This window comes from Mchenga conophoros, linkage group LG22 (assembly GCF_057382185.1).
Source record: "Mchenga conophoros isolate Kocher_MC1m ecotype Shallow Benthic linkage group LG22, M_conophoros_male_GT1.1, whole genome shotgun sequence".
Classification (NCBI taxonomy): Eukaryota; Metazoa; Chordata; class Actinopteri; order Cichliformes; family Cichlidae; genus Mchenga; species Mchenga conophoros.
In genome coordinates, this window is record NC_140546.1 from 14,071,726 (window position 1) to 14,648,441 (window position 576,716).

Here is a 576,716-nt window from a genome sequence, read left to right on the forward strand (position 1 = left end):
AATTATAAAATATATATAAATATAAAAACCTGTGTGGGTATGCGTAAAGCAGGCTCCACACAAAAATGAGTAAAAGAAGAACAGTCACTCAATTTTTTTTTTTAACTAAGAATAACTCTGGAAAGCATATCAGCAGAGAAAATTGTCTGAAAACATTCACAGTTCACCACATTCATCAAGATTGATTCTGACTTGTCGACACGGCTGAAAGTGCCTGCAGTGATGCTTCAAATTTTATTGGCATGCTGCATAAAAATCTATATAAGAAAGTTTCAATTGATGGAGCACGAAAAGAGAGAGTAAGATGGAGAAAGAGTAAGAGAGGGAGAGAGAAGCAGATATTGAGAAATAGGGACAACCGAAATACTTACCTGAGCTCAACAGAGATATCAGCTGTCTGCAGGCAGAATGTCAGAGTCTGAGAAGTTGGCTTGCACTACTTCCTCTTCAGAATAACACGCGCCTTATCAACATTTCCCTGACTTTGGTGTGGTTCGTGAAGCCTCCGCATGCTGTCTATTGAGAAGACATGGCGCTCAGATATGAGAAATGTAATGCGTAAGAAACGGCTGGAACCTGGCCTGACATTATCCCAGCAGGAGAGAGAGAGAGAGAAATATATAACTCACGTGCTGAAAATTGAAGTACGTCTCCCAATTTCCACAGCTGCCTCTGCTTGACAAATGACCCTTCTTTCACTTTCCTGAGCGGCCGACATGAGCTGTCTCAATTCAGAACACAACATATTTATTTGCTACTGCTTCAGTGACATCCCCGACAACCCTCCCGTGGCAAAATTACAATGGTGGCATTCAAAATAAGATGGGCAGATACACAAGCCACCTCGCTGGCATGTTTCTGCTGCATTCACATGTGAGTTAGAGAGAAAAGGTATATATGCTCATCAAAAGCAATAGATTATGATTTTTTGTTGTTGTTGTTTTGCTTAAATTCCAAGAAAGCATCTGCCTGAAATACTCCTTCTCATGCCAGGACTCTCAAGCCACTGTAACACCAAACACCAAACATTATAAACAGTAAAATGTCGCTTGTGCTCTTTTTGCTTTGTATAATGAGAAAATCTTTTACATTAAAAGCTAGCTCTGGTCTATTTTCTGTCCAAATAGCACTTTACACAGGCTGCTCAATACCAAGTGGCCCCTTGGTCAGGGGTATGCTTCTCTCTATCCAATCGATCCGTCTCCTGGTTGCCCTCGATCGGTCATCTGACAGCACGCAATTCACACCTTTCAAATAAAGTTAAACTTAGCTTGGCTTTCCAGTGAAGATGGGAGAGGTGGGACAAGGTGGGAGTAGAGGAGAGGCTGCAGGATGGAAAAGAGAGAGGACAGAAGACAGCCAGCTCTGTGCCAGATCATTACTGCTCCTCTGTTGTTGCTCGTGTGTCGCATGAAGCCAGAGTAATTCAGGTCAGTATAATGTCTGGAGCTCAGCGTTTCTTAAAGTTCAAACTTGTGTCTCCAAGCACCTCTAAACCTTCCTAATTAACATCTTTTGTCTCTCTTTTTTAAACTCCATACACAATCAAAAGTCGGTTCCCTGCTCTCCTACAATCCACTGCTGATAAAAGAAAATGAGGGCAAAAGTGCAATTTGCTTCCTTTTCTTCCTTTTTTATATCTCATGTCAACTTTGGTTGACCCCTGGGCACAGCTTTGAGGGCTATTTAACAATGAGCGATCGCTGTCATTGCATTCTTGCCTGCCATGGGACATAAACTAAAAAGGCAGCACAACCAGTAAATTGTTTATAAACAGATAAATGAATATGGTGCACAGATAAACTGAGCCAAATTAGTCCCAGATCATCATCACGTCATGTGTGTAAATAGGAGATGATTGATGTGGGGAATTAAGTTGACTGGTGCTGTCCTTGTAGACTCAAATGACCAAATCATTTAAGCTTTTGTTGGAGAGGAACTATTACACCTTCATTTCAAACATGTTTGTCCTCCACTGGGTTTCTTTCTTTCCCTTTCTTTTTTCTTTTTTGTTATTGAGTACTCTGAGAGGCTTACAGCTGAGCACATAATGACACAATAGTTCATTCAGGCATAAGGAAATTAAAGTAAGATCAGAACTATCAAGTACACTGCCACGGGATAAAAATATCTAAGAGGACAGGAGGGGTAATGGCCTCTAATACAGCAGTGGTCTCATCTGTAAATCTCTGGGCTTGAGCTGCCAGCTGCTCTTATCTTACCAGGCACATCATCCGCTGGACAAGCGCTGCATACAACTGTGACTGTGTGAAAGTTGTTTGAAGAATGTGCCTCCTTCTTTTGGCAATCGCAAAGCTGCATGCTACACAGAACAGCTTTATAATATGCTGGAGAAGAAGAAAAAATAAACCGAAAACTCCAAAAACAAATCAGGGGCTGTAAAAGCCTGGGTCGGTGGAGAACATGACCTGTGACGATAACCGGACCCACACGAAGCCGGCGGAGAAAGCGATATCTGATGGAGGAGTAATTTGTCTTCCTTGTCATCGCCTTACTAGGGCTTAAAATATTGTTTATAGCACTCAGCAACCAACGCACTCCCCAGCAGCTTTGATTGATGTATGAGGTGTCGCCATGGCAACCGGCATGTGGGAATGATAAGTGACTTTGGCAGGAGAGCATCTCCTTCTGGATGATTAAGACCACCTAAGGGTTCTGTGAGCTTTGTGTGTGTGTTTGTATATAGAAGGGTGATGAGCTCTACGTGGATAACCACCCTTGTCTGCTGTTGCCACCCACTCAAAGGGTTAATCGGATTAGGAAGTATGATGACTGAGCAGGTGACAAGGATCCATATGGTGGCACAGGTATGGAGTTTAACTGACATTAATAGAGGGCTGCAGAGTGCTGCTTCAAGCTTCTATTTCCTGATACTTCTTGACAGGCAGTGATGGAAAAAATAGAGAGAGAGAGACAGAACAGAGGGCGTGAAACAGGCAGGGAGAAAATTTAAGCAATGTTTGCCAAAAGCAAACTGTTTAAATGCAATTAGCTCTCATCGGGAAGTAAAATGACTCTAGTGTTTGGTGACTTGTTGGTTCCACTGAGTATGAGTCTTGGTAATGGAAAGACCTGTCACATCTTGAGCTCAGCACCCCCTCATTTTCCCAGTGCAGTGCTCCCATGTTTTGCCCTCAAAGCACAAATGTAAGCTCACTGGATCCTGCAGCTCAGCCACTCCAATCCAGTTGACTGCTGAAGGCACAAGCGAGGCCTTTGTACGGCGTTTGCAGTAGAACCACCACTCCCTCTCCTGGTGAAAAGACAAAATGCAGATATCCGGCGTATTTAGGTTAATATTATTCTGTTGTGTTGCTGCTGGTGAAGTAAATAAGTGCTCAAGCTCCCACGATGCCTTAAAGAAAACAAACGCTACAGTAATATCACAGACCTGGTGATAGCAGGAGGCAATAATAATTATGAAAGTTGAACACACAAATAAAAGTTTGAAAAAAAAGATAGACTTTGTCCAATTTAGTATATTGCTGCTAAATTCATTTGCAAGTTACAGCAATGCAAACTACCATAAGAGGATTAAACATAACAGGATTATTTCTGATTCTACGTGTGCCTCATGATTCATAAGTAATTGCTTTACCCTTGTCCCACACTGTTAGCCAGAACGCACCTCAGAGTATAGACCAGGGATGCCAAAGTCATTTTACATGGTGGACCTCATACAGCCCACTTTCAACCTGAATGGCAGAGACCGATGAAACTCCCCTTTCTGTCAGTGTAAAAAAGTTTAACTGCACATTTAATCCCTGAGATACCTTAATATAAAGAAAAGAAGTGCAATTTCCACAGCATGACTCAGTTTTTCTGTATGAATAAGAAATGCTACTCTACTAAATGAAAGCAATCTGTTTCCATGACTGTTTGGCTTTAATTGCAGGAAGTAAATATTTAAAACGGCAGAAGCTTATTGCCTGGATTGCCCTGTAATAATACAACAGAAAGATTTTTTTAATTCAGAGAAAATTTGGGATGGTTTCTGTTATTTAGTTGTTGATCTATTGGTTAATTACTTTGGTGTAGTTTGAAAGGCAATGGGGAGGTCCTTAGTAGCAGGAAAAGCTGTAAAACACATGAAAATATAGTTAAAAGTCCGCCTTTACATTTATCATAGCTGTTCAGTGGGAAATGTCCAATTTTGGGCCCTGGGCCTTATGTTTGACACACCTGGTATAGAGCTTTCCCAGAGGATCTGTGCTCTATGGCTCCTGCAGTAAGATAGTAAAAGCTCATTTGAATTTGCTTTGGGAATGAAGACATTATTCTTTCAGTCACAGTTTAAAAAAAGAGGAAGACATTTAGAAGCTTTCACTTTCTTTAAATATGTATCTCCCTCTTGAGAACTGGGCTTCACTGCTGCAGGAAAATTGGCGTCACATGATTTGATTGTGAAAAATGAAGAGAAAGGTTAGTTTTGACACCCCTGTGGTAATCCATTTATAATGCAGAATTATAAATCATTTATCATCACCCCCCTCTTCGGCAGTGTCCAATATGTCTGTGTGCCAGCCCACACCCAGAGTGCCTGTGGCATAGTTTATGTAAATAGAGCATGTAAACTGTCGCAAGGGTGCTGGAAACCTCCCTGTGAGATAAAAACTAGCCTAGCATAGCAGAAAAATCACTTACTGTTCCCCAGTGCATTTGTTTAAGTTCATGCTCTTTCAGTAACAGTGCTTCAGTGTTGATTAATGTGTTTTCAGTGAGGCCAATTTTGACATAATACATATAAGAATCACCAGCTCTTACACAGCTTGTTAGAAGAGAGCTAAATAACATACACGCGCATACCACTTGATCCCCCCCTTCAGTAGATTATTATCTCAGTGTGACACTAATTTATAATTTAGTTTAATTAATCAGTTTTTCCAAAATGCATTCTGGGATTCATAGAAGAATTAAAAGCAGCCACCTGCAGACAGCTGGACAGAGAAACAGGCAAATAGTGGCAGAGGCAGGTAGGCAGAGATCCACAGACAGACACGTGTTCCAGTCTGAGTCAGCTTCGGGCTGAGGATAAAAGGCTTGTCAAACACTGCAGACACGCCATGCCAAACACAGTGCGGGCCTCCTGATTCCCTTATCTTTTGCCTTAACCAGTGCAGACACCACCAGTGTAAAAGTATCAAGCATTATCTGTCAGTCAGCAGAGAACTGGCACTCAGTGTAATCATGAATTTAAGATGAAACATTTTCTGTGCTTAAATTAATGAGCGCTTGTCAACACCAGCACGCTGTGGATCCTGTATACTGCTGGATCTGATATCATCAGGACATAAACTGTTTAAAGCCTGAGATTACTTGATGGGCAAAAGGGATCATGATTTTTGAGAGCTTGTCATCCTTCAGAAGCTAAGTGCTCCGGCAATAAATTCGATTATATCGTTCCACAGTAAAAAAGTACTTTAGTGCATCTAATGTATGGCACTGAGAACCATTTCTCTCATTTCTTAGAGGGGAAAAGATGAAAAAAAGAGGAGAAGCTGACAAACACAGGACCTAATTGTAACAATAAAGTTATATAACTATCCTGAAATAACTGCAAATGCTAAACATGTCTCGATGTTAACAATCCAACATATGAATACTTCTTTTTTTTATTTCAACTGAGCATGCTGGGTGATGGACATCAGTTTTAGTAGGATCAAGATTAGCAGTACTTATTCACTGGCTACTTTATTAGGCATATCATACAGGATAGATCCCCTTTTTGTCTTCAGAACTCTTTTAATTCTCTGTTCCACACATCCAACAAGGTGCTGGAAACATTACACAGAGATTTTGGTCTATATCTGTGTGATAGCATTGCACATTTATCTATTTATCTGCACATTCATGATGAGAATCTCTTGTTCCACCACATCCCAAAGTTGCTCAGTTGGATTGAGATCTAGTGATATTGGAGCCCAAACATGACAGTGAACTCGCTGAACTGATGTTTAAGAAATCAGTTTGAGATGATTTGAACTTTGTGACATGGAGCATTATCGTGCTGGCAGCAGCCATGAGAACATGGGTACACTGTGGTCATAAAGGGTAACCTACACCACTAAATGCAGCTGTCTACCTAACAGTATAATGGGGCCAAAGTAAAATAACATCCACACCATGCCTTCCTATCAGCTCAAATCAGTGTGTCCACTCTCCTCTGACCTGTGGCATAAACAAGGCATTTTCACTCAGAAAACTGCTGCTCACTAGATATTTTGTTTTTCAGACTTTTCCTGTAAACCCCAGAGATGTTTGTGTGAGAAAATCCCAGCAGATCAGCAGTTTCTAAAATACTCAGATCAGCCCCTCTAAAACAAACAACCACGCCACATTTAGAGTCACTTTAATGCTCTTTCTTCCTATTTCTGATGCTTCGTTTAAACTTCAGCAGGTCATCTTGATCATCTCTACATGCTTAAATGCATTCATTTGGTGCCATTTGTGTTTGTGTGATAAGATATTTGTGTTTATATACAGTTGTCCAGTCAAACACGTGTACCTAGCATATTTTCCAGTGTGTGTTACCTTCATTTAAGGCTAGAAAAGTAGCATTAATAGTTTTTGATTGTATATATATATATATATTTTTTTCTTTCTTTTTTTTTTTTTGCCTGTCCCGTTTGGCTCTTTTGCCATCAGAATTGTTGTCTAAAGGCAAAGAAAGATGCCCAACGGATTTACTTTACCAAACTGACCATCCCAGCCTTGCCGTAATGGTCCATTTGATTCACCTTTTATTGTTTATTTTATTTTCACTTACTGAATACGGGACAGACTTGACTGGGGGAAAGAAGGGGAGAAAGAAAGAGGGAAAGAGAAACAGCTGAGAAGAGGGACGGGGGAGAAGGGCAAAAGACAAAAACCAACAGAACGGGCAGAGAAAAAAAAATGCATATATCGATCACCTGGATCACCTGCTGAGAAAGAAAAAAGAAAGCAAGCAGAAGAGAACAAGAGTAATAGAATAAACAACATCACAATGATATATGGGAATATGACAGTAAATACTAAATGTTAAACATTATTGTGCAGTACATAAGATCAACAGAACACAGTGTGCTTTGAGGTAGGAGCCAAAAAGGGTGTAGTTTGTGGGTGTGATCACCCGTGTGTACACCTGTGAGCATGGACGCGCTTGTTTTTTGTTTTTTTAAAAGGTTCCTTCATGTAATAATCTGCTAGAGGGTGTGGGGGGGCCACAGCCCCGTCCTCCAGGGCATGAAGCAGGTATGGAGGAGATCAAAACTCCAGACATCCAGAGGCCCCCAGAACACAAGAGACCAAGGAAGACCAACAGAGGGGCAGCTGCGCCACTGTCCCGGAAAGAGCTGAGGAGAGTCCCAGATGAGGGCTCACTCAGCAGCCGCGGAGCAGAAGCCAGGGGGAGTTGCAGTGACGCGCCCGTGAGCTCCGCCGGCAGCCAGCTGCGCCTGAGTGACCGAGCCCCAGGCCGAGAGGCCGGGGGCACCCCACCTCCGAAGTGGCCCGAGCGAGCCCCAGGCTCCAGGCCCCGATAAGCGGCCGCCAAGGAGTGAGCCGGTGTGTACCTGGACGCCCATCCCCGGACACAAAGAACCACCAACGCACCGATGTCTGAGGGGGTCCGCCACTGGCAGGGGAAGTGGTGGTAGGGGGAGATAGGCCTCCAAACCTTGGAGGGCCTGAGATGTCCCCAGAGAGGTGGCGCCTGACACCCAACCTGACATATAGACACAGACATACAGGCACACACAGACACAAACATCCATTCCCACCCTCATGCTCTCATATGCACTTACTCCACACTCAACCAAACGTGGAGACAGACATAAAGAGACGCTGTACACACGATCACACTCCCCAAGCGTACTCTACAAACCGGGTCTAGGTGCCCCCGCCCCTGGAGGGGGGAACTGCACCCAGACCCAGGTGGTGTTTCCCTTTTCCCTGCGGTGGGGGGAGGCAGACCGCCCCGACTCCGCAGCAGCAGGAAGGCTCCACACTCCAGACCGCAGTCGGACGGCCAACTCCTCCTCCTAGTCCTAGCCCCCCTGCTCCAGCAGGTCGCAGAGAACGGGGGTGAGAGAAGACTCCGAACCTCCCTCCACCCGCTCATTGTAATGTTGATGCATGTGTGTTCTAAGGTGCATTTAAAACCCAGGAGGGCTTGGAGCTACCTGCCAGAGAGCAGCAGGTAAGTTTTTGATTGTAAAATGAAGTATCTCAAATAAAAAACCCAAAGTTAAACAAAGTATGACAGCAGCCGAGAGCATTAAAAAGCACAGCAAACAGAGAGCATAGTAACGTTTTTAATAATGATTTCTATACAAAAATTCCTTTGATACAGATAATTTCTGAGCAGATCAGAATTCCTTTCTCAGTATAAAAAACAAAAATTCAGCTTTTATAACATATAGACAGTGACTGGATGTTCCAGTTTGGAGTCCTTAATACATCTCTGCATTCCTTTTATTCTCTTTGTCTTATTAAACAGACTTCCTTTTTCAGTTTAGAGTCCTCTGAGTAAAATGCCCCCCTCTCTCAAACACACACCTACCTCTGTATATCTCAGTTTCCTTTCTCCTTTCAGAATGATTTTGCTGTCTTTATTTTACATTTCATAGTCCTTGAGATATGAAATCAGCTATCCCTGCAGATTAGTTCTTTGGATGTTTTTCCCTCTACTTCTTTGCCGTGAATAATTTCCACTTCTTGCCAGAGGTTCTATTAGCACCCTGAATGTTGCTTCATTCAGTTCATTGGACTTTGATCCAAGACCACCTGGCCATTTCGAAAAACAAGGCAGGTGCAGGAGATCTTAGTGTCTTAATATTTGGTCAGTCTTTCCCCATTTTTAATACATTTGCAGTCTGTTTATTTCCTATACCTGAAATTTTAAAAACAAATAAGACACAACATATATATAGTTTGGTGTGCATAGATGTTTATAAAGTGCAAATAGTATTTGGTAAAAAAAAAAAAAGAAAAAAAAAGCTTTATAATGTGAGCGCCCTTTTTGTTTAGGACTTAATCCAGAATATGTAAGTCCACCTCTGGAAACAGTTCACTTTCATCTACATTTCAAATGCCTCCACTCATATTCCTTTTCCCCTCAGCAGCTCGATAAAAATGCCTCAGTCACCCTGCAGGGGGCAGTGTTTCTGTTAAGCGTTTACTTTTCATCCACTACAAAGATTTCTTCAGGGATTTTCTCCTCTGAGTCAGAGCAATCTGACAGCTTGTCCAGGTACTCCATGCCATTGAAGCGCTCAGCAACACAATGGGCGGTGAGACGGGCCTCCGGGTCGTGGTCCCAGCAGTCCTCAATGGAGGCACACAACATCTGGATGCCCTGCATGAGGAGAACAGGCTCACAGTTAGTCAATATAATTGACTTTGGGGCAATGCAACTTAACTCAAACTGAAGCTATGAATGTGCATTTATGCATTTTCAACTGTGTGTTTATCCATATGCACCTCTGTATCAGTACTTTTATAAAGGACTTTTGATGCATTTCTATTGGAGAAACTAGCATTGAGAGTTATTCTTTCTGAAGGACCATTTTGCAAGGAGAATAATATGCAATTCTTTGAACATAAATGTTGCAGCTGCTTCATCTTGTGTACAGCTTCACTTTAAAATATGGAGACACTAGGTGCCACCAGTAGCTAGACACAGAGCTCATTTTAATGTTGTAGATATCACAACAATCCTATTTAAAGAAGAGCAAAACAAAGCGAGAGACAGTGTGTGACAATGCGCTGTGGCAGCTTGAATGGATGAATCTTTTCATTGTGACATACATAGTAAAGCATAAATAAATAAGCTGTGCAGAAGGGAGACGGTTTTAAACCCTCTTGCATTCTACTTTTATTTTCTACATAGCGAACTGCTGAGTACAGCAGCATGAATGTCCTCCAGGAGACACACTGAAAATTTGTGCAGCTATCTCCAAATCTAAACAACACTGTCTCGTTCTTTATGACAGTTTCCCTTTGTTTGGAACAACTATAAACACTTCTGATTTAAAACTTGGCTGCCAATGTGGAAAATAAAGTTTATTTATGGTTTTTTTTTTTTTGTATCTTAGAGAATTTATTGATCCCCTACTATGATTTATTCGTTAACATGGCCACTTTAAGTTTTCTTCGTAGGAAAAGAAACTATATTAACATTTTAAAATAATAAAAATATAAAATGTGAAAGGGGCCACATTCATGAGTAGGTCATAGTTTGCATATACAGACTTTTAACCATGTAAACTTTGCAAACCCTAGTTTAAACACAGTGTGGATATTGCAAGGGACAGCCTGCGTCAGTAATGTTCTCACTATTGGAATTAGGTGAGGGTGAGCAGAGAATGGACACAGTGAATACATCACACCATTACCTGCACTGTTCTCACAGCAGTGTGAAGGATCTGGAATACTGAAGACTGTTTAAAGTAGGTGTTCCATTCTCATTTCTGTGTTTGGCCCGTAGTGATTAATCCCAAATAATCAATGTTATTTTTTTATATTTTATGTTTGCTGTGCTTTGTTTTTAATATCCATCCATCCATCCATCTTCATCCGCTTATCCGAGGTCGGGTCGCGGGGGTAGCAGCCTAAGCAAAGAGGTCCAGACCTCCCTCTCCCCAGCCACCTCCTCCAGCTTGTCCGGGGGAATACCAAGGCGTTCCCAGGCCAGCCGAGAGATATAATCTCTCCAGCGTGTCCTGGGTCTGCCCCGGGGCCTCCTCCCGGTGGGACATGCCTGGAACACCTCGCCCAGGAGGCGCCCAGGGGGCATCCTTGCCAGATGCCCGAACCACCTCAGCTGGCTCCTTTCGATGTGGAGCAGCAGCTGCTCTACTCTGAGCCCCTCCCGGATGGCCGAACTTCTCACCCTATCTCTAAGGGAGAGGCCAGCCACCCTTCGGAGGAAGCTCATTTCCGCCGCTTGTATCCGCGATCTCTGTTTTTAATATCAGCTGATTTTGTGGTTACAAACGAGGCATTTATAAATTTCATTTCTTACCGAGTGGTTGGTCCAGCTGTTGGGGATCTCAGGTCTTCCTCTGTCCCTGAGGACGCTGTCCTTCATGCTCTCTACACACGGGTGTTCTCTCAGGTTTCCAAACGGTGGCTCGTATGCTTTCACGTCTGCATGTGAACACACAGAAACAACAGGTGGGTTCAGAGAATTAGCCTGTGCACAGCTCAAGATGGTAAGTTTAGGCTTTTACACCTGCCGAGAGCAGGGCAAAACAACTTTGAAACAGATCACATCTGACAGATGAAGTTCTGTGGAATAGAGAGAAAGATCAGATGGAGGTGCCCCACAGCACACACATCAATAACACCTCTCAAAGGATTCACTGTGCGCTCTAAATTGAAACTGTAGGATGCAAACTTTAAATAGCACTGAAGCGGCACAAACAACTGAAGAACCCTAAGCTGTTGATAGAGGGGCCATGGGCGAGATTTTCTGAAGAGAAACACTATCGTCACATTTTTAGCCTTACTGTCGATGAGTTTAAAGAAACCTCAGCAACAATGCTCTGGCTTTGTGTCAGCTCTCTTACACAACAATTCCAGAGTGCTTGTCAAAGGCCACTTACCAGTTGTGTTTACTTAGGGCAAAATTTCAAAGCAGGTCTGCAGGAAACAGCCTGAGAGCTATGAGTCAACAGTTTCCGAAAAAAATATATCGTATGAATTCCAATTCCTCTTTGTTTGAAGTTTGGATTCCTCAGCCGCAACACTGAATTACACTGAAGTTAAAACCTAGCTCAAGCTAATTATCAGTCATTAAAAGATGGACTAGCAAAATTAACAGATTTTATAATGGATACAAATTCAGACTGAGAGAATAAAGTGAAAAAGAGATGCATATTAATAAACTATATAACAAAGTCACTGTGGAGTCTGACTGTGATCCCTGGCATACGTGGCAAATAGTTGTCAGAATTAAAACAGTTTCTACTTTTCTCACCTACAAAGACAGAGTCGTCGTTAAAAACAACGAACACATTTTACAATGCATCCTGGCTGTGTGAAAGTTACAATGTACTATTAAACAACAGTGGTAAATTCTTGTAAATACTCAGGAAGTTTCAAAAGAATAATTTTGAACAGGAACAAAAAACTGATGACCAGCAGCGATAACATGGGCAAGTATGGCTGCCCGTGAAACTGTCTGACGAGTGTTTATTTATGATGTGACTGCTGATAGAAGCAGCAGAATGAAGTGTATAGGGCTGCACTCTCTGCTTAGACTCAGAAAAATGTTGCAAAACTAAGCAGAGAGCAATTTGAGTTTAGATGGATAATGATCCAAAGCACACTGCAACAGTAACCCAAGAATTTCTCAAGGAAAGAAACAGGATATTCCTCAAGGGTCAAGTCAGTCACCTGATCTCAACCCAATGGAGCATGCTTTTCAGTTACTGAAGACCAGACCTAATGCAGAAAGACCCACAAACAAGCAGTAACTGGAAGCGGCTGCAGTAAAGATGTAGCAGAGCATCTCAAGGGAGGAAACAGAGCATTTGGTGATATCCGTGTTCTCTAGACGTCAGTCAGTCATTGACTACAACGGCTCCAGTCAATGCAATATTTTTGTTAGACTCCTTGCATTAAAGCTAAAGGTCTGCACAGTTTGATGTAAAAACCACTGTGGGGGTGGCATGCAGAGGCAAAATGACAAATGCGCGTCACGGTTCCCTTATGGACCCAAATATACTGTGGCTATATTTCTGTCAGTGATACTGCAGCTGCTGTTTAATGTCACACAGCTGAAATACAGAACAATGGCTTTTACAGGCCAGTAAGAATCTAGCAGAACCACTTTAATTTATACTTCATTGTAGCAGAGGCATTTTGTGGTATAAAAATATAGATATTTATACACACATACATATTTTCTAACAATAAAATAGAATACAATCCCTGTAATGAACTGCTGGCTATTAAATCTGTCACTGGAAACACAGAGATTTCAAATGTACTGAATTAAAAAAAAAAAGAAAAAAAAGCACAATGCAGATTTGTCCTGCATCTTCTCATGTAAATCTCAGAGTTTACGTAACAGTGCAGAACAAAGCTGTGTCAGCTGTCGGCGGGTTCTGAGGTTGCCTCTTCAGTCATAAGGCCAACATGTTGTTGCTGAGAGTAAAACAATATTTTGTATGTGAATTATTATGAAAAAAAGGTAAGAAATATATAAAAGCTGTTTGTAGCTTTTTAAAATAAACTACTGGAACACATAATCCTCACATAAGCATGTTGTTTGTACTGTTTGATGATCGTGATGACGTTTTATTTCTTTTTAAACACGTTAAAAAGAAAAGATCGCAGGGAGTTATGCAACCTACAGACAGGAATTGGAGGATTCTGGGACACAGACTACTGCAAAAAAAAAAAAAAAAAAAAGTTCTTTACAGTCTGGAACTCAACATTACTGCAAGCAAAGTACTTCTGGTTTGTTATTCAAGCTTAAACACAAACCCAGTCAACCATTTTTAAGAGAAAAGGAGACAGATGTTGTTTGTTTTGTTGTGACAGGTCCAGGGAGTGTATAACTGTGTTCTAGACAGCAAACCCACTTTGGAAAGTGTCAGCAAACATGCTCGTGTGCTCATCTCCAAACAATGCTTCTCGAGTATAGGACTTGTACTACTTCATAAACAAAGTGTGTATTCCAGGACAAACAGATTTGCCCAATCTGGCTCTAAAGGCAAAGATGTTTATTAAAAGGTAAACCTTAAATTAAACTGCAGTGGCAGAAGAGGCTTCTGAAAGCACAATACAGTGCGAGTGAGGACTGCTGGGGTTTGCAAAAGTCACACATTGCACACTGACAAGATTTCCTCCAAAGCTATTTAACAACTTCAGCACAGTAACAATGAGGAACTTACACTATATGTCCGACAGCTGACATGTAGTGATGTGGATTTTGCAATGCTAGCACATATTTCCTCCTTAATGTCTATTTTCCAGCCCACTTGTCCGCCATGGCAGTCGAAAGTGTATGTGCATATGCAGCCAAGAGAAATGTAGTCATTTTTCTTTCCTACTGCAAACAAGGAAAAACTCTTGATGAATGGCATCGTTTTGAAGCTTTGTAATTTACATCCGTCACACTGCACTTTTGTTCTCGTAGATTGACCACCTGCTCCCCTACGCACATCCCAAACTCACCAGTCTTAGTTGGCATACTGAAATACTAACCTCACACAGGTCTGCTTAGAAATCAGTCAGCACAAGCATTTCACATTTTGTTTGATAGTCTTTCTCTGCTGCCCTTCCAAGTGAACAATTTTTTGTCTAATTATAGCTTAAATAAAATATAAACACTGAAAATAAGAAGAGAAATCCTGTCACCTAAACACATAAATAATACAGCAAAAGCGATCCAAACAGTTTCCCCATGTATTTGGAAATAAATTAGTAATGTGATCGCAACAACTGTGTCAGCTTCCCCAAGTCTGTCTGAGTCTGGAACAACAGCTTGACTAATCTACTCCCAGCCGCTGCTGGTTTTCATTAGTTTGCGGTGGCTCCAACACTTGTTTTCTGTTGTTAAACTCAAGCATTACAGATGTATGCATGAACATTACTCATTAGCAGAGCTTAATTTTAGGGCATATGGCACCGACTTGCCCTGGAAGCTTACCCTACCATTAACTGCAGCTGATACATTCCCTAACCATCGACTAACCCCATTAAGTAAAACCAAAAAAATATTTTAGCCCGCTTTGTATGCAGCTTCAGGGAACGGAAATTGGCTGCACGTATTTTGACCCTATTTCATCCTCAATCAAGTCTAAAATTTGTTCCTAAATGCGCGTTGTGGCAGCCCCCCCACCACACGCATTAGACCCTCCAGTTCTGAAGGGTTTGATGGTCTGACATCTGGAGAGCAGCTGCCCTAACCTTTCCTCCTCTCCAGTCAAGCTCAACCTCTCCCCTCAGGGAATGGAGGCATTTTTTTTTCGTCTGCAGCTCCACATTCGACACCACTCCGCTATTATCCTCCTACTTTGCCCCACCCGCTCGAGGAACGCCCTCACAATCTTTCCAAGACCTAAATCTGGACCAGCTAAATTATACAGCAGAGGCATTTTAAGGAACAGACACTCAGATAAAAAGATCTGAGCCTGGAATCTGACTTTTCCTTCTCTTGGAGGTGTGCTGATCTCTCCGTTTCCCCCCTTGCTCTAACCCTTCCCTCAGTCTTGGAAGATAAAGAAGGTAAAGTGATGGTTTGTGCCTGGCTGGCTGTCGACAGACAGTTTTTTTCCTCTTGTCTGGCAGATCTCAGATCAGACCACGGCCTCAGGAGCCGTGACAGAGCAGCCCTGTGCCTGCCTGCAGTGATCAGACATCTTCCTTACATTCACACAGGCAGGTGGCATCAGAGACAAGAGGAAAAAGCAGGGCATCACCCTAGTCATTATACTGATGCCCTGGGATGTGTCACTCTGAATTTATGAGTGTGGGTTCACATCTGCTCATATTTTGTCTCAGGAAGGTAAGATCTCAGGGAGTCATAAGTGACTCACCGACCTCCAGGGAAAACGTGGCAACTTCATAGTAAAAAAACAGCAGCAGGAAAGCAAGCAACTCTTGAGTGTACTTTGTAAACACATCAGCTTTGCTCTCATGCTGCTCTGCTCCAGAATCAATACCAGATCTCAGCCAGCACACTATCTGCAAGGAGATTTTTAGCTGCCAGTAAGGGAAAACCAAATTACACCATCTCATTTGTGCAGCTTATTCTTTCCACCTTTCTCATCGTCTATCAAGGTGAGAGCTTAGCTTTGTTTGTACAGTGATTTAATCTCTGAACAGGAAAACGTCTCCTTCAGTTTCAGTCCTGATGAACTACAGACCTCACCCTTTTACACTTCTCCAAGAAATGCCAAGTCTGAAAAATGGGGACAGAGATATGTGAAACACAGGAAAATGTGAACTAACCGAGTGGCTTCTATCTTTAGTCTAGAGGTGGGACGGGAACCTTGCGCTTCCTTTCCCGAGTAAATTTACACTGGCCTGTCCTGTCTTGTCTGTGCCTGCATGAGTAAAGCTTCACGGCTGCCTATGGTGTGTTGCACTGCAGTGGGAGACTAATTAACTGCTGCCTCACCTACCTGTGTCTCAGAAGAAAGAGACTGAGAGAGACGGGAGGAAAAAATGTAGCGTAACTGAGTTGAAAGTGCCAGATTTAGAAACGGGGAATGGTCGAGTGTATCTGGGCAGGACAAAAATGTGTTTTGGCATAACGTTTAATTCTGTATACAGTGTTTAGGTTAGCTAAACCTAAACTAATGCAAAGTAAGGGAATGAAGGACTTAATCTGACATGCATGTAACGGATGGAGGGAAACGCAGGATAAACAAATGAAGATGTTGTTCGCGCAGATTTCCTGAAATCCCTCAAGAGGAAACCAAATGAAGCCAGAGTGAACCTGGATCTGTTTAGTGCATCTTTACTCATCTCTATATACTGCCTGTCCTGATCTCAAGAGACATTAACCACTAAATGTCCTAATATAAACCACACTTGCAAAGTTAAAATCTCTCTAAAAAAAACCTGCGTCTTGGGACTGTGCTCTTTGCAAAGCAGGAAATACTCTGTTTTCTTTTCAAATGTGTACCCACAGGGCACTCACGTTGTTGCAGTTTGGAAGGAAAAGCAAGAGGAATTGTGGGTCACTTGCTCATGTTTTTGCTTCAGAGGACTCATGGGCAGAATAACTGCACGATACACTTCAAGGAAGCCCCCTGGGGAGGGAGGGGAGGGAGGTTAGTGGGGGCAAAACAGGAAAACTCAGAAGCAGAAGTGTTCATGCCCAAACCCGGCATTCAACCACTGCTGTGACACAATGGAGACAGGAGCAGTCTCAGAAACAAACAGGACCACAGAGACACAAAAGGAAGCAAAAACAAATAACCTTCTGTCGACATGAAATACTGCACTGTACTGGCTTCAGATAATCAACCACTTCTATTATTTGCACATACCTCGACCTTGTTTTGCTGCAGAGTGACAAACACGAGTAACGGTACATTAGTAAAGTGAAGGCTGATCCTTGAGGCTTCTACAAGATGGATTGTGGCTTTGACACTTTTAGATTTTCTTCCCACCATGACTAATGGGTCAACGAATGCTCACACATAAGTCCTGTCACACAGCTAATAAGTGAACTCACAGTGGAGTTGGTCACTTGGTGCTTGTATTGCTCAGAGGTCAAACAAGCTTTTACAGTATTTCTGAGGATATTTACACAGCCTCTAAAGGGAATTTCATCAATCAGTGCTTCTATTGGTTTCCTATACTTGCAGTGACCCGAGCTAATTTACCAACGAAATTGATGGTTATCTCCGCAAAGGTTAGAGGGAGTGTTAAACGTGTGTAGAGTACACTACGTTGATAGTCAGGAAGACAGAATATTGGGTTTAAAACAAGTACTGAGAAAGCGTGACAGAAAATAACAAGTGAGATGTAAAGTGTCAAATAGTACGCTCGCATTTAGTACATAAACAAGAGTGAAAAAGTTATTTTTTCTCTAAATGTTGAACTATTCTCAAGTAGCCTGTGTTTCAGGAACTAGATGCATAGCATAGAGCCTTTCTTCTGCATTTCCTGTGTGATATGGTTAAACCGACTCTGGCAAGAAACCAATGCTTTTTTCTCACCGACATCTTAAGTATTCCTCTCAAAACACACATTAAAGCTAAACTCTATTTACATAATCATTCACTGATGTTCTATATCATCAATAATTAATTTTACGGCTAAATCATCAGTTTATGTAAGGTTGTTTAATCTATTCAAAACATTTGGATAAAGCCAGTGCAGGCTTTTCATAACTCGTGTTCAGACTTCATTTTATTGACGGTGGGGAAAAAGTCATCTCTCCTTTCAAAAAAAAAAGCAGGACTAAGAGCCATCATGCGCTACTGGATTACTGGAAGAGTCCTTTTTGACCAGGATATGTCCTTCAGCGTGCACAGTAAACAAATATGTACTGTTGCTTTCTTTCATCTGTGCAATATCACTAAAACTACAAACATCCTGTCTCAGAGTAATGGTAAAAAAATAAAAAACAGTTCATGCATTTTTAACTTCTAGGCTGGACTATGGTAATTCATCATTATCAGGCTGATCTAAAAGCTCCCTGAAAAGCCTTCAGTTGATGCAGCGAGAGTAGACCATATTTCTTTCATATTAGCTTGTCTTCATTGGCTCTCTGTTTAATCCAGAATTAAATTTAAAATCCTTCTCCTCACATACTTCAATAATCAGTCCCTGTTACATCTTAAAGATCTCATACCATCATATTATCCTAATAGAGGACTTCACTCTCAGACTGCCGGCCTACGTGAGTTCTTAGGAAGTTTAAAAGTAGAACGGGAGGGAGAGCCTTCAGCTATCAGGCCCCTTTCCTGTGGAGCCAGCTTCTAGTTGGAGCTATATCAAATGACCTTGAACCGTCCCTCAGTTAAGGTGCCATAGGCTCAGGCTGCTGGGGGAAGGCTTCACATTATGCACACTGCACGTCCTCTCCACTCCCCACGTGTTTATGGATCATTGTGGCATGTTGCTATCGCTTCTTTTGTGCTGTGTTCCGTCTCCCTGCACACCCCTTTTTGCTTTTCGTTTCCCCCCCTCAGCAACAAACAATAAACAACATTGGCATTTCTTTGGGAATTTTAACTGAAGCGATCGTTCTACAGCACAGCGTGTTAACTGATTAACATAGAGCATAGAAGGACTTCATGATCTCACCTCCGACTGCACTACACCTTGAGATGATCTCCCACAGTACGAGAGCCATGGAATAAACATCTGCTTGTTTGAAAGACTCAATGTTTTCTAGGTTGATTCTGGACTCCAACACCTCGGGGGCCATGTACCTGGCAGTGCCCACCTGTGGAAATACAAATAGAGAGCGACACAGATTAATAATCGTCTTTGACCGTAGTTGCAAATGCACAATATTGTTATGCACGATTTAAATATAGAGGTACATCTAAGGGAAGGTGGCGAACCACTTTTTTTTTTTATCTGCTAAAACAGCAATCGTTTTGTTGAAAACTGCTCGTTAAACAGTAGCTGCATTAATCGAGCGACAGGTAGTGATTTTGTCCTGTGTGCTCTAAGAGATCAAATCACATTTATCTACATGAGAAAAAAAGTTGATGTAGAAAATAATTAGAAAAAAAGGGCACCACTGAGCTCATCAAAACCTTGCTTGTCTTCACATAATTACCATCCTTGAAAATGTGTCCACTGGAGCTTCCTCCTAATGCATTAGGGGCATCACAGTGCATTAGGTGTGCTGTGTGGCAAAGGGTGAGCCCTTTTCATAACAAGCCATTTTCATAACAGAGTGTAAATTGTCTCTGGCCTATTACGTCTTTGTAATGAGTCCATTAAGAATCAATCAAGCCTGTTTGTCTTGTGACTATGATAAAACAACAACAACCCAAGAGCACTTACAGCAGTATTTCTATCAGTATTATCCTTCTGGGGACAAGATGGAGTGAGTGCCATATATATACACACACAATGTCCTGAAGTTGTGAGGGTAAGAAAATGAAAGGTTTGATATATAGCTTGGCTCTTTTCAAAGTCTGACAAATATCCCAGAAGAATTATACGACAGGGCTTAGAGTGGTTTGTGTTTGGGGCACTGGCAAAGTTGATGATGTCTGAAGTGATTGACAGCCAAGTGAAAACAATCGATCGCCCAAAATTTAGTCTTAGGTAAGCCTTACCTGCCCACTGTTGGCCAGCTCATCCACAGACAGAGAGTTGTCCAGCCGAAGCGCAAGGCCAAAATCACACAGGCAGCAGGTCAAGTCATTTTTCACCAGTATGTTGGAGCTCTTAATGTCCCTGTGCGCGATAGGCACCTTGGAGCGACCGCAGGGGGTGCGGTCGCTGTGAAGGTGTGCCACTCCACGGGCTAGCGAACCTCCGAGCAGCCACAGGTCATGCAAGCTGATAATATTATGAGTCAGGTACTCCTGGAGATTCCCTCGTGGATGATAAGCTGTGATCAGCCAGTACTGTCTCGGCTCCTTCCTCTCCTCTGCTGTCAGGAAGTGAAGCACATTCTCATGCCTCAAATCCGCATCTGAGAAAATGTCCTTCTCGTTCTTCCAGGATGGATACTCCTCGTGTGAGAAAATTTTAATTGCTACAGTCTCAAAGCCCTGCTCCACGCTAACAGAGGAGCCCTGCTTCAGCTTGGCTTTGTAAACTTCTGCAAAGCGCCCTTTTCCAACCTGCACGTCCAGCTCGATGGGCAGCAGCTCAGTGTTGTGATTGAGGCTGTTGGCGTGCGTGGAGCTGCTGTCTTCTTCTATAATGACGAGTGGGTCGATTTCCAGCAGAGAATCTTTCTTGTGTCCGCAGTGGCCACTGCGCTGGCGGCACACACGGTAAAAGTAGAAGAAAGTGATGACCACGGTAGCCATAACCAGGAGAGGCACCAGGCTTACTAAGATAACAGCCATCACCTGTGGTTCCGTGGGCCCTAAAGGTCAAAGAATCAGCACGTGTTAATGAAGATAGTGTGAGGTTAAGATGCAGAACAGACAACCAGTTTAAAAGTCACTTTAAATCTGTGAGAGTAGTAACTGTGTTTCTTTTTTTTCTTTTTTTTTTAAACTACAACACCCACAATATGAAGACATAAAACACTAAATTACTTTGTGGCAGATTGTATCAGCACTTAGCTACAAGTAAAGTAATCAGAAGACAAGAGAAACCCGACGCTTCTTTGAGGAATGTTTATCAGGATCAGAGCTAAAGTTAGATTCTCAGCCACAAATGTAAACTGCTCCAAACCCTGACCCAGTCAAGCACGATCTCATGTCTGATTCTTATAATTTGGGAGGTGGTGTGTCTGGTAGCTGCTTTGGTTTTGGCAAACAGTGAGAGTTTATGCTTGTGCTGTGTTTATAGTCCAGTTTTTAAAGCTGCAGCAATAGAAGAAGATCTATAAAAAGTAGATCACCAGACATAAAACACTAAACAAGAAAACCTCAAATGGTCCCCAGTATGAAGCGCTCTAAATTTAGTCATTTATAAGTTGTGTTGCTAAAGCAAATGCCACACTTTATTTAGCTGTCTAGCTTACATTTGAGTTGCATAACACGTGTAGGCAAGAGTATCACGTGTGCATTATTTTTCAAGAAATACCTGGCAAACAATTTTAGGAGCAAGTGTAAATGCGCGGAGCAGAGTCAGGCATCTAACCGACAGCTGAGTTGAGCCCTCGACTTCTCTCTAATTTTTTTTTTTTTCTGAACAGGAAACCACATGTCTGAAATCTTCTACAGGGCCTCAGACAGACTGTTTGTTTTGATTTTTGTGGAGTGAGAAGCTATTTCTCACAACAAACCTGTCACTGTGCCTCCAAACTCCTCCGGGCTTTAGACAAAATCCTTACTTGTTGTGTGAATTATTGAAAGTGCAGAAGTAATGCTACATTTAAGGTCTGGAGATGCTGTGAAAAACAGTGTTATTGAGAATTATCTTTAAGTTCAAAGTGTGAAATACTGCATACACAAGGGTAGAATCTTTAGAGGGAAAAAGGCTTTAAGAAATACTCTTGCTGGTGGGAAGTAGATCCATACTACTCACATACCTGCCTGTTAAATATGATGCTTCAGATATGCTTAGCTTAGCATAACATAACGACTGGAAACCATCGAAAACAGTGGTACCTATCATCTTAAATAAAGCTTTAAAGTTGTACTTGTTTATTTGTTTACACACCATTCAGTCACAGCATTAAACCCACTGACAGGTGAAGTGAATAACATTGATCGTCTTGTTACGTCTTGTTCGATTCTGGCATTCACATGGGTGTTACTCTGACAAACCACCCGCTCACATTCAATATAACAACTGACGTACCTTGTTTTCACTCAAGCTAGGTCTCATTTCGTAACATTGCCGTTCCCAGTAGGCTTTGTTAATGTGTTTCTGATAATAGGGTGGGAAATACCATTAGCTTGCTTCTCAAGGCAGCTGTATACCAGTATGAAGAGAGGGAAAACTGCAAGCAAAAGCTGAATCGTTAAATGGTGCTTTGTTCAACAGGTTCAAATTGGCATTATTGCCCTGTTGTTCAAGCTCATCTGCAGTGCCTTTACTACAGAACTTACCCACTTTAGTCACTGAGAACTTCCAAAGAGCACACAGACATTCCCAACAGTGAGAAAATATGTTTCCATGACGTGCTTTGCTCCGCGCAGATGCTTTCAATTTGGCTTTCGGTGCAGAGCCAGGTCTCGGAAATGTACCTTAGTGTTATTACTGCCGGGACACCGTAGTCAAAATACATCTTATTCCAGGGCCAATGTTGTAACTGGAGTCTAGAAGCCAGTGTCTACATGATCTCCTAAAGCTGTTTGCAATTATGCATCTGGAGAGCATCCCAGTGCACACATGTTGGCACTCATGCACGACAAACTGATAAAAAATTCTGACGTTATCATGTTATCCTCACAAATGAAAGAATAAATACTTCCACTTCTAAGATGTTAAATGAATCTTCCTCCACTTTAAAAAGAAATGAAAGATAGAGGGAGTAAAACTTAAAAATCAGATCAAATAACTGGTGTGCAATATGTAAGGTATGACTCTCCCAGTGATGAACTCTGAAAACTATTTCCAGGCAGGGGTGTAGCACAGAACTCTGAGCCCCACTCAAAAGCACTCTCTGCAGGAACCCTTCCTTTCTCATATCGCTCATCCATCATTGTGTGTGTGTGTTTTTTTAAATAGATAATTGAGCCAACAACTTTACAAGAACCTGTAGGGGTCCTTAGAGTACCACTTACGTCCATAACGCTGCACATGTTAAAATGGACACACACTTCTTAGCGTGCTGTCGTCTACAATAACTTGAACATCTAGAATTGAATGTTCATGATTCTAATGTCATAAAGACATTTGAAATACCAACCCTATAGTCTTCTAACACTTACATTAAGAAAATGCCGAGACTACTATGCTGCATAATAAAGACCGTTGTATTACGAACATGTTTTTTCCACCCACCCCCCCACCCCAAAGAAAATGTTTTCTTAACATCCTGCGTAATTATAAGAAATCTCTCTTCATCCTCCCCCCCGCTCTCTTCACTTCCTCTATCACATCTTCTTCCTCACTATCTGCCACACAGACTTCTAGAAGAATGATGCGTGCAGGATTGATATCAGCCTCTAAACCTGCTCACAGCCAAACACCGTTTTCAGCCTGTGCGGTGCTAAAGGCACATCAGGCGTCAAACCAGGTCATCAGGGCACACCAAAATAACTTGAAGCTTATTTGTGTTTACAAAACCAACACTATAATTACACTATAATAACACTATATAACAAAAATATGAGTCATAGTGATTTTCTTGTCTTGTTCCTTTGATGTTATCAAAGACAAACAGAGATGTCATGTGGTTACTCTCGGCTGCTCCCTTGTCACAGTGGGTCGCTGTTTAATTTGGCAGAGTGTTTGCAGTGGATTCCTAATGCAATCCCACAAGGGATGTTTTATTGGCTGGAATTTAAACAGAGACATTTGGCTTGCAAAACTAATGTGTAAACCACTACTCTAAGGAGCAAACACCATGCATGACATAATAATGTTTACACTGTTTGTCGATGTGCTGCCTGACACTGTTTCATTATAACTAGCAAAATAAGTTTGTTTTTTTCCCTTGTGTCGCATCATTTGGAAATGAACCTGCTGCTGCTCAATCGCTCTGGCTCTTTCTGTAATTCAAGGCCGTGGGTTTCATGGTGATAAGCTGTGCTAGGTCTTTTTGGTAGCTATATTGTCACTTAACAGCTGCTGAGAGCTAAACTTTTCTCGACTGGTTAGTTGTGCTCTACTCTCCTTTCTTTTTAAAATAATTTTTTGTAACAGCTGTCTTCCCTCGGTTTGCTTATTTGACCCTCACCTTTCTTGCTATCGATCCTTTGATTTTTGCTTTCTTGGTGAAAAACATGACTCAGTGCACATTATCACCTAGTTAGAGTAAAAATTAACTGTGGTGCAGAATTAAGTTCAGAGCATTTTTCCTCACTTCTAACGAATAAAAGGGGCATCAGAGAGCCTCCGTGTTTATTTGGAATCAAAGTTCAGACACCCACCGAAATGTAGTTATGACACCAATTACTTAGTCATATAATGTCCCTGTTTCCAGCTGCAGCTCTGAAGAGGCTTTAGCCTGCTTTAGTTAATTGTTTGGGTTTTACAGCTTGCAATTTGACCATTTTGGCTTAATTTCACTCTTATCAAACCAATTTCCATTCAGAGCGCTCAGCTATATTCAAAAGGCTCTAAAAATCTACTGCATGGACTTATGTACCAGTGTTGCTAGACTGACAAATTTGCAGCTATTTGTTGCGCATAGTTTAGCATTTAACAATAAAAGATTCAAATATAGCAAAAACAAGTTAAATATTAATAGTGAACTGTCTTCTACCACATTTATTTCATACATTTTGACAAATTGCCAATTTAACTTACTTGGGTCAAAAAAGACGCGCTCATTGCATTCATCCTCAGAGCACGAACAGATGAAGAACTTTGAGCCCATGCCACTCAGCTCTTTCATTTCACACTCGCTGTTGTTGTAGTCCTTTAAGACTAAGCCGTACAGTTTTTCAGCTGGGTTGTGGCACACTGTATCAAAGGTGACGTTGCCATCTTTCTTCCTCCTGAGAAAGAGAAGGCGGATAAACACTTTTTACCAGTCAAGTTTGAGTTCGGGTATTCACTACCTGCTTTTCAAAGATTTGTAACAAAGAGATGATGGCAGACCTACACTATTGTGCGAAAGTCTCAAGTCACCCCTGATTTCTTTATATTTTGCTAGGAAAATGCTAAACAGCTTCAGCGATTTATTGAAATGTGGAGGCCAATCCATGACTGATAGTGTTCCATTGTGCGTTTTTCTGTCGGTATGTTTTTACTGCATCAAATTAGACAAGATCTTCTACTCACTAGCTGAAACACAGCCCCACACCATGATGGCACCTCCACTGTTTTACAGATGGCTTTAGACACTCACTGTTGTACCTCTCTCCTGACCTTCTCCTTACATATTGACAACAATTTCAAACAAAAATGTCAAATTTTGATTTATCTCTCCAGAAGACACGAAAGGCTTCTTTGCAGCGGTCCTTCCACTGAGACCATTTCTTTGCCTCTGATGATGCCCACATCTTTCCAGTTGCACAGCAGGTCATTACAGGATCTTTTCCTATCTCTTAAGAACGTAACTTTTAGATACTGTTCATCTAAATCTAGCTTTTGGCCTGTCACTTCTAATTTTATCCACCATGTGCTCAGTTTCCTCAATTTTTTTATTTTTACAGACACACTGCTCAACATGCTGTGATTGGTCAAGCTTTCAGCTGACATCTCTTTTTAGAAATCACTTGATGATGCAAAAATATTATTTTATTCCTGTCAAACTGTTATGTTTGGTGTTTTTCTTACATTTGGTTAAAGGAAAGAAAACAAATTGTATGTTTGTCGACTGCTAGTACTACAAAGTACTTTCTTCTCGCTCTCTGCTCCCTTTCGGGGTTGCCACAGTGGATCATCAGCCTCCATCTCAACCTATCTTCTTCTGCTACACCAACCCTCTGCATGTCCTCCTTTACTACATAAATCTTATCTACAGTCTTCCTGTTTTCCTCCTGCCTGGCAGGTCCACATTGAAGACCTTTTTCCCAATATTCTCTGGGAATTCTCTGTTCTCTGCACACGTCGAAACCATCTAAACCTTGCCTTTGAAACCACTCGACCCGAGCTGTCCTCTAATGTACTCAATTCTAATTTTATCCGTCGTGGTCACACCCATGGAAAGTCTTAACATCATCAGCTTGGCCTCCTGTCTTTTAGTCAGTGCCACCATCTATAAACCATACATATGCCAGGTCTCATATATAAACCATTCTTTTCACTCTTGCTGCTACCCTTGTGTCACAAATCATCCCTAATACATGTCTCCACCTACTCTATCAAACCTGCACTCTCTTCTTCACCTGTCTTGTGCACTGTCTATTGCTTTAGATGGTTGAGGTATTTAAACTCATATTTCCTTGCACTTTTTACCTTGCACTCATGTAAAAGTTCTTATGTATAGACACAACACCGGTTCATCCCTTTCTGTTAGGCGCCTTTTTTGTGCTTGATTGATTTATAGATAAGTGTTAAATGACTTAAACAACAACCCAAGCACAAAATAAAATCCTCTGAAAATGTTCAGGCACAAGCGCTGAACTGAAGATCAATGAAAAGCAGCTTATGTCCAAAGAAAAGCTCTGTAAGTCTGGAGAACTACTACTCAGGAACACTTGAGTATAACAAAGTTTGGCTTCTTGGAAGCAACATATACAGAAATGAGAGGTGGATCAAGACTTTTGTACAGCCTTAATAATTAGGTGCATAATGCAATGACAAACTTGTAGCTGTAAATGGCAATATTTTTATGTAATATACACACACACAAATGACTAAAACATTGAATTCAAAGTTCTAAGGATGGAGACTTAAATACAAACAACAGAAGAAAAAAATAAAAACTTGGCTCTGTACAAATCAGCATATTTACATTTGGAATTCCTGCTGAGCAGTGCTACCTGGGCGGTTATGAGAGACATTTTAAAGAGGTGCTGCTGTCCACGTGCCATTAGCTTTCTGCTAACCTCAGCTCATAACAAGCCCACTACACTGCGAGTATAATGAGAAACAGCAGCACTGCTTTAAGCTTTTAACACCAATACAAATCTGCTTCCTACTGCTTCTCACAATCAGAGTCAGATTTGATGCTGACGGGTGGTTAGGCGATCACGAGCTGTCATAATCGGGCCGGCTTTTTGGGCAAAATGCTGACGGAGAAAGTGAAAAAAGCAAAAGGTCACACAATGAAGGAGATTTTAGAGCTTCAGGAAGGAAACGACGGCTGATTTGATGAATAAATAAGTAGCCATTGTTCCCCTTATTTCCTAACTTCGCTTTGTGTTTGCATGAAGAGGCGTATAAATATAAAAAGGCACAATAAACGTCAGAAAGTAAAGAACGAAACAAAGAAAAGCTCTTGAGTCTCTTTGCTATAGTTTAATTGTTCATTTACATCCTGAATCATTGCATTAGAATCACAAGGCAGGAAGTTCAGTGGACACTTACCAAATACTGACACACACGTCTTCTTTTTGGGGGCAAATAGATGTAATGCCACACTCCACCTTACAGTTCCCTTTACCCGAGCAGTTAGTTGGCTGTATATCACAAAACTTGCACAGCTTATGTAGCTTCATTATAGAGGCCTCTGGAAAAAAAAAGAGGAAGTGAAAGAGGTAAGATTAAGTTGTGAATTTCATTTCAACAGCCTTAAAAACCTGAAATTTAATCAAAGGACGGAGGTATTTTGGAATTTGTCAGTGTGCAGAAGCTGATATTCCACATAACCACAGGAATATCCAAACAATTTCATACTACAGGGGTGGACACATTTTCCTCCCCCTGTGGGAGCTTAACAAAGCAGAGCAGTGGCATCCACCTCCTTTGGACTTGTTCAGACCTGTATCAGTGAGACACACAGGATTGTGTGAGGAGTGCCTGTGGGTTTGATAATCATCTAAGGAGACAACTGCCAGACAGGCAAGAACAACAAACAGAGGAAACACGGATGAATTTTCTTGCTGAGGGTCTCTAATTTGTCAGCCCGATGAGTCGGCTCCCCATCAAGTAAGGTGTTGTGCCAACACTGCTGATGATTTGTTGATGGAAAAAGAAAGGGGAAAAAAAAACGAGATTATGCATCAGTCTGTGAAGAACAGGAGCGAGAAAGAATTTTATTTCCACAAACAGTCCTAGGATGCAGTTCTGTAATTTATCCTTGCATTGAGGGACGTGATGACAAAAACCCCACCAAAATAAAATCAGAGACAGAAAGGTGAAGAATCTCTTCTCTAGTTTTTAAAAGGAGTTCTGGCTACTACACAAAATTATGAGCGAAAAGAGGATGTTGTGGCTTTAAGATGTGGAAACAGTTTGTAAAGGGGACATTTCAGGTTTACTAGGATTAATAAGGAGAATGATTAAAAAGAAGAAACAATCACGATGTCTGGCAGGATTGAGATGCATGCATTGCATGTGTTACGCAGAGTGGAAACACGTGACTTTGCTGGTTCAGTTAAACCACCTAACCACAGTTCATCTGTATGCTGACTTCACGTGTACAGGAAGTTGAACCTGCTGTTTTCATCAGAGAATTCAACTCACGAACAAACCAAGAGGGAAAACACCGCTTCTGGTACACTGATGTACCTGAAGTTGGTCGATGTCTCAAAATGGCACCGCTGAGGGTTTATCACATGACCAAATAGTAAATAAGTTTTAGAAGGGGAAGTGTAAGTGAAAGCGTGCTTCTTGACATGGTCAGCAAAAAAAAAAGAAAAAAAAAAGTATGCTTTGGGCTTCACACAAGCTTACGAGAAAGGTGCTCTCTGTCAGTGTGTGTGTGCTCTTAACCTGGCACAAGGATCCTACTAAGTCTGTTCCCCCAACACCCAGGCTGCAGGGTGGGGTCAGCAACAGACACGCTGTACAACATGCACCCTGGAAGTGCAGCAAAATTAGATCACTGCCACCGGATGGCTGCGCCTGACAATCAGCAGCAGATGAGGCACTTTCACAAGACCTTATCAGGAAATCGTTGGCTTTTTTTGTTTTGTTTTTGCTTTCAGGGCTTGTCTGCACTGAGAGAGGCCTTCACAAATAAAAAAACAAAATAAACATGAAAATATCACACCTGAACTCCAGACTAAACTACGCCACAGAGCAATTTTAAAAGTCTGCCCAGCGGGCTGGTGAGGTGTTTTGAAGTAAATCAGCACTGAAGGGATAGTCCATGCCTGAGTGCTGTAGGAAGGTGGCTGAGCCTGAGTAATTATATCATTAGAGCAACTCCTCTGAAAGAGCATGTCATTTTAACCCAGGAGGAGGCGGGCAAAGGAAGGGATGAATGGTAGTAATTGTCACCCAGGGCTACATATAATTGCAGAGAGGTGGGGGGAAGGATTAGGAGCAGCCAAAGCCACTTGGTGCCGCTGGGACTGAGTCTGAGACAGATGAAGGTAAAACACTGTCTTCCTTAAGGGGGGGGGCGTTAGACCTGTTAGCACTGTGGCTACACATCAAAGATGCAGATAACCAAAGGAGGCTGGTGACTTACAGCAGGTGATGTCTTCCCAAAGCTATCGCATTCGCACTGATGAAAGTTGCGACAGAGAGACTCACGGAGTCAAGTGTAGCTAATTTACATTTGAGACCACATTAGCAAGTAAAGTGTCCTGAATAAACAAGGCTTCGCACCTGGGTATTTTCTTTTTACGTAGTTTTAGCTAAAAGCTAAAGAAACACCTGTTTGGGGAAAAAAAGCAATTACAGTATCATATTTTTGCCCAATAAATAAATAAGGGTAATCAATTGTCACTTTGTATCACTCCGCTTCTTCTTCACAGAGTCCGCTGAAATAAGTTCCGAAGCTTTGACTACTTTTCTGAGAGTTTAAAGTTCAACTCACCCGCCTCCTCGAGCAGACTACTACCAAAGAGTATCATTCCACACCAAAAAGCGGAAAACCGAAGTAGCTCCATTTAGACTGTGCGCTGCCCTCTTTCTCATTAATTTGCCGAAGCCTTGACAGCGGGTTAATATCGAGTCTCCGCGGACTTTCTTCGGCCCGCCTGTTGCTCCCTTTTAAACGCCTTCACGGCTCCGGGAAGACGAAGGAAAAGAAGCAGATTGGGTAAACACAAGGCAGGACTTACCCTATATGACTCACAGTATGTGCGCATTTCATGAAACAGGAAATCTTCAGAAGGGGTTGGACAGGTTTTTTTCTCTTCTTCTCGTATTCTTTTTTTTTTTTTCTTCTAGGTCAGGCTCATGCGGCTCTGAAGCATGTCATTAAGAGGCTGAAAACCAGCAGAGCAAGACTAGAAATGACACGCTCAAAAAATAGCTTAACCGCCTATAGGCTTTTAAGTCAATGCAAACACCCTTTTACTTCAAAACAGTCACTCGTTGCAGATCTTATTTAGAGGTGTCAGCTTTGAAAGGTAGCTGCTGAGTTCTGTGTTTTGGATTTATTAGAGTGTTACTGCGTTTTACACAATAAAAACTCAGCACATTAAATTCACTTAAATGTCCCCATCCAAGTTTAAAGTTTAAATTGCGTTCCTCTGCTGCTGCATGATTTTGCTGGAGAGGTTCCAGGCCCACGGTTTGTCAAGGATGACATGAGAAGCTGTGAGAGTATCTTTATATCTCACAGTGTTGGTTTTTATTGAAGACACACAGAGGTTAAGTCCACTATAACACCGATAAATTACTGGTCTATTGCCAGGGTTTTGCAGACATGCGTTTGCTTTTGCTTTTCCTCTACATACTTGAGATGTGATGTCAGGTTTCAGTTCTTACCCTGTAACCCTTTGGCTTATAACTCTTTTTCTTTTTTTCCTTTTTTCCGAGCTGTACTTTCTATAACCACCAGCTCAGTGAACTTTATTAGCACCTCTTATATTACTTCTGGCAAGCCGGCTTCAGTGTAGGTGCAGTGTTGAGTTTAAAAAGAAAAAAACATCAGAAGATGCCTCAGAATAATGTTCATCATGTTTTGAGATGGTCTTCAGTGATAGTTGACTGTACATTTTAGGCATACAAATTCTAATACAGCAGGTTTTAATGTACTCTCAAATAGTATGGTGCATTTATTTATTTTTTTCATATTTGCTCTTAGTCAGTGGGTGTGGGTGGGTTTACACAAGTCTGTGCACGTTTTTATTCAAGCCTGCATGGCATTCAGCCACCCGGCACTGCATGATGGGGTCCAAGCCACAAGGTGGAGACCCCACAGCGTTGTGAGGCAGCTCCCCACAGATCATACAAAACCTAAGTAGATCACAACATCCTGCTGAGTGACCACAGCACCCGAACAAAACGCCTTCAGAACTTTATAAATATACTCTGTACCAAACTGTGTGATTTTTATCTGCCTTTGCGCTACAGGAAGCGCAGCACACTCAAGTGTGCCAAGAAAGGCTTATTTACACTTTTAGCCCCCCCTCCCTAAACCTTGCACAAGTTTCTCCATGCACGTCTACCTTTGAATGATTTTTTTTCCTAGTTCATTGCGCAAACACAGATAAACAAGCACCAGGTAAACATACAGGTGCTCGCCGTTCTTGTAAACTTCTCTGGTCAAGTGAAAAGATCAACAGACCAGCCTGATAACAAATCTCTGGATTCATGCCTTGGGATAACACCGGTGGCAAACACGCACTGCATGCATTATAAAAGGCTTTTCAGGGATGTCAGTCTCTTTGCACATCTGTGTCTCTGTAGTTAAAATAATGATAAAAACAAGTGTGGTGTCTTTCCCACACAGGATTTTCTGCATAAAATGTATGCTCATTGCCCACCGGAGGTATTACACAAAAGGAGATGACACACGGGGATATTGATTCATTACTAAGTGCTAAGCTGAGGAGAAGGCAAGTACTCAAAGTGAGGAAGATGCTGAATTGCAGATCGGGTCAGTGAGCCACTTTAATAGGTACACCTATTTAACTACTTGTTTAAAAAATAAATGATTTTTTAACAATATTTTTTCAGCTGTTTGTTAATGGAAATCTCTAATCAGCCAATCACATGGCAGCAACTCAATGCATGTAGACCTGCGCCAAATGAAACACTAAGGTTCAAACCTGAGTATCTGAATGGGTATCAAAAGCGGTTTAAGTGACTGTGAAAGTGGCATGTTTTTTAGCACCAGATGACCTGGTGGGAGTATTTCAGAAGCTGCTGCTCTACTGGGATTTTCCCACATAACAATCTTCTTCTTTTTTGGACTGATACTCACTGAGCCGCAGTTCTCCCAGTGAAAATGCCTTGTTGTTGCCAGAGGTCAGATAAGAAGGCCAGACTTCATTAAGCTGATAAGAAGGCAACAATAACTAAACTAACTACTGGTTACAACCAAGGTTTGCAGAAGAACATTTCTGAACACATGACACATGGGACCTTGGAGTAGATGGGCTATAACAGCAGGAGACCACACTGGGTGCCATTTTTGTCAGCTACGAACAGGAAACAGAGGCTACAATTCACACAGGCGCATCAAAACTGGGCAACAGAAAAATGGAAAACATTTTCCTGCTCTGATGAGTCTCGATTTCTGTTGCAATTTTCAGGAGATAGGGTCACAATTTGTTGTAAACGTGAATCCGTCCTGCCTGGTATCAGTGATTCACACTGCTGCTGGTGGTGGTGCAGCGGTGTAGGGATATTTTTTGACACAATTTAGACCACTTAATACCGACTTAGTATCATTTAACCCCAAAGCCTGCCTAAGTATAGTTTCTGACCATGTCCATCCCTTTAAAACCACAGTATACCTATCTGCTGAAGGCTGTGTCACAAAGATCAAATCATCTCAAACTTTTTTCTTGAACATGACAAGGTTGGTGATTCATAAAAATGCTTTCTAGCCTTTAGGGTGTATGGACTTGTATCTGAACAGATTCCCTACTGCCTCAGCAGAGGAGGTTTAGTCATACTTCTTTGGGGTGTTGTTGGCACAGCAGTTATAAAAGCAAGCAAGCTGCAAGCCACCGACCTCATGCTGTCTGTATATACAACCTACTTTCAGTCAGGACTTTGTTACAGGATAAAATGCTCAAGTTCTGCTTATGCCAAAGGAAAAACTGCAGTCCCATGAGAGCAGCAATGTGTATTTGCACAACAGAAAGAAATTTAATGCAACTTGCAAATTGCTGGTGAGAATAGTGGCAAAAAACTAAAACAATTGAGTCATTTTGAATCAGTATCTTCTTCACTTGAATTGCACATGATTAAGATGCCTGCCTACGCAACGGGAATCTGAAATGTTTCATTAGCTTGTAGATGTCAGCCTGTCAGGTGTCTGCGCCTCAGGATGTGCCTCTTCAATCCTTCAGATGCTACTTTTGCCCCAGAGATCTCAGATCCTCTCTTACAGTATTACAGTCAAACTGCACCAGTTACAGTACAGTGTTGCTTTTTTAGGGTTTCAGGTTTTTTTAAGGATTAAAATGACTGCATACTCCGAGCTAAAGAAGCACTGAGAGTGAGCAGCACTCCCCCATAACTAATGATCTAAATCTGAATGTTGGGTGGGGGTGGGGGTGTTTACTTGCAATTCTGTTAATACATCTTCCTAACTACCAGATAGGCTGTAGTCTGGCACACATGGGGTACACACCAGACTGGTCGCCGGTTCATCGCAGAGCTAACAAAGATAGACACACAAGACATACAGTTCACAGCCACAAACGCACCTACAGCCAATGGACCGTGGAAAATGATGCAACCTGAGAAAAAAAGAAGGGCTCCAGACCAGCAGATTCAAACCAAGAGACTTCCCTGCACTGCTGTACCTCCCCTTCATGAACCTCCACCTGGTATTACACCACCTGGGGAACCTGCAGTCAGCTGAGACCGTAGACGTCACTTGGATGAGTGATGAAATGTTTTTTCTGCCACTGAAAACACTATGTCCAGTTGAACAGAATCAACATTTTGGGCTCCACCTGGTAATTTTTGCTTAATCTTGCTGACAAGGAAGGTTTCAGTAAGTATTTAATAGTGAATCTTAGGGCAGGAAACAGTTTGGCGACCTCAACACAATCACCACGGGAATTATTCCCTGACCAGTCGGCGAGTGGCGGTTGGCAGGCAGGTAAAATTGGTTGCATAGCGGTATGCTGCTAGCAGGTTTCCACAGTTGCCTTGCAGTTTGGATGGAAGATGTTGCTGACATGTTCGCGAACACTCGCCAACTATTCGCTGAGCGGTAGTGAAAGTTTAAAAAGTGCCATGCGAAATGTTTTTAAAGTAAAAGTTGCACCTTTTAAAAGGTGTTGGTTATAACTTTAATATACACACAAACTACACAGATGTGCAACAAACATACCCCATATGGTGAAGATAGGTAGGTAAGGTAAAGCACAAAATAACGTTTTACTTCATAAGTTCATGCACTTTGCCACAAATGTTACTCAGTGCTCAGGAACTGTGAGGCAGACATGTCCTGCACGAGGGTCACAGAGTCACACCTAACAGCTTTAGTGACACAGTTACATGGCCACAAACAGTAACACATGTTCCCACACAATGGCTTGGCACAGTTTTCTTGGTACCACTGGCGAACCTAAGGAAGTCGAAATGGCCTATTCTGACAACAACAGGCTCTCTCTGTCTTCTCCAACCGCTGTGAACAGGCTTTGTCCTTCAGCATTAGTCAGACGCTGTGAAGGAAGGGAAAGTTTATCTTGAAGGCTCCAAAGGTTACAACCTTTGGTATCACATCACTTTTAGGCCTATTGTTCCCAGGCATAAAATTGATATGTGTCTCAAACTGTGCCAAGACTTGTTTTAGAAAGAGAAGCAAACATGTGAACAAACGCTGCAGCATGTGACTCCCCTTTTCTGTGTCACAGGGAACATCCTGTTGCTCCGTTTAGATTGTGTTCAATGGTGAAGCAAAAGACGTGAGATGAAACAACAACAACAACTTTTATCTGTACCCAGCATGCGTGTACCTGTGTAAATCCAGGCTAACCGCACTGAGTATTGCATACACTTACGTAACACAGCATTGTGGTAGTGCTATTAATTGAATCACAATGCAAATGTGAAAACAGACCCTTATTCTAAAGTAACAAGACAAGAAAGCAGAGAAAAGAGAGGATGAAACAGCAGAAAGGGGAGAAAAAACTAGGAAAGACAAAAACCCACCAACATGTCAGCTGATATTGTTTGGAAACCATTTCTTCCCTTAGAGCATAATGGCACACATCAAGCGTTTCAGCGGCCCTCGCCACAAATGGCTTGCATTGAAGTATGTAACTGCTTAAAGGAGGATTGCACAGCCTAGGCTTAAACCAGCTTCAAGTCTGTCCTGTCATTGGCCTGTAACTACATCTGTGGTGCAACAGAGCAGAGAGAAGATGATGAAGATGATGGTCATGCCATTCTTCAAACCAAGATTACAGGGAGCGGACCATTTAAGCAAAGAGGGGAAAGATTCATTTGCCCTGCTCTCAATAAAATGTTTCAATATGGGTCCCTAATGTGGCTGGAGATACAGTTACACACATGCATACTCAAGGTGGTTCATGAGAGGTATTGCGTGCTGTTTATCGGAGAATTTCATGCATACTAAAAAGGAAACGTTTGCTTTGTATCCGATCTCTGCAGTGATGAAAGATTTATTTTGTTTGGGTTTAACCTTTTAGATGCTACCTTTAAGATTAGGCTTACGTGTTTCTGTATGAGTGACACTAGAATGCATAATTAGATGTCATTAGTTTTGCATTGGGATTAAAACATGCACTTTAAAGCTGCAAAAATGATTACTGTGAAGGAGGCATCCCATCGAAATGCAGTGATCGTATCACTTTCCTGTTCTTTACTTTATATCATTTTAGTGGTTTATTGGATTTTTATTATCTCGCTTTACTTTCTTGCCCTCATTGGTGTCATTTTTTATGAACCAGCTTTTTTATTTGTATAATAGAAAAAAGCAAAACCTTCACCAAACATAAAGAATGATTAGAACCCATCCTTTATTATTGCTAACACTCAGAGTTTACAGAGGTCAGCTGGCTCATTTTGACTTATGGCAGTAGGAAGAGCATGTAATAAAATTAATGACAACTGAAAAAGCTATTTGGACCTAATGGTTTACTTCGAGGCAACGTTAATATGAGTAAATCAAACTCAAACTACTGTGAAAAGAGGTTGCACCTATTCTCGGGTTGTCTGGGAGTAGCCTACATGTGGACCTAGATTCACTTCATACAGTCATTGTGTGAAAGCAGTTTTATTAATATGTTCTTAAATTACTTAAAAGATAAACCTCTTCCTCCTCTACTGGATTTCTAAGCTTCAGAACTTGAAATGTCAGTGGTCCAATGCACCGTGAATAAAAAGAACTTTATGGTAATTTATTGATCAACCTAAGGCAAAATTGAATTGCTTTCATTTCAATTCAATTTTGTCTTTATAGCACCAAATTACAGCAACAGTTGGCTAAAGGTGCTTTACATTGTAAGGTAAAGACCCTACAATAACACAAAGAAAGCAGAGAAAACAGCCAAATCATATGGGCAAGCAGTTTGGCAACAGTCGGGAGGTAAAAATCCCTTCTAACAGGAAGATGCCTGTGGTGGACCCAGACTTGGGGAGTGGCAGCTATCTGCCACTACCGGTTGGGATTAGGGTAGGAAGACAAATATTTGAGAGGTATAATATTTGGAATAAATGCTACATTTACCTTTTAACTGCAGCGGAAACACATAATATTTCAGCTAATTTCCATAATGTGGCACTGTAAACCTTAAACATCCCACATCCACCCACAATGTTAATACAAAGGTTCTTAGTATAGTAGATGTGCACAGAATAGAATTAGACTGTTGTGAAATTGAAGTGGTGTTCAAAAAATCTTAATCTTAATCCTCCTAATCTTTCTCTATTCCTGGAGGATTTAAGGTCCGAGTACTTATCTGGTTACACGGGATGTACACATGGATCGAGAAAACTGCATTCACAAAGACGTGGAATCGTCCGCCTTTCAAAATGCATCCAATGAGCGCGCCCAGTGATTGTGGTTTCCTGAGTAAAGCCACTTCTAATAAACATTCAACATCAGAGTGTTTGAAGGGCAAGTCCTCCATGGTCTCAGTGGCTGTGTGCATTTTTACAAACATCTGCAGAATTCCTTGATCAGACCAAAGATTCCTCTGTGTGCTTCCCATGGGAAAGGCTTAGCCGAAAGACCCAGATGAAACAACGCTGCAGCCAAATGAGGTTTCCGCAGTAACAAATGGCAACAGACAGTATATTAATGTCACACACAGAGGCCTCCACTACCCAGAGGGATCCCTTTGGAGTCACGCGGACTCCTAAAATACTACTACAAAAAGATCACTTTGGCATTAAAGGCAAAGTTAGAATAATAATTGGTTTGCTGACATTTATCCTTTTATTAAAAGTCAAATAATGTATTTATCAAATAACTCTTTAATCTGCTAGTTATGTGGGGGCCTTTAAATGTATTTGGAAGCCACTGTGTTCTTCTAATCTTGTGATAATTGCCAGTTTTTATAGGTTTCACTACAAATTTTAATCCTGTGATCTCATATCACAAATGTTGTTTGAGCACCATTTCGCTCATTGTAATGATAAAGAGGAATTTTAAAGTATATTCAGGTTTTAAAGAAAAATGGAAATTCATAATCCATAAAAGCCCGGACCTCTGCTGAGCCAAGGCAGATCCAAAACCACCTAAATCCTCAAACCCCTCTGCACCTTCCCCCCCCCCCCCCCCTGTTACTATGATGCGTCTTGTCAGGTGAAGACAGGAACTTTCTGCAAACTTCTCTCTGCCAATCGTATTCTTGCAGCTTTCTTTGATCTCAGGCAAACAGCTACATAGAATGCCACCTGAAAACATCCATCATACAATACAGTGTAACCGCTACAATGCTTCCTCTGAGTATGGGGTGGATGTGGTTCCTGGTGGGTACATGCTGGGTGTGCCAACACAGGAAACAGCACTCATCCTGTGCCACCTTCTGCTCTTGTTGCAGGCAGGAAATACCAACATGACCCGACACTGATAAGCACGAGGAGCTGAACCGTGGCCACGTGGTAAACATTGTAAGACAATAGAGAAACTGTATATTATGTATTTATGTGTACGTAAGAGTGAGAAAGCAAGAGATGTTATCTGTGTCTATACCAGCATATTATTTCAGACTAATTCCATCTTAAAATGTTACTGTTTCTGCCTCAAACTGCACTTTAGTGCTGCTAATGTTGTTTATTAAAGCGAGCGGTGAACACGATGCGTTACAGACTTCAGTTGTGTTCCAGCGTTATTGCAGTAGATAAACACTTGTAATACTCTCACCCCAGAGAGTGTGAATGTGCTCTAAATGTGTTTAACATCCACTACGCAGTCAGCCAACACGTTCGTCCTCCTGGCCCGCTGAGAAATATGTCAAATATTTTAAGATGCACTTGAAAAGCGACGCTGTGACGTCAACAGACCAAATGGATTTAATTTAACGCCTCATTCCATAAGCTTTCCCTCGCCGGTTTGTAAATTTACCATGACTGCGAACATACGTTTATTCTCAGCCACTCCGTGGAAATTGGAGTCGATTCTCAGGCTCTCGTGGACGACTTTGATGATAGAGAACCTGCTCGCAATTTCTACTTTTCTAAGCAAACTTTGCATGACACAGAGCGAGATTGAATCTCTGTGTGTTCCCTCGTAGCCCGCGCATCAACACAGCACGCACATGACAAGAAAATTACAACCCTCCCCTAAAAGAGCCATTGTAGGCTTTATTCAGTGCAGCCACTGTGCTGCAGTCGCGTATAGTGCAGCTAATGATGCTCAGAAGAAGCTGCTGGTGAAGTATCACAAAATACTCTCCGGTGGATACAAAGTGTGTTGATTTTCACATGTCAAGGTTGAATACGGTTCAATGAACTTCTTTCAGATTAAATTGACTTTTTCCATTTGGACAAGATTTCACATTCACTCATTTTCCCCATCACATCTAATGAAGTTCATTTTGGCTTTTGGACCGAGGCACTTCTTTTTCTTTCTTTTTCATTGCCAGATCCCAGTGAGCTTATCCAAACAGGAATTTCCTTACAGAGCACACCCCCCGCCGCCACTGACTCTCCCGACACCGGCACGATTTAGACATTTCGGGAAATCAGACTTCAGCTTCCAGTTCTGCTGTGGTGCAACAGCGAGACACCGGGGTTTTGATTTATTAATCATTCTGGGTGGAATTTCATCAGAAAGTCTAGTTTTAAATATGGTGTTCTCAGACAAATGACGCTCTCACAGCGAGTTACTGGCCATGCGATGAAGATGAAGGCATTTAGATGAAAAATACATTCAGCACTGGCTCCTTGGTGTCACGTTTATATTAACTAACAAAGATGATGCTTATTTTTTTAGAGGAAATACAGCCGGCAGAGTTAATTTCAGAAGCAGAAACGACTTACCCGAGTCTTATCTTCCACTGCTAAATGTTCCCGTCTCTCCTGTTTAGTTCTACATCACCGAGGGGAAGAAAGAGTGTGTTTGCCACATTGTTAAAAAAAAGGGTCTTACAGCATAATCAGCTGCTGCATGCACAATACCAACACTGTCAGGGATGTGTTGGCCTCTGCTGACATGGATAACACAGCCAGTCTTTTCTTTGTTAAGGCTGCTCTTTCAAGCTGTTCTCTGTCTCTGGCTGTAAAGATCAAAACTCTGAATACTTTAAATGTTTCAGAAGAATGTTGAAATTTTGCATGTTGGACAAGAAAGTGTCCAATCTTGTATTAATCTTGTATTTTAAAAAAAAATACAAGATTAAGAAATCCACAGGCATTCAGAAAAACCAATATATTACACTGAATCTGCAACATTTATACGCCTCTCTCTCTCGAGCAGTAGAGTGGACCAGGCCTAGGGCATAATAGATTAGCAAAGGAAGATTTCCTTAAATGTGCTTTCAGTGCGTTAAGATTAAATTTTGAGTGGGAGTAGGAAGAGCAGTCCACAGCGATCCATTCAGGAATATACACTCAACAAAAATATAAACGCAACACCTTTGTTACTGCTCCCATTCCCCATGGGATGGACGTAGAGACCTAAAATTCATTCCACATACACAATATAACCATCCCTCCCAAACAGTGGTCACAAATCAGTCCAAATGTGTGGTAGTGGGCACATCTGCTATATTGAGATAATCCATCCCACCTCACAGGTGTGCCACATCAGGATGCTGATCTGACATCATGAGTAGTGCACAGGTGTACCTCAGACTGCCCACAACAAAAGGCCACCCTGGAATGTGCAGTTTTGTCTCACAGCAAAATGCCACAGATGCCACAAGCAATGAGGACGCGTGCAATTGGCATGCTGACAGCAGGAATGTCAACCAGATCTGTCGCCTGTGCATTGAATCTTCATTTCTCAACCATAAGCCGTCTCCACAGGCGTTTCAGAGAATATGGCAGCACATCCAACCGGCCTCACAACCGCAGACCTCGTGTAACCACACCAGCCCAGGACCTCCACATCCAGCAGGTTCACCTCCAAGATCGTCTGAGACCAGCCACCCAGACAGCTGCTGGAACGATTGGTTTGCACAACCAAACAATTTCTGCACAAACTGTCAGAAACCGTCTCAGGGACGCTCAACTGCATGCCCGTCGTCCTCATCGGGGTCTTGACCTGACTCCAGCTCGTCGCCGTAGCAGACTTGTGTGGGCAAATGCTCACATTCGATGGCGTCTGGCACGTTGGAGAGGTGTGCGCTTCACGGATGAATCATGGTTCACATTGTTCAGGGCAGATGGCAGCTGAGAATGTCCCAGTTCTTGCATGGCCAGCATACTCACCGGACATGTCACCCATTGAGCATGTTCGGGATGTGCTTGACCGGCGTATACGACAGCGTGTACCAGTTCCCACGAATTTCCAACAACCTCGCACAGCCATTGAAGTGGAGTGGACCAACATTCCACAGGCCACAATTGACAATCTGATAGACTCCATGCGACGATGTGTTGCACTGCATGAGGCAAATGGTGGTCACACCAGATACTGACCGGTTCTGGGTCCCCAGACCCCCAATAGCGCAAAAAACTGCACATTCCAGGGTGGCCTTTTGTTGTGGGCAGTCTGAGGTACACCTGTGCACTACTCATGATGTCAGATCAGCATCCTGATGTGACACACCTGTGAGGTGGGATGGATTATCTCAATATAGCAGATGTGCCCACTACCACACATTTGGACTGATTTGTGACCACTGTTTGGGAGGGATGGTTATATTGTGTATCTGGAATGAATTTTAGGTCTCTACGTCCATCCCATGGGGAATGGGAGCAGTAACAAAGGTGTTGTGTTTATATTTTTGTTGAGTGTATATTCTGGCATAATGTGTTCTACATAAAAGCCTATTTTCCCCACAGCAGCCCATTTTCATGCACACTGGTCCTGTCCTAAAAAAACTGCAGAGGAAATGGCCCACACTGCGTTTATTTCCAGGACATCCTCTGCGGTCCAGCCTCATTAAAATGCATTGCCGTCATGGCTCAACTTATACTTTAAGTTGCTGCCTAAGCGCTTTGTTTCAAGTGGAGCTGGCAGGTGCACTGAAATTTTAACCTGAGCGCGGAAGCACGTGAGATGAAAAGGTTAAATGTATCCGATCTGATGATCGTGACAGAGAAAAAAAGGGAGAAAGAGCGTATGTGCATGTGTGTGTGTGTGTTGGTCCATCTGGCTTTATCGTGGGGAGGTTTTCCATTTGACCCTGTCTGCATTATCTGACTGCTGGCCCGACTACAAGAACAATGACAGCAGTGGCTGTGCATTGCAGGATTGTTGTATTGTAGGAGCAGGAAAAGCTCCCGCTGGTTGCTGCTGTCTAGAGGAAAGCGTGTGGTTCAATGAAGTCAGCCACAAAATTACAGCTCACCCTCATGGATTGTTTCATTTAAAGCGGACCTATTGTGTCAGAGACAGTTAGCGGTGTGCTCAAAAAGGAAAATGTTGCAATAAAGTATGCAAAATATTTCAAGATAACAGTTTGCATGACTATACATGCAATTTCCTAGGTCTGACCCATCTTATTATACCTGGAATGACTGTAAGCTGTTATAAGACTAGGAAGAGACCGTTTTTGCTCGGCTGGGTTAAAACATCAGGACAAAGATGAGAATATTGATATTAAATCAGCACGTCAGCCATATTTGTGTTATTTTAAATCGTTTCACTGCTCAAATATTGGCTGTTCTGTGGTTTCATATGTGTGTTTGCCTTTCCAAAAAACCCCAAAAAGTCACACGCTGTAATATTTTGTTGGATTGTCTGAAACTCGAAGATCATTTCAATAAGCTTATGCAGTGTTACAGCATTTATTTCCATCTAGAGTTGATCTATCCAAACCTGGTAGCTTTAAAAAAAAATGAAAATCACATTTTGTGGCCCACCTGCAGTACCATCATGGCACACCAGGGGGCCGCAGCCCACACTTTGAGAATCAGCATCGATAAGCCATCCTGTAATCCTGAGGAGGTTAGAAATCAGATTCACTCTGTCTTAGTGTATTAAAATATTATTAAAGAAAATGACCAAAGGAAAGAACATTAAAAAAAACGGACTGGCAGTGAATTTTTAGGCCGGATCTGGAAGGAGAAGTCCTACAAGCAGCCTGCTCAAATCTTGCTTCAATATAAATCTAGTAAGAAGGAGGACAGTTGCAAGGTTTCTCTCAGTCCAAAAGCAGGTGAGTAAAGTCGATCCAAAACTCTGCCACTCATAGTAAACAGTCCAGAGTTTGTACCAAACAGAAAGAAGAAAAACAATAGTGTTTGTGTTATATTATGATCTAATATGATGTTATGTTAAGCGTAACGGAGCTCTATCTCACAATTTCTGTAACTCTGGGAAAATCCTGTTTCAGGGAAGCCTTTCAGACTTGTCAAAGACGTGTTAGGATGCAAGCCTCTCTTTCAACTACATCTGATATTCTTGTCTGTATAGCTGAGTGTGAAGACATGAAAGCGTGTATTAGCATGCGCCTTACAAGTAGGTAGCCCAAAACTGAACAGTGTCCCACTGGTTTCAAATGGAGAAGGGGAAGAGGCTTAGCTTGAGACCCTTCGTGATTTGGTAGTTATTTGTTTTTTGCTTATGTCTTACAGTTAAACATTTGAGAACGCCAAACAGATTTGAATATTAGACAAAGACAGCCTGAGTGAATACTGATTAGGCTCTCACCATGGAGTCCCAGAGCTTTATAAATGGTTTCTAACCCTTTCCAGACAGATAGATGTCAGTGACTTTGTTTTACAGTTGTTCTTTGTTTACAGTTATTGAAGCTAAACCACTTCCCCTTCTCCATTTGAAACCGGAGGGATACTGTTGAGTCAAACCTTTTTGCAAGTCACATGGTAGCACAAGCTTTTATGTCTTCACGCTCAGTTTTACAGACAGAAATGTTAGCAGAAAAAAAAGCACTGCAAGTCAGTGAGGACGTTTGCCTAGCAGGGCTTTGTAAATAAAGAAAGGCATGATATATTTTACCTTTGGCAAAAGACAGGCTATATTTTTCCACTGCATTTAGTCTTTATGCTAAACTAAGCAAACCACTTCTGGCTTTAGCTTCATATTTAATATATGATTATGCTAAAGTCTTTTCATCTAACTGGTACTCTTTGTTCAGCGGTGTCAGTGAGCAGACTTCTTTACAGGTTTTACTACATAAACACTTGGAAAGTTAATTTGAGACTTTTCTGGTCTTTCTCATAACCTCCCATCGGCAGTGATAAATGAAGACTCCACATAGACTATGTTATACAGACTATATATTTACAGTGACTGCACATCCAGCCCCCCTCTTTCATCTAATGAGGCTCCGAATTCCAGATGTTCTGACTGCAGCAGTTGCCAGCTGTATCCATCCAGTGCATCACCACTTTCCATACCTCTGCTATCTCTGTCTTCTTTTCAGTTTCTGTTCAGATTCTCATGAAATCTTTTTTGTACTTTTCATGGAAAAGCACTGAGGAATGTCCTGGCATTCGGACACGGCATCATTAGCCACAGTCTGCACACTGCCAGCTCCATCCTGCACGTCTTAATCTTCACCGCTGTGTACACTTGTTGTCCAGCTGGCGCCATGGCAACCAGGCTACATTTTAGTAGACCTTTGCTATGCTATCTTGAGTTAAAGAGGAATACACAGACATTTGGGCAGAAAGGCAGGAGGAAAAGCAGTAAAGAGAAGCATTAAAACCAGAGCACATAAAGCAGAGCACTGTGGCAGAGGGTGGATGAAGCACTTCTGCATAGCTCTGTTGTTCTTCAGTGATTGTCTGTGTATGATGTTCAGCCCTTAGCGCTCACCATTAGCCATTTACAAGCTAAACCAGTGTACTGCTTGTCAGAAGAGAGGCCCGACTTGCTTAAATATTGGAATATATTACAGTCATAACAGTGTTATTAGAAGCAAACCAAATCACTCATGGCAACATAGCTGGGCCAATGTCCAAACACATGAAATAAAACAACAGCATAACACACTATTCTTATATAAGCTCCAGGATAAAGCTGATTTTTAGAGGATAGCAGATGTTTTAGGCTCAGATCCTATGGTAATCATGTGGCAGCCAGAACTGACCACCTTTTACATGGGTTACAGCATGCACTCATGTGGCCTTTTCCATGCCAGGACATCAAAAACATAAGCATTTAATGGGTACAGATGATTTTTTTGGGAAACTGAAAGCACTGTGGACTGAGAAAGTATAATTATGCAAGTTGAGTTACTTCTACCTTCCTATCAGCTTGAAACAGTCTGGCCATCCCCCCCCGACCTCTGGCATCAACAAGGTATTTCCACCCACAAAACCACAGAGACCCACAACCCCACAGATTGTTCTGCAGAAAAATCCCAGCAGATCAGAAACATTTCTGAAAAACTCAGAATCAACCACCATGTCACGTTCAAAGTCTCTTAAATCACCTTCATTTCTCGTCCTGATGCTCTAAACTTCATCTCGATCATGTCTTTGTGCCTAAATGTGTTTTCGCCACGAGTGGCTGATTAGATATTTGCATTAACAAGCAGGTGAACAAGTGCACCTAAGATGTCAAATGTAAACCCAAAAATGTAAATGCAGCTTGAAAACACTAAAACACCATACAAATAACAGAAAAGAAGATTTTCTGACCTTCGTATAAAACACTGTATTTATTTCAGCCTCGATGCTGCGACACTGTCATACTGGTGCTCCAGGGCTTTCCTGGTGAGTGTGTTCTTACTGGAAAAAGTCTGGTTTTTCAGAAGAAAACGACCAGATGGTTTCCAGGGAAAATTCTTAGACATATAATCGCTGGGCTAATCTTTGCACAAACACGCAAACAAATAATAATGTAAAATTAAGTGATAAATTCATGTGGGTTCACTAAATTCCTAAATATTACAACAGTGCAGACAAAGGCACGAGCCAAAGGTACTTGGAGACGTCTACAAAGCTCTTTCTGTAATCAGAAAGCTAAAAAACAAAAGCATTTTCTATCTTGCTTCATAGTTTTAGCCATGATTATCAGAATGAACTATAGGACAGGTTCAATTATCACCACTTAAACAGTCTTTTCTGCTTGTCTAAAACTAAAAAATTCTCATTGTTTTTCAAACTCGGTTGTGTTTTTAATTTTTGGTCAGGTTTGTCCATTTCTTCTTCACAACCAAATATTTGAGTTACATAACAATCTTACTTCAGCTTTTGAGAATTTCCTGTCTGGAACAGCCGCAGGAGTTTCAGAAGAAATGTTTTCATCTGCTTCTATAACCAAATCAATGGTAACCACTTCTGCTTAGATAAATAGAATAAAAAAGGGCTTTTCTAGTAATTATTTAGCTGTTTAACATGTAACACTGTGTGCCAATGAAAGACAGATCTCACCATTACTGAAAATAAGTCATTAATGATCTATAATCAAAGGCTCCATTGATCAATAATTGTCAATTAATGTACCTCCCCCCCCCAAAATAAATAAATAAATAAATAAAAATAAAATAACATAAAGAAGTTAAATCAAAACAGAGCTTAAAGAAGACAAAATGTTCTGCAGACACCTTTCATGTTACACATCATCAATTTCAGCGTGTGACCCTGTAACACTGCACCTCAGCTGCGACGGGACTCTCGGTCTGAGCGTGTTGAGTCACACGTTTTACTTGAAAAAGTTGAATTTTTCATAGGAAATAAGACCAGACAGTCCCAAAGGGAAGATTTTTAGACATTTAATCTCTGCTTTTGGCCATTTTGCTCTGCTTTGTCCCGAGGCCTTATCTGTGGCTCGCACATGCCCTCCTGCGCACACTTACGCAGATAAAAACTGATACAAAAAATGGGGTCATAAATTCTTGTGGTTTGGCTAAAAAATACAGACATGCTTGAACAGAAGTTGGCACATGTAGACATGTACAGCACATGTGGGAGCACTTAAGAAATTTTTAGCCCCCCCCCCCCCCCCCCCCCCCCCATCTCTTACTTCGGCTCATGTTGAGTTTCTTTGTTGTTCATGAGTGGGTTAGTCTGCCGCAGCCATAACATGTGTAATGTACCAGAACTGCACACATTAGAAAATGTTCTGCTGGTCTCCAGAAACGCAGCAGCGATGCTGGTAAGTGGGTCTGAGTAAGTAAAAAAAAGAAATGTTCAGTCCCGTATATCAACTCAAGCTGTGTAAGGTGTGTAGGTGTGCATGTGCAGGGCATGGACCATTGACCCAGAACAATCAGCGCTCATTTCTTTGCTCTGCTTATAGTCCACAGTACTTTGCAGAGTGTTAAATCCAGAACCGCCCCAGTCAATCAACACCAACCTTACAAAGACTCCGACACAGCGCTTCTAACGTATTTATAGTGAGTGTGGTATTTCCCCCTGCTTGTTGCCCTTAACCAAGTCCACCTCCCATTGTTATTCTTGCTGAAGAGGGCATGACATTTGGTATATGCACCATTCTTTCACTGAGCTCTCATAACACGCTGCCTGATGAGGGCAAAGGGTTATCCAGATGACAGATGGAAACGAACGCAAAGCAGGAGGACCGACAGTGACATTTGCAACTTCGCTGTATAATAGAAAATGTAAGATGAACGATAAGATAAAAGTAAATCAATTACCACATCACGCAGGACTGTAATCAAAGCTTAACAGACAGAAAGGAATAGTGCAGATATTTTAGACAACAATAAGTTTAAAAATCACCAAGATAAAAGTTCGTGAGTTCATGGGTTTTACTAGAACTTTTAAGTTGGTTTAGATAATAATATGTGACCAATTGAGAGCGTTGTTGATTTTCATTTAGAATAGGGAGATCTATGACTTCCCTCGTCTCCAAATACTGTCCAAGCCTAAGCTAAACTCATCTATTGACAGGCACTTAATTTTCCATTTAACTCAAATATTCCTAAAATTTTAGGAGGTGCGTTGAATTTTCCCTGGTGCTGAAGATATGTTTTACGGCCTCACACTGACTTACACTGAATTCCGGTTACAGTTCCACAAACCTGCTGCTGGCCCCTGGAGCATGTGTGGTCTTCGTCTTGTTGCCAGGAGGAGTGTTTATTCACCTGCACGCTCGTGCTGTAGATCACTTCCCCGGGCCTGGGAATGATAGTGAGCTATTAAGACCTCATCCTGCAGTCCTCGAGGGCTGATGGCTGCAGGTGAGAAGAGGGGAGGTGAATATTGATTTTTCCCTTTTTTGGTGATTTTTCTGCTCATTTTACCCTCCTCTCCAGTTCCTTCACTAGACAGAATATTGCATCTGTTTTGGGATTTGGAAGAAATGTCGCGTTTGTAATATAATTTTGCATTACTTACAACTTCCAATTCTACAAAATTTGGTAACATTTAAATAAAATGTAAATAAATGTAAATAAAACAGAATGCAATGATTTACAAATCCCATGATGCCACATTTTATTCAAAATAGAGCATAGAAAAAATATCAAATGCGTAAATGAAAACATTTTACTATTTCATAAGAAATGTTTGCTCATTTTTAAGTTGATGGCAGGAAAATGTCTTTAAAGTTTAGTTTCTCAGAAGTAAAGATAGGCAGAGGTTCACCAATCTGCCCCCCCCCCCCAAAAAAAACCTAGAACAAACAAACAAACAAACAAACAGACAGAAAACAACTGCAAATTTCAAAATAATGTTGAAATTGTGTAGTCCTTGAAGATCTCCTCAGCTACAGTACATAATATTATGAAAAAATTCAGAAAGGTTGAAGAAATCTCTGTGTGCAATAAAGGACAAGGCCAAAAATTAGTAGTCTTATCTTTAGGCCCTTGGGCAGCACTGCATTAAAAACAGGTGTGATTCTGTCACAAAAGTGTCTGCGTGGGCTCAAAACACTCCCAAGACTCTCTGTGAACACAGTTTACTGTGCCATCCACAAATGCAGATGAACAAAGAAGATGTCGTATGTGAACACGATCCAGAAATGCTGAGCCAAAATTCAGTCACAATAGACTGAGGCAAAGTGGAAAACCTCCATACCATCAATGATGGGGGTGCATTAGTGCCTATGCAGCTGGCAACTTGCATCATTTTGAAAGGCACCATTACTGTAAGGTGTATGGAGGTTTTAGAGTAACACGCTCCGATCCAGATGACATCTGTGGTGGCCTCAGCCATCTTCTATGGTGTGGTCTGCTGGGGCGGCAGCATCTCTGCTGGGGACAGGAAGCGACTGAACAGGCTGATCAGAAGGGCCAGCTCTGTTCTAGGATGCCCTCTGGACCCAGTGGAGGTGGTGAGTGACAGGAGAATGGTGGCTAAGCTGTCATCCCTGTTGGACAACATCTCCCACCCCATGCATGAGACTCTGACAGCACTGAGCAGCTCCTTCAGTGGGAGACTGCGGCACCCACGGTGTGGGACGGAGAGATTTCGCAGGTCTTTTCTCCCCACTGCTGTCAGACCCCACAACAAAGACTTATGCAGCTGATCAAACCCTCACATGTGCAATAAGACTGCTATATGTGCAATTCTTGTACAATTCTTCTTCTGACAAAGTTATACTTTTGTATTTTCTTACTCAGTTGTATATAGCATTTGTATTTATATGCCAACAGACTTAATAAACTAATCCGTAAGGCCAGCAATGTTGTGGGGATGGAGCTGGACTCCCTCAAGGTGGTGTCGGAGAGGCGGATGCTGTCCAAGATAAAGACAATGTTGGATAACACCTCCCACCCACTCCATGACATGCTGGTCAGTCACAGGAGCACGTTCAGTGAGAGACTCAGATTACCGAAAAGCACCACTGAACGACACAGGAAATCTTTCCTGCCTGTGGCCATCTCCCTGTACAACGCATCCACTTAACACACTGTTTGCTGCTACAACTACACATGTTTCTTTTCCAGCTATTTATTTATGAGTGACTTATGTATGTATGTATGTATATATATATATATATGTATATATTGTACTATTCTTAGTTAGTGTATTGTCTGTCTTGTCTTAATGTTGGTTTATAATGGAGCACTGTAACAAAAAATAATTTCCCCCAGGGATCAATAAAGTATTCTGATTCTGATTATTTCTATTTTATTCTATTGTATATATTATTCTATTCTATTCTATTTTATTCTATTGTATATAGTATTTTATTTTATTGCATTCCAGTGTTTTCTAATTTCTGCTACATAACTGCACTTTTGCTGTAACAAAACAAATTTCCCACCTGTGGGACTAATAAAGGTCATCTTATCTTTTTTAGGGAAGGCTTTTCACAACAATGCTAACCTGCATACTGCATTTATTACAACAGCAGAGCTTTGGGGTCCAAGAGTGCTGAACTGCCCTGCCTGAAGTCCAGACATTTATAACAAAGGAAACCCAGAACTGTGGAGCAGCTAGAATCCTGTATCAGACAAGAACAGGACAACATTCCTCTCCCAAAAGTCCAACAGCTGGTCTCTGCAGCTGGTTATTTTCTCAGTTTAAACATTTGACATGTTTTATATGCTCTATTGCGAGTAAAATATGGGCTTATGAGAGTTGCAAATCATTGCATTATATTCATCTCGATTTGTAGATGACTTTTTTTTAGGAACTGAGGAATCATGCACGTGTTTGTATTATTAAAGCTTTAAAAAAGTTCCAGTCACTCTGCTCGCTCACCTGCTGCTGCTAAAGGCTGTGGTGATTATGACTGTAGCCGTGTGATGACATGGCTGTTGCTGTAATTGTGGCTAGCAACTTGCAAGGTTCCTATCAGTGCAGCAACACAACTGTGCTGGCTGAGCGCGCTGTATTGGTAACACATTTGCTAGAGCTGATCAAATACTACAGGATTAGATCTTATGTAGCAAAACAATTCTTCATCGGTAGTTTGTCCAGCATTTGCAGTACTCTCAGCAAAGTCCACACCAGCTGTAGTTGCATAGCTTTAAGTCAGTGCTACTCTCTGAGGTAAAGCAAAACAATGTTCAGAAAGACAAAAAGAGGATCTGCACCGTGACTCTTAGAGAACAGCGGCGCATACAGATCAAAGCCTCTGATCAGCTAAGCGTGTTCAGTTAGTAAATACCAGCCTTTAAAGCGCTGAGCTTTATGTGAGACTGCAGTCAATTTTAGATCCCTGTGAAAGTCAAATCACTTGACCCTTACGCTAAACTTTAAAAGCTCTAACATGCCCCTTCACAAATTCTTCAGCTTGTTAAAAACTAATCAGATAGTAAATAAACTGGTCGGCCAGCTCAGTGAAAACACAGCATCAACTTCAATCATGAGAATTTTATGTCCTTCCTTTCCACCCCCTGCTTGAGGAAACACATGTTTTCCTTCACGCTGACTTTTGATCTCGAGTTAACTCAGATGATGATTCTGGATTAATACCAATTTAATACGTTTGGTTTGGCTGTCATTTCAGATTGATTATTGGACTGTGTTCCCCCCTCATTTGACTTGAAACTTAACCAGCTACTCAGTTATTATTGTAATATTATCACTATTTTTTCCTGCTCCACCACATTAAGTGCCAATTTTTCCGCAGTTCAAAAATTGAATGAACTCAAATACATCTGAAGCCTTCACATGTGACCTTTCAAATTACAGATGAAATCAAACGGGATTGGTTTCATACGGATTAATGACAGAAAGAGGGGCGTTCACAGAATGGGGTCTCTCATCGTATCCTCAATTAACACCTATTGTCCTCATTTTATTGGAAGCAGAACTGGGCCCTTGACATAGACCCACAGCTGCGCCACCTGGGGAACAATGCCTTCTGCGCAGGCCCCAGGATCTCCTGGGACACAATTGTTTAACTAATGTCAATTGAAAACTTCAATAGGCTTTGACTGCGCTCTCAAATCCTGCAACACAATGATAGTAATCCATCATGGGAATATTGAAATGGAGCTGCTGTCAGAATGAGTGTGTTGCCACATGGGATTCTATTGTGGATGAGGGGAAAGGTATCCATGTTTTTCATTTGTTCTGTTGGTTTGAGGAGCACATCTGGCAAAGACGTTTACACCTTGTTTAGAGCGGGATGTGATGAAGCTCTTTATGTGGCCGAACAGCTTTAAACCTGCATTTGTCACTCGTTTTTGCCGCTTGGGGCAGAAGAAGCTACTTAATGACCTAATAAAGTTGATACCACCAAGACATGAGCAGGTGATTGCCTTTTTGGACCTTCAGCATACATGAGCAACATTAGCATTCAGTTGGTTAGTTAATAGACAAAAGTCTCATAAATTTAAGCATAAAATGAAACGGCTATGTTCAGCAGCCAGTCGCTAACTGTCTGTGATTTAATGCTGGGTGGGTAGAGTGCAGTGTGTTTATTGAGTTGTTGCAGAAAACAGCTGTGTGGTGATGAGAGCACTGAGCGGGAACCGAAACAGTCGAGCCAAAATAACAATAAGCTGAAAAATGTGTCTCCAAGCTGAGAGGAAACACAGAGTCAGGTGGGAATCACCACTCGCTGATTACCAACAAATTAAATAACATAACAAATATGTCATTTGGCTGTTCTGCCCAAAGCTGTTACAGATGCTGCCGGGAAACGAAATCAGTAGTGTTGTGGATAAGGTCGGACAGATATATAACTTGGTTAGGGAACGATGAGATAAAAAAAATAGAATTCAAGTTTGGGGTCATGTATTTTGGACCTCTTTAATCGAGTGATTCTGTTGCTCTTGATAACTCAGCGTGAAACCACAGGTCCAAACAGCCTTGTTCTTGTAGCTGTGAACATCAGTGTAGTAAGAAAAGTGAAACTGGTCCATCTTTCAGGTTGGAGTCCTGCCTGTAGTTTTGTCAGATTATCTAAATGAGCAATTCGCAGCCCTAAAAAATATATTAATGTTAGAAATAGCACAACTCTGATTGACAACACGATGCAGCATTTCCTTTTTTCACAGTCTTATTGCTGCTTTCTGTTTTTTTACTCATTTAGGTTGAATCTCCATTAATAGCTTTCATTTTAACACCTTACAGGCAGCTCTTTGTTTTTATTTCCCTGCCAATGGCAGGAAATCTAAAGTACTTACATACAGAGGAGATCATGGTTGGCTCACTGACTCAAAGATGTCCTGATCCTGTGGCTGTAAAACAAGCCCAAGTCATGACCCCTCCACCACCGTGCTTTGACAGTTGATATGAAGTGTTGGTGTTGTTATCCTGCATTATGTGGATTATGACCAAACAGCAAGTCATGGTTGTCTAATTTTGCTTTCATAAACTTTAACTTTTACCATGGTAACTTAAGCCTGTAGAGTCTGAGATGTACCTTTTGAGGTTTTTGACGTTTCTCTGAGAGTTGCATGGCCTGACTTCGGGGGGAATTTTCTGGGACAAGACTGTGGTGTTGTATTATTATTGTATTGTAACACATGCTGAATGGTCCTGATCAGCAAACTACCAAAACTTCTGCTTTTATAGAGGCAGACACATTTACTGATGATCAGTTAATCAAGTGGATTTGATCAGCTGCTACTTTCCTACTTACTATGGAAGCAGTAAGAGTGTGTGTCTGTACTCAGTCGTTCACAGAGCCCTGAATGGCACAGGAAATCAGTCTGAAAGTGCAGCAGCCTGCTGTCAGAGCTGGAGGTCAGGCGAAACATTTATGATTTTACCTTTAACCTGTCAATGCAGCCCCAGATCTCAACAGCTAAACTAGTAAATACAGACACGTTATGATCATAGTCGCTGGCTAAGTTGTGGTAAAAATAATTAAGCTGTATCACTTTCAGCTCATCTAAAACTATTACTATCCACTAATGCGCCCTGAATCTAATAGAGCTAGGAGGTGTAAAAATCTGAATCTTGTATTCTTCACCTAATGAGATCCATATTTAGTTTGGTGTAATGAGGCTTCCTGGCCCAGTGTTACTTTCACATATTTTCAGGATTAAACAAAAATTCTCCCTCACAGCACACAATCTCCCTCTTGGGTATTATTTAGATTTTGGCCCAGCAGTGCAGATACTCCTTTCGGTTAATTATGTCTCTCTTAGTGGAGTCTATAATAATAATAAGGAAGCACCAGGTGTGTTTGTCGGTGCTGATGATCACAGATTCCTACGAAATGCTTGCACTGCACCTGGAAGCTCGGGATCATTAAAGGTCCCAATCAAGGCTGAATTCTCCAGATCGATCGGGAATAAAATCCACTGCGTTCAACTAGCCAGAACCTGAAGCTTTACTACCCCGAGAGGTCTGTGCAGATCATTTGTTGGAGGCTGATTGATATCCTTTACAGCCAAAATAACGGTTACATCTAATTACTGGTGCTTGTTTTGTGCTGCGTGACTCATGTTTATTACATCAGGACAATTTGGAAACTGCTGGGCTAGCAATCAAAGCACCCTGATGAAGACATGCAGCAAAACAGAGCTTATTAAAGCCTTGCTTTGTTTCACTGCCCGTCTTAATTAACATTACACCAGTTTTTCAACATTTTTATCCGATTGTGTCTGTATAAAGCAATCCTTCACACTGAAATGACACCTTGCTGTAATATAGATGTTTGCTGTACTGTTAAAAAAACCAAAACACATTCACTCTCTCATTCATACACCTGCTCTGGATAGATTCACCGCTGTCACAGTGATGCTCCTGCCTAGATTTACCATCAATTCCCACTATCGATTACAAATGTTGCACCCAGGAACCCTGAAAGGATTGTGTTTATCCTATATAAATGTGCATCAAACAATTTGTGGAGCAAGTAGGGCATATAAATTGAACCCGCGTCCAGGCTCTTCCTTACTAATCACTGTATATATTCAGCAGATGTTTGATGACAAGGCTGGTTGTGTTGAGTACCCCCCAGTGGAGATGTCCTTGATCTGTATCCAATGTTGTTGGTGTGTATGTGTGTGTGTTTAAAGAGCTGCGTTCTCCCTCCTCTGTGAAACATACACACAAGATAACATCTGTGTTGGTATGCTGCACCCTTGTGGTGCTCAGCTGCTACATCTCTATAAGTCCAGATAAGGAGGCTGCCTGGTTCCAGGGGAGTGAGATTCAATCTGTGGCATTTCACTCGATAAAGGATCACACTGCATTTGCCCAGATTTTACAGCCGTGTGGCGGAGAAAACCATGGCACCTCGGAGGGCTCGCTCAGAGAAGTTAAATGTTTTAAATTGCTGTAAATACACATCAACAGTTATCTCTGTTGAGCACTGAGATACTTCTGGATATTCAGAGGAAAGGTGGTAGGAAGGAAGGAAAGAAGGATGGGAGGACGCTGCATCTCCTGGGAGTTGAATCATGTGCATTAAGGTGCACACACACACACACACACACACACAATCCTAGCAAGTCAATTGTTCTCTATTAAGACATCCTTTGTCTTAGAGTGCCGGTCTTGTTGCCTTGATCTTGTAAAGACGTCTCAGGCAGCAGCTACTGTGCAGCGGCGGTATTGACAGTACAGGCGTCCTAGGAGTCGACAAGGACAGCAATTGATTGGGCCTAAATGAGAGTGAAGAGGAAGATTGATTGCCATCGATCCACTTCCTCCTCCAGCAGAATCCTCCATCTTTGATTATGACCACTTTACGTCCAATCAAGCGTATGGGAGCTGCGATGGTGGGGTGGGGTATGGGGATCCCATCAAGAGGTATTAGCTCCATTTGTGAAGGCTGTAATTATGAGAGGATGCGAGGGCCCAAGGTCAACACGCAGCAGGTGCCATCAGCCTGGTTTATAATGACAGGGCTTCCTCTTACTTCCCACTGCAATTTAGTCATATAGATAATAGGCTGTGGGGGAGATGGTGTATCCTGTGTATGTGTGTGTGTGTGTGTTCCTCGGAGGATACTCGGTGCATAATAAATGTTTCAGTAATGATGGCTTGAGGAGAGAGAAAAAGCTAGCTGTGATGAAACACAATCATTTGTGAAGCAGAGTGAAAGATAACTGCACTCTTTGATGATTTTTTTCCACATTTTTTTATTGAAAGCTTCATCAGAGAGAAAAAAACAACTCATAAAATCCAAATCCTAACATCCACAGATGTACAGATAATTTCTCCAAGTTCACACACACTGAGCAGCGTGTGCGAGGCGTGACTGTGTCCTCCTCGGCGCTGAAATGAAGAAAAGTGGAAGAAAAAACCCAAAACAAACCAAAAAAAAAAAAAGAGAGAAAACTAATAATAAAAAAACAACACAAAATAAACCCCCAAAACAAATTAAAAACCGCTCTGCTGTCCTAATAAATAGTTCCTCTTTTTATCTGGTAAATGAGTCCCATGCCTAATGCACTCTCTGTGCCGGCTATCTTAACATATTCGGTTGGCCATTTCCTAGTGATCATTAGATTCGGGATTTCTCAGGGAGACGTTTGAACTCCACGAGGGCTGTGCTGGCTGGCTGAGTGGCTGAGCTCCTGGGGTTGTGTGGCCAATCGATCAGCCCTCATCAAAGGTGGACCGAAGCATCAATTAAAAAGCACAGGGCCTCACTCTTGCGGGGAGGGAGGGGGTTAGCTGGAGCAATTTTCCCACTGCATTATATGTTCGGATAGAGTGTGTGTGTGTGCGTAAGTGTGTGGTTGTGCTGGTCTGTGATGACTTATTGAGCCACAGCTCTCCTTTACACTCGGTCTGTGAGAGTAACTCTGAACTACTGTTTTCCTAACACACGACAATCAATGAGCAACGGCTGCGACTCCGTTCACGACGAATGAAACCGCAAGAGCCTCGTGAAAACTGAGCGTGACGTGTAATACATCTAATGAGTTTATTCCTTTGACAGTGCGGAAGCCACACTACATAAATGATTTTCTGGGGCAGATTTAAGGAAGGCGGCAGTGATTGTGAGTAATGGTGAGAAAGGGACGGATTGGGTTTAAAAAGAAAAAGTCCTCCTTAAAGGCAGTGAAATAAGCACCGCGCCATGAAAGACTTACACCGGAGAAAACCGGGATGTAGGTAACATCTCAAGATCTGCACTTCATTAGGTATCTCAAGCTCACAGAGGATCAGAGTCATCTTGTAGAGAGTGTGTGAACAGAAATCACACACTCTCTTTTTTCCCCCCCCCCACACTTTGCTCTGAACGCACAGTATTTTTTCATCTTCCTGCATCAAACAGAAGTTGGAAGAAAATGCTGAGCATCGGATTCGGGTTTCTTTAAGGGTTTCAGATGTGTGAGTTTTAGATATGAGACAGAGGAATGTCTAAACACAAATTTAAGTTGTTCACATCATGATCGCAGAAACTTTACGACAACTTTTGTGGCAAACTCGCAGCAACTGGTTATCCTCCTGACAGCTGAGTAGGGAAAAAAGAGGTGTAAAGAGCACCAGTAGGGCCCATAATCTGAAAAACAAGCCAGCATGGATATTACCCCTACAAACTGCTGTCCCTCCTCAGTGAGCAGGCATCACATTGGACTACAGTCCAGGGGCCTGTTTCACTAAAGCGATTTGTGAGAACCCAGATGGTAGGATTTGCAAATTATTGTTGCTTGCAAATTTTGATTCCAGCAGGACTCTCACATGCTCGTGCACCGAAGTAGCAGAGAAGGGAAAATGACATTGTCAAAACTTCTCTCAACAATGGACAATGCCTCCTTTTCTGGTCATAAGAGATCCCTCTTTCCTTCCATGTACTTTCTCATGATTAAATTTATTAAATATCTCAAAAGTAACACCCATTTTGCGCCATTTATCTGGGTCCAGGTCACGGGTGGCAGCAGTCTAAGCAGAGAGGCCCAGACCTCCCTCTCTGAAGCCACGTCCCTCGGCTCTTCTGGTGGAGCATGCATTCCCAAGCTAACCGATGCACATATTCCCCTCCAGTGCATCCTGGGCCTGCACCAGGGTCTCCACCCAGTGGCATCCCAATTCCCATGAGGCATCCTAATCAGATCAACTACTCCAGATGGATTCTTTTCAGATTACGGTGTCTTGTTCCAAATGGACGCCGGCACTTTAAAGCAGCCGTAACAGCGATGAACAGATTTCCGTCTAAAAGCTGAAAAGGACATACGGTGGCTACTGTGAACTTGAAGAAGAGGAAAGTCAAGTGTGACAGCGAGGTACTGCACATCACACAGAAAACTTAAAATGATGAGTGGCGTGAGAATGTGCTCTTAATTAGCACGGGGGGGTCGCATCGGTCACCTCCTACAGTCCTGTACGGGGAACACACCGCTGCATCGCGACAAAGAAACTTGAGGCTAGGGCCACTTTCTGCCTGGCAACAGGAGCTAACGATCACCCCCTCTTTTTCTTTTTACGCACCCACTTTCTTTCTGGGTATGGCTGGCTTCTGGTTTGTGCTGACACACGGGCTGAATGGGAGCAGTTTCTGCTCCTGCCTCCTTAAAATTGCAGGCATGCCCTCTGTAAACTTCGGAGAAGGTATTTGTATCCTGAAAAGGTACATTATGCCATTGTGCTATTAAGAAAAAGCCATTTCTGTTTGTTGGGTAATCTTTCAGATCTATGTGAAATATTGGTACTGTGCACTAGTAGCAAACACCTGCCTTAACATCTTTTTCTTTCTTGAATTTCCATTAGCAAAATAGAACTGATATCCTTTTGTTGTGCATTTTCCCCCCCATAATCTCTTGGCTATTTGTAATCCCATTTCCCATAATGCCATTACTATTGAATCTCAGGCCATTTGTAGGACGCTCTGCTCTCTGATGTGCAACTCCTGCATTATGAGTCCTATTAAGCTTCAAAATGTCTCCTGTACTCTATAAAACAGCAGCTGTAAAAGTCTAGAGAACTCGGTTTTAGCTATGCTGTACTCATAACCTTGCTAAAGGTTGAAACACTAACACAAACAACTCTTCACATATACACCAGACACACAAAAACACACACTAGCTTAAAACTGGTAAAGTGTAGCAGCTCTGTTGTTTTGTCAGGACACTTAAAAACGAACAGTTGTGAGCAGATGAGCAGCGTTGGCACGACGAGGGAACCCTAAAGCCCAACAGTGACTTGTTAGCAGTTGGAGGTGGAAGGGACTTGTTCCACGGGAGATAAGAGCAGATCGTAGCCTGAAGGCGAGCGAAAGCAGATGCTGAGTGGTAGATCAGATGAAAGGAAAGGCCCAATGTGTTGATGTGACTGGATAACAGTCAATGAGGGACAGCTCGAGTGACACGTCTGGCTTCTGATGTCCGTCGGTGGATGGAAGACAGGAATCTTCAGAGGGTGTTCGCGGTGCGACTGAGGGAAAATAAAAATATGGCTTTTACAGTGTAGTTCACTTCGGGAACAATTTTTTTGTGTCATCGAGTGGACAGGAGGCCGGTTAAGATCGAGCTGGCGGCCAAGTGATCAACAGTGGCCGGCTCACCACAGAAAATCACCGATCGCAATGAAAGGCAGAAGCCCAAGACAGCTTCATCTTTAGCACCATAGAGTAGCGTTTCCTCAGCACAGCTTCTTTAACAAGCTCTTCCATGTGCTTTGCTTTATTAACAATTACACAGATGATTTGGAATTATTTGGAAGCTTTGTTAAAAAGGCACTCAATGTACAGTTTGATTGTTGCTTACGGAAAAAAAGGAAAACGAGAAATCACCGCGAATGATGACATACCGCAGTTCACTTTGCAACGTGCACACTGCCAGGAGCACAGGATTTGAATGAGTCACATGAACTGCGAGTGCTCAATTGCAATTGTCACCAAACAAAAAGCTCCCTCTCTCTCCGCAAGAAAGGGGTCTTTTGAGGGACACTGGAGTGGATCCTATTGCCCCGGAGGGAGACAAATTGGGCCCGTCAAGCCTCATTGCGAGAGTGACTGAAATTGGTTTGTGGTTCTGCTTCTGCACCATCCAATAAAGAGAAGAAACCTCAGAGAGAGAGAGTGAGAGAGAGATAGCGTGAGAGACGGGGGTGGCGGTGTTGGTGGAAGAGGGAGAGGCTGACAGCGAGGGGAAAATGAGAGCAAAGGAAGGTGGCTTGACCATGGCACATTAATGTTGCAAGCGAAGCCGCGGTTCTTTTTAGTGCTGCGGCACCACAGCCGGGGCCGAGCAGGGGAGGCCACGGGTGAGCAGAACACAGACGCACACAGCGTTCCTGACACACAGGCTTTCTGTAATACGGGCAGAAATGACCCACAGGCAATTTCTCTGGGGACAATCCACAGAGATGAAGTCACTGAAAAAAAACCTCATGCGGCTCAGGGATGGAAAGACCGGGTCAGACGAGACGGGGTTGTTTGTGCAACAAATTGGGACAACTAGGGGTGTAACTGACACTCAGTGGCGAGGTTGAGGAAGAAGCTGCCATCGACATCCTGTTATGGCTGGTGGGAAGCCTAGTTACTTCCCACAGGTGTGCTGACCTTCTACAAATGATCAGGAGGGATGTTCAAGACAAGCAGTCCTCTTCTTGCTTTTAAACTCCTTACCTCCATGCTTTGTTAGCGTCACAGTGATGGCAGGCGGTAGTGACAGCGGGCTTACTACACAAATAATACAAAAGCAAAGTGAATGGTTACTACATGTCCACAAGGTTAAATGTGGCTCAGAGGAATATTTCTCCATCATTGTTCTTCTGCATGTCCAATTCAGGGCCGCGGTGGGGAGGGGCTATTCCCAGCTGTCACAGGATGAGAGGCGGGGACGTTGCAAGACTAAAGGTGTTATTTTTGTATAAAACAAATGAGATACAACAAGTGGTGCTGCAAGGTTTTCTGCTCCACGTACTGTTCAAGGCTAAGCCAAACTGCTGGGTGCTGACTAATCCAGCAAGATTATAAACTTCTAAAGAAAAAAAATTGCGATAATTTTCCCAAAATGTCAAACTACTCAGTTAGGCTGCTGTAAACACAAGGAGAGTGCCATTAAGTGCCGTAAAGTTTATGCAATCATTACCAAAAGACTTCAGTTTTGTTCCTTTTGGGGAGCAATTTATGCACAATATGCAGCAAAGGTGACTCTGGTGTTTTGAGCACATAAATATATTAAAAAGCGATCCACCTATGACATACTGATTAAACATGAGGTCAAACAGCAGGGGGGGGGGGGGGGCTTCCTGCTGAAGCTTAGTACACTGACAAATGGCTGAGATAGTTATGGTTGAATTAAACAGATAAACAGAATGAAATTAGCTGGAAGCGATGCGTCGCGTCAACGACCACTTAGCAGACACAGCAACATTCCCCAGTCTGATTCCTAAAGTTTTCCCTGCAGGATTTGAGAGAGAGACAGAGGTGGGATGCACACACAGTGTGTGAAAGCATTACAGAAGAAGACGAGATGAGACACACACAAGAGAAATTAAAAGACGGAAAGAGGACTTTTGATAAAACTGCCACGCAATTCAACACTGTGTGGTGTGTGTGTCTGAGACGGCGTATGAGCGTTATCGATATGCGTGCGCGTGAGCGTGCGCGACAGCTCGGACAACTGTGAAAAGTGTTCTTAAACCCGGTTAAGAAGGATAGCAAGGACTGGTCCGGCCATTAAGGTAAAAAACAAAACCAAAAAAAAAAGAAAAAGAAAAAATAATGAAAAAAAAAAAAGCAGAAAAAAACCCGACAACAACAGCAACAACAACATCAACATCAACATTAACATCATCATCAACAACAACATCAACAACAACAAAATCAAACTGAAAAATGAAAAGGAAAACAAAACAGAAGGAAACAATAAAAGAAAAACTAAACTCTGGTTCAGAGTGTCTCTTCATCTTTGGTATAAAAATGGCCATCCATGGGCTGCATTTGATCCACAACTAGGAAAGACTACAGAAATTGTCAACAATTTCTTTCTATTGCTTTTGCACTGATTGGTTTAAACCATAAGCTCCTACTGAATCTAACGTTGTTGTTTTTTTTGTTTTACTGCCAGAATTTTCTCTGTAGTTTTTTGTTTTCCTCCTGCTCATTTTATTTATTTTTTTTCCTCCTTTTTTGTGAGTTTTTTTTTTTGCAGTGTGACAAGCAAAGCGGGCTAAAAACATCTTTAAAGCTCATAAAAAAGGTAAAATGTGGCAGATAAAAAGCACTAATGTCATCGACAGCAACGTTGCCATGTAAAATAATAATGACGATAAAAAACAAGTTCAGCATTTGCAGCAGACTGCATCCTGCAGGACTGCAGCATGTTTTCTTATGTTTACTTTTTCTTTTTTTTCCTCACTGTGAAAAATCTCTTCAAAGCTTCGCCCCCACCCGCCCGACCACCCGCCCACCCAGAGTCTCCCACCCCCACGACAGACATTTGTTTACTTCTGACACTTAGTTACCTCTGACATAATAATTATCAAAGTTTTCTTCTAATGAAGAAAAGAAAAAAAAGCTCTTCTCTATTAAATCTGTACAGCTTATGTGATAGATTCTTTTTTTTTCCTCTTTAGAACAATTCATCTACTGTCTTGTACCCTCCAAGTGGTCCAAGAGACTGTTTTTGTTAGCTTTTTTTTTTTTTTTCCTCCCAACATGACGTCAGACTTAATCTCTGTAAAAAGTTTCTGGCGCCCTTCAAATTAAGGCCATGAAGATTCAAGAAAGAAAGGAGAAAAAAAACATCTTGTTTTTCGAATATATCTAGAAAACTAAGATTTAACACTAGAACATAAAAAGACAGAAAAGAAACTGTAGCTTAATATCTGAGGAAGACAATCTCTGTGTGTATCTCAAACTTGACTCCCCTTTTCTAATTACAAAATAAACTTCATCACCTACCTGCGCATTCAACCTTTTTTTTTTTTCTTCGAATTTTCAATTTTATTCTTTTTTTGTAGTTTTTCTTTGTTTTGTTTCAATTCGTTGAGAATTTTCTTTGAGAAACTTTTCAAGCTTCAGCCCAGCCCCTTCAGGCAGGTTCCCAGACTAAACAAATTCACTTCTTTGCACTGTGCCCAGCAATTTTCCCCATCCCCTTCCTCTGCAATCTTTGCCTCCTCCTTGATATTTTTTTCCTTGTAGGCCAGGTAGGAAATGAAAAAAGTGTCTCTTTTTTTTTGGTGCCTGGGCAATCTGGAAGCAATCTCTTTTCTTCTCTCTTTCTCCTCACATTCACAGTGCAGCCACCTTCTGTCTCAAGGCAACGCTGTCACAGGAACATTCGCCTAGGCCGTTGCTATCTGATGAAAGAGGAGAAAACAGAAATACAGAGAGAAAGAGAGAGCGTGAGTGCGTCTGCAATCAAAGCACAATTTTACAAACGCAGCGAAGCAATAGAGCCGACGGCTGACAGCTCAGTCAGAATGCTGGAGCAAAATGATACGCGTTAAAGAGTTATGATCGGGTCAGAAAGCAAAAAAGTGACAACGGCAGCCAGGAATAATCTGAATCATTATGTAATGCTACTACATTTCATAGTACTTTGCTTTTTTGATTTCTTTTTAAGGTCTCTATTAAGCCTCTGCTTCACAAAAACCTTCGTCAAACAGAAAAACCTCACAAACTTCACTGCTTTTGTTATCACAAACACCCGAGGGAGACTATCTACTAAAAACAAACTGTAAAAAACAAAACTGAGAAATTGTACCGGATTATAAAACCCAAAATGATCATTTACTTCCAGCCTATTTAAAAAGGACAACAAAAACTAAAAAACAAAACAAACAAACAAAAAAATACCTATCAGTTGCTTAATATTGTTTTAAGTCAATAAAGTTAATATTTAAATGGTGTGAGGAATAAAACATTTTAGTTTTTATGTTATGTGTTCTGTTTGATTATGATATACACTTATTAAGTCAAGACAAATAGTGTCAGTTAATAAAACCCAAGTACCGTAGTATCCATTACTCCATTAGGCAGTCTGAATTTACATAAGGCAGTCGGTGTTATTTAACTAGCATTATTATTCATTGCTTTATCTTGGACAAAAAACTTTAGACACTTTATATTTTAAAATTAGCAGGGCATCACTCTGCACATTACCAGCTGATAGTCACTAACACAGCTTTGTGCTACAGCATTAAGTTAAATATAATCGTAATAGCAGAAATGTAAACAAATATAAATCCGCTGAATAAGACAGATCATTAATCTTCATCATTTTCCTCTCCTTCCCAAACATGTCTGGATGCTACAATATTAAAGGCCAAGCATATCCTCCACAGACGTACACGAGATAAATAAGTAGACGGTATAAATGGTGATTACCTAATCTGCATGATGGTTAATTAAAATAATCTGTTTCATTAACTCAAAATGGGTGAAAATGTCATTTAAAGTATTTAATCAGCTTTAATTACTTTGAGCATTTGGGTTTATGTGCTGGATCAATACACACTCACTGGCCACTTTGTTAGGTACACCTGTTCATCTGCTTGTTAATGGAAATATCAGCCAATCGCATGGCAGCAGTTCATTGCATTTAGGCACTGAATTGCCTAAAGGGCTTACGAGAATGATCCAAAGTAGAGAAAATATCCAGTGAGCAGCAGTTCTCTGGGTGAAAGCGCCTTGTTGATGCCAGAGGTCAGAGTTGAACAGCCAGACTGCTTGGAGCTGATAGGAAGGCAACAGCAACTCAAATAAATGATTGTTACAACCAAGGTATGCAAGAGGAGCGTCTGTTACACCTGTTAACTAACAACAGGAAACTGAGGCGACTGTTTGCACAGGCTGGCCAAAATCAGACAAGAGAAGATTGGAAAAATGTTTCCTGGTACAACAACAAGAAATAAGGAATCCATCATGTCTGTATCAGTGGCTCAGGCTACTGGTGGTGTAATGGTGTGGGGGATCCTTATTGTTTGGAACTAATGAAGTGGCTGGTATATATATATATATATATACACACATACATATACATAGTCATATATATTGCCGTTTCAAAAGCTTGAATTTTAAAAATAAGATTATATATTAAGAAAAAAATTAATGAAGAGAGATTTTGATGCATACAAAAGGTTAGCAGAAACTGTCTCCTGCTGGACGTACTTGGACTGGTATGAGTAAGCAGGAACATGGTCAGTAGCACTGTCCACCTGGATCTGTTGCTGCTGGCCAGCCACGTCCTGTGATGAAGGAGCCACTGTCTGGGGTGAAGCGTCTGTCACCACTCCCTGGACACACACAGAGACACAGGTGGAAACATGTAAGCTTGGAAGAAGACAAGTATGCGGCTGTATCTAGTAAACTTCTCCTTCTGTCTACTCTGTGTTTACATTTGTGGTGTCGCATGCCTGTCTGTCTTGGAAAAGGGACAATTCTTCTGTTGCTTTTCTGCTGCTTATGCGGTTTGTCTTATTTGTTTTCTGTAAAAGGATTTTTTGGTGCAGTTTCATCACAGAAATCAAGAGTCTAAGGATAGAGAATATCTTTCCCGCAGACGTAATACAGACAATTTGATTTGACTTGACATAAAAGTATACCAAAGAGCATTTTTTTGTTTATTCACTTCTCAAACTGACAGACCCTATGGCAGCTCCATCCACTCTAAACACATAACTTCATTTAAAGCAAAGAGTTCTTCCATCCGAAGAAGCCAATATACGTTGAGAAGAATTACACACGCTGTAGAAGTGCGGCCGACGTTTGCTTCGTGCACTACAACAAAAAAATAAAAGGAGCATTTTTATTCTAAGAAGAGCAATACCGAGGAGGCTAAACAATAAAAAAGATGCACAGTCTGTGCGTGAGATCATGCCATTAATGAAACATACTTTATATTTTTTGCCGAATTTTAAGTCTAAGGTAGAAACTTTTTTAAGGATGGCTACGTACAATGAATTCATCACAACAGCCTCTTAGCCTTTTTACGTGTCGAGCAATACAGATAGCCACCATCACTGAGTCATCTCAATCACCTTTAACAAGCTCTCAAGGATACTGCGTCCTGTCCATACATCAGCCCTCCAGACACTGGCTGATACAGTGATATACACCCCGCTGCTGACGCTGGCACTGAGAAGACAATTGTGAGGATGAAATAGGCAAGAGGTGCCGTGGGCTACGCTACAACTACATCTCTTTCCTCCGCCTCGCTCCTTCATGACGAAGACTGCAACTTTCTGACGGGGTGGGATGTGGGAGGGGGTGGGGGGTGGGGGGGGGGGCGAGGAAGCGACTAATGGCTCTGTCAGTGAAAACTGTCATTGTCCGTTGCCGGTGGGCTAGCCAGAGCTCCGTGGCTGACGGATGTGTGCATGTTCCAGCTACCTACCAGCTTAAACCGGCTGTAGGGGAAGAGGTGGGGTGGAGAGAGAGAGACAGCACCGCCGGCACTGTGTCTCACTTCAGCTCCTGTCATCTGATACACGACTGATAGTCCATCTGAGTACGACCGCACTGTCAGCCGCCAGACAGCTGGCCCGCTCTCCTTGCTGGCCTGCCTGCCTGCCTGCCTGCCTGCCTGCCTACCCACCCGCTCTCCACGTTCATCATTTCTCAGCCTGGACTGCCCGAACCTGCCAGGAGCTCAGACAGCCGCCGAGGACGTGAGAAAGTCTACACTGCACTTCAAATGTCTTTCCCAAATACTATAAAACTTCTGACTCATCTTGCTTTGCTTGCAGTTTTTGATCCTTGTTATGTGCTGCTGGTACGAAGCCATTTGTTTAGAGAGAATAAAAGCAATTTGCGCCATGCTTCAAATGTAATTTGTCAATTTAATGACTGTTTAAGTCTACTGATGTGGCGAGCAGGCTTAGAAATGGCGAAGGGAGTGCTTGTGGGTGGAAGTGAGTAGGCTGTTAGTACTAATGATGTCCTCCTATGCGTAAACGTCGACAGATTTTTAATACTTGACGAGTAGCGTGCGCATGCATGTGGGTCTTACTTCGACAGGGACAGCGGTTGGAGGCACAGGAGTGTACTGGGGAATGTAGGTCCCTTGCATAGGCGCCGCGGCGGCTGCAGCAGTCATGTACTGAAACAGAAACAAAAGACACACACGCATCAAAATCCTGTCATGTGGTAATTCTTACAACACACATCGGAACCACAAATTCCATTATAACATTAATCAATACATGCTTTTCACATAAAAAAGCCCTATGTCTATCATAATTCCCTGGAAGACTCATTCAGTGTAATTACTCCCATAACTATTAGGGTGGCAGATTGCTGTGCCCTCAGCATCCTTTGGGGGGCGCTAAAAGAATATGTGTATATATTGAGCAGAGCAGAGCAGATCAGAAGACTACATAAGGAGAAGGAGAAAGAGGAGAAAGAAGAGATGCCCTGCTGTCCCACCAAGACTTCAGAGGCAAGCAAATGCACTGGGCCACAGCTGAGAAGATAAAAAAACGACAGGGATGAGGAGAGAGAGGGAGAGGAAAGAAAAAGCAGGTGGTCTGCTGCCTGTGGCCTATATTCTTTTAGTCATGCATGCCCTGGCTTTTAACAGGGTGCTAGCTTGCTCCAAGATGGCCATTTTACAGGCGTGACACAGGTTTCGTTACATGACAGCCAGGGGGGGGCTTTCACATGCAATATGAATGAAGACACGGCACTTTGTGCAAAGCCTTTTCTGTAACTTGCTGTGAATGCTTTGTGTGGCGGTGGTAATGGTGAACACACACACACACACATCAGTGTGAGCCTGATTTACTAGTGTGCGTGCTTGTTTTTAATTAGCACATGCCTGTGCATAAAAGATGACTTATCACTATTTGTCCGTCCAACTGTGAATGTGCAAGTTCTCCTGTGTACAGCTGTGTGTGGGATACATACGTACGTGTGTGTGTGTGTGTCTGTGTTTGAGAAAGACAGACAAAGACAAAGAGGCTTGGAATGATAATGCTGCAGTACAGCGCCAACGGATGTGATCCCAGATAAAAGCCACCAGGCTGCCTCTCCCCCTGGCCTCATCTTCCTGCTGCTTTTCCGGACCAAGCGAAAAGGGAAGTACAATCCCTTTCTTTCTATTTTATTTTTCCCTTTGCCTCTTAGTCCCACCTGCAAGTGCTAAAAAGCGTGTACGCAGTGAATGCAGTACGAGTCGGTAATGGAGGGGCTGCGCCGGGCTGCGAAGCCTTTCTTGGCCGCGGCCCCGGCGGTGCTGGTGAAGTGTCATTACCGGCAGCGTTGCTAATGGATCGGGTACGGCTCCACCGCTCACCGCTAATGAGAGCAGCTAAAGGCCATGGACATGGGTGATTAACTCCCCCACCGTTGCTACGCGCGGCCAGGAGGATGCCCTGGGATGGATGTTAGTGTGGCGTTCGTAGGCGAGCGTGGCTGTGTGGGTCCGGGCAGGGGAATTTAAGGTTATCACACCTTCAGAGCTGTCACACTCAGGATGGGGTGAGGTGGCATATCCAGACTTCCTGACACATTACCACATTACCTCTCCGTGTCGTCCCTTCTTTCCTCTCACCTTCCTGTCACTCTCTCTCTTTCTTGCTCGCTCTCTTTCAACCTGCTAGCGTCTAAAAAGGCCTATCAGATTGTTGAAGTGACCTTCTCCCTGGTGGATCAAAACCATGCATACCAATTTTCCTCGGGACTTTAGGTCTTCGCCTCTCCACCCTATTAACTTATTCAGCCAACTCACCTGTGAGGGCTGCATGAAAGCAAATGAAGGAAAGTAGGAGATAATTAGCAATATCAAAATCTCCCTGTCATAGGGAGAATGTCCATTTGAAAGGTTATATTTCTCTGCAGGACTGCAAAAGGAATTTAAATTAGATTTAACAAGAAAATTTAATAAGATAAGATTTTTTTCTTTTACCATAACCATTAGTTAACCTATTTAATGTGGCAGGTTGAGCAAGGCATATTTCTCCAGTCGCTGCTGCGGCAAGTCAGGGGGATGTCAAGCGCGGCTACAGATAATCGAGTTGCTATAGTGATAATAAAGATGATTTTTGTCCAATTTCAACACTTTTAATACTTTGCTGTCCATATTCAGGGGACAGGTTTGGGTAATATAAAGCATCCCTAATTGGCCATAAATGGTGTTTCACTCTCCAAGTCACACATATACGTCAATACACATGCACACACACACAGCAGTGCCAGAAGCAGATGGCGTGTGCGTATGTTTGATGAACAGGAGGCCTGAATAGCTCCTTAACGAGAATGGTGTGAGTAGACTCCTTAAGTCTCTTCTCTACCATCACTCTCCATGACATACACCTATAACTACGGTATAAATTCAGACCGCAATGCAGCAACACCAGGATGAAAATCCATAGCATAGACACAGCCGCGCTGGTTCAGCGGTGGTTTGGGCCTCTGCACCACAATGATGTGTAAAGACACTTTAAGTTTGGTGGGTACGAGGATTTCTCAGCTTTGGTGGAATGTGGCACAGCACATTAGCATTTCCAAATGTTCACATAAATCTTCTGCCTCTTGGCCTGCCACTCAAGCTCCGCATCTATCCATCCTCTGTGCGTTGACGCTCTCTTTTTCAGTTGTATCGTCTGCAAGGTGAGGGATAATAGCGGGTCAAGGCTAGAACATCCAGCTACTCAGTGTATGTTATTAATGGCCATGCGGCGTGGGGGAAGGGCTCTGATGATTACTGATCTAAAAATCGCAGTGAAGTTCTATTGGAAATGCACATCAATAGTTGTGAATTACAGTGCTGTCCCACTTCACTGTGACAAGCTCTTCATATCCTCATCCCAAGGGTTTGTTAAGACTGCCTGCAGAGATTAATGCCAGTAAAATCAGTCACTTTTATGGTAGAAAGCTTTTATTTACGACTCACTCTCCCTCACCAGGATATTGTTTAAACTTTTTGACCACCGGTGCTATCAGTGTTTCCCACAGAATTACACTGCTTTGTAAGGAGACAGGGGCATATACTCGTACATATATGCGCGCGAGTATGAAAGAAGAAGCTGTTGCCGTGGGTTCCGGTTGGAGTGGCCCTTCAGCTCACAGCAGGTATGAAGACTACCGTCGCCAGCTGCAGTTCAAAATGTGGAGCTGGAGTCTGTCCGACTGCAGATTCTTGCAGCTGATTGACATTGAGGACCACTCAACCTGCTTGCTTCCTATGAGCCAGACTTTCTTGTTATTTAAAGTGGTTTTGAGAAACAGGCTTTCTGAAGGTCTTTCAAAGTTATTCTTTGAACATTGGCTGCTTTTTCTCTCATTTTCAGTCCAGTCCTTTTTTCTTCAGAGAAGCATTTTCTTTATTTCTTAAGCCACTTGGCACTAACCTTTTAATCATTCAAGCATAAAAAGGCTTGAATGACTTGTGAACCAGTGTTGTGTCTGCACATAGACAACTTTGCAAGAGAACCAGTTTGCTCCAATTTATTTAGTTGAATTTTTGAAAAATGTCCAATTAACATAGTTTGACAGCATAAAGTTGTATTTTTTCACCAAAAAGGTGATTCACAAAGAGCTATTGACGCAACATTTGGCATATCTCGGCATTCTGTGTAGTGTTTCCTTAAAAACGTGAGGAAACTAGACAGGGAGGACAAAATAAATGGTAGGCCTACAAACTATCTATAGCAGATGAACAGTATCTGAAGGCCAGGACACAGAGAGATGCATCTGGCCTTTCAATTGTCTGGAAAACAGGGAGAAAAGGCCAAGCTATGAACTGAACTGGACTGAAAATCAGTGAGTACAGGAAATATTTGGTTCAAATCGCTACCAATATGGTGGAGGTCAGGAGAGAAGTGCAACAGGTGAATCTTGTCAAAATTGATGGAATTATAAACACAGGAAAGTACCATTAGATATTGATCCACCATGCAGTGCCATTTAGAAAGAGTCTGACTGGCAGTGGCTTCATTTTTCATCATGACAATGATCAAGAAGGCTGGAAAACTATTCCTGAAGACTATTTAAAGGAATTAAAAGAAGGCTTGTCTAAGAGAGTTCAGACTGTGTTGAAGAATAAAGGTGATCATACCAAATACTGACTTCTTAAAATTGCACAAGCCCTGGTTTTGCCTCATATGACGTATTACTTTATATATTTCCATGTTTCATCAAATCGCAGCACCTATTTCCTGTTTTCGTAGCAAAATATAAAAGAAATGAGGGGAGGTCACTGATTCCCGATCCAGCCTTTAGATTCAGGATCAGACCAACATCACAGCTCCAAATATTTCAAAAGAATGTAAACCTGGACTAAGACAAAATAAAGATAGTTCAAGAGTGTTGCATTAAAAATAATCATCCCAGTCTTGCAAAGACCAAAGAGCTCGGTGGTAGGGGGAATCAGCAGGGTGTCAACATGTGTTACAGTCCGAAGTCGAAGAGGAAGAAGAAAGTGCATGCTCGTCAACTTTACCCATGCAGGGAAAGCTTACGAGCATGCACACGCACAGATGTATGTAGAAAAAAGCAAAAACACGAGGGAAGCTGTCCAGATAATAAAGGAAAACGCTTCATACAAATCTGTCTTCCTGTGACACAGATGCTGTCAATCACCGCTGTCACCATGACAACAGAGTTCTTCATGCCATGACAGAAAGAGGATGGAGAACACTGAGGGAAGGTCACCTCCTGTCATGTCAAACAATATGTCGTTCGCACAAACGTAGATGCTGACAGCCATGCAATCACACACAGACACAAATATCAAAAGGACGAACAGAGCGCACGCACATGTGCACATGCACGTGCACAGCGACTAACAGGGACACGAGGCATGACAGATAGACTCCTGTTAAGTGGTGAGACCTCGAAGACGGTAAATAAATCAGCAACAGAGCAATATGCACCAAACAAGGTAAAATAAATCAGCGTGAAGCATGGATGGCATGTTTATGTGTGCCATCCATAAACAGTGCGCCTGAGGTTCTTTAGCATTCTGTAATCAAGTCGTTCAAGTCAGACAGACACCAAGCTGAACTGGATGAGTTCAAAACAGAACATTTTCTGGTGAAGCAGCTAAATTCCAAAGCAGTGACCATTAGGAGGCAACGATCCATCCTCATTCGTTATGAGGCGAGGTTTTTCCTTGCCGCTCCTTTTTAAAGCCTCACCCTGCAAGCTGATCTGCGCTGCAAAATAACACGGCATTCTCGGAAAGCTACGGTCACCACACCAGTGTGACAGCTTGGGCGGACTGAGAACATTTGGTTCTTTTCTTGGAGAGAAAAAGGAAGCCACAGCCATACACAAACAGCCGCAGCGAGGCCTGGAACAGCCAAGAGTATTCTGAGGTGTGGCTCTACTTCAGCAGCCAGAAGCATGATAAGTTGTTGACTCTGGAGACGGTGCTTACTGCAGGTGCTCTTCTGCGGTGAAGGCTAAGTCACGTGACCAGTAGGGGCATTCAAAATAACCTCACCGCTTCTGTGTGTACACTTGAGGAATGTGCTCAAAGAGTATGTGGTGTCAAGTCCAGTTAAATACATGAATAGTTACAGATCCTTGTTCCTAACCCCTTCTTTTTAACAGGCTTTCCCAATCATGAAAGGGATTTTGCATCTGGTGTAGGAAACGCGTCTCAGTTCCCCAAGATGATCAAGTGTGGCATGGCGTGCATGTTAGTTCAGCCGTAGAGAGGTTAGGCTACACAGCACATTGCCTCAGGAAAGCTAAGGGGAGAGGTAGAAAGGGTAAACCCGAAATGAAAAAAGCAGACAGAGAGCTTTAACCCACTTTCTCCTATAATACAACCCATCAAACATCAGAAGCCATCATCATAGATTAGCCTGTCTCTAATCCTGGCTGTTAGCACAGCTGGGGCAGATTAGGGAGGGGGCATTCCTGACAGAGCCAACATGGCGTCACAGTCGCTGACAGCTCACCTGGAAACACATGGATAACTGTACAATGCAGCACTGTTTCAATCATACACACCCAAACACACACACAGAGATCAAACGTAGTTCTGGAGCAAAGCTGTCTGCCTGCCCGCCTGCCTGCGGGCAGCAGGGTTAGGGCAGGAAGTCAGGCTTCAGAACCGTGTGACACCTCTAAGTCGACTTGATCCTGAAACAGGTGGGGAGTTCACGGTTTAGGGGCCAGCAACTGTAAGTGAGTGTGTGGAAAACTGATGGAGCGATAGATTTTCTGTGCGATTTAGAGAGCGAGGAGAGACAGAAAAGTGTGAGAAAGAAACAGAAATTAGGGGGTGAAAGTGAAAAAGGTGGAGAAGCGAGAGGCCTGTCACACTGTTGAGCTTCACAGGAAGTCTGTTTAATGTGGAAGATCAGGAAGGAAATACGCTCTCTCAATATGTGGCTGTGAACGCATGCTGTGTAAAACAAATGATATGGCAGCTCCGTGGCTGAGCACATGTGGCGACAGCCTAAGAAGGTTTGGCTTCTTTGAAAGGAAATGTAAAACCCATCTCTTACTCAGTGTTTCTAAACTAAACGAACAATGTTCTCTGAGATGAAAAGCCTCCAACTCGGTCATACCGACCTATAGCACCCCTCACAACAACTTGAACATTTCTTTTTCATCTCTCAAGACTAGACGCAGATTTTTTTAGATATTTTCCAACTGTATACTGGAATAGAGGAAACAAATAACAAAAAACAACCGACCACGTATATTTAAAGTGCACCCTTCTATGAATCGATTTGATTTCATTTTGGAGCAGACTACATGTCATCTACCCTGCAGACACCCCGGGATACCCCACTAGAAACCGGAATGTATTGCTGGGGAAAGAAAGACACCTGGATTACACTGCTTACCCACCGTGACCGGACATCGGATAAGCAGAGGAAAATTTGGTTGTGCTTGCTGTTACTGTCGAGTGTAGGTATTTCTTAGAGTTAAGTGACTTCCAGTAAACATGTAAAATATGCACTGAGGACGACACTCAAAGCAACAGGTTGTTGCTAGTACAGCTAACATGTTGGAGCACTTCAAAATGTCCTTGTAGCCAGATTCTGTCACGATGATCACGGCAACTATGTGTGCTTGTGTGGGGTTATCTGTGTGTGGTTCGCTGTGACACAGCGAATCCTACTCACACTTCCTGTAGTGCCCAGGGACAGATGGTTCATCTGCTGAGTGAGAGGGCCCATCATATTGGCAGGCTGCATGGACATAGTGTGGTCCATGGCTGGCGTGATCACTGCACCCTGAGGGAAGCAGGTAAAAACAAACAAACAAATAAAAACAAAAAAAGGACAAGGTGAGAAGAATTAAGGAACAGAAGAAATGATGGAGCATTTTGATTTAGTGAATTTCTCTCTCTGATTAACTATGCGGGCTTACATAAGCCTTAAGCGAACTTCCACAAGTAGTTGCTAGTCCTCATACTGTCTAAATATAAATTATATAGTCCTTTAGACTAGGCGAAACAAAGTGAGATGAAGTACAACATAAGAGAATGTCAGCATGAGGACAGAAAGAAGAAAACTTGGGTTAGCGATTGAATCATCAAAAGCATGAAATGAATAGAAACAGAGGACGACAGGAGGGTTTTTGGGCACAAAAAGACGGACGGTGTCAATAATCAGCAACAGAACACAGGGACCAATACACACCACTGTCTTTAGTCTATCAAAGCCATCACTATCTGCTGCCGATGTATCAGCAGTATGATTTTTTTTTTGGGTTGCCGAGTGAAAATGCTTTCTCTCCGTCCCTCGCTCTCACTTGCTCGCTCTTGAGCCTGTCCTCCCAGTATAATGCACAGCATGTTTTTCCCTAACGGGCGGATGAGAACACTAGAAGCTTCTTTTTCACGGTGCAGTGAAACATGAGGGAAAGCGATGAAACCATTGTTGCTCTTTCATCCCTTGTCATGATAGCTCCATTTCCTCAGCACTGAAGCCTTCGAAGGAATGCATTCAAAACCAGCCCTTTTTCTTCTGCTCGGCTCTCTTCTCTTGTTGTGCGCTCGTAACACTGTAACGATGCCTATGTGTGTTTGTGGGTAAGCCTGCAACACACTGTGTGTAACGAGTGTGAAGGAGGACAGTACTGTCTAACTTCAAAGTGTGTGTGTGAGGGTGCAATTTAAGTAGTGTATGCTTGGGAGTGTGTGTGCATGTGTGTACCCCACTGGCGACTCTGTGTGGGCCTTTTGGAGAACAAACTGTGCAGACACAGCCTGTCAGAATTGCTCTGCTTGTCTACTCCCTGCATTCCCAACACAGGCAGCTAAACCGCTCTTCCTTCCTCCCTCTCCTCTTCCATCTCTGCTACCTCTAGCTCAATATAGAAGCTTCACATGAAACTTTGTGGAGGTACACAAACAAGAAAGAAACTGGATAACGAGTGGACACAAAAAGTAGGATTAGTTGTCACCTCTTCATGTCCTGGACTAGTGTTGTTGAAAACTGTAAGGCTAAATTAATAGCCGTGAGGTCAATTAGAGACATAAAGGAGAACGCCTTATAGGAAAGAACCATGAAACACATGAATGTATCAAGTTCTGAAACCTTGAAAATGTTTTTTTTGGATACAAATATTAAGGCAGGTGACTCAACAATGACAGTAATTACCAGTCACTAAATAAATGTAATGTTTGATAACAAATAAAGGCGAGGAGGAGTGAAGAAGGTAATCAAATACAATCTTGTGAAAAAGAAGGTTTTCACAGGACTCACTGCATGGTGAGTCCTGGGGTGTACTTAGTTGCTTTCAACTATGTACACCCCAGGATTCAATAGCTTGTTTAACCGCCTTTAGGAGCAATAAGTCGAAGTAATTGTTTTCTGTCTGACTTTATCAGTCACTCACATTGTTGGGGAGGAATTTTAGCCGCTCTTCTTTGCATCATTGCTTCAGTTCATTGAGGTTTTCAGGCTTTTGTTTACACACAGTTCACTTAAGGGCTCGCCGCAGCATTTTGATCAAGTAGAGGTCTGGGCCATTGTGACACCTTGATTTTTTTTATTTTTCAGACATTCTGTTGCAGTTTTTCTGCTTTGTTTGGGGTCATTGTCCTATTTCATGACCCAGTTAGAGCAAAGCTGTCCAACAGGTGGCCTCACATTTGTCCACAGTATTCTAGAGTCACGTGGTCGACTCAGTGACAATAAGGTGGCGCAGGTCCTCTGGCTGATAAACAAGCCCGAATCATCAACCCTCTACCACTGTGCTTGTCTTTTGGAATGAGGTGTTTGTGCTGGCAGGCTGTTTGGTTTTTGCTCAACATGATGCTGCAGATTAAGGTCCAAATGTCTCCACATTGGTGTAATCTATCCAAAGAACACTGATCCAGAAGTTGTGGGGGTTTTTTTCAAATGCAACTTTGCAAACCTAAGCTGTGCTGCCATGTTTGTTTTAGAGAGAAAAGGCTTTCTCCTGGAAACCCTTCCAAATAGGCCAAACTTGTTTAGTGTTTTTCCTAATTGTACTCTCATAAACTTTAAGATTTAACATGCTAATGGAGGCTTGTAGCTCTGAGAAGTAGCTCTTGGCATTCTGCAGTTTCTCTGAGCATTGCGCGTCGAATTCGCTGAGATGTCCACTTCTGGGGATATTGCAACATTATGTTAACACACGCTTAAATGTTCCCAATCAGCAAACAACAAACTGCTTTTATAGAGGTGTTTAGACTCGCTGATGATCAATTAATCAAGTGCATTCGATCACCAACCTCCGGCTGCTACTTTCCCACTTACTGGAAGCAGTAAGGATGTGATTTTCTTTTCACATGACAGTAAGGTTGATATATCCCGCCCGAACTTAAACTAAGATTAAATTCCCTCGTGGATATGCAGATGGGAGTCTTTGCACACCACGGGCAAGTAGTTGTACCTATTACACCCACATTCTAAGCTGCTGGGAGTGCACTTCAAGGACACATACATACACTCAACAAAAATATAAACGCAACACCTTTGTTACTGCTCCCATTCCCCATGGGATGGACGTAGAGACCTAAAATTCATTCCAGATACACAATATAACCATCCCTCCCAAACAGTGGTCACAAATCAGTCCAAATGTGTGGTAGTGGGCACATCTGCTATATTGAGATAATCCATCCCACCTCACAGGTGTGCCACATCAGGATGCTGATCTGACATCATGAGTAGTGCACAGGTGTACCTCAGACTGCCCACAACAAAAGGCCACCCTGGAATGTGCAGTTTTGTCTCACAGCAAAATGCCACAGATGCCACAAGCAATGAGGGAGCGTGCAATTGGCATGCTGACAGCAGGAATGTCAACCAGATCTGTCGCCCGTGCATTGAATGTTCATTTCTCAACCATAAGCCGTCTCCACAGGCGTTTCAGAGAATATGGCAGCACATCCAACCGGCCTCACAACCGCAGACCTCGTGTAACCACACCAGCCCAGGACCTCCACATCCAGCAGGTTCACCTCCAAGATCGTCTGAGACCAGCCACCCAGACAGCTGCTGGAACAATTGGTTTGCACAACCAAACAATTTCTGCACAAACTGTCAGAAACCGTCTCAGGGATGCTCAACTGCATGCCCGTCGTCCTCATCGGGGTCTTGACCTGACTCCAGCTCGTCGCCGTAACAGACTTGTGTGGGCAAATGCTCACATTCGATGGCGTCTGGCACGTTGGAGAGGTGTGCGCTTCACGGATGAATCATGGTTCACATTGTTCAGGGCAGATGGCAGCTGAGAATGTCCCAGTTCTTGCATGGCCAGCATACTCACCGGACATGTCACCCATTGAGCATGTTCGGGATGTGCTTGACCGGCGTATACGACAGCGTGTACCAGTTCCCACGAATATCCAACAACCTCGCACAGCCATTGAAGTGGAGTGGACCAACATTCCACAGGCCACAATTGACAATCTGATAGACTCCATGCGACGATGTGTTGCACTGCATGAGGCAAATGGTGGTCACACCAGATACTGACCGGTTCTGGGTCCCCAGACCCCCAATAGCGCAAAAAACTGCACATTCCAGGGTGGCCTTTTGTTGTGGGCAGTCTGAGGTACACCTGTGCACTACTCATGATGTCAGATCAGCATCCTGATGTGGCACACCTGTGAGGTGGGATGGATTATCTCAATATAGCAGATGTGCCCACTACCACACATTTGGACTGATTTGTGACCACTGTTTGGGAGGGATGGTTATATTGTGTATCTGGAATGAATTTTAGGTCTCTACGTCCATCCCATGGGGAATGGGAGCAGTAACAAAGGTGTTGCGTTTATATTTTTGTTGAGTGTAGTTGGTGCCCTAGTAATAAAGTATTTCTTTTTGGACAAGTAATGTGTTGACACCAAATTTGAGGACATGTAGATATCTACACTGAGCTTGGCATATTCGCTCTGTTGACGAAACATCAGTCAGACCCAACAGACACTTTGGAAGCTTGTGGAAACATAGCACTGCCATTAGAAGAAGAAAAAGAATACACCTTAAAGCTCAAACTTAATACTAATCTCAGTGGAAAAAATGGTTTCTGATAGATTTTGTTTTTTATTGTGAAGTTTGTTGATGAAGGTATGTTTAAATAAAAAAGACGAGAATATAAGCTCTATATATTTTTGACCACACTTAAAACTGCTAATCAACAAACGATATTTACAAAAGTACAAGTATCTCGTAGTGTAACACTTATATATTATCAGATTCTTACTGATGTATCAACATGTATGCAGGCAGTATTTTCTGACAAATGTAACCACTTTACATGCTGCTGAGTACTTTACTGTATAATCATACTTAGTGTCCTAAAAATTGACCCTATATTTTGTATATAAGCTGAACTGACAAATTATAGCAGCAATATTAATGCAGTCAAAAGCACACAGACTTATAAAGTAGCACCAAATGAAAATACCCAGTACTATTCTGCCACTGGCTGTGACAGATGAATAAATAAAGGGAAAGGGGAAATGAGGAAAGAGAGACAGAAAGACACTGTGAGGACAGGAGAGAGATGATTAAGCAAAGATGGAGGTCACGGGGAAGACGGGAGTGAAGAAAGATAGATGAGGGAAGTGAAGCCAGAGACTTGGAGAGAAAAAGTGGAATTTTGGAAAGAGAGAGAGAGAAGTCAAAGACCGAGAATGAAAAAGAAGACAGATGAGTAAGGCGGAAGAAAAAAAAAAGAGAGAGGAGAAGCGAGAAGGAAGCAGCAGGGGCTGTGGGCTACCTGTTACCGTTTCAGCCTCTGACAATGCCTTTATAATGGGAAAGGGAGAGCAACGGAAAGGCTTAATTCACAGATGTGTCAGGGAGAGTTAAGCCGATTTGTGATTTCGATTTTCTGTGTTTGTGAGACTGAGTGTCTGTGAGAGAGAGGGTTTAAAGTGTGTGCGTGTGTGTCTGTGTGCAAAAGCGTCTGTCTGGTTGTGCGTCTGTCCATTGATGGGCTAGAGAGGAAAGAAAATGAGAAAGAGATTGACACAAAGAGACAATATATGTTTTTGATTTGTCCTCTGTGTGTAAGAGAGAATAAGTTAATGCCTGCTGCAGACGTATCTGTTACAAATGTACGAGACGATGTTTACAGAGCTCCGCAATGTATGCACATGTATTCCTGTTTGTGCATGCGTCTGTGTGCATGCGTGTGGAAAAGCCAGTCCTGCTTAAGGTGGTATTGATTCTGCTTTAGACCGGAGATGAGAGGATATCCACTCATTGCCTGTAAAATACATTGATATACGCTCAACGGCTTGACACAATGTACAGTAAATAAGAAATCTTATAAAAATTCTTACAACCAGCAGTGTTTTCTTTTAATGACTATCGCATTACAAGCACTTGCTTATGAAACACTGGTTGGTATCAGCTGATATTCATTACCTTGACTTTACATCTGCTGATCAGCAACACCAATTGTAAAAAAGGTGAGGCAACTACATAAATGTCACACAAATAGTGACTGTTTTTACTGCCTGGTCCATTACAGCTGAAGGATCTCCACCACATGCAGCAGGCTATTAAGATAATTTACATTCAGGTCCAGACCTCCATATACTCAAGATGCAGTCAGCTAAGCAGTATGCTCAGGCTGCTGGTATCAGACTGAAAGCAGTATCTCCTTTTTACTAAACATGTCCTTCTGGGGGACGCCCAGGATTTCATCCAGTTCTGTAAACACTAAAAGTGTGCTTTCTGGGACTGGGATTTCTGTCTTAGGCAGGCACAGAAGGACAACTGCCTTCAAAATGAACATAGTGTAATATTTTAGAGCGAAAAAAGAAAATAAAATGAGAAAACTGTTATGGACTTCCTGTAAAGATAAGCATTACAGTGTCTGATTCTGCTGACATGAAAACTGATCAGTATCAGCTGAAAAAACCTGATCACAGCACCCCCACAGCTAGCTATTTTTGCTAATCTCTCACTGCTGCAGGTTATAATTTCCCACATTATTGCATATCTACCCTGCTGCTTCAAGCCGGTGTTGATACATGTAACTACCTTGGGGCAATACCTTCACTCGGAAAACAGCTTGAGGCTACAAAGAGAGGTTCACATTCTTTTCCTCACCTTGCAGGTCCCTATGTTTCACTATTTGCAAGAAGATCACTGTGTAGTGTTTTACTGCCAGCCTGGTAAGAAGAGACCATGCTTATTTATATGCTTTGTGTTGGGGGAAGATGTTGATTAAACTCGGGGAATGAGAAGACAGAAGACTGGCACATTAAAAGCCTCAAGAACGCCAATGGGCCGAGGCTGTATTTCTGAGTCTTTGGCTAAAACAAAGCTTCATTTGTCTCGGGCCCATGAAAGACGACCTGCATTTGACTCAGTGCATTCCTCGCTGTATTTGACAGTTGCTTTCTCCATGTGAGGCACTATGGTTTGGACACTGATGCTCGTTTGTACTAGTTAGCGTGTTTTGTGTCAGTGGAAATGAGACATGCACACTCCATGCTTCAGGGTCTTAATTCTGCAAAGTACGTACTGTGACTATCCAGCTTCATGACTCCAAAGAGCTTCATCTTGGTCCCCTAACAAGGCTATATGGGGATGAGCTTTTTGTCCCCATGAGGAAGACAAGTCCCCATAATGTCAAAGTGTAAACAAGCAGCATGACAAACCAGCAACATGACAAATACCCTCCCTAATGCAATCATGCTCACACACGCAGCACATCTGCAGATGGCTGAGTGGTAACGGCACCCAACTGCACCAGGCTCACCCACTTGAAGGCTAAACTATTGGTAATGACTGTCTCTCTACAAAAACTACAGAAAAAACAACACAAAACAAAAACTTGTGAAGTAATATGAATGTGTCTTCTAAAGGTGTCCGTATTTACCCTGTTCTGTGGTTGTGCTGTATGTCACCTACTTCAACTGTGACCATGTTTTCCAGATGTCCTCGGGCACCTTTGTATTCGGGTAAGCACAGAAAAGGGAGCCAGCATTTCGGGTGCTTCAAACTAATCTTCAGTGGGAATCCCTCCTTAGGGCTAACAGACTACCAGGGTTTCTCAACTATTAACAACAGAGTCTGTCTACAGGACCAAATGTGCTATAGACTGATCCAGGACAGTGAACAGCTTACTTTACCCAAGTGGGGCAGCAAATAGTAGCGCAGACCAAAAGATAGCAATGAAGGAGCCTCCCAAGCTGACAGTGATGTGTGTAGCGGCTTAACTCGGTCTTTGTGATCACAGGGATACTTGGAATCTGATTTTGTAATGGTTTTTGGAAATCTTAATTGCAAACACAGGAAAGCCCTGCAGGGAAGACAGAGAACTGGTACTAAGAAACTGAAGCAGCCGAGGGGTTGCAAAAAATGTATGTTAACAGATTAACATGTGGAGCATGATACAGATGAAAGATTCCTCACCTCTGGTTATGTGGCAATGAGGATTATCTACATTGTATAAATTTGTCCTATGCAATGAAAAGGCAATAAGAGCGATGATGAATCTGCTTTTCCCCGCCTATTTACGCATCAGCTTGTCTATCATCTAGAATACTACATATTCAATTTACAATAGGTGGCAGATGAGGTGCACAGGTTAAACTTGCAGGTCAAAATCTGGGAGCATGTATAACCAAATTGCCGTGGCTGAGATGGATTATGGTAATGCTGCTGCTTTGTAATCTTATATATATGTGTGCGTGTCAGTGAAGGAAAGCAAAACTAATAATTTCCCCCAGTAATATGATGGCTTGTGACTATAAAATGATTCTAGTAATAAAGTTATTATGAAAAATAAAGCACCAACTTCTGCATATCGAATAGGACATGCTATTTGGATGGATTTGTAGCGTGCGTTTGTGTGTTGTGTTTCTTAATGTGTGTATGAGGCGATAAGGGTGCTAGATGAAGCATGTAACAGTATTTGTCATGTCTTCATGGGAGGTCCATTCCTCTCCACGGTCGGACTGTGCTCGTTTATCAGCCGTTCTCTGACTGCCTTTTGTAGACAAATAGATCATTTCACACACAAGGATCTCTCTAGAATGTTTACTCTATTTATAAAAACCAAAAAAGGGGGGAAAAAAGATTAGAAATCCAATTAAAAACACAGCCAGCTAATAAAGCCTGCCCACCAAAGCATATCAGCTTTGTCTCCAAACATATTTTTTTGCTACTATCGCAAAATTTGTTGAAGTAATATCCAAAAAGCTTACAGTGAAAATGCAGCCACTCAATCTCCTTGTCAGTCACCCGGTGTCTCTGCAACAGTATTGTTCTTACATATATATGAAACCTTAACCCTGACAAGACAATTTTTTATTTCCTGGCACGGACACAGTAGGTGCAGTTGTAGTCTGAAAGGGCAGAAGAGAAGAGAAACAGGACAGAGTGAGACAAAAATGAGGGAGAAATGAGAGCTAGGTGTACAGGAAGGAGTGCAGAGGGAGCGGGGATGGAAAAAAATAAAAGAGAAACTCAAGGACGAGTGTAGCCCCGTCTCAAATTCTGCCTCGCCAGTCAAATCCATGAGACCAACATAATGTTCCCTCTCTGAATCCAAGGAGCATTTTTAATGTCAAGCGGGGAGATGGGTATCACACAGCGCACTGATTCAACCCTATTCGATGAGGGCTGATAGTTACGGTTCACGTTCTCACAGACCCAGTGAACGTCTATTCAAAGCAGGGAGAACTGGCCGGAGTGCAACGGCAGAGGAATTCAATAATTCACCTCCAGTATGTAAGGGCTGGTGCACTCAGGCAAATGCACACTTGAAGCACATACAGTTCAGAATGAGAAAAAGGGGGGGGGGAAGGGGGGAGGGTAACTCATGGGGAAAGACAGCAATGCTGCGCATGGCTGGCACAGCACTTAGTCCGGCACTCGTTGGCAGTGCGAACTGAATTTAAGAGCACGTACATGTGATTGATGATCTGTATGTAAGTAAGATTTACCACTGGAAGGAATGTGTTGTGTGCGTGTAGGCATTCGCACGTGTTAGCTGCACGTATGCATTTGTCTTTTTGGGGCCTCTAGTTCTTTAATTGTTCGTACTTTTTCAAGGTCTGCTGATTTCTGTAGCATTGACCAGGCAAGTGGTCGTGTTTTGACATGACCTGTGAGAACATCTCACAGACGATGAGAAAGGAAAGAAGGAAGACAAATGATAAACTAAAGGAAAAGGAAAGAAGAACAACCCATGTAAGAACAGACTGCAGACTCGTTTAGACGTCCACTTAAGGAAAAAAAAGAAAAAAAGAAACGCTGTCACTTTCTATCAGGTTTCCCGCAGAGAACATCTTGCGCATTAATTGAAGATAAGCAAATTTTGAAAACTGTTAGTCACCCTTTCTAACTGCTAACAAAGCGCCGGCTCCTCTGTGGGATGAAGTCCAGTTTCGTATGGATAGACTTGTCAAACTTAATCTACTCAGATACAAACAAACACCTTTTGCCTTAGAAGTACATGCTGCAGTGCTCTCTGTTTACTGTGCAATAAGGCAAGTAGCGGTCAAGTTGCTTTCAGTGTCAGCAGTTTGATTTACTTCCATTCAACACAACATCTATTATTTCCAACAAATTGCTGCTTAACGCAGTTAATGGACTTCAGGTTTACAAAGGCAGCGGAGGGCTGAAATGAAGAAAAACATCAAATTAGGTTAACAAATCAATGCGGTATCATTAGTATCGGCAGTAGCTAACTAACAAGGGGTTTTAACAATATACGGCTCCACCAGCACTTTGCACAATTTTGCGAAGAAGAGAAATTTGTCCTGCTGAGAGATACTCAACTCAGCAACACCAAAGCCAGCATATCATTTCAGAGTAAGTTTACCATAGCAGGCATGCTGTTTTTTAAAGGCTCAAGTAGAAAGTACAGACAACTTCATATAAGCATAAAAAATTCATATGAGCACTTTAAAAATCAAAAAACAACAACAGCCTGTCAGGCACTCCAGAAGAAAACGTCGTTATATTTTGTAGGAACAACGTAAAACACAGAGAGATCTGGCATTTGCAGAATAGTTCAGGTCACAGACTGTAAATTAAAGATGGATGCAGCCCATTTCATCACCCACCGTAAAACTCTGACATAAAGATTTTCACTGACCACCAGGTACTGGGTGAGACTTGGTGAGATCTGACAAAGAAACTGAGGGACGATGCAAGATCATAGTGTAGTAGTCCTTCAGCCAAGCTTATTATGATGCAGATTACAATGTACAAAAAGAAAATTATGCTTTTTAACTAAGACTTCAAAAAGACTTCTTCACTCTTTTTGCACAATTTATAACAGCTAAAAAAACCAATATTATTTAAAACTAAAATTAATAATGAATTACAATACTCATTTGCAGGAACCAACAGTCCCGTTGTGGCATAACTAATACCACAATTTATCCAAAGTTCCTTTGTAACCTTTCCTTAATGCTCTTCTTCAACATTATTTAGATTTTAGGTGCCATTTGTTGTACTCCGTTTAATAGTAGACTCAAAAACACATTTTACCCTAACCTGTATCTGTAATGTAATTATCTAAATAATAATCTCTAGATCTATTCTTAAATACTTATTTTGTTAAATCAAACTTAACAAGTCTGATTAATTAACAAGTTTATTTAACATGCATATAGACTATTCTATTCTATTCTGTATGACTGTCCAGCTCTTCCCCTTCCACGCTCTGCTGCCTCCATATTGCCCAGATATCAGGAGCGCCATTGCACAACGCTCCATTGGTTTAACACACAACATGAGGAAGGAGTCGCCAAACTGCAGCACAATCAATTGGTTTTTAATGCCCCGAGAAGCCCCCCAAGCATTTGAACTAGGATGCTTAGCTAATTTGATGTGATTCACTGAACTGATGGCAGAATGTGTGTGTATGCATGTGTGTATAAAGGGCAGTCTGCTGTGTTTGTAGCTGGTAGTTGATACGAGCACGGGTCATAAAGGGAGACAGACTGGTATCTATGATTCACTGTCAGCAGTGACAGCTGGGGTTAGCACCTACCAGCCATTTGGTGACAGAAAGAGCCAATGGAACACAAAGGGGACGGGACCATGGGGACTTATATCGCCACATGGCTACTGCTGGCATGGAGGCATGATGAGATGTAGACAGTACAATGTGGCTGCTGGTTAGTGGCTAGTGCCAAAGGCTTCAAGAGGCCCCATGACATAAGGCTGAAAGATGGATGACCATCAGGCATCGCATGGGCTGGTAAAGAATAACCCGTATGGGCCACACGTATGGCAATTCATAACACATACAGTACATACAAACATGTATCGGCAAACACGCACAGTTACCCAAGCATAGATGATGAGGCAGTATATACTCTCTCCATGTGATGACAGACAAACCACAACACCACATGGCCGAGAGCCTGAGAAGACGCCAGAAAATGAAGAAAACAGTATGCACATTCAAGCAAACGTGTATTCTTGTACTGTGGATGCACACGCACAAGCAGACATGCAAATGTATTTGTGTAGAAAGAATGCATGTACACACTAAAACACAAACGGGCTGCACTGCACATGCTGAGCAGTTATACTATTAGAGGACTCTGTCACGTTTGTCATTCACCTTGTAATACTGTCTACCACCTAAGACAGCTTCATTTTCACAACAGGGAGACTCAGCAGCAGCAGCAAAAACAGCAGCTTGTTAGCGAGCTAGCTTTAATCCAGCCTGAAACGAGTGCCATAAGGAAGGAGCATACCTGCCTGAGAGAACTGCAAAGTATGGGAGGGAAGGAGGTGGCTGGTTGAGTGAAGATATGTGCAAAAAAAAAAAAAAAAGGCAGGAAGTTGTGTGGCTGAAAGGGAAACTGGGCACCTCACAGGGCAGCTGCAGCTGGGTGTGGGTGTGTGTGTGTCTGCTGGGCTGGTGGCCTGCTGTGACCAGATTACATGTTCACTGTCCCACAGCGGGAGTGGAAGTGAGATGGGTAGGACTGAGTGGTAAATGGCCACAGCGGGGAGCCACGCGGCTGGTTGAGCACTCCTCTAGTGAGTGAGTGCCAATGTTTCCCAGTTTGCTCAGTGGCAGGGACTCTAAAGCAGTTGTCTTCTTGACTGACGCTTAAAATGTTATCCACATTCGTACGGACTTCATTAGCCAAACTTGGTTTTTCATTCTGAACCATCAACAGCAAAAGCTAAAAATATCATGATGTGAAAATATCAGGTAGTGTGTACTGATTTGTGCCTCTGTGCCGGTAACAATGAACCGATAATATTTTGGCCGTCAAAGTTCAAAGCTAAGGTCATTAGGAACTCACAAAACAGCTACAGTATTCAGTTGTAACTCTAGAATTCTAATCATATAAGAGGATAACATAAACTAATGCAATTTTACACTGAAAGGTCATTGCAAGGTCACCTTCATTGGGATATCATAAGGTTCTCCCAAAACTCTAATTTAGGAAGTAAGGGGAAGAGAGAAGGATTTAAACTGGTGGAGGCATACGACCCCGGTATCTGGGGAAAACAAATTTAATTAATCTAACAGTCTACACAAAAAAAATAATGACTAATTACGCTGGAACTGTGTGTTCTTACTAGTTTTCTCCCTATTATTATAACACTTTTGGGCTGGTATCTACCCAGTGTGTAAAATATTTGTTGCAGTATAGAACTCTATAACCCCGGGTTATAGATCCAAACTGTAAGGTGCTACCTATTCACCCATATGCATATTCATTTGCTCATTAGTACAGAATAGTGAACCTCGATATCAAAGCATGACTTAAATTATGCGGCTGTGAGATTCATTAGAGGTAACTTCAGCAAAAACTAACACAAGTTACCCTGAGGCTGGTCATTTCTTTTCCAAAGACAAAATAACTTATTGTATCAATAAAGTTAGAACCACAGTGCAGAATTTACATGCATATTATGAACCATACTGTGACGCAGAGTCCTAAAAATGTGCTTTATGTAGAAAAAAAAACTTCACTGCACTCCCTTTTCCAGGCTAATAGAACTAAGTACCCACCTTATTAAAGAAGTATTGAGATTTTCAAAAAGTGAAGCTTTTTTTAAAATAGTGGTAAAGAATCAGATATATTTGCCCTTGACTGGTAACCAGTCTTTTTCTGTGAACAAACTGAGAGCAATGAAGTAGATTGAATACGCTTCAGGGGCCACAACAAGCCTCAAGCAAACACTAAAAATCTCTGGCAGAATGATTTAAAATCACTAAGAAACAAAATGAGAACACTTATAGAGCTTGGATCAATTAAAAACTCAACCTTAAAACAATTTGGTAAACCACTAATGTGCTTTGTTGTTATAACAACAGAGAAGGAAAAGTATTTTCAAGCAAGAGTGCGGGTGAGGCTTCAGCGATAGGAAAATAAAACTGGATGTGCAAGCGGGGGTATTTCAGGAAATGTGAAAAAGCCTTGAGCCACCTCTCCTGCTTGAAAATATGTGCAGCGATTTATTGAAACATGTAAAAATACAAGAAAATACAGTATATAACTCTGCAAATACAGATCGTAAAACTCTAACGAGCTTGAAAATCAATATTTGGTATGACCATGTTTATTCTTCATGACAGCCTGAACTCTCTTGCTCAAGTTTTCTTGTCGTTTCTTCAGGAATAGTTCTCCAGGCTTTTTGAAGGGCATTTAAAACTCTTCTTTGGATGTTGGCTGCCTTTTGTTCTGTTCACTGTACAGACGATCCTACACTGCTTCAAAAATGTTGAGCTCTGGGCTCAGGCGAGGCCAATCCATGACTGATGGCAATCCATTGTGTGTTTTTCTCTTCAGGTATGCTTTTGCTGCATTGTCACTGTGTTTGGGATCATTGTCATGAAAATGAAGCTCTTGCCAATCTGACACTTTCCAGATGGTATTGCATGGTAGATCAAAATCTGATGGTGCTCTTCTCTGTTTATAATTCCATCAATTTTGATAAGATCGTTAACACCACTGGCTGAAATACAACCCCGAACCATGATGGCTGTAAGAGACTATATATATATATATATATATTTGAAATTTGGATTCATTACTCCACAAGACTTGGTGCCATTGTTTTTTAGTCTAATTCTTGTGTAATTTAGCATACCTCAGGCTTTCCTCTCTGTTTGTCTTCCTTAAGAATGGCTTGTTGACAGCCATGCGTCTACTTGATAAGGCTTTAGTAAACAGTAGATCAACTGGATCAACTGAAGGGCCAGATGCACCTCACAATTCTTTCCTGTTTGTTAAGAGCATGGCTTTCAGTTATACCAGGTTTTTGGCTAATCGCTCGTTCTATGCCTGTCAAACTTTTTTTGTTGCCGTTTTTCATGAATTTGAAGAAATGGGAACAAATTATGGCTGCTAGTAACAAAGTCCCTGAAGGTACTGTTTAAAAAGTGGTTCTCTGCTAAGTTTTTTGTTATGTGTAGACACGCCACCAGTTCATTTCTTGAGTTAGGTTCCTTTTTAAGATTGAATGATTCCCAGGTCAATGCCAAGTAACTTAACAAAGAAAACATTTATCTGAAAATGGTCAGGTACAAGGACTGGATTGAAAATGAGTGAAAAAGCAGCCGATGTCCAAAGAAAAACTTTGGAAGACCCTCATGAAGCTCGAAGAACTATTGTTAAATGCCACTTTAAAAAGGAGAAGAAATTCTGTACAAAGAAATGAGAGGGAACGTTTGCACTGTACTTCTCTGTGAAAATGTAATTGACCTTGATTTAAAGAATAACATCCAAGAAGGTTTCGTTTTTACTAATATTTAGGAAGTAGGACTTTGCCAGTTATTGAAATGTTAAAATGTGAAATTTAGTGACCAGTACAAACCTTCTGAAGCTTCTCTGTTGTCTCTCTTCAAAACAGAACTGAATGTGACTGAAGGCAATGTGATTACCTCACCGTTAAAGACCGTGTTGCTCGTGAGCTAAGTCTAATTAATATTAGCTTTTTTCCCCCTTGTCTGGTGTCTGGGATGGTAACCTCAAGCAGCAGTCTGTCTTGTGCTGTGGTCTGGTAAATGACTCTGAATTGCTTCCTGGCACTACCAAAAACATATAAACTCCACAAAGCCTCCCAAAAATAAAACAAAATGTGTTTGTATACTTAGGAGAGATGGAAAAATGTGGTTATCAGAATTGGGTAAAGTGCTTCGTATAGTAACTCCAGGACCGAAATGGTGTAATCATTTGGCCAGAAGTAATAGTGGCCAAGTGCATGTTAGAAATTGAGTTGCTTTAACATTTAGTCTGCAACGGAAGAATAATGTGGCTTAAACGTTTTTCCAAACAGAATCTTTTTCTGGTCAGTCACATTGTGCTAAATATAAAAATGTCTCCATGTCGTAAACTATTTTCAGGATAAATTTAAAAATAAAAAGTTTCGATTAACAGCAGATCAGACTAGTTGAAAATCTGTGATGCGCATCCAAAGGGTGGATCCCCAGCGGGGACTCAAGGGCAGCTGCAGTACTTCAGGTACATGGTGGAGTACTTACTGTAGGTTGCATAACATATTGTTGATGAGGCATCCACGTACTCTGGACCTGAGGAGAAATATAGAAAATGTAAAATGATGGTGGCAATATAAAATTTTCCTTTGTCTTAGTAAGAGCTGAAACGTATCCCACATAATACAATAAATGCAATTCAAATAGTCCCAATATGTTCAAATACTCTTCAGTCTGTAAGTCTTAAAATGATTGTGCTGGTTTTAATGCACCAAAATGGCTGAACTTTACACAGATTAATTTGTGCCAAAGAATTACTAGAAGAATCTGAAAGTCTGGAGGCAGCCCATCTCCCTCCTGCCTTCCCATTATTGCCGGCAGTACGTTGTGCGTTGAGCCCGTAAAATGAGTCTTTTTCTGTATTATAAGAATATTAAAGCTCTGCCCAGTGCTGTTGGAGCAGGGGTGAAAGGTCAGGGACAGACCTCTAGAGAAGACTCACAAAATACAAAAAGCATTTTTGTTTTAATCTCAGCATAAAACAGAACAAAGAACTTCAACGCTACAACCAGAGGAAAAAAAAAAACAGTGACAGATATGCATATTTACAAATGTAGATTCAAAAGTTAAAGAGATGGAGAAACAGTGACAGTGGAAACTATAAAGAAACCGGAGGAATGGACGATGAACAAACAGAGCTTTTATGCTGGAGAGAGGAATTAGACAGCTTGTAGCAGACAAACACACAGACTGGCCACTGATCCTGGTAAAATGATTAGATTAAACAAAGACAAACATGGAATAATCTGCTGTAAGAGCAATCAATCCTCTGAGCCAACCCAAATGCGTGATTTGGATCCATACCTAAACAAGCCTGATATTCTATAACGCGGTGCCAAGTCTGCTTGTTTATACACGGCAATATTTGTTCTCCCCAGCTGAATGGGACAGCAGATAGACACAGAGAAAGCTTATATTTAATCACTTGTCTTCTGCATTTTCTAACTAAGATATTGCATGACCGTCATGTGATTATTGCAACAAGAAAGGATGGCTTTACACTGGGCTTAAGGAAAAAATCGTGAGAGAATCATGGTGAAATCTTTGCTGGGTAAATAAAAAAAGCCAGTCTTACATATACTAACGTGAGGGAGGCTCACTCACAATTTATCTGAAGCAACCAAAGATGAAAAAGTCCAAACCTGAACCGATAAGAACACAGTGAACACAATGGGAGGCTAGTCCAATCCACTGAAAAGAAACAGACAAAGAGACCGCCAACATATTTACTTCATAATCTCAGCTTCCTTTTCAATTTTGTTCAAAGCCCTTACGTCAGATCTTTACAGCCTCCTCAGGTGTTGTACAGATTCTTATATTATTAGATTAATCTCAATTCAATTCAGTTTTATTTATACAGTGCCAAATCACAATAACAGTTGCCTCAAGGCACTTTATATTGTAGGTAGACCCTACATTAATACATATCATATGACCCCCTATGAGCAAGCACTTTGGCGACAGTGGGAAGGAAAAACTCCCTTTTCACAGGAAGAAACCTCCGGCAGAACCAGGCGCGGGGAGGGGCGGGGCCATCTGCTGCGACCGGTCGGGGTGAGAGAAGGAAGACGGGATAAAAGCACCTCTCAAACAGTGCAATGTACAGCAATGTTGTAATGTGTTTCCTGATAGCTGAAAATGTTGTAATGCATTGATAATGTGTCCTCTGGGTTTGTTTGGATGCTGAGAGATAAGTCCCAGTTTGCCAGCTGTGAGACAGTTGTGTTCACTCATTTTTTTACTTTTGGAACCAAACACTACCATCTTAGGTTCGTGAAAAGACTGTAGTTTAGTCCAAGTTAACAGCAGATATATGACAAATGCGTTTATCTGTGGGATGTTAAAAACAGCAAAAGGGCTGATGAGTTACAGCATTAACCACTTCAGCAGGACTTCACTCCCAGACATCTCCCAGATAAAAATAAACCAGAAAGCCAGAGACTGATCTGTTATCAGGCAGGAAAGAACGTGAGGGAAAACGTGCTAAGTTGCTAAGTGTAACACAAAATATAAAGAGATCCAAATGACTGCTTTTGAAGATTAGAGTTAACTGACTCGACCTGAGCTGGCTTTTCCCCAAAGCACCAAATTACAGCTTTTACAGAGTTGCTCAGAATTACAGCAGGTAGAGTAATTCTACATGAACATTAGTTTCACTGTGAGTGAAGGGTAAAATGTGCACAACCTAAGAAGCTCCCTACCTCTGGCTGAACTTCACAGCTTATATTATAATTTAAAAGAGCCTGTCAGCCAACAGGCCAAAAAGCCGGTAAGTCAGTTGTCGAGCTGCATGGTCAGCCAGCTGGCCCTCGTTCCAACCAGTCACACGTAAACCCAAACAGCCAGCCAGTTAGCTAGTTAGTAAGCCTGCCAGCCCCGCGTCCTATCAGCCAGCCACATATTTAGTCAGCCAGTGAGCCAGTCTGTATAAGCAGTGATGTAAACCAGGCTCACGGCTGGCTGGCGGTACTCGTTGAAATCTTGGTAGCGATCTGGCCTGGACTGTCTCCTGTCATGCGGATCATCAAAGTCGTTTTTTCCAGGAAATGAATCCAATCGTTATTGAGGAGCCAAGCATAAAGAACGCCAGAGTACCGCTGTTGGTATGGGTCATTTGCAGATCTGATAAATCAATTCTATCAAAAGCTCCAAAATATCAACGCGACACAAACATAAAAGGAGGAATGACACATACAGTCATTTCTGCGCACCTTGAGATTTTCATTACAAAGGCAATACTTTTCATCATAAAAGGAAGTGATTTCCTTTTGTCTTGCATATATATCTGCCTGGCTTGTCTTCTCCTTCTTTCTTCCCCGTACCTCTTTGTACTTGAGCAGAAGATGAAGGACTCACCTTCCTGCCGTGACTGGCTGAAGGGCAATATTACAGGAAGCGGCGGCAGAGCTGCCCGATATTGAAACTGTGAGGATTAATATTCCTCAAAAGCCTGGCCATTGTTTTTGATAAATCAATTTGGGAAGCCTTCCGAGAGCGGATTAGAGGCGCGCCCTGGCCCACTTTTCTCCCTCCTTCTCTCTCCTCTGCCCCTCCACCACAGGTACTGGACCAGAGTTTTAATCAAGCGTGCCTCAAAGACGGGCGCCGCAACCTTCAGCAACACCCCTCCTCTGCCCACCCAGCCGTGCCATCGCCATCACCTAAACCTACTCTTTCTCTCTCTCTCTCTCCATCTGTCTCTTCTATTTTCTTATCTATCCTTCATCTCCTTTCTCCTGCTCTCTATCCTCGTCTTTCTGTCTCTGCATACCAAACAGAGGCGATGTTAAACGATAGTGTCTGATCGAGAGGGCACAGTGGCAGCGTCTCTTGATGTTTAGATTCGGCAAAGGGTGTTGCATGAAATGCGCAGTGACGGAAAATAGTTAGCGCTCCTGACATATCACAGGGCCAATTTTTACGATCCCGCTCTGTTCTGTTGCATTACTCCACTGATCGCAGCAGTGAGGAATGCAAACGTTCGCTCTGGAAGTGGAAGGACTGGTGCTGAAGCTAGGAAAATAAAATAAAAAGAGATCGAGAGAGGGAACAAAAGAGGTTTGGACTACAGGAGAGAGGAAACTGTTTCTTTTTCCTAGATACTTTCATTCTTGATGGGTGTATTTCTTTTTTTCTACCTTGTCAGCCTTTTTAAAATCCCCCTTTTTCTTTGCCGCTTCTGTTCTGATCCCTGGCGTGTTTGCTGCCTACGAAACAGATGTCATCAAGCACAGCTGGAGCATCGAAGAAACAATGAGGGAAGAAGCGAGAGCCTCATGCTGTTTTGAAGCCCACCCCCTCTTTTCCAACCCAAAGTGCACAAAATACACAAAGTATACTCTCATATACATACACACAGAATCTACCCATATTCCAGTGCATTATGGCCCACCTGATATGTGGAAACGGGGGAAGCAGCGATGAAGGGCGTGATGGAGGTCTGTGCGATCATGCGGTTGGTGGCGATGCTGTAAGGCGAGGAGTAGAACCTGAGCCGAAAGGAAAAAGGAACAGAGGAATAGATTTGAGTAACTAACAGTAGAGAGAATACCTAGTTTATTTGCATTGGGTGGTTCCATGTTACGAGGCTATTAAACGACTTTAATAGAAACATCTGAAAAATGTACAAGACTATTGAGTAATACAGAATATTTGGTATGCCTCAAATCTTGCATTAATGACACTTGTAAGTGAGCAGCAGGGACTCCTCAAGGCTGCGCAAACAGGAATGTAAATTCAGTTGCGCTTAATGCTCAGGAGGGCTGAGGTCAGGTGACTGTAGAGGGAAGTCCATGACAGTCAGTACTGCTTGATTGGCCTGAAAGGTAATTTCTTCAAAGCTTCGAGGTGTGCGGGGAGTCATTACCCTTCTCCACACAGCTGGAAACCAGAGGGTGTGCATATGTCTACAGAAAGGACTGCAGCTTCTAAGTGGACGGGGTGTGGTTCGTTTAGTATAGGCGTCCAACTCTGGAGCAGACAAACATCCTCTGACTCGATTACGTCCACTGCATTGTTGACTGTATGTCTGATGCAAGGAATATTCTCCTACTGCCTTACATAAAAATGAATCCATCAGTAAAATGAACTTGTCCATTCTCCATGGTAAGATATATGGTATATGCTCATTCACAACTTGGCCTTGTTTCCCTCTTCATCCTCTTCAAACTGCTATTAAACAGCCGTCTGTGTTGCTTTTCTATTTCTCAGTGAGGCAAGCTTGATGTGTCACCCTTCTCATGGTGTGGTTTCTTTTGGTCTGCTTGCTTAAACTTTAGTTTCAACTTCTGAATATTTGGCTTAGTTCTCATACTGGAATTTACTTAATAGAGCAATAATAATACGCTGGACAGCTGATGGACGGCCATATCTGCAACGGATTACCGATGCACTCAACACTGGGATATAGTCAAGGAAATCTTTTTCTGTGTACTTGGAGACCTTCTTTGTGTAATTGAAAGACTTTATTTTAATGCTGAACATCTAAAGGTGCTGAATCTCCCCGAGATCCCCTGGGAGGTTAAGCGGGATGTCCAACAGTCTCAGCAACAATTGATGAAAATCATAATACTGGCCAAGGACAGGCCAACACTAATTCTGTAACGAGCCTTGAAATCACTACATACAGCATCAACGGCGACCAGATTATAGTTTGACTTTAATGGTCCGGTGTTGTGAAAATGTGAGTCAAACACCAGCAGCTCAAAAACAGAGTTTTCATTGTTTTATTATCCATGTCAGATTGTGCAAAATGTAAAATGATTTCAATGAATGTGAATGACACATAAAAGTGATGTTGTGTAGTTTGCTTAGTAGTTTGGAAACTTTGGCAGCTTGATTAAATATAAAAGGTCAGTTTATGACAAAGGAAGGAGCTACATTAGTTTTCACCCAACGCTGGGATCGTGTGCAGTGTTTCAGTTTTTCTAAACGTCTTTTTGCTTTTGGTTTCTGAAAGTATACAGTTACATTTTATGCAAATATTAACACTGAGGAGGACATGTAAATTAAGTCCCTCAATAATATATATATGCATTAATTATGGGTAATTTGCATTATAATTATATACAGCACTAAATTCACCAATTTGAATTTGAACTATTTATGTACCTGTAAGAAATGTAAAGTAGCATTTTTTTAAACTATGCATTACGTTTTTTGTTTTACGTTATTTTTCTTCTTTTCTAGAGAATGATTATTTATGTATATTGTTTTTATTGCCCTCTAAAAAATCTGGTTCAAGGTGCTGAGAGCGACACATTTTTCTCTTTCTCTCGCAGTTTTGTATCTTTGGGATCATAAGTTGAGGGATTTATACTGAAGTAGGCTTTTACATTGCAGGGCGTATGTAATGAGTGATGCTATTCATCAAGTGTTGTGTTTTGGTTGAGACTGACTCACTGGAGGATAAGTGGTTTAGGAAGTGGGAGTGAGGTGCTTCCTGTGAATGACTGAGGACAGAGGGAGATAAAGGGGAGCCTCAGCATTCTCCTTCCTGTCTCAGCACCGTGGGGAAAAATAAAACATGACGCCGGGTCATTTATTTCCACAGCACCATGACATGAAGACACACATATCTGAGTATCCAAAGACAGACACACACACACACACACACACACACACACACACACACACACACACTCGCCATTTCTCACCTGACCTCACCAGTGAAAACCGATATCTGAACTCCATATAGATTTCCTTAATCAAACAGTAACAAAGTGCAGACACTACATTAATCTTTGTGTATGACAGTAGTATCGACTGGGGTTCTATGAGCCAGGAGGCGAGTGTATTAGCTGGTGCCAAGGATAGATCAAGTCTTACCCATTCTGCATTGCAGCAGGATCATATGTTAACGCCATGCCAGTCTGAAAGAGAAAAAACAACAACAAATTATACGGCCTATCAAGATTCATACAGTATGGGAAGTAATATTAAAATGCTGAAGCAAAAGAAAATGTGACAACTTGTCCTACATTACCACCTTTTATATCAGTTTTTTCAGTGTGACAATGTAGTGTCATCTGCTGTAGTAAAAAGGAGAAGGCAACAAAAGCAATCAATCTCACTCTAAGTGAGAAGCCAGTTTCTGATATTTACTGACAGACAAAAATGAGGAATGGCGATTTGCAGCGAAGCAGCAAAACACACAGAAAGAAGTGGTCAACACTTTTGTTTTAAGCCTACTTTTCAATAATGACCTAAACAAAGCCAAAGAGAAGACTGTGGCTGGAACACAATTTGATCAATGTCTTGTCCTTCTTTTTTACAAAAGATGTTCTTCCATAAATTTGGTGACATGATTTCAAGCTGCATTTAACCCTTTTAAAGTGTCTCTTATTTATATGTTTATATGTTGTCGTAAGTCGGACACTGATGGCTTTGCTGATCGAACGTACTTCTGTGAAATACAGTTAAAGCCATAATTTGTTGGACAAAAATATAATTTTTGTAGTTTTAACTTTATAGACCACCACAATTATTTAATTGTATAGGACTTAAGTGCAGACTTTGAACTCTAATTCAAGGGGTTTTACAAAGTTGTTGCATAAACGCAGTTTTCAAGGCCACATGAGGCTTACTCTGTTATTATTCAATAACAAATGAAACAGACATAATATCTGAAGTTGAGCGAGGCCATCCTCATAATCAAAAACTACAATAAATCTATCAGACAGACAGCAGAAACATTAGGAGTGGTACATTCTTAAAAAGAAGGAACGCACTTGGCCAGAGCAAAAGGTCTGAAAGACCACACAACAAAGTGTATGATGACAGAGGCACTTCCATAGCTGCGGAAAAACAACATCAAACATCTAACCAAGCCAAGAACACTCAAGGTAATAGGTGTATTTTTTGTCAAGGTCTACAATCAACACAAATGTAAATGCAGAGAGTTTACAACAAGCCACTGATTACGCTCAAGAACAGGAAGGCCAGATTAGGATTTGCCAAAAAAACATCTAAAAGAGGCTGCACAGTTGTGGAAAAATTCTTTGGACAGATGAAACCAATATGGAAAAATACAGACAAGGAGAGAAACCGCCGAATCCAAAGCATACATGTGTCATGCTGTAATTCCTAAACAGTCCATGCGAAATTTTTGTGAAATTCCTTGATGTAAAGTTGAATGTTTGCCCTTCAATTGCATTATAATTGTTTGATTTCACGTTCACTGTGGTGATGCACAGAGGCAAAACTATATAAATCACGTCTTTGTCCAGCTAAGTATTCAAGAAGGTCACAGAGTAATTTTCTGTACATTTAACCACTTCTGCTACCTCTAAATCACAGTGTTTTCCCCGTACGGGCTACTTGTATGTCACCTGTACGTCAAAGGCAATGCTGTTGATATACTCCTGCACTATTGTGACCAAGATAATTTGCTGTACATTTATTGTACTCGAAGAATAACTTGATTAAGATCCTGATTGTTTTTGTCCAAAACAAATGAAATCAAATCCAAATAATCTCATTTCAAAGTGGAAAAACTGACAAGTGACAAAGCCAATGTGAGGGAAAGCTTAGTCAATAGGACAAAGTGAATTAGTATCGAAGACGCGCTTTTCTATTTCAACCACGTATCATCGTGTTTTTATGAATGAGAGGAAATAAAGAAATGGCCTTTGGAGAGAAAAGAGAATGAGTGGAAAACTGAGTTCCTTGTTGTGATGGTGTGTGTACATGTGTCTAGGTAAGTGTGTGACAGCAAACCTATCCATGAGTGTGTGTCTGCGTGTGATTGTGTGAGGCCCTTTTTTAGAGTCCAGGAGAGAAACCTGTGTGCCGCAATCCTTCATCTGCATTCCTGAAGGTTCTCTCCCCCCGAGGAGAGCTAATCCGATTTCTTTTAACAGGAGGCTGCTGAGGATGGCAGATTTCATCAGCATACACACATGCACACACTACACATTTACACACACACACTCATTTTTTGCCCTTCCTTTCCCTCACTTTGCCCTCCCTCCCACTCCTTTTCTTCTTCAACATCTTGTGTTCTCCTTTCTCTCTCTCCGTTCCTCACTCCCCTCATCTCTTAATCTACCCCTCCCATCTTCCTGTAAGTCTTTTGCCCTTGTTCCCCCAGAGGGCTACCTACACTGAGCTATACAGTTAAGGGAATAGTGGCTCAGAGGTCCAAGGGGATCAGTGAGCCTGGACCGAGCCCTCGAGAGTGAGCAAAAACACAGACTCTCCACCAAATGACAATGTCCTTGCTTAAACTAGGGATGTGTAGGGATCCAGGCATGGACGGACCTTTGTGTCTAATTTTGTGTATTTACACAACTGGTTGTAAAAGGCTTTCAGAGACGTTTTATATCAAGCTGTAAAGGCCGAATGCAGCCACTCAGTCCATGCGCTTTGTAATTATTTTCTACTTTAAATTTGGTTTTGCATCTGTGAACATCTCTTTCTGTAAATCCATACATGCAAAGGTCTCTGTGCATGTATTTATACTCTCCCTTTACATGAAATCCAAGATCAAGAGAGTTGCATTGCACGCCTGTCAGCATGTTTGCGTGCGCGAATGTGTGTTCCCATGCTCGCTAATAGCAGCGGCAGACATGGCCAGCTGTCTCGGTGAGGCTGATAACTCCCCTAAGTGCTGCCCTTGGTTCCGCGTGTTGATGAATTCCACAGCAGAGAAGCTCCTGACCGGAGGACCCTGCATAGCCAGTGACTGATTACTGATGCAGTTAGCTTTTGGCTCCGTCAAAATGAGAGGAAAGGAAAAGACACAGACAGACTGTGTATCCGTCTTAGCTTGATCCAAGACTGCAGAAAAAAACTTGACTTTAATGCTGTACAGACCCCGTGAACAAAGCTTGGCCCTGATAGAAGCTCCCATGAACAGACCTGACTTTCGAAGACCAAGTGGCCGTTTTTTCATGCTTATGCAGTAAATAAGACTTACTGTACCATGTATTTTCCACTAGAATATGTTCTCCCTTCTATGTAAATGTAAAACGATAAATATGCCCTACTGTACCCACAGTAAAATCCCAAAATGTAGCACAGTGACAGATGGCTCCAAACTCATGAAAAAGCCATAGAGTATGACTCAGTTGTTTCTTTCTGTAGTCAATCATTAATTCAAGTTATCAAGTTTAGCGAGTTGTGAAGAATTATTTTGCATCAATATCATTTCAACTGTGCTCTAGGGTTTACAAAATGAATTATACTAATGTAGTCTCAGTGAAAATGTGAATGCATTTTATCATGGCAATAAAGCAGCTTTTTTTTTTTTTAGCATATTATGTATGAAAATGCATGTATGCAAAATTGTGTTTAACAGAGTTAAAAATGTGAGGACAGCCTACACTAGCGGTTTTAAAGACGTCACCTGTTCTTTCCTGTTGCAGAAGTGGTTTTCATACTTATTCTGACACCTGGGCGCCCTTCAGAAGCTGAAAAAGTTCACAACTTTTTAACTCTCAACAACAACAAGAAGGAGGAGCAGCTAAATTTTAGTCTAATAAAAGACAGCTCAACAGCTAGTTGTGTTTATTTTCTTGTGCTTAAATCATATTTTGAAAGACCATGTGAACTTCCTTCTGCAGGCAGCTCCTTCGCCTAAACCGAGCTGAATATTTCTAGTAATTAGGACCCAGCTCATCTGATAAATCTCTTGCCGTGTACTGCATAGGAGTAAGGGCAGCTTCGACTCGATTCTCCCAATGTTTTTTGGTGTTCATGAAAACAGCTCCACATCCCCACTCCGTGCCCCAAGGATGACCCGCCAACTCCTTCCAAAAACCACAGGAAAACCAAGTCGAGTCATCGTCTCTGTGTCCTCACACACGCTGACCCGCTCCCTCCCTTAATTTTTTGCCTGCTATACACACATTTGCTTCTTCTGCCTTGTGGCTACACACACAAACACACACAGGGACATCTGTCAAGCTTTCACACAGACTGGAAAGCCGGATGTTTTTTTTTTCATCCACACTCATTCCCCTAGAGTAGGTGCTTGAGAAGTGTGACTTTGAAAGTTTTTATGTGCGTGTGTGTAGGAGTGTGTGTTGGTGTAAAAGAGTTAGGATGTGAAGAGAGAGAGACAGAGAGAGAAGAATGAGCACCCATGGCGCTAGGCGCGCGAATGTGTGGTGGAAGAAAAAAAATGCAGTGACTAATATGTTTGTCAGCATGAGACAGCGAGAGACAGCACTTTCTAGACTCCCACTTTGGGTAGTTTACAAGAAAATCTGTCATATATTTCTCAATCCTCACCACCAGCCACCCTGCAGCACTCAACCCCTTGTAACTCCTGACTGATCATGCAATGTGTTCCCTCTCTCTTAGTCTCAGTGAGTCACTTGCTCTTTCTCTCTCCATATGTTGCTGTGGGATCTGGGAAGACTTCAAACACAGGAAGAGGAGACAGTAGACAAAATGGAAGAGAAAGAAGCTGTGAGGAGGGAGTGTTTAAATATGGGTGGAGGAAAAGGGGGAAGAGTGATGGAAAGCTAAAGATGGCGGTAGAGTGAGATCTATACTGTAGAAGGAGAAGGTAGAGAGACATGTCGGAAGAGACAGTAATGGATGGCGTAGGCTGTTGCTTCGCTTCATCTGTCTGCCACAGGGAGCGGAGTGAGGAATGGCCTCAGTTCTGATAAACAGACTAACATGTGATGGCCATCTCCCATCTCCCCTGCCCACAGCTGATCAATGACCACACAGAGGCACACACATGCTTCTAAGGGCCATCCACTTTATTCTAAGTGTAAATGTACGCAGAATGCACTGCAGTATCACAGTTTTAGATCAACCAGACTTTATCTGCAGGTGATCTGAGTTGCATTGTGATCAATGTTGGCTGTAATGCTTTCCAAAGTAATGCATTACTGTAATCATATTACAGTTCTTCAGTAATGCAGTCATTTACCAGAATTACTGTACTAAACAAAGGTTCATTACAAATTTCTTCTATCAAAACTGTTTGTTTTCCTTAAGTTGATTTCGGTTTGGGTGCAGGGAGGAAGAAAACGGTGGAGGGATGTACAACTTTTGAGGACTGGAAATACCACAGGAAAAGACAAGAGCACGGTGGTAGAGTGCAGACTTCACTAACAACAGAAACAACTGCATTATACAGCTAACACAACACGGGCTCTTTGCAAACATCTGCACAGACAGCATGCTAACAAAAAACTAGCAAAGAGCCCAGAGTGATGTTAAAGCTGAGTGTTTGCAGACTCCCTCAATAATACAGGGATTTTCATCCGCATGTGGAACTGTAGCCTAAGGTTTAAAAACAACTTGTAACTATGTGACAGTACATTTTGGGTAATGCTGGTAACGTTGCAAGTAGTATAACTAATGACTTTCTCTCGGAAATAATCAAGTAACAAACAGCATTATTTTTAAGAAAAGTAACGAGCACCGTATAATGCTTTGAGTAATCACCCAAACATTGGACAGGATGTGACTCACGTGTAAATGCAGTCTGTAGAGAAGAACAGATTTTCTTAAGAAAACTGTAAGGTCACCTAACTCTGGCTGTTGCTGGCATCCCAAGGGAGCTCAGCAAAGACACAGATGTGACACAAAGCCCATACAGCAGTATACCTTTCCCCGACCCAAGACCTGCCATGAATGATGATAAGTCTGCTGCCTCTGTCTCCCAAATCTGTAAGCAACACTGTATAGCAAAGTCAAGATTATATAGATGCCTATTCTTACCAGATGTAAGCACAAAGGTCTATTATTAGCTCTCAACATCAGCATAATGTATCAAAGTGAATGTTAGGTCAGCAGTCTGTATCATGTTGCTGTTGTTTAACCTCTATATGATGTCGTCTTTACACACCAAACAGTCGTTTTCATATTAAACCACCTCATTCTCAAATACTTTTTTAGCTGGTCTGAGCTTAAAATAGAAAAACTAATTACGCAATCATGCTTTAAGACAATACAAGAAGATATATTTTTTAATTTGCTCTCATTTCTCAAGTCCTTTTCAGAACTGATAAAACAGGGTGGCATTTCTACGATTTCCAAACTTAAAGTTTGACAGAAAATGAAATAAAGCACAAAGGTGCCTTTAAATGCCACAGAATGTACACAGAAAAATGCAGTTCACAAAAAACTGGAGATGAATCAATACAAAAACCAATTATTTATTCTCAAGAGGCTTTAATATTGGATGCATGCAGTGGGTGTAAATCTGCAGAACTTATTTTCTTGGTACAGGGTTCTGGGAAATCTGTTGGAGTGAAATTATGTTCAAACACATAAATTTGATGAGCAGCTTTAAAACAATAAAAACTAAAGTAAACCGAAGCTCAAGTCTCCCTAAACCCACATTTATACCTCACTTTTTGTGGATTGCGGAGGGGAGGAGAGGGTTATGATGCAAAGGAAGGTACGGGACGACAATAGTGAAAGTTTCATGCTGAGACACTTACAGCATCTTTTTTGAATTGAATTTGAAGGACAGAAAACTAAGTAAATATTCTTCTTATGAGCTTTTAGCTCAGCCTCTGGGTGAACTCAGAATTCTTAAGAAACTCTGAGTCTCTAGTTTTTCCTTTTTTCCTCAAGTCTCTTCTTGTTTAAAAAGCCCTGAGATACGCTGAAAACCCAATCTGCTAAAAACTTTACACTAATTAGCAAACATATTTGTCCAAAATGTTCATTTTTAGTGTTGTAATTTCAAAAGTGTAGCAATTAAGGCACAATTATAATCACAGAGAAATCTAAGGACCTGGTAAAGCGAATTAGTAAACATATTTTACAGGCTAATATATCACGTCGAAGGTCAAGTGTCTGTATGCAATGCAAAGAATGCATTATAGCAAAATGAATAAATGTTTGTGTCTATTTAGGCTGCATCCGTCTCCTTTAAAAGGAAGCATCTGATCACTCCCACATACACAGTCATCTCACCGAGCTGACCCTGCCAACCTGTCAATGTGTGGGCCTGAGGGGATGTAGCAATGTGATTTAGGTGAAACACGCTTCATTGGTTTATAGGTGTTAGGCCTGCTGAACATGTGATGGACACGGACACACACACACACACACAGCCTGTGTAGGGAATACAACACCTATGTCTTAATGCATGCTCAATAATTCAGTGAAGGAAATCCCGGAAAGTTGATTCTGTTCATCTGGACGAAGTGTTTTCAGTGGGAGGAATGTTTCCTCACTCTTCCAGCTGACTTCTTCAATCTCAGCTGACTACAGCTTTCCTCAACCTTATAAACAGTTCAGTTGCATAACCACCAAAAGTAGCACCATTGACTAACAGTGAGCCATGAGCTCAGTTTCATGATTGTTGTCATGACCATTGGTCGATGGCCATGATAATTGTTCACAGAGACTTGGAGAATGGCTGCAATTCAAGCTTTGTAACACAGTGAAAGATGTAGTCATGGCAAAACAGAAGAGCTACCTCATCCACCTACAGGCCAGTGGCTATTCCTTCAATGATGAGGACGTGCACACATCCTGGGCAGGTATGGCTCCTGGTTTGAGCGGGGAGTAAAGGAGGCCATTTGAATGTGGAAAGGGAGCAACCATCGCTAAAAAGAGGAGGAGGCAATCTTCTGACAATCATGAATCTGAGCTGAAGAAATCACTTGGATGAGAGATGAAACTGTATCCTCCACCTACTTCTTCACACATACTCACAAACTGCGTCTGCAGCACACACTAAGACGTATGGAGAGTTTTTCTTGAAGGACAAACATTCCATCTTTCCTCCTGTAACTTGCAGTTTCAGCACAATTGTCAGACTGAGCATGTGCAGCTGCACGTGTGTGTGCATTCTGTCTCTTCTATATAGTCCCGTCTAAAGCAGTCGCGTACTTGTCTCCTCTGTTCGTCCTTTCCAGTATATCCTGTTGGTAGTCTAAGAAAAGATTTTAACCTCGTATCTACATGTTACCATACCGTTTCCAGTTTCAGGTTTCCCAGCATTCTGCTGTATGGTGGAAATATATGCACTCAGTGAGGCTTGAGATGCAATTTACATGACAGCACATATACATCTGGAGACAATTTGATCGATATGTGGGCTATTTTTCTTTTCTTTTTTTGAAAACATCTCCATACATGATAGTAAATACAAATGGCAGGCGGTAATACTTTACATTCTGCCAGATGTTTTAGCCAACTTCTTCTGATCCCTTGTGAGCAGGGTGGAGCCATTTCTTAGAAATACCACTACCTCAGATGGTCATCTAGAGATGTGGTGCTACAGTAGTTAGTGGAGTGTAAGTGAGCGGTGTTATTTTGTCAACTCATCCGAATAGCAGCTTATATAGTTTTTAGCACATTTACTCAATTTTATTGCTATTTTATTTGTGAATTTAGCTTCCAGGTGAGATAAAATCTATATATAAAATCTATATATATATATAAATATAGTTTAAATCACCAGCAAACCTAAAGGAGGTGTATGTAAAGAGAGGCATTTGCCGAAGAAATCTTTATGTGATTTACTATTTCATGAATTGTGCTACACCAAAACCCTGTGGAAGAGTTTTTTTCCAGTTGCGAGTGAGAAAAATAAACACTGGCGTAACATCTTACCTCGCCTTCTCTGTGCCACGGCCTTCCATTCTGAGGGTACTTGCTCTGGCTTTGGCGTTTCTTCTGCCCTCCGTCGGCAAATTTGCACAGCAAAGGCTCCGTGGGAGCTGCAGAGAGAGAAAAGGACAAAATCATGTTAGCAGAAGTGCATTGTGCGACCTTTCCAAAAAGAAAGAAGCCCTTTTGAACTGTGTCCTTTGTCTCTTCTTCTACCACTGCATCTCTTTCTCTCTCTCCTCCCCCTCCCTCCGCTCTGCCTTCCTATGGAGCTCCTACACAAATTCCCAGTCCGGTGATGTTGGCAGGCCCTCCCTATCCTTGCAACGGCTGGCAGCCTATGAAAGAGCATTGCAAGGTATTGTTGAAATAATAATCACAGTAATCGCTCTTGTAAATACCTCTGAGATGGTAACACAGGACCGCTCTGTCAGCCAAAGCTTATTTCTAGAAGGCGTTCCTGTTCCTGACGCATAATCCCTCCGTGTTTTACTGTAACAGCCATCTCCTCTTTTATTTGAAATTTTTATGTCTTTTTCCACTCAGCAGCCATCAGCGTGAGCACCTCACTGGGGTGCATGGTTTGAGAAACGGCTGATATAGACGTTACTGTGCTGTTCTCGGTGCAAACACTAGGGGCAGGCTAAGGGTCCCCGAGATGAAACCGTTACAGAGGATTGACAGATGCTCTAACTTCAGAGCTGGCATCAGCAGAAATAAAGGATGGCTTGAAAATGAAACAGCTGTCATTATACACATTAAAAAAACAAAAAAGAAAAGAGCCCCCTGAAGAGCGACCTCATCTAAGCTGTATCTGCATCAAAAGCCTTTTGTATGCATAATTACCAATGAAAGGTCAATGAAAGTGTTGCGATAACCTAAGCCTGTGTAAAGATAACTTGTGAAAGGGCAGTTTCCCACACTCGTGCTGCAGGTGAGCACCTAAAGAGGGAAAAATTGGCTCAGGCAGATGACTTTCCTGATGAGATAGTGCAGAGAGGAAAAGCAAATCTGAAGACAGTCAATCTGGAGAGAAGAAGAAAGAGTAGGGGGGGAAAAAAGCATGAGAAATGAGCGGCTCGCTTGGCTGGGGATCTGGGGGTCTTCACAGTGTCCGTCCCCTTTTCAGTCAGCGTCAGCGAGATCGGAATCTCTTAAGACACAGACTGGGGAGATGAAACAGGGGAAGGGAGACAGTTGTATAAACAAGCAGAAACACAGGAGTACAGAAAGCGTAAAGAACATGAAACAACAAAAGGAGAAGATGGTGAAAGAGATAAGGGAAATGGCTGACCAAGGAATTAGAGTGTGAACCTAAACCAGGATCAAACCCTGGGAGAGTTGTACAGTTCAGCAAAAGTACAGTACACACAGCGCCAACAAGTTTGTCCAAACACTGAACCGATGCTGCTCTGCACCTGGCGGCTTAGGAGAGAGCTGACGGCTCTCCTGTCAACGCATTCACATTACAGGCCTGGCAGCTTGTGACACGGAGGCTTTGTGACGACACTGGCCAATGATGGGGGCTGTCTGCAGGAGGCTGAGCAAAGGGACCTTTCATCACGCCATGTCAGAGATGACACCGAGAGAATTGTTGATGCTTTAATCTCTACTCCCAGATGTTAGAGGTGCTTTGGGTCCTGATAATAATGCAGCATCACAAGACAGGAGAGAAAAAGCTTCTGTCTAGACTGACAAAGCAGTGACAGCCATGAAACAACCTGAAGTTAAGTGAGCTCATGACAAGCGACTTTGTCAGGCGATAAATTGATAAAAAAAAAAGAAAAAGGAAAGGCCGAGGCGTTAATGAGCTAATCAGATGATTTGCTTTTGCATTTAATTTTCTCTCATGCCAGGAATGTTGCTGCTGAAAATATGTTTTTGTTAGTTACAGGAGATGTCTGAGATGCAAATGAGATGAAGGCTGTGGAGCTTACGGACTGCATTTATGTGGCTAAAGGGGTACTATGGGGCTAAATGCATGCAAACAAACTCTGGAAAAACAGCAAAAGAAATTTACTGTGTTTCTGTGCCTTTAGGGTCCACTACAGCACCAAACTTTTCAGTCAGCCAAAGAAAAAGTAGCAGGGAAGGGAGAGCGCATGAGACGCTACAGGAGAAAAACAACAAAAGCTCCTCCAAACCTCTCCTTTGGCGCTGTGGGAGATAATTAGCTATTGGAGAAATTTGGAGAATCTGACATAGAGCACGCTGACGTTCCCCCAGTGACTACATCCCCAGTTCCCACAGCGAACTAGCCCATTTGTTTAAGACTCAAGCCCAAGATCAACAGCCTCGCACCACCCCACCCTCCCTGTGAACACACTCACCCTTCTGTAGCCCTGAAACACACACCCTCCTCCTGCCCTTAAAATCTCTTTGCTATAACCTTTGAAAACACACAAAAATAGCCAAAGACACATACGCAGAATAAGCCAGTGCCAGGCTATAAACCCTTCTAGACCTCTCGCCACACGGCGTCATCCCTGGCACGGCCCAGAACAAACTGGGCCACCGACTACGTTCCAGCTTGCTGATCCTGCGTCTTTAAGGTAAAGGCTTCAAGTAATGCCTAATTCACTTTGGCTCCAGAATATGTGTTTTCGGGGGCTTCTTGCTATGAACTAATTTACTGCCCCTTTAATGATTCGACATCATGGGAAAAAGACGAAGTAGTTTTGGTCAGAGGTTAACAACTGCCGCTAACAAGGTGCTCCGTGGGAACCCCTAATTGTTTTTTATGTAGGTTGCTGTAGGAACTGGTAAACACGTTAACGAGGGGTGGCTGCGGACATGCGCACATGCATTATGGGCTTTGAAATATGCGCACCAAGACCGACCACAATCACGCACGCACATGAAAGGGGAGCAGTTTAGTGAGAATAAGATGCCTGTGCTGCCAGCCTCATTTGATCATAGCCTTGGCTCAATCATGCTCCTCAATGTGCATTTGGCTCTGAAAAGATAGTCATGGCATTCTGCACATCAATAGACGCATTACCAACAGACAAAACGAACCAGCAGAGGCATGGAAATGCACTTGTGTAAATAACAGCGACAATAGAAATCTAAATGAAAGCTTGTTGAAATTTTCACTTATTAGCGCTATGTTCATAAGCAATTATTGCTGTTACAGTTGTTTCCTATGGGACTGCACCTGGTCGAAATCAGCTCTTTGGCTGCAGACAAGCACAGTGGCTTTTTTCTCTATCTATAGACAAAGAGCGCTCGTGCGCTCCGGATGGCTTGAAAAGCCAGCTGAAAAACATCTTGATCTATGAATGCAAATCAGTACATGTATTATAACACGTCAATTTCGGCCTGTTGTACATTCATTTGGTGCTCTGAATTGGACTGTACATCTGTTTGGCCTGAATGGTGAAATCAATGCAGGAATGCTCCATAGTTGCAGAGGGGCTGTGTGAAAGGTTTTGCTCAGTGAAACAGCCAGCTTTTCACCATCAGGACAGTTACAAAAGAGGCCTCTAAGAAGGGTTTGGAGTCAAACTGGGCCGGCCTTGCTTTGCTCTCAGAGTGTCCAAAGCAATAAAGAGGGCAAACAGAGGGAACTGTTCAGCCACTTGTACCAAAATATGTCAGCCTGAAAAGATTCAGTGAAAGCAAGCTCTCGACTTCTCAATGACAACTTTAGCTAAAGGTTCCTATGGGTCTCAGAAAAGTCTCAGGAAGGCTCACTGTGTTTTACTGCAAGGACATGTTAGGGGAGAACATGGAAAAGGCAGAAAGAGGACAGTATTTTATTGGAATTCTGCTCTACTCTGATGCTGCTCGAGGGGATCTCTAATTGGATCAACAACTGTCTGATTCCCTTCAGCCAGCTTGACCTGTCTGCCCAGACTGAGGAGGCTGTGTCTTATGGGGAAGAGAAAGAATAAGAGTGGGAGTGAGAGAGAATAAGAGACATAGAAAGGCACAGAGGGAAACAGAAGGCGTTAGAAAGGGACGCTATTCTGGAGAGAGATAAAAGGATGCTAGAAAAACATGACAGGTGGATAGGACAAGCAGGGTCACAGAACAAAACTATAGCAGTGCTGCATATACGTCGCCATTGTCAGAGTCAAACAGACAGCCTCAGAATGGCTGCCAACCTAGAAGGCAGGCGGGAACAGCTTTCCTACAGGGAGGGCTTTGACAGATCCCAGTCGATAGCTCTCACAACTGCCATGCTGGCCTTGCATCCTTCAGCATGGAAATGAAGACAGTCTGCCAGGCGTTTTGCTGACAGGGACGGCACACATGGCTCAATGACACGGCCCAATAAATGGAGCCGGCGCTGAGAGGAAGGCATGGCAGAGAGCGACACAAAGAGGAAAGGGAGATAGATGGAAGGACAGATACAGTGTCATAGACAGACAACGAGACAAGAGGAGATGGTGACAGAAAGAGACAGAGGGGAGAGATTCACCGAGTTTAGAAGTGACAGGCACAGTCCAGTTTTCACTCTTCCGATCCATACTGTATAGCTCATCTCTTTGAGTGGGATGAGCATAGGGAGAAGGATGTCAACAACAGCTTGCTTCTCATCCTGCATCTGCTACACATGCTCAATGGCTATTGATCAGTGCTTGCTTAGACTTCCATAGAGGGCTTCTGCAGCACGCCATGCAGTTCTGGTCTGAGATGATATTATGGATTACGGGAAGGGAAATGGAGGGAAGAGCCCTGCATGCGGGCGGTAGAAGCCTGATCGATGAGCTATTGCACACTTAACAAGAGTAATGTTATGTAGGGAGTCTCTGACATGCTAATCCATCTCTCACTCTCTTTGTCCATCTCCCTCAATCGCATTTCTCTCTGTCGTAGTTATCTCCTGTCTGCATCTCTCACTCCCTTTCTTTTTCTCTTTCTTTCTTCTGTCCATCCATCTATCCATCCACTGCAGAGCACCGAATCCAGACCAAATTTAGACAAATAAACAAAACTGATGGACGAGACGACCTCCATGTAGGTCTGGCACTGAGTCAGTCTCTAACAGCGCAGACAACTCAAATCGACTGAAACCATCTCGTGGTAATGGGAATACAAAATGCAATTGCCAAGGAATATGCAGAAATCAATGCGAAATGATCTAACAGAAAGGTGAACAATACTCTGCTTAAACACTGAGTTGTAATTATTTTAGCAGCTGAAAATATGGGTTGAATATAATTGCACTTCAAGTACTGACTCTGGATTAATCTGCTTTTGCATTAAATTTGAGAGCCACAAGTGCAGTGCAGCGCCAAACAGGAGGAGGGGTTTCCAGCTGCTCGCTGACTCCTGGGAGACGAGCTCTGATGTACCGGTGTAACGAGAACTTCATTTTAGCTTAATCAGCTAATTCCACTTGCTATTCCCAACACTAAGGTTGCCATGGTGAGTAAATAAATTACTAGAAACAACAAGTGCAGACAGAAGTTTGTGAGTGAGTGAGTCGAAGTTATGCTTATGTGTGTTTGCCAGCTCTAATGAATGGCTCACAATCCTGCATCCATATATTGAAATAACATTTATACAGGCAGACAGTCCCCACTGCATTCGGTCCAAATGGCATAGTTGAGTGCTTCTGGGTCCTGCAGTCAGCTGCAATGTTTAAGTGGCGGTGGCAGATGTTTCTAATGTTAAAGCCACACAAGCTGCTCTACGCTGCCAACATCTTTGTTTCTGCAGTAGGTCTCAATATCACTACCAACTTTATACAGCTGGCCAGGGTGGCAATTACAGTAAAAGTGGCCACAAAAAACGTAAGAGCAGGGTCTGAGATTAAAATGACTATTTGTAGAGTGGATCTGAAATAAGATCCAAGAAAATATGCACCAGGCAACTTAAGCCAGCACTTCAGATAGATAAATCTATAAGTGGGAAAAATAGACTTTGGTGTTAAGGATATTGATGATGTGTTGTACTCTTCAAAAAGCTACATCACTTGTTCCCCACTGAACTGATGAAACAAGCTTTGGAAGAACAGACTAGTTTTATTTTTCAAATAATTTACAATATGCATGAGAATCTTCTGGGTCTGGGTTTTTAAAGATAAAGTTCACCCCCAAATTTTCCACTGGCCTGTATTGCCATCTAAACTGACTTTGTATGAGATACCCAGCTTTGGAGACATCGGCTGCTGTGATGTCTACCTTTTTTTGGCTATAATGTATGAAACTCAAAGCACTAGTAAGCCGGTGTGAGAAGTTTCATAGAACTTTCAATGAATTCTTCTTTTAGTTTTTGCATCTGCCAATCAAAACTAACATTACAGCTCAGCTGATGAAGAATGTCATTAATGTTTACATTGCAGGTAGGCTACAGTCCCATGGGCCTAGTCATTGGTAGTCCATTTGGCAACCAATGACTGTGAGGGAGAAATGTGTATTTTCTTACTAGATGTGAGTGGTTGCTGGCAATCACTATAAAACTGAATGCTAAAGGCATGTTTGCACAGGTCTAGAGACTGGTCAGCAACCACCTGGAAATCATGTGTCCTAAAAAGAGTCAAAATGAAGTCCACAATGTTGCACGGAAAACTTCATTGATTTACTTTGGTTGGTTAGTTATGAGTCATCAGTAGTTTGTGTGGAAGATGCAGACTTGTCTGCAAATACTTTCAAACTACTTGCGAAGGAGTGTTGAAAATGTGCAACATACGAAACCGTTCGTCTGCAAAGTAAAAGTTGCACCATTTGAAATGTGTTGATTTCAAAGGCACACCTTTTACTTTAAAGGTGAATGCTCTCCATTTCTAGTTAGCATCATAATTTTCCAAGTTTTGCTACAGCTTAGAGAGTAAGTGGTGAGTTTCTGCAGACAAATTGGCATCTTCTATGCAAACTACATGTGACTGTGGCTGCAAGTGACCAAAGCAATCAGAAAGTTGTGGTTTAGGAACCTCTCTGTGTCGCCAGCAACCACTTTCCAGCTGGTTCGGGAATACACATTTTTCCCTCACAATTGCTGGTTGCCAACCATTCTCTTGGCTGGTTAACTCTTCAGTCACACTGTTGCTGGGCGTAGTTTTGGAATTTTCTAGAATAAACTGTTCACAATAAAGATTTCTGGATTTCTGGTAAATAAGGTTAGCACGTTGTTAAAGCATGATGTTTTGAAAGACATTTCAACAAAATTTTTAAAATGTATTATTTGGTACTTCTGGCACCGTGTGACAATTACTATTTAAATTTATTATATTCAAGAGAAGAAGAAGACATCTGTGATAACTTTAACACTGGGCTTCACAGTTTAAAATGTTTTAGATGGATCGACAACACTACAAGCCTCAGGTCAAATATGTACAATTGATTGTAGGGTGAACTTTCCCTTTAAAGGTTATATGGTTATATCGGGATAATAATTCTTTATTAAAACTTTCAGAAAAAGATAAACAATAGCATTAAAATATTGACCCAGTCTAAAAATGAACATTTCTTCTGTCCATCCATCTGTCCTGGGAATTAATACATAAGCCTTCACTGGCTTGACCTTGTGGTGTGAAACAAGTTCTGGCGTGTGAAACTGCCCTTTTTTGGCTGTGGCAGAAGAACACAAGAGTAGTTGTTGCCGGACTTTGCCTGTGGGGGTTGACTTGTGCTTCTACGCTCTGTGTCACTGCCTGTGTGGGCAGACAGTGAAACTAGCTCTGTCCCTGTTAGCAGAGTATTATAACACTGCCAACGCCTCCAGTGACCCGTGAAAACTCCCAGCTATAGAGATGAATCATACAGCGCTTTGTAATTCAACTGAACTGCCCATCTACCAGACCTACAGCAAATATTTCTCAGTATATATGACACTGGATCAGAATCAGAATAAATCAACTTTAAGCTCTGACAGTACGCCTTAAAATGTATCATGTACTCTATTGTTCTGTGAGGGGAGGTTTGAATCTCTTGTGAAGGCTTCATCACTTATATCTAGCATTAAGCCTGAATGCATATTAGCATCTTACTCAGCTTTACACACCTTTCGTTATCATATACAGCAAAATGTAGGTTTATTTATCAAGGCGAGGTTTTGCTGAGTGGGTTATTTTTCAGCACTTCTCTGCTTGACATTCAACAAAGTTACTCAAATTCACACTAGGAGTGCATTACAAACAGTCCTCTATTATTGGCTAGTATAAAGCTCTGAGGAAATAGTGGATGCTGGGTGTTTTTTTTTAAATAACATCTTGCCTCTCTCGGAGAATTTCCCTGGTGGTCCACAGACCCAAACTTCTGGTTCTCTTTATTATAAGCTTATATAACCTTTAGGTTAGCGTGCTTGAGAATTGCTAACAACATTTGAACATAAGCAGAAAATACGCTGCAAATGAAAGAGCCACATCAGTTAGAGTAGCACACAAAAGGCAGTGTGTCTGTTAACTAGGTTTCCACCGTAGGGGCTTCCAGTAACAACGGTATGGACAGGAAAGAAAATGAAATTACAGCACAATAAATGAATTATCAATAAAAAGCCTCAATACTGTATCTGAGGGAGGATCAATATGCCAGAGCTGGGCTGCAATGTGGGCCCAGGGCTGCGGGTAGCCAGATCAATAATGTCACTGGGGGTGATTGACGATCAATGCTACCAGTGACATTGATTTATGATCGATGAAAGAAGGGCACCGACTAATAAGGGGGAAAAGGGTGGAGGGGAAGTGTGCATGGGGGATTCCATAGAGTCCCCTTTACTGTAACTGATTGGGGATCGATGAAGAGTGGCACCGCGGCTGATTAGGGATCAGGCCGGTCTCGAGCAGAGGAAGGCAGCTATGTGTGAGAGCATTTGGTTGGTTGCGTGGAGACCGGCTTGTCTGAGCTGAGCAGAGCTGCAGAGACTGTAATTAAAGCTGTGCTGAAAGGAGCTTTCCACTGTTTGATAGAAGCTGCAGGTGCAGCTCTCTTTGCTCTTTCACTTTCAAAAGAGCAGCCATGCACACACACCCACACGCGTATAGTATACACTCTTTTATGCTCACTCAGAAACATACAGAACACACACAAACCCAAAGACGGCGCAGGAAGATCTGCACTGTTTTCTTCCACCCCACCCTCGCAGAAATCTGTCACCAGCACTGACATCCTCTCTCTATTCTGGCTTGTTTTCAGCCATATTTAAGAAATTATCACTGCTTTTAGAGTCTTCAAACTAACCCAAATGACTTAAGCATCACTACTGAAAAGAATGAATTAAAAGTAAAGAAATAAAGAAATCTTTTTTTCTTTATCGTCTTTCATTTCATTAGCTAACTTGTGTTAGATTTGACCTTTCACATTCAGGTGAGACTGGAAGTTAAAGGAGCATATTTTATATTTTACAGTAGCTACAGTAGTCATATTTGCTCCTGATTACTGAGATGAATGGGTCACACTCATGTGAGACATAATGCTACATTTATTTAAGCCTTTGACACACTTTTGTTATACACTGTACATATTTGTTATACTACACCTGCTGTAAATTAACTGCAAACAGATTTGTTTTCAATAAAAAGGAAACAACAAAAACAGTTACAGTATGGAGAGCTGGCTTCATGACTTTATCAGCTTGCTATGAATGGAACTGGCTGCTTTAACTCTAGATTACAAAGAGTCGTTGCCATGGCCATGAAACTATTAAATCTAGTTTCTGGTAGATTTTGTATTATTTAACCTCTGTTACACCCTGCACACCAAGAAATTTTTTTTAAACTGTGCATTTCTTTTCTATCCATTTTTTCTTCTTCTTCTTCTTCTTTTTTTTTTTTTACATTCACTGCTTTTTTTGGTCTTAATAATATAACAGTGGAAGAAAAGTATTCACTGTATAATTAATAATTCTCATAAACAAAAGCGGCCACATATGCGGCACCACAAAGCCAGTTTTCATGAAATTCAAAAGCCACAGTAAGGTCCAAAGTCAGACATGCATAATCTTTGTCTCAAAGACCCATGTATGTCTCAACTTCAAACAGTGCATCAGACATTCCCAAGACTCATAATTCATTCATTTCTTAGGTATTCTCTTTGTTCTCAAGTAGCGTTCACACTAATTTTCCTCAGTCTTTCCAAAAAAGTTGCAAAGTGGCATCGTCTTTGGGTTCAACGAATACATCGACCGTTTTCTGAGGAAGCTGCAAAAAAAATATTGCATTTACTGATAAGATTTTGATTTTGTATTTGAAGGTCGTTCTACCGAAGTGAATTAAACAGACAAAACGGCACACCTTCTTATTTCTATTGCGTTACACAGTGTTTGCTTTGAATATGCTTATTTGGTTTTGGCATTAATATGGATATTTTTCTTTAAAGAAACCAAATACCAGCATTTAGAGGCAGATTGTTAAGAAAGAAATGGATCAAACGTAAATCAAAATCTGACCCTGCTTCTTTCCTTGTCCATGCTTCACTGTTTTCTCCTCAGTCTTTATATAAAAGAAAAGAAAACACAAACACAAAGAAATGACAGGAGCTTGATGACACATATCTCTTTTGAAGAAAAAAAAACATATGAACTCCCATAATAGCTATGCTCTGTCCTCTTTGAGACAGCAATATCGGAACGAGAGAGAAGGGTTGACCTGTGTAGAGCAAGTCTGAGTAAGTCCCTGCCTAAACATCTCAGACGTGATGAAAGGCTTTGTTTTTCTCAGCCTGCGTTAATGGGCCCCAATCGATGTGGGAGAGCTGTGTTTTTTTCCCCTCCACATGTCCTGACCCTTGGGGAAACACAGGGAGGTAATGTGGGAGGGTAGAGATATTGACACACAACGTCGATATCACCAGGGTTCACAAACAGCGGCGCTTACTTCAAGTTGAGGCTGGCTCATCAATGCAGCATCAACAACAGAAGTACAGCGCAGGAAGTGCTGGCAGTTAGTGCAGACTGTAAATTAGCGGTAAGATGCAAAACAAATACTGATGTAAAACTAATGACACTCATCAGTGCTTACGATTCTCCCTTCCAAAACTACCCACCTGTCTCAGGCACATACACACACGCGCGCAGAGCGATGCATTCACCTCACTGATGCCAAGAATGTGCGGCAGCACAGCACTGCAGCAGAGGCAAGCACATCTCCACACTGGCTCTCATCTGTCACCAACAGCAACTAGCCCGCCAGTTGCCATGATGTGCAGCCTAATTGGGGGAGCTGATGAGGTCTGATGAGGCCAGTACTTATTGAATTCCCTGGCCTATTATATGGATAATGCTGGAGAGGAGCAGCCTCCCTCTCCTTTCCCATTCTCATCCATTCACTGTCCCAGCAGGGAGCTGCCGGCTAATCCTTTCTTGTTTATAATGGCTGAACGAACGAAAGGGATTTGGACACGATTTCCCCTCGCTAGCACACATCTAACACTCCCCAGTGTTGATTTTACCTCATAATGGGTCTATTGGACAAGTTAACCAGATCCCAAAACCCAGCTCAACCCTCTTGCCTGTCTTTCCTTTTCCTTTTCAGGAGGAGAGGCAGGGACATTGTTGAATAATTAGACTTTGAAATAAATGTTCTTTTCTTTTTCAAAAGCAATTATCAAACATTCAGTATGTGGCTGTACAGTATTCAGCGCTTTATAATGCATGTGTGGGACAAAAAGGAGAGAGAGAGAGAGAAGAAGTGTCAAACAGTGCAGCGGAGAAAAGGGGGAAAAAAGCAGAGGAAGGCAGAAGTTGGAGAACAGATGGCTGAATGGCAGGACAACAAACTTTTAATTCTGTGCGTCAGACTGGTGAAAGAGATGGAGACCGTGAAGTCGCAGAGGGGTGCCAAGAATACTGCTCAGTATGGGACAGCACATCAAATTCCATTCGAACTGATGAAAACTCTGTGATTAATGCCTTTGCTGCACAGCACTGTAAAGCATCTGAATTTCAAATTTAAAGTTTCTATGGAAGAATTATGCATTTAGGTGGTAGGACATTCATCAGTACCAGCTCTATTGTGAGGAGAATCCAATAAAGCACATTTACTCAGATGAAGACTGCGAGAAGAGCAGCAAAGGAGCAAATATCTGACTATTATTCTCAAGTGCAGGTACAATAAGAGAGTCGCATGGTTATAGTAAGTGACTCAAACTGTCACTTACTAACTAGATGCGCGGTGTATTTCTGATGTATGCACCCAGCTCTTTGTCTGCCTTACTATTAAAAACAACAAGCTGCTTTAAATCTCTGACATTGTGATCACCTGGAAAATATTGTGTTGGTTCCCCCTTTTGCTGCCAAAACAGCCCTGACCCACTGAGGTTCCACTAGACCCCTGAAGCCATGCTGTGGTATCTGGCACCGAGATGTTAGCATCAGATTCTTTACGGAACGGGTAATTAATCGGCAGAACTGTCGATTTTGACCAGTTTATTGAATAATCTGAAACTCTTGAAAAAGAGTTTATCAATGCAATTAACCCAGCAACAGATTCTGTAAGGTGTGGTCTCCATGGATGCTTTGGTAGGTGGTACATGTCAAACTAACATCCCAGTGCTATCTAGAAAAACAAAAGGCCATATTTATAGGGGTCAGTTGTTGCGGCCTTATAGATCAGGGACCACACTGACGAGGAGGGCCATTAAGGCAGCAACATTTAAAAGCTTACATGGAGAAGGTACAACCTGGAGTTCACTAGGGGCACAGCAAATCAATATTAGCTCGACTTAGAAATCTGCTGTATAATCCTTGATCTCCAAGGCCATTTGCTTTGCTGCCTGAAATTGGATACACCCTGACTGCACACCCCCACCCGCCTGCTACGCAAAGCCCGCTGTGCGCTCCACAAATAAGACATCCTGAAAAATTGATCTGGATGCATCTGTAGCAAGATTACGTCTAGGGCTAAGAGAGAGATATGACTAGCTCGAGGTAATTGATAAAAATGCGCGTCTATGTGTAAGAGGATCATGATGGGGCCCGGCGAATGTGGCAGCATTATCATAGCCACATCACTACCATCTAGAAGACTGCTGCAGCAACATCTCAACAAATATTAAGAGCTGGTAAAAGACCGATATTGAAAAATACTTTTATACACTCTATACTGTAGGTATGATTAACAGTGACATAAGGATAATAGGTTTTCTTTGTTTATTTTGCCTGAAAGCAATGATGCCTTTTGTGGAGTAATACATTTTCTTTGACAAATGACCTGAGTAGCACATAATGGAATGGCTTTGTTTGATTAATTTTTATACAACCATATTTGTCCATTTTAAACATACCTGTGACATTTTATTCACCAAAAATTGTTTAGATTTCTCTAAATCCATCTTTCCTTGCAGCCAAGGTCCCCATCTTTCCTCCAACAGGCAGTTTCAGAGGCAATTTATGTAAAACTTGCATTATTCATGACCACCTACTCCAATTGGCTGCATATAGGGGGGTCTATGAACCAATCTAAACTGTGCAGTTGCACAGTTGAGACTGTAGCCACTTTCACACACGTGCTGCAGCCCTCTTAAACTTTTCCAACATTTTCCTGTATGCGCGAACACAAATGCCCTACTCAGTGGGATCGAACATTAAACTGCCCAATCCCTACCAGCTCCCTCGTACAGATTCAAAGTCCGTTTGCTCCAATGTGAAAACAGAACAGGTCCTGAGAAGCTGACAGTAGTAGTACATGCCATGTGTACCATCTCCCGAATGCACAATTAAGCCAGAAACCTAATCTAAACCATTTACAGTGGTGTAAATACATCTAGTACCGACTAGCTGCACCTGGCTCGCGTAAGAACTGTTGCTAGCCAAGATTCAGCACTACTTCCCGATTACAGAAGGAAGATTGTCTCCAAAGATGAATATCAGCCATCAAGGGCATATTTCATTTAAATTCCTTGGGAGATGAAGGAACAATTACTGCTCCCTCTTAATACAGGAATTTCCAAATACGAAATTACAAAATAACTCAGATCGAAAAGATAATATAGCAGATTTATGACACACCAGCCCACTGATTTCAAACACATGGAGGAGCCTGTGAATTATTATTTTATTCAATATTATAGCGCTACACATTTATGTGGGAGGTAACTTTTTCTTGAACTTTTACAGCAAACTCTGAATGTTTTCGCCCTTCTTAAACATTTTGCTATCAGACTCTTTCTCGTGCCTCCTGGCAGGTGAAACAAAACAAACAAAACATTCCACTTCAAGAAAGAAGCAAAAAAACACCACTTACAGTACTTACTGCTGTGCAACAAGCGCGACATAAAAAGTGAGATTTGCAGGCAGGGTATATCATTTCCACTGTTACTGTGGGCTGCAGGATTTTTATTCCCATGGCAGTGTGTATTGTTAGAGTGGCAGTTGTTGGACTCTCTGAGGCCTTTAAGCTCACTGTTTTCCCTCTATTACTTGTGCCCGGTGGGGGCACAGACAGTTGTAGCGAGATGCGGCGCAGCGCAGCAGGGTGGTCCCCAGATACCACAGATTCATACTTTCCACCTGACGCACAGGATAGAGAGAACAGAGAGCTGGCAATTACCAGACTCCTCTCTCTATATATACTGCAATCCTGGCCAGCTCCGCTCTGCTGTACTCCACTCTGAAGGCTGTCTCAGGGCCAAGCTGGAGGTAATGAAAGCAACACACTCCTAATGGACTATTGATGTGTGTGTATTTGTGAGTGTGCGCGTGTTGGCGTATGAGAGGAAGGCAGAGGAAAGAACAAAGGAAGGAAAAAGAAACTGTAAGAAATCATTCTGCTGGCATTTTCATCCACTTTCCTTTTGTGCGTTGTCTGTGTCGATGTTTTTGCCGTGGCAAAAAGTGAGCATTCATGTCTGCGAGCTAACGTAAATCACCTATACGGGCTGAAAAGCAGTAGAATTAAACTGCTAGTGCGATCCAATAGCATGGCCAAGATGTGTTGCGCTTCCAGCAAGGGAAGCAGAGACAGACAGAGAGACACTGTGTCTGAGACATGAGGTCACCGGGAACCAGGTGTGTTTCCATCGTCCTTCAGCTCAAACACCAACAGGCAGCTCACGTATAAATACACTCATATAGGAAGGAAAAGACACAAATATCCCCGGGTGACAAAAAAAACAGAAGTGGTAACTCAGACACCTTCACAGTAAATTTCACCAAATACAACATGTCGCACTCCTGCTGATGGTCCACTGGTAGAGCATGTAGGGTGTATTTTTTTAATGCGTGTGTGTCTCTGCGTGTGTCCCCTAACCTGCTGGCAGGCAATCGGATGAATGAATGGGCGTCCACTCCTAGAGGTCCGGTGGCACAACAGAAATAACTCTGCTGACCACAGTGACCTCTGCCTGTTCCCACACAGTCTGCGTCCTGTTCTAATGGAGGCCCGTGCTCTATTTTGGGGGCAGCAGCTAGATTTATCTCACTGCCCTCTGTGTCCTGGGACGGTGACACTGACATGGTGTAACTGATGCCTGCTGCTTCCTTTTTTTTTTTCCTGCTTCCCTTACGCAAGCACACACAGGATAAAAATCAGTCAATTCTGGGCACCCGGATGACCCGGCTGTACGTCACTATCTGTATCCATTTTCAAATGTCCCTTAAAGGAATAAAGGAAAGTTGTAAACCATCGGCTTTGTGTTGTGATACTTCACCGTGATAGTCTGATCTTTCATAAAGACAGGTGCAGGAGCTGGAGAGTAGATGAGAACAGAACCAAAGAAAGCAAGCCTGCTGAATTGCTTGCATACCACAGAGACCTTAGAGCATGATTATCCTCCTCAGCAAACTTAATCTTCATTCTAGAGGACGGGCAAGCTGGCCGGAAGGCTATGAGCTCAGTGACCTACTGTATCTGCTGAGAGGCTGAATATTATTCTTTGCAAAAGAAATACGTTGCCTCAGGTCCTGCATTAGATTAAGTTGACTGATGGCTAAAACCAAGAATCTAGGGATCCTTGAATATAATGTGCACATCACAGCACCATCTTCCTAAAGTGGTGGAGATCTCAGTTTGGGTTAGGGAGCAGAAAAAAAAGATAGAGGCTTTTTCTTACGGCAGTAACAGTCTGATTTCAGAGCTTGCCAGTATAATATTTAGAGAATAAACAAATAAGAAATAGTTTCCTGGGTAAGAAACTCAACCACTACTCAGTCTCCCAACTGTGTTTCATTGCACATTCCTAAGTTATAGAAAAAAATCAAAGAACTTTGTTTAATAATACATTGACATGACCGCTGTTCTTGGTTAAAGCCTTTAGTAATTTTAGCAACCTACAAAGCAATGTATTTGCATTGAGTTTGCTGCACTTCATCCGTACTTGAAATTGGAAACCCACAGAGGGGGATGACTCAAGATTAAGCCCAAACCACTTAAAAGAGCAGCTCTCTGACTTGAATGCAGCCAGTCTGATAACCTATCAGTCGTGTAGAGGGAACCCGGCTGAAATCCTGCAGCAACGCAATGCAATCTGGCCAATCACATAGGCCTTACTTTTTTCACACAAATGTTGTATTTCTACAGTTTACCTTGCTATAAATTGATTACTATCATGATAAATCTTAAGAGCTGAGCTCCCTGATGTTGCTAAAAGCAACATTTCTCCACCAAAACTGCCCCGTGGTTTATTTTAATGTACAACTTTTCTCTGGCATAGTCATGCTGATGATCTTTTTTAATGGTCTGCTGTTGGCTTGAAATACCCGACTATCAATCCTTCCAGTCATGCAGCAAAAAGCAAGTTACACACTGGACAGGTCATCACCATATTGTAGGGATACACAGGGAAAGGTCTTAGCGATCCGGGGCTAGAAGCTTCTTACTGTGAGGTCACAGTGCAAACTACTGGGACTGTGACAAACTTGTGATCCGTCCAGAGGTGATGCCCACATCTAACCCTGCCCTGTGACAGCTGGTATAAGCTCCAGTGCCTCGTGTGACCATGATTTGGACAAACAGAAGAAAAATTACGGATGAATGCATCTATTTTATATCTTCCTCGTTTATTGTTTCAAATTTAGTGTGTGATTATTTCACTCCATCCTGTGGGTTTATGTTTTTGACATTTTTTTTCATTATTTAGTTGCTGTTCATACTCACTTTAATTGTTTAAACACACACCGTTACGTTAATCAGGTTTCAGGTTGCTTTTATTGCAGTTTTATATTAACTTTATAATTTTATGACGGCCTCTCCTGTGATAGCTCGTGCTTCGTGCAGCACGTTGCGCTCCCACCGGGGACGAAATGCGCCATTAACAATAAAAGTTTTGCCGCCTTGCTTTAATGTTTAGCAGCTACAATTGTCATTACCAACATCTCTGTCTGCTCGTATGCGTGGACTTTCTCATTACCAAATCTGATACGCTTAAAGACTTTTGGTTAAAGAAAGGCCGAGATGTTTCCATTTTAAGCACCACGTCGCCAGCACGGCCTTCACCGGCTTATTTTGTAATGAGGTTACATGCTAGAGACGGTATTCTCAGCCATGTTCGCAATAGCTTTCAACCTTGTTGTTACTCTACTTTGATGTTTAACCTACAGAACCTCCAAACTTCTGACACAACTGGCAGCTGCCCACACGGTGAATCCACAGCATAACAGAGAGGCAAGCACATCAATGGACAGACTGAACACATGTCAACCAGAGAATAGAGGAAAAACGCTCTTTATAAATAAAAGAAGCCTCAGGTGCTTAGTTTTCCTGCTTTAATATTGTGTCCACTCAGCTGTATCTGGTAACATAGATGAGCATTAGGGACGTCTGAGCAGGAGTGTGTGAAGAATAGCAGGCTGAAAGGATGGGTGTACGTGCAGAGGGAGAGCGAGGGATGAAAGACAGTGGCGGCAGGGCAGATAAGAGAGGGAGGGAGCCATGAGAGAGAGTATAAAAGCAAGGGCAACAAAAAGTGCAAGGAGAGGTGTGAGCGGGGTGAGAGGGAGGAAAATAGAAGGGGATCAACATCGCGGACAGCTGGGCCAGGGTCGCGGCGGTCAAGCTCAGGAAGCGGTCGTACAGTCAATGTCATCCTTTCATCTCGTCTGCTGGAGATGCAGCAGCCTAAACTTTACTCAAATTTAACCTTCCAAAAAGCACAGGTTGATCCAACTCTCATTCCTTTCTCTTCTGCTCCATGCACCACCCATCACTTTCTTCCCCCTCTGCCCTTCCCCATCTGTTCTCTTTTATCTTCTTCGCTTATTCCTGTCACATCTCCAAAGCTCCTAATCTATTCCTTTCCATTGTGCTCCTGCTATATTTCTCTCTATTACTCTCGATTGTTGGGTGGGTGGGTGTGGGGGGGTTCTCCTCGTGGTAACTCTCCTTCATTTTGTCTCCATCCACATTAGATGCGGTTGAGTGGAGAGCAAAGTCAATCGTTCCCGCCTGAACCCCTCCAGGAGTCGGAGCTACCTCCTCTCTGCCTAAACAAACTTTGAAGCCAATCAAAGGGCTTATATCATTTTTCAGTGGAAGGGAACAGCAGCAGCTGAATACTTTATATTTCAGTGACAGATCCACTCGGAGCAGCTCCGCTCTCCTCCTCCTGCCTGCTAACCGTTGGCTTTGCTCATGAATGATACAGTTCAGTGGCAAAACAAACAAAGCGTGACAAATCCAGATTATTGTCTGTAGGCGAGATAAGGTTATAATGAGAAAGTGCATCGGGGGAAATTGATCCTTTTTTCAGGAAGCTGTCTGATTTACTGGGCATACCAATAATAACTTCCTGTGTGTCCCGCCTCTAATGGGAGGAGGGTGAAGTCAGAGGTGGGGGTGGAAGGTTCATGCTAAGAGGACAGATTTCATTATGATGCAATATCCCGAGGAAAGCACTGAGGTTTTGTGGCCACTTATTATCTGTGGCAGAGTATATTGAAAAGCTGTCTGATTGCCATTGAGGATCACATACAGAGACAGAACTATGGCTGGCTCGCACTGAGTGACAGCAGAAGCGGTAAATTAATCATCAATACATAATGGATTTGACCTTTTTGTTTCTGACAAAAAAACGGGGAAGGATAACAACAGCTACAAAAAACAAAAAAATTCACAGAACACAAACTACACATGACTCGCAGATGCATCATGGGAAACGCGTGCTCTCACGTACTTGGAAAGGCAGCCATGTCTGAGACATCCTGACAGCCAAGTCGCCAACCTACTTGGCTGCACGTTAAATCTACACGCCATAGGGGAGAGAGAGACGAGGCCCGCCGACAGGCCAGTTATTAGCCAGGGGAATGTGGGAGGGATGGCAGAAATTAACATAGATTACTCAAGTATGACTGACAGTTTCAGAAGGGCTTTTTGTGACTTACCAAGTGATTTGGGACTTGCCTTAATTCAGTGAGGGATGTTTTAATACCGTGGGCTGTCTCTGCTATCTTGGCACTGTTGCCTTGGTGAGGATGCCAACAGGGAGGAATTTCTTTCCTGCAACTGCCCCCCACCCCCACCCACCCCCAGCAACAATTCCTCCCAACCTCAGCTGCACAGGCCTTGTGATCCGCACATAATGATGGAAAGTGTTGGTGGGGCAGCACTTTTTTGGCCTGTCTTTACTATATTTTATTTAACAGGTGGTTGGCAAAGAGTGCACCCTGTATATTCTGTCTGGTGTTATCCTGACAGATGTAGTGTTTTTTATAAAACCCTGGGTGTTATTTAGATCTCTGGCAGAACAGACAAATTATCAAACTGGTTATCTGATCAGTATTCTGAAAGACACAACAATTACCATTTTCGAGGGTGGGGAAAGCACTGGCACTCACCACAAGTGTCCTTGAAGAATATGGCTTTTACTGTAGGCCTAAATTAACCTCTTCTGTATAACAGAGCACTGTGACTGACAGAGTAAGTGAGGCAAAGTGAGAGTTTGGACAGAGAAAGACAGAGACTAGTGGAAATTGCAAAAACAGAGGGAGAGAAAAATGCCAGCGTTCTGTTAAAAAAAAGAAAGGAAAAGAAAAAAGAAAAGAAAAAAGCTTGTACATATTGCATGTTTCCGCTTCGTTCCATCTCCCAAGGCCACTGTGGCTGCTTCCTGATGTGGTTTTCATTATTTATCCAGCATCCATTGGACAATATTGGAGCCGACTCGCAGCTCTGCTGCCATATTGGCAGAAAGACAACGGAGCGAGCGGTACCAGCGGAAGTGAAAAGGAAGAAGCAGCAGTGTTACTGCACATTCAGTCTGGACTGAATCTCTGTTTGCACAGTTAGACGTCCAAGCGAATGTTAGATTCATCAAAGTCTGGCGCTGCCCTTTTCTGATGCTCAACACTACTTGCACGTAACCTCATTGATTATTTAACTATGGTTTGATTGCTGACTCTAAAATTAAGTTAAAAAACATAAAGAGACACAATTCAGTGGAGCAGGTTATCAATTTTCTTTCTGCCATTGCCGCCACACAGTAAGGTATGTACATGTTATTACTCACCTGCCAAAAAACAAACAATGGCTAATGTATCTCTGGTCTGAATTACATTTACCATAGGGTGTCATCTCTAAGCTGTTTAATGCATTGTGGGACGAAGGGCTTTAATCAGCGAGGCTCAGTGGAGCCAGCGGATTAAATCACTTTTTATCTGCGCTTCCTTTGACTTTCCCAGTGCTCAGGGTTGCAGTGTAAATCATAATGTGTCCCTGTTGGGCTCACTTCAGTATAGTTTATAGCTGGAGTCACATTTCATAAATTCCATTTATTTTGTTTATTGAGTAAATCCACATCCACTAAAAACAAGGATAACTCTTTATTCTCGCCTCGAACTTAAAAGTTGACCATTTCTCAGAAAAGGAGGAGATCGTGCTCGCGTGATTCAATCCATCGATTTCTGCGCGCAGCCAGAAATCACATGTTCATTTATATGTGCAGCATCAGCTGGAAGCATCCGAGAATGTGCGCGTGTCAATATTTGAAACGACACACGGTATGTATATTTTGGGCGTAAGGGACATGTTCTTCATCTGTGTGCATGCGTTGTGTATGAGTTTATATTTGTGTGCACGTATACTGTATGCACGCTCACCGCCGACCACAGCGACAGGGAGAGCGGCTGCCGCATTGCACAGAATAGCTAAACAGCTGTGGTGCTCCATCAGGGCTATCGATCATGTCCCTCTCTCTGAATCACAATCAGACGTGGGCAGAGCAGAGCGGCTAGAGCAGGCCTCGGTGACTGGTTTGTTGGACGACTGCTATGCACCTCTCATATCAACCAGGCCTCACCAAACAAACCTGACCTGGACTGCTGATTAGATGCATCTATATGCGAGTACTGTGGTACGCATTTCTGTAGAACTTGCTGGAACACACACGAATATTCGCTTTAAGTTCTCAGAATGCAACATGTCTTCTCGCAATTGACATTTACTGCAGACAGAAATAAAGCACTAGCTCTTGTTTAACGCACTTCTAAATCATCTGTGATCAGAATGAGCATTCAGAGAGGATGGCATTACCACGGATCAAAAAATGAGTTCATTTGTGTATCTATGTAGCGCATGTAGTTGGATCTCATAGAAAATTACATAGAATTTCATTAGAAAACCTAATGGGAAGAAAAGGGAAGCTGTTATGTATCATTAGTTGCCATCTGCTATCATATTTTCACACTGTAGATCAACTCAATATCTCATGTAATCACAAGGAAGTCAGATGTTATTACATTAAAATTTAAGCAGGAAGTGTATGGACTCAGTCTATGGCGCTATTAGCTGCCATCTGTTAGCATCTCCACAATTCCTCTTCTCTGTGTTGGTCTGTTATCAGCAACTCACGGTTAACTTCCTGCCAACATGGTGACTTCCTTTTGGTTTGTTTTCCCATGGTCAGTTGAATTTACCAGATGACCTGGCACCTGACATCAAGATATTTACTTCCTGGTATGGGACAGCAAGGTTACAACTCAATATCCTTTTTGTATTGGCACTGGACACACCTGGGTGGAGGTAGGCAGCTAGTACAATCCCCAATTGCACATATGCACGCGTACACTCACCCTCTTACACACACACACACACACACACACACACACACACGGCCACATCTCTTGACACAGTGTGATTGAGTGGCTAAGCCGGAAATGCAGAGGCTTGTCAGATATCGGCTGGAGAGGTTTGGGGGAGTAAGCCTGATGATTGAGAAATGTGTGCCTGTATATATGCATGTGTGTTGGGAGTGCTACCCTAAATGTGTTGTGTATGCTTGAGAGCATGTTTTAAACACTAAATGGTGGTAAGAGAAAGAAAAAAGAAGTTTCTCATTAGCATTATATGGATGCTGACATTCCACTGAGGTCAAAGTCAGCGGTGCATGGCCATATTTGTGCTTATGTGGTTTGTGCGTGTGTCAAGGCTCACACAGTGTAACAGTCATGGCTGTCACATAAGCATACTCATGCACGCACACACAGACAAACACACACACACTCCGCCTGTGCTGCGTGTGGTGGGAGCCCCCCGGGGGGTGCTGCTGAGCTGTCAAAGTAGGATGGATGAAGAAGCTGCCCTGCATAGCAAAGGGCTCTGGGGAAATACCACCAAAATGACACACACACACACAACCACACACACACACACAGAGAGACTGTCAGCACACGGTATGTATGTGCACCCATTTGGAAATGCAGAAATTTAAATACACGTGCATGAATGTGAACACGCATAAATTTGAGACCAATACAAATGCAGTGCAAACGCATAACACGCGCACTTTCAGGCAACCCAACACACAAAAATACACTTTTACTAAAGGGCTGTTCGCTCTCCCTCTGTGAGAAACAGAAACAGCCCTAGGGCCCTCAGCAAAGGAACATCTGAGTTTGATAACAGCAAAATGTCCAGAAATCTCCATTTAGGAGACAGCAAGTCAACATGGACTACATCATAGAGGAAAAAAGAACAGCTTCATCTCCACCCCACCCTCATGTGAACTGAAAACTATGGAAAAAGTATAAAATATCACAGGGAGCATTACTCTATCATTATTCATCATCAGAACATCTGAGAGCATCTGCAGCGTACCAGCACAGCAAACTTGAAAATTCAGCTGCTAACTTATAGCTTTTGTGCATCTACCATATCAGTGTTACTTACTCTGGTATTTGGAAGGAAGTTATAATTTTTTTAAAGAAGTCCGACAAGGTTCAAGTATTTGACCTGATCCCCTTTTACACAATTGCCACATCCAAAGAGGAACTTGACTAACAATTCTGACTTGCTTACTCAAGTTTTGGTTGCATAGCTTCTCTGACTGCTTGTCGGCTTGTTCCCTTCAGGTTGCGTGGTACAATTTCATCAGATTCCCAAATTCCCGGTGAATTCAGGTGAATATATCAGGCTTGTGACAAAAACTACAAAACTAAAGCCCAAGCTAATAAACCGAAAGCAACCTTTGGAAGTACCGTATCACCACATATCACAAATGGCAACAACTCGAAGAACAGTAAAAGTTCAGGTGTAAAGCAAGGAAAGAGAAGCTTTCATAGACCTTTTAGCAGGGACCATAGCAGCGCTGAACCAGAGCGGACCTTGTAAACGTAACCATTCTTAATTCCACAGAAGGATTTCCTCGATCAGGGCGGTAAATCTCCATGCTTGGCACAAGCCTGAACAATCCATTAACAATAATAAAGCCTGAGCGGCAGGGAGATAGACCCTTAAAGGGGAAGGTCAGCCTGATATTACAGCTTTAAAGGTTTCCTATTACGGCTCAACTTCAATATAACCACTCACCTTGCCTTTAATGGCTGCTGGCTATGCAGTGACTGAGCACATACGGAGATTCTAAATCCAGTCTTTCTGAGATATTACTGGATAGAGGAGAGCGATTTATGGGTCTGTTTCTATGCTGCTGGTTGGAGGTGTGAGTGTTAATATAGCTGCCACAGTGGTGAAGGAGATCTCCTCGGGTATCACCCCGTCTGGCCCTCATGTCCTGCTGGGATACACGGGAGACTCTGCTGCAGCACCTGGACCCAAAAGTGCTTAAGCAGCATTTTTTCTTCATCCTGGCCTTTCCCTCTGACACTTTTTTCCCCATATCTTTACTCCCTTCCAACTCACTTTTCTTCCACTGCCACCTCTTGATACTCTCACTCCCCTGGAGACTTGCTTCTTTTTCCAATGCCTTGCCTGCTTACTTGTGGAACTGTGATGCCTCTTTCAGCACCGATACACGGCGAGGTACAATCTCGTCTCTACATCTGTCTCCATTTTCTGCTATTCTTTCTTTCACCCATGTTTCCCTGTCTGCTTTCTCCTTGGCCACTGTCTAGGGTGACTGCAGAAAAGAGAGCGATAGGAAGGCGAGAGGACACCGCAACAGAGAGAGCAGGAGCAGAAGAGGAACGAGGGGAGAGTGCAAGCTCTTAAGTAGATTGCGAAGAACAGCACAGAGGCATGAGTGTGAATATTAAGAGGGTTTTCTCCTGCCCGAGAAGTTCCAGCCTGCAGCCTGAGCACCACCAGGGAGAGAGACGGTGACACGGAGTGAAGATGTTACAGAACGAGCGAGGAAGAGACCTATAGAACCATCAGCTATTGAGCCAGAACCACGACAGTTAGCTTCAGATGTCAGAAACAGCAGTGTACGCAATCTATCAAGCTGTCCGGCAGATCTGAGATGAGGAATTACCATAAGTGAATTAGAAAGGCAGTTCCTTATTGCAAAATGATGCCTCCCCCACCCAAAAAAAAGAAAAGGAAGGGGTGATGTGAGAGTAATGTGAAGCAAAAGAGGTGAGACTCACCTGGAATGCCTGGTGGGGTTTTCAGGTATTTTCCATTGAAGTGCTGTATCACTACTTCACATTTCTCTGTAGACTCCATCCTGCAACGACATGCGGCATGTAGGGTTCAATTTAACAATCTGTTTGTAGCAGAAGCACCGATGACACATTTACAACCATAAAGCATCACCCCCTAAACTGTGTCCTGCTGGCTGTGTAGCATCAGTCTTTTCATACTAATAGTGCAGTGAGACTATCGAGAGCTGATCTGCCGTATCAAATCACTGGTTACATGAGTCAGAGGTTCATAATGAAATTCAGGGCTTTCAGGCAAAGAGGTGTTTATGCAGTCCTTTTCTGCGCATAACGGAAAAGACAAAGCATAGAAAGTTTTGGAGAGTAGGTGAAAGGCGTGAAAGATGAGGTGGTACGGGAAGGTAGAAATTACATGCTTATAAAAGGCAATTCCAGTGTGAAGATGAGAGAGAACACAGGAAGTCGATTGACTCGTCTCCACTTTTCCAATTCAATTCAATTCAATTCAATTTTATTTATATAGCGCCAAATCACAACAAAAGTCGCCTCAAGGCGCTTCATAGATACAGAGAAAAACCCAACAATCATATGACCCCCTATGAGCAAGCACTTTGGCGACAGTGGGAAGGAAAAACTCCCTTTTAACAGGAAGAAACCTCCGGCAGAACCAGGCTCAGGGAGGGGCGGCCATCTGCTGCGACCGGTTGGGGTGAGAGAAGGAAGACAGGATAAAGACATGCTGTGGAAGAGAGACAGAGGTTAATAACAGATATGATTCAATGCAGAGAGGTCTATTAATACATAGTGAGTGAGAAAGGTGACTGGAAAGGAAAAACTCAATGCATCATGGGAATCCCCCGGCAGCCTACATCTATTGCAGCATAACAAAGGGAGGATTCAGGGTCACCTGGTCCAGCCCTAACTATATGCTTTAGAAAAAAGGAAAGTTTTAAGCCTAATCTTAAAAGTAGAGATAGTGTCTGTCTCCCGAATCCAAACTGGAAGCTGGTTCCACAGAAGAGGGGCCTGAAAACTGAAGGCTCTCCCTCCCATTCTACTTTTAAATACTCTAGGAACAACAAGTAGGCCTGCAGAGCGAGAGCGGAGCGCTCTAATAGGGTGATATGGTACTACAAGGTCATTAAGATAAGATGGGGCCTGATTATTTAAGACCTTGTATGTGAGGAGCAGGATTTTGAATTCAATTCTGGATTTAACAGGAAGCCAATGAAGGGAAGCCAAAACAGGAGAAATATGCTCTCTCTTTCTAGTCCCTGTCAGGACTCTTGCTGCAGCATTTTGGATTAGCTGAAGGCTTTTCAGTGAGTTTTTTGGACATCCTGATAATAATGAATTACAGTAGTCCAGCCTGGAAGTAATAAATGCATGAACTAGTTTTTCAGCGTCACTCTGAGACAGGATATTTCTAATTTTAGAGATGTTGTGCAAATGGAAGAAAGCAGTCTTACATATTTGTTTAATATGTGCGTTGAAGGACATGTCCTGGTCAAAAATGACTCCAAGGTTCCTCACAGCGTTACTGGAGGCCAAGGTAATGCCATCCAGAGTAAGAATCTGATTAGATACCATATTTCTAAGATTTTCAGGGCCGAGTACAATAACCTCAGTTTTATCTGAATTAAGAAGCAGAAAGTTAGCGGCCATCCAGGTCTTTATGTCTTTAAGACATTCCTGCAGTTTAACTAATTGGTGTGTGTTATCTGGCTTCATGGACAGATAGAGCTGGGTGTCATCTGCATAGCAGTGAAAATGTATGCTATGTCTTCTAATGATGCTGCCTAAGGGAAGCATGTATAGTGTAAACAGAATTGGTCCTAGCACTGAACCCTGTGGAACTCCATAATTAACCTCAGTGTGTGAAGAGGACTCTCCATTTACATGCACGAATTGGAGTCTATTAGATAGATATGATACAAACCACTGCAGTGCAGTACCTGTAATACCTACAGCATGTTCTAATCGCTCTAATAGGATATTATGATCAACAGTATCGAACGCTGCACTGAGGTCTAGCAGGACAAGCACAGAGATGAGTCCACTGTCAGAGGCCATAAGAAGATCATTTGTAACCTTCACTAAAGCTGTTTCTGTGCTGTGCTGAGCTCTGAAACCTGACTGAAACTCTTCAAATAAACCATTCCTCTGCAGATGATCAGTTAGCTGTTTGACAACTACTCTTTCAAGGATTTTTGATATGAAAGGAAGGTTGGAGATTGGCCTATAATTAGCTAAGACTGCTGGGTCTAGAGATGGCTTTTTGAGTAAAGGTTTAACTACAGCCAGCTTGAAGGCCTGTGGTACATAGCCGATTATTAGAGATAGGTTGATCATATTTAAGATCGAAGAATTAATTAATGGCAGGACTTCTTTGAGCAGTTTTGTAGGAATGGGGTCTAAAAGACACGTTGATGGTTTGGAGGAAGTAATTATTGAAGTTAACTCAGAAAGATCAATTGGAGAAAAAGAGTCTAACTTAATATCAATGGTACTAAGAGTAGCTGTAGATAATATTACATCTGTGGGATGATTATTGGTAATTTTTTCTCTAATGATAAAAATTTTATTTGTGAAGAAGTTCATGAAGTCATTACTAGTTAACGTTAAAGGGATGGTTGGCTCAAAAGAGCTCTGACTTTTTGTCAGCCTGGCTACAGTGCTGAAGAGAAACCTAGGGTTGTTCTTATTTTCTTCAATCAGTGATGAATAGTAAGATGTTCTGGCTTTGCGGAGGGCTTTCTTATAAAGCAGCAAACTATTTCTCCAGGCTAAATGATGATCCTCTAGATTTGTGACACGCCATTTCCTCTCCAGATTACGAGTCATCTGCTTTAGGGTACGAAGGATCAAAGAGTATATACAGGCCAAGCAGCTGGCCAGCAGGGGGGCTCTGATCTTCACATCACAAGCCTACACACACTAATGTCATACACACATAACATCAAAACACGTACATTTCAAATGCATATGAGTGTTGTTGTCATTCTCACACACATACACACACACACATGCACACGCACACACACACACACTGCTCTGCAACAATAAACAGATACCCTAAAGGAAAGTTGAGCAACTTAAGCTCCAAAGATTTGAAATATAATAGGAGATGTAACCTATACACACATGCATATACATATTTTCTATGCAATTTTGCATTTCAGAAAACTAATCAGAATCCTTGGTGGGTGTTTCCTAGTAAATGTGACTTATTATTGGCTGAGAGCACTGCATTCATGAATTCTAGACTAGTTGCCTCACAGTGAAAACTACAGGGAATTATTGCCCTAGGCTAATAAATTTTACTAGTTGAACACCAGTAAATTAAAACAATTTGTACTCTCACTTTGGCATATTAAAGAAATGATCGTGTGCTGGAGAGCAGCTCTTTTCTGTAAAGCTAAGCTAAGGGCTGGGAGACCTTCTTCAGACTGGCTGCTGACCACACTGGGAATCAGAAGTGTGTGGCCAAACCAGGAGAATGGCTATCGTAGAGAAGGGCCACACACTTCAGGCATTCGCTGTGTTGCGTTCAGTGTTACAAATCAAAAGCTCCACAGGTGGACACACAGCAACAACAAAAGTTTGAAAGACAATTACAATGGCTGTCTCCTCTTTCACCTCCACACAGCTGGCCGCTCATGGCATGAGGTGGGCGTGAATGTTGGCTGGCTGCTTTCGGAAAGTTACAGCAAATGATCTACAACGCATGCGCACACACACATACACACACCCTATCTGACATTGAAAAGGTGTAAGACCATAAATCCAAAGATGTAACTTAATTATCAGTTTCTCTTACAAGTTGATGTAAGAGCAAATAATATCAAAATATTCCTTTAACTTGCAGCTTAACTGTGTGTGCTACAAGAATTTTTAAACACCTTCCATATTACAGCCTGCATGAGTAAAATGCTAGGATTTTCTTTTTCAATGTGCAATGGATTTGTCTGAAAATTTCAATTGTGTTAAGACAGTAACATATTAAAAAGCAAATATCCTTTTGCATGAATTTGCACGATCCGTGTTGTGCATATATTGCAGATTCCCTTATAGACGCAAAGAAGACATATTAAAATGAGAGAGTTTTTAAATCCAGGCTTGACTGAATGCCATGTCTTTATGGTAATATGCGCTTGGAATGTGCAGAATTCATTGCCTTCCAGATTTTCATGCTTTATTCTCCCTCACCTCCTAAAATACTCATATCATCCTGTCAGCCTCCCCCTTCCCTGTCCTCTGTCTCCCATCCTTCTGCTATCGCTACCTTCATCTTTCTTTCTTTTCTTTTTTACCATAGCTTCTTTATCGCGCTCTCCATCTCATCCATCTTACTCCCAGCCCGTCTACACCTTTTCTTTTTGACGTCTCTCTCATTCTTCCCCGTCTTTCAACCTTGGTTATTTCCTCCATCTTTCACCGTTATCCTTCCTCTCTCCTGGCCCATCTCTCTCACTTTCTGTGCCCTCCTTTCCTTCCCACTGTGTCCATCCTTTTCTTTCAACATTATGCCCTATCCACATCAAAATCGTTCTCCCCTTTTCTCCTCCCTACTCCTCTTTTTAGAATATATAATCTTTCACACTTCCTGGCATCATCAATCTCTCACTGACCCTGTATCCTCCCTTTCCCCAGCCCTCACTCTTTCCCTTCTGTTCCACGAGTGTTAGTGAAAGGCCGATATGAACTAACCAATGCAACTCAGCTAACTGCAAAACATAACGAGTTTCTAAAAATGACTTTAATTTATAAAATAATATTCAAAAAGATATATTAAGTTATACACAGCACATTTTCACTCAAAAGAAGCAAAACAAAACAAAAAAACTACTACTAAACTTGAAGTACAAGAGCAGCCAGCTGGTTAATTAATTCATTAATTTTATAAGAAATCATTGTTCTGATTCATTGTTTATTTATCTCTGTTTATATGCTATAGATTTTTTGATATAGGTGCCACATCAGAAAGCTGAAGTGAATATACCGGGAACTGCATACATCGAGTGTTTATGTTTACAACATACGCTGGCAATATGCTCCTAATCCACACCAAACACAATCTCAGCACAGTCCTACGAACACGGAAATTATTGCCTCATAATGCTCTCACTTTAGGAGGCAGGCTAGTGACACGGAGAGGATCTGCCTGAAGCACAGCTAACCTCTTTATCGCTCAAGCTTAACAACCTTGTAGTGCTTATGAAATAATGACTTTTGTGGTGTGGACTCCATTATCAAAGCACAAGCCGTTTTGAGGTTGTTTGTTGGGATGCTTTTGTTGTCCATTTTAAAAGAGACAGGCTTACAATAGCAGCTGGATGCATCCCCCTTCTTCACTGTTTATTTAGTGCTTCTCTGACTGAATGTCAAAGCAAAGCTTCTCTTTGTATTTCATTGCACTTTTTAGCCTTCCTACACACAATAACATCTTTCCTTCTTTCTCTCCAGCTGCACAGCAGGATGGTAAACGGAAAGGATGTAAGTAGACATGAAGTGCATATGGCGGACAGGCTGTTAGACACTCACAGGGAAGCAAACCAGTCAGACTCACTGTCTGCTGGTCAGTCAAGCTTTTGGGGTAACAAGTCAGTCAGAGAGTCAGCCAGGTAGACAGTGAAGCCGGCTGGATTTTCAGTGTGCGCTGCTGGTTAATGGCATCAGGTGCTGCTGTCTGCAATGATTAGTGCTGGGGCTGGAGTAATGGGCTCTGATAACAGTAATGGATCGGCCCACAAACACTTAGCTCAGTTTACTCTCTCTAATGCCCCACACAGCACAGCCCTCAGCAGCTGTCTGTATGTCTGTCGACACAGCTAATGGGAGTTCTCCAATTTATAAAAAACATTCAATTGTGTTGGTTTTTGTTTGTTTATTTTTGCTTTGGTTGGATCTTTTTTTTTTACCCTTTTCCCTGACCTGTACTCTCTTTACTCATCACACGCCAACGCTCATGGAAATTTTTAATTCATCTTAGTATTTCTCAGTCTTCTAAAAAGTTTCCTCAATTCCTTCTCTATTCATTCACCTTCTCTTTCTCTGTATATTAACTTCTAAAGCTTTTATCTGATCATCGCTTCACACTCATGTCTCACCCTCCCTTTCCGTCATGCGTCTTCCTCCTCCCACCGAGAGCTTCTTGAACAGGTGGCCTGTGGCAGGTTGTTGCTGTGCTCTGCTTGTTGGTCTGCAGGAGGCTGCCTACCTGTGTCTCTGTGTGAGAGCTTGCTTTTCAGCGCGTGTTTGCGTGCGTGCACACGAGCATGCACGCGTGCATATTCACAAGTGTGTACGCCTGCGTAAAGGTCTAACTCTGCAGATGCTCATATTGGTGCGCAAGTGTGTGTGTGTGTGTGTGTGTTTGTGCCAGTCTGTCCTGCTGTAACCCCTGGTAATAGAGCAGGGAATAGGAGAGGAGTTCAGCCAGAGCAGGTGATTAAGAAAAATCCCTGCAAGATGGTGGTTCTGTGGCCGTCATTGGCCTCCTCTGGGTAAACAGGGAAGGAATGTGTGGAGAGGAATGAGAGCCTGGTGGCTGCTGTCGAGGACAAGGACAGAACGGTTTATGACTTTGGGGGATTAACAAGCTGAAGTGGAAACTTTTCTAAGTAGAAAAAGAAACAAACTGTTCAGTCATTCAGACTTTGTTTTGGGAAAAATAGCATCCGTTACTCTACTATATATACTATTACTATATATAATACACACACAATCATTGGTGGTATCTGTTAATTTTTGAGAATGCACAGCTGAAAGCATTCATTAACTCATATGCAGATGGATGGACAAACAGGCTTAGAGGAAGAATCAAATCATATTTTCATATTTTCACTGTCTAAAATGAAAAGCATATTAGTAGCAGCTCGTCTACTAATCAGAAAGTCAGTGGTTGAGCCCAACCTGTATGTCGAACTATGCTCGGGCCAGATACTGAAGCCTGAGTTGCACCTGATGCATCCATCATGTGAGTGTGAGCGTGTGAACATGATGTGCTTAGGCACAGAAAAAAGCACTTGTACAAATATGTGGGTGAATGAGGCCTGTAGTGGATATTGCTCAAATTCAGTAGAAAAGCGCTACATAAGTACCAGTTCATATTTCAGACAATGCACAAGCGTGTGCTTGCCAGTACACGTACAATGTATTTTATTAATTTAGTACCAAAAACAAGACACGAGTCATCTCAGGGCACAGCTGAACTAGGGCAGATCTTAATGTGAGCAGTGGGTAAAAATCCTAGTTAGATTTACTCACCACAAGGAACACTCCTCAACCTGTGACAACAGTTGTATAGTGTCTTCTGTGGCTTGGGAGGGAGCTTTGTAAAGTTTTAAAAAATAACCCTGATTACTGTGTGCCAGCAGGCTTATCTCGACTTACTCTTCAGACTTAGCATTTTTAAAATAAAGCCTATTACAAAGTCGAGGTGTGCAGCATAAAGAGAGATGCTAGAGAGTTGTATTACAGAAATGATCTGGCTTTTAGAGCTTGGCATACCATTTGTAGGGACTGAAAGGAGGCATATTTAACACTTGCTTCATTAACATTGTTTACCTGGCAAAGCCGACTCCTCTGCTGACCCCGTTGGCATCCCTCAGTATCCTTGTGGAGATGACGTGACCCAGAGGCTTCAGCATATTCTCCAGCTCCTGCTCATCCATAGACACTGGCAGGTTGGAGATGTACAGGTTGGTGGGGTCCTGCTCTTGTTGCTGCAATGCCAGAGATTTCGAGGAGTGAAGAGGAGGGAGAGGTTGGACAGACGGCAAAGAGAAGAAAGGAAAAGAGAAGATGGTATGAGAAATAATGCATCACTATCAATTGCAGAAAATATGAAATAATACATCAGCTTTGGGTTGTGAGGAATCATGCAACGTGTTGCAATACTGCTAACTGTGCAGCCAAATCCAGGCTAAGCTCGCATGACATCTGGCCCTGCTGACACTCACATATTCCACTTAAATGCAATAAAGAAATATAAAAAATGAGCATGTGCAAGTATTAGTACACTCAATGACAATTTAACAAGTAGCATGGTGGATATATTCAGAATAGCTTGAATGGCATCTTCTGGGTGTTTCTTTTTAGTGGTCAGGTAAAAAATCAAGAGAAACAGCAAAAGAAAAGCTGTGTATTATACAACAGTGTTTTCAGTGTAGTGCCCAGGGGCTACTGCAAGCTAGGTACGAAAGCACAGCTGGTGCTGGGGTGAGCCCGAGGTAACAGAAAGCCCGTTGAGATCTACAGTAGAGCAGCTGGAAACAGCCCCACCAGCCAATCAGTCACTGCCTGTGCCAGGCAAGCCACCAAACTATGCCTCCATCTATATTTCTCTTCCACCAGTCAGTCAGTCTCTCTTAATTAAGCATTAAGCTACATTGTGCTGCCCTTAGTTCTAATCATATATGCTACAGGCAAATTAGCATATACTCTTTCAAATGAACCGAATAACATTCAATCCATCTTTCCAACGTGCAGGTAGCAACAGTCCACTCTAATCAGGCAAACAGCCAGGTCTGATCTGTTTCACACTTGTGTCTTTCATCCTTTCATTCAAAAGGCGCTGGGATCATCACGAGTTAATTCCACTACACAGAGGCATGGTCTAAGTTAATAAGAGAATGTGCACTGAAACATTTTAATGACACTTACATGGTTATTGTTGCATCAGTAAAAGGTAAAACTTCTAGTGTTTACCAGAGTGTGAAATGTTAAAACAATATCAGTTAATTTTAAAGTCTTATAAACAACAAAAAGAAAAATATTCATCTGTTATGTACGATTCATTTTAAATGTGCATGTGCGATACAATAAATTATAAATAAATTTCCTTTGATTTGTAAGAGCAGCCTCCCTTGTCAGGTTAGATCAATAATGTGAGCAGTGGAGGAGCTTTAAGCACCATCATGTAAAAAGGTGGTAATAATCTATGTCATGGTCTACAATCTAATAATGAGGAAGGTGGCTGAATCTGTTCTGAATAACAACAGCAATTTTCCAAGACACGTGCGCATAAAAATGTATGAAATGAAATCAATAAATACATTCTTTTAAGGCGTGGATCTGCCAAGTCCAGGCTCATAAATGTTAAAAATTGGCAACAAGACAAGAAGAAGAAGAAGAAGAAAAACTGAGGGCAAATGACTTTTTGATATTAACTATGTGAAAAGGGAAAGACCATCTCTGAATTGAGGAGGGGGCCTATGGGTACATCTTTCGCCATCCTACAATGCTGTGATTGCAACCATCGCCCTACTGTCTGTGAATGATACTCACAGCCATTGGTCAGTGGTCTTTGATCAATAATCAATGGTCATTCATCAATGAGTGGTTATTGATCAACGGTCATGACAATTTGTATATTAATGATCAAGGAACTAACCTCACATTTGCACAATAACTGGTTTCAGTTATTGTGCAAATGTACTGTTTATAAGGTTGGGGAAACGTGTAGTCAGCTGAGACTGTAGAAGTCACATGGATGAGTGACGAAATGTTTCTCCTACTGAAAACGCTACGTCCAGATCAACCTTTTGGAATTTCCTTTAAAATTTAGTTTAACCTCCTAAGACCTGAACTCTTCCACGGCATGCATTTTTAATTTCTCTTTGATATTTGGGCTGATTGCGGCCTGATGAATGTAAAAACAAAGAATTACCAGATTTCTTTTTACCTTATTTTTGTTTTTAAGAAAAATAAGAGCCACATATTTGTTTAAAATGTTGATAGAACAGTAGCAGTATAATGTCCTTGTAAGTGGATATCAGGCCCTTGTACAGCAAAATTGAGTATTTTGGTCTAAATAACCCAAAATGTGATGTCCACATATGTGGACGCCAGGTCCTAGGAGATTAATATGGTTTTATTTGGAAAAACAGCTGACTTGGCCTCAAAAAAGTTTTAAAAAAAGTGAATTCTCAGTTACATATTTCATACGCACACGCAGTACTGTAAACAGCAACTTCAGCACAGAAGTCTGTCATCTTCTCAGCTGGGGGTTGTGGAGTTACTTCAGTTGCAGGCTGCGTAAACACTGTCTTTGAGAGTCTTCACAGACTCTACAGGCAACACTCTCTCACTTTGTCCTGTTTTGCTTTCTGCTGATGATGGAGAAAGAGGTTAAGGAAGAGGAAAGGAAGTGTCTCCACCAGTCTCTTGCCTCCATCTTTCTATCCGTCAGTGGACAGGACTGGTCCCTCCCCTGATTAATTAGCTGTCTTATCTGACAGGACATGTTTGATCTGATGAAAACCTGTGGGAGAAAGCCAGCGCCCGAGACCACAGCTTTTTTCTCCTTTACCCAGGAAACTCAATTACCTAACTAAACTCCACCTCCTTATTCTACAAGTGTGTCACATTTGGGTGCTTTGGAGCATGTGAGAGAAAAAGCTCGCAAGAGTTTGTATAACACGGGATTTGGCAGTGAATGGAGCTTAATTAAATCTGTCTGTAAAAATCTACTGTACACGTGTCACTCTCTTGCTAAGTCCCTTCAGTGTGTGCACCCTTGCAGCTGCGCCTTCCTTTGAATTTCATTGGTTACGTGAGCTGATGTTTTTCAGGATTATGTCAAATAGGCTTCGTATTCCGATGCAGAAAGGAGGTCCGGATCAAAGAGTTAACTGACTGACTCCCTCATTGAGCTAAGCCAATGATAAAACAGTTTCTGCGCGCACACTGGAATGAAAGCACTTTCTCCTATAAGCACGAGACAGCGCACGCGGTGAAAGAGTGAGGACAGAATGTGATGCGGTAATTTGTGTGCGTGGGCTAAAAGTAGAGGGCTCCGTTTGCAAAGGGGGTGGGGGATTATCGCGGGGGAGGCCTCGTCTACGCACGGCCGCCTCGCTAAGTTTTCTCTTTGATGACGTTCCGCATCACAAAGCCCTAAATACCCAGATGAGAAGGTTATGGAGAGGAGTGGAAACTGGAGTATTTTGACGGGAGGTGAGATGGGCTGGCCCATTCCTCAAGGAGATTTAATTTCCTTTAATGTCAGCCTTTGCACATGCTCCGCTGTCACGCTATGAATGAAACGGTAATTGAGGTGTGTGTGCGCTTGCGTGCACCTGTGTGTAGCCCATCTATTAGTAATTATGTGTGTTTGTTCCATTTAATGCAGACTATATTACTGTACACTCGTGTATGCGTTTATGTATCTTTCGGCTCTGTGTGTGTTTCAAGTCGTGTAAGCGAGCCTCCTTCTTCTGCGTGTCGATGGTTGAATGTCTCTCTCGCCATTGACCAGCATTGTGGAAGGTTAATGGAAAGGCTCCAGGCTACACTGGGGCTTTGATGAGCATAATTCCTTCACCTTGCCACCAGGAGGACAGGAGGAATCCAACTGTGCGTGTGACAGAAAGGGAGAATGGCGGGACGAGGGGGGGGGGGGGGGGGGGGGAATGCGGTGGGGGGTGCGACATGTCATTTCCTGCTGACGGATGGGCCCCTCGCTAGAGCTGACAGCCCTGTAGCAGTTATTTCATTTCGACACCCTGCTCTGTTTACCTCACTGTAATTTCTGAGAACATTACCATTCTACGTGGAAGGGAGAGTATTAGACAGGAAGAGAAAAGAAAGCGAGGATCTGGGTTAAACAGAAAATAGGAGTTGCAGATCACGTGCAAAAGGTTAAGGAATGAAAGGGTACGGAGAGCCGATGAGAAAGAGAGATGGAGGCAGCTGACATGACAGGCAGATATGGCACATTAAAGGAAGCCCTTGTTGCCTTTTGACAATGCTGGAGGGAGAAGAAACGTCGGGCGTTAGAAGTCTCTCATTCTGCCTATAGGGCTCTCAGGGCTGTATCCATTTAACGGTTAAACGTTAGAAAGATAGATATGTGACTTGACTCGGGGCACCGCATCCAAATCCAGGTTGAGACTGAGTCGCCTTCAGTCTCTTTCCAACAATCCTTTCTCTCCCTGATTTACCTTGCACCCACATCTTTTCATTCCCTTTTCCTTTAAATCACTTTACTAACCTTCTTCCTTTTCTCTTTCAGTAATGAGAGTTTCCTAACTTTGTACACCAAGCGTTGTCCGTCCTTGCTTCCATGGCGTCTCTCCTGTCGCCCTCTATCCATTCTTCTTGCTCAAGAGTAAAGAGCTCTATGTATAATTGGTACTATAGGGCTTTTTGGATGCTCCTCTGAGTTCAGATACACACTCTACAAGCGTATACGTGCTTGGGTATACGTGTCTATAAGGTTGTCAATCCTTGCTACAACAAACACACAATACACTTCCCTCAGGTATGCCACTCTGGCTTGTTGTGTGACTAACCAGCAGCCTGAAGGAGCACAATTAAAGCCACAGACAATGGTTTATGTGTTGACTGGTTGGAGAAAACTGCAAGGAAGCAATAGTTGTTGTGTTTCTGCTGTTGTGAGGATGTGTGGCTGACAAGTTTGCAGATGCCAGAGGGAGCGTTCCTGTTCTCTTGTATATAGGTTGAGGCTCTGTACTCAGATCTTGCTGTGGGAGCCTGAGTCTGCAGAATGCATTCAAAAGACAAGCTGGCCAACCAAGAAGAAGGAAGGAGCAGAATGGGGAGTTAGAGAGAGAAGAAGCCTATGAGCACATCAACTCACTTCAAAAGATTTGAGTTTAATTTGTGAAGAGCTGGAGAATTCAGAGACAAAACAGTAGCTACACTACAAAGGACCTATCATTCTGTCAGCTGGCTAGTCAGCTGGTCAGACAACAGCAGGCAAAGTCAGCTGGGCAGCTTGCTGCACTTTGATGAGTGCTTCCCAACATTGCCTGTTTCTACTCTCAAGTGGATGGTTTGGATCATTTTACTTCATTTTGTACAGGCTACTGTCAAACGCTTCCTCAATACTCTGTAGTGATTCTGTCTATCATGAAAGACCCTCTGTGACACCGGACTTCAAACCCGGTCCACATCCAAGACTATATATCCCTATCGCAGTCTTTCACTGCTTCTGCAGTCATTTAAAGAGCACGTAGCTGTTAGCACAGCCAGGCTGCAAGTGTACAAAAGGTTTCATGGTCAGCCTCTGACGTGAGAATTCAAATTTACTTTATTTATTTTTGCCAGTCAAACAAATAGCAGCTACTTATTTTTTCAGCGCCGCAAAAAAACGTCAGATTCAAAGTTTGGCCTCTACAACGGCTCCATGTATTCATCAAAGTCCGCTTTCACAGACAGATGGCGAAACTTTGCAGGGAGGAAGTGTTTCGCTCGATCTGATACGCATCTTTACAGACAAGCGGACATATGCAAACACACCTTACATTTCAAAATATGCATAAATGCCTCCAACGTAGACAGGCTTAATCACAGAACAGCATGTTATAATGCCAAAAAAAAGAGATAACAAGAGCACAAGCTGGTAATGCGTGAGGTCCTTCGGCTGCTCATTGAAGGACTGATGAAATCCATATTTCTGATTCAAACCTTCTGTTAGAAACAAAGGGCTGTGAAGGGCTACGAGGCAAAGAATTTGTGCCATCACTCAGGGCAGCCTATACAATCCAATTACCACATTATGTGTGAACAAACAGCCCGAAACACCTGTCACTTAAACATGGCTTTAATAGTTCTGCAGTAAATGGGTTTAAGCTAAAGTCTGCAATCATACTATGTAGGCATATAGCTGCCAGTTCTTTAGCAGCTGTATTAAAACTACTTTATTATTTCTCTTATAGATAACATCTTTCTGCTAATTCATAACTGAATCGGCTTAGTGGGCAGCACTGCTGTAATCACTTTGGCGTGTGCACCTGTAGGCTTGATTGTGATTAAGAAAGCATCAAAAACAAAACAAAACAACACCAATCTCCTCGCTTAACACTGCATATAATGACGGCTACACCCACGCACGCACCGAGTCCTTACTTTCTTTCTTTTTTTTTGATTATAGGTCTCAATGTGTTTGTTTTTTTGTTGTTGTTTTGAAATACATCCAAACATACTTGTTACCAGCAGTGAAAGAAAATATTAAGGAAGACAAAAAAATAAAGATTAAGAAGACGGCACATATGATTGGTTTAAAACATTAATTATTAGCTTATTTCTAAAACTCGAGTGCAGGGAAATGAGAATCAGAGAGGAATTAATTCAAACTGCTGTATGCAACTATATCCAAGAATAAGTGAGCAGATGTAATAATTAGTAGAACATCAGTAACTCATTAGTAACACCATCATCTGCATTTCATCGCACATAAGATGATGTTGTTTGTAATCTAGAGATACATCAACTCTTTTTAGTGTTTTGGACGCATTTCAGTGTGAGTGGGAGTATCCCATTAAAGCTTTGTGTACAGCAGAAGGAGCAGGAATATGGCACCGCAAATCATGTGACAGGTGGTAAAAACTAAAAAAATTACTGACTCAATCTTTTTCTTCCGGATACTCATTCCTCTATCTCTGCGTAAACTTTCTTTGGAATTGCTACAAGTAAGGTCACTTCTGCATTTTAAATTCTTTATACCTCCATTAAACCCATTGGATTCACTTCAAATGTAGGCAAACAGACAACACTGCCCAAAGGTCCTAAGCCACCACACATTTCTTTCACATTTCTTGTATAAAACCATTGGATTTTTCTTTAACATAGCCTCAACTCTCATAGGGAAGCTTTCTTGTCATTTCTTTAAGTAATCAGAAATGTTGAGGTCTGGGCCATGACTGATATTATTCTGCAGTGTGTGTGTTTTTTTTTTTTATCCCGGTATGCTTTTATTGCATTGCATCTGGGATCAAAAATTAAGCCAATCAGATGCTTTTCCAGATTTCTTAATTCTGTAATTGCATCAGTTTTGACTAGGTCCCGAACACGAGAGGCTGAAAAGCAGTCCCAAATCATGACAGAGCCTCCACCGTGTTTGACAGACAGCTATATAACCTTACTATTTCACCTTTTTCATGACCTCAATTAAAGAAAAATGTTTAAATGTGGATTTGTTATTGTTCATCACTCCATAAGACCTGTTGTTTTTGGTTCAGTTTTTTGTGTAACTTGGCATACTTCAGCCTTTTCTCCCTGTTTCTTTTCTTTAAAAATGACTTCTTGACAGTCATCTTTCCACTGAGACCGTTTCAGTTTCTAGTTTATCATTTTATGTCTGTCAAACTGTGTTATTTTTGGCATTTTTTGTAGATTCGACTAACAAAATGGGAACAAATTGTTACAATTAGCAGCCTGTTGCAAAAACGCATAAAATGCCTAAAGATACAATTTAAAATGTGATTTTATCAAGTTTTCTGTTACGTTTAGTCACAATACTGGTTCACTCCTTGAGTTAGATGCCCTTTTATGCTAGAATGAAAAGCAAAATATAAGGAAATGAGGGGTGGCTCAACAGTACTGCACAATACTGCATGACCAGAGTGGTTAGGAACCCTAACCCCAGGCCAGAGGGTCCTAAATACCAAACTGGTGGCCTTTTCTGACTGTGGTGGCAACTGAACAACAGAATTTTGAAATGAGAAAAAATATATATTTAAAGTTGTCAGTGCATCAAAAAAAAAAAAAAAGCAACATCAAATGGTAGCGCTCTCACTATAATGCTTGGCACATGTGTATCTCCAAGTGCTGCATATGTTGGATCAAAGATGTTTTATCTTTACATGCCAAAAGATTATTTCCTTCTCCTTCTTCTTCTCTGTTGACTTTCTGCTTCTCTAAGCTGTAGTCATGCTCACTGTAAGCTACCAGTCTGATCAATTACTTTCTTTGCTCGCATAAGGATACACATGATTGATCAGTCTTAGTAGCTGCAACAGGATTATCCACTCACTAACAGATTGTGGCTAACAAAATGCCCATTAATTAACCTCTCAATATCATTGTCACAGCAAAAAGTAATTTGAAGTTTGGAGCAGGGCACAAAGTTGTTTTTTTAAGATTATGTATTTTACTAGATGAAAATGATTAAAAAAAAGAGCAGAATATGAAGCTCAGGGGCAAAAGATTAGAGGTTCACCTTGCTCATGCGGTGTTCCATTTGGCTGGAATACAATGTTACCTGATTAAATAAAAATCTTACAAATTACCATACGTTGCTGCAGAGCACACCTTAATACATCACATTATTCAGCCACAGAATTTTTCCCATGAGTGCAATCCAAGCCAATGACAACTAAGTGTGTCCTAGTACCCAGAGGCACTGAGGTGTTTAGTTTGGTTTTAAGGCCTACACTCATTCACTCACATAATTACACACAATGCTATTGCACAGCTCTGCATCTCATAAGCGCAACGTCTCTCTCACACGCACACACACACACACGCGTAAGCATGAGCCAACACGGGATTTTTAGACACAAGCACACAAACACACACACTGTCAATCTTTGTCCCATTACTGCTTATGGAAAATGGCTTTCCAGCTACTCTGCATTATTCTGAGATGATAGATGCTGCGTAAGGGAACAAAAGTGGGTGATACATTATTGAGCCTTTGAGAATGCTAACACAGTGTGGTGGGACTTTGTTTTACTCATTCTCTCAACCTGATCTGCTCTCTGCTGGCGTAGCTGGTAAAATATTCATCCAACATAAGGCACAGTGAGCGCTGTGGCACAAAAGGGACTTTTGGTATATCTTTCGATGTGCTATTTACTGCACCAATGCAAACAAGTGCAAACATTAAAGGTCAAATTCACTTGCTACCATAACATACAGAATGAATCCAAATTAGTGAGAAGTTAAAGTGTAGTGTTGTACCAACAGTCCGTTAGTCTTTATGCCCTACTTTAAACAGCAGCATCTTTTTAACCCTAAACTGTGTATGACAGTAAAATAATAAGGTTCAGTGATTTTTTTAATAATAATTTTGGACAAAAACTATTTACCGGTCGATCTACATTCCTACCCTCACCTATGGTCACGAGCTGTGGATAGTGTAGGAAAGAACGAGATTGCGAATACAAGCGAAATGGGCTTCCTCCGAAGGGTGGCTGGCCTCTCCCTTAGGGTGATAGGGTGAAAAGTTCAGCCATCCGGGAGGGGCTCAGAGTAGAGCCGCTGCTCCTCCACATTGAAAGGAGCCAGCTGAGGTGGTTTGGGTATTTGATAAGGATGCATCCTGGGCGTCTCCTAAGTGAGGTGTTCTGGGCATGTCCCACTGGGAGGAGGCCCCGGGCCGAGCCAGGACACACTGGAGAGATTATATCTCTCTGCTGGTCTGGGAATGCCTTGGTGTTCCCTTGGATAAGCTGGACAAATATTTGTCATTTTCGTTGATTCAACTAAAACGGGAACAAATGCTCTGTCTTTGCAACAGGCTGCTAGTAAGTGCCTGGAATATAAAATTGGTTCTTTGCAAAGACAGCTCTGCTGGACCCCTTGAGTTAGGAGCCTTTTTACGCTTGAATGATTCATATTTCAATCTTAGGTACCATGAGTGGACTGAAAATCAGTGAAAATATATAAGAAAAACTTTAAAATCCCTTAAAAAATCCTGGAGAATTAATATTATTATTATTATTATTTTTTTTTTAAAAAGGAATCACCAGTTTTATTCTGTGATATTTCCAAGCATCCAGTCCAGTAAGTCTCATAGTACATCGAGTTTGACTTCCCATGAAACAATTTGACATTCAGTGACAACCTTTCAATGACGATGCTGCGTCATGGTTGCTAAAATAAATACATTTTAAAAAATGACTGCTGTGCTGATATCCAGGACGTTACCTGGCCGTCTGCTGGATGTCCTTCATTAGCGTCTGCTGGATGTCCTTCCTGCTCTACCCAATGAGGGGGAGCTTGTTTACAAGATTTTTTGTATGTGATCCTTTGTCAATTAGAAGAAAACAAATGCCTAGCAAATAGGATTGTACACATAACCTTGTCAATGCTCACATTGATTCTCATCCTGTTTCAGTCAGCTGGCCTTCACAGTATGAGACACACTTCCTTTGATAAGAGGCAGGGGGATGATTGTTTAGCACTGGGGCAACGCAGACGCCTGTACAAATATGTCTTTAGTTAAAAAATAAAAGTGCATATCGTATGACTGCATGATCAGAACCATTTCACACAAAAACTGCCATCCAAAAGGACTGCACTGCACTCACTTGCATTCTTCTTAGCAATGATATTAGTAACATTTATTGGTTTGCAAAAACAAAGCCTACAAAGGGTCGTCTGCCCCATAACCACACATTACAGTTTCGGTGTCTGCCCATAACTATTTTTCCTCATCAACGCGGCGACACTGTCTCAACAACAGCTTGAAGGCTTTTATCTGCTTTGCAGATGTGTGGTCGAGAGATCAAACCTTTACTTTGCAAAACAGACATAACACCACTAAATTACGTCTGCCATCAGTGTCATGGCTCATACATTTTGATGCTGGGTTAATGTGAATTTAAATGGGTCGATATGCGCTTCACCCGCTTAATCACGACCCCCTGATTTGATTTTGTATCTCCCTCGGTGAGCTAATATTCCAGAGATTAAAATTTCATGTGGAGCTCATATCAAAAATCCATTATTAACATGGAAGACGGGCACGTTGGGCCTTACCCTCCGCCAAAAGGAGACAAAACTCATGCACACGCAAGTGAGCAGGCACACATACATGCAAAGTTACTTTTTTTTTTTTTTTTATACTCTGTTCCCTCAAGACTTCATGACAAATTCGCCCCTTCTTTGTAGAAATATTGAGGATTTTCCCTGTAAGCTGCGGTTATGTCCTCGGTCGTGCTCCCTCAGCAACATTCACAAATGCCTTTCCGGTTTCGTAATATATTTTCATCACCGTAACCTTCGTATTTTTCCATTACGGTGTTTGCAACAACAGCTCATTGTGTTGTGGCCATGGTAAATGCATTTTTCCGTCTTATGCATCATTCATGATATCTTTTCTGAGATTGAATTCCTCCTGGCTGACATCATGTGGAGGCAGCGAGCGGTGCTGAAGGTTTTTGGTTTTTCAGTAGAATGAGGAAAAGGTGTAAGAGTGCGCGTATGTGTGAGGTAAAAGAAAAACTGTAAACTGTTTGATTTTCTCTACATGCGCAAGGTCGTCTGTTCGCACAAGCGTTGCATCTTTTCACGTTATTCTCTCTTCAGTCTCGTTTGTCTATTATCATTCTTAACTTTTGAAAATGTTTAACCTTTTGGATTAATTCACAGTTTCCTTTCAATCTCTTGATGATTTAGTGAGGGACAAGCATTTAACCGCTGTTGGCTTCCTACTAGCAATTCCATTCATTTAAGCCCAAGTGTTTTCACTATCAAATGTGAAAAAGAATCGTCTTTATTCTTGAGTGAATTTAAAATGTTTGAACAATTAAAAAATAATAATGTCAACAAATAATTTGAAAGACAAAATAGAAAGATCCATTTATTTTGTTTCTCGGGACTGTGAAAATCCAGATTTATTACGGTCAGTGAGGCTGGACAGCCACAAACTTGGAAAAGCTCTCCCTATAGCCAAATGTGATCCAGATGAGTGCTTCCAAAACAGGGGTTTGTGTGCCACAAAGGGAAGTTCTGCAAAGAAGTATGAACAAGGACAGCACAGCTTATGTGAAAAAAATAGGAGTTTGGGAATAATTTGGGGAATAAGTCAATATGTCCATACAAATTTGCATTCAGGTGAAAAAGGACCAAATACACATAGATGTGAGTCTGATCTCACACTCATCTATGTTCACAAAAGCTGAAGCAATGAACAAAAGATAATCAAAACGTTAGCAATGACAACTAAATGTAGCAGATAAATGTCTGGAAATAATCTGCTTTTGCCATTAACCAAATGTACTGGAAAAAAGGAGAAGCATTGACAGTGTAATTATAACCAACTTTCATGTATGTCACAGATCCACCCCAGGGGCTTGTCTGCAATGAAACATTTTTTAATAACTCCACAAAGACATGGCTTCTGTGGATGACCACAGTCCTGGGCTGTTATAGCATGCGGAGGAGCACCAAACCAAAAAATAAAATGAAATAAATAAATGCTGCAAAACCATACCTCTGGGTCCCTAAGATCACAGCAAAACTGCACGCTGACCTTTGCACTTAAACACTTTAAATAATCCCATGTGTCTCCAACAAGCCACAGCCTCCTCCCCACTTCAGAGGGGCTCGACACACGCTGCTCTCGTGGTGTGTGTTCCTCAAAGAGCTGCCCATGATGGGGTTTACCGCATCATAAAATTGTCATATATGTTGACTCCACGGTACATGGGTGAAATGAGCCGTGGTAGTGGATCTTAAGCGACTTCAACAGGCTGCACATGTCTGTGTGAGCAATGTGTTTGCCAGACTAGCTCTGTTAGAGGGTCAAAATTTACAGACTGTGAGGAATGTACGGTCACACGAATGCGCTTCGGCACGTATTGATGACTTGCTCTTCAGCTCGCAAACACAAAGCACTTGCGCAGGAGTGCACGCGGCTCTTTTTCGCTCTCGTTTAAAAAAGCGGCACATGCAATATGTTGACAAGTCAGATTCAGTGTTAAGATGACAGCTAGGATGTGTGAGCCTTTCAGGAGAGTGGTATAAGCATCATCAGAAAGCAGGAGAGTGACAATCTCTATGTTTCCCTCCACACTCCATCACCTGCTCTCCAAATGGAGGCACAATGCAATTTTCACTTATGAATCTACTGCAAAGCAAATAGCATACGCTGTTTGCCTACTCCACAAACACACCCTGAATTACTACCCTGGGTCATGGACTCATTTGTTATTCCTTAATGTGCCACTACTCACTGGGGAACACTAAGGCTGCTATGTGAAACTACACGGCGATGTGAGCATCATATGTCTAACTGCAGCAGAAATACTTTGCCTTAGCTCTGTCACATCTGTACAAAGAAATGAAAACACAGTGGAGGCGAGAGCCACAGAAATATTGAAATATATATTAAAGAATTATTTCTCAATGGAAAACAGCAACAACAAAAGTAATAAAAAAGCAATAATGGAAGTGTTGTGCGAAGAAAGCCACTCAGAACAAATCAACATTTATGTGACATCAGTCAGGTTCAGTCATGGAGCTGATGCAATGATTTTCAATTACAAAACACTGATCTGGAGTTTTACTTACATTTCAGACCCACAACCAAGGGTCTTGAAAGCTGCTCTGATTTACTCATTAATTCCTGTTTTAATACCCTTTTTTTGTCAAAGTCTGTGACTTTTCAACATGTTATTTGAGACATATTAACAGAGGTGAAAACTAGTCTTAATTTGTATATAATTATATCTAGAAATACATTTTTTGTCTCTCTGGTCAAACCTCATTAATCAATTTTGAAATAACTATGGCGGGGGTTGAAAACTACTCTAAAATCTCTGCTGTAGATGCAAAGACGGCACCAATTCCATATGAATGCCTATGGATTTAGATTGGAATGTCCTAAAAGCTCCTGTAGGTGTTGATTAGTTGGCCCAAATCATTTATCCATATACAATCTAAAGGCCAGTTGTAAGAAAGTTGTGAATAAATACCATTCACTTGTTTAATTTCAACCATCTGTCATGCAGAAGTACTCTACTAGTGGTTCTGATGACATATAGGGAAAAGGAGTCAGACAGATGTTTGAACTTCGTGATTGGATATAGAGGAGAAAAACGGGACGGCTTAACATGATGCTCAGGAATAAGATAATTGTGTAATTCAATATTATGTACGTACCTTTCATTCATTAATGGCTCTTTTTTCATGAATTGATAAAATAATATAAAACTGACATGTTCCAGGCTTTAAAAAAACACTGCTGCACAAAAAAGAAAAAAAGGGGGAAAAAATGTTTTTATTTCCCTCTGTTGACCCATCAAAAACAGTATAGTTAGCTTCCAAACCCAAACCCAATCCTTGGTGTGTATTTCAGTCAGAGCATCATTAGCAGTGGATGACCTATATAGAAGGGACCGCTGCTTGTTACAGTCTAATTATCACCCTAAATGCCCCGGAAGAAGGGTGGTACAGCGGGAGATAATGTGTTTGTTATGGACACTAATGATACAGTGGAAGCAAACTAACGACCCACCCTGGGTGTCCCACTGAGTTCAATGGCTTTATCATTCCCTTTCCATGAAAAACTTGGAAAAGACTCTTCTTAACAGCTTCCTTTTTCCTGGAGATGGAGAGAGGAACACGCTGAGGGCAGGAAGTATGAGGGGAAACTACCGGCTGGTGAAACTATGAAGCGAGGAGGTATAATAAGTTCTGCAAAAATAAAAAAAAATAAGTGTTAACACTAAAGTGCAGTGGTAACACAACACTGTGACAAATTCTGAAGTCATGCATGAAATTTGTGACTTCAGCCAACTTAAAGTTGGTAAGCTGGTAACTCCACCCATACAGCTGAGTATTTAATATGAAAACACAGTAAATTAACAAATGTAAAGGCACAGAAAAACAACAACAACAACAAGAGACTCTTAAGACTCTGTACATGGACACAGATGACATGGACACACATAAAAATGGAAGAGGATTAGCTCCTAGTTATTCCAAAGAGGGAGTATTTGTTTTGTAAGCCAGCAGTATGAAAATGTCTAGACAGATGTCATGAGTCTTGGCAGGAGAGACAGGAACACCAGTGTCCGCAAAACAGCATGATGGAGGGAGAGAGCTCAAGACTGGAGAACGAGGACGGGAAGCGGCAAGGAGGAGCATCCTGTAAGGAGGAAGAGGTCCTCACGAGTTGAGACTTACTGACTGACTTTATATAAACATCAGGCATCTGATGTCAACAGCTTCATGTCTCCAGAAAATTAAGTGTCACACGTCTCCCTGCAGGTCTGAGCATTTCCATAAACACTCCGTCTTTTATCAGCGCCGTTCTAGACGACATAATTGTGGTCAGTGCCATTATCACCACAGCCGTCACGATCGAGAGCCTTGGTCTCAAGTGCGCGAGACCAAAATAAAAACAAACGCGAGCCGTAAGAAGGCAATGCTAAGGCCCATTGCACATGACTACACAATGAACACGTCAAGATTAAGCAGAAAATACCAGCCTTCTTTAGAAACCCTTCCACAAACCATCTTGGCTCATCAGTCTGTTATCTCGGCAATCCTTAATGAGCTCTTAATTTAACAGCATCTGCATCATAACATGGCCCGCTGTTTGATGTCACAGCTGTCAAATTTCATCTTCGCATAATGACAGGCAAAAGCATATAGTATATGTTTGCACTTGTTTATATGCATATGAAGTTGGTTTTTTTTAATACTTCATTTGTGTCAAATAAAAGAAAATGCAAATCTGCAGTTTATTCCATGGTGTATGGCATTTAGGGCAATGGGTGGAGGGGATGGTATTTACAGAGGAGAGCAGAACAGAGGTATAGAGACACACAGAGGCGCAAAGGGAGTCAAAGTCCGAAAGAAATGTGTTTACCATTGCCAAACAGGTCTTTAAAAACAGGGCAGTCCGGTGCCCTGGCATCTCCTCCTGGGCACTTGGCTTTGAAAACCACATCGTGGCCCACTGCATTATGAGGAAAAGTAGTGCCTGAGAGGTGTCGTTCTGTGTAAGGTCATCACAGATTACTATGGGAGTTTCCAGGTGTCAAACATGCTTCGGAGACTGCGGACGGATTCGTTATATGACATACTCTCACAAGACAAACTGAGTGGACGAATGCCCATCGCGTCATAGAGTGATTAGCAGCACCCATGTCCTTCCATTAGCCTGACCTTGTTCAGAATGTGTGGTGCGATTACACAGTCAGTCACTATCATGTGTTTTCACTATTACCAGCTACAGTGAGTGTTTGTGACACCTTCGCAGCTGTTGCTGTGGTGCTGTAAGGACTCTTTGTTGTTAGTTACTGTTGTTGTTGTTGCCGTTCGAGTGACCTTAAGGCTGCCTGGCTCTCTGCTCTCTAAAGTGTGAAGGCTCGCCATGTTCTGCTTGCTTTCTTTGCTCCTCTGTCTCGCTTGCTGCCTCTCTCGCCCCTCTCACTCACAACCCTGGCTGCTATAATTAGAGTAATTGGAATCAGATGATGCTGGCTTAATTGGAAAGGAATGCAGACGGGGCTATGGGGCTTTTCCGCACGGGAAAATCAGCTGGAAGAGAGAACACGAGACGGTAAGGATGCATGGCGGAGGACGAGGTGTGCAGTCACGCATTCGGCTGCTCCGGCTTTAATAAAACTGCCGGTATTCTGCTGTAAACACGCAAACAAATTGAAATGCTCAATGCCGTTTGAATAGCGTTGCATGTTGGCAATACTGGAAGCGTGATGCGAAGTAAGGCAATACATGTGAAGTGAGTTTGGCAAAGCATGCAAATTAAAGGAGCATGATTTATACACAGTAATGAGTGAAAGCTGAAATTCAATCTCCTCATCTGAAAGCAGCTTGGGCTTTGGGCAGAGCAATGCACAAACATTTCATAGTGAGGGTTAGGGGGCCACAGGGCGATAACGATACATATTGCATGATGAAAGTTGGATATACACTTGCCAACAAAGGGCCAGAATATTAAAGGTTAGAATCTGTCGGTAAGAGGGCAAGTTTCATTTAAACTGCGCCAGAAGCAAATTCGTCTTCCAAGTTGAAAGAAACTGTTGGAGAGACAGTGAAAGAGAATGAGAGCAGGGGAGAGAGGCAGGAAAGGAGGCGAGGGTGGTTTCATTCTGTTGAAAGTCACAGTTGAAAGTCAGCCTGATTGTTTGCTGTTTGTGCGCTGTGGCCACTGATGCGTGGGAAGAGTGCTAGACTCCCTGCAGGCACTGGCAGCTTAATGAAGGAATGAGACACACTCCCACTTCAAGAGCTGGGACTTCCTCATTTACACCAAACCCTTGGGGATCAAATGCTGCAGTTGGCCTCCTTATCAAAAGGGGGCAGTGTGGTATATTATGTGCCTGTTCTCTCTCTGTGTGTGTGTGTGTGTGTGTGTGTGTGTGTGTGTGTGTGTGTGTGTGTGTGTGGTGTTTGTTTATCTAGTTAAAGAGCTGCAATTGCAAGAAGTCAAGAGAGGTTGATTCAATTATCTTGACAATCCCACTGTCTCTGCACAAATCATTTTCTACCACTGAAGTTTGCACCCCTTGTCTAGCGAGCCTAATAGAGAGGCTTGTTTGTCAGGTTCAAGCTCTCTACACTGGCTACATCTCATTACCCTTAACATGGGGGTGGCAACCAGGGAAAGCTTGTAGAATACTATAAGCATGCCTCCGTCTCTCTGTGTCTCACACTCGTTCTAGCCGTCCACGTGGGATTTAAATGTGTGTATGCAGCTCTTTTGTTTTGCCTGCCGCTTGCTGCCGGACTGCTCTGAGCCTTTGTCTTCCTTCGATGCTCCCCAGATCTCAGTTCGTTACAGAGCGTAATTAGCGTGGCGCGAGCAGGCTCCCCAGTCGACACACAAAACTCATTAAATTCCACTAGCCTGCTTTTCGCTGGCACACTCTCCTCGCCCCATATTAATCTTCCTTCCAACCCAAACTTTAATTCTCTGAGAAAATGTTTATGGGAGGAATAACTGCTTCCGCCCTCACACGCAATAACACTGTGCCTGTTTATTGTGTTGGGGGTTTTTTCCCCCCACTTTAAGTCAGCACTGTTTTGTAATGCTGGGATCCAAGGTCAGGTCTAATGAGTGTCTGGCTAATCAGATGCAAGGTGCCACAGTGCCTCCCTGATGCGTACAGCAGGTCAGATATGAGACCAGTGCACTCTCCCTGCCTTTGTCTCTGTCTCTCCGTGTGTGCCTGCCCGCATCTCCAGACAATGAACAGACTCATTTCCAGACTCCCTCCCATAGTCTCCCTCACTACTAACAGGGCCACACAAACAAGGTCATTGGGACGGCTGTAAGAGAAAGATGTATCATTTACTGGGAGATAGATGACATGATGTCTTTGCAAAAAGCCTTTATTTTGACCAGACGTATTACTGCAGCCCTCCAGTTCTCTTACCCCCTCCCCTCTAATTGAACAAAGAGGCAAAAGACAACTGCCACTTGAGCTGCAAAGGAAATTGCCTCTTCAGTATGGTAAAATAAATAAATAAATAAAATAAAAAGCTTATACAGAGCACCATCATCGACCGACAACCCGACCTAAGAGGGCTGTAGACAGATTGGACAAATTGGAGATAGACATCCTTGATGACCTATCTGGCTAGTAGTGCAAAGGGCAGTAAAGGCCCTCACACCGCTTCCAATAAAGCTGTCATTTAATACAAAATTCCCTTGAATGGCTATAAAAATAAAACTCAGTTTCTCTTTCAACAGTAGCAATTTTCCTTTTGCATCAAATAGCTTGCTGTTGATCCCTATTGAGCCTTCTATCAGCACTATGAGTAAAAACAGTAAGAACTTACTGTCCTGAAATAAAAGCCCAGGGACTGAAATATAAATAGGACTGAAGAAATGTCCAGTATGTGACTTGCCTTGTTTGATTAATAATTTCACATTGAAATAGGATTAGAGACTGCAGCTAAAATCATCACAATTCTTGAAAAGAATCCACATGAATGTATTTGCTCAACAAAAGCAGAGCAATCCCCAAAAACAAAGGGCAGAACTAAACCTGCTCTTGAGTGAATTTGGGCTTTTAGGCAGAAGTATATCTGAAAGGGTTATTGCAAAACTGAAATAAAGACAAAATTATTATTGTGCTGTATCTCAATAATCTTGTTTTCATAATACATATGCATAATCATGCAGTATAATTACAAGTATAACAGTATAATTGTACCATGCTTAATTGCTTCTTGATCCACACGTTACACATACAGATGTGCAAAGATATTTTTGTCAGCAATCATTTAGTAAAAACAAAAAGTGCCTCCAGAATGATTTAAAAAAACAAAACAAAACAAAAAAAAAAACTCCATTGGGGGTTGAAATGTATCCCCAGAGCCAGCGTAGTGAAACACGATCCAGAATAGCACAGCATTGTGTGTGGCATGACTTTTTTGGTCTACGTTGGCGCTTTTGAAGTAGAAAGAGTAGTGATAGAGCTCCTCAGACTGACAGCTCCTGCAGGGCTCTGGTGCCGGATGAGCGCAGGCAAATCTCCCGTGGGCCCAGCACCTGCCAGCTGCAGCGGGACACGAGCGGGTGACGGTGGGGTATCAGAACCCTTGCACCCTCTCTCAGCCATCCCAGAAAGGGAAACCTCACCAGGGCTGATGGTGAGACAGCTACCACTGGGACTTCCACGCGGCTGCCTAGCATTTAATTTAACCTACTTGATGGGTGACTGGCTGCATTAACTTGACATTTGCTTCTGCACATCATGCCGGTTGGCAGAGGATACCAGCAAATTAGTAGTGTCACAGAGTTTTGCTATGAGTTTAAATAGTGTATATATTAATTTTTTTTTTAATCACATTATCTTTTCATCACCGGGATGATGAGATTTTAATTAGCCATAGATCTATCTGCATCAGGTGCAGTGACCTTGAAAGGGCAGAGGCTGGCGATAAAAAATGGAGTTGAATTAAATAGAACAGAGTGGAGAAGCAAAGAGTAAACACTGCTTAACAACGTGCTCGAAGTACAGCCTATTATTATCTAAGTCTACATCAACTAAGACATCAAAGCAAATATTTGGGGGAAAAAACACAAAGAGAGAGAGAGAAGACCAGACTCGAGGATATGAACTTCCACTGCTTCCATGGGTGCTGTTCCCAAGTCAAGCAAATTGAAGGTTTTGCTAATGTTTAAAGCAATCCAGGCAGGTAGAAGTCCCCAGTTATGGTAATGGTTTCACCCATCTCATTGAAGGCACACTGGCTGTAATGGCGTCTGAAGAGAACGATTGCAGGGTACAACCCTCCAGGGACTCATTAGCGAAGAGCGGAGCTATTTGAAGAAGGCCGTGTATGGGAGAGTGTAGTGAAAAACAGTTTGTGAGTGTGTGTGTGTGCGCGCGTGTGTTTATTTTTCCTGGACATGTTTTTTTTCACGCTACAGTTTCCAGTCCAAAAAAACAAGTTCCGAACTGCACAAGGGTAGACTGGGACAAACTGGCTGACTGTCCTTGTTCTGGGCAGCAGCGGTTGGCAGAGATGCTAGAAAGCTTAAGTGGCACCACAGGCTGCAGGAGGAACAGAAAGAATGCGATGTGCTGGCAGGGTGCAAAGGAGCCACAGTGTGTGGGAGTGGGAGTGGGAGATAGCCATAGGATGCTGTCTTTTAACTCAAACAGAAGCTCACAGCAGGATACTGAGCAGGGCACCATCACAGATGTGCTGGGACTCCATATGCTCACAAGTACATTAGACTGTTTTTTTGTAAAATCACTCGGATCCATGGTGAAACGGTGACCATGTCAGGGAGGCAGCTGTCTGCTTTGACAGGAAGAGAAAATTGCAGAACACCTCAGTTACCATCACAATTTGCTCAAAAAAATTGGTCAGGTGTTACTGTTATCAGTAGAGTTATCTGCACTGTTACAGATAATGTATAGCTCTGTCACGGTGAAGAAAGAAGTGTTAAGGCAAATGTGTCAATTTTCTGGATGCTTCTACGCTTAAATATGCACAAATAGTAGTTAGTGTCCAGAACATCATGCCTAGAAATGGAAGAATGAGACTCTCCAGATGGACGACTGGGGTCACCCTTAGATGTATCATGAGGACCACATTCCTTTGGTAGGGGCTCAGACTCGACCCACTACTCTTCCATATCAAATGGAAGTAGTGGGAGTTTTTTTGGCTTATGACTAAGACGCCTCTTTGATTCCTCCAATCAAGAAGAGAAGTATAGTCAAGCTAAAGAGATTATGTCTCTTATAATGGCTGGCTTGAGAACTACTCAGTATCCCAATGAAAGAACTGGTGGAAGTCCCATGATAGAGGGAGGTCTCATCTGCTTTGGTTAGAGTCCTAGCTGGGCAAGAGATGGAAAATGGATTGATTCTTGCCTGGAAAGAATGAGAGACACTCCCTTTTCCCCTCCTCGACATGTAACTCCTAAAGATTGTCCACTTGCCTTCATGCATACTAGTTTTTTTTTAAAAAAATGCTGCACATTTATAATATATATATGAGTTAACAGCTCCAGTGACTTTTAAAACTACTTTAGTTTGAATAGTTCAGCATGCATTAAATTTCTGCCAATAAAATTTTCATATTGTTTTTGCTTTAGCCTGCGTGACAGCATTTCATCAACTGAACTGAACAAAATATAGACAAAAAATTAAAACGGCATGCATGAATCCATTTTCATCCCTGCTGCCACATGCAATGAAAGAGAAAAAAGTGCCATAGCGTTAGGTGTTCGTTAACTGGAAGATCTCTTCCTTAAAAAATTTTCCCCCTAAACCCTTGCCTTTCATGCCAAGCCTGCTTTCAATATCAAAGCTGCTTTTGAGAGCCTCTGGTGGAATGATAACAGAGAGAAGGGGACTTAAGTGAAAATGTAAGATCTTGAAAAGAGGGAGAGATGAGGAGAAGAGAAGAAGAGAGACTGAGGGGGAGGGTGGGAGCCGGGAAGACAGCATATCAATCGCCCCTTTAACTGACATGAGCATTCTGGAGTGAGGTTTTTTTTTTAAACATGCAGGGAAATGTGAACACAATGCCGAGAGTGTGATAAAACATCATTAAGCATCCATGAAAGAGGCTCAGAATTTTTGGTGACAATAGGATCGTTCTGTCAGATATGGTGAGGATTACACAGCGGCAGGGTGAGATGACTCGTTAAGAAGAAGAAGAAAGCGTCTGGTTTTGGGGTTTTTTGTCTTTTGAGTGACATGCGCGCTCTTTTACATGGACATATGTTTGGCTATGTATACATGTGTGGGTCTGAACATAAAGTGTGTGTGGTTATATGTTGGAATGTGTGCTAGATGACTGCACCTGGAAACTGTTTGAGATAAACTCAGGCTGTTAGGGATTACTTGACACGGTGCAACGTGCATGCCGATCTGTCTACACGTGTACGCATTTGTTTTATGATTGTGTGTGGTCTGCACAACTTCATTTATGCAGGCATATGTTCAGGTATTAAAGAAGACGCACAAATACTATAAAACGGGGACCATAACCTTCACAAAAAGTAATTTCAGACTGTAAATAAGCCGAAACAATGCCAATATTCCACTGAAGGCCTATTATTTTACATGGGGCCAAACAATAACTGAATGTAAAACTAAAACAAAATTGTCTTTCATCAACGCAGCCAATAAACATGCATTCTTCTTTCAAAATATAGAGAGAATGCATGTTTATTGCCTAAGTTGATGAAAGACAATTTTGTTTTATTTTCTATTAAAAATGTGACTTTGTTCACCAGGGTAACTGCTGCACTGTTTGTACCAGCAAATGCAGTCAAAATGCAGAACAGACAACCTCCGTTCGATAAAAGCAACTATGCAGCCACGTGGCCGGGTTTTGTTTTTTTCATGCCGTTTTGTTCCAACTTTGTTCTGCATGTTCCTGTCCACTCAGACCTTGTTTGTTTTGTTCAAGACTGCATCTGCGCCAGCATTCTTGCTCTCTAATTAACCAGGTTCAAATCTCCGTCATGTTTACAATCTGCACAACACATGACCTTCTCTATTCTTAGACTTTTGTGCTTGACAAACAAGAAAAAGTGGAATAAGAGAAAGAAAAGTTGATTATGATTAAGGGAGGAAACACAGCTATCCGTGCACACTTGCATTCAATATTAAAGATCTAGCATGAGTAGAATTACATGGAAAAACGAATTTGCATACTGTCGTCTAAGGTTGTTATAATATTTGTTTGGTCCCCTTGCAGGAGGTACAATAAGACAATGTTAATGTACAGTACTGTGCAAAAGTCTCGAGCCACCCCTCATAAACAGTTACAGAGATTTATTAAAACACACAATCATACATGGAAATACAGTATACAAGGCAAAAACAGATTCTTCTAATAAGAGTTAAAGTCAGGATTTGGTATGACCACCTTTATTACTCAACACAGCTGGCACTCACTCAGACAAGCTTTCTTGTAACTTCCTTAAATAGTCTTCAGCAATACTTCTCCGTTTCTTGAAGGACATTCAAAGCTCTTTATTGGATGTTGGCTGCCTTTTGTTCTGTTCTTTAGCATTTTTTACAGATACAACTAAAGAAATGGTTTCAAGCTCTTGTTGTCTTATTATTGTACACAACACTGGTTCATTAAAAAAAATAAAATCTATTAAATAAAGTAGTGACTTGTTTAAACTGCATGAAATTTTGCATGCGTAGTATTTTACCTTTATTTAAGCATAACACTCTGAAGAGGGTTAGTTCCCTTACTAACATGTTACTTTTGCATATTTGTTACTATGCGACCTCTGTGGCATTTTAGGCATCGGGGTACCCTGGCTCCCTTCTCATCATCACTCACTCCCACGCTGTAAACATGACCTTCCAGGCTGTGACACTGATGAGGTTAGCTCCCTAACAAACCTGAGAAAGCATGTCACAACAGGAGTCTGTCTGTATGCGTGCTTGAACGGGAGAGAGAAAAGCATATATGAATATAATATTTTGAATATAAGCTTTGCACACACGGGGAAAAAATAAGCCTCTCAATACAATAGTTCATTTAAAAAAAACAAACCCAGAAAATAACAATTCTGTGTCAGCACTTAGCGCTTAGATTCCAAAACCCGAAATTTAAAACCAGCAATATGCAGCTCTTTTCCAAACATCAAGCCCCCCCCTCCTGAGAGTTCTACATAGGACCTCCACACAGATAATGACTTCTCCTGCCTGTTATTTTCTTTTGCCTCTCTGTTCTAACAGTTACTGTGCCAGCAGAGGTAGTTTGACCCTAGCACGGTCCCTGGCTTCCCTGGCTATTTCCTGGAAGGCCCTGGATAACCAGGCAGGTCTGGAGGGCTCCGATGTCAGCGGGCACATAGCCCCACAGGCTTGTGAGATGCTATCTGCAGTTATTTGGAGGCCAATCCGTGAAACCTACCCAGCAGTTCAAAGGGATTTATCTCCTCTTCTTACTCAACTCTCTTCTTGTAATTTTCATTTCTTTCTTTCATACTGTTTGCCGTTCTCGCGCTCACCTTTCTCCTTTATCTGAACCATGCGGATGCTTACTCTAATGCTTGGGGACTTAGGATGTGATTTTAGGCTCAGACTCTTTTCCTCTGCACTACCATGTACTGCTCTCTGAACACACGAGGCAAGAAATGATAACTACTAGAAGCCTGTCAATTGAATTGCGCAAATAACACAAAGTATCAGACACAGTACCTCCTGCAGCAATGCAATGGCAATTTTCTTCTTTTGTATTTCTGACAGGCCGTACCCTGAGGAGGGGAGGAAAAAAAATGGAGGTTTCCTTTTGGGAGGGAGTTAACGACATGCTGAAGGCTTTTCAGATGGAGGGGAGGCTTGGCATGTGCCACTGTAAACAAGCTGAAGTGCTGGGAAGTTCAGTGAGTGAGCGGTGCTCCGAGTAAAGCTGTTCCAAAATGACACACTGCTTTTGATGTGTTGGCCAAGTTTGTATTCTCAACCGCTATGACACATACTAAGTCAGCTGTGCACGAACTAGTCACTCACACAAGAAAACACACGTACGCAAACACACACTGTATGTAATATGAACCTGCAGTGCAGGCACAATAGTGCAGCGCCTCGGTTTTTGTTCACGTAATCCGAAGAACGGACAAAAATGCACACGCCGCTCCGTCAACACTGCGTGCACCTTCAAACTCATCAATCAACACTATTTTCAGCCTCAACTGTTTCAGCACCCCTGGCCTGGCAGACAACGCCACTGACATCTTTAATGAGTGCTTTTTCCATGGTGCCACCGGTTCACGCTGAGCTTTTTTCCTTTTAAGAATGGATGGTGGAGCGTTATAGCAGTAACACATTTTAAATTACTGTGCTCGGTGGTTAATACGAAAAGGTTGTGTAGTTAAAAAGCTTGACTACAGCAAATAGAAGCAAGAAGAAAAGTACTGGGAGATTCTCCTGTAGAAGGAAGTAAGCAAATATATCACTGTGGCAGGTATCAACCACTTGGGGATTCATGCAAACTAAAAAAGAAAATGAGGTAGGAAAACTACTACGCGTTGCATTTAATGTGTTTTTGCCACCATCTACACCATCTCGTTCTATCCGCATCCTATTGGCTTCGACTCTGGTGGCGGATATACAGAAAACGTGCCTGGACCAAAACATGATGAGCCTACAAATCTCCTGCGGCTGACAGAGGGAGATGTCTAGCGTCCCGTGTAGGAGGAGACCAAGATTTGATTACACTCTGTCACAGAGCATTTGGATGAAAAACACGGACCTCTGCCAGAGCCAAAATGGCGTCTGGGCTGAGAGAACAGGCTTTGCACTGATTTCGAGTGCAGCCCATGGCATAGCAATGGTGAAACCAAGAAGTACGAGACTATCAAAGATGCTGCAAAGTACTGCTTTTTCACAGGGCCCATGGCAGTATTTACACTTGTATTTTTATTTATGGAAATAAGCTTATATTGAGCGCATTATAGTTTCAGCTTTGTTTCCTATAAACAAATTTAAAAATGAAACTCCAGCAAAACAAGATAAGAGATCAGATTTGAGAAAGGGTACTGAGAAATTGACATGCCCTTCAGTAAAATATGCTTTACCATGCTAAACTATAATATTATGGTCTAGCTTATAAGAACAAATACATTAACTGAGTTATACTTAAGTACAGCCTGTTTATTTTACAGGCTCTGGTGAGAGTAATTCATGGTATGGCAGGATGGACCTAATGCAGAGAAAAGTGCTGATAACCAACAGCTCTGACTGCTTTTTTTTTTTTGCATTAGAGAGAATTATGAAAATTTTCACTCAAGAATAGCTTCATGGATGTTAAACAGCAAAAATAAACAGATGTATTTTGATTGACTGAACTTTTGAACTGAACTGATCATCTATATAACTTCAGGCAAGGATAACGTTTGAGCATTCCCATCGCCTGACACATGCATGTAGTAATACAATTTCAAACAGGCACACAGACAGATACAGTATGTAAATCATCTTTTGCCTGCCTCTGGCAGAGGTGAGAGCAGTGACCATCTGGGTTCCCTGTGTTTACTTCACTGTGGGTTCAGCTTAAGTGGTACAGCCAGATTTCACAGGGAGACACCATTGAGACCAGCTTGCAATCTCTGCATCCAAGTCCTTCATGAACACATGTGTGCATGTGTTTGGTTGTATGTTTGTGACCATTTCAGCGTCCATCTGTATATATTTAAATCACAGGATCCATTCAACAAATGTAGATTGAAGAACATTGTCTTTTGTGGTTCTGAATGGCTCAGTCTACCATATTTCACGGGAGGGCGTGCATGTATTTCTGCTATATAAGACCCTGCAGAGATAATGCGCATATTTGTGAAACACACACCAATAATTCATCACTGCTTTCTGCGGTTTGATTGGTTAGTGGGATTAAAATACATCATTTGGTAATTAAAATAGCTGATGTTTCTGTAGCCAGCCACGCTAGCTGGATTAACCAGGCTGCAGCGAGGATCCCAGGAAGTGCAGGACAAGGTCAGCCTGCCAAACTGCAATGTGATGGGGATGCCTTTGCCTGACATTGCACGATACACACACCGAGTTGTTAGGATTGTTAGGGTGCGGCAAGCAGTAGGGAGGTTGAGGGGGATGAAATGAGGGGAAATAATAAAAGTGTAAGCATGTAAGGGAGATGATCAAGTGAAAAATGGCATTAATGAAGAATATAGGTGGAGAAACACAGCCTCACAGTGACAAGGCCACTGAGAGTAAGAACCACGTATCTACTCAATGGTGTCAATATCTCGGACATATTTCAGACTAACCCTAATGAAAGAACTTTAAATATTTATTCACATTTTATATGAGACATAACTGTCAATGTGATTCCTCATTATACAGCACTGTGGCAAAGTCTTGAGCTGCCCCCCTTTTTTAAGTTTGCCAAGAAAATAGGAAACAGACACAGTGCAAACATACATGGAAATAAGTAAGTACATAAGGCAAAAACACAGTTTTTACAATTCTAATCAGCTTGAGAGTTGATGTTTGGTACGACCGCCTTCATTCTTTAACACAGTCTGAACTCTCTTAGGCAGGCTTTCTTGTAATTTCTTAAAGTAGTCCTCCAGAATAGTTCTGTGCTCTCTGTCAACATGATCCCATCACTATCATGCTGAAAATTCATGCCATTCTTCAGTGAACAGTAGACGGATCGGCTGAAGGAGCAGATGCATCTTGAGTCAAGTCTTTGCTGGATTATCTTCTATTTTTTAAGAACATGACTTGTTTCTATTAAAGCCTGCCACTTTTTCGTTTGTCTTCCACTTGTCCAATTTCCAGATACACCAAGTTTTCAGCCAATAGCGCTTTGGGAATCGTGTTATAGGTGCATAAATGCGACTGTGGAGCTGGGGGTTGGGAAGCGTATCCGTAACCGGAAGGTCGCCGGTTCGATCCCCGGGCTCTCTGTCCCGGTCGTTGTGTCCATGGGCAAGACACTTTACCCACCCTATACTGGTGTTGGCCAGAGCGGCCGATGGCGCGATATGGCAGCCTCGCTTCAGTTAGTCTGCCCCAGGGCAGCTGTGGCTACAACCGTAGCTTGCCTCTACCAGTGTGTGAATGTGAGAGTGAATGAATAGTGGAAGCGATATGGATGCCTTGAAAAGCGCTATATAAATCCAATCCATTATTATTATTATTTAGTGTCTGTCAAACTGTGTTATCTTATCATCTACAGAGATGTGAATAAATTATATGTTGGTGTGACAGACTGCGAGTCACAAAAAGCCTATAGAATTTAAAATTGGTTCTTGCTAAGCTGTCTGTCATGTGTAGGCACAACATTGGTTCATATCTTGAGTGAGGTGCTTTTTCTAAGCTGGAATGATTCATAGGTCAGTGTTAAGTGGCTTAACAAACAACAATAGAAACAACAAAGAAAGCCAGCCTTTCTTCAGAAAGCCTGGAGGACTACTGCTTGTGTCCACTTTCAAAAATTACAAGAGAAGTGAGGGTTGGTTCAGGACTTTTGCACAGCACTGCAGCTGTAGTGACAGCTGTGAAATGTCTTGAAGTGCATTCACATTGTATTGTTACAGGACGTCTGCTCCCTGCAGTCTTACTCTTTCTTCAAGTGTATTTCACAGCAGTAACTGAAATGACCCGCATGGCTCACATGTTGTCTGTAGTCATTAATCCAGACTGGTTGGCAGAGACAAACGTGTAGCTCATTTGGACCACTCATGGGAAGTTAAAACCTTTAACTGCTGTTGGAGTTTGTGACAACAGCAGCAAACCAACAGTGACACTTTTGTGTCTCTGTAGTCAGGCCCAACAGTAAGGCTCAGGGTTTTACCTCAGAATATCAAGTGTCTCAAGATGACTGCTGCCATGGTTAACAGAAAGAGAATAACACAAAAAGTGGACATATAGAAAGAAAGGCAACAGAAAGCCACTTTAAGCCACCAGTGCAGTACCAGAGGGTCTGGTAAGATGGCACCGGCCACAGCGGCCTAATAAATGGTTGGGCATGACGAAAGTCAAGACCCTGCCAGCCGGCCAGTGATGAGGTCATGGGATTGGGGAGTGAGTGGGCAGCCAGTTAGTCATGATCTTGGCCCATCTATCAAAGTTGTTAGGCTAATAAATCTAAACTGACAGCCGTCGCAGTTAGCTCGAGTGTAATAGGACTGGCCAGAACTGTTCGGACAACAGCCTGTGCAAGGTTTAGTGAGAGATGGATAAGTATGTGTGTGTGTAGCGTGGGGATGGGGGTGCAGTCTGTGCAGGTATTACAGTACTGTTACACAGAGGAGTAATTACAGCTGAAGCCAACCAATGAAAATCTGTTTATTTACTGAGAAATATTAAGATAAGATTAAGAGGCTGCAGCATCAAACTGTTAATAGGTCTTTACCGTTTCTCTCCTTCCATCTCAGATTCAGTGTGAATGTTATTTTTCTTTTCACCTCTCTTCTCTAGTGGCTTTTTTTTGTTCTACAGAGGAGTCTAAAGGCTGCTAATCTCTCATCAACAAACAAATATGGCTGCCCAGTTTTCAAAACGCAGACAGCAACACGGAGACATAATCGCTATAAAACTCCACTGTCTAAGGTCCCTTGTGAGAGTACATCCGCTTCTGAGCATTCGAGTGGAGAATGTATCACTTATAGATGGTGCTTAGAAGGCGTTTGGCTCTCTCAGGGCTGTTAATGTCTAAACAAAGAAGATGAGGGGCCAGCGTCCCAAAGGACATACTGCACTGGGTCCTTTTAAACCAGCATGTCATCTGTGTGCAAAGTATTGTCTATAAAGGTTGAAGGCTCTATCAGACACACAGACTCGGAGAACGAGCTCAGGGAATTAAACTCTCAACCCCTCTGGTAATTTTGTGAAGTATGCAGCACAGTGAGTGTAGTGTGCTGACCAAAAATGTCACCCTGCCCTTTCCTCTTGTCAAAAAGAGCCTGTCACAGTCCTGGGGGCACTAACTAATTACTGTTCCCCGTGCTGGTTATATGGACGGGGTGTTTCGGCTCCATTGTGTGTGAGATGTCTCCTCTTTTTTTAACTGTCTCAGTGTGTACATCTAAATGACAAAGCAGAGTTTCTCTAAGGTCAACTTGTGCATCAGCTGCTAAGCAGATGTGCAACAAACAAGCCAAGCAGGCAGCTCTCGCTGGCTGTGACTGGCAGAGACAGTGCAGGTATGTGGAAGTACCTTCAAAAAGTTTAAGTTTAATACATGTGTGATGTTTCTTATTATAATACTTACAATCACGACCTTGGCGTTAAAGCAGCAGTCCTATTGTCTGTTTTTTATTTGCAGGACACGATGCTGAAATACAAACCTGCTACATAAAAAAAATGTATAATAAATTGTCACCTTGGGACCTGATGAACATGAACTTCACCGAGGTAAATCCATTCTCCTCATTCTACCCATTCACGAATTGATCGGGTTTGACTGGATTTCCATTATCTCAGAGGTGGCTGAAGGTCAAGTTTTAAAGCGATTGAGTCATTAACAATAGGGGGTGGTGGTTCAGCTGTCAAGAAGCATCCTTGAGGAAATCAGTAAACCTTAAAGTGTTCATTTCGTAGTTAATGCAAGGGATAAATTATTTAATTTGTTTCAGAGAAACACATTTGCCAAATAACTGTAATACAGGCTTGAGTCCTGCTTTTTCCCCTCATTTTGTTGCTTACAACTGCTGGTAAACACATTCTACTTCAAATTCACAAGGAAGAAGATTTTACACTTGAGTCAATCGCAATACAAAAGTAGAGTTAAAAAAAAATTATATCAATGGCAGTGAATAGGCAATTGTTCCAATGTTTCCAGAAACCGGAGAAATATTTTGTATAGCTTAAAGTAGAACATTTGCCGGAGGAGAACAAAAGGTAAGAATATTACTAGTTACAAACTGAATGCAGCATTATGTGCAACGGAATATCTCTCATTTTACTCCACTATAACTGCACTACAAATGTGCTGCATAAAGTACAATAGGCTCTTAAAAATGGTATTTTCAAATAATTTGCACATACTTTGGGTTCCCGTGTGTAATTTCTTTAAAACAGGTGCTGCATCACATAAACATCATCATCACAAAGATCATTCGTGATGCTATCAGATCTTTATTTCTTAATCTTATGAAACAGAATGAAGGAAAGTTTTTGCTTCTGGTCCTTCTTGGTCATTATTATACTATGCCACCATACTTCAGCAGGCATCTACTAAAATGCTTGTTTTATGTATTAGAAAGATCATTCCCATACAAATTGATCCCATACGCTGCTGGATGTCAGAGGTTCTTGCCTCATTCGGGTTGCAAAGCTTAATGCAATATCGTGATCAGGTATGAAGTGATCTTAAATTGGTTGTAGCTTAATGAATGATTGACCATGATCAGTACAGTATGTTTTATGTGGGATAACTTCCATCAATGCACAGATCTGTGCTGTATTTATGGCAGACTGTTCAAAAAATTTATTCAATTACCTTTGACGGTGAGCTCGTCAGGGTAACAGGTAGTTCTGTGTTTGACTAGAGCAAAGGAACAGTTAACATGGGGTCAGATAGGATGCTGTGCATTAACAAAAGAGTACTATGGAAGCATTATTGATATTATTGTTATAGTATTATTCTGCAATAATTCTATCAAGGCCAATTTATCAATGGCACAGCACACTTCATCTGGCCTAATAGTGTTACAGTCATTCTTGGATACATTATCAGCATTAAATGTTTAACTTTTAACACAAACACTAATATTGTTACTGCTTTGTCGTCTGTTTGACGATATTTTCAAAGCAAGTAGCAACAACAATACAGGAAGGGAGCGGTATCTTCCTTTTGTTGACATCCTTAAATTCTTTCAGCTGCAAAATTTCCTCATGAAAAGGGACGCGTATCAGAAAGGGCACTGAATGGAGTGGAGATTCAGTTCTTTCACTTCCTGCTGTTAAACTTGGAAAAATACTTATTTTATGCAGTTTGTAAATTATTGAATTTTCTTACAATAAATAAATAAATTAAGCTCAGCATATCCAAGCTGAAACTGGCAAATATGTTGGAATAGTTTATCAAACTTACATAAACTTGTCCAGTTGGCTAGAGTTTGCAAAAAGATATTTACAGAAAATTCACACGGAAACCCCAGATTTTAGATATCAAACTGCATTTATATTGATAATGCTGTTTTAGTATTACTGACCAGTCAATGAGCTTTTAGCACATTTTGTACTACAGTACACCAAGGAGATGCTTGTTACCACCCAAACACTGTTTCATCATTATTATCCTGGGACCCTTTGAAATATGGTCTGGAGGAGCCGGGGTTTGAACCACCAACGTTCTGATTAGCAGAAGCCTCTACGTGACCAACAGCTGTCCTGCAAAACGGAGTAATTTTTATAACAAGCCCGACCAAGAGCGGTGCAGGTACACATAATTTAGGCTAATGAACCACGAATGCCATCAGATACCTTCTCTTTATTCTGCCTACTCACACAAATTCTGTTACCCTCCTACTAGATTGAGCAGTAAAGGGCTTAGATTGGGAAAAATATGTGCATAAATATGTGTCATCACATATCTTACGCTGACCATGTTTGATGGTCAGCACGGCCCTTCTATGAAGTAGTGCCAAAAACATTACAATGAACAAAAACACAGAAAGCACCATGGTTGACATATGGCGGGGTTAGTGGTATGTAGAGCTGGGCGATAGAACGATAACGATATGTATCGCGATATAACTTTTACTCGATAGAGAAATTAAGCTATCGCGATAGACCTCGCCGCTCTTGTCCTCTTAAAAAAAAAAAAAAAAAAAAAAAAGGTCAGCCAATCCAAATTAAGTAGCGCAGAGCCGAACCAATCACAGCCGCAGCGTCACGTCGCGTGACTTGTTACGTACAGCACAAGTGCCAAGCCGCACGTGTGTTTGTTTGGGAAGCAGCCAGCGGGTAATGGAGCCAGCGCGCAATGGAGGAAATGAGTGTGCCGACTAGAAAAATCAACCGAGCGTGACCGAAGAGAAAACAGATGATGGTTCCAACGCCGGAGAGATTGTCGAACGGAAGAGCCATAGAAGTTCCGTAGTGTGAAGGTATTTCGGCTATTTCAAGTCTGACAAAAAACAGTAGCGTGCACTGTAAATTGTGCCGAAAGCAAGTCTGGAAATACAATAAACTGGTGCATGCGTCACACTGTGCGCCACGTTATTGTTTCGGTGAAATGAATTTCTACAATACTGTTACTGTTAATTCTACTCTCTGCAGTGTTTAAATGCTTACATATACACACAGTTACTGTCCGTCCACACATACGACTCGGTTCTGCTTCTATGCCGCAGCTTTGTTTACTTTTTCCCACCGAGGCTTCTAGACTTCTGATTGGCCAACATTTCTGCACGGTTAGGAATCTAGCGCCACCTGCTGCTTTGGCATGTTCATAGCAGCGTTTTCCTTCATTTCTGCCTTTATGTGTGGACGGGATTATTTTTTAAAACGAAAACGGAAAATCTCCGTTTTCAAAAATACCCGTGTACGTGTGGACGTAGCCTCAGTCTCTGACTGGAAGCGCTAATTCGTCATTCGGCTTTTGTCAGACTAAAGTAACTGTTAAAACTGTTTGAAAAGCTAAGCTATACAACAAGGAGAGATTGAGAATTTCCTTTTAGTTCTCAGTTTATTTGATATTGACAAAAGTTAGTCAGTTTTGTCTGTTCTTCTGTAAAACAAACTAAGATTTATTTTTAGAATTAATATTTTGTTTCTAAGTGGAATTGACAATTTAGTCTGTTTCATTTGTTCTATTTTGAAACTTAAACGCTTTAGCGGCTGCCTTTTGTGTAGTTTGCAATATTTGCCTTTATCTATCTGAAAAAGTCTCATGTTCCTTAAGTACATCTACCCTGTCGAACTTATTATGGGAAATAAATATTTAAATAAAAACAAGCTGCTGATTATTTCACATTTTACTTGTGAGCAACGGCACATTTAAATCTTACAAATATAGTTATTTGGCTTATATCGTGATAGATATCGTTATCGCCTGAAATGAAAAAAACATATCGTGATATGAAAAAATCTCATATCGCCCAGCTCTAGTGGTATGACTCAAATAATGCAGATTTAAACCTTACTTATGCAGGCATATTGAAGGGGAAAAAAAACAACCTCTCAGCTAATAATAATACTCAACCACCACAGGGTACACCTGCTTCAGTATGCAACTGTGCTTGAGATCTCTCTGGCAGACATATCGAGTCATCAGCAAGTTATCAGCCTATGTGGACAGCGAGCTTCATTAGCACAAACACTGCATGCCAGCTAACGCGGCATAATTTTACACCCCCACTTGCCCCCTGTGTGCGTGTATGTCACAGTGCATAATAGAATGTGTGTGGGTATGTACGGGATGAAGCAAATGGATCTAATCTCACACTAGGAATACGCGGAAAAACAGAGTTAACTTATTGTTTTAGCCTGGAATAAATTTTGTAATATTAATTGAAACTGTGTACAACCTTATGCATACCAAACATCTGTAGGTTATGTAGGTTATGTGAGGATATGGACTTTTACGAAAGATAATTTAGGGAATAATTTATTTTTGTTCACCCCGGCGCCCTGTTGCAGCTTGATAACTAGTTTTAATTTATTTGGTGAATAATTTAAGCTGAGTGACATGTTTGAATATTACTCAGTTTGCGTTGGCAAGCGCAAACTATGTGTACGGCTACTGTATGTCACATGAGCTGGAAGGCCAGGTTGATTTAGGAGTGTTTGTGTTTAAGTGTGTGTTGCAGAGGAGGCGGCATGCTATCGTCAGCAGAACAGGGCTCAGTGTTTGTCCCTGCAATGTGTTTAATGGGGCCTCCACACATAGCGCCTCCCTGGTGAGAATGATGCTAATTACTGCATACAGCACCTTGCCACACTGTCCTGCTGCCCCCCCGCCCCCATCTCTACACACACCTATACATGTGTAGACACACACACATTCACATACAAAGCGATGCACACAAAGCATAAGGAAGACTGCAAAAGTAAGCAGGCTACATGCAAATGCAACCACAAGCAAATAAGGTCAGAGTCAACTGGGAATGGACGTGCATTCATAAACACACGTGGGCTAGACACAAAACACACACAAAAAAATAAATGGGCACAATAGTCTGGACATTTGTGCCATCAGCGCACTCTTGCTTGACCATTTCACTTCTTTTTGTTCCTCTTTAAACCTTAAATCATTTCAGAAAGATGTTTTTTTTCTTGACTTTTCTAACCCCGCCTCCAAAATTTGAACTCTTACCCTAATGTACCCGTGCTTCACTCCTGAAACTAACTCTGACCTATCAAATAAACATCACCATACCACCCTGACCCCTGACGTGACTCCCAGGATTCCTGGATTATTCGAGTTCACAAGTAGAGCTGGGCGATATATCGAGTTTTTAAAAAATATCGATATATTTTTATACGAGATATAAGATGTGACAATATCCTTTATATCGATATAGTCTATGTTACGTTATAATTATACTTGCGGAGCCGCAAGTTTGCCTCTCTTTCGTCCACTTTCGTCTTTACGCAACGTTACTCGGCCTCGCCTCTCCTTCACTGAACACAACTCCCCCTCCTCCCCCATCGCTTCACCTGCAGGAAGCGACAAGATGGACACGGCAAATCCGTTAACGAGTTACTGCGCATCGCCCCGTGCGTGGGGCTGGACGGCGTCAACGTGTTAGCTAGCTAACCACGCTAACGAGCTAACCACGCTAACGCCATGCAGCCCAGAGGTGCTGCACGGACTAAAATCCTTTCATTTTCTCAAAAGTTGACAGCGCGCCTTATGTATGAATTCTGGTTGTGCTTGATGGCCGCGCACCGATTTTATGTGGAACACGGCGCTCAGCAATCTGTCAAAAAATGTTTGAGTACGACTTTGGTAAGCTACGGAGCTGCAGCGCTTGATGGATTGTCGGAGCATTACGGCTGAGCCTCGCGGAGTGATACGTACTGTGCTTCAACGTAATATTACCTTACTGTGTATAAGGACCATAAATGGCACCTGTTAAGAGACGTGGTTGCGAAGCGGATTTCAAACTCCAGGTTGTCAGTCACGCAGTACAAGTTGGGAACAGAGCAGCTGTGAAATCTGTCCTTGTTATAGTGCTCGTCTTTTAGTTTACATTTTGACTGCACATTTGTGAGCTTTTTGTTATGCACAAAAACAACCTTGTTTTCTTTTATTTATGGAGCATTATTATTTAATAAATGCTCATAATTTATTTTTGAGTAAATTTTATGTACATCTGCTCTATGTTAATAAAAGTGCCTGTGTGACATCTGGGACACAGCTTTGACTAAGAACTCTCTTTTTGTTCTTACTTTATGGCTTTAAAAAAAAAATATCGAGATATATATCTTATATCGCCATCCAGCTAAAAAATATCGAGATATGAATTTTGGGTCATATCGCCCAGCCCTATTCACAAGCCAAGCCTGCACATTGATCCGGCTGCAGTTTTGTTAGCTTGGCCATGAAGTTGAACCAAACAACCATTAAAATCTTCTTATTCAAATGGATGCAGTCTATGTGGGCTTCTATGGATATCCTTGTGTATATGAGTATACTGTGTGAGCAGCTGTGTGTGTGTGTATGTGTGCATGCATATCATACGCTCATCTGAATGTTTTGAAGTGTGTGGGTCAGGGAAAGTGCTGCACGCGTGCACACGCAGACACACACACTAATAAGATTCAGAAAATGGTGCAGGCCTTTAAGTGAGGGTATGGGTGAGTGTGTGCTGTCTACGGCTGCAATCAATTACTAAGCATTGGGGCTGCATGTTCTAATCAGAGGCATAAATGTCAGCTCCTTTCCCCCGCACACGCCTCCATTTGCATCCATTAATGCAGAGGGAGAAAGAAAGAGCGTGAGAGGAAGTGAAAGCGAGCGAGTGAGAGGCTGTCTTATTTTTCATATGGAGGAGGTGAGAGCAGGCAAGATGGTGAAAACCATGGCAAAAAGAAAGAAAAAAGACAAGAGCCAAGCAGCACAAGCAGTGAGTCAGGTAAAATTTAAGTACATTATACATCCAGAAGTATGTTAATTCCCCCTGACACATAAGAAATGAGTTCATCTGTTTGCTGAAGAAGATCTTGACTCATCTTTACACAGTGATGACCTCAGCCCCAGCAGAAACACTTTAAATGAACTACAACGGCGAATGCAAACCAGCGGTCAGAATCTCAAAATAAGATCATGAGCAGTGCTTACTGGAATGTCTAAAAATCACGCCACAGTTAGGTTTTGCTAAATCCTTATTGCTTGCAAATTACAAATAGATTTGAGAGCCCATGTTCATGCACAAGTATTCCATTTGTTTTGAGAACAATTGATGTCATTATACACCCGGTTTGTTCAAAACTGGGTGAAATGGGGCAGAGGCTTTGATGCCCAATGGCTGAAATCGAGCTAAATTTCAGATATTTCAGGAAAGTCAGAAACTCAGATTGTAAAGAAAAGATGGATGAAGCTAGTAAGTTCTTATTTTGAAGCTTTAACTCTAGTTCTGGTAACACTCATAAGCTAATGTATCTCGTGAGGGTTAAATAATGAACCAAGACACAAGGGGTTGCCACAGCAGGTAGCTCCCCATGTTTTAATTTGGCAGTTTTACATCGGATGCCCATCCTGGTGCAACCCAGATGGGATTTGTGTTTTCAGCTGCAATCAAACCAGTGCAAACAACACAGAGTGATTAAGAAAAAGACTAATAAAATACTAAAATTTCATCAAAACTGAACAATATACTTCTGCAGGCTGAACCTCAAAGCAGGCCTTTGGATAAATCTATTAAAAATGGCGTAAAAAGGGTGCGCTGGTTTAGCTCAGTGGTTGATCACATGCCACAAGGCCAAATGCAGCGGTCCGGGCCCTTTGCCGTTTGTCTTCAGTGGCCAAGATAATTTTCCTTTTTTGTACCAGGTTGTAAACATGCTTTTAATGTCCTTTAGTTGGGCATTTTAACATGGGAGTGTACTCGCTTTTGTAGTCAACCTCAAGTGGCCATTAGGCACTTCCACCGTGGCTTTTTAGCCCTGGAGGTTGCCATTCACAGATGCAGTATATGCTGCCAACAATGAGGGCTGTTATAGCAGCAGATATACAAGGTGGCATATGGGTTCCATATATTGTATTTTTTGTTTGTAATTTCTATGAACTTCACCTTGATAGTAAAGTGCTCATACAGTAGGTACTTACAATACATGTTGTATAAATACTCCTTTTACATCACAACGCCTATAATGGGATGATGAATGCGAGAGCAATTAGAACAGAAAAGCCAAAACCAACAATAAAAAACCTGGAAAAGAGAATTTTAAATGGAGGTAAAGCCTGACAGCATTACCTTTGAGCCGTTATTATAACCTCTCTCCTTTCTGGGCAGTGTAAGTAGAGGGAAGAAGTATCCAGGCCAATACTCAGACAGAATGCCGATGGAGCTGCAGCTGTGATAGCAATTAGACTTTTATGCATTTAACATACCTTTGTAGGGAGCAGAGAAAAGGGGGAGAGAAGGAAACGGAGAAAAGAAACAGGGTGAATAGTAGCCAGAGGAGCAACAGAATTGTATCGCTTCCTTTCTTCCTTCCTCTCAGTCTCCCTAAACAGCAAAACAGTGAAAGTCATTCCCCTGCTGCTGTACAGCGTCTCAAAAGGTTCCAAAGTGATTAAAAGTGTGATGGCAAACACTGGTTTACATCCGCATAGCAGTAAACAGCTAGCTCTCCCTTGAGCTGGCTACCTCTTTCGCGCTTCCTCTGCTTACAGTCAGAGGAAAGGCTCTAGTTCACATAACTCACAGTTCAGATCCTCGCCAACCTTTTGAAGACAAATCGACCCTTCACTTGATCTTAATTGATGTTGCATCGGTGAGCACTGATTCTTGGATTATTCCGTCAAATACTGTCAGCAACACATTTAGTTGGTTCCCAGACTAGAGGCTGAGAAAACAGCGGTAATACATTATGAATAAATGGATATATGCACACAGCAGAAAACTTGCAAATTCTTTCACTATTAAAAATCCAACTTTAACTACTTGATAAACAATGAGCTCAGAAAAACTACTTTAAACTCTGTAACATAATAGCTGTACAGAGCAGTTTTCATTCTTCGTCTTGTAGAATCCGTGGCTAATAAAAATCATTAACCAATACGCGATAAAGTTGTTAATACATGTTTCAATTAAACCCAGGAATGCTAATGTTAAACACATCATTCCTCAGACGATGCACATGTTGATATTCAAGGCCACACAAAAGCTCTGTTTTGATTGACACCCTAATTCACATGTGCCGCCTTGTTCGCATCATGCTTGATGGAAGGGCCATATGTTTTATGAGATGAGGTTATTCATAGGTTGCTGTGTTAACCAGGAACACTGTTGAACTTGTCACTTCCTCTTGAGCTGACAGGCTTTATTAGAGAAGGGGAAGGACGCTCCTGTTTATTCATCCTCGGTCTGCGGCATGCAGCATGTGTCAAACTAGATCCACCATGCATAAGCTTGTTACATTTGTTCGACTGGTGCTGTATTGCTACAATGGCTTTAGTCAGTCAGTTGTGATGGAATCAGATTTGTTCCTGAGAATAAGTGTGTGGGAGAACAGGGACACATGCCACAATATTGTGAGGAGGCAGATTGCCAGCACTGTGAAAAAAGGGTGATTGCTCACTTATGGATACTTGCTGTGGTATCACAACAATAAGCCTTTTTACGGATGTCTGACTGTCACCCACACATAAGCATATGGCTGAAATTAGAAAAAAAAAATCAGCTTGTTTCTCTCCGTGCACACACACAGACACACACGGAGAAACAGGCACACTTTAGAAACACCATTCTGTTTGGCTGTTGTTTTTGTTGGTTTACGACCTAACCCCCCCCCCCCCCCTCCCCCTCCCCCCTTTACTGCTGAATTAACCGCAGAGGGGTGGGTGGCTGGGGCCATAGTGCCAGGGCTACGCTGGGCCAGAACAAAAAAAAGCCACAACACAAACTAACTCTTGGCAGAGGATGGAGAGGCAGTATTTTTCTAAAAACTGATTACCTTCGCTCTCCCCTGTGCTCCCTCTCACTTCCCCCCCCCCCCCCCCGTCTGACACAAGCTGTTCCCTTGGCAGCTGTTTCGACAATGCAGATCCCCAAACGCGGGGGGTAGGCTGGAGTCTATACATGCGTGTATGCGTCCACACTGTGGGGATGGGTGGGTCACTAATTCAGGAACCCTCCACATGCAAATCAGCATGGAAACATGCCAGGCTTTTTCTCACTCAGACCCCGGGACGCTCAGGCCGAGCATGATGAGCGCTCGACAGAAAACCCTGCTCTTTTTCAGAGGATCTGTCCTTCGTCATGTTTTTCCAGGTGTATGCTCTCCCAGTGAGCTGCGTTCACCCCACTAGTTACAGCAGAGTTTCCTACCATAATAGGGGTTATTCTCAAGACAAATTATACATAATCTTATTTTATAATCAATATATTGTGTTGAGAAACGCTATTAAAAGCAAAAGTACCTTTACCTAGGGTGTCATGGCAAGCCTCATTAGAGGATAAATGATACTTGTCTACATAAAACATAAGTCAAGTGTGGCAAGGGAGCCTGTGGGCAGGAAACAAACACATAATCCCTACTCTGTAATTGGGCAAATGAAAGATGTTGCCATTGGACAATGACACTGAAGCAGATGGCAAGAGAAAGGCGATGTAAACCTCCCAATACCCCTAGCTTGGCTTTCTCTTCTTTACAGTATTGCTCAAAAAAGGGAGAGAGAGAGACAGGCAGCATTTCAGCAACCCAGCAGATTGTCTGTCTCTTACATAAACACACACACCACCAAACGTGACTCTCTTGTCTCCCATCAAAGCACCTTTTCCCTCCAGGACCCCCCACTGAGCGCGCTCGGTAAGAGCCTGCCTTTGAGCCCCTAATGCACAGAAAATGAGATTAGGGTCGTCGATGTAAGCCTTGAATTACTCACGTTATGACTTGATTGGCCAATAATTTGATTGGAGTCAAATCTCTACTTCCCCTACTTCTTCAGATCCCATCTTCCCTGTCCCTCCTCTTCTCCCTCTTCTCCTTCTCCTCCTTTTCGCTGTCCCCCGCTTGCTTGAGGCAACGAGAAGCCGTCTTGCTGCCAGCTTTTAAACCAGTGAATGACCGAAACCATAAGGGTCGCAAAGACTTTTTAAACTACTTCACAAACAAATCAAAATATCATATTCTCTTATGTGCACAAGAATTAATGCGTTTTGTGTTACTCACACTCAGTACCTTTACTCAATAGTACTAACATTTTTAGCAAGACATAGAAACCTATTGCCAAGTCATGTTTTCTGGGTGTAATCTTTGAAACTACACTTGTCAATGCTGTGGCCAAGCAATCCCATGATACCTACAAAAGTCTCGAGCCATCCTTCATTCCTTCATAATTTGCCAGGAAAATAGGAAACAGGTGCAGTGATTTACAAGTGCAAACATGCATGGAAATATACTATATAAGGGAAAGAAGTTTGTACAATTCTAATGAGACTGAAAGTGAATGTATGATATGACCACCATCCTGAATGCTCTTATTCAAGCTTTCCTTCTAATTTCCTTAAGTAGTCTTCAGGAACAGATTTCCAGGATTCTTGAAGGACAATCAAAGCTCTTCTTTGAATACTGGCTAATTTTTTTTCTTTTCTCAGTCATGATGGCCCCACGCTGGTTCTATAATGTAGAGGTCCAAGCTCTGGGGAGGCCAATCAACGAGTGATAGTGTTGTACTGTGTGTTTTTTTCTATCCAGAAATGCTTTTTCTGCATCAGCAGTGTGTTTGGGATCATTTTCATGCTGAAAAATGAAGCTGTTGCTGATCAAATGCTTTCCTGATTGCACAGTATGCTGGATTAAAACCTCACGCTACTTTTCCGTGTTCATAATTTCATCGATTTTGACAAGATCTCAAAAGCCACAGAGCGTCCACTGTGCGTTACAAATGGCCGTAGACATCCCTATTGTACCTCTCTCCTGACCTCCTCTGAACATATTGAGGCTGAATTGAACATAAAATGAGGTTTTATATATGTGGTGAATACAAATTCTCAATAATGATGATCACTGATAATGTTTTTTCTGGGGAACCTAAAAAAACAACAACCCAAAACAGCTAATACAAGCACATCAAACAATAATGACAAAAGCAAAAACAAGACAATCTTGAGCTCTCTGATCTATATGTGTGTGGTACCACACATTGATTAACTCAATCAAACTGTAGCAGGTAATTTACATTTTTATTAAAGGTTTATAGTCATTCATTAACAACAGGTAGTGGGTGGTATACTGGTGGGAATGCTGCTATCAACATATTGTAAATAAAATTCAGAGTGTATACCCTCAGATCTCCTACTGGATAAGCAATAAAAACCAAATAATACAAAACTTGAATGTAGAAACTTGTATGTTTTTTTCACATTTCATTCTTTTCTTGAAAATGTACAGAGTGGAAATGCGCTGTATTATTGTATTTTACAGGCTGAAGGTGAAAAGGCACTTCTTTTATTGTGTGAAACAGCATTTCTTAAGCAATGTGCATCTTTCAATAAATGAACAAAACAGTGACTCTTCAGATAAAATGACCCAGTCCAGAAAATAGACTGTAAATTCAAGTCTCCAGCAAATACTTGCTTTAAATCAAAGAGTAATAACTCAAGATACAGAAAACAGTAATGTGATCTAAACAACAGCATCTGTATATGGTAGCTAAGTCTCACAGCTTGGGCTCAGTGAGACTGATCATTATTTGACACGGCAGCATCATTTGACTGGCAGTGCCTCCTTACTAGCTAGCTTGTCAAGGTTGCCTCTTCTTTGTCCTGACAGGTATGAGCTGTACGTACCCTGCTAATAAGGGAATACTGACTGTGTGTGTGTGGTTGAGTGGATGCTGAAGTGCAGACAAAAAACAGCGCTGCAAAAACATGTGGTACACAAAGCTCTGATTTGGACTAGCAGAGGCTTAGAAGGCCATCGAGATTTCTGTTTACAGATCCAATAAAGAATTTGTATAAAACATCAGAAGAAGATGTAAACTTCACAGTCAAAAAAGATCCCACGCATGAGGGGCAAAAGGGAAGGAAAGGAGGCATTAGAAGATCAACTGATGTGCAAACAGCCTGGGGTATATATTTAAGGGGTCTCCAGTCTGATTTCTTTGCATGGAGGAAAACGAGTTGATTCTGTTTGACTGGTAACTTCAAAATGAATCTGTAAAGAGTGTGTACTGCTCTGAAAATTAGCATGGGAGACATCTTGTATCTATGTCACATACCACATGAAGGATGTGGATGGATGCTCCCTCCACTGAGCACATGGTTTAATCACATCCCCGGTTTTCCTCCCTTTTCTAGCTCATCTACCATTCTCAGTTTTAACTTTCTTCAGCTGTCATACTGGAGGAAATATTTGGAGGGAGGCAGCCATCTGCTATGAATCATACCATACTCTGAATCAAATGTAACAACACAGACTTGCAGCCATGTAAACACAGGCGAACGCACATGATGGCAGGAGACAAATCGCAGCTGCTGGTAGAAACAAAGATATCCCTGAGAGTTAAATGTTTTTGACGCATGTGAAAATCTATACCATCCACAAAGGCTAAAACGCATGCAAATAGGAAAAAAAATCAAATATTTTGACATTCAGCATGCCAAAGAAGGGACGATGACATGCAATAAAAAAAGATCACCCGTGGCAGGAAGGAAAACCTTCAAGGAACTGCTGAGACATCTCTGAGAGCACTTTAAGACGATGTCAAGAAAGAGAGGTCGCCAGCTCGATCGTGCCATTTGATAACATGGGAACGACCGAAACGATAATGCAAAGATAAAACCGGCGATGGAGGCAAGATAAGTCTCAAACAACACAGCGGCACCACCAAGATGGGATCAAGAATATGGAGATAACACACACACGCACGCACACACAAAACCCAATACATCACAAACAAAGCACGACAAACCAGCACTCATGCCAAACATCAAGCATAGTGTAAGCGAAGGAGACAGAACAGCTGCTTTTATGGGTGGAGCGGAGGAACGAGAAACAGTGACAGACATAACAAAGACAAATGGAGAGAACAGGAGAGAGAGAAACCGACAACACAACAACACAAAGTCTGCACGCAGTCGCACAACACCCATCGCAATGCATGCAGGCAAAATATTGCCACCGTGCGTAAACAAAAGGGCAGTGGAGAATAGGGCTGGGCCATATCATACCGTTCACGGTAATACTGGTATAATGTTGGGCAACGATAAGAAAATGAAATATCGCGATAGAATATGGGTGAAACGCGCATGCGCAGTGCCTTTGTTTTCATACGCACATGGTGGAAAAAGGCATGGCGGCGAGAATGAGAAGGGCGAAAGCGGATCGTTGAATGAAACAGATGAACCAGAATTCGTTTGTAAAAATGCTGCAACTTCAGTGGTTTGGAACTGGTTTAGCTTTCGTCTATCAGATACACAACAAAGCACTATTTTTGGCAGCGCATGCTAGCGACGGCCGTATTTTGGAAAATATGGCACGCTTAAAATCAATCCTTTGATTTTTCTGAAAATTGACAGTGCCCCTTATAATCCCGTGTGCCTTATGTATGAATTCTGGTTGTGTTTATGACCTCGAAATGATTTTATATGGTACACGGCGCTCGAAAATCTGTCAAATGTTTTAGTACGACTTTGCTAAGCTACGAAGCCGCACCGCTTGATGGATCATTGCGGCTATCATAGGCAGGAGCCTCGCGGAGTGATACGTACTGCACTTCAACATAATGTTACCGTATTGTGTGTGTATAACCTCTTTTTAAGTTTTGTGGCTATTCTACATGGTTACGCTGAGGATATGTCGCCCAATTTCCACTGGAAATGCCTTTTGGTTAAACTGTCAGCAAGGAATTTGCATTTGCACTGTTAAATTTTTATGTAACTTTAATGCACTTACATTGATTTTTTTTTCTACTAATAAAGTTGTGGAGTTGTAAAGCATTTGTCTAGTGTCAATTATATCGTCAGTTATATCGTTATCGCAAATTTTCAAATGTATATCGTGATAAATATTTTTGGTCACATCGCCCATAAGGAATAACCTTAGTAATAAAACTATTAGTAAATCATTTGAAACAGGCTGGGAAAAAATGTGTGTGACTTTCTTTTGCCTGCTAGAGATCCTTGGAGTGGATTTTAGGAATGTGCTGATGTTTTGTTTTCGAGGTGAGACATTGAAGGAGAGGTAATGATCTGAAATCACCTCAGAGAGGGTTAAGACACCCGTGTGCCATACATCTACCTGTCCCATCTCAATTTCTGTCTCTGAAGTGCTGACCATCTCTTATTTCATCCAGACCCTGGAGAAAACTGCAGGTAAAAGATCATTTGCTCCACCCGTCCTTAAGCTGTATTTCTCTTCTTTCTTCCTGTTCCAGTGTGTGTACATACACGATATGTCTGTACTAGTCCTGAGGTCTTAAGGGCAAGTCCCCTGTTGAGCTTCAGTTTTTTTTTCTAAAGATGCTTTACTTTTCAGTCGATCAAGAAAGAGCAAAGATAAAAGATATGAAAAATAACCAAAAATAAAAGCACAATCACACGTGTTTCATATATTGATGCGAAACGGCATTACCGCCGCAACTTGCAAGGAAACGTTCACACAAGAGGACTCATGGGAGCCGAGCCAGTGAGATGAAAAGGACGGAGGAAACAAAAAAGGACTCCTTGCTCTGGTTTTTCCTTTTCCTCATTAGGCAGAATGAGCGACTGTGTTGGTGTCAGAGAGCTGGTTCATCAACTGCAGCCCTGATCTGCCCTGATCTGCCCTGGCTGGACTCACGGCTCCCCTTCTACTACAGACCTCTCACATATGATTGAAGCCGCTGGAAATGGAAACAGTCAGTGTAATTTAACATCGCATACCCGTAGAATTCATTAAAGAGGGACATAGAGAGGGAAGCAGTGAGCAAGACGAGGCGCTATGGAAGGATAAAGGAAGGATAAAAGAGATGAGTCTTAATAAAGAAAGTGGAGGATGATGGTTTGAGGACAGCTGGTTAAAGAAAAGAAAGAGGCGTGTCTGATGTTATTCTTTTTAAACTGAAAAGAGGCAGTGAGGGAAATAAAGCTAAGCTATCGCATCCATCTGTAAAAACTAAACTGATCACCTAATCATTGCTGGGAAGCCTATAGATAAGAGGCCGTGAAAATATTAGCGCTGTCCATTTTTCTTTTGCAAATGTACTATATACAACATCCCGCACCTCCAAGTATGTGTCATTGGTCTCTCTGTAATTGAACCCCAGTTTTTCCTGGCAGTTCCGTTTCAGAGTTAACACCGATGGAGTCTCTAATCTGACTGACTGTGTTTCAGCCCCCAAACCTGCTATTAAATATGACTTATGCAAAGTGACGCTCGGTGCGACTGGAATGCGAACTCACACAAGCGTGCAACTGGATATAAGCAGTTCAAGTTGGCATACGGACTTCTGCAGCTGCAGTGGTCATTAATCAAATGCCATTTTCTGGTAAATTAAAGATGAATTTAAGGTGCTGTGTTTTCATATAGTCACTCTTTATGTTTGACTAAGTAGCAAAGATCTATTTAATTTAGTATATTCTTCTGGTATTTTTGAGTTTTTACTTCTAAGTTTTTTTTCCATTGTTTTTGCTTCATAGTTTGAACACCCCCCCCCTAAAAATGCAATGTACTGTTTCAACGCCATGTTTGTTAGCCTGCATCGTGTACTAAATATTCGCCAGTAATGCAGATCTTGCAGATTTACATTAGCATGGTGAACACATGAATAAACAAATCGTTAAAAAAAGCCCCAGTGTTTGCTCGTAGCTGTACAGCAGGAAATTGTGCAAATGATGCAGAAGCCTACTTATTGTCTTTTCTGTGTGAATTTACTGAGTGATCTTGGAGGGAGGGTAAAATATGAAATTCTGCTGGAGGTATGCATACTATGTGACTCGATCAATGCACACTCAAGAGTACAGTGCATTCTGTGGAATTACACACATACCTTACTTTTTACACGTTCTCTGTGTGAACAATCATTGTACTTCATCATTTAGAGTTTTGTGCTTTGAAAAAAACCCACCGTGCAATAGTAAAACCTGAAGCTTAGTGGTTTTAGTGCACTGTAATGTATGATTTCGAACAATACTTCCCGTGAAAAATCCTGTGAAGTGCGCTTTTTGTAGCATATCATATACAGTTGTGCAGAGGTATCAAAGATTTCCAAAACACAAAATCTTAAGAAAAGCAGCGGTAGCATTGGATGTAGGAACAGAGGGACTGTAGAGGTAGTGGTATATAGGGAGGACTCGGGGTGGCTGGCATTGAGGAATCTAATCCTCGAGTTAATTGGTATGACTGATGAAGACAAATTGAAATAGGTCAGCTGAATCAGGGGAGAGACGAAGGGTGGAAGAGAGGCCAGAGTGTCTACATTTACATACACAAAATGCACTCTTTGCCTTTTGTGTATGTACACAGTTAATGGCACTCAGTATCACCCTAATATTACCATTTACACACAGGCTTGTTTGACCTGAGTGATGGAAGCCTCACTCTTTAGTTCCTTTGTAACCAAGTATTAGTGTTTAACAGAGCATCTTCTAGAAAATCAAACTTTTCTTTTATACGCAGTACAGCAGATGTACAATGAGCGTCTAGTGTGAAATAACCACAGTGAACATATTAGGTGCATATTGTTATCGTAGTCAAATATGAGTGTGCATGTAAGCTTTGTGGGAAGAAGCACACTGTTAAAAAGTAGAGTGAGCAGATTGTGAAGCATGTTTAGAAGTTATTTAGTTAAATCCCACTTAAGCCCATAGCTGTGGGAAATTAGTTAAAGAATGCACCAAACATTCTTGGTGAAAGCTTTGCTTGAAACTCAAGCTGCACCATTGATTTTCCAATATTCACCACTATTCGCAGGTTATCTTCTCAGGGCCAGCTGCGTAAATGAATGCAAAGCGTTTCACCTGGTCTATGTGTCAGTGTTGAGCGTGGAAGCCCAGTCCTTTGAACGTCGTCTCTGCGGGCCCGCTAATTGAGCCAGATCAATTCACAGAGACACCGAGCAGGTTGGCACAGTTGCCACATCAAAGAGATTCTAATAACTGCACACTGTGGCCATTACCAGACCTGAAAAAGCCATATTTATGTTTGCTTCAAAGGAAGCATGGCAGCATTGAGCGTACTGAGAATGCAAGCCTTTACTATTCTTTATTAAGGCTACAATTTAGACACAAGGCCATTTTGGAGCAATTTGGGAACAAAACAAGCTGCTATTTATACACACATAAATACAACCACTGCAAATTGTACTTTAATTAGACCCACTTTTGTAGTGAGAGTGGAAACCAATAAAAAATAACCCAATGACAGACTGATATTCTTAAGAAAAAATGGCAGTAATTCCCAAATGATTCCTCAGTATCTGTGCCATCTTTCATGTAGCGGCAGGCATATACTGTACTACTCTAGTACTGCTGGAATGTTGGTGTTTTTCCCTTAGTGTACACCAGTTCCAAACTTGCAAATCCAGCAGGTATTTTTGAGTATTGTGTGTATGAATGTAGGGCAAACTAAACTAGTGAAACAACATGCTTTAATAAGCTACCAATACATTACGATGCAAAAATTATGAAGTAATTGTGTTTTATATAAATTAAAGCAAGTCTTTTTGTGCAGTAACAGTTGATTTGTACATTATTTGTATTCCGATAATCAAACCCAACCGAATTGCAGCAGAGACTCCATCCAAAGACTGCAGGCAACCAGAATCAGGGGTTTTACCGCAGGCTATCAGGCCAACAAAGACTCTCACACTGAGACATGAGCAAATCTTGTGAGCCCTGAAGTTCTCAGTCTTGCCATTTTGGCACAGGAAGGGCATAAGCATGTATAAGAACCGGTGTCAGCTTCAGGCGAGTAGAGATGAGTCAATGCGAGTATACGAGTATGTGTTCGTAGTACTGCTCGATCTCTGCAGTAGGCGTATACAGCTTTAGTAAGCCCCGAGGGGAACACATGTATCAGTCACCACCTACTCCGCTTAAACCAAGGCTTTGTTACGCAGTGCTCAAGTGAGTTTCTAACATTATTCATGCTTTCATTTACACAGCTGGCTGCTAGTTTCGGCAACATATAAAAGTGGAGTAGGTGGGAGAGGACTCGGCATCTCTCGGTGCATCGCTTTCTCCCGCACCTCTCTGCCTGGTTAAATGACAAGTTTGTAACTTTGTTCATTTGCACTCGTCTAAATCCGGCTGTATGGAGGCGACATTATGAGAGACAGCGATCTCATTCTCACCATCCAGCACTTTCTGCAGTTTCTCCGGCTTTTTTTGTTTCTCTCTTAATTCCATTATTCTGATAATCTTTCCTACCTTTTAAAGTTGTGGGGTTTTTTTATTTTTACTTGAGCTCTTATTGATTTCTACTTAGTCTCTATTTCTCATTTTCTCTCATGCTCGCAGCTCGGCACGTCTCCGCACTGCTCTGCAAAATAATTTACCGCATGCAGCGCTCCCGTGGATGATTGAAGCGTAATTAGACGGCAGAGACAGTGGAAGCCAACAGAGGTGCTTCGGAGCCAGTGCTTGTCAGATGGTCCGTCTCACTCTCACTGGCTTTGCCCTTCAAAAGTATCACTTCTGCAGGAAAAACGAGAGGGGGGTGGTGTGCTGAGCCACAGTGGTGCTAACTACAGCTTATAAAAAAGTTGTACCTTAGCAAATCCAGCTCTTTCTTTTTAGGAGTTATATTATCTCCCTACACTGCATATTTCAACAGGTATCAACATATTTCTTCATTCACGTCATTCTAGTGTAGGCCAATTACAAAAATGAAAAAGAAAAAGAGTCAAAATCATCATGGAAAAAGATTATTTAAATTGTCAGGCATTTTCAGTAAATCAGCAGAAACGCAGCACAACTTTAGAGAACTTAATTATTTTAAAGTGGACATATGCAAATTTCAGCACTATATTTTTTATTTGGGACAAGTACCCCTGCATGATTCATAACTCGTTTTTTCTTCCAATCTGAAGCTTTCAGCTTTTCAGCTGGGCCTGTGCTAGAAACACATTAGCTCTGACCACTTTAAGGCCATTCCTAAAAGCAAAATTCCTTCAGATTGGATGATATTATATATACATGCCAAGGGGCAGCACCTCATCTACTACTCTCTCCTTAGTATCATACAATGAGTAACAATGAGTAAGTGTACTTGTGAAGTATATATGTCAAGGGAAAAATGAATACCATCAGGACTAGAGATGCACCAATTGACCAGCGAGGAACAGGAATCGTCCCTTTTCCTGTTTTCGGCACGGACCGGTGACCGACTCGTCAGCACTATGTATGCCCAATTATGAGCCAGTGGCTTAAATGCATGCACAACACATACACAGCACAGACAAACTGACATGCATAGACTAACAGATACATGCTAACATGTTGTAGTGTGGAGGCTCTTCGCTGTGAGCGATGCAAAATTCCCAAAAGCAAAACACGGCTGGGAATAACCATGAAAGTGTAACAACAAAACTAAATCACCTTCACCTGGTTGGACACAGACATTAAAGAAACTTTAAAGTGGCTAAAGTTATCCAGAGCTCAGCCACAAGTCAGCAGCCTCGGTATGAGCAAAGGATCAAAGCAGTTATCTAGTGAAGTTATAAGCACACTGGAAAGTATCTGACATTTGTTTTGTGACATAAAATTTTTTGCTCCTACTTTTGTTAGATAAGGTAAAAAAGGTCAAGTAAAGGTGGATGTACAGCAATTCATTTACTGTTAATTATTTGTACCTCTTTGTATTAGCAGAGGACTTTATTTTCACCTTGGAAGTTTAACTTCCTTTATTATGACAATAATAAAATAAGTTTGCATAGAAGAAAATGTGTTTTTGTTTGCACACCCCATCCTCTATAGCTCTTAGAAAGTAAACTGGAATCATCAAAAATCGGCATCAGGAGGTCACACAGAAAACAAACAAACTGGAAATTGGAATCGGCCATGAAAATTGCAATCAGTGCATCTATAATCAAGAGTCTACTAAAATGTTATTCTGCTGTTGCCAAAAAACATCCTTTTATTGTTGGTTATTTCTGTGCTGGGTGTATTAAATGCCTAATACAATTCAAGTATGCTGTTTTGTGCACATTTTTATACACATATGTTGACTAGACTACTGGTGTAGTTTGACCTTGTGGTTGTGTTGTGCTTTATAAATGAAAAAAAAAGAAGGTAGAAACTGAGTATTCAAGGTGAAGTAAAGCCTCAGTTCTTGTCTCACAAGGATTGTTTTTATACACTGTATGTTTTTAATATGGACATCTGGCAATTCAAATTCAACATGCACTGGGATTAAGGTTAAGGTAAACATTGGCAACAGTAAGGTGGGCCAACATAATGTTGAAGTGGTCATATCATACTTTCAGGGAGATGACAATTAGTGAGGAAAGAAAGGGACATTTGCAGGAAATCAGTCTAAACCTACAGGTTATGGCGATGTCCAAACTATACTTATGTGCTGACAAGAATCCTTTACATCCATAAAATTTGAGCACAACACTATGTAAGAAAACGAGGTGCTGTGAGGGACTATAATCATAAGGATGTCTCAGTTGATGGCAGCTTCCGGGGGAAAATGCTGATCACCACACTGACACCATATGTTTTGTGAACAAATGCTGAGGTGGATGTCAGAGGGGAAATGGCACTGCATTCAAGGTGGAGAACAGCGAGGTGAATGATGCTGCTGAGTGAGCACCTGTATCCCCAAAGTCTTTGCAATTATCCTTCGGTATACACAATGCACTGCATTCCAGCTGCATTTTCTCCAGATTTAACCGATGCTGGCTAGGCCTGCTAGGCTAGCTGTTGTCAGTAACCAACTGTGAGAGCGCAGTCAAGTCCCTTTGATTATCATACAGAGGTCACCCTGTGTTGAGCTGAACGGTGGTGTCCTGGGTGCCAGTGGAGCTGAGACATCAGAGAAGTCACCTTTAAAGGATAATAAGAAAGTCTGCTGACTGACTGCAGACCACCCATAGGGGGATCCGTGCATTTCACATGACTATAAATGTGATATTGACAGAAAACCTTCCCCGGGAGAGAGAAAGAAAAAGACAGTGGAGGAGACAGAGCAAGCGAAAGGCAGTGAAAGCGAGAATGCATGAGAGGGAGAGAGGGAACGAGCAGGAGGACTGAACACTCCGGTTCGTTTCACACCGTTAAACCATCTGAAGCATTCGCCAGTGACTACTGGTTGAAGGGCCGGTGTATGCACTGCGTTATCATAAACATTTGGGATTCACTTCCTGGAGGCACTTTAATGATGCTTTTAGCATAATTTCCCCTCTGTAACGTGAAGGGCAAGTAGCGCCTTTCTGTCTGCCTGCAGCTTCTGCGAACCTTATAAATATCGGCTATTTAAACAAGGGTAAGGATGGAGATGCTATTCACAAAGTCTTCATCCCCACTATTTAAATTCTCTAATATGAACACCATTGTTTAGTTTTGACACTTTTGACACTATGTATACTATTCTCACATAATGCATGTATATTTATTTGTATCAGACAATGTCTAGCAAGATCCAAAGTTCATATAACAATTAGCTATAGAAAGTTGGGTGAACCTGGTTAGCCTCCATAGGGTGTCAGAGTTGTTTTTTTCTAATTCTAGGTTGTCCATGCCGAGAGGAACGAGTCAAAAAAAAAAGAAAAAGAAGAAAATACAAAAAGGACAGCTTTGTTTTCATCCGGGCTGTTATCAGCAGAAGCCGACTGGAGCGAGAATAGGGAGGGATGATTTCCATAAAGACTGGCTGTTGTCTGAAAGCAAGCAGCTGTCAGGCGGAATTACCTCTCCGACACAGACACCACAATCGAGGGTGCCCTTCCCATAATTCAGTCTGATTGGCTCAAGGGGAAAATGGCAGCCTGTGGAGAGTGAGGCGAGCGGCTGGTTGACAGGTTTGCATCTGCGAAGCTAGACGCGGCGTTTACCTGTTATCATTCTGTCTGCTCGATGTGTCGGTTTTCTCAGTTTGGAAAGCTACCTGAACAAAGTGGCACGGAGAATAGAGTCTATGGTGCCAGGAGGCAAGTGCGTGCCTACAAACCGTATTACACACATGCACAAAACACGAACACACTTACCCTAGTGAATCCTATTAAGGTCTCCTGTTAGAACACTATGTTAAGATTTACCAGATTTTCCCACCTTAATTTATATAAAGTCATACTGCCTATATGAATGTTTTAATACTTCTTTAGTGATGTCATACACGCGCCTGTTAATGACAATGTAAAAAGTACATTTTATGTACACATCACACTAATCTATACAATTTTTTTAAAGCAGCATAAAAGCGCCTCTTATTTAAAAACATGTTATTTATATAAGCAGTCATCTGTGCCTACCTCTACTGATAAATAAGAAAACTAATACATTTTGGTTAATACTTATTCATCCCTTTCACCTTTTTGCTAAGAGTTCTAGTACCATGAAAAAGACTTGAACCAAGCTACATTGTTTTAGATTTTGCTCAGTATTTCTCCAGCCTTTCTGAAGTTCTTTTAAAGCTTTTCTTTGAACATTAGCAGGTTTTTTACTCATATACATATATGTATATATATATGTTCGTTAAGCAACTTAAACCCGACTCATTCGAGATTACAAAAGGCACTTAAATCAAAGGATGAGACAGTTTTATAACAGAAAATTTAGCAAAGAACCAATTTAAAAATTGTATATGTAGGAACTTTGTTGCTAGTAGTCTGTCACACAAAAAAACCAATTTCCTCTCAATTATGCCAGAAATGCCAATGATAACACAAACTGACAGACATAAAATAGTATTTTTGAAACAAGATTTACAAAGATATCTAAGCTGAAAATTTGGTGTTTTGTGGCATTGTGTGCAGTGTGTCCTTAAGAAATTTGAGAAATCGGACAAATGAAGAACAAAAGAAGAGTATTGTGCCAGGAGGTAGGTGCAGATGAAAAGGATCTGACAGTCATGTTCTTAAGAAATGGGATAAAATTCAACAAACCCACGACACACCTGCTGTACTTATGGATGTGAAGATCTTTATTCAAAGAGCATAGCTAGAACAGAGACGCTTGACTAGTTAGAAAGCAAAATGCTAAAGTCCCTGTTCCAGATTTAGAAATACACCCCACGTTTTTTTCATTTCTCAGTCTTAGATGAAGCCAGTCGGTCGTTTTCACAACTCTTTATACTAAAGTGAGCTTATCCCCCGTCATTCAACTCTTTGTACGCAAAGACAAGGTGATAAGGTTAATAAGGTATAACGTGTGTTTTACAAAATGTAATTTTCCATTTTAGATGAAATGACAGGCATCCTAGTTGAAATTAAAAATTAGTTACAATTATATAAAAAATGTTACAAAATGATGCAAAAAATGTGTAATTCAGGGAATGTAGTGCAGACAAACATGCACATAATAATACACTGTCACATTCAAATACACACACACACACACACACACACACACACACACACACACACGTACTCCACACCTATGTTAAGTGCTCTTATCTGTGACTTGTGTAGAGGTGAGTGACAGGAAGGGATGCACGGGGGGGAAGTGTCCTTTAGGTGTCTTAATTATGGCTCCTCTCCTCCCTCTCGCTGTCACCATCCCCAGGGGAGGGCAAAACAAAAGGAAGGTAACGTTTCATCTCTACTGCCTTGGTATTTCAAATTCCAAGGGGAGTAAGAGGAGAGAGACAGCGGGCTGCTTCACTGGCGGAAGAAGAGGAAATCAAGTGATCCTTTGCCTTTCTCTCCATTTCTTGCCTGGTTTGCAGCTGTGTTTAAAATAAGGCACCTTAATAAAAGTGTTTTAATGGCATCAAGGCAGGAAAAAAGGTGCAACTTGATTACTGTGACAGTTTTATTTAATGAGCTCAAAGCCTCTGGCTCCGACTTGCGATTCGTTTATTACTTTGTTGTGGAGTGACAAAATGGAGCAGAGGGAGCGAGAGAACGAGGCTGGATGTTCTTATTGTGGAAGCCGTCCACGGCGTTAGCAGTAGTCTTTCTGATTTGCACCCTCCTCGGTGCTCACCTGTATTTTCATCCGTTCCCGCTGCGGGAATGCTACTCGGCATGACAGAACGAGCGGGAGGAGGGTGGGGTGTGAGAGACACCTTGACAGGTAGGCAGACACAAAGATAACACGCTGTTAATTATTGATGGAGGAAAAACTGCTCATTGGATGTCTCGAAGGGCAACACTTGGTGGATGTGAATACAAATGTGTGTGTGTGTGTCTGTATATTTGTGTGTGCAGGAGAACCAAAAAAACAAAACAAAACCCAAAACAATGCTGAGAGAAAACGGCACTAAGCAAAAGAAATGGTGAGGGGCTAGGCTGGAAGTGTTGGGTGAGGAGTCGATAGAGTGATGGCAGTGATACCTGGTAAAGACACATTAGCGAGATACAGAGGGAGTCTATAAAAGCAAACTACTACTTAATGTCCCTCACAAGTGTGATAAAAGCATAGAGCTGCAGCAGAGAACGCTGGTCTTACCATTTGTGCGAACAGAACAAGGGAGCACTCAAAAAAATCAGCTATTATACACAAATGCTAATAGAAAATGATTTTGAGAATGTGTTTGCGGCAAGATTTCTATAAAGGTCAGCTCTTTTGTTTTGGGACACGAGCCCCCTCTCATGAAAATATTGACTGAGAGAAGGGGAGCAATGCAAAGAGTGGTCTTAAAATGTGATGGACAAAGAGCATGGTTTCTTATCAGTATTCAGAGAGCTTGCCCTCTTATAAATATTGGAAGAAGGACACTGGTGGGGAAAGGAAACGGGCAAATGGCGCATTTGAGAAATGGCACACCTGAGCACCACACGGAATATCATCTCCTCCTGTCAGATCTCATCCCATTTGATCAAAATAATTGCCACCTTCATCGTTACCATCAATTCTGTCATCTTCACCGGAGCCATTGCCGCTCCCCATCTCATCAGGTCTTCTTCGGTTTCGAGGGTGGGAGGGGGGGATTTTTGGATTGGATCAAATGCACGCCATCTCGTCTCAAGAAAAATCACTCAAGGTGCACCCTCAAATAGTCATCAGCATATTTATTGTTTCAGTGCTACTGACATTTTCTTCACCTATTAAGGTATTCTGACATTAACAAATGTTTGACGGGTACAGGAATAGCCTGGTTAAGTCAGGCAGGCTTGTCTGTCATAGATGTCCGGAGAGAGGGCCCTGCTGTGCCTTCTAATATGGTGACTCTCAGAGCAGTCAACAGGGAAATGAAGAAAATTAGAGAACAAAAATGGGAAAAGAACAGTATGATCACTGCCTGAGGGTTGCCAAACACCAAACAATATCTCTGAAATGCATTTCCCGGTAAAACGGCTCTTCTGTCAGACAGCCAAATGCCCAACAATAAATATGCAACCACAGTGTTGACATAAAATACAAGATTGTATAGGAAATTGGTGAATAAGATCATACCCTGGCAGTGTGCAGTTTCCTCTAAGCTACACCTCTCCACATATGCCTATCAACCTGTCTCCATTGTACAACTCACTAGGGCCCTTTTTGTACTACTCAAACAGCTTGTCTCATCTGCTTCCACTTTAGCAGGCTAATAACACTCGACAACGTAGCACAAGCGACTAGTCAAACCTCAGTTAGAGAGGGGCCAGCTCACTAACTGGAAACCACAAGTGCCATGGAGTGCTGTAATCCAGCACATACTGTATGCATACTGTCAAACACAACACAAAAAGCCCACATAACCACAGGAAAGAAGTGATCCACAATTTCACGTATCTTGTGCTAGACTCCAGTTTCAGCATCAGTAAGATAACAGAGACATACATGCACCAGTGTCACTTCCCAAGTTGTTGTCTAATGGCACTCAAATGCAGTTTGAGGCCCACATTTAGGAGTCTCTCTTCAAGATAAAAAGTCCTTCATGGCAAACTTGTTAAGTTTGTTAAATGTGCAATACTAAACACCTGGCAGGAGCTGAATGAGCAAAAACGAAAAATTGCTAAAGATAATGCACGAGGAAGTGAGGACGCCAACTTGTTTTTAGACACTCCTTACCTTGGCCATTTGGGCCTGCACCCCAGTGGCTTTGAGAGATGACACAGCCTTCTGTGCTGCAGCTGGGCTGTCGAAGTCCACAAAGCCATATCCTGGAGACAGAAAGGAGGAGAAGGGGAGAAGGAGAGGAAGAAAAAAAGACATTAGTTAAGAAAAAAATTAAGGCAGATGACTAACAAGGAGAATGACAGGCACTTGGTAATTGTAGCAGTAATAGGTTGGTAACATGACTACAGAGGCTGCCAGTTCTCATATCTAGTGAGCACTACATTGTTTGATAATTAGCGACACTGACGTTCATAGGGGGATGCTATGCATCTTAATTAGTAGCATGGATGAGCGATTTAGTAATAACAAAACCCGGCACCCTGCCCACCTCCACCTCCGCACATACGTAGTCTGATACACTGCATGCATGCGTAAACGCGCAGATATACACACTCGAATAAGACAACCGGTATCGTAAGAATAAGGGAACATCACTGTTTGTCAGTTTGTTGTTTAATGATAACCCATATGCATTCAGTTCATTAAGTAGGTTAATTAAAGTAATGGTTATTTATGAAAGGCTTGTGATTTAAAATCAATGATTAAAGGATATTACACACACTATACACTCACATACACGCGGAGATGTGTCAATTAATTCTTCAAAACGTCACGTTTCACTTGTTCAGCCTTTTGATTTCTGGAGGCTGTGAAGCTGGCTGGCCCACATCGTGTTCCTCAACACCCGGCATATTAACACAACCCCATTTCACAGCCTCCATAATCCTCTCCCCGGTAACAAATCTCTCAAAGGTTGACAGCATACCAAAGCTGCTGCCATTTCTCCTTCTCTTTCTTCAACTCCATCTCTCTCACATAGACATAAAGACACACTATTTCTTACAATTTAGCTTTTCTGTTCATCTTCTTACACTTTTCCTCCGTCCTTTTCTTTCCCTAACACACTTTCTGTCTCTCGCTTTCTCTCTCTCTCTCGCATATTTTTCTGACATTAACAGCCACAAGGCCCCATCTGGAAATTCATCAGCGGCGGAAAGCGGGGGGAATGAAATCTGTGGCTGTGATTTATGAGTTATTGTGATCTCGACGTTCTCCGGTATGTATCGGCGACGGGGGTCACGTCTGTGTTAATTAAAATTTGGTGGCGGATTAAAAGCAGTCAATGGTGCCCTCTGATCCACTGTTTCAGAAGGAAAGTGTAATTAGAAAAGGATAATGCCTGTGAGATGGTGGGGCTGCGGAGGGGTTTGGGGGTGGGGACTTGGCATTGCGGTTACCCCATCAACTTACCATCAATCATACAATCATACATGTTCTTTACTCCAACGCCTTATTTTCTCACCCCGTGTGTGCCCGTGTGCAGCTTTATGCGAGCATCTCACTTTCCCGATTATTTGAGGTGCGCGTCTGCGGCGGTAGCGACGACTGGGGGTAAGGGGGTTGGGGTCACTTTCCTTTCGGGCGGCAGCAAACGAGTGTGGAGTAATGTGAAAATCATAACTAGAGGTGGAAGAGAAATCGAGCGCGAGGACTGATTAATGGCCAGCTGTTAGAGCGAGGCTGCGTTTAATTGTGGAAATATGAAGAGCCGGAATGAGAAGTCCACAGGCGATATTAAGAGAAACCAGTCATTTTCTTAAAAATAAATGCAATCAAGGACTATTTTTCCAAGTAGCCGCAGTGCACTCACCCATTGTTATATTAGCAAACGTATAATTTTGAAATTTTAATCCGTATTTAAAGAGAGCCCGGCTGAGCTTTAAAAATATATTTAATTGAGGGTTTTGGCTTAACCAATTACAAAAAGACATAAAAAATAAAAATCTTTCCTTCCTGTCTTCAGTGATATTTACCCATGCAGATATTTGTATTGACCTGATTAAGAGACAACTATCTGACCTCCCAGTTCCACTGGATTCCAGTGATTATTTGCTGTTGTGAAACAGACATTAATGCGTATTTTCAGACACAGCATACAAAATCAGTGTGCCTTCATATATCTCCACAGTGTACAACACAGGTCTATAAACCTTTACTATATATTATATAGGTATAAAAACACAATTTTCTCCAAATATCTTCTTCTTGGGTGCTGCACAAAAAGCAGACCCATAATCACAACAATCCAAACAGACTGCTGTGTATGCTTTGTGGATTTATTATTATGTATTACATTTCAGAAAGGCAAACTGAATTTTCTTTAGACTCTTTCACTCCATACTGACAAACATCAAACAGCGTAGCCTTCTTATTGCACGCACCTCGTGGAGACAACTTGAAAAGAATTCCCATCAAGTGAATTTCTGATGCTGAGTGACATCTGTGTCTCTCATGGAAGCACCTACACTGGTTATGAGAGTAAACTCATTATTTATTAAGAGTATTCCCTTGAACATATCACACCCGTGTTCCTCTGTAACTGTCTGAAAAGGCCTTTGAAATGCTTAAATGCTATTTTCATTACTGTGAGTGCCAAAAATAAAATTTCATTTGGCATCTCTGGTCATTTGGGTAAACAGACCCTTTAAATGTTTGCAGATTCTACAAATTAACACTTTAAAAAATGTATTACGAGCACATTTAGAGAACTACATATTATGTTATCGAGGTCCTCAGGGCGATGGCTTATTTTCTTTAACAATCAGAAACCAGAATATTTAAATCGTGGATACTTTGAACCCCCAATTACAAATTTAATATTTACCCGACTACCACCTGGAGTGCACTTATCAAACTTGGATGAGGATTTCAGAGATTGCTGACCTACATTCAAATCTCTCTAAACCGAGAGAGAAGCGGGAGAAAGGTGGAGGCAAGTGAAAAGGTGTGTAGAGAAGAAAGGCAGACTGAGGAAGGGGGTGATTTCAGGTCAGTCAAATACACTCAAAAAGCCTGAATTGACACTCAGTAAAAGATCCAGTTTGCTCTTCCAATGTGAAGTTACTGCAGCTGATATTCGTATAATGATTCTGTAATGTGGAATGTTTGAACTGTAGCCACAGGGTAAAAAGAGTTAAAGGCTTTTTTTGTTGAAAAGGAAAATAATAATTGAGAGATACAGAGACATTTTAAGACTATTTGTGCTTTTATCGGGCTGAATGGTTATAGAGGTTATAGAAAGCCTGAGTCTTTCAGTTTTTGTATAGATATATGAGCTCTTTTGTTGGAGTTTTAAAAGTCTAGAGTTAAGCAATAAGTCATAAAGAAACAATTTATACATTATGTTTCTACTATGAATTTAGATTCATGATTTATCTGTTACTACATATGCTTTCTTATATACTTGTGTAAGGAAATATTCAATGAATTCCTCATTAGATATAATATATTTTGAACTGAAAAGAACATATAATTGTTTGGGATATAAACATATAATTTAGTGCCTCATACTGTACCTTATTAGGCTAAATGGAAGTAGCATTGAAAATTAATAGTAGTATGTAGATTACTTTTTTGTTAAGCTAACACTGGTGATTAAAAACACGTCAGCAATCCATCTGTTATGTTTGGTTCCCCTCTCAGAGCTGAATACTCGTTACCTAGTTTGCTAAGATTTGCAATAATCGCTCGGAAAAAGGAAAAAATAACAACTTTTGGTAACATACATAATTACCCCAAGTGATACGACTTCATCAAAAACAGTGTAATTTTATTTTAAAGTAATTATGATTATGCTGTGTGGATTATGCACAGTAACAGGTTATTGCTTTTCTTAAAGCCACACCGACACTGCAATTTGATTTGAGAAAAAAGAAGATACTGGTTCCAATATAGTGGAGTAAAAGGTAAATAAATCTAATCATATAGACAAATATAACACAACAATGCACATTAAATATAAGTATCAGCTTTATTTAATACTATTAGACATGAAAGCAGTTCTCTTCCTGTAATTTCAATAAAATGATCCTCAAAGACTCGCTCTGTATGTACTTGTTTGTTTATTTATACAGTGTACTTGTACACTGTAAAGTATGCACACAATTACTCAATACACAGATCCTCGGTGAGTCACTGAACAGGAAAAAACTCCATTAAGTTGTGAGAAAGCTGCAGGGTCAAGAAACAATGTGGCGCTCAATTTAAGACATCACATTCCACACACTTAGAGAACACAAACACACACCCACCTACACACAGATGCACGCAGATGTTGCTTGAAGAATGAGTTTCCGAAGCCAAGTACATGCTATACTGGTGCTGCATTCGATGCGGGTACTCTAGAGTTACAATCTCAAGTGGGATGCAGAGGGCAAGGTGCTGCTTTGATGCTTCTGCACAAACGCAAACCTCCAATCGATAGCTGTCACTTAAGAGCAGCTCAAAGTGACTGACGACATGTGAGGTTGTTGATAATGCTGTGCAGCTGCACGCTAATATGCAGATTGACGCAAAGTGCTGCTGAAGGACACATATATCCACACTTGCACACTCGGAGCATGGCACCCTCCTACCTACACACGTGCGCGCACACACACACACACACACAGTCTCTCTGAGAACATGAGCTGCCATATCATATTTCCTGGTCTGGCTCTAAGTGGGAGCCTGTCAAGATAAAAGGACCATCCTCAATCAGTTACTACATGATAGACGCTAGCACTGCTCAGTGACTGCTTTTGTATGAATGTGTGTGTGAGACGCAGGGCGCTCCTTAATACAGTCCCCTTAAGGAGGTGTAGAACTACAGTAGATGCCACCTTGGGCTACGCTCTGCATAAAAGCCTACATTGGAGAGTGGAGATAAGGGACTCATTACAGTGCTTGCATCGACATATCAATCAAGTATGCATCATTCATGCATTCACTGTCATATTATGCTAATCCTAATTACTTTGGGGAAAATTACTATTCTTTATCTGCTAATAGTCAGGATTGTTTAGGGTTTTCTACCTACAATATCCACCACAATTTTCCCCAATATATCCATTTTTCACATTCTCATATTCAGTGCTAATGATCCCATTTTGCACAGCGCACAATGGAATAATAATGCCCTAAGTATGAATAATGAATCAACGACAAGTCACGGGGCATTACAATGGTGTGCAGGGGGAAACAGCGTAATTGTTTACGTCGCTGTGAGTCATCAAGATGACTTCTAAAGCTGCTGCTGTTGCATGTGGATGATTAATCATTGTAGTTGCATGTATGTGTATAATTCCAGCTTTGCATGTATTAAAGTAATTATGGTTAATGGAGGAAATAGATAGGCCACTCAATTGACAAACATGCATAACAATGCTCTAATATGATTCCTGTGATTAATGGATTCATTGCCGTATGATTTCAGCCTCACTCTACCTGCAGCAATACGACTGTACAAACACTTTTTGTGCTTTTGCTGCATATAGAGTTTTGTACAGTGCTCACATTATTACTCAGTTAATCCGTCTCCTGTTGAATAAAAATGATGTTTTGGGGGGTTTTTTTACATTTTGAGAATGGTAATTACTTATGTGTGTCTTAACAGGAAAAAATAAGAACTAAAAAAATAAGGTCTATCAGAAATTTCAAGACCCTGAATTGATGTCATTATATTGATCTGTTTTGTTTTAGCATGCAAGTTTCTGCTGTTTGTTCTTGAGTCTGACATTTGGTGCTTTTTCTTGGGATGCAGTAGACATAAATAAAACTACTCTTTTGAAATTTGGCATTGGCTTTACAAGTATGGATCTCTTTTGTCCATTCAAGGGTTTAACCAGCACTTTTGCCCTGCAGGGAGGGTGGGTGATGGCTTTGGGAGACTGCGGCGAGCTGTGCAAACATTAAGGGAGAAAACAGCGGTTTCAAAAAGCGAGTTGGCATCCGTGACTAACTGTGGCCAAGCCAAGACCGCCTTGGTCACACTCCAAACCCGGAGGAGAGCATCCTCACTGGGGCTACATTCCTGTGTCCTCCTCCATTTATCCTGCACCACCAGCAGCTGACTGATGATAAATTTTGCGGCTACCCTCCACTAAACCATGTGGTGGTGTGTGTGTGTGTGCGTAAAAGTGTGCGTCTCTGCCTGTGTGTTTGTTGAATGGGCGTGTACGAGTGCTTGCGTGCGACCTCTAACTTTCTTGTTTTTGTGTGTATGTGTGGGTGAGTAAGTCAACAGGGGAGGATCATAAATCTATCTCGATGTTTAAAGATCCCGCAGAGAAACATCTGCAATGCATATTTTTTTTCAGCACTCTGTACTTCTGACCACATCACAACTGTCTGTGCATTAATGCTGCGTCGAAGTGACAAGTCATAAGCAAACACTTTCTCCGCAATCCTACACCCTCGTATACACCTGACAGCCTGAAAACAAACAGCTGTTTAAACCATCTGCAAACATCAAAACAACTCAAAACTCAGTGTGCAAAAAGTTATTTAAGATTGTTTTAATACACAGACGCAGAGAGCAGGTCTTGGAGCCACTCAAAGTAAATTTTCCTCATTTTCTTGTCCAGATTCACTGTCCTACTGGCCTTGTACTTAGAGACAATACCAATTTGTTGTAAAATAACTCTCACACTGGGCTCTTTTATATTAGACGCTGGCGACGAGATAGCAATACAGGCAATTAACTTATCAACCCTGCAACATGGATTTATAGCTAAGGCATTCATCTCGGGCTGAAGCAGCGAGCCTATTGGTTGTATTGTATTTCTTGTCGTCTTCTCTCACAGATGTAGGACTGTCCTTGTCAGAGAGTGGGAGCGGGGATCTGCAGAGGGCAGATTGCCAGGGTTTACGGCCAAGAGGGGGGGCAGTGGCAGTTCATTGTGCAGAAGCCAAACTGGACATGAGCTGTAAATAAATAAATAAAATAATCCAACAGTATATCCAAGTACAGGACTGTGTCTTAAGCCACCCCTTATTTCTTTGTAGTTTGGTCCCAAGAGCCAGACATTTGTTTCTTTTTCTTCCCCCCTTTTTCACCTTTTTTCTCCATAGAATTTGCAGTGAAATTATTTTTGGCAAAGAACCAATTTAAAATTATATCTTTAACCAGGTGTGTATTAGTAGCCTGTCACAAAACACATGATTAGTTGCCATTTCTTTACTTCAATCTCTAAAAAATGCCAAAAAATAGTATTTTTTTTAAACCACTGAGATGATTCCAAATTCAAATTCAAATTTTATTTGTCACACACACACAACCATACACAGTATGACATGGGGGTGAAATGCTTGTAGCTGTACAATGCCCGACCATTAAATGACAGAAAAAAAGTTTTACAATATTTACAATTTACAGGTTACTACAAAATTTACAAATTAACTTAGGAATTTACAGTAAAGAATGTGCAAATAGCAGAAGAGATTATAAAGATTATAAAGATTATAAATTATAGGAATTATAGGATTATAGGAAATGTGTGGTGGTGCGTGTGGTGATGTGTGTGGGAGAGTCCAGTCCTACACCTGGTTCAGGGCCCAAATAGCCTGGGGGAAGAAGCTCCTCCTCATTCTCTCTGTTTTGGCCTTAAGGGAGCGGAAGCGCTTCCCAGATCTCAACAGTGAGAAGAATCCATTGTTGGGATGGGAGAGGTCCATCATAATCTTCCTAGCTTTGGACTTGCACCGCTTGGTGTAGATGGACAGCAGGTCAGGGAGCTCTGATTGAATGATGCGTTCGGCCGAGCGCACCACCCTTTGCAGATCTCGTCTGTCCTGCTTGGTGCTGTTCCCAAACCAGGTGCAGATGTTTGCCGTCAGGATGCTCTCGATGGTGCAGGAGTAGAATTCCCAAAGAAATATTAGCTGAAAACGTATATTTGTATATATCAGCATGATGTGCAGTGTTTCAAAAGAAGTGGCCGCTTAAAAAAAACTATGTATGTCCCATTGACATGAAAGCAGGAAAAAAATCCAGCTAAAACCTGACACAGGACATTGGAGATCCATCTGGGCTGATCCATCTGCTGTTCTCTGAAACCTCAGTGAGTAAAGGCTAAAGTATGCCAAATAACACAATAACTGGACTGAAAATCAGTGGCAACAAGTCTCATGGAGTGATGAATCCAAAAATCCTCAATCAGTGTAATATTTAATATCAATTGAAATATTTAATTCAAGTAGGCCAGGAAAGAGGTATAATAGTGAGTGTTTTAGCCATCTATAAACCATGGTGATGGCGCTGTCATGGTTTAGGCTGCAGTTCAGCTAGTAGTGTTGGGGATCTTTTCAAAATTGATGAACGCAGATTTTGACACATCATGCAATACTACCCGGAAAGGATCTGATTGGCCTACTTTTTCAGCACAATAATGATCCCAGACACACCGCCAATGCAGTACAACCATACATGTCTAGAAAAAAAACACAATGGAATATGATCAGTCATAGATTAGCCTTGCAGGAGCCAAGACCTCAACATTATTGAAGCAGTGTGGGAAAAGAACTAAAGACAACTAACATCCAAAGAGATCATCCTTCAAGAAACCTAGTGAACTATTCCTGAATACTTTTTTAAAAAGACAAGAAAGCTTGCCTAAGAAAGTTCAGACTGTGCTGAAGAATAAAAGTTAATAAGCGGACTTTCAGCCCTGTTAGAATTGTAAAAAATCTATTTTTGCCTTGTATATTATATTTCCATGGAAATATTTGCAAAAAGACGGCCATTAAAGCAATCTTGATGTTATTAACACACCTTCTCCTTTGATGCAATTCTTCAGAAAGTATAGTAAGTGCCAAAGAACAAGTATTACTCACAAACTGTTCTGGTCATACTGATTCAGGGACATAACGTACATTACAGTTTAATATAAGATGAACTTCTTCTCAGGTTAAATATCTAAACAACATGTGGGTTCACAGTAATCCTTCCTCTCTAGCTCAGTATTTCTTACATCTTCATTTTTCTGTTCATCATTTTTCATTTCTGCTCTCTCTCTTTTAGTCCTTAATTAACTCATATCTATTCACACTCATTAGCTCTAGCACACCACCATATGGCTTCTACTGCATTTTCGAGCTAAATTCAGGATAAGAAGCAACAACTTAAAATATGTCGCATGAATTTGTAGTTCTACATTGACATTGCATAAAAAAGAAACGGTATCAGGACAAAAAGAGGACCTAGCTTATAGCATTAAATCAGAGTTATCTGAAGGCACAAGATTATTTTCATGAAGTTTAAGAGACATTCAAAACTAAATTATTCATACATTCATTACAGCTATCAAGGATTTAAAGTAGACGAACACTGAGTGGAAGAAATAAAAAAATAACCCACAGAAAGCAGAGGTGCATCCTTCTTCTGGTAGCATCATTAGCTTGCTAGCTTAATAGCAAAACCCTGATGTGTTTGGTGCAACATGTGAAGAGCACTTGAGAAAGGTTTGAGACCTGAAGGGTGTTAATTACTTGTCAAGAGGTTGTTAAAATGAGACCTGTAGCAAAAAACTGAGTGGTTATACAGAACCCACACACAGATATCTGAAAGAACACACACTCACATTTGCAAAGCACTAATGCCAACACTAAGAATGAACACCTACAAGTGCACAAGGACACACACACAGACACTAGGGTTGCCAACCGTCCCTTAAAAAACGGAATCGTCCCGTATTTCGAAACAAAAGTACACGTCCCGTATTGAGCTAATAAGGGACGCACTTTGTCCCGTAATACAGTGAGAATCAAAAGTAGTCTATAACTTTTAATGGAATTAACGCTTTGTTTGAAAACATAATTCCCAGCCCCTCTCCTGCTTTGTGACCAATGAGCTGACAGCACACTTACGAGTATGACAATTCAGATTACCGCTCATCTCATTGGTCAAGGAAAGGTCGCTTACGGAGAAAATACCGGAAGACAACAGATGACCACAACAAGAAGCATGGCCAACAGGGAAACAAACGCCGACACTGCGGTCTCGGACGACAGTACACCTAAAGCTGGGCAAACACTGTGCGATTTTTTCAGTCACGTTATTCAGCTCCTGCTCAAACTGCACGATTGACTCGCAGGGGTTAGAAGTTGGTAGGTCACGATGCAGGGTCTCACACTATACCGCCCGATGCTCTGATGCGACCTGAGTGCTCACACTGTGCCTCCATAAAATGAAGGTTATAACAGAAAATCTGTCGCGCTCTCTCTCTCCGTCTTTCACTCACACAGACACGCACACCACCACCATCAACTTTGCTAAATTGCTAATGAAAAACATTGATCGGGCAGCTGTGACTGAGCAGCAATGTAAATCCAACTATTTTCACGGTTGTGTGCCTCCATTGCTTGTGTCCAGATCACACGCTGCACAGCCGTGCTGCTCCATCTTTTACACCAACGTTTACGTGTTTGCGCGCGAGCAGTGTGAGCGGCTGTGGTGAGACCCTCACGAGCGATTGATGATCGGGAGCTGGTCGTGAGGTGTTAATCACTTCTCGTTACCCCACGTATACTACACGATGCACGATGAAGGCCAAAATCGGTCCGATCACTCAAAAATCGGCTCAAAATGGGCCTAAAACCGCACAGTGTAAGCCCAGCATTAGAGCAGCAATGTTTGTTCAGAGAAAGGGAAAAATGGGAAAAGGAAAACACCTGGCTGGAAAAAGGAGCAGCTGATTAGCATTAAGCCAATTGTACTAAATGCACTAAATGAGCACTGTTACAAGAATGTTTTTCTTTCTATTGTTTTCTATTATTTTAAGTTAAGCAGGACAGAGTTCTTTTAAAGAAAGATTTACTTATATTCTCAAAAGTTAAGCATGACAGGCTTCTGTTTAAGAAGGAGACCTGTTTTATTGTGTTAATGTTGTCATTTTGAGCTAAAAAATAAATGGCTAAATGATCATTTGTTTCACATGTGTTCATATCACAAAGAATACACATCTACTTAAATCAAATTCAAGTGAAATGGTTAAAAAAATAATTTCACACACAAAAAAAGAGCTAGAAAATTCACCACACTGGGAAGGGTGAAGACAACTGGGTCGCCCGGCCCTGGCCACGAGGTGTCCCTTATTTATTTTTCAGGGAGTTGGCAACCCTAACAGACACACACAAAGAAACCGGTAACTGCCAGAAAGGAAATGCATGTGTAGCACAGCCACACATGTTAACATATCTAAAACTCTACCATAGAAGTATGCCCACACTTGAAGATGCACATTCGCACACTTAAGAGTTAGAACGGCAAACAGCCTTGAATAGTTACTCATTACGGCACACGCTGATGTGAAAACACAAGGAGCATAATCACATAATTTTACACAAAGAACAGGTGCAGTCCTTCCTTCACAGCTTCACTTCACTTAGTGAGCATCTTAAAATACCTGCTCTCCCTCCTTTCTGACTATACCTGGATATTACTAACCTTAATATTCACACGGGGTACCATCTTCTGCGGCACCATATTATCCCCATTTGAGCAGCAGTCTGTAATAAGCAATGTAATCACGTCAGGTACTAGGGCTTGAAAGCACCACCAGCAAGGCAGGCTAATATTTGAACAAAGCCGGATCAATGAAAAGCAAGTGCCCTAGGAACATGGGGAAAATCTCCAGGTAGAGACAAACATTAAAATCTGGACAAAGACAGATTGTCCCATTCCTCCGAACAACTATGCAGCCCATTTCTTTTGTCCTGCATCTGTTAGTCATTCATGAGGAACGGCCTGGCCGCCCCCAGCTAACTTTCCTCTGCATTGCAGTTATGATTTATGCCTTCCTTAACTAATCAAGGGCATGATCATTAGTCAGGGGATGTGCAAGGGGCCAGGGCTTTGGCAGGTCAGTGCAAGGCCGTATCTCACATAGTGGTTCCCCTGCCATCCATGGGTTAGGTCCAGGATAAGAGATGACTGGAGGTACGCCTCCTCAACTTTCACAGGGTCCGCTGAGGCATTTGTCAACAAACACGACAAGGAAAGGAATTCAGGCATGTGTGTGATGTAAAAATGGATTGAGACAATGATGAGAAACAAAAACCTGGAACGGAGATTCCCAAGAGTCTGCCACTCCAATTAATACTAGATGTTTCTCTTTGTTTAGATCCAGAGGAGAGGCAGTCAACAACAACAAATTAGAAATGAACAAATTTCCCAAATTTTGCAACAGATCTGTGTCTAAAAAAAGCATCTTGGGAAAACTTGGCTCCTGGTTATCACCTCACCATGACCTCGACTGTACACTTACAAGAATTAAAAATGCAATCGCATAAACAGGAGACGACCACACTGCATACAAAAACAACACAGGAAATGGAAGGGATACAAAAGGTCAGAGGCTCAAGGAATGCGATGGCTTTGGCCCGACTGTATTTATGACAATCTTGGCCAATCAGACAGCCTCTTGGTAAACTGCCAACTTGGAATGTAGTGGAATGCAGAGTGATTGGGAAATGGTGGGGCGGGGGGTTAAAAAGAGAAAAAGATTTATGTGTATGTGCTATAGGGGGTGTTAACAAAGCCTGCAGATGTTATCCAGTGACGTTCTGCATGCTGAATCTGTCCAGATCGATGTGATTATCTCTCAGCTATTGCTAATTAGAGTCATTAATACGCAATGCAAGCAGGGAACAGCACACACTTTCTCTCGCTTTCTCCTTCGGCTGATATCGCGTCTTTCTGGAATGGCTTTGAGCGAGCAGAGGCATTTGGAAAAGGTCTGCTGTTGGCCACACTTCAGTCAAGATTCTCATCTGCACATAATTCACTTTCAAAGGGCAGAAGGGGCGGCAAAGAGAATCCTTAATTGCACCAGCACAGTGCAGAACATAGACAAATGTTTATATCTTGGCCCTCTAATGAGAAACCAATAACGGATTCAGAAAGCACTCTGGTCTCTCCCCCACCCCCACCGCCAGCACCAATACACATGCACATGACAATGAAAAACAGGCCTTTTTTGATCAGCGTCACCTCATTCATCAATAGCCCTTATGCTGAGAGTCATGCAATACTCTATTTAGGCACTGATGCAGCAATAAATCTGTTTTTATAGAATGCAACGTTGCCTGTATTTCTCCATTAGGTTGTCGTTGTGGTAAGGGCACTAGATGCTTCAGAACGTAATGGTCAAGTTCCTGACAGGCTTTTAAATTGCACCAAACCGAGGCTGCACATGCTGAGCAGTCAGACGAAATTGATCAAGTTGAGCATTCAAAGAGCAGGGAAGACATTCTGCTTCCAATACACACTAATTAGGGTTTCAGTCAAACATACTGTACTTACTTCTTTAAGTTTTAAATCAAATGCCTGGAGACTTCAAACATGATTTAACTTTGCAGGGATAAAATAAGAGGTTAGCATGTTTTACAACAGCTCACCCACATAATAGAGTAAAGGCGACAGTAATTCTTTCAAGATGTCAGTTCATGTAATGCCCTTGTGAGTTTTTAGCATCCTCATGTAAAATGGACGGCAAGTTACGGGGCAAAGAAATGTACAACAACAAACTGCCGAACACACAGCCACAAGAGACTATCTCATCTCATCTATCTCCCACAATTCAGTGCGGTGGGCCGTCGCAGCAGCGCGCCAGTCGGGCCGGTGAATCTCAGCACAGTCTTATCTCCCAGAAGCGGAGGAGGAAACGGAGGTCCTTTAAAGGGCTGAGGTCATTTCCTCTGCCTCCGGGCTCTGGCAGGAAAAATAAAATGTCTCCATTCGGTCAGCCCTGCTTTATTTCAAATGCCGCCGCTGCCTTTTAAGAGGCCCTTGTGGGCATGGATGGCAAATGAGCGGTTTTGGGTTTTCGCAATCTATTCCTTTCTCTCTCTGCCATTCTCAATCCCCCACTCCATCTGTGATGTAAAGCCCAAATCTCTGCTGTATTTCTACAGTTTATGTGAAAGTGCAGAGACAGATATATAGATGGAGTATGAGAGGGGGAGAGAAAAACAGAGATGAAGAGAGAAGGAGAAGCAGAGTGAGAGTGCGGAGGTGCATGAGAGAAAGAGAGAGAGAGGGAGAGATGAAAAGCTGAATGCCTCCTCTTACCTGCAGCTCTTGACAACCCTAAAGCCCTTTCACAACTTCCTGTTCCTCTCTGAACTGGGCTACATCCAAAGCATGTGCGTGCATTTATCGGAACGCACGGCTTACATGCAACTGTTGTGCACCCTTGTAAGAGTACAGGTGTGTGTGTGTGTGTGTGAGTGTCTCACCGAGCAAGGGAGGCAGTGAGGGAGTGAGTCAGCGCTGGGAAGATAGAGAGGCTCATTGAAAGGCCTGCGTGGTGAGGTGGTGGAGGAGAGCAGCCAGAACAGGCAGACACGCAGGCACACATGCTGTGAAGTTAGGAAGAGGACTGATAGATCTATTGCGCAGCCACTGCTGCTGCAAGAGTCGAACACACCTCAGGCAAATGGATGGGGAGTGAGTGCGGGGGTACCATTAGTCTTTCGGTGTGTGTGTGAGTGTGCCCTTTGTGTTTGAGTGCGTGGGAGAGGTATATTACATGGTCTTGGAGTGTAGTTTTTATGATGTGGTACTTCAAACAAGGCTTTGCAGTACTTTACGGTGCACACTCATTTACTGAGGGCAAATGTATATACAGATGTACGGTTATGGAGAAACAAGGCATATATGCACATTAGTTAGGTGCCCGTATTGCTTCGTTTTTCTATGCACGGTAACTACACACTTCCCAAACACCTGACCTGTAAGCACACAAAAGCATCATCTCTGTTTTTCTGCATTACCACAACAGACAGCCTCCACTCCCACACTCAGCACTCCATCTCACATATCAACTAGCTTTTGTCTTAAGCTCAAAATCACTCTTTTTATAGGGTGGAACAGTCATTTCTTAAAGAATTATCAAACAAAGCTAGAATGTACATTTTAGGTATTATGAATAGATTCAGGGAAAGCTCATCATGCAAGCAAATCATCGCAACTTGCTTGATTGTCCAATAAGCACTTAGATTTAAAGAAAAAAGTAAAGAACATCGTGTTCCTTAATTCTGTGGGTGCTGTATTCCAAGTATGTGCTGCTTGATAAGAGAAAAACCGAGTGCCCAAAACCACTTTTCCTGAGGGGTATTAAAGGGAAGCACTGTGTCTGTGTTGTTAAGAGATTACTAGTATTCTTATTGAGGCTACTTGCTTGTGACCTGCTTATTTGAGCTTGTCATTACAGAGGTTTGTGAATAAATCCGTGCGTCATTAGCAGCTCACCCACCAAACTTTTCCCTGTCATCAGTGTACACCGATCAGGCATAACATTATGACCACTGACAAGTGAAGTGAATAACCCTGATTATTTCTTCATTGCGGTACCTGTTAGTGGGTGGGATATATTAGGGAGCAAGTGAATATTTTGTCCACAGAGTTGATGTGTTAGAAGCAGGAAGAACCGGAAAGCATAAAGATTTAAGCGCACTTCACAAGGGACAAATCGTGATGGCTAGATGTTGTCAGGATGCGTTGCATACCTAGGAAACACCTGGCACCAGAGTGCACTATGGGAAGAAGGCAAGTCAGCAGGGGCAGTGTAATGGCTTGGGCAATGTTCTACTGGCAGACCTTGGGTTCTGCCAACCATATGGATATTACTTTGACATATGCCACCTCCCTAAGCATTGTTCTAGAGCAGTGTTTCCCAACCACTGTGCCGTGAGAAATGATCAGGTGTGCCGTGGAAGAAAAATTATCAATATGTTTTTTGTAACATTTTGTGTTTGGTGGTGTGCCGTGCGATTTTTCTAAAGTGAAATATGTGCCGTGGCTAAAAGGTTGGAAAATCCAGAGCATGTACACCCTTTCATGGGAATGGTATTCTCCAATGGCTGTGGCCTCTTTCAGCAGGATCATGGACCCCGCCATAACGCAAAAACAATTCAGGAATGGTTTGAGGAGCACAATAACAGGCTTAAGGCATTAACTTAGCCTCCAAGCTTCCCAGATCTCAATCCATTCAAACATCTGTCGATGTGCTGGACACACAATCATAATAATAATAATAATGATGGATTGCATTTATATAGCGGTTTTCGAGACCCTCAAAGTGCTTTACAATTCCACTATTCATTCACTCTCACATTCACACACTGGTGGAGGCAAGCCACAGTTGTAGCTACAGCTGCCCTGGGGCAGACTGACAGAAGCGAGGCTGCCATATCGCGCCATCTGCCCCTCTGGCCAACACCAATAGGAGCTAGGTGAAGTGTCTTGCCCAAGGACACAGCGACCAAGACACACAGAGCTGAGGATCGAACCGGAAACTTTCTAGTTACAAGATGAGCTTCCCAACCCCCTGAACCACGGTCGCCCCCCCACACAAGTCACTATCATCTACGTCACCATCATCATCATCTTTACTGGTTCATACTTTCATTTTTAGAAATTACATATTTGTGCCTACAGTTGGCAGCTTGACATACAGCACTGAGCTCTCAAAAGGTTGAGTCGTTTGAAAGTTTTTTGCCATATGAGCAGGTAACTCTGCCGTTTGAGACATTTGTTTTTTATGAGTGTAAACAATCCAGTGGTAACTAATCTAAAGTCTTTGTTAATTAACTGATAAATTAGTTAGTCTCTGCAATGCTTTGTACAGTATATACAAAAGCATAATTATTTTAGACTGTTATGAAGAACATTTTACTCTTTGACAAAATATAAACACCCAAACGTTAGTCAGCAAGTACAAGGTCTGTTACTAGCTTGGTTTTCCAATGGCTGATTCTCTCTTAATAGCACTCTCTCAGAGATGACTGACCTCTTCTCTAGCCCATTTTTCACATGGTTTTGGCAGTGCACTCACTGAGCTGAGCTAAAGACAGATAACACAAAAGAGGGAAGAGGAGATGGAGAAGGAGAACAGACAGGAGGGAGGGAGAGAGACAGCTGCGTGATGGTAGCACAGTGAAGGTAAGCCACCATCCTGACATTTAAACAAGTGTCAGATACAGGGGGTCAGATGAATGGAAACAAGCCGTGACCAGATCGGGGCTGTGTGCCAATTTCGATTTGTTACGAGGAGCGGACGGCAGCCCATCGGGTTTCAGTGCACCTGCCTGGATCGCTTGCGCTTTGATAGCTGCTCACCTTTTGGGAGATGCTTGTCCCTACCATCGCCAAGTATTTGATCAAAGAAAATCAAAGAGAACTGCTGCACTCCAAAAAATAAAAATAGTTATGCATTTTGCCATTTTGTCCCATCCCATTTTCTTAAACGCTTGTCCAAGTCAGGGTTATGGAGAGGTTAGAGCTGTCACAGGTGAAGTGCACCGTCAACAGGTTGCTAGCAGGGCATCTTATGGGTTTAGATTTTCCATTGAACATAAAAGAAATAAGTAAATGACAGTATCAATAAATAAATATGTAATAAAATAAATTATATTTTAAAAAATACATTTGTAATTATAAATATGTATTTAAAAAGTACCACTTTTAATACTATAACAGACGTATCTTTTATCCTCTCTGCAACGTTATAAGGTCTTGGTGTTCAAGTGCACTAAGATCATTCACGTTGTAATTTGACATAGATATATATATAAAACAGTTACTGGGAGAGATGCCCAGGCAGAAATGGGAAGCAAAAAACGGCAAAAATCCTGTTTTTGTGCAGCTTTGCCTCACCTCAATTTGCCTTTCAAACACTAAAGAACTGTAAATTTCTCTTCAAGGTTACTAAGCCCTTCGTCCTCAAACTCTTCTTCGTCACCACTTTTCTGTATCCATCTACCTCTCTGTGACTGGGTGTAGACCAGGACCATCCTTTCCACTCATAAAATAAGTCTGCTTATATTTGCTTTTTGGCATCTCAGCAGTCCTGCATTCCAGGAAGGTGAGTTATGGGAAATGCTGTCTCCCACAAAAGCTGGGATGTTTTTTTTTTTTTTTTTTAGTGTTGTACATAACTCAGGTCAGCTGGACATGGACAACACTAAACATCTAATTTCTTTTATTCGCAACCCAGGAAGATTCAAAGATGTTTGTCTCACCTCTTTTTATACCTCTCACTGTCCCCTCTAATCCACTCTGTTCTGTGTCCTGTGACCTGTAGATATATCCTTGCTACTAACAGGCATCCAAGTGTTGTCTTTAATGGCCAGGCGAACTCACAAAAAGGACCTGCCAAGATAATCAGCCTTTTTTCCCTATCCTCTAAAAGGCAAAGGTTCTTTTCCTCAACATTTTGACCCAGAGCATGCCCAGCAGGATATACTCATGTGTGTAACAGGGTTAAGAAGGCAGCTTCACCTTGAAAGGCCACACTTCAGAGCCCGGGAAACCACAAAAAGCAATTAAAAGTATTGATGGAACTTCAATAGCTCTTAAACAGTGCTGCCAGACACCTCGGGGCAAGTAGCACACTAATCTTTTTTTTTTCCTTTCCCCTCCCTCATCCCTCTATATTCTCTTCTCTTTCACAATTTCTTCACTTAAGACTTCACTGGTCTTCATCATTAAAAAATTGATTCCTCAAAAAGTATTTACAGCCTTGTAAGGCAGCTGACCAAGGTTCTAAGAAGATGAGTTTGACAAAGATAATAACTGAAGTTTATCTAATCTTTGCTTGCTTGTTAGCCCTCTAATTGGCTGCATATGTTCAAGCATGTAATTGTGTGTAGTATGTGTGCCCCAGAAACAATTTCAAATGAGCCAGTAATGTCATTATTTCATGTGCATTACTGCGCGGATACTAATGGAAACACCCTTTCCAAATGATTGTCATCCGTACGACAAAGCAGGAAATCGAGGAAGAGATAGGGAAAGGCTAAGAGTGTGGCTCCCTTTCTAATCATCCTCTGAAGCAGGCCAGCGCCTCCAAGAGCAAGATGTTTACCTAGATCCTTTTTCTCACCAGATCACTGATTTACCCGTGTGCACCTTTCTCGGCCGATGTCTGAAATTTACAAAAAGGTTTGGACTGCGGCTCCTGTGACAGGACACCCACAGAGTGACAGTCAATGCACTTAAACAAGGCACAAAAACTAGACACTTACCTTTGCACTGGTTAGTGTTCTTATCCAGAATGGCCTTGGTTGACACTATTTTCCCATACCTGTAAAAACAGAGAAATCTAATTTAGCGTTTTACACTCGTAATAACCCACAGGGCCTTCGCCTGGTCGGACAGTTCATTTGGATTACCAACCTGTGGTTAATATATTTGCCTTATTTTCTATACTTTGCCATTTAGTTACAACGAGCAATTTGCAAAGTCACAGAAATGTCAAAAGCCACTGGGAAGAGAAATCACTTGAGGTTAATAAAATTATGTGTATGGCTGACTTGGAATGAATGGGCAGCCCTTTGGCATTTCAGAGAGTCACTGAACATTATAAAAGGTCTAAAAGCATGCAAGTGCAATAAACGGTCCTAAAGGTTGCTCTTTTGGTGTAAAGTAAAATTCATGTGTTGCTAATGAATTTATTTGAAATCTAAAAACTATAAAGCGAACACATTTAAATCAAAGGTGACTCAAAGGAATAATGATACGTCTTAATGAGCTTTAGAGGAGCTGGTAGGGTGATATGATGTAACCTTCAGACAAAGACAGTACAGTGCAGTAGCCCCTCCTGCTTCTGTTCTTTATGTTAAGCTAACTGTCTGTTGACTCTGGCTTCAGAGTGAATGAACATACACCACTGGGCCCCTCAGAGCAGCTCTACCGAATACGTTACAATAAAAAAAATAATATTGTAGGGAAAATTGGCAGCAATTGTCATAACAATTTGGGTCTTTTGGTGTATCTATCGTCTCAGATCTCCCTTTCAGAAAGAAAGTATCCAAGAAAATACCCAAATTTTACCGCTATGTTTGTAAATGAGTGAATAAATTCTAGACTCCCCGTATTCTGGCAGATTCTGTAACTGGAATTTGTGATATAACTTATTCATAAAAAATATAAAACGTGTATGATGCTGGAGCCTATTTGGACCTGTGAAAATCCAATACAAAAGTTGAAATTGCCAAAGGAGCAGGACTGCATAAAGACACCTACGGTATGCTTATAAGCTTACATGTCACTGATGCAGCTCCACGCAAAAGCAAAAATATATTTTATTTCTTTATTCCACGGGTCTATATGCAAAGTGGCTTGCAAGGAATTTTTTGACTGACCTTCCTGACTGACAGACAGCAAGGTCTTCTATCTGCTTGTCTCAGCTAAAACTGCAATATGCTGCACTGTGAGCTGCTCTCTAAGTACACTGTGTGCACTAATGTACATGCGGAGATATACTACATGCATGCATGCGTGCATGTGTGCTGATATGTAAGTGGGAACAATTCCCTGTATGTCAAAAGCACATCACAAAGACTACAACAAAGGACAAAAAACAGCCACCCTCATCGCTGCATCTGGGCACACACACTTACATACACTCACACTTATTCTGTAGGGAAGAAGCAGTGGTGCATCCCGGCCCATATTTCACCAGCAGGGGATAATTGTGCCATTTCTCAACGAGTGGCGGAGACTCTATTTATTGCATGCTGCGGTGGGATGGGTGGTGGATATGAACTGATGAGCTCCGAGAGGAAAACTACCAGCTCGCACACACTAATACAGATACCACACGAGTACACCCACACACACATACACGCATACAAACACACAGAGCGACAGCACTCACCAATCAGTGGATTGTCTCTCTTCAGCAGATAAACAGGCCATTTTAGCCATAGGGATTCATAATCTACTGCAACAGAGTGGGACCTAAGGTGCAGCGTTTGATCATACCGAGACACTCTCAAGCATAAGCACAAAAGATGAACATGGAACAAGGAGTTTTCACTTGATTAGTGAATGTGGAGAGCTGGGGCAAGTGCCTTCAGCACTCGCTGAGCTACAAAGCTGTAAGTAATTTTGTAGCACATTAGAGATACAAATTTAGATTTGATTTTTAAGTATTGATAAAGGAAGTAGGTGGGAATTACCTTTGTGTTCTACTAATACATTTCAAGTCATTTGAATCGTTTGACAGCAAACATCTTCAAAATTAAAAAAGCCTAACTTTTAACTAAACTAGAACATTAAATAAGCATTCAAGACCAGCATGTCAATAACCACATAATCAGTTGAGGCAATGTGTCAAAATTTCCCAGCTACCCTCAGTCAGTTTAGCACCTGCTGAAGGCGGGGGTAACACGTGCTGAAATAATAAGGATGTGAAACTACATGGAGAGCTTTAGTCTAGTTCTCAAATATGAATTATTGGTTTTCTTTACAGCTTTAGTTAATATTAAATCGTAACTAGTCACTAAAGACATCTTAACTGTAATTTAGTCACTGCCCTTTGCGAAAGGAATATTTCAGCGGAATAAGAACGTGTCTAACACCAGCTGCCAGGTCCTATTGCTGTTTCTACTATTTAACAGGTGATTTTTTTTTTTGACTGAATTAAACACTAAAGGAGCACAACTTAAACCCCCAAAATAAAAAACAGGCGATAGACTCGGCTAGTCACTGACAGCCTATTACTCGCCCAGCCTTACCAGTGATTATATTCATTCTTACGTCATAGTACTGATTTTGTGCTGATTTACCGCCAAACACCACAGTATATGAAAGGGATTGTTATTTGTTTATGTGCACTTAGGTGTCTGCCCTCCTTCAGTACTTGCGTGAAATTTTTTGTATGCTTTCAGTCTGGGAAGCAGTTAAAAAGCCCTGTGCTTTTGGCACAAATTGGGGGAAAGTTCTCATTAAAACTTTGTTTGGACTCTGGGGAAGCAGGAGACAGTAGCTTTCCAATGCCAACTCATCACTGCTTGCCTCATTAAATGTTAAAGATGGCTCATCAATGGATCCTATCCGCGGTCCAAATACACGCCACAAAGATACTGCAGCGAGATGAAAAGGCAAGAAGGAAGGAGCAAGCTTCAGGCCCATAATGGAAACATATTGGAAATGGATGAAGAATGTGATCAGTATGGTCATATATGTGTCGTGTGTGTGTGTGTGTGTGGGGCTGTGGATAACCCTGCTGGAGGCTCCTTCGCCTCTCTGCCAGGCAAGCCTGGGGAGGCTTTGATGTGACAGAGGCAGTCCCTGTGAGGCGCAGGTTTAACACTGTGATGCTGCGGCCGGGATGCAGAGCCTGTCTCCACTAATCCTATTTCAATCACTCTTCCAGCCTCTTATCTCTGACTCTGCTGGCCTTCGGCCCTCCCCCCCTCCTTACAAATCTTCTTCTCTTACTTGTTCTCTTTCTGTCTTAATGTCTCTCTACCATCTACCATTTCTCTTTCCTGTACTGTATCCTTATTTCTCTCCTTTTGTCTCTCTTCGCCCTCCTTCTTCCAAATAGAAATACAATGGCAATCATTCTGATGCAACATCGGATCAACCCCAAGAAAAAGAGACACCAGAAATAAAACTGCCTATAAAACAAAGGCTTTACGAGCTATTTTAGGCTGATGAAAATGTACAAATTGTGGTTGATGTAAAACATGTCATTCGTTTGACAGCTGTCTAGGGACTGGAAATGTGATAAAATTGAAGCTGAGCTACATTTTTTTTAGAGGGCAGCTGCATGTGCATGAGACATCCCAGAACGGCATTTCTTTCTTTCTTCTCGCTCTTGCTGGATGAAAGGATCCAGGCGTATTCCATTTCCGTCATCAGAGCTGAGAAAGTGAAGTGCCTCTTTGCTGTACGTGGGCAGGCAGAGAGCTGCCCAGAACCACAACACGTCAGTGTGGTACGTACAAAAGCACAGGAAAGGAACGGGTGGATGGACCACCCAAGTGTTGTGCTTAGACCTTGCCCTCTGCCTCTTGACACACTTTACAAAGTGACTGTGTGTTTGCACGATTACACAACACAGCACTGCCTTGAATAGCAGGTAGGTGAAACCTGAACTTGGATGTGGGACAACCTCCTCACATCTGCACTCCCAGAAGGTCTTTATGCCAATGCTTGGTGAGTTGTGAGTATGCGTTTCTTTTCCTGTGCAAATGAAGGCTACTATAACGGCATATGATAGCCCATCTGTGCATGCATATGAAGACTTGAACATATGCATTACTTGTGTATACTGGGTGGCACTGTTTGATCAAGAACAAAGGAAAAGTAGCAAAAAAAAAAAAAATTGGAAAAGCAAGGAGTAAAATCAGCTGAAAATTGTATAAAAGCAGCAACACTCTTTTTTTAGGCTTGTTCAGCACCTTTGGAGAACCCGTGTAGGGACTTGGGGCAGGTGCAAAGGCACACTATGGAGAATAGTAACTGTATTCTATCATCTCTGCAGGTCTTTATACAATTAATTAGAATATAGATACTCTAGCTGAAAAAAATATGAGCAGTGAGGGTTCTTCCCATGTAAAACCAGATGCAGGAGACACCCACTATCCAGATTTACTGTTTCCTCTGAGCAGTAAATATTACCCCGAGGGTTTCCTTAACCTTAAAAAGCACACTGTCTTATTAAATATGTGTAATGATTATGCCATATTAGTACCCTTGTGAGTTGCACACAGCAGCATTTGAGTACATTAACTCCACTAATTTCCAGCAACAGGCAACAATCAGCTGACTGAACAGCCATATTTTTAAGGATGAGTCCCGCCATAGTAAATTTTAGCAGCTGTGAATTTGGCTTGACGAACATCTGCTTAAAGTTGAACAGCAAAGTATAACACAACACAAGTAGAAGGATGGATACTACAAAAAAAGCAGTTTTCTCCGTCTTATTTTGTTCTTTTTCCAGTAATCAGTAAGAATATATGGACATACTGTATTGTGAAATTACACCTATTTGAGAAAAACAACATTACATATAGTTTTATACAGCACATTTTATTTTGTTAAGTCTTTGATGGTAATTCAAAAGACAGGTGTCACTGCGGCAGATGCACAGAGAGGGCAGAATGGGAGAAAAAAGATGGGAAAGAAGCGCGCCTTCTTTATAGTCTTACATCAAAGATAAAAAAGAAAAACAGGATGTAAGAAAGAACCAAACATAAAGAGGATGACAGATGAAAACAGGAAATCTTGGGCAAAGATCACATGCGAGCACTTAAGCCTTCGAGAACACGAGTCATTAAAAGACGAGAGAAAATAGTACATACACTCACCGGCCACTTTGTTAGGTACACTTGCTCAGCTGCTCAATAATGCAAATATCTTATAAGCCAATCACATGGCAGCAACTCTATGCTTTTAGGCTCAACAAAATTGATCTCTTGGTCCCTGATCTGCTGGGACAGTCAGGTGGTAGGGTCAGAAGCTGGTGTAAAGAACATGAAAGCATGGATCCATCCTACCCGGTCACTGACAATCACTACAACTCTCATGCTGTATACAAGCACTATGCAGCATCTGCCCTTGACCGTCCCCTTGTAACAGCTTAAGTGTCACACAGCTCACACATCTCCAGCTCAGAGTTTAGGCCTCCTGTTTATGCTGCAAAATGTGGCAAAGAGTTTGAATGTCAGTTGTAAACTAAGTGATGTTGTAAGCTTAGAAAAGAGAAGTTTCCAGAAGAAAGAACATTAAGAGAGCATGTAGACGGCTAATCGTTCATTTAAACATTCAAGGATGATAAAAAAAAAAGAAGACATGAACAAGTAAAAAAAAAAACATTCAGACACTCAGAATTAGACATTAGAGAAAGGACACACAAATAATAAAGATCCAGTGAGAAGGGAAAAGGTAAACCTCTCATGACTCATAATGCTGTTAAGCCCTAACACTAGTGAAATGACATCAGTGACTTCTCATGATCCCTGAAGTAAATGGAAACGCATGAAAACCGTGACCAATGCAAAGTGAGTGCAATGTTGCGCTTCAACACACTTCCTTTTTTTGCCTTAAGCAGATACAATGTGCATTTTACCCTCTCCATCTATACAGTATAACATTGATTCAATACGCTTATTAAATGAAAACAATGTCAAAAAAATCATTCAGAAAAACAAAGACTACAAAATTTATACATCGAAACAGTGCACTGGCAAGGATGAGAAGCGATAAATCAAAAAAGCTTCAACAAATTGGATAATTCCTCTTCTGGCTTCAGCAGTCAATCTTTTTCTTGGCAGAATCACTTAATTTTGTATTTTTTTTTTTAGGTGCCGGGATTCCCCAGAGTTTTGTTGGCGGGTTTGCAGTAAACTGGCGAATGTTTCCTACCGAACCCTTAACAGCTCTAAATGCAGGAAGGATGTTGGAATGGAAGGTAGTCTGGCTGTTTGTAGTGTTTTTTCTTTGCTTTGCTTTTTTTCTCCTGCTTCTACAAATGTCACATTCTTTGGGCAATAACAAGCTGGCAGTAGTACACAACATCTAACAATCAGGCATCATAAGGTAATAGAGCTTCATAATTTGTTAGACGAAAAACAAGATAATGATAAAGTCCATTCATTTTCAACAGAACGGAGCTAAAGTGTTTGGCCAGCGTATGTCATCATACCCATCTGCTGAAGTTGGCTGTGGTCACACACGCTGTGGTCACTGGCTGTCATCAACCATTGTCATTTAACTTTTTTGCCCATTTCTGTTACTGATGGGATTTTATTTTTAATGAACTGGCAAGTCTAAAATGGATGACAAGTTGATTAGAAACATTCAAACTTACTCACCTCCCTCAATAATAAGAATGGATAATAGCTGCAAGCAGAAATGAAGCTGCCGGGCGCCAGTGAGGTAATTTATAAAGGAAAAGGAGGTAATTTAAAAGTTTTAGCATATGTTCAGAATTCATTGTTACAGAGTTAAATTTAAAACAATTCATTTTCACATTAAGGGATGTTCAATAAAGGAATGCTTTAAAATTCAGATCAGCTCGTGGAGGTTCCACTGGGAAAATTGTTCTCACAATTTACTCTGTGTCATTTTGGATGAGACTGGATCAGCGTGCTGAATTGAATCCAGCAGCATTCCATTTATGTCTTGCTGTGCAACTTTCTCATGAATAATCATCCCCCTACCTTTTTTCTAATATTAAATTGACATAAAATTCAAAATTTTGCAAAAAATTATATATTTCAGGATAAATGGAATTCATTTACCAGCCTTTGATACTTATTAATTCTACCTGCTGTTCTTTGCAAAAGTAATTCACATAGATTTGATTTATAACGGCAGGAAGAGGAATAAAAGAATAAGTTCTTTGAATTTTAAAAAATATTGTATAAGCTATTTTAAAGTTGCATGTAAAGTGTGAAAGTTTTTGCTCAGGGGGACACACTTTTAGTAAAAAGAAGAAAAAAAGATATTTAGGACTGTAGTTGAGTATGCCAGTGCAAAACTTTGGTATAAAGCCAGTGGTTAAGAGTGCCAAACAAAAAATAACTTGATGTATTCTGAAGGGTTGTTCCACGGTTATAAAACACTTGATTGTGATGAACTGGTAGCACATCATAGTGTAATCTTGGATTCACAAATGTAGGCTAAGCTAAAGGCAAGGCAGACAACCACCTCTGGACATCAAACACTTTAGTTAAGACAAGTTACTTCTGCCAAGGAGGTTATATTTTTGGCAGCGTTTGGGTGTGTGCATGCATATCATCTTTCTGTCTGCAAAGATCTTATACAAAGAAGTTTTGAATAAATTCTGATGAAACTTTGTAGGGGTGTTGAATGGGGTCACATTAACAATCCATTAAAATTCATTTAAACTACAGCCACATAATTAAAACATTATTTAGAATTAAGAAAAAAGGCTGAGAGAGTGAGTTGCCTTGGCAGGGATTTGACTATCAAGATGTTTTTTCATATTTTATTCATGTACACTCTTTTTTGTTTAAATTAAAGAAACAAAAGGTCAATTAGCAAACTTTTTTTGGGGGGGGGGGGATAGCTGTGGTCAGAGCTACTCTACTGATTACCCTTGTTTATGACTTTTATGCAAACGTAACCGAAGTATTGAAAAATATGTATTCTCCAAATGGTTGGCGAGTGCTTGCCGCCCCACTTCTATCCTGTTTTAAATACTAGGAGTAAATTTAACCTCCATAATTAAAATATGCATTTAAGTATCATATTAAACTTCTAATTTAACTGTTTGGTAAGTGCCCTGTTCAGTTGAATGCACTCTTCAAAGCCCGAGAGTTGAAAATACTGGAGCAGAAAGAATGTGCACCAAAAACAAGATGCATAAATCCAGATCTGAGCCTGGGAAAATCAAAAAACAAGCAGGTAGTTTGTGTTGACTGACAGTGTGCATCAAGAACAGACAAGGGCAACAGTAAGTAGCAACAGGAGGCATTAACATGAGTGTTGCTAGTTACCATTTCTCCCTCTCTCCAGCTCTCTCTCTCTCTCTCACACACACACACACACACACACACACACACACACACACACACACACACACACACACACACACACACACACACGTACGTACACACACACACACACACACACACACACACACGTACGTACACACACACACACGTACACACGTGTACACTGGCCTTCTTCAGAGCCAGCCTTGCAGAATTGCCTGTGCTTGTTTGGAAGTGTCCAACCTGTCAAACCCACATGCCGTGCACTGCTGTCTGACACGCACAAATGAACACATCTCATCTGTGCTGGTGCGGCTTCTGCTTTCTAGATATTGCTTCAAAAGGAAAGTCAGCAGAGTGAAAAGGAGAAAAGGAAGAGGTAGGACGAAGCAGAGTCCAGAGATCTCAGGTTTTGTCCCTTACGTCAATCAGTCTTTTTGTACAACTGACCCTGTTGCTGCTTCTGCTGGAGCTTAAAAACTCTCTCGCCCTGTACAGCTGGATTCAGATAAAAGGCAATGCAGCGTGTGGAGACGGGCAATGACTACACTGTTGCTGTGGTTGCTGGTATACTTAAACTGAAGTGAAGTGCAGCTAGAGAAAACCAGACATTTTTTGAGAAGGCATTTTCTGTTAACCTAAATGCATCTGAATCTAAACTCTTACTAAAACGCTATTTAAGAAAATAACTCTGCTGAAAGTGTCAGCTGTTGTGTAAAACTGGAAGAGGAGATCTTTTCAGCTTCTAAATAGGCAAACTGTCTACGTGTCATGTATACAGTAATGGGAGTATAAATAATTCAAAAATACAGCCTAAGGCCAAATCAACTTTTCTGCTCGCCCTCGCTCTAAAATTGATGTTCAGGAAGGAAGGAGGTGTAGTATTTTAGCCAGTTTGGCTTGGCCAGTAAAATGATTGTGTCACTTGTGCCGGAGCAGAGAAGTGGAGGGTTTAACATGATAAAGAGATGTTAGCAAGCGAACGAGAATGAAAGGGAAAAGAAGTTGGAGAGGCGGAATAGAGTGTTACAGAGAGAAAGAGGAAGAGAGACAGAAAAAGTGGGTGTGAAGGATTCTAGTTCCAAGAATAGCAGATGCTTCTACTCGATTTGAAGCTGTAGGTGTAGGAGTAGTTTAGGCATTCCTGTGGTTGTGTCACTGCTTTTCAGAGGTTAAACATCACTATCTCTTTGTACCCTGAGTGACGCACACCCTGACCCTGCAGAAAGACGAGAGGATGGTGTGCTGGGGGCAAAGACAGAGCAGAAGAGGGGCAGGAGTTGAGGCAGGTGGATAGGTGGAAAAGTGAAAAGAGACACTTACAATTCAAGGGGGAAAAATGAATTAAGAAGACAGACTATTAAGGAGACAGATACAAATATAGACATTTTAGAGTCCATAAAACCTAGTGACAACATACCTTGAAATGCTATCCATGTTGTTTGATGCTTGAGTTTCTTTTTGTAATGCAAATTCCTGCTACTCATTGGCCTAACATAAAAAAACAAGATATTATCTGCCAGTGTTTTTCTCTGGCTTAAATGCAGATGTACTGTGGGTGACGTGATGGTAAATTTGAGACTTTGAAGCTGGACTGCAGAGCCCTTGGTCACACTTATTCTCCCCTCTGTCAGTTTTTTGAAATGGAGCCATGGGACAGGCAAGCTCTGATGGCTAAGCAGCTAATGTCAACACTGGACCTCAGAGAGTCATTTTGGATAATGTGGCACTGAGTGCCTGAGTCTCTGCTCCATAAAAAACAGGTGGTCCCAGGGTCACCCCTCCCTTCTCTCCCCCTCACCTCCTGTGCTTAGCATATCTCATGCCTCTCTCCCTCCATTTCCCCTCTCTAGGTCTCCCTCCACCATTCCCTCAGCACACACGAGAAAGGTTATTTGAGCAATTGGTGGTGATTAGCTCTTGATTTGGCTGACTATTTGTGAGATCAGGCCAGTCCACGGATGCGAAACCCACTGCAACTGAGGGCACAGCTGTTCGGCCAGGACTGAAATTGAGTGAGGAGAACCGAAATGAGAAATAGGGGAAGAAAAGGGGACAAGAAACAAGGAAAAACAGTTTTCAAGGGTTTGGCTGGCAGGTAAAATACCTCCAGTTTTCTACTTGTTATTCCAGGTGTAGAACCTCATGAAGAAATTCCTTTCTTTCAGCTACCTCCTTCCTCTATTTCTAATCATCGCCCGGGGTGGAGAGCACAAACAAGAAAAATGTGGATGCTGGTTAAACGGGTTTACCCCAAAGTGATTTGGGGGGGTATGCGCTTGCTTTGTTGGTTGGGTTGGTTGGTATTGGGCTTATGGTTGGCCTACTGCCTCAACATTGGTGGCTAGGCCAAAGAATTTTTCTCACAATAACAGCTATTCCTTCTCTGAGTTTCGTCATCCATCTATCCATCCACTCTGCTAGCCAGGCAAAAAAAGGAAGGCCTCTCACTATCAGAGTGTTCAGCCAACAAATCCCCACTCCGCTCCTTTGGCCTCTTCCCTACACCCATATATTAGGCTGACGGCTGTGGAGGACCCAACACCGAGCCAGCTGAATAAAACAGATTAGGCACCCACCCGAATCTAACAGCATGTAACTCCAACCGTTGTGCGAACTTTGGTATTCTTACTCCCAGGAACAAAAAAGGTTGAACGAGGTAGCTGAACGAAAAGAAATGTTGGCTTTAGCATCTGCAGTAACTGCATCCTCAGTTGTTTTTAACTGTATACTTGTGTCTCTGCAATTTCAGTCTTGGTTTTTAGAGCACAAGAACAAGGAAATCATATCATATCTGTAACCGTCTCTAATCATCTGCATAAACACACTGGTGAGTACAGTCACCATTTGAATGCCAGTATCACCAAACAGAACTACAAATGGCACCAACAACGATCCAATGCTGTCACTATATAGAGAAAGCATGTCGCTGCTGCTGAATGCACAAACCCTCATTTTGCACACTATAGGTTTTTACTGCATAGATAACAGTCATTCTGCAATATTGTAATTCACAGTGTTGTCTTCAAAGATAGAGTTATGTCTTTAAATCAGCAATCAGTAAATTAAACACTTTGGAAATATGAATATTATATGACTCTATATATTTGTGCAAATCACAAAATTAAATCCCTCTGTGTTTTGCATTTTAAATGAGAACATAATTTTGGGAGAGAGAACTTGATGAAGGTTACTGGCTCTCAAAGACAGGATCTTGGTAATAAAATATTAGAGTTCACAAGAATGGGGTAAAAAACCACAAGGCATTTATTTTTCTGGCATCTCTCAGGCGCATTCAGCAGCCTCCAATCAGCAGCTACGATATGGCTCGGTGTCAAGAATGCATCACTTTGGCGGCAGCGTGTTTGCTTCTGAGCTAGATGTGAACCAGGGTGGGAAGAGCTGCTTTGTGTGCGATGCTACAAACGCCGACCTAAAAATCATCTTTGACCCGTCTCACTTCCAGCACTCACGAGGGTCGATACAGGATGCCGTGTACACACATAAGAGCACGACAGTTAGGCCGGCTAACATTACTGAAAGTCACCCACAGTTTACTCTCCTAAACGTACAGTGCCAAATTTAGCGAGCATTTATGTTTAACACAGAGGCTCCCCGGGAGAGCTGATGGGGCCGACGGCCAGGAAAGGAGGTGTTTTGTGCTGAAGGGGGACTGGGCATGTGGGGGGGGAATAAAACCTGAGGGGAACCCAGGGTGCCGCAGACTGCAGAAGAGTCGCATGACCTTTTCTACAATGCTGCCACCCGCCTGCCACTGAAACACAGTCTGGCTAATTAAAGTTTCAGTGGCATTGAATTTTCACTGGCACAGCACACCCCGGGCAACCTTGGGGGCTTCTAGGCAGGCGATACACAAAGTGGGAAAGACGGTAGATGTAAGAAAAGAGGCAGAAGGTAGCAGAGTAAATGCATTTAAAGAAAGGACAGCCACTAGAGGACAGCACGGCAGATCCGAGCTGTAACAAAAAGTCAGTGGATTTTCATAACACAGTGGAGAAAAGCTATATATTAGAATGCAAATCTACATTCACAAACATGCACGCTCCCTGGGTATTTTACATAAGCTCCGACATGGTTTGCCCTTCCAAACAGTTATGCTCAAAATATTCAAGATCACATGGAATTAGAAATGAAATTGAAGCTCTCCAACTCTGTACAACTGGGTGAATGCAAGAGCTAAAGCAGGAGATATCCAATGTCAAAATGCTGAGTGCTTTTCCAAATCTTATCGGGCCGCCTCTCAGCCTAATGGAATCTCGATGGGTCAGTTTCAAGAATAAATGCATGACTTATGACATGGCTGCTGGGAAGATTACCAAACACACTGGACAGCATGTTCCTTTCTCCAAAGGATCATTGAATAATTGGCCAAGTTTGACCAGGACATTTCTGAAAATATGTCCAAGAAAAGGTTATGCAACCAGACAGACTCGCTCATGGCCTGTATTTCACAATCTGCCGGCCTTGTCTCCATTAATGATCTTGACCCCCTTTTCACCATTTCAGAAGTGAAAAGGGTTTAATGAAGCTGAACAAAGCTGCTTGTGTGTGTCTATGTGTGTGTGTGTGTGTGTGTGTGTGTCTGTGACTGTGTGAGACAGAGAAAAAGAAAGCCTGTGTGGCTGTGTGTTACAGCTTGATGAGGTCTTGGTCTGTGATTCCTTGGGGAGGTGGTCCAATCTAGGCTTTATTAGGCCTTATTGAGCTGTGTGCAAGCAGGTGTGTGTGTCTGTGTGTTTCCTCTATCAAGAACATTTGGCAGAGCTTTATGAGTACCTTTGTGTGTGTGCGTGCGTGCGTGTGTGTGTGTGTGTATGTGTGTGTGACACCAAAAGACACCGAGTTGGTTGCAGTTTAATGGGGTGTGCATGGACCCGATTTCAAGCCTGTAATTTTCTTCTTAGAGGTGATTTTTTTTGGTTTGATTGCATCATTTGTGTACACAGGCACAGCTATGCTTCTCAACCAGCTATGCTTGGGTCTAAGCATGTGTCATCCTGTGAAAAAAGACACCGTTTGCTGTATGTAGAATACAGATCGGATTTATTGCTACATGACAAATAATCGAGTTGTGGCCTGCATTCTACCTTGAATATCTCACAATATTTTTTTCAAATACAGAGAAACATAGATACGGAATCTTTATTAGGTCCTTGAAAGCACAGACGCCATGCATATTTTTTTCATTAAAAAGAGGAAACAGACATTTTTTTAATCTAGTTAAACAGGTGAGTGATTATCCAGCAAACACAGTAAAAATTACCTGTATTCTAGGCGGGTTAACTATAACTGGTAGCTAGCCATTAGTACAATGTTCTAATGGTGTATGTCTGGGATTTGCAGCTAGTATAAATTCTCTTCAGGATACCTATACGTGTTTATGTTGTATTATATCTTTTTAAAAGATGACAGTTTCAACTGGGATATTGACAAAACTAAACACACGCTGTGATTCACTAGCTTGAAGAATCATCTTTAGCAGTAATATCTTGAATAAATCGTTTTCTGTTTAACATCATCAGATTCCCACGGTTGCTCATGTACAGCTCTCTTAAGGTCCAACCACAGCATTTCAATCAGGTTGAGGTCTGGACTTGGACCTCAAGGTCGGAGCCATTTTTAGCATTTTATTTTAGATTTGCTGCAGTGTTTGGGATCATTGTTCTGATGAATGATTAAATTTGGGACGAGATTTAGCTGCCAGACAAATGGCCTCGTATTTGAATCAAGAATATTTTGGTGTACAGAGGAGTTCATGGTCAACTCATGGTGCCCAGGTCCTGTAGTTACAGAACAACACCAAAGCATTATTTCTCAATCACCGTTCTTGACAGTTGGTGTGATGTTTTGATGCACCTAAATGCTCCAGACCAGCAAACTGCCAAAACTACTGCTCTTACAGAGGTGGCCGCTGCTGCTAAGCCTCTTAATTCCTATGGACACAGTAAATGTGTGCTTAGTTTTATTTGCAGGACTCCAACAAAATAAAAAAGACAAAAATCACCAGTTTGTACTGGGGTATGTTTTGTCTTTGTTTTGTTTTCATAAATGGCGCATATGGTAAAAAATCGAAGGATACATATGTGTATCTATAACGTACACCTGTTCTGATAAATGCTTGACAAGCACAGCGTGGCCAAGAGCGGCACACAATTATGTAAATGAAAGAAATATTTATACTATTGGCAAGAATTACAGTATAACCATTGTATTTAATGACGATCGTTCCCAGTACTCACGGTTGGCAGAGTTTGATGAGATCCTGGTCGGTGGTCCCAGGTGGCAGGCCTCGAATGTACAGGTTGGTCTTACTCAGCTGCTCCGCCCCTCCCTGGCTGCAGCTGTTGGTGCTGGGGCTGGGAGGAGCCATGGGATGAGGGGGTGGAGCATAGGGCTGCTGGAAAGAGAAGGTAAAGAGAAAGCAAGTCAATACAAGGTTTCATTTTAAGACAGCAGGCAGAGTCAAAGCATTTAAAGATTCTCAGAGCATGATTATGAACAAGAATATGGCAGCAAACGCGTATTTGCTTAAAGGAATGGGGAAGTGATGGCAGCCTTAGTGGGGAATGTCTCTGTCAAAGCTTCTCTGGTTCTCATTTTAGCAGCTGGTATGGATTCGTATTCATGTTACTGTGTGTGAGTCCCTCTCTTTGAAACTTCTGGCCTCCCCAAAATTTATAAAGAAACTAAGAGAGTGACCTCCTGCATGTCATTATTAAAGAGAGATGGCAAAATGCATTTCAAGGTGTTCAGCTGTTGCCAGTAAAAACCAATGAATATAAACAACCACACAGCAAAGTTTCTCTTTTTTCAGCAGGGGATTGTTTTTTTTTTTAAAATGCGTGTGTGATCATTGGTTTTGACACATCATCCAGCCGTAATCCTACTGTTCTGATGTTTACAGCAGCTTTAAAAGACAATGAGAAGTGAGGTGTGAAAACATTTCTTAGACAGGAGCAGAAAATGTGAGAGAGAGAGTTCAAAATGTTTCATTTGAAGAAACAGCAGGCACTGCCAGCACAATGTCCCCGCAATCGCGAGACGAGACATTTTGGGGCAGCTGTGAAGCGGCGAGGAGAAGCGAGCAGGGTCACTACGAGATGAAAACCCAGCAAGTAAAAGTTTCAAGAAAGCAACCTTAGCCTCAAATAATAATACTGCGAGGAAAACATCTTCACGTAGAGAAATAAAAAGGTCTACACAATGACAGGAAAAGTGCTTCGCTTCTTTCAAACTTTTGTCACCTTCCTGCTTAATAAAGCAATAGATTATATCTGGTTTTGTAACTTTCTGGGCTTTTTGCGCATATGCAACTGGAGTCGAGGGGACAAACATTTCTTCATTTTGCATCTTAAATAAACATTTCACCAAGGTGACTCTCTGATATTAGACTTCACGAGGCTCCTAGCAGCTTATGAACAGTTTTAAATGATGGCAACTTCCTGCTTTCTACTAATACCCTCAAAACCAATTTCATTACACTGCGAAACAATTTACACCTCAGAGGGTGTGAGATCCTGATGCAATAATCCAGTACAGCCTATTTTATAAGCATCTCAATATGAATGAAATTTTCAGTTTAATCTCCATCTCACAAAATGTATTCAAAATGTATTAGAATTATGATGCCCCAACCCCTCCATTTGTTTTTTTCTCCTTGCCTTTCCCATCTCCTGCTTTCCTTACGTTCTTGTTGTGCTGTTAGCATAGATTTATGGTATAGGAGTCAGGGCCCCCCGCTCACAGCCCATTTATATCTCTATTGCAGGGACACTGCACATAGTGACAGAGAGAGAGCCGGGGCCCTGCGGGCATGAACAGAGACACAGAGACAAAAAGCGAGGGAGAAACACTAAAAGAGAGCGAGGAAGGAAGTGAGACGGAAGAAGAGCGAAAGAAACCACACTGCAATAAAGTGAGTGAGTGATGAATGAAAGGGAGGAGAGAAAAATGGTCAGGGAAAGAGGGGGACATGACTAAATACCACCACCAGCTCCAGTTAACCACGTTAACCCTTATCTTCCCTAGAGAGAAGCTCAAGCCCTCATACCATGCTGTAAAACCCCCCCACATATCCATGCACATACACCTACACGCACACAGACACACACACACGCCATTAGCCCTCCAATCTGCCCCACACGTTAGCAGCGACTGGCGGAGCATGGCTGATTTGATGTGCTATTTTAAGCGTGTGTGCCATGCCAGCGTGTCGCCTCCCACTCCTCAGACAAAGAGCCGGGGTCCCTGGAGCGTGAAGAGGGAGCCACGTCCATCAATAGACGGCCAATTACCACGCTGAGCTTAGTGGAACTGATGGGCAGCCACTCACTGTGCTGGACTCACCCACACTGTACACATGTCGGCCGTTGTGCATACGCTCACACTCACAGACACACCTATGCGCCACATGATAACACAGAAACAACCTTTTTCAGAACAGTCATCCACAGCGCGTTAATATTAAAGCTTTAATATTAAAGCTTGAATATTAAAGTGAAAACAACTACTGTTTTAGGTCTACGAATGATGACCATCAGAATGACTTTGTACATTTAGGGAGTCGACGTCCAAGTTGAAAGAAGTTTGAATTTTAAATCCAACTTTCAAGCACACAGGTCCGATCACCACAGACATTTCCCTAAACTTCCCCCATCCCGCCCCCCACCTTGCCCATCTGGTAGCCTTGGTTGCATGGGCTTGAATGAAAAAAGCCAAACTAGTCTCCAGTCATTCAAGTTTCCACGCTGTGGCAGTATAGAAGAATCTTAATCTCTCGAGTGCCCTGTGGGACTTGTTTTTTCTCACTCAAATGCACAGCTGCAGTCCAAGCCTTGACTTTGAGGCTTTCACCTTAGGTCCCCCCCGTCCACTCGTTAGATTTTTCTCTTAGTCCGCTGCAGTTTAAAATACACACATGGTAATTACCACACTGTGTGACTCCAACAAATTCGCAGCACAAACGAGAGACACTAGACAGAACCTCTTTCAGCGTTCAGTTTTAATTAATAGCCCCTCTCTCGCTTTCTCAGGCTTTCTCTCCCCCCACTTCTTTGTTAGCCCCCATGGTGACACACACAGCCCTGACTGTCCTTCTCGGGCTCCAGGCTTGGCTTCCATGCTTACTCTTTGGAATTCATGTGTCCCGCCCTATCGATTTGCTTTCATTTTTCTTTTTAAGGTCAGAAGCTGAAATCTTACACAGTGAGGCATGGAGGGTCAAAACCAGTCTAATACTTACAGGGATGGGTTAAAAGGCAGCATGCAAAGGTATCCACTAGGAATCCCCTGGGATGAAGAACGCAGTCTGTGCTAAAGGCCTCAAAGGAATGGTTGACTATGCGGTTGGGGGTGGGTCAGGGTGAATTTAATGGCACATTTTTAAAAATACTACTTTTATTTTATATCTGGAAGAATGTGGTACAAGTTTAGATATTTTGGGTAAAAACGAAATGGAAAAAGCTCCGCGAGAGCTCCTCAAATCTAATCATTACTCAAGTAACTCCATCATTCTTCTATGAAGACGATCCTAATATCAGCTTGCTGTGCTGTGTAGGAGCCATATATGTAATTTAAGTAAGATTTCTGTTTAATCTTGGGGCAGTATGTGAACTTTTAAATGCAATGGATCCAAGACAATCCTGGACACAACTGGTTTTCTCTGCAGCACAGACACCCACACACACACAGAGCACCAAATGTTTCAAACTCTTTGTTTTATATCCATTTCCCTCTTTGCTTCTGCTGGTCGCTGCACTAGAGGTTAATATCCAGGCTTGTTTTTCTTGCCGGACAGTTTCATGACTCCTGTTTACCCTTGGTCTGTCAGCCTGCCAGATCAGGCTTCTCAAATATATTAAATACTAGCCTCATGTGTCAGAATGATGAGGACTGAGTATAGCACTTGGCAAAGAGTAATTTACCAAAAAGGGGAGGGAACAGAAGACTCACGGGAATAAAAAAAAGGATGGGAAAAATAAAAGGATGGGAAAAATAAAAAATAAAGCAAGGTAGAAAGAATTAGAGTGAAATAGAAGGGTGTGAGAAAACCGCTGGTTATGACACTTCAAAAACCTCCAGGTGGTAAATGAGAAAAACCTCCGTTCTGCCTCCTCCCTACCCAGGTGTGACATGCCGCTACAGAGGCTTACTTGGGATTTCAATTTGCTGCACTGTATTTTAGACAGGCAAAATGGTTTACACAGGCCCAATTTACCGAGCCAGTCGTGAAGGGGGGCTCACAGCCTCTGTGACACGCCAGGGAATGTTTATGAGTGTATTAAGTGAGGATGATAAATCTAGCCTACGTTACATAGGCTGAAGGCGCATGGCGTTGTGATGTATATTTACACACCCACACAAGGACAATGCATTTTTTCCCCTAAACCACAGCTATATGCTTTTTTTTAAAACCACTGCTAGACTTATAAAAGGCTTAAACCTGCTTTGGTCACTGCGTCACATGCATGTTTGTGTAGTGTTTAACAAACACCGTGAGAGACGGTGAAAACCAGTGAGCTTACACAATGCTTAAATTCTGACTTCTTAAAATATTTTATAAAACTTTACCACTTTGTGAATTTACCAACCCATAAGGGAACACTTAATCTTTCACTTAATTTCTAAAATAAAAAAATGAAGATAAATGGTTTTCAGTGGAGGGAATTAAGACAATAACTTTATAAAGTACAAGGTTAAATTAAACATGCACTTCAGATTTAAAGAATAAGGATTAAAACAGAACATTTACTTTTTTTTTTTAATTGTGATGTAAAGTCTATGACAAGCTACCTTTTTAGATAGCACCTGGATTGCTGGCTGTCCCGATTTTAGAGGTGATTACGTGTTCAGATAAAGTGGCTTCTTACTTCTATCAAAAAAGTGTGAAAACCTTCTTTGTGACTACACATAGAGAACAGCGCAGAGGGCAGCCACAGCTGTAATTGGAATAAAAGCAGGCTTATGCCATCCCTGTCTTTCTCCCTTCCTCCCTGCACTCCGCAGGGCAGGGCTGTGACTGGAGGAGAGGAGGCTGCACACTAGCGTGGTAATTGGCCTTGATTTATAGGAGGCCAGAGCAGCCAGCGAGAGCTAGCTCAACACTGGCACTAGGCCAGACAAGGCCACGCTGTCAAAATCAGTAAACCAGCCTAACCCGGCCCAAAGCCCCCCATGGCCAAGACACCACTACTGGGAATCAGTCATCACCATCCAAAGGGTGCGCACATGCGTATGTTCTTGTGTTATTGTCTATTTGATATTCTTTGGGTTTCTGTATTTGCTTGTGTTCAAAAAGTCACTCGAGTAACACACACACACACACACACACACAGAAACTGAAAAGAGAGAGAGAGAAAAAAAGCTGCCACAAAAAATGACAAGCAGTCTCCTTAAATTGAAGAAAAAAGCCTCTCGGCTCATTTTTCATTAATTCATGCTGGCAAAGTCTCTGCAAAGACTCTTAAAGACAAGCATAGTCCCAGAGGCATCCCTTCCAAACTGCCAGAACTAACAGCTAGCTCGGCGGTCGGCTGCATTCACAGCAGCCTCTAAGCACGGGAGGAACACAAATCCCCCATCCATCCTGGATAGCTGCTTCCAAACCTTTAGCCCTTAAACATGTGTTTTGAGAACTGCAGCTGCATCTCAATGCTGAAAGAAGAGGAGGTGGGGTTGGGGGGCACGCACGACACACACTGTAAGACTGACGGGAAAAAAGCTATTGCCTGTCCTCTCGTTTCTGTGCTTCGCGCTCTCTCTCTTTGTCTGTGCCTGTCTAGGTAAACTCATAGCCAGAGGAGTGAATAGCAAATCATTCCCGAATCACCTGGGAATGCAATGCTGCTGATTCTATAGCAAAATCTATCCTATAAGGGAAGACTGAGAGCGCTCTGTATGCAGGGGCATGGAGAGAGCAAGTGGGGAAAGAGAGCTGATGAGAGTAAGAAGAAGTGGAGGAGAGATATAGTTACAGGTACAAATGAGTTGGAGCCAAAGGCTGAGAGAAGTGTAAAGCCAGAGGGCAAGGAAAAAGGGGAAGGAAGTATATGTAAAGAACAAATTAGAAAAAGACAGATTAAAGTAGAGGGGTAATTCTGAATGTCTGATTCTCTCTAGGCGCTACTAAACTGTGTGCCTCATTCTCAGGAAGAAAAAAAAAGAAGAGGGAGTGAGAGAAAAGACTTGGATGCTGGTAAGCCGACACTGCTGTGGACAAGGATGCAGTGGGCTAATTTTAAATATGCTGATAGGCCCATCTACAGCATCCTTCAAGCAGAAGATGGGCCTTGTTCTCTCTTCCCGTTTCTATCCTTTTATCTCTCTCACCTTCTTTTTCCTTCCCTGCTCTCCTTTTGTTTCTTTGACTCTGTTTTCTCGCTCTGACTTTGGGCCAGATAAGCGAGCGGCGTTGCGTTGTGTCAGGAAGCATGTATCTAGATACACAGCCCCGGGGTTAAAATACAGGCCCGTATCTTCCACAAGGGTGAGAGATAGGATGCATGTATGTTATCTGACAGAGGGGACAAAAGCGACAGAGGTAAACAAGGGATGCTTTATGCATCGCTGTTTTAAAACCCTGACTCATCTGTTTAGCTGCAAGTGGAATAAAAAGAAAAATACTGGGAGGTATACTGTAGGCCAAAAAGGAATATATACTACATACTAAAAGATGCGAGTCAGAGTGTTTAATATTAAGGCTGGATTGTAAACAAAACCGCGGCTGTCGTTACAGATTGTAAAGCCGGCACTCAGAGATAGATCACGGCTGGAATTGGAATTGCTGCGAGACTTAAAAGAACATTTCTTTAAGCTTGAATGTCATTAGCTTATTGAATGGCCATTATCAGGTGTTATCAGTCCAATACATATCACCAGAAGGTGGCCTCCTCCACCCACGAGGAGGTCGTTATCGGCTCAGTCACTGTGGGGTTCCCCACAGATAAAGCAGACGTCATAAGCTATGTTTGCAAACTTGTTTAACATTTTACTTTTTTTTGAACACCTCCACTAGATGTCTGCTTAATCTGTGCCGCTCTGTGTTTATCACTGATTAAAGAGAATGATAACGACCCACTGAGCTTGCTAACGAAGGCACCTATTGCAATATGTATGGGAGTGATAACGGGACAGATAACGGGCATTCAATGGGCTGATAACTTCGAAATCAGGTGTTTACACTTTTTTTTTTTAAGAGAGTAGGGGACTACAAATAAATATGGGAAAGATGAAGCAATTCAGGTGAAAGAAAATTTGACTCTTGCTGATGGTTGAACATCACATAAGTAATCTGCCTGTTAAGCTTTATCAGAATTTGCAATACATGTACTATATTCATGGCAAAGATGGCAACAGCAGCGCACATAATATGAAAAATACACCTAAAACAAAGCAGCATTATGTCTGCACCTCTGACACTTCAAAAAGTTTTCCAAAAATATTTTTAATACATAAAACAGCCAAGGTGATGTATTTAAAATACAAAAAATGTCTTTTTCCCTTTCTCTCGGATTGAAATTTTAATGCTGTGTCATGCATTGAACGCATTTTTAATGCTCTGATTTCAACCTCCCAGTCAAAACAGCCTCATCTGTTCAAACTATTTACATATCCGCTTCCTGCGAGTTACACAAGGCTTCCAACCATCTCAGTGAGGTCCTCCATCACCTTAGATTGTTGTTTAGTTTGAGGCAAACACGCTTTTCCACATAAAAGATACAATGCACATCACTTTCAGAGAGCAGGTTGGTCACAAAGCCCACACAAAAATCTACACAAGGACAGCTTAAGCTTCTATGTTTATACCACTCCTCCGGCAACCATAAACTTGGTCCTCTGTGGACATTAACAGTCAGCTGGTGTTTAGGTGACATAACTGGGGCTAAAGTGTGTTTGTGGAGCGTGATTATGATGGTTTGGCTGCAAGTGCTGTGACCGCCGCAGAGGGATCCGTAAAAGAAAGCAGAAAACGAGCCGTGGGCAGAGCCAAAGTGAAACTCAATGGACATAAATATTTGGGCTGATTTGTCATCATTATGGCCAGCTGGGTCTGTTTGCAAGCTAGCCAGTGTGGGAGTGGAGACTACAGGATGGTTGGAGACAGGGAGTAGGTAGACACAGGCATCCATAACCACGAGGAGGACAAAATGAGAATGCTCTAAGCCCAAAATGACATCTTCAAATGATGTCAGACTTAAAGGAAAACGTTTGGCACCTCTGTTATAACAGTTACTTGAGGGTGTATTTCATTTGTTATTATGATGAAAAACGAGAACCAGTAAAGAGTCATGTTCCATGACTTTACCGTGTGTTTTCCAACAATGAGCAAAATTTATGTGTCTGAATATTGTGCTGTTTTTTGACCCAGAGGACCCTAATTTTAAAGCTCAATTCCTTTGTACAAAAAGTTATATCAGATGAAAATAAATAACTGAATAAAAAATGAGCAGCCACAATGTCTGAGGATCCACCCACCCCCCCAAGTTCACTCTCCATCTCTAATTAGGCACATTCTTCAGGAGTCAGCTGTGTTTTTCACAGGAAGTATAAGCACAAACAAGATTGTGGAATATGCAGAGAGGGAGCATCGCTGCTGTTTTTTTTTTTTTACTGACACAAATGTCTAGCAATTGAGTCCAGCCCTAAAATGTCCTCAAAGTTTGCGTAAAGGATCCACAAAATCTTTTCGCTTTCCCTCAAAAAAACCTCCTAAGCCTGTATGTTTCAGTGGTTCAGATTCCAGCAATCGAAAGACTATTTTGTTGACGGACTGCCATTTATTAATGAATTACCGTAATAAATGACTCCAGATAGATGAGTATCTACTTCTATCTATAGCTGAGCAGTTGGTGAGAGTTATCGTCACGGCAGGGAGAATGCCAGAGAGAAAGAGCAGATCGATAGAGAAGACGCTCGACTATTTGTCATGCTATTCTCCAGACAAAATGTAGGTCTCCGTATGCAAAAGGTTAACTGCGTTCACATTCATAAATAAGGCCATGCTCGGTGCACAAGAGGAAACGAGTAACAAAGGTTCCCAGCAGCTTAACCAATGAGTTACTGCCTGAGACTGACCTCAGCTCAGTGTGTGTGTTTGACTATGGGCCCACAGCCATATGTTTCAGTTGCTATGTAATGTTTGCATAACTGAGCGATGTTAACATTGCTTTTAGAAACAGGAGACAATGTTTTGCAAAAAAGACATGTAAAAGCACATACTGCAGTCCTAGCAGCATATGTAACCTGGCAGTTATATAATTAAATACGTAATAAGAAAATATGAAGATATCAGAGCACAGTTTGCCTAATTTGAAGAATAATGTGCTAGATTCCTGAGATTTCCAAGGTTTCCTTCTGCAGAAATAAGCCAATAAGGACACACAAAGTGAGGAAGCACTGTGCCCACTGATTACATATATGAAAACAATCATGCAAAGACAAAAAAAAAAGATAAGAACTACACAAGTTGGTATAGAGACGGGGGAGAGAATGCATATCCTCATCCTTTTGAATATTCAGTTTCTTTCACATGCAAAGTGTTTGCACCAGGTCTGGAATGTCACTTTTGGCCCCCAAGGAATATACTCACTGAAGCGTTTCTGAAAATTGCCAGACTAAATACTGGCACTAAATACCAGCCGCTGTTGTGGCAGGAAGGCTTGAGACAGCCATAACAAATCAGCTACAGCAGGGAATGGTGAATGGTTGGTTTGTGGTAGTTTATAGGGTTATTTTATGACATAAATCTGAAAAACAAAACCAGGGATTTCGCACAGGGATCCTACCCAGCCAGACTGTTTTACTTCTTTCTCCAAGCCAGGAAAATCAGGTGTCTAAAAAGCAGCGGGAGGAAAGTGGTGATGCGGATGTATTAACACTTTTAAATAGACAAAACAGATTTGTAATAAACGTTGGGACCATATTCTCTTTGATTATTGTGCAAATATACTGACATTATTTAAATGTGGCACAAAGTAACTCAAGCATCCAGTTGTTTGTCGATATAACAACCGAAAGAAGCATTAGTGGAAGCTAAAATGGCTTTGAAATGGTGCCACTTTCTAATTGTGAGGCAAGCTATAAATGAGTTTTTTATGGACGTGAACTTCTGGATGAGTTTGAGAAAAGGTCACGCCACAGCAGGCAATCAAACCAACAAGAATTTTAAGAAAAAAACAAACAAAAACAGAGCACAAAAAACCCAATCAATGCATTGTTGCAAGCCTGAAAATCAACAAGGAAACAGTAGAACAGTTTACAGTGAAAATCTGAACGACGCTTTCTATGAAGGTCAAATCCTCAATAAATCATAAGCACATTCGTAACACATAACTAATTTATACATTTTTATGTAGCACATAAATGTCAATGGATGATAAGTTATTACGGACATGAATAGAATCGCTTGTCAAACCTGATAAACTCTTTAAAAAGCTGCCCCAAACTGAGATACAAATACCCTTTTTTTCTTCCCTCCTTGCAAGCTACTGTGCATGTGCAGGCGTTCACATGTTATTGTTCGATACAGTGCGCTGACACAATCAACATCTCCAGCTCATCCAATCAGAGCACTGAACAAATGCCATGCTAGTTCACATTATACAGCCAAGAAAAAAAAAAAGATCACTGATGGCATGTTTTCCAGTAATCAGTTACTTATTCGGGATTTATTTTCGTTCTTTTCGTGTTTCTGGTATATAAGACTTATTTAAAATAACAGTCCAGCATTTAGAGACCAAAATGAAGTTTAAGGCTTTCATGAACAAGTGAGGAAAGGTCGCAAATACATAGGTACCCAAAGAGGAACTACGTGGAGAGTGCTTACTAGAGTCCAGATTAGAGCATTAAAAATAATGAGCCATTATTCTATTTAACGTTCTATCGGCTGTTTAATGTTCCTCATCAACACACATATCAGTCACTGACAGACTTTCAGACAGTCAATTACATGAAATAAATCAATAAGAAAATTCCCAAGCAAATTGAGTTCAAATTTGTTGCAACATTAAGCAAGTTTATCCTTTGAAGCTGGTATTTGTTTAATGCACTGAATCATCATCTTTTTCTAAAGTAGTGCACTTTGTTAACACATTTCGCTGCACCTTTTCAGTCCAAGACCTCTGCTTTGACATAGGATAAAAGATTCCTCAAAGCCTAAAGAGCTTGTTTTATCCGTACACCAAGCCTTAAACTGTCTACGCTGCTAAACTCCCATTCTGTGGATCATGTTCCCCCCCTCCCGTTCCTTCTTTCTAACCTTCCATAACTGAATTCATCCCCACCTAGTCCTCGATCCATCCTCTCTTCACCTTCTACAATCCGTTCAGTCAGCTCTCATCTATCTCTAAATCCATCCCAATCCTCATCTGGCTGCTTGTCCTCCATTTCTCCTTCCAGCTCCCCTCTCTCCCTTTTTTCCTCCTTCCTCCCCACCCTTCTTCTCCTCCCCGTCTAAGAGCCATCAGGGAGTTTTTACATAGTGTTGAGCAGAGTTTAATAGGCCAAAGAAGATGCCGTGCCAGATTCTGCACAGTGTGTTAAGCAACTATCCCCCTTGAAGGAATATCAGCATTACTCAACACAAAAAACCCCTGTATTCTCCCGCCTCCTCGGGCCTAAGCGCACATACTGCAAAGCTGCCATCAGCAGCAGACAGCGAAGCTATGCCGGGGATTGTTTTACTTCGGGTCAATGTGAGAACAATGCTGCATTGTAAAATCCGTGGAATCACCGCTTGCATTTCTGCCTCACTGCATCTGGGGACGTCATACAGAGATAAATGTATGAAGAGAAGTGAGGTATTCATATTAAAAAGGAGCCTCAAATGTAACCTCCCCTCCAGCTTTTATTTTCAAAAATGCGTACTTTCAGTGTTTCTGTTAGTTTGCTATAATCATAACTGTATGAGTTAGGGACCTTTCAGAAGCACCTTTTTGAGTGATTTAAAGGGAAAGAAGCAGTATGCTCTGGGCAAACCATCCTGGGCTGTCGATCCCATGACTTACTGGAAACCACATGATCTGTGCTTCCCAGCTCGCACAAGCAGAGTTCAATCAATGTGGGCGTGAGGCTTTATCCAAAAATGTCACAACTGCATGATAAATAAAGTGAGCGGAGTCAGGCAGCCCGCTAGAACTGAGAGATATAAGAAATAAGATGGTAGAGTGGGAGGAAGGGAGACAGGAAGCAGAAAAAAGAAGAAGGCAAAAAAAGAGAGAGACAGAGGAAGATGAATAGGGATGCAGACGTCTGCCAAAGGAGAAGAGGTGCACCGTCTGAGTAGTCCGAACCTTGGTAGTGTGATTTATTCATGAGATAAGTCACCATGGCTGTGGAACAGGTGAGTGTAATGGTGTAATGTTTCCCCCTTGCCTGACTGCATGCCTCGGTGAGTCTGGCCTGCTGTGTTCTTGCCAGCCTGCTGGAAGAGTTTAATGCATGCAACACTTGGACACGCTAAGGGATCACAGCCAGTATAGATAAACACAGGCCATCTGGGTTAAAACAAACTCAACAGCGATGCTATCATGCCTTCTGTATCTTCAAAGGTAACTGAAGTTATTATGTTTTCCACTTTACGGTAGGTCGACAAAGAAAAGCGTCACAGCGCATTCATATATTTTCAGTGTCTTGCTTTAGTGAGGATCTATAAGCAAAGAAAGAATCTTTCTCACAGCTGCACATTTTGGTCTTTTTTGCCACTCTGCATCTATCTACTGCTGTATCTATTCATAAGGCTTCTCGAGAGTCTAATTTAGCACCACATTGCAAGCTGAATGGCCATAAATTTGAGGAAAACACGTGCAATTGTCCCATATCAGCAATCCTGTTGCATACCACTTTATAAATAAATGCCGGGGATTATGGTTCTTCCCTCTAACAATTGCTCCGGCATTGTTAAAGATTCCTCAAAGACATGCTCACATTTAGAACAACCTTCTGATCACACATAAGAGTGATAGCAATAACACCATTTTCTCCTGCTTTTTCGAATTCAAGAGGCTATTTCTCTTCTTTTTATGATGTGAATGCTGATGCTGTCATGCTTTCTGTATCTTCAAAGGTAACTAAAGTTATTACATGTTTCCACTTTATGGCAGGCTAATGGCAACAAAAGCCTAAATAGCTACTGGTTATCAGGGATATCGCAATACTGTACTAATCTGTACCATTGCCAGTATTTTTGATTCAAAATCGAAAACCACAGTAAAAAATAAAAAAGGGCTTATCCCATGGAGTTAGACATAAATTCCTTTAATAGAATCAGTTGCTGCTTACCCTAATAAGGCACTTGTGGTAACCACCAGTAACTACAATAAACTAAATATCCCCTTTTTGGTTGTGAGATTGTTGGGTACTAGCAGCTCCTGTAAAATCAACTGCGAGGCCTGAGTCATGCAGCCTCATGCAGCCTCTCACTGCTAGAGAAATATATGCATTCCCAAGCTGGTTGGCAAGTGTTTGCTGGAGGTTGCTGACTGGCACTGGGCTCTGCACCAAAAAAACCTCCTTGTAATTACTTTGGTGACCAGCAAACACTCACTAACTAACCACTAAGTGGTAGTGAAACGTGACAAAGTCTCATCCAAACTGGATCTGGAGAACGTTTACCATGTATTAGTTTCAGCAGTAAGGCACATTTTGTAAATTGCAGCAACCTCCAGCAGCCACTAACCAACCGGTGTGGCCGACTGGTCTTTAGGCATCTATGAAAGTGGTGTAAGATTACTAATACAAGACTTAACGCTAGTTACATTCCATACATGATGTTTTTGGACGTTTTGAAGACATGATAGCAGTGGATTATTATTGTTGTGGTGCATGGCCTTCCATTTTGTGAGTGAATGTGTGGGGCCGGGCTCTGAGGGAAGAATGCTCGCTCCATTGTACCATGAACAGGAAGCTCCTGAGCTCAGTCGCCCGCCAGCAGCAGACCACCTCTTGAGTACCCAAAACAACAGAGTCATTGTGGCATTGAACATGAAGGGGTCTGCATAGCTGTGGATGGACCACTACCATCACAGTAAGCCTCATGTTGTTGTTGTTGTTTTTTTAATTTATTCATTTCTTTTGATTATGAGACTCCTAGCAGACCAAGGAATTGAGGCTCACCACACAGCAAAAGGCCACAGTGCCAGTCCTTCATTTTTGTGCTGGAAATGCATAATTAATTAGTTACAGGCCGCTTCAGTTCCCACACGAGGCCCAACTTATCCTTGCCACAATCCCTTCAGACCCAGTGTATTTTAAGACTTGCCATCATGGTTATCAGTCTGTTGATCTGTTTAAGTTACCAAATTAGAACTTTGTTAAAGTGACTTGTTTCATCAGTTGTTGTAAATGTCTGAGCTGTATGTACAGGTTGTGGTAATTAAGACAGAAAGAAGAACAGACAAAGCCCCCCATAAAAAACAGACTGTCAAATATCAGTTTGATGCTGAGGCTGAACTAAGGGTTACAGCTCGATGGCAGCAGTAGAAAACAATAAAGATAATGACGCTGAGACATGATTCATGACAGCACTCAGAGGCTCCAACAGTCCACTTCAGTTTAAGTCTGGTCTGGGCTCCAAGACTCCAGACTTTGTGCACTGCTAGCTATCTTGAAGTTCTCTGATCTGTTTGGTGCTACACTAAAACACAAACAGAAATCTGGGGAAAAAGAAAGACAAAAGCTTACGAAAACACTGAAGCAGCTGTCTCTGACACTAACGGGTATAAATCTTGAGACTTCAGCACTTCTAAGTGAGTCTATTTTTGCTTCCCGCAGCTAAATTTAGAAAAAAAATGGAATTTGATTAGTGACAAAAACTTTTCTCGCTGGCAGAAAGCACAATCTTATTTGGCCTTCTGTCCTTATTGGAAACTGCAGCTGGTGCGGTATCTTTGAGATATTGTGGCTCTTTTTGTTCCCTGTTCAATTAATCCAGCAATGAAATCTGTCCAGGGTGTACCTCGACTTCTGCCCCTATGAACCACTGGATAGGCTCCAGATCTCCCGCATCCACCTCAGTCTGGATCGGATAAGGGGTTGGGATAATGGATGGATTACCCTGTTTAGTTGAAGTGTGTCTGCACTTCAAGAAAGTATGTTTATATTTTTAATCATATTTATAATCTAGTTTTGCACTAAACAAATAACTTCTTTAAGTATTAACACAGTATAGTACATGTTATGAAATACTGTTTGTTTAATGTTAACGCATCAATCCTACAGTAACGCTCTTTCCTAGACTTTTCTGCACTGACTGCAGTGCTATGTCCCTTTCAACATATATGAGTCGTACGACTATCTTCAGCTGTTACTCTACCACTGTACAGTCTTTTATTTGGACTTTATTAGTGGAACACACCTTTAAGCTAAGCTTTTTAAAAATACACTGTGTACACTGCAGCTCCCGGGCTCCCAGAGTCCCTCGGGCTCCTAAGAAAAGAGGAATCAGTGTTTGGCCAACTAAGACTTCAGCAAGAAGATTAAGCTAAAGATCACGGTTTTGTAGCAAAAAGGTCTTCACTTTACAATATAAAGTGCCCTTAAGTGACTGTTGTTGTGATTTGGCACTATATAATTAATGAACTGAATATTAATTGCCAGCCTTATAATGTTGATGCCATTTGCTTGCCTGGATGGTTACGAGCTCTCATATGAGCTTAATACTTTTGTAGTTAGCCACATTATATCCTTATATGTCAACAAGTTTAACTTCATTCCAAACTTGCAGCACTGCAGCACATGTATTTTGTTTATTTCCGATACATTATCTTTAGTTAGCCACATTATATCCTTATATGTCAACAAGTTTAACTTCATTCCAAACTTGCAGCACTGCAGCACATGTATTTTGTTTATTTCCGATACATTATCTTTAGACTTCAACTAACTAACTAGCTTAATACTAACTTCTAAAGCAACCTTGTAAATGCTTTTATTTAATGGCTATTGGATGCTATTTTTATTGAAGTTAAGAGAGTCTGGAGTGCTTTTTCAGTGTTGTGTCTGTATTAATTTAGGATCCAGAAGTGGCTTATTTCATTAGACTTACTGGGCAGATTCTTATTCTTTTGCCAAATAACATCTCACATGCATATTTGCTAAGACTGTGGAAACTGATGTTTTTTTCTTCATGGGAGAAAATGTAAAAGAGACAAGGATAAAGGAGACAAACAGAAGGATGCAATTTCTGTGAATTTCTGAATTTAAGCCTGAGTTTGCCATTATATGTCATTGTGTGTTTATGTGTGTGTTTCAGACAGGGAGGTGCACTGAGTAATGAAAAAAGGGGTGCTCTTGCACAAGCATTAAACTATTTCGGCCTGGTGGTTTTTCAAAAAACAACAGAAGAACTAAGAAGCAAACACTAAATCTAATGCCAGCTAAAGGGCACTTCAGCTATTTCGGTGACAAACAGGACCGTGGTTAATGTATATTACTAAACAGAGCCCAGTCATTTCTGAGTACAAGCGAGCAGGCAAGCAGGCAGTCAGGATCTCTATTTAAAGACATCTGAGAGCCCGTCATTTTCTTTTCGTCTTATTCCCTGCAGCAAAACAATAAATAACAAAATTACAAAACATTTAAAAGCCCCGCTGTGCCGCAATATCCACACATATCCTTCTCCTCGCTGCTCTAAATTATATTAATTCACTAAGGGGGTGCGGGGGATTCACATAAAGAAATCTCTCTTTTTCCTTATGACAGACTTATTTGACAACTCTGCTACATTAAACAGACCAATGGTTAAAAAAATAGAAAAAAGAAAAGGGGTAGAAGGAACGCAACCAATTATTCATGCATAATGATAGCTGTGTTATCCAGTAAAGCAGGGGTTCCCACACAAAGCAGTTTCCCTTCTCCATCTAATACATCTTAAGTACTGACAATCGCCAGGAGTCACATTTGACGGGCACCTAATTTCGCAGCGTCCTCCTCATTCCTCACATGCTATGGCCGATTGGCACCAGCTCAAAGACTTACACTATTTATGATAAGGTGTTGGTCCCGAGAACATTGACTCTCTGTTCCCACTGAAAAAGTAGGTACATTAGCAGGCTTTGGCTGACGCTATTGTGAGGACACGTTTCAGGCACTGGAGCTGGCTGGAGTCCTGAATAGAGAGTTAACAAGCAGGATTTCCCCCACCCCACCCCTCTCTCAGTATATGGCTGTGAAGACCTTCTATGTCGACATAAGCTCAAGGTTCACAGCACCTCATTGCCTTAGCTACTACCAGGCAATAAATTCTGCAGCAGGAATGAATTGGTTGACCTCAAGGGTAGCCGGTGTTGCAAGTTGCAATCTAATACCGTACATTATCCTGTCTGTCTCTCTTCCTCGCCCCCATCCCCTCCCCTTCATACATTAAAGTCTGAGAATAAATACAGCATTTATCCAATTTGTAGATTGAAAATAATCAACTCAAAAAACCCCGAACATTGGCGCTCTGTAGTGTGGAGGTTATTTTTTCTTTAATTATAACAGAGCTGGTGGAGCACACAGCCAGCTTATGCTTTAATAAATACAGCTGTGGTGCTCAGGTGGCTTGGCCCCCCTCCAACGCCCTCCGTCACTACTCCGCATCGATGGGGTCCTCTTAATAATTCATGGGCTGTTAGAATCGGCATGCCCTAATTGGTGGCCAGGCTTAATACTCTCAGCACTGCTGGGACCAAAAACAAAAGAGATACAATTTCTGGGTTTTTTTTCCCCCTTTCCTCAGTAAAATTGAGAAAAACTAACATTTTTCTTTGGTTTTGAGTTAAAAGACCTCTCCCATGAAATTTAAGGAGGATCTTGAAGCACAGAACCTCATCCACGTGGGAGCACACAGTATGAGCACTCGAATCTAACTACCATGCTTCAGGAGTGAAGGATAGCAAGATATATTTACCCTTCAAACCAGACCCACTCTCCTCCTGCTCCTTCTTAGAGCAGCAAACGGTGTCGCTAGTTGTCGAGGTAAAAAGGGCACCTTAAAAGTGTATTCACAGTGACGATGATGCCACTGCATAATGCATTGACGTCTGTTCGGCAGTCAGCAATCACCGGCTGAGGCTTTAGGGAATATGTTTTGCATTGTATGCATTATGTAAATGCATTATACATTTATTTATTAGAACAAGATGCAGCGGTTTGCATCGCATCCTACATAAAAAGAAAGAAAAATAAGGAAAAAAGGTGCCCTACATAGCACTGATGGGCAAAATTTAGCACTGATGCCTGCTGACATGACATCGCTGGGCTCATTTTAGAGTTAAGGCGGAAAGACTTAACAAAAGCAAACAATTAGATATCCTTAGAAAAACTTTAAAAAAAAAACTTATATAAACAGAAAAATTATAAAATTATTGGATACAATGTACCTGTGTATCTGTGTGAGAAGTTAATAACATTTGATAGCTATCCTTTTAAAATAAAATCCAACGTGGTAATCGTTGCAAAATTACTGAACAAAACCTGTTCGGCAATTTAATTAAATACTGTTACTGTTGGAACAGTTTCTTAACCAATTTTCTAGAAAATGCGCTAGATAATAACACAGTACTATATTAATAATACCGATATTAAATCATATGTACAATGACAAAGTATTTTGTCAATAAATCATCAACGTGACAATGTGCGTATACACGTGTGACATTACCCCAGGGATGAATAAAAACACATCGCACATGCACACACCAACACACATGCGCAGACAGCTGTCTTTCATTTCACTTGCATCTGCACTAAATTTCCTCCGTGCTGCAACAAAGCATTTTTGTTCATCAAAACATTTCCATTTATCCATTTACCATTTCTTCTTATCTCTGCCTCAGTTCGCCTCTCATTATTTTTTGAATTCTCAAGTTGCCAGTCATTGTGGAATAAGCAACAGAGTTAACTATCTGCTCTGAGGAGAATTAGTCTGAAGACTCTCAGCAGGTTGCTGATGTCTGATTGTGTCTCTCTTCCCTGAGATCCAAACGCGATTTCTCCAGCTTGCTTTTAATTGCATATATTGCTGCTAAAAGTGTTCCCTTGTCTCTGCTTTGAATTTCCTTCTTATCTTTATCTTTTCAGGTAAGCATTTCCTTTTTTCATCCATTATCACTTACCTCGGTAAACTTAAATAGTTGCATTTGTAAACTCGGTTCTCCTCGCTACACCAAACTGATCTAATTCAGATGTTTTCTTGTTTTTTCCCCAAAGCCCAGTTTTGAGAAGCTTTACTACATCAGCCTCGTTGCTCAGTTTTGGGCTAAAGAGGTTCTTTTGGGCACTAAAGTACTTGGTAAATTGTGGTAGCAAGATGATAATACGTGTATGCATTAAAGAAGCCAAAGTAAAAGAGAGACCTTCAGCTGATGCATTTCACCTTGAAAGCATGCTGACGAATCACTCTGAAGCCCCCTTTGGCTTCATCCTTCCCTGCTTCTACTGTATGCTTCCCTGCATCCACGTTTATTGAGTTACAAGACCGCAGTCTCACCCAGAGCAACATTTTAAATGGCACTAATGCATCGCAGCGTGAGCCAGTGTAGCTGTGTCATAGCCTGTATATTCCAGACAATTAGCACCAGCGAGAAAGGCAAAGGGCCCTAAATGGGGAGGAAACAAATAGGTGTGGAGAAGCACTCCTTTGGATGATTCATTAAACAACTCGGCTATCAGGCCCCATGTGATTTCAGTTTCTCTCAAAATGCTTTAATAATGTCACTTGTCTGTAGTCATCGATTTCTTCCTCCCCGGCTTATAATTGGAAGAAGAGTAAGTGTAATCTGAAGCTGTGAGATGAGGGAAGACATTTTTCAGATGATAAAATCATCCCTCTTCAATGACGCCGAATCTGAAATGATAATTTAAGTATAATGCAGGCTGATTGATTTAATTGTAATTCCGCATTTCAGTGTAGCACGTTCCGGCTGATTAACAGTGGCTTTATGTTTGAGGCTTCAATCACTTCATTAACCTTTAAATGTGATTTAATAAAATGCAACCTATTTGATATTACCTGCCTCCACATTAGAAAATTCTCTCTTTTCCAGAGACAGAGCCAAGCTGGTTTCCAATTTTCCTACCTCCATCCAGTCGAACAGCAAGGAGCAGGAAGGGTCTAATGCGATTAAACAAATGTGCTATGGCCACCTGTGAGCCAAAAACCCCACCTAACCCGGGTCATCATAGGTGAAAACAAACAACGTTTTATTAGACGAATGATAGACACTTTGGGGGAGGCCGGGGTACAAAGTTATTTAACCGGACCGCTAAAACATGCACCATATCCCTTTGAGGAGATTGGATTCCAACTGCAGGCTCAGGGCAGCATCGCTGGGGTCACTCCACAATCTGCACGGGTCAGAGCCAAGGCAGCGCTACAAGCCGGTTTGACGTTCTCCATTAACTCACCCTCTCTAACCCACAACACAAACCTCAGCCGCTAAAGAGGAAAAAAAAAATGAAGAAAAAGGCAAAGAGAGGAGAAAGGGAACAGAAAGGGAGCTACAAACAATAATACAGAATATCTTTGCAGAGTCATGCTTGATATGATGTGCGTAGAAGAGAAAGATAACATTAAAATGCACGGCTTTCCAAAGAGAAATGCCCACATTGTGAATAAAAATAACAACAAATAAGTGTATTGTGGATACTATTACTGTCCACAAAATAAAACTATCGTAGCATTAAAATTACAGGCTAAGGATGAGCGCAAACTACCGAATACTACTGAGGGTGGAATCTTCTTTTTAAACAGAATTCCAGCAAAATGAACATGCATGTTATGAAGTCAAAAATCTTTATAGCTGCTGCTGGATCCCGCTTCCTGCTTTAACATTTAGGCACAGTAGCTACATCTCCAGACTGCACTGTTTGGAAACATGATCGCAAAAGACTCCATTTGGCCCAGACTGTAACCAACTTGCACATACAAATGTGTACAGAATCAGCTAGCTGCCACAAGCCACAGCTTTATTTAAAACTTGACCCACCCTCATACGACTTGTAGAACGCAGGAACGACGCAGGAGACTTAGGCAAGTGGTTCTGGTATCGAACCGATCTGTTTCGTTACTTGTAGGAAACAGAAAAGCGAATGTTAAACACTGATGTGCTGTAAACGCCTCAGCACCGTGGTATCGTCAGACATAAGCTCGTTAAAGCGTTTTAAATTCCGTCTTAGAATGACAGTGCTTGTATTGGGGCTTTGGTACAGATGTAGCAGCCTCATATCCCCCAGACTTCACTCTACGCTTCATTTCACCCCACTTTACCACAAGGTCTGTGTCAATGGGAAATTGGTTCACTATAAACAGTTACAATAAGCTCTAAAAAGAAAGTCCCCACTAACAGCTGCCCGCTTTACAATATATATCATGTCAGCATGTACATTTGCCTTCAAGTTATATATTCTTAATGATATCTAAAAACGTACAGCCTACAGTCACTGTATAATTACTCAAATTACTCTTTTTTTTTTACCTCCTCTAAAACCAGACCACTCTGTCTCGAGAGCTGGACCTCACAGAAACAACATATTTGGGAATGCTGCGATGTAGATTTGTGGTGCCTGCAACGGTGATCACCTCTGTCAGAGACATGGGGGCTGCTGATAGCCGCCAGCAAAAACAACAGACCGTGCCAGCGCAATTATGCGTGTCCATTTTAACATAATATGAGGAGAACATGAGATGCGTGGGAGCGAGAGGTGACTGTTGTGTCGTCGGGGTGTGAGATTTGTGTAAATGTGTGCTTGATTGTGTATACCAGAGAAAGAATGCATCTATATGTGCAGAGAGTCTGTGTGTGTATGCAAGACCTACTGAATCTGAGTGTCCATGTTGCATGCTTGTGTGACAAGAGAACAGGAGCAGGGATCTAAAGAACACATGTTCGGGGTTCTTTTAAGACCAGTGCTTTGACTTGATGGTGTTGTTTGGGTTTGGGTAGGTATTTCAAAGGGCTGCTGGGATAAAAGACAAGTCTCTGGAGCTTACAGTTGCTACACATTTTTCCATTTTATGACTCCAGCCTTTTATGGCATTAACTTTGACAGATCGCAAGGTATGCTGCTTTTTTACGCTATACAATGGACTACAGTACATGTAGATATATTTTTTGATTTGCATAAATAATCTGTAATGCGGTAGTAAAGTTATGCATTTAAAGAAAAGGAAGCAAGTGGCACTTTCCTCGTGGCATTCAAAATGCAAAAAAGGAAAAGTGACATTTGACCTGGATGAGCCAAATCATGACTATTTTACTCAGAAAACAAAATCCACAAACAGTGTTTTAAATGTTTTCACGAGGGAGCGAGTTTTTTTCCACTAATCAAAAAATGACATGCAATAGCTAACGTTACATCTTAGAAGAAGGAGGAGCCATTAATGTTTACATGTTCTGACACCGTCACTTACAGGAGACTCTAGTTCCTGGTAGGCAATTTCTTCTGCAGAGTATTACAGTTGGTGGGTGTAGATTGGTAGAAGGAAATGACAGAATAATTAACCTGGTATGTTTCTGATGACAGGAGAAACCGCGGCTCCATGGAAAACATGGCAACAGTGCCAACCACTGAGTAACTGCACTGTCCTTAGAAAACTGGCTCTTTTTACTGACAAGCTCCTAAGATGATGTCAATGTCGCATTTTATCATTTTCATAGTTTATGACTATAGTTATAGGCTATAATTTCACTGGGGTAAAATTACATTTCACTGAAGTATACAATGAAATCGCAAACATAGCAACACAAACACAATACCCTATACCCAAAATGCAGATTAATCACCCAGGAAAACTAGGTCCAAGTACCACAACAACAAATGAATGAGAATTAAGAGCCAGCCTATAAACATTGATGGATGTCAACAAAAGATTTTTTTGTGTCTCTCAAATAACATTTGAGTTGTCTAAAACGTCAAAGATTGCCTAAAGGCTTACTGCGCACCACTTCTAGTGAGGCAGCCATGTTAGTATTAACTTACATTTACTGATGGCCAAAACTATGGAAACATGACCTGAATTGTAATAAGCCACACTCTTCTTTTAAGTTTGCATGGCCATTTGTAAAAGCTTTATGATCCTTGAGAGCACATAAAAGACTTATTATAGTTACTAAGATGCATGAGCCCCAATAAGAAAACCTCCTACCACTGCAGATGAGACAAGGTTTTATTGTGACGGCAGAGGAGGGCTGGCAGGCAGGATCAGTCAGTCAGGGTGACCTCATGTGTTTGGCACAGGGAATGCCTATCAGGTTTCCCTGTGTGCAGATTCCAGCTTGTTCGCTCCACACCATACCCAACCCCCTGAGGCATGTGTGTGCATGAGTGTGTATTTGCATGGAGATAACTGCATGTACGGGTGTGTTAGGGTGAATGAGATCGAAAGGTAGAGAGATAAATTATAGGAGATAAATTATTCAGATCAACCATGGTTGAGAGAGAAAGAGACACTTCGAGAGGGTGAGCTGGGTGTCAGTCCCCGCCAGTGAACTCTATGAACTCAACAGGGCTCCCACCCTTCCTGTTGTACAGTTCCCCCCCGCCTTCTTCCTCAGTGGTAACGTAATGTTCTCTCATATTTTCTAACAGGGATGTTATATGTAAAGATTAATGCTGATCAACTGTTTTTAGCGATTTTCTAATATACATGAACCTTCTCTTTCATATCTTTTCAAAGACAGATGTATGTTAACATATTTCTTTATGAAAATTCTAAATTGAAGAAAAAAAAAATACAGGCAGAGAAAACAATTAAGAGTAAACAAGCATAACCCTTCAAGCAGCAATCGCACAGGGCTAGAGTGGTCCCTCACAACCTCTGGTTGCTTTGAAAAAAATGTGCATTCCCTTCCAGTTTGCAAGTGGTTGGTGGAGAAAACCTCAGTAAAATCAGTGTTAAAGAAAGTGCTGCACCAAAAAACCTTGTCGTGGTTGCTTTCGTTTGCTGGCAGCTAGCCAACGCCATGCATAGTTTGCATGGAAGATGCAGATTTGTCTGCAAATACTCGCTAACCAAGCACCCAGCAGTAATGAAAGATGAAAAAATATGACACAAACCAAAAGCAGAGAACGTTCAATTTCAAAAGTTGCACCTTATTGTCAAAAAACCCCGCATTTTTAGTTTTACTTTAAAGGCAAACGGTTAGCTTTTGCATTCTACATCACATTCTTCAGTTTCACCACTTAGCGAGTCAACAGCAGTGTTTCCAGACTATCTGGAATCCTTCTCTACAAATTACAGGCAACCACGACAATTTGCTAGAGACAGCAGTACAGCAATTCCACTTATTGCAAGCAACTTTCCACAATTTCCTTCAGCCACTTGCCAACCAGTTAGGAAATAGACATTTTTCCTTAGTGACCAGTGGTTTCCAGGCAGTCAATGACCAGTCTCTACGCATGCATGACTAGAGCTTTAGAGATTTCCCAGTAAATATCATCAACCTGGTATCGTACAAACTTGGAATCAAATCCAAATGTGTCCACTAAAAACCACAAATTAGGGTAACCTTGTAACCTCGAGTGACCTGTTAGAGAACGGTAACCACACAACAATCACTATAGTAACAACAGAGCACACGCTGCCAGCAAGCCTATTAATAAAGCCTCAACAGGCTAAGAGGCTTCCTATTTAACAAATCAGTGTGGCAACTACCATGCAATTGCACCAGCAGAGAAATGTACAACTCCAAACACACACAGACACACATATGGGTTAAAAATATGCAACACGCTAGTTAAAGCTGCTGTGGGAGCCAAGCATCCCCATAACCCATGAGTGGGGAACGGTGGCGTGGGGGCTGCCTGCTGTAGTGAGAGTTACAGCAGTTGAGCTGCTCTCTATAACTAAACAGATCAGCAGATCATCCCGCTCTCTACAGGAGGTCTAAATAACTGGGGCGCAGAGTTCCTAGACATTTCTGAGAGACACGAGCTCAACAGTCATCTTACTGACTACACTGGATCGGTGGTGGGGAATGTTGGCTCACCATTGCCGAAGTGTTTATCCAACGTTCGCGGGAAGGTGGGGTAATGTCAGCTTAGTGATTAATTGCACGCCCAAAGTGCTGAGGACATAGAAACTGCTCTGAACGGCGCCGACTGCAGCTCCAACAAGGGTTTATTGCTTTATCGGCTGAATCCTAATGTGACCCTCTTTCTTCCCCTCCTCTGATGGTTCCAGTGGTGCTGGAGCATCCGAAAATACTCGGCAAGGTGCCACTGTGGTTAATTGCCCAATGTAGTGTAAGTTTTCATAGTTCTGGGGAAGTTTCTACTGCATTTTGCATTGATAAGTTTGAAAAAAGAGGCTTTAGGAAACACTACAAGTGCAGCATGTCTGCACAGGGCTTGATACAGATCTCTATGGGTTGATATAAAGCTCCCTATACAGCATGATTCCTCCCAATATGTTGGGGAAGCATAGCATATGGCAGTTACACAAGCATGCAGCTGTTGTTTTTGGGGGCTAGAAATAAATAATGGATATAAGTCTTCCACGGGGTACTCAAGACAGCTAATGAGAGAGAGAAGGCAGACAGGGAATTAGTAACTAACTGTTTTTCAAAGCCAGTGTTTTCTAACATTTTCATAAAAGCCCAAGGACAAAAAATACACAAAGATAAAAACATCAGTATTCATCAGCATTTAAAGTACACAAGCATTTGAATTTATTCCAAACTAGCACCAGTAATATATTAATATAGACACAAAGAAAGATTTGTCTTAAGTGCACATAAAAGCACTGATCCTGCATGCACTCTCTCTCTCGCTCTCACATACTCAGTCCTACTCCTTCTCTCAGAAATGTAGGTGACCTTAATAATTTAGGGGGAAAGGGGAGATAGAAGAGATAGCGTTTGCCTCTGTGAAGACTGTACAGGAGGAAACCAGTGTGCTGCATCAAACCTTCCAATAGGTTTGTCATTTTCAGGCATTCACCTGCTACAATATGAACCTTTACCCTCTATTGTGTGCAAAAGGGGGTGTCGGTAAGGCGACATGATTAACTGCTGAAAAGGCAAAGAACCGGCATCTTGTATGGAGACCACATATCATAATGACACTTTTTAATTCTGTTGCCAATGGCTGTTTATGTGCTACTAATTACTGGTGAAGAATAATAATCTCTCCTCCAATTGGACTCTATCATGCCAAGGGCTTTCTACCTTCCTCGTCTTTCCATTTATCCTGGTTTGCGACTCTGCTGGCTCAGCTTGCTCTCTGCATCAGAGTCCTTGCAATCTAATTCATGCCGCCTACCTGTCCCACTCAGTGTTTTTCCATACGCTGACTAATGTGCACATGTTGTGGCCTCAGAAGCGGCTGGAGAAGTGGAAGGGGCTGCCAAAGAAACCATTCAGGCAAAATCTAAGAGGGTGGCTCGAGTCATTTAACTCAAATAAAGCTGGGAGAAAGGCCTGTTTGCTCTTGGTAATCCCCCACTTGCTCGACAAGGCTTCGCAAGGTTCATCTGCTGCGCTAAATTGGTGCACGTATTCTTATTTGTATAGGAGCTCAAACTGGCAGCCATTCAAGCCCTCGTGCCTATTTGCTTATCCTCATTCATGGCAGAATTGGCTTTTTCCGGAGCCATTTTTCAAGCTATGCGTGACACGGTATTTTCATTGAGCTTGCCACTACTAATGCAGCTGGGCAGAGTAAATGTTGCCGGCAGCCAGTATGTGTGTTTAGAAGAGGGGCAACCAGGGCCTCCTACTGTAATCACAGCTGAAAGGCTACACTACTATTTGCATGTCTGTAGCTGGGGTTTCCTCCAGTTTCCACATCTAAATATCTTGGTGAAGACACCAGGTCATTGGTTTGTGCAGCCACAATGGAAATTAAATGCAAATTCCTTAAAATAGGATGTACACGGGCAGATAGTTTTGTTTACTTGCCAGGCGATGACCTCATTAGGGAGATGAAATACCACACTGAAAAAAAAAATATATATATATATTGGTGATAATTCCAGTTTTTGTCTCTAAAGGAACAAAAAGTAGAAAATAAATCTTTTGTTTTGTATCTTAATAGAATAAACCTTGTCTTTATTTACCAGCCACAAAGGAAAGCTGGCATTGTTTTCAATTTAAGATTATGTATGTCAAAATGGTAAAATGTGATCTTTCAGGAAGCAAGAACTACCACAAAGGACATTTTGAGTTACTTAGTAGGTGTCAGAAGAAGTCGTGTCATCTTACAGGCATGTAGGTGAGATTAAAATAAAGTTTAACAGACCGGACACAAGATAATCTCTACTTTGGTTATGACTTCATGATGATGAGGTGCTTTTAGTTTACCGAAGCATGTCTGGGTTTGATAGAGACCACAGACTGCAGCTCAGTAGTAACCTGAAACCACGAGCCTCTGGCTAAAGTATCTCTGGACTTTGGGATCAACATGAGTCTTTAGATCACATCACATGCACAAGGGCTTCAAGTGATTAACATATTAAATTCACAACACCACCACTCATGACAATTTTATTATGAACTCATTAAGAAAGGGGAGATCAGGGCCTCCTACTGTCTGAAGAGACAATGAAGAGACATTTAGGCCTGATTAGGTATGAACATAAAAAGCAGTCATGGGCCTCCTTCAGATGCCCTCAGTCAAGAATGTGAAAAAGCAGTTCTGCTGCACTAGGGGGCCATACAGAGATCCTCTGGTGCACTGCTCCTTAAGCGTGAGCAGGAACTACTCATTAACAATACGTGAGCAATTACTCTGACAGAGCCTGAGTCACACTCAGTGAATGCGACCATGCCAAGCAACCACCTCCTCAACTTCTCCAAACCTTCAAACTCCTTGACGTTACACCACCTACCCAACTGGCAGTCACGTGAACTTGCACGCCGACGGTACAGCAAAAGATACAGACAAAGGAAGCTTCAGCTACACTCGAGTAACACTGCCTGTCTCTCTCGTCTTTACTTCCTCCGCTTCATTTTTTTGCAGTACCAGGTTTTCATCCTTTACAAGCAGCTTGCTCTCCTTTGCCTGACCAATATTCACTTCCACCCCTTTGGTCTTAACAGCTTTCCATCTCACTTGGAGGCAAAGCAGATTCTATTTTCTCTTTTCTATGGATGCATTTTCACTTCGTCTTGAGGGTACAGACTGTAGTTGCTCACAGTTTGGTCAAACATGCTGTGAAACATCTCTAAAATAGATATATATGGAATAATCAGTTGTTCATAGAACACACGCTGCTAAGGCCGGGCTTCATATTGACTTTTTAAGAGTGGCCTGAGTACTGATAATGTTCATCGGAACATTTTAAGATATCTAGATATGTAACAAGGCAATATAGTTTATATCAGTAATCAATACATTAACAATCTGATGTTGCATTGGATAAATACTTTTTTCTATAAAGCCAGATCATAATGATCAATTGTGAATGTCATTGGAAGGTTGTATCCAAGAGTGGAAGGCCCCTTACACTATCTCTTAACTCTTTACCCCTTTAAAGCCTACTAGGAGTAACCCTTGAAGCTCTTTTCTGAACCAAGTGGTTTCTGTCATATTTCAGGCCTCCTTTTACAGCAAAATGACTGGGTTTGCATCAGAAGTTAGTGAGGGTGTTCTCCGCCTCTGCAACTGCCCTCAGAAAACCCCAGAAACTATTCTAGCAGTCATCAAATCACACCTTTAGTTATATATCCCGAGGTGTCAAGACTCATCATTATGGGTACGGGGAGGTCGTCAAATGTCGTCTTTACGGGGGAAAAGAGTTAACCAGCATCATAAACTGCAGTTTAAAGTTTGTGTTAAACTTTGTGCTGCAGCTCCGAGCAGCTCGCAGTTCACAAATCTTCTGCCACGAAACGATGCGTCGTAATCCTCATTTAGCCATTGCTGTGCCTTACGAAGAGAAACTACGGTGATATACAGCAGGCAACCCCTCGCAACAGTCAAACAGAAAGCTTTTAAAGCAAGAATATTCTGGATTCAAACCTGCTGGTCAGCTGGGGCCTTTCTGTGGTAAGCTTGCGTGTTCTTTCCGTGTATGGAGGGATGTTTTGCTGTTGTGTATTTCCAAACAGGAAGGGAAATCATGTCTTTGCATGTTATGCTGAGCATAGTTTGTTTTAATAAAAATGTTTGCGACATCTCACATGTGGCTCCAGCTTTCATCTGAACATGTAGTTCCCATTGTGAAATGTTGATTTATATACTGAGTATTTCCATTTAGCATAAAAAATACCAGTTCTATGTAGAACCGCTGTCAGGTTACTGTAGAAAACATCCAGACCAAAAAACTAAAAACAAACTAAACAGATTAGTTCTGGGTGGAATGTACTGATATGTTATGTTATGTTTGCAGTGATCACAGGACAATTATCATTACTTGTATTGTCATTTTTATTAAACCTCACTCATTCTTCTGTGTATATTAAAAGAGGTCTGCCATTCATGTCATCCTGCACAGATGGCAGGACACCAGGCTGAGCAGACAAAAGAAGCTTCCGGAAATAAAGTAAGAGGCACACAAAAGCGGGGAAGGATGGAAAAAAGAGTAATTATAAAGACAACATGAAAGAGAATTTAAAGATGAGGGGAGTCTTGGCAAATAAAAAAGGGAGCAAGAAAGAGTGATTTGAGAATAAGTGAGGGGATATATAAACAAAGATGAAAAGAGTAAAAAGCAAATGAGAAAAAAAAAGTGCCCCACCATGCTCAGATGCAAAACGAGCGACTGAAAACAGAGCATGAAAATGCCAGGCAAGGCCCTTGCCAGAAAAGCAAGAGAGTAAAACACTGGGCCAGACTAGACAGCTCCAGGCAGAAAGCATGCTACAGAAGGAATCACTAGTAAAGAAACAAGAGGGAGAAAAGCAGGTATATTTGTAAACCCCACTGGTGGGTTTGAGTGGCACATCATGTGTCTTGTTTCATACGGCTCTAAAACTAAGTGAATATCTTTTCTGCTCCTCTCCGTCTCACTTTTTGTTGGCTCTGCATGCCTCTGTCTCTGTAGAAAACACAGAAAGCCCACTCCAACAAAAATGTGTTTCATTTCAGTTCCTTATAAGGAAGAGCTCCGAATCCTAAGACAAATCATTTTGATGAACAGGAAAAACCTTTGTAAATGTAATCCTCGTTGCGTGTGCACACGTACCACTGACCACCTGTGGTTCGCATTTTGTTGATGCACTAATGATACCAGTAAGAGCTTATGTGTTTGTTTGCCTCTTTTCACAACAGCACCTTGGGAAGCAGAAAACCCAGGTTTTCACTGCACCACCTTCCTCCCCCCATGCCCCACATTTCACCACACGCAGGTAGGAGTATCTCCATCTTGCAGTACAGACTAGAGTCACCCGTTATCTCCAGATGGTCAGGGGAGGAGATTCCCCAGGGCAAGAAGTCCAATGCCAAGAACATCATTTTATATTTTAGCCTATTGTGAAGAAGCAATACATGACCTGGTTTTAGAACCTTTACTTTGAGCACTAGACCGTTTAAGCACTTTGTACTACAGACAATATCAGTCTGTAACTCCTGACTTCATAAGTGTCAAACTTATTAGCCGACTTGATTTGTATGCACATACCGATGCCGCTGCCAATTTGTGCTTGTAAACCATGCTATGCAGTAAATGCACTCGTGTAACATTGCTCCAACATTTCTAATCCCCTCGGTGCTCCAAAGCTAATACAGAACAGGTTCCACTTCCCATCTCTGGAGACTATAAACATGTTTCCTCTCCTCTTTATGTTCCTCCATTCCTTCCACTAACAAAATGTGGATCATTCTTCAGAGAGCACCCTGTTAAAGCAGCTCTAATGACACGCGGATGGCACCACGCAAAGAGCCAGAACTCAGCACCAGGCTCAGTGTGGTGTTCTGAATAAAAGGGTCGTGAGAAGCAGTAAAGCAAACACATTGTTAATGTAAGGGTGTGTAGTTAGGGCTTGGCTGTCATCTGACAAATGAGAAGTGCTCAGAGTACATCCACTGTAGTGTTTCTGAGTGTGTGTATGCAGACAAAGGACGGAGAGACAGAGAGAGAGAAAACAGCATTTTCTGCTTCATTAATTGACACAGCGGAAATTTAAAGCTGGGTAAAGCTTTAAGAATAAGCAGATAAAGGCAAAGGAGGTTAGTTTATTAATTCTTAGTTCCTGATTTGACTCCTGACTGGTCAGACCTTTATTGAATGTTACTCCTTGACTCTCTCTCACACTTCCCGCCAGTGATACTGCTCCTATCTTATAAAGCTGCCAAAAAATTTATATATAATCTAAAAAAGCAAACTCCCCGACCCCATGAAGTAAAAATCGGGAAAACATAAAAGAATAAAAAGAAAGGCAAGGCAGAACTCTTGATAAAAGCTCAGAATAAGCTACAAGAGAATGCATGACGGGTTAATCTGCATCAAGGCAGGGGAGGTATTTTGTTTCAGACAGTCAATTATGAAGTGCATATCAGGACTTACAAGCGGCAAAATGAGTTATCATACCCCTTTCTTTGTACAAATAAAAACATATCATCTCCCAGACTTAAAACGCAGCTCGGCTTAAATAAATGTAATTTAAAACATGCACTTTTCCAGGCATAAAACTGCAAGATAAACCTTTCGGCACGGAGTCACGTCGACAAGACGAAAGAAACTAAGCCACGTGCTAAATTTTATGCCACTGACTGCTGATTTAATAACACATTTTGGAAACAGGTTTCCTTTCACCCTCTTTGACTTTGCTTGCTCTCAGAGTATATGGAAACCTGCCTCCCTTCTTGTTGTCCACATGTTTCTCTTTTTCCTCTATTGAGGCATTAGAGAAGGATTTAAATGGCTTCCCTGTTATTTTTGTAGCACAATGGATCAACCTGTATAATGTAACCTAACCCTTTCCCCCTTGCTTATAGAAAGCCCGTCCCTCCCTCCTCACAGTATCTACTTCTCCACTGTGTCTTTTTCACACAAACACAACCTTTCCCTCCGCTGCTTCCTCCATTTATAAAGAATTAGACAGAGTATTAATGGTGCCCATGGCAGGGGCAGATTCAGGCACAGATCCTCTCAAAGGGCTCCATCGACTGGTGTTTACTTAAGGCCAGAGACATTAGCCGCCGCTACTTCAATCTGCTCCTCTCGGCTTCTCAGATTCTGTACTGTAACAAAGTGACCTGCCCGGCACAGTGTATGTTTCAGAGCGTGTGTGTCTGTTACGGTCTGACAGCGCGTGATCATTGACAGCAAGCGTGTAATGACCTAGACTGTCAATGGTGTAACAGCACAAAGGTACAGCCGTGTCAGTCCAACAACGCAAAAGTCCACTAAATGTCACAACAGAGCCAGAATTTACTGCTGGTATTCAAGGCAAATTATCGCTAATTTGAGAGTCCCTTTTGTGCGTTGCGTGCGTAATAATGAAACTGAACCGAAAATGCCTGTCACTGAGTGAGACTGAGATATAACTAACAGGCACTTAGTGCGCACATTTGGTTGAAAATCGTATTCTTCCCTAAACACCATCATGAAACAACAATAATTGATCTGTGTGCAGTAATTGTTCTCGTGGGTGAGGGGAGGGGCCAGGCTGGGTCCTGGGCGAGGCATTTTACTGTAATTTTCTCATTTGTGATGCACATCTATTACCTATCATTAAAGTTGAATGCACAGCAAGCTGTGAACAGCACTAAGGATCACGCTCACATGGAAAGACACAGGCTGAATAAAGGCTGAATTTCAGCAAATGACTCCATGGACTGATCATCTGGGGAATAGACAGAAATAGGGCCTTTAAAGGATCCTTTCATCAAAGCTACATCCTGCCAGCTCCCCCTAGCCATAACCTCATATAAAAGCCACACACACACACTAATGTGCACACACAGACACACAAGTCCTCTTTCAGGAATCAATAATTCAGCTAAAGAGAAGCACATGCTACGCCCCACTGCACTAATCAATAGAAAGCCAAATGTTATTGTTTCATCTCATTCTCTGACTTTCACATTATAATCTGGGCTGACTAGCACATGCTGGACAGCATCAAAGAACTCCATTAAATTAAAATATAATACACACATACAAAGGGGACAAGGGGACCCGAAATTTAGGAGGCGCCTCACTTTATCCTGGTGTGCTGTGATGCTAGTGTTTGTTCCTTTTGTCACAATATTTCTATTAGTTGCAAGTGAACACAGATGTCCTATAAAGATTCTATGCATAAACTCAACAAATGAGTCATATAACAGAGGTGACAGAAAGAATGGTAACAATTTTTCTCAGAGTTCTGCCTCCCCCAAACTGCATGGTCTCTTGGGAGACTGAGGCTATTTATTGATTACACAGACTTGTATGATTAGGGAGTGAAGGAAGACTACTGTGTATCCATAAAGAGAAGCTTGCAAGGAATTTGTATGCACTCTATGTGCGTGCAAATGCTTAGCCAAAGAGAGTGTCATGTGATTTTGTCAAGTGGTGTGAACTTGCCAGCCAAGGCCCCTCTCCCCTCTCTGTAATCGAGCTATCAATGATCATTAATGAGAGCGTGAGATAGCTCTCCACAGCCCTCTTGGCCACACTGCCGAATGCTCTGGCCTCTCTCCCAGGCTTCCTTTCTCCTATTGACCCCATCTGTGGCTCTGCCATACGCGCCCTAAAGGCCACTAGCCACACTAACTAACCGTGAAAATGAATATGAACGTCAGCTGCTTAGTTATACGCGGAAATGCGCCCTTCCGTTGCTCCGCACACTCCACTTTTGGTCTCGTTTGCACGACACAGAACCCTAGCAGCTCGCTCAAGGATGCATCAATCGCTGACGGTGGCAAGATCGGATCTGTGCTGACCTTGGGAGTGAACTGCAACACAGGCGATGGAGCAAAGGGGCCCTGTTGCAACAAAGGAGGAGAAGTAGGGAAGACAGAAAGAAGGGAAAAGAAAAGTAGGAAGGAGGGAGGGATGAACGGACAGGGAATTGAGGGGCATGCTTTGATTGAGAGGCTCCCAAGATGAGCAACTCTGAGATATGAGAAAGGGGAGGGAGGAAGAGGGGGATGATGGAAGGGGTAGGGGAGGGTGGTGTGAGGGAGAGGGAAGCCATATGGCAGCAGTACAAATGTATTAAACTATAAATTAGGGGGAAAGCTAGTGGACTGCCAGGTGGGGCCGCAGTCAGGTCCTCCCAGCTGGAGGTGCAATGGTTCACAATGCAGTTCAGCACGGAAAAGGATGAAAGCATCACTGGTATTTTGCCTTTTTAAACTTTATAATTTTCCCTTGCATATATTTCTTAAACACATTTTATTTCTCTTTTTATTTCCTGGAAATAAATGGGGTGAAAGTGGCACATTGATTCTTCCAGCTGAGCGTTTGAAAGAATGCCAAAAACAGCTCTCGCTTGAAAAGACCACAAAAATAAAATATATTTTTATGCTTTTACACTGGCAGCTGCTATGATCCATCCAGTCTGTTCTTGTAGACACGAGCTCACTTGGGGCAGTTTCTTTAAATTTACTTAAATTATTACTCCACACTTTAAATTAACCTCGAACATCCAGTGGGACTCACGGAGAGCAGATTTAATTTTTCAGGTCAAGGGTTAAAAGTAAAGGTCACTGTGATTTTACAAAACATGCTAACCAGATTTCTGTTTGACCAGAAATCCAAAACTCAGGCATAAATTACACCTAAATTTTACACAAACATCTTATGAAATAAATAATGAGGGATAACAATCATTGTTAAAAGACAGACTAAGACTGAGATATACAAATATAAAAAATGACTATATAGAATTTCTGTTTGAGTAAAGAGGTTTAACAAAAGTACTGCATTACCCATTTTTGAGATCACAATCATATTTTAAATATGAGGACAATTTTTAATACTCAGATACAAATCTTTTGCATTTCATTCAGGAACCCATGGACATCACAAAATGCTGTGGTTCCTCCCTTGAGAAGCTGTGCAAGGCCTTTACTGTTGCTTGTTTGTGAGCTCTCTGCATTCAGTTTTGTATTTAATAACTGAAAAGCGTGCTCTTTTGTGTTGAGATCAGATGACTGACTTGGACAAGAAGAAGAATATCCCATTTCTCTGCCTTGAGAAACTCTGGGCTTTGGGTGTTTATCCACTTGCAATGTCAAGCACTGTCCGATCAGTTTTGCAGCATCTGACTGAATCTGAACAGAGATGGATCCATCCAGAATCCATCCAGCTTCTTCTATCAGCTGTCACATCATCAATAAACACTAGTGGCCCGGTTCCACTGGCAGCCATGCATGTCCATACTATAATACTGCTTCCAATCCATTTGACAGATGATGTGATATGTTTCCGATCATGAGCCGTTTCTTTCTTTTCTCCACAATTTTCTCTTCCCATTATTCTGGTACAAATTCATCTTGGCTTCATCTGTCCAAACAAATTTTCTTTCAGATCTCTGCAGCATCTTTTAGACATTTTTTTGGCAAAGTCTAATGTGACTCTTTTGTTCTGGAGTACAATGATCAGTTTGTAGACCCACCGAACTGTGTCTCTTGAACTAAGCCCAGCACTTAGAGAGTGGCTCAAAGAGTTGGCAGTTCGTCTTGTAACCGGAAGGTTGCCGGTTCGAGCCCCGGCTCGGACAGTCTCGGTCATTGTGTCCATGGGCAAGACACTACACCTACTGCCTGCTGGTGATGGCCAGAGGGGCCGATGGCGCGATATGGCAGCCTCGCTTCTGTCAGTCTGCCCCAGGGCAGCTGTGGCTACAACTGTAGCTTGCCTCCACCAGTGTGTGAATGTGAGAGTGAATGAATAGTGGAATTGTACAGTGCTTTGAGGGCCCAGAAAAGCGCTATATAAATGCAATCCATTATCAAAATATTTCTATATACAGCTGATTCAGTTCTATTGGCGAACACCTTGAATCGATTTAAAATCCACTGTGGCGGTGCACACGCCCACAATTATAAAGAGGTGTCATTGCCCAAATATTTAAACTGCCATTGCGCTCTGTAGTGCAACTGTGAAGCAGTAATCCATATTTTGATAACATTTAAAAGTCAGTAATCAAGGCTGAAGAAAATATTAAATGTGCCACTGGCAACGTCAAGTACTCTCGGGGGACACATTTGGGTTGGCAGTTTAAAAAAGTCCATCATATCAATCATATTCGATTGCCACATAAAAAATAAATAGTTAAAAATAACAAAATTTCTGTGTTTTCTTTATAATAATCATATCATATAAATTCACGGTTTAATAACCAAATGAAATGCAAAGTAATTCTATTGAAAGTTCAACTGTACACTTGCAGCTCTTTCACCGATGTGCATCACACTGTCACAATAATGGACAAAAATTAGTGTTACACATATGGTATAAAAACAAATAGAGTAATCCCCAAAAGGCTTCCATTTTAATCCCTTGATGATGTCTGGGTAGTGTGCCCAGCCAGTGTCCTGGCAGCCATCAGGGCCCAAGCCTGGGCGTCCATCCCAGAGGCACTGATGCATACTATAACTGGAACAAACACAGGCGGCCGTCCTCATGCCTGCTCTGTGTCACAGCCGTACCACTGCCACAGAATAAAAGGGTTCATAACCCATTTTTCTCATCTTTGCAGAAATCTGGACATTTATGCTGTTTAGAGAATTTAAAGTGAGCTACATTAATTAATAAATGTTTAGAATCTTTCATTTGCTTAATCTATAGTGGCACAATAAGAGATTCCGCTTCATAAAATTCCCCTGAATCTGCTAAACATATTATTTAACATGTTACGCTTCAGAGCATCTCTTTAGGAGCTCAGCAGTAGGCAGATTAAGTATAGATGGAGGTTACTGGACAGCTCCTGGTTACGCTCTGCTAGGCAGAAGAGTAGACCAAAGCCTTGATCCCTGATCCTTGATCATTCACTCTGTGACATATATGCACACATACATACAGACACACACACACACGGAGCGGCATAAACATCCGAACTCCAATGAGGTTCTTGACATCACAACCATCGCAGCCAAGGCCAACTATCCACCAAATCCCATCTCCACTCAGAGATTGGGGGGGGGGGGGATGAGGAAGAGTGGGAGGGATACAGGACAAGAGTGTAGGAGTAAATGAGAAATGAAAGAAGAGCAGAAGAGCAGCATACCTTGGTCTGGAGATAGTGGGGGTAGTAGTAGGTGTACTGAGGGTACATTGGCTGCTGCTCCAATCGCTTGCCCATGTAGCTGGAATCCTTAGCACTGAGGCAGGGAATGGTGACACGGGGGCGGGAGCTGCCAAGTAGCTAGCAATGGGATAGAGGAAATGAAGGGACTGTGCAATTCCTGTCTTTGCTATCCGCACCGCTGTGTCACTCGCTGATCCCTCCAGGGAGAAAGCAGGGTTTGCGTATCGGACAGTGGCTGGGAGAAGGGCTGCCTCTGATGAGGAAGCTCCTGACGAACTGTGTCTTACCGGTCCAGGGAATCAGTACCGAGGCAGATGCTCACTCAGTCTCACACTCTTGGATCAATGCAAATATTTCCACAAGTGCTAGAAGCAAGACAGGCGCGTTTTACAGAGGCTGCTGTAGGATATTAACGCCTAACAAGGGTGAGGTAGAGGAAGAAGAGGAAAGAGAAGACGCGAGGAGGTGCAGGTGGCAGTAGCTCTGGCAGTCCAATAAATGTTGGAAAATGGGAGAAGAGGAGGAGGAGGAGAGGAGGAGGAAAGGAATGGTAAGGAAAACGGGAAAGGACGTATACGTTCACTTCTCTATTTAAGCTGTTTCACTCCAGTCTTTTGCCTGGGCTTTAATCTGTCTCTCTCTCTCTCCCAAACACTGTGAATCTGACTCTCTCTCTAGCTGCCCCTCTCGCTCTCTCTTTCCCTCTCTTACATATACGCGCACACACACACACTTTCTCTCTTGCCTCTGTCTGATCCGACGATGGCTGCGTGCTGTCCTGTTTGACAGAGGGGAGATATCCTCAGCGCCGTCAGATGCACTTTGTGCAAGGAGCAGAGTCACAACACGAGAGCTGAACACAGACACGCAAAGCAATTTCAGTCCGTAACGGTTGAGCCAGCGGGAGGACAGATAACAGAGCAAAGATCCCAGTTTCTAAATGATGTGACACAAGCATATATATATATATTTTTTAAAATCCACCGGTTGGTTATTCAATCCACTGAGTTCCAGCTAGTAGATGAGTGAAAAAAGCCCCCACAGTGACAGTGTCCCGGGTGCCCAGTGGAGAAGGAGTCCCTCGTCTGCGATCCTCCCTCTTTCTGCTCTTGTAAAATGTGTTCCTTATTTCTTCCTTGGCTCTCTCACTCCTCTAAGCACCCTGCCTCATTCTCTTTCTCTCTGTCACACAGCTGCTCTCTCTCTCTCGCGTGCGCTTTCTCTATTACACAGTCTCTCAGCCTCTCTCTCTCCCTGTCTCTCTCTCGCTCTCCTTCTACTCCACACTGACAGGGTGGTAAAGGGGGCTCGTCCGAGGTTGCGAGCGGAGCAAACTGCCCTCCTCCTTCTCCAGCCCAGCTGGTGGGAGGGTCTTGAGCAGATCTGTGCAAGAGAGCGATCCAGACACAGACCAGCGGGCTGCAGCGTTTCCACAACCTGGGAGAACGCAGGGAATAGGAGTGGAGACGAGCGGGGATGGCGCCAGCGCGAGCAGTCGATTCCCCCTACTGGCTACACAAGGAGCTACCGCCTGGAATACTGTGTCTTCACACAGATGCTTTCGCTTCCCAATCTTAGCCGATTAAATTCAAAAACCAGTTATGTTCAATAAATGACTCCACACGTGTATCTGTTCAGAATCTAAAAGTATATCTGAGCTATTTGTTAACTATAGACTAGGTAATTTCTGTTGTAGAAAATGCAAATAAAAACAAAAATAAAAGACAAGTTTTAGAAACCAATTTAAAAATATGTGTTTATATATATATATTTTACTTTCTTTAATTATAGGTCTTATTTGGAATTTCACAGCACTTAAGATAATCCTGGGACAAAGCAATGTAACTTCATAATCTCTTTTTAACAAATCATTAGTTTTTAGGGACTGAAGGCAGTTTTGAGTGTAAAATATTCCCCCAATCCTGCTAAATATGCTCCCCTGAGTCCCACGTGTTTGTTGTATAATTTACAAACTGTTTCTGGATTACTTGAAGTCCTGTTTACATACATGCTTGTTTATCTCAGATCCATCCTGCTGTAGTACATGTAGAGTGTGGGCTTGCTGAAATGAGCATTTTCCCTGAAAAAAAATGTTGCATTGGAAGATATGTTGCTCCTGAAACTATATACTTCATTCAGCTTTAATGGTGCCTTCACAGATGCCAAATTCATGCACACTCAGGCACTATTTAAACACTGTGAATGTTGACTTTTTAACAGTGTCGTGATTGCAGGTCAGATGGATCATCTTGTCTTTGGTATTTTTGCTCTTTTGTCGCTCTTCTTTTGCCGATTTATCTCAACTTTTTTTTTAATGAGTTGATGATATTCAAGATTCAACATATGATTTAGTTTTTTCGTTTTAACATTGATTACACACCATCCTGAAACACTTGTATGTCATCTCGCACCCTCTGACTACACAATGAGTAATTATCGTGCCAAGTGAAAGACTCCAGTGAAACCCGCTTCCTGTGCAGCATTAAATCTCTTTTGATTGACCGTGACCAAAAACATCACAAAAAGAGCATTCGGTCAATTCGGAGAGCGTTTGCCTGATCACAAGCAACCGCAGCTCCAATCACATCTGCAAACAAGATTAAACACAGTGCTTATGAAGTCCTACGTCTTTTTCGTCACACACACGTCCACAAGAATGAACAGCAACAGACTGAAAGTTCTCGAGAGTATCTCGATGACACTGAGGCCACAAGTTCAGGAGCCTCATTTTTCACTCAATTATCAAATCAGCTTGGGTTTCGTTTAAATTACCTGCCATGAGAACTGAAGAAAACTGCAGCCAAAAAGTACAACATGAAATTACTGGACTGAAAACAATTACATTTGGGCAATTTCCACATCTGAAAATAGACCCCTGACTTTGATGAGTTTAGTTTTGCATTTCATCTGTTCCACTTCAGAGCGTTACACAAAAACCCACGAGGCTGATGTCTCCTTCTCAAAAAATAATAGCCTAATTACAAATGTCTAGTGCAGTAACACACTCAAGATAAGTGATTTCAGCTGTAAAACAAAACCAAAAAAAGAATTCACAACGCAGTATATAATAAAAATTAATTCAGCCACATCTGTATGTCACATATTGTAAGTTACAATGGAATCTGTGTTTGCGTAAATCAGACACAGGAAATTGAATTATTGATAACACTTTGCAGATCATATTTAAATAATATGGTGTAAATGTCACTTTTTTTTTTCCTTTCTCCAGACTAAATCTATACCAGCAGAAGAATCTCATGGACCAAAGGAAAGCACAGAGAGAAAGGGCACCTTTTTCAGACATGGTGAAGCAAATACAATTATCAGATAGGTCACTTTTATCTGAAGGAAAAGAGTTGAGGCTGATATTGATTGTGGATTACCAGATTAACAGTCTTTGGTTCAACTGGGCACAAACTCTGAGCAACTGTGGAAAGATCTACTGTACAGAACACAGAGGAAGACAGGAAATCGGCCAACGAAGAAAGTGGCTAAAGAGAGGATACAAGGGAAAATAAGAGGAAGCAGCACGAAAAATATTCATGTGTTTTCATACAGGAGTGTGGCACTGTTTGCATTTCATACATAAGGAGCATCGTTTTTGTATTTTCACTCTAAAAGCCTCATTTGAATTTACTGACGATGTCTTTTTGGTCCTACATTTTATCCAGATATGTTACAAACTGTTTATTTAGTGTGTTTATCACACATGGCATCCACATTTTCTCCAGAAAAGCAGGGATGATTAGTAGAGTCTGATTAGTTTATCACGAGACTGATTTAAGCTACATTTAATCTATCAGTTTCGATATTTAAAAGGACCGATAAATGAAAATTTTAAAAAAGAAAGATGAGACGAGAGACACCATTCAACCATGTTACGAGTCTTGATGTAACATAGTTTGTCCACCAGAGGGCACTGTGGACGTTCCCTGTTAGCATTGTGTTTGGAATGCCACAAACAAGCATAGGCAGACATACACAAAACAACAAAAGAAACAAATGTGCCTTTGGAAAAGAAACCTGATATATATTGAAAATCATATTCTCTAAAATTGTCAAATATAGCTTTAAAAGAAAATCCTACGTGAATCAGACTCAGTGTTCTGATCAGGCCATCGGTGGGACCTTTGTCATTTTATTTGAAAAATTACATAGATGGTTAATCATCTATAACGAATTTAATGTGACTGTCAATCAGCCATTATTGGTCAATAATATTTTATTATTTTTTTGTGTCATATATGATGATAAACGAAATATTGTCGGTAGAACATAATACATAAAGAACAACATCCATGCTATTTAATGTCACATTGGGCTGAGAGGAATGTCAAATATAAGCATGAAAAAAATATTTTGTTCCATTAAAAAAAACTAACTATTATGATTAAACTGTAATAAAAATGCCTGCTAGCATTTGTACTTAATACTTTTAGTAAGAGAGAACGATATTTTTGCTCATATTATGTAATATTTAGTATTATTATGACAAAAAAGGGTTTCTCGTTTTCTAAAATTTACTGAAATTAGTCAAGAGGGAATGGAAACACAGGAGAGTACCGTTACACAGACACTGGTCAGCTAAATCATCAATATTAATTGGTTCAACCATTAAGAATTAAAAGCTGGGAACTGAGACTTGACTCTTGAAACTAAAGAAGTTGACCTGTGGCCCTACAGACAACACTAGAAACTCTTGAGAACTGGCTGACATGAACTTTCAGCCTTTACCCATGAACTGGCAGAGGTTAGTTTATGAAGGCAATTTAACATTAAGTAACTGGAGAGCTGTACTACATCCTGCATGTAAATAAATGTCAGCACTGTGTCTCATTCCATTGAAGCAGACCTTGAAGACTCTAAGAGCGTTTTGCCTTGATGGTGATGGAAGTGTTCTGGTCTGAATCAGTGAGACTGGCGTCACAGAGAAGTGATATGCAGCCAAATATTTCATGAAGAGGGGGAAAAAAGAGCAAGCGTGTTTGTCTCTGTTCCTCTATCAATAATACTGCTGTAAGAAAAAGGTTTTTTTATTCAAAATGAGAACATGAGGACAACAGAGAGGAAATACATAAATTTCCACCAACATTCCTATTTTTGTAACCTCCTTTGTAAACTATTAGACCCTTGAGTAGGCCACGCAGCAAGGTGGCACTGAGTGTTCTTCACAGTGATGGAAAACTCTGATTTACAAGCTGTTCAACACAATGAAACCAAAATTGGCTCTCTACTTGGACAGACACTTGAAAGCCTACACTGAAAAAAAGCAACAAACTTCTGCAGCCAGGTCTGTAAGCATTTTTAAAAAACAAGGCAGTAGCCATCTGCTGCTATTCTTTTTCTTTAGGCCTTCTTTTGATTCTTGTTGATTAACGTTCTAAATTGAGAGCATAAGTGAGTCATTCACACGGCGAAAATAGAGGAAGAGGAAGACAGCTGAGGGTGTATCATGCCCCTGAAGGTGTTAAGTAGTTACAACCCTGTTCAAAGGATTTACCCATATGGAAAAGATATATATAAATCCTATAAAGTTTGTATCTGTCTTGTGTGAAACTTGTATGAAAAGCATATAAGTGTGAAAACAGATATAAGATCCCTTGAAAAATTATATAATGAAACTTGTATGTTTTGGATACTTACTAAAACAATGTATGAAAGTAATGCGAAAGTGGCCACTTTCATGAGTAAATCATGTAAGCCTTATATGATTTACTCATGAAAGTGGCCACTTTCATGAGTAATCACATATAAGTTTTTACTATTTCTTTTCCGTATGGGTAGTCTAGTAAAAGAAAACCATTGCATGATCACACTGTGGCTTAGGGACACAGCTCGAAGGTTTTAGTGTTATTTTTATCCTTCATTTAACTGAATCAGTCAAATTCCTACTTAGCAAGTCTGAACAAATATCAAAGAAAGCTTTTATGCAACATAGTTTAATTCTATTAGAATCCATGGATTCTTCTGAAGAGAAACAGAAAAACATTACGTTTCCATTGAAAAACAATTCCTAGAAAGTCCAGAACCTTCCCACTCTACTGCCTGACCCCACCCCGAGGGTCACTACTGGCCTTCTTCAAGCTGCTGAGGAAACCAAGAGGCTTTGTTTCCTGTGGTTCACTCGACAGCTCTGCCGTGGGCGTTTCCCAAAAATGACCAGATGCATGGAATTCAAAGGAAGACTAGCACTGTGCCAGGAGCGCGGGGGAGCCTTAAATGAAGGCGGGAAAGGGGAGAAGAGGGAAGCAGGACATGGTACAGTATTCCTGGAAAAATCCCTTTGCTTTTGGCTACGGTTCTACTGGATGACACGCAATCATTCATCTGACATCGTTCGTGTAAACAATGCAGCATGACTAATCAGCTTCTGTGGGGCATTCTGTTCAGCATAAAGTGAAAGTGAAAATAGTTGATGTGCACATGTTGTTGGAAGAAGTGTTTCTGTCATGGATTATCGGAAAGATCCCAAAAACTGTTTCCATTATTTTTAACCTCCTAGGACCTGGCGTCCACATATTTGGACATCACATTTTGGGTTATTTAGACCAAAATACTCCATTTTGCTCTACAGGGGCCTGATATCCTCTTATGAGGACATTATACTGCTACTGTTCTATCAAAATTTTAAACGAATATCCTCATATGTGGCTCTCATTTTTCTTAAAAACAAAAATCAGGTTTACATTCATCAGGTCCCAATCAGCCTAAATATCAAAGAGAAATAAAAAATGCATGCCGTGGAAGAGTTCGGGTCTTAGGAGGTTAAAGAACAGGGCTGAACTGTGATGAAAAAACAAACCAAAAGAACATTTCCCCCCAATCTCCACAAAGTCACATAGTGCATAAAATAATGTGAATGTTTTTCTAATAAATCTTTATTTTTTTTTTAGCCAAATCCAAAGGTATGGTGAAACAGACATGAAATTTTAAGAACACTTAAAATATGTCAGTATATCTTTCAGTATATTCTGCAGTACAATCATAGATTTTGGCAGCTTCACTACAACTGAATGGAAAACCAACACAAAACCACAGAAAAGACATTAATGTGCTTAGTCCAGCTACAGCCAGCAACTGCTTGTCAACCAGTCTGGGATCAGTGGTTACCAGTGGGTCACAACCCCTGACAACTGGACAGGAAACTCTCACTTTTCCCAAGCAGCTGGCCAGAAGGTCACCAACAGGTCTCTAGTCAGTGTTAGCCAAGCGGCCTAATAATCTCTGGAACAAAAATCTGAGAAGACGGTAAGGTAAGTAAACACTCTGAACGAGTTACTTGCTGAAACGCCATCTCCTGAAATTGTGTGCAGAGATTTATAAGCATTATGTGTGCAATTTCACTACAACTCCAACACATGCAATTACTTAATACATTCTTATCAGTTCACCAACGGATGACAGCCCGAGGTAATTCGACACATTCCCCCTCTGAGAGTATAATTTTCCACAGTGCAACGAGCAGAGTGATATAGTCAAGATATCATTGCAGGGTACTTCACTTTATTATTACTTCTTTATATACGACGGTGTCATCACTTGGTTTTGGCTGCTTATCTAATACTTCGTGATAATGTAAAAAGGCCAGACTGACTCCAGACCACTAGCCCTGCATTGAGACATTTGATAAACACCAGGCAGATTTCCAGTGAGTCATTAGCTTCTATCACAACATAGAGGAGAGCATAGCAGGCTTAATGGGGAGGAAATATGAAACCAGACGTGCATGAGTAAAAATGACGCACAGCACACCCAACAAGGGAAGGGCAATAGACCCAAAAGAGTTAATTGGATGCACTCACTGGAGCCCTAATCCAAATGTGAAATGTATATACAAGTCATGCCAACCGACTTGTTTTATGATTAATGTTATTCTGAGAAAAGATCAGCATTGTTATAAATGAAACTGGGAAAAGAGGCCTCGAGCAAGGGTGGATTTTGTGTGTGTGTGTGTCTCAATGTGCAAGCGTATGTAGCTGCATTTTAATGTGGTTTTGTGTTTCTGAAAGTACGTTTAAGGTCAGGTGGTGTAAAGCTGTGGCAGCTTTATGTGTGCTGCCATGAGCAGTGGTGAGCAAAACGTTACAGAAGGGTGAAGGTTATACTGACATGCAAGGTGAAAACACTTCAATGAAGCTCATACATCAGGCTTCCTGTGGCCTAATACATGATATAAACTGTAAAAAGGAAGGTGACAACGTCCGTATGTGAACCAGCTACAGCTCTACTTGCCGGGGACAGCACGGTGACGTCCATTAAGATACAGAAAAGACGATGCCAAGAAAACCTCTGCGTAATAAGGATTTAAGTGCCGTGCAGGAAGATAGTGTGCGAGTTTAAACAGTAGGTATTTTCCATGCGAGCGTGCTAAGCCAAAAATGTTCAAAATCAACATTGTTTGGAAAACGAAGAACGCAAAAGGGCCAGCAGACCCGACAGAAAAAAATATACTCACAACTCACAGTGTACAAATGCAGAAAAAGGCCTATCAAAGCTTCATCACAGCACTCTCAGCGCATGATGTTCATCTTGTTTTACTCATTGTGTTAATTCCCAAAATAGATCCAAGTGCAAAGCCATTTATTCTCATCAGTTTTGTGCTACATTATCTGTCTTCAAATGTGCTGATGAATCTCTAAGTGTCTAAGAGGTTCTGTTTTTTTAAACAACAACACTAAAATTATCCAAAGGATGAAACCATATAACAAGAAAGTGCTAGTATCTGCGACTACATGTAGTATGTGTTTGACTCACGCTTGCCAAAACGGCTCTAACCCCTCGGGGCACTGGACACGAGATGTCTGGGGCTATCCTGCAGTGTCTGGCACCCGGCACTAGGCATTTGTGAATGTGGCTTGTTTGGGCACATTCCCAGATGCTCAGTCAGACTGGGAGTTAGGAGGCGTTCCTGGAACAATAACTAAGAGGTCTGTAAGGCGCAGAAATGTGTATCGTAATGCTAGAGGAAACCGCTCTACATTACACACTTCACCTGTCAGTGGTTTTAACGTTGTGCCTGATGGGTGGATATGGTAAGTGGTGTTCACGGGCGCCCGTGTTGGGGTAATACCAGCAGAAAACTAAAATTTTGAAGCAACAGATAAAGCTTCTGCCCCTGGCACAGAGAGAGACTTGTGATTAGGAAAAGAGTTATAGCTGCCAGGTACTGGCCTGCCTATGAAGCTCAATGCTGCCTGCAATTGAGCAGGATGGGATGGGAGGACAGCAGCAAATTTTTAAAGTACTGCTAAGCCATCCTGGAATGAAGTGAAATGACCACATGTCACAGAGATGAGAAGTGAGAGGGAGGGGACCAGCAGAGTGAGAAACGGTGCTGAGAGTAAGGAGAGATAGAAAACAGAGTGTGTCGTTCTAAGAGGAATATTTCAGGGTGGTAAATGGAGCAGAACTCCATTCCAGCTCCTCTCTTAACCTCCCCCGGTGTCTCATCCTGTGCATGCAAAGCATGAAGCCCAGGAGACAAAGAAAACAGAGAGGGAGAGCTGAAGAGACAACTTCAGGACTAAATAACACTGCATGAACAGACAGGTCATTTTACTCATGCATTTGTTTTAACATAAAAACACACACAGAGCCAAATAGCACAATTGCTATTCTTTCCATATTGTGGTTTAAATGGAAAAAAGGTGAAAGTCATTGACCCTGACCAAACGGGCAACTACACGAAACATAACTGGAATATGTTTGTGCTGCATTAACGTGCACGCTTTCAACTACTGCAGTGGGTTTTTAACCAACAGTAGGTCAAATGGCTATTTGTGTGAATAAAAAAGGGGGATGATACAGTGACGGACTCAAAATTATTACCTGACATTTAGTTGCTCTCAGTTGTGCAGGGCTGTACAGTGCCTTTCAGCTTATTGTTTTGGTTTTCCAGCACATCATTTTACTGTGTAAGCATCCAACCACTCTCAGAGCATTGTTTTTGGCTGCAGCAAGCAGCTCTTTTCATAATAAAACTACTATAACTCCCTGCCCAGCAACCACTGGCAGACATACAGTTAGTGGCTAGCTTTTGAACACAGTGGACCATTTCACATGAGAGATAATGAAGAACACAGCTAAAAGTAGTAGAATACAAATGAATTTGCTGTTGCTCTACGTATTCTGGGTGCATAAATGGGCAACAGTTAGGGGTGAAATTCTCCAGATTTACTTGTCGGGCGATAATATGTTAGTTTACAGCTCATTACTGCTTACCCTTAGGCTAAAAACATGTTAGCGCTGGTTTAAATAACCCTTAATGTATTAATCATTATCAAATCAATGTTAAATCAATTGCCTTGTCCTCATCATATGAGTGAGGACAAGCCGAGTGGCTGACACTTATAAACTGCTGATACGTAGTACAACATGTTTTTCTTTAGGCTTTGTTTCTTGTTAATACAACAGTTTCTTGCTAATTAAGTCTTAGGAACTTGACACTTTTTGTCTATTTAATTTCTCCTAAATGGTACAACAAATGCATTATTAAAGACTGTTGAACAATTAATGGATTCATGCGCTCTAGTAAGCCTGATATGCCTTCAAGTAACCACTGCAGCTTCAGCAATTTTAATGTGTTTAAGCACACTTGGCATGCTGGACATACATCATGGTCACAATGTAAAATGTGTCACATATTTCCGGCATACAGTACATCACACTGAACATCTATCCATCGATTTCCTTAATCTCCCACTTAACCAAACAATTATTATAATTGACTGTTGGAGTCTATCCTTGCTGACAGTGGGCGAGAAGCATGGTACATCCCCAAAAAGGTATCTAGTGCAAAAATAGATGGATGTCCATTCACACCCAGACCCACACATCGACCATTATCGTGGGGTTTGTAGGGTTTAATACTAGCAGATGGCACTGAGGTGCTAGAAACCATGTAGTAGATGAGTAAGAACATTCCCTTTATGGTGCAACTCCACTGGGTAACATTTGATATCAGCGAGTGTAAGACTTTCAGGGCAATGCACTTTGAGATTGCTTCCTTGGTGGCGCCTCTATAATTACAAGTACTGAAGTCATCAAAGTGCACTAACTAAATGGAGCAAAGCAGCTCCAACAAGCCTCCCACCTTTTCACACATCCAAAGCTATTGGGAGAGAATGAATGGAGGGTTCTATCTTTCTATTGTTCATACAAGAATCCTTTACTGTTTGAGAGTATTTGAAGAATGTGATACAGTAATGCTATTAAAACACATTTTGAGAATAGGTGAACTTAACTGATAACTTTTCATACTGCTTTTTGACTCCATTAGTTTACAACGGTGACAAGGTGTGCAATCGGATGTGGCTTTTATGCATTTGTCGTTGTATGTGCCTTAACAGAGCCAACTAGGAAGTGAACCGTCAAGCTTTGTCTTCCAACAAGACTTGTTCGAGCAGTGCAATTTCGCTGCCAAAACAACACTCAGAGGAACATTCAAAAACAATGCTCCCCTTAAATAAATCAAAACGCTCCAGCAGCTTAGCTCAGTGGCAAAACCTCACACAACCACTGAATCATGGATTCAGCCATTTTATCTTTTCATGTTTTATTTTCTGTTGAATAGATTCATGTGATGTATCATTTAAGAGACGAGGCTAAGGGAATATAGCCACATAGTAAACTTGAAATCCTGCACTGGTTATTACATTATCAACATCAGTCAGAAAGCTATATGGTAAATGGACTGGTTATCAGTTTCATACCACACCCCATTCACCCATTCACACACATTCATACAAACCCTTTTTTTCTATGGCTCAGTGCTTTCTCGCTAACATTCATGTTAATGAACACACCAGAGAGAAACCTGGGGTTTAGTATACTTTGTTTTTTTTGGTTTTTTGGTTTTTTTTGTGTCCCGTTTGGATCTTTAGCCATCAGAATTGTTGTCTTAAGGCCAAGAAAGATGCCAAGCGGATTTATTTTACCAAGTGGATCATCATGGCCTTGCCATATTGGTCCATTTGATTGACCTTTATTACAATTATGAATTTATTTTATTTTCAGTTGCTACAAACGGGACAGACATGACTGGGGGATAGGACAGGGAGAAAGAATGAAAGAAAGAGAGGGAGAGAAAGAAAACCAAAGGGGAGAAGAGACTGTGAGAAGGGGGGGAAGAAAGAAAAAAAACCCCAAACAAAACAAAACAAAACACCTGGGTCACCTGTATGGAGAAAAAAAACAGAAGAGAAAGCAAACAACAAAGAGCAACATAATAAAAAAAAAAATGGCACCATCACAATAAACTAGCTAGCAGTAGATATCAGTAGATACTAAGTAATAAACGATATTGTGCAGCACGTAAGATAGACAGCGCACAATGTGCTTTGAGGCAGCAGCCAAGAAAGCTGTAGTCCGCGTCTGTGAATACCCGTGTGTATACCCGTGTGTACACCTGTGTGCATACCTGTGTGGATCAGCATGCTTGCATTCCAAAGGTTTCTCCATGTAACGATCTGCTAGGGAGTGTGGGGAGCCACAGCCCCGTCCTCCAGGGTATGAAGCAGGTATGGAGGAGATCAAAACTCCAGACATCCAGAGTCTAGTATACTTTGGCATGCAGACTGGAGCAGCCAGTTACTGAAACACCAACAGACCAAGTAGTGGATGACCTGCTCTACAGCAACCCCTATATACTGTGCATGACAGTCATCATGGCCTATGGCTGCAGGGGGTTCTAGTGAAAGACTAAGTTAATGTAGTTTGTTATCAATGCAAACAAAATCTGACTATATTTTGATTTTTTTGGTGGATATCTTAATTACAGTAATTACAGTTATAATTAATTATTTCATTGCAGGAACGTGTATGGTGGCCCTGAGGGGCCAAAGGGACTGCAACTTAAAACACCAGCAATAAGAAAAACGCTGCAAAAGCACACAAAACACAATGGAAATAGGAAAAAGGAAAACAGAAATAGGAAAAACAGAAATAGGAAGAAAAAACAGATTTCCAAAAGCACAAGGGAAGTGTTTCTGGGGAGACAATAACCCGACGGACCAGTTGCAGGAACCAAAATATGCTAAGAATTGCGCTGGGAGACACTTAAAAGAAGTGGAGGATCTATCGGCTTTGTGAGGAAAGAAAAGATGAGAGGTAAGTGTGTTAGCCTAACTATTAGCCTAAAAATACATCATCAGTATTATATGGATCATGATAAAACACACCTAGCACGTTTTGGGTTCCTACAACTGGTCTGTCGGGTTATTGTTTCCCCAGAAACACTTCCCTTGTGCTTTTGGAAATTTGTTTTTTCCTATTTGCCTCTCAGGGCCACCGTAAACATGAGTCATCGTTAATGTCAATCAAGGAACCCATGACTTCTTACTTCCCAAAAGGGCTGATTTACAAACAATCCACAGGTGTACTGAAGAAATGACTCCAGCCACCTGGTGGACAAGTGAGGACTGGCTTTATAGAAAAATATGCAGGAATAGTCAGGAGGTGGTAATGGAAGAGGAGCTGAAAATCTGTCTGGAGACAAGATATCGAGACTATCAAACAGCCTAAGTTTCTTTTAAAACTCTGCAACTTTGTCTCATCTGACTACAGAAACAAAGGATAAAGGTACCAGTACGACTGACTAGCTTGCTTAAATTAAATTCTCCTGAATACATGAGAGATCATTTTTAGTATTTAAAAAAAAGAAATCTTCCCAGGAAATCAGTGTTGCTGCAGATACAGATACTACACAGAGCCCTAAACTTTCAAGCTTACACACAACATTAGCTTGAGGACAAAGCGCACCATACCTCTTACATGCATGTGCGGTATATGGGTTTTCCTGTTATCTGATGTTTGTGGTATGGTGCACTTCACCACAATGTATGCAAAATGTCTGTGTATATCATACTGCATCTTAAATTTACTTCCTGCTTCAAAAACAGCGACAAATTAAACACGGCTCAGTGTGGCTCGATTTGATGCACATGCCCACTTTTTGGTTTGATTTGATATTTGACATCATCACCATGATAGTCGTGGTCAGGTCTACAGCAAACTTAATAACCCTAATCTGAACAAAGGTGTTGCCACATAACCATCTTTACTATCTTCCTATTGAGGGAAAATGCATGTTACATTTGCCTCAGTGATCATGACTTTAGTGTACTTGTGTTTTCTGATGCTCATACTTTCAGTGTAGTTCATATCGGATCATGTTTTTAATTATTCACATGATCAAATTCCATACTTACTTAAAGTGAGGCCCATGCCTGTATGTAAATAAAGTAAGTTAATATGAAAGGGTGTGGATGTAGCCGAGGGCCTCGCGGCTTCGAATCACAGAGACCTTATCGCCTCGTTTTCCTCTCATACGGTTCACGTTCAACCATTGCTCAGGCCCATATTGCATGATTGCACTGAAGGACCAGTATAATCAGTCATAATACTTTACAGATGTTATGGGTGTTTTTAAAGCCAATCCTACAGCCCCAGGCAGCCATATAAGAAAGCCCATCTGTGCATGGATGTCAGTTATGTGTGTGTGCATATAAGTATGCATGTGTAGCTGCAACAAAGGCATGATAAGAGTGAAATATGATGAATTAAGGCCACATCCACAGCTCAGGATGTGTGATTTATAGTTCCTTGCTCTGACCTGTCATTGACTAATCACCTGAACAGAAAGCAGCAGGTGCAAACTGATTTTCTGAACAGTGATTTCACAGATGAGACGCTACGAATTGCCATGAAACACGGCCAAGAAACAACACTAAGCCAGCAATGGCATGTAAATATGACAGTCCACATGATATGAACAAGAGAAGGCACCCATTTAAATCCCTGTAAGATCTGCCAGCACCCTTCCTAATCCACCTTCTAACATCCCCCATTGTGTTCAACATCTAATATCAACCATGAACCGCTGCTAAATGAAGAGTGGTGGTATACCACAGCCAGGAATTTACATGGACCGCCCGCTCTTGTGAAATAGGAAATGAAACATACGGAGGCTTGGAAGCGCTGTCAGATTCTGGATATTCCTGTGGTCTGGGTTTTCAAGATCCTGTGGCCCGAGCCTTTAATTCCTAATGGTGTAGAAAGCCAAGCTCTGGTCACGACAGGAAATGCCTTCTAGGTGAAACATCCACCCAAAAAGCATTCGTTCAGAAGTGTCAAACGCAAAAGGTTTCCCTCTAAATTGGATTGGTGCACTAGTAAACAAAGTGCTTTGTCATCGTGACCATGCTCATTTGGTTAGAATCCAGCCAGCTGCAGAAGTATTTAAAGAGAAATTCATGTTCTGCCTTAGTTAAAATGAGCAACTTTTGTGCATTACAGACAAAACTGTACTTGACGCTTCTGTGGAAACCTATTTATACGAGTCAAATATAACAAACGACGGGAAACAGAGCATTTAAAAAAAAAGTGTGGGAGCCTGGGCTTATCCTGTTGATTTCAATGTGTGAAAAAAAAGATGTGAAATTTGTAAGGTGTGTAATTTCTAATTTCCACTTCCCTGACAGTTTTTACCAGATTCTACTGGCACTGTCTACCAGGACAAATCCACATCCCAATGCACCAAAAACAAAAAACTAATGATTAACATTTTCAAATGTGAACACATCTACATGCATGCAGCAGGCATTTATATATATCGGAAATATGTGAACTGACAAGCGCTGGGGATCGGCAGCTTCAATTTATAGTAGAAATGGCTCAAGTGCAAAGATAATTACTGATGTGTATGTTTTGCTTGTAACAATTTTCAGAAAATATTCAGCATGAAAATACATCAATGCTGACAGCAGTTTTATGGTTTAATGGATTTGCCTAAACACACACAAATTGGCCGTTATGTGTTATTTCCATACTAAAAATTGAAGCAGAGATACTGCGATGACTTGGTAGGGTTGATCCTGTAAATTCGACTGTTTGTAAATGTTAGTGCGACGGCAGCGGATACGGTCGTGGGAGGCTGGAGCTAAGGAGTGTCATAAGAAGTAAATGCACATTCATACAGAGAGACACACTCATGGCACTCAGTGTGCACCGTTGAAGCAAATTAAGGAAGTCTTGGCAGCCTTTTAATGGTCTGTCACAGTCTAACAGGTTTAGAGTGCTTACAATGGACACAGGCACTAAGCCCAGCAGCTCACACTTAATTGTTGAGAACCTGTGTGTGTGCGCATATGTGAGTGTGTGTACACTTTTAGAGATATTCTGCGCCTGTAACTAAAGTCAATGATTCTCATTACGAGGACAGATAAGATAACGCTTCATGCCTGTCAGTCTGACTGGTTCAATAAAATGACAATTCCAGCTGATACATTATGATGAATGTGGTGCCAATAAAAAAAGTGTTTCCAGCCACTGTTTGACTGTTATTGTAGAGACAGTGATCCTAAACCCGCGAACCTCATGCACAGTAACGTTCTCATTTATCTGAGTATAGGAAGCTAATTGTGTGTCTATTTTCCACGGAAAGGAATTCTGTTCTCTTAACAATTACAAACAAACCAACGGCAGACAAAGGCGAAGGCAAAGAAGAAGCCACGCAGGGCACAAACCCATAAGTGGATTGAGTTATTGACTCAAGCAGCCAATAATAAACAAAACATCAAGTGTCTCAATTTTCAAGTGCTGCCTGAAGAAATCAACATGGCAAATAAAACCATTTGTTTTTCTCTGTGTAGCCCATGCTCTATCAGCCAGCAAAATGGTCCACCAAGGACAAGGTGGGAGTGCCTAAAAACATCCCTTTAATGGCTGGAGATTCTGAGCTGTGTGACCTAGAATATGTTTGACAATCTTCTTTTAATTAGGCCTCGAAGACACGACTCATTCCAACTGCTGTCCCGAGAGCTAAATTAATTACTGAGACAAAGCCCATTCTAGCTCATGGCAAAGATGAATCATTGCAGTATTTGGGGAATGAGCAATGCGCTTCGTTCACGAGCTGATAAAAGAGGCTCGCAGTGTAAAGCTAATGCACTTCCTTACACATTGGCATCTGTTGCCTCTGCTATTAGGAAGTCCTAACTATTTTTCTCTTGGAAGGAACATTTCTTTGAAAAACATGCCATGAGGAAAAAAGCTTGGACTCCATGACAGCAGATCTGAATCCCTGCCTCACCTCCCCACTCACTCTTTTCAGCGTTACTTCACTTCCAGAGGTCTGATTACTGTGCTTCCTTTGTGGATCCACAAATAACTAATCTCAGCTCAGTTGCCTTTGTGCAGGCCCTGAGCCAGCAGTTGCACCCTCACCCTCTGCCAGAAATCAGGCCATTCATTCAGCTAAATGACAGTATCATCTGTCATCCAGTATAAATGGATGTTTGTGAGTTGCGGGTAATTAAGCTAATCACAACACAAAGAGTTGTGCCAGAGTTCAGCCCTCACAAAGACAGACAGTTGAAAAGGTGAGCTGGATGAATTTATAGCACACTTGCACCTAGTTTATACGTGAAAATGCAGAGAACCATTATTCTGCTGAAATCTCCATTGATGATGTTATCGGATATCAAACACAAGGGTTCATGATCAAAGTTAAATGCTGGTCATGGTTGTTAAAAAGACACACCGGAGCAACATTTTGCAGATTCCTCTCGTTCCCTTTTTATCTTCCTTTCCGTCTATTCCACCCTTTTTGATTACCGCCTATTGTATCACAGTCTTGCAGTGTCTCCTTCTGTCTCTTCTCTGAATTTCTAGACCTTGTGAATCTGGATATGTGCCGGGAATCCCTGCTAGCCCGTTTGTATTGACTGAATCATTTGCCAGTTTGTGCTCGGCACATCTAATGAGGTAACAATCAGAGTTTACTGAGGCAACAACAGTGGATTAAATTGAAGGTTTCAAAGGGATGTCCAAGTTCTCAGATAAAGGAGTGATAACATACCCAAATGTATTCATTAGAGGGGGAAAAAATGGATCTTGTTATGTATACCTGATAAGAGCATTAGTACTGCAGGGCATAACATTTTAAAATGTGTTCCAACAGTTCTTAAAACAATTCCCAAGCTGTGGGGAGGAAAGCTGGTTTTGTCCTCTGCAGCACGTGTGTAGGTGTCTCTATCTATATGTTATGAAGAGAGATGAACTCTGCAGCAGTATATAGACGCAATGCGGGCTGACCCTTGAGTTCAGAATGCATCCCCAGTCTTTCCACATATATCTTGTCACAACACCAAAGGAGCAAAAGGCCTCAGTTTTTTTATTCCCTCCAACATATGCACTCATATCTGCATGAATTCAGTTTAACTTGGTTATAAGCACATTACATGGACACAGTCAACTCAAGTAGACCATGTTGGTAACTCAATTCCCCCCAGTTGTAAACAATTAAACAGTTAAACGGCAAATACAAGACCACAATCCCAAGAATGCCTTACATGTGAAATAATGAAACACTATCACAACCATGAATAATATCTGGACAGGATAAACTGAGGGGACAACAAAGCAATGTTGATGTGAGGCTCTTTGATCATAATATGATGTAAAGAAGAAGCATACCATCAGAAATGAAACAGCTCACAGGTCACACAGTAAAAGGCGTTTATGTAAGGATAGAAGGTGACTAAAAACACATGCTCTTTTTCTGTTTTGTGTCAATCACACACAGAAAAAATAAAAGGAAAGCTTGCTTGCTATTTAAAAATCCAAGGATGTTGAGGTTGGCAGAAAGCATTACTTAGATTAGTTTTTACATAAAACATAGGGGGGGAAAAGTGCTTGTAAGAATGGGAGTGAATGAGGCAAATTGTATAAAGCACTTTGAGTGCCCAAGCACACTATAAGCACTATGTAAGAACCAGTCCGTTTAGCATTTACTTCAATCCCAGCTTTGATGGCAATTCAGTCTGCCCAATCATCACGCAGATATGCCTGATCACCTTTGTAGCAAACCTGATCAAAATAAGGATTAGGTGTTTTCAGCTGGAACAGCTAGTGGATCGGGGTTGGGAAATAACATCGTTATTCAACAGTAATTAGCAAAACAATGTTATGAACACATTAATTCACTCACACACGTTTCTTTCAAAGCTTCTTAAAACCCTGTAAACAAGATTCAAACCATATTCCTACTGTTTAAATATCAATTTTCCATCTACAGGTTTCTAGGCTTGATTGAAATGACTGTCAGCACTGACAATACATTTTATAAAAACATTAAGAACCTCAAGTCCTTTGAGTCTCATACAGTAATGGAAGAAAAAAAAACAAATTTAGGAGCCTAACACTATGTTTCATTGTAGAGTTTTAAGTGTTTGTTTGCAAGCAGTCCAGTAGTTGTTGAAATATTTCAACCGGAACCAAAATATTGGACAGGCTGACCAACACTATCACAGAGAGCCTTCTATAATGGCTAAGCACACCATTGTTTTTCTTGTGACATTACCAATAAGTCTGATGTGTCACATGGCCCTCTTCCTATTGAAAAAACAAAAGTTGTATCCAAGATGGCCGACGTCTAAATGGCCACCATGGTCACCACCCATCTTGAGGAGTTCGCCTCCTCACATATACTAATGTGCCACAAACAGGACTTTAATATCACCATCCATTCCCATGTTATTACGGTGTATCCATATAAATGGCCCACCCTGTATAATCAAAATCAAGTGTTTCGGTGTCCAAGTTTATTATTAAAGTCTGCTTTAAACCACTAACCATCTCAGTAATTTCCCTGTAACTCCTTATGTGTAGTGTGAGAATGTCAAACAATACAATGGCAGAGGACACACACGCACACACGCACACACACACACGGCAAATCTGCAGTTTATGAAAGAACTTTGTATGCGTTAGTATTGCACAGTTGCTGGAAATAGGAGAATCCATCTATTTGACTCTCTTTTTAGTCACATCTTCTGACGTCTACGTGACTTTCTTTACTGTGTTTTGTCAGCCCGTGGTTCCCTGAGGGGTATTCACCATATTAAAAGTGGAAATGTATCTCCTTCCATTGTAATTACAAACCCACTGAAGGCAAAGCTTCTTGATCTCTGCTGGATCCTAACTTGCCTTTCTGTTTCCCCCCCTTTATTTACTCACCTCTCTTAGCCGGAAGGACAGACACACGCTAAGCTATCAGTTCTGTTTTCTTTCCTTTCTGTTGGGCATTCTTTGCATCTAATACGCCTGAAATTACAACAGCATTTGGAGGGGCAATAAAAAATTGACGGATTTACAGGGGAAACGAACTTTCAGAGGGGTATCGGTTTCAGTGTCTTCGAGATATACTGGATTTCAATTCCATATAAATATAGTATGTGTTGTCTATGAGAAGCTTAAAACACAAAGCAGACTCAAAAGCTGGAACCATTCTTTGGTTTACTGTAAGTGTCTGGATTAGCCATCTCTAGTCACTGTAAATCTTCCTTGAGGCCAAGTGTTGAGGCCAAAGCATGATAGTAGGGAAGAAATTACCTTCTGCAGGGAGAAAATGAAAACTGCCAAAAAGCAAACAAGTATCCCCACTGTCCCATGAAAACAGGGCAGTTAAAGCCAGCTAAGATAAGGGCAGGAGTTTGATGATCCTGTGGTGATCAGCAACCAAGACAGGTTAGACGTGGAGTGTGAGAAGTATGGCTTAGCAACATCGTACAAAAACACATACAGAGCAATAGAGTGGAAAAGAAGAAGAATAAAAGAAAAAAGAAAAAGAAACGGTCTGTTGTGAATCTATCTTCTCAGTTTTTTAACAATAATAAAATCATGTGTGCCATTACTATGCATTTTCGGAAATTTGAAAATTTGTGGGGTTTTAAACAATGATGCAATTAAAAAAAAATCAACCCATTAGAAATTGATTGACACTTTTTTCTTCAGTCTACAAAGTGATAAACAGCCACCCAAATGATAAAAAAAAAACCCAACAAAACCAAAAAACATAATATTTCTATTGTTTTTAAATCCTGTCCAATCTAAAGTTAATTTCACTACCAATGCCAAAATGTTACACTTTCTGGTGACCTACTGTATGCAAAACCCAGATTTCAGTCTCCTCACTCCCACAAAGCGAATTATCACTAATATACATGCACTGTATGTGAATGCAGAACATATAGGGCTACACACAGCAGAGAATGGAGTGTGCTGATAATAACTTCCTCCCTTTAAGGGAATACGGACACTAATCCTACAGATGGCTGTTGCCTGGGTGGATATCGAGCTTTGAAACGCTTCATGAAGATCAGCACTATTTTCCACTGAGGAAAACAATGACCATGCTCAGTCAGAGGAGGACAAAAGTGGCTTTATGATAGCTCTTTTTTAAATTGTTTGTTGCATAAAAAGAACTAAGACACTCATGGGTCCTGTGTGTGCAGATGTTGATGACTGTGCCTGATATCTCTGGTGGGATGTGGCAGCAGGACAAGAAAGGACCGTAATGCTCCCAAAAACTTATGACAACTGATCGAGCGGCGCCGCATCTACAATAACAGAATCAGCATTTATGTCTGTTGTGGAATGTTCTCTGTTGTTCTTCAACAGTATTGTGCAAATGCTGGAACCAAAAACAGAGCTCTTATTTGCCTCAGGTAGCAGAAGTGGTCTAATTGACAACAGCGGCAGAGATGGTGTTTGTTAGTGATGGCGACGATTTTGTACTGCAAGCAAAAGCAGGACTTCTGTATTGAAATGAAGCGTACACACACAAAGAACAGTTAGGGCTCTTAAAGAACAACCGTTTTCCACCTTTCTAAAAAGTATGAATGTGTCCTTTAGTGTGTAAGAAATAACATAAAAGGAATGCTGGATCCGGCAGCTGATGTACAGTGATGATTATCATATCTAAATCCAATCCAATTTCTTTACACGGAGGCGCTTCAGGGGAGTCTCAACATGCAGGCAAGTAGGCAGCAGGGAATTCGCGTGGTGCATATGTAAGATGAGAGAATACCAGAGTGTTGTAATGGAAAAAAGAGAAAATGAGAGAAAGATTTGGTGTGAAGCCTTGTAAAATACATTTATTACAGGAAGAAATACAGAGAGGGGGGAAAAAAAGCTGCCAAATCTTTGTTTCCAGCTCTGTGACTGTGACAGCAACATGACGATAATAAAATTCCTCAATTTGGCTTGTGCCTTAGTTCCAGTCACACCCCAAACGTTACATTAGAAAGGCAGATAGCACAAATAAAGTCAAATCAGACGGATTGCAGAACAGCAATTAATTCCAAGGATAATGACAAGGGAAGCCATCCAGAAGTGTCTCTACCTCAATTAGTCTCTCACATTACACTGCCGATGCAGAGGATGGATGAAAGAAAAACAAATTAAGTTGCAGAGAAGTGAGAAGGAGAGAGAGGGTCAAAGTAAGAGATAGAGCAGGAAGGGGAGGAAGGTTTGAGAGGAAGTGATATACTTGGGTTTGAGAAAAAGAAGGCAAAGATTAAAGCGGAAGACAAAGAAAGGAGTGGGAGGAGGAGATGGAGAAAGAATTTGCTGCGTGCGTAAGAGCTTCCCTGATGGTAACTGCAACCAATCGACTCCAAAGCGAGAGAGAGACAAGAAGAACATTCTTGGTATTCAAAGAAATTATTGCAACACAGCAGCTAGAAATGACAGAGAGGTGCAGACACAGGAAATTTACTGTACTCACAGCCGTATGCGCTGGGCAGTAAGCGTAGCTAGTGTGCGTGGACTGAGGGTGGTGTTGCGCATGTTGTTGTTGGTGAGATATATAATGCTGCAGACTTGCACGGGTGAAAGAAGGCCCGCTCCAGGCCCCTTGACCACCACTGCTACCACTGGTCCAATTGGAGCCAAGACTTGGACCCATGGCTGCTGACTTACTGCCGTGGAAACCTCTCACTGCTGCACTGGGCTGGAAGGACGGCTGGATAGAAACAACAGAGAGAAAGAAAAGAAGTTTGTTTTGGATAGAGAGTGAGAGAGAAAAAAAAGAAACTAAGCGAGTGCAATGAGGAACATTGGCATCCAAAACATCACAATCAAAAATGCTGGCGAGCAGTGACTGCCCAACTGCTCGCTCACTGACCTGTATCAAAAGAAAAGCAGGATGTGGCGTCGATCTAAAGACTTCATGCCAAAACATCAAGATTGTTCTCTCACTTTCTTTTCACGCAATTCCCTCTTGCCCCCACCCAACACCAGATGTTGTGAAACTTCCTACTGTCACGGTCGAGATGTGTTCTTGCTGGAAAAGCGCTGATTGGTTTGATAAGATGCTTGGATTACAGGCTCGCAACAAAGCTTCCCAGTATGCCATTAAGTATTGGGTATCAACAGGGTCCAGGAAACACAGGGCTGAATCTGCTGACAGTCTGGCTTATGCAGCTCTGAGATGGGTTACCTCGGCTGTCATGGCCAGTGGAGCACAGAAGAAATACAGGACACACAGGGCACAGAGAGCACACATGCCGATCCATGGCATTTTAACAAGACCTAGGGCAAATACTGCAGGTATCTGCAAACTCTTCTAATTCAGAGTTCACTCCCTCACGTAAAACATCTAAAATATGATGCAATCTTAAGACCATCTGCCACGAATTTAATTTGCATGTGCAAATTGTGTGCAGAGCAAACCACCTTGAATGAAGCACAGCTGTACATCACTAGTGAACATTAATAGTCCCCTTTAGCCCCTGTTGGATTTTCACTGAGGTCAGAGGCCACCCCACACAGGGGTTACTGGAGCAGAGTGATGGCAGCTGTGCTTAGAAAGCTTTCCAGTTCTGTATTCTTCATCACTAAAGAACTGGAGGGGGAAAATGTAAGCCAAAGTTCAGCCTAATTCATACAATACATACAATGACAGGTTTAGGGTTCATGTTAATAAAAAACAGGAGGAATCTGTTCCCCCCCTCAAAGCAGAATAGATGCATTTATACAGCACTACATGGTGGAAAATGAGGCCCAATGGTGTCATAAAACCGTAAGCGCTGGGAAAAAACAGAAATATGCGAAGCTCAATTTTGAATCACCAGGTTTCAACCCATGTAAAAATGGAAACTACAGCTGGAAAACAAAAAACAAAAAATAAATAAAGCATCCTCCCCCTTTTAACAAACATATGAAACGCACCGAGATGTTCTTTTCTCTCAGGGCTTAAATAAAAGGCTTAGTCACAGGGTCAGAATTTGAAACTGTGTATGTGGGCAGGATACAGTGTACCAACAACAAATAAGCATTTCGAGCTGGATCTCGCTGATGGAAGTTATTGGGTGCTATAGAGACATTAACACAATGTTATACTGCTACTGTAAAAGCCAGAGGGGAAGGACGGCCCCCAGTATGGTCCATTAAGCTGCGTGGCCATAGACGCTACTTTAACACAAGCATTCGCCAGTTCATGGCGTTTAAGTGCTGCCCCAAGTCGTGCAACAACCTCCGCTGGTCTAATGAATGAGGACCATTCAGGCAATGAGGAGGCATTTAGGACTAAAGCATCTATGCAGAGATGTTCTGTTACAGACTCTTTTTCAACGAATTTTAAACATGTTTAATACATTTAAAGGCGATTTGGATGATTCCCTCTTTATATGATAGGGCAGGGCTGTGTTTTACACGAGCCCGAGATCCAAGGGTCCTGACATTCTTGACTAGAATACAGCATTGGTCCCCAGACTGAGATTCATGTCACAGATTTTCAGCAGCTTGTCAGAGAGCTACAGTCTGCCCATATTTCAGCATTTTATAAAAGTGTCTGGTTACAGGTACTTTTCCACTTTTAAGGAGGAGGCTTTTACATATTTGGCAAACAGATGTGTATATACTGTCTGCTGGCTTACACATTTCTTTGTGCTAGCTTATGCATTTCTTTGAAACTCAATTGTAATGGTTTCACTGTAAATCTAACCATCCTGAGTAAGGATAATGCAGGAAGCTGCAGTGGATCCACACAGAGACTACTCACACGAGAGTCAAGGCTGGCAGGCAGCTACTCCAGCCAGCTATCATCTATAATACATTTACACTTGTCAGCCTTTGTGTGCAACTTTTAATAAGTCTCTTTCCACAAGGGTCATGTAAAAATCTATCTCAGGACTTGCGTAATCAATGCTGGATCATCAAAACAAAATATATGATTAATTGATTTTTATCAGTTATTTATGAATGCTAGCTCTAATTCATATTCTTATCATGTGATTGAACAGCTTTAACCTAAATGTGAACACGGGTGGTTTTAGGGAGTAAAAAATGTTGGAGCTGCTGCATATGATTCAACCCAGTCTTTCGGCAAAATACCTAATAGCTATGAAGGTCCACAGGGCAAAACATATGACTTTTTTACAATAAAAGCTCATCCCCACACACATATTGTTTGTATAATGTGATATTACAGAAAGTTCAGAAAAAGATCAAATGAAGAGAATATTAAAATGTTAACTATGTTTGCTTTTCTTGGGACATTTTATGCTGTTTTGTCATACTTTGTGAAAAGGTCATCTGAAATTACCTATTAATGGAGGTAACTTGGTGCTGCCCCACAGAACATCCACATATTAATGTCTCATCCAGCGTGTAGGCTTTAAATCATAATACATTAATACATGCTACAAATGGAGGGATGTGCATTATTTTTTGATGCAAGATACTGACATGGTTTAAGTGAAAAGAAAAACTAACTACTTCAGCAAGCCAGGGAATAATCAGCACCATTTATTACTGAAAATTCAAGTAATGCAAAATAATGCTTTTCTTTCAGCTGTGAACAAGTGAGTGAGTGTTGCGGATCCATTAAAACGTAGAGAAGAACCAGAGCGCAGCACCTCTCCTGAGTCCATGTTTCTCTGGTTAAGTGATTTTCCCCATTCTCTTCTCTCTTCCTGGTGATATGGGCATGGTTAGATGCATCAGGGGACAGACCTTTTTGAATTACAGAACTCTTCTCTCTCTTGTCTGTCTTTATTTAATGTGTAATACTGTTAGGTGTTATGGGAAAACCGCTATTTAACTCAGTTGGCACAAAAAGAGTAGCTTTTCTTATTAATTTCATTTTAATTTTCTATTTTTACTTTCTCAGCTCAGTTGTCATTAAATAAACTATACTCACCAGCCACTTAATTATTTTCAACAGCTCATTAACACAGTTACCCAATTAGCCTATCACATGGCAGTATTCAAGTGTATTTAGACATGTGAACACTAGTCAAGACAACCTGGCGAAATTCAAAATGAGCATCGGAATTAAGAAGAAAGGTGATTTAAGTGAATTTGAATGTGCCATGGTTATTCATGCAAGACAGGCTGATCTGACTATTTCAGAAAATGCTGATCTACTGGGATTTTTCCACACAACCATCTGCAGGGTTTACAGAGAACGAACCAAATAAGAGAAAACATCCAGTGTCCAAGCGTCAGTTCTCTAAATGAAAATGCCTCGTGATGCTAGAGGTTAGAGAAGAATGGCCAGACTGCTTTGAGCTGATAAGAAGGCAAAAATAACACACTCGTTACAACTGAGGTATGCAGAAGAGCATCTCTTCTTAGCAGAAGACCGTACCAGGAGCAACTTCTGTCATCTTAGAACACAAACCTGATGCAACACAAAGGCTGCAGTATAGTTTAGAAAAATGTTGCTAGCTCTAATGAAAATAAAATGCACAGAGTGTGTACTTAAATTGAAAAATGTACTCCAGTATAAGAAATACATAAATCTAACCTGGTTTTGGTTGTAATGGCCACTCTAAGTATTGGAGAAGGAAGCAGCATTTTATTTTAGCCTATTTTATAACTCGTGAACTAAAAAGAAGAAAGACAGACATTGTTTCCTCTGGAATCAACCCTCTGTGACCTACGACTATTATGAAACGTCCACTCTAAGGACGGTCATACAGAGCGACTCCTTGTATACTGGAAATATTTCCAAATCTATGTCACAACAGAAGAAAGAATAAAGGGGAAGTTGTTGAGGAAGTAATCAGTGTCCTATTACCAAGACATCACATGGCTTTTGTAGTAAAGAAAGTTTTACAAAAATATGGTGTGTACAGACTTTCTTATAAGATGAATCTAAGACCCTGAGGCAAAACACTGCTTTTTCCCCCCCTTACGAGTTTCCTTAAATTTGATCATAACCTTTAGCTCAAGGTGTAATACCAAATTTGGAGAAATAATATTGTCTCATTGCCTACTCTGCTTACTGTACACATTAAATAACACTGCGCTGTGATTATCTGTTCATCCAGAGGGCATTATGCCCCATTGCTAATGCTCGGTAATGCAGGCAGAAATGTGGATTTCCCACAACACAGTTTCAAATGTGCTGGTTTCCTGTTGTGCTTTATCTGTGCTTTATCTTGGCTCTGTGCTTGTTTTCGAAAAAGCCTGGAGTATTGCCATAAAGGCGTGTTTTTCTCATGTCACCTCCATATTGCCATTTTACAAGAGGCCCACGCAGAATGACGAATGACCACTGGCACAAAACTGCTATGTGCTTAAAAAGGGATTAAACGAGCAAAAATTACGTCTCCAAAACATGACAAACGGCTACACATCCAAGTGCCAAAGCATTTTTTGAAATTGGAAAATGAATTAAGAATGAGAGGCTCTGTGACAATGAAAGTCACCCCAGATGGCATCAGTTAGGGGACATTGTTTTCAAGAGGGTCCTCCACGCATGCTTGCTCTGTTTGGCCAGCTATGAAAGAGATGCAGCTTTCCTTTGGCATCTCTGATGACTGACTTCCTGGAAGCTGTGTTGCGTGAAATGGCCTCTTCTGTACAAGTCCATCTCCTTTGCCAGTCCTCATCCCTTAACACAAGTCAGCTTCCTGCTGCCAAACATGCAGGTTTTGAGTGTCACTCCTGGTAAAATGCAGGAGACAGAGATACGACAGGCTCTCTGGGTCACCCGTAGTTCCGCCTAGTAAGATCAAAAATGGAAGCCCTGCTCACTCGCTATCATTCATTCTCCAGTACTTGCGGACCGAGTTCAATCGTAACCAAGGCAACGCGGTGGCAGGGCATGTGTAGATTTTGGCACGTGGGACACGTCTGACAGGTTTCAGGCTGCTCTCAGTTGAAAAGCAAGTGAGAAGTTACCCCTGTGGCCTCCACAATCACTTGAACTGGGGCAAAAAGGACTGGCAAGAACAAAACTCTGTCTCTGCTTCTCTCTCTCTTTCCGCTTATTCTATCAACGCTTTAAGAAAACACTTCTGATGAAAGTCTGGAGGGCCACGCGGTAGGTGGTAACCAAGGCAACAGGGTCAGAGTGTGACATTATACTTGTGATGGCTGACAGCCACTTATACAAGCATTACAACCTTTGGAGTGTGGTGTATACTGTGAACATTTCTGCACTGACCTCACCGCGGCTGCAAAATCTTTATTGACTGGAGTCCCCAAACAAACTGCTGTGACCCTACCTGTTAAGAGACTTTGCTCTAATCTCAGGAGATGAACTGGATTCACAGCGTACACTTCCTGCTGCAATATTATTTCAAGCTATTGGGTGGTTTGACACCAGGTTTGTGTATTCAAGCTCAAAGTGGACTCCTAACCTGTTTTCATACCAAATATAGTCTTTTGCTTTGGCTGAAAGAAGGGAATAGAGGTGCAAAGGGGGTCACAGAGACAGACAAAAAAAACAACAAAAAAAGAGGATAGATGCCAGAAGCAAAGATATTTATTGAATGAGTCTTTATTTACCGAAGAATCTTTGATGAACAATAATATGACCTTTCTGCGCTTGTAGCTCAAAGCAAACCTCACAACATTCTGTGTCTGTTCCACGTCTCACCAAATATTTTCCTTGGCCTCTCACATGTTTTTGCTCTGATGAACTTAAAGGCAGCTGCCGCTGTGAAGCAGATGTAGAGCCCTAAATTTGCATCTTGACCTCCTATGGGAAGCAAATGGGAGTTGATCATGCCAAGTTACATTACTGTTAGCCTAAACTGAAGAATTCTGATTTTGATAAAACCTTCACCATGAAAACTGATACCCAAAGTACACAGTACTCCTTTTCCTGCCGCCTTCCCTTGAACTCCCACTATTCTGGGACCAGCTACAAGAAGCGTTCACCTCCTCCACGGAGAGGCTAGATAAACATTTACACAGGGGTACTTCAGGGAGGGTAGAAAACCTAATACAGGGCTAGGGAAGGATGGATTCGACAGTTCATCACATTAGCCAATTCGTCAGTTTGATTCAGATTTTCAATCAATAATCAATGAAGGCGTTTGCTGCTCTTTTTCAGCAATTTTTCTGCTTCACGCTGTTGTAGACTGAAGCAGAGTAGCAATCTATGTGGAGATTTTCACGTACTTGTAAGTAACCTCATTCATCTTCAAATAATTTTAATCATAACTGGGTTTGCATCTAAACCAGTTTCTCTTACATTTCAGTGAATCCAAGAATACTCACCATCAGGACTGATTGTGTGGTGAACTGCCAGAAAAAAAATCTTTAGCATTAGCCGTTTCACCAAGTGCTCCAAAAATGATATACATGTGTGTTAAATCAACAAAAGGGTACAAAGAATTTATTATATATTGCATAGGACAACAAAGTATGTGTGGGGTAGAAGGATAGATGGATGTCGTACCATGGGAAACCATTTCATTTTGCATTATCAATGTAAGTTACATTTTTGAAATAATGATCTCTCCCTAATTTTGTTCTTTGTGTATAAAGCCAACAATTATTTACACATCACAAAACTGATTTATTAACACCTACCAAAATTCTCCCCTGGGGTGTCAGATTAGGGAAATGTTGTTCCCAAGGGCTGCTACCAGTGACAAATTTATTAGTATTTGTCTGCTGTGCTCTCTTTTCCTATTATTCTTTGGGGTTAAACCGTTACAGGAGTTACTGAGAGCATAAAAAATAAATAGACAACAGGCATAACAACATTTATGGAAATTCTCATTGCTGCAATACCCACGATTCCATGCATATCGCCATAAATCTGTTTAAGTAAATAAGTATGTCTGTTTTTTGTTTTCAAATGATGACATGGGATCTACTTGAAACTTGGTGGAGTTTGGGTGCATTGCAGTCCTTACTTTAAATCAATTTGGACGAAGGGTGGTCTCATTATTGGGATCAGGTTGAAGCCATGCAAAACCTGCACTCCTCTTTTTTGCAAGTCATCATTATCAAAGGCAAAAACGTAACTTCTCATGGTGATTTAACATCGCATATGCATGCTTTGGTCTCACAGGTATGTCACTCTACTCTGTGGAGTCATAACGATGATATTAAATCAGATTAATATATATATATATATATATATATATATATATATATATATATATATGTGTGTGTGTTTTTTTTTTTTGTTTTTTTTTTAAACTCCTGACTGTAGCTTCGCCTGTTTCTGATACTATTATGTCTGTGACAGCAGGCGCTGCACTTGAGTTCTGAATTACAGGAATCCAGGATGAATGCACAGTACTTCAACACGTTAACAGCAGTATAGAGACAGGCTGTTAATGTCTGCTGCTGAACTATGATTACAGCTGTTTACCCACTGGGGAAGCCGAGCTGTGTCTGAGTGAATCACACCTCCAGACAAATGCTTTTACACTGACATTTTACCCCTCTTTTTATGTATGCTTTTTATACACCCACTTCTCTGGCTCCGTCACTTTGTCTGTTTATGTCGCTCTGTCAATGTCTCCTTTTGTCTCTCTCCCTCTCTCTTTTTTTCCTCTGTGTGTATTTCTAACTCTCTCTACGTGGTCAACTCTCTCTCTCTCTCTCCTTCTGTCACACTATAAACTGCGGGGATGATGGATGCCCCTGATTGCCTGAAGCCTGTGAGTCCAGTACACTAAATTCCCAGCTCTGTATAGTGCTGTGCGCCATTAAAACAACACCTACACAAAGCAGAAATAGCCACACATGATCACTAAGTGAGCACAGGTCTGTGTGGTCAAAGTAATCTGGGGCGAGGGGCAGACGAATATAATTGACACTAAATCTATAACAAGCACTTGGATTTGTTTTACCAGCTGATTTATGGTTACTGAAACTGTCAAAGCTATTCTTCTCGTTTCACAGTCTTCTTATTGAAAAGTTCTGTTAGCTGCAAAAGATATATACAAGTACATATTGCTTTGGGTAATAAAGCGGATATAAAACTCTTATCTACTTTACTTTTGACATTTTCAGTAAATAAATAGCAACATCTTAGTATTGACAAATGGATGAGCAAAAAGCCTTATTGTGCTTTTGCCCATTCTTTAATTTTACCAAAGTAAATACCAGATGAGGCAACAAAGTGTGAGGTAAATTTCTGAAATGCATTGATGTATAAACATGGCTCATTTCACAAAAATGTCAAGACAGATAAAAAAGATTTGTTACCAGCTCTTCCTGTAATCTCTATTGTACATTCCTACATGTAAGTTAGATAAAAGGACAACAGAATGTGTGGTGGTAGTACTCATGTCTGCACAGCTTTGCTCATGGTGAGACAGCGCAGCACTTAGGTTTGGCTGTGCTTCTGTCACTGACACTGTCCCAGCAGGCCAATGTGAGAAGATGGGAAGAGGAGGGGGCGGGGGGCACGTAAGATGAGAGGTGACGAGCATGGCTTTGAGGTGACGTAAAGTCTTCCATTTCTGTCAGGGATTAAGTCTCTCAGAAAGAAAGACTTACTGAGGGAGAAAGACAGAGAGAAACATATATATAGAAAAAAGAAAGAGAAAGGAAGAAAAGGAGACAAAGGTTATTTTAGGGTCTTTATCCTGCAATAAGGTGCCTTGAGCTGACTACTGTTGTGATTTGGTGCTATATAAATAAAATTAAATTCAAAAGAGAAAAGAAAAAGTGAAAAAAGAAACAAAAAGAAAGAAAAAAAAGTGACAAACAGAAAGAGAAAGTAAGAAAAAAGTCAGAAAGAGAAAGAAACTAACAGACAGAAAGAGAAAGTACGAAAAAAGTCAGAAAGAGAAAGAAACTAACAGACAGAAAGAGAAAGTACAAAAGAAGACAGAAACCTAAAGACAGAAAGTCTTTGCTTTTCCAAATATCCAGTGAGAAGGGCAATGATAGGGGCCTTGCATCATATCTTTGCTTCTCCTCCCCCTTCTTCTGCAGTGTCCTTGGCTCTGTGTTCCCTCCAGATGGGCCTTGGTTGCTGCAGCACCTCTCATGATGACACGGGCCCCAGCTGCCTACTGCTGCTGCTATTTCTAGGCCTGTACCCCTTCCACCTCAAGGAAACATGATACCACCCTCAAACATACACATCTGTCAGCGATTACAGAATGTACCGTGCAGGTACAAACTTTTGACTTTGGTGGGTTGAAAAACTGCAAAAATGCATAGATTTTTTGCGTATATCAAGCAAAGAGCATTTGCCATACTCTGCTTTAAAAGACCACAAGCTGCTGGGCGCACAGCACAAACCTCTCACATAAATGAAAACACAGTCATGCAGACCTGCAGAAAGGGTCAAGGTCAGAAGACATAAAACACCATTCTCCCCTGTACTGTTAATCTCCTCTTCTTTCATGCTTGAAATCTATTTTTGTTTTGTTGTTTTCGTCATATCCCTAGGGTGGCTGGAAATGAAGAATTAAGACAAGAGCACAAGAAAACAAACCAAGTTGCAACTAAGTCAGCGAACACTGCAGCCCTCCAATAACAACAGTTCTTGATAAAAGTCTATTTTCTCTGCACACTGTCTCCACATGATGTTATCATTTTTCTTTAAATTCAATAAAGTCTTCCCTCCCCACTCAGATGAAAACTGTATAGTTCAGAGACGAGCACACAGTTTTGTGAAAGTTTCCCATATGAGTCCGCCTTGTGCAATATGACTTTGCTGAAACGCTGAGGATGTACTGCTGTGAGAGGCTGTTATGAACACAGATCGTTATTAAACCTTGGGCTTTGTTTTGATTTCCACTAAAGAGCAGACAATTACTGTGTGTGCCACATAAAGGAGACAAAATGTCTTCTTCAGTTAAGAATCAGATCAGGCTTTTATAATCACTCTCCTCCTATTTGCCTAGGTTTGTTCTCAGCAAAGGGAACCATCATAAACCACATTTATCCACTTGCAAGCATATGCCTTGGGTAAGAAAAAAAGTGGGTGATCCTAAGGTTTAAAGAAATGAAAAAGATGGGCCACTTTTTTTTACCTATGAGTATTTTCCAAAAATATAGTAAATAAAGGTGAATAATGCATTGTTTTCAATTAGAAGTGTTTAGATTGTCCTTTTTAATATATTACAGCATGTACTGTAAGAGTGGAGAATTCCACATCGCATCTCATGCTCCATCTACTGCTGCAATATCTCTCTATCTCCCTCATTCAACTTAAGGAAGACTCTAGTATAAAACAGAGTGATCCTGCCACTCTGTACCCCAGTCGAGCATCACAGGGTACACATGTACAGTCATGACCACATTCCAGCTTCTCTCTAGACCGCTGACTCAGGGACATGTCAGAACAGTGGCTCTTGGCCCCCTGAGAAAGCTAGACAGCTATACTGTCACTGTTTTGAAAGGTCGGTGCTGTGATATGATTGTACCACGACCTGTCAGACAATGTGTTTTCTTTTCTCCGGGAATACCCCGTTGGTAGGCAAGAGAAAAACGTTTCCTCCTGCCTGTCTTCATAGGAAAGAATGAGATTAGCTGTTTAAACTTGTTGGTAGGAATTTCTTCATTAGCTTGATAAAAACAGATATAAATTTGATCTTCAGATTAAAAACAGCCTTTAAAACCGCATAGCTGTCTATCCAAATTAACAGTTAAAAGCACAAAGTACACAAAGCTAAGGCACTTGAACTGTGCATTCAGTAATTAACTAAGTTAATAAACTGCGAGCACTCATGTTCTTGCTCTGCAGCTGTGGAGTGCAACGAGAATGTGTTCTGCTTAGTGACAGACCTCTGTACCGATTGTCTTCTTGTGTCCTGCCGCAAGCACATGAGAACATGCTCCTCTGGAACAGCAAATGACAGGATGCTAAGCACATCACAATAATCACAGGGCACGAGAGGATAAATGGGAGGCAAGCAGTCAAGGGACAAACATTAAAGCAGCCAAAAATAATGTATAGGCTGCATTTTTTAGCCTGATTCAAACACCAGTGACAGAGCACCATGGTTTACCAGATATACTTATTAAGAACCAACAGATTAGTTTAAAGATGGTTCCTTCAGTAAAAATATGTGGGGCTAATTCAGTTATGCACTAATTTTATTTAGTAAACAGTTCAATTCAGAAAACGAATCACAACAACAGCTGTCTCGGGGTGTTTTACACTGTGAGGTGAAGACACTACAACAAATAATAATGAGACAACCCTCTATAAGCAAGCACTTAGAGACGGTGGGAAGGAAAACTCCCTTGTAACAGGAAGAGAGTGTATAACCTTTTGGTATTGATTAATTAAAATAAAATTTCAGTCTTTTTTTGAACCAGGACTACTTCTTTCAGAAAACAGCTTAAAAGTTAGAGTTGAAGAAAGCTGCTCACCTATGAATAAACTTTGACTACCTATGGACAACAGGGCGATGATGAAATTATGTGCTACCCTTTTGTTAAGTGACAACATACCATTTCCAGAAAAGTCTGCTGCCTTAGCTGAAAATCCATCTTTTTTAAATGTGCAGCAGTGCTTTTGTTGGCAAGGGTTCTACTCAGCTGCCATTCTACCTGTGTGCAGCTATTTATTAGCACTATTCTTTCAGTTAAACTTTTAACAACTGATGGTGTATGCCACAGCTGCTGGGCTCTCAGTGTAGCAGACACCAATATTAACACTTCAGAAAAAAATGTGTTTCAAGGGGTGCCATCTAAGACACGATTGCAATTTTATTCATGAGTAGTGTCTATTTTCTGGTGTATAAAGGCACTTGTTTCCACCGATCTGGCACAGGTGGTGTACCGAGCAGACCGACCTTCAAAGTGTACTTTTTTTGTTATCATATTTGTAGACGCGATTGGCCGTGCTGCTGTATTTATATTACAGTTTTTCTCAAATGCTAAAACACAAAAGCCAGTCCTCTAAACCAAATGACCAGCTGTCTAAACACATTTACTAAATCTAGCCATCATTTACCAATATCATAAACACGTCACATGAAGACACAATTCACAGAACACAATCCTCCGTTGTCATAAATCTAAACACATCTTTCCTTGCTAAAACACAAGTTGCAAAAGAACTCTGCTCATATTCTCAAATGAAAGCTCGTGTGATGCAACATGCTTGCCACAGTCAGCAATATTTGAACACAATGAACACACCTGGCGTCATTCATTACACACAACGACTCAAAATTGAAGAAACCTGTTGCTAATGCTGTGACCACATGTATAAAAGCAAGTTCAGAGTGCACAGTATTCTGAAGAGTCCAAACAAACACAATGGATGAGGGCAGAGTCAGAGGAATTCGATGCAGAGGAGGGAGAAGAGCTGGCCCTGGAAGAAGAGGAGCAGGCCAACGAAGAAGAGGAGTTTAAATGAGAGGAGGAAGAGGAGCAGGCCAACAAGGAAGAGGAGAAAGTCCAGGAGGGAGAGCAAGACAACCTCGCACCATCATTATGGACGAGATGCAAGCAACAGTCATTGATCATGTCATTGTCCATGGCATGACAATGGCTGAAGCAGGACTAAGAGTCCGCCCACACCTGAGTAGGTTCACCGTGGCCACAATTATCAGGGCATTCAGACAACACAACGGGTATTGTACTCGATTGCTTTCTTTGTCACAATACAGTTTTACAAACCTGTAAAAGTAGTCTATTGGTTTCAAATCAGTTGTGACTGTATTGTAACACATGTCAATTGACAACACATGTTTCTTTCTTTAGAGTTGAAAGAATGCCACATAGAGGTGGGAGGGTTGCCATATTTACAGCAGCACAAGAAACCCTCATTGTGGATACGGTTCGTGGGAACAACCTAATCAGACTCCGGGAGATCAGAGACAAAGTCATTGCCGATAATGTCAACTTTGAGAGCATTGACGATGTCAGCTTGGCCACAATAGACTGAGTTCTCCGGCGCAAAAAGACGCGGATGAAACAGGTCTATAGGGTTCCCTTTGAGCGCAACTCTGCGCGACACAAAGACCTACGTTACGAGTATGTGCAAGTAAGTTTACATCCATGTTCACAGTACAGTTAGTGGACATACTGTGTTGCTCAGTGGCCTACATTACTTCTGGACAATACTGTGCTACCTGATTGACTGTTGTTCTGAACACCTGTGCCCTTTCACATTTTCACAGAGGATATTACAGTTGGACGCGATGGCCAGACCTCATGAGTACCTCTTCCTGGATGAGGCTGGCTTCAACCTGCAGAAACGAAGGCAAAGAGGCTGTAACATCATTGGCCAAAGAGCCATCACTGAGGTCCCAGGCCAATGGGTGTGTATGTGTGTGTATGTGTGTGTTAATATTACCCTTTGTGCGGCCATGGGTTCAGAGGGGCTTGTCCACCGGCATGCTGTCCTTGGGTCTTACAACACCCAACGTCTCCTCACCTTCCTAGAGGAGCTAAAAGACATCCCCCTGGACCGCCAACAACACCATCCTGGGCCCGCACATCACATTTATGTGATCATTTGGGACAATGTCCGCTTCCACAGAACAAACCAAATCAGAGAGTGGTTCACCACTAACAGTGACCACTTTTTAAACGTCTGTCTGCCACCCTACTCCCCTTTCCCGAACCCTATAGAGGAGTTCTTCTCATCGTGGAGATGGAAGGTTTATGACAGACAACCATACACAAGAGAGAACCTCCTAAGGGCAATGGAGCTGGACTGTGTTGACATCCCAGCGGAGGCCTACCAAGGATGGATTCGCCGTTACAGGGCGTTTTTCCCGCGGTGCCTGACAAGAGACAATATAGCCTGCGATGTGGATGAGGTGATGTGACCCGATGCAGCTCAGCGACAGTGATTGTGGTGTGTGTGTGGTGTGAATAACGTAAATAAAAAAAACTTCACACCCTGATCATTGTTTCAGGAGTACTGTTGTGTGCAATAGATTCTGTTTTTGCATCGAGTTGTGTCACAGTAGTGTACATACATGCAGGATTTTGTATAAATTCATACTCTTCGTATGAAACAAATCTAAATGCCTAATCCTCTGCAGAGATCTACGACGATCCGTTACTGTATGGTTTCTAAAAATATGCATCGGCAGTTATGAAACAAAGAACCTTCTCACAAATTGGGCATTGTGTTTTCAATTGTTTTGCTGTAGTGTGTAATGATGTGTATAGTGTTTACATTTTTGAAAGCTTCGAGCTGCTCTTTTGGTGTGAAAGTTTGCATTTTGCAGTGGGAAGGTGTGGTTGTGTTTATGTAGCTTTAGAAAAGGGTGTTGTGTTTAGACATTGGGGAACATGGTGGAAACGTTTGTGAAATGTCTTTTAGCATTTGAGAAAAACTGCAACCAAACAATACTTCTGTATTTAGCCATAGGGTGGCAGATACATATTTCAAAGCCTCACATTAAGATCCTTCAAAAACCTTTCTGGTTATTTTTTCCAACTTTGTTTTCTGTCCAAAGTTATACTCTTTTTTTGAAAATACAACAAGAACATTATCTGAAAAGAAATTCTGTTTAAATGAGGACCGATCTGCTACATATCTGCTGATATGTAGCATCAGCACGTGCAAATGCATGTCAGTATAACATCAAAAACAATCACAGACACTTAGAACACCAATTTAAGCCCGTCAGTGGTAAAAACGAGCACTTGACGCAGGCAGTTACCCGGTGGAATTACTTCACAGCTGTTTCACAGTTGCCAGTTGTAGCACTGTCACTCAATAGTTGACTGATATCAAACATTTTTGTCCCTATTAATAATGTAAACTACAAAAAATGATAAAGTAAGATCCGGCTTAGAAATACTGGAATTTGCCTTTAAGTGGACATCATGTCATGCACAGTGTGGAAAAGAATGATCTGTCAACTAATGAACATTACTTTCTGCTCCTGTCGTCATTTCTCAGGGGCCAAATGATTTGGTGCACACTGAAGTATTCACCAACATTCAGCAAATGGCCAAACTAACAATAAATCACAAAACAGCAGGGAGGGTGCGCCTGAGACCACTGAGTCAGCTTAAGAAACTTCATGATTTATGCTAGTCGGAGCCATCAATCTCTGTAATTCAGTTAGAAAAACAGCAATAGCTTCCGAATCCACACCACAAGTCTTCCTTCAGTTCATAGGATCTAATGAAACTATCATTTGAGCTTTTGGTTTATGTTTCGTGGTCAAAGTTTTCACGGGCAAGATGCGTTTCACTGCACTGCACAACACAAATCCTTTGACTGCAGTTTGTGTTCTCTGTGGCTGAGTGAGGCCATGCAGGCAAACGCAGATGGAGCGTCACAATTTCCACCCTGTTTTATTAAGCTGTTAAATAGTGGATTAAGCTGCTGCTCAAATATGACTTTTAACTATTCATATTACACATATTTAGCCAGTATATGTTGACATTCACGTGTGGGCCTCCATGTGCTGCAGCAAAGCTTTTTTCCATCTCACCTTATCATCCAAATCTAACCACAGTGGTCACTCAGTCCTGCTTTTGTGCATCCTGTCCTCCAGGAAGATGAATGAGTATGAAACGTTTTGACAGTTGGGGTTTCAAAATGGAGCCACTGGTTAAGAGAAGTGACATGATATAGACAACAAAGTCAAGCGAAGAGCCAGGAAAACACGGGGCCCCTAAAGTGAAATCCAAAAACAGGACTTTTGCTGTCAACATGTCAAAAGAAACTGACATGACACATCAAAAAAACACCTACATTGAACAGACATGTTACATGAATACAGAGAGAATGTGTTTGATTAGGCAGTGCTGTGCAAAAGCCCTAAACCACTCTTGCAAATTTTAAGCTTCAGAAACAGTTCTCCAGGCTTTCTGAAGGTCTTTCAAAGTTTTACTCTGGACATAGTTTAGACACTATGTTACTAGCAGATTATCATAAAAATATAATTTGTTCCCATTTATTTAGATGAATCTATGAAAAGGACAGTTTTGCAGGAATAAAATTATATTTTTGCATTACAAGATACAACACAGAGCAAAGCAGCTATCTGAACGCTACCCCAACAGAGGTCGATTATCTTGTTAATAATTTCACCTCCTCACTACGTACGACTCTGGATACTGTAGCTCCTGTGAAAACTAAGGCCTCAAATCAGAAGTACCTGACTCCGTGGTATAATTCTGAAACACGTACCCTAAAGCAGATGACTCGTAATCTGGAGAGGAAATGGCGTGTCACAAATCTAGAGGATCATCATTTAGCCTGGAGAAATAGTTTGCTGCTTTATAAGAAAGCCCTCCGCAAAGCCAGAACATCTTACTATTCATCACTGATTGAAGAAAATAAGAACAACCCTAGGTTTCTCTTCAGCACTGTAGCCAGGCTGACAAAAAGTCAGAGCTCTTTTGAGCCAACCATCCCTTTAACGTTAACTAGTAATGACTTCATGAACTTCTTCACAAATAAAATTTTTATCATTAGAGAAAAAATTACCAATAATCATCCCACAGATGTAATATTATCTACAGCTACTCTTAGTACCATTGATATTAAGTTAGACTCTTTTTCTCCAATTGATCTTTCTGAGTTAACTTCAATAATTACTTCCTCCAAACCATCAACGTGTCTTTTAGACCCCATTCCTACAAAACTGCTCAAAGAAGTCCTGCCATTAATTAATTCTTCGATCTTAAATATGATCAACCTATCTCTAATAATCGGCTATGTACCACAGGCCTTCAAGCTGGCTGTAGTTAAACCTTTACTCAAAAAGCCATCTCTAGACCCAGCAGTCTTAGCTAATTATAGGCCAATCTCCAACCTTCCTTTCATATCAAAAATCCTTGAAAGAGTAGTTGTCAAACAGCTAACAGATCATCTGCAGAGGAATGGTTTATTTGAAGAGTTTCAGTCAGGTTTCAGAGCTCAGCACAGCACAGAAACAGCTTTAGTGAAGGTTACAAATGATCTTCTTATGGCCTCTGACAGTGGACTCATCTCTGTGCTTGTCCTGCTAGACCTCAGTGCAGCGTTCGATACTGTTGATCATAATATCCTATTAGAGCGATTAGAACATGCTGTAGGTATTACAAGTACTGCGCCGCAATGGTTTGTATCATATCTATCTAATAGACTCCAATTCGTGCATGTAAATGGAGAGTCCTCTTCACACACTGAGGTTAATTATGGAGTTCCACAGGGTTCAGTGCTAGGACCAATTCTGTTTACATTATACATGCTTCCCTTAGGCAGTATCATTAGAAGACATAGCATACATTTTCACTGCTATGCAGATGACACCCAGCTCTATCTGTCCATGAAGCCAGATAACACACACCAATTAGTTAAACTGCAGGAATGTCTTAAAGACATAAAGACCTGGATGGCCGCTAACTTTCTGCTTCTTAATTCAGATAAAACTGAGGTTATTGTACTCGGCCCTGAAAATCTTAGAAATATGGTATCTAATCAGATTCTTACTCTGGATGGCATTACCTTGGCCTCCAGTAACGCGGTGAGGAACCTTGGAGTCATTTTTGACCAGGACATGTCCTTCAACGCACATATTAAACAAATATGTAAGACTGCTTTCTTCCATTTGCGCAACATCTCTAAAATTAGAAATATCCTGTCTCAGAGTGACGCTGAAAAACTAGTTCATGCATTTATTACTTCCAGGCTGGACTACTGTAATTCATTATTATCAGGATGTCCAAAAAACTCACTGAAAAGCCTTCAGCTAATCCAAAATGCTGCAGCAAGAGTCCTGACAGGGACTAGAAAGAGAGAGCATATTTCTCCTGTTTTGGCTTCCCTTCATTGGCTTCCTGTTAAATCCAGAATTGAATTCAAAATCCTACTCCTCACATACAAGGTCTTAAATAATCAGGCCCCATCTTATCTTAATGACCTTGTAGTACCATATCACCCTATTAGAGCGCTCCGCTCTCGCTCTGCAGGCCTACTTGTTGTTCCTAGAGTATTTAAAAGTAGAATGGGAGGGAGAGCCTTCAGTTTTCAGGCCCCTCTTCTGTGGAACCAGCTTCCAGTTTGGATTCGGGAGACAGACACTATCTCTACTTTTAAGATTAGGCTTAAAACTTTCCTTTTTTCTAAAGCATATAGTTAGGGCTGGACCAGGTGACCCTGAATCCTCCCTTTGTTATGCTGCAATAGATGTAGGCTGCCGGGGGATTCCCATGATGCATTGAGTTTTTCCTTTCCAGTCACCTTTCTCACTCACTATGTATTAATAGACCTCTCTGCATTGAATCATATCTGTTATTAACCTCTGTCTCTCTTCCACAGCATGTCTTTATCCTGTCTTCCTTCTCTCACCCCAACCGGTCGCAGCAGATGGCCGCCCCTCCCTGAGCCTGGTTCTGCCGGAGGTTTCTTCCTGTTAAAAGGGAGTTTTTCCTTCCCACTGTCGCCAAAGTGCTTGCTCATAGGGGGTCATATGATTGTTGGGTTTTTCTCTGTATCTATGAAGCGCCTTGAGGCGACTTTTGTTGTGATTTGGCGCTATATAAATAAAATTGAATTGAATTGAATTGAATTGAATGATTCCCAAGAAACTATTACTCAAAAACAGGAAACCAGTCAAGTAGTAGGGGTGGGGGAAAAAATCGATACTGTGTAGTATCGTGATATTTTGTTTGCTAATAATGTATCGATACAGGGACAGCAGAAATCGATATTTTGTTACAAAAAAGGTTTTTGTGCTCTGACTTCAGAGCATGTTGATCCTTTTTCTGAGCAAGAATCCTGACATTCCTTCACTGTCCAAATGTGTTTAACTTGTTTTTTGGCAGCAATAAACATGACAGTTTACTTCTTTTAATTTAAGACATGTTTTATTTTAATTAAGTTTAAAACTTTTTTATTTAATGTAAAATTATATTTTGTTTTAATTTACATTCAAATTCTTCAGTTGCTGAATGGGCTGCATAGTTTTCATAAATTGCATAGTTCAGAATAGCTATAATTGTACCAGATGGTTGCATTCAGTTAAGTTGGACTAGACTGTAATACAAACCATTCAGTTTGTCAACAATAAAACTGACTGAAATGAGAGAAAGACTGAGTGTGAGACTTTGTTATTAGATAAAATGAATATTGATAAAGTTTACCTTTATGTACAGAATCTGAATATCGCAAAATATTTTTAGAAAATTGCAATAATATCGTATCGTGCGTTAAGTATCGTGATAATATCGTATCGTGGGATATATGGTGATTCCCACCTCTATCAAGTAGAGGAAAAAAGAAGCGACAAGCTTAAAAAGTATATACAGCAGATTTAAACCATGTCCTCAAGAAACAGGAAAAAATTCCAGCAAAGACCTGATACAGAACATAAGAGATGCATCTGCACCGCAGTAGATCCAGCTACTGTTCACTAAAGCCTCATCCGAAATGGTCTTATTGAAAAGGTGGATGTCAAGAAGCCATTTGTAGGGAAGACTTCAGGTCGAACAAAATGAGCTAAATTCAGTTTGTTTTTGGAATCGGCTTTGAACAGGTCAACAGCGACTTTCTTGCTATGGACTTTGAAAGTCTGGGGACAAAACAAAAAGAATGTACACCATAAAAGTTCTATAAATGTTTTTACCCAAACATGACAAAAAATTCCTTTGTCAAAGCAAAACAAAGTCACAAATGGCCTTTTTTTTGGAGCCCCTATTTAGGACTGAAGCTCCGCAAGACCAGGCAATAACTGTATTAGGCACGCAGGTAAAGGTTGAGGTCACACTGTGAGACAATCCAAGACATCCATCTAATCCTCCCTGCATAAATATAGGAACCCATGACCTCTACACTGCAAGTGCTTAAGCAAGAAGGCAGAAGCATGAAACTCATGAATAGCAAAAGGGTTGGGCCAGGGAAAGGACACAGAAAAGGGCAGAAGGTTTGATTAGAGAAATGGCAGATAAATAAATGATCAAGAGCAAATTGAAAGCCCACTAAAACAAGGTGGATGATTATTTTTAGAATCGTATGTGATTCTTAAGCAGCAGGCAGTTGGGATTTCCAGAATAGTTGGGGCACATTATCTAATGATAGAAAGCGCAGGTATCCATCAAACAGTAGGGTGGATGTATATAATACAACTAGAAACATTTGCCTCCTATTCAGCTATAAAACCTACTCCTTAGTGACTAGCATGACAGGGATGCCTAATGTGACTTTCATTAACGATATGCTACAGGCCAGAGGCTGGAGCAGTCCAAGCCCAAATTGAAAAGTGCTCAAGCATAACTGTATCGGATGCCCAGTTTCCTAGCCCCATAGTATGACTGATTGAATTCCTGCCTCACCCACAGAAAGAATTCCTAAGCTTCCTTTTTCCAAATCAAGTGGGCAGCTTGGCTGGTTGATGTTCTAACTAATCTACTATGAGCAGCCACTGTCATGTCAGCAGATATTACAGGAAAAGTAGCCCAAGACAAAAGGAAATGGTTACAAATATCTTTTTATCCCAAAGTACATGACACAACAAAAATAAAAACTGTATGTGCCAAACAGATAACAAACTTTTAACTTGATATTAACATTAACACACATCCATAGATACTTAGGGGGCAAGACCAAATAAGGGCCATTTGAGAAGTTCCTTGTATAACTCCATCTATGATGAAATTATACACAGACGATAGTGGTTTCTCAAAGTGGGTTACAGGAATCCCCACAAATCCACAAACCACAACTCAAAATAATCTACTATAAATTATAAAATTGTGCTGTGTTGTTAAACTAAGTATATACAGAAAGGGACCATTTGCAAACAATTGTGTGTTCTGATGACTCCCTTCCACATTTGTTAACGTTTGCTAATATCATGTCATTAAATTGCAATTGAAATTTAAGAACCACTCGTTCTTCTGTGCTTCTGCATACATTAGTTTATTAGGTTTGCATTTTAAAAAAATGCTCACGTGAGCCTAAAAACTACATCAGGCCACATAATCAAGCAATGCAAAGACCAAGCCTGGTAAACCAGTGCTAGGATTTTGAGGGGTTGATTGAAAGCTTTCATCTCTGTAAGAGATACAGTGCTTTTCTACTTTAGCTGAGTACTCAAAGCACTTTCTTATTTGCCAGCCTCATTCACCCATTCACACAAGTGGCTTTTTCATGCACTTTTAACCTAACATACACAAACACATACTTAGACGGATGCATCAGGGGCAACTCGGCGTCCGGTTCCTTGTTCAAGAAATTGGGAATTAAACAAACGACTTTCTAAACAGTTGACATGCACTACTGCTTGAGCCACAGCCACCAAGATTTCCATGGCCCACAAAAATTTAAAAATCCCTACTCAAGTTGATGGAATAAACACATAAAAGGCGACATGAATAAAATATCAATGAAATATTTATTATAATTACCAAAATGAAAATCTATAATTCATATTACATTTTTTTGCACATTCATTAATGTAACGTCTCAGATTTACACCCTCATATTTACAACCCTTCATTTAAGACACTAGTCAAACTACCTGCTGAGTTCTTTAGCTTTTCACACATCAGCTTTTGGGTGGAGTAGAAGGTCACAAAGTTGAGGTATGAAGACATAGTGTGATGCACTCCAGCATAGTGTTGAAGAGCTAAATAAAACACCCTGCACACATGCAATGACAGGCATGATCTGAGGTGTCAGGCTGGAGGGGAGAACTGTAGCTGCTAATTAGAGGTAGATTCTGATATAAAAGACTCTCCAGCATGGAGGGTCTTGTTAGCTAACAGGCAAATCTGAGTTCTCCAGCTGAGGGGTTGGCTGGCTGCTGCAGAGCAGTCTTCCTTCACTGACATCGATAGGGGCTCCACAGGAGGGTTGGGAAACAATGGTGTTGACAAGCAGTATCAGGCCTAGCAGCATGAAGGCAGGGCCAAACGATTCCATTTCCCAGCCAATTCCATTATCAGGACACACAGACTTTACTAATGCCTGAAAACAAACAATACACGAGCATCCTTCTAATTAAGCCCCTGAGTACCACTGCTTAGTGCACCGGCATATCTGTGTTGGATGCCTGCAAACAGCCTGATTGGATTCATCAGCACTTTTAATGTGCTCCTGTTTCCTCCCATAGGCCTCTAAAAGACTATTGGCTCTATTCAATGGCCCATCCAATACTCTGCATGTCTAAAGACCTGAGAGGCAGATTGGGGTATTGAGGTTGTCAGTTATTTCTTCAGGAGTAAACAATCTGACAACATCCCATGTTGACGACAATGCAGACTAGGGACAAACAAGTATGTCAAAAATGATTATCTCTATATTGTCATGCAAATATTGTAATTACGACTTTTTTTTCCATTAAACTCAGTTTTAGTGAATAAATATTCAGTGAATTTGTTTTTTTTGTTTTTTTTTTTTAAACACAACGCACATATAAACATAATATACCTGACTTTGAAATGAACTTCAAACATGACTTTGGTAATTGATTAAAATATTTACTTGATCTAAAAAGTACAGTCTATTTCTCTGTATATATGCATACAGATGTATATGCATGTTTATGTGCATGTTACACACTTTAATGGTTATCAAGCTTCAACAATGGGCAAGTTTTTGTTTCCTCGTCACTATTCCACACCATTCACCAAGGGTGAAAGACGGTCACAACAGATGGTGGAGAAGAAGGGAATCGTTCTGCACATTTGCATGCTATGTCCAAATCCCCCCCCCCAAAAAAAACGCAACTGACATAAAAGTCTGCAATTAATCTCTGTGAACGGCAGGCGTGGCAGCTTTCCCTCGTCTGTTCAGTCATCTCCATCTTAATTTCTATGTTTACGATTAAAAGCCCCTATGAGGTGAAAGTATTTGCCCAGTGGCAAAAATGCTTAAATGCTTCTTTTTTAACATTTTGAACTGTGACTGTACAAAGTTTGATACAAGCCAGTTCAGCTGGTAATAATATTAATAACCTTCATAAACACATTCAAACTGGGTGTGGTTTGATACTTAAAGTTTGATTTATCTATATAACCCAAATAAAGACAGTACTTATTAATAGTTAATTTCAATTATTATTATTTACACTTTTAATAATAAGTGCAATGGAACATTATAATCAACTGGACCTTCTACAGACACAGGTAGCACTTGTGTACTAAATCTCATGTAGCATTTCTACAGGTGCTCATAACTGATTATGAGGATAATTAGTAAAAAGCGCCAGTTACTCAAATATTTGCATAATTGCATGGAGCTCCTTGTTCTTCAGAGCAAGAAGATGGATTTTATAATAACTTGGTTTTTAAATCCAAATGCTACAATTACACATCCCACTTGCAATTTACAGATCAGACATTGATGACTGACAAAATAATTCAACTTGCATAACTCAAATGAATTATGCATATTGTTGAATAACCTTTCAACTCAAATGTGAACAGATTAATAGAAAAAACGAGACCACAAATCTGTGTAAATGACCATGATCGTTATGAAAAACTGTCAGCATTACCTGCCATTAAGAGATGAAAGTCTGCTATTAAGGTGATCAACTCAGGAGAAAACGTGAGATCTAAAGAGTAACTTGAGGCAACTGCAGTAGTAACAAGACACAACAAAGTCAGACTGACATAATTCTTCCATACTAGAGACTGAGAATGGATCCAGTTAAGTCCTGCTTTTAGTGGATTCTCAAAAGGTTTAAAATGAGAGAAACATTCTGCAGAAGCTCTGTGTTTTTCCAAAGATAAAGATGTTAATGACTAAAGTCAGCGGAAGAGTGAGGGGGCAAGAAAGAGAGATAAACAGAGTGAGAGACTTTACCTAAAAATGGTCACTTAGTGAATGGCTTTAAAGAGAAGTGGAAGCACAATATCATGAGGTGATCAGGATTAATTAAATGTTGAGTGGCAACACACATTAATATTATCCCACACTTTAAAAAATGAGGCACATTAATGAAGTGAAAATTAAGAACTCTTCCTTTATTTTCAAGATAATGGTTCTATTTGACTTGAAATTGAGTGTGTTGGGGTTATCCAAAGCAAATGGTAAATGGTTTTTCCCACCTTAGTGGTATTCAAAGTGATACTCGTTCACTCATTCAAACACGCCAATGGAAACTCTGTAGAGCAGCTTTTGAGTTCACTGTCTTATCCAAGGACACACCCCTTTAAAGCAGTGACACTGTAATACTTTAATAATACTGGTATAATTGATTGATTGATTGATTGATTGGTAATTTATTTCAACATGTGAACAATATACAAGTACATTTAGAAAAGAAATAAGAGAGAAAAAAAATATACTATACAAATTACATACAAAAAAACATTCTGATTAATTTACATGTTGAAAGGGAGTGGGAAGAAGTATACACTTATTTAATCCCACCCCTGTCCCATAAATTATCAGTGAATATTTAGTCAGCTTCCTTACTGATATAATTTGTAATAAAAATAGTGAACAGATTTCTGATATACTATAATATCACATCATGAATTTTTTGTTTGTTTGTTTTTAAATAGAGACATTCACTTAATTTAAATATTTTCCTTTTCTTTATAGATCGAGAAGATCATATTTTTATAACTCTTTTTGAACAGTTTTATGTTTGGACATTGCTTTAATTCCATATTCAGTTTGTTCCATAGTTTCACTCCTTGAACAGAAACACAAAAGCCTTTTCTTGTAGTACGTACCTTCATTGTTTTGAAGTTACAAAAACCCCTTAAATTATAACTTCCTTCTTTCAAAAAAAAACATACTCTGAATATTACCTGGCAGTTCTTTATTTTTTGCTTTGAATAGAATTTGTGCTGTTTGGAATTTCACTATATCGTCAATTTTCAATATTTCAGACTGCAAAAATAGTGAGTTTGTATGTTCCCTATAACCTGCATTGTGGATGATTCGAATTGCTTTCTTTTGAAGAGTAAAAAGTGAATGTAATGTGGTTTTATAGTTATTGCCCCAGACCTCTGCACAATAGCTTAAGTATGGTGAAACCAGTGAACAGTAGAGAATATGAAGTGATGTTCTGTCGAATACCTGTTTTGCCTTGTTTAGTACTGCAATGCTTCGTGATACTTTGGAATGAATATATCTTACGTGAGCTCTCCAGTTAAGTTTTTCATCTATTATTACCCCCAGAAATTTATTTTCACTGACTCTTTCAATATCAACACCATTTATTTGAATCTTTGCATTTGTATTTAAACTACTATTTCCAAATAACATAAGTTTAGATTTATTCAAATTTAATGATAATTTGTTTTTATCAAGCCAGAACTTCACTTTACTTATTTCATTAGTCATATCCTCCAATAAATTCTGCAGATCATCACCAGAGCAAAAAATGTTTGTATCGTCAGCAAAGAGAACCATTTTTAATACTTTGGACACTTTACAGATGTCGTTAATGTACAAGTTGAAGAATTTTGGACCCAAAACTGACCCTTGGGGTACACCACAAGCAATGTCCATACATAAGGAGCAACCACCATTTATTTTCACAAACTGCTTTCTGTCACTTAAATAACTCCGGACCCAATCTAAAACTACCCCTCTGACACCATAACGTTCCAGTTTTCTTATTAATATATCATGATCTATAGTGTCAAATGCCTTTGTCAAGTCTATGAATAACCCAGCCACATATTGCTTTTTGTCTATGGAATTTGTGATGTATTCTATTGAAACACTAGTAGCAATACTTTTTTACTCTGCTACTAGAAAGAGGTACAAATATATACCTAGAAATGAGCTGCCGTACCTCTAGCTTTACCTGACACATTCTACTTTAACAAACAAAAGTAGGTACAGCACACTTCAATAACAAAACAAACGTCAGGTATTTCTATCATTTTTCAGTACATTTCTAACTTAACCACATCAAATAACATTGACTGTTTTCTTTTTTAACTCCATTGGTCATATAACTGCCTTGATCCTTTGCTCATACCGAGGCTGCTGGCTTTTGGATGGCTTCTGAGCTCTGGGTAGCTTTAGCTTTAGCCTCTTTGAAAGTCTCTTGAATTTTTACTGAGAATAGATACAAAATATTTTCAATGTTTTTTTTTCTATTTATGGGGTTGCTTCCCAAACAATGTAACTGTTTGGGTATAGAGATAGTTAGAATTTCTTTAGAAGAGGCAGAAGAGTTGAATTCTATTGTATTATTCTATAATTCTATATAGAAGATAAATGCAGCCAATGTGCCATCGCCATTTGAAGGGTAAATTAGCTGTCTTTGTGTCTGGCTGAAGTGGTCCTCCCACACTCTACTTTTCAGCACCGATTTCATTTTTCTTCGACGGAGGTTGCTGCTTGATTATGTCTGGGATATTAGCCAATCTGCATGGATGAAAATTGTAATTTAAGATCTCATTAACACTCATTTAATAGCAGACACCCAATGTTTGGCTTTATGTTGACACATGGTCAAGACTGCTCACAAATTAGTTTTAGCATCAGACTGTTTGCGAATAGTCTGATGATTGGAGCTGCTAAGCAAAGATCTTCATCATTTATTTAAAGCCAAGTTATTGTAAGTACTATTGACCCGCATCAAGTAGTTCAACTTCTGCAATTTTTCTAAAGTACAGTGAAGCGGCTTCCACTTCTGAACATTCATTTCCTCAAGGTTCATCCTCAAGTTCAACGACCCTCTCCAGTACATCGCAGCAAACAGGGCCAAGCAGAGAAGTGCACTGCGTGAGTCATTTGGAGTGTAGCTATTGTTCAGCAGAAGTACACACTGCAATGAGCCAACAAACTGGCTGGATTCACCAGTGTATAATTGCCAACAACATTCCCTTGAGGAACAGTGAAGTTTTAGGTTGAAATGATCCAGTCACAAAGACCCACACTGGAAACATGACTGGATGAATGCAGTTTTCTGAAAGGCTACAGGGCAATCAAAGACAAGTACAGTATGTGGAAAGAATAAATCTTTGGAAAACAGCCACATATTTTTGATCCATTAAATCCTTTTTTTCCTTTCAAGCTTTCACATTCTCTCTATTTAGCTGACAACTGTTACTGCTCTGTTTATGCCAAAACACATTAACTTGGAAATGTAACTGCCCATAAAGGAAAGAGGTGTGAGTTTTGTAAATCTGCCTGTAATGACAAAATTGAGAATCTCCGCTTTCCTTCTCACAGAGATTATAAAACCTTTCACATAGGAATGTGGAGTGAAAGTCAGACCATGTCACGGCTTGTGGCTTACTTGGTTTCACTGTTAAAAGGGGTACCTGAACTGGTCCCTCTGCATATGCTGGAATGCACTTAGAAAACACTCCTGACAACTTCCCTTAAGAAACTGGAGAAATATAAACAATTTCACTAGCAAAGTTGCCTATGTGGGATTTGATTTTAGTTCTAGGTTGGTGACCCTTACTTAACTGCATATTTAATCCAATGGCTTAATAAGTTTGAGTATATTTATTGAGAATATGGATGCGCTTGTGCCTTGTGTGTCAGATGCTGCATAGGTTAGAGTGATTATGTTAAAGGTCAGGATCTTTTTGCACCTTGGTGGAACGTGATAACAGAAATTTCCTACAAGTCCACATTGGCCTTACTTTTGCTGTGCATTCCACCTACAAACAACGGGAAAGAAGCAAAAAGTACAGAAAGTGAGTAGGAAGAACAAAGCTTCTATTCTGTACACAAGGCAGTGTGTGCAGCTGAAAACAACACAAAAAGCACAAACATTTTAGACTGATTTGATATCTTTTCTCAAGATATACAATCATAAAGACAACAGAGTATGCTGTGTGCTGTCTAAATGTGCTGAAGGTCTCCTCCTCCACATAGACACGCCACACTTTATCTATACATTTCTCTGTCTGAGTAGAGCCAGAAGGGATCAGGTCAGTCCTTCCTCTCTCGCTGATCTTCCTCGCTTCACTAGGGGAGAGATAGTGTAGATAAAAGAGGGCGTTTAAGCTTCTGCCACTTGTGGAGAGGTCTCATCTCCAGCCTCAGGTGGTGTTCCAGCACACGGCTAAGATTGAAGGCGAATCACAGACACCGCTCGAGGCCAAGCTGCTTTCTACAGCAGCACCGGTGTTATACATTTCTATGTGTGCAGGCACACAGGAAGGGGGTGAGACATAGAAAGAGAGATAAAGAGGGCTGGCAGTAAACAGAGAGAAGATGGAGAGAAGATGAGGAGTAGGAGTCTAAGGAGGAGGAGGGTGGAGAAGACAATATCGGTATTCAGCGTAATAGAAAATGCTGCCGCTTCATGGGAAGCCTCCCGAGAGGGTGAGATGTGACAGACCGCCTGTGAGCAGCAAGGAGCAGGGCATGGTAAAGAAACAAGGCTGATGAAAAACACACAGGCAATAGGCTAACTCCCTCGCATTAATCAGGAGGTTCAGATTTGATTTCAAGCCAAGCACAAGTCTCTATTCCTTCCTTGCCCGTTTCCTTCCTTGCAGACAGACACACAGACAGACAAAGTCTATCTCTTCATTCCCGGACTAACATCCTGCTGGCCTCTGTGCTCTCTACAAATCTCTGACAGAAAAAAAAATGGTGCCAGGAGTAATTCCATTGCTCATTATTCTTCATTACAGAAGAGAAAAGCACCCTCGGCTAGATCATATTTGCCGTTAACTAAAGTTTCAGAGACAATTAGCTCAGGTTGTTAAAATTAATCATTGTTACAGCCATGATCTTGGAGGCCGGCAAAAGCCCCGGCATTTATGGTTTGTTTATTTGAACGCCTCCCGTGGATATCGACCCGGCCCTGTTGTAAACAGCAGGATACTGCCCTCCACAATCGTTGGGTGGATTTACTTTCTTCACAGGGATGAGCCATTCAATTGTGACTTAGATTATATGCACTGAGTGGGAAAGCAAACTTCTTATTATTTCTTTATTGAATCGTATGACCGTTTCAACAGTATCCTCTGCATTATGAGGATAATAGATCCTCTCTACAAAGGGGGGGGGGGGGAGGTGTAACTTGGAATTTCAGTCATTTCCTTGTCTTGAAAATCCCTACAGCAGCATTCCTACGTTCTCGATGCTTGTTGTCATTCCATCGTTGACTGTAAACATAAGAGACTCGTGGGATCTGATAGGAGGCTCAATTATGGTAATCTAAGCACTCTCTTTTTCACAGTCTTGCTGAAACAAGCTGAATAAAACTTGCCTCAATCTCCCCAAAATGAAGACATGCTTTCTATGCATTTCTTTCTTTGTCCTTTTTCCCCCCAGTCTGTTTTTTCTATTGTGTTTTGTCTGCAACTGGATCCCATATCCGGCTTAAATTAATTGACCCACTTCCTTTTTAATAGCTCTTGTGGTCTGCCCCATAGAAGCAACCAGAAACTAATAGCCATGGTCATGCTGCATGGAAACCATATAAACACCCCTGGCCCATTTCACAGAAATACACACTTAAATTCCATCACACAGTTTTTTTTCCTCCTCTGCTTTCTCAACTCATAAGATGGGCACTGTCTCTTCAAAGGCATACTACTGCACGATACATATTTATGTTGTTACGCTTGGCTGTTTATAGTTGGTAATTTGCATCAAACCTTTGCCTGGTTTAGGTTGAGAAACAGGATACCTGAGAGACATATGGCAGGGAGCTCTGCCCACATAAGCATGAATATCCCAAACTTGAAAAGACATACCACACATAAATTTGGACGCACATACAAACACAAAACACACATGCAATTTCTAGGACCTAGGTTAGGCCTCTGAGGGCTTAAGTAATACTCTGTATAATACCCCACATCACTTACCGAGAGCATCTGCGGCAGACAGACTCATTTAGAATGGATGTGCTTCAGGCAGCTATAAGGAATTCTATTATTGCACACAAAAAAAAGTAAATGGAATTTTTTTTCGGCCTAATGTATAGGTCTGCAGGATACTTATATGATAATTCAGGTGTAATTAATGTTTTTTCTTGGCAAATGGATAATTCATGCAGAAGAACACGTGAATTTTTAGTGGAACATCTAACCTGCATGTAGGTAAACGTGTCTAGTTTCCCTCTATGGAGCCACTATAAAGAATTTAATTTGTACACTTTTTGTTAACTGTAGATGTCCATTCCACAACAAAGAGATGAGTGCAAATATTTTGATGTGAAATTCAGTTTTTGCTCATTTAGATTGTTATAGAAGCAGGCAGGTTAATTATGACAGAATTTCATGACTGTACACAGACCAAACATTCCTGAAAGTCGAATGTTAAAAAAGACTGAGCCAGGGGTTAAAAAACAATACATAAAATACATTGTTGGCTACCACAAAGAAAGATTATTTACGGTATTTAAAGCATGATATTTTGTTTGTTAGAACTTTTGCCTCATAGCAAGAAAGTTCATGGATCGTACCCATAAGCAGGACTGGGGCCTTCTGTGTGGACTTTTCTTGTTCTCTCTGGATGCTCTGACTCATAGGACTCACAGTTTTTAAAAAAATGTATGGACTAGGTTAATGGCAATAGGTATACATGTGAGGATGACTAGTTAGCCCTCTGTGTTAGCCCTGTGATGAAATCAATCAATCTGTCCAGGGGATACATGCCTGTTTTTTGTTTTTAATTGAAGAGGGTGAGGGAGAGGGAGAGAGGGATGGATGGTTGGTCTTTCTGTAGAACACGGGTGTCGAACTCCAGGCCTCAAGGGCCGGTGTCCTGCAGGTTTTAGATGCGTCCTTGATCCAACACAGCTGATTCAAATGACTAAATTACCCCCTCAACATGTCTTGAAGTTCTCCAGAGGCCTGGTAATGAACTAATCATTTGATTCAGGTTTGTTGACCCAGGGTGTTATCTAAAACCTGCAGGACACCGGCCCTCGAGGCCTGGAGTTCGACACCCCTGCTGTAGAACGTTTGTTCAGTGAAAGATAAATGAACCAGTGAGATGTTTCAAAAAAAGTTCGTAAAAGTTTTTTTGAGTTTCGCTGAGCTCCGTTAAATAGTATGGTTCCAGTTATAAAAGTACCAAAACATCAAAAAACATCCGTCCAAAGCAGTCTTCAAAACTCTGGCAAAAAACCTACAGACAGCGGCCTACTTTTTCTCGTCATTCAACTGCCTTAGATCCCACCCATTCCCTTGTCTATGTTTTGCTAACTCATTTCACCCCCTCCTATTTCTTCATCACTCCTCTTTCTCCGTCTGTTATTAGCAGTTCTTTAATAATGAACCCTACAGGCGTCCTCTTCATTAGGCAGGCAAGGGGAAAGAGGCCAGCGAGCCAAGCTGACCCTGCTACACTCTCCTCATTGGGGATCTGGCACAGGAATTTTAATAGGAGAGCAATGCAGGCAGGCAGGTCAGTCCTGGGGACACACTGTGAATGCCAATCTGAGCTGACCAACCGGCGTGAACACAGCAAGTGTGCTGTGCTGCTAGCCTGACAGTCTGTAACAAGTGTGGAGGAAAGGAAGAAAGACAGGCAAAGGATGATGGCAAGTGGGAAAGGGGTGGTAAAGGGATCAAGAGGGACAACACTGAGGTACTGAGCAGCTATTCAGGTGAGAGGAGAGGGATAGAAGGCCAGAGTGACAAGAGCCTGGGCAAACTGAGAAAATTTCTGCCTTGACTGCCATACTAATAAAGCAGGGAGGGTTCTTAGACATTTCACATTTATATATGCTTAGCCTGAAAATTTGTAGGACAAGAAGACGCAGAAATGTGACTGCAGCAAGGAAACTCCTGTGAAGCCTGTTAATTGTAATCTGGGACTAAAAAAGCAACTGATGAATATTTCCCCCAGGAAACAGGATGAGCTGTATTTCATGGCGCCTAAACCAGCCGCATGAGTATAAGCGACATAAAAGGTGTGATCTTGCAGTGGGCTTTTAGAGCTACTCTGTGCTGGCTAATAAACCATCCACTCTCTTCCTACATGCTTAAACATTCTGCCTTTGAGCTACACTTTATATCACCCATTTTAAAAATTCCCTGCCCTGAACAGCACAGGTGATTTGTTGTATATTCACCACTGGGCCAGTAGATTTTCTTTTTTAGCGTCTCCCCGCCATGGTAATTGCCACACCGACCTTGATGCAGACAGGATAAATGAAACATATCCTCTGTCAAGGCTCTGCCATTAGTAGCACCACAGAATTACCTCATTTCTTCTGTGATCTCTGTAAACATTTCTGATTCTGTGCATGCCTGCTCATTCTGCAACACTTTCCACGACTATCAGAGGGAGCACTCACACTGGAGCCTCATTCCAAAAGACACTGCATGTCAATTCATTTACACAGCCAAAAATAAAATAGCTCTTTGTGCAAAAGACAGTTTGATAAGCCAGAATACGTCTGGGATTTTCAGTTCATGCTGCAGGAATCAGTAAAGATTGGACACACGCACTTTCCAGCAGGTAAAAAAAGTTTAACGACGCAACATCAACCTTTTTTGTTTTATTTTATTTTAATTTTTTTTTTTAGATTCAACTGTTCGTGAAACATAATGTAAAGAAAAGGCTTTTAAGAAGAGAACGTTTGAGTAAATGTTAGCAGATGAAAAAAGATTTAGTAACCCATGGTGGCAGATCGCAGGGAAGTTTTAAGTTTGACAGGACAGTTTAATTAAAGTTAGCTGGTAGGTGTGGTGACAGACTGAGTATAAAACCTAAAGAGTGGGATTATTTCATGAGGACAAGGGTGAAATGCAACCTATGCAGGAAGTTAATCATTCATCAACCTCAAACATGGCTTATAGCAGTGGTTCCCAAACTTTTTCTGCTAGGCCCCCCTTAGTCAGACAGAAAAACCTGTCCATTATGCTAGCAGTGTCCAAGCCTTGATTTTTTTTCCCCTTTTCATACCCCCCCCCCCCCCCCCCCCCCCCCTTGCAATGGCTCTGCACCCCCCCTAGGGGGCGGGCCCCACACTTTGGGAAGGTCTGGCTTATAGCTTGAAATATTTAAGCAGGCTAAATAAGTAAGTAGCCGCTTAGCATGGCTCATTATGATAGTAGATCATCATTAATGCTTTTATTACAAACAGATTGTTTGCAAAATGTATCTTTAAAACTTGTAACATGTCTTTAAAGTCAGCCTAAAATACCCATCTAGGTTATACCCAAAGCAAAGTAAAGAATTGACATAATTTGAACATTTCAAGGTTCAAGGTTCAAGGTGACAAATAAAGAACCTTGAACCTTGAAATGTTCAAATTATGTCAATTAATCTGCAGGAGGAATTATAACAATACCCCAAACCACAAGGAGCTAATAAAAATAAACCACCCCTCTATAAGCAAATTCCCTCTGACTCAGTTCCATTACTGAGCATCGACTGTGGTTTTCAAATCAAAATATAGACCAAGTCAAGTTCTGCTAATGCAGTTCTATACAGTATATTTTTGGCTCTGACAGCAGCTATATTTCAGATTAGATCGCACTGTAAATCCACAAATACATCACTTGGAATTGTCCACAGCCTGTCAGTGCCACAATCACAATCTGCTTTGTCATGTGTGGAGGACAGACACTTTAATGAAGAGGACAATGCAGGGCCTTCATATTGTTCTCATTTCTTGCCCTGTCAGCTTTCCAAATTAAGAATGATGTTCCTATTTGTCTTGCAGTTTATTTGTTGCAAAATGGTTGATTTAACTCAAGCTAACACATGGTGTGCAGCTTCTCCCATTAGTCCCGAAGCAGTAAATACTGGGATGAAACCTGCTTTTGAAACAAACAAAAAGCAACGTTTTCCATGACATGTCTGACTTTTTATCAAAGATGGCAACTACTCTTTCAGAATGACTGAAATCTCTTAAACAAATAGAAGTACTTTTAAAGAGCAACAAACATTCAAACAGACATTACCAGCCTGGTATTTTAAATTTATTAGGAGGGCCATTTTCCCACGCATCTGTAATGGGGCTGGCACAGGTGCTGCTGAAATGATCCCATGAATCACCCAATCTGCAGTATCTGTGTGCAATCAGCTATGTTATCCAGCTGACAGACTGTGGTGGTAGGTCATCAGAGCCTTTGAAATTGTATTTGAAAAAAAAAAAAAAAAAACTTTGATACTCCAGACCAGATGATGTAACTGCAAACTATCTATTACTGAATGGATGTGACATCACTCCTAAGTGAGCTAATGGCATCACCGTCAGCACAGAGAGCACATTTTTCCCTCTAATGTTGGCAGTGAGGGAGAAGTGGGGAGTCCAAAAAAAACCTCACTACAAAAACAAAACAAAACCCTAAACTAAATTTTAGGTCTGTGCTCATTACAACATAATTGTCTTTACCATTATTTACAGCATTAGTGATGATTATGGACATGTTGGCTTTCGCATTTGTACTGTACATTAATGATTCGCATCCAGGAAGCATTAAGGCCTTTGAGTAATAATATTCTTCTCAAAGTGACAGGAGATGTAAAACTTGTCACCTTATGTGTCTGAAAATCTTTGCTGTGTGTGTGTGTGTGTGTGTGTGCTCTTGCGCGTGTGGCTGCATGCGTGCTAGAGTACATATTGTTCATGTGCCTCATCCAAGTCTCATATCGGTTCTGATGCATCAGATTACCCCATCAGAGGTTGCTCGTCCAGTGAGGCCATCGGTCCGACACTAATCCTCCTTTGATGAGCCTAGCTTCACAGGAAAAGCACTGACATTTCGTACTAAGGCCTTCTCCCTTTTCTCCTGCCACGCACGGACGAAACTCAGCTCCAGTGAGACGCTCTTTCATCCCGACCTTGGTGAGATGAGGGTCTGGACTCAGATGACTGGTGGATTAGATGGCAGCTCACAGGAGACTGAAGACTGATGTCTAAGAGAAAGACTCAAGAGACATGGCCTAAAGAGCTGGGGTAAGACAAAGCCAAGGTCCTGGGCCAGGGATGGATAATCAACTCAGAATAGCTTAGATTGTTTAGTCTTCGGCATGAAACCAAGGATTTTGGTTCAAGTTCAAAGCCACGGGTTTGGTCTGCGTCACTCAGGAACATCTAACACATCAGTCTTATTATAGGCTTACCTAATTACAAACATCGGCATAGTGATCCAAACATGAGGTCATTTCTTAAATACAGCTACCAAAAGGTTAACGCTACTTTTGGATGGTGTTCTGGGACCACCTACTATATTCCACCGTGCCACTAAGCAGAAAGGAGCCATATCAGTATAATATGTGTCAACTTATTGCTGTTTTTAAACACTCTGAAGTCCTCTGACCTCACCACATCGAGTAAATCCCCATCCAAGCTTCACTTTCCATTTACTCTTAGTTTCTACCATTCTTTACTTTGTTCATCTCCCCCAACAGCAGGTACAGATTTCACTGTTACGCCGACTCTTTCACCATCCGCAGTTTCACCAGCCGCAGTTTCAGCTGCCATGAGAAAACTACTGTTAGCTACCAGAGAAAACAAAAGCACTCCCAGATGATTTCTTACCTGGTGGCAGAGCTGTAAAAGTGTAAATGCACACATTGTTATTCCTGTATAGCCATTACATTGTGCATTATTACACGTGTTTTTTGCTGCCATTCCGGCTGCAGCATAAAACTAAGCCAGTATCACTAATTTCTGATGTAGATTGTGATGCATTTACACTTTATTTTGTTACAATTATGAACCGCACCTTCACTGATACAAAAAGGGTGGACAAAATAACAGAAACATTTCTAACACAATACAGTTTCACTGCATTAACTGCTACCTCCAAAGTGACCACAGTAGTCATGCCATTTTAGCATAAAACTGCTAAAATGGCATGACTAGATCCAAAGTTTACAACACTGAACACAATACACAGATGTCCATCATATTTTAGATAGTTAGCTTTGCTATTTGGGGACCGGTTGGGGACCAACCGCCCCCAACATGTCCGGCTGGATAACCGCTGCTCATCTACCATCACAATGAACACCGGTGTACCACAAGGCTGTGTGATGAGCCCTTTCCTCTACTCCCTCTTCACCCACGACTGCAGACCTGCTGATGGTTCCAACACCATCATTAAGTTTGCAGATGACACCACGGTGATTGGCCTCATCAGTGACAACGATGAGGCCGCCTACAGGGAGGAGGTGGATCGTCTGGCTGAGTGGTGCGACAGAAACAACCTGCTGCTTAACACCGAGAAGACCAAGGAGCTCATCGTGGACTACAGGAGGAATGCTGACCCACATCCACCCATCCACATTAAGGGGACGGCTGTGGAGCGTGTGAGCAGCTTCAAGTTCCTGGGAGTCCACATCTCCGAGGATCTCACCTGGACGACCAACTGCTCCAAGCTGGTCAAGAAGGCTCACCAGCGCCTCTTCTTCTTGAGGACTCTGAGGAAGAACCACCTGTCCTCAGACATCCTGGTGAACTTCTATCGCTGCACCATCGAGAGCATCCTGACCAACTGTATAACAGTCTGGTACGGGAACTGCTCTGCCTCGGACCGGAAGGCGTTGCAGAGGGTCGTGAAAACTGCCCAGCGCATCGCCGGAGCACCACTTCCTGCCATAAAAGACATCTACAGGAAGCGGTGTCTGAAAAGGGCTGGGAAAATCATCAAAGACCCCAGTCACCCATCACATGGACTCTTCACCCTCCTGCCCTCTGGGAGGCGCCACAGGAGCCTCCGGACTAAGACCACCAGGTACCGGAACAGCTTCTTCCCCACAGCTGTCAGACTCCTGAACTCTGCCTCCTGACATCTGACCCACGTTAAACTCATGGACTGAACATACACACACCCACAATGGACAACTGTACCCTCAAACACAATAATAACATGGACTGAACCACCACTCACAACCACTAGCACTTTATATAGCCTCTGTAGAAACTATCTACACCCTCACTTATCTTAACTGCACTACTGTATAGCTCTGTGTAAATAATCATTCTGTACATTCGATAATCTTTAATCCTACAACTGTTTACAACTTGCATAGTTCCCATTTCTGTATAGCTGTATATCCCAGATTCTGTAAAGTTATTTATTTCATTTCATATTCTGTATAGTTTTTCATATTTATATTCATATCCTGTACATAGCTTGTACTCACTACAGCCTGTACATACTTATAGTTATAGAATATTCACAACATACTTCATACCGTGTACATTATAACATACCATAATAGACCCATTTCTGTAATATACTCACATATCTATATTATTGCTAATATATATTGTAATATATCTATATCACTAAAGCACTTCTGGATGGATGCAAACTGCATTTCGTTGCCCTGTACCTGTGCATGTGCAATGACAATAAAGTTGAATTCTATTCTATTCTATTTAAAACCCATTAGAAAAGGCACTCACGATTCACATGCATATGCACATTAAATTACCATCAAATGGAGTTCTATCAACACACTGTTAAGCAATAATCACCTCTGGGTCATTACACGGAGTTAACTGTCACTTCTAGTTACTATATTTAAAGCCAAACTATCAAATTGAATTGAAATAATGGTATGACAAATATTATTTTTTATGTCTAATGTGTATCACAATACTTGCTTGTGTACCACAGTTTATCCATCTGTTTTTCCTACTAAAACAGAAAACTCACCTTACTACATCTGCAGTAGTTACACTGACAGAAGCAACTGAATGCCATAAAAACAGTAGATTTGTTATCTGAAATAAATAATAATAAAATGAACCACTGGTAGCAAAATAGTGTTAAAAACAGGAATGAGATTAAATAAGCAGTTCTGCGTTTGCAGGGGGAGCAACAATTTTAACCTTAAACATCTCATGCCCACGTATTCCTGTGTCTAACCAGGAAGTTACACTGTGCTAACCACATTACACAATAGCACCACTGCTGTGGATGCTGGAATACAGGGTGAAAGCCTTTCTACTTCAAAGCACAGGATCAATATCTTCATATACAGGTTTTAGAGGCATGTTAGTTCTATGAGCTAAAAGCTCTACTGTTGCTTCTCCCTCCACTCCAGTAACTTTGAACTGCAGACTTGACTGATTTAAGAAATAATAAAATCCTAACAGCTGGCCTTCTGGACGACTATTGATTTCCCTCAGCAGTGGCAGATCAAGAGGTACATTTATGATCAGACAGGGTGCAAGAAATTATACCACAGCACAAACCCACTATTGATTTGGCAGAACAGTGCAAACTCTTAACCATTCTGTACACAGTTGTGCCATGTTAGAGGCAGGAGAGGTGAAGAGAAGAGAATGACATAAAATGAAATAAAAACAACATATATAATATTTATTGTATGTCCCGCAATATAGCACGAGGGACAACAAGTAACTCATAGAGCTTGGTATTTCTGTCACCACTAATAATTATTTACCTCAAAATCTGCAGTGCATGTAAGCTCCCCGTTGGCACCCAGGGGAAAGTCCTGCTGAAAGACTGCAGCACTGCATCTGCATGCAGCTGTAAACATGCTAACTAGGACATCACAGAGAGATGCAGGAAAATACAGAAGGACACTCAGCAGGAGATCAGTAGAAGCGGTACAACACCCTAAGGCCATTAGGATGGAATGTATCACACATTATACTATTTATGAATTTATGAAGTGAACAGGGTTATCGATGTGTTACATTTTTTAATTCTTTAGCCTTTCTTAGATTCCTTTAGAAAATATAACACCAAAAGTCCTCCTTCTAAAGAAAGAAATAAGCAATAAATAGTGTAAAAACAATGAGCAATCATAAGGACAATGTAAGTAAAATAACAAAATAGAAAATACAATTTCTTCCACACCTATTTGTGTCAGTCAAGTTAACCTTGCTGGATTATGTGAACTATGGTGTATTTGCTGGTTTTCTCTTGGTCTGACAGCAAATCCTGTATTCCTGATGATTCATTTAGCATTAATTTTACATATTGTTGTGTTTCTTATTAAACTGTCAACACCATGCAGTTTTTTTCTGAAAACCCTCTTTTGTCAGACCATTTCTAAATGTTTAACTTTATACTAATGGACTACACAGTACTGCAAAAAACAGTTTAAAAATGAACTAAATGACAAACAAGGAAACATTTCTTAACATCTTCTTCAATGCAATGTGCAAACACAATGCAGTGCAGCTACCTAAATATTACTGCCACTGAAGTTGATTGATATTATTGGTACATCCAAACTGTGTTGATGTTGGATAGTGTGGCTTTTCTTCCAAAAGAAAGTGTCAGATCAAAGAGGTTTGACTCCCTGGTACAACACAGGCCTTAAAGCTGATCTGGAGTTCAGTCAGGATTTAGAGTTCAATATATCACAGAAAGAGTTCTAGTGAATGTTAGACCTCAGTGCAGCAATTGATCACAATATCAATAGAAAGAATGCCTTGTTGGTATTAAAGAAACTGTGCTGCAGTGTTTTAAATCATACTTATCAATCAATTTGCTCATGTAAACTGGAAGTTTTCTGCACACACATAAGTCAGTTATGGGGTTCCACAAGGTTCTACACTGGGACCAACACTTTTTACAATAAACATGCTTCCCCTAGGTAATATGAGAAAACATGGCATACATTTTCATTGCTATGTAGATGATACCCAGCTATATCTATGAAGCTAGAGCATACAAATCAATTAGTTAAACAACAGGCGTGTCTTAAAACCATGGAAACCTGGATTTTCATCTCCTAAATTTAGACAAAATTTAAATTCAAAATATTTTTATTACTAATAATCTTGGAAATATGGTGTCTAACCATATACTTATTGTGGATAGTATTACTTTGGCCTCCAGCAACACTATGAGGAATTTTGGAGTCATTTTTGATCAAATCTTCCTGCTTTCTTTCATCTGTGCAATATGTCTAAAATTAGAAACATTGTGTCTTGGACTGATGCTGAAAACTAGTTCATGCATTTATTACTTCTATGCTGGACTATTGTAATTTATTATTATCAGATTTTTCTAAAAATTCTCTAAAGCCCCTTCAGTTAATCCAAAAATGCAGCAGTGATTGTACGTCAGGGAATAGAAAAGAAAAGGCTATATTTCTCCCATATAAGCTTCTCGTCATTGCCTCCCTGTTACATCTAGAATTGAATTTCAAATCCTTCTCCTCACATACAAATTATTGCATCAGGCCCCAGTATTCCTTTAAGACATCATAGTACTATATTGTCCCAACAGAGTACTTACTCTCAGACAGTTTGGATTTGGGGGACAGATTCTCTACTTTTAAGATTAGACTCAAACGTTTCCATTTTGATAAAGTTTATAGTTTAGGTTGGATCTGGTGACCTTGAACCATTCCTCAGTTATGTTGCTATAGGCTCAGACCACTGTGAGACTTCATGTGATATGCTGTGATGCATTGAGCACATCATCTCCACTTCCCTCTTTTCATTCCCCAGGTGTTTATATACCCGTGCAGCATATCATTAAGTTTCTGGTTTCTCTATCTTTCAGTCTTTGTTTTGTCTAGTCTCCCTATGCGGTTCCTTCCCTTTCCTTTCCTTACCCTCTAACCCATCATGACAAGTAGCTTCCTGAGCCTTATTCTCCCAAGTTTTTCTTCTGGTTAAAAGGGAATTCTTCAAAGTTCTTGCTCATAGGGGATTGTTTAAATGCCAGCGTTTTCACCAAAATACTATTGGAGCTTTACCTTACAGCATAAAACATACAAATTTTAGGATGAAACAGGTCACCTTTTTAGGAGTCCTTTTTTATTCATGGCAGTCTAATAGTTCTACGTTAATGTACTGTGTATATTCTTCTCTTCTACATGGGATCTGACATTTTACTATGCATTATCTGTGACCATTTCTTTGATTGTTTGAAGAGTCAAAAAAAATTACTTTTCAGCCCAATTTATCCATGAATTAATTTAGAGATCAACCACAATGGAGTAAAAAAGAATCACTTTTCTAAATACATTTTAGTTACTTCATATTTTTATCAAATGCTTTGAAAAGCCTGATAGAAAAATAAATTTCTAATAATATATTAGATGTTGTGAATTAATAAAAATACTTTCCTCTTCAAATTCACTCTCTTCTCTTTGTGAAATGCTTGTGAAGTGTTATCATTTTTTTCGTTCTGTTATGTCTCTTCCAAACATCCCATTTCAACAAGAAATGTGTAAATATATGGATGCTTTCCAAATGCCATTTTATTGGGACTCAATATTTGATGTGCCACAGGCTGAAGTAGCCTTTGCCATATGCCGATAATGATTAAGGTCTTTCAAATTGGCTACAATTATAATACTATTATTTTTTTAAATGACTAAGGAGAGAAGCTCTAATATCATAAAAACAAAGTGATATTTTGCATGAAACAAGATTGACTTGTTTGGTTCATTAACCAAGTGAACAAGTGAGTAGGTTATTAATTGAATGAACAAATGGCTTGGTGTTGTTGAAAGCATGCCTCAAACACCTAATGCTACAGCAAGGTGTGTCACTGCCTCCCTCTGGTACTGTGGGGAAGCACAGACCTCACTAACAAGCAGGAGAACTCCTATGACAATTCTGCCTTTATGGACCCGGAGTATACTGCATACCACTATATTTAACTGTTACGTGAACTGAAATAAACCACAAAGCATTTTCATATTTAGTATAAAATTAACAGTTAACAAACTCAGTCTCTTGTTGAGCCTTTATGATAACCAGAAGAGAGACAGTCATATCAGCCGCATGGTAAGCTGAAGAGAAACTGACTGTATATCTGCTTCCCTTATGCAAGATATCTAGAAAATGGGCAGATATAATAGATGACATAAGGGTGTGATTGCACGAATCAAATATTGGAGGTAAGGGGGGGAAAGAGGTTACATTAAAATGCTGATACCCAAAATAAGCTAACTACATTTGCTCCAAGAATGAATGTGGTACTGAATCCACAGATATGTCATTTAGTGGCACTGATAATAAACAGGTGGAACAGTAAACACCATTTTTCTACTCTACCCGAGCCCTCAAAGCACTTTATACAACATGTCTCATTCACCCAATCACACCCATTCATACAAGCACTTTATCAATGCTATCTAACGTTCACACACATTCACACTCAAGCTTTATAGACAAGTCTGATTATCTGAGCACAATAATGATTCAAACAAAACTGCTTCTCACCATAAAAAAAACATGTTTTTTGCGTGCTTAACAAGCATCCTGAGAAAATCCAGCCTCATTCGTTTGCTTTCTGTGTCATGCTTGCTAATCCCACTACAGAATATCTGTCCCTGTGTCTCTCCTTCAACCCGTGCTCTTGTTCTGTCTCCACAGACTCTATAATGACATTTGGTCACTGTAAAGAGCCATGATGGTGCTGTTAACTGCAAGGAGGGAGGCGGTTGTCACGGATACCTGATGCAGCATGGTGCTGGACCATCTGCCATGCAAAAGACAGCTCCCTGCGCACTGCTGTAATTACAGAAAACCCCAAGCAGCCAGCAACCCATGGCACACATGAGGACATGAGGTGTGCGCGTGAGTGACAGAAAATGAGCGCGCAATAATTAGGGAGGGAGGGGGGGGGGGGGGGGGGACTGAAAAATATAAGCAAAAGAAGAAAATGCTTAAATAAAATAAACTGAGCTATTAAAAACTCTGTAAGGTGAGCAAGCTAGTGTTATTCTTCTGCTGTAAAACAGAATGCAACAAACAGATCAGAGCAGATAAAAGGAGCTTTAAATAGACCCATCCATTCCATCCACAGTAGAGTATACAAAGCATGTTTCATTGCCATTCCTTTGTTTGTTGTTATGCATTGTGCTCCAAATAAAACAGCTGTCAAACTCCCCACTGAGCTCTAGTAAAACACTGTAACTGTTTCCTAATACACAGTGTACTGGGTAAGGCAACCATGAAGGGCACAAACAAATAAGAAGCAGATACAAGTTTCAGTTAATGGCATTCACACAAAAGCACCAATAACCAACAAGCAAAACTGCTTAAATGCTTAGTTTGGGAGGGAGAAAGTGTAAAAATGTTATGATACGAGGGACACATTTTTAATTATTTTTGTCAAACAAGTCTGAATCAGAAAAATTATGTTCCAGCAGCCACAGTTTCACATTTCATGAGACACTTAGTATTATAGTTTGAAAGATTTATTGACAGAAGAGACGAGAGAAACACCCTTCAACTGTGTTACGAGTGCTGACGTTGCACATTTTGCAGAGTCATGTAAACGATTAACTACACAAACAAATGGTAGGATGAAAAAGAAAGAAAGAAAGATCAGCAAACACTGGTATCAGTATTAGACTTAAAAATCCTGTCTGGTTGGGCTCTACAGAATCGGAAGACCTGGTTTTGGAGGGGTTAATGCAGTAATTTGGCTCCCTCTTGTTAAAGCTGTATATGCTATACCTCTTTTTTTTTTTACATCAGTAAGAAAAATGTTTGCCCCCCCTGCCCCATCCTCCAACCACACACACCCATATTTTGCTCCATTGCGGTTTATTTCACACCTCAAACATTTAGTAAACATTTAAGCAAATACAAGTAATCTGCAATAAATTACAAGTAGTAATAAAATAAACTACTAACTCTTTTACGCTACGTCCACACCTACACAGGTATTTTTGAAAACGCAACTGTTTCATCCACACGTAAACGGCGTTTCGAATCACTGAAAACGGAGATTTTTTAGAACTTTTTTTTTGCGTTTACGTGTGGACGAGGAATACAGAGTTCGTCACGCAACGTCAAAGGTATGTGCCTTTTTTCACGTCACGCTGTGCGCCACGTTATTGTTTATATGAGATAAATTGCAGAATGGCAGATAGAGACAAAATACTGTTAATCTGACTATCTGCAGGTTTTACAGCTTACATATACACACGCAGTTACTGTCCCTCCATTTACAAAGGCAGAGGCGTCACGGTGTGATTATTTTACGTGTAGTTGTTTGTTTCCTGTGTAATAATGTTCAACATTGCTGTCAATACATTTTTCAAAAATGCCTCTCTGTGCAAAATGGGTTTAAAAACATAAACAGCTGTGGGATACTGTTTGTCCGGGATTTGAACCGAGGGAACAAATCGTGGCAGGATCAGCCTGATATTATTTGTATCCCGCTGTAACTTTACTGTATAAAGAGCTAACATCTCCAAAATGTCAGGAGTAGTTAGTCATTACAACAAGTGTTTGTGAGCTAAAAATCAAGAATGTGGGATGCCGTTTGTCCATGATTTGAACAGCCCAGCGCGTGCTCCTGACGAAGGGAAAACCAATTCTGCAGGGGAGACCTACCTTGGCACTTGTGCAGGTGAAACCAAAGGGAAGATTTGCTTCACCATATTTTCTAATCTTTGGTTTAGAAACATATTCAGCTATGCTTCATCTCCTGCTTTGCGTTTGTTTGGGCACCCCGTGCTGGCAGTGTCCAAGCGTTTTGGGTTTTTTCCCCCAGGCTCTGCGTCCCCACTACAGGGCGGGCCCCACACTTTGGGAAGCTCTGCTCTAATGTAAGCTTCCTGTTAATGTTGGTGGCGTCAGTTACACAATGGACCTAGAGCCACCACAACAGAGCCAGCAGTGCACGGGCAGAAATGCGTTTTTCATACTTGGAAATTCCAAAATCACTTCACATTAAAAGAAGAAAGGGATGGGCGAAATCTGACCGTGCAATACAAACTCTGTTTGCCAGCAACCAAGCTGCTCTCAGCGTCAAAAGACTCCAACCTAAAGAAACATCTGGAAGTACGTTCAGCGTTAGCCTGACCAGGCTACTCGCCACCGAGCTAACATTGTTAGCTGGCGTTAGCTGAGCTTAGTGCATTACCAACCTGCTAGCTGCAAATAATCATGTACAGTTCTGAAAGCAGTCTATGAACTAACCTCAGCTAACGCCAGCTAACAATGTTAGCTCGGTGACGAGTAGCCTTTAGTAATAGTAATAAATCACACAGTAATAGTACATTCATGTAATTGTAAAAAGCATGACAATATATTAAGTAATCCAAAGTATTCAGAATACGTTACTCACATTGAGTAACTTCACGGAAACAAATGTCACATGACACACATTCATAAAAACATTTGTATGATGTCACTGTTTCAGTAAAACAAAAATTTTCATTACACTGAGACAGGACTCGTTGTCCTGTTCACTGGTACCATCCTGTTTCAAAGCAGCAACCATCGTTCCCATCCCAAAACAGTCAAATGTCACATGTCTGAACGATTTCAGACCTGTGGCACTCACCCCCATTCCCGCCAAATGCCTGGAGAGACTGGTCATTAAACACATCAGAGCTGCTTTTCCACCATCCCTGGACTCGCACCAGTTTGCATACAGGGAGAACCGGTCAACCGAGGATGCGATCGCCACAGTGCTGCACACATTACTGAAGCACTTGGAGCACAGGAACACCTATGCACGGCTCCTCTTTGTAGACTACAGCTCGGCTTTTAATACCATCCGGCCATACAAACTCCGTCCCAAACTCCACCAACTGGGACTTAACTCTTCTCTGTGCAACTGGATTGTGGACTTCCTCACTAACCGTAGACAGAGTGTCAGAGTGGGTAAGAACACCTCTTCCACCCTTGTGGTCAACACCGGTGCCCCTCAGGGGTGTGTTCTGAGCCCTCTGCTATACACTCTCTTCACCCATGACTGTATTTCCTCCTGCGCGTCCAATCTCATTGTTAAGTTTGCAGATGACACTACAGTGCTCGGACTTATATCCAACAATGATGAGACAAACTATAGGACAGAGGTGCAACAACTAGAGTCATGGTGCCACGACAATAACTTGGTCTTAAACACCAAAAAGACCAAGGAGATCATTGTAGATTTCCGGAAGAGGGGTCATAACAACCATCTGCCTCTCTTCATTGGCAGTGAGGCGGTGGAGAGGGTGAGCAGTTTTAAATTCTTGGGGGTAACTGTGACCGAGGACCTGTCCTGGGGCAACCATATCACCTCAGTTGTACGGAAGGCCCAACAGCGCCTCTACTACCTGAGGAGACTGCGGAGCGCACACATTCCCAGATCTCTGATGTTGAACTTCTACAACTGTGCCATCAGCAGCGTTCTGACGTATGGATTTCTAGTGTGGTTCCCCAGCTGCACCAAGGCCGATCAGCAAGCACTCCAGCGGGTGGTGAAAGAAGCTGGCAGAATTATTGGAACAAGTCTGCCAGAGATCAGTAATATCTTCCCCACTCGCTGTCTGAGGAGGGTGCACAGTATCCTGCGGGACCAACATCACCCTGCGCGCCACCTTTTCCATCTGCTGCCCTCAGGGAGAAGGTACAGGTCTATACAGGCCAGAACATCCAGACTGGCCAACAGCCTGTATCCACAGGCTGTGAGGCTCCTGAACTCTCTGCCCCCCTCTCACGGACAATAACCATATCCAACTTCTTAATAGCAATGAACTGGTCTGCATTGGTGCATCATATCTTTATTCTCTTCCCCCTCCTGCCCCCCCCCCCCCTCTTTCTTAAATAGATAACTATCATATCTGATATCATATCTCACAGTACAATAATATTGAATGGGTTGCATTGTTGTATTTTGTCATGTTTCTCAGGTCTTTGTCTGAATTTCTACGAACATTATTGCTAAGGATTGTCTTATTGCATTGGAGTCACACTGGGTTAAATATGTACACTTGGGTTTTAAGGGGTATTTATTATTTTCTTCTTTTTTTTGGGTTGTATGGAAGCCCCAAACGCAATTTCATTGTTCTTGACAATGACAATAAATAAATAAATACTTAGAGAGATTCAGCATCATCCCTTTGATTCATTAGGCCTCCTGTTGAGCTCGGCTAGTATTAGCTTTCAAAACTCTGCACAGTAACAGCAGATAATGAAATCAGAATGGAAATGAATTCACTTCACTTCTTGTAGCCAATACCAGACAGTATATTGCTGCCATTTGGGTGTCATTTGCGATGCCCAGATCTATTTTATGGATAAAGCTGTGGAATAAATGTGCTTGAATCAAAGTGATATTATTTTAGTGGTTTTGTGATTCATCTATTATTCACCGTATTAGCCGACTAGACTTGCGTCACAGTATAGTCTTAAATATTCTACACATAGCACAGAAAGGGGCTTTTTATACGTTTGTTTCTGTCCATATGGAGAAAAATTATTATTTTGTGGTCTTTACTGAGATTTAAACTATTTAAAGTACATATAAGCCTTGTGATGTGTTCAGGGTGTATCTCACCTTTCATCTTATGAGAGGTGGCATAGGTAATCCTGAATCTGATAATTGGTTTAAAAAAAATGGACTAATTAAATATATACATTTAACAAGCAAAAAAATATATCAATCTACTAATTTTGATCTGAGGGTTAGATTTGCTCCATTTTGCCTCTGTTTATTCACCAACAGTCAAGAAGGCATGAATATAAAAATGACTTTGGATTACAAAAACACACTATGCTATAATATTAGCATTCTTCTCCATAGACCTGGTCCATGACTGGGAATGACTCAATGACTGTGTGTATACAACCTTTGCATTCACAGTAATGTAGCTTTTCTCCTACAACCCCATCTAACCATCAGAGAATGATATTGTCAGGTACAGTATCTATATGCCAGAGTATGTAGTCTTTGTTAGGTGAGGTAGCGCCTCCACTCTATTTCTCTGGTAGTTAGTGCGGTACTTGTTTTGTTGAAACCTACTTTAAGTGTGTTGATGCGGCACAGTCATTGCATAAATACATCAGGTAACACTGCTGTTGACACCATGATATGACAATCACTTTATGTCATTAAGATTTACACAGACATTATTAGGTACTGCTAACCACCTCTCTTCACTTCCAGTCACAATCAACAGCTACTTGAGCATCAGACTACACCTTATTTCTCATCATCATTAAAAGCACATACACACTTCACTTATGCTGGCAACTGCTCCACAGTGACAGGGCAATTATTGGGTATTACTTGTTAATACAAGCGGCTTTTATAGCCTGCATTCTGTGCAGCTACTGTCATGAAAGAAGTAGCAGGAAAATGCAACTCCAGCTGTGGCTCAGCTCCTTTCCGCCTTTTTTCTAATATCCTGGCATCAGCAGATAGTGAGGAAGAGGGGACTGGACACTGGACCAAGAACCACAAACTGTCCTTGTGGGTGCAGTAACCAAGGACAGCAGCATAGGTCAGACACTTGAATCACTGCACAGCACTGACCAGGGAAAGAATCTGGCGAATAGCTACTACTGCTATACTATTTATTATAAGGAGGAAAGAAAAAGCAATTAAGAACCAAATGTGGTTTAAATTGCTTGGTGATCCAATTAAAACTGAAGCCCTGCAGATAGCACTGTGCTTCTAATGAGGTAAAATTAACAGCATTAGCGCTGCCTCTTTCCAACTCCCATATAAGAACTTCCTTCTTTTTTGCCTTTTCATATTTTTCTTCCTGTGGGCATGTCCTATTCTGAATGTCTGTAGAAAATAAATATGTGTATTTGGAGTTATTATCGGTCTCTAATTTACCGTAATGAAAGTGCTAGCCGGCGCTGGCGGATGAGCCATTTTAATTTGAGCATCGAATGCAGGCCTGCATATTAATGACCTTATTTGCATAAATCATGTCACTCCACTTGGGATTCCAATTAAACCCTTGATTAATTGCTCGGCTGACCTGTTAAATAGAATCCTTTAAGTGGTTCAACAGGCCACCAAAGCCTGTTGACACACACGTACATACACACACACACACACGCGTACAACTGTAAACTCACACGACTTCCCCAGAATAAAATTAATCAGAAGGAAAGGATCTACTAATTTGGAAATGTGAATATGTTCTGAGAAGTGTGAAACCTGCGGAACAGCCCATCTCGCAGAGTCAAGATTCAAGCGTAGAAGAGAAACGCTGTTGCTCAGCAGAAGAGAAACCACATTGCAGAAAGGTGCTTGTGGATGTGAAAGCTTTTTTTCTTTTTTGTTAGATTTCCTCATTCACTGATAAAGATCCTGAGCTAGGTATGAAGAAAAGCTGTAAAAATAGAAAGCTGGTTTACACAGATTTAACAAATACTCAGCTATTCTGCTCTACATATTAATATGCTAAACACAATTAAAAAAAAACAAAAAAACAAACACACACACAGTTGTTTTAAGTTTAGCCAACTGTCAAAGCATCTTTGTTGTGGCTGCCCTTTTATTTTTCAGCCATGATTTGTAACCTCTGTTGCAAAGCAGTATGAGATCAGACATACAGATAAATGCATGTGCTTATTATTAACACTAAATATACAGTCCCCACTAGAGCTGCACTGTGTTTGAGACCAATGCACTAAATGTGTCGGAATTTAAACAACGTAAAAAAACCATTGCGTTCATATATGAAAGCACATTATCGTCGCGGCCAATCAGACGCAAAAGCAGTGAAACGACAAACACCAGCTTAAATATCAAATAATGACAATTTAATGACAAGACATTGGCAGCATCAGATCCCCACTGTGTACAAAGAATGAAGTTGTTGCTACAGCATTAAGAAGTATATGGAAGTAAACAAGCCATTTCGATGAATACGTACGATGCGAATGTATCTTGGAAAACCTAAAGCCCTCCATGTTGTTTCCAGTTAAATAAGGGTTAAACAGGCTCACTTCATGTGCAGTGCAACTGATAGTGCTAATGTTGCTACTGTTTTTAGAGACACTCAACGTCTCAGCTAAACATTCATTGATTTCTTAGCATATGCAAAAAACAAACAAACCAAAATAAAATGATTAAAAGTTGTTATAATATATGTTCCAAGTGTTCTGGATGTTTCCACCAAACAGTGTTGCAGACGGGGCTCAGAGTGAACTAGTGAATGATACAGATTGGCTGTAGCAGTTCTCCACATCCACCTCTGTGTGTCTGCATGCCTGCTGTCTGTCACTGACTCTCAGGTCACAGAGCTGACCTCTGGCAGCCTGACTGATATAGAGGGCCACATGTGTCAGTATGTGTGTGTACCTGACTACTATTCTCATTTTATCGACCTGTTTATCTATCTCTATATGGGGGAGGGAGAGAGGGAGAGAGAGAAAATGCAAAGAAATCTATCTGAATACACAGGAAAGAAGGAACTAAATAATCTAGTCTGCCTAAGCTTTATCTAGCCCTAAACAGAGCAGAATAACTGTGAGTGTCAGAGACAGAAAGCAGCGACGGATACTAACCAAGTGTTGGCTCAGTGACCACAAACTGGCAATAGAACACGAAGACACAAAATGTCATGCCAACCAAAAGGAAACAAAACATGTGATCACTGTTTGACAGGTGAGTCTGATGCAGAGATGCATTTCCTCTTGCAATGTGAGCCAGTCAGTGAGGCTATGAACATTTACTTTAACCAATTCAGTGCTGCAACATCTGAAAAGTAAAATTACTCACATATATCGACATGAGGGGCAGTGAATACAAACGATGCATAGCTGTTTAGTTTGCATACTCAACCGAGTTGAAATTTGATTGTCCATTTTATTGTTCTCTTCTATTGTAATACTGTGTAAACTGCATTTCGATGTTCTGCCAACACTGTTTTCAGAAACTGTGCTGCTAATTAAGCACACTTTGACAGAGAGAAAAAAATAATAAACATGTACTAAAAACGGTCTAAATTTTTCTGTTTCAGATTTCAAAAATTATAAAATTTTCTTTTCTAGAACAAATATCTTGTTTACTGGAATATGACTGAGTCATTTAAAAGGTATTACTTTAATCTCAGGTATACTTCATTGACAATTTTCACTATTTAAAAACTATCACACCTTTTATCAATGCGTTAAAATTACAACTTTACTTATTCTTTATTGATTTCACTAGTCAACACAATTACCGCTCTCAGATTTCGTTAGATGATGGCTGTCAAAAACCTTTGTTGAAAAATGTATCTTACTGTGAGAAACAAAGGGAGATAGACACATGTGCAAGGTATATGTGCCTCTCTCCATGCTGTACCTGCTGGATTTGGCAGGAACACGTGCTGTTATCTGACCCCGTTCTATCTTACCCTGGCTTAAGGCCAACCTGCCCAGGCCAAGCCAGGCACATCGGATTAATATCTGCTGGCCTGTTACGTGGCTCTGTCTTTACATCACAGTTTTCTGCTGCTGACTGGACAGTGAAGCTGTGAAGTTTAAGACGCGTGTCAAATTGCACACAGAAGCACACTGAGGTGCCAGGTGAGTGTCAGAGGTGCCACACTGGATTTACTGACAGAATAATTCCTCACATTTCACTTGCAATTACCATTTACTAATTCAATGCATCAGTGCCAAATGCCACACTCCATAAAGACTACATCAATACAAAAAAATCTCCATTAATTTCTCACATATTGAGATATTGAGCTCCTTTTTAATGCAGCTCATGCATGTGCGAGTTCCTGCTAATGCAAGCTATACTGGATCGCAGCCAGAAGCTTCAGGGTGCCAAAGTGAGAATCATGGCATGAAAGAGGCAAGTGATTGAGTAAAGCTGTATTATAGACTTAACTTTTAGAATTTTATCTTGAAGGCTAAAGAAAAGGTGGCGTGGAGGCCAAATCCAAGTAACTGTGGTAATTCAATTATAATGCATTTAAGAGAAAAGAAAAACAAGTATTGAACATAAAACAATAAATACTGCTTGATGTGGCTTTCTGTGGTTACAGCATGTTTTTGCTGAGGTATTGTGTTGAAGGTTTGCAATTTGGACTTGGCATCTCTAATCAAAGAAATGTGGACATATTTTTGAATTCTTCCTAGATTTTTCACCAGGCAATTAAAAACTCCCCAAAAGTATGCACATTTAATGTGCCTTTAGCGTACCAGCTCTTGCTCTCGGAATTTTATCATGACAATAGAGAAGCAGCCTCGGGGCCCTTTTAAGCTTCCCTCATTTCATTTCCATGTCTATTGCTCTCCGAGTTCACTTACATTTGGCTGTGCATCACCATGGCAGCGGACGCTGGCCCTCACGTCTGACTCAGACATCATCCAGAGCATTTCAGCTCTGAGTGAGTCATAATGAGTCCCACTCTCCGCTGCTACAGCGCTGAAAATAGGCTCACTTTCCTCCTTAAGATTTCTCTAGGGAGAATGTCTGTGATCATCTCTCAAAACACTCCTTTCATTCTGTAACAAACATGTCCCAAAATAAGAGACAGCCAGGACAGTTGGGATCCAGCCAAGGCAGTTTTAGGCAGTAATAAAGTGTGGATAACTGCACTTTTACAGATATACGGAGGAAAATAATATATGCACACACTTAAACTGCACATTAAGCGACCAGCTACACTTACCTACTCTTCACCTCTCCACACATAACCTAGAGAAATTAGTCTGAAATTGCTGACTGCATGCAAGACTGATTGAAACCACAGCTTTTCAGTAGACTGTTTTTGAACAAATGCTATTTATAGCTATCTAACCACCACTCAAAGTAATGCAAACAAAGTGAGTTTAGAAACTGACTTGTTTTTTTATTTTATTTAGATTTAGCAATATTTAAATTACACTCCCTTTGTTATTTATGGCAGCTTTGTTCAATGGAAGTTAGTTACGCACCTGAATTTTAAACAAGCTGTCAGTCTGCACTCTTCTATGTAAGCAATGCAAGTCCACAGAGAAAGCCTATCAACATGGGTCATCCAGAATGAGTTAATATCACCTAGAAAAAGAAACTGTAAAACTAAGGATTTTTTTCCTTGTGTGTGGTGTGTGTTTGTGTGTTGTGTTTTTGAGACACAGCCTCTGGGCTCATGGTTCTGCTAAGTATGAAGCATTTTATTGCGATGGGAGGGGAAGACAGAGGGAACACAAGGAGAGAGGGACATTTCCCTGCGTGAAATGTGTAAATGAGATTTGCTAAACCTGGGCATGACATTCATCCTGGGTTCCACGTCTGGGGAAACTAGACATGTCTGTATCTCCTTTTCCTTCATTTCTGAAATCCATATACTTCAAATAAGATTTGCTGGTCTGTCACTCATATAGACATGGGTAGTTTACCATTCACACACCTTGCCAGGTGCTACCTTAAAATACTTCTTGGCCACTTTTGCAGCCTACTGCGACAACCTCGAGGCTGAACTTTACCTCACTGATAAATTTAAGATATCAGTTAAGAAACCAATAGATTACATATTTTGCATATTTTGCAGTTCCTAAGCTACAGGCCCGTCATGCAGCACGCCGTACCTACCAGATAATACAATTAAAAAAAGGAGAAGCTAATTTCAGTCCTTAACAAGTCTAGTTTATAACAGGTAACCTGTAATTAACAGGTAACATTTCCATTACACTGACCAACACGACATGTAGTTACATGATTACCCAACAAGCAGTTTACTTGTTCAGTTTGTGTACTTTTTAAATACCACATACATTTTTGCACGTTCTTTTAATATGCTCTCTGGAGCCATGCCATTATCTTCTATTACACTTTGTTAAACATATTTATGTAATTATATGCAATTAGATGTCACATTGCTATCCTTTCAATCTCAATAAATCCTTTCACGTCAATAAAAACAAAAAATACTTTCTACACAAATCGACACAATCTGTGTGCACGCAAAGATTTAAAGTGGTTCCACTGAGAATGATTAAGTATACGGAGCACAACTGCGCAACAAAGAGATATCTTTCTGTCCAAGAAAACCACCCTGTGTGCTAAAAATAGGTCCATTCAGAGCAGTGTGTAAAGAGGATCTGCTACAGCTCTCCTGGCAAAAGAGCCCATGCTCCCAATCCACCCCACCACCCTTCCGATGAGATTTGCTAACCTCGTGCAAATGTGCCAGTGACCGAGTCTCCTCTCCCCTTCAAGACCTGTTAAGGTCTCCTAAGACAGTGATTAACATCATTACAAGTGTTACTTAAATCTGCTGCCAGAGAGGAAGAAAAGAGCAGCACGATGCTCATAGAAAAGATACAGTTTATAGCACTTAAATGTTTGTCTGATTAAATAGTATTATAAATACTGATGACATTTTAAGATATAATATGTGCAGCGAGACTAATAAGAGACTGAGGGATATGACTCGAGAATGCCAGAATGAAAGTATAATCAGGCAAAATGAGGGAAGTCGATCATTTATGGGTGTCCGGGGCCTTTCCAATAATTCTAATGATTTGAGATCATAAGAATTTTAAAGAGACAGACTGCATAAAACTGCTGAGAAATAATGGAGTCAATGGCTGGAAGAGGAGAGTGTGATTGGGATTAGAAGGCAATCTGGATTAGGTAGAGGATCTGCGGCTCATGCTGCTGCTACTGCAGGCATCGGATGACACATGCACAAAAATGCCAAGTCAGGCTGAGAGCCTTAGACAAGAAATGCATGAGCATATCAATTGGCATTTGTGCTGTCATTTGTCTTTTTTTTCTCCACAGGCTGAGTTTGTCTCTTATAATATCTCAATTTTCACAAACAGAAATCCCTTCAGAAAAAGACAAGATGTATATAGCGTACGCTCAAATTATACACTGTGTAATAGCTGTTTGGTTTAATATCTATAAAGTTAACAGAGCTGTGGCACAGAGTCAGATATGTATTCCATCGTTTTCAATACAATTGGCTCGTATAACAAGCAGCCTAATAATACTTGAAATAACTTAATTACTGTTCACTCTCCGCAGCGCTCTAATTATAGCCTTTACAAAAGAGCAGCAGTAATGCACTTTTAAGCGTAATGGGAGTTTACCTAATTAGGCCTATCACACACGCATGCACACACGCACAGACACAGTTACACACTAGTGAGTAAACTGTCATTCAGAAATTAGTAATGGTGATGAAACCCTCTATTACCATTTCATTTACACACCATCACAGGGCACAGTCCGCTGACACACAAGCCAAGCTTTTCTAACAGCTTTTAAAACAGTAATATCTTTATGACATAACTGTAGCACGGCTCAGCATGATGCATTAACGGGGATGTCGTTTTATTTCGCCAATCAGTTAAAAGCCAGTACGGTATTTTACCATTATCCACTCTAGTAATGACTTGTGTTATGTCTCTATCAGTAGTGTTAATGAGTGGGCAGGTGCGGTCTGAAAACTGCAAATAAGAAGGCCAGTCAAACAGTCTAATGAGATGTGAATATATATATATATATATGTGTGTCTGTATTACAGACCTCAAGGATCATTATGGAGGTGTTGGCTCTTTTTTATCAAAGAGCTGGTGGGGTGCCCTAACAGTGCCCCTTTGAGGTATACAGCTAACCACACAATCACCCAATGCGGATAAACGGATGAATTCATAAAATGATTCACATGTGACTTAAAAAGAAAAAGAATCTATGGGATATCTTTCATAGGTATAGCTGGGTTTTTTTAACCTTCATTTGACTGATATGAATGTCCAAGAGGCCAGGGACCCCTGGGACCTCAAAAAATTTTGATTTTCAAAAGAAACATTAAGCAAAGCAGAAATAGAAAATAATGATGTCAAATCATGTCAAATTATGAACAGAGCAAAAAAATAAATAATTTATTAAGATGACGGTTAATAACAACAAGTTACAATACTCCCTCTTAAATGTTGAAAAGCCACTGCCCACCATGCTAAAAATCCAAATTCGGTCCCTGAATGATCATTTTCCTAGTTGTGTTGAGTACATTAGGTAGACGATGATACTGTTAATAGGCAATGAAGCTTCTGCACCATTAAGCCCTAGTATTAGAGTAAAGTAATGTAGCGGGGTCGGGATCCATCTATCCATAATACATTTTTTGCTTCAAATGGAGTCATCGAGAATTTGCCCACTAACTAACTGGCTACTTGTGCTCTTAACAGTAGCTACCACACAAACCATGAAATTAAATTTATTAAGTGTAGTTTTTCTTATCAGTCTTCAAACATGATCCTGAGGTCACTCATCAAAAATATCATCTGTAATGTGTCCTTAAGGAATATTTTCAGGTGTCTCCTTGATTTAACAAACAACTGACATAATTTCATCTAAACATTTTGGGTCTCTCACTAAAGTCACTCTTCTGAAAGAAAAGAATGAATTTGCACTGTCCAGGTCTTGACAGATCAAGAAAATCATGTTGAGACGGTCTTAAAACCCGATCAATAGACATGAAACTTCATCACTTCCATTTATTCATTTTACAATTATCTCTTCAACGATTAGATAAGCTTACACATATGTAAAAACAAATACAGCATTCAATAAAATAAACACTAGCTCTTAAACCTACAAACTCCAAGGAAGTTTTATATTGTCATGCAATTTGAAAGAAACTCAGCAAATGATTAGAAGCTCATCAAATAGGCTGCATCAACCACAATAACGCACACTAATAACTGTGTATAGTAAATATATGTTTTCAGTTGTGCAACATGATAGGCCATCATTTACATGGTCTACATGTGATGCAAAGCCTCTAGCTCTGTCTGGCGTGTGGAAAGAGCAAAACGACTCCATGTGCTATCTGACGGTTTATGAGTGTTCATGCTGTGAGAGAAAAAGACTATTTCCATTGGTTTTAAAATACTGTCGATTAAAATTAGCATTAAGAAGCACCCAGCTATAACCAGAACTGATGACAGTCAAAAATTTGAAGTGTGAACAACTGCTCTTTGTGTGCTTATGTGTCTATAAGAATAATTACATACCACATTATCCTATTGCAATAGAATCAGCATTGCAATGTACTCAGAAACACTACCTGGCAATGCACGAATTACTCTTTCTGCTAATCCCCAATACAACTATGCATGCCATTGGCCCTAGCACTTAGGACAAGTTAACATCAGACCACCTGCAACATCATAGTAATATAATTTATATAAAATAAAATAGTGTAACCATGGCCATCTTACATGTGTGATCAGTTTTCCTTTGTGCACTTGCTTTTTTGCTCCATAAGGTTTTAAACAACAAAAGCTGTTATCGGCTGAACTATACATCTAATGTCTACGCTTTTGTTTGCCATTCACGGGCAACTAGCTCGCTAACGCTATCAGTGTCTATATCTAGTATTTTGGAAGCTTTCCATCTGATATGTAATCAGTGTACATTCAGACAGGCATGCAGGCTGGCTCGCCATCCAATCTTTGCATTTGGTCAGAAGACAACATTTTATTTTTATTATCAGAACAGTTGATTTATTGACTGTAGATGTAAAACCATTTTCAACAAATAAAAAAAGAACAACTTCTGGAGCATAATTCACCCTCTAGCTTTAATATAAAAGTCAACAACTATTTGTGATGTCAAACTGTGTGTGCTGTAACCTGAACTTCTCTATATTATGTTTTGATAACTTTGTGTGCATGTTAGTGTAGTCAGGTCTTTTCATTCATTAAGATCCAATGTGTGATTTAGAAGCTTCCCTACTTTTTTAACATATGGTATGTGCACTTGTGTAAGTAAATTTTCATGCTTTACTGCTTTCCTCTGTTTTCTCAATCACCCTGTGTGCATGTTTGAACAGACACAGCGAGCAGAGGAGCGCAGCAAAACAGAAATATATGGTTTCATCATGATTGTGGACTCGACGTCAGTTACAGAAGCATATCTCATCCAGCCGTTGTATACCCCAAGGCTAAGGTGAGCAAATGATAGCAACTGCACGGTTGTTTTTTCCTTTTAGTGAAGTGTTATGGGTGGTCAGACATGTGGCAGATGTTCATTTCTGTCTGGGTTGGAGATGTTTATACTTTAGTACAACATCCAGTGGTTTTGAATCTCTCATATCACATCTAAGGGGAAGAAACATTGCCAAAGCTGTTTTGATGTGTCTCTTTTATTTATGTACATTTATTTGGGCTCTGGCTGTTGTCAGTAAAGCTAATGTTGCACCAAGACCACCAATACTTCATAGCCAAAGCACAGTCACCTGTTTCTTATCATTACTTCCTGTTAATTCTGTTAATGTGTAAAAGAGCATAGATATGGAATTTTCCAGCGCACAGCAGAAATTATAGAACAGAAATTGGAAGAAAAAAAGTTTTATATGTTGTGATTTCTTTTTCTGTTTTCCATTTGGTTGGGATTATATGTATTCACTAAAACGTTCGAGAAGGGTGTTATGAAGACTGCAAGCCAAGTCTCATCTAAACACTGGAAAACACTGATGTAAGTGCTCCATAATAATAATTAATCAAAACACATTTCTGAGTAGAAACAGATTGTCCTAATGGAAATATTTTAGCACGTGTGTCACTACCAAACAGAGTAGCATCTGTTTGACTGGACTTAACAGCGCTGAGGTCATCTTCCCATGTGAACGCTCTCATCCTGAAGATGGTCTGAAAAGCCACTAGTCTATGTACGGACATTTCAAGCTTACAGTGACAAGAATACACATTCACACATGGGGATGATTTGCATCATTGACAGTAAAAGGGTTTTGTTGTTCTTTGCAGCATTAAATTCATGTAGACACTAATTTTAAGAAAAATAAATATGAATTAAATATATACACTACAAAATGATTCCCAGTGTTCTGAAAAATAACTAACATTTTATCCACAGCTGTGTTTAAGTTCTAAATCTGAAAATTTCAACACTTACTTGGACCAGTTTTCAGCTGGAAAACCAGGCACCAAGTAAACAGATATAAAGCACAAGCAGTTTGCATAAGTAACATGAAAAAGGGATAAGTAGTCTTGATTTCTTCCTACACTGTTCAACTGTTTGGAAAGGTTTTGTCCGTTATGTTATCCCTACGCATATCTTTTGTATTAGAAAATGGCAGAAACACATTAATTACCTGTACATACTGAACTCCCTATAGCAAGCTGCATTTTGCTGACATAGTTTGTGCCCACTTGTCCTCCCAGAGTAAAGGGTTGCTAAATCAATACAAGGTTGTTGTTAATGTGCACCTTTATTCTATAATGAAATATTTAAGTGATGGGAGCAGCCATTTCTGGGATAGCATCCCCCACCTTTTCTAGTGTATGAGTTTATCAGTAAATGGGGGTCGTTTACAACCACTCACATTCACACCTGCAGCAAACTTAGAATTGCTAATCAACTTAACCCCGTGGATGTCTTTGGACTGTGGGAGGAAGCTCGAGTACCCAGAGAGGACCCATGCAAGCACAGGGAGAACAGGCAGATGCCAACCAGCTGGCGGATTCAACCCAAGACCAGCCCTGCTAGGTACTGAATATTACAATAATCTGAATCATGTGCTATTGACTTTGTAGTCAGCAGCTTTCAAATCAGTTAAAGACCTATGCAAGGTTTTGGACAGATAGCAAATACACAATGAAGCTGTTCTGGCAGCACGTGGTAGTCCAACACCTTTCTAAGACACTTTTAATTAGATTTTACCTTGCAACAGAAATTCACACACAGAAAACAAAACACTTTTGCACAAACATGGAAAACAGAGTGTTTAACTAATATATCTAATACGAACATCTGGTTTATATCATTATTCTTTTATTCTGAGAGAATACTCTGTAACTAGCTTTTCATTTAAAAAAAAAATCAAATCATCTAAGACTAAATTTGCAAACACTGATCTTTTTCTTTCCATCTTTAAGATGGTTTCTGCAAGTGATTTGCACATCAGAAGCTTCTATCTTGATATTGCAAAAGGATTAGCCTCCGTCATCTGTGATATAAAACAGCAACAAAACAAACTACATACTATCAACTAATATTCCTATTTTTATTTTTGAAGCAGTGATCGCCAAGCCCTGCTCCGTTTTGGTTTTTTTGGCTTATAGCCACATTTGACAATACTAAACACATTTTCTAGCAACACAGAAAAACTCCAGAGAATTTCACCCTATGGAAACTAGAACCGACTACTGCTAATCTCGCACATTTGGCAATTCTGCACAAGTCTTCCTTGACCTTTCTTTTGCTGCCAAGTCATCACAAACACAGTGAACAGTTTCCAGCCTTGACACTGAGTCAGACACAAACCACCAACAGCATGCATACTTCTACACAGCTAAAGTGTGGCAGACACACAGCAAACATCCATGGGGTCTACAATTCATAAAAAAAATGCAAGAGGCAGTTTGTTTGTTTTTTTTAATCACAGCGAAGGATTTTCCAGATGGCCTTCTAAATGGGGCATTCTCGTGCTTATGTTAGCATGCCAAATTGCCGGCCTGTAACTCAAGCTGCACGTCCAACAAATATTTCATTATGAACTAAATCTATAACAGCAGCGGGGTTTTTATTAAGGCAGTTTGGTTTAAAAAATTCTTAGAAAAAATATAATATGATAGTACAGCTGTTCATGCTGTTAGCAAGTGTACAGGTATAAGGTCAACCGGTTACGAAGTTAAAGACAAGCAAAACTGGAGTCATGACTGGTGACACTTTGGTCATCTGTGTCAAGAGGATTAGGAGCAGCTAGTGATCCCAACAAAGCCATGTGTCATAGCCACTGAGCTACACACTCCAGCGAGCACTGATCCCCTTAACTGACTCTTTTAACTGCCCCGGCAACTAAGGCGAGCTGACAGCGGGGCTATTTTCAGGCAGAAATCACCCTGGTTTGCACAGGGCCACAGAGAGAGGGGGCCATGGCCCATGCCATCGCTTTCCATTAGGAGAGAATGCAAAACACAGTGAGGACCTCACTTTGCCACTTTGCAGCAAAGAGCAACCTTTTGCTCACGACAGCTCCCACAAACAGATGAGGGACAAATGTGTTGTGACAGCAGCTAATAAGTTGCCTGCGATCTGCTGGTAGTGTGTCACCGTGTGTGTGATTGTCACTGTGAACACATGAAGGTCCATGCGTTGTCTATGTTTATACTGAGAGTATATGCTTTGAATAAAGTAGCAAAACACACCAATAAGAGATAAATAGAGCTGCTAAGAAAGGTTACATCTTGATACATGAATGCATGATACGCATTTGACATGCTTGATCAGCCTCTGTACTTTTGTATGACAGATTAAAGAGCCAATAGACTAAAATAGCAAGCAGGAACACAAATAACGTCTACAAATAGCCAGGGGCCGTCATAAAACACATTAGACTGCATACCAGTCACACTGATAAGCTTTTCCTACCGTTTAAAGTATAGTGTTACAGGGGTTATTACAGCATCCTATAAAGTTTCCTGAAAAGCGCTATCTAAGCAAATCTATTACTATTCATGCCGAGATTCCATTTGCATTTAAATGTGCATCACTATTTTCTTCAGATACATCAATTCCTGGTCAGCTGATGTTAACAAGCATCCATACAGCCATTATAAATAGAGCAAACAGTTCAAAAACCAAATGGCAATGCCGTTCCAACTCTCCACTAATGATCATCCGTCCCTAATACATGAGCTCATGGGCTAAAGTATGACCTTGGTCACCAAACCAGGAGGTAACCCAATTACCTTATGCTCTAGGCACTCCATAGAAGATATATTTACTTCAAATAACCTGACAGGGACACAGAGTTTAATTTTCACTGTGGGGGCCTGAATCAAAAAAGTGTATCAAACCAGATGACAGATAGTTTTTATTTTTTGATTAGACTTTTTTAACTTCCTCTTTCAAGTGACATCTCTTTCTGCCTTATTTAGAATCACTCAGCTTTAGCACAATGGTTCCCCGTGCAGAGCTCTGTGATGCAGTTTTTCTATACTGGGTGCTCATATGAATACTGTACCATACTAAACTGAGGCTGGAAATTTAAGCAGTGTTGCAGGAGTGCGTCATTAGAGTTGTACTGATGAATAAATTGCAGAGGTTAAATTCTGGTATTGAACATATCACTAAGTTACACCTTTTCTCTTTTTATGATTTCCAGTACTAAAGTCGCTGATGCAGGAGAGATGGCCTGGACTTAAAGAGCCAGAAATGAGCAATGAGAGTTAGAAGATTCATATGTGATGATCAAATGTAAGCCATTTTCAGTGGCTACATTTTTATTGGTCATAAAAGTAAAAATCTAAATATCAGTGTTCTCTTAGGGCTGAACAATTATGAACAAAAAAATATTTGATTGGTGTGTCATGTAATATAACACTGCCATGTGCTGCTGCATTTGACCCATGTAGAATTGTTAATGTAAAAATAAAATATGGGCTTCTTAGTCACCTAAATTTGGTGCATCTCTTAGAAGGAAAATAAGAAATATGCATAAAACTCCAAAAATTGTACTAAAAATTAACACCAAATGAAATCAGAGGACAATTTTTACCTGCATTGTCCTACATTCCTGTTAATTAAAACTTTGCAGAGTCCATCTTCTAGAACTAAATTATACAGTTTTCACTGTACCTGCATGATGGATGTAAACAAAATTCAAAAGTACGCCACAGCTGTGAAATCCCTCTACATTTCCCCTGCAATGTTTTGCATACAGCGCAATTATTGCCACTGAAGCAAACTAATTGCTTGGTGGGGACAATGCAACTTGTGTCCACTATGCTGGCCATTTTACAGAAGCCTTCATTACTTGCAGTGTTTAGTGGACATGTGTGTTTGATCTAACTGAATGTGATGAACTGGTGAGTTCACTTGTCTTTGTGAGCTGATGTGATGTCCGAGATAACGTTGAACATTTGACGTGTCCGCATTAGAGATCTTTGCACTGTTTTTCTTGGCCTTATGCACTCATCATACTGCACTTTGTGGTGTGTTTCCAGGCAGTTGAATAACTCAGCTGTGTTGCGTTGGGGTGCAGACGCAATTCTACACAACTCTCAGCATATGATTTGTTGTTGGTTAACATCACTTGCCTTAAATCTGAGCTACTTTCAAACAGCCCACTTCAAGGGATGAGCTTCCCCTTCCCCCTGCTGTGCCGAACATTTGAATTTTGCCATCCAGACTAGTCAAGAAAACTTTAAACTGTATGTTGCAGAGAACAGCTTTGATTGGCACATGTACTAATCTAATTCTGAAAAAAAAAAAAAAAAAAAAAAAATCGAATTTCCCAGAGGAACCCACCCGAGGGATTAATAAAGTTCTATCTAATTCTAATTCTACTCTAGGCACATGGTCAGGTGCTGATTTACAAAGAACTTGATTTGCTTTTTCTTTGCGTTCTTACTGGTGGAAGACACATTTTTAATATCACTCGATCATCTTAATTTAATTTTGGGAAGTCAAAATCCTGATCGAGATTAAAATTCAATTAATTGTGCACCCTTATGTTCTATTCAAGTGTGACACTGAACTGCATAAACACAAAATTCAGCCAGCATCAAGTTATTCACACCTATTTCTACTGTCTAATAATTTATTTTAGAAAGCCCTTCCATTAAAATTGGAAGGTGCATATTCTATATATTCACATCTTTTGAAAAGAGATACACACACTCACAAGTGTGAGGAGAAGCAACAATAAAAAAAAAAAAAGCTTTATCTACCCGTGCCAATATGACAGTAAGCCAGCAGGCACCTTCCCAAAGACCTGACAGTAAACCAAAATTAAATAGAGCTATTACTGATGCTATTAGTTACAGCTTTGTTTGACAAGTCAACCTGTCTATCTTGATACAGGTCTGCTCGTGAAACAGAACACAGCAGGATTACCAAATATTTCATTATTCAATCTGGACATTATTTTTATGTTATTCTTTCTCCAAAGAATAACAGACAAAATGCTTTCTGAATACACTTATATATCAAATTAGCTTTAAAAAAAGCAGCTTCCTATAATACTTAGGGATGCATTACAGTAATGAGATTACCACATCTGCTTGAGATGCTCTGCCATCATACTCACCTCTCTGCAAAATGACTGTCTCTAAAGACACTTTCCTTGAAATGCTCTGGCGCGTGGCAGTGAATATTTGTGCTGTCAAAGGATTAAAACATCACACCATATCTAAAACTATTATAGCTACCACTCTTCCAATTTATTTTACTTTCCTGACACAGCTGAGCAGATTTTAATTTTCTCAAAATAAAAAAAAAAACAGCAAGAAAGAAAGAAAAGCAGTAAAGACTTTTTAAAGGTCACTATTATGAGGTCTTTGAACTGCCATAACTGCAGTCTTCACACAGGAAGCCATTTAGTTATAGCAGGTTTAATTTGCTGCATGGGGGAAAAAACTGGAAGCCATTTGTATGTGTGAATGTTTAGTATTTGACAAGGTGCCAGTTCTCAATTTATGCACTTGCAAAGAGCACATTGTAATATGCTGTTTAATGTGCATATTACAGCTATTTGCACATTGTGCTGTTCCTATGATAAGGCACGCTGGCATTTTGATTAACCTGCGCTTTAGGAAACCTGCAGAGGTTTGGGACAGACTAGCCCTCCTCCCTCCACAACCATCAGCCCACCTCCACTACCCCTCCATATCCGGAGGAAGGGTGCGGGATCGATGGCATGCCGGGATGCTATTAGAGCTGAGGCAGCCAGGCAGCTACAAGTTCAAAAGCAAAGTGTGGGAGGAGAAATAACACAAGGTAATTATCTGGGCCCCGCTAGCTACCGCCAAGGTAATCTGTAGAGTGGAGGACAAAGGGGGGTTGCGGAGGTGGTGCTCAGGATGTCGGTCCATATTTGGCTCAACTCACTGCACTCAGTTCAATCCAGCAAAAGCTGATGAAGACAAAAACTTTCACTTTACTTTCCTCACATATTCTTTGCATTTTGATACATTAGCTATTATATCACCTTTCACTGGATCGTGCTGAACTTGAATGTTAATCGAAAAAATTAGGCACCACAGATAATGATATATATAAACAGAAGACATCCCAAGCTTTCGCACTGCAGCTGAAGCCACATTGCCTAGCAAGGTGAGATGCCATCTGCTTTTTTACAGTTATCTTAATAATCACGATGAGCAAGAAGTAATTAAGCAAGTGCACCAACAGCATCTGGACAAGTCATCACAAAGTCAAGAAAGTTCCACTTACCTGACTTGAGCTCGCTCAGGTTGATTTTACAGTTTAGCAAACATGAAATTCATTCAAATCTGGACCCAGTAACATTTGCACAGATTTTAATTTTCGGATCGTTCATTTGAAAGTGCACACAAATTCAGTCGAAGCAATTTAACATAATTTGCTTCCTCTGTTCCTGAATGTTTGTCATTTGTGTAATCAAATACAACAGCAATAATCACTGGTACGACTGTTCCACTCCACGCATAAAAGCTCACTCCCCAGTGACTCATTTCTAATGGAAAGAAAACACAAATTACCACATCGAGGGAGGAATAGATCAGTCGGTTTTACATTCATGAGAGATAAAATAAACTGTCCGTAAAAAATAGAGTGCACACAGGTACAGGCATTAACACACTCACGTAGACAGCCCCTTTAGAAAACTGTAGAGAACAATTATAAAAACTGCATGCTCAGCAAGCTAACTCCTACAAGCAGCCATAGGCTTTGCACTGCCGACTTATTTTTGCTTCCAGTGCAGTTAATGAGTTAAAGGTCAGTAGGCTGTTATGACACCAATTAGTGCAATATTTCAAATCAGCACTGGTGCTCATCAGCAGTGGTGGGCCGATGCTTTGAGATTTCAACAGAGCTAATTGGAGAATAATCCGCACAAGGCGATTCATCATGGTGAGGGATGCAACTGAAAGAATCCCTCAGGGTCGTTTAGAGGTCACGGACTGCACTTGAGATAGTGTCACGGATCAACGTGGGGGTAAGGGCACAGCAAATATCCGTGCGGGACCACGTTAGGGTTAAGTGCACGATCAGATTCAGCACATTATAAATCAACACATTATCAATCACCACAATACTTGAAATGTGCAATTCACTTGTATTTTTATTTTTATTCCTATTTATTCTATTTATCCCCTTCGTATATTTTATTTATATGTGTCTCTGTATTTATATATGTGTGTGTATGTGTGTGTGTGTATATATATATATATATATAATATTCTGTAACTGTAACTTCTGTCGGTGCTGTGCTTTTTGGAAGTCGAATTTCCCAGAGGAACCCACCCGAGGGATTAATAAAGTTCTATCTTATCTTATCTTATCTTATCTTATCTTGTGTTTCTTCTACAAAATGCCTGGGTGCTGAGCTGAGACTTTTCTTTCTCTCTTGTCAGAGGCTCTTCGTGGGCGTTTTTAATTTTTCGTTCCTCCTGACAGGTCATTTCAGAGAGCCATTTGTGGTCTGAACACTCCCTACATTAGTCAGTTACTCCATACACATCTGGGCACACTGCCGAGGGTGGATCAGATGCTGTGACTTTTGACTGTCTGGTCATCAGCTGACCTTTAGCAGAAAGACACCTTACAACAGCTGGAGTCTCTTCTGTGCACAAATGTCCAAACAAAGGGCCAAACAAAGTAGCAAGCTACTGCAGAAGTAGCAAGCTATGTTAGTTACCTTTCAGTCTGAAATGTTTAGTTATGAACAAACACCCTAAAATATTCATGTAATAATAGTACAGACGCAAGATTAAAATAGTGAATCCTGGTGTCTCTGATCTACTGATACGGATTATCAACGGTGAATCAAGTGGGGTCAAATGTTAAATCCAGGATACCAATTATATATTATTAAACGTATAACTCAGTTTATGGTTGGTCAATTGACACCATGGTGTTAATAGAAAACAACCAAGCTGAAAAAAAATTTGGTGAGACATTTTAAATGCTCTTTTTGAAAAAAAGCCTGCTCAAAAAGAACAGCCTACAGTTAGCATGCAACATTAAAAGTACAAGCTTGGGATTAATTGCTCACTAAAGGGTTTTTCATCAGGTTGAAACAAATGTTAAACCTTTACTTTCTTATTCCTGGGAATACAGGGTCAGTCTGGGGATTCAAACGGGAAAATATACTTTCGCCACCTAACTTCCTTAACCTTTATGCAACAGCTGACTGAACTCATGATGACCTTATATGCCACCGCAGCTCTAAGCCTGCGCCCACAGGCCAAACTGTGTCACCTCATTCTGTATGATGCATCACTAATAAACAACAGGGCAGGCGAGAGGCGAGCACCCTTTAACAAGGACAGAGCAGTGGTCCATTTCCACTGATGACACCTTGATGAATTAACACTCCAGAGGAATCGATGAATCCACGGCCGCAGTGGCCTGCTTGCCAAACAGTTGGTCAGGCCAGTGGCGCTGGGACCCGCGGTCCCCAGGCGATGTTTCTGTGAAAATGCACCACTTATTAGAATTATCTACTCTGCTAATTAACAACAGAGAATGGGGAAAAAAATTAAAAAGGACAAAAAAATGCCCACTTCTGCTTGCTTCAATTAGAAAAAGGTTAAATGACAGCGACAGTGGTCTTGTTGCATGTTGTGGTTTGTTGTCTGCTTATGTGGAAACACCCACAGTAAAATTAATAACTAATGTTTAATGTTGCCTCTGTGAGCTTGTTAGAAAACCTCTGCTCTCTGAAATGTAAGCCTTCATGCCCCATTGCTTCACAGTGCAGCACAAACAGCTAAACACTGACAAATGCCCCTGTTCAACATTAACAGACTGCACTCAGCCTTCCAAGGTGGCAACATTTATCATTACAGCCATTAATGTAAGATATTTGTACAAAGGTTTTGATTTGTCAGTAGACAATAAAAGCAGACATGGACGAGTCAATGTTGGATTTAAAAGGCATAGGTTGAGGTTTGAAAAATTAAATCTTCACACCAACTGCGGGTGGTAGACCAGTGTATGTGTGGAAATTCTGATGGTCTTATTGTGCTGAATACCTCAAAGGCAGGAGATCTTCTATCCAGTCTTATAGATGGTGTGTATTCATGTGTATGTCAAAGGACTGTAATAAGAGACTTTAGTGAACTACCTGAAAGAATTCAGATAGCGAACATAATCTAAGTTTGCATGGTCACAAAGTATGTTATCCTACAGTACTACTGCACAATTACAACTTATACAAGAATTTGTCACAGACTGCAGTAACTGCAACAAAGCAACTAGCTCCATGAGCAAAGGGTGTTTTTGTTACAGTTCCATTATTCCACAGGTCCATATTCAACATCCTTTGTCCAATACATTCACCATCCCTCCTCTTGCACATGTCCAAACCATGTCAGCCTTGCCTTATAAATTGAGCTGTTCCACTGACCTCCCTCTCATTTCCACACACGTATCCACTGGCTTTCATTCCTCTTCTCTCCAGAGTATACCTCCTCCTCTCTTCCACCTCCTCCCCACTCTCACTACAGATCATGTCGTCTGTGAGCATCATAGTCCACGGAGGCTCCTGCCTGATCTCATCTGTCAACCTGTCCATCACCGGTGCAAACAAGAAAGGGCTCACAGCTGATCCCTGATGTAATCCCACCCCCACCTTGAACCCATCTGTCAATCCTACTGCACACCTCACCACTGTCTTGCCCTTACATACTTCTCTGCCACTCCTGACTCCTCGTGCAGTACAGTTCTTATCATCACTTTATTATATGCTTTCTCTTAGTCCACAAAGACTCACAGCAACTCCTTCACTCTCAAAGCAAATATCACATTTGTAGTACTCTTTCCTGGCATGAGACAAAGGGCCACAAGCCAGTGTAGTCCTAGTGTCAGTCACAAACCAGAGGGATGCATCAGGAAGGGCATATTCGCCAGTTCAAATATGTAGATCATCAAGAATGAGGTCGCTAGCATTAAACGTGAAAGTAAAAGTACTGAAGTAATAGTTGCTTTATTTGATCACAGCTGCAGAAAAATCCCCTAACTCATTAAACTGCAGAAATTTTAGACATAAGTGCAAAGACTTCCTTCAGGTTAATACCTAATATTAAGTAGAGTTAAATGCTACAGTAACAAGCTGAAACTCAACCTAAAATAACTGCATTGTATGATTATGACTTTTTGATGTTAGTTTAATGCTTCAGAGGCCCTTTCACCTCACTAAGTTGGAAACCCTAAAGCGTGATGTCGATTACTGTACGCTCAAACTCTGCTCAAAGAACTCAAAATTGATACAGCAAGCCATGACAAGCAACCCATTCAGAGCTGCCAGTAGCAGTCAGTCCAGTCATCTAGTGAATGTTTTTGATATCTGTTGTGGTTATTCTGCCTCTATCTCTTCTCTGCTCTGAGGCGTGCAGAGCCTCTCGGGCTGATTGACGGAAAGAGGTTCTGGCTCCTGCCAGAGAAGCATGATTGACATCCTTGAGATGGAGCACAGCCAGTGAGGATTTTACTGTCACTCTTGGACGTGCAGAGGGCTCCAAAATGGCAGAGGGTTGATATGTTTGAGAATGAGCGCTCGCATGAGGGAACTGCACAATCCACTTGGGTTTTGATAAGTAATAGGAACAGGTCCATACCACAGCGGTGCTTGATATTTTTGCGTTGACTGGACCCTTTAAAACAACTGAGGCATGAGAGCAAAAGTAACTATAGTTTTGAAGCAACAATGCTTTGCAAACATGTCCTTGCAGAACTGGAGAAGTGTCGAAGCTCATGATTGAGGACTGACAACGCTTAACACTAGAGACGGTCCGATATAGGGTTTTTAAGACCAATACTATTAATAGGGAATTTAAAAATAAGATATTGGCCGATATTTATTCTTTCAGGCACACAAAACAAGCAGGTCTCCCAAACATTTCTTATAAGCTGTTATTTATGAGCCATTACTTATATAATATGGCAATGTAGGTTAAAAATAAACGTGTTATAATGTTGCAACAAGTTATGATTATTCATTCATGGCCTGCCTAACGCTCTAATGTGTTTGTCGCATTCCAATCACGTGCGTTGCAAACAGGTAAGCTGCAGAGCGCCCTCTGGTGGGCAAACAATACAATGTACAACACTCGCAACCTGGCTGAAGGGTGTTTCGCCTGTCTCTTCTTTACTTCTCTAAATTTAAATTTTATACGGCAAGAAATTACAATTATTTGCTGATACCAATATATCAGCAAATAGCTAGGATAGGCTAATATTGCTAGCTGCCAATATCCATTGTGCTCTTCCTAACGCCCCACAACATAAAAAAATGTATTGGCAAAAAATGCAACTTGGCTTTTAAGTACTGGAAAATAAAACACACTCAAAGTACAGGATATTTCCCACATAGCTCAACAGTCAGGCAGGATCTCATCACTCAACACACACATACACATGTACAGACACACCCAGACCCAGCGCCTGCAGATGTGCAGCAGTGGGAGCCTGTAACTCACTTTTTTGTCGTCTTTCTGCGTTGCTGGCTGTGCATCTTTACTGTGGTTGTCAGTGGAAGGCCTGCCACCGGCATCCATCTGTCTGTCATCCACTTCATTCTGCTGATCGGCCCCTGACCGAGGAGAGCCCAGAGGGCAGGGCTCAGGCTGCTGAACACCACTTTGGACCTCCATCTTCCCCTGCAGTGCCTTTTAATGGTAGCACGAGATTGCAGAAAATAATGACGAAAGAGTGGATGAATGAAACACTTGGACTGACTTACAAGTTATGGTTGTTTTCACAAAATCTCTGCACCAGTGTTTGTATTCTGAGACATATCTCAGTCTGACATCACTATCGATTTCCAGTATTTATTACAAAAGTCGTTCGAGCTTTTCTGCATTATAAGTCATATCACTGGAACACAACTGTGGGGTAAATATAATCCCATCTTTAAAATTTTCAAAAACAAGGGAGACATTTAGACATTTCACATCAATAAAGGCACGGGTGTAATCACTAATATTAAATGGCATTAAAGCTGGAGTCTGTTTATGTAAGTTAGCCTTTAGGATTTGGGTATCATGCATGACTAACTGGAAAATTTGAGGACACTCAGTCATAGTTAACAAGTAAAAGGTCTGTCAAGGAAATTCCCATCAGGCTCTGGTTGCCATTCTCTCAGCTACAAATGAAATAATTAAAACTTAATAATAATGATTATATCACAGCACAAAATGATTTGCTATCCTTCCCATGGCACTGCACTGTATCCTAACCTAACCTCTGACTTTGCACAATATTATTAGTCCCCATGTGAAAATGTAATTTTTATAAAGGGAATTACCCAAGTGCTGTTAAACAAAGCTTAAAAGTTTTATTCTGAATGTAATGGATCACTTTAATCCATGAAACCCTGAAACTACCAGAGTCAAAATGATTAGCCCACCCAACGCTAATAGTCAATTGTGTATCCTATCTGCTGGAAAACAGCGCATGTCATTTGTTGTAGTTTTAGGTAAGTCTCACACACGTCTCCTGATCTGAGCCTATTCTTTTTTGGTGAATTTTACACGCTCCTCCAAATTTGTGGTCTTCTGGCATGGACTTCCCTCTTCAGTTCACCCTACAGATTCTTAATGGGATTCAAGATAGTGCAGGCCAGTCAATGGCATTCACTTTGCTCTTATGGAAGTAGTTCTTCACCAGGGCTGACGTATGTATTGTGTTGCTATTGTGTTTTGGTGCTGGCTGCTTGAGGTTTTCTTTCAGAATCTTCACGTCCTTCGTTCTTCGTGATTCCTCCCACATTGATAAAATTCCCAGTTCCAGACGCACTGAAGCATCCCACAGCATAATACTCCCACCGCCGTGTTTCACCATGGGGACTGGGGACAATAGTCTTTGGGTTTTACACCTCTCCCATCTTTCTCCAAACTAAAGCATCTTTGTGGCTAAAGAGCTCCTTTATACACTGGAAGAATGTGCTTCCAGCATGCATAATGTTTCTCTTTCTTTAATTTGTCTTAAAAGTGTCTCTTCTGCAAAAGCAGAGTTTATCTTGATCTGCAACCTTGCAGTCCACTCTTGTGCAGGTTTCAAGTGATTTTCTTCATTCAGACTACAATTCCAGACTTGGTTAAGTCACTCACATCTTGGCTGTTGTTCTGGAGTCTAAACACATCATTAATCACTAGTTTTCTTTTAAGGGTCTTTGAAATCTTTCTCTTCTTACCTCTGATGGGCTTGTTCTGTACACCGTGGCTCTCTTTGAGTTTTCTTAATGATACTTCTCACTCCAGTTGATGACACTTGGAAACAGTGTCATAACTTTGCATATCCATCTCATCCTTTGTGAGCATCAACAACTCTTTTTCTCGAGTTAACTGATTTATTTTGTTGTTGTCATGAGGGTTTCTCAGGTGTGAGCTCAAACCTTTGCTGAAGTGTTTATACTGTTTGTAAATTGGAAGATAAACCTCAGTTTTCATTTTATTTTACAAGCTTTGGGCAACGTTAAAGCACATAATTGCACAGCAGTGGTTTGTGCTACGGCTCAAAAAAAGGTCAGTTTTCAGTGGGCTAATAACCCTGGTCATTTGGGGTGGGTTTTTTTTACCCAGATATTATGCTGTTATTGTGTGGAAATCTAAAGCGAACTAATATTTTTAGAAATAGGATGTTGAAAATCCCTTACTCTGTTAAAAAGCATTTGGGAAGATTTTGAGAAAAACTTTCAGTTTGGGGACTAATAATTCTCTCCTAATCTGTATGTGTTTGTCACACTGAGAGCACTTAAAAAAATAAACTGGATAAATAACAGATGTTTAAAAAAAAATTCTGATCAAACAACATGTTTTAAATTGTAACCTTATAATCTAGAACAAAAAAAAAAATCATTTAACAGTGTGGTGCATGCAAGGAAGCATTATCTCAGTAGTGAGGACTTGTTTTTCCAGGTCTCCGAACAATAAAGCAGAGGACAAACAAAGTAAAGACAAGTGACCTCGTTTGAAGGACAGATCTGAAATCAGCATCGGGTCGATGTTTAGCATCTGAGTTGCTTCATTTTGCATTCTGGGGCCATTAATAAGTTATGAGGTCAGTTGGTTGTTCTTGCAACTGAGATGAGCTGCCTCATAAATACATGTCCTGAAGGACCTTTCACTGAGCATTATAACGCTGCAGCCCAGTGAAAACTGGCACAGACACAGACAGGTGAACTTCACCTGTTGGTCCCCGTTAATGAACCCTTGTGATGTTCCTCGAGTATTATCATTTAATTGTTATAATGCAAAAAGGTTACAAAAGCACTAAGTGGGACTAGAAGTGACTAACTCTGCAAAGATTATCTTAACGTGTGGCGTGTCAAAGGATACACCTCTTGCAGGTCTCTCTATGTTTGGCACCTAGCAGGTGAGGCCCGAGGTCAGTGCAACATTCAGTGTTCAAAGTTCTCCTTCTTCAGCTGCTAATGTGAACTCGCCTGCTAGGTCTTCCGTTCACGCTCACAGCTAAAAATGAAGCTGCAGCTAACCGTGGACGTTTCACTTAATGCACACCAGAGCAACTCAAACATTTTCTAACGTCGTCCCGACTTCAAGCGACACAAACATCCTCCCGAGGGGGTTGTCGCTCCTAGCGCTGTGCCTGTGATATTACAATGGCTTCAACAGCGTAACGGCAGCGGCACACCAACACAAACAAGTTCCAAAAGAATGCCGAAATACCTCTGTCACTTCTTGGCTCCTCGTTATGTCAGAAGCATATCAAGAGGAAGATGCGGTAGTGCAAATTGCTTTACATCTCTGTTGTTGCTCTGACGCGGAAAGCCACAGCAGTCTGGGGCACAACAACAGGCAACCGCTTCATTTAGTTGTATGAGAAGTTATTCCGTCAAAAGCTGGCCGCGAGGCTTTGAGACGCTCTGCTCGAGCCCAGGAGGCAGTGCACGATGTCAAAGCCACACAAGCCGCTTCAGCTGCTGCTGCTGTCACGGCGGGCGTGTCCCCGCAAGCTGTCATCAAACAAACCCACCTCCCGGTTACACCGAGCCCGTGTCAAAAATGCTGCCTTCAGGTACACCTCGAAATATCCGAGAGAGCTGACGTTTGACATCGCTGTCGTAGAAAAGTTGCTATAAAGCAAGCCGCTTTTCATACTGAAAAGTAGCAAAAAAAGATTAAAACGTTAGTTTTATTTTTTTGTTATTATTTATAAGAAACGTAGTCATTTGAAATCGTAGCGAGTGTCCTCTATGTTGCACTTTTTTCACACAAATGGCAAAAAGAAAGCAGACATACTACTCTGCACGAAATGAGAGTATAACACAGCTGCTAATTGTAACTGCTAGTTCTACTAACAATTGATTCTTTTTCCTCCTTTAGGCCTTCTAAGCAGACATTTCCTACAGTTTGTAAAAGCAGCAAAAGCTCTGTTACAGTGGGAGGGGCCGACCTACACGGCTGGGGGTGAAGTGAAGCCGGGCCAGTAACACCTAAGCAGGCAGTGCAGGTCGAAATAGATTTATTATGTAACGTGTGCACTGCAAAGCTGTGATACTTTAAAATGATAATAATCACCGTCATGGTGACATGGTGATCTTGGTTTTGGCTGAATAGGGTAAGTGTGTGGGAGTAAAAGAAACGATATGGTTATGGTATGTTTTACAAGTAATCTGTAACCTAACACAAATGAATCTCATTTAAATTCTTACATACAAGCTGTTAAACAGTCATCCTTTTTTCATTGATTATTTCTTTATTATTTTAAAAATATTACTCTTCAATTTTGGACACACGCCGTCTTTAATCCAATCAAAACAATGATTGATAAATCTGCTGAATCTATATAATTGAGCTTTGTGTTGCGAATTTCGACGTACATTTCCTGAGAATTACTGTGGACAAATAATTAGAAAGCCTCGATGATGGCCACAAGGTGGCGATATAAAATCAATAAACTCTGAGAAGAGCATGTCAAAGAGGATGCATGCTTAATGCATTGCTGCTTGAATTATAAAAGGTTTTAAAAAAGAAGAAGATGGTAACCAAATCACAACCAAACTAATAAGTGTCTGATATGCTATCATCTGTGTGCCAGTGTTAAAGAGTGTAAGCCTATCTGTGTGGTGGAGGCAACTATAATAAACCAGTAGGTGCTATTATATGTAAGCAATATACAGTGTGTAGTATTTTAGACAGATTCACTGTTTGCCCTAAAGATGGGACAATAACGTGAGATATGCATAACATGGGTCCATTGTGCTATCTTCATTGCCTTCCTTTCGTCCTGCTATACTGTTTCTCTGTTTCATCCAAGCAGGAGGGATTTTACCCAAACGAACAACTGCTCTAACAGGCGGACCCTCGTCTGTTCTGACAGAGCTGCCGCTGCCAGAGAAGGCAGACAGGCAGTCAGAAAGGCAGGTGGATCGGCGGGCAAACAGGCGGAGGGTTAGGCGCCACAAGGAGCAGGAGACTGGGGCCTCGTACAATCGGGCCCATCAGCCATATTCAGCCAGGCATGTGTCCCCTGCCTAAGCCAGCAGGGACACACAGTCAGGCATGTCGATGGCCTCAGCCGGCACAAGCAGATGTTTTCTGGGTATTGTTGTTCCGCCTCTCTGGTAATTGTTTTCCTTCAGGACCAGCCAGTGGGACAAGGTGCCAGGTTGTGTTGTGGGAAGGAGTTATGAGGAGATGGAGAGACAGAGTGTATTATCAGTCAGCAGCGCTTTGCAGGCTGCTGTATGCAAGCTGTCCAGCTTTTTCTTTGTGCTCCATGCCGCTTGAATTACAGTACGAGAGACTGAAAAGAATTAAGCATTTGCTATTTGGGCTTTGATTTTGCATTTCAGTGTTGAAATGCAAGTATCGCTCTGGCTGCAGCAGGGTGGCATGCAAATTGAGCATCGAGTAGCCTTTTGAGGCCTTCGTTTTTAGCACAATTTCAGTGTAAATGTGTGTGTTTCAGAGCATAGCGTGGTGCTGAGGCTGGAGTTATGTGTGTCTTACAATCAGTGCAGTGAATTGGTGTTGTGATGTCAGTTTACCCTCGCAGACACTTAGCAGTTTGTTGTGGTACAGAGAGCAGCTAATGCACTCAAACTGTGTTAGGCACTGAGTGTTATCCTGTGATCCCATGTTGAAAGTGCCCTCTTAATTAGCACAGTGAACTACAGAGACCTTATTATGGGGTCAGATGTTCTCCAGAGCTCCTTGAGAGCAGAAACAGGAAAGACCCACTAGGGGGCACTTTGAGACTTTGGATCAAAACTGTGAGTAACAGCCTATTTCCTAAAGTAAACTGTTCAATACTTAAAAAAATTACTGATTTAAAATTTTCTGTAAATTACTGGCTATATTTACAATTTTTAATCATGTGCGTTTGCTTTGACTGCTAAATGATGGAACTCTTGGTTGCTTTCTAAAGCTTTTATCCCGAAGCTTCATGGATGTTTTTGTCTGTGCTCGGACTCTACAGCTAGAGTACACGGCTCCATCCATCACTCAAACTGTTTGTCATTTCAGTGCTGAACCCAAAAGCTGCTCGGCATCCTCTCCCAGCAAGGAGCACTGACTCAAAAGAAGGATCCTGAGGTATGATGAAGCTACTCTTATCTGTTGCCATAGCATGCCACACTCCTGTGAAGATGCAGCCCACACTAAAAGCTAGTGTCAAGATGTTAAGCTTTTTTTCAGACTGACGCAAGATGTAAGTAATTTGGTCCAGTCCTGTTTTCTTTTTCTTAAAAAAAAAAAATATATATATATATATATATATATAAATATATAATTGTAGGTGTTAAGCGCACTGTTAAGAGCATGTGGGGAAGGCAGACAGAAAAAGCCGTGGAATCTGCTGTTCACGAGCAGAGCATTGGATGAAGACTGCATTTCATAATCTGTCCTTGCTGCCAAAAGATGCAAGTGAAAATAGAGCCGATGTCACATCTGTCTTTTCACTATTTTCGAAGCCATGCAGGATCCCAGCGTTTGTGTAATCCCGTTGTGAACATCATCCAGGCCAGGCGGAGAGTTTAGACCTTGTTGCTCTCCATGCGTGTATGTCTGTGTTTCATGTGCTTTTTTGTTTGTTTCCACCGCGATTTGTTGGGCCTTTCTGCCACAGTGCAGAACCGTCTGAAAAACGAAGAGGCATCTGAGGCCCCCGTGGCCATGGGGTCACACCGCAGCCTTGTGAAGCTGTGGCGGTTATCAGCACGCCTCACTGTACGCTGCACAACAGTCCAGCCTGATTACAGAGTAGCACCTTAGCCTGCCGTATTTTTCACACCTAGGATGAAGGAGTGACAGCATCTGTGGGATAAGATTGTGCTGGATGAGATGAATTTGCGCAAGGAAGGGTGGGTAGCATACCTGAACAGAAAAAAGTACATGTAAGGAGAGAAAGTTTGTCTTTTTTGGGCCTATATAGTGATATATTCTTTTATTAAAGAGGGGGCAAAGAATTGATTCTCTCCACGACCTACAGACATGATTTTACATCCTAATGTTTATGTGTAAACTTTAATCATCGTGTTTATGTGTTTGCTTGTGCACATGGATGCCTGCTCCTTGCCAGTGAATCATACCTGTCAAAATCATATTATCCATGACTCAAACCCCACCCACTGCTGGCATAATTGACAGTTCAGGCACAGATGAAAAACTACACGACAAATAATCACCAAAATATAGCCGCTGCGGCGTGAAAAAAATAAACGCCTCTGAGTCACAGAAAGGGACCTTGAAAAATCTTAGTCATACATTGAATTTTGTCATCGCTGCGATCAATGGAAAATACAACGAGGAGAATTGGGAGGGAAAAAAATCAAATAGGAATCACTGAATTGTTTAAAAGAGGGATGAGATGGAGAATAATAAACGTGATTTCTGATTTTTAAACGGTAGCCTGAAAGCTTTATTTTGATTTCTTCTCTATACAGGCGTCCTATGTATTCAGGACAAAAGCATGATGTGTTCCAAGAGTATTGGTGTGGCTAAAACTAACAAGAGGACAAAAGAACTGCGCCTGCTGATATACCATGTGTCAACTGCCCTGTTTGTGTGTGCGCGTGTGCGCGCGTGTGTTTGTGTGGGTGCTTATGAGCAAGCACATGCATACATTTGTGTCAGCCGCAGTGTGCATAGAGGTGTTTTTCTTTCTTTCTTTTTTTTTCTTCTCCTCGTTGGTGTGAACTGTAAAAGAAATGCAGGCCAATTATTTTTATTGTTTAACGTGTGTAAAGGTCTCACACAAGAGCCAACTAGGAGAAAAGTCAAACATTCAGTCTGGCTGATGACTGTGAAAAACAAAAAAACATTACATGTTAAGAATATATCCTAAAAATGCTTTCAAATGACACATTTTTAGATTAACGTACTTTTACATATATACATATTTAATCTTTCAGAGAAAAAAAATCCGCAGATTAAACAAAACTTTTAGACGATTATGAACACAGCAGCGAGTTAACGACTCCCTTTTACTCGTCGCGCGATTCTGTTTCGACCTTCTAAAATATATCTCGCGGCCGACCAATTATCGGAATTTAGTGACTCTTTGTTCGCTTCAAGTTTTTGTTTCGAACCTCGTTGAAAAGTTTTCGTGGACACAACCGCACATGGGCGAACCCAGTCAGCTGCATCGGCTGCATGTTACTTCATGTAAAACTGCATGCCCAAGTGTTACTTTGTGTCTGTTGATGTTTCCAAGCTGGGTTGAATCATTAGGAAGTGATTCTCTCTAACAAGGGCTAAGGAGCTGTCAGGAGACATTCACAGGCAGGTTTCGCCATGGAGAGTGTGAGGAGTCTTATCAGGGTCTTAGCTGTTTTGCTGCGCCTGTTTATAAAGAGCCTGCTTTATTTGGAGTGAATGCATTCTAGCAAGGTCTCTACTGTTGCTGTGCGTTGATTAAAAGTGTTTTCACGATTACCCGTAGTGAGTCTATTCCAGCCTAACAGGGTTACTAGCAGTTTTAATGAAGGGGAGTAATCATTACATGTGAAAGGGGTTTGTCGGGGTCTCGCGCTGCCTTTCTCTGCTTGTTGTGAGTGTCACGAGCAACTTTGACTCGGGATTGCGTCAGATTTTGCTTTTCTGCTTCTGTGCAAGATTTGTTGAGTTTGCTGACGCTTTTTAGTTTTTCCACAAAAAAAGAGAAAAGAAAAGTAAAGGAGAAATATGTCAGACTGTTCTACTCAGTTATGTCATTATTACCAACATTCATAAAAACACTTCCCTGCAAACGCTCCCTTCTTTTAAATCTGCACAAATTTTTGTAAACTGTGATGAGAGCCATATATCTTTATTTTTGTCTCTCTGTGTTTGGGTGTTCTGCATCCCCCTTCCTCTTCTTCAACTACAGTTGCTATGTGGCTTTTTCTGCTCTGCTCCTGTAGTTGGCTGTGGTCAGCTTTTGCATTTGCTGGTGTGAGTGAATTTCTCACAGCTTCTCGTGAATGTGTTTTTTGAAAGTCCTATTCAACATTTGGTGCAACTATAATCGGCACTAAGCCACTACGCTCATGCAGACGTGTCTGTGGATTCACACATTCAGGCTCTCAGAAGTGTTGTGCCATCTCTTTTTAATTTTTTTCCCCAAGTTGCAACGAATTTTCTATCTTTTTTTTTTAGAGGACCATGCGTAAACTCAACGGAGGTTAAGGATGGTCTGTAGATTTCACTGATAGATCAGGAAATGTGAATTTTGAGAACGGGCAAAATTCCCTCCTTCAGCAAGATCAGACACGTAAATATTGCTTTGATTTCTTTAAACCTTAAATTTTTTTTACAGATTTTTTTTACCCCAAAGTTTTAAAACAGAACTGCAATAAACAATGAACAGTGAAAACAGATTACACTGCAGATATTCCCCTGCAAGTGAAACCCATTAAAACCACAGAAGAATATTAAGCTCTCATGAATTCCTCTATTAATTTTTGTTATGACACATATTAGATTAAGCAAAAAACTTCCACTTTTTGTTGCATCTACATTCGGTAATAATTGTAGAAGTGTCTTTTGGCACCTCTTAGGTTCCCTTCGAGCACAACCCACCAATCATATTCTCACTTCTCTTTTCTTTTAAATAAAGAACAGCCAGTTATCTTAAATTTAAACATTAGCTCAGGTCCGAGCTTCATCTATTTGCATCCGCTCGAGCACCGTCGTGTCCCTGGACACATTATCTACTTCTGTTATCGAATCAAACAATTACTGCCGCAGTCCTCGTGTAGAAAATTACATTTTGACACAATGGTGCAGCTTTGATTAATATGTTGTAACATCTGACTCCGCGCTCTGCCGTTCTCTGATGGGGCCAATGGATAATAAATGGGTGACTTGTGAAGCTATAATGAAGTGACTGGCTTGTTATTGACAGGGGAGCCTCCGATGCTTTAGTGCAAAGCAGAGCTTCCAACGGAGGCCCTCCGGTGCACAGATTATTACACTGGCCGTTAAAATGAGCTAATGTTCTGCTGCGAGTGCTCCTCTCCAATGGGACAAAAACTGAATTGCCCGCTCAGAGCTGCAAAACAGAGGTGTAAATTAAAGCCAACTAAAGTAAGAAAAAAAAAAAATCTCAAACACAGAATCAGGATGGAGTATTTCTGTTTATTAAAAGCAGAATTTCTTCCACCTCTGGTAGAAACAGATGCAGGTGCAATTCTTTTCCCTTGCCAAATAATGTTTAACCGTTTTTTGTTTATTTTCTGTCTGACTTTTATAGATGTGTCGAGTAATTTAATTAGCATTTCTGCTCTTGATGAGAATCTGACTGAGGTAAATGTTTCATTCATTTGGTTTGGGAGTGTTCTTATCTTTTTAAACTTTGTGTAGGGAGCGTGCATTCATGTGGGGAAGAGCCGTGTAGGTACAGATAAGCTGATTCCATAAGGGATTCTTGTTGCAGGATTTATAGCTGCTGGTCCTGATATGTCATCCCTTCCCCCAGGTACCTATTAACTATGACGGGCGATTTCTGATTTGACAGGAGTGAGACAGGTGTAAACTTCACTCACACTATTCAGTGACACACATTAAACCAATTAATTTGAACATTGCTATTTCATTTTGAACTTTCTGCGATGAGAGTAGAACAGCATGAATTTTTGTACGTAAGGTGATTTACGTTCTTTTCACTCGTTAATTTGATTTGCACCTCGACACGGGCGCTTCACAGCCCGGCCCTCCCGTCATATTTAATTTCAAATGAAAGGCATCGGTAGCGTTAAATATTGGCGACGAATGCTACAGAAAGTGAACATGAGAAAAGTAAGAGAGGGTACGCGATTGTTAAAGGGTAAAAAGACGCTCTTCACAAACATCAAGGCATCTTTGGGGGTGTGGGGTTGGGGTTTAGGGGGATAACAGTGAAAAAATATTCCACTTTGAGAACGTGCAAGATCTCATGCAGTTGCCTCTCTCTCACTCTCTATCCCTCCTCTCTGTTGGCGCTAAATCACACGTTAGTACAGCCAGTGGATGTGTTGACAGTTTTACAAACAGAAATGTAAAACGCCATACTCAAGGGGGTCTAAGAGATAAGGGGGAGCTGAACAGGGCAGGAAACAGAACAAACATGGCTCAGAGAAGCAGAATGCCATGTTAAAACACCTCGGCTGGGTTATTTTAATTAAATAGGGTACGGCACCCTATTAACTACAGCTACAAGTGGTGTCAGTGTGAGAGAAGGAGAAGGAACACGACTGATCGATAACACTGGCATTTCTTAAAGACTGATGCCACCCCAAAGCAAAGTTCAAATTGTAATGAAATGCGATAATCATGGTAATTATCTTATGAATTAACTTGAATTTTCCCCCATTAATAGAAAAAAAATGGATGAAAATTAAAAATCAAAAATCCAAACTGTCAGCTGGCTGTTTCCAGTACCTCCAAAAAGAAACATTTCTAGTTGTAATTCCCTGCTGTCTTTAGCTCACTTTGAATAAGTTGGGCCAGAAGTGAGAGACATTCCCAGTGGATTCTTGCTGCCTGCTGAGGACAGAATAAAGAGGCTTGGGGACATATAGACACAGACAAACAGGGATGATTCAAGGAAACTAGAAAGGGAATCTGTCGTGTATTACAGATATAAGGACACTTTGTCAGATATGGGCTCAAAACCTGTGGCAGCATTTCAGCAGCGGACAGTGGATGTGTTTTGTGCATTTGTTTGTATTGTGTGTAGCAACCTGTCGGTGAGTTTTCTTGTGAGTAAATGCAAGGATTTTGGTCAGATGTTGTGAAGATAGCGATTCGTCCCAAATGATCATGGTGCTGGTAGGACCCCGGCCTTGCATCTCTGAAAAGCATCATTAGAAAGTGACAAAACTGCCGGGGGCAAAACTGGCCTCGCACAATGATCAATTCGGCAGGCGGGATTGAATTATATGGGGAGGGCGAGCTTTAAAAAGGGGGATTGGAGGGACTTGGTATAGTACAAGGCCCCCTACTGCTTTAATTACTGATGTGTGCGTCTCCCTATTAACAGAGCACCTATGGTCCATCGGCCACTCTGGAGCTGCACAAAGCTGGAGAGGAAAAAGGAGCCCTCTGCAGAGAAGCAGGGAGAGGGAAACACAGAGACACACACAAACAGGAGTGCTCATTAGCGAATGGTAATCAGCGGTCGAGAGGTTGGGCACTCACCTCACAAAACGCCACATGTCAATTTGTCCCTCTCCATTCATGAGCCCACTCTCATTTTAGTCCGCTGCCTCATGTTCCCTTGTTGAGCAGAATTGGATGGAGTGCCGTGGGGGGAAACACTTGAAGGGAAACGTAAACACGGGCCCAGAGTAGGGACTCCTGCTTCGCCAATATGGGGGGCACTGCGCTCTTCAGATGTGGCGTCTTGGCTTCTTCTGACCTGTCTCCTCTTCAAACGCTCAGAAGACACCATTCATCCACTGCGTGTAGCTGTGCACACCTGCGTTTTTTTGTTTTTTTGAATGATATACAGTATAATGCACAGTGTAAAAATGATAGCAGATGTGCACTTAAACAGTCTCAAAATTAAAATGTTACTCTGTGTAGATGCTTTTCCATAGTAGTTCCGTTTTTATTTTAACCACAAGTATATCCTTGGCATGTGAAAGAAATCCTGACGGTATTTCTTTTTCCTTACATAAAAATCATGTTGGCGTTTGGTTTGGTAGATAGAAGACTGGAACAATACCACTCTGCTACCTGCTTGCAAATGGTCAGTTTAGCTTTTTCATAAACAGCTGATCCAAAATAGGTTAAACAGTTAAAAAAACATTAAATAAAATCTACTCCAGAACTGAAAGATCACCAGTTTAAGTGATATTTCATGAGTGTTTAGTACTTGCAAAACAAGTATTTTGTTTTCTTCAAAAAGAACTCCTATCATTGACATGCACTATTTAAATTGGAAGTAAGAAGTCTCGAAGTGTGACAGTGTTTAATTCTAAAAAGTCTCTGTCTTCCCCATTTCAAGCCCCCAACTATTCTCCTCAAGTTTAGTTGTTCTGATTTCCTTGAATATGTCAGCAAAACATGATGGGTATAAGAGCTAGCCATGCACACTGTTTTGCATCAATTCATAGTTTGGTTGTACGATTCTAATGTTGAGCTTTGGAAATTGTCTGCATCGTGTTTTGTTGATATTTGTTCATTTGCATGAAATTGGAAAAAATTCCCCAAATTGATTTCTTCACATTCAATCAGGATATTTCCTTTTAATAAAGAATAGCCTGCACTGATGTAGCCTGCAAAACTGTCCAATATTTCTAAGCATAATACTATATTATACTAATACTATACTACTATACACACTGTGTCTAATGAACAGAAATGAGTAAATGATTTGTGGTTCCTGGATGATCTGCTGCAGATGAAGATGTAATTTTATGGGGGAAAACTTAAACTAGGCCACGGTTTACTGTGGCATCATGTATGGGCATGCCCTCTAGCTGTGCAGGTGCCTGTGACACCAACCCTATATTCCTCATCTGTCACAGTGTGACAAAACACTGCACCCGGCACGGTCTGCTGGGCAGCAAAAGAATATAATGCACCAAAGCCAATTTCATCTGCACTGAAATTGGGGTGGGCTAGCTCACACTCTCACATTCAAAACTTAAATCAGATCTCCTCTCAGCCGAGTGGAATCAATACAGCCCTCCATCTTACTTTGAAATGAGACATAGCCATCCTCGTGGATTATAGGTGGCTCATCACGGGACGGCAGAGCTAGAGAATATCTCTAGAGATCCATCCCCATCCGCTCCTTCTGATCTCCATTTACCTATCAGTCTACCACTCAATCTCTCTGTCCCTCTACTCGTCTCTTACTCTTTTCTTCTGTGTTTGGTTGAGCTCTGTCAGTGAATAAAATAGGATAATCCATATCTCAATCAGAAGTCTGATTTCAAATGAAACCTGAAAGCCAGCGCACATTCTGAATAAGGCATACGTTATCTATGTTTATTTTCCAAGTGTTGTGGTATACCAAAATGTGCACAGTATTGTTGAATCCAAAGTGCAAAACAGTCAAGACACATTGGATAAATAGCTTCAAAAAGTGTTAAACTTTGACTAAATTTCCATAAGAAGAAGTTGCATAAATAAAAGTGGAGCATTGCTTTGATGTGTTTAGCTATTCCAAATCTTTTACACCTCCATTTTCTCATCACGGCAGCTTCAACAAGGTTTAATTGGTATGGAAATAGAAGTGGTGAAACATGACAGGAACAATCCTGGCTATTTAGACCCTTTATTACTGTATACTGTCCTTCAACCAATTATCGCCAATCTACTGCTCTGCAGCCCCCTACCATCCTCCTCCCTTATGATTTAACCAAGCTTCAGGCTGCTGCAGAGAGGCAGCTATGGGTCGATAAATACAACTTGTAATCCTGTGTGGTGCAAATTGAGTTTCTATTGGGGAATAATAGTTTGAAGCGCTTACTTGAGATTTCAGACCCCCTACCTGCTCTGCCCCGGCAACTAAACCTCACCAGATAAGCTGAAATTTAAAAAAGCCGTTCTTTAATCATAGCTTTATAATCATTTAATCAACTTTTAAACACTTGAACTACATTTCTCTTGTTTTAAATTGCTTTCATAGTAAATTATGAGATCTCTCTCTCAAAGATCTACCTCAGTCTTTGTCTGTGACAGAGTTTCTGTGTGTGCTTTATTTGCACATAGCCAGGAAATGTCACCTTGCAAAGAAAATTCACAGCTCAAGCTGTGTGTGTTTGCCACATAACGGAAAATGACTGGACCTCCAAAGAAGCAGATAAAAAGATGAGAAGTTACATCTGCATAAACAGATTACTCTTTCACATCGAAAACAAATACATTTAGGGGAATTTGAAGCGTCCCCCTGCATTGCTTGTAGAGTGCAGTAACTTTTCCTTAAGGTGAGCTGCAATGGCGTTCAAAATGTAGCTGCGTATTTGCAGTGCTGATACGCCCTCCTGCAAAAATCAAACCTTGGCATACTCACTTGGAATGATCTTCCCAGGGAGCAGCTTGTTGTCTGGCCCATTGTTAGCCCAGGAGGCTGGCCTGAGCCCTGAGGGCTTGGTCAGCGTTTAGGGTGTTTTGCAGGGTGGGGTGCTGAGGGAGGCTGGGTGAAGGAGGGAGGGGGGCTATAGAGATGGGTACAGGCCAAGACTGGACAGGGCTCATTGCCAGGGTGTCAGTGGGACACCCTCCTTTCTGGGAGCCTGCTCAGCCCCCTCCTGGGGCCCCAGTGGGGTGCAGGAATACATGGTCAGTGCAAGACAGGTCCATCTGCCCCATTACTTCTGTCCTGCTCATGCCAGCACCTTCCTATCACCTGCTCCATCGGCACCTTATGGAAATGACCTACTGCTGCCTGACCTAGCTGACACGCATGGCTCACCTTCAGCATATGCCACCATGGCCTCTGTGTCTTCTCCGCTCAGGTTTGCGCTGAGAGAAGCAACTCTTCTATTTCTCTAGCAACGCATAGTTTAACTGCTTGATATTTTAGGACGACAGGAACGAAAATGGTCAAGTGAACTGGGCACAAAATGCAGTCGTTACACATCAGGCCTAAAGACCACGAAAGCATTATTATCTCTTATTAAGGCAAAAGAAATACTGTCACACAACAGTATTGTTCTCTTGTAGTTTCTGAGATATCATCTGTAAATCTAACAGTAAGCGTGTTTTTGGCACATGAGCATGTAGAACAAAGCGTGTCTCTGATGTGGTCGATTGTCAAGACTGAAGGGGGTTTCCTTAAGCATCCTTAATTGTTCCTTAATGCAACACATGAGGTTGCGCGCTGGCCTTCACATCGCCATGCAGAGCAGGGTTTTAACATGTGACTGTGGTGCATTTTCACTGTTAAGCCACCGAAAAAAACACCAATCTCACAAGCAGGAGAAAATGTCGAGTTGGATTCTAAAAATAAGACATCCTGTATTTGAAAAACTCACACCTTCTTCAAAAAAGCTCTAGTGTGAAAAAGAGCATGGTACTTTAGACGACTTAAAAAGTTCTGAGTTGTAAGACATAAGCAGCCGTGTTTCTGAGGATGGAATACAGCCTCCCTTTTCTTTCATACATATTGCCATTAAAGTATGTGTGAGAAGCTTAATTACTCATAAACTACAGTTGTTATGTCTGTGTTCATGCTACAAAGCTAGCATGATATGAGAGAAAGAAATGCGGGATGTAATCTGGTAAAATGATACAACACAGCAGCCTCAAACTGTGTTAGCTTCTGTTTGTAGTTTCTTTTTTGGGCAGTGAGGTAAACAGACAAGGTTATGCGACTTTGTGTGCTAGGTTCTGCCTTTCTAGTTGGAGTAATTTAAAAAAAGCTACCTAAAAGGAGAACTTGAGTGCCTTTCAGAGGTGGCACTTTCACACTGAAAATAAAGTGACATTTTTTTATTATTGGTTTCCACTACTAAAGTTACTTGAGAGATTTTGTTTTATTTAATTATTACATTTCTTGATCTGCTTGGTTCCTGTGACATATGCTTTACTGCGACCTAAAATTTCTCACATTACCTCATCGGCAATGCAGAAATTGAATCTTTGTGATCGGGCCTATTTAAAACAACACAAATGTGGTAGGTTTCTTGCGTCTACAAATGAGGCAGGCTGAGTATTGTGCTGCTGTGGCTTCCACCGTGCTGAATGCGGTGAATAGCAGTCGTGGCCTCTGTGTAGCCCCAGCTGTCTTTGACTGATAGGCTAGCGGAGGAGGCGGGGGGGTAGATGGCGAGGTGTAAGGAAGTTCAGGAGGCCTGTAGATTCACAACAGAGCTGAACAGACTGTCATGTTAGTCATCCTAACTAACCAACCAACCAGCCAAGCAGTGGGCTGCGGCGTTAACACCCAGCTCCAAGGCTCAGAGCAAGCTAATTAATGCATCCAAATGAGATCAGCAGCGCAGGCCCAGGCCAGGGCCATATTGCTAAATAGCTTCCTTCAGTATGGGTCTGTGTGGTGTAATTACCACCAGGCCACTTCACAATGCCGCTTTTATGTCCCGCTGAAAGTGATTTCATGTCCCTCATTCCCCCATTAGCAGCGTGTTTTTTTTCTCCAAATGTGATGAGAGAAGCCTGTCAATGGTTATCGTGTGTGTTTGTGTGAGAGAGTGCCAGTTTGCTTTCTATATAATGGGCTGCTGGTATAGGAAGTAGACGCGCGGCCATTCAACGCATCAAACGTGAAGGCAGCACCCCGAGAAAAATGTGAGGATGACAACACTGCTACTAAGGATTGCTGATAATGTTATAGAGGTAGTTTTATAAAAGAATAAATAGATTATTCTTTTTTTTTCAGTTTCAGTTAAATCATAATCTGTCCAGGCCAAATTAGCAGCTGTGCAAACTGACAAGATATTAAAATGCAAAAAACCTGTACAAACTATACACTAAAAAACCTATACAAAAACTTATGAAAAACAGCAGATACACAAATCCATTCATGAAAAACAGCAGTATTTTTTATGCCTTTAAATCCAACCTTAGATATGTTTGTTTAGGTACTTTTGCTAAATCTTCCATATTTAAAGTAGTAAGGAAATTCTGATTTTCTCTTATCTTAAATTCGAGGGTCCTTTAAAAAGCAACTCACCTCTTGTTCCTATACATTTATATGGTAATTAATGATTAAAAATAATCTCTGCAAGTCTCTCCGATCAGTCAGTTTAAAGAGCATGAATGTAAAAGAAATGACTCTCATACCAAGATCAGTGACTAAGTCTTAGGAATAAACAATCACACCAGTTTTTATGCATTCAATATCAATCAACAGTTGTGTGTCATTTGCAGACTCTGTGTGTATCTGTGCAGCATTTTATTCACTTAGGGTACTTAAATAATAAAGGGGGGGAAAGAAAATTAGTGTTAGAAACTTGCCTTAATTTTTTTGCCCTTTATTTCTTCATCACTTTGGTTATTGGTCAAACATTTCTTAGGCTCATTTGTCTTTTTTAAAAATGTATTTAAATTTTGATTAATGACGTAAGAACCTGCAAGTTGCACTCTAATCCACGTCTTGGGAAATTCCTTGTGCATTATGTTTATTAAAAAACTTTTCATTAAAAAAAGTTTTCAAAACTGGTTTCTCCTTTCATCAACATTATAAAGTGGAGAATAAATCCCCCAGTTTACTGTCATCCTTCTTTTTCCCCATCCATACGTGGCTGTCGTGCATCATCATCCTTCATTCGAAGTCAGCGTGAGCGTAGGCACAAACAACCGTTTGGTGTCTAATGTAGCAGAAGCATCTAGCTGGCCCGCCGCTGTAGTGCCACACTGACACTGTCAAAGGTGCCGCGTTTAGCCCCAGGCACTACTACTCAGTCGCTGCCTGGTTCAAAAGGGCCAGCTCTCCAGCAGAGCCAGCTAATGCTTTGCTAACCCTCACAATCTCCACTCCTCTGTTCCCTTCCCATCTAGAGCCATCGTCCGCCTCACTCCCAGACCCTTGTGGACAGAGCTCATCCCAGAGCACTAAGGGCGAGAAGTCTGGCTGTGTTTCGCCGGATTCCCGAAGAGCAGCTCTCTGCTCAGGATGGACGGTCTCGAGGCTGATACCTCACCGATTGCTACCCGAGCCCCCTTGACAGGACATGTGTGGTAATGGGCTGCTAGGTCCCAGACCTGTCACTGTGGAACCCTGCAGGGTGCACTCACATATGCATCATCACCATCTGTCCTAAAAATCAATATAGTTTCAAGATGCAAATAGTTTAAACAAGTTTGTGGCTAAATATATTGCATTTTAGGCTAAGATTATATGTCAGATATTAGACGTGCATCTACAGGATTGTATAAGATACGATTGCACTTACAGTAAATATACTATGAACAATGATGGTTGAAGTGAACTTGTGGGGCCGTCCAATAAAATAGCAAGCTGGGGCATAAACACGAGGAGAAAGATGAGTGGGGAAAAAAAAAAGAATCATAACAGAGGTTATTATAAACAAATAAAAGAGAAAAAACTATTAGACCAGCGCTGAGAGGAGACCGCAGAGGGCAGCATCACATGGATCAGATCTAGTATTCACAGGTCTGACTGGATAGGAGGTGAGAATCCAGGGTCAGGCTCCGACACGACTCTTTGACTTCTAATTTGGAGATTCTCATTTTCAGGTCCCAAACCGAGGGCAAGAAATCGTACCTGTGAGAAGCCTTCAGGCAGAACAGGGAGAGGTGTGGAAGAATCTGTTTCTGTCAGAGACGAGGATGCTCAACTACATGTCTTTGTTCCATCTATTCACTGAATCATTGGAGTTGTAACTATATGCACTTGGAAGAACCTGTGGCTGAAGTACTTCACATTTAGAGTTTCACACAAGCACTGAAGAAACCATTGCTAAAACCATGCTGTTGTATATGAAATGCATTTGGAAAATACAGTATGGAAGTATGGTGATATTATTTACTTTTCTAACAATAAAAAATATGAACGCGAACAGACCAAAACCAACAATAAAGTGACCTTTTCACCTAGGTTCTGCATGTGTAGCTTCATTATTTCTGCTATATACAGCGTTCAAAAACCAACATGACTTAACGATCCATAAATGAGCGACACTGCTGAACTGAGTGCAATGTTCTTTCATTACCATGCACATGGGGAATATTCCAGTGACAGTTAATCCCACGAATAACATCCTACCACTGAAAATACTTACTAAGGCACCAAATGTTGCACAGAGCTAATGTTAAAATGAAATTTATAAGACTTACTTAGAGACCAGAGGGTTTGGGGCAAAGACAAAAAAGTACACGAGAGAATTAGTTTGGATGTCAAGAGACTTTTTTTAAATTAAAAGATTATGTGAGTAAAGTAAGTGGTTAAAGTTTAAGATATGCCACATTCAGCTGGTCGGGTTTAGGAAAAGATTGTGGTTACTGCTTAAAAAGAAAATCATGTATACGTATTTCCCATTTAACCAGTATGCAATTGTTATTATAACTGCTGCTTAACCAATCTAATTTATTATTGCACCTTCAAGAAAACTCTTACCATTACTGACATTTAGTCTTTTTTTTTAACCTCACAATAATCTGTTTGCTATAAGCTCTGAACTTGCTTTGTGTAATTTCCTCACAATGGAAGCACAGTCAGACTACCATCATCAAACACACGTTCACATTTTGCCACGCTTGTAATTCAGCTTAACACAAACTTCTAATTAGTTGCGTGTCATGACACACTAGGACACAGATGCATCCCCACCACCTCTTCATGACAAACTCGCACGGCCTGACTCACCCTTCTGAGTTTCTGATACTATTTACCATCTAACGGCCGCAGTGTTGAGGTCAACTCGTCATAAGCGTGACCTTTTCGTGTCAAGGCCGGCCTTTCAAGAAGACCCTTTTCACTTCTGCATTTTATCAAAGCATCTTGCACATATATACAGAGGCAGCGTAGCTTAATATTTCCTGTCACTGTGCAAATGGCAGCATTTGGTTGTTTGTTTGTTTGCAGACACTTCTGCAGTCCACCATTTACTAATCTTGTTTTTTGTTTAGCTGAGCAGAGAGGAAAGGAACCAATCAGTTATTCAGGCAAACAAGATCGAAACCCAATAGCAGTGTGTTTCGACACATTACCATGGTAATCCTTTTAGTGCCTACAACTAATGGGTATTTATTTAATGTGAGTGTTTGTGCAAACTTCCCATAAGCTGTTTCAAAAGCTAGTTTGATGCGTTAGTATTGAATTTGATCTAGTCTGGTTTCAAACGTTCTACCTCGCTGCAAGTCCATGTGTCATGTGCGACTTGCTGTAGCTTGTGTCATTATTATATACATTATACAGTCATCTTTTTTTCTGCTTGTGGTGTTACATTTCCTGATTTTAGAGCTTATTGTCTCAGCTGATGTCAGGGGATTTGGTTTGTCATCCTCCCTGTTAGCCCTTTGCTCTGCAGGGCTGCAGGGTTCACTGAAGCAAAGACACGACATCTCCCCTTTCCACAGAGAGCACTATGTGTCTCTCCAGAACCCCAAAGAGGAGACAGAACACACACACACATATGTGCACATCCACGCAGGCATCCCTAGCCACACACTCTCTGACCCCTCCACCCCAAGCTCCTTGTACTCCCCCTTCTTCCCCGCAGCTTCTGCCCCTTATGCCCTCAGAGGAGAGGAGCTGTATTGAGCGGGAGCTTGAAACTATGCATGTATTGTCAAAGGACTTGCTGGCACTTACCTCCACTTGAACATTTAGTGCTGTCTTGCTGGGCCTGGACAGAGAATAGCACTATAGGGTCACTGATGAATTGCTATTTTTGGACAAGGGATAAACACCCTGCTTTGTAGGGATTATCTCTTCAGAATGTGAAGAGCTGTGATTTTTTTTTTTATATTTTCAGGTTTAAACCAGGCCAAGTATGTTTGAATTTCTAATAATGTGCTCAAAGACACTTCGGATTCATTTAAGAGTAACTTTATCTACCAGACCCAGTGTATAAAGGCAAGGCAAGATTCAGAGTATGCAAATGTCTTTGCATTTGATCCAGATATGTAACACAGGAAAAGGCAAGGTGAGGTAATAACTGAAAGAGAAACAAAGTGGAGAGATGCTTCACAAATATAAAAATAACAGCACAACAATGATAAGCTCAGCTGAAAATTGTTTGAAATTGTGTGGTACAATGTACCAGCTTGATTAAATACAAACTGGTACACTGACAAGTGCGTGGATTAAATGAGAACTGTGAACTCAGAAAGGCTCCTGAAGTCTGTTGTCTTGAGTAGATTTATCTTCATTCAGCCTGCAGCTTCACCGAGATGTGAGCTGCTCTGTTGACCGTCTGTACACAAATCAAAGACTGTTACTGGGCTTTATGGAGCTGTTGGAGCTCGTTTATTTAAACAAGGTAGAACAGAGGGGAGCACGTGCAGCCTAGTGATGCTCAAGTCTGTCAGTTAGTATGTTAGCAATCCACAGACACTTAGGTTCAAGCACAGTCAGCTGAGAGAGAGCTTGAGTTAGCTGTAATACCACAAGCTAAAGTCAACAAACACGATGCTTGCACAGGTTCTCCACCTATCCAGATACTGCAGGATGAAGCACAGAGCTAGGCTGCACGGAGTCCTACAGGAGGTAGGTGTTTAAGTCAGTCATGGCCTATTAATAGTTTTATTTTAATACTTTTTTTTTGCTTCTGTTCAAATGTAATCTGAAATGAACTAATTAAGAAAATAACTGTTCTTTTTTTTTTTTTTTTATAAATGATTGTCATTATCATTTGCTAACATTTACTCTACTACTAAAAGTTACTGTAATACTGATTGTGAAGTTTCACTACACATAACAGAAAATTAAATAATCAAGTCTGATATGAAAACACTCCATCAACCACCAGGTAACTGAAATAAATGCACCATTGTTTTGGTTTTATCATACAAACAGGCTCTGACAGTATAATTATTAATGTTAATATGTGTAAATTCAACATTTTTATTCATATTTATTCTTTTCTTATTCCAAATTGGCACTTCCAGCTAGAATGACAGCTGTCCTGTGCCTATCATTCGATTCTGTGGTTTTTATTCCAGATGCCGAATCATTAGGATGAATTGTTCAGCCGCAGCTTTAGTTCATCGATCTTACATGTTTTTCATTAATTTATGTTGTTTTTGATTATTAGTTCTGAATAAAATGTTTGGTTTTAAATAAGATCGTCAGCTTGTGCTAAATCTATAAATGCAGAAGGAAATTAATGTATCTACATATGCAGATACAAAAAACGGAAGCTAGCAGGAGTGTCATTCTGATCAAAAGTGTTTTCATTACAGAAGTTTTTGAAATTGGAATTTAATTTGACGCAGGACTAGTAACCTATGAAAGCTCAGGAGTGCGTGAGACGCTCTAAACAGCTGTCACTGTGCATGTGTGTGTGCACATGTGGGTGTCTGTGCATTTTAATAATAAGGTGTTGACTCTGCCCTCTAAGCCTCACCTGTGGGGATTTCCAGTAGTGTGTGCTTGTATGTGTTCTTATTAATGTTTGTGCGTGTGTGGGTGTGTGTGTGTCACTTTGGGAAACACATATCTGTGCACTACAGCGCAACACCTGCCAGAGGCTGTGGCTGTTTATGACAGAGGCTGTGTGAGCTGGAGAGGACACAGTGGAGCTTTGCCAGCTCCATGCGCACACACATGTTCATACACACGCACACGCACACACACACACACACACAAAACAAGGCGCACAAAAACTGTTGTGAATTTTATTGCAATTATTCATATTGTACAAACACAAAATTCACACAAGCAAACACTTCTTAATGGCCAGACATCGCACCTAGATTGTAAAAACTATGGGAAAACACTCTCTTCTACTCACACACACATACACGCAAAACCCACACTTGCACACACACACAAACACACACACACTCGGGTAAATGTAATAACCACAGGGCCGGTGTGATCTGTGTCTCTCTCCCTAGGTCTTGCTGGCTGTGCAGGTCCCCAGCAGCTCCTATATTACAGCAGTAGGCAGGGGAGCCTGGCAGAGCCACCGGTCTACAAAGTTCAATATAAATGAACAGTGGGATCTCCCAGGGACCTGGCAGGGAAAAGCTTAGCAAAGTTAAAGCCTCACCAGCCCTTCCTGGCTGCTCTAGCTAATGGAACAACACACACACACACACACACACACACACACACACACACACACACACACACACACACACACACACACACACACACACACACACAGCAAAGCACACCTATTCTGCCTTGGAATGAGTTGCGTGCCATTTATGTGAGGTTGCAGGATGTGCTTTGTGTTAATTTGCAAAACATCGATGGATGATTTAAAAAAATATCTTCTGAAATATAAAATAATAATAACTATGACACGTTATTATTTATCATAATGGACAAAAAACACTGATCCAAGGAGTAAGTTTAAACAGAAGTGGTAGTCAACCAAGTAACTGTACTTGTCCAAAATTAAATGTATTTTTATTTGTTTCTTTGTTAATTTTTTTTGTCATAATGTGGGACATCTAAAGTGAGATCATGAAAGGCATGATGCTAGAAGCAAGTCTTGGTCAGCACTTTATTCTGGCTGAAAAAAGGCCAAACAGAAGTTCAAAACAGAAATCAAACTATGCAAAGTATTAAAATCTTGACAATGTAGATAAATGCATGAGGAAACAGCACAATGGGGGGAAAGAACAAATGAAAGACACAGTTTGGGCAGAGGAAACGGGCGGGAAATGAAAAATGCAGAAACTAAGTCAGGGGAAGTACAACAAAACAACAAAAAGCTACCAAAATAAAATAAGAAGTCAGAACCTAAACATAGAGAACACTAGCAGCTATAAACAAATAAACCCTGAACACAATTCAAATGGAAATGAAGATGGATGAAACCAAATAAAAGATCAAATAAATAAAAAGAATACAAAGTCCACTAAAACTTTGGGTGCAAGACTTAGGTCCATGACATTTTTTAAAACTGTATTCTCTCAGTCACAATCACTGGAAAGCAGAGGGGGCAAACCCACAATCATTCTGTTATCATTCATAATACAACAGAAGGAGAAGTGAAGACTATAAAAATGCAGATAAATAGCATTACCTGCTTTATTTAGCTTTGAATTTATCTTCCTTTCCACTATCTTTCTCCTTGTGTGTTACAGCAATACAAAAAATAACTCTCTGACTCGATTTTATCCTCCTTCTTTCCCTCTCTCTGCATGCACTCAGCCTTTGCTTTGCAGGGTTGCTCCCCTGTTCAGATGGCTGCAGATGCAATAATGACCCAACAGATGGGTTTATTAGAGGGCGGTTAAGGCAGCCAGTGGGTGGTTTGTTCAGAAGGAACCAAGAGCCGGGATGCCAGGAGCTCTGGGTGAAAAGGAGACTGACAGGAAACAAGTGACTCTGCCTCTTTCCAGTTGTTGATCCAATTGGCAGAATCTCTTCCTCGTAATGATCTCAACCTGAAGGACTGAGTGCAATTGTCTGTGTCAGTGTGCGCTTTTGTGTCACACCCACACATATGTGCACTCTTGCTTATGTAATGCATTCATGCTTTGGATTTGTACATGTTTGGTACATATGCCTCGCCCCGAAGCATGTGCGTCTCTTTGACATGTAAATGAGATTGAGCTGGCTTTGTTCAGTACCTGCGTGTTAATGCTTGTTTAAGATGTCATCTGTCTCTTTTTGCCTCTCCATTCAGTATCGCTGGTGGCATGCCTTGTGTCTCCAGCCCCAGGTGTCAGGAGAGGTTCTTCGACCCCTCGTTAGTGTCGTAGAGTGGGCGTGTGTGTCTGCATTTGTGTGCGTGTGCGTGCCCTGCTGGAACATGCCTCTCTAGATCACAGGACAATATGGGCCACATCAGATCATACAGAGACCTCATTATTCACTTTGCACTTCAAGGCCTCTCCAACAGTTGTTAGCTTTTACTGGTCAATTGGGCTCAATGGGGTTGATTTAGCAAATAAAAGCAAAAAAGTGCGATGCTAGTTCTGGCGCATGGATAGGATCCAAACATGAATGGAGAGGACATTTGTAAATGAGCTCGTAATTACCAAATTAAAAGAAGATCACAGGTTTTGTTTTGAATGAACTGTAATGAAATGTTAGCAGTATCTGGATTCTTTTTAAATTCAAGATGCAAAAACATTTTCCTTTAAAAAAAGTAGAGATGATAGGAATTACAAAGTGTTCCTTAAAAGACTAAAACTGCATCAATAATGCTAATTTGTAATTAACGTAGCTGTGATGCAATTTTGAACTGCAACTGTGACAGAAGTGCAACAAGCATTGTCGCAGATTTTATAAAAAACGTATAGCATTTTGTGTTCAGTAAAGGTTGATCTATATTTTGTGCATCAGTTTCTCCTCCTGTATCTGAACTGCGTAAACACATGTTTGTGTTTCCTACAGAAACCTATGCTTGAGTTTGGTTTCATTTTACACTTACTTTTCATGTAGTATGTAAATTTATACTACTTTAAAAAAATCGATCATTTTACTAATTCCTAACTTGGAGGAAGTCATTAAATAGATTCCTGAATTCTTAATTTTCATGTGAAATTTCTACGCAAAAGTTTTTATAAAGTAATATTTCTTTTACAGTTCTTTCTTAGTATATTAACAATAACAAAATCATAAGCACAATATCAGTAGATTTAGTAACTGTTTCCACCCGTCTTCTGTGGCGTGTAAGGCACACACAACACCTGGAGGGAAAAAATCAACCGCTTGTTAAGGCTCGGTGGAAGTCCCTTCATGGTCTCTCACCTCCAAAACCTCAGCCCAGGACCGACCACCCCCAACCCCACCCGGATGCTGGTGACCGCCCCCACCCTTCCCACTCTTCTACCGCCCCCCTTCTTCCCTCTTCAAAGGTCATCCAGCCCTCACCGGTGCCCCACACCACCCCCCAAAACCGCGGAGAGAAACGAAATGAAGGGTATGAACACTGAGCTTTTAGCCCCTTGTCCTCTCTAGCTGTGTATCTATCTCCTTTGTTGTCACACTTGAGCAATGTATACTACACCATCACTCCCCATCTGTCATTTATGGAGACCATGATCTTTGACTATCCAGAGTCTCTCTTCGCATAAAGACTGAGAATATGACAGGAAAACAAAAACAAACAAACAAGAGGACTCAATTCCAGGCCCCATATTCAAAACTATAAACCTTATGGGCACCCCTGCAAAGACTCAATTCATCCACGTCTGTAATCCTCCTAATCTGTCACTATGACCCAAGGTAATGCGATGTCACCACAAGTGTTTTGGCTTTGCTCTTGACTCAACCATGTTGACACCTTACGTCTCCTCAGAAACTCTCCCTGACCCTGGCTGTAGCCCTCTGGCCTCCCCTCGGTGACACCATGTCTCCGTCTGCCCTGTCTCAAACAGCTACATCGTCTCAGGCACAGTTTGGCCTGGAGCCGGCGACACAGTACACAGCAACCCTCGTTCAGGTAGCGTAAATGTAGTCTGGCATGACACTGAGTGCACACTACGTGCACCTGAGATGTAAACAAACTTAGGAATCAAACAGCCCCAGCCTACAGCATCGCTCACAAAAGCTTACAATATCCACCCTTGACACAAGACGATGCCAGACTCCCTCTCGCACCTCACTTTTGCCTCTTCTTTTTCTTTGCATGACACTAGCGTTTGCACCGAGCACCAATTGGCATGACAGTGTGACCCCCAACCTTTTTTCTGCTTGTACCCACATCTCGTCCCCTCCCATATCTGTTCTCCTTCTTTTCCTCATCCCCTCATCATCCGTGTCTCCCCTCCTCCCGCCTTACCCTCACCCACACCCCTGCTCTTCCCTCAGTGACAATATCCTGGTAATGGTGGCCTTTGTTTTTCTTGGCCCGGGCGCCTGGATTTGTCAGGACGCATTTCCTGCCCGCAGACTGAGGGGGCTGCTGCTGCGTGGCAATCTGGGCTCACTTCTCAGGCAGCTAAACCCTTTGACACTGTGCTTTTTAATTAAAATTACATTATGATTAATCAGGCAGAAGGAGGGGCCCTCCCCCTCACTTGCACTCCCTCCTCCTCCTCTTCCACCTCCTCCTCCCCTTCTCTCCTCTGTCCTCCCGCTCAGTTTCCAGGCAGGTTTGATTACAACCTGTGACGGACGCTCCTCACTGCCAAGCCGCTAAAGATGTGCTGGCAGATGCGGTGGACTGGCCAGCTTGTCAAGCCCCGGGGTTGCAGGCGGCTAGGGAGAGTAGGACAGAGTGACAGAGGAAGGGAGTGAATGGAAAAAGAACAGAAGGAGCAGCAATTGAAAGAACGTGGAGAAGAGATTGCATTGAAAGACCATTAAAGTGGCAAGAGAAGGAAACAAGGAGAAAAGAGAGAAGACAGCCAGAGACCTAAAATCATCCAGAAACTCTCAGGCTGGTTGACAGGCAGGCTGGCAGGCAGAGCTCCTGGATGGCTATATTGATCTGAAGAGTACATACACTGCTTCCCAGAACAGAGAGCTGAACAAGATGAATGTGTACAAGAGGGTACTTTGGGTTGCTTGTATCACAGGTGGCATGGTAAAATGTACCCTGGGCCAGTGCGTATGGGTATGTGCTTAATCAGGCTGAAATTATCATGTTAGAAGTGTGCGGAGATCTGTAAACAAAAGGTAGAACAATTGAAAACACGCCAGTGACAGACCGCAGCAGGACTTAGTGACATACGATGATATGGGGAACGCAACAACCAGGCACCCGTCTAGCCTCGCTTTATTTCACACAATCCTTCAACATTGAATAGTTTTATGATAACGGAAGGTATATTTTTTCTGTTCTCTTCACGTTTATAGCAACTCATGACATTAGCTGCTTTACGCTCACTGTATTAGGCCATATATCATGTGTGACAATATCACCATGGCACGTACTTTTTGGGCTTTGGGTATTTAGGATAATTTAGGAGGTTCTCATCTTGCACTTGCATCCATGAACGTCTGCGTAATGCTCATTTTAAGGGTTAAGTGAGTGAGATTGGACAGTTCAGTCTCACCATTTAATAGATCTCTAATACTCACTGAAGTCTACCAGTGTGTAAAATTCACACAGGATATTGCAAAGGTCTGAGATGTTATATCCTGTATCACACCAGTGCATATGCATATAAATTATATTGGAAAGTCTTTTGTAAACAATAATCAAATACAGATGAAGACTTTTAAGCTCCAAGTCTTTACTTTAATTGGTCTAATCACAAGCAAACAATTTGGTAGGATATTGTTTTTGATATATTAATTGATTTTTATAATTTCATGGTTGCTGTGGAAGGTGATGCTGCATTACAGTTTATTTCACCCCCCAAAAAATTATATTAGAATGGCAACTGTTCCTTACAATTAAAAAACAATCAGAAACAATCAGCAGCAGAATTCATTTAAAAAAATCAGATCTGTTTTCTATTTTGTACTATTTTCATGTTGTTTTCCCATTTTTTCTCTCTTTATTTCTCAGCATTCACCTTCTCAGCAACCTGAGCTGAACAGGCATGTATTGAATGTCCTTTGGCCACACTGACAGGCAGTATTAAAAGCCAGTAGGTGGTCTTTCACTGTCACTGGGCAGAAGCCCCTCGTCACAGCACATTAATTACACACTCTCACCAGCTCAAACTAGGCTCGCCAGTTCGTGCATGAGACAGATTAAGAACGTAGCTGAGCGTGTGTTGTTTAAAAATCTGCATTTACTCCCCACGTTGTGCAAATGTTGCTCGAGACACACACCTGGAAGTGAGCAGTCACTATTTTAAAATGTGAAAAGTAGTTCAAACTCAGTGGACCTTGTGACGGTTCTCGATGAGTGGGCTGGAAAGAGAGTACAATCTGGTTGTGTTTGCCATTTTTCGTTAACTCTACAAACACCATGCTGCAGCCGCATGCGCCAAAGTAAACCACAGTCAGGTTTTGCTGAAGAAATCAATCTACAATGCCTCCTTCTTTGAGTCCATGCATATGAACAAATGTCTATATGATCATGTGCTTGTAGTTACACTGCTGTTCGTGTGTTAGTTTGTGTACACTGAATATAGGTGGGCGCATGCAGGTGTGCACATCCTTTTGTGCATGCGTGGTTTGTCACGTTGCTCCCTCTGACCTGACCCAGCCATGAACTCTGGCGCCCTTGCGATCCATACGTATCATTTACCCGCTGCCCTCCCTGCCGTCTCGCCTAATGCACAGAGGCGTGAAACACCTCGTAATGCTCAATCACAGCAGGGCACAGCATGCTAGGAACCATCCAGAGTGACAGCACGGGACCAGGGAGGCAGCCAACTGAGGGAAGAAATGCCACATCGCCCTCAGGGAAAGGAAGAGAGGGAGTGGAGGAGGAAGGGCGAGACAAGTGAAGGACTTGAGGGGTTATGGAGGCTCGGGGAAAGGGGGAATATATAGAAGGGGTACCAGTGGGGTTTAGGGTGGTCTGGGTCCTGAATAGCAGAAGACAGAAACCTTTATAAATGTTGTAGCTTCTATCTGCATGTTTTCATTGCTGCCTCCTCAACAAAAAAATTATTATTGATTAATTGGAGTGGCTAGATCAGGCCTCTTAAACCTATAGCTGTGGAGCAGCACGTGGCTCTTTTGTCCAACTTCCTATGACTTCAACAAAACAAATTAGATTAATATAAATCTAGAAATGAAGAATGGTTAATTTTTTAAAGTTTTTTCATTCACACCATCAGGTTTCCTGATTTACAGGCGCACTTTATCTGCTACTGTAGCCAGAATCAAACTGAAATTGACCAGTTGTTTTTCTTTTGCTATATTTTTTAAAAAGCTATTAGGCTATATATTTGATTTTTTTTATAATAGTGAGCATGACTCAAACTGGTCTGCATAGCTTTACTCATTTTTGGAGTAGGCTCATCCCAGGGATAGACTTTAGTGACAAGGATGACATTATCAGTGTCCAGGCAGGCTCTTTTTTTGTTGCCTTTTACATGCACTTTGTCTTTATGTCTTTATGTAGCTTGGTGTAGGTGTTATAACTGACATTACTGACATTATTACAGCTCACTAGGCAACACATGGCATCAAATCAAATTTTAAAATTACAAGTAAGTGGCTATGCACTTTTAGATATCCTCATCTAATCATGCATACTACCCATTAAAAGTTGATTGCAAGGGAGTGATGACAGACAGCTTTTTAATGCTGCTATGCAGAAGTGCTCAATAACAGATAACAGCTAATGATCTTAAAGCAACAAAATAATCCTTGTTCCTTTGCTCACACTCCAACCTCGGATCAGCACATTTAAATCTATCCCATCTGGAAATGCAGTTTCTCGTTTTGTTTTCCAGGGCTCATATATAAAAATAAATAAAAATAAATATTTCTCTGATTTTCTTCGGTTGATGTGAATATGGTCTGAATTCTGACTCATTCTTTGATGGGCACCGTGATGATATGAATGATGGCTTTCTTGCATAGCCAATGCAGTACTGGAAGTGAAAAACGGTGCTGGAAGGAAAAGAAGAGAAGCAGGAGGGACAGAGAGACAAGATGGAGATAGAGAGAAGCAACAGACGGAAGTCACACTTGTGAACTTGAAGGTGTGACAAACTTTATCATCTTTAAAGGCAGCTTTTTGGACTGCTGTTTTAAAACCCACTCTTTCTGTTCTAAAACAGTTCATATGTGTAAATATTTTACAAACTCTAATGAAGTATTAAAAAATACAGCACACTTTAAAAATGTGTCAACTTTTAGTGTGGATCTGTTGCCTGAAGGTAATTACTGAAACTGAAAGTCAGCAATATTATTTACAATTCTTATTTACACAAATATCAAACACTGAAACTTAAGAGACATTTTTAATACTAATTGTTGCGTATAAACTAAACACGGGAACACGTTAACCATCACCAAGGACCATCATTCTGACTCACCGGCACCTTCTCTACTTGTAAAAACCAGACTAGCTAGCATCTGAAGAATTTTACACACAGATACATAAGCCTCAGAAAGTGTGAGACGCTGATGTTGGCAGAAAGCTCTATCTGATGCAACTGAGAACAAAAATTATTATTTTTTTGCCTAAAGTCAGCACAATTTTGCAATGAAATGTAAACGAGAGGGGAGATGTGCTTCCATCCTGGAAAAACCTTGCCTGTCCTTGCCCTGTGGACTCATGCCCAGGCCATGGGCCTCTTCTAGGCCAAGTTGCCCAATGGTCCAGTTAATCATATGCAGTGCCGCGAGGAAGCTTATGCTGGCCTATGCCAGTTTGTGCCTCCATAACAGCAGGATATTGAAGCCAGAACTGCAGTAAGAGGGGGGCCCTGACAGACTGGCTTGGCATCTGAGACCTTGGCTTGGATTTGAAGATGAGTGGACCCCTCAGAACCTGAACCCCCTCCCTATGTTTTTCCTAGTGTCCAGGTCCTGCTGTGGGGCCACTAACCCCACTGACTGTGTGTACAGAGACCCTGCTGACCAGCAGTAACAGTGACATTACTTCCTCCCAGCAGGGAGACAAAACACTGAAGGACAGTGTGGGTTTATGTGAGTCATGCAAGTGTGCATTCATCAGAAATTGAAAAATGCATCAGCGTGCTAATATTTCCACTACCAGACCCAGCAACACATGCTACGCTAACTTGTTAAATGCTAAGACTTTCCCTTTAACCCTGAACTAGCTAAGTGGTTAAAAGCAAGCATGGCACTGAAGCTGATACAAATTGTTTTTACAAAGAAGGAAGAAACTTGTTGGGATTCAGCAGAAAAAAGAAGTTTTAAAATAATAAAGTAAGTCAACATTCAATAAATGTGCTGTAACCTTTTGATTTAGTAAAAAGCTGTTAACACTGTTAGCTCGTTGGTGGACTACTCATGGCTAGAAATAGAGCATAACCCTCGTAGCACAAAGCCAAGCTAAAACACCAGATAACCCTTAGCCTGTTTAAAGTGGGCATGCTAACTAGCTAAAATGGGACATTTTTTTCAGGTGTTATTGCTCCATTTGTTGCGGTTTTGTTTTTTGTTAAAGAGTTTAATTAAATTTTTACTGTAGCATCAAGATTGCAGAGGTCAAAGATTGCCGTTCCAGGTAAGTGCACAACTTGATCTTTATGTGATAGGTCTACCATGCTTCAAAGAGTAGCAGCCTCTCAATGCTTGTGTCAAAATGATAAAGCTATGATGTATAACTGGTAATGCTTGTCATGATCACTTTACTTTTAATCTAATATCTTTCAAAAGAGAACAGATGAAGCCAGTGCATATGTAATTAATTTAGTCAGTGTTTTAATTTTGATTTACTGAGTGTACCAAATGAAGAGATATGGTCTCACCAAAGGAATAATTAATTCAAAGTAACAACTCTCTCAAAATGTTCTTTTAATGGTGTTAGGGGACCACAAAAGTTTTTACGTAGTACAAAATTTGACACCATCACGCCATATAAAAAAGATCCTGATGTCTTCAAGTTTTGCTTTTGGGAGAGTGCCAATAAGGCCACTGCTTATGTTTATACAAATGCTTTTTGTTCATTTACAACTACCAGATTTGAAAATGGCTAAACTGAACCTGTATGACACTTTACAAAGCACACAGAAAGAAAGACATCTACATTGCGGCACCTGTTGCTGTGATTTGGCGCTACAGAAATAAAATTGAAATGAATTGAATTACCTGCTTACAACAAATTAATTTCTGACAGTTAAGAAGAAATTGCTGTATGTGTAAATACTATGGATGTTTCTGGAACCGATACTTACTATTGATTACTATTACTACCTTTTGATACCCAAACCCAAAAAAAAAAAGCTAAGTTAGGCCTACTTTGTCTAAAGAAAAAACAAAACAAAAAGAAAACCCACCATAGGTACTGTAGGCAGTGTATGTACTTCAGGCTATATAAATAAAATTGAATCGAACTGAATTTAATTCAATTGAATCTTTGTGTGACGTAACCTAAGTGGCGGACATGGAAACAGACAGCGCTGGAGATGATGAATGAGTAGTTAATCCTGGTGTACATCTTTGAATTCAACTTGTAGGCCTTGGGCACATGTGAAGTTGGTGCATTCTCTGCAGAAGTCCCCAAAGCCACAAAAAATAAGCAGGCATGCACACACAAAATGTCACGCCTGGTGGACGTGTGGATGGTACAATTGAGGCTTAACAGGAATGACTAATGTCTGATTTAGACTTCTTCCCTTTAATTCAATGCTGTAACTATCCATGTGATCTGACTACATGTCAGGTGGATGCAGCCGGCAACGGCTGAATGACTTGAAAGATTAGGGCATAGGGTTACACCCTTCCTGGTTATAAGATAAGATAGAGAAAGTATAATCAAGGCTTTAAAAAGGTGGGAAAGGTCAGGTATGGATGTATTTTGGCTTGTTATCTAATTTGCAATTTTTTTTAGACAGTAGGAATTTGCAATTGTGTTCAAAATTGTTTTGTAATGGCTAATATTTTATATGCTTAATTATTAGATATGCATATCTTCAAGATAAAATTATGTTGCAAACATTATAACTTTTAAAAACATTGTTACACTACACAGCAACTTTTTAAAATACATTTTAATAAATAACAGGTTGACCAGCATGTCAGTGATGTAAACACTACATTTTAATAAGTGAGTTTATGGTATAATCCATTTAATTAATATTTTTTTATTTTCCTGTGACATCAGATATTACTGATATAATCCTCCTGGTATTAGTACTAAATTTCAGGTTTGCTTTCATTGTGACCTTCTGAATTCATACATGATTATTTAAACCACCAGTATCCTGAAAGTGGATTTGAGGTTTTATACATGCATCAGTGATGTGGTGTAAACTAAAGGTGTGGTAAAAATAGAGAGGTGTAATAAAACCATGAGTGCATTGTATCCGTCTGTTGATGTGTTTTGCATCAATGAACGCTGCAACAAAAGAGCAGCTTGGATTGACAGCGTAGTGGGGCTGGCCTCTGGCCGACTGTGACCTTTGACAAGTCTCTGTCACTTCTCACCTCTGCAAGATAAGCTCTGTCATACCAATGCACACAACATCACATGCTCCTTTCCCCCATCCTACTGTCTCTTCAATTAAAAGCTTAATGGATGTTTTAGCACTCTGCCACTTTGATGACAGCATCCTAATCTGCCACTGTTGGATCACTGAGAAGCTGAAGGAAGGGAGGGAGCGGAGGAGGCAGAGGGGTGGGGATATCTTACAGGTTAGAAGGGGGGCACTGACAATATAATCATGCCGAGACACTGCGGCGTGAGGATTTTTTTTTTCTGTTTTCACACGAGGCAGACCCAAAGGGGTGGTCCTGGTCCGGGCATCTAGCCGGAGAGGCTAGTCTCACCTCACTGACATGGAAGCCACCCTGGCTGTCACTTTACATCTCTGACGCCTAGAGAGGGAGACCATGACCAGGCTGACAGGGGCAGCGGAAGGTGAGGACCCAGAATGCTTGAGACACCCTTGGCTCACAGCCAAACTCCGCTCCTCCCCCTCTTTTTTTCTTCCTGACACCTCACAGTGTCTATGCAAACTTTTATACTTTATGATATTTCTAACCTTTACATCTTAGGATTAAATGCAACAAGGATTCGAAAGACTGATTAGTTTCTCTCTTAAGCGCTCATCGTGCTTTTTGAAACCTTGAGAACTGAAAGTTGTTGTTTTTTTAACATTAAATAATACCTGTTATATATACGATAAAGATATTGAAAGAAAGAAACAATTTTTTTAAGCACTTTAAAAAATCTGACACACTGAATACTTTTAACTCTGGGTAAAACTACTCTGGGTGTCATATGAGTCTGGTGTCAAACCCACAATGAAAACTAGCATTATTGGTAGCATGTGACTTATCAGAAATCATATGAGAAAACCTAAACCTGTGTGAGAGAAAACACACACACACACACACACCAACCCCTACACACGCACACACACAAAGCAAACACTTGTGACACTGGAGCAACCCCTCAGGACTAACAGATGTGACAATGACTAATGTTTTACCATGTGGGTGTTGCAATGCGAACAAGGGATTCCACATTTTCTGCAAGGCAATCTAAATGCTGTAGGTGGACCAGTTTCTGTGGTCTGTTTGATCAACTTTCTTCTGAAAGTACAAAGCTGAACACTTTTTATGACATCAGAATATTTTAGGATAAAATTTAAAAAATTTAAAATTGACTCCACCGCATTTGAAAATGAAAGTCACATAGAAGCTGATTAGCATAAAGGTAATTGGCAAACAAAACAGCATTGGGCATGACTGTTTTTTTACTGTTAAAAACATACTTTGAAAGTTAATTTAAATGCACAAGTGAGAAGTGAGACTAGTTAATGTGATTTGTTTAAACATTACTCAGACCAAGTAAGAGATGTGAAAACCTATTATCTCAAACAGTAGTAACTTCTAGCAAAAACAACAGCTTAGACTTGTTCATTTTATTTGCAATTTAACAAGCGAAAACCCAAACGGTAACTACTGGGCAGAGGATGATCGCATACTCGAAAGCACCCCTCAGAAACAAAAATTCACCTGACTCAGAGTAAGTCAATACACAGAAAACCGGGGGGAAATTCAGAGAGCGTGAAAAGAGTCAGGTATTCCAGGAAAAAAACAGGTACATAACTGATTGTTTGCCACACTTGCAAAGCAAAGGTATAAAGACAACAAAGGAAAGGGAGATGCGCAGCTATACTAGAAAAGGAGTGATGGTAAGACACAGGCCTAACAAGGGCAGGAAACATGGACTCCAAAAAGGCAAAAGAAGAGATTTTATCAAAATAAATCAAGAAATAAAATTGATCAGAAACTTGAAAAAAGGGGGGAAACAGGAAAAAGCAGAATGAGCTGTTCCAGAAAAGTCCCTTGCACCAAAGCTTTTTGTCAATTGATGCCACTTTTACTGATTCGAAATTGTTTGCACAGAACACAGCAGCTTATTTTTTTAATCATTTATTGCGGAAAAGAAATCCGTTCAACCTCATGTTGAAATCATTAGTCCCGATACCCAAATGACTGTTCTAAAATGATTCATGCGAGAAATGATTCCACCTATACGGTTATGATTTGCAGTCATCATTAAGAGAAACCAGTAATCAGTTATCTGTAACTTTTGGTCATAAACAGCAAAAAACGCCCATGTGAAATGTGATAATCCGCTTAACCCACCAACCCAGCTCTACCTCTCATTACTTTAGCCTCAGCCGATGTGGAACAAAGGCACAGGACTTCCAGCATCGTGAGACGTGATTTGTACAGTTTCTAGTGAGGGCGTTCTGATTTAAGTTTCAGCATAAGCATGTGTCATAGGGGAAAATTTGCTGAAACAGGTGATACCTTTGTTTGTCTTGGAAATCCATGCTCATTAAAAGAGTGAAAAATTACAACAAATTGCCCAGATTTCACACAAATGCAGTTTTCCCTTATCCATCCATCCACACTTTATTTCATTCATTCATACGTCTCCACTCCTCCATTCCTGATCCCGTCATTCTGTGTTGCACAGTTGAACTTGTGCCCCCCTGCCTTCTTGTTGACCTCCTTGCTAGAGTGCTGTGAACCCTCTGCTGCCCCCTCCCTCCATCCACTCCTCCTCTCCACCCGCTTGTTTGAGCTCTTTCAGTGAGGCAGATTGCTGATCCCGCCTGGCCGCCCCTTGCCGTCTCGCAGAAGTGCGAAAATAAGATGGCATTGGATCTATTAACACATTGGGCTGAGTGTTAGTGAGGGGGTCCCAGCCGAGACCACTCTCTCACAAGGTCCGCCGACCGTCATCCTGGCCCTCCTCTGGCCGGGGGCAAGGTGGAAGGTTGTGGAGGGGTGGGGTGAGGTTGGAAGGGTGTGTATTCTGTAGGCAATTAGAGACATCAGAAGGCCATAGGAGGGGGGTTAACGAAGAGCTAGCGGTAGTGCTCGAGTGTTGCGTACGGGGCATGCTGACACTCGTCCACTGGAAATTTCACCTGTTCTTCAACAGCCTACCAGCTGATCGATTGATCACCATAAAATGATAGCTGCATGTCAGGACTTGCGCGGATGAACAATGAGAGAAAAACAGAGTCGCTTACGTTTGTAAAGAAATTCAACAATGTGACATTTCTATTAATTTCAAGGGGATCCCAGGTGGTTGTCGATGGGGGTGTGCCAAGGTGTATTTGCAGGCACGTATTCATAAGAGCGTGTGTTGTTCACTTGCGAGCGTGTGCGTGCGCGCATGTGCAAAATCCTCCCAATCAGTCAGCATATTTTCTATTCATGAAGGTAAAACATAAACTGCCGTATAAACTGCCATTTCTCAGATAACCTTGTTCCAATGTTATGATGACTTTACATGTGCTCACATCCACAGGATTTCACTCCTGAACTTGTTGGCACGGCGAGATGTAATGTGTGCCTCTCTTCGAGTGTCTCTACCTCGGTGCGATTACACGCCCACAGATCTACCAGCTCCGTCGCAACAGCAACAAAAAATAAATAAACCTCACAACTTTTTGTCACACTTCAATCACATAACATTACCCAACCGCATGTTAGCAATTAATAGATGGTGTTTGCTGCTATTTATTTGACTTTTCGTTTTTAGCAAGTGATGAATGAAAAGACTCGCGGCCACAATTGCTAGACAGCGAAACAAAAACAGTTTTTGTGCATGCGTATACATAAATACATACATATATATATATATGTACAGCTCAAGATCTCTTTTATAATTTAAGCAGTGCTATGTACAAGATAATTGTGTGTTCTCTCTTATTCTGGCAGCAGAAGCAAATTCCCCCGTCGCCCCTCTGCTGTACAGCATGTGGCCCTCCTTCAGAGGGGCTGGTTACCAAGCAGATTAGACAAGATATTTACAGGTGTGAAAAGATGCATTTTTCTAATACAGTGTGAAATTCTTCTGTTAAGTGCGCTCTTTCCAATAAGCCTGTTCACAATGGGATGAGAGAGAGTAGGAGAGAGAGAGAGACAGAGAGTGAGGGAGAGACAGAGAGAGAGAATCCAAGAAGCGAGTTGTCTTGTTTTTTGGCTCTGTATTTTAAAAGGAGCTGAGGCGTAGCTGAGCGCAAGTCTTAAGAAAAAGTGATAAAATATACAGTGAGAAAAGCTTTCAAAGTGTCGGGAAATTAAAGCGGAGTGCAGCAGCAGGGCGGGGGACGCGGGGTTTGGGGGGGGGGGGGGGCGTTGGTTGGATGTCGGTGGGTGGTAGTAGAGCAGCGTTCAAGATGACGGCAATCTGCTTATGTGACTCCAGAGAGGAGCCGTCCTCTGCGGCCTCCGAGCTCTAGATTACTGACATCATGCTGTCTGTACAGTTTGGGTAAAAATAAAAATGTTCTTGATCTCAACAGTTTACTTGCAGCGCGTGACATTGTTTTACAGCGATGCTGAGACCGACAGCAACGGAAAAGGCCTCTCTTTTTATTATTAAAGAGCAGAAAGAACAGGGGCTCGATCCAAATTAGAGCGGAAGCGAAGAGGATGGGAGGTTGAAGGAGATGCGTTTGGATTTGGGTGAAGGCAATAGAGTGGTGGAGGAGGGTAGGGATGCGGGGCACAGGAGTGTTGTGACCACACACCCTCACCCGTAGAGCATGGCTTGGAGCCCAGACAAGACTATGCTGGGCCTGCCTGTCTCGCTATGGAGAGAGGGCCATTCTGTACAGGAGTCAGGAACAGCAGCGTGGGGATCAAAATGCCGCGGTGCCAACTCTCCACCCTGTGAAAAACAAACAAATTATCCTAGCTGGTAAATTCCTGTGACTACAATTTGCAGCGAGAAGTCTCAAGGTGGAGAAAGTATTAATGTGTAAGCGTGATAAAGATAATACTCATGGCAAATAATGAAGAAAAGTGGGGAAAGCATCAAGAAAATCAAAAAAAGAACAAAAGAGTGTAACTTTAAAACCTTTAAAAGAAAACTTCCCTGTTTCCTTCTCAAGCATCACGTCTTCATCTTCATTCCTACCAACATATGAGTTTTTTTTTTTACCAAAGAGCAGAGTGCACTGAAGCTTGTACAAGCATGCTTTCTTTTGATGCCTTGCTCAATAAAACTCTGGCTCCTCTTTTATCCATTTCTGCCAGTTGTATTAGCAGTTTGTACGGCCGGTGGCCCCCTGTTTCTGCAGCCCTCTCCCACCATTTAAAAGCGGTGACACACGGCTTGGCGGGCAGCGCTACGGGGCAGAGAAACCCCCTAATTAATGGAGGCAATCTTGCAGCTTTCAACCAGCCTTACATTTCTTTTAATGAAAGGATTAACGCAGTGCATTAAGATGTATTTAACCTCCAGCACTAGCTCTGTTTCAATAAGTATTAAACAGGCCATTAAAAGAAGCGGGGGGCTCAGTTAAAGCAGACAAAGGCTAGTGTGCTGAATGTGGTGTAAGGGGTGGATCTGGGGAACAAGGACGGAGTACGCTGTTCACGTTTAGCATCTGCCTAAACAGCTCATGTTGAGCTGAAAGAAAAATGGGAGCTGGCTTGACACGGCCTGCAGATTTATAGCCACAGATTGCTGAAGGCCCACCAGAAGCGACATAGTGGTTAAGAGAAATGTAAATACAAAATTAAAATGTTAATGCAAATTAAAGTCCCTTTTGAGGCTTTTTTTCCCCTGTTAAAGCCATTATTTGCTTCCTCTGTGCAGCTTGCGTGGAGAGGTGACATTGTTTTAAAAGATGTATGTAGCCTACTCACTTTGCAAACCAGAGCCAGAAATCTCAGAAATCTATTTTCTAAGTTGTTGATTTTACAAAACAATCAGCCGCCACCATGTAAGCCTGTGCCAGAGCCCCTGCTGAACAATGTTGGTATTGTTCACTTGGAAAAGAAAACTGGCGTGGGCTGCTGCATTTATCAATTTTCCCTTTCTCTTTTCGCCCACTACTTGTTTGTCATGGCATGGCGAAGGCCCATTTTGGGCCCAGCAGGTTGTCCTGTGCGCATGGCATCACCTAAAATTAGTTCAAGTCAGCGGTGGCCGTTTTGCAGTTTTTCCACTGCGGATGTTTGCGGATCCAAAAAAACAGCCATGTCTCACTTGCTTTTCGTGTTTGTGGCAAGCCTTCTTTCCTGTTTTTTTTTTTCTTAGAGGGAATACATTGGAGGAAAGTAGTGACAAGTCTGACAAACTATTACAGTACTTATAAAATGCACTTAAATCAAGAACGACAGGAAGTCACTCACGGTATATTTTATATATATGAACCGAAGAAAATGCAAATTGAGAAATCGAGTCAGAACCAAACTGTTACAGTCCACAACATAACAGACGTGACAGCCTTGTCATGTACTTAAGTGTTAATTAGTTTTCAGATGCGCTGCTCCCTCCCCATCTATGTTCATCATGAGTGTATTGAGAATGACAGGGCTCAGTAGTTAAATAGATTCCCTATCGCATGTCATTAGCCCCCTCCTACTGCAGGATGTAGTCGAACAGCTTTTATCGGGTTGTCTTCCATTGAGATGATTAGCCTGAAACTATATTTCAAAAGTGTTTGTCAGGGTACCTAGCATGCTGCAGCAAATGTGAGTAACAGATGGATTTGCTCATGGAAGAACAGGATGATCATAGTGTGCCTTAAACGAGCTTAGGCCGTGGCATGAATGCTCGGTCCATATTACATTTATGGTTGCCCGAAGGCACGCGTTATGGTGCCTCATCTGGAGCTAGAGGAAATGAGACTGACAAGTAGCAGCGAGAGTGAATTACAAGTGTTATGGATGAGCAGACATTGATCGGATAACCTCCAGTTGTGTTAAATGCCTTGTTTGATAGCTTTTTCATGCTGGTGGGTCATTAGAAATCAGATGAAGAACTTGTTAGCACTGAACAAAATGAATCTATCTATCTATCTATCTATCTATCTATCTATCTATCTATCTATCTATCTATCTATCTATCTATCATTAAACTATGTTTTTTATTAGTGAGAGAAACTGGAGTTTGAAGAGAAAAGCCACTAGGACAGTCTTGCAGTGAGGGAACAGCAATCACTGATCTTCACAAGTCACTTTCTTCTAAGCAGATGAAATATATAAGAAATCTATGATGGTGCCCCAAAAGAGCAACCTTTACCATAGCCTTAGGCAGTGATGGATTTGTACCCACAGTGACAGAAATAACAACCAAGTGACTTGATGATAACCTATGAACAAATTCATTAAGCAAGATTTGTAAAGTGATAAAGGAAATAAGGTTATTTTAAAAAATACTTAAATTTAAAACTTGAACTTCCTGCTAGATCTTGCTATGTTTATTATATTAAACAGCGGTGGTGGATGAGGACTTTGATTAGTTTTCAGGGGAGGATGTGCTTTAGTGTAATGAGAGTATAAACGTAAGTTTTCATTAAGAAAAACATGCTTAAGAGACTGCAGTGTTTGAGTAAAACAGAAAGCATCTTGTGATAAATCCCGTTAGGTTATTTTCACTAACCCTTTTCACATGCTCAGTGCACCTCTGAACTTTTCTATGTGAGAGAACACGAATATCTGAATTTGTCGGGTCAGGTATTAAACGGACCTTATCCTGCCAGCTCATGAGTGCAGTGTCTGCAATTGGGATCATACTCGAAGCAGGTAATTGTCCAGCGTTTACAGTACATATGGCATGATGACAATGTTACATATTTGATTCCAAATAGAAAATGTAACCTTTTTTCATTATGAATTCAGCTTTCCTATCTAAGATGGTGCTTCTTAAACTTGTTTTCTGGATTATCCCACTTCAAATGCTAAAAAAGAATTGCACCGACAATTTATTTTCAACCATGACCACAAACAAAAATTAAAATTTAATTTCGGTGAAACAAAACAAATCTTTTCCCTGAAAAAAAACCCCCATATCATATATATCAGTATATCATATAAATGTCTTTTCACCACCTCTTGCTGTATACCTAATTAGTGGTATAGATGCCCAATGACTCAAGATAATATTCAAACATACAGGAGGACTGCATATATACATTTCAGGATCCATGAAAGAACTCTGTTTTAAAGGGGTTTTCAGAGGCAGTTCAGAATGAGTATATTCAGGCTTTAATGGAGTTGGCTGGGAAAGTGCCAAGACTGGCAAATACCACTCCTGCTGTGTTCTTTGCACCCCGGTCGCAGCTCTCAGAGGTATTCCCAGCCTGTTGAGCTTGTGAGGGAAAGAGAGAGGACCAAACGAGAGGAAAAGGAGGAGAGAGAGAACATATGATATGGGAGAGAGAGTGGGCAAGAGAGAGAAAGGGGAGAAATGGAAGTGTTAAACAAAGAGATGCGTGATGAGGTAAGACACACCTTGTATGCCGCTTGCTACAGCCCGAGCCCTTAGGTCTGAGTTTTAGCTCCCTCCTCCCTCTCTGCTGTTTCTCTCCTTCCCTGAGAACTGTCATTAAGTCATATGATAGTGTAAAGTGTAAAAGTGACCCACTTAGCAGAGTGCCAACCATATGTGTGTGTGAGTGTGTGTTAAAGGCCTCTTCTTCTGCTTAAAAAAAGGGAAAGGACCGAAAAGAGAGAGAAAAAAAGATTTTCTCATCCTTGTATGCATGTGTAAAATTCTTAATATTTCCATCAATTTACCAACAATGCGCCTGTACTGTTAAGCAAACAATTAATCCATTACTATAATAACATTTTTTGTAGCCTAATACTATTAAGTATTGTAAATTAATGAGTAACACAAATTTTACTAACCAAGCAATTATTACTCACATTAGAGAAGTTCTTTGATTATTTGTATGATGGGTGGATAAACAAAAACAATAAAATGTGCCAGTTTCCTGCATGCATGCTACAGTCATCTGGCTTTAGTTTGTGTAGTGAAAGGAGAAAAGCATTTTAGATATGAACATTACTTTCATGGTTTTCGCATGAAAGGTCAAGAATATGGCACCCGAGTGCAATCTCCACCCAGGCCAGAAAAAACTATCCACTGTTGCTAACACACTTTTGGAAAAGTTGCGTACTGAAAGAAAGTAGTAAGTAAGCCTGGTCCCAGGAAGATTTTGAAGCAGTCAGGTAGCAAAAGCAGTGATAAGAAGTAAGGCCTATACCCACTGTCAGGCCATCGTGTGGAAAAACACACTAACAATGTAACGTGGAAGCCTTGCCTGCACTGATCTAAGATGTTCTCCACCTCCATGCCAGATACACGAATGGATGAATGAATGCTGTAACATGAAGTGTAACAAATTACCTCGGGGAAGATATAAGTAAAATAATGTAGTGCTTTTTTTTTAAGGAAAAATAAGGCATCGTGTAATTGCTTTTTGAATAGTGACTCAAACACTTTTTAGACATCGTTCCTACAAATAATAAAGTCAAACTAGCCTCAGAAGTTACAAGTGTAGTAATTCAAGATTCAAAGCGTTTATTGTCATGTGTACAAAGAAAAGTATTTCTCTCATGATCCCTTGCTGGCTTGCTGCTGGCTTAGCACCAACAAAAATTGCCACTTATGATTTTTGGCATGCAAAGCCTCAAGCCGCCAGCAGAAAGTGAACCTCACCCTTGCTGGTGATAGGTGATAATTTTTCTCGTGCATCCTATTTATAGCATATTTATAGCACAAGCACACACATATATTCTAGCTGTCAGCTTTGTGATGCGTGTCAATAGGCTGCTACTGATTGACTCGTTACTGACCATCCAGAAGGTAAAGATTTAATCAACACTGTGACTTACTGGGGGAATAAGGGAGAGAGAGATGCAGACAAACATATAGATGTGTGTGTGTGTGTGTGTGTGTGTGTGTGTGTGTGTGTGTGTGTGTGTGTGTGTGTGTGTGTGTGTGTGTGTGTGTGTGTGTGTGTGTGTGTACTGCAGTGTGCTTGGTTGAACAGAGAATCAAGCGAATAAAAGGAGTGAAGTAGGGATTTATGTTCTCCTCTATAAAGTTCTATGAACTCTGACAAATCTGCCCGGCTTCCCATTGTGTCACTGTGCTGAACTGTAACAAAGTTGAAATGGCCGAAGCCAAGACTGGAGGCCTCAGCTGTGGCTGAGCTGAGCCAAAGCATGGTGAAGGCCTTTGCTGGGGTGACAAGAGCAGGGTGCAGGGAGCCAGTGCATGTTAGCTAGCTAGAGCGTTTGGTAAAAGTGCAGACAGCTTGGGAGGTGCTAATGAATGCCGGGCATTGCTAACTGTACTGTACCCAGGCTCCGGGCGCAGCCTGGCAGCCTCCTGTCCCTCCTGCCCGTGCAAAATGTGAAAGATCAACCGGTTGGAGGGAGCAGACGGAAGCAAGCACACACACATACGCACACTCCCAAATGCACACATACTTGTTCGACTGCACACACGCGTGTGCATGTGTGCACGCATCTCTTTGCGTACACATAGACAAATGCACCCACACTCTGACACAAACACACTTGGGCCTGGCTCACTGTGGTATCACATCATGAGGGCTCCAGCCAGGCCAAGCCATGAGGCCTCAGCTGAGATGATTCAGGACTCCCCGCTGAGTCCTCACTCAATCAGCCAGGTGGAGCTCCACAGCAGAATGGCAGCACAACTCCAACACTCCATGCCGTAGTCGCTAAGTGTGGAAATAAGAACAAGAATAAGAAATACTTTATTTATCGCAAAAGTTGGGAAATTACTGAGTTTTAGCAGCCAAAACATAAAAAAGCAAAGCTCATGGAAATAAACAAAATATCATGAAACGAAATAGCTCAAAATACACAAAAGAAGGAGGTTGACTAAATAGAAAATACAAAAAGGGTTAATAAAGGCATATAAATAAGTAAAAAATAAAAATAAAGAAATGCCTATGAAAGTAGATGTGGGGGATATTTTATAATAAACGTATGATATTTCATATCAGGCAGTGCTGGAGTTTGTACTCAGTAATTCATTTCTATAAATTTTAACTCTTGCTTTCATACTGAAAGAACCAAGAACCGACCTCAAACCTGCTCATTTATTTTTGCTATTTATAGAAGGAAAATTAAACTAATAGATGACTTTCAGTAAGTAAACAATTATTTCAAAGGCAACACATTAAGGTGTACTCATATTAACTACACTCATATTACCCCAGAAGCATCCAAGTGTACAAATATTTAAAATTAAAGTCTAAAGACTACACTTGATCCATTACTTGACACATACTGTAAACTTGTGTGATAGTGAATAGGTCATACAGCTGATTCTCCTTATTCTGCTGTTGTAAGTGTAACTATCAAAGGAAAACAATCCTCACTTAAAAGACAGGCAGCTAGTGTTGCTCTCCTCTCAGCAAGCTGCGTTAGATTCGACTCAGCTTTGAAGGGGATTACTGCAGAAGCTTTGAACTCTTATCACAAATACATCGTGCTAAAAGAGAGATCAGGAGCTCAAATATGTAAGAACATGGTGATTTTTTTCCATTTTGACAAGCCGACAGGAAGGCTCTGCTCTATTCTACACATTGGCTCTGTGAATAATGGCCAGCTGTATAAGATGAATCATGTTTACCATTTTTTTTTACTAATGAATATTCATAATGTAATGTTTTGCATATAGCTTTTCTAAATAGAAATGGATGGCGGAGGGCTTCAAAATCACAGTTATGATCTATATCCTACCATCTGTAGTGTTCTTTCATATTATTACAAATTACTGGACAATTTTTTTTTAAAACAAACTTTTTATTCAGTGTGAAAAGAAGCGCACGTATAATTTAGTCCAGAGGAAGCACTGAATATGCATGTGGACCACTTTCCGGCAGGTCATCGGATTTGTTATAGTTTAAATGATGTTATTGAATTATCAAGTTTTAATAACTCTCACTTGACTTTCAGGTACAAATTGTAATGCCTCTGATTTTCTTCCTTGACTTTCTTCACAGTAACAAGCATTCTTGAGTAAGTTGGATCTCATTAAAAGCTCTTTGCGAGTTGTCTGGAGATGTATCTATTCATTAGCTTCAAAAGGGTGTCATGTGTATGAATTATGCTAACAGGATCTAATTAGCAGATGCAAATGAGGTTAGTCAAAATTGTACTGAAAAGACAGAAGAAAAGCTCCATGGGATAGTTGGAGCTCGACAGCTCACCAACCGCCCCCACGCTGGGCACCAAATGTGATGGTTCGCCCCTGCTGCTGAACTATACAGGAGACAGGACTGAACCATAAACACAGACACGGGGAGGACGGCTGTTCAGAGGTGTTGTCATCGAAATCAAAAATTTTCTTTCATTTTAAAATGCTCATTTTACTCATATTTAGTTCAGGATTCCCTAAATGACTCATTCACGCTAGCTTAAAGCGGCTAAATGTCCACTTACACTGCTTAGCGTAGAGCCAAAAGTTAGCCCCCAACTCGTCATGCCTCCCCTCCTCTTGAATGCACAGAGTAACGCACACATCCCCCCGTCCCCCCGTCCCACAAGAAACAAGTTACACAACCAGCTTATGGAACTCCAGAATCCGGCGTGAAGAGGACTCACTAATAGCAGCCGCCTACAAGCTCCTGCCATTCTGACATCAGTGGCCCCAGACTGTGGAGAAGCTGGCAGGACTTGGGGAGCATGCCTTCTGGCCTCGGCAGGGAGGAAGGCCAGCAGGCTGCAGCATCACACACACGTACGGCACACACACACATGCACTCAAAAACACACTCTTTTTCCTTCAGTAGGAGTTGCGATTAAGCTTGTTACGTTCAGGGTTAGAGCCTAGGAACAAGTGACACAGTGTTTTGAAGGAATCAGAGAGCTGCAAAGAGCAGATTGTGGAACATTGTTAACTGGCATGAGTTGCTTGATGCTTGTTTACCTATTGTGTTGAGCCCCCACTCATGTCAGCTCTGCCAAGACTGGTAAAATGTCACGAGTGCACAATGGCCTTAAGCCTTCTATGCCAGCTGTGAAAGTGTAGCTGCTATTGGTTTAACCTTGTAAGTTTGTGTGGGGATGTGTGGATGCGTAAAATGTTTTCTTTCAGTTATGATGTTGCATTGTTGACAGTTCGGTAGTTTTAGGTTTGCCTCTGTAAACCACTGCAGGGCATTTTAAATTAAACAATCAATTTCTTTATCTTGCTTTTTCATTTTGTTTTAGGAAATTATCTGGGTCTAGCCCAGGTTTTTAATCACATATACACAGTGGTGTAAAGAGGCAAAACTATAAATATCAGCTCATTATCCAACAAATAGTAGACCTAAATGTACCTTGCCTCATTAACGTTCAGGTTTAGTAGGTCCTACACCAGTTTCCAGTAAAGATGCTTTTAATTGCTCCCATATAAAAGTTTATAAGAACTTTACAGTTCAGTTTTTCTTTTTTTTTTTCTTTTTTTTTTAGCTTTGTAAACTTGGTTAGATGTGTGATGGCCATGACATGTAAGCTCCAAGTTCAAAGATGTGTTTTGTGTGACCCATGAGCACAGGCCGCTAACTGTCACAGTAGTAATGAGTACAATGATGACACTGCTGGTGTGATACTTCCACAAGAATGTTTCCAATCAACATACTCTCAGAGCTGATAGATAGTCCCAATATTAAATGAAAGGTCAAAGAAGTTACATGGAGACAAATAACCAAACATGAAATAAAATAAATAAATAAAACTTTCCCATTTGCACATTTGATGGACCTGATGATCAAATCAAAGAAAGCTCCTGGGTTTCATTGTAATCATTAAAACCCTCATTTTCCTGGTATCCGGTCGTTAAGTCTGACGTCACTAGCCGTGTCTGGGCCTAAACTCCGCTGCAGGTCCATATATCAAACGATCACTATGGCATTACTGAGAGTTGAAAAACTGTCTAAAGTCTTTCATCTTTAATAAAATGATCAGCGTTCTGCTCTACCAGGTGTAACAATTGAGTTTAACATCCAGGCATCCGTGAAAACGGAATTTATGACATTTAACGGAGTTAGAAGTTAGCAGGGAGTTAGCTCGCTAGCTTCTATCTAAATACAATATAGCATGTCCTGACTGCGGAGTTTTGGAAACAAATTAAAACGTACAGCTCTGTTATCACTTCCAACATAAATGAAGACAGAAACCTAAACAGCAGTGACGTTTGTAGGGTTACTGAAGTTTGGCTAGCTGGTATATAATGATGTGTTACGTGACCGCTAGCGACACAGCTATGTTAGCATAATATAAACAAGCTAACTTTTTTTCCACTCCATAAAAGTTAACGTGAGTGTTCTCTGTGGTCAGGAACAAATGTAATCGCATGGCAGGATGCTGTAAAAGGACCAAACTTCAGCCAGGAGAACAACTGAGATAATCCATCCACAATACGAGGTTAGTCATTCATATACTGCTGCATGGGCTGGGCTGTAGTTATATCCTAAGGTTTTAAAAACTGAGCTTAAATAAATGATTAGTGGTAATAAAAGCCGAAGGAGGTCAACAGTGATCACTGACTGTTTTAGGAGCTTTTTGAGATTAAATAGAAGAAAATACAAAACATTAAACATGTTAACAACACAAAAGCCATATTAAACGCAGACTACTTTAGGCCCGGAAGTAGGATTCGTCACGTCATCACTTAACGACCGGATTCTCACATCTTCTGTGCTACTTCTATCAGCAATCACATTATAAACACTACTAGCCCAGGTCTTTTTCTGTTTGAGATTTGAGTTTTACTTATGTTCACCTGGCACACTCTATTCCTGGCAGTCTTGTTTGGAAGAGTTGCGTTTTTGTTGCATCTGTTAAATATAGCGACTAATTTGTAGTTCTTCCCCTTCATGTTTCTGCTATTTACTATGGTCCCAGAGCCAACTCATGTGGAAAAAAAAGATACATTGTTATGCTTTACATCCTTCTTGACACTGTTTAAATTACTGCATTCTGCTAGCTCTGAGCATTTTGACAGAAATGAGTGTGAAATCTTGTGAAATGCGCTTCACTAGTCTTTCTCACAGACTGATGAGACGTCAAATTCAGCCTCGAAGCATGCACCTGAAGCAGGGATCTTTTAGCAAGCCAGACAATGACGTAAATCCACTAGAGTTGCAAGAAATTTAGGTTTTCCTGCTGTAACTCACATAAACACTGCAACAAATGACAAAAAAGCAATGCAAACGATAAATCATTATTTCAATTTGATGTATTTGGCGTGCCTTAGTAGAAGAATCACAGGTTTCAGTCAGCTTTTCTTACAGTACTGATGATTCTGCCTACGCAATATAATTCTGTATAAAAAATTATGATTAAGAGTAGATCAGACTGCCTTAAATGCTTGTGTATCAAAGTTATGGCTTTGTTTTGCAGTACGGTGCAACAGTCAACTCATTACATTCTGACCCACCACTGGAGCCAAACACAAAAGGGGAATTAAACATACTGTGCTGTGCAAAAGTCTTGAACCACCCCATATCTCTGGTGTAGCAATTTATTAAAACATGTGCAAATATACATATATAGTATCTAAGGCAAAAACAGAGCTTGTACAATTATAATGAGCTTGAAATTCAATATTTTGTGTGACGTTCAAGGACATTCAAAGCTCTTCTTTGGAGGATGGCTGCTTTTTGTTTCATTCCCTGTCAAGATGATGCTACTTTAATAATGTTGAGGTCGGGGCTCTGGGGAGACCGATCTATGACTAAGGCGTGGATATGGACAGTACTTTTATTTTTATTGCACAAAAGGATGAGATGGTAAAAAATGGTGCAAGCTGCGTTCAGAACAGAAACAGCTGTATTATGCTGCTAACACAACTGAAGCTCTTTGCAGGCATCTGCACAAACAGCATGCTAACGCTATGCTAGCCAAGATTCAAGAGTGATGTTAAAGCTGACTGAATGCCAACCGCAGCCCAGCAACCAGACCCTAAACTTCAACAGGTAACAAAAGCAGTGCTAAGCAGTCAGGCCGAAGCCTCCGTTTCTACCTGTTCATGTTTTTAAAGCAGAAGCACTGTGGGATCACTTTAAAGTCTCTTTATGTTAGTTTTCATCTTTTCTTTGTGCTGTTGGCTTTGTGTTTATACTTAAATACTAAGAGAAAGATCATATTTATGGGATACATATGATCATAGGATAGGGATATGTGTTTGTGTTTGTGCATGGGACTGTAGCTTATAGGTTTATATTCTCTCATTGTCGCATAAATTATGACACATTACGTCTTAGTACATTTCACAGAGAAATGTAAAAGCAATGCAAAGAGCAGTATAACGAAGTACTTTCTCCTGGGAGTAATTAAGTAAGGTACTGCATTACTTTTAAAAAAAAGTGTTCTGTGTAAAACGTGACTTTTTTTTGAGTAATGACCCCAATAATGATCACAGCAGAGAGGGGAAGTACCTCCATCTTGCACAAACATTTCAGCATTCAATTAATTGGCATGGATATAATCTCTTTGATATGTTGTTTCGAAGCGGAGCCAGTGAGAAACTAATGAGAATCGATAAGAATATCAATAAGGAATTGAACTGAAAAGTGATATTGATAATGGAATCTGAATGGCTAAATTCCTATCCTACCATCCCTAACGATGGGTCAAGATTTAATGCTACTTTTTTTGTGTTCATGTTTCCATCATTTTGACAATATCCCAACAGTACTGACGGAAATGTAGTCCCAAACCAAGACAGAGCCTCCACCGTGTTACAGTTGTAACTCTCTCCTGGGCTATTCAGTAGATATTGATGACAATGTGAACCAAATATTTCAAATTTTGATTAATCAGACCTGTTGCAATTGACTTTCAGTCCAGCTCTTGTGTTTTTGGCATGCATCTGCCTTCTTATACCCTGCCTTAAGAATGACTTCTTGGCAGCCAGCCTTTCACTGACCATTTCTGATGAGACTTTGGCAAACAGTTGACGGATCGACAGAAGAGTCAGGACCCCTACACTTATTCAGTTTCCTCATTTTTTAAGAACACACTGCACACCGTACTGAGATATGACAAGTTTTCAGCTATGGAAAATGAAAATGAAAGTGAAAACTATGTTATCTTTGGTGTTTTTCAGAGATTAAACGGTGTTTTTGCGACAGATTGCTAGTAATAAAGTGCCTAAATATATCATTTCAAAGTGGTTTTTTGCTAAATTGTTTTTTATATGTAGACATTGGTCCATTCCTTGAGTTAGCTGGAATTTTATGCTTGAAAGACTGGAAGATATATATATATATATATATATATATTAGCAATAAAGAAATGAGGGCTGGGTAATGACTTTTGTTTAGTACTTTAAAAAGAAAGCATGTTTTAAGTTTGTGGATGAGAAGAAAAGATTTTAGCGACTTTGCAGAGCTGTTTGCTTGTCTTTGGTAGTCAGTACTGAAAGTTGACCCCAGGCCTTGCTCAAAATGTTTGTATATATATTCATATACATTTTAATTTCAAAATGCATCTCCACCTCAGTTGGGTTGAATTAAATTTAGTGAAAGCCACTTGAGAAAGTGAAAGAAAAAAAAATTGCTTTACCATCGTACGAGCCCACCCACTCAAATCCTCCCCCTGCTCTGGGTGAGTCACTACCAACCACCGCTAACCACACAGGTGAAATAAACCATAGCTCCATCCCACCAACGCCTACGCTGCTCACTTCAAAAGAATAACTGAAAAGGTCAAAGTTGTCAGGCGTATGACACTGATTTGTCCTCTGTCACTTGCACCTCTTTTTTGTTAGGCATTTTATTAGGCTGAGATTCTTTTTTAGGGGGGGTTGTTGAAGCATTAGTAAAAGGCTTGCAATACACTGCGACTAGTTGATCAGCCCCTTAACATTTCTGACAGCTCAACAGGCAAACAGCAAAACCCCCAAAAGCCTAACAAAAAACATAATTAATTGCAACTGCACAAAACACAAAAACAAGGAAAAAAGCAGCTCTCTTCTTTGTTCATTTTGACTGCAGCAGATCCCCTGTCTTCACACCTCCCACATTGGTTTAACGTGTTGCATTGTCCCCCACACAGCTATTCTCATACACACACACACACACCAGAAACACACGTAGACCCACACTCACACATATATATATATATGAAGACCACATCAGCCTGGGGCTCCCCTTTTGTCTGCCTCTGCGCTAAAGGTGTGATCGTTGGTTGCACTGCTGAGGAGGTGGGGGGACATTCTTTTACCAGGGGTGGAAGGTATTAGTCCAGTGTCCTCGTCTGGCATATCATTTCATTTTGAATCAAACATTAGCCCCGATTGGGGATCCCCTTTGTGCGCTCGTCACAGATGTCTAGGACAGTTAGTGGGTTTTGCCAACCAAAAATGTGCTTCCCTGGAGTGTTGTGTGTTTGTGTCTGCTTGATTACATTTGTGATCTCATTATCTGATAACTAAAAGACAAAGACAATGAAGTAGGTAAAAACATTTTAAGAAAAATTATTACTTACTGTGTAGTCATATTTGTTGCAGCTCACCACTTGGGGGAAATCTGATTATTCACTTTCTTGCTGAGATGTTGATGAAACCATTATAAGTGTAGTTAGAAACTGTGTCAAGTTAGCGAAGCTTTGCTCCGGCAGAAAGTAATAAAACCAGCTTTCAGCACTTCTAAAGCTAACTAATTAACATTTAGTAGACCCACTCTCCATTGTATATACAGCTGGGTAGGTTTCAGCAAGCAATCTGTCATGATCCCTGTGCCTCCCTGGCCAGCCCAGTGTGGCCACAAGTGTTTGTTGTTTTACTCTCTCTCTGCTCCCCTCGCCTTGCTCTCTCTCTCTCTCCTACCTGTCTGCCTGGGCGGAGCTCTGATTGGGCTCCCGCCCTTGGCCTACGCACCTGCAGCTGATTTGCAGCTCTTCTTAAGGCAGGGGCTCCGAGCGACTTGTCGCTGGAATATTGAGTAACTCTTGTTAGTATTGCCTGGCTTCATTGCGATTCTGTTGTTCCTGTGCTTTCCTCCGACTTACCCTCGTCTGTGTTAATAAGTTTACCTGGATCAGCCCTTTTGTGACCCCTGGACCCCGTGAGTGTGAGTGGGCTGCTTGTGTGGAGATTGTTTGGACAAGGAGCGGAGCAAGTGCGAAGAAGTGTGTTTCCCCAGCCTATTGATCCCCGGAACCCTGGTGTTTCCCCCCCTTCACGTGTACATATCGCACCAGTGTGATTAATAAAGTATTGTTGAACCGTGCTTTCTCAGTCTGCGCCTGAGTCCGTTCCACCACTGTGACACAATCTCAAGAAATGTCACATTTTTTTTATTTCTTAAAGCACAGTACTACTTTATCAAATGCTCAAAGACAGTGAAATTAAATGGGATTCGTTTCTGTCGACCACTGTCACCGTGTTTTCTGTTGCATGAACAACCCAGTATCACGGCAAAACGCCAGTCCACCGAGTCCATTTCACATCGGGTTGGCATGAAAGTAGGTGCATGCCTTCTCAGAGTAGGTACTAAATATTTGCAAACTAAGTCAGAAACACTGCTTCCTTTTCTTTCTTTTTTTTTAACTGTTGCAAGATAAGGGTTTCTCCATTCACTTTACTGCTAATTCATTGAACACTGATAAAAGAAAAAAGAGCTAAAAGTCTGCATTTACTTGGGGCTCCATTCGCTCAGCAGACACCAGATTTTTCAAACAAAGTCTGGACCATTAACACTGGGTTTGGGTCCAGCCTGTCTCGGCTGGTCTGTTCTATCAAGGTCTACAACAGTCAGATGAACCTCGAAACAAGCGCTCCCCATCAGACAGAATGTTTGGTCCATGTGTCTAGACCTCCACCATATCTGACCCGCCAGCACAGAAGGACACGCAAACACTCGACAGACGATCATAAGGAACAAATACAGGCAGGCTCCTTCCCACCACCATGTGACTTGGATATTCATGCACACTGCTGTTCGTAATTTCTTATCATTGACACCCACCCCTCCACATCCACTTATACACTTGTCAAATATGACACCTCTACCCACAAGAAAGAGACCAGGTTCTGAGTCCTTTTCTAGAATACCTGTATTCACTGTCCCAGCTACGTTTTGGGAGTTTTATCCCCCAGAAACTACAGTACCTTTCTCAAATGTAAAAGACACCTACCCAGGTCTTTAGTTCAAGAACAGGACGGGCTTTTTTTGTTTTGTTTTGGGGTTTTTTGCTTTCGTACTTCATGTCACTCCCCTGTTTTCCAGTAAGAGAAGGAGACCAGACCATGGACCACTTCCATGCTATGTGGGAGTCCCTGCTGTTTCAGTGGCTGCCAGGCAGGCAGCCTTTTCCCTCTCTCTTTGGAGCGTTTGGCTCCATAACCACGGGAGCCCATCTGATGTGGTCCCCCCATCTGACTAGCAGCTCTCTTCCCTAGGCCCAGACGGCTGTAGGGACAGAGCAGACGAACAGGGCCGCAGATTGTTGTAGACCATTTACATGTAAATACAGAGACCGGGCCTGGGTCTGGGTTCAATATTGAAGGTGTCCGCTGCACTGAGGTCCCTCTGTGTGTGCATATATGAGCGTGTGCGCCTACACGCCGGCGAGTGTATATGATTGTGTGAGCATGCACGCTTGTGTGTTTTCATGTATGTGCATGGCATGATCCAGTACATCTAAATTATACAGCTGCCAAATTGCTGCAAATGTTTTAATACAAAACCATTCTGTGGTCCGTAATTACATCTAATGGCTGCTGGATGCTTTTCTCCAGAGCAGAGATAGGAGGCTTTTCGCTGAATAATTTGGCAATTTATCAGTTAGTTTTTGCAGACAGATCAATAAAAAGAAATCATCATACTGACTTACATTCATAAAAATATGCTTTAAAGAGGGATAGAATAATGTTTTTGGATTTGTTTTTGGTTTTTTATTGACACACAGGGGGATCTGAGGGGCTTCGAGCACTGTGAATGTAGCCCCTAACCCCAAGAGAAGATAGAAGATGCCAAGGCAACATGCCTGTTTCACTTGGGGGGTCAACTTTAAACCATTATTCATGTCTCCATAACCCCCCCCCCCCTCCCCCCTCCCCTCCCCACTAGCATATGCCTCCGGTTGGTAGACAGTAAGTCAGTTAGGGCTTTCCTCTGTGTCGCTCTAGAAGCTTTCATACCGGGAGAGAGAAGTGTTAAAACTCTTCTCACTTCTGACTCACTGATTTAACCACATTGAGGCAGGAACAGCAGCAGAATACTCCTGTGGTGTAAATCTGTTTGTGTTCCCTGTCCAAAAAAAAAAAAAAAAAAAAAAAAATCAAGATGAGAGAAAAATACAGAGTCCTCCTGAAATGTAGTTTCTGAGTCAGGGTTAGCAATGTGATAAAAGCCCAGCTTGTTTGGCAGTAATAGTGCTATGGGAAAGGACAGAGAACCAAGGGGTGAGCAGGGTGGAGTGGCTTCGTCTTAGTGGCAGTTCGCTGGTTGGTTGATGAAGCTCAAGTGTGGGACAGTCTTCCCCTCCCTACCCCAGCGCACACCAGCCTCGGCCAGGAGAGCATGTCTGTCAGAGAGGGCGTGTTGTCTTGGAAGCTTAACGCAGAGTCGATACAACTCCACCACCCTCCCTTACACCTCACGTTCTAGGGAACGCATATATCCAGTCTACGCTGTCAGACTTTTAGCACCTGCTATTTGCTTTGGGTCCCTTATGTCAATTCCTCTAGTGTTTCAGGAGGATGGGCTCCGAGAAGTGGGTCAACAAAGGTTGATGCTAAAATGGGGCTGAGGGTGAGACTAGGGCCAGTGGACTGCCGTCCACTTTTGGTGTTGCTGGCTGCATGTTCTGCCCGTGATGACGCAGTGAGTGAAAGTGAAAAGGGTGGATGTGTCAAATTCACTTCAGTGATTCATAGTAAACTGAGTGTTGGTGGTAATTACTTTAGTGACATTAAAAAATACTCCAGACATGAAAGAAATATAAGCATATGTCCTAAAAAAAACAACAACTTTGAGTCTTTGTGCCAGTTGCTACAAATAAGATAGAGACGATTTATTGGAAAAGTCAGATATATTCACACCAATACTTTAAACTCACCCTGCCTCCATAATTGTACCTGCTGCATTCCCCACAGGCCCTGGGCGACACTTCCTATAATGCAGTAATCCAAAAATCATGTTATCATACCTTGGGGGATCATATGTAGCAGAGCAGCTTCAATCCTATTTCCCTGAATGTAACCAGTATACCTTATTTCTCTAAGATTTGTCTTAACACAGTGGATTATCATTGCCCCCTGAAAACCTGCACAACACAAAAGTATCGGGCCTACATCTCCCTAGATACATTTGTGCAGTAATCCACCGCTCCTTCAGCAGGACGGTCACACACAAAACAGGCACACGCATATATGCATGCATGCACGCGCTTACATCGGGACTGATCTGTCGAGATGACGCAAAGTGGCATCCGATGGTTCCATGCAGTCTATTTTAATGCATTTTGAGGAATGCAAACATGCTGTATACAAAGACGGGAGTCCCATGGGTCATCACTCTGACTGGTTACAGCTGGAGAAAATTTCCATTTCACAATCATTTGTTCTGCCGGAATGGCATCAAACATGAATATATTTTACATATTGACTCCGAGGTTCTTTTGTGTGCATACAAAAATGCAAAGCTCTTGTTTCATACAAATGTTTCTCAAACTGAAGGGCTGTTTAAATGTTGAAGAAAAAGGGCCAAGGCAGCAAAATAAGGAAGAGACAAAGTAATTGATGAGCGCAATATGCGGCCAAATGGAAATGCATGAAGCTGTCACCTTTGCATCTTTGAAGATAGCAGCGTGTCTGTAACATAAGCTGTCCCTGCGTAAAGACTACTGCTTTGATTAAATGTTCGCAATCCCTGGACGCTGGAAAATATACTGGAGGACATCTTTGATAAACTTGTGAAATAAATTCTTTCCAATAAAAATGTTCTTGAGGATGATGATTTGCGGAGGAGCGCAGCACTGGCATGGTGCACATTGCAGTCGGTTCTTTTCCCAGCACCCCTCCCTCCAGGGGTCTCGGTAGCGAGGATCTCTAATGAGACTTGCGTTATTAATCCTTGCAATGGGGTACATGAATTCACTCCTGAGCAAAGGCTTCAGCAGCCACCTTAGCCCATAAAACCTGGAATGTATTCCTTTCATGTGCTGTGTTGATGATCTACTCTGACAACAATATGGTAGGACTTCCCTTCCCCTGTCGCGCGGGCCCTGGCCTGAGGCCAAAGAGGGTCATCTCAGACACACTTGGACTTTTATAGGTAGTCAAGAAACATGCTGACAGGTCACAAGTGGGAGCTCCTTTATGAGTAAGATCTACACATCCACCTCATTTGGCATTAGTTTATTTATAGGCGGCCTATAAATCAAGTTTATTTTGTTTTCTAGTTTTCAAATGGCAACCACGTCTTTGGGGTCATGTAGGAAAAACCGACATGCTTTAGGAAAACGGCCATTAAAACAATAAGATCGTGGCTGTTTTACCAGGATTTTCTCTCAACGGGCTTGTAATCATCTCTGAAATAAAGCTGTAAAGCGCAATGACTGGCTGTGAAGAAATTAATACAAAGGAGATTTCACGTATTTTAATGACAGACTATAAAGGATCGAGAGTCTGGGCTTGTGCAGGTGCCATGAAAACAGAATTTCATACTAAATCAGTTTTACCCTTAACAGTAATCAGTAAATTGCTGACTATAGAAATGCTATGGCAAGGCTTTAGCAATGAGGTGTTGACAGCTCAGCTATAAAATGCTGGACAATGTTTCAAATACAAATGCAGCTTCCTCTGAACCAGAACTCTCTAACTATTGCATTAACCTCCAGCAGCAGTGCATCAGGGCAGCAGGAAACACAGAGACCAAGGACATAGACTTAAAAGTGTTTCATTCTGGATAAATGATCCTCAAGCCGCATCCAACTGGCTTCAGTTCAGCTCTGTGGAAAAAACACATAACTGAACATTCACGACTGATTTCTGTTCACATGAAATTAACGACTTACAGTAAACACGTTTCTCAAAACCCCCAAATATTCACTGCCATCTTTTTTTTTTTTTAAACAGGTTTCCCAGAGGTATTTTATTTGTTGCAGAGAGAATAAAAAGGAAGGTGAAAATCAGGAGTTACTTATGCTGATAAGTGAGATTCTCTGTTGGGAAACAGGTCAGAATAAATAATAAAAACGCTTTCAGCATCATTCATCAGTTGAGAAATTTTTGATCTCAGTTGTCAATTTTTTTTCTTGCTGTTTCTGTCTCAGTCCGGGAAAGGCTCTCAATCTTGATTGACAGATTGTGCGCTGTATGCATGTAGCTCTGGTCCCCTGATGGACCAGTAGCCAGCTTTACTGTCCCATTTATGACACGAGCCAATCTGCCTCCAGCCGAGATTCTCCCTCAGCTTTTCACAGATTTGTATCCCCATTTTCCCCAAATTCATCTCACCCCATACTCCCCCTCCAGCTTTCTTTAAGACTCACACATGCACAAACTGCCGGCACACGAGCAGAAACACACGCACACACTCACACACACAAACAGAGAGACAGATGCAAACACCGAGCTGATGTAAAGTGAGAAACAAGTGGAAAATCCGAGAGTTAGCGGCCTGCATACCAATCTGCGTTGTTTTACTTCAATATGAGGAGTCGTGTAGCCGTTGCCCAGTGTTTTGATCGGTCACTAGAGAGCGCTGTCCCCGTGACACTGCTCAGATCCCCCTTTATCATTAGGCCTGGATACAGTACGGCGTTTGTTGTGCGACACGTTTCTTTCATTATTTCTGGTTTCGGGAGATTTTCGTGTCTCACACTCATATGTTTCAGTGTGTGTGTGTGTGTGTGTGTGTGTGTGAGAGAGAGAGAGAGAGAGAGTGAGTGAGAGACTTTCACAATTTTAAGTCACTTTATATTTGAAAAAAAGTTTCGTTTTTCACTTGTTTATTATTATTTGTCACCAAACAAGTGCGGTTCTACTGTTTTCATTTTGTTGGTTCCGTCTCCTTATGTATTTTGCAAGCATGCATGCAGATTTTCTTTCTTCTTTTTTTGCAGTGTTTTGTGTTAGTCCTCCATTTGGGCATTCCCTGCTGGAGCTGGAGGTTATTGGAGTTAGGAGAGATTTATCACCATTTTAAACACTGTGCTGAACTCTAGCAACAGATGCAAGAAGTAAGAAAAAAAAAGACGTTTTTGTTTTGGGGTTGCTTTAATAAACCCTGCTCTCTGTCACTATGAATGTGTATTTAAATATTCTAAATCCACAGAACCTGATTGGAGCAATTAAATTTTTTTTTTAATTGCAGATCAAATTAAGCAACCGACTTATTTTTCCTTCCTGTTTTCTCATTTGCTATTTAGCAGACTGCTTTAATGCATGAAATAAAATGGGCCTCTTGTTGTTTGATGCATGCAATTATGCAACTAGTGAACTACAATTTTAAACCTGCTGTAGTTCATGAAAAAAAAACATGCACAGAAATAGTAAAGGTTTTAAATGATGCTTTTTAAAAATGTGTTTGCGTTTATTTATTTTAGATTTGTGAAGGTGTCTAAAGCTATAGCACCATAATATTATTTTTCGCATAATCTAATAAAAAGGAGGCGCTTATCTGCAGTAAATGCTCACTGATAATACTCGAAACGTTTAAAAAACGTTTTTTTCTCTCTTGTTTTTCACTTGGTTTTGACAGTTTTTTTTTAAACCAACTGAAGAGGCACCGGTTGAAGGGGCGCAGGAGTCCAATTATAGTTGATATGGTGCACATACGATTTCTTTTTTCTCATTAGGGTTGTTTTCACGGGCAGTTGATTTGTATTTACAGATAACTACAAATGACCGCAACGTGACTCTTTATATCTGAATGCGTATTTTGTCTCTGTGCTGATCGGTGATGGCTGATCAGAAGCGATTTTCCGCCAGTGACTGGAGATGCAAAACTTGTGAAATGCGACCAAACGCTGTCAGTTTCGTGTTTGTGCAGAAATTACGCTTCTCCTCTTTAGCGTTGTTAGTACAGCAAACAATATGTTTTTGTGCACTGATTTTTATGATTGTTTTTATAGTGAAACGGCACGAAATTGCGCGAAGACATTGTTCCGTATAAGTCATATCTACTGCCGCGAAGGGATAAAAGACAAATAAATAAATAAAATAAACTTTCTCTTCTTTCTCTCGTATTCTTCCTACCGCACACTTTCTAATTGAATTAGAGTTGTGCGGCTATTGGCTATGGAGAGGGCTGGTGCCCCCTCATGCTTTCTCAAGAGCTCCTCCCCTAACAGAGAGGTTCAGCTCTCTTATAAGTCGTCTTATAAGAGGCGCTGAACATCCCCTACCCAGGCAATAATCTCATCTGAAAATCTGTAGGTGCGGTGAGGGTTCAACCTCCCGTCATTCGTAAGGGAGGGAGGCTGCAGAGACAGAGACAACCAGGGCGACTGTGGCACCTCCTTGGCTGAGATTCACCCTGGACTCTTGAAATTCTTTATTTATTGCAAGATTTGAAAACAATGCAGTTAGAGAACATCCTTCCCAGCGCTAATATCAACTTACCCAAGACCTTTTACAATCTGTCCTCGTCGGACAGCGCTAACAACAGCCCCAGGCCATCGTCGCAGCTTGAATATCAAGACGTAGACCGGACGGAATCAGAGTCCAGCAACGCTCCTAAGAAGTATCTGAGCGGGGTGGGAAACGGGATGCTTGGCGAGGGAGAGGGGGACACTTTCACTAAAGCCGGGCCCGATGGGAGAAAAGGCTCCCCGGTGCTGGGTGAGGACGATTTGACGAACGGTCGCCGGTACAACATAGATGAACTTGGCTCTGACAGATACTTCATCTCGTCATCCCAGGCGAGTTCAGACATGGCAAGCCCCTGTTCACTCTTTCCTTACGCAGGACAGACCGGGTCAGTGTACACCGGGTCAAGCAGCTCCAGGTACCCGGCTTCACTACATTACGGATCCGTCCTGCCGCCGACAGGCTTCTCCTCTTCCTCCGTGTGTACCGGTCGGAGCCAGTTTAGCAGCGGAGGGTATCAGTTCAGTCAGGGTCCGGGCTGTTTGTATCCCTCCTATCCCGGGACAGGGACGGGTATTGGCTCCATGTCTCTGCCGGGGTCTGCCGCCGGAGCCAGAGCGCAGGTCTATCTGTGCAACAGACCCCTGTGGTTGAAATTCCACCGGCACCAGACCGAGATGATCATCACCAAGCAGGGCAGGTAAGAACATTTGGTTAAAAAGTACGGATTTAACAATACAGAAAATTAAACATTAAAGTCATATTTACTTGCATCTGCTCCATAATGTATTTTATTATAATTTATTTTCTTTTAGTTACAAGAATGGCTGTTCATTTTTTGTAACATTTTATGCAGGCGCAAAATTTTAATTATTCTGCCACCCCCGACCCAACATGTCGGGGGTGGTGGGGTTTCAGTTTTAGTTTGGGGGGAGTTTTAATGCCCAATTACGCATCAGGACAATCATGACACTAACAAAAAAATGTGTATATTTAAATCTGCAAAGAAACAACAGCAAGCACGATTAAATAATTCTGGCCAATTCAACCCGTGCAGACGTTTATCAATAAAGTTTTGCTTTGCAATTTTGTGTCTTTTGCACTGAAAGCTAACGAATTTTTCCTGTTGTTGTATTTGTTTTTTGCCCCCAGACGGATGTTTCCATTCCTCAGTTTCAACATCACTGGACTCAACCTCACAGCGCATTACAATGTCTTCGTGGAAATTGTTTTGGCTGACCCGAATCACTGGCGCTTTCAGGGCGGAAAGTGGGTCACTTGTGGAAAAGCAGACAATAATATGCAAGGTGAGTAATGCAATTAACACAGTTTTACGAGTATTAAAATTGTACTTTGTTTTAGTGAATATTTTCTTTAAAAAATTAAAAAAGAAATGACAAAGCGTTTTAGAAACGATGCAACAGATGCTATTTAGTCGCAAGTGTTTTTTTTAAGGTTTTTTAAAAAACAAACAAACAAACAAACAAACAAACCCTTATGTTAAAAAAATATGTAAGTTTTTACTGACAAGAAAAAAAATCGATCGTTGTTGTGAAGCGTATTTTTTAAAGGGAATTTCCAGTGTTTTAACGCAGCAACATATCAACTTCGGTGGAGTTTTATTTAAATGGCCACGTCCTTGCCATGAGCCTGTAAGGCGTGAAATTACTCGATAAATGTGGCTTTTAAATAAGTGCTATATTTAACAGTTACAACTTTTAAATACATGAAAAAATAGCACCTTCATTTTAAAATGTAAAAGTTGAGTAGAGATGTGAGAAAATATAAAGGAAGCATTCATTTTTCAAGTGTCCATTTTGGTTCAAATAAATGGGGAAGGATTCATAAAATCATCCTCATCATCAGAACTACTGTCAGTTTTTGTAGGTTATTTAATATTTTTAAATTACAGTTACAGGCACGTTTTCATTTTAGTCATATTTTATGGATTTATTTGATTTTACTGTAACACAGGCCTAATACGATCAGAAGAATTATTGCTTCTGAAAAAAGAAACAAATACTAAAAAGCTGCATGTGCTTTTTAATATTTTTTGCAGTTTGCACAGACCCGTGTTTATATTCTTTCAGTTAGTCGTGTTACTAAAAGTCTATTGATTTTTACATTTTTTAAATTTTAGGTAACAAGGTGTATGTTCATCCTGAATCCCCAAATACTGGTGCTCACTGGATGAGGCAAGAAATCTCTTTTAGCAAGTTGAAGCTGACCAACAATAAAGGAGCCAACAACAACAACACACAGGTTAGATATAGTTTTTAAATATGGCTGAATTTCTCTTTTTCTTCTTTTTTTTTTTGTGAAATAGTGTTTCAAATACTCTTGCTTTATTTATTTATATATTTTTATCATCAGCTGCAAATGCTTGGATACATTTCCAGAATATTTCCAGTCTTTGACTAATATTTGTGAACAGTGCCCCTCTCCACTGAATCATAAAGACTTGCAGCTGCAGTCGTACGTATCAGCATGCATAGCGTTGCACTTATCAACCACTTCTCATTTTCAGATGATAGTCTTGCAGTCACTTCATAAATATCAGCCGCGGTTGCACATTGTGGAGGTGACAGAAGATGGAGTGGAGGACATGAGCAATGAGGCCAGAACTCAGACCTTCACCTTCCCAGAAAACCAGTTTATAGCTGTCACAGCTTATCAGAACACAGATGTAAGCACACGATTAGTCTCTTTATTTTTTCCCCTTTTTGATACAACAAATTAAAATTATTTGATTCTAAATTTTGTTTGAAAAAAACGCAATCTTTAATATTGTTTTTCAGTCTTTAATGTAATAGTTTACCCAAAGATGCATATTATTAATACAAGCTTTCGTCTTTATTTCAGATTACTCAGCTAAAGATAGATCACAACCCATTTGCAAAAGGCTTCCGGGACAACTATGACTCGTACGTGTTTTGCATTCAAAGCAATGTGGTTTTTGGTTTTCTTTGTGTGGTGCCCTTATTTGTTTGTTCAAAACCAGTAGTAGCCTATTGCAATTCATTTTTGTATTTGTTTTCTTTCTTTGCTAAACAGGATGTACACAGCTCCAGAGAGTGACAGGCTGACTCCATCTCCTACAGACTCGCCGCGCTCTACCCAGATTGTGCCCGGAGCCCGCTATGCCATGCAGCCTTTCTTTCAGGACCAGTTTGTCAACAACCTGCCTCAGAACCGATTCTACCCTGGCGAACGCGCCGTTCCCCAAACCAACAGCCTTCTCTCCCCGCAGAGTGAGGATGCCAGTGCAGCTGCTTCTGCCCAGCGCTGGTTTGTTCCCCCAGTTCAGCAGCCGGGCTCCAACAAGTTGGATCTGTCATACGAGAATGACTATTCCACAAGTAGCCTGCTGTCCTACGGCATTAAGCCCCTGTCCCTGCAGACATCCCATGCTCTCAGCTACTACCCAGACTCGGCCTTCGCTTCCATGGCTGCAGGCTGGGGAACCAGAAGCTCTTACCAGCGCAAAATGACCACAGGCCTTCCTTGGTCCCCTCGTCCAAGCCCCCCAGCCTTCCCGGAGGACCAGCTGGGGGCAACTAAGGAAAAGCTGTCTGAGGAGAACGCGCCACCCACCTCAACCTGGATTGAAACGTCCCACTCACTGAAATCAGTGGACTCTGCTGATTCTGGTGTGTACTCCATGGTGTGCAAGAGGCGCAGGATGTCCCCAGGGGGCTCAAGCACAGAGAACTCCCCAACCATCAAGTGTGAGGACTTGACCACGGAGGAGTACAACAAGGACAACCCAAAAGGCATGGGTTATTATGCATTCTACACAAGCCCCTAAGACTCTATTTATTTAAACTAAATATAAATCTTTCGTTTTTATTGAGTGATCTCCATTCCTTGTTAATGTCTTTTTTCTCTTTTCTCTAAAGGTGCCAAAGCTTAGTGTTCCCCCCAAGCAAGCTGCACAAGGTTTTTTTCCCAGGCCAGCCCCTCCCACATACCTGAGCAGAAACATGCATAGTGATTGTTGTTTTTTAAAAATAAAAGCATGTACCAATTAATTCCTTTATTTTTGCAACTTTTTTTGACAGATGTGATTTTTTCCCCCTCCCGTCCCCCATGCATATTTAAGTCATTTTTGTTGTACAGTATTTGTGCACTTTAGAATGTGATGTATCTTGTACAAATTGTCTTCATGGAGGTGTTATTAAATGGATAATAAAACAGCTTTTCATGAAGCACTGTTCAAATGTCTGAGTATGTTTTATTTATACGAAGAGCGATCAGTAACAGCTCTCGGATGTTCACCAGCCGCAAATACAAATCTATGCGTGCATTTTAAGACGAAACAGCTCCCACGTTTGATAAAAACACTGCATTTAAGACATTTTAGTACAATTGAAGAGCAAGTTTCTCATTTTTTACAATCTACTGCCTTTTATGGCTGAAAATTCTGGCCTTCAAAATAAAGCACGCCTAATGATCGTTGACTTTGCAACAAAATAAAGTGTGTAAAATCCACAAGGAATCTAAACATGCTGGTTCTCTCAAACTCAGCAAAAATCAGTGAAAGACAATTCTGCCTTATCTTGTGTTGGTATAGATGGAGGTCAGAAGTTTTAACCAAGCGAATAAGGCACACAATGAACACCATTCCCAGCTGTACTTTGTATGTTTCAACTGATTAAAATTTGACTCATCTCACTAATAAACTATATTTAGTCTTGTTTATTTAAAAAAAATATGGATTTTAATTATTCTTTTTTATTTCACATGCAGACAACTGTGACCATAAATAGGAACAATCAGAGGAAACAACACTAAATATTAATGACATCGGATGGTATATAGATTAGAGGTTGTTTTAAGGCAACAATAATGTATTTTTTTGCGCTTCACCCATGGAAATGTAAAGCTGAAATTCTCAGAATCCACGGCGCGTATGCATAAAAGCGCTGAGCCATCCTTTTCATGCCACAAATAAGTGTTACAAGGTAACACAGCGGCTCACAATTCAAGTGAGCAACGTGCAATTTAAGTATAAGTTTTACATGACATGATTCACAACATAGACTCAATTAGGTGAAAAGCACACAAAGCGGGGAGGGAGTACTACCATTTCCACTGTTGTTGCCATGGCGTTTTCACACATTTTATCATTTACCTAAGAATGCAACTGCATCTGAGGCATGTGTATACTTGGAAAACACGAAGAAGAAAAAAACTAAATGGAAAACAGTCCATAAACCATCCATCTAAGGGCAGCGTTCAGCTTAACACCTCTATTTATACTGCGCATCTATGGCCTCTCCAAAAGTGGATTGGTGAAACTAAAATCCGCAAAAAGAGAAGTCATAATATTCACACCGAGACTTCTTGGCTCATGTTCTCAGTGCCTGTTTTTTCTTCGGTGAAAATACTTCATATCCATCCCCATAAGGACCCCAATTTGAATTGATTTACATACTTGAATTCTAATTAATTCTGTTGTCAGACTCCTTGACAAAGTGAGGAGTCTGACTAACTCCAATTAACACCTCCTAACAAGGTAGAGTGCTTGATTGCCCCGGCCTCTCAGGAAAGCTGTAAGAAAAAGGCTCTTCGGGGGGGAGGGGTTTGGGCCTAGAGAATAAAAATGTTTGCACTTGTGCGTGTCAGCAAATTGTATTTCAGTGCATCTGATGATGTTTTTCTTCTCCTTTTCATGTTGTCTTGACCTCTGTTCATCAGTTGTCGCGATGTGGAGAATAGCTGTCAAGATTAGAGCCGTATGACCACAGTTTCCACACTCTCTAGAAAGGATAGTTGCCGAGATGTGAGACAACAGAAGAGGAAGGCAGTACATTTGTAACTCATTGGAAACAGCAGTTACTTCAGCCATCGCATTCCCCTCTTATAGAAGCCACAGAGTAACTTCTTATGTCAGCAAAGTTTAGCGTATTCTCTTAAATTTGCAAGGCCTGACATAATGCTGCTTTCATAGTAAAAAAAAAAAAAGAAAGAATTTGACTCGAACTAAAAATAATACGATGGCTCGAAACATTGCGCGCATATTTTAGGTGCCAAAAGGGAAGTCGAGACGATGCAAGACTCCTTTTGTGTTGCCGAAGATTGCTTTTCATGACACTGGCTGTGCACTTGGAGTGATGTTACAGAATAAACTTGGGAGTGATCAGACACATTTCTGATGGTGATTGATGCCTTTCTAAGACTTTTGCACTACACCACACCCATTTTAGCTATTGTCGTGACCATCACACCATCTCCAAGGTGAGTGCCTCGTTTGTCAAGATATGTCGCCCTGTTCAGCAGTTACTGCCCAATCTCTGCCATCATCACTCAGAAATAAAACCTCCTGTCCATGAAGTGATATAAACAGCAGCGGAATGATACACAGACACTTTGACCGAGTCTAAACTACACGTATAATCTTAAGCCGAAGCTTTGTAAAGATCCTCTCACAGTTTGTTTCACAAGTTAATAGGAGGGGATTCTTGTGAGCTCCCTGCAACTCTAAAGAACAACAAGTCGATAGATTGTGTCTTTCTCAACCATTCAAGCAAGAAGTACAGTAATCAATAGACACCTCTGCAGCATGCTTGCAGAAATTCAACTCGTGTTAACTTAGAGATATGCGCATTGGGATAAGGCCTGAACAATTGACTGCTCTGCTCTACAGCTGTTAACACTGCTAGCTACATTCTCAGTAATTGACTGTGTTTTGTTGAAGTGTCAGTAATACAGGCCTAGGAGGACCAGAGTCTTGCAGTGAATGTGTAAAACTTGTGTGTTTGTGTCTGTTTGTGTGTGTGTAGGTGAACAGTCGCATGTCTGTGCCCTTCCCTCAGGCTGTCCTTTGGTGACCATGTTGAGAGTCCATGTAAGAAAGGCCAAGGAGGCTATGGAGATATTGTACCCAAGGAGGGCTGACATCTAAACACAGATGAAGGCCTGAGGCTGTTTCCTCACCTTCAGTCACACTCTATTACTGCTCTCACTGACTAAATGCAGCCACGGGCAGACGCGTGTCTGGGTCAAGGTTTTATATCCGCCCCTTTTAAAAAGTAACAGTCATGGCTGAGACAGAAGCAATTTTGATTCCTCTTCACACTATATTTCCTCTTTTGATGTGTTGATAAATGTCACCTCTGTTAAATGATTATCAAGCCACTTAGAATTACTGCAGAATTATTCCTCGGGGACTCTTTGAGTCTCATATGGCCACTCTGTTGTTTGTGATGCTTTCACTCATGATCTAGTTAATCACTCTTATTTTACTAAAGGTTTTGGTTTAAATATCTTGAGGTTAATGTCATTTGTCTAAGGGAGTCACATCTACTTCTTGTAATTGTTTCTGAAATGATGCAACACAGTTTTCTTTCTGATTACTCCACGAGCACAAAGGCAAGGAAACAAACTGTACTAGATTATACTGTGACACCTTTATACACCAATGTCTGTCCTGTAATTTGTTTTATGTATAACAACCATATGCATTGTTAAGTGGAGTGCATTGACAGTATTTGAGTGTTCTTTTGTCTTTCCCAGGGTGTTTTATGTACACAACATGAGGCTTTATTTAGTTCATTGCTTTCTTTTGGACTGGTTCACCAACAGTGGATGTGGGGTTGGAGGGTAGGTTGACTACAGTATGAATGTAATGCTCACAGGTCTGCTTGAGTGAGACCCTGGTGTGAGATGAGTCTCAAGTTAGCAGGGCCACAACTGTTTGGAGAAGACCGTTGAGTGTTGGCAGAGAGCATGGAGGTGAAAAGAACCGGAGGTGTAGAAGGGCCTCCTGTTGGTACCCATAGACTGCATATGCAGCACACAAGCACGGCCTTGACTCATTGGTGCATGGATAATGCTGGAAAGAGTATCCCGCAGCTAAGCTGCACTTAACAGCACATTGATTTCAAACCCCTGTGTTCCCTCTGGAGGGCAGTGGAACGCACCTCGACGGGCCAGACCCCCACCCTTTTCCCTCTTCCCACCTTCTCCTTCTGATCACCAACACCATTTACCCTCTCCACAACCTACCCCTCCCACTATCTGCCCATCCCTGTGTCGATTTGGGTACACCATGCTGGTCACTGGCCTCTACTCCGCCTTCCCCCGAATGTCCCACAGGAGTTGAACAGGATTTAGGGGCACTAACGCTCCCGCAAGACATTGGTCTTGAGAGCAGTGTTTGGGGTAGGGCACATAGATGCAGCTGGGTGGAAAAGATCTGTGGTCAAAATCAATGCATTGGCACTTTGATGGAGCGCTCAAGCAGATTTGGGAATTTCACATTCTCTTCCTTTTTTCTCCTGGAACCCTCAGAAGGCCTCACCACTGGAGAAAAACAACATCCACCAACCCTTCTGGGGGAAAGGGACTCTTCATTTCTACAGCTTCTGAGACAAAACATGACACAATCAATATTCATTTGGTGGGTTTTACTTAACATTTTACACTCTCCAATGTGTCACCTTTTGGAGCTCAGCGCAATTGAAAACTATCTTTGTGACCTCTGTAAGGATTCAACAAGTTAGATATTTTTTAAAGATTTATTTATGATTTTTTTTTGCAAATATGGCATCAAGTCTCCAGTTTTTTTAAGCGCTACAAGTTTTTAGCAATGTTTTCTCCCTTTCTTCTTTCCCGAAGCTGCGAAAGGAGAAAACTTTCTTTCCCATCATCACCACACCTTGCAATCTGCATCTTTTTCTGCGAGTCCCAGCACAGGTGGATGCCACTGTGGTGATTCTTCCACTTGTCTAACTTCTGACTCATCTCCCAGCTGCATTATACTGATGCATGTTTAAGGAGCAGTACACAGCACACTTCTTTGTGCGCTAATGGGCTCTCAGCATCTTTAAGACTCAGGCTACAATTAAGAGGTGATAGTTTGATCTCCCACCTCGCAGTTCTATTTCTGAGCTGCCGCGTGATTATGCCGGAGGTTGATGGGTGGGTGAGGATTGGGCTCTATTTAAAGGAAAACGCCCCTGAACACTTCTGAACGAGCAGACTTCTTTGGCTGTTTGCACCTGTCTGGTTTATCTTCGAAGTGCATTTTGTGCCACACCTAGAGAACCAGGAGATTATGTAATAATGCACATGACTGAGGGTGTTCACTGGAATAACAATAAAAGTTTTGGTGGTTTAGTGGGGCTGAAGATGGGCTTCTAGGGCTGGATCATTTAGATAAACTGCAATAGTGAAAATTATTATGATAATTTGGGCACATCAGCTTTACATAGTAAATTTAAACTGTGGCTTTCTTTGTGGTTCACCATACACTATTTTCAGTCATTTGTCATGATCTAGAAATAAGTGAATATGTACCTTAAATCATAAAACAAGGGAGAGGAATAGCAGACAGAAGAGAAAGCAGTGTATCTATAGAGTGAATGAAATATCTTCATTTCTGGCTGTGTTGACTTGTAGTAACAGAAAGAGTTGTTTAATACGACATTGCCATCTGCTGGTGAAGATGAATAATTACAGAAAAGTGAAACTCTTGAGGAAAAGATGTGGGGATAAAAGCCTGAAGGATGCCAAATAACACAAGGCCAGGGCTGAAAATCAGCAGCAACAAGTCTTACGGTGTTATGAATCTAAGTTAGAAATTTTTGGTTGAAACTATCATTAGCAGTGTTGGTCAAGTTACTTGAAAAAAGTAATCAGTAACTAATTACTGAATACTTCCCCCAAAAAGTAATCCCGTTACTTTACTGATTACTTATTTTCAAAAGTAATTAATTACTTAGTTACTTAGTTACTTTTTAAAAACACGATTTACAACCTGAATAGGTGATAAAGCGATAGATCTTTCAGCCCAATGCTACTTTTTCTGCATAATCCATCATACAAAATGTAATCAAATGGAAAAGTCCCTTTTTTAAAACTTGTTTTATTAGTTTTAATCTTTTAACTTTATGCATCAAGCAAAAATTTAATTATATGCAACACTCTCTGACTGGAAGAAATTTGTTTTAAACCTATTTAAACCTATTTTCTGCACATTCCAGCACATAAAAATATATATATATATATATTTGAGCGGGTTTACACTCAATCTTTCAAATAGATGCAAGTAAAACACAGCAGAAAATAAATAAAGTCAAAGACTCAGCGGTCCTTTTGCTCTATTTTCACCTGTAAAGCAGGAGTAGAGTAGGCGGAGGTTTTCCCTGGTGCAGGTGTGCCGCAGCGGTCAGTGGAAGAATCTGCGAGTTTCTCTGTGAGTTTCCCATTACATCGTAGTGCACTCGGTGCTTGCTCAGAGGTTTAGGGGTTTTTTTTCGTTGTAAAAAGAAGTTTTCTTCCCACGCACAACGGACGTTAATGTTTTTGTCACTTTTTATGGAATCAAACTTAAAGTAAGGTCAGTACTTCCACACTTTAAACGTTACATGCTCATACTCTCTCCCACACTCCATATAGTATCCATTGTTGCACACAGCTGTTTTCACAAACGTTGCACTTGCTTACGTCACTGTCATGAGACATTCTCGCAAAAAAAAAAAAATCACAGTTTTAGTAAGGCAGTAACGCAGCGTTCCTACGGGAAAGTAACGGTAATCTAATGACCGTTTTTGCAATAGTAATCCCTTACTTTACTCGTTACTTGAAAAAAGTAATCGGATTACAGTAACGCGTTACAAGTAACGCGTTACTGCCCATCTCTGCTTATAGGTGGTATAACTTCTACTTATAGGGCCGTTCAGTTTTTATCTCAACAGGAACATTGGTGTTGTTGGTCACTCAGCTCATGACCAACTGAGGTTTAGGTGATAAAACGTGAATGTTTCCACATTAGTTTAGGATGAAACTCTTGAGAAAAAGATGTGGGGAGAAAAGCCTGAAGGATGCCAAATAACACAAGGCCAGGGCTGAAAATCAGCAGCAACAAGTCTTATGGTGTGATGAATCTAAGTTAGAAATTTTTGGTTGAAACTATCATTAGTACAGAGGTACGACATTAAGTGTTTATAGCCATCTGTAAAACATGATGCAGCTGCATTTCAGCCACTGTTATCTTCAAAATTAAGGGAATTATGGAGACAAAAAGTAGCATTACAGCTTGAGCCAGCATGCAGGACCACCCAGAATATGTCTGAGAAGCAACAATCTATTTTTTCAGTATGACAATGATCCCAAACACACCACCAGTGCAGTAAAACTATACATGGATTAAAAACAAGAGAATGGAACACAGTGAGCGTCCCTAGAGCCTGAACCTCAAAATTATTGAAGCAGTGTGGGATCATCTTGACAGAGAACAGAACAAAAGGCAGCCAACATCCAAAGAAGAGCTTTTAAGCATCCTTCAAGAAGCCTGCAAAGCTTTTCCTGAAGACTTAAAGAAATGACAAGAAAACATGAGTAAGAGTTCAGGCTGTGGTAAAGAATGAAGGTGGTCATATCAGATATTGACTTTCAAGCTTGATAGAACTACAGAAACTCTGTTTTTGCTTTATATACTACTGTATTTCCATGTATATTTGCACGTTTCAATAAGTAACTGCACATATTTACCAGTTTCTTAGCAAAATAATGAGACATGAGGTGAGGCTCAAGACTTCTGCACAACAGTTCCCTTTTGTTCCTCTGTTTCCTTTTGTGTCGTTTGTCTGTTTTGCTACAGAAGTGAACATGAGAGTGCAATGAGCTGACAGTTGTGTTTGATAGCAGGCTACTGTTGTGCCTTTTGTTTAGGGGAAAATTCTGCTTTGAGGCTTGTGTGTCACTTGTTCATATCAATAATTAATCAACCCTTGCACACAAATAGCTCTGACACTCACACATTCTATATATATCACACATTTCTGTGTTTAACTTTTTTGGCAGGGATGATTTTCAGGAATCATTCTCGTCCAAGCTGTGCTGCTGAAGCTGAGGTGGCATGATCTTAAGATTAGTCTGGAGGGCAAAAAAAAAAGTCAGCATTTCAGACCTCCTCTTTCCTCCTTCATGCTGACATTCACACCTAGAGCCAAATTAAAATCACTAGTTTACTTTACATGCATGTCTTTGGACTATAGGAGGACATCGGTGTGACTGGAGACAATCCATGCAGGCACAGGAGGAAAATACAAGCTCTGCAAAGAAAGGACTCTGCTAACTGGCAGACACAGCTCAGCTGAACCTGCAAGGATGTGAACTACACCTGTGCATGAATCATTATAAAACATAAAGAAGGTTTAAATTAATACAGTGATCTAAGCGTATCTGTCTCTACCTGTACTGAACTTGCTAAAGATAAAAATTATTTAAAAAAAGACAGTCTCTCTGTAGATGTTTGGATGATTCAGCCAACCGGTTCTTACTAAATCACTGGTGCAGATATAACTACAGTTTCAAGAAACAGCAATGGGTTTTAAGTAATCGCATTACTTACATTTCAACCCCCTGACACTTTATCGCCACACTTCTATTCATCTGAAACCTGTAACTCCTTGATGCTGTTCTTCAATAGGAAAATTAATAACATTCACCAGCAACTCAGTTCAAATGCTGTTTCTACCCCCTCTTCAGAACCTCTTCTCCAATTTGAGCCCCTTTCCACCTTTCATGTTCCTGATATAGCTGATATTTCCATGTCCATATGTAAATCGAAGCCCGCTACATGTCATCTTGAACCTATGCCTACAGGACTGTTGAAATCTTGCCTGTCTTCCTTACTCCCACTCATCACCGGTATTGTTCCTTCTTTATTCAAGATTGCTTCAGTCACTCCTATACTGAAAAAACCTGCCTTAGATCCTAACAACCTTCATCTGTTTAACAATCAACCCTTTATTTCTAAAATACTTGAAAAGTCGCAGCTCAACTTCATTTACACCTGGTTCATAATAATATATACGAGAGATTTCAATCTTCCACTGATGTCACTGACAGCACAGAAACCACTTTATTTAAAGTCACTGATGATCTTCTACTCAGAACTGGCTCTTCTCAACATTCTCGTCCTTTTGGATCAGAGTTCAGCCTTTGACACTGTCTCTCACTCCATCAAATCATTTAAGGTTAAGAGCCTTGGTGTCATCCCTGAAGATTACTTCCTTTTCTTTCCATCCAGTTTGCGTCCAGTCTTGTTCATAGCCTCGTTACCTCCTGCATTGACTACTGTAATTCTCTTTTACATGGTCTTCCCCAAAAATCCCTCCATAAGCTTCAATTGGTTCAAAACTCAGTTGCTTGCATTATTACCAGAACCCCCTCCCACCTGTCATGGGTTGTACGGGCAGACCGTGTGGAGGGAGGAGGAGAACCAAAATGCAGACACTTGGAACAAAACTATAATTTAACAAAGGGTGAGCCGTTTATTTTTGGCTGGGAAAAGACAGAAACCAAAAGGTAGATGAACACTATTGGAAAACTAAATTCTAAACACAAGGGACAAATAACAAAACCTTGAACATGATTTAAAAAAACTCAACACGAGGACAGAACTCTACAGACAACCTGACACAAAACAAAGGAAGACAGAGAACTTAAATACACAGAACGTTAATGAGGGAAGTGGAAACACATGGGGAACACAGCTGACACAAATGAACATGGCGCCACAGAGAAAGCAAAACACACTGAACACAGAAACACAAGACTGTCAAAATAAAATAGGAAACATAAAGAGAGGAAGACTATGACAACACAAGATTGACGATATGACATGGAAAACGGAGACATGAAACACATAACAGACTGGGGACACGGAATGATAGACAAGGAGAGGAACATGGAAACAGATAAGGGGAACAAGGGACAGACATAACTAAAAATCATACATGGGGGACAAGAGACTTACACAGGAATCAAAAGGATACATAAACAAGGGAGCATGGATGAAACTTTAAACAAAACCTAATTAAGACATTGTAATAATAACACTAGAACTTACCATTACTCTAATACATCACAAGAAATCAGACAGACAAAATAAACTCAAAATACTGGGTCACAGACCCAGTGTCTTGACACCACCAACACATCACCTCTGTCCTTCAGGAACTTCACTGGCTCCATGTGAAATTCCCTGGCTAGCCCGGAGAAGGCTGCATCCCTCGCTCAAAACACACAGTCAAATTTTATATGTAAGAGGATGGTACAGATTTAAACTTTTTCTTAGTCTTTACTACATGATTGTTACAGATTAATGGTTTTAGAAGCCTGAGCTTACGTTATTTAATCAGAAAAATATCGGCTTGTTCTTATCCCTTTATATTCTTTTACTTTTAGAATGACCAGAAACATACAGGTGATGATGAAACTGTTTGACTTTGTGTTTTCCCAAGCATGTTTAGTTTTATAAATCAGCGTGCACTTCAAACACTATTTCTTTGAATGTTTTTTTCTATTAGATAAGATAGTAGTAAGATAAGCCTGATTCATAATTAGGAAATTCACATTATTAAAGCGGCAAAGTGTATAGCATAACCTATAAAAATAACAATATATATAAAAAGGAAAAAACACTTTAAATTTGGAAGAAATATAATTTAAATATAATCATGTATATAATACAACAATACAACTGAATTTACTTTACATATTTTTTGTTTGTCCAACTTAGACCCAGTACAAAAGAAAATGTCAAATGTGAACTGGATCCATCTCACCTTTTAACCAATCAAATATGGGCTGCTTGACTTATACTGTGTCAGTTTCTCTCTCCTGTCTTTCAGTGCCCTTATTATGTCTAATTCTGAGTATAATCATCCTCTACTCTCCAGCAGGGTTGACGAGGTAAAACATAAGAAAAGGTCCGTTTGGGACTTCACGCGTCAGAGGAGTAGACCCCACCCTTGTTGTTTCCTTTTGGATTTTAATTGGTCGAGAATGCCGGGCATTGAAAGTCAATTGGAAACACGTCGCTGTCGATCACTTCAGAGGCGTTTCTTACCCAGTTCGTAGGAAAACTGCAAAGGCTCCCACTTACCGCAACTATCAGCTGGCAGAAAACACTAACCAGGTGAAAATGGACTGTCCTTCGGAACAAATGAGGCCCCTGTTGAGAGCAGTGAGTACCCGCACAGCACGACCCAGACGTCCGTTGTAACTGTGCGGCTCTTTTGTACGTATTTGCCCCTCGTTTGCCAGGTAGCGCTACAAGTATCAGGGATGCGTGGGAGTCAGTGAGGCACCATCCGGCGAATGCTATTGTTAGCCGGCTTTCTATTTGTGTCACATGCCGAAGCTGCAGGTTCTCTTAGAAAGTTATTTACCATCCCGGTTGTTATTCGCATAGCTGGAATTGGTTTGCTTTGACTTAATTGGCCTGCTCGGTTAACTTATTACCGTTATTAAGAACAAATGATATAAAAAAATTGACTAAATCAGTTACTTTGTTGCCAAAGTGGCTTACTTTATGAAACAGAATATTTATATGGTTACAAGCATAAGGCTACTTTATCATGCTTGTAATTGATGACGGGTGACTGTACAGGCAGTTGTGCATTTTTCTTCTCACGTTCAACAAGTTAACCTGCCCGTTAAAATGAAGCTATGTGCCCCAGCTCCGCAAGCGAGGACATCTGCCGCTAGCACGTCTACAGAAATAAAACCTCGTTTGCATATCAAATGCCCCCAGAATAGAAAGCCGCTTTCTGCTGTGATATTTCCGTGTCAGGAAATGCTGCTAAAGCTTACTGTAAAGGTGCAGCTCGACAGGAAAAAATAAACACGTAAGTGAAAGGAAAAAAATGCACAGCGTCAAAAGAGTCAGGACCACCTCTCGACTATTTGATGTTTAAACGCAGTTGTGGGCGAGAACAAGCTAAAGTCGCACATCTGTTGGTGTTAAAGATAGGAGGATGATAAGCGCATCAAACACACAGTGCTGCTTTCAAGACCCCCTCCCAAAAAGAGCTAAGTTTAAAATGCAGGCAGGGTGACTGACGTCATGGCTGGTGTAGGGTCCCACTTCTGTCTTTATGTGGCATGCATGTTTGTGCGCGTGAGAAAGTGTGCGTGCAAGTGAGGAAGCTCAACCACACTAGCCGTACAGTGAGAATGACTTTTCAGCTATATGCGCACTTCTTTCCTAGACACGGAGGTCAGAATGTGCTCTGACACTAGGCCCCTTTGTGTGCTTACATATTTACATGACCAATCTCAAGAACATACCATTGGTGAGCTTTGAGTCGGGCAGTGTGTTCGGTTCAGCTATCATCTGTATGATTAAATGCATGAATCTGTTTCAACAAGCTGCTCATGGTATTATCAGGCTTGCTGTTTGACCCCTGCTATTGTTGGGAGGCTTATTGAAATGTGCTTAAGCAGTGATAATCTCATTTAACTGCGACTGAAGACTTAGCAATTGTTTAGTTTGGCCCTGGCTCTTGTTAATTTAAAACGACTTGCTGTTAGAGTCCCGCAAAGTATGCACACATTCTATGTTCTGGCACAGAGCGGTCATTATTCTCTTGAGTTTGTCATATACAGTAGACTTGGGAATAACAAGACACCCCACGATATGATGCTATCACAATGCTTCACTCAGGATACGATATTATTGCTAATTTTAAACATTTTGCAATATGAGGGTTATTGAAGTAATATATACTGCAATCAACTTTTTTTTTTTTTTAAACTGCAAATTATGTCTTCAAAGTTAGACTTTGTCAGTATGTTTTATCCAATTGGATGAGTTCGTCTCACTTCAGTTATTTATTTACTTTTACTGAAAAGAGAGATTGTCCTGCATGCAAACACTGTCACTAAAACCAGCCATAAATGTTGCCTTAGGACAGCCAGTCTGCTACCAGTCTGACATCGGTGTGATTGAATACGGTCAAGTTGGCAATTACATTAGGGCTGCCACGATTAGTCGACTAGTCACGATTACGTCGACTATCAAAATCGTCGACGACTGATTTAATAGTCGACGTGTCGTTTGAAGCTTTGTAAGATCCTGAAAGACGCAGGAATAAGTAGCAGGATTTAAGAGTGTAATAACAGACTGAAACAGAAGATGGCAGCACTGCATGTACAAGGATGCCAACTGCCGTTAAACCCCGAAGAAGAAGAAGCTGTGTCCCAGAATTCATAGCGCGGCCCAGCTCAGTTTCCAACAATGGTGGCAGCTAGTTGGTTTTACTCTTATTATTCTTTCTGGGTCACAAAATAAATGTTTAACATATTTTCAGGCGAGAATGTAGCTGTGTAAACCTCAAATATCTGCTCAGTTTATCAAGACACCACATATTTTCAAAAGTGCTCCGACGTTTTCAGAGACGTCTGTTACCCACTAGCTCGATAGCTAGCCGGAGGCTAGGCTAGGCTAACTAGAGCCGTGAGAACACCGGACTCCCGGCAAATCGTTTTCAAACCCACCGCCGTCTTTCGCTACTCAGGTTAAATATATATATATAAGTCACTTAGATAACTTCAAAATGTCATTGTTTGGCTTTTTTTTAGTATTTTATTTGTTCCTGAGTAAATCGGTTTGGCTGAGATTAAAGTTTTTACACAGCTGAATAAACGTCAAGCAGACAGCTGATTATCAGAAGTGTGAGATGCTCAAGAATTTACTCCGGTGTCCTGTTATATTTTAGATAGCAAGGAGTTTATTAAACCACAACAATCTGCAGATTTCATTAAAATTTAATAAACTGTCATCTTGTCTTTATTTTTAGTTAGCACATACCTTAAACACTTCAAGCTGTAAGCTAATGATAGTTATATAAGAGCAGATGCTGCTGGTGCAATAAGCTGTATGTCCAATGGATGATCTGATTAGTCGACTAATCGCAAAAATAATCGGTGACTAGTCGACTATCAAAATAATCGTTTGTGGCAGCCCTAAATTACATGCATTCTACTTCTGATAAAACAGCAAAAAGTGTGTAATACCATCAAACTTCAGTCAGCACAAGTTGAAATTGTTTCTTTGTAAGGAGTTTGCTGTCCTATTATTACTTGTGTGACTTAGCCATTAGCTTCCTCTGAATGAGGAGGTAGCTTTGTCGTGCTAAGTCTGTCCAGTGTTGGATGGTTTTTTTTGGTTGAACCAATTGAACTTACGTTTGCTAGGCTAACGTCTAAGGATCTTGGAAAGAAAAGCGTCTGGACTTCTCCAAGTTTCCTTAAAGACATTTCACCTCTCATCTGAGAAGCTTCTTCAGTTCTAAGAGCAATCAGGGGAGAGTTCCAGATTTTAAGGCCTATGGGAGTGTCCCATTGATCCTCTACCTAATCACATGAGCCAAGGTGTGAAAACAGGTGCGGGTCACAATCAGTCAAGGTTTCGGGTGAACCCATTGTGAAACCTAGCCTCACCCTATCATGTGATTTACTAAGGTCAAAAGGCCCAGGATGTGAGTGGGCGTTAAGGCGTCTGGGAAGGGATCACAAAACTGGATTTTAGATGGCAGACAGTTGGTGTCGTAATATATTCTGCTGATAAGCTAGTTTCTTCTCAGGCAGTGTTTGTGGTATTTATAGGGAGGCCTTTGCATGGGTTTTACTTCATGTTTAATTGACCAGCCTCAGTGCTAGAGAATGTTTTTATTTTTATGGCAGAATAATTTTATGCTTGGCTATATTTTGCATGTTTGATCTTTATCATGAGTATATAGCCTTGAGTCTATTTCACCTGTCATTGGGTGAAAGATGTGGTACACCCTGGACAGTAGAGCAGGGCGATGTGACCAAAAATATTTATCACGATATACATTTGAAAATTTGCGATAACGATATAACTGACGATATAATTGACACTAGACAAAATACTTTACAACTCCACAACTTTATTAGTGCAAAAAACACCATCAATGTATTTTCACTTAAACAAGCAGCTCTTTTTTCCATTAAAGTTATATAAAAATTTAACAGTGCAAATGCAAATTCTTCGCTGACAGTTTAACCAAAAGGCATTTCCAATGGAAATTGGCCGACATATCCTCAGCGTAACCATGTATAATATCCACAAAACTTAAAAAGAGGTTATACACACACAATACAGTAATATTATGTTGAAGCACAGTACGTATCACTCCGTGAGGCTCCTGCCTACGGTAGCCGTAATGCTCCGACAATCCATCAAGCGGTGCGGGTTCGTAGCTTAGTAAAGTCGTACTAAAACATTTGACAGATTTTCGAGTGCCGTGTACGACATAAAATCGTTTCGAGGTCAGTAAACACAACCAGAATTCATACATAAGGCACACGGGATTATAAAGGGCACTGTCGATTTTCAGAAAAATCAAAGGATTGATTTTAACTCATTCACTGCCATTGACGTCTATAGCCGTCAATGGCAGTGAATGAGTCAATGGGTTTAACTCATTCACTGCCAATGGCTGGTAGTGAATGAGTTAAGTGTGCCGTATTAATTCATTAACATGGTAATAATGACGGCCCACTAGCATGCTCTACCAAAAATAGTGCTTTGTTGTGTATCTGACAGACAAAAGCTAAACCAGTTCCAAACCACTGAACTTGCAGAATTTTTACAAACCAATTCGGTTCATCTGTTTCATTCAATGATCCGCTTTCGCCCTTCTCATTCTTCGTCGCCACCATGCCTTTTTCCGCCATGTGCATATGAAAACAAAGGCACTGCGCATGCGCGTTTTACCCATATTCTATCGCAATATTTAATTTTCTTATCGTTGCCCAACATTATACCGGTATTACCATGAACGGTATGATATGGCCCAGCCCTAAAGGACAGGTTGCCAGTTAGTCTATCACAGGGAGGATATCTCAGGATAGATAATCATTCACACTCACATTCACACCTAGGGCTGCCACGATTAGTCGTCTAGACACGATTACGTCGACTATTAAAATCGTTGACGACTAATTTAATAGTCGACGCATCGTTTGAAGCTTTGTAAGATCCCAAAAGCTGCAGGAATAAGTAGTAGGATTTAAGAGTGTAATAATGGACTGAAACAGGAGATGGCAGCACTGCATGTACAAGGATGCCAGCTGCCGTTAAATCCCGAAGAAGAAGAAGAAGCTGTGTCCCAGAATTCATAGCGCGGTGCAGCGTACTTGTCAACAATGGCGACAGCTAGTTAGTTTTAATATTACTCTTATTATTCTTTCTGGGTCACAAAATAAAGTTTAACCTATTTTCAGGCGAGAATGTAGCTGTGTAAACCTCAAATATCTGCTCAGTTTATCAAGACACCACATATTTTCAAAAGCGCTCCGACGTTTTTGGAGACGTCTGTTACTCACCAGCTTGATAGCTAGCCGGGGGCAAGGCTCACTAGAGCCCGAGAACACCAGACTCCCGGCTAATTGTTTTCAAACCCACCGCTGTCTTTCACTACTCAGGTTAAACATGTAATATAAGTCACTTAGATAACTTAAAAATGTTATTGTTTGGCTTTTTTTAGTATTTCATTTGTTCCTGAGTAAATCGGTTTGGCTGAGAAATAAAGTTATAGTTTTTACACAGCTGAATAAACGTCAAGCAGACAACTGATTTTCAGAAGTGTGAGATGTTCGAGAATATACTCCGGTGTCCTGCTATATTTTAGATAGCAAGGAGCAGAGTTTATTAAACTCCACCGAAACAATCTGCAAATGTCATTAAAATTTAATAAACTATCAACTTAATAATAATAATGGATTGGATTTATATAGCGCTTTTCAAGGCACTCAAAGTGCTTTACAATGCCACTATTCATTCACTCTCACATTCACACACTGGTGGAGGCAAGCTACGGTTGTAGCCACAGCTGCCCTGGGGCAGACTGACAGAAGCGAGGCTGCCATATCGCGCCAACGGCCCCTCCGGCCATCACCAGTAGGGTAAAGAGTCTTGCCTAAGGACACAATGACCAGGACAGAGAGCCCGGGGATCGAACCGGCACCTTCCGGTTACAGATACGCTTCCCAACCCCCTGAGCCATGGTCGCCCCAAACTTGTCTTTATTTTTAATTAGCACATACCTTAAACACTTCAAGCTGTAAGCTAATGATAGTTATATAAGGGCAGATGCGTGCTGGTGCAATAAGCTGTACGTTTTACGTCCAATGGATGCGTGATCTGATTAGTCGACTAATCTCAAAAATAATCGGTGATTAGTCGACTATCAAAATAATAGTTTGTGGCAGCCCTATTCACACCTATGGCCTATTTAGGGCTGCCAAATTAAAATAACTCATGCATGGTTTTGGACTGTGAGAAGAAGCCAGAATACCTGTAGAGAGCATGCAAACTCTACACAGAAACACAAACTCTACACAGCTGGTGGATTTAAACAGAGGATCTCTTGCTGTAAGTCCTTTGTATCATAGCAGAGCTATAAATACTATACCAATAGTTTAAATGTATGGCAGCACGGTGGCACGGTGGTTAGCACTGTTGCCGCACAGCAAGAAGGTCCTGAGTTCAATTCCAACATCAGGCTGGGGTCTTTCTGTGTGGAGTTTGCATGTTCTCCCCGTGTTTGCGTGGGTTCCCTCCGGGTACTCCGGCTTCCTCCCACCGTCCAAAGACATGCACTTAGTGGGGATAGGTTAATTGGTTAACCCAAATTGTCACTAGGTGTGAATGTGCGAATGAAAGTGAGTGCGAATGGTTGTCTGTCCCTGTATGTTGGCCCTGCGACAGACTGGCGACCTGTCCAGGGTGTACCCCGCCTCTCGCCCTATGACAGCTGGGATAGGCTCCAGCGCCCCCCGCGACCATGAAAAAGGATAAGCGGGAGCGAATGGATGGATGGATGGATAGTTTAAATGTCTTGAAGTGTATAAACATATTTATTGAGGAAAAAAAACAACAACACAAAAACATCAACCACAAATTGTCTACAAACTAAACTTAGACCATTGGGGTTTCCCTTTTTTGTATCTCGTCCATTTTGAATATTGGGCCTAATAAATCCAAATGTGCTATTATTACCACCCCGATTTCTGTTTTTGTTTATTGACTGCACTGATCAACTTCAAAACTACTGATAGATGAAGTTATTAATAATGATCACCTGTTAGATCTATTGTAATGCAGTGTTCTGCTTGGAAACCTTGGGTTGTGGCATTCATGTAGATTTTACTTGTACAGTCCACCTAAATAATGTTTCAGACCAAGCACCCTGTTTGCCATCCTGTTATAGTTAGAAGGATTTGAGAAAGAAAGGAAGGATAGAATGAAGAATGAAAGAAAAAAAGAATTGCCTGCTTGGGTCAGGATCACAAAGACTTGTTCCACTGGTCTTGAGTGGTAGACTGGTCTAAAATTGGCTCTTAGATCAGCTTGATCCAGCTAAGCTTCCTGATCCAGCACTACCCTGGGTTGAGTAAATGCTGTGTCTCAGAGGTTCTTTCTTTCTTAGAAGCAGAAATCATAGAAAAGCTTAAAGAAATTAGGTGATTCCATAACAAACCGACAGGAAAATGAATAATTTTAATGGATAGTAAACCTGAAGATTTCCAAGAAAAACAGTCCCAAATATTCCTTTGATTTAGTCAGTGTGGGGATTTGATTTTTTTTTTATTTACTTTTCTCTTTTAGTAAGCAGTATGCTTAGACTTTGTAGTCTTGATTAGCATAGGAATTAATTGATGCCTTTTGCATTTATCTGTAGTAGAAAATCAAATTCTTTCACATTTTGTGTTTTTAAACTGACACAAAAAACCAGCATTTTAAGCACTGAAAACTGTATGTTACTGGGTAAATGAGGCTTGTGGTAAAAAGTGATTTTAGTCCCCAGTTCCAGGAGAAAAGCAGTATATAGGCACCACTCCATTTACTGTTGGCTGGCAATCTAATCTAGGGTGAACAGGAACACAAAAATGAAAGTTGGGCAGGCTGTCTTGAATGTCTCCTCGACATTTTTCTTGAACTTTCTAGCAAGGAAAGTAACTGTTTTATATGATAATTTTATGCATTTGAATAGAATTGAAAAAAACAAAACAAAAACATGTTCTCACACTTGAAAAGAGTAAGAAGCTATTTTTTCTTAATTCAGTGAGATAAGTGATTAATAGAGTGACCAGTCAGCTCCTAACAGTTGTAAAGCTGACATGGGCGTAGAAAGCAATGCCATGACAGGCAGAAATGTTCAACATTTAACATGTGACACAGAAATGACAAATACAGCTGGAGAATTTATTAGGTACACCTTTAATTCTTCGTGGCACAGATTCAATCAGATGCTGAAAACACAGATTCCTCAGAGAATTTCCATGATTTGAATCTCCTGTTACACCTCTTCTGTGCTCTCTTGGATTGAGATCTCATGACTGTGGAGGCCATTTGAGTACAGTGAACTCATTATGTTCAAGAAATAAGTTTAAGATCGTTTGATTTGTGACATGGTGAGTTATCCTCCTGGAAGCAGCAATCGGACGATGGGTACACTGTGGCAAAAAAGGAATGGACATAGTTAACTAAAATGCTCAGGTAGGCTGTTGTGTTTACTACTAACTGACCACCTTTTAAGGGGCTCAAAATGTGCCAAGAAAATATAACCAGGCCATTACACTAACAGCAGCAGCCTGATCTGTTGACCTGCCATCTAGATGTCAGTAAGTTTTTCACATCTTCTATTGTTAAGCTTTTGTAAGCCCATCTGAACTGTGAAGCCTCAGTTTCCTGTTCTTAGTTGTTGTGTGGTCTTCTGCTGCCTTCTTCCCATCTGCCTCAAGTTTTAACAGAAATGCTATTCTGCACACCTTGGTTGTAATGAGTGGAGTGGTTATTTGAGTTACTTTGTCTTCCTATCACCTCAAAGCAACCTGGCCACTCTTGTCTGACCTCTGCCATGAACAAATAATTGTCAGCTCGCTCACTGGATATTTTCTTTTCTACGATCACTACCTGTTAACCTTTAGAAATGGTTGTGAAGGAAGATCCCAGCAGATTAGCAGCTTCTGAAAATGCTCAGCTCAGAATGTCACCAACAATCATGCCACGTTCAAAGTCACTTAAATGACCTTTCTTCCCCGTTCTGATGCTCTACATCTAGACCACATCTTCATGCCTATATTCTTAAATGCATTGACCTGCTGCTATATAATTGGCTAATTAGGTGTTTACCTTAAAAATAAATTGAACAGGAGACCTAAATGTCATAAATGTGCTGTTTATATTTCCTCAAGAACTGGGAACTGGTGGGTGTTTTTCTTTTTGTCTTTCGCAGGTACCAAACAGTTAAATAATTATGGCAACTCTAATATAAGAATATATGTTACTTGTTGAAAGATTTTAAGCTTATGCCTCTCCTAAAAACGATTATGCTGCGTGACACTGCTGGATGTTGCTGTGAGTTCAATTTTGCAAAATCTCATGTTCTCATTTCCCTTAACATCAACTCAGTGTAGGTTCAGCCATTAGATGTCACTCTTTCTATTTGCTTTCATGTGTACTTTAAATCCCTTTTTATGATACATAATTTAATTTTAAGTTTGGCTTCACTTTGCCATTATGGTTTTCTGGTTAGTCTAGTTTAAACTTTTAATAGGGTATCTCTGGTGTGGATAGGGATCCTGGGGGCTTCCTTGAATTAAAAAATAGACCCTTTTATTGCTGCTCAGGTTTCAGAATTATGGTCTTTTGCCCTGATCATAAGCACGTTTGTTATATACAAGGAACAAATGGGTCACAGTTCCTTGCTAAATTACAGGTTGTTGAAAAACATGACCAACCTTGAAGCTATGATAAGGATTTTGAATGTCAAAGGCATTTGGAATCTCGATGATTTGAATACACAGCAGTTTGCCCTTTTTCAGTCCGTTGCACCCAGTGAGGAATGCCGAGCCCACACGTGTGCTTGTTTCTATTTATCTGTGTTGGTGGTGTCTCCTAATTTGTGACCTGAATACCTCAGCGGGTGAGCATTTGTATGTCCTCGAACTGTGTGTATGTGTCCTCTGTGTGATGGTGTGTGAGTGTGTTTTTAAGCTCTTGGCTGGGCAAATAAAATATTCATAGAGGCATGGTGGGATTGGCTGCTGTGCAAAGAGCGGGCTGACAGGGTAGAGCAGAGCACTGTGTGTTCTGAAGCAGCTCGCTCCCTCTCTCCCTTCCTCCGTCTGTATAAAGAGATGAGCCGAGGAAGAGGGAACAGACGAGTGCGACACCGCCGCGCGTAGCTCCTTCTATAGCATAGATAACGTCAGACAGAAGGAACTGGTGAACATCCCTGGTGCCTTTGCTTTGTGGATGTTTTAGTCTAAATGGATGAACAGAACGAAGGGGAACATGTGCTCACGGTACGTCTGATCCTGTGTGTATTTGTGTTTGTGTTCCTTACTGTCACCGTATGCTCTTGATCCAGCAGCTCTGAATTTGCTGCATTTATGCTGTGTGTTTGTATTGATGTTGGTTTTTCTGGTTGTGTTCTTCTGTGGTGCAGCGGTGTAGTGGTCTGTGCAAATGAATGTGGCAGGTGGTCCGTACATTTGACCAGAATGAGAAAGGCAGAGGTGTGAGGATGACAGGGATAAGGTGTTTGAGGGGGCAAGCGGCTGTTATCTCATGAGATATGCCTCTTGAAATGGAATTATTTCCTTCCTACTGTTTTAATGGCCTCAAGCAGCACGAATGAGAGAAAGACAGACAGTCATGGCTGCTTTAAGGAGCGGGACAAGGAGAATAGGAAGCAAGAGAGGAGAGAGGAAAAGTACTGTCAGGGAAAGGAGGAGGTAGCAGGATCCAAACAAGGAGCATGCTGTCAATAGAGATAATGTTTATTGACTGAAGGGAAATTAATTGAAATGCTGGTTTTCCGCAATCTGGATAAAAGCATATATGGCAAAAAATGATACTCTGAGCAATTAGTAAAAAAGGGGGTCGTTAAACTGGGTTGGATGCACAGAGGGAGGAAAGCATTTATGATACAGAGAGACTATATTTACATTAATTTTTTTTTATTTATTTATTTTTAATGTGTCTGTGTTTGCAGGCTCTGCATAAATGGGGGTGTTTGTTCCATCCATAAAAGCTGATGGTTTTTAAATTTACTATCCATCCAGGTCTTCAAATAACATGATTTAACTAGAGGTGTTAGGAAATATTAGGTGTCTATTAATAAACATTAATGGCTGTTAAGGTATGGAATATCCTTTTAAATATTCATATTCAGCGAACATTGACAAATTGGGATGTGAAAACAAGACCTTTTTAAGGTTTAAAAAGCAAATTTTTAATCTCCAGTGACCAAGTCAAATAATCTTTGAAATAAGAAAGTTTGAGATGATCCTAATCAAGATTGGAGTTGCCTGCAGATAGTGGTTCACTGAGGAACATGCCAAGTACAAGCAACAGAGATCTATGGAGCTGCCATCATGTAACTAAATGGATCTAAGGATTTGCTGTTGATGTCTTGGCACTGTGCAAAACCACCAAGTCTTACAGTTAATCAGTCATATTTGTTCCTACTGTATAAAACTCTTCATGTAAACATTTCTGAAATGACTGCCACTTCACAAGATTCTCCGGTTGTTTCTTTGTGAACCTTGTGATGAGAGCTGGGTCTCTAACTACCACCCAAATAGCAGTTTTAGGTAGACAGGTCCACAGTGTTAAAGTACGAAAGCGTCTATTTCTTACTATTTTTCGGGTTGCTATGAATTTTTCCCCTCATGGTAAGATGATCATTGTATAATTCTAGAGGTCATTCATTTCAAACTACTTGTACTGTGGCCCATGTCACTCTTCATTGTGCATTGAAAAGGTGGCAATTTTTGGCTGCCAACGCAATCTTCACCCGTCACATGACCGATATGACTTTTTGTCAACTTGCAGTCTTGCTTTGTGTTTAAGTTAGTTGAATGGTTGTGATTTTTACATAGCACACAGGATCCAGTACACATAGCAGATGTATAAGTGAGAGTAATCAGAATGGGACTTTAAAGGAGATGTCTGAAGATGGCAGCACCACTGGAAGGAGCCAAGAAGTGAACAAGGAGGTGACCTTGAAGTAGATACTGGCCAAATGTAAATCGTGCATTCTTTTTTTTTCAATGGTCACTGAACTTTGTGATCGGACTTCATGCGTGCACTCACTGAAAAGACCACTAGAGGGTCCCTTATCCTCCCTTATCTCTACTCTCGCAAAGAGAAAAGAGAACAATGTATTAGGTAGTGGTCTATGGTTACATTAGTTTTCACCAAAACATTTGGGGGGCAAATGGAAATTCAGGACTTTTTTTTCTTATTTTTTAAAAAAAAATAACATAAATAAATAAATATATATATATATATATATATATATATATATATATATATATATATATATATATATATATATATATATATATATATATATATATACATACACACACACACACACAATATCAGTGTATAAATACAGGAGGTACTGGCCAAAATAACATCACTAGTGTTAGAGATATATCAAGTTAAATACTTACACTATTAAAAACCTGTTAGGCAGACAGGGTCATAATGTTGTGCCTCATTGGCATACTGTATCATGGAGCCCACTTTTTTTAAGCAGCCATCTGTCTCAATTTTATGCATCTCTAATTTTATTATCCCAATCAGAATATATTTATTTATATTTAATATTTGTGCTATGGTGTTTTGAGACAAATCGGCAGTATACATTGCCATCTATAAGCTGCATTTGTGAGACAGAGATGGTATTCTGAGGACAGGTTTCTCACTATGTACTCTTGCGTCATTTCCTCTTCTTTGGATCAGATCCCAGTACAGCAGGGTTGGCAAAGAATTAAGATTAGACGGACCAAGGTCTGTTGTGTTGTTGGGTGGTTGTTTCATTCACTGTCTGTTTTGCTGAAGAGGTGTTTGGCAGCCGAGCCGTTATTTTACTCCCTCACAAACACAGTAAAAGAAAAGAGGTCACCCTGCACGTTGTTAATGATGAAATTAGCTTAAATTTGTTGATGGCTTAAAGTGAAGCAATGAATCAAATAGAATGAGAAGACTTCTTTTTTTAGTAATCTGTTAATTAGATTAATTTGTTTGCTAGTTCCATTGGTGTTTTGTTACTGAGGAGTTTAGTTTTTAAACTCGTGCTACTTTTAATAAGTTTCAAGGATTAAAAAGATATTTTTTTTGTCATTAGTCACATTAGTAACATTTGCACAAAACAAATGCAGTGTGTTAGTTCAAACAATGTGTCCAATATTCTAATTCAACTGAGGCTGGAAGTGCAATTTAAGGTAAACCTTACAGTAATATATTAATATAGAGCACAACTAACCAATGTTTATCAAATGCTGTTGTATTGTATTTACATCTTGATCGCGCGTGCGCGTGTGTGTGTGTGTGCGTGCGCGTGTGTGTGTGTAAGTCACCCTAATTTCCTAAAAGAAAATCTTGAACAATAAATGAATATTTGCTGGTACATTTCGCCTTTATTTTACCTTTTGATAAATCCCCTTCTAAATGGTGAGTTCATACAGATTGTGTGCCTAGCTCATTGAATCAACACAAATGGCTTTTGTTTACTCTTAAAGCATGATGTGAGCTGTAAATCTCCACTCGTCCATAAAACTGACTGCACATTGGTGATATTACCATGTAAACACACAACACACCGTACCAGCCTTTTATTGTTAAGAGTTAGAAAAGGTAAAATGCAATTTGATAGATATTCATAACCGATAAATCATCAAATCATTACTAGCAGCTTTGTTAATTATTGAGCTGGATGATGACCAGTATCACCTAGCTGGATGAAATATTGGATTTATATTGTTTATTGATTCAAAACTGAAGCAAAACAAGCTCAAGTTGCTTTGCTTTTAGACTCTTATAGACTGCACACATTTTTATTTTAATGATAAAGAACTTTACGCTATAGGTACATATGGTGGCCAGATGCAGCCAGAAACACATCTGTCTTCTGTTAACACCCCTACACTGATGACATTATATAGTGGCTTTTTTCACTCAGCTGTCTACTCTTCTGGTCTCTGAGTCCTCCTCAGTGACACTGGTCATTATGGCTACAAAGCACAGCTGTGGTTGAGCCGGAGGAGGAATAACCACCTCGCCCCCCAGCCTGGGGATTGTGATTGACAGTGTGGGGTTTATTTTCAAGAAAGCTATGTGACATGTTGCATCATGGGTTCTTAAATTGTACCAAGCAACGCAAGGTCGAGGGCACCAAAGACATGTTTAACACACTAACATGCATGTAACAGTAAACAACATACTCTGAATGCATGACAAAGGGGGTTTGTATACAAACTGTAGTTTATGCAGTAAAATTAACAGATTTTATTATAATGTATGAGCCAACTAGCTTCACAAGCCTTGTTTGTAAACATTGGTTCATGTGATTCCTGAAGACAGCGGCATCCATAGTATTAACTAGACTGCTACCAGAATTATTTAATAGAATTTTTGAGACAGTTCTTCATAAATAAATATCTCACATTTTATGCTAGTTAGATTTCATATTCAATCTGAAAAATATCTTTTCATTTGCTTTGAAAATTTACAGTAATTCTATATACAGAAGTGAGGTGCCTTTATTATTGTATTACAAGATTTGGATTTTTTTAAATGAAGCTCACTGTTGAAATGAATTGCAAATTTGGCTCTTGACCTTTAAAAGGTGACTTTAAAACAGGCTGAGTATCTAATTTCGAAGTTGCGTAGCTACTCGTATAAACATGGAGAAAAAACAGGCAAGCTGCTAGCTCATCAGCTACGACAAAGAACAGCTAATCAAGCTATCCCTGAGATCCGGAATGACCAGGGAATAAGGTGCACGGATAACCAGGGTATAAATAATAGTTTTTTTTAAAAATACTATCAGACTTTATACAGCTCCCCCCCCCCGCTAAGGATGACCTGGCACTAGAAAATTTCTTTGAGAAACTTGATATCCCTTCCTTAGGAGACAATGCGGCCACCAGTTTGGAGGAGCCCATTTCTAATGCTGAAATTGACATGGCCATATGGAGTATGCAGTCTGGAAAATCACCTGGCCCCGACGGGTATCCTTCTGATTTTTTTTAAGAAGTTTTCTAACCAATTGAATCCATTGTTAAAATCAACTTTTGAAGAATCTTTCCTCTCACAATCCTTGCCTCCAACAATGCGTCAAGCAGTGATCTCCCTAATTCTAAAAAAGGATAAGGATCATTTAGATTGTGGCTCATACCGTCCAATATCTTTGGTGAACACGGACACCAAAATCCTTGCTAAAGTGTTGGCCTGCCGTTTAGAGAAACATCTGCCCTCCATTATCTCACCCGATTAGACAGGCTTTATCAAAAACAGGTACTCGTTTTTTAATATTAGACGTTTATTAAATATAATCTATAGCCATGTCAAAGGTACTATATTGGAAACTGTTATTTCACTTGATGCTGAGAAAGCATTTGATCGGGTGAGATGGGACTTTCTTTTCCATACGCTTGAAAAATTTGGCCTCGGGAGTAATTTTGTATCCTGGATAAAAGTATTGTACTGTGACCCTGTAGCGGCCATTCGGACCAACAATAGTCTGTCCCCCTTTTTTCAGCTTCAGCGTGGCACACGACAGGGGTGCCCTTTGTCACCTCTCCTTTTTGCCATCGCAATTGAACTGCTAGCTATTGCTCTGAGACACTGTTGAGGTAGAGGGAATACGTCGTGGGGATGTCGAGCATAAAGTCTCTCTTTATGCCGACGACATGCTCTTGTTTATTTCCAACCCTTCAAATAGCCTTCCTAAACTTTTAGATGTACTTAAGGAATTCGGGACAATTTCCGGATATAAGGTGAATTTCGGGAAAAGCGAGGCAATGCCTTTAGGTACAATAACCGGGGAACTATTTTAGCACCTTTCAAACTCAGCTATAACAAGTTCAATACTTGGGCATTTGGATTACGCAGAACCATAGAGACTTGTATAAAACTAATTATCTTCCTTTATTGTCTAAGCTAAAAGAGGATTTTGGAAAGGGCGATCGTGGCTCAAGAGTTGGGAACCGGCAACCTTCCGCCTTGTAATCGGAAGGTTGCCGGTTCGAGCCCCGGCTTGGACAGTCTCGGTCGTTGTGTCCTTGGGCAAGACACTTCACCCGTTGCCTACTGGTGGTGGTCAGAGGGCCCGGTGGCGCCAGTGTCCGGCAGCCTCGCCTCTGTCAGTGCGCCCCAGGGCGGCTGTGGCTACAATGTAGCTTGCCATCACCAGTGTGTGAATGTGTGCGTGAATGGGTGGATGACTGGATATGTAAAGCGCTTTGGGGTCCTTAGGGACTAGTAAAGCGCTATATAAATACAGGCCATTTACCATTTACCAAAGTGGGAGTCCTTGCCTCTTTTGCTGGGTGGTAGATTAAATATCATTAAGATGACTATATTTCCTAAATTTGTATATCTTTTTCAGTGTCTTCCAATTTTTTTAACTAAGTCATTTTTTAATAATCTAAATAGTCAAATCTCCTCCTTCATTTGGAACAAAAACCACCTAGGCTGAAACAGAGTGTATTACAAAGACCGCGGAGCGCAGGAGGCTTAGCACTCCCAAATCTTTTGTTTTATTACTGGGCAGCTAATATAAGGGCATTATTGTACTGGATAAAAGACCATGATAATTTATCATCATCATGGGTAACACTGGAGCAGCTGTCGGTGAGTCAATCCTCCCTGGTGTCTTTGCTGTGTGCCAGATTACCTCTGGCGGGACAGATCTCCAGCTTCACCACGAATCCTCTTGTTGTCCACTCACTGAAATTATGGTATCAGCTCAGAAGGCACTTTAAACAGACTGAACTCTCTCTTAATGCACCACCGCATAGACATTGCATGTTCTCCCCATCCTTAACGGACAAGGCATTTAACATATGGACAAAACTTGGAATAACATCAGTGACTGCTCTTTTCACAGACAATATCTTTTCCTCATTTGAACAGCTGGTGAACAAGTTCAAGATCCCTCAGTCACACTTTTTCAGGTATCTACAACTCAGGAATTTTGTTGCTTCTAATACTGAGTGCTTTCCGTCCTGTCCACCTCCATCCCTTTTGGTTGATAGTTTTGATTTTAAACCAAATGCCAAGCGGGTTATAAGTGATGTTTATGAGCTGTTAAGTAATTTTAGGCTGTCCACATTGCAATCACTTAGGGAACGATGGGGAAGTGATCTTGGCCAACGGATTGCAGATGAGACTTGGGATAAGATAATCAATAGAATTTCTTCGTCATCTATTTGCCTTAAACATGTGGTGATTCAGTTCAAAGTGGTTCACCGTCTCCATTGGTCTAAAGCTAGTCTGAGCAAAATCAAGGATTGGTTTGACCCCACATGTGACCGGTGAAAACGAGAGCCTGCTTCCCTTTTTCACATGTTCTGGGCATGTCCAAAACTGGGTAGCTTTTGGAAAAGCATATTTGAAACCATTTCCAACGTATTTGGTGTTCCAAATGCACCCTGCCCGTTTATAGCTATTTTTGGGGTGACGCTTTGTGATGCCAGTCTTTCCAAATCACACTCTGATCTTCTGGCCTTTTGCACTCTTTTGGCCCGTAGAATGATATTATTGAAATGGAAAGAGCCACTTCCACCTGTATATGGGCAATGGGTTAAGGATGTCATGTACTATACTCAGCTGGAAAAGATCCGCTACACTGTAAAAGGTTCGGTTCGGAGGTTTTATGACACATGGCAACCTTTTCTCACTTACTTTGAAAGATTAAGTCCGGATACTATCGCTTAGTGTGCGTGTGAATGTTTTTTTTTTTTTTTTTTTTTTTTTTTTTCCCCCTTGCTGTTGTTCATTTATTTTATTATTTACTTTGTATCTGTAATTTTATTTTATTTTATCTCTTCTTTCCTCTCTGGCTGGGTTTTAGTTACACTGTTCTGAAGCAATTCTTAGTTCAATAAAAAGACCTTGATCAAAAAAAAAAAAAAAAAATAGGGTGACTTTAATATGTTAGTCATCTTTCGTTTGCTAAGCGTAAGCCTCTGGGGATGAAAAATTAAGCCATCACACATATGTACTAACATGAAAGGTTCCACAAATGGTCTTTAGTGGCCTCAAATGGCCACAAGAGACTAATTGGCATCCCTTTAGGCAGTTATTACACTTGGTTGTAGATAGGGCTGCTCAATTAATCGAATTTTAATCACGATTACGATCTGGGCTTTCAACGATCATTAAAAATGACTGAGCCGATTATTGGCCCCTCCCTCATTTATCCGCGACACCTTAAAGGCCGGTCCGTGAAAATATTGTCGGGCATAAACCGTCCCTGGCGCAAAAAAGGTTGGAGACCGCTGATTAAGAGGACCCGAGGGAAGCTCGGAAAGCTAAGCAGAAGTTATTTGGAGAGGAGAGTGACTGCCGTTGGTTGAAAAGAGAGGTAAAAAAAACTTCAGTGGTGTTGCACACTATTTTATATTATTTTTTAAAGTCATTGTTAACCCTTTAGATCCGGTCAGAGCAGCACGCTCCGTTTTGCATAACTATTTTTAAATCCCTGTAGAACCTGGACCGTGTAAGCTAGCGCAATAATTTGTTTTGCATATGAAACCGGAGGAGTTGTACTTACATCTGATGCCATCAGCTTGTCCTCGGTCACGGTTTCCTTCCACATAAAGCTTTGCAAAAACTGCATAAAAAGCGCTTGCAGGAACAAAAACATAATATTCCAGAAACACGCTTTGCCGATCCGATCAGCTGTTCGTAACACTTCCCACAGTTAAACAGACGTCAGCGCGAACTGTCACATGTCCGCCATTTCCTGCCCGAAACCGGAAGTGACGTCATTTTCGCGGAAATTGTAGTTTTTTTACTTGTAGGCCTTAAAAGCCTATACTGGTCATGTTTGACTTTTCTGAATAGTTTCTGGGATGCTTAGAACTCGAATTGCACTGCTGGAAATAGTTTATTTTGATGCTGTTTTCTTTGCAAATTTGCATCATAGGATTGTTTTTTCGTTTTTCCTGCAGTATATAAAAATAGTTTTATTTTGGAGATACATCAATGAAGACACTCAAAATAAATTTCCTGTTGTAAACTATTTTTTGCAACTTTTTTGTATTTAAAGTTTTGAAGGATAAGCCTCTTAAATTTCTCCAAGTAGAAATATATGCAAAAAAAACAAAAATGATTTTCAATTTTTTTTTGTAGTTTATTGCACTTTTTTGCAATTAATGTAGTTACTATGGACTTAATGCATACATATTATTAAAATATGGGCTATAATAGTTGTATAGCAACTTGAAATGCTCCCACAAATGGCACTACAACATGTAAAAATATAATATAAGCTCTGGCGGACTTGGTTCTATGGTAGGTCTTAAAGGGTTAAATAAATATCGTCAAATAATCGAGATCTCAATTTCAGTGAAAATAATCGTGATTATAATTTTTGCCATAATCGAGCAGCCCTAGTTGTAGACACGAACAGCTGCAGACCCATGCACGGGTAGTCTGCCCAGTTATAGTTCTCTGACATCCGTTTGAAGTCTGCCTGAAGGGCTCATGTGTAGGTGTGGAGTAAAGTAAAGTCTCTCAAGACAAGTCTGCGATAGGGACGCCATTTTACAGAAATTCTAAATTCAAAATATAATTATTAAAAGGTCATATTAAATCACTGACATAGCAGTGGAAGACTATTTGTTAATGTATATCTAAAGATATTTTGTTGAAAGACTGAAGTGGTTTCTTAATACTTTTCTATAATTTCCATGAGGTATAGCATATATAACATTATGCTAGCTTAAGCATTTTAAAAATGTTAGCTGTTATAAACATATTGGCCTTTGGAACATAGCTGATTGTATAACAGTAATGTCAGCTTTGTCAAAAGAAAAAAGTAATATGATTTTTAGGATAAGATAAGAAGGATAATACTGAAAATATAATAATATTAAAAATATTGTTGGAGGTTAAATCGAAACTCATTTACCTTGAATACTTTGATCCTTTCAGGGTGCTGGTTATTTAGCCGGCTTATTAAACTGAAAGGTTTTCTTCCTTTGTCCAAAAAGCACAGTACCATCATATTATGGTATTAAGTTTTTAATTGGAGCGCCTTGTTTTTGCAAGATGCTAAAAATTCTAGCGACACTATCAGATAGAGACCCTCACTTCCACGCCGATCACTGCATTTAGTGCTTTTTTTTTTTTCTTCAGGTAATTAACAGCTATAAAGTTTTTGACACAAAAAAATAGACAGCTGATCTGTGTGCAACCTATAAAATTGCTGAATCTGATTCAGTAAAAGGACTAGATGTTACAGTCCCTGATAATGCATTGCTTTAAATGGAGAGAAGCTTGAAGGATGGCTGTTATGAGGAAAGACAGCCCAGAAACTTAACAGCAGCACACATTTTGTGTGTCTCAACTTTCAGTCTTTTACCCAAGCTAATATGCCATCTTTTTTTCCCCTTGATTAGGTTTAGGGATTAGAGATCTGATCTAGATTATCATATTGAAATTTGGACACATCGTCAGTAGTGGACCTTGGATTCATTGGGTGCTTCGACAATTATCACTAGACACCCTCATCCAAGGAGGCCCTGCCAGGGTTGATCAGGCCCCGGAGTAGAGCTGGGCGATATATCGAGTTTTTAAAACATATCGATATATTTTTATACGAGATATAAGATGTGACAATATCCTTTATATCGATATAGTCTATGTTACGTTATAATTATAGTTGTGGAGCCGCAAGTTTGCCTCTCTTTCGTCCACTTTTGTCTCTACGCAACGTTACTCCGCCTCGCCTTCACTGAAGACAACTCCCCCTCCTACCCCATCGCTTCACGTGCAGGCAGCGACAAGACGGACACGGCAAATCTCCGTTAACGAGTTACTGCACATCGCCCCATGCGTGGGGCTGGACGGCGTCAACGTGCTAACGAGCTAAACATGCTAACGAGCTAACCGCGCTAACGAGCTAACAGCGCTAACCCTAAAATCCTTTCATTCTCTCAAAAGTTGATAGCGCGCCTTATGTATGAATTCTGGTTGTGCTTGATGGCCGCGAACCGATTTTATGTGGTACACGGCGCTCAGCAGTCTGTCAAAAATGTTTGAGTACGACTTTGGTAAGCTACGGAGCTGCACCGCTTGATAGATTGTCGGCGCATTACGGCTACCGAAGAGCTTCGCGGAGTGATACGTACTGTGCATCAACGTAATATTACCGTATTGTGTGTGTATAAGGACCATAAATGGCACCTGTAAGAGACGTGGTTATGAAGCGGATTTCAAACTCCAGGCTATCAGTCACACAGTAAAACTTGGGAACAGAGCAGCTGTGAAATCTGTCTGTCTTTGTTATTACGCTCAGCGTCTTTTAGTTTACATTTTGACTGCACAATTGTGAGCTCTTTGTTTAGCACAAAAACAACCTTGTTTTCTTTTATTTATGGAGCATTATTATTTAATGAATGCTCATAATTTAATTTTGAGTAATTTTTCATGTACATCTGTGCTGTATGTTAATAAAAGTGCCTGTGTGACATCTGGGACACAGCTTTGACTAAGAACTCTCTTTTTGTTCTTACTTTATGGCTTAAAAAAATATATATCGAGATATATATCTTATATCGCCATCCAGCTAAAAAATATCGAGATATGAATTTTGGGTCATATCGCCCAGCCCTACCCCGGAGTGTGTCACTAGTTTATATTAAATTGTTATTTCTCTTCTTCTTTCTTCTGTTTAGTTTTGTATAGTTATTTTCTACTATCTATTCACTGCAACTGAGAAATAATAGTTAGGCTCTATAAATACTAAGGAGGTAACTTCCTCAAAGGGATAGAAAAGGTGATAGAGAGAAGTAAGACAAAAAGACAAGATAGGAGAGAGGAGAGCCGGAAGGGGTGCGCCCAATCTGGCTTCCCACACCTCCCCGCCGGATCAGGAGGTACGCTCTACCCCCCCACTCCCTCCCAGAAAAGGGAACAAGAGCAGAGGGGAGAAGAGCGGAATTTTTTTTTTTTTCTCTCGCGGTTAGCTTACTGCCTTAGCTGCCCAAATGATGTCAGCCCTTTTTAGCCATAGCCAGTGACTGGTCCTCTCAGCAGTGTTAGCTAATTCTCTTATAGCCTGCCGTTGCGCCTGTCCTCTGATCCCAATCTCTCTTAGCAATGTTGCTGTTTTACTGGCAACAAAGCCCCTGCATCCCACTTCCACCGGGCGCACCTTGATCCTCCAGCCTCTGTCCTCTGCCTCAGCTGCCAAGTTGTCATACCGTAGCTTCTTACGCTCAAATGCTTCCTCAAATGGTACTGTCAGCTCAATGATGTATGCAAGTTTTTGGGCGCTAGACCAAAGGACGAGGTCTGGTCGCAGAGTAGTTGTTACAATCCCTGCTGGAAAATTTGCTTCTGATCCAAGTCCACTTGCATCTGCCAATCCCTGGCAACCTTCAGCAGACCCAGGTCCGGGGTTGAGGGGCTTGCCCTCGACTTGTCTCCCTCCTGGACAAATGTTGATGAAAGCCAACGATCCTCTTGGTTCGTGAAAGGTTGAGCGTTGATGGATTTTCTTTTGCACTCAACTTTCTCTGCTAGACACCTGAGGACCTGGTTGTGTCTCCATGTATATCTGCCCTGAGTAAGGCTAGTCGTACAACCAACCAAGATGTGCTTGAGTGTGGCTGGGACTGTACACAGGGGGCAGGATGGGTCCTTTCCAAACCACAGCTGCAGATTTATTGGGGAAGGTGGCACATCGTATGTCACATTGATGACGAAAATTAGTCTATTAGACTCCATTCCCCAGATTTCCTCTTTTCCACACTCTCCCAATTCATCCAGCGGCCCTGCTTGGCTCTGGCATGTCTGGGTGTTTCCTCCTGTCGACGCACCTCCTTCACCATTTTTCGATGTTCAGTTGCCACCGAGGTGTTACTGCTCCAAGACCAAATCCTCTGCCCTGTTGGACATGACCCACCACGTCACGATGCCAGAGAGCAGATTTGGCCTGTAGCACAGATGAGGTTGGGGTCCACTTCCTCCCCGTTGCTCGGGTGGGAGCAGTGCCTCTCACTATGGGGTCCCGGGAGTCTGTGAGTGCTAGTTGCCACGTATCATTAAAGTCTCTGTTATACCACCGTCCCAGGCTCTTTATGGGCTTCTCTAAGACTGTTGGAATTGGTTCTCCACCGATATAGAATTGCTCAGCTGTCAGTTTTCCTTTTATGATGCAGATGCTGCGAGATTTACTTGGCTTAAACTCCATTCCTGCCCATTCTATGTTTTCCTGGAGCTCCTGTAGCAATGGCCTAGTACATGGTTTTGTTGTTGTAATGATGGTCATGTCATCCATGTAGGCTCCAATGGGAGGAAGACAAAGGCCACTCTTGAGTCTTTCACCTCCCACTACCCACCGAGATTCCCGCATGATCAATTCCATTGCCATGATAAATCCCAGAGGGGAAATCGTGCAGCCTACCATAACTCCAATTCCCAGGTGCTGCCAGGCTGTGGTGGTGTTCTCAGCTGTCACACAAAACTGTAAATCCTGAAAGTAGGTCTTGACCAGTCCTGTGATATGGTTTGGTACGCTGAAATAGTTGAAAGTCATCCACAAGATCTTGTACGGAACTGACCCAAAGGCGTTGGCAAGTTCTAAAAAGACCACATGAAGGTCTCTTTGTTCTTTCTTGGCAGTTTGAATCTGGTGCCAGATGATGCTGGCATGTTCCAGATATCCCGAGAAGCCCCGGATGCAAGCCTTCTGCACTGATGTGTCAATATACAGGGAGTGCAGAATTATTAGGCAAGTTGTATTTTTGAGGAATAATTTTATTATTGAACAACAACCATGTTCTCAATGAACCCAAAAAACTCATTAATATCAAAGCTGAATGTTTTTGGAAGTAGTTTTTAGTTTGTTTTTAGTTTTAGCTATTTTAGGGGGATATCTGTGTGTGCAGGTGACTATTACTGTGCATAATTATTAGGCAACTTAACAAAAAACAAATATATACCCATTTCAATTATTTATTTTTACCAGTGACACCAATATAACATCTCCACATTCACAAATATACATTTCTGACATTCAAAAACAAAACAAAAACAAATCAGCGACCAATATAGCCACCTTTCTTTGCAAGGACACTCAAAAGCCTGCCATCCATGGTTTCTGTCAGTGTTTTGATCTGTTCACCATCAACATTGCGTGCAGCAGCAACCACAGCCTCCCAGACACTGTTCAGAGAGGTGTACTGTTTTCCCTCCTTGTAAATCTCACATTTGATGATGGACCACAGGTTCTCAATGGGGTTCAGATTAGGTGAACAAGGTGGCCATGTCATTAGTTTTTCTTCTTTTATACCTTTTCTTGCCAGCCACGCTGTGGAGTACTTGGACGCGTGTGATGGAGCATTGTCCTGCATGAAAATCATGTTTTTCTTGAAGGATGCAGACTTCTTCCTGTACCACTGCTTGAAGAAGGGGTCTTCCAGAAACTGGCAGTAGGACTGGGAGTTGAGCTTGACTCCATCCTCAACCCGAAAAGGCCCCACAAGCTCATCTTTGATGATACCAGCCCAAACCAGTACTCCACCTCCACCTTGCTGGCGTCTGAGTCGGACTGGAGCTCTCTGCCTTTACCAATCCAGCCACGGGCCCATCCATCTGGCCCATCAAGACTCACTCTCATTTCATCAGTCCATAAAACCTTAGAAAAACCAGTCTTGAGATATTTCTTGGCCCAGTCTTGACGTTTCAGCTTGTGTGTCTTGTTCAGTGGTGGTCGTCTTTCAGCCTTTCTTACCTTGGCCATGTCTCTGAGTATTGCACACCTTGTGCTTTTGGGCACTCCAGTGATGTTGCAGCTCTGAAATATGGCCAAACTGGTGGCAAGTGGCATCTTGGCAGCTGCACGCTTGACTTTTCTCAGTTCATGGGCAGTTATTTTGCGCCTTGGTTTTTCCACACGCTTCTTGCGACCCTGTTGACTATTTTGAATGAAACGCTTGATTGTTCGATGATCACGCTTCAGAAGCTTTGCAATTTTGAGACTGCTGCATCCCTCTGCAAGATATCTCACTATTTTTGACTTTTCTGAGCCTGTCAAGTCCTTCTTTTGACCCATTTTGCCAAAGGAAAGGAAGTTGCCTAATAATTATGCACACCTGATATAGGGTGTTGATGTCATTAGACCACACCCCTTCTCATTACAGAGATGCACATCACCTAATATGCTTAGTTGGTAGTAGGCTTTCAAGCCTATACAGCTTGGAGTAAGACAACATGCATGAAGAGGATGATGTGGACAAAATACTCATTTGCCTAATAATTCTGCACTCCCTGTAGTTGTTTCTTTGTAGGAAAGTAGATAATCTTTGGGCCAAGACACTAAAGATCTTTCCCTCTAAGTTCTGCAGGCTGATCTGCAAAACTGGCTGATGGATGAGGAGTTCTTCTCCTTAGGGATCAGAATACCTTTTGCTTTTCGCCAAGCCTTTGGAATCACTCCTTTCTGCCACACTACCTTCATCAGCTTCCACAGGTATTTGAGAACTTGTGGGGTGTTTTTATTTAGCCTATATGAGATGCCATTAGGTCCTGGGGCTGATGCTGCTCTTGCCTGCTTCACTACCTTCTCCACTTTACTCCATGTAGGCGGTCTTATGTCCATTTGGTGTTCAGGTGCCTGGATAGGCGGCATATCACTTGGAATGGTAACTGGCTCATGCCTCCAATCCTCAGAGTAAGTTTTCCTCAGATGATCTTCCAGGTCTTTTATGGGCATTTTGAAGCACCCGCTCTTCTCTTTGACAAAAAGGCCCTTAACAAAGTTGTATGGGTGTGAGGTGTTCTGCTCTTCGCAGCTTAGTAAGTTGTTGCCTTATTTCCTCCTGCAGGGCAGTGAGTTCCTCCCTTTCTGTCTCATAGGCCCTCCTCCACTGTTTCCTCAGTTGTCTTCTCTCTTTCACTAATCTGTCAATTTCCTACTGTCTCCTGGACTTTACCTGGTTTAAAGGGCCTTTCTGCTGTCTCTGAGTCTTGTTCTTTACCCCAAATCGCTCGGCCCCATAGCTGTAGATGATGGTTCCCAGGTTCTCCAACTTCCTTTAAACTGGACCCATTTGTTCATCTAGTATAAGAAAATGGTTTCCCACTTTCTTTTCTCACTGGATCTGGGCCACATAATCTGATCTTTCCTACCTTCCATCTTCCTTTCCCTTGCTGGCGGTGCTTGGCTAGACTCAGTGTTCGAAGATTCTGTTGGCTGCTTCTGGATGAGCTCTGGGCTGGAACATGGTGTTGATTGTGGCTGGCTTACATCTGTACACAAATGTGTTGCTAGCTGTTGGTGGCTAAACTCTAAGCTAGGGGCTGATATTAAATGGCCGGGCCCTGTGCTAGAATCTAATATTGGGTGTGGCTGGCTAAGCTCAAGTTTGGGAACTGCTACTGGCTGGATTTGACTGAGTTCCAATCAGGAGACTATTGGGGGGGTCTGTATGACAATGAACTTCGAACGGGGTGCTGATACCCTAAGGACTGTGGGGATTCTCCTGCCTCTGGACTTCAATTTGACTTCTTAAAAAGTATGTGTCAATGCAAGACCCCTTTCTCAGCTTGCTGAGGCACTTCTTCCTGCCTTGGTGGATTTTAAGGCCCATGTCAGTTGTTAGTTTTGACCAGTCACAAATGCAGTTTTGCAGAATTCTTTCCTTTCCATTGATGGTCCATTATTTGCAATGCTGGCTGATCATTGGTTACGTTCCATGGTTCATTGCCATTAAATCCATACGGAAAGGCAGACCCTAGGGGTATCTTTTCCTTTGAGATTTCTGTAGCAATATTGGGTGTACCCAAGTATGCTAAAAAGCGCTGGGTCCTGCTGGTATGAGGTGCTAACCCACACCAGCCCCATTAGGGTCTATTTCCTCCTGTCAGCAGTCTTTCCAGTCTGTCATCTGGTCTTTCCCTGATTGTCAGCTGCTCTTTCGCAGCGGTCACTGGATCACCCCAGAGTTCTGATTCAGTAAAAGGACTAGATGTTACAGTATGGGACAATAACAATATGGGAGAATTGGATATGGCTACTCTTTAGTGTCCATACCTGTAACAAATGATATCCGCAGACAAGATAATACTAATAAGAAAAATAATGCTTGGAGGATCATTGTCTTTGCTCCTGGCTGATCAGATATTTGCAACACCTTAGTTTGGTTGGTTGCCATGGTAAAGAATATCAAAGTGCCTCACCCACGGCTCCCAGTTGGGGGGTTTTCTGCACCTGGCAAAAAAACAGTTAGCTGTCCAATTTCTCCAAGAGGTATTGGGTACATATATTTAGCCTGCTTTTTGCTATCCAAAATCAGCCTTCCATTTAATATCACAATGAATTATAGATGCAACTTGTCTAGGCCAGCTAGCATTAGCTAATCTCCTTAGCTGTACTTTTTCCTCCAAATAGTCACATCTGAATAAAACAAACAAATATAAAAACAGGATGTCAACAACTAAATGCCAAACTTCCGTCTTGGATGTGTGGCACCCACTTAGTTATATTTCTTGGCACTTTTTGATCACGAATGACAAGGAGAAACCCGTTCCAGTTTAGTCACTGTTGGTCACTTTTACTGAACTGTGCTGTTTGGAAAGAACAGCAGTTACTAGAGAGACACAGATTAATTTCTTGCTGTGCTTCTCCCTACGCTGAATCATTACTGCTCCCCATCAAGGCACTGCCAGAGAGCAGTGTGCCTCATTATCATATAAATTCACCAACAACTGAGAAACACGCAAGCTCCCAAACTTATAAGTGCTCACACAAGCTCAGTCACAGATGGCATCATTCATTGTAGGTGGAAATGTGTGTCGATATCTGAATGTCATTAAAGACGCATTCATACAAGTAGGCCAATAACGGACGAGGGAGAGCAGAAGAGTATGTGCTTTCCATCAAAATGAAAGAAACTAAGTGTGAATAGCAGAGATGACTGAGATGCTGTGGCACACAAGGCCGTGATATCATTCAGGTGTCGTGTATCTTTCCAGCATATGTCTAGCATCACCTTTTGTTTCCACTCACTCCTGCATGGCAGCTGTGCCTCTCTGTGATTGGCTGAAGGGGTTGACGGGCTCCTCCAATTGGGAATTGTATTGCGTCAAAGTGTTTGTCCTTAAGGCGTGAGAGCAGATGATTTGTATTTGTTGAAATGTTTTCTTGTTATGCGTGACTTACATAAGATACTGAAGGTCACATATTTGTGAGGTCGCAGAAAAATAATTATATTACAAATATAATAAGGAATTAGATTAACTTAAGATTTTTGGTTGCTATAGTCTTCATCCTTTTCTCAACCTTGTTTGTATAAAAAACCTGAAAGAAAATATATTATCCTAGCTACAAGGATTGGTTTATCTCAGACCTAATACTGGGTATCTCTGTTTTGTATCAGCCTGACAGTCAGAGCTAGGATTAGCTCACTCTTTGAGTCTATATGCATGTCTGGCTAAAAAAAAGCTGTTCCTTCCTGATCACGATACCTTTTTATAGTTAATGTTAGTTTTGTCAAAAGTGAAACTGATTGAAAGTGTTTGAAACCGTTTCAATATTTGCTTTACGTAGCGTCAAACCACTGACAGAAGCTGCTCTTTCTTACTTTTACCTCTCACTCAGTGAGTTGACACATACAACAGCACTCAGGAACCTGTGCCACATTGTGATGTTGAAGTCTTTTTATATCTATTGTGAAATTTAAATCAGCTATTTAATAGCCTTAAATGTAATATTTATGTAATGTTTTATGTACCGGTAAAATGTAATATTTTCCTGTTATGACGGGACAACCCCATCTTCTGTTGATTTTCTCCCTTGCAAATAAGCTGAAGTTATTGAAATTGTCGGAGGTGCCCCCTTCACAAATGCAGTGTCTCAGAGGTGTAATGGTTAAAGTAAATTGATCTGCCTAGTTTGATTTGCCGAATAGATTCACAGTGACACAGGGGGTTTGATTTGAGAATCAATTGACAAATTGCCCCCCCCCCCCCCCCCCCCCCCCCGCCTCTCATTGTTGTGGTTGTTGCCTCAGTACAATGTGTGTCACCTGGTATTTTCCAGTGTTAGACACACCCAGACTTTTTCCAGCAAAGCATCTCTCAAGTCTGTTGTTTTTTCACATTTTTTGAGGTGCGGTTTGGTTTAAAGTTAGTGTAAAGATTGGGCCGCCTTCACGTTGAAGGTTCAGGTTACCCCTATACTGGTAAATGATTAATGCTCTGGGCGATCAATGGGGCAGTTGTGTCCTCACCAGTATAGCACATGTGTGATAATGTGTGCTGCTGTGCTGTAATACTGATTTTATGGGTGCTATTATTTGATAAAGAAATGTTAATGATATGTGGCTTTGTTTTTATGTGTCCTGACAGCTTTATGTCCTCACTGTTGCAAACTCCTTATCTCTAGATGTGTCCATGCTAGTGATATCAAGCTAATTATGTTCACTAAGGTCATGTTCTCTCTCTCTTTTTTTTTTTTTTTTTTTTTTTTTTTAAATGACTCCAGCCAGCCTCTTGATGTTGCTGTGAAACATAACCTTAATTGCATGGACTACAACAATTAATATATAGTACAATACAGACTAATTAGTTTGAGGAAAATGGCACATAGATAATAAAACAGCAAGTGATACCGTCCTGCATTATACAGTGGACAGGGTTGTTAAAGACTTGGTCTAAATTTAACCTGTTTGACTATGTTATTTCATTGAGGGAAAATAAGATGTGTTATCTGTCTACTGCTCATTAAGTGCCCGTAATTGCACTTTTGTGCAGATCATTGGCAAAGTTAATTCTCTTGACTGCCATGTTAAGTGGTCTGGAAATGAGCTATTAGCTGTGTGTAAAACCAAAAAGCTTGTTGTACTTATGAGCTTAAATGCGAAGCTGCAGCATTATTGACTATGGGGTATATATACAAATCCAAAAACAACTTGTTCACCCACTTCACAGGTGATTTTCTGACATTGTTATTTCTGCTTTAAACCCCTGCAGAGTGATCAAGGTGTCCCTTGATCATCTATCAAAGCATAAAAGCTTTTAGGGTCGAGTTTTCTAAAAAAAAATCATAAAAAATGGGAAAATAAAACACAAAAAATGCATAACTAATGTGAAAATACACATTTTTTCTTATGCAAACCATCAATCCTCTTTTAGCTTCTTACCTCTTCTTTTTTTTTTTTTGTCAGGGTCTAGATGAGGAGGCGATTGTTGACCACGGAAAGACGAGCTTCGCCACTCTCTCAAACTATGAGAAAGACGATTTTGAAAGTAAGTTTAAAACTGCCAGACCACAAGTATTTTTCTTGCAACTATTGATATTTCTTGTGCTTTACTGTGTAATGGAAATGTAGGATTAAGCCAGCACTCATCAGGTGGAAACACTTTCAAGATTCAAGTAAAAGCATCTTTCTTCAAGTGGATCCATAACTATAACTTCCTCTCAGTATTATCTCAGTTTTAAGGCACTGCTGGAGCCCTCTGCTTTCTGTCCAGCTAAGCTGTCCATTTTTTTTTCTTCTCTTCATGCTCTTTCATCTCCTGCGCCTTTTTTCTGTTGTCTTTGCTCTCGGTGTTTGTCTCCATCTGTTAGACTTGTGCTTGTGTCCCTTACGCTCAATCCTTTTCTCTTGATTTTAATCCTCCTCCCATTCAGATCAAAGAACGATGACTCATCTACAAAGAAAAGGGTATTGGTAGCAAATGCAGGGTGAAAATGGGGTGCTGTCTTTTTGCAATATGGCTCCTTTGTCGCAGTAACAATAATGAAGAGAAGATCAAACTGGTGTGGGGTGTCACGTTTATGGTTTTCCTCCATATTTTTTTTTTATTTGAAGCTCTCAAAAGAATAGGAAAGAAATTAATTGCCTTTTTTTCTTGAATGTGTGTGTCCCTGGAAATATGATACTGCTTTCACAGTGTAAACCTTTTTCAACATAGTTTAGTGTTTTTTAATATTAGTGTTTAATTCCACTTATATCCCTATATAAGCTCGGCAACTTGCAGATGTGAAGCAGGAGCCTGAGAGGAGCGTAGAGCTTTAAAAGCCAACAAGAAAATCACTCCTTTTGCTATGTTTTTAAAGCTTGGCAGCTAAATTTTTAATTAACTCTAGCCTGTACATTTTATAGTAACTGATGGTTGGTGTAAAGTGCATTATTGTAGTGAAGTCTGAAATGAGAGCATGGATGACCTTTTCAAGTGAGAACTTGAATGGTATATGTGCCGTGAGATCTGCTCCACAATCTAATTATTTTTTTCTATAAGTTAAAAATTTAAGCTACCGATATGCAGGAAATGACTATAGCATTTCCACTCTGCACAGTTGCAGTGTCGGGATTGTCCACGAAAAAATGCACAAAATAATGTTGCTGCACATGTGGTTTGTGAGCTGTATGCTGTCGTTATACCCGAGGAGTTATACCTCGAATCTGTCAGGTTTGCTAGATATAGAACTGTTACTTCTTTATCCGAAGAGAAAAAAAGTTCAAATTTTATGTAGATCCATTATAACAAGATGTATAGCAGTTGTGGTCATTTAAACTTGAGCCAGGATTTGTTGATTTAAAAATCATATCCTCATATATTGAACAATATTTTCTTTCCTTTCAGATACACAAAATAGAAACAGATTTCTATAATATTTGTTATGTGTAGTTATTTATTCACTCATTTATGTTCTGCTTGACTCTGGATCTGCTGGTTTTTGTGTTTGTGGCTTCCAAACAGGTGTGTTGGGAACAGGTAAGTTGCACCGTGTCCTCTGGCAGACAAATGATTATGTTAACATGCATAAGGAGGTTGAATGGTGTTTCTCCCCTCCTTTTATTTCCTACACAAGCAGACAATAATTAATAAAATTTCAATGAATCTCTTTTTTCACATCCAATTATTGGTGCTGGTAAAGTGTTTGCAGATTAGAAGCTGTGTCACAGTGTAATACAGTGTGTCAATAGATATTGCATCTTTACTTTTCCTAGGCCACAGAGCAGTGTACGTGGGTGTCCATGTTCCTCTTGGGAGGGAGAGTAAGCGGAGGCATCGCCACAGAGGACACAAGCAAAGAAAGAAGAAGAATAGAGATTCCGAGGAGGGGAAAGAAGATGGCAGGGATTCTCCTACTTATGGTTGGCGACTATTTTGAACTTAATTGCAATTTCATCCATATCACATGCCATTTTTTTTTTACTTTTCTTTCTCTAGTCTGCTCTGTTTTCTTATATCCCATCCCACAGTATTGTAGCTTGCAGCTAGTGTGTACCTTTGAACCTTACCTTATCTATTACCGCACACTAATGGGCTTCCTTCACATATTAAATAGAATCTCCTATAATCTAGAATAGGTAGAATCTTTTAATATAATGAATGAAAAACTCCACATAAAATCTTTAAGTAAAGCATCCACAAAAAGCTTAAGTTAAAAAAAAATGTAGCCACTGTGTGCAATTAGATAATTACTTTTGTTTAACCCTCTGATTTTCTCCATACGTCAAACAGTGCAGCTCTAAAAGGCATTAAAGGCCGCTGTGAACGGCCTCTCACAGACTGAAGGCTCCGGCATTTTAAGTGATGTGCGTACGCATTTGTGATTGAAGTTGCTGCGTCATTCCAGCTGTAAGACTCGTAAGCAACCAAGCAGTACTTTGAACTCGATGAAAGACTGAATCGAGCCTTGTAACAGTGCAACTAACAAAAGATACTTTTATTTTTAAAGCACGGTTTTATCATTTAAAGTGTCAATATTCTGAGGTAGACTTTTTGGGATAGGACTAAAAATGTGTTTTATAAAAACAGTTTATCACAGTGATACAGAGATGACAAACTAAAACACTTAAGTGTGTTCGGGATGTTTATAAAAATGTTTCAGTATCTGCTTTTGCTCCAGAAAATAAATGTTTTTCAGTTGGAAATCAAGTGTTAATATTGAGTGCGTAATAGACACCAAATCACCACACAATGTACCCTTGTGTTAACAGAAAGTAACTCACCCGTTTTCACTTCAACTATTTAATTTCTGCCTCCTTGTGGAGTTTAGTCTTCTAATATACTTTATCTATTTCCTTCTTCTCTGTGGTTTCAGATATCCTAATACTGTATCTCTTAATTCAATCAGACATGAAAAGGAAGTTGCTAAAGCATCCGAGTTTTATTATTCTCTTTAGCACACTTCTTGGTATTCTTCCTCAAAGAAAAGCAATTACATAGATGGTTGTCGTGACCAGCTACACATAGACGCAATCCATCCAGCTTTATAATTGTAGATTTAATCTCTGCTTTCACAGAGCATTTTCCCACATCATCCTTTAGAGTTGAAATAAACATTTAAGAATAAGACATCTGCCCTGTGCAATTTTCTTGTGAAGTAAGAAAAGTTGTTTACATTGGGCCACTAACCAAAATGCTCTGAGTTTATACTTTATTTTGGAAACTTCTATCTTCCCTGCATTTCCTGACAGTTTGTTCAGTTTCTTTAATTTTATTGTTATTGTTATAATTATTGCAAAAATGAACCTTGGCCTTTTGTTCCACTCTCTGTTTAGACACGCCATCCCAGAGGGTACAGTTCATCTTGGGTACAGAGGATGATGACCTGGAGCACGTCCCTCACGACCTCTTCACCGAAATGGATGAGCTGTCCTTTAGAGATGGCACTGCCACTGAGTGGAGAGAGACTGCCAGGTTAGGAGGCAGATGAAAGTGTGAACAGCATAACAACCATATGAAGTTTAAAAAAGACAGAACAGAAGCCCACAGCACAGATCTATTGGCTTTTTAAAGAAAAACCCATTAATTTTCAGTTAGATTTAAAAGGGAAGGTGTTACCTAAGGTCTTTTTGACAAATAATCACAGCTATCAGCTTAAGTGGCTTATTTCTCAGTAAAAAATCATTGTGAACTTTAGAATTTTTCTACTGTGAAGTACTTTAAATGACAATTGAATAATTCCATAATGCCTTCACAGCATTTTTAATGCCCCCAGAATCTGCAGCAATCCTGAAACATTTCTTTCATTGAACAATCTCAATTTTAATTTGATATTAAAAGAAAACTAAACTAATATCATACATAAACATTTCCAGGGTTGTTTGCTGTGGTTTGAAATAAACTTGGCAAAAAAAAGTAAATAAATTTGGTCGATGATTCCTTTGTTGTTACAATGCTTCTTGGCAACCGCCTGTTTGTTATAAATGGTCCCACATTTGTAAGGAAAATGTATTTACTGGTTGATCCGCAGAGTTGAGTATGTGGATTGTGCCCATGAAAAACTTGCCGAATCTTCTCTGCCAATGCCAAACGCCCTATTCTACTTTTTGTCTGGATTATTTATTGGATTGAATGATTGACGTCTGAAGAAACAAGACATATTGGCAATTTAACAATTCATTGAACAAACAGGGGCCTCAGTAGCACGTGGAAGAACCATACACTGCCACAATAGCCTGACATCTCCTCATGCTGGTCACCAGCTTAGTCAAACACTGCTGTGGGATGGCATCACATTCTTTAACCAGCATTTGTCGCAAGTCAGTGTGGTTGTCTTGGTCAGAGAATAAACGGTTTAGCATTTGGCAAGTTTCTTATGTGTGCAACCCACATACCCAACTCTCAACCTAGATTGTCAGTTGAGCAGATTTATTGACAAAAAGCATTTTTACAACAAAGAAATAATCAACCAAATACAAACTTTTGTGCTAAGTTTACGAATGACGACCTAGCTTCCCTGGCATCTCAAAGACTGACATAATTTGAACTGAAACTTAATTTGCAGTGCTTTAGAAAAAAAAATGCATCTTGGCTGACAAGTTGCTGCTCTAAGTGGAGGAGTTTAAGTAGCTTGGGCTCCTGTTCATAAGTGAAGGGAGAAGAGAGTGGGAGATTCGAAGACAGATTGGGCCTGTGGCAGTAATCCTGATGCTGCATTGGTTCATTGTTGTAAGGAAAGGGATCAGAAGAAAGGCAAAGCTCTTGATAGTGACCAAAAGAATGAGATCACTGATACAAGCAGTGGAAATGAGCTATCTCTGAAGGGTGGCTGGCCTCTCTCTTAGAGATGGGGTAAGGAGTTCAGTCATCTGAGAGAGACTCAGAGTATACCCACTAACCCTCCACATTGAAAGGAGCCAATGAGGTGGCTAGGGCATCTGACGAGGATGCCTCCTGGGCACCTCGTGGGTGAGGTGTTTTCCAGGACACACTGGAAAGACTACATCTCTTGGTTGGCCTGGGAACGTCTACCCCTGTATAAGCTGGAGGAGGTGGCTGGGAAGAGGGAGGTGTGGGCATCCTTGCCTCAGGCTGCCCCCCCCGAACCTGTTTCTGATAAGCAGAAGAAAATGGATGGATGGATGGATGGATGGATAGCATCTTGGCTTTGCAAGCCAGCACAGACTCTTACTGAATTGCAATACAGCTTGTATGTGGGTACAAATAAAACATTGTCGTCTTTCTGTACATGTCTGTTTTTTGGCGCTTACCTACAGATGGCTGAAGTTTGAAGAGGATGTGGAAGATGGTGGTGAGAGGTGGAGTAAGCCTTACGTGGCCACATTGTCCTTGCACAGCTTATTTGAACTGCGTAGCTGCATACTTAACGGCACAGTTTTGCTGGATATGAGGGCCAGTAGTATCGAGGAAATCGCAGGTAAATTTACAATAGAGGACTTTTACATATCATTGTTATATTTTTTAGGTAGCATTGCGATTACTATGAAATGCATTGAATTTATTACAATAATAATTACATGTTTAATGGTCTATATATAACCTTCTTTGTGTGTTCTTGTGTGTTTGTGTTTTTGCCGCTGACATTGTGTGACTCAGACATGGTGATAGACAGCATGGTGGCGTCAGGGCAGCTGAAGGAGGATTTGCGTGACAAGGTGCGGGAAGCAATGCTGAAGAAACACCATCATCAGAATGAGAGAAAGCTCAGCAATCGCATCCCACTTGTGCGCTCCATTGCTGACATAGGCAAGAAACATTCTGACCCACTCTTGCTTGAAAAGAACGGTGAGATCCTACGGCGCACTCACATTTCTTTTTCTCCGATGTTTTCCACCACTGGGGAACTGTTCTTAAAAATCCACTGTTCAAATCCCTCAAAGCCAGCGTAGAAGGTGGATGGTTTAAAGTGAGTAAAATTGTTGAAGCACTCAGTCCCCTTAGTGAAAAAGAAATTTGAGTGCTAATTTATGTGCTAACCTGTATGGCTGGCCTGGCTTTGGGGTTTGAATTAATTGTTTTCACTCCTCAGGGTGTGACATTCAGGAAATAACGCTTTACCTGCAACTGGAGTCAGCATTGTGTGCATCTTTTGTTTTTTGACTAGGCATGGCCACAGTGGTGTTGCACATTTTAGGATCTTGGGTTAGATGCCTGAGGTTTTAACAATGAATGAAATATCCCATTCTCCACTTCTCTGTCTGTGGTTTTTGTTGGGCTTGCATTTTCGCAGCATTAAAACTGAAATGCAAATGTGAGAGGTCAGAATTCTCTCACGTTGTAGGTTTGTGATGGTAACAGCTGCAGTCTGAAATATGTATGTTTATATGAATGTGTTGTGTAGGACTTATGAGTGGTCTGTGTGTGACAGAGCACATTTCCTCGCAGTGCACCAACTCATCCTCGCCTGCATGCAAGCCTTTCTGAACTCGGAGCTTTGCCTCACTCATAGTGTGTGACCGGCTTATTTGGAGTTGAGTATAACACGTTGTTTGTCCCTTGGAGAGCCTCCCACATGCCTCACTGAATCATTCTTGGCTTCTTCTGCACACAGCCATGCTTTTAGCTCACGTTTATGCAAGCACGAATCTCTAACTACACCTCTGTCACCCTATCGCTGCCCACTCTTTCTTGCTGTCTCCTTCAGATACCATTTCTGTGATGTACTGCAACTTCACATGTTTTTCTTCTGTTCCATTCCTTATTCCTTGTCCCACCCCATCCCTCCCTCAATCCCCTCTTTCCCCTATTTGCTTTCCCTCTCCTCCTCCCCCCCTCCCTTATTTCTTTTTTTTTTTTTTTTTTTTTTTTTTTTTTTTTTTTTTGCCATTGTCTCCTCTGTTAGGAGAGGGCCTGTCCTCTTCACGTCTTTCTCTCCACAAGCCAGGGACAGCATCCTCCGTATCCAACCTGTCCCAGAGACGAGAGTCCAGAGTCTCCGTTCTGCTCAACCACCTGCTGCCCTCTTCTTCTTCCAACACTGGGCTTTTCCCAGGTCCTTCTCCCTTTACCACCCCTCAGGCTTTACGCCGTTCTCAGAGCCCATCACACAGACAGGGCGTAGTCCTCGGCCCACAAGGCATCCCTGAGGTTGTGGTATCTCCTCCAGAGGATGAGGACCCACCAGAAGAAGAGGCGGTATCACCACAGCTCAGCCGGCGAGCATCCTCAGCATCCCAGAGCGTTGAGCTGCTGCCCTTAGAAGGCAAATATCTGTGTAGCCTGCCAGTGTGAGTCACAGCTTGAACAGAGAACACTAGCACTAGCATGAAAGCTCTGCTCACTGTTAACTTCCAACCTTGCGTCCATCTCATAATTAATCCACAGCAAGGCTCACTCACTGAATACTGTGTATATATATCAATAAACGTTTTGACATTACTCATTGATGAAACCTCTGCTTCCCTTCCCTTCTGTTCATCTCTTCCACCAGCCTGTTCCTTTCTGCTATCTCTCATCCCTGTTTTGCCCCTTAAACTTTGCTCCACACATTTTCTAAGCATCTACGCCTTGCTTAGCTGAGTCCATCTTCACACCTTCCCCTTGTTGTGTTTGCATAGCTACCCCCAAAATCTTGTGCCGATACTTCGTCATCTGTCTTTTCATGTTTTTGTTTACACATTCTGCTCACCATGACTCACATTTATTAGTTGAAAAACTTGTTTGAAGGGGTTTTGTTATTGGGTTTATTTCACAATGAGCAGTTTATCAGCCCAATAGGTCATTCAGTTCATCTTCGTTTTCTGCAGTTCAGAGTTGCACAGCATTAATTACGTAGGCTAGATATGTTTATAAAAAAATCCAAATGTATTAACAGGGAAAGTGTAACTCTTATCACTGGTGTCACATAAATCTTTTGATAGTGTGTTCTGTATGTTTTCTGTGGAGGTACAGCTGAAAAATGCTGCCTAGTTTTTGTAACCCACTTTAGCCATTCTTAGTGTGGGCATCGTTAACTGGAGCTGCTGGCCTTTATTTTTTTGTGCTGTCCTGCTGTTGTCAGTGACTCACAGCACTGTATAAAGAATACATTCCCATCAATTAATTGGGGACTTTTGCACAGTTAGAGCAGCACTTATTGATTGTTGTTTGACGCAAATCTTGCAGAAGCCTTGGGACATTTCTTTTGCTTTTGTGGTGGTGTTTTGGAACTAACAAAACTAGCAATACATCCTAAATCCTTTTAGCTATGAGCATTTGCCCTCAGGCGACTGCTCCTTTGATTTCACTGAAATGTCATTCAACTTGTGCTTTTCCTATTGCATCATTTGGCACCCATTCTCATCATTTGGCATCAGTTCCACAGATAAACATTCTTTTACCCGTCTAAGAGTGTAGAGAGAGCAATGTGTGCCAGCAGCGTGGCCAAAAATAAGCCTGTGATTAGAGCTGGTGTGATGTTACTGTATGTACCATCACACTGGCACCTACTGTGACTTTTTGTTCTTCCCGAACCAAGCGGTTTTAATTTATTATTAGACTCTGTGTGCATGTGTGTACGTACGTCTGTGTTTGTTTCATTCTGGGAATGGCTCCATTTCAAAGTATGGGCTGTTAGAATCCGCATTCAGTTGATGGGAGCTGAATCTGAAAGGTTAGGGAGGTCTTATTATAGCTGACAAGCTTCTGTAATTGTACCCCCTCCTGGGGAAATACATAGAATTAAGAGCAGGCTTCAGAGGAGGCTTTCAGGCCTTTCCACTTTCAAATCATTAAATTTAATAATGTCATCTGGTGTTGGCTGGAGGTTGTAGAAACTGTACCGTTGAGCTAAATGGCTAATTATCTAACAGCTGTATAAGTGTATATGCCATGTCTGGAGGCTATTTGAAGTCTAGCTTACATGTTACAAATACATAGAGTGAAGGTATTGTAGATATTGAGTTGACAAGAGGCTATTTATGTGTAAATGTCATGCACCCATTGAGTGTGCTCGTGTCATGTGTAAAATACCTTTACACGGGCCATTCAGGGACTCACTGCACTCCACTTGTTACACGTTAAAAGAGAGAGTTGTTGTTATTATTACAGTAGTTGCATTTAAAACTCCTTCATGCATATAACAAATTATATTATTTTAGATCTGTACATGTATTCCTACAGGTGCTATAAATGTACCCTCTAATCTTCTTTTTGTCTTTTATTGGAATTTCCGCCAGTCGGTAATTTCAGACATCTGTGCTACTTTTTTGCATATGAATGAGGTAGTGCTGTGACACCACTGTTTAAAAGGCTGGTGTGGTGGAGCATTCCAGGGCTTAGCCTTCCTGAATGAGGTGTGCTGGCAGACACAACCTAAACTAATCCCTCCCATATTTCAAGAGGCTTTGTCAGGTATGTGAGCAATCACATTTCTGTTCAGCAGTCCCAGCTACCCAGCATTCACTGGGGTTACTCCAGGGTACAGTTCAAGGGTATGAATCAGTGGCCAGAAATCACTGGCAGAAATGATACATTTTCACTTTGACTTGTGGTGTATTTCGTTTTTTATGTTTGCTTAATTATTTCTTGATGACTTTTATTTTTTTGTGGAAGTGGAAATGAAGAAAAACCTGGTAAAAGAATTTCAGAGGACAGTATGCATATGTAGTCCTTCGCTTTATATGCAGCACTCCCTCATTTCATCTCCCTCTCTCATCTCGCATAAAGTGCTAGCGGTTCCTGTATCTGGTATGGCTCAGATCGCATAAAGTGTGCAACCAGTCGTCCACAGAAATGACAGTTTTAACATTTGATCTGCCAGGACATCAAACACTTCCATTCACCTTTAGAGCAAAGTCGACATGAATTCAAGCCAAGCAGGAGTAACTTCAGTGCCAGAGCATGAGCTCAACAGACTGGGAGCATTCAGGAATACTGTAGTGTCAAATATCATCTTCCCTCTGAAGAGCTGTCACATCGTTGCTGCTCTGTATCACATTTAGTGGATTTCGTGGAAGAAATCATTTCACTTGACAGAAAAATAACATAATAAAATAGATTCAACTAATCTTTAATCAGCTCCGGCATATGTTTTTTTTTTATTTAAACATTTGGCGCAGTATGTTGGAGCCAAAAAACTGCAGAACTGATCTGGTTGAACATTTAAAGCAAATTTCCTTAGGCCACTTAGCTAAGAGCACATACAGTGTTTAATTTTCCCTTTAAAACTGAATATAGAAATATGAAGTTGAAACACTTATTTAAACTGTAATACTAAATTTTTTTTAAATAGTGTGATTCACTTTGTATCAGGTTTGTTTGCATAGAGTGATTAAATTCCACAATTGCGTCACGTTTGTTGAGCCCATGCTGTAAAGTAGAAGTACACATATCATTATATAATCTTCTTCATAATTAGACAGGCAAATTAATGGCACTTACTTTAATTATTAAAAGTTGTTATTATCATTATTAATCTTATTACTAATCACATGACAGATAGCGTTCATGGCAGACCTCACAGCTGGTCTCCTGCCGTCATTTCCTGCCTTGTACTTACACGTTTTCTACCGCCGCTTTGTCTTTTTCTCTCCTCTTTTGCATCCCAGGACCACTGGTGTCTCAGAACTCCGTCCCAAACAATCTGGATAGCAACAAGGCAATGGATAGGCGGCCATCCAAAGTAGGGGTCAGTAGAGAAAGCAGCAGTGTCGACTTCAGCAAGGTAACCTATCCCCAGTACTGAGCACAGAAACAGTCCGTGGTGGAGGGACCCATGACTGAGCCATCAGTGTTTTTTTTTTGTTTTTTTTTCCTTCAGTTTCTGGATGTTCAGTCATTTCGATGGCCTCCATTGAAAACAGCCTCTATGAGCGCCAACATCACATACCTGTCAGCCTTTTTCTTCTGGGCTCAGTAAAAGGCATTAATCATTGCTCCTCCTGTAATGGATGCAGAATAAGCATCAAAGTAAAAGTTACATAACTGTTTAGTTTTGGAAATCCGTAGCATGGCTCCCATTCATCCTACCATTTTCTAGGTCTGCATCCATTAAGTAAAATGGCAGGTTGCCATAAGCACTTGTCAATATGAAAGCATCCATAACTGCCAAAAAATAAGGTGCTGTGTTTGCATGAGTCACAGGAGATGAAGGCACAGACCCTTTTACACAGAGAGGAACAAAATGTTGCCATGCTCGGGTCTATTTTTATTTAGCGTAGCAGTAAAAGCCATTTATCTGAGGAACATAATAAGAAATGGATAAAATCAATGGACAATCTTTGCTCAGTACTATGTAGTTCTATAGGCTGCTCTCAAATCCCCTTATAATTCATTTATTATCATAGCATCCAACTGACCTGCTGCCATTCCTTTCATTTCCATATCTTCATCTCTTTTCACATGTCTGTACTTCCACTGGCTCCAAGTCTATTATACCTTTTTTAAGCTCTTTCTTCTGTGTAGATCTGTATGTATGATTTTACTATTTCACTGACTTCAGGTGGACATGAATTTCATGAAAAAGATTCCCCCGGGTGCTGAGGCTTCCAATGTGCTAGTGGGAGAAGTGGACTTCCTGGAGAAGCCCATAATTGCATTTGTTCGACTGTCACCTGCAGTCCTTATCACAGGCCTTACTGAGGTGCCTGTGCCCACAAGGTAAGTTTTTAAGAATTGTATCACATAAGGTCTTTTCTTTGCCTAAAGTTTTGTCATTAAAAAAACACACCAAATATGAAAAGTTAGTTTTTTTTAAAGCAGACTTTTTAAATAATTTGTTAATGCTGCTATCACATCGACCTACTATAACCTGTGGATTTACCATGACTGTGATCATACACAACCCTTTGCAATGCCTGGATACAAATCTTGAAACATATAATTGGGCAAAAAATTAGTAGCATGGTGTGCAAAAATGTGGGCAACGCTTGTTTTTTTTTTTTTTTCTAATCAACACGGGAAGAAGTAAAGCGATCAAAAGAAGAAACAACAAGGCTGATGGCTTAACAAACAAACATAAACAATGCAAATTGTTATATAGCTATATAGCCCCGAAATGATATCATACTTCGCAATAAAGACATTAATGATGATGTAGAAAAACATACTGAATGTTTTATGGGAGATTGCAGTAAGTAGCAGCTAGTGCAGACAAAATGAAGGGCATTCTTCACCCTTATTTTTGTCACTGGTGTCAGACTGTCTAATTTGAAGTGTGAATCTATTGCTGCAAGGCTCTTGCAGTGCCATTGTAGTGATGCAACATAAGTCAATTGCAAAAAAAAAAAAAATGTACCCTAGGTTTTTTAGGTGTTTTCGTTGTTTTCTGTTATTTTTATTACTCGTACTTAACTGCTGTGTGGATTTAATTTATTCAACTTATGATAAACCGATTCTTTACTAGGACACTCTATTTTAATCTTGAGTCATATTCTTTCCTGGTTAAATAAAAATATACTGAAAAAACTTTGACCAGTTTCTTAAAGCCGTGCTCATCCGTTGCTGTGGACTGCAAACAAAAGTTAACCACATCAGTAATTTCTATCCACTGTCTGCTCTGTCTGTCATATGGAGGGCAAATAGCCAGATCAGCATTGCTCGGTTGAGTCATTTGTTTATGTTTGGGTCGCACCTCACCAGCTGTCGGTATCTCCTCCTCATGTGGCTTCTTAGCTTGGATGCAATCAACAGTGTATTTTTACCTCAAGTGATGAAACAAATTTGCTTCCACCTTTAATTATTTTTCTTGCACATTTTTCAAAGTGTTGCGCTTTATTGGTGGTGTAATAGCCAAAGTACTTCCATACTTGTAAAGTAGCTCCCTTAGGTGAGGTTAGCTGAGGTTCTGCTCTTGATCTCACATGTCTGGGCTTGTGCTGTTGTTGTGCCCTCTAGGGAGCATAAATACATAGCATGAGATGACACCTTTTTTCTTTTTTTATTTCGGAGCTACAAACCAGCTCCTCAAAAATTTAAGAAAGACTGAATGCAGTTTGTATCACTGTCATCAGTTTAAGTGTATTTAATTAATCTGTTTCTTGTTGAAAGGTTTCTTTTCCTGCTTTTGGGTCCTCACGGCAAAGGACCACAGTACCATGAAATTGGCAGATCCATGGCCACGCTAATGACAGACGAGGTGAGAAGGACACTGCCATTTATTTGAATTTTATCTTATTTTATCTTTTTCAAATGTTAATTGAATTGTGCAACCATTCTCCAAATATATTTCATTTTCTAGATTTTCCACGACGTTGCATACAAGGCCAAAGACCGAACTGATCTACTCTCTGGGATAGATGAGTTCCTTGATCAGGTGACTGTCCTTCCTCCTGGAGAGTGGGATCCCACAATTCGAATTGAGCCACCCAAGAATGTCCCATCTCAGGTAAGTTAGGATCTCTACCACATTTTATATCAGGTGTATCTACTGAATATACATTTAAGTGTCCATTTTCATTTTAAACCTAGCCTAAAATGACATGACTGTAACAAAAATATAGAGAAAATTGCCTGGGATACACTGATGCATTAATGATTCTAAAACTGGCCATAGGTGTAGATCTCTTTGTTAGTCTTGTGATAGACTGGCAGCCTGTCTAGAGTTCAGCTTGGGTAAACAGTTGGATAAGTCATTAAGAATACAACATCTTTCATACTGTACTTCCATATATACAAGTCTTATAAACAGTAACATGTTGTTTATATGTCACATTTAGCTTTATATCATCATAATCACAGTAAGAGAGGCACCTTAAACGAAGAGAGAGGCCTTAAAAGAATTAAAACATATGGAATATATTGTTTTAAACTGTCCTACCTGCAGATAAAGAGGAAAATACCACTGCAGCCCAATGGCAGTGCACCTCCAGCTGGAGAACTGGAAAAGGAGGAGGACCATCATGCAGGGCCTGAGCTGCAGAGGACTGGGAGGTGAGTATGTAATGGTGACATTATTAAACATCTATCCAGTCAGCTGCTGTTCCCTGTATGGAAGTGACTTGTTCTGTTTATTGTTCTGTTTATCATCTTGAGTTGCAGGGGTTTGTTTATGGTTCTAGGATGTTCTAAAATGAAATTTCTGTGAATTCAAAGCTATCAGCCAAAAAATTTTTTCTAACAGAGCTTTTATTAAAATTTGAAATGGTATGAAATGTGAAATTTTAGAAGCACGACATTAGTTTGTTTGAGCAGATACATTACTCTGTTAAACTGAAATGTCGACATTTATGGATAACTGATACCACCTATCCACGGGCCACACACTGAGGACAATGTGTTTATTGGCAACCTCAGACTGACACACACTCATGTCTGTTGGAAGGCACTGTATTATTTACAGAGTCACGCTCCCTTTCACTGCAACTATAAAAGGCTTGTGCTATGAGCGAGCTACTCAGGGAAAGCTGAGCGTAAGAAAGTACAAGAAGCTAATGTTAAGGGAAAAAAAATGAAAACACGGGCTCTGTGAAAGAATCAGCAGGGGCTGTGAAGGACAGCAAGAGAGGTTATTTCAGAGGTGTGAGGGAAAGTAAATATAAAAAAAGACCTCACAGGAAGGCTTTTGGATTGGTGTTAGAGAAAAGAGAGGAGACGATATACAAGGTGAGAAATGGATTTGAGAAATAGAAAGGCAAAGGAAAAACAGGCAGAAAGAGGCTGAGTGGTCAGTAAGTAACATCAGACAGCATCTCAGTGAAGCCAGAAACATTAAATTAGTACATTTTAAGAACATCGGTTTACAGCTGACACTGTTACAGTAAGAGTCTTTTCTTTAGTGCTAATAAGCTCTGAACCAGATGGTCACATGATCCACCACAGACACTTAGATACTTAGCTTCATATTAATTGAGTTTTTGTGACAGTAATACTCTTGAAGCTTCCACTCTTCACATTTCCTGATTGAAAATATGTTGAAGTTTGCATTTTTTTTTCTTACGGTAATTGTAATTACATTACATTCAATTTGAAAATTTCAAGCACTAAAATCTGCTCTGGGAATCTTCTAGAATTTTCGGAGGTCTGGTCCTGGATGTCAAGCGGAAAGCGCCCTTTTACTGGAGCGACATCAGGGACGCTCTCAGTCTGCAGTGTCTCGCTTCTGTCCTTTTCCTTTACTGCGCCTGCATGTCTCCTGTCATCACATTCGGGGGTCTGCTTGGGGAGGCGACAAAAGGCAACATAGTGAGTCATAAAGCTTGGCACTTAAAAGTCAGTATTTGATCGCTTCATGGGTTCCAGTGGGCGTAAAAGCCCTAATCCCTTAGTCGTGTTATAGTCGAACGTTTGGGACTATTGCTACTACATATTGTGATTTTTGCACTGGCACTTCAGATGGGTTCTGTGAGGGTATTGTGAATGACGGAAAGCAAATACCCCAGTTCCACAGAATCCTAAAAATGGCCTGTATTTATATAGCGCTTTACTAGTCCCTAAGGACCCCAAAGCGCTTTACATCCTAAACGCTCCATCGTAAAATTGTAAAGTGCAAAAATCTGTTCTTTCTACCATCCATAATAGTGTTATCAGTGTTTTCAAATAAGAAATCCATTTCACAGTTTGAACAATTTTAGCTAAATAATGCAGCACTCTTACACTAGACAATAAGATGGGATCAAATGCACACATGTTACACACAACATGTTTCTGACCTCTTTAAAACACGTGTATGAGCAATCAAAATAAAAAAAATGTTACATAAAATCAAACTATTAATACATTTCACTTCTTTCTTTTTGTTACCATACAAACTGTTTAGTATAGTGTCTCTTTTTGTGGTTCTCTCTGTTCTCTCTCACTGTCTGCTTCTCTTTCATCCAGATGTCTGTGCTAGGCCAGGGACTGTTGGCACAGACAGTCTGTGTGCTGGTGTGTGTAATGCGTCTAAATAAACTCACACGCTGCACAGAGATATGACTTCGGACAAGTCAGCAGTGTGGGAACATTTGAACAGTTTATCTAGCCTCTCAGACGCAGCCCATAATGTCTGTTTAATCAAAGCTTTATGTTCTGGTCTGTGGTCTCCTCCTCATCTGTTTCTTTTCTCCTTCAGCCTTTCCCTCTGTATCCTCCTTTGTGCAATTTCACCTCCCCAATCCCTCCTTTCTTATTCCCTCACTCCACTCCTCTCCTCTGTCTCTACAGAGCGCCATCGAGTCTCTATTTGGGGCATCACTGACAGGAGTAGCATACTCCCTCTTTGCAGGCCAGCCCCTCACTATTCTTGGCAGCACGGGGCCTGTTTTAGTATTTGAGAAGATCCTCTTTAAGTTCTGCAAGTGAGTTTGAGCAAGTTTGCATTGTAGTAAAAAATGCTCAACAGTGTTTTATGTTGATTCCCATTGTCTAATAGAAATTCTTTGTCTTTCCCAGGGACTATAGCTTGTCCTACCTGTCTCTACGGACCAGCATTGGTCTGTGGACTGCCTTCCTGTGTATCCTCCTCGTGGCCACAGATGCAAGCTCTCTGGTTTGCTACATTACCCGCTTCACAGAGGAAGCTTTTGCAGCATTGATCTGCATCATCTTCATCTACGAAGCTCTAGAGAAGCTCTTTCATCTGGGAGAATTGTACCCTGTCAACATGCATAACAGCTTGGACAACCTTACTCTGTATTCGTAAGTACTGAGATTTAAGTTACATGAATGATTAAAGGTCCATTTGTTTATTATTGTTTGCTCAGTATTATATATTTTGAATTGTTTGCACAGGTTGCATTAAATTTAGCTCTTCAAATTGCTGTCTCTGCAAGAGTGCGTTAACTGATAATGAGAGAGGTTAAAATTTATATTATCTTCTTCTACGACTACTTCAGCTGACTGGTTTACTGGGAAAACTCTAAAGTCTTATTAAATTTTCATTTAATTTCTGATTTGTAACGGGCTTTGACACAACCTCAGAGGGACTTGTCTGCCCCTGGTCTCAAAGTAGGGACTTTCCACATTTTCTATTACAGTCTTTAGATTAAATTCCAAAGCATCACATAAAGTAGTTCCTTCTTAAGGAAAATATAATTTTACCCGGCAGATACACTGTAGCATGTACTTAAAGTTTGCTTTAATTGAACCTTAAACATTATTTCTCACAGAAGGCTCAAGGTACAGACTTTGCTTAGTTTTGGATCCTCTGTCCCCAGGTGTCAGTGCTCTCCACCAGCAAATGCTACAGATGAGGTCATGCAGAAGTGGAACCAGTCCGGATATAGTCCAGACTCTATCGAATGGAGCAGCCTCAGTGTTTCAGTAAGACTAGCGCACAGTGACCTCTAGTGTAAAAAGCAGAAATTACAAACACAGTTTTAAAATTGGAGAGCAAACAGTGAAGCTTAATGTTGACTTCATGCATTGAATCTATGTAGAGCACATGCCATAGCTTCCCCAAGTAGCTTTTATACCTGTGTGTGCGTGTGGTGTGTCTCCATTGCTCTACAATTTTCCCACATAAACACTTGCTAGCAGTGGAGTTTCTCTCTTCGAGTTGCTCCATTGTCTTCTAGCTGATTTCAAAAATGGCACCAAAAGAAGTAGCCAGAAATGCATGGAAGGAAAAGGTGGTGCTGTTGTACTGTGAAGTTACATCAGTAGGGAGGTGTGTGTCAGGTTAGGGTGTAAGTTACTGCATAAGGTTTCAGAAAGGTTTGCCATTACATACCTACAGCGTAGATTTAACACAGAAGTTCAATTCCACTATAAGCCAATAGTCTACATTATATAATTCACAATTTTAGTCATAAGCACAACCCCCAGCAATACATCTACCTCTGTCATACAGATGATTCGTTAAATTACCAATTTTTATCCTTTTTCTTCTTCTTTAAAGACGTGCAAATTGCTCCATGGAGACTTTGTGGGTCCTGCCTGTGGTCACCATGGGCCGTACATCCCAGATGTTCTCTTTTGGTCTGTTATCCTCTTCTTCACAACCTTCTTTTTGTCATCATTCCTCAAGCAGTTTAAAACAGAAAGATACTTCCCCACCAGGGTGAGATGTTGGGCTTAATTTGTTTATGTATGTTATTTCTTTTGTAAAACGCAGCAAAAAGAAGCTTTTAAAAGACAAAAGAAAGCACTGTTTAATCCCTAATCATGTAAAATGATGTTTAAATAGTACTATTTGAAATATGAAGCATCAGATCTGTAACATCACATGTCATTATATGTTTTGTACACCTGGTGCACGCAAGTGTGGGCAGATTAACCTAAAAGGTTCTGACACTATGTAAATGTTTGCATTGAGTCATTAGTACAGGAGCAGACTCATGTTCAGAAAGAAGAGATCTTCCTGCATCCTCCCACATAGTACCATCTACAGTGTTATCACTCGGTGTAGGCCGGTGTTGGTATTGTGTAAACTGTAAAATGTGCAACAATTACTTTGATGGAGCTGTACCTACAGAAGGAAATGATATGAAGTTAAGCAGCTTCGCTTCTTTGTTTTAGGAATACATTTATAAAGGGTGGCTGAAGGCACATGTCAAATCCCTAAATAAATTAATCTATTTTGTATATGTGTGTGTTACATAGGTGCGATCCACTATTAGTGACTTTGCAGTGTTTATAACCATCATGATTATGGTGCTAGTGGACTACCTAATGGGGATCCCGTCTCCTAAACTGAATGTTCCTGACCGCTTTGAGGTAGGCATATTGTTCATCTGCATTCCTCCATTTATTACTATTGAGTACATTTTTACGGATCATAGCTATTATCTTCCGTAAGCTTTAAATAAAGTATATAATCTGTAGATAAAGTAAAGGTTTTGTAATTCTATTGTATTTTACTCAAGGGTTTCTTTACAGTGGTAGCAGTCTCTTCTCAGAGATGTAAAAGTACAGATTGTGTGTGCTTAAGGCTTTCATATACAAAAGCTCTTGCTGGAATAGTCTAGATTCTGACCAACACATTACAAGTAATGTGTAAGATAAATATTCTCAGTTAGTTCATACCTTATATATACTTAATGTGGCTTGCACTTTTCCCCTCAGCCAACTTCAAAGAACAGAGGCTGGCTAATGGATCCGTTAGGAGAAAACCCTTGGTGGACACTGCTGGTGGCAGTACTTCCTGCCATGCTCTGCACCATCCTCATTTTTATGGATCAGCAGATCACAGCAGTCATCATCAACCGCAAAGAGCACAAGCTGAAGGTCTGACTTTTATCTGAAAGTATTTTGAGAAAGCTTGTGATAGGGTGCCAAGGGAGGAACTGCGGTACTGTATGAAGACGTCTGGAGTGAGAGAAGTATGCTAGGGTACTGCAGCATATGTATGAGTACAGCGAGACAGTGATGAGGTTTTGCTGTAGAAGTGACAGATTGGTTCAAGGTGGGGGTGGGATTACATCAGAGATTGGCTCTGAACCCCTTCTTGTTTGCAGTGGTGATGGACAGGTTTGACTGATGAAGTCAGGCAGGTGGAAAGGTAAAGATGTAAGGAGTAGAGTTAGTGAAAGTGGATGAGTTTAAATACTTGGGGTCAGCATCCAAAGGAATGGACAGTGCAAAAAAGAGGTGAAGAAGAGCGTGAACACAAGTGTCAAGGGTGATTTGTGACAGAAGGACAGCAGCAAGAGTGAAATGGAGGGTTTACAAGATAGAGGAAGAGCAGTGAGAGGGTTTATGGATGTAGAGAAGGAGGACATGCAGAGGGACGGTAGAGAAAGGGTGAGACAGATGATTCAGTATGGTCACTTCTAAAGGGAGAAGCTGGAGGAAGTATAAAAAGTTTCACAAAATTTATTTTAATTTTTTTTTTTTACAGAAAAAGGCAAATAGCTGATTGATCACAGTGAATGAATCTGTCACAAAGATTTTTCTCTTCAGTCTTGAAAGTTTGTGTATGTCCATGCCTCTACTTCTCGTATCTTACAGAAAGGATGTGGCTATCACCTGGACTTGCTCCTCGTGGCAATAATGCTGGGCGTGTGCTCCATTATGGGCTTGCCGTGGTTTGTGGCTGCAACCGTCCTCTCCATTTCCCACGTTAACAGCCTGAAGGTGGAGTCTGGCTGCTCCGCACCGGGAGAACAGCCCAAGTTTTTGGGAATCCGGGAACAGCGAGTCACGGGATTTATGATCTTTGTCCTGATGGGTTGTTCTGTCTTCATGACATCAGTGCTCAAGGTGCGATGGGGTTGTCAGTGAAATAATATTTGCTTCTTCATGAGGATTTGCTTCCCCCTGTAAATCACTGTATATAATGATGTCTTTTGATTATTTGACAAATGTTGCGTTAATTCCGTGTAAACTAACTAATGTGTTGTCACCTGGCACAAGTGTGTCATAGATGTTTTCAGCTTTTTGCTTCATGTACCGTAAGTTAAATATTTTCTAATATGTTGTTTGATTTGTGCTTTCGGCAGTTTATTCCAATGCCGGTTCTGTACGGAGTCTTTCTCTACATGGGTGTCTCTTCCCTCAAAGGCATTCAAGTAAGTCTCTCCCCTGCTGTCTTTGAAGATAGTGCTGCCCTTCTATTCAGAACAGAGCAGGAGTCTGGAGCTGTTAATAAAGATAAGTTTGCCCCCTGCTGTTGCAAACCTTTAATGGTAATTCAGAGTCCCTGGGAGCTTCTCTTAAATGTGTTTCCTCCTCTGAATAATCTATTAAGTGGTACTTTCATGCATTTGTATTTCTTAACTGTTTCACTGACTCTCTTTACTCTAGTTCTTTGACAGAATCAAACTGTTTGGCATGCCTGCAAAGCACCAGCCTGACCTGATCTACCTGCGCTATGTGCCACTGTGGAAGGTCCATATCTTCACCCTGATACAGCTCAGCTGTTTGGTGCTGCTCTGGGTAATCAAGGTGTCTGCAGCAGCTGTTGTATTCCCCATGATGGTAATGACTCAGCCTTACTTATTTTATCACTTCATTTTTACTGGAGAAGAGTTATAGAAATGTTTTTAATGTCACAGTTATTGATCATTCATCTGTATGTTGTGCCAAATAACAGTATAGCAGAGGGTTTCTTTTATTAGTAGATATGATTTTTATTGTGTCATTCCTTTACTTTATGTTTGGTTTCATCTGTAATTCTAGGTTCTGGCGCTGGTCTTTATCCGAAAGCTTCTAGACTTTTTCTTTACCAAGAGAGAGCTGAGCTGGCTCGATGACTTGATGCCAGAAAGCAAAAAGAAGACTGAGGATGATAAGAAAAAGAAAGCGCGTGAAAAGCTGGTAAAACTCATCTGTTTTCCATAAGTGAACATCACAAGTTTATTTGTAATTTGAATTTGAAAGAAGTTTTTGCTTTTCTTTGCATTAACAGAAAGTTGGCTGTAGCAGATTTTGTGTCAAAAATGGGGAAGGCGGTATTTTACTGGGATCACTGGACAGAAAAAAAAATCATATTAACTTTTGAGCATGATGTTAATGATAGGAAGCAAGATCTAAACCATGACAGGAAATGTATCCAATCACAAGCCTTTTCCAATGATAGTAACTAGTATACAGAACTAATGAATAAAAATATTAGTTCTGTATACTCAAGGTTTCAAGGTTTTATAGGATTAAGGATTAAGCAGACAGCCTTGACCCTGAGAGTGGAGTTCAGAGCATCTGTGAAGAGCTCATGCCTGTGCTCCTTCTGTGGAAAGAACTTAAAAGTAAGAGGAAAGAGCTGGAGGGTAACAGCTGACTATTTTCAATATCTACTTGAAGGTCACAACTACTTCTGCTTCCAAATGATACAAAATTAAAACTGCTCCTCAGTTACAAAAATTTACTAAATGAGATTTTGTTTCCTTTCTACTGTACTTCAAGACATGCACTGAAATGACAAAAATGTAGTTATCCTTTGTTTTTCTTCCTAATTTGCATTTAAACAGTAATACTGCAAAATCTCTCCAAATGCTCCATCTGTCTTTGTTGTAAACAACAGCTTTCCAGATCGTGTAAATCCTTCTGAAGCTCAGATTGGAAGACAGTTTAATTATACTACAATTCGAGTGGGTGCCTTAACAGTGGATCGAATCAAATTGCTAATTAAATTGCTATATAATTGTGGCAACTAGGCAAGATCAAATGGGTATATTGGTCTTGCAAGCATGGCTGTTATGGAAGAAGAGAGTTTTGAATCAAGTACTTTCAGTGCTACACAGCCACGGGAGACCAAAACCCAATATAATATAAGCCCGGGCCAATAAGCCAGATGTTAAAGCTGATTTACCGTATTTCCCGGACTACAAAGCGCACCTGAATATTAGCCGCACAAGCTAAAATCAGGGGAAAATCCTGTTTTGTACATACATTAGCCGCACCTGACTAAAAGCCGCAGGTGTTTCAATGTTGACTTATCATATGTAAGAGAATATGCACAAAGGGAATTGTCAGGAAAGAGATGGCTGTTTGGAGACACACCCCTTTTATTAATATTTTGAAAAACAAGTTATGGGTACATATTTGCACATGTAGTACATAACAATAACCTACAGCACACCAGAAAAATAGATTCGGACTACCTTTTAGGCTCAGGTGCAGTGACACAGCTTTAACAAGAAGAAAAGTCAGTCATTCACCATCTTTCTCTTCTTCCTGCGCACTAAAACCACCAAAGTCCTCTCCTCCAGTGTCGGATACAAACAGGCTCAGGATGGCTTCGTCATCCACTCTCCGCTTCTCTCCTTCGTTGTCACTTTCAAAACCAAAGAAATCCTCATTGTCATTGTCAGTGTCAGAGTCGAACACCCTCTGAAGGGCCGTGGCGGTGTCGTCCTCTCCATCATGCAGCAGTCCAGCCCTTCAAAATCCGTTGGTGATCGTGGATGTTTTCACACTTTTCCACGCTGTCAGAATCCACCGGTGGAGTTGAGCATAACTTGCTTTTCGCAAGTTTATCGCCGCTCGTCATCCACGCCTCCCGCTGAACGCGTACCGCTACTTTGAAGTTTGTTTTTCGCGCTACTTCGTACGGCACTACGTTGCCTGGCGGACGGAAATGTGACTAACATACCACTCTTGAACCCCGATCCTTCCGCCAGGCAACGTAGTGCCGTACAACAGCGGAACACACAAAACAAATCGTCTTACGATATGACAAAAATCATGGACAATCCATAGAAAAGCCGCACCTGACTAAAAGCCGCAGGGTTCAAAGCTTGTGCAAAAAGTAGCGGCTTATAGCCCGACAATTACGGTAAATATGAATAAAAATGCGAGACTCAATTGTTGGAGGATGAACCTCACTGCAGTAATAACTGGTTTTTAAACTATAGATGCATTTGAATCTAGGATGAAGAGTCCGGACTGGAGGAAGAAGAAGAGATGGGGATTAAGGACACTTATGAAGACTCGAACCGGCTCAAGATCCCAGTGAAGGAACTCTCAGGGAGGTGAGTAATGCACTCCATAAAGCATCCTTTAAATGTCAGATTGTGGGATGGAGAGCTGAATCTTCTGTAAATTTTCACTTGGGAGTGAAGTGTATTCATGTTAGTGACCGTAAATCTCACATACTACTATAATATTTTTATCTTATGGCCTCATGGCTAAATATATTTAAAAAAAATTTGATCCAGATAAATAAAGATTTCACTAATTTCGTATGTCTTGACTTCTGCTGTGTCTAAACTTAAAAAATATGTTTTTATCTACAGCTTGAAATGACAATTTAAAGACTGGTCATCAGCTGTGTGGTTATGTCCATCTTAACAGATCCTACAGAATAGAAGTAGTGACCCACAGCGTCCCATTGTAAGAAGAGGTAGCATGGCTGTGTGTACAATGACGATGATAATAATAATAATAATAATAATCTCTGACTCACATTGCTGCATATTAATAATGATAATAATAATAATGGATTGCATTTATATAGCGCTTTTCGGGGCCCTCAAAGCGCTTTACAATTCCACTATTCATTCACTCTCACATTCACACACTGGTGGAGGCAAGCTACAGTTGTAGCCACAGCTGCCCTGGAGCAGACTGACAGAAGCGAGGCTGCCATATCGCGCCATCGGCCCCTCTGGCCATCACCAGTAGGCAGTAGGTGAAGTGTCTTGCCCAAGGACAACGACCGAGACTGTCCGAGCCAGGGCTCGAAGCGGCAACCTTCCAGTTACAAGACGAACTGCCAACTCTTTGAGCCACGATCACCCACGATTAACCCTGCTGATAGTTTGTGCATGGGTGAAATTTTCAGACCATAAAAAACAGATTTTCAAAACAGATGGCTTTAAACACACTGCTTTGTGTATTCCTGTCTTTTTGTTTTTATTATTATTATTTGTTTTAAGGTAAAAAGGTCTATGATAGAATGATTGCCTTATCTAATAATATGCATACAGTCAACTCTCAGGATACCCCTTTGCCTAAAACACAAACAGCTCTTAATACATGTTAACACAGAAGTTTGTTTGTGGTCTGTCTGGTCAGCCATACTGTGTTGTTAACTTGGTTTAATCTCTAATATATGCATGTTTGCGTCTGCCTCTCCTGCACTGATCCTGTCCTGCTGTCTTGATGTCTACATGCCTGTCTTCTCTTTTTGTTTCTGTTTGTGTGTGTGTGTGTGTGTGTGTGTGTTTTCATTTTGGCATGTAGTTCTGACACTGACCCCTTGGTTGTAAATATCTCTGATGAGATGGCCAAAACCGCAGTGTGGAAAGCAGTGAACTCGAGTGCAGAGTCTTGTGTCCAACCTGTGAAGCTTAGCGGAAGGTAGCTATGCCATCTCCTGGAGTTTTCCAGAGCCCCTGCACCCAACTCTGTTACTTCAATATGATATGCTCGCTAAAAACAAGAGGGACTGCTTGGTAGTGCTATCTTAACGTACGCTGTAGTCAGAAACTGAAGCTAGTTACTGCCTGGAAGTCCACAGCGATTGCAGTTTTGAGTGTCGGGAATCAGTTTAATCCTGTAAAAGCAAAGATAATAGTTCCTGTTCCTTTTAGATCCCATAGCTGTTAACCTGACTTGAGTTGACAGGAATATATTTGCAGCAAAATGGCATTCCTCAATAACAGTTTGACATAGTTTGCACAGTAATGCATGTCAAACTCTGATTCGGTTTCCTTGGAAAGGCAAAGGGTAGGAAACACTTAGAAATAATTACTATTTATCACCTGGTTCCATCGGACTGGATTCTGATTGGTCCCACATTCAGACTGCACCCTGTTTCATTTATCCTAAACATACTTGCTGTCATGATGTGTATCTCCTAAAGTCACAAAGATTTTTACAATTTGTTTTAGGTATCTTGAAAAACTGAGTAGGTGTGTTGATGCAAAGAGGAAAAACACAGTACTGTGCAAAGGTCTTGTGCTACCCTTATTTCCTTATTTCAAGGAGACAGACTTCCTTGTTATTTTTGAAGTGGAATTGAACAATAGTTTTGCAGACTTTCCAAAGGAATTTCAATGTTTGTATTTTTTGCTGCTTTCAGTCCAGTCCTCGTATCTGCATTCTCTTCATAAGAATGTTTGTTTTGTTGTTTGTTTGTTTTTTTTAAATCCATTTATCACTGATCTATGAATCACCAAAGCATAAAAAAGGTACCTAATTGAAGGGATGAACCAGTGTTGTGTTGATGTGAATACATTTTGAGCTTTAGAGTTAGACTGCGAAAAAGAACCCAAAGATTATCACAGTTTGACATTTGTTGGTTGGTTTCCAAATGCTTTTCTACATCTATTTCCCATCTTACTACCAAAATATGCAAAAATATGTGGTGGTTGAAGACTTTTGCATTGCACTGTAAACAGCTTTTTTGAGTTACGTGTATATTAATTTCACTAGATTTATCCATCCATCCATAGATGTCTTTAGATTTGGGCACAAATCTAAGTTTCAAACATCTAGGGACAAAGACAATCAGACACAGAATAAAGACAGGTAGCCTCCCAAGATTTATCCACTGTCTTCTTGCCTTGAATAGAAGTCCTTACCCTGTGGGCCACTTCCTTGTTTTTTTGTGTTGTTTAGTTTTGATTTTTAAAAACAGATCCTAACTTGAAGTTGGGTCTCTAAAACCTTTGCACAGTGCTTTGTGTTGACAAATCTTTTGCCACAGTTCTCTCATTAAGTCCCATTCTTACCAAGTTGTACTAAAGCTGGTAAAGTCTTGTAAGTGTTTGTAATTAAGACCTATCACTCCTCTACCTGATAGAAATCACACATTTGTAGTTGCTCACAACCCTTAACACCTCCATGAATCTGCCTACACACTCATTTTCTCTCTATTTGTTAATCCCTGAACAGCCAAGAAAAGGTGGCCTGCGTTAGAGTCGACGTCAGCCCAGACACACCTGGAAGAGACTCCACTACCGAGACGTTCCTGTAATAAATTGTGCAGAACTCCTTTTGTCCTCAATACCTTCTCCTTCACAACACTTTTACCACACCGATGGACGCAATCTTAGAAGGAAAGGGGACACACTGAACTGGAGCAGCACAACCTCTCTGCAGAGCTCCTTCAGGGCAGCAGATGAGCTCCCTTAAGGATGCGAGTCTTTCTTCAACACACGTCTTGAAGTCCTTCATGTACAGAATGTGTACGAATGGTTGCCAAGATGTACTATAAAGGATAAAACTCCAAGAAACAAAGGAATTCTGCTGTAACTGCCCACCGATGTTCACTGTTCAGAAATTCTCTCTGTCTAGCAGCCATTTATTACTCATTTGAAGCACAGACACCAAAGGAAGGGGCCTCACTGGTGGGGGTGTTCAACTGTGTGAATTTTACTTTTAAACCATCAAAACTTTTATTTGTATTTATATTTTACTTTTGTTATTTTAGCTGTTCATTTTACTCTACTTTTTCTTTCTTGTTAGCATTCTCAGTTTCTATATATTTAAGGTGGAACTGAGACCTTTCACTAAAGTACACCAGCTTTGAAACCTTTTTGATTAAAGCCATTCAGGTACTGTCAGCACCAGATAATTCTATTTTATATTTAGTCTGGCACAATAAATGACACAAACCAAAACAGACAGAGGTACATTCAGATACTACTACTGCACCACACTAATATTACTGCGTACATCTTTGTCAGATTTGCTCATGAATAATCTCTCCTGTCTCTAGGGGAACACTCAGTATTTATACTGCTGCTCAAAATTAGTTTTTACTGTAAAGTCTCACTGTTGATAGTGTATGTGATCTTACTGAAATATCACGCGTATGTGTACTGTGTTCTTTTCGTTTGTAATATTGTAGAAATCTACTTCAGAGGCCATACGAAGTCTGTACTGTATCGTAAGCACTTTGCCAGTATAGTTTCTTACCTAAGATGAATTATGGTGTGTTAATAAAAAGGTTACTCCTCCTCCCTCTGTATTTATACATCAGTCATTCAAATTTTAATTATACAACTCAGGAATCTTGAGTGATTTCTGACTGTTGTCATTTGATATTTTAACCCTCTGGCCACTGTGTTTCTCTCATGGCTGTCATCACAACTATTTTACCTAATGCTGTAAATCACGACATATACAAAGGTGCGAAGAAATGAGAGAATATTTGTGACCCCCAGATAGCAGCACCTGTTTTTATACTGTCTATATTATTGTATTATTATTACTGTATGCGTGGGTGTGTGAGTACGAGCGAGCGTGTGGTATAAAGATAATTTGTTTAGCGTTGCAAATCATAAATCATTTTATGCAAAATATTTCTACTGTATATGTAAAAGAATATATTATATTCTAGGAATTCTTATTTTGCTGACAGCAGTCCTGTTTTAGCAATAAGTGTTCCATACTGTGCAATGGACGGACTCCTGAACTTGGCTAATATTCAGGCAAGGAATTATTCATCAAACGACTTCTGTGTATGTTTAATCTGCTCTGTCTGTGTGTAGCTACAGTGACTATACGGACAATAGCTTATGTGCCTTGTTGAAGCTCTTTGTGTACAAGTCTAGTACTGATAGTTTAAGTGTTCAGAAGAGAGGTACGGGCATACGCGGTGGCACCCAAAGACGGATCGTAGAGTGAACGAGGACACTGCTCTCCCTGTCGTAGTGTAATGCCATGTCTGTGTGAAGGTTGTAGCCTGAGCCATTGACTCAAAACAGTGTAGTTCAATTTATTCTTCCATTTAAAAATGTAACTAAATACTGTTTGTCAGTGTGTTTGTGTGTTCTACTATCACAGCTAGTGTTTGCTCACAACATAAAAGCTCTGTAATCAATTTTGAGGTACTGTTTCTTTTCTAAGTGATTAGTGTGTGTCAAAGTGTTGTGCCGTCAACATCCAGAAAGAAGTGACATCTATGTTAATTTATATATTTGATTAGTGGGAAAAATGATTCATGTGTGGTTATTTCACTACATATGTGGACGTTAAAATGAAATGTAAAATGTTGTCATTAGTATCATCAGAGACAGTTAACGTCCACCAACCAGCTAAGAATTTACGATTCCTGTTGTTTATCTTGTTTTTCCACATTATGAGGTTCGATTTAAGATGCATGAATCTGGATAAACGATCAATAATGTGAAGGAGTTTCTGGCCTCTATTGTCACACCAACAACACAGAGTAGAAAATGCATTTGTTTTGTACAGACATCAGTGAAGCACACAGCGTCCAGTTGTTAACTTGAACGATGACTCTTCTGTCATGACTGATTGTTGAAAAGCAATAAAAAGGAATACAAAGTGATTTTTCTTCTGTCTTCATTTAAAAAAAAAAAAAATACAGATTTTTTCATTAGTTTAGGATTTACGGGTCGCATTTTACCTTATGTTGTATTGATAAATAACTTTCAGTCAACATGATTTAAAACCCAGAACTCTGAAGTGCACTCACTAGGAGCTATATTAGGTACATCTGTTAGCAGTCACTTATTTCTCATTTAAACCATAGTTAGGACAAGTTTTAAATGAAGGAAAAACTGTGACTTTCCTATGGAAGCCCGTTTCCGCCACTAAAAAAAAAAAAACAGCTAGTATCCATAACTCGAAATTTCGAGTTATTTTCTCGAAATTTCGAGTTATTATCTCGAAATTTCGCGAAATATAACTCGAAATTTCGAGTTACTTTTCTCAAAATTTTGAGTTAGCTCTGCCAATCAAAAATATACGTGAATGAGGTCGCTTTCTTGTTACCCGGAAGCATATGGTGCAGGACCGCGCACTCAAAAACGGATCCCAACAAATTAAAGTATGTTTGCTGATAGTAACACCATGTGATTCAGCTAATAACACAGGGATTTCATCATTTGTGAAGCCAGGCTGAAAACACTCAGCAATCTGTGCATTCACGACTGGATGTAATACCAGTAGCTTAGCTGTAGCATTTGTAGCTGAGGGCTTCAGCTTCCGGGTAACATAGAAATGACGTCATTCACGTAGATTACTGATTGGCAGCGCTAACTCGAAATTTCGAGTTGCTTTTCTCAAAATTTTGAGTTAATATGTCGAAATTTCGAGATAATAACTCGAAATTTCGAGAAAAAAACTCAAAATTTCGAGAAAATAACTCGAAATTTTGAGTTATGGATCCTTTTTTTTTTTTTTTAGTGGCGGAAACGTGCTTCCATACTTTTCTGCACAACCATCTCTGAGGTTTACAGAGAATAATCTGAAAAAGAGAAAATATTGTTTGAGTGAAAATGTTCAGTTGATACCAGAGGTCAGAGGAGGCAGACTGCTTCAAGGTGACAAGAAGGCAAAAAGCAACTCCTCGTTACAGCCGGGGTATACAGAATCTTTGAATGAACAGCAGGTAAACCTTGAAACAGAGGCCATAGTAGATGAGGGTCCACGATGAGTGTCACTCCTGTCAGCTGAAAACAGTAAACTGAGACAACATTTCACACAGGCTCACCAAATTGTCCTCCATCCAGCAGGAAAAGGCGTCACAGTGCTCAAACGAGCTCAAACTGCTATCTCGAGCATCAACACAAGTCTTTTTTTTTTAGTTTTTGAAGACAACCGGATGTTTTTCATTCTGAAGACAAAAGGTGGCAGCAGAGATCTGTTATAAACCACTGCAGACAAATACAGCAGGCACTTTTTCAGTTTTATAGTTCACACAGCAGTGGGTTCACCACTTAATTGGTCAATTAAACCTCTTCTGGGGACTAATAAGCTCCTTTTTCTCCACTTAGTTTCTAGGAGCCCGTTAAAATACAAATAAAATGCATTTTTGTTTTCTTGCAAACTATAAATTCATGTGCAAGGTCAGCATAAAGAGAGGTGCAATCCGGAATAGGTGGAGATATGTGGATATGCATATTTATTATGGTCTAATAATTTGGTTTGACTAAAACTTGGCCTTATGTGACATTTCAGCTGTGCATGTTCTCCTTCATGGTAAAGTACAAGTCAACATGAATACACTCTATATGCATCTGTGCCCGCTGAATGAAGGAGGACGCGCAATAAGCCTGTTTTTAATGTTACAAAGAAAGAAAAGAGACACGGAGGAAAGAGGTTAAACCTCTTGAAGATGTGTCCTTGAACAGCACAAGAACTGAGCAAAGGACAGTTTGACAATATGTTTGACAAGGGAAGGGCAAATGTGTATTATTAGTTCAGGACTTTATTTTTAATCATGTTTTTTCATGAGTGTACATCAGCTTTAATGTCTTACGCAAGAAACCATGTCATGGAAAAGATTTCAGATACTTCACTTTGAAGTACTGCCAGAAATGAAATCAGTCTCAGCAGTTTATTCGGGTTATTAAATGAATGGTTACAGTAATTTTAATTCTACTGATTGAGCATTATATTTGAGCAGCATGTGCCCAGCACTGTTTCAGGCCCATGCATCCGGACCAGAGCTTGCACAGCAGACGCTACAATAAATCATTCCAGTAAGTATTCACTTCAAGTTTTCTCTTTATTAAAAAAAAAAGGATCTTCCGGCTACAAAATGTATTGCAATTTGTAGCCCAGTGAAAAATAAATTCAGGATATGCTTCTCATAAGAGCAGAAATCCTGCTCAGCGCGAACAATTCAGTCATTATTTGTGTTCCTGTGTTGACCTGGTAGAAACGAATAACCACGTGATTAAATTACAATAAAAAGGATTTTAATAAACGTTAGAATTAGTCATTTTCAGAAAATCCAGAGACGCACAGCAATCAAAAAACAGTGAGATTTTTTTTATTGTCTTCTCAACAGCCAGAACTTCAGTCAAAATAATAATTTCTTCTTTCATTCAGTAATCTGAGACTGTCTGAAAGCATCGTTTCTCCTTAAAAAACAAACAAACAAGAAAATCACACATTACCAGCCAGCATCACTGGGTTTCACTTAAACACAGTACAAATGTGTTTCATAAAGTCTTGGGCCAAAATAACTCATGTATTACAGGCGCTACATGATTCACTATTAATCACTGAAATTCAGCTTTTACACTAACGTGGCTCTTTTAAAATGTCTTATTGTAATATAACGACAATTACAAATAATTCATTACAATTCGAGCAAAACAACTATTTCAACAATGGCTTCTTACAAAGAAAAAATAAAGATTTAGGTGCCAAAAACACAGCAGTTAATTGTCGTCCCTATGTTTACATGCCGTCGATAGCAATCAATTCATACACCGTGAACAAACTTCTCGTTGGTTAGTTTAAAATATTTGTCTTTGTGCAGACAAACAAAACAACTTGACGTAAAATTGCCGTTTTTTCCTTTTTTAAATCGGCCTGCTGTGGTTCTGCTCAAAGTTTCACGTAGACTATTGGGAAACTGTAACACTGCATTGTAAAAGAAAGAGTTTCCCTAACCTGGAGAGATATTCACCCTCCTCTTAAAGAAAATGCTTCGGTGGGGAACTGTGGCAGCACATAGTGCTTGTGGTTCAGTTAGCGCCGTTTGGTGGCCCCTCTGGGATGAGTGACATGAAAAAGGTTATGATGAATGACCATGTGGAGGACAAGAAGCCTGTGTGGGGGGCGCTGTTAGGATCTTCCGCTCCTTCCTCTCCGCTTTCCCCATCCTCATCATCAGAACCGTCATCCAACACTCCTTCCTATACGAGGGAAGTCAAATTACAAGAATCAAGTGAGATTATATCTCCCTGACGCTCAGTGCACAAGATTAGGCAAGAATATATGAGTCATATTTGACTGTGAAATGAGATATCCACTAAATTAGCTTCAGGCATAACGCCCCACACTTTGTCTACATACTTAAAAAACATTTCTTCATTCCCCTATGAAGTCAAAATGCCATTTTAGTGTTTTTAGCTCATCTTTCCCTTCCACTAGACCGGCAAATTACATTTTTTCTAACCTAATTAGAACAACAACATAAATAACAGACCATCTGAAATCAAGTAAATGTCAAAAAACTGTGATTGACCCCAATTGACCTCATTTTCATGATCTTTGTTGTTTTCTTAAATTGAGCAATCTACAATACAATACCACTGTTATGAGTTATTAAAGAAGAGTGGTGTACTATATCCTTCAGCTATCTGGAAACTGGTACTTCATTTCACAGCTTATACTGCAGATAAAAAATAAATGATACCGATAAGAATCCAATCAGTTCTGAGTAAAGCACCAGTGGATGAGAGAGACAGTTACCATTTCTTGTAAGTCTTGGTTTTGTGGCTCTCCCTCGGCATCATCCTGATTGGCTCCGTCTCCGGGAAGCTGAAGTTCGTTCTCCAGGTTAAACGGAAACCAGCCGGCCTGATGCCTGCAGGCAGAAACAACGAGAAAAGAAATTACAAATGTTTCACAGTGTTGGTCATATCAACTTATTATTCATTATACTCTTGAGTAATCTTTGAGGTACTTATAATGTGGTATGAAAATAACAAATCCCTGTCGTGTCTACAAAATATGTTTTATAAAAATTCTAAGAGCCTTTAATGTTAAGATAAAGGCAAAATATATAAAAGTAATGCATTGTAAAAATCGAAACTTCTGTTGAGTCTTCATAACTTTAAAATTCAGGTACTTCTTTCCAGTTATATTAGGGGAAACACAACAGGGAATCTTCAATGCAGCGCCGCATGAAGACACAGGAAATCGCTCTAATCAGAGAGCATTCAACCAATGTGGCCTTCATTGTAAAGACAACCATTTTTTAAAGATAAATGCTTTCCGGAGAAAAGCATTTATCTATTGTTGTGAATTTCGATGTGAGATGAGACCGAGTATCACCCACAATTACTGCCTTTTGTTAAAGTACAAATCCAAAAAAGCACTAACAAAATCATGAGACCCAACAATGCAGTAACAGAACAAACACTACTGTAAGTACAGACAGGCAAGATTTTCGAGTATTTCTTAGAGTATATAGAAAATAAATTCGATAATTTATGTGACTGTTTCTTAAAATATCCATTTTCTTGTTTTTCCCTACGCCTGGAACGATGTAGCATTCTGGTACCACAAGAAAGTAGCGATAAAAGCACCTTTGAGTCATTTGTCAGCCACTATAATGAGTACAGTGTCACTGTGCTGTCCTGTCTGGCTTTAAAATGTGCTCTATAAATAAAGATTGTTGTTGTTGTTGTTATATTAAACAATACCAGAAACTCTCCCAGTTAAAGCTAGCGTGTCACCGTGCGTGCTGCAAATACACTTTATTTCAGTTTCAGAGTTTGAAGATTGTTTTAGTGTAGTTCGGGTCACTGTATTGTAATGACGGGCATTTAAAACACATGTTTAAAGTAAACTCACAGGTAAAGCACCAGCATGGCCATCATCACCATGACAAAGCGGCTGAAGGACGAGTAGAAGTAGACTATACTGAGTAAGATGGCAGCACGTGAAAATGTGTACACCCAATCCAGCCAGTCCCGATTGAGCTCTTCCTCGTTCAGGATCTCCCCTCCTTGGGCATTCATCTGGACTTCTGGGTTGCCGTGGCGACCCACTTGGGGTCGTTGACTCTGGGGATGGGACTGGTTAGACTGGGTCGAGGTCTGGTCGGGCCTGAGGTGCTGAGAGGAGGCGGCAAGTAACTGACTAGAGGACGAGAGACAGATGGTGGTAACACTGTTTGAACACAGCCCTAAAAACCTTTGTGTTTTTAAATGGAGAGACTAAAACACAAATGGACTTACTAATGCATGTAGTACTGCCTGGCATACAGCTGCTGCCACCACATGAGTGTCATGGGGTTGTAATAAGCGGGCATATTTGCGGGAGGCATCGACTGAGCAGAGTGTTGGTTCCAGCTGGAAAAAGAGGGTGCAATATGAAAACAGTGACATTCTCCATTTTTGGAGAAGAGGTTTTAGTCAGAGCCAAAGGAAAAACATCAGCACTGTAATCAAATTATTACCGTTAATACTGTTTATTCAGTCAAATATAACCAATGCTTTTGTTTATCACATGGCCAGACATAGCAGGAAAACACACCCTCACTAAACCAGAACAACTCATCCATGTGTAAACAACCTCACTAGGATTGTTGGGAGAAGTTTTTATACACTCAACATGACAACATTATATATCAGTAAATTTGGGTTTTTACTGATTTCTGCATAAGTTTTAATTTATTTGGGATTTTTTCCAATCTATACAGGCTCAAATATACACACACACACTCAAAAAGCCTTTTTATAAGTGGTGCTGAAGGTTCTACAGTGTCTTTTACTTTGGCGGGGTCTGATTAATCGTCATAAATGAGTACAGCTGGTAGTTTCTCTTTGCCAGCATAAAAAGGATTAGGATGCAAGCACTAATTTGATTGACAAAATTTAAGACGCAATGTGCATAAAGTTGCCAAGTCCAAATCATTAAGATTGTTATGTAAAGTGTCTTGAGTAACATGTTAAAACTACTTAATAATGAAGTTTATAAGCAGGTGTATTTGCATTGTTTTTCTATTTTCATCATTAGTTGGTCTAGGGAAACAGTTTCCTGAACTACCCTTCACACCTGCACTGCAGTTCAGTAGCTTACCTGTACATAAATTGTGGATACATCTGGTGGTAAGGGAAGGATCCAGCTCGGTGTCTGAGTCCATCACTGCTCCCTCCCGTAGAGGAGTGGCTATCCTGACCAACTCCATTGGAGTTCTGAGGGGCCTGTAACCAGAGAGGGGGAAAAAAAAGTTCTATTTTCTTGCTCGTCCAAACACAAAGGCAAGTGACGTTTTTAAATCTCCAGAGATTTGCAAATTACAGCAGTTAGGGAGCTGATGAAAGAAAATATGGCGATGATGAAATGAAATGCAAGGTCTAAGAAGCACACGGCTGACCCACCGTGGGACGGGCTGTGCTCTCCTGGGGCTTGTTACTGCAGCTGCGGGTGGGCTTTGGGGAGCTGGGAGGGGTTCGTGAGGCGCACACCAGATGGAGCATATGGTACTCGTCCTGCTGTAGAAGCCAATAAGAGCTCATTATTAAACACAGCTTAAGTGCAGCATGTTCTTTGGACTTGTTATTTTTAAACCTCAAGAACACTTCAAAGCGCTTCTAAATCTATTTTGTGGACATTTGCTTTATTAGATTAATGCAAAGACAAGAATACTATACATTAAGCTTTTCTACAAGGCTACAGATCTAAATCCTTCAAAAGAGTTTTCCAAGTTACTATCTTTGTTAATTACTTATCTAGATATACCTTAATCAGGTGCTGGAAAACTTTAAAAATGTTGCTTTCAGGTTTAAACAAGACAAAATTAACACGAGGGAAGCGACTGTTTCTAAACAAATCAGCAGTAACTCAGCATCCCAGCTTAACCTGTGATAACTGAAACAAATACACGATTGTTTTTTTTTTTGTATGCCAACTATTGCCAACTGAGCTGCTGCCTATTTTGGCTAAGGACAACTTCACAAAAGAGACAGGACATTTAAGATTTGCAATGTTCCTGCTCAAACACAAACATATTAATAATACCTACATAATATTTGAACATATTGAGTTTCTTTACAAAACAGCATGCAATTATAGGAAAGCCCATTATAAAATGCATTACTTTAATAGTGGCCTAGAGATGAAGAAGAGAAAAAAAAAGTGGAACACTAGGTAATAAAACATATTAAAAAATCAATTAAAAGAGAACAACATAAAAAGAAAGAACACAAACTCTCATTAGAGCTGCAATATACCTGTACACACTGTCTTGCTTTGCCCCCTCCTCCATTCTACTCTCTTTTTAGTGATGATATGTCGGCCAGTTTTTCGTTTTCAAAAATCAATTCACTAGACTTGAATTTACCTAAAAAAGATCAACATGAACATTAAAACTTTTTTCCCCTCAAGACTTTGTCATTGCTGTGCCACCTATGGTTACATAATCATTGTTGCAGGTTACACAAAGAAAACCAGGAGGAAAAGTCCTTCACAGCAACAAATACAAAAGTGAAGTCACTTCGTGCCGATAGCAGAAAAATGGGTCAACCTAAGAGTTGCCTAATTTTGCAGGAATCAACATGAAGACTCATTGACATCCAGTAATTGTGTATAAGGTGGCTTTGTTTGCACAAGCACCGAATGTTCCAGTGAAATAAATAAAGATTACATAAGCACGACAAACTACATTCACTGGACACTTTATTAGGTACAGATCTTTGTTAATGCAAATATCTGACCAACCAATCACACGGCAGCAAATCTGTGTATTTAGGCATGCAATCAGGCTTTAGTTCAAACTGAGCATCAGAATGGGAAAGAAAGGTTTTTCCCCCGCTTTTTAATCAGCAGTTCCGGCTAATGCTGGTGGTAGCGTAGTGGTGTGGGTGACACTTTGGGAACCTTAGTACCAACTGAGCGTCATTTAAACACCACAGCCAACCTGAGTATTAGTACTGATCATATCCATCCAATCACAGTGTACCCATACTCTAATGGCTTTTTCCACCAAGATTAATGTGCCATGTCACAAAGCCCAAATCATCTTAAATTGGTTTCTTAGACAGGACAGCACAGTGACACTGTACTCAAATGGCCTCCACAGTCATTGGATCTCAGTCCAGTAGAGGGTGGTAGTGGTAGAATGGGAGGTTCACATCATGGATGTAAAGCCGACAATTCTGCAGCACCCGTTTGATGCCATCATGTCAACATGGACAAAAAAAATCTCTGAGGAATGTTTCCAGTACCTTGTTGAATCTATGCTGCAAAGAGTTATGCAAGTTCTGAATGCCAAAGCATGTCCAACCCAGTACTAGCAAGGTGTACCTAATAAAGTGTCCTTTGAGTGCAATTCCAGTTTATCTCAGATGTGTGGGAAGGTGTTTCTGTGTAGGCTACATAAGTTCTTCCACACCATACTCCATTCTACTTTGAGTGCAGAGAGACTCTTTTGTTGAAATTTTAAACACAGTAAGTAACAATTGCCTGATACATTTTTGTAAATCAGGCAGTTTAAATCTTGTGAGCTGTAGACTTACTAAACTACATGGACTTTAATAAATCCTATGCCTATAACTACACAAACTTACCTTTCTGAGCACATCTTTTAAGGTAAAATGATCCAGCAGGAGCTTTCCAGAATACACCAGCCTCTGGTCTTTGGAGCTCTAAAAATAAAAAAAAAAGGATAACGATAACTGGGTCAAAGAAGGAAGCCTATGTATAATGAACAACACCAAGAATCTAGGTTGCTCAGTTTTGTTTTACATTTTTAAAAGGGTAAAGATGCCAGAAATACAATCATACACTGAAAGAAAACAGAGTTAACGGTTAAATGTACATGATCACAGCATTAAAGGGCAGAAACTTTCTGTGAATGAGTGATAAGGATTGGTTTGTAGTAACCTCAATTGGGATAAGTGGGTCTTAAGAGTGGATTTAGCTCTCCTGACTACAACAAGGTCAGAGTGTGATCCTCTTACAGCTTACATTCACTCTACAGTTGTTAAAAAACACATTTTCTCTTTTAGATCCTGGCCATCTTACAACTGGAAGTGGAAGTATTTTCTTGTTTTTTGAGATTTCCAGAAATAACTTCCCCCGAGGTACACAAAAATGTAAAGGCATTTTGATGAACACTCTACAGCTTTATCAGAATGCAGTTTGCTCCCATGTATTTAATTTGATTGCATCAAAACAAGCCAAGAGCACAGAGGAAGCAGAGCAAAGTCAGATTAGCAGCACAATAAAGCCGGAATATAAACGCCTTCCCTTCATTGTGACGTCAAATCTACAGCCTCCAAGGCTCATTCAGCTACAAAGACTCTAGGAACCTCATTTCTTTCCCTTCAGAAAAAACATCAAGGTTAATGATCTATGTCACTCAGTGATTATTCAACTGAGTGACATAATATGACTCATGAGGGAACTCAGCAGAACTCACAAAGCAAAAGTAAGCAAAGCAAAATGAAGGTTGAGACTGTGTGAGAGCTAAAAATCAAAACACAGTTAAAAGGCAACAGAAACAACAAAAAATGCAATTCATTCTCAAAACTGTGTAACTGTGAAGCTCATATGTAACACACGGGGGTATGCAGGCCATTTCCTGCCTGATATGTGTAGCATAATGCAGAAAAAAATCTGGTAATGATATCAATACACAGTTTGTCCAGCAGAGCGGCTTTCACTGCAGTGTTTGCAATACTGTCACTGTCTGCAGCATATGGAGCAGAATACATGTCACAGCACCATTATGTACCATTATGTTCGTTGATTTTGTAACTCCAACATATTGCGTGTGTCATTCATATTACTATTAACTGAAAAAGGCAAGAAAACACTTGTTACACTTGTTCCATGTTATGAGTATCTTTCTAACCACATAACTATCTCCCAACACTGCAGTGTTTCTCAAACTGTGGGGCATGAACGACCAGAAGAAAAATGTGAAGTTGAATGAATGTAATAATTTTTTTAATCATTATAAGGGAATAACAAAAACAAGAGTTTGCTGATGCAATAGTTTCCATTTAATTAAAATTCAATTTTAATCGTTCTTTTTAAATTGTAAATTTTTGATTAAAATAGCCAGAAATAAAATTCTGCTAACCTCTGAAGTGAAGCATACCAAAACGTTTGAGAACTACTGCATTACTGTATGCCATCAAAACAAATACAGTAGTAGTATTACAACAGCAGCTGCTGCTCCTACTTCAATAACAGTGATCAGCTGGTTTGGATAACAAAAGCAAAGTAGGAAAGTGTTACCATGATCAGAGGGAATTAACACGCAAGTCAACCTCTTACATCAACAGCTTTGATTAAATAAGGGTGAGATACTCACAGGTTTACTCGGGTACACATCAGACAGGTGAGCTTTGAGTTTCTCCACAGTCCAGTTCTGGTAGCAGTTGATTGTCTGGTCATCATATTTCTGGTTGGGAGCCCTGATCACAAGGGTAACAGGATTGTCCACAACAGCTTGATCCATGACTCATTTGTCTTCAGTGGAAAACAAGAGAGAAAGGAGATCTGGACTACGAAGTGTGTGTCCTTGTTCCAGCTCTGTTAGTTTTCAAATAGGTTCCTGGCACCATCGAGGGGAAAAAATCTCACAGCTGGAAGAAACAGAAATGACAACATGAGTTTAGGGTTGCCCAGGTGGCATAGTGACATATTACGTAGTAAAATGAAGCAAATAATAACAGCACGGGAAAAAACGGTTCAATATTTTCCGACAGAGAAAGAAGAGTTATTCGTTTTTATCCTGTATTCGCCCTGACACACATTGAACCACACATATATTTCATTACAGCTACAACACTCGCGACAACATTGTAACAAGCTCCCGAACTAAACAATAGCGCTAAGGACAAAGTGATATGCTCTAACAGAAAACTAACGCTACATTTTGTCAGGGGTAATTAATGGATGGCTAAGCTAACGTTAGCTTTAGTAGGTTCTCTGCTACTAACAGCAGTCAAGTCAAGCTAAAAAAGTTCTCGCCTTGGATAACTACCCGCCCAAATTACAATGATCTAGTTGTAGAACGGTGTTCTTGTAAAACTAAGCTATGATGTACCTGGTTAACGTACCTGGTTTACCTCCGGACAGCAAAATGTTGTCTAGTTGGCTGAACGGACTGAACCTGGTTGTCATACTTCTTTGATGGATTTCGGAAGGTTGTCAACATTCGACGTTATACTTATTACTGCCACCTGCTGGACTTTAGTGTGCATTACAACAAAGACACGCTAAAAAAGACTGTGGAGATGTACGTTTAATATACATTTCAAAGGAGTCTCTGCAGTCCTTTGAAACAGCTTGTAGAACCTCTTGAGCAGCAATTCTTCAAGTAGTATTTTCTGTATGGCCCTATCAGTCTCTGATATTGCTGAAGAGGAATTTTGGCCCTCTCTTCTTTACAAATCTTCTTAAGGTCACTGAAGTTTGCAAGCCTTTGTTGATATACTAATGTCTTAAGATCCTGCGACATGGCCTCACGTTTGACTCTAAATACTTTGGTATACAGAGGAGTTCATGGTTAACCCAATGACTGCAAGTTGCCCAGGTCTTGTGGCTGCAAAACAACCCCAAATCATCAATCCTCCTCCACCGTGTTGTTGATATGAGGTATTTGTGGTGATATGCTGTGTTTGGTTTCTGGCATATGTGGTGCTGTACTATAAGCCCAGATGCCTCTTTGGTGTCATCTGTTCAAAGGACATTGTTCCAGAAATCTTGTGATTTGTTAAGGAACTGTTAATGAAATTTGCGACAATAAGCCATGCTACAATGTTCATTTTAAAGTTTATATTCTTTTCTGGCAACCTTTCCAAACCAGCCATACTTGTTCAGTCTTTTTTAACTGCACTGTCATGAACTGTCGCCTTTAGCTTGCAAACTTAAGCCTGTAGATTCAGACATGAAACTCTTGGATTTTTTTGTCAGTTTGTCCTTTGCAGGGATGTCCAATCAAATGCAAATTAACTCATTTAATTAGCAGCACACAGCTGCTAATTCCCTCTTAATACCCATGGAGGCAGTAAGGGTGTACTTTTCTACTGCAGTTAATTAAAATTTCTAATAGATGTGGACTTCATAATAAAATACTATAGAAAACTACATTGTTGTGCAAGAAAGAAATGATAAAGAAAATGGAAAATTATTTGCCTACAAAAAATAGATCATTTGATAAGCACAACCATTTATTGCACAGCATGTTACCTGCATTAAATCTATTAAGTCAGGACAATTTGCATATTAATGATGAAGGAACTGAGCTCACAGCCCATTATTTATTCAGTGGGCTAGTTTCAGTCATTGTGATCAAAGGTACTGTTTATAAGGTTGGGGGAACTTGCTGAAGGCTGAGCCTGAAGAAGTCACTTAGATGTGTGACGAAATGTTTGGCTGAAAACGCTCTGACCAGACGAACAGAATCAACTTTTTGGGGGTAAATCCACTACACTTACCAAAAAAGCTTACATTCAATGCAGTATATAGATATTTACAATTATCCTATTTTGATGAATATGCTGCTGATGATTTACCTGTTTTATGCCTTCCTCCAACATGACAACAAACAGTCAGAAATAACCGACTGTTTTTTCACTATCAGTAATTAAAACAATCGACTGATTGATAACTAACAGAAAAAGAGAAAAAGAAACGGAAGCCCAAACATTATTACATTTATCAGAGTTGAGTCTAAAACAGTTGAAAGCCTTCTCACTGCCATCTACTGGTAGCATGATGAAACAGCCCGGTCTCTTTCTCATTACATCAACGGTCATTGTGTTTGGTGTCCTTGGACAGCTTTTATCTAAATTATATTCAGCACAGTTGTGGAATCAAGGCTGGGACTATGCAACAGTGAGATTAGTCTGAAGAAAAATGATGGACGTGTAGGAACTGAATTCCTAGTGGTCTGTTAAGTCGGGTGCTGCTGTGACAGGAGAGCTTAAGATAGCCAAGACAGCATTTATGCATATTCAAACACAGCAATAAATAAACACTTGAATGGAAATTAAATATGTAAAATAAATCAAAACTTACTGAAGCTTAGTGAGTTACTGTTGTGCAAAGAGGTTATAGTTGACTGACCAGGTAATGTAAAGATGAATATTTTACTTAATGTTGCAGATTATTGTTTAAATCCTCAGTTCTCTGGGAGGTGCACTCAGAGGCAGGGACTGGAAAAATACAGCACATTTTCCTCATAGTTACTACATGCAGCCTAAAGTCACCTAAGGTAAATAATCACCTTAATACCTTTGATACATAAACAAACTAAATGATCAGATCTCTATTATAGCATGCAGTTCTGCATATAATAACAAAAACTACGTTGGGTTACTTCGACCTTCACTGAAAACCTGAAAATAAACGTGCTCTGGAAATGGGTCAGCTTCCGATTGACTCAGCCAACTCAAGAGACCCTTCCAGTCCCCTGACGAGAACAAGTCTCATGCTATTACTTTTATGAGTAGCAGAGAACATCACATTATTCATCCTGTGCTAATGTCCCAGCTTATTGGTTTCTTTTGTATGGGATAAAAATACATTGTTGTCTTTGTATCAGTTGCCGTCACATAAAAGCACAGCAAGCTGCAATGCACTTTTTAAGTCTTTGAGTAGTAAACCCCTGCATGGTCAATATTGCCTCAAGTTTCTCCATTTTATTTGCATGAGTAAAAATTAGCATACTGAACTAGAAAGTAGTTACAGTATAAATGTGAATTTTGATCATCTGTTAGCCCTGTGACAGACTGACATTCTCAGCGTATACATGACCTCACACAGCTTCACAGAACCACATGATGGATGAGAGGTCTGTCGGCTCCACCTGTAAATGACCTGAAAGCAGGTTGGATGGATAAATGAATTTCTCGTTTGTTGTTATTTTGCAAAATGTGTTATTTTCTTTAGAATAAATGAAGATTTTCTTAAGGAAAAATAATAATTTGCAAAACAATAATTTAATGAATGATTATTTCAGCAACTGTTCATTTACTTACTCCGAGTTACGCAACCAGACACTTCTGACAATTAACACATACCTCATCGGGGCAGGTGATGCACTTTTTTGTGACGTCCATCATGTTTGTCTTCACGTTTTAATTCACTCTCAGTGGATGCAGCATGTTGACAAGGTGGTGTTCAGTATAGCAGCGGTCAGCGGGTTCTCCTTTTTTAAGGGCACTACATTAGAGATATCCAATTTCTTTCATTTCCCCTCTTCCTGTGTGTGTTTCCATCTATTAGCGCTGTCACAAAGGACTGTTTTTCACACCATGCCTCAATTTAGCAGTGGGTGATAATATGGGACACCAACCTGTTCCCACTGTTTGTGTGATTTCAAAAGTGGAAGGGATTGAAATTACGTGTGCTTTAACCTAAATTCTGATTTTCCATCCCATTAGAAAATAATATTTTACATTTTCTAATTAGGTGACATGCGTCATTTGATACGCTAGTGCGCATCAACAGCTTTGAAGATATTTCCCTCGTTCTTTATTGATTTTGTACCTGCACTGCTGTTGCCATTGTGTTTACACTCTGTCTGTTCAGTGGGTGTTTTTGCTGCAGAAACAAAATCCTCATTGGAATAAATTTAGCCAAGCTGAATTTTATGCTCAAGTAACAATTTGATTGGGTGTTTGCATAAGAAAGGGAGTTGATGGAACATTACTGACCCCTCATTACAGTGATTTCTTCCATTTAGAAACTAAAGGTTACACCTTTAGAAACAAAGCTTATTTAATCATTTCATTTTGCAAATGACAAAGTATTGAGAACGCTATTTAAGATTCATTCATTCAGTTAAATATCACATATAAATGAATATCAAATATTTGTTTCTCTCTCTCTAAACTCTATTTCTACACCTCATTTTATGTGATTGCATTGTTGTCTGTTGTATGTATGCTGCTATGAAAGTTTTGTAGTAGTGAGTCAGCAGACAGATGTTTCTGCAGTTTCATGAACAGAAATTATGCAAGAGAATTCATATTAATAATAGTAAAAATACCAAGAATGGAAAATGATAAAAAAAAAAAAAAAGTAGTAACCCACTAATTAATCACTACAATTTAATAAATGTATTCACCTATGACAAGTATTTTTTTTCTGCTTTTTTGACAACACCGACTGCATTTTATGCTGTCCTGACATGTCAAGAGATGAGCAGACCCTGTTTTCTTGAGTCAGCCAAAAATGCCTTCTTTGCATTTATTTTTCCATTTTGTTCATCCCAGAAAATGTCAGCCTGCACTCAGAGGTCTCGAAGAGCTTCCTGTGTCCTATTTCTGGTGCTGGAGGATGCCACTTAATGGAGGTTACCCCTAATGTCATGTTACTCTTAATATCGGGATTCCTTTTGCAAAGTGGAAAATGCAATAAAAAGAAAAAGAAATGGAAAAGATCTTAGGGACAAGTAACTAGTGACAGGTGTATCACAGGGCTATTCGCATTCATTTTCACACCTATGGTCAATTTAGAATATCAGATTAATCAGCCTAACAAACATGTCCTTAGAAACATGACAACTATGGTGTGAAAAACTGAAATAAACTGCATGGTACATTTTTTATCAAGAAATTGCACCCCCCAAAATGTCTGATGTAGTATATGATAGAAAAAGGTACACTCACATATGTAAATTAATATGTTTTTAACATTTTGTCAGAAGTTTCACAAAACAATTTTCTGGCAGTTATTTCATGGTTCAGACATAAAAGGGTTAAACAGGCTAATGGACCTCAGCACATGAGAAAATATAGTCTATAGGGTTAAGGAATAATGGTGCACTGCCTCTTTCTCCTGTGGAGCCAGTGGGCAACAATCAACACTGCTTTAAAAGCTGCTCATGCTCTCAGTGGGTCAGCCTTGGTCGTGTGAAGAGAGTAAATGGTGTGCTTTGCATTGTGCTGCATTGTGCTTTTTAAGCAGCACCTGTTAAATTTGTGTGTCTGGCAGTTTCTTTGTAATTGAGTGGACTCATCTGAGGATTTTACACTCCATTGCACCAACAATAGTGAATTTCAAAGAAACTTGAGTGAGTACTTGGCCGTGGTGTTGTCAGATTTCTATAATAGAAGCCCAGTCAAACAGGCTTTGAGACTAGTCTGTGACCATCTGCATATTTGCAGAAAAAACTGTATTTTTTGCATCAACTTCTTTGCAACTGATTTCACCCAGTGACAGCCAGCAGCCACTTATAACCAGAGACAGCCAATTGGGGAATGCTGTACACATTTTTTTTTCTTAGCAACAGTGTCTGTAATACTCACATGGGAAACCTCAAGGTGTGCTTCTTTACATATATTGTGAATTCAGCTGAGTTAAGTTATTGGAAATAAAGTTTTTCGTTTTTGGTTGTAACTCACCTTTTATCTTTATTTTGCGAGATATGCCTTCTTTTTATGACTACTTCTTCTTTAATGTGAATCTGCACACTGGAGTTTTCCTGAGCAACAAATGCAGCTGCTGGAACACTCTTTCCTTTATTCATATTCACATGATGTTTCGCATGAAATAAATAAAATGGAAAAACAAAAATGCACCATCACAAATCCTGACAGTTTAATTCAATATTGTCTGCTCATTCTTGCCCTCTGACAAATCCCACAAATCTAACAACTGAGAGGCTGTTATTTACTCAACAATGCAATTAGTTTTCATTTTCTATTGAAATAAACAGATTCATTATAAACAGAGGGGGTACCCCCGCCCCCTTTTTTCATAATGAGCAACTACATTAGTGATTCAAAAGTGTGAAAAGGGCAACGACTGGAGGAGGTTTTAATTAAGCAGTAACAAGTAAAGGTGTGACGCAGTTTGATTTGGAGGTCAGTGTTATTTATCTTTCTTTGTGTGTCAGATTACTTTCACATTACAGAGCTCTCTCTCTCTCTCACTGTTGGGAGGTCAGAAAAATTAATCATTTACTCAGTGAAAAGATGTGTAAGTGACAGATATTAAATCTAGTAAATCCATTGTAGAAGCAATATCTTTTAACCTGCACAGCAATATGAATGTTGACTACACTGAGAGCCAAGGTTGTAGCCAATGTATATTTTTTCCCAATTAGCCAACAGCATGAAATCTTCTGTTTTCAGGGTGTTTTGATTATGCTACGTTGTATTTTTAATATTTTAAAAACTCACAGAGACAGATAGTTTAGATGCTGAGTAATATCATTCGCACTGCATTTTTTTTTTTACATTTAATAACCTGAAGGGACTTTACAAAAAAGTAAAACTTACCGAATGTTCTAATACAACACTGTATATTAGAGTTTTAGCACAAACTAAAAATAGACGCCGTTTTTAAAGATTAAAGCTTCTCAAGTGCAGGGTTAATGTTGCAAAAAGGCATATTTTAACCCCCAAAAATACCAAAACAAAAGTAGAAGTGGGAAGCCTAAAAACATCTACAACAGATTAATAAGTCATATCCTAAAAAAGTGAAGAAAAAAAATCTGACACGGGACCTGAGAGATGCATCTGGACCTTCAGTTGATCCATCTACCATTGAGAAACGTTTCCAGTGGAAGGGTGGCTGTCAAGAAGCCATTATGCAATGTAGTGAAAAGGCTGAGGCACGCCAAATTACACAAGAACTTGACATCACATCAGTATGTCTGGAGGAATTCAGGAGAAAGCTACAACACTGAATGTCTACAGCCAACACGGTCATGGTTTTTGGCTTCATATCAGCCGGAGGTGGTCGGATCTTGTCAGAACTGATGGAAATTGTGGGATCAACTTGACAGAGAACAGAACTAAAGGGCGCCAACATCCAATGAAGAGCTTTAAATGTCCTTCAAGAAGCCTGGAGAACTATTTAAGGAAATTACAAGAAAGAGTACTAGAGTTCAGGCTGTGTTTAAGAATAAAAGTATTCTTAAACACAAATATTGACTCTCAAGCTCGCTCAAACTCTAGTTTTGTGTTTAAATGTATATTTGCATGCTTCAGTAAATCTTTGCTCCTATTTCCCATTTTCCCAGCAAAACATGATCAATTGAGGGGTGACTCAAGACTTTTAGCACATTACTATATGGAGAAATATAAACACAGCTATTTCGGTTCTTACAGTCTTTTAATAATAAGTTCTTCAAATGACACAAATGTTGTTTTTGTTGCATTCTCTAGGACAATTCAGAATCAAAAATACTTAAGGTGATGCTCCTCCAGGAAGGCAGATATAATTTGCTTGTGAAAATAACAAATTAAAACAAGGTTTGGTACATTTGAGTACAAAAGTATCTTTGTTTTGTATAGGGAATGGTGATAGTTAGGTATTTAATGTTCTTGGTGCATTACAAATTAAGAAAATGCCAGAAATTTGGCCGATAAAATATTTGCCACTTGTTTCACAGCTTTCCTACTTTCTACACTCTAGGTATTCTACCTGCACCTCAGCGCTCTCGGTGCATCCCATAAAACTTTAAAGAAGTATCCTTTACTTACGCAGAAGCATTCGTTAAATCTCTACCAGCAGCATGAGCATAAAAATTTAAACATCGTAGTCATGATTGGAGAGCAGACAGCCGTTGATATTCATGTATTAGTTCATTGCCCTAAAACGTGGACTCAGAGGAACTCGCTCAGACGTCACTTTCACAAGAGTTCATCGGTTGTCAAGGTCTGCCAGTCTCAGACTTATGCAGCTCATCTCTGGCGTAGGAATGAAGGTAAAATTCAAAAAGTTAGTCATCAAAGTTTGACTGTAGCTCTGTATTCTGTGAATGGATAACGTCAGACTGAGATGGATTCTTCTCTATACTACTGACGACTGAATAAAGTAATTCGATTTTAACAAGTTTATCTATTTGTGACCTTTAATGAAATTAAGCCGAAAAAATGTTTATGTTTATCAAATATTGTAGCTTTGTTATTTTCTTGTCTTCTTTGCCCTTTGCACAAATAATGAAAATCAATTATCTTTAGGTCAGTGCTGTCTGACTGTGTTTCCTTTTTGTATTGAGCTGAAAAGAGTCTGAAGCGCTTGTGCCCCCTCTGTGTTACTCATGACGGTGCCTACAATTAGTGACTCACCAGTGTGGGAAAAGTCAAACGCTGAACAAACGCGGGGCATTTGACTACAGTTTTAACTGATGTTGACTAGTTTAAAAATGACATCAGTATTGTGAAGAAGCACCACTTATTAGTATGGTATAACCTTTAATTATGCCATACTAATGAGTAGTGCTTCTTCTCTGTTTGTGGCTGTTAACTTGATATCCTCCAGCCTGAATAACTCAGTGTTATTTAACTTTGCCTTGACATGCACACGGTGTAATTATGTGTGTTGTTTGCTTAGAAGAATGCCAACTTAAATAAACATATTGTATCTGGATATATTTGACAGCAAACACATGCAGCCCGATTTATATATCCTCACAATGATGCCAGACGTTTCAAACATGGAGGTAGGAGAATTTCTGATCTCATGTGTTGTGTTTTTTGTTTGTTAGTTTTTGTTTGTTTTTAATAAACATAAAACTTGAATTTCTGAGTCATACTTTTGTCACTTTTACACAAACTTGCTGCCTACACTGGGTGGCAGTATGCAATCACTTTTATACTAAATCCAAACAACCTCAATAGCATGCATGAGTACTGCTATATTCCCTGCACCTATGTGATAACAGTAATGTTTACAAATAATTACTTTCATAATCACAGGGTTTGAATTATGCAACTTTGCATTGATTGTTATAGTCATCAGTGCACAAGAGCGTAAGCAGAGTACGAAAAAAATGCTGTAACCTTTGCAGAAAACAATGCTTCTGGACTGATGAAGATGAAAAAGCAATGGTCACTTGAGTCCACATTGGTCATGCAAAGTGCACGTGTATACGTGAACATGCAAACCCTAATCTAACATCACAGGCTTTAAAGAGTGGATGCTTCCATTCCTGATTTTAAAGAAGAGCATCATTTACTCTTGAACCAGTGTCACTGTTAACCATGAAACCATGTGCTGTATATCTGATGCAACAGATACTTATCCTTGTGCACTATGATCTGCTGTGCACACTCTGTGTGCTGCACCTATTGCACCGTATTGAGTAATTGATTAACTGGAGTGAAATTTTAAGACCACTCCCAGCAATTTTATTTTACGTCAATGGCTAAGTATAACATTAAATATCAAACTGAAAACTTTTCTTTTCAAGCTGCATGACTGTCTTACGCACACACATCCAGCCAGTCTGAAAGACAGCAGTCCCCATGGAAACAGGTTTCCTATCTGCAGGAGCTCCATAAAGAGATTTCCTGATAATAAAATAAATAAATAAAAAAAAAAATACATTCAAAAGAAGGATGGAGAGAGAGAAATGACAGACAGGGTTCGGTTTATGAGTTCTGCAACACTGATGCATAAACATCTGCACACACTGAGTGTATCATATTGAGAGGTCATGCCTTTTGCTCCGGCTTCACGTGGTTACGTATACTTATGACTCATCTGCCAACTTGACGCAACTCAGGTTTTTTTTTCTATTGTGCTTTTAGCATTACTCTTAAGTTTTCTTTGTGTATGAGCAGGAACCAGCAATTGTGGATAAAAGCACTGTAATTAGAGTGAGCAGGCATTTTACTGTATGTAAAGTGCTTTCTGCCTGCAGGAAGGAAAGACGTGCAAATTAAGAAAGGTCAATTGTCTGGTATTTTGTTGAAGAAATCCCTCCTACTAGTGGTGAAAATGGACATGATGATTGAAGAAGACGGGGGGGGGCGTAAATTGCCCATAAAAGCTCATTTGTTGTAGTGGTATTTGTCTATCACATCAATTTGTTGTGGATCATTAGGTTGCATCATCAGGTTGACCCTGTGCCATGTCTCTGCAATAGGCCTGCCAATGATGTATGTGCCACCTGTGGGTTCCTGTAATGCTGACTTATTTCTGGTGGGCTTCTAATAGCCCTATGCAAACCATGAATAGCATACTTAGCAGACACTGGGTGTGCAGCCCTCAGGCAAGAACATCTTGACAGAAGCATTGTGTTCAAAAATAGTTCCCCGCTCGGGTAAATTATCAGTTGCAGCAACTACAAATAGTTCCTGAAATTCAATCCCGGGCATTACAGATAACTAGTAGTGTGCAGCTAATGACTCATTTTCAAGACATGTATTTATAGGGCAGTGTGACCTAAAACGGAGCTTTGGAAAGCTGAAAATAGTACTTTTGGAAATTAGCAGGTTAAAAAAAACCCATTTGCATCACAAGATTGTCTGTAAAGTAATAATAAAAAACAAACAAACAAAAAAAACAACAACCCAAAACGGTACAGTTCATGTCGTATTCAAATTCAGCAACCATAAAACCAAATAAAATGAAATAATATTGACTTCTTTAATATATAGCATAATATTATATGATCTGATATGAAACAAAGATACATTGGATTAAAGTAGAGGTCGCCCTGCTCAATTTTATTACTCAATATGAAGAAAATACAGCCCTGCTTTTCAAGCTCAAACAGCTCAAGTTCAAAAAGCTATGTCATGGCAACTGCGAGACCAAGTTGCTCACTAAAGCCCAGAGGACTTCTTTCAAACTTAAGGCTGAAGTCAATGTTAAATAATTTTTTGAGGCCTTATAAAATCTATGTACTATCTCCGAATTATAACTCATATGCAGGTTAATTAGCTGTCTTACGTTTGTTCAAAGTCACGTCATTAATACAAGAGTGGAACAGCAAGATATATGTCTTACAAAGTGCTTTTATATTTTATATGTCTTGCAAAGTGCTTTAAACGTCTTGCCTGAGAGTGAATGGGTGGATGTTACTGACACTTCACTATGTTGCCTTGATTGCAGAGTTGAAACGTGCACATTTATCATCATTGGAATTGCTACATGAAGCAGACTACAACACAGGCATTGTCAATTCACAAAAAAGTCCAACGTTAACCTGAGAAGTACAGCTAAATAATCATATCCAAACTTGATTCTATTGATTTCTTGCACTGACATACTCGTTGCAGTGACAATATACATACTGGACAGCTGTGAGACTGGGATGCTGGGGACATTGTTAACTTTATTAGGTTTTTAAAGAAAATAAGTTTAGTTGACTTCTCTAAACAACTTCCGTGGGACTTTAGCAATAGATAAAGCAAATTTGACAAAGACTCCATCCATTTCCTGTCCCATCTATCTTAGGTTGAAAGGTGGCTTACAACCTGTACAGGGGGCCAGTCTATTGCATGGCTTTAACACAGACATTGATTCATGCTCACACAGCCAGTTAACCTAACAGCTTTTGTAAGGCTGGAGTCCCCAGAGAGAACCACTGCAGGCACAGAGAAAACGTACAAACTCCACAGGGAAAGCCCTGAGACAGACAGTGGATTCAAACCCAAGATCCTCTGGCAGCGGATCACATCATCTTTTCCTTTTCCTTTTTAAAAATTGGCTACTTTCTGTAACCCTGAGTTGGAACATTGTCTAAGAATAAAAGTTGTGTTTATTTAAGTATCTATAAAAGTTTCAGTAAGGGCTTGGCTTACTTTTAAAGACTTAAGATGGGAGGAAATTTGACAGCTCAGCCCACTTAAATACAATAAATGTTCTGTTCTACTTGATATCTGCCAGTATTTGTTTTACCACCCACCTTTTAATCCTTAACCAGCAACAAACCCCCAGTTTTGACAAGCTTAATTATAGCTTAGATATTAATTTTGAGAGCAAATCATAAAATAAACTTTTTTGGCTAACATAAATATGCCAGCACAGACTCACTAAAACAGCATATCAAAGCCAGTGTTGTGCTGTGACTTGTACAGAAAAGCAAGTAGAGACAAAGACATCTCACCACCATCACCAAAACAGTCTACCCCCCTTTTCTATCACAAGACAAACTGGTTAAGAGTGAGTTAAAAGATACTGTGTAGTCCTGCCCTTTATTCATCTGTATATGCTGACAGCCTAATATTGCCCTCGTCCTGGACTTCTTCATTTTCTACGCTCCTTCCTGGCTGAAGAATTAATAAAATATTATTACTTATTTAGCAATCTGTGAAATATTTAGCTGACAATGATGAGTGGTGGAGGAGATTCTTTTGGGGGACCATTCCTTTTGCAAATGTAGCCATAAAGCACTATAAAAAACCCAATCTACACATAAAACCGTGCATAAATTATTAAAAGCACAAGTAATCATTTTGCAAAAAATTTTTCTCAGTGAGTGTTATTGGATCAATATTACTCCCACCGGGTCTTGAATAGCTGGGACTCTCCACTATTTTATCTTAGAGCTGAAGAATGTTCTCGGATGAGAGGTGAAACGTCTTCAAGAAACTTAAAGAAGTCAAGTCGCTTTTCTTTCCAAGCTCCTTAGATTACCATGCCTTGGATGACTGAGAACCTACACAGACATGTTTAAGGATGGGCTCATCTGAAATACTTTAGATTTCATTAGAGAAGCACTGCTTGTTTTGCTTTTACATTTTTTCATAAAAAAAAAAACTTTTTTCAACAGAGAGTTAGAAGCCATTTGGGGTATGATGTTTCCTGACTATGTGTATGAATGCCTTCTGAATACAACTCAGTCTTCCAGTTGAGGAGCAATTTCTCTGAACTACCTACTACTGCAGTGAAATCGTGGCAAATCCCTAACTGTAATCATGAAAGCTAGACTGCTGTTCAGTTTAGAGTAGTTTTTGTTATCAGCCCTCATCAGTTATCAGCATGAAGCAAATACCAGCAGTTCCTCAGGCGCCTGTGGTCCTCCATATGGGAAGCAAAAATCATAAACAGACAGTTTGATTGTTAGTATAAAATGCATTTACACCTTTTTAATAGAAGGATTCTGTAATTAGTGACAGATTACATAAACATATACATTTTTAAAAAGTTGTCAAGTTTATTTGAGGGTTGTCATGACCTGGGTTCTCAAATAACCATCCTGTCCCAGATCCCATTCCCCTTCTTGTTATCCTCCTCCTTCAGCTAAATTTAATGAATAACAATAAACTGAGAAAAAGTGTTTACAGCCATCCCACGGAAAGGCAAAAATAAAATAAGCAACAAGTGCGTTGGCAGAGAAAAGCATGACAACTAGTAAACCTCCCTCTTTTTCTTTCTTTCTTTCCGCTCCTCCTTTCCACAAGCCAAGAAACAAAAACATGAATGGAGACTGCAGCATGTCAGCACTGTCAATGGGTCTGACTACTCATTCAGAAAACAAGCCCTGCTGTGTATCCAAGAAGGAAGAAAAAAAAAGACTGTCTATCATTTTCTTGTCGATCATCATTGGGATAATGGGTGCAAGGCCTCTGCAATAAGCTATCAAGCGGAAAACTGCACTTAAGTGAAAGTGCTGTGTAGCGCTCAAAGTGTGTTTTATTGAACAAGTTAGCACTCCAGAATGAGTTTCCATAGCTACAGGTTCATCAGAACGCTGAACACGTATAGTCTAACAACACTTGAGATGTGAGAAAGGGGACAAGCGGCTTAAATTGATGCACTCTGCAGAGTCACAAATGGTACCATTAAGTTGCATTAGCAGGCATCCATCCAGTAACTTCTAGGTCCAGCCCCCATACCCGTGACCCTGATAAGTGAACTTAAAATAATCATGGACAGGATATCCACGATAATTAATGTCCTTCTATTAACAGTAAGTACTTCTGTTGGACTAACGTAATTTGCATGGGTTAGATTAACTCAATTAAATTAAGCTGACTCAACTGCACTAAATACGTTGATTCATTATGAATTAATTAAGTTGGTCCAACTCGAGTACATTAAGTTGAAATAAAAGAATTGCATAATGCTAAAATAAAGCAATTTAATCACATGGAAATCCTTTCTATGATTTCCTTATGTTTATTCAAATTTGTATTGCTTTGAGTGTTTGTTAATCTGATTGGTTGAAATATGACCAATGTCCACAGTAAATGATATATTGTTTATCCCAAGCCTTTTTTTCTTTTGTTATGCTTGCCCTTTCCAAAATTGTTTTGCGTATGCAGAAATCTCATTAAAATCCAGTCCCATTTGCAAAAATTTAATTTCATGTGGTTTTTGGTGTACGTCCATCCAATTTCATTTGTGTGGTTGATGGGAGCCGAAGCCTAAACCAAAAAAGAGGCAGAAATGGACAAATCAAAAGACACTGGGAGAACAATCTATGCAAAATCCACACAGAAAGACAGTCAGGTTCAAATGTAGAAAATATTTCTTGAGTCCACTTCATTTTTTTTTTAACATATGAGTCACAAAAACACCATTTCTGTTCATATGAGTAACAGCTAAAAAAAAAAAAAGGATGACAAGAGTAACCTGTATGGTAAACCTGTACTTTGGATTGCTTAAAATATTTCAACGGTTTTGTGTTTTGCTCAGTTAAGGACATTATAAAATTCCACTGTGGCCATAAATTCTGTTTAATTATAAAATGAGCCATATTACTGACTCTAACTGGTGCTCCACTGAGACTTTTATTATACGGGAGTAATTCTTGTGTCTACAAATAAAAATCACACATCATCTGCAGATCCTTGACAGGAAGCAACAGTTGGTTTGTTTTTCCTGAAGTCAGACTCTGTAGTAGCTGCACCAATACTTTTCTGTATCTGCAAAACAAAATTGCTCACTCTAGTTGGTTTTTTTTTATTATTTTTTTTACTTTTCTTCTTGTCAGATTACATATTCTAAACTCAAAGACAGGATCATGACCTATTGGGCAGCCTTTCAACAGAAGCAGGAACATTTGGAAATGGCTTTTTTCTCAGTTGTCATGAAGGCTTAACTGTATTGAACCTGTAGTACTTGACCTTGACATGGCCCTTAAACCTCTCCCTCATTGCAGCCATGTCAACTCGAGCGCTCCTCTGCAGTGAACTACTGTTCTAGACTTCCTCCCAGGTCTAAGCAAAGAGCATAAGCCACCTGACAGCAGCCACTAGAGCTTGTCAGTATCAGAGCGATGTATTCAGCTCCATTCTCTTGCCTCCCCTCAAGGGCAGCCAACTTCCTGTTGCTGGGTTACACTAATTGCAGCATTAGTATTCTGCATTGAGCTCCTGCCGGAAGCTGAGGCTCCAACAGACACCGATGGCCAGTGCAAGCCTTTGTAATTACAACACCGCAGAGACGCTCCCTGCTCCACATCTGTGTTTCTAAAACCCATGCAGCTTCCGTTCTGACTCTGTACAATTTGCTTTTCAAGTTTTTTAGTTAAACCTTTGACTTAAAGCGGTGCACCTCGTCTATACCCTATGTCCCTCTCTAGAGCACATTTATGCAAAAATTGCACCTTTTGAGGCGTGAACTACTGCTGATCTTGTCAGTCAAAAAATTGTTTCCAGATATCAATATTTTAAAAAATGCTGCCAACAAAAAAAAAAGTCAGTTATCAGTCACAGTGTGAGCGTGCAGCAGTGAATAACTGCATTTTCTGCAGTATGAAATCAGATGCAGTTGCAGATCTTATATATATAATATATATGTAGATAAGGTAAGATAATCAATTAAATGGTTTGCACATTTACAACATGCATGTGCATTTTATCATGTAATAGCATCATAAGCCTGCTTGCACTGACATTTTGTGCCCGTGCTTTGGCTTTGCTCAGGTTTTCTACCTAATGTTAATAGATTTTTATGTGAACACCCTACTGCCTTCACAGTTCACACTCGTCATGTCAGATTCATTTAATTTATTTGGAGGAAAGGCGTCACCACAGCAACACGGCAAGACAAGCTGAGGGTTCTCCCATAAGTCAGGCTTCGTTACCCTGACAACATGTTTTGCAGTGAAGTTCCAGCACAGAGGAGCTCCCTGCATCTCGATGTGAAACAATTATATTAGAGAGCGAAAAGAGCAATTGCTTTAGGTTTGACAAACACTATTCCATATTCGGTGTTTCCTTCCGGGAGCACTCTGTGTCAAAAAGATCATGCATGTGCTGATGGATGCTTTGCTCAGACTGCGTGTTTGTATGCATATGCAGTGTGCAGAGAATATTGTTATTGCTAGTGTTCACTCAGTGACGCAGAAGCTCTTTTGCAGCTTGTGTTTATCTGTGATCTGGCCAAAAGCAAACAGGATTTTTGTCATTGTGCAAATGAAGCATTTATTGGATATAAACAAAACAGATTTTTTAAACATTATTTATTTTAAAAAGCACAGAAATCCATTAATCACATCTAAGAGCATTGCACTATTTTGCATGCAGACCATGCTTATATCTTCTATCATTGAGGAAAGGTGAAGAAACCGTAACTAATCCAGCATAGCATGCATTTCACATTCCTGCTGTTCACCTGACTTTCTGCCTCACCAAGCAGACGTTTTTTTTTAGGTTGATGTGCGTCATTGGATCTGTGTGAGACTAATCTCTCTGCAGTACCATCTTCTCCTCTATCAGGTCATTGGGTACTTATGACTAAGTCAAATACTTGCTGCATTGTGAAGACAGACTGACATGAAACTGGTACTGGTACTACAACATGACCTGATTTGCAAAGCATTAAAGTGCATTTGACCTGCATAGTCAAAAAAACAAAACAAAATTGATGTTTTTTTGTTCCACTCCCGAGTGGGCTTATCTATCTACTTCTTTACTGCTTAATGCTAGGGGCTAGAGCAACTCTGAAAAGTGTATATAGCCATAAATTAAAGTTTTTACAATGAATCAGTTAAAGCCTAAAATCAATTCTAAAGCAAGTTTTTAGCTAGATACTAAAGGTTGTGTGTGATTTCTTGACTTGGATTAAGTTTAAGGTGCAGGAACGACTAGGAATGAAATAAAAGGAAAAAATCAAATCTGGTAAAAATTATATTTTAAATGATCATTAATTATCATGTTTTTAGAAGAAGAAGAAGTGGGATATAAACTTAAATAGTTGTTGTTAAATTGTTACTTTTGCCATGGCACAAAATATAACTTAATCTTTTTTTCCCTGTGTTTTGGACAAACAACAATAACTGCAATAAAACTGAATGCCACAATACTTGCTTTGAACCCAAACCACTGGCAGTGATAACAGTCATTAGATGGAAAGGACAAAGCTCCCTATCTACATGTCACTTGTTGTCCTGTGGAAAGTTGCCCTGTTTTTAACTGAAAACTGGAAATCCACCTGGCAGAGCATCAGGCACATCCTTGCCCCTGGAGGCTTTTTCAATTTGGACAGATACAGTCTGTGTAAACAACATTTTCGCTGGCTGTTACTTCCAATTTTTTAAAGTCATTATGATCCAGCAGAAGTACTTTGCAAATAATGTTACAGCAGCAAACACAAGGTATTTACAGGTATTTTCCACAATCAAAGATGCTCTGCAGAATTGAATTAAATTAAAAAAGAAATAAATGAATGCAACGTGCACTAATACTTTCAGTAACTCATTTATTGTGCAGAGTTATTGTACTATACATATATGAAAGGCTTTGCTTACTCTGACACCTTATTGAAGCCAACATTTCATTGATTACCTCTTGGTGTCAATTTCATGTTGTAATGTTGGATCCCCATGTGCGCTTTCATGAAATGTTTTGCTTTCAGTAAGTTCCACTGCCTTTGTCTTTCATTCTCTTAGTCTTTTCACCCATCAGCGTTCAATGACGTCTGTTTCGGCTCAGGCTTTTGAAGTGCTGTCATTCATGTTGTCATTGTGTTCAATAACTGCAATCAGCCCACTCATTCTCTCTCAGTGCGGTGTATCTGTGTGTGGCTGTGAATCTGTGCATGGTTAATGTGTGTCTGAATAGAAATGAAAAAGGTTTGGGAGAAATTGTTAGGGCTAACTTTTTTTTTTTTCTTCAAACTCCACTGACGTCAATGACATTTTAAGGGAAGCAGCAACTACAGAAAATTAACACCTACAGCAATCACTTACTTGGAAGTACCAGCTCACCAAGGCAATTAACATGAAGTGTTGGAGCTTAGAACAGACCCCTAGAAAAAAAATGCATTTTTTTTGACACCATCTAATAGTCACAAGGTTTTTCCGGAACCTGTGATTATTTTCCCTTTGTTAAAGGTTTTCCTCACTGCAGGCTGGAGCTCTGCTATAAACTGTTTGAAATGAGCATGTTTACCCACACTTGCTCAGGTCAAACATATTTAGTAGAAAACTGCACGCGAATCTGTCTTGGAAGAAAACTAGAGTTTCATTGCTACACACACACACACACACACACACACACACACACACACTGTACAAAGCCTGCAGGCAAGTCAAACTGACTGAGAGATAGCTTTCGCATTAGGCACCAAGTCTGCACCCTGTTACCTACCGCACTGTATTAATCACCTCATTTGGGCTGATTCTTTTTGTTCTACCCTGCCAAATACAGAAATGATGCCACAGATAAACTGCTAGCATCCTTTTTAGCATCATTGCAGTAAGATAAACAGTTTTGTTTTTCCATACTTTTATGGTGCTGCTTGTTCTTTTAGAAAATTCATCTCAACAGCTGTGAGAAAAACACAAACTCGTGACAAAATCCAAAGCAAAGAGAACTGAGGTGTGAAGGTAAAGGAGTTTAGACTGTCAAAGCATCCCTTAATGGGAAACGTTCATTTTGATACACTATGTGGACTGCCCTGGAAAGCACTGCGACACCCACACATACAGTAAACCCATGACATGAAGTGCACCAGTTTTTGTGCTGATGTTAATGCCACAGGAGGTTTGCTCTGCATTTATTGAGTCAGCAGAGCGTTGGTGACTTTTACGCACTATGTGCCTCAGCACTCATTTTCTGTTTTATTTTGAAGGTTCATATCTTATGTCAGTGTTTCTAGTTTCGCTTCCTCTGTCTCGTTTAGTCTAATTTCTCCCGGCTGTGTTCCCATCTGTTCCTCGTTCCCTCATGTTCCTGCCCGGGTATTTATAGTGTGCGTCCTCCAGCATTCTGCGTCGCGTCGTTAACGTCAGTTCTCTCTCGTGTTGTGTCCCTCCTGATGTTTTCTTTTGTATTTTAGTTCTAGCTTTCCAGTTTAGGTTTTCTGTTTGGTTTCCTTTGGTCAGCATTAAAGCTGCTTTCAAGTTCACGTTTTGCCTCCGTGAGTCCCGCATTTTGGGTCCAATTCCTGCCTGCCACACATCCAACCATGACACATACCTAGGCACGTGATTTTATACACCTGTGGCAATACAACTAAATACTCCTGAATTCATAGATTAGAAGGGCAGAGGCCCAGTACTTATAATCATGCCTTGAATGTACATAATAGAAAAGTAAGGTAAATCCACTTTCTGCAAAATATAAGCATTTGAAAGGTTCATACACCAGCAAAGCTTTTCTCTGTATTGAATTTATCTCCTTAAAAGTTGTCATCACTGAGCAGTTCCGGTTTAGGTATTTCAACTATGACATACAGTAAAGCTAAAAAGCAACAGCTTTGGGCTGTATTGGAAATAAAAGCTGTGTAGAAGCTCATCCTTCTGTATATCGCTCAACAGACAGCAAACACAAATTCCAGCGGAGAGCTTTGTATCACCTGCTTGTACGATTACCTCGATGTCTTAAGCTTTAAACGTTAGGTTAATAGATTTCACACAAATATGTGAGGAGAAATGCGTTAGAGATTGTCACAGGAAGGCTTTCTGCAGCGGAAGTGACCATTAGAGGCTTGAAAGAACTGCGCAGTCATGAATGCTGTTTAACAACTCAGCCCCTTCCTGTGGGTTACACAAACAGGCAGGTGAATGCAGATCAATTTTTGTTCAGATGAGTGTAGGCGACCTGAATGGATCACTAAATATTTCAAAGCAAAAGAGCAATACCTGAAAGAAACAAGTTGCCAGATTGTGTGATAGTTTGGCCCTGAGCAAATAATCCACTGTGTACATTGGATGCTTAAACTATCTGAACCTGAATGCTTTTATTCTTCCTCTGCAAGGCTGTCTCTTTCTCTGAAACCTCAAAGAGACATTGCTGTTTTCATCTTTTCGTCTTTTTTTCTGTATTGTTAAGCACAGTTCTCAGAAGTCAATTAAGATTTACTGCAACATTTTGCAATGCATTCACCATTCATTAAAACAGAACATGTGGCAAATATATGGGTGTTTGAAGTGAATTTAAAAAAAAAAGATATCTCTGTGGAGCACACTTGCACTCACAATGGCCTTTTTCATAAAAGAAAATTTCGCCCTCATGGTGTAAATGGAAGAAAAATTTAGGACTAAAAACCATAAGATATAAGAGTCCTTCACCCTAGCAGCACTTTCATTCAGAAACACTTTTCAAGCACTCAACTCATAATTTAAGAAAACAATGTCTCTAATGATCAAAATGCAATCAAAGCCAAATAATCAGTGTATACTTAAATTTACAAGAGTTGCCATTGTTTGCCAACTACTTCCAAGGACAAGAAAATCAAGCTCAAGTAATCAGCATAGCACAGCGACAAGGGAAATCAGTAAGACATGTCTGAGTGTGGCAAAGTGGAAGTTCAAGCAGCAACATATCTAATATAATAATTCTGAGTTGTGCATTGTAGAATCTGTCTCTTCTATGCTAATATAAAAGAAGCAAAGAGAGAAAAGATAAAGCTGTGCTAAAATGCCATCTTAAAAAATACATATAGTGCAGCATTTCAGAATGACAAGTCACACCGCAATAAAGCTCAGTTATTCATTAGGTGGAGCTTTACGGCAGATTCTAAACGATGCTAGCCAGTAATAAATGCCAACACTTTTACTAAAAAGACAGATATTCCCAGAATGCAAAATGACAGCTTATTATGAAGATTCTCCTGGGAAATTTGAAGTTGTACTCCCCACTCGGCTCTCAGCTTAAAATCTCATTCCAGTAACTTGACATCAAAGTTGGAGCCTGAAGCGAGTGATTATCAGAACAAAACGTGTGCAGCTAAACACAGACTCTATGCTGGTTCAGTTTACAACGGCCGCACTGATTCGATCACATTGTGCCTTCTGAACCTGGACACTGACGTCAACGAGCTTATTAGATTTCTTTTTGAGTTTCAGTGCAGTGATATTTGTCCCTGTCTGCTCCCTGTGTGACCTCACTTCCTGTGAAACACAAACAAACAAAAAAAAAAACCCCCACTCACAAAGTAATCCAAGGCTTAAATCATAAACAACAGTATAATGCTTGGACTTTCCTGAGGATTAAATGAAAGAAAAACACAATAATGGCCAAAATAATAATGCAGAGTAGATGCTTGTGGAACGGCAGGTTTTTGGAACAAACTCTTCTCACCTAATTTTTGCTTTAGAATGTCTTGGGGAAAACTGGTAATACATGCTAGTTTGCTGTATATTAGCATGGTAATATGAAGATTTCCATCTCATGCATACACCCATTAAAACCTGTAATTATGGATTGTTAGATTTCATGATGAATATGGAGGAGATGGTGTTTGGGAAGGCCTGTGCGTCATCTATCTTCCTTGTTTGTTTGGGTTATATTGAAGACCTGTGAGGCTGCAACTGCTTGCAGTGTACACATTGGATCCCTGACACAGGCGCCCACCTGATGGCTCTACAATAACGTCCTACACGCACATTTACACGCAAATGCAATGACAAATACGCACAAATCGGGCAATATTGAGTCATTTTAAGGTGCAAGATCACGAATACACTCTTTTAAAAAGGCAGCTATGTCACTGTCGTTTATTACAAGCTGTGAAAGAATGCAAATGATTATGATGCAGTATTGTTGCATTGGTTGCTACCTGGGGCTCTGTAGATCTACTACTCCTGAATCATATGAATGATTATTTTCTAGTTTTTTTTTTTTACTCCAGGCAGAGCTTAGGTTGAAATTGTTGTAACAGCAGATTTTATAACCATATCGATTCTGTTTATATGAATGGAAACAATGAGATGAAGGTAAATGGAAATCCCACATTACTTATTTACAAAAACATAAAGAGGCCTAAAGGTTTTTTCTTTAGCAATAGTAAGTGACAACAACAACACTAAAACTAGTCATGGTTATTCAGTCTTTCAGTGCTTTGTTCTGAGTAACTTCACATCCAGACAAATAAGAGGGAACACATCCAGACTGGAGAAAGCTCTGTATGTGTTTTCAGCCTGATTTGATTGTGTCAACGTGACTGCTTGCTGTGGGGCTCTATGTGCCGATTCTGTTATCTTCACCTAAGGAGCACTTCTGGATGCTCTCTCCCTTGTCTATGCTAATGAAGTACTTACTGCCAGCCACAAGTTCCAGTAAATGACTTACCGAGCCAACTATTTAACCCAGGATTGTTTTCTGAATGCTGAATATTGGCTAGTTTCAAAACATTATTAACTGTTACATTTACCTCTAAAAGTATAATACTGCTAACATACTATTAATGTATAATATCAGCTAACATCATTTTTATATTTGAGACTGACTAATATTTGACTGCTTTACTTTCATAAAGTTTATGTTAATAAAAAAAATGTTTAGCCTATTGGTCAGTATGCAGACATTAGTGTTATTTTTAACTGAGGATGTATGCACAGTGACCTTACACCATAGTTTGCTGCTAGAGAAGAAAAATATATTATAACACACATTAACTTTCTGTAATTTGATATTTTCAACGTTTGGACTTTTGATTAATGGCATTTACAGTCTTTCCAGCAACTCTGCTGCTGGCTTCAAAAACAGGGTAAGTGGTAGTTACTTACATAAGGATCTGCCCGGGTGATTAGCATAGAGTTAACATCCACCACATCCTCAAACACCAGTGGAATTCTCTTAATAAAGTTGCTTTCACTTATTAATTGGTGTTAACTTGAATTGAAGTGCAGTGCCTGTCTGACATCCAGTTCTTCCTATTAGCAGTCAGGTAGTACAGGTTAATGGAATTCCCATTGTACAGCCAGTATTCCTGATAGCACAAGTTCAACCTGTCTGTCTAATGTTTGAAGTGCCTTAATGTCATGGGTGTTAAATGAAAACAGGCTTTATAAACACAAATGAAATGTCCACTTTACTAAAAGATAGAAAGTGGCTTTTTTGCATGAAATCCCGATATTAATTACTTTGGTCGTTATGGAAGTGCTTTTAGCGTGCCGTGCCCAGGGATGACTGCAGAAGCCATTTCTTAATTGCCCATTAAATGGGATGCCCTTCAAAGGTGCAAACAGAGTAATCTGCTGAACAATTAGTCATATTTGTGAAACACCATGGCTCCGATAATGGATAACATACATTTTCAAATGAAAAGATCAAAAGAAACTATTTTATAATGTAGTATTGTGTAAATAAAGGCGTAAACAAATACTCTCTTTTTCAACCCTGTTCCACAGTGAGTAATAAAACCTATGTGTCACCATAATTGAATCCTGCAATGACTTTGTTCATAATAGATTATGTAAGAAATAGATTACGTGAGAAATAACCATTTATTAATGCAGCATCAGCCACCAACTATGAAACCAATTTATCTAGATTTTTCTGGAATTTAGCATTTGAGAATGTACTGGTTATAGTGACAAACTAATGATGTACCATAATATGGCTATGCATTTTTAGAGCCACGCTGAAGGATGGCAATGCCAATTGGCCATATTTGTGCATTTTGAGCTACTATCATTGCATGAATATTAGTACTTTGTACATCTAGGTAAACAGCTGGTGGTATGAATTCTCCACTCAAGTGTCATTAAGCTATTGCAGAGGAGGAGGTCACAATGAGGTAATGACTGTACTCAGTCAACCTGAAACAGGAGCACAAAAAGTAGTGAAAATATGCTTATGCAGATGATACCCAGTTATGTTTGTATATGAAACCAGACACCATAAAGGCCTGGGTGATGTGTGATTTCCTACATTAACACAATGCTGATGTAATTGTATTTGGCCATAAATATCCCAGAAACACTGTATGTAGTCAGATTTGTTTGCAGGATGGGATTATATGGGCCTGCAGTACTACTGGAACTATAAAGTCATTATTGGCAATGATATTTCCCTTAACTAACACTAAGTAATTCCACTACGAACTCCAAAGGGAACAAAAATCAACTCCTACAAAAGGTTGTAATAAGTAACTTAACTTTTATGCCTAAAATAACAAAATGATGCACATTATACCACATATTACAACTTAATACTGATAGCTCTATGAAAGACTGGTGACTTATCGAGAGTGTATCCTGCCTCTGGCCCAGGCATAGGCTTCCGCCACCCAATGATCTTGAAATGGACAAAGGGTTAAGAAATTCGGTCGATATTGCCCAACTTACGTAACATAAACTGATAAAGTAAACTAAAGAGTTAAACTAACAGCAAAAGATGTACTAGTGAGCCAAAAGCTCAGGCTTCAGCCGGCTCATTCCAGCAATTGCATTTGGCTCTGTATGACATCAGTGAAAGCCGAGCAGAGAGGAGTGCAGCAGAACAACTGGCTGAAGAAAAAGTTATTATTAAATTTGTTGATTTATTTCCGTTTGCCTTATTAACTCAGTGAGACGAATAAAATAAGTTTAGCTGCAGTTCAAATGCAGATCAGCTGCAACTTTGCTTGGTTTGTCAAATCCACTTAACAAAAAGGACAGGACAGATTTAATGAAACAAGTGCACAGTTATAAACATATAAAACATTGATACAATTGTGTAGCATCCCATCTTTAATAAGAGTGTGTAAACATCTGGGAATTGAGGAAAACTGGTTGTTAGAGGAAGATGAGGAGGAGGAGAGCAGAGGAGATGGATGTGTCTCTAGATCATGTTTGCATGTGGCTTTTTCTTTGCTTGTTAGAACTCTAACCTACATTCGTGAATGCTACAATAACTGTATTCACAGAAAATTCTTTCAAATTTTGAATGCAGTCATGCCTGAGGGCCCGAAGATCACGGCCATCTTGTTTTGATTTTCAGGCCTTGCCTCTTGCACACACGAATTTCTCCAGATTTTCTGAATCTTTTGATGATATTATGTGCTGTAGATAATGAGATATGTAAGATATTTGCAATCCTACACCAAGGGAACACAATTCTGAGACTGGGGTTCAATTTGTAGATACAGATTTTTACAGATTGTTTAAACTCTGCCTCTCTAAGATGCCCTTTTTATACACAGTCATGTTCCCAGTTAACTAAAATTGTTTTTCCAGCTTTTGTTGCCACATCTCAACTTTTTGGAGACACAACATGAGCTTATAGCTTTTATGAAAAGGTAAAATGATGATATTTGATGTTTTCTATATTCTGTTGGGAGTTTGGGGGGAACTGGGGTTGAACATCAACTGAGCCAACTTTAGCAACCGAGTTTTTTTTTCAGAAACCTAATTTTCTGTGGTTCCTAATATGTTCATTATGTCCAAACGTGCTCTTCTGACTGTAAATTCAAAACTTTTTGTTTCATTGTAGCTGCCACAGCATCTTTCAGCAATACTCATACTCCCCCTGTGTTTACAGTCAAATTTCCCATACTAATAGCTTCCCCAAAAATGTAACTCTCTGATTGGTGACGTTGGAAAGGATTCATGCAGGTGCTAATCATATGTTTTAAATCTGTGATTGTGGCTTCGCTTGTTTACATTCTCAAACTTTACTCTTAAACTGTACCTGCGGCGCAGAACTAAAAGTGAGCCATTTATCATGGCAGGTGGCACTTTGCAATCGTGTTAATTGCTTCCTTATTTCACTTTTCAGAAATGTTGATCAGAAGTAAATGGCATCCTCTTGTTATTAATCTAATTTCTTAATATAAATTCTGTGTATATCTAACAACCACTCATTAATCACAGTAAATGTCACTCAAATGTTGGAGTCCAATTACGAGTTGTGTAGAGGCTCTGCAATCAAAATAGGGTTAAAGGTAAACTCTCTGTTTTGAACTCTAGTAAATTACAATATTACAAAATATGGTTTGTATGGAAATACATTGAGTTTTTCTCATTTTTATCAATTCATAAGGACATGAAGTGTATCTCAAAAATACTAGATCCAAAGATTTTGGTATGTATGTAAATGTCAGTTTCTCCTTTGTTTTATTACTTCAGAAGTGTTGCTGTAGCCACACACTTGTTTTCACTGACAATAATTCAGCTAGACAGCTCACATGGAACACTTTATTAAAGTCACTACAGAGTACATTTTGATATTTATCTTTTAGGCTTTGACCTTTTCCGTGTGCCGTGATTATCTGGAGTATTCATTTGTTTAAATTCAGATTTTTCACCAAAGCATATTCCTACATTCTTAAGACCAGACAAAGTGTTGGAGATTAGAATAGCACTGATTTAAGTTGCACTAGCTGTTTTTTGGTTTTCATTCAAAGCTCTGGCTGAAACTTCACCATACTGACATAAAAGTCCTGGTCTGTTCATGTAGTTCTAATATGGTCCAGATATGCCAACATTTCCAACATCGTGGCAGTATATTTTTCTTGAAAGTGGAAAGAGACTTATAAACTTATATGACATCAAATGGTAGCACTTTATAATACAGGTACTTTAAGATGGCATTTGAGTGGATTTGTTCTGAAATTAGAGTTTATTTGTATTTATTTATACTTACCAGAAGGTTCACTAGAACAAGGGTAATTAAACTTTTACAGGAGAGAAGGATCAGATTCTACTCTGAGTGATTTTAGGTAACTTGAGATATTAAATCACAGCAAAAAATTTGTGGCACAACTTCACCTGCTTCCAAGGTGCGTGGAGAGGATGAAAAAAATCACAATGCAAGGACTCCTTCAACACTTAAGGGAAGAGGAACAACTTTATTGACTGGCCAACGTGTTTCAGCTTGTGGCCTTCATCAGGGTCATCCTGTGTTTAATAACCCATTATTTTAGAGAAAATATCAGCTATAGGATCATTTTAGTAATACTAAGCCTCATTGTAATCACAGTTTTTGAGTTCTGGCTCCTGTTTAGTTTCTACAGGGTTTTGGATGCCAGCTTAGATTGTCCTACATGTTTGTATTGTTAGTTCTGAATTCTTTGTGTTTAGCTTCAGTTCCTACTTTGACTTTTTAATTTGCATGTTTGTCTGCTACTCTTTTTGTCTTGTCTTTCTGTGCTTCCCCCTGAATTTGCTGATTCATGTTCAGTATTTGTCTTTCATGCTTCAGCGTCTCTTCTTTTCAGTACTGATTAGTTGTTTTGTTGTTCTCGTGTCGTGCTTTTTATGAACTGTGTTGATTAGTTGCACTTGTCTGTCATTCCCTTCCTGTGTCTAATCATCCTTTAGTGCATACATAGCCCTGTTCTGCCCCTTTACCATCTGGTTTCTCACCCACTGGTTTTCTTGTGTTCTGTGTTTCTCTTTGCTTGTTACTTCTGCCTCTGCTTAATTTCCTCAGGATCGTTAGCATTTATCTTGTTCTTGGCTCGGTCCTCTGCTAGTCTTTGGGCAGCTCCTTTTGTTAACATTTTGCTCATAATGAAATTTGTTGGCAGCTTTATTTTTTGGCATCCTGTAGTTGGGTCCACGCTCTCTCCCGAAGCATGACAGACTCGTAGTATTCAGGCTCAGTGACATAATTACATTTTGCCACGGTTTATTGATTACACAAAAAAAGAGAATGCTGTAATAAAGCATGAAGACAGTCACATTGTTTTTCATCTATGGCATCCAGGGGTCAGATTGTAACATCTTTCAGTGCAGCACTGAACTTCAGTGAAACAGTTTTCTCATGAGAATCCATACAGTCATTTTCAATTACCAGGTGTAATTTCAGCTTCTATCTTTAACCTGATAGAAATAAGTTTAATTACTCCTCAAGTGTATTAAATATAAAAATAGACTTTCTTTAACCTCAGAGACAGTGATTTACAATATTATAGTATCTAAAAATACAACGTAATTAACCTAAGTGTTGTAAAAGACGTAATGTGCATTAAACTTAGCAATGCTAGGTTTAACACACACTGAAAATAATGCTCATTAAATACTCACATTAAGACAGTGATTATGTGCTGTAGGGTGAAGCTACACATCTGTGTGAGTAGACCTACTGAGCTAATAACAACTATCTGCAACCACATTCTTAAATTAGTGGGTGTATTTTTATCTGCTATACATACATGCATTGCACTTAATATGCTCCCTTTCTATTAATGACTATGACATCAGTTTAAGATTTAATTAAAAAAAAAAAAAACTAACTGTCATTAGCATACAGTGTATTTGTCATACTCAGGAAATTGCTGTCTGTAGCAAATTGAGAGGGATGTTACAGATTTGTTAATTTTTTTCACACTAAAAAACAAAAAACCAAAATGCTCACGGTTATCGAGAAATGAAAAGCAATTATCCACTTCCCACCTGCCTTTGGAAACCCAAACCAACAATAACAAACCACTGAGGAAGGCAGTGATTCATGGTCACTCTGTAGCTCATTCTTTAACATGGGAGCACTCCTCTGCCACTGGCCTCCGGCAAAGCAGTCAGGGAACACGTCACACACTGAGAAACTGAACCCTGCAGTACAACGCTGATTTCATGCTGGCGTAGGTTGGGAAATGTGCTGACATCAGTGTGTGCAAAACTCATTGTGTGCCTGTCCGCCTTTGCAAGCAGGTGTTAATGCATCGTTTATCAAATAGTGTTTTAATTGTGTTTGTGCAAGGTAGATGTAGTGAAAGGGATCCTCTTATAATCTCAGTCCTCAGTGCAAATATGTGGGTGTCTCCTCCATGTGGCACATGACTCAGTTATATTCGGTATAGTTTTAGCAGTACTGAATGAATGCATTTGCATCATTGTGTACGTAAGCAAAAACATAGTGCCAAGCCAAGTGTTTCTGGAATGAATTGCATCTCCCACGTAATCTAAATAGAGCAATGTTTATAATCGCTTATATTGCCCAATCTCTAGCAGTACATTGCTGCTGTTATTGCTTGTTCTGCTTGGGTGATAAAAAACAATTTGCAGCATTAAAATTTGTCTTCTGTGCCTTTGGTTGCATTTTATATTGTGAAACAAGGCAGGCTTTGTTTATCTGTAATATAGTCTTGACTGCAGTAAGGCAGAAGAGTAAGCAACACATTTTTTTATTGATGTTAAAACCTTAATTTTCTCTTTTATCAACTTTTAGAAAACTACACTTTTCAACACTGCAACATCACTGCATTCTATACAAAGCAGTGCTGTAAAAGCAATAAAACTAGATGGTGCAAACCCTTGTGGGGGTAATTTTACAAAAGAAAAGAGTCTCAGAGACATAAAGCAGGTTTAGAGAAGGAACACAGACAAAATGAAAGCTAGTTCATTCATTGAGGTTATGAAGGAATCTGTGGGGGTGTTTTCAGGTCATTAGACGTGTCACTTCCTTTAGTAGATGAATTCGGGGTGAGTAAGAGTGATGATGAAGAGCTGATAATCACCTATTCTTAGGTTTATAAGATGCATCATTATGGAATAAAACTCAACAAACCAGGATGCTTGACGCAATTTACGGTGCAAACAAACATCCTTAATAATCTGTAATAGCTGATTAGTGCATAATTCAGATAAAATTGGTCCTAAGGTGGGTATTTGAAAATTTTAAATTAAACCCTGGACCACAGATTGAACAGTGGCAGAAATGCCTGAAGAAAATGAGGAAGAAATTGTGCAACTGATGCACAACTACTGTAGGTGCAGACTAAGACTGTTACACAATCAGGTGTAGCTGATTCTTTTCGCCCCTCAACAATCAGCCACACCTGATGAAAAGTATCATTCTCAAAGTAAGCACAGGCTATTGATCCACCACATGATTATTCCAGTAAAGACCACTTTATTCTATATAGAATGGTCAAGTTTTGATCTGAAAATCAGTTACCCAAAGGGAATAACAGCACCGATCAAGCTCAACACATGGATGGTGGCGGTCATTCTGTAGTGGATTCAAAGGAAAACAGGAAACACTGCTTTTATTGATCTAGCTGAGGCACTTGAACCAGTGGATCATATAGTTTCAAAGCAAATACTTGTTCATTCATGCTTGTCACAAGAAAATATTGGATGTTATATTTATTCACTATGTGCAGGTAGAAGGAATCATTTTGAGCTTGCAACTAAAGGTATCACTTGCGGGACTGCTTCAATTTTTGAAGCAGTCCCAACGCTTCAGGCAAGTGAAAGACTTATTGTTTCTACTTCATGGGGCGATCGTGGCTCAAGAGTTGGGAGTTCGCCGTGTCCTTGGGCAAGACACTTCACCCGTTGCCTACTGGTGGTGGTCAGGGGGCCCCAGTGTTCGCCATTCTAAATGGCTGCCCATCATTAGCATGTTTTAATTTCAGGTGTTTGTGTTTTACTTATGTGCTGTATATTAGGAATATCCTCTCACGCTCTTTGACGTTTTAGAGACTCAAAAGTAAAATTTTAAAAAAAAAACTGTCAGAAATTGAGTATGTCCGAGCTATTTCGATAAAAAGGAAGCTTTAACAGTCGATCAATTCCAAAATCGGCACAAACATAAGAGGAATGGCTATGGCCGAAAGAATAACAGGGCACACACAAAGTGATGAAGACAGAAAAAGAGATACAGTATACAAAGAGGGCTTGTCAAACAAGAAGAGACAGGGAGGGAATGAGAGATAATTGATGCAGGTGAAACACTTCAGGTGGAAAAACAGAGAGAACACAGACAGGAGATTCAAATTAAACAAAATGACAGGGAAACAGAGAACACAGAAGGGCAAAGGGACTAACGCTGAAACAAATCAGAGAAGGAAATACTGAGGCTGCCAGCAACATAAGAGGGAATTACAGTAACAACAAAGTAGCAGCTAAACTGAAAGGAGCTAAAACTATTAAAATGCCAGGATATGAAATCCCCTCATTTACACTTTTAATATTTATGACAAAAAAAACAAAGGTGGTATAGGATAAATGCAGTGCTCACTAGCTACATACAGTTTCTGTATCTGAATCCCTGCATCTTCATCTCTTCAGGTTTTATTGCTCTTCTTTCATATTGTTTTAAAAAAATTGCATCCTAAACTGGAGCTCAGGTCTCAGGAGGTTGAAGATGTTCTGCTTTATAAAGTAGGTCATTGTGTTACTACACACTGGATGTTGTTCATATATAGTGCTTCAGCACAAAGTAACTTAATTTGTATTAAGTTCTAGCAGTTGCACATAAAAATTCATATGATCCATTCATTAGGTCAAGATAAAAGCGCATATGCATCACGAGGGCAATTTTGTCTCAGTCCAGCTGTGAATTTACATTTGGGAGCTTATATATATATATATATATAATGCACACAAAGTTTTGAAATGAGAGTCCTTCTTCTCTGCTGTGAATCACTGTGACATCGTACGCTTTAATAAGTAAAACCATATTAAAATATCTCATATCTAGAAAGATCTTCTTCCCACAGAAAAGTATCTTAGGGAGCATTTCGTCCTCCACAATCTTTAAATAGCCTCTCTGTGAATCATGGTTCATTCAAAGAAGACGTTTCGGATTGTGTCACTGTTTCTGTGACTGACATGATGACAGCAGTAAACATGAAGATGACAAAAATGGGGATTGTAGGTGGTGATGGAATATTAATAAAATCTGTTTATTTTCTTCTAAGTTTATCATACTTGATGAGTCCAAATAATCTCAAAGAACAACAACAAAGAAGACTTCTGGCATGAATTAAGTTAGTCTTTTCAACTTGTGGAAGTTAATTTTTGCCTGTGATTTATTTTGGCGATAAGCATGTGTAATCCTACTTCACTGCGCTTTTGTACTTTGCGTCTCTGCATTTCATTAAAAATTCAAAGTCTTCAGCTCACAGTTTCATTCTTCATGATTTGTTTTCGGTGAACACTGACAGCTCACAGAGCACATGATTAGTATGTTTTTATTCATAATGTGAAAGCAGGTAAAACTTCCACATTGCCTCCTCTCTCTGTCTCAGCTGGGTAAGTCACCAACTATACTTCTTCAAATGGTTCTTCTTTAATATCCTTTTTTTTCTCCCATACACCCTGAACATGTAATCTTTTGCAAGTCTTGAACCAAAGTCTTGGGAGATTTACTGCTTTTTAACTCATTTTCAGTCCAGCCCTTGTACATGAGGATGCTTGTTGTTTTTTAAGCCTCTTAACACTGACATTTGAATCATCTAAGCATAAAAAGGCACCTAACCCACGAGATGAACTAATGTTGTGACTACACGTAACAGACAAGTTTTCAAAGAACCAGCTATCAGTAGTATCTTTAGGCACTTTGCTGGCAGCTTCTTCAATAACACATAATTTGTTTGGTTGACACAGGACTTGAGAGGCCCTTCAGGCGATCCATCTACTGTTCACTGAAGGCTGAGGTATGCCAAATTAGACAAGAAATGGACTGAAAATGATTGACAATGAGTCTTATGGAGTGATTAATTTAAATTCAAAAAGTGAAATCGATTGGTTCAAATCATCACCAATATGTATGGACGAGGGCAGGAGAGGTACAACAGTGAGTGATCAGTGATCAATCAAAATTGATGACAAGAATTCTATGTATATAGCACCAAATGAAAACAGCAGGTGTTTCAAGGCACAAACAGAGAAAGCCCCAAGCATTATGGTGATACTGGGAAGGAAAAACTCCCGTTTAACAGGAAAAAACTAGAAGAACAAGCTCTGGGAGGGGTGCCCATCTGCCACGACTGGTTGGGGGTGAATACACAGAACAAAGAAAAACTTTGGACTAAACTGCAATTCCACATACAGTATATTATCTTTGTACTGTATTATTTCACTAAACCATCTAGTGATGAATTCAAAGATGTCATAAAGAATGTGATGAAGGAAGTATGTGGTTGTTCTTTTTGATGTGCAATTTCCAATTTAGTGTTACTTTACATTTGTTGCATGTTACTCAATTGTGATTGTTTAACTGCTGCTACTGGTGAGGTATCTCAATGCTTTTGGTGTCAGTGAGACCAAGGTATAAAATAAAAGGTAAAATAAATAAAATATTTATTTAGATGTCTTTCTTATATGGACTACTTGTTGTAAATAATAGTCTGTATGTTAAAATCTAGACATAGATCTGGGTTGAATTTGCAGGTAAAAATTGTCATTAGGGTCTACAATGTAGCATTAAATATGACAAACATAGGTGAACTTTTGTTTGTTTTTGTGGTTACATTACAGTTGGAATATCAAAGTAAAAAGTTGATGATATAAACAGATTGGAGCTGATACTTGAGCTGAGCAGAGTGCTGTTAAAATGCTGTTCAGGACCGCTGAAATACTCCGGTCGCTGAACTTTGTGACATTTTTTTTACAGGAAAATGGATTAAACTCACCACCTCTCGCGTGTATGTTTATTTTCACTGTGACATAAAAGGAAACGAGACATTATCTGATCTCAAAACAAACTATCAGAGAGCAACGTGGAAAATGGTATGAAAACACGATCTTTATTTATATGTTTGCTGCAATGGAAAAAAAAAAACATTACAAAACATTAAAAAACAAAAAACATTACAAAACAAAACGCATTTATGTAATTGTTGTTTCCTCCGCCAAGCATTTGAAGTCGCTGAAATGTTTACTGCTCCTCCCTCACTAAGTTTTATGGACAACACTTTGACTCATGGTCCCAGGAGAGAGTGATGATGTTGATGTTTCTTTTTATGTTCATGATGCAACAGGATGTCACAGACTGTCACACTTAGGTTCAACTTTATGCCAAACGTATAAGTAGTGACTTTGTTGCTTAGGAAATCTGACATTTATGCAAATCTTTAAACCTGGACAGAGAACATGTTAGCAGGTTCAGAGCAATTAGATAATGTAACTACGTGCATAATGCTAAAGGAGAAAAGAAAATCTGATTACAGCTGGTCACAGCTTCCAACTGAGAAATTTATGCTGGATAAAAGCTCAGCATAATAAAATTATCCCCTATTAGTTTGCTGTTGTTATTAGTGTAAATTGTGGATAATGTAATACTATATGCGGTAGTAGTATGATTACTATAACACTTAGAGGACAGTTGTGATTATACCATGCATTATACAGAACCCTGAACCTAGTTACTGCAAAAAATTGTAATAAAAACAGAATCGAATTATCTACAAATCCTTTAAAAACAGTCTAAAGTTGGTCCAGAAGAACTGTATTAGTCTTTGAAAAAAAAAGAAAAAAAGATTGATTTTGAATTCGACGTCATTGAAATTATTCCAAAAGTTGGGACAGGGACACATTTACCACCCTGTTGCATCATCCCTACTTCAATACTACTCATCTGGGAATCCAGCAGCTGAAATCCTGCTGGTAATGCCTCCTTTGTTGTGTAAATGTTCCATAATACTCCAAATGTTTTCATCAAGAGACAAGTCTGGACTGAAAACAGACCACTATACAGACTATGGTGGTGTCGCTCAGCGGAAAAATCAAGGCCTTCCCTAAAAATATGTTGTCTAAAGGGCAGCATATATTGTTCCATAGGTTATATGTATGCTTTGTGCATTAACAACCCTACAGCATCAGGGATAATGCTGTGACTGGAGCAAAAATTCAGCAGGTGAACATTAAAAAAAGACCTTTAAGGTCACAGCAAAAGTCCATGTAGTGCAAAAGAAAAAAATCCAAAGGAGCGTGACAAGAATCCTAATGCTTACGTCTAGAAAACATGAACTGGGAACACAGTAAAGTTATCACAGACTAGCATATGCTATGCTAAGGAAACACAAACACTAAAAAAGGACAAACTGAAACTTAAATACGCACAATGTAGTCCGGGATGTGGGAAACACCAGGGTAACGAAACACAGCTGAAACTAATACAAGATGACAAGATGAGAGAAGCAAAACAAAATAAAACAGGAAGTACTGAATTGAACACAGAGACGGAGGCCTGACAGACAGGCACATAGAAAGAAGGGTAATTAAAGCCAGTAATATGAACAGGCAGAAATTCAGTCCATGAGACTAATGAACTCAAAACACAAGGTGCTGTAAATAAAAGACCCAATCAGAAAGAGTAATAAAGCTGAAACTCAGAACAGAGACGTGTGCAAAAACTTAAAATGCTTGGATGAAAACCCAGGACCATGACAGCCACTTGTTTTGGAACTCAGAGTATGGAGAAGTCTTGTTTCTTTAGTTTTGCTTGAGTTTCTTTTTTTGTTTTAATTTGCATTAAAGGCGAAAGTGTTCTGTCTGCTTTTTAATGCAGGGCATTTTCTGAATATTTAAATATGTACGTAGACTTTATATAGTGAAATACTTCAGGTTTTTTATTATTGTTTTAAGTTTTATACAACTTTTTCAGTCTTCTGTTCCACTGCCTCCACTTTTAAAAATCAAGATGGAGCTCTCTGAAAGAACACCATCAATTTAATGTGTTTGAAACATGCCAAAAAACTATTACGGCTGCCCAATTAGTCTGGGAATTAGAGTTTCAGTTGAATTGCTGTACCTCTTGACTTTAATTACAGGTTTGCTCGCACAGGAACACCAAAGTATTCTCTCAGGTAGAACATAAGAGCCTTTTCAATTTCAGGGCAGAGAGTTTAAAACATCCCAGCTCTGCAGTAAAACCATTGGCCTGTATACTTGATGGTAATATAAAACCAGCTCCGCACCAAATACACACATATACCAGATGTCCATCCTGACTTGACTGGCTGCTGTCATGCTGTTAGAACAGTCATTCTGCATCGACCACCACTTGAGATTTTAAGTGTGCATTAAGCCTTTTTTCACTAGAACTGCACTATAACACTGCTCTCCTGCTCTGCTATCACCTTTTGGCCTTGTATTTCTCTGTATGATAGATAACGCTCTTGATTTGAAATGAGACAAAGTACAGTGATCCAAGTTAACAGGAATCACTGTGTAAAGAGGTCATCGTAAAACTGCCAATATAAATAATTCTTAATACCCTTATGTATTTAACTACAACCATGTCAATAAACCTCACAAACCACTTCTTGAAGTTACATTAAAATAAAAATAATAGAAACCAGTTCATCCAATTTAAGAGGAACCACCTGTTTACATCTGGCTACACCTTACAAAGCACATAAGATGATTGCTTTTGTGTAATACTAGAAGATTAGCTCCGGGACAAACACCTTGACATTATGAACACACCAAGTCAAAATAAGGGGTAATTTTCCTCATATGGAGTGTTTTCTCTTTTAGTTTTTAACCCTGTGATAAAACACTGAATATATCAATCTCATTTCACCATACAGTGGAGTGCAGCTTTGCTTTAATTAGTAAGTAAAGTGACTAAATAACTAAACTAAATAAAGCTGTCACAGCAAAGCCTCTGAGTGCACTGAACTGAGCAATAAACAGCCAGTCAAGGGAAAACAAAATACCTTACGAGTTGAACGAAAGCATGAATGAATAAATAATAGATTTACGCTAACACGATGTGTACACATCCAAACGGTCCTCAAAAGAGGTTTAGTCAAAATAAATCTGAAGCCCTATGTGTGTTAGCTGTCGGGTTTTGTAACTAAACTGAAAGATGATGGCTTTATTGTGTTTAGTTTAGCTGTGGCTACTGGGACAAGGTTGGCATGTTGAAATGTCTGTTGTGGAAAAAGTGTAACATCTGTGTGAAACCTTGACGAGCCCTTAGAGGAAGAAACATTAGAAAGACAGCAGTTAAGATGAACAAAGGGATTTTACTAGCATTTAGAAAACAAAATAGAGACAAAAACACCAGTTGTAGTTTAAACAAGAATAGTTTAAATCAAGATCCAGCTGAAGGTAAGAAGAGGGAAAATCAAAGGAAGCAGGAAGGCATCAAGCAAGTAAGGAAGGACATATAGAAACAGGAAAAACAGGAGTATGGCTGGAAACACAGTTAAGAAGATAAACATCCTAAACTGAACTTTTTTGCATGCTATGATGGGTGTGTGATTTGAAAGAAAAAGAAAAAAAGATCTATATTGTGTTAATTGTGAATTAATAGCATTCCTAATTATATAAGTTCTCATCTACTATGCTCATCTGAGATTCAGGATATCTCCTCTCCTCCGGTGGGAACAAGATGTGAAGAATGTGAAGATGCAGGAATGAAAGTGAATACAAACTGTGTGAATGCACAAGAGAAGCTGACTGAGAAACGACACACAGCTGAAAACAATTACAGACTAACTGAAGCTACGAAAGCGCGTAAAACAAACAAAGACACAAAAAAACTACTAATATGAGAAAAGAGGCAAGAAGAAAAGGTGACAAAGAAACAACCGGCAAAGGAGCTAAAGGGGGAAAGTGAACCACCAGGAAGGCAATCAAATAATCAGCAACCTACCTCAGATGTTTCACAGACCACAACTCCACGACGCAACTTTGCAAATCACATCAGTTCTTTAGCCTGTTAGCTTGGCAGGCATCTCAACCTCAGTATACAGTACAAGGCCTTTTTCATAGCAGACATTTTGACATGTCCCAGGCATTGGTGCTAATTTCATGATAGTTTCAATAGCTCCAGTCTAGTGCAGTAAGAGCGAAGGTGAATACTCATGCACAAAACGAGACCCCCTAAACTGAAGCAGCCATTGCCATCAGCAAACGTAAATGATAATATTAATGACGGATGCATTTTGTCACACGTACTGCTAAGCTGGGGACACATAATTACTGACGGTGCTGTGATGCCGGACATTACTCATTCTGAGGACAGAATTATACGTTCGGTGGTTTTAATAAAAGCCTGTGTATCAACAATATCATCCCATATTAGAGAAAACACTGCTCATTGAACCCCGTAGCTGTAAGTGCTCAGCATGGTACACTGATTCACCCGGGAGGGTGGGGGACTATGGCTATTCAACGCCTGGTTCGTGCTTAACTTGAGAAGTTGTACGTTGTTAACAATAAGAATTACTGCTAACAGGTATTTGTAGGTGAAGAAGGTACTTTCAGCTGCTCCCTTATTTCTCAAGAGGGTCATGGCAGCAGATGGACCTGCATGTTTGTCTGGCACATGTTTTACACCAGATGCCCTTCCTGACAGACTCCTCACATTTATCTGGGCTTGGCACAAGCACTGACAGTACACTAGCTTGCGAGGCTGTGTTCGTGTCTCCTTTTAGTTCCAAACCATAGATCAATTGCATGTACTGTGAATCTTTTGACCACTAGTCCACACAACCAGTCACTAATTTATTCATTCATTCACTTTTTAATTTTTTTCTGAGCAACACACTGTCAAGTGCTTGTGCAAAGCTGATTATTGGATTGCGTCTCTCTATTGGGTCTTTATCTCAAAGCATAAAGTGCATAAATCATTGCTGAACTTACTGATGTAACAAATGATAGGAAAAAACTTAGGTCATCTTAGGTTAATAGCTCTGAAGTTTTCTAAGGGTCACTTGTCCCCCAGGAGCGTCTTCTGTGAAGTGTTTTGTGAAGGTATTCCCTGTGGTTAAAAACAAGGAGAAAAAGCCTCTCAGATGAAATAGCCCTTGTCTGCGCTTGAATTTGTTCTCCTGTTAAATAGCATTTGTAGGAAGTCTTCCTACTTTACGAGGTAAAGGTTTACTAGCTGACTGGAGAGTTGGTGTTTATAGAAACAAATTGCATGCTGTTACTCACATTATAGATTTGTTTTATAGCCAGAGGGGTAATCAACAACAGTGGGACAAAGCTGCAGTTTCTCTATTTGTGCTCATAATAGGGTTTTCTTTCAGGATTTCACAGTTTTGCCGATAAGCTTAGTTACATTTCATTTTGACAAAAATGCTAAAGGCAGCTGTTTTTATTTATCTCTCTTTTATACACATTTTATCTAGCTGTATCTTTCTTCCAGCCTGTTTACTTTTAATTCCCTTTTCTCCTTTTTCTTCTCAGACTGTAACGCCATCCACCCACTCCTGTCAACTCTGAGGTGCAGTGTCCACAAATCAGGCATTAGATTTATCTATTAAAGGGAATATCAGTGAAAAGGAGGAGGAGGAATACTTCACATGCTGAAGCAATCTCGTGGATTGCTTCAGCATGTGCTGCACAAAACCACGTGCGGCTTAGAGTTATTAAAGCCAAGATGCTGGACGCTGTTGATTCTTTCGTTTGAGGAGGTGGAGATGATGCAAAGGGTTCTGGGACTGCACTTACCCTTACACAGACGTAAGCAGAAATCTGTACCAGAGGAACTGCAGGAAGTGACTGCAGAAGAAACTTTTTTTCTTTTGAATCTTGCTCCCAGGTCTCTTAGATTCGACAAAATAATGTTTTGCTTGATCTGGTGTCTGTTCTGCAGAGGTCTGCCTGAGCATGAGAGGGAGGCAGGCAGGGAGGCGTCTAGAAGCATCCACAGCACATAGGGGAGCATGAGAACGACTTTAAACTCCAGCTTTGAACAAACCTTCCCCAATAAAAAAAATAAATACAAAAAAACATGAAGCGCTTTAAGTATTTATGTTGCTACATACTGCAGCACTTCCTATACAGATGCTCTCAGCTTAAAAATGTGCAGACCATTTGCAGGTATATGAACTGGAAATGCATGAGTCACACTGTATAGCAATCTATAACATGTTGCATGGAATATTTTTGCATGCATTGCTTGTACAGATGTTCGTTTACTAACTTCTTTTAACATGAATTCATTTTAACATGATTCTGTCAATCAAGTATACTTCAGGGCATGTCTCAGCTTTAGTCTTTATCTTATTTATTTAACCTGCATTTCCTTTAAAACTAATATATTAGGATTCTTCAGTTTAACTTCTATCTAGTCCTTTCACGCTCTACGTGCTCCTTTTGCAGATCATCAGTATCACTCTCATCCATTCACTGAAGTGGTATGCAGTTTTTGGATTCAAAGGCTTTTCAATTTCATTTCAATCTGATCTCCTAGCAGCACTTTCATGTATACACAATGTTACCTAACATCATTTTTCCCCTAGCTTTCATTTTGATATGACTGCATCTTAGCCACAAGAACGCTGCAAAGCATGAATTGACATTTGCATACACATTTAATATATTTGGCTAGATTAGTATTCCTTTTCATTGCAGATTTATGCAAAAAAAAATCATATATATGCTTTCCATCTTAACCAACTTCACCATATTCTGTGTGTGCTGATGTCCTTTCAATAAAAACAGAAAGATTGAGAGAGGGAGGAGGACTGCACTACAGGATGAATACAAAAGAGGAGGGCAACCGGAAGTGTTGCTATTCCCAGTTCAGCCTGAGAGGGGCAGAAGAGGGCTGGAGATGCCCTCTCTGAGCCAGCACTGTGAGTTGCCTGAGGAAAGTGCAGGTTACTAAAGGACAGCTCAGCTGTTTAGTCATAGAGTTGCAATTCTGATAGTAATTCCAGAAGTTTCCTCAGGTATCTCTAAAAGTGGTGACTGTCAAACTATGATTAAATAGACATAAAATGAGGCATCAAAGCCTTAATCTATACATCAAAGGTTTTCTGTTAATATATAAGTATCGTGTCTTTACCTTTCATAAGCAGTAATGACTTTTATGACTATAGAAATTATTGCATGTGTTGATTAAGATACACATGCATGCAGACACACACACATTTCATGCACCAGATGTTCCTGTCTTAAGCCTTGTCCCGTGACGCATACCTTTCTGCACACTGTGGATGACATCAGCACTTTCAAAAAGTCACACACCAGTCCAACAATGATTCATCACATCAAGGTCTTCTCACTAATCAAGTGAAAACCAGATTAAAGCAACCTTTCAGCCCGTCACATCACTCTCAGAGGATTGAGATGTGGCACTACGATCAAGTGAAAAGGGACATTCCACACAAAATTGTTGCCTTCTTTAAGACGTGTACAGGCAGAACACTTGACCCTCTAATGAAAGCTTGCTTGTGCATAAAAGGTATAAAAATCACAAGGAAAATAAGTAATTAGCTGAACAAAAATACCAACAAATTATTTTGTGAACACAATAAATAACGCCCTGATTCCCACTCATTTGCAAAAACTCGTATTGGCTGCTTAGCAAAAATAGCTTCTTGTAGGCGTCTTGCGTTTAACCAGGCTTTGACACTGGCTTGCAGAAATTTTGACCACTGCAGAGTTCCTGCAGTTTGAGAGCTTTTTCTTGCATACCAACTATTTCAAGTCCTCCCACAACATTTACTGTTGTGCTTATGATTATTAATTTGTTCAAAAGCTTTCTTCCGGTTCAACTTCAGCTTCAACTTCAGGCACTCTACTAAACATTTTCTATACTGCAGAATTCATTGTTCAATTAGTCATTGCAAGTCCCTGGTATAATGAAGCAACCACCAAATAATTACCCGTTCACCACCATCATGCTTCAGAGCATGATGTTAGTTCCCTTCAGGTCAGATTTGTGCAGTCTTTGTCAGTTCCTAAATGTCTGCACTTTGGCAAGTTCTGGGGTTAGAAGTGTTGGGATGAATCTGTTGGAGTGGAAAGTCTTGAAGTAGTATTACATAAATGCAGTGGTTAGCATTGATTAGCATAGCAAGAAGATTCTGGATTCTTGCGTGATGATCAGCTTGGGCCTTTCTGTGTGGAGTTTGCATGTTATCTGTTTCACTGTGTGGGTTTCTTCCAGGTGTTCTAATGTTCTCCCACATTCATTTTAGGTTAATTGCAAAGTCTATGTTGGCCACCTGCCTCTGGCCTTATCACATCTTTCACCACACATTTCTACAGCCATGAGGACAGAAGTCGAGGAAGTAAGTAAGACATGCTCCACATGTCACTCCCGAAAGAGGTACAAATCACTGATGCCTCAGCTGGAGCCCTTGATTTTAATTTCATGGCTCTGAGACTGCAAAATATAGTTGTTTTCTTTATATTTGTGTCTTCACCTTATTGTTAACAATGATCTTCATCCCTGCAAATAAACAAAACTGGCCTTAACTTGGTGAAACAGTGAGGGGGAGTGAGCGCGAGGCTATCCAGTCTTTGTGCGGGGGAGTGTGACAGTTTTCAGTGTTTGGGCAGCAGGTTGGAATCATTTTTAGCCTAGAAAACTCGTGCTTTACACCATCCCACAACCTACACTCAAAGGTAGGAGTGGACCGTGTGTCAGCGGTTACTCATTCTACAACTTGTAGTCATGGATCAATAATCAAATAAAAATATGACTTCTGTCTTTTGTCTTATTTTGCAAACTGGGCCCTATTTCCTGCCCCCTACACATGTATTCTCCTACTAAGAAGTGGTGATATCCCAGTGGGCTGGTGGCATTGGTAATGTTTGTATTAATAGTGGCAGCGTAGGGACTAAACTGTCTAGTGTGTTTGACGCACTGTTTTGTAGTGACTGAGCATTACTTGTCAGTGCTACTCAGTAGAACATTACACAGGCAGATATTGATGGACCGTCACTATTCTGCTGCAGACAAAGTGCCATCATGGCATTATAAAAAGAATAAGACAAGACTTAGAAGACATTTTGGCAAGAAAAGAGCATTATAGACCAAAAGAAAAATGATTGTTCATTAAAACTGTTAAATGAGAGCTAAATCTAAAAATCCCGCAGCCAGCCGATGAAGTTGAGGAACAAACTGAGTACTTTATGAATTTGAGTGGCTGCAGTCGTAAAAGAAGCTGTTCCAGTTGAAATTTCTTTTTTGAAATGATGCTGGAAAAAACGCACGAGAAATTGTCTACTTTAAACACAGTATTTTACAGTTAATGCAAGTTTGAAAAAACATTGTAAGTAAGCTAATCTCTTTGTAAACCTTAACGCATCGGATTTACTTTTCTAGGTTTTACTTTTCTAGGTTTTACTTTTCTAGGTTTTACTGTTATAGTAAATAAGTGGATTGGAATTGCCATAATGCACTTGTGTTGTGTAAACACATTGAGGCTTGTTTATGTGTTTTTTGCCAATAGAGGATAAAATGAGTCATTTGATGTTTGGAGTAGGTATACATAGATTTGTCTTGACAACGAATGCATGTTGGATGGATGGAAAGAGAATAAAGCAATGAAGGAAAAGAAAACAGAACAAAAAAGCCTTCTGCTTAATTTTTTAATCATAGCGAGACCTGTCTTTTCACTAGGAACTCTAACACAGCTTTGGGGAATGGTGTTACAGTAGGGCTCTTTCTTAGCCCTTAAATAGTCATGTGAAAAACTATGTACATCCTTACTACAGCCATAGAAATAAAAGAGGGTAAGTAGCAGACAGGTGCTGCTAATGAAATCCACTTGATTAACTGATCATCAGCAAGTGTGAGCACCTCTAGAAAAGTAAAAGTTTTTGCAGTTTGCTGGTCTGGAGCAGGTGTGCGTTAACACTATCTTTTGATGAGTGGCCTTCCCAGCAAACTCAACCCAAGGTCAGATTGTGAAATGCTCAGTGAAAAGGTCCACATCGTACCATCTGACCAAATAATCAAGTTGTTCTTCATAAGTGTTGCTGGAGCTTCAACATATTTGGAAGGGTTATCAGGGAAAAGCCTATTCTCTCTTAAAATGAACATGGCAGCATAGTTTAGATTTACCAAAGCTGCATGTGAACGTAGCAAGACTTCTATTACAATGTCCTTTGGACAGGTTAAACAGATGAAACCAAGCATACGTGTTTAGATGTGCCATGTTTGATACCAAACACATCATGTCAGCACAAACACCTCATACCAACTGTCAAGTCCAGACCTTAGCCTGGCTGAAATGCTTTGTGGTACATGACAAGAGCTTTGCATAAACAAATTCCCACAAACTTCAATAAACTGAAGCAATGTTATAAAGCAGCGCAGGTCAAGATTGCAATAATCTGAGAGTCTGATAAAGTTATGTAGAAGAATTTTAGTTCATGGTGTTGCTGTTAATGGTGGTTCCACATGCTACTGAGCGTGGCGTGTACTCAGTTTGCACAGGACTGCACCGAATCCTGTGCAAACTCTCTTCCATGACTGCATGTATTCAAAATACTCAAGAAAGGGGCACTGAGTAAAAAGAAAAGTTGAGCCAGTAAACATGCGTGGTCCTTAGACAGAACATTTGCAAATCTTCCAAAACATGTTTTAACTATGGACTACACCATCCATACTAGATGCTACACAAAGCATCAGGAGGTTTTAATGGTGAATGTATTGTTCATAGAGTCAGTGAACCCACAGGTTATAATCCTCTGACTGTGTAGTTTCTATCAGCTGTATTGAGTGTCTTTTTCATTGTTCTGTTCATTGTGATGATTCTAAAGTATGAAACTTACTTGTTGAGTCTCAAAACTCTATCAACCTTGCTTTCTAGCAGACCAGGAAGCTGCTTCTGCATTATCTATAGCCTCTTCCAAAGCACCAAACACCTGGCAGACAAAGGTACTAATCCTGGCTGAGCTAATTGAGGTAAGCATTTCACTGCAAAGTGCTAAAACAGAGCTAAATGGACAGCGCATTTTCAGCTTGAATCATCAAGTGGCCAGAAACATTCCTCCAAATGAATGCTGTTCTGTTTATAAGATAATTAATCTGTGTTAATCACGTTGTACTTACTGCTTATTATTGTAAGTACAACAAGTGCCCCAGCACCATTTAATTCTGCTTTAAAAAGCATTTCTAACTCAAGCTCTTGAAACTGCAGTCTTTAACCATAAAGCTTGCAGTCGTTAACCATATTGCTCCTCTAAGACAACTTTGGTTTGTTTTGCTAGTTGTAATGCATACTCATAAGCCTATAAGCACAGGAGAAACAAAACACACTAATAGAAATGTACTGCCTCTCACATATTACATAAAGAAACACACAAAAATAAAATCACACAAGTGATTTGACTTCACAACATGCTGTTTAAGGTCTATTTGTTGCAACCATAAACTGTTGCAAATACTCCCTGCCTCCTTGTTTTTCCAGATTTGTACTGAAATGGCCGGTCAAGCAAAAAATAGCTCCCAAATTATGGCCTCCACTTTGTATTTCAATTTTCCGTGCACAATCAATTATGTTGCATTTATCTAGGCTGAGATTGTTTGATGCGAAATGAAAACAAATACAGTCAGGTTAGTGCTTCTATAAGTGGCTCAATCAATGTGTTTTTCAAAGTAAAGTATGCTGATATACACAGACTATTTTCTTCAAACATGAGAAATAATTGAATGTCTTAAATTTGAAAACCCTCTCTCAGAACTGGGTTTGCTAAATGAACTCTATTTTTTGCTATGTTGTAGCGACTTTACCTGAACTAAAAGTTAATGAGTGTCCCCATGCATCCAAGAATAGAGTTTTTATTATAGGACGTTTGCTAATAAAGGGGAAATATACAAATATTTCCTGTACAGACATGCTGTGGTTTCCTTTTAAAGAGGTTGTAAAAACCTAAAAAGCACTTTTTTTTCCTCCCGGGAATGTGATCAGAGCTTTGGCTTTAGACTAAACCCACCTACTATTGCATGTATTTAGTGGACAATTTTTTATGATGCTTTGAGAGTTAAATCATGACCAACATGCAATTTGCTGGTGCATATTTAGAAGAGAAGAAGCAGCTGCAAATATGAGTCACTGGGACGTCACTTTGCTCCTGGATCACTGCTACAGTACAGATGGGTCAGGCCTATTGTAATTGTTCAGAAGAGGAGGCCCAATAGCAAGATGAGTGCATCCTGCTTTTTTTTTTTTTTTTTTTTTGAGAGGAAGCTAAATTCTTGAGCGACCTCAGAAGCAATGCATCTTCATATTTTTCTGTGAGAGAGTGAGCATAAGAGGCAGATGGAGAAAGATGATTGGCGTCGGAGTCTGCAGAGCTGCCATGTAATTTGCATACTTTTTTTTATGGATCCCTTTAGTTACTTCCTTTAAATCCTCATTCATGAACAACAGGGCTGCAAAATCTGTTAGGAAAGGTACTTTTAAGAAAACATGTTACAGTTAAAATGCCTCATTGTGCATTTGTTTGACTGTTGTCTGATAGTTTGCTGCAGTATAGTTATTCTTCCATCTTCCTGGTATTGTGTTACCACCATAATGCAAGTATATTATTAATAATTTTCAATTTCAACAACTTAATGTTGTTTGCAGTTGTATAGAGTGTCACATAACTTTCTGATATTTTTAAGGAGTCAGACATTGACAGCAGCACTGCAGTGCTCCTTTCACACGGAACACGCCGACTGCAAATATTCTATTGTAACTCAGTGGACCAGAGAGACACAAAAAAGCCCGGTAGCTTGTCAGGAAAGGCCAATACTTTCTCACAGCAGGTATTGGATTTTCGTGTTAGGTATTGAACATTTTCTTCGCAAGCTTTTCAAAACCACTAGCAGACACAGAGTGTAGAAAGTACTGCGGTAAAGCTTTGGTTCAATTTACTTCAGGTTTATTGCCAAGTCTTTTTTGCACAGACTCCTAATTTCGTGTCTGCTTTTTGCTTTCAGTCTCATGTTTGTTAGTTCCCCGAGTTTGTTTTTTCATCTCAGAAACTGCATCACTTCACTTTAATTACACAGCAAGAAAAAGCAATAAGACATTGAACAAGAGAAATTTGAATAAAAAAATAATATACACCTTTACTACAGCTATAGGAATTAAGAGGGTTAGTCAGTGTACTTGATTAATTGGTCATCAGCAAGCCATTAAGTAATCAACACCAAGGATGCCAAGGATGGACGATATCAGCAATGATCATAGAAAAATAGCCTTTGCTGCCCATCAGTATCAGAATGGTGAGACTGATGGGCAGCAATGGCTATTTTTCTATGATTATAAGCTGATTTCCAAAGAATTTTAAGTCCATCACTCTACAGTGAGTAACATTATTCACAAGTGGAAATATTCACGACAGTCTGTCTATGCAAGATGGACATCCCAGCAAGTTCATCCTAAGGTCAAAGTATTAAATGCTCAGAGAAAAAAAAAAAACAAGAGCTACCTCTCAGATTCTGCAGGCCTCAGTTAGCATGCTGACTGTCTGAACAAGTATGGCTTGTTTGGAAGGATTGCCCAGAGAAGGCCTATTTTGTCTGAAAAGAACTTGGCAGCATGGCTTCGGTTTACAACGGTGCATCTGAACAAACCACAAGACTTCCAGAACAAGTCCATTGAAGACAGGAGACCAAAATGGAGATTTTTAGCCATAATGCACAGTACCATGTTTGTTTGTTTTTTCCCAAACATAGAACTGTGCATTATAACTAATCATGGGCTGTAGTTTTTTTGTTTTTCACACACTGCTTCTGTATTTTGGCTTCAGGTTATTGATTATTTGAGGTTAAATTTAAATCATTTTAAATGTTTTTAAAACATGTAACGCATAAAACTTTTGAACTGAAAGAGTAAATGTGAGGTAAATGGATTTTTTGGCAAAAGTAATGCAAAAGTATTCAGAGACCGAGTTGTGTCAAAATAAAGGAAGGAAAAAAGGAGAAAATCAGGGGTTGAAGGCAACACCACTGTGTAATTACAAAAAAATGAATGTGTGCATCTGTCTTAGTATCTGGTAAGCTGCTCCTTTAATTGACTTGCTTTGCATAATGAACAGTACTTCACATATACCATGGAGAAAGCAGAGACAGGGCTGCACATTTAAGTTATTAGCATTAATAGAAGGCAATGTCATACAGCCAGAACACATATTAAATATGTAGTTGACAAGTCCCGCTGCCTTCAGCTGGAACATTCCTGGAATTTCTCTCTCTCTTTTTTTTTCATTTTTTATTTCCTGTGAGAAATTATTAACGTGTCGGAAGTGGAAAATCCATTACTAATACAAGTCCTTGAGAATTCACCACCTGCCTACAGAATGATTTCTGTCCCCATGGAAACCTAATCAGCTGAGAGAGAGAGTGATGGGTACAGACAGGGTGTGAGGAGAAGAGGATGGGAGGGAGACGGAAGAAAAGAGAGAATGGTGAAGGTGTTTCTGGGGTGCAAGACCTGAATCGTTGTTCTTACTTAACATCCCTTTACTTCATTTATGAGTAAGGCATGCAGTGAAAGAAGTTTAGTTGGATGTTTATTTCAAAAAGGACGATGTAAGGGTGCAATAGCCAAGTATCCATAATATGTTATCGTGGTTCCATCTTCCCATAACGTGATACCCCATGTGGAGGTGCTAATGATTACTTAAAGCATGCAACATCAGTGAGAGCTGTAATGTTTAAAGATTTTTCAGATAATGACTTGAAAGAAAATATAGCAGAATAATAGGTTAATATTTATTCTCAATCTAATCGCGATCAGCTGTTCAGGCTTGTTATATAAAGACAGCCTATTGAAGGCATGGCTCAAACCCTTTGGAGAATAGTTGCACCACTAATAAGAAGTCACACATCAATGGCTGTGTTATGAAACTAACTTCACTATCTCCACAATTTGAGTGAAAGGGTGAAGTTTGTTCCAAAGGTTAAGATGTATTTAGAAAATCATTTATCTAATGGTTTCTTCAGACTGCAGGTGGAAAGTCAAATGGGTACAAGCCAGTGTCAGTAGAAGGTGGCGGCTTGAAGCCTGACACTTGTTGCTGAATGACGGGTGTGATGAACAAAAAGTCAAAGTTGAGCTGGACTAGCGTGCTGACGATGTGGTGGATCATTAGCCAATCACATGTTTCCATGTTTGTTGGAATGATGCCAACAAGTGTTCAAGTAATTCCGACTTGGCAACAATGTAGCTAGCTGTGCTAAGTTGTTGTAGTGGGCTTCATTTGGCCTATTCTATTGTCATCAGACTACTAGACTGTTTTGTTGTCTGACATAATAGTCATTGTTTCTACTCTAGCACGTAGAAAAACAATGTGATCTCTACAAATTGATCCTATCATAAAATTCCTTTAAGCCACACATTGTGTAATCTGAAAACATCAAAACCATAAATTATAATTTTCTCATTTCCCTCTAGGTTTGGTTACAGACTTCAACTTTCATGCCTGCAAAACATTACATGCCTGCTCAGTCTCTTCTTTATTCAATTGATGCCAGTGCATAATGCATCTGTTATTGAGAATGGGCTCTTTACCAGTGTGCTGCTCTCTTGTCCTTGATTAGCTCTTTGTTTTGCTCCTCCGAGGCCAATTTCTCATCAACACTCACTACATACTTTTCTCTCTTCGCATGTCTCTCCTTCCTCCCCTGCAGCAGCTCTCCATCTCTCTTATCAGTGCTTTCCTATCAGTCTTGCACAAATTCAACGTACTGTCTGCCTCAGCCTCGCCCACCACTTCCGCTCGCTCTCGCTTCTCGCTCCCTCGCTCCCTGTATCTCCTCCCTGTATCTCCTCCCTGTATCTCTCTCTTTTTTCCGTTGGCTGTTGTCTCACAGCCAGGTTAACGTCAGCAATAATGTGAGGCTGTTGTGTTTCTGCCTACTGCTGAAAGCTGTTTCTTTCTGCTTGTCCATTTCTCCCTTTCTCTCTGACATAATGGTTTGCCCCTCAGCCTGCGGGTCAGTTGGTTTCTTTCTGCAATCTCTGTCTCTCTGATGGTCACTCGACTGACATCTGTATACTTGCTCCCTGAGAAAACATCGTCCCTCGGGCCAGAGTGATTGGAAAGCTATATTCAGGCTATCAGCATGTACTGCATTCAACTAAACAGAGAGAAAAATAACAATTTACATTATGTCCTTATGTGCTACAAATTTGCATTGATGAATTTGTGTGTCAGTTAACCTCATCTTTAAGTATAATTTCAGAATTAAACTTTGTTCCTCATTTGCAAGTTGCAATTAATCTACATCTAACAAATCAGGAAACCTGAGCAGGTGTGAGCTGGGACATGCGAGCAAACACTAGAGTGTAGGATGTGTTAATCTAAAAAATATTTAAAATGCTTATCAATAAATACAATTTAAAGCCAAGTACAAAGTGTATTTATGCAATTCAATATAACACTATGTGTTTAAAGGAAGGTTATTTTGATGCAATCCTGTGCAGCAGGTGATTAATAGCTGCAACAGTGTGCCTGGTATTTTATGTTTCTGCCTCTGCGTGTGTGCGTCATTGTAGCCAAATGTGGCTCTGGAGACCTACTGTAGCAGAAAATGCCAGAAAGACTGTACCTATGGCTACTTTTATGCGTAATCTATCTGTCTGGACTGTCTAGACGTTTGTCAACACAGCATTTCAACTGTCAAAGATGTGTTTGTGAAACTTTATAGGTGTATCCTGAACAATGGGCACTTGAAGTTAAACTGAAGACCCCCGTCTTTAATATGTATTTGTAACTCCTCACATGTATTTTCATCTGATATATTAGCCTAGCGCAATTTTTCCTGTCCATCTGGATTTACCCAAGTTTCTCCTAAAGGTGCCCACTGGTAAATGTAATAGTTCTGATGTTCCGCTTTTCTACTCTGCTAGAGGGCTCAGAGCGCTCAGAAACAACATGCCTCATTCCCCTTTATACACACACTCAATCAAGCACTTTTTTCTATGCTTAAGTGCTTTCTATCTAACATCCACATGCATTTACACTTCCATGAGCAAGTTAAGGTTCAGTATCTTGCTTTGGCTTGCAGACTGGTGTAGCCAGGGATTGAACCACCTACCTCCTGATCCACAATCACCCCACTAAAGAGTAATGTTACTCTTTAGGGTGAGCAAATAGTACTGCCTGCATGGATTTTCTCAAGGTGCTCCAGGTGCCTCACACAGGAATGCATTTTAGGTTAATTGTTGTTATTACATGTCTAAATGGTCTATTGTTGTGATGGAGGATTGCTAAGTGCACATTTCAACACAGTGGAGCGCAGTGTCTGAAAAATGTTAAAGTAATGGCCAGTCAGCACTCAATTCATTCAAAGTGTCCATTAAAAACAAAAACATAATGGCCTTAAAAATATAGACCGTGTAGACAAAAAGCACTGGGACACCTACACATTATGATTGCAGGAGCTGTCTACCCATACCATAGAGCTCACGGTGCACAGTTTTCTGCTAATGTTAATGGCAGTAGAGATCTGGAACACCTCAAGCTGATTTAGTCAGTGTTAGTGGATTTTACACACTACACGCTTCAGCACTCTGTAACTTCACGTGGCCGAGTTGCTGTGGTTCCCAAAATGCCTCCACTGTGTAATTACAAACGGCAAAATATAGGAGGAAAGACATTTTTAAAACTGACTTGTTACAACAGGTAAATACTGTTACAATACTACTCTGCCGTTCAGTGACCACTTTAGCACGATCCATTCTTTCACACGTTTCTAAAGGTAGTGTGCATGGCTAGGCGCTTGATTTTATACACATGTGGCAATATGAGTGAAAACACCAGAACTCAAAGATTAATAGGTGTCCATATAGTGGATCTATAGGTGTACATGCAAAATCCTTTTTTTGCATTTTACACTTCAGATTGCAAATTTTCCCCTTTTTCACTCATTTATTCACACCAGGAAATAAGAAAAGCAAGAAGTCTACTGATTTAATTCTGTCAGACACTTTATGGATTTATGCCTGTATGAATATTGAAATAAGACGAAAAGCCAGAGCAAAACTCAAAACAACCGAAACTGGCTCACATGTCTTTTCAGTTCCCTCAGTCTCACACTTTTTACTCACATACATCCACCTGCATGGTCACTCCTGCGCATCTCTGCTCTGAACTATTTTCAGAAGTGGCATGTTTTAGTGTTCTAATGGATCTCAACAGGGTAGGTGTGTGTGTGTGTGTGTGTGTACACATTGTTGCACTTTCCAAGCCACTTTTCAGGGTTGCTAAATGGGGGAAAGGTAGACAAAAAGAGTTCACTTAAGTTCACAAAAAGGTGTTTTAGCTATGAATAGCAACAGTACAGTATGAACAGGATGACATGTAGGAGAGGAGGGTGAATGAATGACACCATATTTCTTTATGTATTTATAGCCTTAAAAGCTTAAAGCCTTAACATTCTTTGTGAGTAATGAGGGGGTGTGGTGGTGGTAGTGGGGCAAGGGCTGGAATAAATACCTGTTTCCTGAAAGCATCTGAGGATGACTCAGGTCTGAGTACAACCTCTTGATAGTTGGATACTGTACATGTTTTCTCTGCTGCTCCCCTTTTTCCAGAACAAAACACTCATTCTGTTTCTGTGAGCGTTCACGAGTAGAAAACTGTGTGCCACTGACGTCAGTAAGACTTACACCTCTATTTCTGTCCAGCTAGCCAAACGCCTAATTATTACACTGATAAAGTAATGTGTAATTTCTTTTTTTCTGTGAAGCTGGACAATTTTAGTGATGTGTCACTCCATTACCAAAGCATGATACATAATACATGTAATTCAATGCAAGTGCAACAAAGTGTGAAACTGCATCACTGTGGTACAAATGAGCTGACCTGATGGTGCGGCTGACCCGCTGGTGTGGCTGTTGTCACAACACAGTGTGACACTGAGAAAGTTGCCCTGCTGGTATCCGCTCACAGAAGAGTGTGTGTGTGTGTGTGTGTGTGTGTGTGTGTGTGTGTGTGTGTGTGTGTGTGTGTGTGTGTGTGTGTGTGTGTGTGTGTGTGTGTGTGTTGTTCTGGGATAGATTTACTGCAGCCTGGAGTGATGGTGAATGTAGTAGTACAGCAGAGCTGAAGACTCCCTCCACAAAGTTCTGCAGCCTGCAGCCGGACATTAATGATGCATATAGATACTTGCAAGACTCCAAATTTTTTGCTTTTATAAACTTATATTGAAATAAAAATTGTGAGACTTCTTTTTGGCATAAATATAGTTGTTAAAGTGAACAAATACGGCATTACAGTGCTGTGCAAAAGTCTTAAGCCACCCCATATTTCTTTATATTTTACTAGGAAAATGGGAAATAGGTGCAACAATTGCGCTGGCAGTGTGTTTGGGATCATTTTCGTGAAACGAAGCTGCTGTCAGTCACACAGTGGAGGCTCTGTCTGGTTTATTGCTGCATTTCCAGATGGTATTGCATGGTGGATCAAAATCTGACAGCACTTTTCTGTGTTCATAATTCCATCAATTTTGACAAGATCCCCCAACATCACCATGGCAGAGGCTCTACTGTGTTTTACAGATGACTGCATCCGTACAAAGATCGGAACCAAAAACTTTAAATTCACCACTGCATAAGACCTGTTACCATCGATTTTCAGCCCAGTTCTTATGTAATTAGCATACCTCAGCCACCTGTTATGTGTCGACACAACACTAGTTTATCCGTTCAATTACGTGCTATTTTCGGTTCAGTGGTTCAGAGAAAGTGATCTCTTAAACTTTACAAGGACGGAAGTGAAAATATGTGAAAATGAAGGTAAATCCAAAGCAGAACTACGGCCTAATACCACTTTAAAAAACTCTAAGACTCCTTGGAAGGAAACAAATTAGTAGTGACTTTCACAGTGACAGTCCTGAATATCAATATTCAACTTGTATCATAGCTTTAACTGACAGAATAGACAATAAAAACTGTAGCATAACATTATAATTGATTGTTTAATATGTAAAATATGTAGTTTTAAGCAGCTTTAGTTTAGCTCTTTTCTTAAGTGCAGTAACCCATATAGCAAGCTGGTGTGACAGATAATGAAAGTATGGACAAAGCCTAATTGTAGTATGAAATGTTATGATTGTAGTTTTAATGTTTGACAATGTTGACAATTACCGTAATAAAAGCAGCCATCAATTATCTCTTAAAATGTCCCTGCATTCCTGACATCATATGCTAATAATGAAGCCCATCTATTTACCCTGTCTTTCTGTGACATGTTTTAACATGTGTGAAAATATGTCATCAACAGAGACTCATACAAAAGAAGAGACTATTATGCCCTGCTAGCAGTCAAGAGCTAAGGGTATGTTTAAGTGGAACGATATAGATGTACTATAATAGTATAAGGAGGAAACTTGGCTTTGTGGTAAAGCCTCAAATAAGCTTCCCCAAAGTGACAGAAGCAATAAGATGTATTTGAAAAGCTCAAAAAACTAAAACAACAAAAACTAACAACACAGTTTTTAACAGCTTTGATTAAAAATGTGGCCATACAGGATTTTATTAAATTTACTGACGATGATTGGCGAGTCAGATCACTATATTACAATCCACATAAATGATGCTAAAAACAAAGTTTTGTCTATTTTCATTCTAACACAAAGCACTTCACACCCTCTCACAGTGTAAAAGCGTTTCCTGTTATTACCTTTGGATGTGAAAAAGAGCTAAAACTGAAAGGAGCTTTAACTGAGCTGAGATGCCAATACAAAGGATTGAAACACAATTTTACACCCACAACTATTTCACTCCTCTAATTTTTTTACAGCACTGACGATAATTACCTTTTGCTTTTAAAATAAGCCATAATTTTAAAATAACTTCCGAAACTAATAATAAAGTGTTTACCAAGGCCTCTTCACGTTCAGAACACGGTGTGATTTCCATTAATTGCAATCTGCATATCACAGGAAGTGCAGGTGTGATAGCTTTAACAATATAACAGCGTTTTTAGTATCATTTTCTTCCTCATCATGATCATTATGCATGACCCAAATTACACCAAAATGTATCTAAATATCTAATCAAAAGCACATTGTCCACTCACAGAGGTTGGTGATATATGCTGTGTACCATTATTAGTGAGATTTACAGTTTTTTCTGATTGCTTAAGCACATTTATTGTAACTATTGGCTAATTTTGCAAAACTCTTCACACAAATAAGAAAACCTGTCACCCAATAATCAAAACATTGTAGTTCTCTTGCAAAAGCAAACACAGCTAGATTAACTCTTCACACCGTCGTAAAAATGGTGTTTCCGTATCAAACAGTACACACAAGCCATCATCTACTAAGCACACAATGCGCCAACTGCACACTGATGGTATGAATACAAAACACATCTGGCTTTTGCTTCCTCTGTGCACAAGGTAGGCTATGTCAGTCTGAGCTCATACTTCTGTCATAGATCCATAAGCATAGAGGAATCCAAACTTCAAGTACTGGTGTTTATTCACACACATCAAAACAAACACAAGTGTTTATTTCCAAGTATAGGATTATTTGCAACCGCCATAATGACTATATGGGTTACTTGGTCTGCAGTGAACATGCTTCCTCTGCCCCAGCATCTGGTCATCTAGCAATTCTGTAAAGTAACAATTTCCGTATTTTTACATCAATGGTATTGGTGTGTTTCTCATTGGCATATGGCAGTGCTACAAATCTTTGTGCGAAGTGACTGTACTAACCGATTCTCATTTCAAGATGTCCTTATGGTACTTGCTACAGTGTAGCGGCTCGAGTTAGGCTGGACCCGTTGGCCAGCTACCCTCAGGGTCATTCCACGGTTGATTACATGGTCCACTATTGTAGCTCTGATGTCATCAGCAATTCTATTTCTTCCTCTCCCCCCTCCTCATCTTCCTCTCCCCCCTCCTCATCTTCCTCTCCCCCCTCCTCGTCTTCCTCTTGCTCCTCCTTGTCCTTGTTGTCCTCTTCATCCTACTTCTTCACCTCCACGTCCTCTTCCTCGGCCTCCTCTACTTCTCACTCTTTCTGCTCCCTCCATTGTACTCCGCACACACAGCTTACCTGTATTATAGTGCTTAGGCTGATTGCAAAGTGAACTAATTATCTAAAAAAGTTTTCACATGTGAAAGTGTGCCAGACAGTTGGCAAATTAGTGTTAATGATAGCCATACATGTGTATACTTTTGCTAGGAGTGTGTTGGAAATTTGGTAATTGAGTTTTGTGCAGTGAATTGTGCCTACAGTTTTGCAAAGTGTGTGTTACAAAATTGCAAACTGAGTGCAAAGCAGTTTTTGTGCTTTTAGTTTTGCAAACTCAGTGAGTGGTTTTGCTATAAGTCTGAATAGTTTTAGAGATTGTGCTACAGGAATCACAGTTAGGGTTTAAGCATTCAGAAAAAACTGTAATCGCAGGTTTGAGTAGGAGGCAGATGAAATCAAGATGGAAATGTTCTAAATACAGTAAGTGTATTGATTTATAGTGTGGTTTGCTCTGGACTTCATTCATATCTGGCACATGGTTTGCTAAGTAGGGACTGACTGAATTTGATTACTTTCTTTTCATGATGAATCATTGATATTTATGAGATTTTACATTATCACTAAAAACAGGGAGGTTTTTTTTATGTAGCTATTAGAAACTCTTTCAGGGAGAGTGTGCCTTGGGAAAGTCCTTGCACTTCCTTAGTTGGGGTGCCTGTTTTTCATTGCCAGTCACCTGCAGAATAAAGCTCCAATCCTGATCTCCACTTGTAACCAGTTTGTTGTCGCTCCTTGTGTAGTACAGTCTCTCAGGCACACTATTGTCACACAGTTTTTTGTTGGTGTTTTGCTTGCTCGGTTTAACCAGTCATGCTTTTCTAACTTTACCTTGTCCACCTTAATCAGTTTAATCAGCCACGGTCGCCCCTGAGCCACGGTCGCCCCATGGCTCAGGGGGTTAGGAAGCATATCTGTAACCGGAAGGTTGCCGGTTTGATTCCCGGCCTCTCTGTCCTGGTCGTTGTGTCCTTGGGCAAGACACTTTACCCTACCGCCTACTGGTGTTGGCCAGAGGGGCCGATGGCACGATATGGCAGCCTCGCTTCTGTCAGTCTGCCCCAGGGCAGCTGTGGCTACAACCGTAGCTTGCCTCCACCAGTGTGTGAATGCGAGAGTGAATGAATAGTGGCATTGTAAAGCGCTTTGGGTGCCTTGAAAAGCGCTATATAAATCCAATCCATTATTATTATTATTATTATTATTATTATTATTATTATTATTAATCACAGTTTACTCCAGTGTCAGTGATCCATCCCGTCTCAGCCCCCTATGCAAGTCTCATTGACTGCTGAAAACCCCTTGTTTTTGAGCTTAGTTGAAATGTGCACTTAGCTTTCATTTGAAGAATCTCTTGGAGCTGTGGATTCCAGCACAATTGACCAGTGATTACTTCTTCTTTTTTTAAGTTTTGGTTTTAAGAAACTTTTTCTATGTATGTCAACTTTGTTGTCCTTCTGGCAAACATCAACAAAATGTTTAAGTTTCATCAGATGTTTTTTTTATCATGTTTTTTCTCTATAATATACATGTAATCCATTATTTCTATTCCTTTTCAAAGCCTGCCAACAACATGTGCTCATGAGCATATAATTTTAAGGAAATTTCACTGAACATGGAAAATTTGGTCGTAACAAACAGATTTATTCCCACCAGCTGTGGCGATGTTTGCTGTATAAAAAGTGACGCCTCTCTGTGTGCCACCAGTTTTATTTTTATCCTGCTGATACCTCATGCCTAGGTTCTCTGCAGGGGTTGAAGTAGAATTTGGCAGGTGGGGGAACCCTTTAAAGATCTGGTGAAGCCGTGCAGCGCGGGGAAAAGAATCACTTAGAAATGAGTCACATAATAATTTGCACTGGGAGCTCCAGTAGATTTTCCTTTGACCATGAGCTGCAATCAGCTGACCTGTGGTGCTGCTGCTGGGTTTAAGAGTCACTAATCTTTGTGGAAACAAATGAATTGGACAAGATAGAAGCAGATGTCATATGAGCCATAACAACAGCTTTTTAACACCTAACCAATATAAAGCCACCCGGGGGAGAACAACCAGAATTTGGCTAATGAAAATAAGTAGCACGATTAACCTAAATTTAATTCAGAAATTAGTGTAATTCGATTACTTTTTTCAAATAACGAGTAAAGTAAGGGATTACTATTGCAAAAACGGTAATTATATTACCGTTACTTTCCCGTAGGAACGCTGCGTTACTGCGTTACTAAGACCGTGATTTTTTGCGAGAATGTCTCATGACAGTGACGTAAGCGAGTGCAACGTTCGTGACAACAGCTGTGTGCAGATCAACAATGGATAATATATCGAGTACAGGAGAGAGTGTGAGCGTGCAGCTTTTAAAGTGTGGAAGTACTGACCTTACTTTGAGTTTGATTCCATAAAAAGTGACAAAAACATTAGTGTCCGTTGTGCGTGGGAAGAAAACTTTTTTTTACAGCGAAAAAACCCCCTAAACTTCCAAGCAAGCACCGAGTGCGCTACGACGTGATGGGAAACTCACAGAGAATCTCGCGGATTCTTCAACTGTGGCACACCTGCACCAGGGTAAACCTCCGCCTACCCCACTCCTGCTTTACAGGTGAAAATAGAGCAACAGGACCGCTAGTCTTTGATTTTATTTATTTTCTGCTGTGTTTCACTTGCATCTATTTAAAAGACTGAGTGTAAACACAAAAAAATATTTTATTTTATGTGCTGGAATGTGCAGGTTTAAATATTAAACAAATTTCTTCCAGTCAGAGAATGTTGCATGTAATTAAATTTTTGCTTGATGCATAAAGTTAAAAGATTAAAACTGATAAAACAAGTTAAAAAAAGAGACTTTTCCATTTGATTACATTTTGTATGATGGATTATGCAGAAAAAGTAGAATTGGGCTGAAAGATCTATCGCTTTATCACCTATTCAGGTTGTAAATCGTGTTTTTAAAAAGTAACTAAGTAACTAAGTAATTAATTACTTTTGAAAATAAGTAATCAGTAAAGTAACAGGATTACTTTTTTGGGAAAGTAATCAGTAATTAGTTACTGATTACATTTTTCAAGTAACTTGACCAACACTGGTGCAGAGTTAGAGTGCAGTACCAGTCCATTTGCTATTTTAACAAACAGATGAATGCTGCCTTTGACCTAACCTGACTACATACAACACACCATGCAAGTACTGCAAACAACCCAGGTTAGCCTGCACTAAACTCTACTAAACTAACCAGTAATTATTCATTTATTTGTTTATTTGTGATTTGTAGTATTTTGTTGTAGTTTTGTCCATACAAAAACATTTAAATAAGGTCTGCAACACATGTTTAGATCCGTTGTCTAATTTTGTTTAGCCATTTGAAGTGTTAGACCAAAAATCAAAGAAGCTGTTGGCTAGATGTTGAATTAATGTGACCTTAGCTTTATTGATGACTGCATTAATGAATGCATGTCAGGAATGAGAAGGAAACATAAATTCACTTGATATTAAATATTAAACTGCCTGTCAGATTTTATAACTCATTATTTGAAGGTGCTGGAGTGGTGGATCAATATGTGGCCTAAAGCCTTGAAGGTTCAAATGCACTGCACCTTAAGAAAACATCAGTAAATAGAAGTGGTCAGTGGTCTGGTTAGCCTAGGTTGAGGTAAAAGAGCAGTAGTAGTAGTAGTAGCAGCCACGTCATTGTGCCACTAATGACATTTCATGAAGAGAAACGACTAATGACACAGATTTATCTTGAAGGCTAAACAAGTCGTCCAGCTTGTAGGCGACATTTCAGCTCCCAAATAATTCATCTTTTTTGTTGTTTTCTTGTTTGTTGTGTCAGAGCAGGATGCATCATTGCTACAAATCTGTCTGTGAATACGGTCACGTAGATTATGTAAATAATGTCACTGTGATATGGAACTGGAGGGTAGCTGAGACTGAGGGTTTTGTTATTCAAATGTCAAAGATCTTTTTGACTCTGTCTCACACCCACGTGTAGCAAAAGCTGACGGTCTGATTAAATCCACCTCTGATGAGGTTGTTGCTAAGGATGACTAATCAGCTGATAAATAAGCAGATGTTTTGACCTTAGTGATGTAGTGTAATGCGAAGGTTTCTTGTCCTGCGTTTCAGAAGTTAGTGGCACTGTACAATGTTCTGTTTGTTTATGAGGACATACACGTTTCATCTTGTGATGCTCTATATACTCCCCCCCCCCCTCCCCCCAATTCCATGAAATATTCATTTGCTAAATCACACCAAGGATTTTTAGACCAGGAGGTGTAAAAAAAGATGTGAAGATTTTCACATATGATCCATTTGAACTTTTACAGATGGGGGGTGTAGAGTACAGCCTGGGAACTGCAAAGAGTTACTCACTGGGAGCAGATTGGGTCAGAGGGTAGCGTGTTTTTATGTGTGCATGTGTACGTGATGATCTGCACACATGCATGTTCACACATTAAAGTTTTTCAGCCGAAAATCTCACTTTCTCTCCCACACGCCATCATAATGTCACACACCAGAAACCATATTTTACCCCCTAACATGCAGGGTTGTACTGTATCACTCTCTCTCTCACACACACACATTGGTATTCTGAGTTTTCTCCAAATTATACTGTCCCACTTACACCACTCCATCTCCTTGTGAACACTGTCCTTCACACTACCACCATCTCACAGAGACATATGTCAGTGACACATGTGCCCGTGAGTGAGAGTGGATGTTCTTAAAGATGGAAATGGTACTCTGACATAACAAATCTTAACTCTGGTGCCACTGAAGCTGTCTTTACATAATCTGATCATGCACACGACCACATGTATATTCCAAGTGTCAGGTCTCATAATGGAAAAGTTCGAGCTCCTCGAAGCCTAACATGATAAAGAGGTCAGTGTTGTTGTTTTAGGCTAAACAGCCATATTTGAAATGGGACAATTTGGCACAGCTCAGAAATTTGACTTGTATTAGTGAATGTCGGAGGCACATGTTTGTGTGAATTAAGACAATACCTGAAGAAAACAATTTTTGTTAAAGACGAGATAGATTTTAGTGCTAAATTCAATAAACAGACAATAATCAAAGGATGCCTAATACAAAAATCTAACTAGGAAACTTACTATGAGCAATGGCAGATAATCTGACAAAGGCTGTGAGGAACACTGGGACTATTTATACACATAAGGCAATAAAGCAAATCAGAGGGAAACGGACCAAGTAACAGAAGTAACTAATTAAACACCGAAGCAAGACACCAACCAACACAGAAATTTGATACAGAGTAATATTTGGATGGGGGATTACCCAAAACACAAGGAAGTTTACATAAAAAACAAACTAATAAAGAGAGATTAAGGATTAAGGATCCTTGAAGACTAAACTGAGAGCACATAGTCAAAAAATTACTAATAACAAGGAAGATGATGATACAAAACTTAAAAGGAACTAAAAACCCTGAGATGATTTTTAAATTATGTGGAATTAAACAGAAACTAGGAACAAGACTAAAATGACTGAGTCTGTGGCACAAAGAAACACAATAACATAATCCTTTAACCATAAGAGTCTTACTTATAATTACAAAAGTAAAGCAAAACCCAACTGACAGCTGAACCTGAAAAAGCTTCAAACTAAGGGCGCCAAACAACAAAATCCACAGACCACGACAGTAAGAGATGTGTGACTGCAAAGGCAAGCCAGAACAGTCAGTAAGAAGCACTAAATATGAACATAATTTTGTTTGTTTACAAGAACACCCTACGGGGTGAAAGATTGGGAGTTCACCGAATGAAGCCTTTAAAATTCTTAATCATTTACAGGAAAAACTGCTGGTAATGCCTTAGCTTCGGGGTGCATTCACAATCAAGCCACACCGGCTTTTAAGTAATCCCTGTAAAATTTACAGAGATTTGCTTCAACTGCAGTGATGCTGCAGTTGTTTGTTCGGTTGTGTAGTTTTTAAAAAAAGTTAGCAATTAAATGAATTATCTTGTGCAACCATTAACATTTTCTTCTTCATGTATTCAGGTTAAATCCGTGTTTTCAAACAATTCCCTGAAAAATCAATTACTACCTCCCACCCAACGCCCTCAGAATAAGCTGGTTTTGTTGTTTATACACTAACAGTACTTATATTTTTAACTTCATACTAAGACTATTTTTGAAGTTACAAACCCTCAAAGTGCAAAGGGTTGTTGCACTTTATAATTTGTGGCATTTTGATTCCAGTATTATTGAGACTATATTGATTCATAAGCACAGAACGTTTGACCCGAGTGTGCCCGAGCAGATAAGGGCACCGAACACAAGAGTCACAGCAAGTGGATGCCCTCTGCAAAAGATTAGTGAAATGGGTAAAGAGGCATTTCACCTTAAGGCAGCAAAATATGAAGAGCTCATCCATTGATCCTGAGACCATCTGTGATCCAGGCCCTTCTGTGTGCTCACATTATGAGGATTTATAAAAAAGTTTTTGAAGACCTAAAGATGTTTGATGAATGGAGTGTCTCCAAACTATGATATAATAGAACATTTCACAAGTTTCAAAGTATGACTATGATAGAAAATGCTTTTGACACACGGAAATCACAGCTAGAATAAAAGCCTGATGTTAAAATGTAGAAATGAGACATGTCCAGTGTTGGGTAAGTTACTAATTTAAAGTAACTTACCCAACACTGGACATGTCAGATGTTATACGTTTTTTTGGGGGGTTTTTTTTTGAGCTGCCATCTATCCACATACTGACATGACTCTTAAAAGTTTACCCAAAATGTACTTTTTCAGGTTTTCTCAACTTTTATCTATTTCTCTACTTCAAAGATTTCAGATTAAACTGGTGCAGCTATGGTGACGATACTGATGCAGAAAGTTGCTTAAGGAGAGAAATCGTGATAAACAAAAACAAGATTTTGGATTGCAATTTAGTTGCAGTTTCTAACTAATGAATAATCTAATGAACTTTTTTATATAGCTGATTTTATATGGGATTGCGTGATCTCTTCCATGTAATGTGAAGGGATAGTAGAATCTGTGTGGCGCTCACAAGATTAAGATTTGCAGTAGAAGGAGCATAATTAACGGCTAATAACAGAGGTCCACACACCACATTTAATGCTTTTCTGATAAACATGCACTTATTATTTATAAAGGTACAGGTGAACTTGGCAGCAATTACTAAAGTTATTGGGAAAAAATGAGAAACAGGTTTCTTTTGATTGCCTTACAATTAATATCTGTGAATAAATATGCCTTAAAAACTACCCCGAGGACAGATTGTACTCTAATAGGCTGCACATCATCTCTAACTATCATCTTCAAAATTGCAGCATCACATGGAGGGTTTTCAGATCCAGATGGCTTTAGGAGAGGTAATCTCCCTATCAGCTCCCCGACTGTACTGACAAACACGCCAAAGAGCATGTCTGGATCCACCGCCAATTCTCTGTTGACACAAGTGGCCTTAACCTCACCAGAACACTCAATCCTGCACAGAAGTTCAAAACTCTGCACAAGCCGTCAGTTTAAACAAATATTTTGCTTCTTTTGCTTTTTGCAGTTTTGCTTGCTCATGAAATGAGAACATGGAGCACACGTTTAAGTAAGACTTAGTTTAAAAGTTGCACTGTAGTAAGTGTTTTGGCTGCTGCATTGCTAGCATTTCATAGTGTCTGATACAACCAGTTCCTTCCTATGTTATTTTAGAAACCATGACAGTGGAAAAATCTACCATGTCCTACTTACTAAGTGATTCATGCATATTTATGCATATTTATGAAGGAGTAATCCCATTAAACATGGCGGCATGTCTCCACTGAGGACTATTTTGAATGCATCAACATTAAAAGCCACTTTTCAAAATATGCAACCTTTATGCCTTCTCTGAGTGAATACAAGCAAAGGTTTCAGGCTTGAAAATGACACTTAGCGCACTCATCACGCAGAATGTTAATGGAGCAGATTACAGATGAGTTAGTTCTCAGTTACATGTCCAGAGACAATGACTACAACTCAATCCTTTTAAAGGCCTCACCTTTGATTTACTGGGGAAACCAGTATTAGTAGTTTCTTTATGACAGTCTTCCATGTCAGTCAGAAGTAACAGAAAAATGATAGAAAATTATTTGCTATATGGCAAATAAGTATGTTCTGCACCCCCATAGTTATATCTCATAATGGTTTGTCACACAGATTTTAGCTATTTGTTCAGTTTTGCAGCAACATCTGAATAACTTTGAGAAACAAAAAGACTTGCCTGACAATCAACAGCTTATTACCAAAAGTTTGAGTGGAAAGAAAGTTTGTGGACCTTTTTAAATGTATAAAGAGGATTATATTCACATAAAGGGGGTATGGGGAAAGGTGTGTTTGTTACACACCTTTCCCCATACCCCCTTGGTCACACTTGGTTTGTTAGCCCAGTATCTGGGCTAACAAACCAAGATCTTATATGGTGTTGCGATGGATGGATAGAAGGATATGACTAGTGTCTCCATTAAATAATAGCACTCTCACTGCACTCTTAATCGTCACTACGATGCACAATTATTTTAGACTTACTGATCAGATTTAACAGAACATCAATGTTGAGTTTAATATAATCAGTTATGAAGAAAATCAAATGCTGATGAGCAAATCACAGAGAAATGATTTATTACGCTTTGCAAATATTTTATTGGAAGTTTATAAACAATATATTTTATTAATCATAAATAGTTGAGTGTAATATCCATGATACTGATAAAGACACAGCTGTACAAATGTTATTGAAGAAAATCATCTTTATGGCCCCGTTTGTCATTCCCATTGGACTTGTAATCGTCAGACTGATGCACTTGTTATGACGCACATGAGCTCCATAGAGCACCAGGAGGTAGGCGCAGACTGATGGTTCCCAGGATGGAAGTTGTAGTCTGAAATTTAAATTTAACACAAGCTTTTTCCCAGTTACCAACTCAGACAAAGTGCGAATGTGTTGAAATTTAAGGACGATGACGTAAAATGTGGGCTACAATATTATGTGCTGTTCCTGGCTGAGGCCAATATCCTCTTGGCTGGTAATCGAAAGAGACACTAAATAGTAAACAGGATGGTTTATGAGGGTGGCAGATGAAGCACAAAATTACATACTGAGCTTGCTGTCAAATATATCAATTTTTACCAGTCTCTTAACTGGAACAGTGGGAGTGGGAGAAACTTCAATGACAGACTTTACAGAAAATTGTGGTAAATTTACATTGTAGACTTTAAGCATGAATCAGAAAACCAGTTGAAGTGGTTATGATGTGGCCTTTTAGTGTTCACGCAGACATCAATATCAAGAATATCAATGAGTGAATGGCTATTATTAATTACTTTGAAAAACATGTTGAAAAACTTTGGGAAGCATTACTATGGGAATCCAACGCTGTAGAGCACCTACAGTCAAGTTTTCATAAATGTCAACCAAACCAGTGCAATCAAAACACAAATTCACACCAACAGCTTTTCATTTGAGAATTTGAGCTCATTGCAGCTTTTATGTACTCAGCTTGTTGTTTAACTGTCTTTAATTTAGGAAACCTCTGTTCAAACTCATTAACTGCAAATTGTATAAAGCATGCAGTGCTTTATTTGTCTTCTTCTTAAGAGAATAGGTCTCCAGGCAGCTATCACTGGCTATTGTTAGCATCTCATTTGGATGAAGAGGCAAAAGTATGCCAGCTAATGTGACAATCTTTCTTTTTTATGAATGAAAAATTTCCAATTTTTGCTAAAAAAGCAAAAAAAAGAAGAAGAAGAAAAGAAAAGCAGATGTAAGAAATTCAAATGTTGCTTTCCTCACACTATGGTATCAAATGTGAAACTCAGTATATCTCAGCATGTCTTTAAAACATATGAGGAAACTGGAAAAGTGGAGGACAAAATAAGTGGCAGGCCTAAAACCTTGTGGCATCTGCGGCAGATAACTAGCATTTAGCTAGTTATGTTTTTAAGAAATAGGGAACAGCAAAGACCTGATACAGAACCTGAAAAATCCATCTGGCCCTGTTGCCTCAGTAGAAGATTGGCTGTCCCTTCCATTCTTAATGGAGAGAATATCATCCATCCATCCATGCTGTTGGGGGTCGTGCCAAAATGGATCTAGTTATGCAGGAAAGCATCATCTGATTTTCATACACCATGCAATACCATCTGGAAAAGTTCCAGTAGCAATGGCTTCATTTTTCATGGATAGAGAAAACACACAATGGTCTTCCCAGAGCCCAGACCTCAACATTATTGAAGCAGTGTAGGATCATCTTTACAGAGAACAGAACAACCAGCCAACATCCAACAAAGAGTTTTGAGTATCCTTCAAGGAGCCTGGAGAAGTATTCCTGAAGAGTGCTTAAATAAATGACAAGAACTGAGTTGCCCACCCCTGCCTACGAGAGTTCAGGGTGTGATGAAGAATAGAAATGGGCATGCAAACTTTATTGTTGCCGTAAATACTGTATTTTTTTTTTTTTATCTTTTACCTTTTTATTGAAGAAAAATAAGCACATCATGCAGTTTGCTTATTTACAGCTACCCTCTTAATACAACTCTATCTTGATGCTGAGTGATGAGGTTGGAACAAGTCAATAGTTTTAAATAACTAAAAAGTGTTGATGCATAGTGTATCTGATTTTTTTTAATTTGAGGTACTGATGAACCTGATATTTCAGATTCAGCTCTTCTCATTTGTTGAAGGTTAAGGTGCACATGAATACCAATGCCACTCTCATTTCTTTCACATGAACCAACAGACAGGAAATGGTTAGTTCAGTGGAAAACAAGTGGAAAAAAGAGAAATCAGCTCACCCTCTTTTATCTGAAGGTTATGAAACAATTCCAGATCTTAAAATTATTGTTAAACAAACCAACAAATAAATCAATCAAATAAAAACTTATTAGGTGTGGGATTGTTTCTCCTGCCTTGGTTTTCAGAAGCCGTCCTGTAACTTGAAGTCACTCAAAGTAGCACAAAGAAATCTGCAGGCCCTTCAAGTGACCAGTAAACCCAAGTGAGGCACGTGGCTCTCACAGATTTTTTAGTTTATTACATCAGCTGGGTGCATGTCCTAATGGTAATGAGGTAATAGCACCCAACCTTCTTGATCAACCATTCACATTATCCTCTTTTGATCCCTGCACACAGAGCTGTGTGGTTGATCTTGCAGCCCTCCCCTTCAATCTTCTGCTCTGTGTACTTCACCCACATTGAGAGCACTGTGTGTTTCCCCCGCTTCTGACTCATCACATGGCCCAGTGTGTGAGTCGAGAGTATGCATATTAAACACGAGCAAAGACAAGGATCAGGAAAGTCTACACAGCTACCAAATCTTTGTTAATAGGTTTAGTGTCTTGGTGACCCTCGGGCAGCGATATCATAAATATATGAGAGGCTGAATTACACCAGGCTGGCGATGAATTGATAATGACAAAGACCAGCACAACAGAGTTGGACTGAAAACCAATTTCTGAAACATGGCTAAAAAGGAGAGCTCATATAAGAATTGAGAGGACAGGAAAGAGAGTGTTAGTCAGCCTGTTCCCTCTCTGCTACAATCATAATTAGGCAGGCAAATGGCATAATGAATATAAATTGCAGGAGAATATATTAAGGCAGACCGTCTATCCCACACACTGCCTATGCTAACCAGACTCTCGAGTAATAATGACAAGAAAACAAAGGTAGTGGTTCGGTGTTTTGTTTTGTCAGGCCAGTGAGTATGTGTAGGGTGTAGGAGGTGGACACTGAAGAGCCTCGTCTTTTTGATCCAGGTGTTATGCGAGTGCCTGAAATCATGGAGCTTTCAAACAAAGTCCTCCATTTTAATGCCATCTAATATGCTCACCTCTGCAGTCTGAATGTGTGGATGGATGACAATATGCTTAAACACAAATTTTGCACCATTTTTACTTTCACAGCATTTAGTGTTTGGTTCTATGCACTCCTTTTTATCCCCCTTACACATGCAGTGAAATATCATGACTTCGCCTGATATTTGTGCTATACCTTGGCAAATAATGGAAAGTGCTTCTTGTTTTTTGTCTATTGCCCAACGCACTCAGCAGAAAATTACTTCTCAATATCCTTAATGAATCTGTGACCATGTTAGTGTCGTCTAAATGTCTAAACAAAAAAGTAACTCAGTTTTCAGGTTCAACAAAAGCTGAAAATGATACGCTTCATAAGTAAAATTTATAGCTGAATTCTTGCATTGATTTACATTAGGCTGTACAGTACCAGCACAGTTTTCTGGAGCAATTATTTGATCATACGTAGTGGATGGCGAAACAAAGGTGCTACAGTTTTGCCAGTAAGGCCCTCAAGTTGTGCTCCCCTTGAGATCACCTCACAGTGTCCATTCCCTGCCTCCAGTTGGATTTCCTGTTGCTGAGGTCCAACCTTCTTGCCCAGTGGTTATTGCAGTTGTTTGTTTGATCTGAGTGCATTCCTTCAGCTAACTGTAGATCTGTTTATTTGACCTCTGACCTTCAGTGTCTCAGCTGACTGTTCATTCCTGTGGCTTGAAGCCTGAACTTTAACAGAATCGTCCCTAAAGAAGAAAACAAAAAAGAGAATATTAAGAAGTCAAGGATTAGGCGTATTAAGTAGACCTTGTTACTTTGAATATTATGTTTTAATACTTCATTAAAAATACTCGAGTCTGTGGTTCTACAGTTAAGAAGAAGACCCTGAACTGTGAGCATGTACAATTTTTTCCATCCAGTATCTACTTCTTCTCCACAGATCTAAGATTTTAAACTTAACCCTACTGTTCGGAGTTGTTACATTTTCCTCTACCACAGAGTGTGAAGGATAGTTTAGTCAGTAACACTGAATACAAAGTATTTGTAAATCACTCAAATCCTGCAGAAGAATAACTTGATATAGGTAATGAATAAATGGACTTCCTGCATGCAAAAGCCCTACATTGGGCTTATTGGCAGCAAGAATGCTACAATATATAAAATATTCAAATAATGTAAAGTGCCTGAGAAGAGCTTGTAAAAATTCTTGTAGATTTGGTGATAAAAATGTTACTGTGAGGGGGAAAAATGGTTGTTTTATATGTTTAAAAGAAACGCAGCTTGAAAACAGGACCTCTAGTTTTTACCTGTTTTTCAAATAAATAGAAGCCTTATTTATTATTTCATTATCTCAGTTAACCAACTTTTACTTTCAGTAGTTCCTTTTTAGATTTACTGCACTTTGCAGGTGATTTTTCAGCCCCGCCGGTACTGTACTGCCACTCAGCTTGTTTACTGCCTCATATACCGTTCTCTCTGAGAAATTCACATCTTCTGCAGCCATCTGCTTTCTGTTCATTTCTACCAAACCATGACAGTCTGAGTAGGCTTCGTGATAAGCTTCAGTGATTAGCATAGGTTAAAAAGTAAACAGGCCTCATGTGTACACACTGGAAACTTGTGTTCTGCAGTGTGAGTGCATGTAGTTTTGCAATGATGTTTGACAGAAAACACTGAAACTGAGGTCAGGTGAATCAGACGTGCGGTTTAGAAATTAACGGACTGTGACAGTTTGCAGTGTTGATGATCAAATTTGCAATCATCGACAGTTCAGAATGAGGGGGACCTGACCTGTGAGTTTAGGGTGTTATTCTGAGGGTGTTGAAGTGAGAAGGGTGAGTATACTGAACACACAGTAAGGCTCTAGTCACCAAGCAGAGTGTGAAGGTCTCGTGGGAGTGTCCAGATGTTACTGTGAGAGACTCAAGCCGCCTCCCTCTTGTGCTGACATTTTCTAGAGTCTTGACATTCAAAGCTCCAACAAGAACTACTCAAAGAAAAATAAAACGATATTTGCCTATTTGCATTTAAACAATGGAAAATAAAACTGTAGTGTGATAATAATCCCTCTTTAAATCCATTTGGATGAATCGTCTTGTTTTTTGTCTTTTCATCCATGTTTTATTTTCAATGATGTGGATGCTGTAACGCTCCATTGTGATGAAAAGAGAGTTGAGTGTAAAAGAGAAGTTGATTGCAGTCCCAATACATCCCTACCCTTGCCTATGATCACAAGCTCAAGGTAGTGGCTGAAAGAATGAGACAGCAGATACAAGTGGAAGAAATAATCATGGCTTGGATCAGCCTTGGAGATTGGGTGAGAAAATTTCAGTTCTTCAGGAGGGACTCATAGAGCTGCTACTCCTCCATGCCAAAAAGAGGTGTTCCGGGCATGTCCTATTAGAGAGAGGCCCCAGGGTGAACCCAGAAATTACATTTCTTGGCTGGCCTAGGAATGCCTCAATGTTTCCTTGGATTGGCTTCTCTGTTTAAGATTGTCCTGAAAACAAATAAATAAGAGAATGAGTGGCTGGATGACTGGTCAGATCTAGTTTTCCATTTTTCCTTTCATCTCTTGTTTCGTTAGGGATCCTTTGTGTTCCTGTTTTTTTTTTTTCGTTTGTTTGTTTGTTTGTAATCATTTATTTTATTTGTCGATCTTCAACTTCATTTTGGCTTATTTCCTGCTCAGCAACCTACAGGTCATCCACATAATTTCAGGGTTAAGCCTGGATTTTCTGTACTTGTGCAGTAGGTCAAACCTGCTTGGGAGCAGGTTATGTTTGAGATCGGAATAAACAAATTTACCAAATCAGTTCTCTAAAAAATAACGCTGCCATTCCTGGAATCCATGAGACCTCTGTGTATGGGTAGTAGGAAGGTCTAAAGTTCTCAGAAACAGACAAACACAAACAGACAGGGGAGAGGAGAGCAAAAAATGAGGAGAGACAGAAGATGATGGACTGAAGGACCATGACACTAATATATGATCCTAAGACAAAGCACCTGGACCCTATATCAGATTCATACATAATCTTGTCACGGTCGCAGTGGCAGACCGTGTGGAGAGTGTGTTGAGGACCCAGGTGCGAACACAAGTGAGGATACAGGGGTGCACTTAAACAAAAGCGAGCCTTTTATTGTGGCTGATGATTAGGAAAGAAACAAACAAGAATGAGGGCAGCACAAGAGCAGTAACTAAACAAACCTAAACTGGGAACAAACTATGCTATGGCTGGTGATACAAAAGACTGGGCATGGAAACACGGAGGGTGGGAACACAGACGACGCGACACAGACTGTATGAAACACCGAGACTAAATACACATGAGGGATGATCAGGGGAAGTGGCCACACATGGGAGCACAGCTGACACACATGAACCTAACGACAGGACAGGAGAGTGCAACTGAAGCGACAGCATGGACTTGACAATACAAGACACACAGACATAACACACGAAGGGCAGGGGAGGCTTAATACAAGGGTAACATAATTACAAATGGGCTGGACTAACTTAATGAACCTAAACAAACAATAAACATCAAAATAGGCTAAACACAAAACACTGGGTCGCACGACCCAGGACCATGACAAATCTAAGCTCTGAGACTTGCTCTACTTGCTCTGAGATAATTAAAAACCACCAGGGCAGCAGCTGAAAAAAATAAAAATGTCTTTAAAACATTAATCAAATGAAATACTCTAATATAATCCATCAGATTCTTTTCTGTCATAATAATACAGCTGTGGTAAGGATAAGTCTGCTAACTCACACAGTCTGCATATTTGATGGCTTTCTTTCCAGGTTTTAAATACACTGAATTATTATTATAGTGTAGCCTATCCCTCTCAGTCTCATATATTCATACAACACTTTTACTACTAAACTACGACACAGAGCTTTACCTCTCACACACTCACTGCTGATTTCTGTGTGTTACTTTCAGATGGTTTGATCTTCCTCTGTAAAAATTAGCCCCTCTGCTCTTATCCTGATTATGATTGGTCATGTGAGTCCAGCACCACTTTTTTCATGCAAACACTCAGGAAACTCTGGGTTAAAATATTGAATTCAAAACCAGCTTAGCATGACTGCTTATTCTAATGGCCAATATTACGGTAAGCGATATTGGAAAGAGGCCCTGGGTACATTAGCACAGCTCTTGCTTGTGTCCTTAAAGCAGTGATTCTTGCACAAAAATTCATGCTTACACCTCTCAAATTTTATCAGTAATTTACTTGCTGGGACCACATTTTCATTAAGACTGGACAATGGCAGATGGAGAATCATAAATTCAGGCTGTGGTTTGGGGAAGGCCGGGCGGATCCTCGTGTACTAATAAGAATTGAATGAATTTTAAAAGGGGAGCGGGAGTGTGGCATCAAAATGAAATGTTTGATGAAAATCTCCATCACTTGCACCCCATAACTAACAATGTAATCCATATACAAAGTGAGCAAGCAGGGGATGGCAGGTTGAAAAGACAACGAAGTTGCCCGTCAGACAAGCAGAAAAATTGTGGTGATCAAAAATCACTGTTGAAGTGAAAAAAAATCTCCATAAGCTGCATTTTAATATCCCCTCTTTCTCCCTGCTATAGACCAGTTTTTAAATAAATTAAAAAAGAATCAGAAAAACTGTAACCACTTCCAGGAGTCACGTGAACTAGAAAGCAAATTGATGTATGAATGGAAGGTATTTTCTTACATACCTCTGTGTACTTCACGTTATTTGTGAAAAAAGCAACTTTGGAAATCAGATTTTAACAGCTGACCTGAATTTTATGGAGTTATTTGCAGCTGAATATGACTGCAAGTATAAAATACCAGACCTACAGTTTTCACATCTGGTGATAAGTGCTCTAATCAGGGCACAGACAAGTCTGTTCCCATCATATCCTGTTCCTGACATAAGATCATGACATGACTCAAGCTAAAAGGAAAGCTTTTCTTTGATTTACTTCGGAAAGTATTGCTGTGCGGCTCAGGGACTTGGTTGACGCCATTACAACGTAGGTACAAGGCGTTGCCATGGCAATAAAAGGGATTTCCTGTTCAGCACTAAGAGCACAGCACATATTACCAACTGAGCCCTCCACATCCTCCACAGGTGATCCCCCAAAAAATCTCGTCCCACGTTCTCGTGCAGAAAAAAAAAGCATGATGTTATGCTACCAACGACAAACCCTGTTTTTTCACGGGTGCATCACCTCGCCTCCCACTGCAGTCTGCTTGGAAGGCCAAAAGTACCCAATTTAATAATTAGTTGTTGGCTTTACTCATTTCTGATGAAAAACATTTTAGTGGTGCACCACTCCGTTGTAAACACTCTCTGCAGTGACATCATTGCAATTGCAAAGACAAAAAGACGTGGTCCACTTAAAATGTAGAGAAAGTGGTACATGTAAACACATTTTACAAAATCAACAGCCAAGGCCAGTTGTGGAAAGTAAAGTATAAAGTGCTGTGTAAATGTTTTAATTCACCCCTCATTTTTTTTTAGTTTTGCCAGGAAAATGGAAAATACATGGAGCAGTTTATTGAAAAATACACAAAAATGCATGAAAATGCAGTAATTAAGGCAAAAACAGAGTTTTTACAATTCAAGCAAGTGTTGAAAGTCTATATTTGGTATTACCACCTTAATTCTTCAACACTTCCAACACATAGACCATTTCTGATGAAACTTCAGTGAACGGTAAGCGATCATCTGAAGGTTCAGATCTATCTCTCAGGTGCTGTGTCGGGTCTTTACAGGATTTTATTTTTTCCTATTTCTTAAGGGCATCATATATGGTTTTATCTTCTGCAGCAAGCTACAATAGATTTTAATAACCAACCAGTAGATATGCTTCTACCAATTTAGACTTGCAAGACCTCCCATGTGATTGCAAAACTTTTCTGTGTTACTTTTACTTCTTAAAAGAATCGGAGAACTTGTTCCCCTCGTGTCCTCAAAGTAAGAAAAATAAGTGATCGTTCTGACAAGTCAATTAAGGTGTCAGTCAGCAAGTTTCATATAATTTCAGGATTAAGAAACCGAGACCTTTCAAAACTCAAACCTATTATAATTGCAAGTACGTCATTATGAGAGCGGAACTTCTTTTCTGAGAACCACTTATTGTAATCATTACACTACCGTCATGAAGAGAAAGTAACAGGAAGTGAGTTATACAGCTGGATGACACAAATGTCAGGTCTTTGCTAGATTATGTCATTCACTCATTCCTGAGGCCTCTTTCTTTGCTGTCATGCGTCTCAGAATTTTCTGTGAATACTCTGATTGGAAATACAATGTTCGTATGCAAATCCTTAAATTATGAATGCAACATTCAGCATTCAAATCCATCTGTTGGTCCGTGTCACATTTGGTGCCCGGTTCTTACGATTATCATTCCTAACTGTGCGGTCCCAAATTTTCCCCTGCTGTCCTCATTTCGGTAGAATAACATTTGACTGAGAGCAAAAGACATCTTGTGACATTTGGCAGCATTACATAAACATGGTGAAAGACCAGGGAGGGGGCGTTGTGAAGTTTATCAAAGATGTTGACTTGCCTGTTGCCTGTTGAGATGTAGTTGTCAGCAGGATGTCTGGTGCCAGAACATCAGAGTTGCTGAAAACCAGACAGTGATACCAAATACGCTTGTCTGCAACCTCTAAGGCAAAAACAGACAATTTATGCTACAGGAGAAACTAATGACTTGTCAGAGACTAGATGTGTTTTTGTGCCCGGTGTTCTCATTAAAGCCCTGCTCAATTTGCCTCAGCTTTTCTCTCTTTATCTCCCTTTTGTGCTTATCTCTCTTTATTCCCTCAATAAATCACCTCAGTGTCATAGTGCCTTGCAAATTAAACACACATTTAGGTGATTGCATGAGGGAGTCAGCTTCTTGGTTTGGGTTTTGTTACACACACAAAAAAGGGTGTTTCTCCTGCAGAAGACTGGCAACGTGTCCAGGGTAGTACCCAGCCTCCTGCCCTATCATAGCTGAAATGGATAAGTTTAGGAACTTAAAGTCAGGATGCTTTCAAAATGTTACGTGTAGTTTCAAAAAATTACATTTTACCAAGAGTAGCACTCATAATGAGGTAAAGGTGCACTGGGCAATGAAACTGATCTATTAAATGCCTTTAATGCATTTAATAGATCAGTGCAATCTCCATTAACTTTGTGATGATGCGCTGAGTCTGAATATCATAACAAGCATCACAAAACCACAACAAATAAAAAGAAAATTTATTATCCAAGCAGAAAGAGGTTGCTTTAATTTAGGTTAACCGAGAATTTTAACTTTATTTGCATGACATAAATTAAATACTTCGCCATGGTAACTTTTCCCTTTGTTTGGTGAAGATAAACATGGCTTCATGGCTGGATTGCATGGCTTCTTTCATTTAAAAGGGATTGTGACTACAGGGGTCCAACAAAGAATGGCCACACATCATACTGATGTCTTCGGAAATTTATTTTTCTCTCTCTCTTATTGTCTTCAGACACCATGAAAACTGAAGAAACACAAAGTTTACAACATAAATGTCTTTGATCTTATTAAAGTCTCTCATGTTAGTGTCCATAAACATTCGTGAGCAAGCAGAACAGAAAAAATGCAAATGAATGGATATTACTTTTTACCAATGTAGAACAGGTATGCAACATTATATGAACAATATACATGAAACCATACCGTGTGCGCCTCTTGGACCACATACAGAATAACATTAATGTTGTGGCTGTAGCTGCATCTGTAGCTCTGTATCCATGGTAGCTC

At 40.7% G+C, this 576,716-nt stretch overlaps 5 protein-coding genes, 1 long non-coding RNA gene and 1 pseudogene across 23 annotated transcripts; 4 read left to right on the forward strand and 3 right to left on the reverse strand.

Annotated features, from left to right (window-relative positions):
* Nucleotides 1–8,301: 8,301 nt before the first annotated feature.
* LOC146549088 (TGF-beta receptor type-2-like) lies at nt 8,302–29,888 on the reverse strand. The gene is made up of 7 exons (XM_085261964.1): nt 29,618–29,888; nt 27,217–27,358; nt 24,547–24,737; nt 19,776–20,539; nt 18,784–18,925; nt 11,027–11,151; nt 8,302–9,358 (listed from the first exon to the last, which is right to left on the reverse strand). Exons 1-7 carry the CDS (start codon nt 29,688–29,690, stop codon nt 9,179–9,181), a joined length of 1,617 nt encoding a protein of 538 aa, XP_085118090.1. The 5' UTR covers nt 29,691–29,888; the 3' UTR covers nt 8,302–9,178.
* Nucleotides 29,889–61,545: 31,657 nt separating this feature from the next.
* On the reverse strand, nt 61,546–359,793 carry LOC146549089 (RNA-binding motif, single-stranded-interacting protein 3-like). 4 transcript variants are annotated; one of them, XM_085261925.1, is made up of 16 exons: nt 359,527–359,793; nt 356,317–356,505; nt 286,032–286,268; nt 226,604–226,761; nt 212,112–212,170; nt 193,218–193,309; nt 136,097–136,254; nt 128,513–128,592; nt 103,880–103,986; nt 95,165–95,208; nt 92,730–92,826; nt 88,826–88,873; nt 73,027–73,137; nt 65,949–66,038; nt 64,109–64,233; nt 61,546–62,291 (listed from the first exon to the last, which is right to left on the reverse strand). In XM_085261925.1, exons 2-16 carry the CDS (start codon nt 356,488–356,490, stop codon nt 62,228–62,230), a joined length of 1,644 nt encoding a protein of 547 aa, XP_085118051.1. In that variant the 5' UTR covers nt 356,491–356,505; nt 359,527–359,793; the 3' UTR covers nt 61,546–62,227. The 4 variants fall into 4 exon arrangements, with proteins under 4 accessions (XP_085118051.1, XP_085118049.1, XP_085118048.1 ...); XM_085261923.1 differs by having other exon boundaries at nt 61,546–62,295; XM_085261922.1 differs by having other exon boundaries at nt 61,546–62,295; nt 64,073–64,233.
* LOC146549090 (uncharacterized) lies at nt 298,925–300,095 on the forward strand (annotated as a pseudogene).
* Nucleotides 359,794–360,341: 548 nt separating the features above from the next.
* LOC146549091 (uncharacterized) lies at nt 360,342–368,570 on the forward strand. Its single transcript, XR_014890527.1, has 3 exons — nt 360,342–360,418; nt 362,329–362,397; nt 368,303–368,570. It is a non-coding gene; the product is annotated as an uncharacterized LOC146549091 (long non-coding RNA).
* A 48,425-nt stretch (nt 368,571–416,995) lies between these two features.
* Nucleotides 416,996–421,384, forward strand: eomesa (eomesodermin homolog a). 2 transcript variants are annotated; one of them, XM_085262142.1, is made up of 7 exons: nt 416,996–417,870; nt 418,323–418,477; nt 419,311–419,432; nt 419,698–419,856; nt 420,033–420,094; nt 420,225–420,943; nt 421,070–421,384. In XM_085262142.1, the coding sequence occupies exons 1-7, from the start codon at nt 417,161–417,163 to the stop codon at nt 421,081–421,083; spliced, it is 1,941 nt and encodes a 646-aa protein (XP_085118268.1). In that variant the 5' UTR covers nt 416,996–417,160; the 3' UTR covers nt 421,084–421,384. The 2 variants fall into 2 exon arrangements, with proteins under 2 accessions (XP_085118268.1, XP_085118267.1); XM_085262141.1 differs by having other exon boundaries at nt 420,225–421,384.
* Nucleotides 421,385–432,037: 10,653 nt separating this feature from the next.
* LOC146549093 (sodium bicarbonate cotransporter 3-like) lies at nt 432,038–490,762 on the forward strand. Of its 13 annotated transcripts, none has more exons than XM_085262128.1 (27): nt 432,038–432,153; nt 462,207–462,288; nt 463,998–464,144; nt 465,558–465,696; nt 467,499–467,659; nt 467,839–468,027; nt 469,085–469,444; nt 472,770–472,885; nt 473,663–473,820; nt 475,210–475,297; nt 475,400–475,546; nt 475,985–476,091; nt 477,168–477,342; nt 478,303–478,436; nt 478,531–478,776; nt 479,295–479,400; nt 479,978–480,139; nt 480,682–480,795; nt 481,144–481,305; nt 482,029–482,280; nt 482,520–482,588; nt 482,824–482,997; nt 483,199–483,336; nt 485,389–485,489; nt 485,812–485,850; nt 486,703–486,819; nt 488,359–490,762. In XM_085262128.1, exons 1-27 carry the CDS (start codon nt 432,112–432,114, stop codon nt 488,438–488,440), a joined length of 3,807 nt encoding a protein of 1,268 aa, XP_085118254.1. In that variant the 5' UTR covers nt 432,038–432,111; the 3' UTR covers nt 488,441–490,762. The 13 variants fall into 13 exon arrangements, with proteins under 13 accessions (XP_085118254.1, XP_085118256.1, XP_085118259.1 ...); XM_085262130.1 differs by having other exon boundaries at nt 472,770–472,849; XM_085262133.1 differs by having other exon boundaries at nt 472,770–472,843.
* Nucleotides 490,763–493,117: 2,355 nt separating this feature from the next.
* Nucleotides 493,118–502,114, reverse strand: LOC146549094 (homocysteine-responsive endoplasmic reticulum-resident ubiquitin-like domain member 2 protein). Of its 2 annotated transcripts, none has more exons than XM_085262721.1 (9): nt 501,978–502,114; nt 501,227–501,500; nt 499,473–499,550; nt 497,286–497,399; nt 496,984–497,108; nt 496,140–496,253; nt 495,754–496,041; nt 494,647–494,761; nt 493,118–494,087 (listed from the first exon to the last, which is right to left on the reverse strand). In XM_085262721.1, exons 2-9 carry the CDS (start codon nt 501,371–501,373, stop codon nt 493,917–493,919), a joined length of 1,152 nt encoding a protein of 383 aa, XP_085118847.1. In that variant the 5' UTR covers nt 501,374–501,500; nt 501,978–502,114; the 3' UTR covers nt 493,118–493,916. The 2 variants fall into 2 exon arrangements, with proteins under 2 accessions (XP_085118847.1, XP_085118848.1); XM_085262722.1 differs by having other exon boundaries at nt 501,965–502,048.
* Nucleotides 502,115–576,716: the final 74,602 nt, after the last annotated feature.

What these genes read in the sequence shown, in the direction of transcription:
- LOC146549089 (XM_085261925.1), bottom strand. Translation starts at nt 356,490, where the DNA reads ATGGAGGTCCAAAGTGGTGTTCAGCAGCCTGAGCCCTGCCCTCTGGGC. An exon ending in CCCCCGTTTCCACATATCAG is followed by an intron (nt 88,874 to 92,729) that starts GTGGGCCATAAT and finishes ATTTCTCCTCAG; the next exon opens with GTCCAGAGTACGTGGATGCC. An exon ending in GCTTACTCATACCAGTCCAA is followed by an intron (nt 62,292 to 64,108) that starts GTACGTCCAGCA and finishes TTCATCAGATAG; the next exon opens with CAACGGCCTAGGCGAATGTT.
- LOC146549093 (XM_085262128.1), top strand. Translation starts at nt 432,112, where the DNA reads ATGGACTGTCCTTCGGAACAAATGAGGCCCCTGTTGAGAGCA. An exon ending in GCAGTGTCGACTTCAGCAAG is followed by an intron (nt 472,886 to 473,662) that starts GTAACCTATCCC and finishes CACTGACTTCAG; the next exon opens with GTGGACATGAATTTCATGAA. An exon ending in ATGTTCCTGACCGCTTTGAG is followed by an intron (nt 480,796 to 481,143) that starts GTAGGCATATTG and finishes TTTTCCCCTCAG; the next exon opens with CCAACTTCAAAGAACAGAGG.
- LOC146549094 (XM_085262721.1), bottom strand. Translation starts at nt 501,373, where the DNA reads ATGGATCAAGCTGTTGTGGACAATCCTGTTACCCTTGTGATCAGGGCT. An exon ending in ATGTGTACCCGAGTAAACCT is followed by an intron (nt 499,551 to 501,226) that starts GTGAGTATCTCA and finishes TTTTATTTTTAG; the next exon opens with AGCTCCAAAGACCAGAGGCT. An exon ending in ACCAAGACTTACAAGAAATG is followed by an intron (nt 494,088 to 494,646) that starts GTAACTGTCTCT and finishes TCCCTCGTATAG; the next exon opens with GAAGGAGTGTTGGATGACGG.
- LOC146549088 (XM_085261964.1), bottom strand. Translation starts at nt 29,690, where the DNA reads ATGGAGCTACTTCGGTTTTCCGCTTTTTGGTGTGGAATGATACTCTTT. An exon ending in TAGTCTGCTCGAGGAGGCGG is followed by an intron (nt 27,359 to 29,617) that starts GTGAGTTGAACT and finishes TTTTTTTTCCAG; the next exon opens with AGGCCTCTATAATGAAGCTA. An exon ending in ACAGCTGGACCAACCACTCG is followed by an intron (nt 9,359 to 11,026) that starts GTAAGAAATGAA and finishes CTCCTCATGCAG; the next exon opens with GGCATCCAGATGTTGTGTGC.
- eomesa (XM_085262141.1), top strand. Translation starts at nt 417,161, where the DNA reads ATGCAGTTAGAGAACATCCTTCCCAGCGCTAATATCAACTTACCCAAG. An exon ending in ATCATCACCAAGCAGGGCAG is followed by an intron (nt 417,871 to 418,322) that starts GTAAGAACATTT and finishes TTTTGCCCCCAG; the next exon opens with ACGGATGTTTCCATTCCTCA. An exon ending in AGCAGACAATAATATGCAAG is followed by an intron (nt 418,478 to 419,310) that starts GTGAGTAATGCA and finishes TTTAAATTTTAG; the next exon opens with GTAACAAGGTGTATGTTCAT.